Here is a 458,257-nt window from a genome sequence, read left to right on the forward strand (position 1 = left end):
ATTTATTAGGATAGATGAATTAATTAAAAAAAGTATAAGTACTATCAGCCTTGGCCCCCAAGCAAATTATTAGAAAATCATTAAATATAAAATCTATTTAAAAATCACTGTTTTATTAATAATATACGGCTAGTTAACAATTAAAAATTCTTATTCCACACAGTTTTATATTTCAACTTTAAGAATACGGTAAGATTAATAACTTATCAACAATTTGTGTTGCGAACAAGGCTGAATGCACTTTTAAAATTAAAACAACGATCCCCACAGCCGTAAAACAATGATGTTTATAGGCACCATATATTACTGACCTTCGATACGCGGAGAGCCCCTTCATTTATGTGTTGTCCATGTCCCTCCGGTCGCGTTTCAGCTGTGACATCTTCGCTGACACATTCGTCAAACGACTTTGGTTATCCCACGGTATGACATCGCGGCGTTGCAGCAGCAATTCGTAAACAAATTGTTGTTGATGTCGAACAACGGTCAGTCGCCGTTTTAAATTGAATGATTGGTTTGGGTGCTGTTGCGGCAATGAGGTACAGCCGTGACCATTTGTGGCCATGTGCCGAGATTTAACTGTACTTAAAAACAATTTTGATGGCTTACTTATTTGTTTTTTTTTTTCTTCTTTATTTATTTTGCGAACGTCTCCGATAGTGGGTCAGTATATTTAATTTAAAATGCCCACAATCGGTGCCATAACTGTATTCCGAAAGATGTCAAGATTGAATGTAATGTGGTTGGTGCAGGGAAGTATGAATTAAACATAATGGGTAACTCGCAAAATGGATTACATGCAATTAATTGTTTATTTAGGTAGTTTCTGATGGAAAAGGGGCGTTTGACGTGAGCACTTCTCCATGGAAACAAGTATTGGTAATAATGAATTTTTTAGGTGATTTGAAGTTCATTAAAACAATAAGTAGATTTTAGAAAATATTTTAAGTAGCTGATATTCAAAGTTTCTTGTAAAAATATTTTTCTCTCATCATCAAATCAATGATGATGAGTATAAAGAATGCAATTTTGACTTCTTTTCCATACAATATTTCTCTTCTTGGTAAGATTTAAAAAAATTAAAAAAAAAAACAGTATTTGTGATTAATAATTAAATATTTAAAAAATGTATATACAGAAATGAATTTACAAGAAAATTTTAGAAAAATTTCGATTGCTTTTTAAATTGTAAATTTTGAAAATTGGCAGGAAATCCCATGAAGACACACGCACTATCGCCATCTGTACATCTTGAGTTAAACTATTAATATAATTGTTCCTATTAATACAATTTCTTTAATGGTTCGATGTAAATATCATAGGTGGAGCCACCATGTTATCGAAGAATTTAATTTATTAATCAAACATAATTTTAAAAATCTTATCTGCGCAAAACCTACGAACTATTCCATTTGGATTAATATAGCTTGCAATTCAAAAATATTCAAATGTTGCCAGAAAAAATAAATTTAAATTAAAAATTAAAGTATTAATTTGATGGAATTTTTATAATTTTAAAAAATAATCATAGAAATACTCCTGCCCAAATTAAATCTTAAAGAGATTAATGTACAGTGTAATTCACTGGTGATATTTGGTGTTTTAATTGAGACTTCATGTCATTCCATAAGTTTTCAATTGGATTTAGATCCAAACTGTGAGCTGGGCAATTCAGAATTTCAACATTATTATCTTTTATCCAATTTTGAACATAAGAATAAATTCTTACTATTAAGAGTATTATTAAATAGTGGCACAAAACATAAATATATTTGAATGTGGGGTTTCTTTGGCCAATCAGACTAATATATATACGTTTAAAATCTACGTCGTTTTTAAGATATGTCACAAAAAAAGTAAAAAAAAAAACAATAGAATATTTAAATATACATTTTTATACTGGTCAAAAATAGAATAAAATCCTTTTATTGACCACTACTGTAATTATTTTTATTCAATTAATATACCATTTAAAAAAAGTTACAGACTATTAATATTAAATTCACGCTTAGATATTTATAAATTATGAATCTGCATTCGTAGTATAACCAGCTCAGCAAAGAAAAATGTGGGATTACCTAAAAATAAAAACTCTTACAAACATTACGTGTATAATTCCAATTTGTACAAGTCCCACTTTTATGACTGAAAACATGTTTATTGACATGTTATTGTAATAAAACTTAATTAAATTCATCACTTCTATTATATTTTCATAAGATTCATACACAAATATAAAAACAATAATAACAACAAACTAATCAGCTGATTAAAATTTGACACCGCAGAAGTCGACATTACCGACCGGCTCTCGGAATAGCGCGTTCCGAAAAACTGTCACAATCAATTGTAAAGTTTAGGACAAGTTTTAAAATTTCATCAAGTCACATCCACCAAAATTACAGTTCTACTCACACATAATCAATACGGCACAACATTTTGCTCTGTCATCGGCAAATAAAACTAAAGTAAAAGTTCCACTAATTTCGGAACTCATTCCCAAGGTCTTACTAGTAAACGCCAGTGACGTAACTGTCAAACGGAGCAGGAAAATAAATGGGGACCGTCTGAACGTACGAATGTTATAGCACTGTACTGGTACAGCATCAGTTGTTGTTATGTTTCGGTGCGGTGCGGTGCGGTTGTTATGAATTTAGTGCGGTGAACCGAACGAAAAAATAAGTGACAATGACGACGTTACTGGTGTCTGCAGCCGAACTATCCAATATTTTCTCGGTTTTGGCTGTGTTATTATGTTTTTGTGCCATGATCTTATTCATCACAAGGTTTGTTTAGCATCTTAGTTAAACCTTTTTCTTAGATTTATCACACTTTTATTTAATTAGGCACTAATTTCGTCTCATTCATATTTGTAAACATTAAAGGTAACAATTTTGTTTGAAGTTGATGCAACTTTTATTGTTATCTTGTTATAAGTCGAAAATTACTGTTTATGTGGGAGGAAGATTTTATAAACGTGGCTGTTGATTTTTGCCAACAATTTTATTTATATTGTATATTTTTAAGCCTTAAAATAATACTCAACTTTGTTGTTCATTAAATGGGGGATAACTGTTCTGTTATAAAAAAATTTTACTCACTGAAATCATACCAGAAATTTTAAATTAAATAATTTATGGTAAATGCACTTCATTTGGCGATTAAAACAATATTATATATAAAAAATAAATAACTAAATAAGTTAAATAAATATAGGGGTTTTGGATTTCTATTTTTTTGGATTATTTATTTTATTCATCAATATATTTATTAATCATTATGGTATTCATTAGTTTATTAATCAAATTATGTTTTCTTTTATATTATTGAACAATTTCATAAAATTTATCTTCAAAATATGGTTTTTAATTTCTGAAGATTTTTTAGTTTATTTGTTCGTTGTCACTTCCTGTTAATTTGGTGTCATTATGAATTATCTCTTCTGTTTTTTGAGACCATTAAAATGTTTTAATAATTTTTTATTATAATGAAAAAATGACTCTCCAAATGAGAGTTTGTATGAAAAATTAGGACGGCGATCTTAACATATACTATGAACAAAATTACCGTTGTTCATTAAAATACTTGCAGAGGGGCAAATAAACATTTACATAGTATACTTCAATGTAAAAATCATACATGAGACCAATATTGGCCAAGGCAATCAATGAAATTATTCTTATTAATACACACCTCACTTGAAGTGATATTTCATTTTTTTTTTGTACATTACTTGTTTTCACAATTTTTTCCACTGTGGTAGTTTATTGTAATAATATAATTTGTTACACGATTAAAACTTCCTTATTAATAACACGTTTTGCCATAATTACTATTTCCTACGATTCAAATGTTCTTTAATTATAGTACACACATTGTTTTATCAAAAACGATCTTTTTAAGCTTTCGCCAAATAAAGTGTTTTGTAAAAGCCGTTTAGTATAATTTTGAGGAATTTGCAATTACGTTAAATTATAATACTTATTCAAATTAGAAACTGTGCTTAAAGTAGGGGTTAAATTTTAGATAGTTCTATTTGGATACATTGCCCGGTCATTTTTCTAGCACGCAACATTGTATTTTCTGTTTTTTTCTTACAGGAATATGATGGTATTGAGGGTGCACGGAGACGACTTCGTGTTCCCGTCATCTCTGCACCAAGTTGCGCCCAGAATACCTCAAATGAATATGATGAAAGTGCATATTCCATTCACATTCAAACTGCTAGAAACATCGAAATCTTCGTATGCTGGTGAGTACCGAATTATTATATGCTAAAAGGTTAATTATGTTAATTCATCAAAATCTGATTATTTTATTCCCCGCATGTCTGGAAAGGCACTAGTCTGGCATTTGATAGTGTTTTAATTTCAATATTTTATATATTTATAATGTAAAGTTATTCAAAAATTTTTTTAGAAATATCAGTTCGAGATTAAATTAATATAAACGAGCGAAAATTTGCAAGAAAAATCTGCGTCTACGTCCTTGCGACACGTTTCCTTATTCTCGTATATTTACGCGAAATGTACAATTTAATTGCTTTGACTACGACACCACTTCCTGTAATCTGAATGATTTAGGTGTCAGAAGAATGCCAACCGAATGTAAAAAGTATACAATATATATATTAATCACTAATTACTATTTTTAGTTGGTGTGCAAAAACTGGTAGTCGACAGTCTAGATTTTATAGATGGATTTATGGATAGTGACTATTTTTTGCCCATATACCGACACGTCAAATTTATTCATTAATTTTTTTGTGTGTTTTTTTTCCTTTGTCTGGCTAGAACAGTCACTTTTAGTATGTAGTCCAAATTATTGTTTTGCTTGTTAAAATTTTGAAAGGTTAATAACTGTCTTTTTTTTCATTGAGTCATTTTAATGTACATATTGCTCAATAATATTTTAATTCTTACAAATTTACCTATTTCTAAACAACTAATGGGAATTAATAAGAGATAGATTTTGTAATTCAATGTTTAACCATAAATTTTTATGAAATTTTAGACTGTTGCAACATTCGTCTGAATTTAATTTAAAAGTAAATGAAAAATTAAGGTCATCAAATTATATAATTTCTTCTAAATGGTAGTTAATCAAAGAACTGATTGAATGCAACATAAAATTGTGAATAATTATCATTCTATCAACGATGTAAATTATATACACAATGATTATGCATGTTTTACAGAATACAAAAAATATGGTACTTAAAAATATTTTATATCTTCAGATACATTTTTATAGTTAAAAAGTCTTTATTGTTACAAATAACGTTATATTTTAACTACCTGAAGTTACTAGTAAGTTGAAAACATAAAAAAGGATATATAAATGCAATTAAATTTTATTATCTGATTAAAACAAAATATACAGTGTATCTGGAACTATCGATCAATGAATGGGGGGTTATTGTTGTACTCGATAAAAAATCTTTCACTAATAATGCATAAATAGCAATAATCCTATAGGTCTTCAAATTTTGCTTAACATTCTTTTGAATATTTATTCAAAATTTCCAGTGCCAAACTTTTTGAAATAGATAAACACAACATTGTTTACCAACCAGGTGTAAAGATGTTTTTACATTTTAAATTAAACCAAATGTTACAAAGAAAAACGACCATTTTCACAATATTACCGTAATAAAAGTGTGGTAATTTCGTTTTATTGTGCAGCAACAAATAACAGTTATATAACTAATGTCCTAAGTAAGAAACAGTCTAAGGTATCTGCATGTCAGCATCGCTTTTACAGATCGTGTTGATGAACTTTTGAACTGAATCGAAATTTCATCAAGGTCGTACAGGTATTTGAACCAATAACGGGTCGTTCCATTAAAATTAATTGTTGGTTTTCTTTGTCTCAAGAAGCTAACAAAGAAAAAAAAATAAATACTTCGTCTTGACACTGTGATTTCTCGAAAACAACTCAACACATTGATAACTCGAACGTAAATGGTTCAGCGATAGTGTCAAAAATAAGGATTACGTGTAATATTGACTTGATAAATCGAACCCGAATTCACTTGTTAAACGTTGGATGGATTTTGATGGTTCTCTGTCTGTGGTTAGATGATAATTTAGACTATAGGTACCACAAGAAAAATATGATAAGAATATGGCAAATGTTCTCAAGACAAATAATTAAATATTAATATATTTTTAATTGTTAAATTAGAAAAAATATTGGTTTTTGTGAGTGGAGTTAGTCCAAAAATATTTTCCCTCTCACTTTTATTAATAATATATTACTTCTACACATATTAGTCGCTATAATGGTTAATATAAAAATGTACAAAATATAGAATATTGATTAAAGAAAATTCTTTTTTTTTTTTGGTGCCAAGTTTATCGATTTCTGTTCAGTAAAATTGAAGTTAGACATCAAATGGCCTTCTTAGAAACATAAAAACTGTGTCTTTTTATTAAGAATTGTATTTTTATTAATAATATATTAACTAAATTCTTTCTTTTGGTGCTAAGTTTATCATGGACTGTTCAGCCAAATTGTTTTAGTATTTTCAATATTTAAGATTGCTAACACTTCATTTTAGAGACCCAATAGGCAAAATATAAAAAATATCCTCAAGATCAATAATTAAATGAGTTAAATTAATTTATTTATTTTTTAATTAAAAACAAAACACAATGGTGACAACTATTAATTTTAATTATTTTAATGCTATGGAATGTCTCCATACCTTTTGTCTTCAGCTTTGAGCTATGATGAAAGTGAATGTGAATAAATATTAGATTGGAAAAAATGGTCTTCAAGGTTACTATTACGTTATGAATAATCATGTAATAATTTCTTGCACAGTGTTCTCTGACCCGCACATTTTATCTAGTAAGAAAACCGGCAAACAATGGTTAGTTTTGAAAACAAAATTAAAAAGAACAAATCCACAATAATATTTTCGCCTTTGTGTTTGTGCATAAATTAGATAAGTCAATATTTTGGTCACCTTGATGGTTGGTAATTTTCTTTTTTTGATAGTTGATTTTACAACTTTTGACTCATTATTAATAATATATAAAAAACGATTAAACAAACAAAATCTGTCGAATATTTACCGAACAACTAAAGCAAATTTGACTTGTGTTAAAATTAGAAACGAATCTCTCGTAGAACGCCAATGGTTTTGTAAATGTAGAATTATCTTTGGGTACGTAACTGACCTACATTGAGTAACTAACGAAACAAGCAAAAACAATTATGTTACAGGCATTTGATTATGAATGTCTGATAGAGAACATTTCGTAAAGTTTGAAATGATAGAATTTGGCAAGAAGTGTTTCCTGTTAATTTTCTACGTTTTCGCCTAATTTACTTGGACATAGAGCTAAGGAAATCTGCACGTTATTCACAAATTTCGTTTACGATGATATTTTGAATTGTGTCTGTCAAACTAAGTCCTTGGCTATTGTTTAGGAACATGTTGTGGAACTCTTGAATATTAATGATTGCATGGATTAAACCTAAATATAAAACCGAAAATGGAACAATCAATTTATTTATTACACATTATTAACTTTGGCTTCGGTTTTTAGATCAATATTTCACTATAACGGTGTGGTTGATTAATGATGTATCTCTATAATGTCAATTAAAAATTTCAGTACCGTTTTCTTAACGATGCTCAACTAATCTTGGTATCTTTCCCGTGAATAATGAATACAGAATTACGTTTCTGAGCCACAAAAAACAGTTAATTAATTTTAAAATGACGCAACTTAAATAAATCATGCCCTAATACAATTAAAATTATGTGTGCAGCGGAAAAAGCTCACAACATAATAGGACACATTTTTTAGATTGCCGTTAAAATTTATAACACACATTAAATTCGCAAAAAACCTTGAGTGTGAATTTTTTTGGCGTCAATTAATTTAGGGGAATTACGTTTTTGGTCGTGTATTAAAATTAATAACAAAATTATTACGTTTTTTTATTTTAAATTGCCTCTAAATATTAGTTATTAATAAAATACAAATTCAATAAGACATTTATTGCATTTTTTGGACGACACTCCTTGTGAGTTAATAAAGCATTTTCCATTAGACGTGGAATTTTAAGGGCATTATGAAAATGTGCAATTAGTTTGTTCGGGAATGTGCTATCAATATTTTATGGCCGAAATGCCAGAGGACTTGTTTACACAGTGTATTATTATTTTTACATGCCTTAATTTAATTAACCCAACCCCTTACAGTTTACAAAATTCTGCATAACTTTGAGTAAATTACATATTATAAATGCTTGTTGGTAAAAAGTAAAGTAACTTATAAAATAAAAACAATTAACTAATTTTGCTTTCTTTGGACTGATATCTAGAATTATTATTTTAATGGGTTTTAATTTCATACAACACTGTTAAATTAACATGTTAATATCAATAACTTAGTTTTTATAGTCCAACGTTGAAAAGATAAAAAAAAAATTTAATTTTCCATTATCAATATTCAACAGATTACACTGTATAGATTTGTTTTGAAATTAAATTATATTTGAAAGCAAAATAATAAATTTATTATGTGAGCAATGTAATTAACTGAATGTCAACAATATTTAATTAGTATCAGTGTCACTTATTCGTTCACAGATCTGACCAGAATAAAAAATAAATACATTTAATTGTTAAAAAGTCTCCTTTTGAAGCAAAATAACAAAGTATGATGATTTAATAACTATAAATATGGGCTAACTAAATTCATTTATTTATGGTAGACTTCAATTTTCTTCATACTTGTGGATTAAACTACTTTACAGCGAAAATACAGATTAGATATTCAATGTCTCGGAAATATTTCAATAAGGTTACAGTGACAATTATTACTTTATATCCAATTATTTCGTATATTTGTTTCATTTATTAAGGTATATTTCAATTTTCTTCATACTTGTGTGGGTTACACTAGTTTACAGCAAAAAATATAGATTTTTTACATATTTTCCGGGTAAAACTTAGATATTTAATGTCTGGGAAATATTTCAATCAGGTTACAATGACAATTATTATTTTATACCCAACTATTTCGTATATTTGTTTCATTTATTGATGATGTGTTTCAATTTTCTTCATACTTTTGTGGGTTACACTAGTTTACAGCAAAAAATATAGATTTTTTTACATATTTTCCGGATAAAATTTAGATATTTAATGTCTGAGAAATATTTCAATAAGGTTACAGTGACAATTATTATTTTATATCCAACAATTTCGTATATTTGTTTTATTTATTGATGGTATATTTAAATTTTCTTCATGCTTGTGGTTAGTTAGCTAGTTTTTAGCAAAAATATAGATTTTTTTACATATTTTTCGGGTAATATTTAGATATTTAATGTCTGGGAAATATTTCAATTCTGTTGCAGTGACAATTATTATTTTATACCCAATTATTTCATATATTTGTTTCATTTATTGATGGAGTATTTCTATTTTCTTCATACTTTTGTGGGTTACACTAGTTTACAACAAAAATATAGATTTTTTTACATATTTTCCGGATAATATTTAGATATTTAATGTCTGGGAAATATTTCAATAAGGTTACAGTGACAATTATTATTTTATATTCAACTATTTCCTATATTTGTTTAATTTATTGATGATATATTTAAATTTTCTTCATGTTTGTTGGTTACCCTAGTTTGCAGCACAATATATATATATATATATATATATATATATATATATATATATAGTAATAAGGTTACACTGACATTATTATTTTACACCAACTATTTTGTATATTTTTTCATTTATATTTAAATTTTCTTCATGCTTGTGGGTTACATTAGTATATTTCTACCAGTTTCTCGTGTAAGAAATCACCGATAGTCTGTCATCATTTCCTCGACCCTAAAGCTTTGACATATTCATTCTATTCATGTGTAGGTGAAACCTGTCAACTTATTTATCAGTTTGATCATCCAGATTTGCTGGAAAAAATATCAAAGAACTAAAGAGAAAATTAATCTTATTTGTCTTTTTTGAATCTGGAAATATTTTAGTATGACTATGACTTAGAGTGAGTGAGAATTAATTGAAACATTGTGACTCATGCACATCAATTGCGTTGTAGTTTTGCAGCAATGCGTTGATCTCTTTGACGTAATTGGGATATTTGTATTCTTCCAAAAACGTATAAACGACTCTCTGAAAGTAAATTGCGTTCAAACGTTAAATACATTCTTGTTATAAAATGTAATGATTTGAAAACCATTTTGAAACAATTTCACATTTTGATATTACCTGAAATATGTTTTTCAGGAAGAAAATGCTATATACAGTTGAAATTACAGAGAATTTAAGTTTTATGGGTGTCATAAAAAAATATATATTGAGACTCAACTCTTGATGCTGCTTTTACAACATTGCTAACGAAATATTATTGATCTCAGCCTTGCTTGGTAAAGATTAACTTATTATCAGTGTGATTTACAAAAAAAAATCATAGTTTCGCAATAGTTTTCGTTTGAAATTCCGTCAACCTTCATAGCTACGCCACGAAAATCGTACGGTTCCGAACGAAGCGTGCCACGTAAAATGTAAAAGCCGGCCGGTGTTCTGTGCACAAAACTCGGTCACCACGAGCACAGGACCCCACGATACATCCACACACAGGGGGGACACGAAACGGCGTTACATAATCGAAATGCAACACACGCAAAAGGTACAAACGAATGTGGTACCCGAGATGGATTCACGGCTCTTAGGCGGCCAGTGAAAGTGTCTGCACGGTCTGCAGATCAAAAACCAGCGTCGCACCACTCATTCGTTACTTGCCAACGTTTCAATCGATATTTTCAATTAACGGCGAACGGAAATAGGGTCACGACGGTACGACCAAAAATTTTTTTCTGTGTTAACACGTCGTTTGGCTTATGAATTACAAAATATTCGCACGGATAAAATTAAAATTCAAATGTGTGAACTATGTTAATCTGTGTGACTTCTTGCACAGCAAAAACAACAACAATAAACAAATTAACTGTTAATTAAACCTTTATTAAAATGCATAATGTGGGAAAATTTTTATGGCTAGGTTGTGAGGTAATGAGGAAATTTTAATTTACTGTTATCTGCCACACATTCTTCTATGTTAATTTTAATAAAAAATTATAATATTCTAATGATCATAATTTATTCGAATAACCAGACAAGTTTGTTTATATTTTGCGGCGTTAAACATAATTTTGGCATTTACTTGAAAAAACACGTTCCTAAGTTACATTTGCATACACAGAAGACATTTTTTATAAAATATTTTAATTGTTAATGCCTTAATGTTTACTAAAAATAAAAGCACACACATCAGATATTGGACAATAATTTATTGGAATGTCATAAAATAATATCCTTGATATTATAATAATCCAGAGGTTCTTATCAAGATTTGTACTTTACATTAACGCTCATATTGGATGAGTAATGTTTTTCAATGTCAAGATCATTTGTTACATCGCTTGACCTACATTACTTCTTAAGGTTTCTATACGACTTGAATACATAAACTGTTTAATGGATTCATTTACATAATCAGATTTACTTTTTATATAACCAAAAGGATGTGTCCACAAACAGATAATTTAAATGGTTTTTGTTATTTTGTTTCAGGTAAGTTTCGCTCCGGTCTTGCCGGTGAGTTTTAAATTTTTCCGACGTTGCAGTCGGGTAACTCGTGCGTTAGTAATAAAGGAACTTTCCGAATTTTGACACAATTGGTTCTATCCGCATGTGTTTTAGCCCTGAATTTTGATTACTAATCGAACTCATTTAAATTATTAATGGCTGATTGTTTGGAGGGTGTTTCGTTGGAAATATTTCGACAATTAAATTATAAAAATTTGCCATAGGTTAGCCCCTCATTTTTCCAATTAGTTTTGTACTTACGTTAATTTGTTAACGATTAAATTTGATTAATGGTTATTGTAATAATTTATTTGTTAAGATATTAAAAAATATTTAAATTTAACGATAAAGCAAGATTTAGAACTCTAAATAAAAAACAAAACAAAAATTAAATAGTCTTATTTTGATGCATTTAGTATTTTAAATTTAGTAGAAATTAGTAACTTAAATTAAATAATATTTTTTTTGTTATTTTTGTTATTTTATGTTAATATTTTCTACCATAACCTTACAAATCACAATTGATAATAAAAAACGGTTCTCAGTCATAACATAATATAAAAAACTATTAACATATTTTTAAAATAACGGTTTGACTTATTTTCTAATTATCTAAACCATTTATCTCTTTCTCATTATAAGAAGAAATGATAAACAAAAATAGAACTAGTTTTAGTGTCTTAATCAAAAATCAAGTTAGGAAATAAAAAACTAATTTACAAATCGTTAAAAACCATATAAATTTTGTACAGATATGACATTTAACATATTAAATCAGATAACTACAACAATCAAAAATTGACCAAATAACACTATTTTTTCTCAGAAGAAAATAAAAATTTTTTAATTCTTATTTCAAAATCATCTAAAAATCTTTTAGAGATGAATTAGTTTTTTTTTTTGTAAAATTTATTTTGAAAATAAAGAATAAATATCGTACCATATATTATACGTTGTTTATTTTACTGTATTTTAAAATTAACTTTATTAAAAAAATCATTTTCTGTTGATTTCAATATTGCGATTAGCTTGTACGTAAGGCCTATAAACTAATAGTAAAGATCAAAATGTACATATTAACATTTCACATTTTCTTCCTCGTCACTGTTAACATTAAATAAGGTCATTTACTATTATTACTGGTTTAACTGGTCAATTTTTTCGTTCGAAACATGTTTTATTTTATACTTTATTACCGTTTGAAATCAAATTTAAATAATTGCTTAATAGATATTTAGATTTTGTATAAAAACTACTACTTTTTTATTTATTAACTTGTAATGAAGAGATTAAAACTACTTTTATTTTTATTTAATATTTATTTTTATAATGAGATAAAAATAAATGATAATTAATTAGAAAAATAGTATAACCGTAGATAAATATGTCGCTAGTTTTATTTTAAAAATTTTAATGTATTAATTAGTAATTAGTAAAAGAAGTTGCCAATTTTTATTATATATTATTCAACAATTTTTTATAATACTCTCATTAACAGTTATGAATTTGTTTAAAATTACAAGGTTAAAAGATGAATGTTTATTTTTAAGAGGTACTTGTCTTCAAAATCTTAAAATAATTTTAATATGGATTACAATTTTTAAATGTGTTTTTAGCTGAATAATTTTTAGAGTTACGGTAAAAAATATCAACATAAAATGACAAAATAAAAAATAATTGTGTAATGTTAAGTATTTGCAAAATAATTGCTCTTGCTTAGTAAAATTTTTGAATTTATATTTATTTTTATAACAAGGTATAAATAAATAAATGGCTCAATTAGCTGGAAAAATGTAAAATTGTTCTTTTATCCTTAAATATGCCTTTAATTTTCTTCATTATCTTATTAATTAATATTAAATAATTGTATTTTGTCAATTTTACTATTCAATTTTTAAAATTACAGGATTAAAAGGTAATTTTAAATTAGTTCGACATTAATTGTGATTTTTGACAAAATTAAAAAAAAAATTTGCAAAAGACATGGAAGTGTAAAATACTTTCACGTATATCAAAATAACACTAAATCGAAGATAATGTAAACCTATAAAAAATTCAAATTAACTAATTAATCAATATGTATTTAGAACTCTACATCTGGCTTTGTTGTCAAATATTTAAAATAATTTTAACATTTTAATTTAAATGAATTTTAATCGTTACAAATTTAAATAAAGAAAGAACTAATTGGGAAAAAGTAGACCTCGAAAAATAATAAAATATTATGTAATAATAATAAAATATTATGAATTATATGCATTTACCAAATTTAAATTAATTAATTAAATTTAAACTAATATATCAACTAATAAAAATAAATTAAACTTAAGGTACATATACAGGGTATTTCAAAAGTAAGGTAAAGTATATAAGAAGACAATTTTTGAATTCATTTTAAATCTCTTAAATTTTTAAATACATGATAGTGTTTTTTTTTTTTTGTTTTTATAATATCTGTGACACCACTCCAGGTATTTTAATGAAATTTGGTATACATCTTCTAAGCATCAAAAGGCATTTTTGATGTACAAAAATTTGTGTTATTTTTTCAAGTGGCTTACGTGTGATAGTTCAACTAAATATTTTTAAGGAAAATTTAAATATAAATCTTCTGAGCAAATCTCTTGATTTTTTTCCACTTAACTGTGTTGCGTAAAAAATAAGAAACATTTTTTTATATGGTTTTGTGTAGAAAGGTAAATTAGAAATATAGAAAATATATGTGTAATATAATGTAATATATTTAGTAAATAATAATAAAAAATAATAACATAAAAATTATACATTTATATATTTAATGTAACATATGGAAAACACAAAAATTCTGTATCGGTTGAACCCTATAAAAGAATATGATGGACATAAAAAAACAATTAATGAGACAAATTATAAAACGTACAAATTAAAACTTCAAATTAAATTAATTAAAATATTTCTAATTTAACTTTTTAATAGTGCAATTAATGGAAACAATATTATTTGTAAAATAAGTGTCGTAAATTGTTAGCATTTGCTTTTTTTATGTGTAGTTTGTCCATTAAAGTTTTATGTTATTTATGGGATTACGAATTTTTGTGTGTTTTTATAAGACGAAGGAGAAGATAAGACAACAACTTAGAAACTTATTCTATCAAAATAAACTCATTTTTTTTTTAATATTTTCAAAATTCATATTTCTATATGGATAAATTTATTAAAAAAATATTAAAATCAGTAAGTATTGGGATTCAAATGCGAATATCTTCTGAATGGTCAGAGTAATAGATTAACCACAAGAGACCTTTTTTGTATAACTTTTAATTTACTATAAAGGTGTAATATTAATAATATTTATTTATTTACGAGTTATAAAATTTAGAAGAAAAAGAAATTTTTGTTAAATTCTTTAAACTTTGACCTCTGATATCTCCCAAACGGTAAGAGTTCTGAAAAAATTGTGAAATATATATATGTGTAATATAATTGTTTAGTAAATAATAATAAAAAATAATAACATAAAAATTATACATTTATATATTTAATGTAACGTATGGAAAACACATAAAAATTCTGTATCGATTGAACCCTATAAAAGAATATTATGGATATAAGAAAACAATTAATGAGACAAATTATAAAACGTACAAATTAAAACTTCAAATTTAATTAATTAAAATATTTCTAATTTAACTTTTTAATAGTGCAATTAATGGAAACAATATTATTTGTGTATAAGTGTCGTAAATTGTTAGCATTTGCTTTTTTTATGTGTAGTTTGTTCATTAAAGTTTCATGTTATTTATGGGATTACGAGTTTTTGTGTGTTTTTATAAGACAAAGGAGAAGATAAGACTACAACTTAGAAACTGTTATTCTATCAAAATAAACTCATTTTTTTTTAATATTTTCAAAATTCATATTTCTAAATGGATAAATTTCCAAAAATTATTAAAAAATGATTAAAATCAGTAAGTATTGGGATTCAAATGCGAATATCTTCTGAATGGTCAGAGTAATCGATTAACCACAAGAGACCTTTTTTGTGTAACGTTTAATTAACTATAAAAGTGTAATATTAGTAATATTTATTTATTTACGAGTTATAAAATTTAGAAGAAGAAGAAATTTTTGTCAAATTCTTTAAACTTTGACCTCTGATATCTCCCAAACGATAAGAGTTCTGAAAAAATTGTAAAATATCTTTTTTGTACAGCATTCAATTTCCTAAAAAAAATGTGTAAATTTTCTGTATGATTAAGTAATGACGAGATATAGATTATGAAGTGTAGAAAAAATGGAGAACATATTTTAAAGGTGTTTAGGACATATATTTCATGTTAGAAGTTAAAAAAAATGTCGATTTTTTTTTTGGACCACCCTGTGTTAAAAAATAAAATGTCGTTAAAATAAAGTAGTATTTAATGAGCATTTTAATAAATGAATACCGTGGTTTTTTATTCGAGCTAATGTTTCGCAACGTCGCAAGACAATTATTTTCTTCTTTCAAGTTTTATGGTCGCTTCGTGCGAATCGAAGCCAAGATAGTGCCGATAAAAATAAAATAAAATTGTTTAATTGTGGGTGCGAGATCCTTGCCCCATTTGCGCATAGGTTGTTTTCATTGTGGTTTTTCTCGGCGCACTCGTATCGTCCGTACGTGTCCGGCATCGTGGATTGTGTGCGTTGCGAAAACGTCCGTCCGTCGAATGGAAACGGAACCGGTGACACTGAAATCACGCTCGCCGACTCCGTACGTGACCGCTGCGTATCGATTGTTGTTATTTATTTCGCCGTGTCGAAGATCCATGCACATTCGTAATTGACGGCCGTGGGACCTTTTAAAGGAGCGACACGGGCCGACCCTTCGAATTTTTACGCAAGGTTTTTCCTTGTCCTTCGGCTAATCGGAGGGTTTTCCGTTACCATTGAGTCGCGTTTTAATATGCCGGGCGGCGAAGATGTGGACAAGCGGTTTTTGGCACGATGACTGTGTTGTCTTTCGTAATTAGATGCTGTCGTTATTTGTTTGGCGGCGGCGAAATGTTTTTTTTTTTAAAAATGGTGAATGCATAATGCGATTTAATAAATATGTAATTTATTAAAAATAAACAGGAAGATTAAGATTATTTGTTAATTTTGAAATGTCACGTCCATCCAGACAACATAAATCATCTATTATTTGCATTGATTATTTTTGAAAAAAATTGTTTGTTGTAAATATTTTTAATTATATGCCAATTTTGTCCTTTGAATTTAATTTGAATTCTGAAAAAAATATATTTTTCACATTTGGATTATTAAAAATATCCATGTTAATCAGCAATTAACAGAGTGTTTTTTTTTCTATTAACTGGAATTTTGCTACTTGGGATTACCACAAATGTTTTGATTGTAATTGACTCTTCGTTCTCGTTATTGTTTTGTTAGTAACCGCATTAATTTTATGTAATTTTTGTTTATAATAAGATAATAAATATAGTGAAATACAGAGTTAAAGTTATTAAATAAACTACAAAATATATTATTAAAAAAAAAATGAAAAACATGAAAAATATTTTTAATTTAATTACTTGACTTGTCACAAAAATCAATTTTTATTTCTAATTTTTCAATTAAAGGATTCTTTAGGGCATTTGATTATTTATCTTGAGAATATTTTATATATTTTTTGTTATATTTGTCTTGGATATCTCTTAAAATAAACTGTTGGTAACATTTTAAACACTGAAAAAGATAAAACTTCAGTTTAGCTGAACAGAAGTTGATATACTTAATATCAAAAGAAATGGTTTTATTTGATCTGCCTTCTATACATTAATATGTATGTAATATATGTTTAGAAGAAAAAATTAATAAAAAAACAGGCAGAAGATTTTTAATGTTCTAAGGTAGCCTTTAGACCTTTTTCTAATTTAACATTTAAAAGTAATTTTGAGACATTGAATTGTTTTTCTTCAGACCATTAGACATATTTTTTTAACCTACTTTTCTTGTGGTCGTCTCTAAAAATAAAGTGGTGATAACATGTTAATCACCGAAAATGATAAAACTGTAACTTCAATTTGGCTGAACAGAATTCGACATATTTAATATCAAATTAAGATTTTTTTTTGATCTGTCTTCTTTTTTATGTCATCCATTAAAGACTAATATTATTTTATGATGTTAAATGTTTTGTCTCTTCAAAGATTGTATCAGAACAATGTAAATGATTTTAAACTGTCACTTAGGTGCAAAGTCACCAAAATCTATCAAATGGAATTAAGGATTCCCCTTCCTTAATTGATTTATTATCATTTAATTGAAATTTAATTGAATTTAATTGTAATGAATTTAATTGATTTAAAAACTATTAGAAAAATTGTTAGGTAAACATTTTGGACGCATAAAAAAGTATTTTTGTTTGTCCAAAAATTAGCATTACTCACCAATCAAATGTTTTTGTAAGCATATTAGTCACATTGATCGTGGTTATGAATATTGTTGTAGTGCATTAATCATACAAATTAATTAACACATCTATTTTTAACCGAAATTTTTTTGCTTTGAACATTTTATGCGAACGTCAAGATGGACATGATTAACTTTGGTCGTAGTTTTATAACTTAAAGTGTACCAGTTACCACATCGTGATTTATGTTATGTTAATAACTATTTTACAAATAATTATAGGAAACGAACTATCAATTAACCACTTAATTTTACGCAATATGAGTTTAATTGCGTTTACGTTAACTTTTAAATCATGCATTTTGTCAACAAAAATATTTACTCAATGATATATATTATAATATTTTATAATATATATTTTGTAATGCTTATTATATTTTCCATCAGTTTATAACATTTGTGAGGATAATTTGGGTGACGCAAATTAAAATATTTATGAAATAATAATATGCTTATAATAAATTAAAAAACACAATTATCAGATTAAAATAAATTAAAAAATTAATGTGCCTTTTTGAAATATATAGATTTTTCTATTAATTTACAAAATTTCAGATAATAATAAAGTATTTATTGAATAAAAAATATTCTAAATACAATCGTTTAATTATAAAATTTGATTTGCCTGAAAAATTCAATTAAAAAAAAAACAAATGATTGGTCGAAACATATGGGGCTTTAAAATAAAATTCAGCAATAGCAGGAAAGTCCCTTTTTAGCTCTAATTTGTATTTTTAAAACAATTATCTGATTATTATAAATTAATAAAATCAATTATCAGATTAAAACAAATTAAAAAATAATGTGTGTTTTTGTAATATTTATTTTTAATTGATTTATAAAATTACAAATAATAATTAAGTATTTATTGAATAAAAAATATTCTAAATACAATTATTTAATTATAAAATTTTATTTGTTTGAAAAAAATTCAATTAATTAGAAACAAATGATTGGTTGAAAATAAAGGAATAGGAGAAAAGTTCCTTTTTAACTCCAATTCGTATTTATACCTTTATTAATATGGGTGACAAAATATTTTTAAAACAATTAAAAATTCTGAATATAACAAATTAAAAATACCAATTATCAGTTTAAAATAAATTAAAAAAATTGTGTGTATTTGTGTAATATTTATTTTCCATTAATTTACAAAATTTCCGAGAATAATAAAGTATTTATTGAATAAAAAAATATTATAAACACAATTGTTTGATTATAATGTTTGATTTGTATGAAAAAAATCCAATTAATAAAAGACAAATGATTGGTCAGAACATATTGTGCTTTAAAATAAAATATACAAATAGCAGAAACTTCTCAATTTATCTCAATTCGTATTTATTTATACCACTATTAATATTCATCATCAATCATCTGATTATAATAAATTAAAAAATCAAGTATCTCATTAAAATAAATTAAAAAATAATGTGTGCTTTATTTAAAGTATTTTTAAAACAATCTTCTGATTATAATAAATTAAAAAAACCAATTATCAGATTTCAGAATCAAAATTTAATTAATTAATGTGTATTTTTGTAATATTTATTTTTCCATTAATTTACAAAATTTCAAATAATTATAGTATTTATTGAATAAAAAATATTCTAAATACAATTGTATAATAATAAAATTTTATTTGTCTGAAAAAAGCTTAATAAAAGACAAATGATGGACCGAAACATGTAAGAATTTAAAATAAAATAAAACAACAGCAAGGAAGTATTTTTATCTTTAAAATGGATGATAAAATATAAAATAAATTTTAAATCAATTAACTAATTAAATAAAGTAAAAAAAATGTACAATTATGTAATATTTATTTTTCCATTACTTTACCGCATTTCAGATGATAATAGTGTAGTTACTGAATAATAAACGTTGTAACCATAATTGCTTCATTATAAAATTTTAATTGTTCGACTAAAATACAATTAACAATAGGCAAATCGACTGTTGGCAACAACCGATCAGTGGTGTAGCATTGAGCGTTTCGACACGGCCGAAGATATGGAAGAGAGATTCTGCAATAATAATAAAATTTAGTAAATACCAGGCGGTCGTGTGGCAATACCAAAGCAAACATTTTTAAAGCGAAAGTCTGAAACAGCGTTAGACGCGAGATTTTGCCTAATAGTTACATAATTGGCGGTCGGCTGCTTCTAAATCGAGTGCACTGACCCAATTTTTCTGCCGAGACGTTCGTCAATTAATCAACGAATTTTTTTTTGAAGTATAGAGCACACACACAGCCACACAATGCCCGATGTGGTTGTGCATGATGTCGTCCGAATTTTCACCAGTGTTTTCAGTTCACTGTCGTTTTATGTAATCGTCATACGTATGGCAACATCAAACGTCGAATCAAAACGTTTCGCAATGTTGTATAGTAAATTTTCTTAGCTTATTGACTATTTCAGTGCAATCGATAATCGATTATTTTGCCTTCCACTGGACGTTTATATACTCGTGCATGCAATACAAATCACTGTAATTGTAAACTGAATTTTATAATACCCAACATTTCAGTACCTTTTTTTTATAAAACATACGTTAGAAAGTAGGTTATTTAATTATAATTGTAAACGTTTGTTTGCTGTTAAAATTTTCTTGGGAATTAATTTATTATTGGGAAAACTAAATATTTGAGAACGCGAGACAGGTTAACGAAAGCTAATTAAGATAATTAATAATTTACAGCTCTTATTTTTCTCGTTCCAAGTAATAACACAGTCGTAGGACGACGTCGATTGTAAACCGAGATAAAAGGTCTGTTGAACTCCTATTTTGAGGGAAAACGTGGATCAAACAAAAACATGCACAGACACAAAAGTTGGAAGCGTGACAGACAAATAAAAAACAAAGCTGAGCATCCGATAAATGTTCTATAACGGATGTAAACAACGTAGTCAACAACATTTTTATCATCGATTAAAATTGTTTATTTCATAGCACGTTAATTCGTTTAATCGTATTGGTTACTAGTTACAACTAACTTATACAAATATGGTTTTATATTCTTTTTATTTTTCTGTTTTCCCATTTAAAATTATTCATTACACTGAACTTTTAAAATACACATTGTTTTTTACATTTTTTTTTATTGGGTAATTTTGATGTATTGAACACGAAAATAATATTAATTTATTCATTTTTGACTATTTTCAGTCACTTTTCTTATTTCAGTATTTTTTGAACGACGAATAATTTCAGTATCTCAAGTTTTACATTTTTAATTGATAGATTATGTAATTATAAACATTTCAAGCCCTTGCAAGCTACAATAGGATAAAAAATGGAAATATTATGATAATATATTGATTGAAATAACAATAAAAGAGTTTGCTGCTGCATCTTCATATTTTATCTTTCATGTAAATTATATAAACTGATGAAAAATTGTAATTTGAGTTGTTTGGGTAATATAAAGAGTATTTGGTTCCTGAGAAACAAATTTCAGATGGTATCATAAGGTTCATTTGAAGTAGATAATTTCAATAAGTTCCACAAATCATTACATTATATAACGAGTATTTAATGAATATTTGAACGCAGTTCACTTAACAGGATTTCAAGAAGTTGTTAACAAATTTTTGGAACAATACGTTTAAAAACATTGCTAGAAAAGTCCAACTCAATTGGTATTCACGATTCCCAATGATTTAAACAATTTACATTGATTCTAAGACACATTCATATTAAAATTTTTGGTTTCCAGATTTAAATAAAACAATTAAGTTTAATTTCTTTAATCGGTTGGTTTTCTTCCCAGAAAATGTAGACATTCAAAGTGATGAACAAGGTGAGATCTCACCAACACATGACTAAAATATAAAGAAGATATTAAAGCTTCAGGGTCAAGCAAATGATGGCAGTTTATGGGGGGTTTCTTACATGAAAATATCCACCCACTAGAAAACGTGCAACCCACAAGTATGAGGAAAATTTAAATATGCCATGAATAATTTAAACAAATATATGAAATAGTTAAATATATGATAATAATTGTCAATATAAACTTATTGAAATATTTCCCAAACATCAAATATAGTTTTTATCCTAAAAATATGAAAAAAAAAAAAATATATATATACATATAAAATATATATAGAATATTTCTTTGGCTTGGAAAATTGTTTATTGAGTGTATTAAATACATGATGCACAGTGGAAACCACATATTACCAATACCAAAGAGATAACCATTAATTAAACATAATTTTACATTTGCGGAAAATCCCAAGTGCCAAATATAAACATCGAGCAAAGTATAATTTTGTGTTTTATTGTCGTAAGTAATTATGATTAAACAATTGAGAAAACAACTTATTAAAATTATTCATTATGATAATTATCAAAGATGGCATTTGATAACAACTGATATAATACCTATAAATAATAATTGTTTTGTTGAAACTAATAAAATATTAAATTTATTTGTGTACTTGATTGAAATTAAAATGACCGTTTCAAATTAAAATGTCGTTAAAATGTAAATATTTTCGTATTATTTCTATTTTTAATCAAATCTTAATTCTTCTTCACGAAGGTCATCCTATTGACAAGTGTTATATTTGTATACAAAACTTTTGCTTAAACTGCATGTTTTAATTGAATATCAATTCTTCTCCTGCAAGGTCACCAAATTGGCAAAACTTTTGCTTAAATTTGTGTACATTTTAACCTATTGTGTAATTAAAAATTGGCTACAAAATATTTTAGTGTAGGATTCAGTTAATCGTTTGAAGAAATGTGCATTAAAAAAATATTTCTGGTACTTGTTATGTTATATTTTTGAATCTTAATTTAGAATATTCAGATGTAAACTAATTAATATTAATTTTCCGTCCGTTTTAAAATTTTATGTGCAAGTTATTTATTGTTCCTTGCGGTTTTCATTTATGTGTATTTATTTTTAATAACTGGAAAAGTCGTTAAAACTTTTAAATCGTCATTTAATTCATTATAATTATTACGACCGGCCACACTCGTTTTAAAAATGGGTTTAGTTTCGTTAATCTTATTAGGGTAGTCGCATATTTTTTACACATTTAAACGCACTTCCTTATCCCCGACATTGCTTTTTATCAATTTAAGGTAATTAAGCTGGTTTCACTTGTTTATTGTGATTTACCTACTTTAGATTGGAACTGGTATTTATAAATGATTCAAGAGAATTATTTAACAACCAGTTTGGTCACGTACAGCTTAAAATCTAATCACGGTTAAATGGGTTTTAATTATTGCTTAATTAGTCCAACATAATACAATCCAATAAAAAAATAAAAGCTTCTAATTTAATTGTTTGTATTAATATATTTAATTTTAATTAGGAAATGTACAGTAGTAGACCATAATTGAATTGGATGCTTATACCTATAATATTTATTGTCTTTTCTGTTATTGTTGTGTGTGTATTATGCAACTGGCCTAATTTTATTCTTTACGTAAATTACGTATTTCTCAATGGTCCAAATTTTCAACCTGTATTAACCCGAATGTGGCCCACCGAAATTTGTTAAAAAACTTTTTTATTTGGAATTATAAAAAATATTTATACATATCATAATAATTTAAGAAATATTAAAAATTGTCTCCCATATTATTATATTAATTTATTTATTATATTTATGAAGAAAAAGCACTTTGTTAATGAAATTTCATAAATGTACAGTAGTGACCATAATTATAGCAACTTATATATCAGTGGACAAAAGTGTAGCAATTTTTTACTTTAGGGTCTTTTGTTCCTGAATGAATGTGAATTTACTAAATCATTGGTCGATGTGAAACTGTAAGAAAAAATATAATTCAGCGTCACCATGATCGAGAGAGTTTACGGCAAAATGACTCAATAGTTGTAATATTAATAAATTTTGAGAAATTGGTAAGTAACTACGAAAATATTTGTCTGAGTTTGAAAAAATTAAAAATAACTGAGTCAAAACACAATCCAATCTTATCGTCAACTGAAATTCAAGCCAACCTAGAGGAAATGGGACTTGAAATTAGTTTAAGGACTGTGGGAAGATGGTTGGTGGATGGAGGTTATTTTGACCCCATACCTGCCAGAAAAACACTGGTTTCTACTTTGACTTGCTTGGAATCACATTAACTGGAACACATAACAGTGGAAACGAGTAGTTTGGAGTGACCAGTCTAAATATAATTTATAAAAAAATAATGGTTCTGTTTATGTTAAAAATGCTACAGGGACAAAACAACACATAAAGTTTGTTAAATCCAGAGTGAAACATGGTGGTGGTTCAATTTTGCTATGGGGATGCTTGAATTCTTCTGGCGTAGGCTCTCCTAGACTGATTTATGTACAGGGATATATTAAACAACAATTTGCTTCCCTACATTGGAGAAATAACGCTCTTTATTAATGTATTTCAACATGAAAAACATCCTAAACACAAAGACCAGAGTATCAACCTCCATCGAATATTCAAAGTTTCATATTTGCTAAACTGAAAAGACACTGAAAAAAGTTAAGTACATTTTATTTTCCGACTGGTTAAAATTTGTGTAGGTATTTTAAATGTGATTTTTTGCCATTTCTGCGTGATCAATGTAAATGGAAATTAGTCGGTCGTCGTTGACCTTTTCCCAATAATTTTCAGTCCTCAGTAATTTGGCGGTTCCTTTTAAAAATCAGCAAGTCAATCGACACCTAAATATTTATCGCATTATTTCAATAAATTTAAATTAATTTGCCTAGTTTCTTGCCGTGAACTTGAAAACTGATGTATGCATGGGTTTTCCTTCGAAACGACGAAACATTTCATAACGCGACGCGTCGCATTGAATGACAATCGCACGTCGAACGGACACGCTGATAACAAGTTACTGTTCCGCACAAGGCCGGTGGATGGAATTGCAGTTTGGGATGGTCGGCTGACGGTGCCTTGATCCAAAATTCTTCGCGCGTGTTTTTTTTTCCATTTTTGCTATCGCTTTTGAGATTGCAATCCTGTTTGCTCTCTGCGGCCGTTGTGCAAGTTTAAGCCGGAACGTTAAAATGTCCTGCTGACGTTAAGTGGTCATTTGTGTTTTTGTAAAAAAGGGGCCATTTATTTCTATTTTTGGCGTCTAACTTTGTTGCAATCCCCCATAAATAGAAGTTGTATAACAGGTTAAAAAAGTACTTGCTACACGAAATCCTTGAGTGCGATTTCCTACTTGTGTTTTTCAAAATTAATTTTGCTCACTAATGTCATAAAATTATTGTTTAACATGCCAAACCCACCTTTAATATTAATTAATTAGTTCCTATTGCAAAATGTCTGTGATTATCGACATAAAATATGGACATCAGTCCATTAATATTCAATAAAATGTTTAAAAGTGGGCTTTATTTAACACATCGACATTTCGATGTCGATTCAAAAGGAACCTGCTACACAAAATCCTTGAAAGTTATTTCCTTGTTTGATTCAAATCAATTTTTTTCCGTTTGTTCGTTCTCATGCTTTAATGTTTGTTTTTGTGTTATTAATTTTAAAATTGATTTCAATTTAACCTTGTACTTGAAAACATTTTCTGGTTTGAGACGCGTTGTGCATGTTATTTAATAAAAAATTAGCTTGAAGGAATCGTGCATAATAAATACGGCGTGTTATTAGTGTCCGGATAACGAGTGCCGATCCTTTAAATACCGTTTTGCTGTAAAAACTAGTCGCTTATTAATAATTCGGATGACTCTAATGAAATGTATAATGATACAATAAAATCATAATCATCGTTAATTTTGTATCTATTTATAAAAATAGAATCACTGACTGTTTATCAGGTAGTTAAATGGCTTTTTAACTAACAATAAGGTCAATTTGATGAGTTCTTTTGATGTTGCCTAAAGAAAATTAAACAAAGCAACTGTCTGAAATATGTATTTAGTTAAGATATTCAAAATTTTGCGAAAAAAAAATTATTTAAGTAGACACGTCCTTACATCGTACATCATTACAGTCTGAAATTTTAATACCAAAAGACACAGATGAGAAGTCTTTCAGAGCTTCAAAAACATTTTATCCAATAAGTTAAAAAATATCTCCTTTTACTTTAGACTTACTGTATGTAATTTCGAAGAAATTAAGGAACCACCAGTCCATAAACATTAGAGAGTAATATTACTGACGTAGAAACCTCTTTCAGAGTCAAAAGATGTTGTAAATGTAAAGAAAAGCAAATATACCAATACTGTTTGATCTCATTGATTGTCCAATCGTCTGAAGAGAGTAATCTTCCGAGAAGACTTAAAGAAATAAACGGAATATTAAAAATGTCTTCTGTTCTGTAAATATTGATCTGTAATACCTATTTTTAGAGAGAATATTGATTTTTTTAGAAATAAGCAATTAATAGTTTATTTTAGAAGTTTATCTAATACATGAATTACTCATAATTTTAAAACTAATCACCTGATTTTAGAAAGAAAAACAGCGTTGAATAGAGAATAAAAATATCTTTCAAGAGCTGTCACATGACCACCCCTTTCATTAAGAAAAATAGTGTCCATATGGTTCTGGATAATTTATTACATGTCCACTTTATACCTTTTCCATTTAAAAGTTTTATAGCAAATGACTTGCACTACTTTTTTAATTTATTTTAAAAAATATTTCACTTCCTGTTTTGCCGGAAGTGACATCAATATTGTTAGTTTTAATGGAACATATAAAATTTTGATTTTTAAATTCTACATATAATTGCAAATAAAATGGTTATACCATATCCAATACCTAAAGTCAAAAGTCTTTGATTTATTAATATTCTTTCAACAATTTTGAGAGATAGATGATCTAACTAAGTTTAATTTTGTTTATCTTAAAATATCAGTAATGTATATTTTTGCATAATTAAAATGAATATTAACAGAGATTTCGCCAAAAATGTAATGTAATGTTGTCAAAGGGAGATTTTTATATTTTTGCTAAAATCTCTGATAATATTTATTTTATACATAGGAAATACTTATATCAACAGAAATACAATATTATATATATATATATATATATATATATATATATATATATATATATATATATATATATATATATATATACATATATATATATATATAAATACATGTATATAATATACAAATTATGCTAAAACACACATGATGTTACATTGAAAATAACAATAACAATGTTTTAAGGTGCAATAAATAAATAACACCTTGTATAAAATTTAGAAGTACTAATAATGGGGTCTTACAGGATGATCCATGTATGCCAAAAATGAACTTTCCTTCATCAAAATTGGTGATTTTACAGACATTTTAGGAAGACCATCAATTTGTCAAAATTTTTGGAATAAAATTAATAACTTGAGTAAATGTTGAGTTTAGATATAGGACATGGTATAGCCATTTTTTTTTTCATGTTGAATTTAAAAATCCACAAATATAAAGGGTGTTTCATTGAATTCATTCAAGTCAAGTTATAATCATTAATAAAAATTTCAAATCAAAATCTTTTTCCGTTTTCCATAAACTTTTAACTAAAAAGTTCAGTAAATAGAGGTACTATTTAAATTTATATTTGAGAAATTGATCAATTTATCAGTTTTTTATTTTTAATTTATTTATTACAAACATTTATTTCGACAAATTCTTGGTTAATTTTGAAATAAAAATATAATCAAAGAGAAATTTCATCAAAAAAATTGTTTGTTTTCATTATATTTAAAGAAAAAGTGGTTTCAAACTAGAATTAATTAAAATAATATATTCACATAAATTTTAATATTTTGAGTTTATAGTAGATTTTTTAAATGTCATAGTAAATAAGTCAACAATGCTTGTTAATTTGAATGATTTTTAATCGACTATTTTAAAGAGATATCTATTTTTAAACAAGTAAGGATTTTATTATTGGATGTGTTTAAATAAATTAGCTAATTAGAATAAATAATCGATAAACGAAATCGTTTGTTCAGCCAAATTATTCGTTAAAACAATTCAAATAGAACGTTTAGATTAGATAACTTAGATTACTTTGTTTGAGAGGAAACAACAGTTCCCTCCTCTGCAAACGTGCGAATTATTGGAGCACGTTTTTTATATATCTTCAACAAATACGGGCGAGTGTTGGCGCAGTTCATGATTAATTCACGCGGCCCCCGTGAAAATATGCCGTCCGCCTTTGCGAATCCCTCCGGTGAATCCCGGGTCACGTTTGTCCATATGTATTCCGAAATTTTACGGCAGCCATTGATTAAAAACCGCGGACGCATTGCCACAATCCCAATGACGAAATCCCACACGAATTACCATAATATCCGGATATATATGAAAGCTTCATCGGGTTTCCATCGATTGATTGCACGCTCTCCATAAATTGACGTATGAATAAGTAATTGTGCCTGTGCGGATTATCGCAAGGACATACGTTCCGTGTTCTTCTCGTCGATGGTGTTTTTTTTTTCATCTTATTTTGCCCGACGTGGCGGCATTTCGCGGAAATATCAACGGGTCGTTGATTCATTTCTTAATTAAACTAAGCGACTTTATGGTAACCTTAAATTGCCGGAACAGCTGAAAAGTTCATGTGGGTAATTATAGATGTAAACAAAAGTATTAATAGTGTTTGGCACAAGTCTTGGAACCACTTATTAGTTTATCATTGTGCCAAAGGGGCACTTGCAGTCTTCCACTAAATGATACATTCATTAAAAGGACAAATTTATTGATCAATACACATTTTTGTTTACATGAAATCATTTTAATTAGAGGTCGTTATTCAAGTACTTTAAAACTGAGATTGTAAATATTGTTGTAATTGTTTGTCTGGCGGTGTAAATAAAAGAGTTTCTTTATTAAATTGCCCGTCTATGGATTTGAGGTCATGTTTTCTTCATAAAACATCTTAATGTGTGGCAAAAGGATGATTATATAAATTTCCGACAAAAATAAAATAAATGGAACAGTAAAACAACAAAATTTAAGCTTTAACTAGTTCATAATGACATTATTTAATGACTAAATATCAGTTTTTTCCCTCGTAGAAATTTGACGTCGAAAAGAAACTGTAATGACTGGTTCTGGTTCAAGTATTGCCCCAGGTGCCTTTTGTAATGGTTTAGAATGATTTCGCAGTTCCTTTCTATAAACTGCACATGCACTGGTTTGGGAATAGTGTGGAGAAGGACACAATGTAACTTATTACTATGGTGTTGTGTAATATTAAACATTTCTTTAGTGGTACCCTAAAATTATTAACTATTAAATTCGTTTTTACTTACTACTAAGCATTTTATTGGATTAATGTTACTCATTTCAGCTTCTATGTTATTTTTTGTCCCTGTACAGCAATAATTTATCCAGTTATGTCATAAGGAAAAACTATTTTTCTTGAAATGATCACAAATTCTTGTCCAGTCATCAAAAATATTATTAAAAGTGCAAAATTAGCTGTAATTTGGACATAGTTGTCTAATTCCTTGTAAAAACGATTTTGTAACCAGATGACTTTCATCAATGTTTTATTCACAAGCCATTTATAAAATGAGTTATCCTAAAAAAAATAAGTTAGTATATTTGAAGCATAAAGTATTAAAAGAAAATCAGCAAATTTCTGGCATTTCCACTCTAAAATAATTTCAATTTTATTTATTTCAATAAGTTTCCTGTTAAATTTATAATCCCATACATCATTTATGTATATATATGTATTGATGATCTTCTAACAGTTTGATATACAGTGAAAATCTCTTCGTTTTCATCGATAAACCTGTAAATGAATGCTGTAACTACGTCAAAATATTTGAAACAGATGAAAAATAAAACAACAAAATACAACTTTAATCTTTATTAACAATTTTTATTATTATTATTGACTAAAGTAATAAAATCTTTTCAGATGTCCAGTGCAGCATGTCGAGCCAAGTGAATTATTGCGTGTACGCCTTCTGGGGCGTCAACATCCGAGAACTTCACATTTTCTTATGGAGACCCTGGTCCGATCTTAGGGACGCCTGCAACAGCGGCGACTTCCTCAAGGGCTACTACCAATATTCCGGAATCCAATTTCAGTAAGTGTTGCGCGTATAATTGCATGTCAACTTGTCCATTTCTATTTTACCGCAAAACTATTAATTTGTGACACGTGTTATCACCTGTTTAATTACCTTGTATTTGAGTGTGTCTAATTGCAGGTGTTTATTATCATAATTATGTTCAGGAAGTCTATAAAAATTAAGTATAATGACAAATCAAAAGTTTTAATTATGCTTTTTTACTTTAATTTTTATTACCTAACGACATTATTAAACGACATCGATACAACAGCAGTAATAAAAATAAAATTGCGCAATTATTAAGCGATTTGATTTACAGGAAATCTCCCCATTCGGATCAAACGGTGACGCTGAAACTCCCCGCCGCATCGTTGGATCTTGGTACACCACCAAGACTGTGTTACCCCCTGGTTATAATCTTGGTGAGGAACAACACCGGTGACAACATCCATCCGGACGAAACTGTGAGTAAATCAGTCCTCCTCCATGTACATTGAAAAACTATATGTGCTTCTTAATTAATTTTTTGTGCAGGTCGCCCTCATCAACGTGGTACACATCAAGGATTCGGTGTGTACTTTGCCCACCAGCATCCTGGCGCAGTACCTCAAGCAGGCCAACGGGCAATTGTCTTGCTTAAAAGTAATGGCTGAGTAACATTTGTTTGTGGTATACTAACACTGTTAACGTTGTTTGCAGCAATTGTATTTGGCCACCGGTAACCCGGGTGGTTACGAAGAAGGTCAGATACCGCTTGCGGTGGCCGAGCCGGTGGAAGGCGGTCCGGAGCCGGTGACTCGCACCTTGGTCTGTCCGACCAACGAGGACTCCACGCTTTGGAACAGTTCCGGCGAGCAACTGTGCGTGGTCTGTCAGTTTTTCCCGTTGTCCAGGGCTCTGCTGCCCTGCAGGTAATTAATTATAAGGCCAAACAGTTAATTCAGTTAAACATTTCTTATGTCTTAGACACACATGCATATGCGCGAGCTGCTTCGACAAGCTGGACAGATGTCCGATGTGCCGGGGACCCATCAAGAGTTACTTTTGCATCCGCGGTGAGGAGTACATGCCGATACAGTCGCAGGGCCCCAAAACGGCCTCGTCCCACCACGGTCCCATCTACAACTGGTTGGACAGCTGGAACGATAGGCTGACCGATTTCCTCGGCTTCCAGAGATAACCGCCCGTCACGTGCGGGAACGCGTATCTGTTCGTGATAATATATTCGTTATAGAATTATATGTTCGTAGAGCGTTGATTTGACTGCCAGATGGGAATTGCCGTTTTGTTGTTTCTTTAATTTTAATCTGCTTACACAATCACATGTCGTTCATAACAATTTATAGTGGATGAGTATACATAAACAACAATTTTTTGATTAATTTAATGCATTTATTTATTACCGTATACATTTATTCGCTGCATTCGTATTGTATACACGAGTCGTATTAAATTGACACACGTTTTACCGAAAATGCACTTTATTTATTACTGAAATTATTTTCAGTTCCTACGTAAATGTTATTAAATTATTGATTATACACTGGATTAGTCAGTTTTGACCGAAAATTGGCCACTAAGGGTGTAATCTTATTGTTAGGTATGTATATTTGGAAGGCACTAATTGGAAATTGCAAGAATTGTTTTTATAACCATTAAACATTAGTTGGATTGTGTCTAAAAGTTACTTACTATTTTGTATGGTGATTATGTATAAAAATAGTTATTAAAATAGTGCAGTCTAAAGCTATGAAAAATTTTATGGTCCTCTTCTCCTCATTTAGAAGAAGGCAGTTATTCAGTAGCTAAAAATTAAGTTTATGTTATGCTAATTATGATAATTTTTTGCACTTTTTAAGAAGTATTATGCTGCCTTAAAAATCACAGTTTTTTGTGTTCCCATCTTGAAAGTCAGTAGGAGTCTTCGTATTTATTTTTCTTAATTTTATGATTCTCAATAAAAGTGCATCACAAGTTAGTTTCTATTTTAGATTAGTAAGATTGCAAAACTTAATAAGATACTCAAGTATATAGTTATATCCACTGTGTACAAATTTTTGCATATTTTTTAATCTGTATATTTATAGCTGTATCCACAGGATGACGTTTGTATGTCATAAATTATAAAGTGATGTTTAACTACAGTTTAGGTTGTGAGGTTAATATTTGTAATATAGTAACAGTAGTTATTTTTTGTCCATAGCTTTTAAGAAATCTTCTGTATATTTTCTCTAATAATGCAATAATGTTTATACTGTGTAACTAGCGAATGTCAATATTTAATGTAAAAATATTTTACAGTATATTTTAGTATTTATATGACTTAAACCTGTGATAATATATATGTTTAAATAAATAAAATTATTTAATTAATTTGGTTTTATTTTTGCTTTTAAATCATTTATTGTAATACTTTAATTGTTTCTTATCCACCAAAATGGGATGGATTTTTGTGGACATGGCAAAAACAATTTTTAAATTAGATATATAATATATTTTATAAATACTGTATATACAAATAGAAAACGTATTTTCACTCTTATGTAATTTGTAACACTATATACAAATATTAATTTAAAATAAAAGACTAACGTAACGATTAAAATGTTATGAAAACCAGTCAGCAGTCAGGCCACCAAATAAGGCAGCTGCTCCTGATCGTACAGCTGCCGTTGGGTCTTGTGATTTCCTGGGTGATTTTCGGGACGTCTTACTTGCACTAGAAACCTAAAAACATCAGGATACTTTAGATAATCCGTATAATTACTTTGATTTTAAATTTTAGTATTTATACTAGAGCTGTTAACTGTTGATCTAAGGAATACGAAACAGTTTTGCTCTTTGTACTCATACTTAATAGCACAACAATTTAAAATAACGACATATATTAATATACGTTATTGGAAAGCTACTAAAACTGTATTTTAGTGATGAATTAAACAAAACAACACACGTATTTACCCTATATAGTAAAAGAATTCTGAAATAAGACACATTATAATTATTTTCTATTGTCGCAAAAAGATTCAGAGAATAAATGTTTATGAAGTTTACCTTAGTTTCTTTCTGAACTGCATTTGGCGTTGAGACTTTCTGAGAAGGTGCCGTAACAGGCAACAAGGGGAACCAAGCGTTCGTAGAAGGAGTACTCAACGCAATTATTGACGGTTCTTTTTCCAACTCTTTATTTTTCTCCGACAGACCTAAACTGGCCAGCTGACTAGACGAAGGCAATAAGCAACCTAGTATTACTTGCGACTGGCAAACGGCACGTTTCACATTATTTTGCAGATAAGAATAAAATACATCCAAGTCGAAGGGATCAATTTTCGACCTTAGTTTATCACAGATTTCTTGGGAACATCCAATCAACTGGCCATTTTCTCTTGGAATGCAGAACGTAGTTAGAAATTTGACGTCGAATAGAAACTGTAATGACTGGTTTTGGTTCAAGTCTTGCTCCAGGAGTTTTTTGTAATGATTTAGAATGATTTCACAGTTTCTTTCTATAAACTGCACATGCACTGGTTTAGGAATTGTGTGGGGAAGGACGCAATGTAACTCATTACTAAGTTTTACTATGGTGTTGTGTAATATTAAACTTTCTTTTAGAGGCACTCTAATATGTGATTTAAAAACTTTATCTTCAGTTTGCTCTTGTATTTCAATGTTGTCCCATTTCTAAAATGTTACCATTAAGTTTGTAAATGTTAAAAATTTGATGTTTTACTTACTGCCAAGCATTTTATCATGGATTTTGGATTAACGTTACTCATTTCACCTTCTATGTTCTTTTTTGTCCTTTCACAGCAATAATTCACCCAGTTATTCCATAGGGAGAAACTGTTTTTGTTGAAATTATCACAAATTCTTGTCCACTCATCAGAAGTATTGTTAAAAGTGCAACATTTGTTATAATTTGGACACAGTTGACTAATTGCTTGTAAAAACCGGGCGCAAATCAATGACTTTGTGACCAGATGACTTTCATCTTGTGTTTTATTCACCAAGTCATTAATAAAATGGGTTATCCTAAAAAAAAATAAGTTAGTGCATTTATAGTACAAAATATTAAAAGAAAATACTTCTCTGAATTTCTGGCACTTTCCACTCTTAAATAATTTACAATCTCATCTCTGTCAATAAATTTCTTCTTAAATTTATAATCTCGCACCGCATTTATTTGTAAATGACTATCTGTATCATTACATTCAATACCAAATATATACTGTGATGTATCTTCTAACAATTTAAAAAATTTGGCATCCCATTTTTCACACAATGAGACTACATACGGCGAAAATCCCTTCGTTTTCATTGATAAACCTATATGTTTGTTTTCAGTTTTACTAACATCTGCAATATCATCTGTCCATGTGTACCATCTTAAGTCCAACTCAGACTGTGATGACTTTGTGCATTGGCTTAAGGCATGAGACACATCTACTTGTAAATTCTCTATGCCACTAATTATTTGATTTGTAATTAAGGCTTTAACTCTATTAGTTAATAGTTTTTGGAAGAAGAAATACCACACATTAAAATTAGCTGGCAAATTTGATTCTGAACAAATTTTATCCCAGATTTCAGGAGACTCTAAAAAATACATTGTGAATATGTACACGTTTATTGCCTATAGATTACCTATTTTTAAAGCTTCCTCTCTAATTTTATACAATCCTTTGACGTTGGTCACCAGATTTAAGGATTTTTCTACTCCTTTTAATACAGTAGATTGGGTTGACTTTAGCCAATCTTCAATAACATTTTTGGTGTCTTTAAGGGTTGTTTTTTCTATATCAACTGTGTATTTTGGCCTAAACTGTTTTATAATATCTGGAATATATGCTTCCAAGGGTGTGTTTGGTAAAGATAATTTAGATAAAGTGGGTTGTGCATTTTCAGACATTATTTCATCCAATTGCTGCCAAATTAAACCCTTTTTGTTATCCTCAGAATCTTAAAACAGCAAATATATCACTCAAAATAAAACAAGTATTTGTGTACTCACTTATAAAACAATCATGCAATAAATGTACAGTTGTGATAAGGCATCGTACCATTGCACTAATTTGCACACGAACACTTGAATGGGAAGAATTTATGACGGTATTTAAGGCAGTTTTGCGATGTTCTATAAAAATACTAAGTAACTCTTGACTATTTTGGTTCTCTAATAATAGTAATGCATTCAAATTGTAACTGGTCTCTTCAGCTGTTATTTCTACTGATTCTAGTTTCTCTGTGATCCTATGAAATATCCTAGACCTTAATATTATTAAGTTGTTTTTAATCTGTTGAAGAAGTGGAATTCTGTCCAATCTTTCCTTCTTGTACAAGCTTAGTCCTTGAATTTGGAATAATTTTATTGTTAAAATTGTGACTTAGATGTAGATAAATACCTGTATGGATGTGTTGTGCAAGTAGATAAAGCTGGGCAGCTTCAAAGTTGTTTTCCTCATCCAAAGCAACCCAAATCTGTTCATTCATAAAAATTGCCAGCCTTATCTGGATGACCAGTGTTCTTTCTTCTATTTTATCCCTAGGAAAATATTAAAGTAAATAAATTTCCCCAACTATAAACTTATGAATTACTTGTTGACTTCATAACTAACTGTTGTTTGTACAGGTTTGGGTTCATCTACTAAAGTTTCACAGGTGTTCGATATCCTCCCAATATTGTTAACTATTTCTTGTGAGATGGTTTTCATGGACCTAATAGCATCAGAAGCAGCTAATATATCTTTATAGCGGTCCCTAAAAACATATTAATGAATATTGAACAAGATTATGTGGCATATTTGTATGTAAATAAAACTAACCCAACCATAGACCGCAAATCATTTCGTTTCTTTTCTAGTTCTGTATCCAGTAACCTATCAATTTCAAGAATTTCATCTATGCTGTGATCCTCAAACAGCCTATCTACATCTAATTCTAGTAAATTAGAATTTAACTTAGACATTTTCAAAATACTAATCAAAGTTAACCTAAAAACGTCAAAAAATTGTGAAACGTCAACATTTCCAATTTGGCCAAACAGGGAACCTGTAATAACATCTGATGAACTCGAACAGCTCCATCTACTGACAGATTTAATTTATAAAGTTATTTAAATGTGATTTTATAAACTTGTCCTTGCTTATTCATTAATTATTATTCAAGCAATTCCACAGGCTATTAATACTAAACAAGGTAATCAATATATTGGTTTTGGTGATTGTGTATCTTTGATAAAAAAAACTCATTCGATTATTAGATTCCTTTGAGGATATTACAAGTTTTGTTTTTTTTATTTATATGATGAAAATAAATAAAACACATTTTATATATAAATAATACTATAATTTGTATAAAAATATAGTTTGTACAATATTTAAAATACGCAAGTGATAAATTCGTATATACATAACCTTTAATATATAATATGAATTTCAGATATAAAAACTATGTTTATTTCTTAAAAACTATGACTAGCTGATTTTACAGCAATTATTTGTTGCAGAATGAGGTAGTTTATTATTATTAGTAAAACCGGAGTAGAATCAATCTCTTCAACTTATGTTTAATTAACATTTTGTCATGGTCTATCACTCCTTGTTTTATTATATTACATTAAATTATGGCAAAATGTTAATACAACGTTTGTACTTAATGTTAAGTGGTGAAATTTAACAATAAAAATAAATATTACATATTAAAATAGACGTTGTGCACAATGCCATCCCAAATTTCGTAAATAAAAGACAACTTAAAAATATAATCACAATTAATTTAAATACGAAATTTAGACTGACACTGCCCACATAAAGCTTATCTTACATAAATATTTTATATTATAGCACCATTAAATAATTTACTTTGGAAAACATTCATGTGTTTTTGCTTACATACAGGGCGTTTTTTAAAGCCTAATAAATTTTGTAATCATCCCTCATTACCTTAACCTTACGTTTTTAAAAGATATATAAACTATATAAACATATAACAATATTTTATTAAAGTTTGATTTAATTTAGAATATATTTTTTATATTATTCCATTGTTGTAGATACTTTTACAGCCCTGTATATTAGTCCAATGGAATATGTGTGTAGTGGAACGCTAAGTATTTTTTTAACAGATAAAATATAACAGCAATATATTTTATATAGGAATCAACAATCTATACAAAAACGGATTTTAAATAATAATCATACTTCAACATTTAACAGATTAAAGCCAATGCAAATCTAATATAATAAAAATTATTAGTTTTTGTTACAACTATAGTCAAATTTCGCGATGATAATATGTAAAAATTGTTATAACCTGCGAGATTCTGTTATTATGACATATAATTCATGCGAAATATTGATCCATTCCTATGTATCGTACTAGTGTGGTATCTCATCAATTAAAATCTCATGATCGTGGCGTTAAAACTTATCGTAAAAATTTTAGTTTGCTACTCTTGAAGCTGCACTCTCCGAAAACAAGTACACGTTAATCTCTACGTTTTAGTACAGCTTAAGTACACTAAAAACATACTGAATTGACACAATTGAATTACAAAAATTAATAATTTTGCTGAAATTCATCCGTTTTTTTTTTTTTTAATTTCGTGTTATATGCTTGAGCGAGATTCTACAATAAAAATAAATTTTGCGGTAGGTTTAAAATTAATAAGTTTAAATTTTGTGGAACTGCTCAATCTAACCAGTTCCAAATACTAAGAAGTTTTTACGTATTTTGTGATTTTTTTTGTATATTATGAACGTTTATGGCTTTTTATATTTTACTTTACATTTAAAAATTAAAATGCAATATTATTAAAAAGTATTAAAAACTGCATACTCCTGGCAGACTTGTAGTTATCAATAAAAATACATTTTTTCTAGAGTCGTGTAGCATTTAGAACGAACAATTATTTTATTATTCTTTCATTTTGAAACAGGAACTTGTTGATTGTTGATTTTACTGAATTTATGACTAGATTTAAGTATTTGGGAATTTTTGTAAAGTTCCTAGAAAATGCTGCAATTTGAAATCGGTAATATATGTATAATTAAAGGGTTAATTTCAAAATGAAAGGTTAAAATACGTCAGATATTTTGACATGGCTTAGTAAACTACACAAACTTTGACTAAATTCCGTTTTGGAACACGTTTTAAAATATAATACTACATTTTTGATGTGATAAAAAGTGGGCAGAATTACGAACGTGGCGTAAAATACTATTTTTCAAACATAAAACGTAGTTTGAAGATTTGAACAGGGGGGACTTTCGTTTTCACTTATGATGAACATTATCGACATAATTTTCCACAATTAGAGCTGCTTATTAAAAAATATAAAGACAAATTGTTAAAAAGGTTCATTAATTAACGTTATGAAACCGAATCTGCAACACGTTTCACTCATAACAGCAACGTCTTCTTTTACGGTACAAATTTAAGGCTTATTTATAAAAACCCAACAGATAGTGCAGCCCAAATTTCTACCGTGAAAGAAGTGACTTTTATATTGCACATCTCATTTCACAATGAATAAAGAACGAACAAACAACTTACTCTGTCATCATTGTAATAGGACGAAACCTTTCAAAACATAAATGCATATTAGGAACGTAAAAGCGCGGAATAAGAAACAAGAAAATCCCTTCCGGCCACGAACGAAACACCAACCCTATACCACAGCTTAGAGAACACACATCCGCACCCTTTAGGTCGGGGGCGGCTGAAAGGTTTTGCTGAACGACGGCAGCGGCTTCTTCTCCTTCGCCTCGCCGTCTTCGTCCTCCAACGGCTCTTCCTTGAGCAGTCTGTTGAACTCCACATCGTCCAACACGTTCGTTACTTGTCCCACAATGTCGAACGAGTCGTCGAACAGGGCGGACGTCGACGTCGACGGTGGGATGTCAATGGGGCCGGCCGCCTGTATCTCCTCGTCCAGTTCGATGGGGCCGAGGTCGCGCAGTTCGGGCGGCGCCTCGTTAGACGTTGACGGATCGAGGAACAGAGTCTCGTCGATATTGGTCAGATTGTCGAGCAGCTCGAGGTGAAAATCGGTCGCGTTGCTCACGTTACTGCTCTCCGATATGTTGCTTTTGAAGCGGTCCGCGCTGGAAGACGTCTCTGAAATCACGCAGAAGAATACAACACAATTAAATCAACGACTCTTGCTTATATTTGAAAATAATACAGTAATTCCTGTACAAATGGTTTCACCATCACCATATTTATTAGATGTTTATGGAGAATAGATAAAGATATCGATTTAAAATATTTATAGTAATTATAACTTGTTTTGAACTACTTTTATAATTTATTTTAGACAAAATTATATTTTTGGTTTCACCGTACAAGTACCATAAACTTGTTACATTTAACATTGAATATATTTATTCAATTTTTTTTCTGAATATTTCATAATTTTCTATTCCCAATTATCTATTTTAAATTGCACATCAGTAAGGAATAAAATCTGACCACTGAATCCACTCTGTTTTCTGTCACTGTGTGTATGATATGAACATGTTATTAGGTTCAGAAATACTATGTTTAATTTAAGCAATTTTTTGATTTCAAGTTGAACAAACTACGGTGATTGAACTTAATTTAAGATACCACCACATACCATAAGGTAAACAGAATTTGAGTGATGGTTTTACACGTTTGAAAATTGTTAGAAACAAACCAAGAAACAATTTCTAATATTTAATAAATGGCGTTTGATTGTCATAGTTAAATAGCATATCTTTTGCTTAAAAATACTGAGATTTAGTCATACTTAGCTTCCTCAAAGGTTAATAAATTACTCAATATTAAAATATTAACTTCAGTTTATTAAATAGCTTATATTCAAACGTCCTGTATGAATTTTGGAGAAAGACTATTTAATTCACGGAGATAGATTATCATCCGTAATTTGTTGTTGATCAAAGAGAGCACCTCATAAGATACGTAATAAAAATATTGTTTATCCAATTTGTTAGTGGACAAGGGCACCTTGTAAATATCTCCACGGTTTTTATTTCGATGTTATAAACTTTCTACCAAGAAATTAAAGTTGGTGTTATAATATTTTGTTTAGAAAAAAATTTATCACAAGGGTGTCCCTTTTAATCTACAACAAAATATGTTGAAAATCTGATTTATTGTGATTTTTTAAGGTTGAGACTTGGACTTCCAATATTGTCAATCTCTGAGTAAACCAAGTTTTGGTTCGCAAAAAACATGCTCAATTAATTGAGCACACAGGCATTTGTATGAATAATTTTACCTGTCTCCGGTAAACGCTTTTTGTCGACTTTCGCCGTGGTGGCCTGCTGTTGTTCATCCGACTGATACTTGAAGTTGTGCGACTTTTTGATGTGGCGCACCAAATGGTCCTTCCTGCCGAATCGCTGCGGACAGAACTGGCACAGGAAGTCCCTCATGCCCGTGTGCACCACCAAGTGCCTCCGCACGTCCTTCTTGGTGAAGAACTTGCGGTCGCAGTGCTCGCACGTGTACTTCTTCTCCTCCGGGTTCTTGACGGTGCGGCTGCCCGCGTGTATCTTGAGATGATAGATGATTTCCTCTTTCGTTTCGAACTTGAATGAGCATATCTGAAAGGGAACGATAATTTACAATACCCGAAAAGGAACAAAACACGAACCTGACAAGTGAGATTCCCCTCTTCCGCTTCGTGTATGGCCAGATGTTTCTTGAAGCTCAACACCGACGTGTACTCCTTCTTGCAGTTGGGCTTGTCACATGCGAACACCTCCTTGCACGGGCTGTGCACCTTGAAATGGTTCTTCAGATGGTCCTTCCGATGGAACGTCCTCTCGCACACCGAACAAACGAACGGCTTGCTGTCCGAGTGGATGAGCGTGTGCCTGACCAGCTTGAACTTGGACGTGAACACCTTTTTGCAGTGGTCGCATTTGAAGGGTGACGAGTGCGTGTGGGTCTGTTGGTGCTTGGCCAGTTTCTCCGACGACGCGTAGTTCTTCTGGCACACGCTGCACGAATAGGTCTTTTTCGGCGTGGCCGGCGACGAGTCACGTTTCTTGTGCTTCTTCAATCTTTGAGGTGCCGCGATCGGTTTGGTTTTGGGCGTTTGTACGCCCGAAGGACCCGGCTGGTCCATGCTCGGTACTGGGAATGTTTTCTGAGGTTTCTGCAACAACAACACTCATAGTACTCCATCAATAACTTGTACATGTGGATAAGTTACTTGTTTGAGGGCATCCTGTTGCTGTTGTAGGTTAGAAAAGGGGCCGTGCACATTCTCCGACACACTCGGATAGTACTTCGAGTGCGAGTAGTAGAAGTCGATCTGACCGGGGCTTTGTGGCGTCTCGGGCGATTTGCCGAGAGCCGCCGCCGCCACCGCCGCGACGCCCGACGTCGCCAGCGTCTCGAATCGCGGCAGACCCATCGGGACGGCGCCTGGTGGCTGTGGCGGGGCGGCGGCTGCGGAACTTTGAGGCCGATGCTGGGACGGTGCCGCCTCTTCGAACGGCTCCACTACCTGGCTGATTTTCGCTTTATCGCCTGGTGTTCCCATGGCGATACCAATATGGACAGCATCATCTTTGGAAAAACAATTATTTATGTTTAAATTTTGGCATAATTAGAATAAATAATTTAAATAATACTTGTTGCTTTGTATACTTTACTCTGAGTTTGATTCCAAAAGGAGTATACTATTAGGATAATCAACATAATTGTAAAAAGTCATTTAAAGACAAATTCTCTAATAATATTTAAAGGTGAGAAATTCTTCCTTGAAAGAAGATTTAAGTTCCATGTAATTGAAAAACTAAATCATTTGAACATATTTAAAAAGTTGCCTAATAATCGTGTACAAAAAACACATTCCAATTACAAGCTGATTATGAGATAACATAATCTATCTAATCAAAATGACAATTAAAAGTATTTTTACATCTTTACAAAAAAAGAAAAAAAGTGAGATACATACGCATACACACGTGTGAACTATATATATTTCCTCATAATTTTACAAAACAACTTCGAAATTTAAAAATACACAATAAACACATTAATATTAAACATGCACTGAATTGAAATATCGATTATTTTCCACTTTGTTTCAATTTTGTCATCAATTTTCTATTTTGTTTGATTTTAATCATTTCATAGAAATATTAGGATAATTATCTAATCAAATAAAAAAAAGTTTCTATCATTTTCACATTATAAATTATAATTCTGTTTATCTAATCAGATTATATGAATATATTTCAATGTATATTAGTATAAGCTCTTGTAACAGTAAAAATATGTCACACACAGAAAAGTAAAATAGTGGTAAAACATATGGACAAATAAAAATTTGTCAACTGTTATTTTTATGAATTTTTCAAAATATATATAGTTTAAGTACTTATAATAACAAATATCTCATTCAAATTTACGAAACTTATATAATATTTTAATGATAAATACGTCATAAACCATCTTTTCCTTGTGTTAAAAAAATAATGTAACCCATAAAAATTGGTCTGGTACCGAAACAATGTTATTTACTTTGGCAGAGTCCATTTTTAACATTCAGTTTCTAACTATAACATTCATGTTATTGTCAGCAACAAGCATCTTAAAAAAATATTAGTTTTATCTCAGTCAAAAATATTTTTTGTGAGACATTGTTAAGTTTGTTCACGAAAACTATTATAATCAATATTTATGGTTGAGTGGTAAACCACACAATTCTTTTTAGATTTCCATAATACAATAAAATTAAAATGTATGGCAAATTTATTAGTACATTTAAAAATATTGCACTTATAGTTGAAATCATGACTCATCTATTAAAATTAGCAATGTGTGGAGGATCAAATGCAAAGTATGCAAAAAAATTATAAAATCACATCACAAACATCTAGATGTATGTATGTACATTAAAAAAGTGATGAGAATTTAAGAACACAAAAGATATACAAATTAAAACGGTATTGAAATTAGAGAGTATAACAGTGTGTAGAAGGTTAAAATATAAATATTTGGTTTACTATGAGATTTATTGTAACATTGATTAATGTAATTGATATCTTTAGCTTGTTTATTAAAGCATAATCTATATACTGTTTAATTTACCTGGAATTTGTTATCAAGAAATTATTGTATTGTAAATAAATATTAAATAAAATGACAAGAAATAAATAAATATATTTATTATTAGTTTAATTACTAAGATATGTAAATTAATACTAGTTAGGTAGATACATGTCTTATTAATATATTGATTTATTTATGAGTAAAAGAAATTTGTAAACAATATACTTTATTTAATTCAACTGAAACCTTCAAATTTATTATTCAAATTGAATTAGAAACATTCTCACTGTCACCTGTAGAGCACCTTAGCAACAAAGTAGGTATTCAAATCAGCTGGACTTAAGTATGTAGGATAAAAGTAAAATATCAAAGCAAGTTTGAATCTTTTCTGGAGTAAAGTAAAGTAGTTAGAAAGTATCATTCCCAGGTCTGCACATAATCTTGCATATTTTATCATTGAATGTGTAAATAATTACTTATAAAAAACCATCAGCTGGTTTGGCAATATGGCAAATTTTGTGTATTTTTAAATTTGCGCTATACAAATAGGTTAAAATTCCACTCGATAATAGTTTATTATCTCTTTGAATGGTATTTAGGTCGGGAAATCAACTTTCTACTAAAATGTCAGTTACCAATGACTGCTTGAAACACTATTTTATATATTGTTATACTTACATTACTTTTTTATGGTAATCAATTTTTATCCAAACACTGCATAGTACATTGGGTTGGATTAGTAATTAATAAATATCGAACTAATTATCTATTTTCGCTGATTATCATTTTCACAATACTTTATATAGACTTTAGATAATTGTTATCAAATGACAGATAACACTTGCAGCCACTGATACGATGCACTTTTTCTTTTTTTCCCAGATTTTATTGATTTTTCCCTTACACTTAATTATTATTAACATTAAAAATATACAAATATACACAATTATGTAAACACAAACGTCAGTGTCAGGTCGCCATATTGAATTTATTTCAATTTATTTAACCGCGTTCCGAAATCACACCAAACGTCACGTACTGTAAAATGTTTGCCTAACTCTTATTATATACGAGGGACTATCGTTGAAAAATTTAATCAGTTAATGACGTCATCAACATTTTAAATAAACTGGAAATCAACTCACCTTTTAAGGGAAAATTGTATATAAATTGTTCATTAAGCTCTATCTTATATCATGTCAAATAATTGTAATAATATAAACTTGTGGTAAATAAACGATGTCTAAGTTATATGACCAGAAAATGACAAGTGTGGACAATAAAAATATGATTTGTTAAGTATTTAAAAATTATATATTTTTCAAAATTATTATAATTTAGGCTTTAAATGAAAAGTGAGGCAACCAAAAGTTCACACGTGTGGCCCGGGTTGCCGATTAAGCTTTCGTAAGTGCATGTTCCTTAGGTTGTATCGGAGCCAACCTTAAATTACCTTGCAATGCTTTTCAAACACTCGGTATATCCAAGAGCCTTCAGATTAGGCACTGGAAGGCACCAGATGTGGGAATAGAGGAAAATAAAACTCAATAATATGAATAAATTGTAACATTTAGTTATTTGGCTTGGTGTCACATTCAAATCAGTACATCTTATCCATATATAACATTATTAACAATAAATAGGTATCAAGGGTTTTATACGTAACTTGCAACATAACTTATAATTTTCTTAATTTCCATTTTAACGATAAAGCTTATAATAGGCACATATATACATATATAAAAATTGGAATGTACGATAATTATTCTATCTACAGGTACATTTTATTTAAAACCTAATCAAAATACTTTGTTTCTTACAATATTTTAGTGAATGTTTTTTTTATTAAAGTTAAAGAACCTTTGACGTTGATTAATAAGAGGAGTCAGAAATTTATTGAAACAAAGCATTTTGATACTAGAATACGTCCGAAAAAGTTTAATGAATATAATTCATCCATGTAATAGGTTCAACAGTATTATTTCCATAGAGTGGTTTTATGATAAAGGGTACTACTTGAGCATTAAGCCGAATGTTATAAAGCTTATATATTAAAAATAAATAAAAAAAGTCGAGTATAGCATATATATATATCTCCATTAATATAGTTCTTTTGTTAAAGCTAAACATACCATATAACATATATTATCTCTGAAAAATTATCCTAATAGATTTCAAAAGAATCTGCTGGAAAAAGAAACACAAAAGAGCTTTAAAATAATACATAGTGCCTGGAGTAACTAAATTTTCTCGAATACACTTGAATTTTAGCAATATGGAAGACAAAATTTACAGAATTAGATTAAAATTTGTTCCTTTTTCCTAGCAGACAATTTTACAAACATATATGTAGCTATTTTTGTATCGCATCTCCGACTAATGCATAGCACATGTACATTGGATATTATTTTATTTTTACATAAAACATGAATTAACAATTAACATATAAACATCTAAATTATACGTACTCTGATATCGTTTTGTGGTCCAAAATTTAGCGCAGTTTCGCCCAAAAACCCATTTCTAGGCTAGATTTTTTTAATTTACACTTTCTAGATTATATTTTTTTTTTACAAAAATAAATACTACTTATATCACTTTGGTAGTCGTAGGTCTTGAAAAAAACTGCGGCTCTACTCTTTTTTTTAATTAAATGTGTATACAAATTTAAATTTTCTAATTTAACATTCAGTGCCATATAAACATTGTCTAACTAGATGTTTTAATATAAAAATTTCATTTTTAAAATAAACATTGGAGTAGAAATACAATTTTGACACTTTATATTATATACAATTTTTTGAACAATATTGAATACGCACAATTATATATCGTTCATTATAAAGACATGGGTTACATCTTAAAATAAGTCGAGAGTGATATGATTGTATTTTTAAACTCCATCAATTATATCAAATATTTAGAAATGAAAGCAATTTCAAATAAAAGGAAAACTTCTACTAAAAATAATGTTTTTACAGATGGAACTTCTTTCTTTCGAATGAACGATACATTCAACCTCGAGGTTCTTTTTCGAAACACTACTATGAATTTTTAAGTGTACTAAAATGGTATTAATTGGTAAAAATAGGACATATATAAATGGTAATAAAAAATTCGATTATATAGTGAGATTTATTGTCCTCCTACTTTTCAATATATAAATTCATAGTAATTTTCGTTTCGTTACTTCAACTTCAACTTCACTCCCATTCCCTTTATTTCCCCAGCAAATAAAATTGTTTACTCTCAAAATACGCAATTATAAAATTCAATTTAGACCAAATTTCATCTAGGAAAAATGGACGTTTTTAGTTATTTAATTCTTTGGTTATCATTTGATATTACTTGTGTTTGGTTAATGTCGCTAATGGATCACGCCTTAATTCAATTTTTTGAGATGAAATTAGTTAATTAGCGAGGAAATTATATGAAAAAACTACTGGAATCATCCACAGTCCATTCGTCAATAACGGGACCAAAGGAGTCGTTGAAGAACTGATCGATTTCTTTATACATGTGTAGTAAAGCCTTTGCTCTAAATTCGTGCTTCTCATCTGGATATGCCTGTAACGTAAATCAGTAAAAATCAGTCTTTTTTTGTGAACAACAATCGATTAATTAAAGTTAATGACGAACTGTAAATTATCGAGTAATGGAGGTGAAATTCGGAAAACCTTAATGAAAGTAATCCAATCCCATTTCTCCTATAGTGGTGCATGTAAGACCTACAATGTAGGTAACAGCTGATCTTAAAACTCACTCAGGATCATTAATTTTCAAGCGACCCTTTCCGAATGAAGAAATTGCCGACTCACAATAAATTAAACTTAATTCGAAGTGGTAAACGCCTCATGAAATTTAAATAATTGATTGTATTTTTCATCCCCGTGCTAAATTAATGCAGTAGTGAAGTGAAATTTTAATACATTAACATTCTGCTGTAGTTATATTTCTTATTTATGTACGAGTATATTTTATTTTGTTGTAAATGGGATGGTTAAGCAAATCATCTGAGAAACTCGAGATAAATCATGTCTTATAAAAAGTGGAGGAAATTTTCGGAATATTTATTGCTTTGTGTCTTGAACGACGGAATTTATGGTCGTGCAAAAAATAGTCCGTTGCCAGTTTTAACTGTAACGAACACTTCGTGCCACTTACCAATTGTTGGAAGAGAATTTCTTGTTCCACTAACGCTTTGGCCAACACAAATGAATGTTCTGATGTTACCTTTGTGTCGGCTGTACCGTGAATAAGCAAGAAGTGCCTGTCATTCAAATTAGTCGCCTTCATGGTTAAATCGGCGTTGTCGTACTCTTGGAGGTGCTTCGACGGGAATCCTAAGTATTTTTCGGCAAAATACGAATCTATAAAAGACCCCAAATGAACCCCCGTCGTTGCGGGACAACATAATTGTGAACTTACTGTAGAATTTCCAATTAGTTATCGGTGAAATACTGACGGAGCAGTTGATGACCTGGTGGAAGTCTTGCAGAAGCATCATGGCCGAAACGTATCCGCCGTAACCTTTGCCAGCCGTGCAAATCTTGCTCCTGTTAAAATTCAAACGCATAGCATCTTTACGTGTCAATTTATGGTCATTACCTGTCGATGTATTTGAAAGTATCTCTGAGATAAGTGAGAACGGCAAGCTGGTCCTGCACCTCGATTAGGCCGATACGTCTTTGGATCTCGCGACGCATTTTAACGCCCTGAAAGCCGGAGCCCCTCGCATCTATCTTGGCCACCACATAGTTCCTGGTGCTCGCCAAATACCAGGGCCAGGATAGCTCCCATTTAGACGAGACGGTTTGGGAGGCCGGTGATGCGTCTCTGCGGATTAAACGACGTGACATCGTGTCATTTCGGGGCTGTTTACTTAAGTACTTACACTATTAGAATTAGGGGGAAAGTGACGTCTTCGTATTCTCTCAGAACTTGCGGTAAATAGAGCCGTACTTGTGCCTTGTAGCCGAACTCGATCTCAACGGATATGGTCTTGATTTGCGGGGGCGATAGTTTTTTGACTTTTCTGCGCAGCTTGTGGCTGCTGTCCAGCACGGCGAGTCGGGAATTCGTCGACGTTCTTACGAGTGCTACTATCGGAATTTCTGGTCCCAAGCATTCCTGCAATAATTGTTTTGTTGTTGGCGGACATGTACGTGGTGGTTACCGGGATTCGTTTTACCTGGATATAATACTTGAAATTTTTGCTGAATATCACATTGTTGAAGTCGCACGTGTAGTCCAGCATGAGCGATTTCATCGCCAAGGTTTCGTTTAATTCGCTTAGAGTGGAATTCGGATCCAGTTCGGGTTTGCAGGTCATACAGGTCCAGTCGGGCGTTGATGCGACATCCGTTATTTTGATTAAGTGACGCACTCCGGGTGAATTTTCGGTTGTTCCAATCGCGTAGCTAGAAAGTTAAATTGTGTGGAGTTTGATTAATAAAAATGACTGCGACGCAGTCAAGTCAATGGGTGAAGGAAATGGCTAAGGCGCAGCTCCATTGTGGCCTTCCTAAAAATATTCTCTTTCTTGGACCCAATAATAAATATATCTACATTATTTTTAGATTAACGGTTTAATGTATAATCCATCAATCAACGTACACCTATATAGTAACCTAATCGTGTTGACCTTGACATATGTACGCTCATTTATTATCAGAATATGGATCGTGATAATATTGGCACATGTAATAGTTGAGCTAATTTATTGGAAATTTATTTTGCTAACATTCATTAGTAAATTTTGACGTGGACAAATCATCTAAGTAATTGAATATTTGTATTGGCTGCTTTATCAACACATATCTTTTTAAAATTACTTTAGTATTTTAATTTCAATGTTTCTTCATTGTACTGCAAAAGAAAATTATTGAAAATTAATAAATACTGAAAATATTTATTAATTTACAATCTTTAAGCGGGTGAAAATTGGAGAGAACTTTATCAAAAAATCCTAAAAATAAAAATTAATCAACAAATTAAAAATATTTATTAATTTAAAACTTTTATATATTAATTTACAGTTCCAGGTGGTTGAAAACTGTAAAGAAATACAGATTCAAAATTGTAAAGAAATTGACAGAAATTTTTGAAAACTAAGAACAATTAATATATTGAAAGTATTTATAAATTTACAAATTTTTGGTGGTTGAAAATGTAAAGAAAACTAGAAATAATTAAATTATTGGAAATATCTATAATTTACAATTTTTAGAAGACTGGAAATTGTAAAGAAACTGACACAAACATTTTGAAAACTAAGAATAATTAATATATTTAAACTATTTATTAATTTACAACTTTTTGGTGGTTGAAATGTAAAAAAAACTATAAATAATTAAATTATTGGAAATATTTATTAATTTACAATTTTTAGAAGACTGAAAATTGTAAAGAAATTGGCATAAACATTTTGAAAACTAAGAATAATTAATGTATTTATTTATTTGCAATTGTTTGTTGGTTGAAAATGTAAAGAAAACTAGAAATAATTAAATTATTGGAAATATTTATTAATTTATAATCTTTAGATGACTGAAAATTGTAAAGAAACTGACAGAATATATATATATATATATATATATATATATATATATTGAAAGTATTTATTAATTTACAAAGTTTTGGTGATTGTAAACTTTAAAGAAACTAATTAAAATTATTAAGAACAAAAAATAATTAAAATATTGGATATATTTATAAATTAATAACTTTTAGATGAATTGTGAAGAAATTGACAGACACATTTTGAAAACTAAGAACTATTAATATATTGAAAATATTTATTAATTTACAAATATTTGGTGATTGTAAACAGTAAAGAAACTAATTTAAAATACTGAAAACAAGAAATAACTAGATAAATGGAAATATTATTAATTAATAATTTTTAAATGACTGAAAATTGTACAGATACATCTTGAAAACAAAGAACTATTAATATATTGAAGGTATTTATTAATTTACAAAAATTTTGGTGGTTAAAAATGTAAAAAAAATAATGAAGAATACTGAAGACAAAAAATAATGAAATTATTAGAAATATTTATTAATTTACACTGAAAATTTGACTGAAAATTGTAAAGAATTAAAAAGAAATTTTTAATAAAATAAAACGTTACAACTGTAATAAAAATCTCAAAAATTAAAAAAATAACTTTAATGAAAAACTGATCTTCTTCAGAATTAAAAATAAATAATTCATTGAAAATTGCATAAAACGATAAATTTTAGGATGTTAGAATTTGTTCAAAATAATGTAAAATCGCCCGTTCACAATTTAATTTTTTACAAGGCTACATTGTTGACTGAATTTCTTTCAATAGAAATTGCATCGTATCAGCATCTTATGGAGCGCGAAGAAGACGCCATAAAATTTTATTGTGACAGCGAAGGACAAATTCCGTATCGATACGGACAGGAAGCATGCAAAATAAAACATTTCATCCGTACAAAGGAAACGTCATATACAGTTTTAATATTTCGCCCGTGACAATGTTGTGGAACAACACATCGCAACAGTTTTCCCGTTTCCGAATGAAGAGATAAAAACGGAGAGCGGAAGTAGTAAAATCAAAGTAGACAGCGGAATTGGAAAGTTTGCAAATTAAATTCACTGCGAGACAGCCGTATACAATGCGAAACTAGAGAATTCCCCTTTGAAATGCGCCGAATTAAATGGAAGTAATTTGGATAGAGCAAACGATGTAATTATGTTACTTGAAAATAGAAACAAAAGCTATTGGCATCGGTTCCATCAAGAGTTTTGTCTTTAACAAGTTAAAATCATTTAGATAAGCTGACTCTCCAAATGACCAGGCAAAAACCATCAGTTGAGCAAATCAATGACATAACATTTGAATAAAATATAAATTATTTAAATTATAGTTACAAACATTAGAGTCTATCTAAAGTTGTGCCTTTAACAAGACAAAATCTTTGAGTTCAGTTGACTGATCAAATGTCTTTTTAATTATCAGTTAATTGAGTGACCATTGACAAGTAGGTTAAAATTACAAACTTATAATTATGTCACTTAAAAATAGAAACAAAAACGGATCGCATTGGTTCTATCTAGAGTTGTGTCTTTGACAGGGCAAAATCTTTGAAGTCAGTTGACTGATCAAATGTCTTTTTAAATATACGTTAATTGAGCAGACTATTGACAAGAAGGTTAAAGTTACAAACTTGTAATTATGTTACTTGAAAATAGAAACAAAAATGGATTGCGTCGGTTCTATCTAGAGTTGAGCCTTTGACAGGGCAAAATCTTTGAAGTCAGTTGACCGATCAAATGTCTTTTTAATTACCCGTTAATTGAGCAGACCATTGACAAGAAGGTTAAAGTTACATACTTATAATTATGTTACTTGAAAATAGAAACAAAAACGGATTGCATCGGTTCTATCTAGAGTTGACCCTTTGACAGGTCAAAATCTTTGAGGTCAGTTGATCTATCAAATGTCTTTTTAATTACCCGTTAATTGAGCAGACCATTGAGAAGAAGGTTAAAATTACAAACTTATAATTATGTCACTTGAAAATAGAAACAAAAACGGATTGCATCGGTTCTATCTAGAGTTGTCCCTTTAACAAAAGAAAATCTTTGAGGTCAGTTGACTGATCAAATGTCTTTTTAAACATCCGTTAATTGAGCTGATAATTGATAAGATAGTTAAAGTTACAAACTTATAATTATGTCACTTAAAGATAGAAACAAAAACAAATTGTACCGGTTCTATCTATAATTGTATCTTTGACAGGTCAAAATCATTGAGGCCAGTGTACTGACCAAATACCTTCTTAAATATGCGTCAATTGAGCAAACCAAAGACAAAGAGATTAAAGTTATAAACTTATAATAATGTGACTTGAAAATAGAAATAATCGGTTCTTTCTAGAGTTGTGTCTTTGACAGGTCAATCAGTTGACTATTCAAACTGCTGTTTGTTCCTTTTTAATGAAGTAGATCTGAGTGTAATTAAGACCTGACAAATAATAAAGATTGTTTTATGAAGAAGAAGAAGTCTCTTTAACTCGTTTCTTTTCTGTAAAAAATGATTTTCTTATATATTAACCATGGCATAACCTCAGTTCCATCAAAGGTTCATAAAATTGTAAATTGGTTGCACAACGAAAACAGATTTTGCAGTTAAAAAAAGGTATTTCCCTTCCATTGCAGCTTTAGTTGCCCTTTTTTAGCTCAAAATACAAATACCACTGCCAATAGAGATGATAAAATTCAAAACAAAAACCGATTTATATCGTCAAACTTTAACCGTTCCATTAGACCGGAGCGGAACGCTTACCTCACGGCAAAATTAAAAATTCAATTATTCCATGATTTTTAATTCACCGAGCGTACATACTTTTCGAATAAACTTTCTCTACGGTGGTACGAAAGGCGCTTTCGGATCTCGTTCGATTGTCCGCGCGCCGTCGAATAAAACATCTCGATGTGCGAAACAAAAGAGACGCAAAAACGCGCCGCGCCGGGCCAGAATATGAAGCGATGTCGTGGCGTGGTGATGGGGCTCGTAAATTTTGCGTCACGTATCAAAAATTCATCGGATCGATACGCGTCGTTCGTTCGAATCGGGCGAATGCGAAATATGCGTCTTACATGTCTTGGTTTTCCTCGTCCCAAGCCAGGATGCGGACCAGTTCGAAGGCTCCGTGAGTCAACGGTCGGACCTTGTTGTTGTGCAGCTCGCAGGCGTGCATGTAATGTCCGTTGTCGCCGTCCTTAACCGGCAATCGGACTATGGCTTTTGTCCCGTTCTCGTTGAAGACTGGATGGAAGATCGGCTCCGTCCAACCGATATGCTCGGCCTCTATGTGGAACTACAACAACAAGAAAATCCAATTATAGGATTTGAGAAATTCAATGCAGCTAGTCGTATGAAAGAACATGATCTTTTCATAAAAGATTTATTAATTAATTCTTTTAATAGTTTCAGAATACTTATGAACAGGGTTTCTGAGAAATGTTGCTGTTTCCAGGAACTTTCTTTGTCCTTATCTATTACTTTGAACCTGTTTCTTAGTATTTTCTGGTATTCTTCTTAGATAAGTAAGGAGGAATACTATAACAGGAGTAACATTTTGAAGGAAACATACATAGAACAAAATCCATCTGAGTTTAGTTAACCAAATACATGATCTTTTTATTAAAGATTTATTAACTAATATTTTAAATAATTTCATAATACTGATGCACAGTGTGTCTGAGAAGTCTTGATGTCTCCAGAAACTTCTTTTTGTCCTTATCTATCACTGTGGTCCTGTTCCTTAGTATTTTCAGGTATTCTTCCTAGATAAGTAAGGAGGAATACTATTATAGGAGAAACATTCTGAAGGAAACATACATAGAACATGAGTTTAGTTAACCAAGCACATGATCTTTTTATAAAAGATTTATTAATCAATTTTTTAAATAGTTACAGAATATTGATACACAAGGTCTCTGAGAATTTTTGATGTCTCTAGGAACTTTCTTTTGTCCTTATCATAACTTTGGCTCTGTTCCTTAGTATCTTGTGGTATTCTTCTAAGATAAGTAAGAAGGAATACTATTACAAGAGAAAAAATCTGAAAGCAACATACACAGACAAAATCCATCTGAGTTTAGTTAACCAAGTACATGATCTTTTTATAAAAGATTTATTAATTAATTTTTTTAAATAATTTCATAATACTGATGCACAGTATGTCTGAGAAGTCTTGATGTCTCCAGAAACTTTATTTTGTCCTTATCTATCACTTTGCCCTGTTTAGTATTTTCTGGTATTCTTCCTAGACAAGTAAGGAGGAATACTATTACAGGAGAAACATTCTGAAGGAAACATACATAGAACAAAATCCATCTGAGTTTAGCTAACAAAGCACATGATCTTTTTCTAACAGATTTATTAATTAATTTTTTAAACAGTTTCAGAATATTGATGCACAAGGTTTCTGAGAACTTTTAATGTCTCCAGGAACTTTGTATTGTCCATCACTTTGGCTCTGTTCCTTAATATTTTGTGGTAATCTTCTAAGATAAGTAAGAACGTATACTATTAAAAGAGAACAATTCTGAAAGCAACATACACAAAACAAAATCCATCTGAGTTTAGTTAACCAAGTACATGATCTTTTTATAAAAGATTTATTAATTATTTTTTTTTAAATAATTTCATAATACTGATGCACAGTATCTCTGAGAAGTCTTGAGGTCTCCGGAAACTTTCCTTTGTCCTTATCTATCACTGTGGCCCTGTTCTTTAGTGTTTTCTGGTATTCTTCCTAGATAAGTAAGGGGGAATACTATAACAGGAGAAAAATTCTGAAAGTAACATATACAGAACAAAATCCATCTGAGTGTAGTTAACCAAGTGTATGATCTTTTTATAAAAGATTTATTAATTAATATTTTAAATAATTTCAGAATATTGATGTACAAGGTTTCTGAGAACTTTTGATATCTCCAGGAACTTTCTGTTGTCCTTATCATCACTTTGGCCCTGTTCCTTACAGGATAAATAATCTGGAAGCAACATACATGAAACAAAATCCATCAGAGTTTAGAGAACTAAGTATATGATCTTTTTATAAAAGATTTACTCATTATTTTTTTAAATAATTTCATAATACTGATGTACAGTATCTCTGAGAAGTCTTGATGTCTCCAGAAACTTTCTTTTGTCCTTATCTATCACTTTGACCCTGTTCCTTAGTATTTTCTGGTATTCTTCTTAGATAAGTAAGGAGGAATACTATTACATAGAGAAACATTCTGAAGGAAACATACATAAAACAAAATCCACTTGGTTAACTGATCTCAGATGGATTTTGTATTTTTATAAAAAGTTCATGTACTTACATGAAAATATGTCATGTTTTACAATAGAAAAAAATGTTTGTTAAAATCAAAAATACATATTTTATGGAGGTGTTCCCTTTTCAAATGAAATGGAAATGATTTGATATATAACACAGTAGAAATGTTCTAATCAAAGACACTTTTCAATTACAAAACTTGTTTATAAATTTAAAACAAACTAATTATTACTCAGATTGCATTGTATTAGATTATTTTGATCTTATTAGACGTTTTTAAAATAATTAAAAATTGTCAGGAGGGTCAGCGACCCCGTATATTAAATACATATATAAAATAATATATTGGTACAAAGTATTCATAAGGAAATATATTTTATAAAGTATTTATAAAGAGAAAAATAGTTAATAAATAATAAAATTGTAAAATTATTTCAATATTATAAATAAAACTAACTTACCATAAATAGGTTAAACGTGTGTCGTTTACGGGAACCACAAGAATGAGCGTTCTGCAGACGCGTCCGCGGTTTTTATTTGATTTTTCGCCCAATTTTCGCATATTATTTAATTGTTTGGACCACGTAAATATGTCTTGAGGTGTTTATGTTTCCTCTAAGTGTGTAGTTAACACTCAGGAGTATGTAAAATCATTCGAAACAACAGGTATGATCCGTTGGTATTTTTTATTAGGTTAGGATACGTATTTTGAGTCACAGTGATACTATTATTATTATTATTTTACTAAACAACAATTACCTTTTGTCCCTTACTTCTTGTTTCAAATATAAATAAATAATATAAAAATAATAAATTAAAGTTCACCACGAATTTGTTATAATGACAATTGTCAGTCCACATATATTTGATAATAAACTGTAACTTTGAATTAATTTGAACAAAACATTGTACCAAAATGTTATATTATATTTTGGAATATAATTTTAGATGTATATAAATAAATTAAATAGTTCAACCGTCTGCTGTGTGGTGTCGGCACCAGGAATCACAACAAATCGCATTCTGCATTTCTATTGGTCGACAGTGACCAATCGCAGTTTTAAAGGATGCTAGTAAGACGCGTCCGTTGTTTTTAGTTTGTTTCTCGTTAATTTACACGGATTTTTTAATTGCGTTGATTGTATAAATGTGCCGTGCGGTGTTTCATACTCCCTCTGATTGATTTGTGTGATATTAACGGAGGATTTTGATGAAAACTCTAAAAAATAGGTACACAAATATATTTTTTATTATTAAGTTGGCTGTGAATGGCTAATGGATAGATATGTTGACTGCTTTCCGAATGAGACAAATTTTCACATATTATTTTTAATTGTGTTGATTGCTTAAGTATGCCGCGTGATGTTTCGCGTTATTTCCAATGATTCCAATGCAGGATTTAAACCTATTTTATTGAATTTATTACGAATTTTATTTTGACACACATTAACATTATTAGTAAAACTCCTTCTAAGTATCAAAACTTCAACATATATAAAATAAAAATTAAACACTTACGTTAGCCATAATTTTTTAATGACGGATAATGAAAAATGCTCAAATTACATTTAATAATAATATATATATAAACAGAAGTTTTAAATGAACACGAAATAATGGATGTACTAAAATATTATATTACATTTTAAAACATAGTCTTTATGAGTACAAAATATAAAATAAATACGAATAAATTAAATAGGTCAACCGCCGTTCGTTTCCAGGAATCACAAGAGTTCGCGTCCCGCATTTCTATTGGTCGACGCTAAACAAATGCAATTTTAACAGATTTCGATGCTAGTAAGACGCGTCTGAGGTTTTTACATAGTTTTTCGTCAATTTTCACGGGATTTTTAAATTCTCTCGATTAAAAAAGTGGGTCGTGTAGTGTTTCGTACTTCCTCTTATTGATTTGTGTGATTTTAACGCGGGATTTTGATGGAAACCTATCGAAAATGTGGGTACGTAAATACATTTTTTTTAGTTGGCTATGAATTGTTAATGGCGGATTGGCCGCTTTTCGAAAAGGATAAGTTTTCTTAAAATGTTTTTGTTTTTTTGTAATTGTAATATTGTATTATTGTAAGTATGTTGCGTGATGTTTTGCGTTATCTCCACAGATTTGTGTGATCTTAAGGCAGGATTGAAACCTATTTGAAATTTAGGTAACAAAATTTGAACGGATTTTAATGGAACTAAGACGCGTGCATTGTTTTTACACAGAATTTTATAAATATTCACGGATTTTTTAATTTTATTGATCCAACAATTGTGTCGTATGTCGTTTTATACTTCCTCTGATTGATATATATGTTTTTTACGCAGGATTTTGATGACAACCAACCCAAATTACAGGTAGGTCTGCACACATGTTTAAAGTTGGCTATGAATTTCTAATGGCGGATGGATTTCGTTGACTGCTTTTAGAATACAAGAGGATAAGTTTTTTTTAAACTATTCAGGTCTTTTTTTTGTAAATTTTCATAGATTATTTTAATTGTATTTATTGCTTAAATATTTCGTCTGATTTTTCTGAATTTAGCGCATTTTGATGGAAACCTGTACAAAATTAAAGGTACCTAAGCACACGTTTTTAAAGTTGGCTATGAATTTTTAATGTGCGGATACATTTCGTTGACAGTTACTCAAACAAGACAAATTTTATCAGAATAGTTTTTTACATTATATATTATGAATTTTATTTTGACACACATCAATATTATTAGATTATATTAAACAAAACAAAATATTTAAATCCATTTTGAAAGTATTAAAACTTATATTCAATGAGTAAATTAAAAAAATAAAATTGTTAATAAATTTGTAATGGCAGATAATGAAAAATTCTCAAATTATAATGAATAAAATTAAACATTTTTTTATTGTTTAACTATGTAATGGTTAAATTTGTAAAGGGTAAATTAACTAATTTTCAATATACATACATTTTTGAACATTATAACCAATATAAAAATTATTTAAATTTTAAAAAAGTTGCTCTACTTTGTGCCAATACTGTATGTTTTTTAATCCTATTTATTAAAATAGTATTTCAACGTACTTTAAATTTACTTCTTTCTAACGCGGACCACTTCTTTTATAAGATTAAATTTTTCATCAATAAATAAAATTTTTACCAAAAACCAATCAAACTTAAAATATCAAAACTGTTTTTCCATTTGTACCATCTTACTTGAAGTATTTTTTTAAATAGAGGTTTCCCCAAAATTCGACTTATCGAAAGTTGAACCAAATATTTAGTTATTATGATATTCGAGTAATCGAAGTTCGAGTTATCAAGTAAAAAATACACATAATTCAGCCTAGATACCATTGCCGACCAATTTACTTCGAGTTCTTAAAAATAAATACAAATAAAATATATAGGTCCATCGACTATTGTTTCAAGGAATAATAAGAACCCTTAGAGTCTGCAGTTTTATTGGTGCATAAATGCAATTTTAAACTGATTTTAATGAGAATAAGTCGGCTCCTCGATTTTTACTGCGTTTTTCGCCAATTTCCGTGGATTTTTCATTGTATTTATTGTATAAATGTAGCTTGTGGCGTCGTATACTTCCTCTGGTGATTTCTATCACAGTATTTTGGGATAAGACAAGTTTTTTTTTTAAATATTGACGTTTTCCCATGAATTTTTACAAATTCTATTAATTGCATTAATTGTTAAAATATGTCGTGTGGTCTCTCACTTTGTTTGATTTTCAGCAATACCAACTAATAATTATTTTTTGTAAGCCCATTGTTTAAACATCAAACCTCCAATAAATAAAATAAAAATAAAAATGCCGTGTAACACGGCAAACTTTCAAATTATATTCACAATATAAAATGTTTGAACAGAAACTAAATTAACATGAACTAATGGATGCATCAAAATGTTAGATTATATTTGAAAATGTAATTTTCCTAGGCATAATTAAAAGTAATTCAAAATAAATTAAATAGGTCAATCGTGTGTCGCTTCCAGGAATCACAACAATCAGTTTTCTGCATTTCCATTGGTCGGCGATGACCAAATGCAATTTTAGCGGGTTTTAATGAAAACAAGACGCCATAGTGGCTTTTACCCGGTTGTTTGTCAATTTTCACCAATGTTTTTTTGTGTTTGTTTGTATCTGTCGGGTGTTATCTCTGACTTTTTTTTGTTTGATGTTGAATAATTACATATGATACAAAAGAGTCATAATTCAACATTATATTTTAAGTTTAAATAAAAATTTCAACGGTAAAAATAAAACATCAATATTTTTAATTAATTAACAATAGACATAAATCAAAATATTTATAGAATATTGTATTTTGTAGCTTTAATGTCAATTATAACAATGTTGTTTTTCAAAGACTCAAATAAACACCTTCTTAATCAAGAAAAAATGTATATTTTATCATAATAGAAAACGTGTACAAATACAAATGTGTCACAGAAATTTAATTACACATTAATTACGTTAAAAATATGTATGGAATCCCACAAATGGCAAAATTTCCCTATATATTTTGTGTAATGTTTTACACAATTATTTACGTATATTGCTAATTAAAACTTTTCCCCTCATTTAAAATATTTTCATAAATTTGTTCTAAAGATTTTCATCATTTTTTCTTAGCTGTCACATTAATACCCAAAAGTCGCAAGGGAATATTAATTAAATGGAAAACTCAAATAAATCATTTTCAAGAAAATGTCCGAAAATTGTAAGGGGAGCTATGTTAATAACCAAATTCTGAAACGTAAATTTAATTGGAATATTAATAAAGTTAATAATTTCATTTCATAATTTTATGGATATGTTAATATTAATGTACAATATATGTTGTAAAATGTCCGAAAATTGTAAGAGGAGCTAATAACTAAATTATGAAGCGTAAATTTAATTGGAATATTAATAAAGTTGATAATTTCATTTCATAATTTTATGGATATGTTTATATTAATGTACAATATATGTTACGATTAGAACTATTACTTGGTTAATTTATAGACTAATTGTGTAGCATATAAACTATCCAACTAAACATTTGATATATATATTGATAGAAAATTATCGTCAACTTAAATAACTATGAAAATTGGCTGGTTTATATGCTATTCAGTTAGTTTTCAAATTGAACAAAATTTATTGTACAAACCACAAAGAAGTATACAAGGTGTTTTTGGCTCGTAAACTATTCAGAGTAGTCGGATAAATTGTCAACTTAATATTCCTAGTAATACTTAATAACCAACTCCTTGGTTATTATACCGGGTGTCAACGAATCCATTAGACAAGGCATAACTTTTAGGACACTCGGTATATCAAAATGAAATCTGGTATAAGTAAATGGTATGGAGAGAGGAGAATTTTCGCCTAATTTTTACTTTTCAGTCACTTCCGGTTTCTCTAGAAATGGTTCCATTTTCGAATTTTTAAATGGATATTTTTACCTTTATGGATTTCTCAGACAATTCTCGATCATAAAAAAATACACCTACTTAATATTTTTAGAGGTTTTGGGCAAATATAATAATAATAATAAATTAAATTATTATTAAGCGAAATACTAGTTAATAAATGGCTCTAAAAAATTATATTGGTGTAATTTCTTTTCAGTGTCGAAAAATATGCAAAAATTCTACCTATACCAGATCTCATTTTGATATACCGAGTGTTCTAGCAGTTATGCCTTGTCTATTGAATTTGTTGACATTTGGTGTAAATTAATCCTCTGGTTAATTTTTTACTGTTGTGTCTTGTGAAATTTGTTATTAAAAATTACTTTTGGATGTTTACGAGCAATTTTTATATATGTTATTTTGTCAAACAAAAAGTATTTGTATGTAACTTGTTTTTTTTTGAGTATTTATTTTTAAGAAGTAACATTGTACATAAAAATAAAGTTTTTTTCCAAGAATTATTTTACTTTCCTGAACTAAATTAACCTAAGAGGATAGGTTAGTTTACATACTAACTAAGGAGTTCGTTATTATGTATTACAAGGGATCTTCAGTTCAGACTTTATACAACTATTCTGGGTAGTCAATAAACTAGCCAAAAACCCCAGTTAATTTGTGTACTTTTTGTGGTTTATACTTTAGCGATAAATCTTCAATAGTTTCCAAACTGGATACAAACAGACCAATTTTCGTAGTTATTTTAATGATATGATGATAATTTTCCATCGAAATAATCCAATATGTGGATAGTTTATGTACTATGCAACCAGTTTATAAAGTAGCTAAGTAAACACTTTAATCGTAACATATACATATTTATATTTTATATAATAACACTAACACTATAAATATTTCTGGTAATATGTTACAGTATAGTAATAAGGATTGAGATTGGGAGACGAAAGAGTCTAATAATTATTGTCGTTATTTTTTTGGGTCCTTGGAGAACGTGGACATAGGCCGAACCGCAGGACTATTGGTTTTTATTAAGCCGCCCCATATTTGTTTGGACAGCCACGACATAACAATTTGTGTTACTTGGTAATATCTTGTTAGCAGCACTAATGATTGCGATCGCGTTTCAATAAATCGAACCTTCGCATTAACGTCACTTGCCTCCTGACCGGCACGGCGAGCCAGGACAAAGTCCACGGTCCGTGGGACTCATCTGAAATTAATTGGGGGGTTGATATTCGAACGGATCTACTCGTAAATCAATTGGTAACCGACAAAAGTTTTATGGGTCAAATAATTGGACGGTGGCAATGGAACACGGGACAACGGGACACGAACTATAATTTATCGGACACTCGTTACCGATGTTTGTTCGGCCATAATTCTTTCGGGGTCCGTGTGTTTTCGGTTTTGTTAATTCAATTCGGTGTGTGGACCGTGATGCCAAATAAAATTTTATCACAGTCAACATATACATGTGTCAAGCTTAATCCGGTGACGATTTTATTATGTAGCCAAATTGTGTTCGATATTCGCGAAACTGAAAGATTTTTACGTAATAAATTTGCTTTGAAACATTTTAGTACATTTTATTATTGTTGACGGTCGAGTATGGTTTATTTATGGGGGCTACATCATTTTCAGCAATAAAACGTATGTAAAGATTTACGAGATGCATACCGAGTTTTTAGTGGTAAAATTTAAATGGTCATAAATAACTGAAATGCAGGAAAAATGTTGCATCGAATAGCATTAAAATGTTCCGAATCGGAACTACATTAATGCATTAATTTAGGCGGATTGCCTGGCGGGAAATTGAATACACCGATAATCTGCATTTGGTTTGATAACTGTGATGTATCACGAAATCCAATCGGACTTAACTTGCATTTCGATGTTTTCAATTTATGCATATAATTCGATTATTTATTAATACGATGTGGCATATTTTCGACGAGTTTCGTCCGCCGGAAACCGGAAAAAGAATGCGACGCGATGGTAACGGTTATGTATGGAATTATTTACTCACATCGGTGCAATTGTAGGCGTTTTGGGAACGACATGTGACAATCACGTAGGTATTTTGAAGCCTGTTCAGCCATATAACCGCAACGTTGTTTTCCCCGTTGAAACTGGCGCTGGTCACATAACTCCCTGGTTCAACACTGTTTGTCGGCTTCAGTTCGAACGGAAACAAGTACTTTGGCATCGTCAGATTCACTATCCAAACTGACACGTCGGGGTTCGGCGACTCCACCTGGGAACAATGCATTTTGCACGTCACTCCACAAATTTTGTGTCCCATAAAATAGAAATAATGTAAATCAAATTGGATGAAAATTTTATTTTAATATCATTTTGTATGTCAAGAAAGTGTTGATAAACCTTTCACAAATTTATTTTTTTAAAGAAGTTTGAATTATTTTCTCTACATCTTTTGCTTGGCACTTGAAACGATATTTTTAATCTATTTTTTATCAGTAACAATTTTTAAATTTGGTGTAATCAAATATTTTTTTAATTTCAATTGTTTAATATTCTTTTAGTTGTTAAAAAATGACATCTCCCTAAAATTTATATATTATATTATATTAAAAATTAATTGTTAGGTCACTTAATAATCATTTTTCTAGTATGGTAATTTTACGTATAAATAAATCGATCTACGGTTAAATTTATTCTTACAATCAATTTTTGATTAAGAATTTATTTTATGACTTCTATAATTAATTTTAATTCTTATTTTAAAAATAACCTTAAATTAAAAAGATATTTAACAACAGAAGTTGGTTTCAATTATGATTTACAAATCAAAATTACAAAACTTTTTTAAAATATGGTGAATGCTCCATGAATAGTCTCAATATATATAAAAAAGGGAGTAAAAATACTTTTATTATAATTTTTTTTATTATTTCTGAAAAATACAGAAAAAACGCAAGTTTTTAAAGTTCTAGAGAGTTCTTTGATTAGTCTTTTAAAAAAGTTTTAACTCCAAAATTCAAAATTTTATTTAAAAATTTTGGGTGAGTGGTCAGCATCTTGAAAGTAAAAGAAAAATAAAAGATATAAGAGATATAAGATAAAAGATATTACTAAACTAAAATTGAAAGTAAGAATACTTAATTCTTTTTTAATTATATATTTCTGAAAAGTTTCAAAAAATTTGGTATTATCAGATCCTTAAAGGTACTTAACTTAAATATATTTTATATAAAATTTTGTGAATATCCTATGATTTTTAAAAGTATACAGGGTACAACTTATTCGAAAATTTTAACCACGTGCTCACTTTTACATAAGAAGTCCATTAAAAAAAAAACGAGATAAAAAATAATTCAATCTATCTGTAAAAGCTGTTCGAAATTGTTCCCATTGATTTTAATTCAAGGTTTGGCCCGCCGAATCCAATTTTAGCACCTCGTTCTTTTTAACCTTCTATACAGGATGTTTCGCAACTTTTTCAACAAATTTTCACCACATATTCACTGCTGCATAATGAGTCGATTTATCATATTTTTTTTTTAATGGATTTTTTATGTAACAGTGAGTATGTGGTTAAAATCCTTCGGATAAGTTGTGAAACTTGTATATTATAATGTTCTAAAAGAAAAATTGAAATTTTAACTGCAAAATTGAATGTAAAAATACTAATTTATTATTTTTTTTAAACTTATTTCTGAAAAAAACGATTTATTTCAATAATTTCAAAAAATCTGGTGGATATAAAATGAAAAATAAAAGTTTTAATTACAAAATTAAGAGTACAAACGCCGGAAAAAACGAAATTTAACTGTATATGAAAACCATTTTATGTCAAAATTTTCAAAAAGTTTGGTGAATATCTTATTATCAAATTTTTAAAAGTATAAACTATGAAAAAATGAATTTTAACTGCTAAATTGAGAGTAAAAATATTAATTTAATATTTTTTAAAACTTGTATCTAAAAAAAAGGAAAAAATAGTAAATAGTTAAATATCAAAAGTGATTATTAAATATAATTAAATTATATTATTATTATTATTATTAAATATATTAAATTATATTAATCAAGTTAGGTGTAAAAAGAATTCTATATCTTTTTGTAAACTAATGTAAAGTACATATTATTAGAAAAATTAAAATTTTAGCTGCAAAATTCCTAGTAATAATATTAATTTATTATTTTTTTAAAACTTCTGAATAAAAAAAGGGAAAAACAACATTTTGATATATAGAAAAAAAATTATCACTTTTAAAGATACATACGAAAAAAAAAAATCAAAATTTTAATTCCAAAATTGAGAGTAAAAATACTTTATTATTTTTTTTATAATTTTTTTCTGAAAACAAAGGAAAATGATGTACATAAAAACAGTTTGTTTAAAAATTTTCAAAAAATTGGTTTGTATCTTTTGTTCAGACTCTTTAAAATGTATCTTAAAAGAAAAGTTGAAAATTTAACTTGCAACATTGATAGTAAAAATACCAATTTATTTATTTCTGGAAAACAAAGGAAAGCATGAATTTTTTTATTTATAGAATATTTTTTTTTTTCAAAATTTTCAAAAATTTGTTGATTAGATTCTTTCATTAAATTTTTACAAATTTATTTCTGAAAAATAAAGAAAGTCAAAATTTGGATTTATAGAAAAGTATTTTGTTTCAAGAGTTTCATGTCCTGTGATTCAGTCTTCAAAATATGTGCTAGAGTTTAAACTCAAAATAGAATTGATTGATGAACGGTTTATCAAATTTGTTTGAAAACTTGACTTGACAAAGACATGTTTTGAGATTTTTCAAATTTCTTTGAACAAACAAATAAATAAGTAAAAAATAATTTTGCTTACCTTCGGATATCGGAAAGACTTGATCTTCGGATAGGTGACCTTGGTGTTGTCGCTCTCGAACCAAGGATAACGGTACTCTCCCACCAGGGTGTCGTTGAACGTCACATACAAGAGATACATCCCATCGGGCGAGAACCAAACCGTGTGGGAGACCTTCAGAATCTCCGTCTCGTACAACCAATCGGGCACGCCGTTGAACACCACACCAGCCTGTCCCGTGTTGGTGATCCTGCACACCAGATCCTTCTCCACCTTCGGCTTGTAGTAAATGTCGTTCTCGTGAACGAAAGCGATGCCCGTACCGTCCGGCGACCAGGTGGCGTATTGGAGATAAGGCGCGTTTTCGTCCAGCTCCTTCGGCGATAGCGGCTTTCTTATCCTGCAACAATGAAATGTTGTTTTAACGGCAAGATTGTTGTTCGTGTTTTGTCGGTGATTATGGCTTCCTTGCTCTTAAACAAACGTTCATAAATCAGTTTGAGTGGTTTTTAAATGTCCCATAAATCGGTCGCAATTACGTGAAACTGGCGTTTATGTGCTTTGGGACGGAGGTAATTGCCTATGTGAAATTTGGCGGTTCGGTTTTCACGATTACGTTCTGCCATAAGTGTGAGTTCCACTCGTAATTTAACAAAATTGTCCTTTGTTGGTGTTCGACGATAAAGAGATCGTTTCAATTAAATGGAATTTACACTCCTCCACTCGAGAATTTAGTGTTGATTTAAAAATAACTTCTTTATGTCTCAACGACAGTAAATTAATATTTCTATAAGATTGTTTTAATTAATGAGAATTAATAATTTCACTCAAAAACTCGTGTAATTATTAATCTTTTAAAGATAATTAATGCATGCCTTCAGAATTTGGTTATTTTATTTAATATTTTTAAGTTTAAAATAAGGAAATAGTATCTTCTTTGTTTTGATGTAGTGGTAATATAAAAACTAACAAAACATTTAATTAAAAATACATATTGAAAAATAATATTTAAATGAAAAATTTCTGATTTTGAAAGAACTTACTTACGTTAAATAACTTTAGTAAATAGAATGTTTAATAAATTGACAAGTTTTAATTTCAGCAATTTGCATAATCAAATTTTATTTTACTGTTTATTTTGTATTTAACAGAATTTATTAAATACCTGATAAGATTATAATCCTTTGATCTTCTTTAAAATATGGCAATTAATTAAAATTTTTAAGATTAAGCTATTTAACTTTTAAAAGCCTATAATTTTATATAATTTCATTTTACTTTCTCAAATAGAAGTTTTTATCTATCAATTTTTTTTAATTTATAGTAATATTCTTTTAAAAAATATTAAAATTGAATAAAATTTTAATAGTATATAAAATTATATATTTATGATAATGTCTAGTTAGTAATTTTTGTTAATTATTTTATAAAATATTAAGTCCACGTATAAGATAAATATGAATTCTTAGTTTAATAAAATTTTCACAATCAAACTTCAAATCCACTGGTTAGAAATATTTATTTATCTTTTTTTCTAATTTTACATTTTTTTTTATTTTCCAGAAGAGTACTATATAAATATGGAATAAAATTATTGTAGTATATAAAATTATATATTTATATTAGTTTAATCACTAATGTTTATTAATTATTTTATAGAATAATGTGGCCACATATAGGATAAATATTATTTTAATAAAATTTATGTTATACAATTTTTTGTCCACTGGCTAGAATTTTTTTTTTAATTTTATGTTTTATTCTAATTTCTAAAACTGAACAGTTGAATTTTAAAATGAAATGAAGATAAATATTAAATAAAATTATAATAGTATATAAAATTGTATATTATTAATAAACTTCAACTAATATTATTAAATATTTTATAAAATAATATATTCACGTCAAATATAAATATATATATATTATTAATTTCATAAAATTTACATCATAAAATTTCATATTCGCTGGTTATAAACATTTGTTTATCAAGTTTTTGCTTTAATTAAATTTCATGATTACATTTTCAAATAATAATAGCAAGCGTCACACAAAAATTATTGAAATAATAACTTTTAATTTTATTACCGCACGTACGTACGTATAAAAATTAATAATACCCGTTGAATAGATTCAGTAAATAGGACATTTAATGAAATTTACAAGTTTTAATATCAAAACCTCAGCAATTTGCATAATCATATTTTATATCCTCCGGTTATTTTATATCCAACATAATATGCTAAATACTATCTAATATTTTAATCCTTCGACCTTCCTTAACTCCAAATTAAGTCCCGTATTATTGCGCATTCAGTTATTATCTCGTGTTTATGTTAACGAAATTAAAAACAAATCAAATTTTTAATGGGTTCCGTAATAAAAAGTTATATTCGTTTTAACATGATTTGCTTTTTGGTGTATAATCCCGAAAAGTTTGCTGTATCCGTACAAAACAAGTTTTAAAAACAGTTTAAAATTCTGGCAAATCTTTCGACCGACTTGCCCATAAAGTTTTATGGCTCATTTCTTCAAAATATAAAGTTTGAGGTTTGTCGTAAATTATATCGTAAGTTTGTATGTAGCGAAACTTTTAAAACAGAAATGTGTAGTACTATTTGGTTTTTGCAAGTGAAAATTAATTGATTGATAAGACCTATTTGACCACTAAGTAGGGACTAATGTAATTTTAAAAGAGGCAGTAACATTTTGGTTACATTGTCTCAGATATAAAATCGGAGACACGAACGTTCTTTTTTGACAATATCTTTTTATCACGAACAATCGATATTTTACTATTTTTAACTTAACTTATGGATAATTTATTGAATTTTACCTGGTAGATATTTCATAGATGTAGTAGCGGGCTAAAGTTGTATACGTGTACACGTTCTTAACATCACTGATGAGCAAGACGTAACGCAGATCGTTGGAAATCTTGAAGTCCACTACTTCATATTGTCTCTGAAACAACAACAACAACCATTGAACAATTAAATAATCCAAAACTCCGATTAGACTTACAAATGTGGAGTTAGTCATGATGATGGTTGTCGTCAGGTTATCTGCATTGTATAATGTGATGCCTCCTTGGTCATCTTTGTAAATAAATTCATAGTCTGTAACAAAATACAATAACTTAGTGAATAAATCATAAGGGGTCAAATTGAACAGCATGCTGATATTTCACCGACCAACTATATTAACACATTTATTCAGGGAAGATAAAGCGACGAGTTAAATAAATTTGCACAGGTCTGCTGCATAAATACACCTCAGCATTACCGAAGCCATTTGTTTGTGTAAACCCTTTGTGAGCTTAGGTAGAACCGTAGCCTCTTACTAATATGTATCGGTCGCGTTCCTCTCAGATACGTGCAACAATATCAATAAAAGGAAAGTCAATATAGTTCGAAGATTAGCGAAATCCATTTTATTGACGAATCTTAACCTTAACCACCACCACATAATCCATTAAATTTATTTTATTGGACGAAATAATCCCGTTTGGGAAGTTTTATCTCGTAATGGCGAATTTCTGAATCCAGCAACTCCGTCAATTAACCTCGGAACGGGCTCTTGAGTTTCGGCCAGGCCATACGTAAGACGGGATTGGGGGATTGTTAAGTAAACTCCCGCAAAAGAGAACAAGACAACGGAGGAATTGTTAATAATTGTGTGTGATTGATTTTCGCCATTTTCCCGTCTCCACCCGATCTGATTGAGTGTTTCGAACAGCTTCCTTAAGAGCCCTGGTACATTGGCAACGTTTATAAGTAATTTCGTCGGCACGATTTTATCAGCCGTTGTGTTAGATCAATGATAAACAAAGTTCAAGTTATTCGGGGTGTGTAGATTTATATTTTAATTAAATGTCAGACTAAACAAATTTTAAGAATTTAGGATATTACCTATTTTAGATCAATAATAAATAAAGTTCAAATGATTTGGGTTGTGCAGAATTGTTTTAAATATGTGGATTTATGTTTGTAATTATTTAAAACAATATAAGTAGTTAATACATTTAATAAATGTTAAAGAACAAACTGTAAAATATGGTATCATTTACTTACTGGGATAATATTTTTATAAATAATATTCGATATTTCTGAAACTCAAAGATTACTTAGATCAATGATAAATAAAGTTCAAGTCAGTTGAGTTGTGTAGATTCATATTTTAATTAAATATCTCACATTTTAAACAAATTTGGGATGTGAAGACTTAAATTTTAAATATCATATTTTATGTAGATTTATATTTATAATTATTTAAAACAATATACGTAGTAAATATATTTTTTAAATGTTAATGAATAAACTGTATAATTTATTATTTTATTGGTATCATTTAACTTAACAGAATAATATTTTTATAAATAATAATCGATATTTCTGAAGCTCAAAGGTTACTTAGGTCAATGATAAATAAAGTTCAAGTCAGTTGGCTTGTGTACATTTATATTTTAATTAAATATTAGATTTTTTAAACAAATTTTAAGAATTTCAGATAAAACAATATAAATAGTTAATATATTTATTGACTGTTAAAGATCATATTAAATAATTTATTTTATTTTTATTAATTACTTTTAGTTTGCGTTGTGTTTTTATATTTTAATTAAATATCAGACTTTTCAAACAAATTTTCTGAAAAAAGTTAACTATGTGAATTTATTTTTTAAAACAATAGAAATAGTTTAAATATATTTATTAAATATTATAGAACATACTATACAAATAATTTAATATTTTACATATCTGAATAATTTTATTAATAATAATCGATATTTCTGAAACTGAAATAAAGTTCAAGTTAGTTGGGTTGTGCAGATTCATATTTTAATTAAATATCAGACTTTTAAACAAATTTTAAGAATTTAAAGAAGATTACTTATTTTAGAACAATGATAAATAATGTTTAAATAATTATTAAAATAAGGTTAATAATAATGAATATTATTATACTTTATTATGGTAAGAAACACTACAGGAAAAATAAAAAATATTTTAAATATTTGTACTACATCGTATATCATCAAGACAATAATTTTATTTACTTTTAATAATGGATATTTCTAACATTCGGAACATTGCTTTATTGTGGTAACAGAAACTCATATATTCAAATACAGCAAAAATAAAGATTTACATTTTCAATTTTCAAATGGATTTTAATAAGAATTTATGATCTCCATTTACAACCTAATTCGGTTTATCTGCAATTTCGCTGAAAATACGACTGTCAATTTTAGATATAAAACAGGCTCATATTTCACGAAACAATTACAGAAATACCTACGTATATTTTATAATTTATAAGAGTTTATTTAACAATAAAACAGATATAAAATCAGCGTAATGGTACTTATTATTATTAAATTATGAAATCGTCATATTTTACTAAATTATTATTTACCGTCGCATCATAATTATGTCTCACCGTTTAATTGCCGTCTGTTAATTAAAATTTTTACCTCTCTCCAGCCGCGACGCGCCAGGCGGGATATTAATCAAAATCCTTGTTGTATAAATGACAGAAACAACTCGCTAATACCCATTTACAAGCATCCTCGGGAGGTGAGAACATGGAAGATGTTTTATCGGTTTCCTTAGAATCCATGTAAGACATTGCACGTGAACATGGAAATAATTGGGGCGCCATGGCGTTAAATTAATAACGGATCCAGTCTAAATACATTAAGGAGTTGATTTATGAGGCGTTGATCACATTACACCAACTTAATTCACTCAACCTTTATATTAAAGGTCTTTGGTATCAACATGCGAACGCTTATGTGCCCGTTGGAAAAAAACAAATATTAATTAATTAGGGAATATCGTTTATATAGAAAGGAAAGTGTTAAAATCATCGGGTGCACGATAAAACTGATCGAATTACCCCTTTACAATTTCGACGAGTATCTTGATATACATTTACGGGTTTATATTGTAGTTTTACACGTCTAACCGCAATAAATGTCAATGGGATCAATTTTACAATGCCATAAAATTGTTCAGTGATATAGAAAATTTAAGCCTAGCATATTTTTCGTACGTATTTTCTCTCAGCGGCTGCTTTAAACTTGTCGGATTTTAATTTTTCAATTTGTAGTTGGATTTATAAGGAAACAAGACAATTTTTGAGAGGATATTTAATTTTAGGTGCTAAATTGGCATTAGGCGGTTGTTCAAGGAAAGGAAATCGAACGGAAAATTGTTCGGGACTCAGAAAGTTCTTACCATTGTCAAGCGTAATTTAATCAAAGTGAAACACAGGAATTCAGGAATTCAGTACTGCTTAAGTAACAAAAAATGAGGCCACAATTGTTTAAGAATCTTACTGGTATTTCTACTAAAAATTAAATAACTTAATTAAATTTTATACAGTTCATTTGTCCAATTGAAAATTTTTTTCTATTTTTTGTTAACAATATTATTGATAAATTATTATAAGTAAAGGGAACAAACATAATTTTATAAATTTAATATAGAAGATGAAAATTAATTAAATTCATTTAATTTTTTGTTAGATTTTAGGTTTAGTTGTTTTTTAATATTTGGAGCATTCGCCAAAATTTAAAAATCATGAAATAAAGTTAATTATGGTGAATGCGTTAGTTTCAAATATTTTCGACAACAATAAATATTTATTTTCTTATTTTATCAGATTTATTAAAATATTAAATCAAACTAATTGCTTAAGAAATATTAAGTATTATTGCATTTCAATACAAAAATAAAATTTATGTGATTTTCAGATGAAATTGGAACTTTTTATTAACGGCATCAGTAAACAATATAATATTAAAAATTACATCAAATTTAATTAACTTTTGAGAGAATCATTAGGGAAATCTTCAACTACGTTTGTGAACTAGACAAAGCTATTTCATTAAGAACAACATTAAATTTTGCGAACAACAGACAAATTAGTAATTGAAAACAAATGACAATTACGTAAGTAAAATGGAATCGCAGTGAAATTGCATTTAACAGGTCACAAAAATGGTTAACGAGAATTTTATTGTCCCAAAGAAACTAAAAACCGTCTGAACTTTGATCATCCTATTCCTTCGATTATCGATTTTATTGTGCAAGAAAATGAAATTGAGTAGAAAATTGTTCGGGATTCGAAAATCGTTTTATTGTGGTCACGTAAAGTTTAATCAAAGTCACACAATAATTTTAGTCTGGCGCACTAATCGCACAGTGCAAATTAAAACCGGAACCGTACAAACAAAAATATACGCGACAACTCAATTATTATCTTTATATAAAAGGTACGTTCGAAAATGCAATAAAATTGTTAAATCCGAACACGGCTTATCCTTTTGTACTTCCTTTATTTTTGTACGGAAAGTCGCTTCGGATATACATATCAGATATCTATTTTTGCACTCGTAATGCGTTTCTTTTTCCACGAGACCAATTTCATATCCTGCAGTTGGATACGGTATTGAATTTATCTGAAAACAAACACGTATTATATCCTTGCATGTTTATTTTAATGCAATGTACGATGTTATCAGGATAAATCCATTTTATACGTCCGTATAAACCGACTCGCTTCCTATTTAGGTTTTTAACTTTATTTCAGATACATTTATGATAAGAGCTTCATCGCGTTCACAAATGTTTTTGTGTGTATTTATTAAATGGACATTTATGAGTTATGTGTAATTAAAAGTTTTAATTTTTATTATTTTCGTTTGTTGGTCCATTTTAAGTAAAATTTAATTAACTAACTAATTTTAAAATAATATATTATAGTAATATAATATATTATTTTAATATATTTTATATATATAAAAAAATAAATATTAAGTTACTAACATTAATTATCAAGGATCAAGAAAATTATTGAACGGGAAGTAAAAATTTTATATTTTTTATAAAAACTACAAAAGTTGATTATTTAAAATACTACAAAATCAGCACAATTATGGGATCAAAAGTTTCAGGAGGAGTTGTATCTTTCAGTCTTACAGTTGTAACCAAGAATTTTTTAAACAATTCTGAACAATCACATTCTTATTTTATCTATTGATTTGTGTCGTTAGGTATGATGGTGATTCACACATTGAATATTTTATTTATATTATTGATAGTCTTAAAATAATTGAATGTTAAAGTCTAAATTTTTATATTTTCTCAAATCTAAACTCTAAACTGAGGATAATCGAAAAATTATAGACAATTTCTGGTCCATTTGAAATATTTTTCTTATGTTGTCTTACTCTGACTGAAAAGATGTGGCACCAGAAGTTTTTTTAAATATCTTATAAATATGTAATTCACATTCAAAGTTTAAAAAAAAATAATAAATTTTCTGTAAAAAAAATAAATATTAAGTTACTAATATTAATTATCTTAATTAAACAAAAATTTTTTATAAAAACTACAGAAGTTACTTATTTAATATACTACAAAATCAGCACAATTATAGAATCAAAAGTGTCATTTCATCCACATTGTTTAGTTCCCATTGGAACAGATTTGGTTTTAACAAAAGTTGTATCTTTCAGTCTTACAGCTGTAAACAAGAATCTTTAAAACAATTCAGGACAATCATATTCTTCTCTTATCTACTAATTTGTGTTGTTAGGAATGATGGTGGTTCACATATTGAACATTTTATTTATATTATTTATAGTCTTAAGCTTATTGAATGTTGAATATTAAGATACTCACGTTAATTATCTGACTTAAACAAGAAAATTATTGAACAGAAAATAAAAATTTTATTTTTTTTTATAAAAATTACAAAAGTTAATTGTTTAATAGATACAAAACCAGCACATTTATAATTGTGCCATTTCATCCACATTATTGAGTTCTAATTGGAATAGATTTGGTTTCAGGAGGAATTGTATCTTCCAGTCTTACAGTTGTAATCAAGATCAATCATATTCTTATTTTATCTATTTATTTGTGTCGTTAGAAATGATGGTGATTCAGACATTGAATATTTATATACAATATTTATATATATATATATATATATATATATATATATATATATATATATATATATATATATATATATATTTATATAATTTATAGTCTTAAACGGTCAATTTCTGTTCCATTTGAAGTATTTTTCTAGTCTTGTCTTAGTCTCACAGATAAGATGTGGTTCAAGTTGAATTACCTTTGATTTTATTGAGTACTGAAGTCATGAGAAGTTAGTATATTCTTTTTAAATCATTGGAAAACAAGATATTGTTTGATATGTCTCTTAATGTGTTTTCATATTACGTCAGCTTCGAAGGCATTGTTTTATTTTTTTTATAAGAAATTCTATTATAAACGTAAAACAAACCACATAATTAGAGTATTAAACCAGTAAATAATCAGCACAGTTATAGAACTTTTAGAAAATGAGAGACTTGTAAAGGGTGCCCCCAAATGGTCTGTACAGAATTCTATAAAAAAATTCTCCAGGTGATTTGATTAATCTTACCTTAATCCAAAAGTTTACAATTACAGAGTTATCATGTTATTTTCAATTTTCTATATTTCTTCTTATCAATGTCAACGTTATAAAACTTAACATACAGGTTTTTTTAGGGTGACAAAATTTAAATAACCACATATAGCGTATTGAGCATTTGAAAACTGTCATATCTTTTTTGCCATCCATGATTATGGAAAGTCAATATTTATTCGTCTACGTGTTACGTTTCAAAAAGTATACCTCGTTAATGTCGCTAGGAGCAACCTTTTGACAGAAAAATCCAATTAAAGTATATGCAATAAAATAAAAATGACGAAACATGATTTTTATTAAGTGTGCAAAAACACTTGTTTTCTCGTGTATATAAATATTAGATTGGCGAACAAAATTAAACTCTACTCTTTGCATCATTTTCGCACCACGCTTTAAAATTTTAATTGAATCTTGGATACGTTTCCATGATTTTTGTCTTCGGTGTTTATGTATTTGGAGCAAACCATTGATTTTAGAGTAGTTCATAAAATTAATGAAAATTATTAACTTCTGTACATCGATTTATTTCCACCTCGAAAATTTGTGGCAGAATTCTTTACAGATGTTTCAGGGAAAATCTGCATACCATAAAAAATAATTTTATATTTTAAATGTAAATTATATTTAAAATGAATGTAAATATTACTTCAAATATTATTAATAATTTAAAAATCCATTACTTTAATTTATTTTCGTATTTATTTTTCTCTGAGTACTCGAAATTAAGTTACCGCTTCAATTTTTGATGAAACATGTAAACAACTTCGTTTAAGCCACGTCTGCTGCTACTTTACATGAAATTTACTTTTGTCCCATTCGAATTAAAACGAACCCAACCTTAGAACGGTACGTGCCTCTAATGCGAATGCAGGGGGAATAATTTAAACCGGAAACGTCTCAACCAATAAAATCGTACACTTACATGCGAATAAATTATGCCGCGGTACATGCGCGGGCCCCCGTCCGAAATTTATAAATCATCAATAGGCACATAAAACCAACGCACCAATTAGGCAGACACGGTTTCTGGTGTGCTGCGCGTAATACACATAGAGATGCTTATTCGGCACAAAAGCAGTGGGTTAATTAAATTGAAATACCTGAAGGTTGACGCCAATCTGTAGAGGCAGCCCTTTCGCGTACACCTAATTAGATTTATGCTAAAAGCTTTTAAAATCATTATACACCAGCCAGTCCCCGGCGGAATGGCGCGTCGCGACGCCACGACCGTCATTTCACCGTTCCGACTCAAAAACAACTTGGCTCTTCCGACGGCGTATTACTTTTTTCGAGCGACTACCTTTCGGTGGTCGTCTTTACGGTCCGTATTGATGCGACAATAAACTCCGGGTCCGGGGAGAACGGCTCACTTCGAATTCAATTTCGTTCGGGCTGCGAAATATGTTCTCGATATTATTTATTAGCTCTTACATTCGGGACACTTAAAATACCGCATAAATCTTAACTGTAGTATACCTGAGATGTATTTTTGAAACGTTGTTGGAATAAATACGTACGGGGTGTTTCTTAGATGGCGGATAAGCTCTCTGTATCGACGTAGTATACACATTTTGAGAGGAAAGTTTTAATTTCAAAATGTCCAGAGTATAAAAATGAGCTTTTGAAAGTAATTTAGTAAAATGGATGTTTATGAAAAAATAATTCAAATTTATAATGAGGGTCTAATTTTTAAAATTGATTTTAATTTAATCTTACTGTCATCGATTCTTAAATAGATAAGAATTTTAAAAAAAGTGATGTCAGATGATTTGGTATTCTTTACTCTAAAAATTATTTAATTGGTAATTAACCTATGTCTACTAATTTAAATATTACTTTGAAATATAAAATAAAATAATAAATTTGCATATAAATTGTTTACAGAATTTTCTTATTAAGATATATTTTAAATTTATCAAGTGAAATGTAACAAAATATGTAAAATACACATTCTGGAAACAAAAATGCAGTTAAATTTGATACATATTTCCAACTATGCAACAATTCAGTGGTTTAAAATGTATTAGTTTTTATTTTAATAATTATTAAATGTATATATTTAATTTAAAATGAAATATTGTAAAGAACTTTTGTTAAATCAACAACAGGAATATGGATTTTTGCATATCAATGTTATTTTAATCATTAGCAAAAAATACTGATAATAATGATTTATTTAAATCAAAAAACCTTTATAAAAATATTATTTCGTTAACGAATGAAAAATAATTGTAATTGAAAATATGATATGAAAAATTCTTCTTGTGTGTACAAATCCTTTAATGTTCCCATATTTTAGGAACAATACTAATTAGAGCAGGCGATGAAACGATTGAATGAATTAATTTTAATAATTTCAACGTAATTAAACTGCACGAATTGCAACCGCAATTTCTCTCGTGGAAATTGCCAATTTATAATTGATTCGTGATTACTATTGCTGAAAACACGCTGAAACCTCGTGTTTAATTACACCCAATTGTTGAATTTTGGGTCCTAATAGTTGTTATAACAACTACATAAAATAAATGGTGTCAGATGTAAATTGCATAAACTGTAACTAAATACAAGACATTAACGATATACAAATTTTTTGATGCATATATGTTCAATTTGGTATATTTTACATTAAAATCGAACAATGTATAAAATATGCGATATTTTCTTGTGAAATTTGAATTCCCATTATTGTTTAGAAATAAGAAATGGCACAAACTTTTTCCCGTTTTTGCCGAGACATCTCAGATATAAAAATGTTTCTCTGTCTATATTTTGTCATAAAAAGTATAATATACTGTCTTACTGAATAATTTATACTTAAAATAGTAAACTTTATGAAATATTTGATATTTTCTTGTGAAATTTTATTTTTCATTATTGCCAAAGTGTCCAGAAATTAGAGAATTTTAAATTTTCTGTTTAAGTCAAGACACTTAAGATATAAAAATATTTTTTTATCTATTTTCTGACATAAAAAATAATTATACATTGTACGACATACTATCTAAGTGCACAATTTTCTACTTTTTGTACTTAAATTAGTAAAATTTATAAAATATTTGATATTTTTATGTCAAATTTTATTTTTCCCTAAGAATCCAGAAATCAGAGAACTTTAAGTTTTCTGTCTTTGTCAAGACAAATATACATTGTACATTTTCTCTAAATGTAGAATTTGGTACATTTAATACTAAAAATAATAAAATTTATAAAATAATTAATATTTTCTTGTGAAATTTTATTTTTCATTATTCCCTAAGAATTCAGAAATAAGAAAATTTCAAATTTTCTGTTTTTGTAAAGATATTTAAGATATAAAAATGTTTCTCTATCTATTTTTTGGCATAAAAATATACATTGTACATCATTTTATCTAACTGCAGAATTTAGTATATTTTATACTAGAAATGGTAAAACTTAAACGTAAAATTTTTCATTTTTCCTTAAGAAATTTTCTGCATTAAAGCTACAAAAATGTATCACTCAATCAATGTTTATTTTTTGACATAAAGAAACTATTATACATTGTACAACATACTATTTAGCTGCATAATTACACTTAAGTAAAATTTACGAAATAATTGATATTTTCTGGTAAAATTTTTTTTTCATTATCTCGTAAGAATATGGAAATTGGAGAATTTTAAATTTTCTATTTTTGTCAAGTCATTAAAAATATAAAAATGTTTCACTGTCTATTTTTTATCATAAAAAACATTTTATACTTAAAATAATATAAAATTTATGAGATATTTGATATTTTTTTGTGTAATTTTATTTTTTATTATTCCGTAATAATCCAGAAATTGGAGTAAAATAGTAAAATTTATGACATTTGATATTTTCTAGTGAAATTTTAATTTCAATATTGCATAAGAATTCAAAATTTAGAGAATTGTATAGTTTCAGTTTTTGCTAAGAGATTAAAGATATAAATATATTCTTCAGCTTATATTTTGACATAACAAACAAATATATATATTGTACAACCTACTGTTGAAATTGTAGTAAAATAACAATAATAATAATAAATTTATGAAATTTGATATTTTCTAGTGAAATTTTAATTTCAGTATTGCCTAATAAATCAGAATTTAGAGAATTTTATAGTTTCAGTTTTTGCTAAGAAATTAAAGATATAAATATATTCTTCTGCTTATATATTGACATAACAAACAACATATTGTTTAATTGTACAATTTGGTACATTTTATATTTAAAATGAAATATGTAAAATTAATGAAATATTTTCCATTTTCTGGGGAAATTTTATTTTTCATTATTGTTTTTAATCATTTTATAGAATAAACAATAATAATAAGTTTATAATTTTTCCATCAATTTATTTTCATATTATCATTAAATATTTGAGGGCTCATTTAATTTCAAGCATCCGTCATTTATTTTGATGCATTCACCATTTAATGGTGCATTCGCCATATTTCCAATATTTTCTATTGGAATATATAATTCAATCTACGGAATCATTTTATGAGATTAAAGAAAGTATTATGAAAATTGTCTAATTAAATTTTAAAACAATAAAGTATTTACTGCTGTTTGATTTTATTAAACTTTAGTTAAAATTTAATTAACGAAGTTTATTTCTACGATTATAAAAGTTTTAAATCGTCCTTTTAATTTCTCTAAAAAACATAAATATAAAATAAATAGTCTTAATTAGCATTCAGTTATAATTAACCTACTTTGTATTTATATTAACAGAAACTGTATTAAAAGTTCAGGGGATTGCTTGTTTACAATTAACGTTTCATTTTATGTACGTTTTGCGAGTATCAAAGACTCGGGAGATATTTAAAAAAAAAAACAATTTCAAAGTAAATCCTCCGATGTGATAATTAAGCCATCGGAGGACAAAGTCGTGATATATTCACAAAATTATAATCAGGGCATCTTTAAAAGGCAAAGCGTTAGAATAATTCTCAGCTGGCGTTTAATTCTCCGCTGGTGTATAACAAACAGGAAAGCTTTTAGGGCGCGAATGTGCCAAATTTCAAAGTGTTAATTAGAAATTTCCTCACTAAACTGTGCCTATTGTTAATGCTCATGGCGACAGTTACCCGCTTCTCATTTATTCATCTTTAACGCAGCCAAGAGCTCAAGTGCCCTTTAGTTGCAATTCGCGTACACCAAATTATACTTTACAATTCGACTCATTTTCTTTATTACTTTAGGGCACGGCTGAAAGAACCGACGATTGAACTCCGGTCGGTGTAGACATGTAATTTGCATACCCGATGCCTCGCCCCGAGGGCCAACGCTTAATAGAATATTTACTGGTGCGAGTTCGAAATCGCACCCGAATAGTAATAACTAATAATTCCCGTCAATGATGTTGGTCCGTACCCTCGAGCCCGATGCGGTAATTAATCTTGCGAAATATGACAGTGACACGGGACCGACGCGTTCCTCGCCACCTCGTACGAAACACGGGTAAAATAAAAAGTTACGAAGTGTGAAATTCGTCCTCCCCGTTCTCTCTTCTTTTTTTTTACGGCCTCGCTCATTAACTTCCGAATTACTTATTCATTTAAAAGTGGAGGCGGGACAAAAGCCGAATTTATGTCACCGTTCAATGGGCGGGCGTTTTTATTAGCCGCGTAAAAACCTGAACGATGGCCTCAGAAATTTAATTAATGCGGATAATGCGGTGATTACAATGTCCTTTGTTTCCGGGATTTGTTCGTACGGGAGTAAATTTTAGATAAATAAGTGAATTTTCCATTTGCAAGTATAAAAGAGTCGGTCTGGCTTATCCTTTATGTTTCCTTTATCTGTAATGTACGGGGATAAGTGGTCCTTGTGTGTTTCGGTTTTAGTATTTTCTCGTAGGTGTTGAGCCGTTCTTGACGCAGTGTATTCAGGACCATATAAGATTTTATTGCGTATTTTAGATCTATGGTTAACCTGAAACGTTATAAAGAGGTTTTAAATTTACTTCGGAGAATTTACTATTATGCAATATCCTTTGGGTTTATACCGTTTTACCTACTTACTTCCTTAAATGTTACTGATAATAATAATATAATAGTAACATTTCTATAATTTTTTTACTCTTTGATACCATTATATTATTTCTTTTCAAGTATTTGCCCTTTTCCAACGTTAAAAAATTGATGTAAGCATTTTTTCAGTATCTTACGTCAGGAAAAGGCAAATATTTCAAGAGAAATAATATAAAAAATTGATGTAAGTATCTTTTGGGTATTTTACGTCTATGGTTAAGTTACAAAGGGATTCTAAAATTACCCAGAAGAATTTTATATTATTCTTTTTCTTTATATTTTTTTTCTATTTATAAAGATTCTAACACATATAATTATTTAAAATTTAGGTCCATTTGTGTTAACTAATTTACAACATTTTTCTACCAACAAAAATAATTTAATTTTCTTTGTATTTATTTGTGCAACTATAATTATTTATAAACAGTTGTTTCTGTTTCAGATTCTTAAAAAAATGCTAAAATTTTATTTTTAAATAAATTGCTTTTATATAGAAAATATTTTCGTTGTATTTAAATTTATTTTTGTATAATATTAATTTAAAAAAAATATGTAATATATTCATATTTTTTTGTTTCAGCTACTTCTTTTTATCCTTCGATATCATTATATTATTTCTTATGGAATATTTGCTTTTTTCTAACGCATAAAAATTGATATAAGTATTTTCTGAATATTACATTTACGGTTAAGCAGAAATATTATAAAGGGGTTCGAAATTTACCATGGAAAATTTTCTATTATTCTTTTTCTTTCTATATATATTTTCTATTTATAATCTTTATAATATATATTATAATATAGTATTATTAAAAATTCAGGTCCATTTCTGTTAATTCATTTTTTCAATTAACAAAAATAATGTTTGTGTAACTCTAATTATTTATAAATAGTTGTTCTTATTTCAGAGAGATTACAAATATTATTTTTATCGTATAATTTTTTTTTTTTATTTTTATGTTTTTAAATTTATTTTCGTATAATATTTTTGTTTTAGTTACTAATTTTTTTTATTCTTAGATATTATATTATTTTTATGGTATTTTTGCTTTTTTATAAGGATAAAAAAGTTTTTTCAGAACATTTTACGTCCATGGTTAAGCTGAAACGTTATAAAGAGGTTCTAAGTTTTCCCAGGAGAATTTTCTATTATTCAATATCCTTCAGTTTTCTCTTATAAAATATTTTTTGGTTTTACCATTTACAAAGTTATTTACTTTTGTTAGAGACAATATTATTGTAAAAAAAAATGTAATAAATATAATTTAAATTACAAAATTCCGTTTCATTCTTGTTAATTATATATTTTACAATTTTTTATACTGGCAAAAATGATTTTATTTTATTTGTTTTCATTTTTTATGCTAGAAATATATAATAATACAAATAGTCGTATTTAATCAAATTTCTAAACTAAAATCTTTAATTTTAATCTGTTTTCAATATTTCAAATATCAAATTTGGGAACATATTTATTTTAAATTTAAAAAAATAGCAATTCGATTTTTAAACAATTATATTTTTATACATGTTTTATGTTCTAAATAAATTCTTTTTTTTGTATTAAAAAAAAACATTTTAAATTTAAGTTATGGAAGTTTAACTATACAATTTTTTTAATCTGTTTTTTACACAAAATGTATTATTGCTTGAACAATACATTTTTTAGAGTCTATATTCATTAAATATTATTTAAACATGACTAGCAAATAATATAGATAGATAGATAAATAATTTTTAGGGGCATTTCAATTTATTTTTTATAGAGACATTTTTTTATGAAACATCTATTTGTCTATATTAATTCTTATATAATATAAATTCATTATAATTTATTTTTTGTATATTATCACTATATTTAGAATAATCTCATCAATTGTTCAATTATTTGTAATTCTTCTAATCAGTTTTTTTTCTTATTACACCTTAAAGTAACAATTTAAGAAGAAATCTTAAAATTCTTATAATAGTTTAATTACGTCTCATTAACACTCATATAAATTTCACCAATTAATTTAATATGCCAAATTTGAGTATGAATTAAATAATGTTTCTATATACGAATGTAATTAATAATATTCATAAATTTATTTCAATTTAATCGCATTTAGTGATTTTCCCCGTAGGTACGCAAATTAGTAATTGTGTTTAATTAATACTCGTTTAGCATTTAGGTTGGTTTTTACATAACAAAAGAATACAAGCGGAAAAATTTGCATGTTAATTCAACATTACAAAAGCGACTACAATTTAAATCATGTTTTATGCATTAATTCCTAACACAAAATTGGAATTCATCGTGATTTTAGCGACGGAAAAATATCAATAGTCAAAACGATAGAAAAATATAAGTACTTAACGAAATAATTAACGAATAAAAAACATCTTACCATATTGTTCAGTTTTGTTGGGATTTTAAGCTTTAATAAAGATGCTCATGTTATGCCCGACATGGACGAGATTTATCCATGTAATTTATAAGCGGAATTTAATGAAAAATTTGCTGCCTCCTTTACTGTCCAAATTGATCTCGTTAATTTACATCCACTTACTGGGATATGAGAAAAATGCCTCATTATTAAAATATTTCCTCATTAATTTCGCATTTTGGGTGTTTAACATTTAGAGGCGTAGCCTAATTTAAAATAGCCAACGATGCAATCTCAAATTTAAATCAGTTAATTAATTTGATGGACACTGGCAATATACAATTTATATTATTTAGTATCAAACGAAATCAGTATTAATTAGTTTCAACCATAAACAGCCACTCATTATTGCCGGCGATAAATTACAATTTGTAATTTAATATATGCACACATCCATTTTGATTTAAAATTACGTTAGTTTTAGAAAAACATATTTGTATTTTCACTTATACATTGACAAACACGCACATTAACGGGGTGACAAAATTATTAGTTGCAGATGTGGCTTGGTTGGTTATCGTGAACTATGAAATATGTATAACAGTTCTGTTGTTGAAAGGGTTATAAATCGTGAGTAAATGATTTGTTTCTATGTTCGTTTATTGGAATGAACATTGCAATCAGATAAATTATGTTTTAGCAGGATTTTGACGTAAATTACGTCTGAGATTAAAAATTATGTAGATTATCGTCTGATCACGGAAAACTTTCTGGTGCACATTGTGCATTCGGGTCGGGGCCCACGAGACTGTTTTATATTACCATATTTGAATAAGTTTAAAACGCGATTAAACAAAATATTTACCAAAACAAATTTAAATATTCAGCTGCAAACTATAAATAAAACACGTCGCACACGGTTAAAGTTATAAATTTGCTTATAACCACATTTCCTTTTTGCCCCAATAAAACCATTTTTCGACACGGTACATTTCACAGACAAATAACGACATATTCGTCTTATACGCAGATGTAGGAACGGTTATATTATGGGGACGTCAGTAAAATTACAGTTACATTTTATGACTCTCCCATTGACCTTTGTATCTTTTTGCTCACACTTACAGAATGGCGAACTCCGAATGGAAATGACTCTTTTTCAGCCTCCAATAAAGTCGTTATCCCCCGGTTTTTTGTCAATGTTTCGACATGAGCGACATCTGTAATTTTATTCGGCCAACAACGCAAAAAAAAAAACTGTTTCAATACGGCACAAATCTGTTAATAATGGACACATGTATGTAATTCACATGTACGTGCTTAAAATTAACTTCCAACATCGGACAAAGTTTCGTTTTATGTTTAATTATTATGCACTGTATCAAAATACTAAAATTCAGGGGCTAATAATTATAAACTGTTATAATTATTGTTTAGTTATGTATTTTTTCTAGATTTATATACGAATCTTTCAGGATTTATAATATTTTAAATATTATATTTGATCATTTCAAATTATTATTAACGTTGATGATGTTTTAATGGGAAAAATTAACAGATAAATTCATTTTTTTTTAAATTTTATTTGTAGATCATATATACAAAAATTTTAGAGCTTTGGAATAAAATGGGACAATTATTTTAGAGAGCATCAATCAACTCTGAAATTAAATGTCAAACAATAATTAGTTTGTCGCTCACAGTTATAGTAATTAAATCCCATTTACTTTAGTTTTTAGTCTATTTTTGGAAAGATACTCAATATAAAATTAATTGAGGAAAAGTTATACGTGCCCAAATTAAGAAAGCAACGTCCTATTCAAACAAAATATAATAAAACAGAACTGCTGGAGGGGAGTAAACAAAAAGCGATTCTAGCAGTAGTCTTGGAGCCACAACAAATGAAATTTGATAAGAAAATCCAAAGTCTCCATTCCCATTCTCATATCTCATCCTGATGGTGTACACACAGTTTCCGTTTCCATAGTTACCATATTATCGATTGGTTAACAGTTGGTCCCAAGCTGTTTACTTGTCTTCTTCTTTCGCGAATATCGACGTGTCTTTCGCAAAAATTTACTACGCAACGGGGCACAGGCCAATTAACCCTCTCCAAGTTTCCAGACGAACTCCAATACGTTTGCGTAACTTTTCCACCGACGGGATTGGGAATTTTAAAAAACACCGTGTTGTATTTTCATTGGTTAATTAATATTTTGAAGTACTAATTAACAATCTGGAGTGTAATTTATTATCAGCAGTAAAAATATTATTTATTGCTTAGCTAACCTAATCACTAAGAAAGAATGTTAACAATAATTATGTCAAAGAAAAGTGGGCGCAAAAAGTGGAATTTGCTTACATCAAAATTACAAAACATTTTTTTTTAATATTGTAATAACAGTTTCGTATTAAAATCGCTTAGCTCTTGGAATTTAGTTGCCCAGATACTTTTCCTTTGATCTTCGAGTCTCAGTTTCAGGTTTTTGTCTGACATGCCAGCTATTTTCAGATGAAAGGGGAGGCGGTTCATTTATAATTTTATGCCTTGAATTACTGTCAAATTAATATTTTCGTTTTGGATGATTCGAAGCATTTTAATAATTAGGTTTTCTCAAAGCTGAAATTCTAATTAACTGGACCGTACATCGGAATTTTTGCAGTTACAAAGTAAGCAGAAGTGCTCCTTGTTTCAACGGTCCGCGTAAGAGGTTAACTTTTGGCCGGAGTAGGTTTTCATTATGACTTTTATGTAACCTGTTGCTCTCAAGTAGTTGTAAAAAATTTAAAAGGGACCCCGGCTTAATTTTCGCATAATGCCTGTCAGACGCCAGACCGGTGGAGTTGTACGATCGAAGATTCCGTCACCATCTGGTCCTTTTATTTTTACGATGTCGTTCGACTTTGTATTACATCGCAGCGTTACATCGTCTGGAAAAATTGAGCGATGGCTCTTTAACTGAATTGATAACGTCATGCGTCCAATGTTTCAGGACACCATATGGTCAGACCGTAAAATTTTCTCCATCAAGATAATAAAATTGTCCGCGGGAGTCGGGGATACTTCGTTTAAGATTTGTGCATCCAATCCGTTCCAGACCGCGACGACAAAATTTTAAAGTACCAAACTTAATTTATTTATCCTCGGGGACAGCGCAATGTGGGTCAATCGACAGATGCAGATGCAGACCGTCATCGGTTCGAACTGAAAGTTCTCGTGCATTAAGCGTTGCATCGGTCCCGGACTGAAAGTTTAATTGTGTTCGGATTTTGCAAATGCACTAATTGCCATACTCCAACAACACACAATTTCATTTGCGACAATTCCATTAAGAGCCCACTCCACGTGGATAATTTTGTTTGCGGCTTCTCCCAGATGCATGCCATGCGATATGAATAGCAATTTACTCGCTTATTCAATTATGCCACTAAAACTGTCTCTGAAACCGAGACACTGCGGTACTTATTTACATTAGATTTTATCCGGATTAATGACTTTCTTGTGCCGTTCGTATTGGAATTAAAAGTCGGTAAAAAAGTATATATGACTATTTGATGCCATTAGGGGGGTTGAAAGTTAACTGCGCACCATCTAATACCAGGTTTTTTTTCGTTTCTGCCCTCAATAACATTAATTGGGAAAGTTCAAATGCCATTTTATTCTTTAGATGGTTCTGATACTTTGATTCCTTTGTATTAAATGTGAACTAGCACGTGTTCATTTCGACTTGATGTCGGGTAAAATTTCCAGTCACGTACTCCCTGAGATTGTTTTTCGTAATGATTTTGTAAAAAGTTGGAGAACATGGAAATTACATTGAAAATATAATTCTGTTTAATGAGTTCATTAAAAAGGAATTGTGCTACTTTTTTAAAACTGATTGTATTAGTGATGTGTCGGCGTTTTGTAAAAATAAGTCTTATTAATTTATTCATCAACATGTTCCATTAGTCCTGTATTTGATAAAAAATTATTTATGGATTTTAAATGGATATTAAATGGAAGAAGTTCTATCAGGAAATTATACAGAATTGTAAAGAAGAAAGTAAATGAGTGAGAATTGAATTTTTATTTAAATTTAAACGTTAAAAAATATTAACTGTAAAGAAAGTAAATAATTAATGAAATTCGTTTCATTGTTGACTTAATATTAATTTCAAATAGTTTTAATTTTTTTATAATGTTCTTAATTGTTATGTATGTCCTGTGTTTAATTTTGTGATAAAAATGATTTATGAAATTTAAATGAATTTTAAATGGAAACAAGTATTTATATAAAAATAAAATTGAGTTAAGTTTTTATTTAAATTTAAAAATATTTGGAATTTTATAATATTAAAAAATATTAGTTGTAAAAGGTATCAATAATATAATTTTAACTAATAAGTTAATCAAAAATTAATATTAATTGAACAATAATACGAATTTAATTTTTTTTATAAATAAATTTTACAGCTAATATTTTTTAATAATCAGAAAATTTCTTTATGAATATATTTTATTGTTGACTTAATATTAATTTCAAATAGTTTTAATTTTTTTATAATGTTCGTAATGTTCTGTGTGTTCTGTATTTATTTTTTTGATAAAAAATGATTTATGAAATTTAAATGAATTTTAAATAGAAACAAGTTTTTATATAAAAATAAAATTCAGTTAAGTTTTTATTTAAATTTAAAAATATTTGAAATATTAAAAAATATGAGTTGAAGAAAATGTAAATAATATTAGAAATTTTTTTGATGATATTATTTTAAAATAACAATTACAATACAATTAACACACCTAAAATTATTAAAAAAAATCTCAACAGATTTGTTTTTAATTTTAAAAAATTTTAAAACTAAATTAAAACATATATTAATTGTAAAAAGTTTAATTAACATCAGAAATTTTCTGCCTGAACGAAAAAACTGAATAAAATTTGTTTTGCTATATATTAATTACATAAAGTTATAATAGTTGCAACTTTCTCTAATTACTATAATTAAAAGTATAACATTCTAAAATTTTCTATTGATCCATTTATTGATATTAATGTAATATTCAATGAAAAAAAGTTACATCAGGAAATTGTCGAATGAGGATTTTTTATGTATCAAGATATTTTTGATTTTCCAGAACGTTCGTATATTCCATCTTTGATGTGATCAAGTAAAAACGGCCGAGGTCGGACTTGCTTTCTTTTTCAAATACCATTTGAATTAAAAAGTATAAAACGTCTTCCCATTTTTCACAACTCAGTTGAAATGTCCAAAGGCAACGTAATTCCTCCTTGAAAGGCGTCCAACTTATATTCGTAAATCTTTTTAAAGTTGTACTCCGACCTTTTTATACGTATCTGAATAATGAAAACTACTTCATTTAATTGTCCCGAAATTATAACAACGACATTTTGAATATTTTTTGTGCGCACATAAGGGGAGTTAAAAAAATAAATAGTTTTTATATGTTTGCCTAAGATGCAGGCTCATATACATGCCCTTTGATCTACTCAAGTGAAAAAACGCTTTAAGATATCCTCTAATGCTTTCCGTTTGAAAGATCATCTGAATCAAAAAGCATAGGACGCCTCATTTTGGTTCGCGTTTAGTTTTTTGCGACTCAGATAGCTTAAATGTCTGGAGGCAACGTAATTCTCTTTTTAAAAAGCGTCCGGACTAACGTTTTCCCATGGACTCTCCTACACACATAACCACTTTAAAAAGTTTTATCTCGGTTTGCATACATTTCTATCATGCTGTTATTTTTTATTTTTGGTCGGTTAATTAAAAATTCCCCCGGTTTTATTCATGTATAAAACGCAAACTTGAAACGAAACTATGTGGAATTTTATACAGAAGTGCGGGATTACATCTCGAGTTTTCTCACAGTTAAATGGCTCAAATATCTGGAGGCGACATAATTCTGGTTCAAAAAACGCCAGAACTAACATTTTCCCATAAATCTTGAAATATAACTTCTCGGGGAACTTTTATCAGGATTTCCATAAATTTGTGGCAATCTTCCTGCTTTAATTGCCAAGGTGTCACTTCTAATTCTTATTTAGTGGACTTCGATTTCGTTTAGTTGGAAAGATAAATTCCACTGGATTTGATAAATAAAATGTACACGTCCTTTGATTTTAATTTATTCGAAAACTGTTGCAATTTATTACAGGTGTGTGCATGCAATTAATATAAAACCACACAAATTTGCGCTAAGTTTAATCCGACCAGCATAAATAATTTAAATATATGAATTAACCGACTCTCTCTAATTTTACACGGTAACAATTAAGTGTGTGGCGCTTGGTATTGTTCAGTTTGGAAACGTAACATCTAGTAAACTTTGTTCGAAACCACTATAGTAATGAGAATTGCCAGACTTTGATATATATCCACCCCAGTTTCAAATTTAAATAGATTTGTTGCGGCCATCACTCATAATTACATTGAAATGTAACAAATTTAGTTCGCATAGAGGAGGGAGACGTTTTATTTGCATAGGTGAGTGTTTAAACCTAAATGTTCATTGGAAATTTTACACTATTTACTCACAATCAGTTCATCAAATTAAATATTTGTGTATAAATTTAAAGGATTCAATTCAATGAACTGTAAAACTGGATTATAAATTTCCATTATTATTTAAACGATTTAAAAATTAATGAAGTATTGACTATTCCAAATAACAAAAATAGTTTTGTGTTCATTAATTTTTTACTTTCGATTTTAAAATAGCCATTAATTTGGCTGGTTTAATGTTTTTTTCTGTTTTAATCAGTATTTGGGGAAAATAAATGTAGTAGATAATAAATAACTAAGTCAGTGATTCTAAAACAAGTAAATTGTGTGTGTTAAATAACATATTATTATTTAAATTACTATGTGTTTTACAAAATTACTAGCAATCATAATAATTTGACAAAACACTTTCGGTTATTCAAAACAGTGCACGTTTCCCGTACCCAGTTAATTAAATTCAACAGCAGGAAAGTATTCAAACCTCTCGTCTAAACTCTCCCCAAATTTACGATTCGTACTCCTGGCAATTTAATTTCCAGAAATAAATCCAGTATCCCCGTTTTTTCCCGCCGGGATCAGGTATCAGACAATTATGCCAGAAATTACCTAACTGACACCGAGTTTTTCTCGTTATCCGAACCTAAAAATGCTTTCAATTAAAATTTAGCCACCGTTCTGCGGCGAGATTTTTGATTTGTCGACGAACGCATCTCCGGAACGTGTAAAAAGTGTGGCGCAAAATCATTAAGCCGAATCAATGGAGTATGTAGCGGAGATAAGTCGGCGTATTCTTTCTGGCATGTCCGCGTCCGTTTCGGTTCGATTCGAGTCAGCGCCGCGCTGACAAGCCGGAAATTGATTGTTAATTGGAAAAAAGTTATTATTGAATTACGGCCGAAAGTGGATTTATGTTCTCGGACGATATCGGAAAGCGATTAATCCGTCTGGAAGTGACGGTAATAAAATTTTTATGTACAAAACAGGATGGATTAAGTAACTCGGAACGGAAGTTGGCACTGTGCTCATGGAAGCGGGTCAAGGTGGTGTCGTTTAGTTCGCATTTAAAGTGGCGGAGATAATAAACAGTCACTTGTGCATTATTTCGCGGTTTTAAAGTAGACGAAGCTGTAAAAGGCCGCGTTTCAATGAGCTTTTCGCAGTTCTTTTGTCATTGGTTTTTAAGAGATTAAAGTCGTTATCACGTGCCGGAAGCTTTGACTGAATACCCGTATTTTATGAGGTTGATAAAGTAATAAGTTAAGGTAACAAAACACTTGATTTGTGTAAGGTATTAGAGGTGTTAAAGTGTTCTACCAAATTATGTTTTGGAAGTTTTAATAGAATGATTATGTTGGAAATAAGTTAGCACGAGTTTTGGGTAGTAAAACAAAAGATATCCGAAGTTAAAATTCGTTCACATTGTACTATTACAACGCAAATAGAAAACTTTACACGAAAGCTTTTGGTATATACATGTTTCTTCAAGTTCAAGTTTATTTTAGTGACCGAATTAAACATATTTTAATTTATGTTCTTCTTGGACTACAAAATAATATTGTTGAAAATATTTTGAGAAAAATTGTTTAATTTTAATACATTCATATGCATATATAAAAAATATTTAACCTTATTTATGTGTATTCTATGTTAAAATTTAACAAATTACATGAAAAAATGTATTGTTTTATTATTATATGTTATAAACATCCATATTAGTGAAATGCTGTTGTACTATTTTGTACACAAATAGACAACTTCAAATGAAGTTTTTAATATTTTTATATTTCACAAGTTTATTTCAACGAAGGAAACAAATACATTTAAACCTAATAGTAACAATAAATCATAATTTAAATAATAATGACATTTTTTATTAAAATAAAAATTATTTATTTAAAATATTAAAATTTATTATTTTATACATCCTATAATTAATTTAAAATGTATAGACAAACGAATAAAATTCGTTTCCAACATGATTATGTTGGAAACAAGTTAGCACGAATATTCGACAGTAAAATAAAGATATTTAATTCACTTTGCATTATTAATAACGCAAATAGAAAACTTTACACCTAAACTTTTGATATATTCACGTTTCAACAGTTTATTACGTCAAACACTTTAGTATTTAGTACATTTTTTGTTCAGTTATTGAAAACAAGCCAAACTGAACATATAAATCAATATCTTTGTATTAATCTTGTTTTAAAATATTATATTCTTTAGTTAATACATTAAATATATTTAAAATAATTTTTGTATCTATAATATTCGAAAGTCGTTTGAATAACCCGATAAATAAAAAAATATTTAGAATATCTTTAATCATTGAAAAAAAAAATCAAATTGAAGAAATAACCAAATTTCTTAGTTATAATTTGGTTATAAAATGATTTTTTATTTATTTATCAAAATAAATATAATTAAAATAAAAATAATTATCATTTTTATAAGTAAATATTCGAATATAATTTAAATAAGCCCATAAAAAGAAATAAAATTGAAAAAATAACAAATAAATTTCTTAGTAATAATTTAGTTCTAAAAATTGATTTTTTTATTTAGTTGTCAAATTAAATACATTTAAAATTTTAATAATAATAATAATTTTTGTGTATATAATACTCAAAAATCGTTTAAATAAGCCCATAAATAAAGTGCTTAGTACATATTTTGTTCATTCGTTGAAAAAAAAGTAAAATTGAACAAATAACAAATAAATTTCTTAGGTATAATTTGGTTATATAATATAATTAATCTAAAATTGATTTTCGATTTAGTTATAAATATAAAATTAGTTAAAATGACAATAACAGTCATATTTATATCAATAAAATACAAATATAGTTTAATAACTTTATAAATAAAGTATTTATTAAGTATACCATTATTTTATTTAATAATTAAAAAGGAAATTAATTGATCAAATAATAAATGAATCTAAAATTGATTTTTTATCAAAAATACATACATTATACAGAGAACAACATAAATAAAATAGTCTTTAGAACATTTTTTGTTTAGTCATTGAAAAAAAATCATATTAAACACCAAATAAATTTTAGTAATAATTTGACTATATAATATTATTAACCTTTTTATTTAGTTATCGGAAAATAAATAATATTTATAATTTTGCCCCTAAATACCTTAAATTTAAAATATACCATTGTGGTAACAAGTTGATAACAGTAACAAAATTTGTTCTAATATTAAATCGTATATATTTTTTTAGCAAAACGAATGAAATTGTGGTTCTTCAACGTTTCGATCACGAAATATCCCGAGGATAATCGCAAAACAAACAAATATTATTCTCCCGTGTTTATATTTATTGATGTGCTAAATAAATATATGTACACAGTTCGTCGAAGTGGGAAAGTTTTGCGAAAACATGTTTTTCTGTTCTCCCTTTGACATCTAAGTAAAAAAAAAAAACAGTAACAGGGTTACGAGTTCCCCCGACGCTGCCAACAACACAAGTTAGATTTTCTATTTTACGCCCTAAGTGAATATATCACACCTGGTTCCCCTTCATTTGAATTTTTTATACGGAAAGTTCGCACCTCTAAACTTACACATCATCCCCGGCGTAAAGCATCCGAGATGGTGACGGGGAACAAATCCGAAATGAAATTTTGACAGTTAATTTCGTATTTTTTTTTTTTTTTTGAAAACGTCGACAGCACAAGGTGCTTGACCGTCGATAAATTCGGTAAATTGATCGCGCCCCATTAATATTCAGCGGCCACACACACCCTCGCATTGATATTCGTCGCAGAGATCGACTTCGGAGCCCGGGTGAACGGGCCTCGCAGAACTTGACCTGGCCTAAACGATGGGATCCGATGGCGAACCGTCGCCGATAAATTATTTGGCGCGTACCCCCCGTCCGGCCCGCATCCGTCTCCGGTCGACGAATTAAATCACTCCGCCACAAGATACATTCTCGCTGTGTCGGACCGGGTAATAGGTTGAGCGGTGCCCTCCATCTGCAAGACGAGTGGCAAATATTCATTACTGTCGTGGGGCTATTCTGAATTTGTTAGATTAGTGTGGTATGTGGCAAAGCGTTCGCTTATTGGGGGATAATTGAGATATGATTTAATGGGAGCCGCTATTAATTCTGGAACGTCGCCTTCTCATCAAACCAGTGCTTGTTATTCATTTTTAATAATGTCTGTTTTGTGAAGCTATTTAATTAAGGGTTCGATATCAGCCCAATCTATAATTAAAGGGTAAATACAGTGAATTAAAGATCATCTATACTTGTTTCATCAATCAATATTCTGATATTTAGTTCGTTATAATTATAAATTTTTGCTAGATTTAAAATAAGTATGTAAGCAGCACAAAAATATTTCAGAAATTGACTTAAAAAGAAAATTTAGTTGAAATTTTATAAAGAAAAATAATTTAGAACTTTAGTAATTCTATTACCACAGTTAAATATTTATATTTTAAAGTATTACGAGAAATATAAAAAATTGTTTACTAAACTGCGGCTTAAAAACTTAGTTTCACGAATTGATATAAAAAGTAAATTTAGTTGAAATTTTGGTGAATGTGCATATAGACTTGCATATGTCACCCAAGTTATAATATAAAAGATTTTATAAAATTCACCTAATTTTTTAAAAAATATGTAAATAATTAGAAATTTAATTTATTACCGCAAACAAATATTTAAATTTTACTGTATTGGGAGAATTATAAAAAGAATCCTTTATTAAACTGTGGTTTAAAAAGTTAATTAATGTATCTGTAGAAATATACTTTAAAATACTTTATTACCTAACTTAGTTTCATGAATTGAATTAAAAAGATTTACTTATAATGTTGTGGATGCGCTATAGGGACTTACATGTCACCAAAGTTATAAAAGAATTTTTAAAATTCACCTCCTAATTTTTTAATTTTAAATATACTATTTATTCTCAATTTATAAAAAAATATGATAATAATTTAGAAGTCTAATAATTCTATTATAACAAATGAATATTTAAATTTTACTGTATTTGAAGAATTATAAAAAAATTCTTTACTAAATTGTGGTTTAAAAAGTTAATTAAAGTATCTGTAGAAATGTATTTAAAATATTTTATTACCTAACTTAGTTTCATGAAATGATATAAAAAGAAAATTTAGTTAAAATTTTGGCGAATGCGCCAAAGTCCCACACATGTCACCAAAGTTACTAAAAATTTTTTAAAATTCATCTAATTTTTTAATTTTAATTATACTATTTATTTTTAATTTATAAAAAAATATGTTAATAATTTAGAAGTCTAATAATTCTATTACCACAAATAAAAATTTATATTTACTGTATTTGGAGAATTATAAAAAAAATTCTTTACTAAATTGTGGTTTAAAAAGTTAATTAATGTATCTGTAGAAATATATTTAAAATATTTTACAGATACACCTAATTTAGTTTCATGAATTGATATAAAAAGAAAATTTAATTAAAATTTTGGTGAATGTCAAATACAGAATTGCATATGTCACCAATGTTAAAATGTAAAAGATTTAAAAAATTCATCTCCAATTTTTTTAATTTATACAATACTATTTACTCACAATTTATAAAAAAAATATATGAAAATAATTTAGAAGTCTAATAATTCTATAACCCCAAATAAATATTTAAATTTTACTGTATTTGGAGAATTATAAAAATAATCATTTACTAAACTGTGGTTTAAGAAGTTAATTAATGTATCTGAAATATGAAATATATTTAATGGTAATTTAAAATATTTCACCAAAGTTATAATATAAAAAATTATATAGAATTAACCTCCAAAAGTTTTAAATTTTAAATATACTATTTTTATCAATTTATAAAAAAATATGTAAATAATGTAGAAGCTTAATAATTCTATTACCACAAATAAATATTTAAATTTTACTGTATTAGGAGAATTATAAAAATAATCACTTACTGAACTGTGGTTTAATAAGTTAATCAATATATCTGTAGAAATATATTTAATGGTGATTAAAATATTTTTTATCTAACTTAGTTTCATGAATTAATTAATATAAAAAAATATTTAGTTTAAATTTTGGTGAATGCGCAATATACACTTACATATATCACTAAAGTTTTAATAAAGTTATTTTTATATGTTAATATGTTTAAATATATTTCTAATTTATAAAAAAAATGTACATGAAGTTTAATAATCCTATTACCACAAATAAATATACATAATTTACAGTAATTGGAGATATATAAAAAAAATTATTTACAAAAAAAAAATAAATCAATATGTCTACAAAAATATTTGAACGTGATAAATGTCACGTCCACTAACTTTGACAAAAGTAATTACCAGTTTAAGATATTTTAGCAAAAGATACAAAGAAAATGCTTCACCATCTGACAAATCTGCCAAATATAATTTTTAGATGTAGCCAGATCACTGTATGTACAAAAGACGAGAGATTTCATTACGAAACCTACAAAAACACAAAAAGAAGTATTGTTAAATGTACAACTTTTAATTACGTTCAACTTTAATCATCACAAAATATTTGCCGGATTATCTACTTTAATTAAACACAATTTTTACAATTCAACTTAAGATTAAAAAATATTCAAAGCAGAAAATTTCCATTTGTCCAGAACAGCATTTTATAATTGTGCATCGACACAAAAAGTAACTGAATTTCATCTGGGAGCCCGGTTTTATTTTCGGCATTCAATGCACTTTTAACAAAGGCAAACTTTTCAAGCACTTATTAGCCTGTCACAAAAGCGGTGAATTATTTAAGGGGCAAAAATTTTCAAATTCATTAAATCCACGATTCAACAATGGCATCGTGTCACAATCATGCGTCGGTCTCGTTTCAAATTTGTTTGGGGAATACTGAAATTAATTTAAGTTAGCCAACTCGAAATCAATATTTTTTATTTTGTTTATTATGCAAAGTTAATTAACTCTTTACTAGCAATAGTTTAGGAATATCTGCATCGGATATTAAAAGAACGGCTTTAATCAACATCGAGTGCCTCCAAGCTGCCGTATTTAACGTTTTAACAACAAGGAAACTGATCAATATTCACAGCGGTACAAAATAACCAATTTATAACAGAACATTTTATAGTTGCGACAAAGGCACACAAAAAAGTAATTAAAATTTAATCGCAGAACTGAAACTTTTATTTCCCCATTGAATGCACATTTTACAAAGGCTTCAAATTTTTTAAACCGCAGCTAATTAATTAATTTTCAAAGTGGCGTTACGAAAAAATTCACCAAAGTGAATAACTGCAATTGTCTCAATTATTTGTTGTCAAAAGAATAAATAATAGTCGAGTATGAAATTGAATACTCATTTTGAAAGGTTCTCCATTAAATCGGAGTGTCGTTGAGTAATGTTCTTTGATGTGTCCCCACTCAAAGAGTCGGAACTGCTGTGCGGTCCGGGTAATCACAATTCACAGTCAGAATGTGTACATAACTTTTGCATTAGACCGACTGAAACGAAACATCCAGCTGAGACAAAGGCGATCTTTCAAAAGAAAGAGCTTCTGTTATCAGAAAGAGCAGTTCTTGAACTGTGCCTGTATATTAAATTATTAAATATCCACGAGAATCGAAGATTTATTTTCAAGTCTTCAGTTGGTAAGGTAAAAAACGTCGTATTACGTATTTGATTGCTCTTTTTTACATCGATGTGACCTCGGAAAAGCTTTAATCTCATTTGACAGCTTTATATATCTATTTCAGCCAAAGTATGATGAATGAAAGCGTTCAAGGAGAACGACCAGATATCGTGTAAGCGCTTTCCATATTTAGGCTTTTTATGTAACCCCATGAAAAACTATTCTATATTGAAAAACTTTACGCGTTAACGTTGATTTAAATTCATAAATCCATACCTGATATCCATGTGCCATTGAACCTGGCTGGCGGTGGTAATTTAAGAAAAATATCTTCTAGGGTTGGCTTGTTCCCTTTAGTTCTTGGTCCTTCCTCAGGAGGGGACACTAATACTATGCTGAAGACGATTAAGCCTAGTACTGCTACAATGACCAGCAGGGCTATGAAGATGCCACGCCAGTTCCTCTCATTAGGCGAACTAACAACCAATTCCTGAAACAAACGTTTAACATGATTAATGGTTGTAAAACACCGTTGTCGTTCGACACAATTTTGACTTAATGCACGCTCGTACATAACAACCCGAAATGAAAATAAAACTCCCGTCTATTTATAAATATTTCAGGAGACGTTATTGCCCCAATTCCACTTCCTGCCTCGGCTGAGCCCATTAAATTGAGTCCACGAACGGGCTCTCGCACATTAATTGTCGTCTTCGCTACGGCCGGAGTTCGGCGATTTTTTACATCCTCCGTTGTTTGGGGGATTGCGTGGACCCCGTGAATTATCGTTATGGATACGGAAAGGGAAAACGCAACGTTCGAGGGTCCTTCCGTCTTGTTTGGACCCGGCGCCTACCCCCCTCGCGGCCGACCCGTGTAAGAAGTATTTATTGCGTTTTCCGCGGCTGCGATGCCTCTAAGCTTCCACTTGATACGCTTACCGACCAAACGTGGCGATTTATGCGGAGGTTTTTTAATATACGTCTGACGCAGCTGCGATATATTTTCATTTACATTCAATTTTTTGTCCCGCGGGCTTCGAAATCCTTTAAGCGAACGCCAGATTTTATATGTAACAAATTCCGGACTGCTCTTATTTTGTTACCAGGAAAATGCACCGCTATAAAATACTGTAATGCAGGCTTTTATGTTTTTTTTGATAAAAGCTTTATTGTTTTGCTTTTTTGCACACCAAACTGTTCGTTAATAAAAAAAATTGAATAAAATGAAAGAGTACTTTTATTTTTAGTTGATTATAAAATTTTACATTCATTCCTTTATACCAAGGGTTAAAATTTAATTTCAGTTTTATCAACAAAAAGCCATTAAATTTGACAGATATAATTCATAGTTCAATATGAAGATTTTTAAAAGTAAAATTTGAATTTATGAAAGAAAAATGAGAAATTGAATAAAAGAAGAAAAAATGAGAAATTGTTATTGACGACAATTTAATTATTTTAATTTTATACAAAATTGAATTAAAATTTTGATTTAATAAATTTTATCTAAAATTAATGTAATATTTTAATGAGTAAACAAAACTTTAACTTAAAAATTATAATATTATTTACAGTATTTATTAAATTAATATTAATATAACTTGTAGTTTTCATACATAACATTTTTTAATTTTCGATTTTTTAATTTAAATATTTAGTTTTGTTATGTGGTTTGTTTATTTCATTTTAAGGAAAGAAAATGACAAATTGAATAAAAGAAGAAAAAATGAGAAATTATTTATACTTTTAGAAAATATATCTGAAGATTTACAAATTTTAAAATATTTTCTAAAATATATATAATATAACACTTAAAATATTTGTTAATCTCGTACATTTTAATTTTATACAACATTGAATTAAAATTTTGATTTAGTCAAATTTTATCTAAAATTAACATATTATTTTAATGAACAAAACTTTAACCAAAAAATTATAATATTATTTACAGTATTTATTAAATTAATATAATTTGTAGTTTTCATAAATAAATTTATGATTTTCGATTTTTTAATTTAAATATTTAGTTGTTTGTTTATATGGTTTGTTTATTTCTATTTAAGAAAGGAAAATGACAAATTGAATAAAGGAGAAAAAAATGAGAAATTATTGTTACTTTTATAAAATACATTTAAAAATTTTAAAACGTTTTCTAAAATATTGATAACAATTAAAATACTTGTTCATTTTATACAATATTGAATAGAAATTTTGATTTTGTCAAATTTTATCTTATTTAAATTTGTTGGTTTAAATATATATATTTTTTTTAGTTTTAGATGTTAAAATTTCTCTAATTCAACGTTTAAGCTGAATAATTTTAATAATTAAAACAAATTTATAATATAATTTTTGCATTTTAAATTTTATTTATTTAATATTTAAGTTTCTAAAAGTTAGAACAAGAAAAAAAAAAAATAAAAACAGGAAATGATTAGTTTTTTTTAATAAATCCCGGATTATTCAAAACATTAATTTAAGTATTATTCTGGTGATTTGTTAGTTTAAATTTTTACTTTATGAAATTATGAAATATATTCACTTTAATTTTCTTCAAACATTAAAACTGAAATATCTTAAGAATAGCTGTTAATCAAAGTTTATTACATTGAATTGTAAGCACATATTTTAAGATAATACATATCAAATTTAAACAAGATTTGAGCAAAGGTTACGGAAATATGAATTTTTGAAATTTAAATTTGAGGTATTGTATTTTCTTCCGTCCGTGCCCCAGGTCCTGGGGACCTTCTGAAGAAGGTTCCCCTATGGAGATGGTGTCCATACCCCAGGTCCTGGGGGACTCTTTGGAGAAGGCTTCCACTATGGAGATGGTGTCCATGCCCCAGGTCCTAGGGGACTCCTTGGAGAAGGTTTCCGCTATGGAGATGGTGTCCATGCCCCAGGTCCTGGGGGACTCTTTGAAGAAGGTTCCCCTATGGAGATGGTGTCCATACCCCAGGTCCTAGGGGACTCCTTGGAGAAGGCTCCACTATGGAGATGGTGTCCATGCCCCAGGTCCTAGGGGACTCCTTGGAGAAGGTTTCCGCTATGGAGATGGTGTCCATGCCCCAGGTCTTGGGGGACTCTTTGAAGAAGGTTCCCATATGGAGATGGTGCCCATACCCCAGGTCCTAGGGGACTCCTTGGAGAAGGCTTCCACTATGGAGATGGTGTCCATGCCCCAGGTCCTGGGGGACTCTTTGAAGAAGGTTCCCCTATGGAGATGGTGTCCATACCCCAGGTCCTAGGGGACTCCTTGGAGAAGGCTCCACTATGGAGATGGTGTCCATGCCCCAGGTCCTAGGGGACTCCTTGGAGAAGGTTTCCGCTATGGAGATGATATCCATGCCCCAGATCCTGGGGGACTCTCTGAAGAAGGTTTCCACTATAGTGATGGTGTCCATGCCCCAGGTCCTGGGGGACTTTTTGAAGAAGGTTCTCCTATGGAGATGGTGGACAAACTTTGGAAAAAAACTATTAAGATCTTCTTCATATTAGTCCTAAATTTTGACCACCAGTCTTAGAAACAACTATAGATTATTTTTATTAACAAATTTACATATTTTGTCCTACAGTTACTCCTGGAAAAATACAGTCCCTCAAATTTAAATTTAAATAATTGATTGATTTAAATTAAGTATAAGTTACAATTTCTGAAAGATATAAACAATTAATAATTTTACAATTTAATTTCAGATTTCGTTGAAAACTATAACATTATTTATTATCGTTCATAAATTATGTGCAATTCAGTTAAACTAATAAATTTAATAAAAGCCACAAAATTAGTTTTATAAAATTGATTATTTTGTCTAAATTGTAGATTTTAATTATAATTTTGTCAAGGAAAATTGTCTGTTAAACTGCAAAATGTTTAGGACCTTATCAGTATAAAATCAGTTATTTATTGAACTCGATTGATTTTATGGTTTAAAATAAAAATAAATAATTTTTTTTGGGTATACTTTTTGTGTATAAATTTAAACAAAGAAAACAATTATTTCGATTTAAGAGATTGTGACCGTTAATTAGTTGTTTACAAAGATTTTATATTTTTTTAGGAAATCGATCTCCAAACAATCAAATGTTTCATTCACTCAAACAACACATTTGAAAATTAATTGTAATGAAATTTAATTATTTTAATTACAGTCGTCAAACCTTGTTCACAAAAATATACTTTTTAATAAATATTATTGTTGTTGACAGATTAGCAGTATTATTCGAAAGCACGATCAACAAATTACGAAAATAAACAAAAAGAAATCGCACGCAAATTGAATTCGACAAATTGCACAATTAATTTCCCACCGGCGAATAAATTCGTGTCACGTTCGTTAAAAGATTTAAAGTAATGAGAACTGTGCGAATGCGAATGCGAAACGAAAATACGACGAAATATTCCTCCCACAACTCACACAACCTTTTTTTATATCTTTCCCCATTTTTCGAACCGACGCATTTGCAATAGTTCCGTTCCGCCATCGATCCCGTCAACAATTCCTACAAGTCGACGTTTACGTACGTATATAAATTTCATGTGGCGGCGGTGGAAAGGCGGTGAAACGGTGCAACGCGCTGCGGTTTCACGTGCACACGCCGGAAACTTTTTTTGCGAATGTCTAATCGTCGCTTTGTAATGCACGGCAACATGTGCATGTTAATGTTACGGTTGCGGTTTGATGTCGTGCCGGAATTGTCGGAAGCTGGGACTAGTTTTCGACTTTCGTTACAATTTGTGTCGGTCGTTCGTTTTTATCTCGCAAATCCGGGGTGATCTTCGCATAACCAGAGACGTTATTTATGTAGGCATGGTCAGAAGTATGAGGCATCCAGCGATATTTCCTCTAATTCCATGGAAATTCCTTTACAAACTTTTATTGTTTCTTTTACTGTCAAACAGGGTAATCCCGATTTATTCTACATAATTAATAGGTCCATACACGGATATCTGGGAAGCCATTAAAGTCGTAAAGAAGGTGTAAATTTCTATTATTTCGTCTATTAAAGTTGGTGGATCGGTGAGAGCCACAACAGTTACGAGAAAAGTTCGTTTAGAAGGTTTTCTAAAACCAATATGAGGCCATTAGAATGGGTTTTAAGCTACAGACATTCAACAAAAGAGTATTGGGTGAATTTTTTATGGTATAATGAGTCCAATTATGAGAAGAAATTTCTTAACGTTTTAACCAACAATATTCATAAATTTGAACTATTATACAGGGTGTCCTAGGAGGTAAAAATAGATTTATTTTCCTTCTTCTGTCTTCTTTAATGAAACAATTTGGTTACACAGACCTGGAGGAAGTAGATCAGCTAAAAATAATAAAATAATGAAAATAAAAAAAAATATTTTGTTTGTTAAAATTTGTATAATTGATTTCATTAATGAAAAATTGAATGAAGGGACAAAAAATATATTAAGAAATTAATAAATAATCTAGTTTATGTTTGTCAAAATTATAAAATTATTTATTAAAGTAATTAAATATTTTTTTTTTAATTTTCGATTTCTTAATTGAAATCTTTAGTTGTTTGTTTATTTTTATTTAAGAAAAGAAAAAAATGAGAAATTATTATTACTTTTATAAAAAATATCTGGACATTTAAAAATTTTAAAATATTTTCTAAAATAATGATAATTTATTATTTATTTATTTGTTAATCTTACATTATTATAAAATATTGAATTAAAATTTTGATTCTCTAAAATTAACATATTATTTTAATGAGTAACAAAACTTAAAAATTATAATATATACAATATTTATTAAATTAATATTAATATAATTTGTAGTTTTCATAAATAAAATTTTTTAATTTTCGATTTTTTTATTCAAATATTTCATTGTTATTTCATTTTAAGAAAGAAAAATCAAAACAATTTTATAATATAATGTTTGTATTTTAAATCTTATTTATTTAATATTTAATTATTTTAATAAATTCCGAATCATTATAAACATTTACAATTACATAATTTATTAATTATTATTCTGGTGATTTGTTAACTTAAATTTTTACTTTATGAAACTATGAAATTATGTATTAAGTTACAATTTCTAAAAGATATAAACAATTAATTTTCAGACTTTGTTGAAATTTATTAAATCTATCATTACTTATTATGTGCAATTCAGTTAAATTAATAAATTTATTAATAGCCATAAAATTAATTTTATAAAATTAATTATTTGATCTAAATTGTAGTTTATAATTTTATCAAGAAAAATTGTCTGTTAAACTGCAAAAATTTTTAGGACCTTATCAGTATAAAATCAGTTGTTTATTGAACTAATTTTGACATCATTTTTTTTGTATACACTTTCTTTTTCCCTTCTTTTTAATAAAAAAATATGGTTACACAGACCTGGAGGAATTAGAATCCCAGAAAATCAACTATTAACAACCTGTGGTTCAAGGATAATCAAATTTTAGGGATAGAATAGCCTGTCAAATTACCAGATCTCAATCCAGTTGATCATTTCTGGAGTCAACCAAAAAAAAAAGACATCAGGGCACAGCATAAAATCGAAGTTAAGTTAGAGGCTTTCTAGAAGAAGCGTTATATGTTAGTAATAAAAAAGCACCATAAATAAAAAATAATAATTAGAAAAATTAAATTTAAAATCATTTTTAGTCTTTATATCAACTAAAACATATAAATAATCGCTGAAAACAGATATTTATGGGCTGCCTTATACTTGGTCAGACTGTCTAAATATATATATAAATAAATTGCCAGGCAATTTATAAAACACTGGGCGAATTTACTCCACAGGTACCCCTCGTCTCTGACGGATCGCGTCCATTATTTATGCTGACAGACAGTGAATTAAGACATACACGCAGACAAACGTTTGCATTAGCATTCAGAAAGGACTCCCCGAAGGGTATCCACTCTCGGGGACGTCCATTTTTCTGCGACCTGCAGGACAATCGCCTTCGAACCGGATCGATACACAACAGTGGCTGTTACAATGAATTATTCAAACTTGAAAAAAAAAAAAAAAAAAATTCAATCCAAAATTAATCCGTTACAATTCAAACGATGAAAAAAGAAAAACGCTCCTGCAATCAGATACGAAGCCGGAGTTTCCGGAACAAGGTTGCACGTTTAAAAAAATCGAGAGAGGGAACGAATTTGGAAACGGAGCTCCTAAAAATAAAGCCCGGTGTTAATTTTAAGCCCCGGAGAATAAGTAATGAAGTCGAGGGAGCGGCGACGGATGAAATCGGTAACATGTGTTGCCCCCGATCCCTTTGATTAGGATAACCGGAATGTCCGCAGCTTTGCGTTCACGGCGACCCAAAAATTCTTGTCGGCTCAATTGTAGATCGCAATCGGCGGTGTCGGGAGTTTGGGTCCGTGATTAGGGAAGTTGCGACTTGTTTTTGTTAGGGCTAGGATTACGGCAGGACTAGTTTTATGTGTGTGATTAACAATCATTTACACGGTTTCAATTTTATAAAAAATATACCCTTGAATAAATGTATATATAATTATCAATATGCAAATTAATTTTAAAGTATATTACTAATAATTTAATATGATAGATTTGTCATTTGTAAAAGCCGCAGAAAAATTTGTGGTGCATATTCAATAATAACTTGTTTTATCTGGTAAACAATTTAGTAGGAAAATTAAAATGACATTATTAATTACTTTGATGATTAACCTGTATCAAAATTGATTTACTTAAAGTTACATAAAAAATAAAGTTTTTTCATTTAAAATAAAAAAGTAAAATTTTTAATTGATTGTTTTTAATAGAAATTGACAAAAAAAAAAAATTAATAACAATTTGAATTATAAAATAGATATAACAGCTGCAAAAACATTGGTGGAGCATATTGATTATTTTTTGTATTTGGTAAATAATTTAGTGGCAAAAAATTAAAATAATATTATTATTACTTTGATGAATAATCTGTATAAAAATTGATTTACTTCGTTACAGTTACATAAAGAATAAAATTATTTACATTAAAATGGAAGTAAAATTCTTAGTTGATTGTTTTTTATAGAAATTGAGGAAAAAAAATTATTAATAATTTGAAGTGGAAAAAATTATATAAAAGCTGCACAAACATTGATGGATCATATTAATTATTTGTTTTGGTGGAACATAGTAATAATTTGTTTTATCTGGTAAATAAATTAGTGGGGATACAAAATAATATTATTAATTACTTTGATGAATAATCTGTATAAAAATTGATTTACTTCGTTAAAGTTACATAAAAAATGAAATTTTTTTTAGTAAAATAAAAAAAGTAAAATTTTTAATGATTGTTTTTAATATAAATTGAATTGAAAAAATATTATTAATAATTTGAAATTAAAAATAGATGTAATAGCTTCAAAAACATTGGTGGAACATATTACTAATTTGTTGTATCTGGTAAATAAATTAGTGGGAATACAAAATAATGTTATTAATTACATTGATAAATAATCTGTATAAAAATTGATTGACTTCGTTAAAGTTACATAAAAAATAAAGTTTTTTTCATTAAAATAAAAAAGTAAAATTTTTAATTGTTTGTTTTTAATGACGAAAAAAATTAGTGGGAGTACAGAATAATAATGTTACTTAATTACTACTATAAAAATTAACAAAAAAATATTATTAATAATTTGAAATAAGAAATCAATATAAAATATGTAAAAAAATTGGTGGAGCATATTAATAAATTACTTAATCTGGTAAACATCTATAAAAATATTGATTTATTTCAACAAAAGTGATATTATTGTTTTTTTACTTACTCTTTTTCATAAAATTTGAACAAATTGCGAGATTATTTTTATTACTGGATATCGAAAACAAATTTAATATTTGTAATAATGTTTTTGATATATCCTTTAGAAGGTAACTATAAAGTTATCTTGTCTCTGTCCTATTGGGCAAATCAAATCTAAAATAAAAATGAAACATTCCAGATTACTTTCCAATTGTATTATAAGAAACGTTTCAGGATATGGTCAGACACATTTCGCTATATTCCATCGATATAAAACTGTTTACTTTCATTAAGAAAATTGTCCTGCTTAGAACATAAACTGTCCGAACTATCGTTTGACATTTACGTCCCATAAAACCGAATGAGAAAAACACAACGGCTGATCAATACAAATAGAAATTCATCATCGTTTTACAGCAAAGTAGCAATTCATCTGTCGTTCGCACGACTTATTATTTCGGACAATAAAAACGGACGTTGACTTTCCTAGCGAACCGACATGAAAAACAGGCGAGGGTTCTTTTATCAAATAAACGTTTCATATTCATATTTTTTTTGTAGAGGATATTGTTTTGTGCTTTTGTGAACGATCACTTTTGAGTATTAATTTAATTTAACTTTATTTGGCCAATGTGGATTACGTTGGTTTTAGGGCATGTTTATTTTATCAACGTTCATATTTTATTACAGAGTACGTGCGATTATTGAATAAATATTAACATTCGTTAACGTTCCGTTTAAATAAAAATGTTAACAGTGCTGTTTTAAAATGTGTGTTTTACGTATTCAAATTTTGGTGCATGATCCTTTTTCCGGTCCACTTATTAGAACACTCGAAACAAAAATCTTAAACCCTTTATTATCCGACGTCGATCTGAAGTCACTTCACATAGACTTTTTCAACGTTCCCCCTTTGTTTCAGCCTATTTATGTAACGATGATCGTTAAGAAAGTGCCGCTCGTGCAAAAATCCCCGAACAGACTTGAATTTAAAATGGAACACCGTAACGCAGTTAAATCTATTCCTTTTATTATCCCGTTTCGTTTTATTTCTTGTTTTTCAGCGCTTCTCCAATTTTGAATCGTGTCAGTGTTATCATTTCAATTTGTACCCGAAATCCCCTACTATTGGTTCAATTAATAGTTGAGCCCTTGTAACATTTTGGTTTAATGTTGCTACAGCAATTGTTCGTCGAATTTATTCATTGTTTTATGGGATTTTCATGCAGTTACCCGGCCGGAATCCGTGTTTCGCAACGTTACTGTTCCAAAACATGTTAATGGTATAATTAAAGACAATTGCTTTTATTTAAAAAACCCTTTTGTGATAACTGAAATGTTTCAATTGATCCGGAAAAAACGGGCGATAATTATAATTTATTCATTGAAAACCTTATCGACGGAAGCAGTCAGAAGTCGGACGCGTTCATTATTCTTACCAGGACATTTTGTTATTGGATTAGTAAGGGGTATCTCCCTGCATCCGGTCATTCGGATATCTTCCTTTCGGTCCGCGTCGAAATTTAAGAAAGAAACGGCCTAAACTGATTTCTTATGCATGCACGTCGCATCGGGCCCTGGCCCCACTTCACTTTCGCAGACAGTAACCACCTCATTTGAATATCGGGCCGAATAAAAACCAAAGTGGAAAATCTGGAGGACGCCAACTGTTTCCACATGACGGTGTTTTCCCCAATAAAACAATGAAAATCAGGTACGAAAAGGTGTTTGAATAATCAATCCGTTTTTGGATGGCACGTGTGGCTCAGGTTTACCGTTCGTACCTGTGTTCGACAATCAAATCAAGTGGTCGTGCATCTTTTATTAAAATAACTTCATTCGATTTGGTTCAATTAATTAATGAAGTTTGCAGAAACATGGTAAACGTTTATTGGATACTTTTCAAATTGGAATTCGTTTAAAACCGTAACACTAATTTAATGTACCTGCTGCTTATATTATCCCGACTGAGGGGATTGAAAACCTTTTTGTTTTAAATTTAGCCGACGGTTATAAATAGAATTTTTAATCAAGTCCGCTTTTCGCAAAATTGATTGATTGGCCCAGCAATGCCAATTTATGTAATCGACTTTTTAACTAATCAAATGTTATTTTTCAATTTGCCTTATTTGAATAACATTCACGAAGACTAGTTGCAGCTTCTAAGATCTAAGATAAGTTGTACCGATGACGTGGAAACACTATTAATCAAAAAGTTTAAAATAACATGCTTGTAGAATAAGACACTCGACCGACGAAGAGTTCGGATGTAGTAGCTTTCAGGCAATTAGCGTGAGAAAATTACACGAACTTTCCGTTCGGATGCTTAAATGCATATAATTTTGATTAATGCGTCTGGGAAGACTTAAATAAGTATCCTTAAACGAAGTTTAAATTATTTAATCTTCTTTCAAGAAATAAACGAATTCGACTCTAATTCTATTATTTAGAACTTTACACAATAGTCTAGGGTTAATTATATCATCAATTATAAAAGAAAAATAGTGTTCGGGGCAAAATTTAAATGCTACTATCATAATAATGAAATTCAATTGAAGTTTTTACAAGTATACAAAATGTCCCCGAAAGTTCTGTACAGAATTCTACTACCAATTCTCAAGGAGCTATCTCTTATTTTACATTAGTACAAAAGTTGACAATTACAGAGATGCAGGTCTGTAAAGTTAATAATTTATTTTAAATTTAAAAAAAAAATTATTTTATAGAAAAGTGTCGACGTTATAAAACTTGATACACAGTTTTTTAGCCTGGAACGTTGAAGTATATTAACAAATGTGATGTATGATGTGGAGGGCACCGCATACAGCGTATATAACTTTTGTAAACCGACCCAACTTTTTTGCCCTTCACTGTACGTGTTTCTGGAATAGCAATATTTATTCGTCTATGTCTTGCGTTTAAAATAAATATACCTCGTTGATGTCGCTACAAGCAACCGTTTGACAGAAAAATCCATTTAAAGGACACGCAATAAAATACAACTTAAAAAATATGATTTTTATTAATCATCTTAAAATTCTTTAAGCTAGTGTTTTTCATGTATAAAGACATTAATGAGATGAAGAAAAGTAAATTGTATTATTTGCATTATTTCCATATCTTATTTTAAAATACTCGCCTTAAAAAATCCATAAAAAATAATTAAACTTAATTTACTAAGGTGGTAGAATTCAGTTACATCCTGTATATTTATTATGTATATACTTAAATTTGTATTATTTGAGAAGCTAACCTAATATTCACAACTATAATCATTATTGATTCTGAGTTTTAACACTAATTTATAAAATAATTATTCAAAATCAACAATTACATGGAGATAATATGTATTTGATAAATTTATTATTAGTTTTAGCATTATTTCATTTATTTAATTATTTTACTAAGCGGATTTTAATAATCGTTTTAATACGATTTATACGATATCGACATTAATTATAATTATTGTATGCATGGATATTAATGTAAAGGTAATTAAATATTCTAAATGGATTACTAGTTTTATGTTTTGTGTATTTTATTTTTATACATATATATTAGTACTGGAAAAGTAATTTATATTTTTAACATTTACTTTAATTCAACAAAATAATCATTATTATAATCAACGACCTCTGAAAATGTTCTGCAAGTAAATTCAGAGTGCGAGAAAATTATGTTGGCATATAACTGAGCATACCACCAGTTTGCATGTCTTCAAAATTAACCTGATTAATGGTAGTTTAAATTTGGTCGTTTGGCCTTTAAATAAGTTCCATTTTTATTGATGAAAGGAAGAAGCACATGTTTGAGTAACTTTGTCATGAACTCTTTCTTCAGTTAAGACTTTTTTACGTATTGTTCCACGAGCTTTACCAGCTTCAATTCAGTAATACGATCAATAAATAACTCTTTTGCGTTCCTCCAAAGTGAGAATTGACAGCTGTCAAACGCGTAATTTGGTTATCCTCACTTATTTTATGCATGAAGCCTCATAATGGTTGATTCATCGCAGTTAATTGAGTGACCTATTTCCTAATATGTTTTTTTGCAGGAGATATTACTTAATTCTTCTGTGGCACAAGTTGATCTAGACATTGTTCATCTTGATTTGCCACTTTTAAACACTAAACTTCTCCAAACTTAATGTAGATGTGATGAGATGGTTCTGTTGCTTTAAGCTGATTTTTGAAGTCATAAAGAAAATTTGTACGGATTTGAAAGCATCATTTTTACAATACAATGAAGAATTAAATGGTTGGAAAGAAGATAAAAATTATTTAAACTTTAATATAAAATGTCAATATATAAAATAAAATTTATTTAACATGAATAAATCATGAAACAAAAAAGTAAATTACTTTTTCTGGTACTTAATATATTTAATTTTTATTTATTAATTTAAATAAGCATTATAATTTACTACATAAGCACTAAAAGAAATTTTATAAAAACTGTTTTATATGCCTACAGACTAACCCTACAAAGCTTTTGATAAAATAATTTGCTCACGAATGCTAAGGTTAATTTTAAAACCAGGTATTAATTAACTGCTATACACTTGTAAATCAGTTGGTTTAATTATAATTTATTTGTTTACTTGCCAAATCAATATTTCGTCCTTCAATTTGATTCACCCCTTCATTATGACAATTAAAAATAAAATCGTCCAAGATTATCGACGTATCGATCTCCTTTGTATTAAGTTATTTCATGGAAGCATAATTAGAACGGGGAGTGCTTTGTACTAATTACAAAAAGAAAACAAACAGACCGCATGCAAATCTAAATTAATGTCCAGCGGAAAAAAAATATTAATAATAATAGTAAAACCATTACTGTCCCCAGAGGTGGCGTAAATATTACTCGCCGTGTCGCTTTAATGAAAAAACATATGGATTAAATGCAGAATAACGCACGTAAACTGAATATATTTCCGTTTTATCTGCGTTGTGTAGGTATTTGGTTTCCTAATGACCGCTAGGTAATTAAGCTGCGAATTATCGCAAAAACACAACATGTCTCTCGTGTTCTGCTTTATGGGGCATTCTCTGTCGATGCGCATGGTAATTTACCGAAATGGATGTTGTTTCCTGAAAGAAATTTATCACGTTTCGCAAATATATCACCGGGGCCCCCCAAATCGACTGGCCAAATAATAAATAGGTTTTTTCTATATATGTTTCGTTCGTTTTATTTTGATATCGGTAAGAAGGTTGGGTAAAATTCGGCACAACTAATTCAACAACAAAAAGGTAATTTTTAGTAACCAAGCTAATTTACTAACGCATTGTTTTCGCAACAAAATTTAATTAACCCAGTTCGTTTTGTCTCGCTGGATTTAATATTTCCAGGCTGAAATTAATATTAAATTTTGTTGTAGCGCAGTCACAATATGGTGCCATATGCACGCTGGATGTTAAACTAGGTGAAATAAAAACGGCAACTTTCATCCACATAAATTACATGATAATATAATTTACTCTGGAAACTGTGACACATTATTTATAGTGTTATGGTTTTTAAATTGTTTCACAGCAAATTCATTTAAAATTGATAAAAAATATTAAACTTAGATGCGTGTTTTTTCTTTATATAGTTATTTATTTTGTTTAAAGATGGAAATCCCTTAAAAACTGACGAACCTTGATCATTTTGTTATTCTTTTTATCCTTGAAAAAGTTTTTAAATAATATATTTTTATATAAAAAATGAATTTACTTATAAATTTTTACAATATAATATGTGTTAACTTAGATTAATGAAAAGTTAATCAGAATTTATTATTTAAAGTACATTTAACATTAATAAATTATTAAAATTTTAATTGAATTGACATTATAAATAAATTGCTTAAAAATGACTGAAGAATTTAACTAAGCGTATTTTTTATCTGTAAATTTAATGATGATTGATAATTTTCTATTTAAGAAAGGTTGGTCAGTTATCATTAGTATTAGAGGCAAAATGAAGCTTAACGTATATGATGTATTGAAAAAATTGTGCTTTGAACTTTTAAGCCATTTTTTCTTCGTCTGGAAATATAACAACAAAAGTCAACCAACCGGAATTTATAATATTTTATAAAGCACATTTATCAGTAATAAATAATGTATTTTACGAATTTCAATAAATAATAAACCATTGAAGAATTTAACTAATTCGTATTTTCTATCTGACAAAGGGAGTCTTCTATTTAAGAAATGTTATGTCTTCTCAGAAATCAGAAAAATTGTCAGTTATCATTGCTATCAGAGACAAAATGAAGTTTACGGCAATAGATGCCTTGGAAAAATTGGTCTTTGAACTTTTAAGCCATTTTTTCTTCGTCTGGAAATATAACAACAAAAGATATTTGGAGTTTTAAAAAACTTTAAATTTATTTATTTGTTTGGAAAACGAATTTACTTCCAAATTTTACAACATAATTGACGTTAAAATAGATTAATGAAGAGTTTACTGGAATTTATAATATTATTTAAAGTACATTTAATGTTAATAAGTTATTATGGAGTTTGAAGAATTTGACTAATCCTTATTTTTTATCTGAAAGAGAGAGTCTTTTCAGAAATCTGAAAAAATGTCAGTTGTCATTGGTATCAGAGTCAAAATGAAGCTTACGGTAATCGATGTATTGGAAAAATTGAGCTTTGAACTTTTAAGCCATTTTTTTTCGCTTGGAAATATAAAAACAAACGCCAATTTTGGACTTAAAAACTAAGTTTATTTATTTGGTTGGTAAATAAATTTACTTTCAGATTTTTACAATACAATTGACGTTAAAATAGATTAATGAAGAGTTAACCAGAATTTGTAATATTATTTAACGTTTATAAATTATTAAGGATTTTACGAATTTTAAAAGAATTAAAAAACTTTTTTACTTGCAAGATTAGATTTTATATAAAAATAGACGAAGAAGAATTTAACTAATCTGTATTTTTTATCTGGAAGAAAATATCTTCATGTTGTGTCTTTTTAGAAATCTGAAAAAATGTCAGTTATTATTAGTATCAGAGATCTAAACATGAAGTTTGACGCCATTGACGTTTTGAAAAAATTGAGCTTTTGTCTTTTAAACCCTCCGTTTCTTTGTCAACCATACTAAATAAATTTTGGACTTAAAAAAAATAAATTTATTTACTTTGTTGGTTTGTGAATTTACATAAGTATTTTAACTATAATAATAAAAAATTAATCAGAATTTATCATTTAAATAAAATACATTTAACCCGAATAAATTGTCAAGGATTTTTAAAATTCAATTGAATAAAGCTCGAGGCAAACGGCATTTTAAACAAATTAAACAAAAATGGACGACTGAAAAAGTTAACTAAGCGCCATTTTTTTATTTAAATAAATTGAATTTAACACTGATAAACTGTCAAAGAATTCAAATTAAATTCCAATCGAATAAAACATTTTCGCTTCGCGTAATAAAATGATTTTGTCGATTCATGAATTTTCATGCGTTTGGGAGTTGTGCGAGTGACTGAAATCCAATTATAATAATTAAGAAAGGTGTGCTGATTCCCCCCGTCCCGTTCAATTTTGATTGAATTACACATTTTAATGATACAACTTTGCCCGGAGTGCGGAGCAGCGATTCGAAATTGAAACAGTTGCGGGAAGATGCGAGCTAATGATGCGATACATGTAACAGACGATCTAAATTTCTAAACATCGAACACCATAAAACTTTACCTCGACGTAGGCATAGGGGGCATTAATTTTGACCCTGGCCGTTGAACTTTTAGGACTTTTCGGACTTTTGGCGGGCTTTTCCTCGACCTTTTTCACGGGGTTATCCGGCGTCTTTTGCGGCTCGGATGTCGACATCTTTGTCCAAAATGTTCGTTCAGTTGTTCATGTTGCGTTTATTGTCGTGAAAAAAACTGTTTATCTCTTTTTTTTTTTGTTTTACAAAAATATTTATTTGCCAATAATTCGTGTACGGATCACTGGAATGTTACTTTTTATGTAAATGGTGTAACAAAAATACATCGAAGCACATCGAAATCTAACATTTATTACATTTAAGACACATATTTACGTTCGACTAGTCCTTAAAAATATAGGAACAACATTAACAAGAGTGAACTAAGGGGGCCTACTGGCCTAAAGGGTTGGTAGACAGCGTTGGGCTCGGATGCGAGTTGGTCACTTGGGGAGGCGCGACGGTACGTCGTGTCGTCGTCTGCGTGGTCTGCGTGCTCTGCCGTCGAGGCGACCGTTCTAGACGCATCCGACACCGGCGTTTGGAGCGAACTGATCGGCGCCGGCATCGGTGGCGGTGCGTTGGATCGAGGGCTTTCCCCGTGGAAAGCCAATAGAAACCCGAGTTACACAGCCGGAATCGGCTGACGGCGCTCGAAAACAAACAGCCCGCCGAAGTGTTTTGAATTTTCGTGGATGGGGCGACGCGCCCCACCGGACGCCCCACCACCGCTTTTTTATCCCTACCATCGGATCTTTCGTCCACGCACCGTACAACAGTTTTATAAATTTTTATTTACCTATTTATTTATATATAAAATATATTCCTTTACGTCTTTTTCGAAATATTCTGTTTGTTTGTTAAAATCTGTTAATCAATGAATTTTTTATATTTATTTATATATATTGAAATTTAATTTTAAGTTTCTATATTTTCATAAATCAGAAGTTGAATATTATTTAATTTTAATCTGCAAATAAAAGATAAAAGAATATATTATAAATTTTCAGTAACTTATCAAAATCATAAACTTAAATTGAAAAAATATATATTTTTATAATATATTTTATTTGAAATAAGCAGTAAAATGTATGAATATGTATAAATATATAATTATCAGAAATTAATCAATGAATTTTTTTATTTATATTAAGAGTATTTTTATTTATTTTGAAATTTCTATATTTTGATAAATTATGAAATTTTTAACGTTAAAAATATATATAATATTAATTTTTAAGTAGATTTAATAATTTTATTTACTTGAATAGTAATCTGAAAGCAAACGTTAAAAAAACTGTGTAAATATTTAGTAATTTATCATAATCATGAACCAAAGTTGAAAAAATATATATTTTTATAATTTATCTTATTTGAAGGAAGTTGAAAAATGTGTAAATATGTATATATGTATATTTTTTTTTTGTTAATTAAAATCTGTAATTAATCAATGAATTTTTTATATCTATTCTGAAATTTCTATATTTTGATAAATTAGAAGTTATTTAACGTTAAAAATATATAAAATATTAATTTTTAAGTTGATTTAATAATTTTAATTACTTAAATGGTAATCTGCAAGTAAAAGTTAAAAAAAAACTGTGTAAATCTTTAATAATTTATTATAATACATGAACCAAAGTTGAAAAAATATATATTTTTATAATTTATCTTATTTGAAATAAGCTGAAGAATGTGTGAATATGTATAAATACTTTTTTTGACTCATTAAAATCTGTAATTAATCAATAAATTTTTTATATTTATTCTGAAATTTCTATATTTTGATAAATTAGAAGTTTTTTAACGTTAAAAATATATAAAATATTAATTTTTAAATTGATTTTAATAATTTTATTTACTTGAAAGGTTACCTGTAAGTAAAAGATAAAAAAATATGTAAATCTTTAGTAATTTATTATAATCATGAATCAAAGTTGAAAAAATATATATTTTATAATTTATCTTATTTGGAATAAGCTGAAAAATGTGTGAATATGTATAAATATTTTTTTTTTAATTAAAATCTTTAATTATTCAATAAATTTTTTATATTTATTTTGAAATTTCAATATTTTGATAAATTAGAAGTTTTTTGACGTTAAAAATATATAAAATATTAATTTCATTATAATTATGAACCAAAGATGAAAAAATATATATTTTTATAATTTATCTTATTTGAAATAAGCTGAAAAATGTGTTAATATGTATAAATATTTATTTATTTTGTTAATTAAAATCTGTAATTAATCAATTAATTTTTTATATTTGTTCTGAAATTTCTATATTTTGATAAATTAGAATTTTATTAATGATAAAAATATATAAAATATTAATTTTTAAGATGATTTAATAATTTTATTTACTTGAGTGGTTATCTGCACGTAAAAAATAAAAAAAAAATGTGTAAATCTTTAGTAATTTATCATCAAAGTTGAATATATATATATATTTTTCTGTTAATTAAAAGTTAAACGTAATTAAAAAATTTTTACATTTACATTTCTTCACAAATCATTCATTTTTTAGTTTAAACTTTCAAGTTTGTTAAGTTATTTTAAGTTAGAATTTTTTATTCAATTCTACATTTTCAATTGAAACAATGTAAAAGAATTCAAGAAGAAATATTCATTTATTATTGAGCACTGTGCGTCGTTGTTGTTTTGAATTTCCCATTTCCTTCATTTCCTCCCTCTAACTTAACAAACTTGTTTATATATTTTCCTTTGGCAGTTTCCAAGTTATATTATTCATCTTTAATTATAATATTGTGTGGCTTTATTTAAATTGGCGCAGTCAAAAATACAATGTCAAATTATAAAAATATTGATTATAAAAATAAAATTTACCAATACACTTTAACTTCCTTTAAATTGGCTGTTTTAAATAGAGCTCAAATATTTTCTGCATAAAATATTTAATGTAATAAACTGTTTAAATTATTAACGTATTATTAGTTATTATGCGTTTTGTAAATTTTAAGCACGTTAATGGAACATTTATAAATATTTTATACATATTTTCCGTTAAATAACAGATTTAATTAATAATAAGTAACAAATGAATGAATATTTAATATAAATTCAATTTAAACAATTAAATGATTTAATAAATAAACACATGCATGTTTATTATAATACATGAAAAGCATGTAAAATGTAAAAACTCCTTTGTCACAGAATATCGAACAGATAACGCTTTCCCAACCAAATCGATAAAGAAGCATTGTAATTTCAGCATTCCTCCGGTTTTACTTCCCTTTTATAAAAATAATCGCGTAATAAACAGACTGCAAATATAGTCACGTTATAAATTTCTTTGATCTGAATATCCCCCAGTCATATAAAATAAAGCGTAATTCTTCAAAGGCTTCCACTGCAGACAGAGTTGCAGCTTTTGCTACTTTAGGAAATTCTATAAATAATGAATTATTGTCTTTGTGCAAGAGAAAAACGGAACGGAAGCAAACGAATGTTGATTTATGGCCTTGTTCAACACAAAAAGATGTGCAAATAGATGCAGCGAATTAATAATAATGAATTCATTGAATCATGGTCTTTTATGTAGGCTTCCAAATTTAGCCGCAAAATGATGCTCGTTCAACCTTTTATTTACTGCACACGGCGTGGGTCTATTCAACGGGTTCAACACACAGAACGTAATATCGGTCCACGTTATCATGATAATGAAGGAAGACAATTGACTTTATTGTCGCACTACTATTGTTTCCAGATGCTCGAAATTGTTTGATCCTCGCCAGTTTCAAACAGATTTTGTAGTTGGGAGGAAGTTGGGTTATTAAAAGTTCTAACGGTCAACTTTATGCATAATGGAATATACTGAATATGGGTGAGCTAATATTACGCAAGTGTTATATACAGGGTGTCACATTACTGTTTATTGTTAATTACGAAATGTACACCCTTAATTAAAAACAATCACAATATTTTATATTTTATTTAAAATATATTATCCTGTCGTCTCATAAATTTTCAATTGGATTTAGATCAGGCATTTACCCTGGCCAACGGAGAATATTAACGTGATAACCATTTAACCAATTTTGAACAATTTTGTACGCAGATCAATATCACTCCCTTCGTGTTTCAAAGTTTTTGTTATCTAGTGTATCTAGTGCCCAAACTTTTATTTGGAGGACGATGAACACATTGTTCTGAGTCTATTCTATTGAACATGGATTTATCACTCAAAGTACTCTTCGCCAAAATTCTGGAGGATATTTAATATCCACGACAAGTTTTGTTCATTTAATTGTTGTTTGATTATACTATTAGATACACTGATATCGTAGTACTTAATTCATTTTATATTTGCCTAAAAGACAAGAAATGATTTCGTTCACTGATTTTTCCAATTGATCTATCTATAAAAAGAATTGTTTTTTTTTGTTGGGGCGTCTCCTTATTGTATTTTTAATTGAGGGTGTTATTTCATATTTGTTAATAACATTGTAAACCGTAGAAGCAATATTTAGACCTTGATGTTTCCTGTTAATTATTATTTTCCTCTTCTTTGAAGTGTAATGTTTCTTTTTTCTCTCTGAATAGATTCTTACTATTAAGGGTACTGTTAAATAGTAGCACAAAATGTAAATACATTTGAATGTATTATTTCTTTGACCAATTAAATCAGCTTAATATGTGCACCCAAAGTAATATCCCCATCGTGTTCTAAGATGTGTGACAAAATTCAGAAAAACATATAGAATATTGAAATATATTTTTATACTGACTAATCAAAAATTGATTTAATTGTTTTTATGAAATATCTTATTAATATATTCTTCATTAGACCTACTCTGAAATTATCAATATCAAAGATGCAGCGATATTCCAGTCAAATTTTGAAATAAATATAAATCTGTATTTTTGAAATATGAGAGCTTAACAATATTTTTAATAAATAACGATTTTATTTATCAGAAATAATTGCTTTTGTGAAATATTCATTTTCGTAATCAGATTACTGAATATGGATCAATAAATTCGAAGCTTTACTAATTTGTTTTTATCACTTTGTAGTACATTAAATTGTCGTTAGCAAAGACATAAAGGCACAATACACTTGAATTTGCCCAACCAGAACCCGACAAATAGAGAAAAAGTTGAAAAATATAATATAATTGTAAATTTATGTCCGTATATGTCAATGTTGTTTCCAGAGAAAAAACTAACTATTTTTTTACAATTTTTTGTGGTTTGTTTAAATTTTGTGTCCTTTATATTATACAGTAGAAAATATTAAATATCACTAAATGTGTGAAAAATGATATTTTAATAACACTGGTCTGCAACAAAATCCTCCTTTAAAGAAAAATGTGATAAATATAAGGATTAAGGAGGAATTAAGGAATATCTGTATTATTAACCGGACTACAAGTAGGCTACAACAAATTTTGTTGTTTTTAATGCCAGTGTAACAGTTGTGCAGGGGAAGAGCACTACGTTAGAGCATCTTTGATGTCTGGAGTCAAGAATATAAGAGAATTTTTAGTTCAAGGTGAAAAAAAAAATTCTACCACCACTCTATATAAAGCTAGGTCTTAAGAAAATTTATGTAAAAGCCATGAAAAAAGATTTTCAATATCTACCAAATTTCCTCGAATCAGCGACGCTAAAGTGAAAGAAGAAATCTTTGTAGGTCCTCAAATACGAGAGCTTATGAAGGCTCCAAATTTTATAAGTATGTTGAATGAAGCTGAAAAAAGGACATGGCCAGTAAAAAAAAAAAAATTAAAACTACCAGGAAATCATCCAAGAACTTCTTTCTTGAAAGCTTTGAAGTGCAATACATCCCTTAAAATTATTTTTTTACACTCAGACTTAGATTTCTTCCCTTGAAATCATGGAACAGTATCAGATGAACACGATGAAAGGTTCCATCAAGATATAGTACACATAGAGAGGTGCTACAATGAGAAGTGGTCAGAAGCAATGCTTCTCGATGTTTGTTGGTCAATTCGTCGTGAAATATGAAAAGGAAGAAAACTACAAAGTGAAATACTATTAATAACTAGTAAATAAAATAAATAAACAGATTTTATGTACCTAATATTGTATTAGTTATAATTTAGATTTAAAAAAATATAATACATAATTTTATATATTATATTTCTATTCAAAATTATCTAATTTATGATAAATTATGCATAAAATCAGAAGAAGAGATACAATAGGTACGTTTTAACACAACCATTTTCAATCAATAGAGTTTATAGAAACAGATAAATTATTTATATAATTGGGCGAATTTCCCTTTACTACAAAAATTCAAAGGCAAGAAAACCTATGTAATTAGTTTTGATAAACGTGTCCACGCCTTTTGCGAGAAAGCTAATAACATCACATTTTTATTTATAAAATGTAATTTGTTAACCTTGGTTACCCCAATGGATGATTAGTTCCCGCATTAAATTAATTAATCGGTAACGCCCGCCCTAATGTGGGCCGTCGATGTTCAATCACGATTTTCATTTAATTTTTTTCTGCCGCCGTGGCAAGTATTGCAAATAATTTATGGAAACGTCAGGTGGATTTATGAACTCATCCATCATTCACGGTTAATGCAAATTTAAAAATCCGCAGCTGACAATAACCGCACCATAGCAATTTACCTTTGATAGACCGTATTTATTGCGTCGAAAATTCAACACAAAAATAAGTGCACGGCCCGCGATTTTACGGATTCCGACGGCGTGGCGCTAAGGTGTTGCCGGGGGCGTAGCGGGTCGGTTTAAATTAACGCCCGAACTGGGACAGGAAGTCGATTTAATTGGGGGCAATATCCTCCTTGTGTTACTCAGACAATGATGCCGCTCAAGTAACCGCAGTCCGGACAAGTGCTTCGACTTTATATCGCCACCGAGTTCCGATTTGAGATGCGGCTGCACTCTAAGCTGTCCCCCGGGGGTCCGAGGGTTCACTGACAGGTCGTCCTCGTTCGCGTTGCAACCGACGAACGTATTATAATCACCGCCGCGGGGCGGGCGACGAATAAAACTGCCGTTTCGGCCCCGCGACGAATAAATGCGTTGTTGACGAGTTAATATTGCCGTGTCTCCGGGGCGCACTTTGTCGTCTCTCTCCACCCACACATGGTCTCATATTGGATTTTTTTCGCTCGTTGTTTGTCGCTCATGAAACATCGAAAAGTGCGCGGCGAGATTCCATCAAATTACGCGGAGCGAGTGGGAACGGCAACGAGTTGCAGTGACCTGCGGCTTTCAATTTTCGAAACTGTTCGCCGTTGGGAATGAACACGCAAAAAAAAATGTTAGGGGCAATTTTCTAATCCACGATGTTCGCTGTATTAAATGCGAATCGATTGGGACGTCTGGTAATACTTCTTTTCGAATTATTAAATCATTTTATGTTTGCGAAATCATTGGCAAAACTTTTATTTGATGTAATATCTTAGCGATTTATTTCTCAATAAAATGGATGAATCAAAGATAAAATTTAATCTGTATATTACATATTATATATCAATTTTATCAAAGTTGTCATTGCTTACAGAAAAAGTATATTAGAACAAATATTAAAATAAGTTTTAATAAATTCTGTAATATCCTGAATATATTAATAAAATTGCATTAAAAACAGAACTTTTAAACCAGTAATAAAATTAATATTACAAAAATAATAATAATAGAATATTAACTGCTGCATTTTTCCAATCGGTACTTCGTTGGTACTTGCTCCTCCAACAGCTTCCACCCTCATTGACATACTCAAAATTATTGAATAAATTTTTAATCCATAGCTCGCCATTCTTGCAACCTCCTCTAAATTTTGAGTGTAACTTTATCTTTTAAGACAGTCCCATATGAGTTCAATTGATTTGAAGAAGTCTTCTGTGACGTATTTTATGGTAAACAACGAATAAATTATGAATGAACTAAATAAATTTTATTTAAATACATAAAAATGCGTTTTTTGGAAATAAAAATTTTAGAAGAAACGGAATGTTATTAAAATGGTATTACTAATCAAAATAAAACACAATAAAAATATTTTTATATGTATTTAATGTAGGAAATTCAAATTATTCATTTCAAAAACCATTAAAATATAATATAATATTATATTTGATAAATCTAAGAGGTATGAGTTAAAATTATTATAAAAATAAAATTTAAATGAAACTAATCCTAATTTCTTAACCATAATATATCAATTTAAAAATATATATGTTCTGGCACTTCTGTTAATAATATAATAACAGAACATATATTGAACAAAAACATTGTTCCCGATTATGTTAGAGAGTCAGTTCCCTCTGACGTACTCTCGCTACCCTCAGTTATTATTAGTTGCATAAGCCCTTTTCAGTTTCCTGTTTCATTTCAGATAAAAAAATACCTAATAAAAATTTTAATTAAATCCCTTAAAACACCCACTTTCCTTCCATCCATCTTGCTAAGCTTCTGTCGATGTTGAGAACCTTCTAAGCCTTTTCAAGTTAAAATTAAAATCGAAACGCAAATAAATCGATGATGCTGTCTCGTACTGAAGTTCGGGAGTATTAATTTTGTATATTCGAAATACGCCCCTCCTTAGCCACTAAACAATCACGATCACTTTATTAATTATATCCTAATAAAGCTTAAGTACTAATAAAGTAACTTAATGGGTTCATTGATTTTCAAATTTTTGACAAAATAAATGAATTTATGTGCAAATTTATGGTTTGTAACCGATCAATTTATCAATAATATAAAAGTATTATTTTGGGATATTAATTTTTATATTTTCATACATAACAATAGCAAATGTCGCCATCTAGAAACTGAGGGCGAAATCAATCGGTGGAGCTTTGGAGTGAAATTTGTTCGCTACGAACTAAATCGATAAAGCTTCTGAATGGAAAACGTAAAGACGTTCTGCAGTTTGAAAATGGCGGGTTAGGGGATGCATCAATAGAGGGCGACAGAGTGCAGAGTGGTGGAATTGACCACTTTTATATGGAGATTTTTATAACATCGTCATTTTATATCCGGGAGATTGGATTTTATTTTTATTAGATTGAGAGTGGTGTGGTCTATTTATTGGCCATAAAATTTTCAAGATATATATTTTAATTGTAGTTTTATGTTGCCGTAACAAAAGTAAATACATTTTATTGTGATATTTATTATTTTTTTTTCTGTGTAATTTATGATATAGACTCACGTGAAAATAAATATCTAATATATCTAATATATATATAATATATATATATATATATATATATATATATATATATATATATATTTATACATTATGTTGTGCTTTATAAAATATATCATGAAGGTGATAAGTAAAAAAAATCACCAATATAAAACAATCAAATCAAATTTAATGAAAAATAAAGTAACGAAATAAACTCAAAAAAAAAAAAAAAAAAAATGGAAATGACTTTCCTTCTTTTTATTTTTTTAAAGTGGCAGAAAATAGAATATCAATGAAAAATAATCGAAATTGAGTCATTTGTGGTATTTTGCAATATTTTAGAAAATTAACGGAAATTCGCATTCACCGTAATTTTAATTCCCACAAGTAATTTATTTTTTAAGAGTTTCTTGGTGATAAAATCATCATCAAAATTTAACTTTTGTATTTTATTTCTAAAAGCAAAGTCAAATAAGTATAGTTGAAATTCGTACTGGATAATTTAAATAAATTATTGAATTGGTGCATTCACCATAATTTTAAATCACATGATTTATTTTATTTAAATTCTTTCTAAAAGCAAAATTAATATTTTTAAAAGTATTTATGAAATTAGATAATTTTAATTAATATTTTGTTAATTTTTTTAATATCAAGATTAAATAATTTTGAATTTTTTAAAATTAAGGTCGCATTCATCATAATTTTAATTCTTGGTTTTTAGTTTTATTACTTCCTTAGAGCAAAATATGTATTAATAACATGTTTAAATGTGAGATTTCTATTGGATAATTTAAATTAACATAAAATGAATATGGAAAAGTAAAAACTAGCTGTGGAACTAACAATAGTACGGAATTTTAATGAAGAAATATGCATGCATATTTTGCATGGTTTTTATTGACGTTTTTAACACTGATTATTTAAATGAAACTAAAATTTGTACGTTTTAAATAGTGTTTAACGCTTCCAAAAACTAAAACTGACATAAATAATAAACGTGCAACTTTCCTGTCATTTCTACAAATTTGGGTAATTGAAATCAAATATTTTTAACATAACAAACATACGAGTAGTGGACAGTTAATTAAAACAAAACAGTTCGTGCTATATGAAACCGCATCAATTACCATTCTATAAATTAAATAACAGTTCCGGACAAAAGCGCAGTCAATAATAAACAGAATTATTAAAACGAAGTAACACAAACGTAACAATGGCAGTAAACTCAATTAAAACCGCGCTTAATATGTTACATACTGTGCCGTATGTTTGCTTTCTGGTTTGTAATGTGTAATGGTGATACCAAATGAATTGTCGCTTGCCGTTTTTTTTTTGTTATAAATTATACGAACGATTCGTTGATTAATAAAACTGTTTGTGCGTTGATTAAATCAGTTTCATTAGGAAGGGCCGTGAGCCAACGTACCAGACAATATTTGCGCAACATAAAAAATCTAATTAATCAGAAATTAGAACGAGTTAACTCACCCCTGCAGAGTCGCAGGCGGACGAACGTTTTATTTCATTAACATGAAGAAAGCGCCCCCTAATCCGCTGTCAATTAATGCCACGAAACGAAAACGGAATAAAATCCCGGCGATTGGGAAATTTGCCAATTTTTATTTGAGTTGCGCCCCGTGTTTCCGTTCGACTTATTGCCATAATTAACTCGATGTTTCGGCTAGTAATCTGATTATTTCCCGACTGGCTGCGATGCCATCTAAATTATTGGGCTGTTCGTTTTGAAATTTGTCTTGGTGAAGATCCGACGGGGTCGAACATGCGATTTACAGATTACATATAATACAGAATATTTTAATTATATATTATTTTAATTAATTTTATAATTATTAAGTGTCTAAACATTTAGTACCTCTCTTTATGTACAGATATATTAGTTAGTTTGGGGATGTTTTTCTGGATTTGGTGGAAAATCCGTGCAAAAAGACCGTCAAATTAGAATTAACTTTATGAAAAAATTCAAAATCAGTGGAAAAAAATATTGAACAATTATATTGAAAATCAATGAAAAAAAGGAGGCTCAATGGACGTAAGGTTGTTTTATTTTATAATGGGTTTACTTTTAATCCTTGAATTTTTTTCAAATATTAATAAATATCTAACTAAACTTACAGTATTGACAGAAAGTAGACCAACTTTATTAAAATTCAAATTATTTTTGTCCTAGTTATAATGTTCAAAAAAATATATATTAAAAATTAACTTCCCTTTATAAATTTTACAATTACATAGTTAAACAATAAAAAAAAATAAAGAGATTTTGCTGATGATTATTTGTTTTGGGTTGGCAAAAAGTTGAGCAACGTATGCTCTTTAAACTTTTATTACTACAAATAATTTGTAATTAGTATTTTAATTAATTCTACATTAATATATTGTAAAATTCCATTATTATGAATAACTTCCACCTTTTTTAAATGGAAAATGTCCCATAAGTTTTCAATGAAGTTTAGATCGGGAAATTGAGATGGCCAGTTCATAACATTAAATTTTTCCCTTAAAAGCCATTTCTTCAAATATTTTGAAGTGTGCTTCGGGTTATTATCTTGTTGAAAATAAAGTTTTAGTGGCATATTTTTATCTGAATACGGTACCATGTTCTTCCTCAATATTTCTTTATACATGAAACGATTCATTATACCCTTTATTCAAAGTAGAGGACCCATTCCAAATCCCGAAAAGCCGTCCCATGTCATTACCGACCTGTCGTCGTGTGTAACAGTGAGTATGGTAAACTTTGGGTTAAACCTTTCATGAATAGGTCGTCTTACATATAAAATCCCAACACTATTAAACAGATTAAACTGATTTCATCACTCCAGATCGCTCGTTTCCAAGTTTTAAAGTCCAGTGTAAAAAGGACCTGGCTCGTATCTTCTTCTCTGATAGTAGTGCTTTTGAGTCTGGCCTTCACGCATGAAGACACCCTTGTAGTAATCAGTCTCTTACAGTTCTTGAATAAACATTAATTCTAAGTTGTGTCTCAAGTAGATCTTTTATTTTGCTGAAACGCAGGAAAGGATCTATTTTGGAGCAGGATAAAATTTGTTTATCCCGAAACATATTTGTTTTTCTTGGTCTTCCTTCTATGTTACCAAATCTTGAAGATTGTTGTAAAACACGCTTTTCAATCAAGCGATATTGATTTTTCTCTCATCGGATTGAAACATCTTTCCACAAGGCATTATATTTTGTGGAGATTAGTGATATTTAGTAAAAAGTAAAAAAGTTATTAGATTTGTAGCTAACAGAATTATTTTTAATGCAAGAAACATTCATCGAAATGTTTGTATACAGTGTGTTCATAATTAGTATAAATTATATTAGATTTGCTTATATAAGGCGGAAGCAATTTATATATTTTTAAAGTTGCTCTACTTTCTGCCAATACTGTACTTAAACGTACTAATTTTCTTTAATTTATGTAGAAGTATATACTGTTTGTTAAAATTTATTTTCATAACATATTTTTTGCAATACATTGCCATTATTACACTGATTTTTTAAATAATTCAAATTATCCAGTTCAATAAACACAGTTTACTAAAAAATAAAATAAATAAAATGTAGCATAAAAATATATTCAATTAAATCATGAACTGTAAATTACTCTTTCCGTCACCTCTTAGAAATATGAGGGAACATATGTTTGGAGTCCACCGTAATTACTGTAAATGTTGCAATTTTTTTTTGGATGGATCGAAGGATTGATTTCTCCGTGATGCTTTTGACATGTTAAAAAAACGGCTTTCGCTTTGATTTTTATTTGTTTCCATTTTTGTTCTGTCGCTGCATCCGATTCCTGGTAACAAGGTTGAAATTGGATTTACTTGCTTTTTTTACAACTATACAAACGTTACATTGAGGAAATTATAAATCGGAAAATTGTGCGGAGAAAATAACCATCGGAATCGGCATAATAAATTTTGTACGCCAATTATGGTATCAATCATTTGATATAAGCTCACGATTGTGCAATTTAAACACGATTTGTTCAGGATAGATTTATAACCGACATAAATATCTTGATATAGATATACGTGCTTTGCATCGACTTTACAATTTTATGTACTCGTCCGACATAAATTGTAGACACATTATAACTTAACAGGAAACCCACGCGAACTCGAAAAGTAAAACATTAAATGGAAATATTAATTTCACGGTTTTTGCAACATTATCTTTATGTCACGAGCGAGTATCGTTGTAATTGAGGTCAAAGCAATTTCTCAAACATCTCCGTTTTTTGGAATAATAAGCCGCCCAACAGCAAAAAAAAAAAAAAACGCTTGTCTTTATTAAATTGAATAAAACATTAGATTGTAAGCAGAGCCATAAAGCGACACTGCTCGGATATCGTTTTCTGAGGATTTAATTTAAATTTACAGACCGTTAACGACTTTGCTGCCACACGCAAGTGTCATGTTTTGAATATATTACATTTTTATTCAAATATTCCGCCGATATTTTCACGTTAATATAAATTTTACATTAACTCGCTGCTGGAATTTTTAAACCCTTCGTATCGTTCGTGTACATCGCACACATCACGTGTAAATCAGATTTTATATCTGAACTTGCAGGACGTACAGTTAATTGCATTTTTCCTTATAGTTATTCTCACCTTGTTTAATTAAGTCCCGCACACCGCAACGTATGGGAATATATTTCGCCGTCCTCCAACCAGAATTCCAACAGCCACCGGCGGCATGTGTTGTCCCGCTTTCGCATTTATGCGGGAACATCCAGCGAACTTTGTAATAGTTATGGTTTTCCGTTATGAACACCCCTCACTTGACAAACAAAGGTCGGCCTTAACGCTGTAAATAGACGTGCTAAGTAAATGTTAAGACCGACTACAGAAGAGTTGGCAGATGTAACGTCCGAGAAATTATGTCCATTGTTCGTGTGGCTTTCGCGCCGGAGGTCGCAAGACTTACTTACCCCACAGCTTGACACGGATTATTAATTAGTTTGGACGTGGCGTGAATTTAAGAGGTGCTTTGAAAAATAATGGTTCGTGTATCTGATAAATTGTCCTACAGCTTTCAGTGCTATAAATAAATTGAACTGTTAGATAAAATTGATTTTATGTAATAGATTAACACACCAGTAAAGATGTGAATATTTTTACATGCTGTTATTGTATCAGTTAATTTATAGAATACTACTATATCGATCAATGCTTTTTTACAGAGTACTGTAATAAAATCATCATTGAACATGTCGCCATCTATTGGTAAGTAGTTTTTTATTGTTATTTAATGTTAATTAGGAATTGCACATTTCTAGTTAAATGCGATTAAAATATTTTATATTTTATTTAATATTACATTATACTATTTTTATAATTATTTATTTTGTATCTAAAACAAAATAATTCATTCTTAAATTAGATCTTAACAAAATAAAGGCGCAATATGGTTGCTAACAGAAATAGCACACATTTAAAATGTGTATATTTATTAAACAATTTATACATAACTTTAATAAAATGTTAATATTATGTTGGATACTCTTTGTTAATTATAACAGCCTGTAAGCGGTGAGGCATATATTCACTGGGATATAGGCAATGATTATTTGAAATTAAATTCCACGTCTCTTCGATTACTAACCACAATTGATCTGAATTTCATGATATTTAGTGTTTTAATCGACACTTCATGTCATTACATAAGTTTCCAATTGAATTTAGATCCATACTTTGCCTTGACCAATCGAGAACCTCAACATGATTATCTTTAATCAAGTCTGATAACGCAGGACTGCTGCTTCGGACCATTGTCGTAGCTGAAAATCCATTTTATCAGTAAAAATGGTACACCATGACAAGAAAAGTAAGCCCAAACAACGACGTTTCCTCCACCGTGCGTGGAGTTCTCTTGGCCAAAATTCTATTATATTATAAATATATTTTTGTACAAACTTTAGTCTTGTCTGAATGTGTAAATAAAGTGGAAAATGTGAACAAAACAGATTCTATAATTTTTCAGTTTGATAAAATTTGTTTTATTATCTTAAAAATATATTAAATGTCTAAGTAAATTGGAAAATATCTATGCATGTTATTTATTTATTTTTCTTTATTGAAATACATAATTTCAACATAATTTTGACATTTTGAAATTATTATAAGCAAACCTTTTTTATGTCTAAAATGTTTTTTTTTTCCAAATTGATTAAATTATTTTAATTATCTTAAATGTATATATTATTAAATATCTAAATAAAGTGGAAAATGTACACAAAAGGCAGATTCTATAATTTTTGTCTACGGCTGTCAGTACGATAAATAAATATAACTGTTAAATAAAATTGATTTTAAGTAATAGATTTAAACACCAGTAAAGATGTGAATATTTTTACATATTGTTATTTTATCAGTTAATTTATAGAATTCTGCTATATCGTTTTACAGGGTACTGTAATAAAATCGTCGTTGAACATGTCGCCATCTATTGGTAAGTAGATTTTTATTGTTTGTATTTTAGACATACCTCTGCTTGGAAATTACTGTCTAATGTTAATTAGGAATTGCTCATTTCTAGTTAAATGCAATTAAAATATATTATAATTTATTTAAAATAAATTTCATGGTATGTTATTTTTAATGTCATTCCATAAGTTTCCAATTGGATTTAGATCCATAATTTGCCTTGACCAATCGAGAACCTCAATATGATTATCTTTGAATCAATTTTGATAAAGCATGCTTCGGAACATTATCCCGCCTAAAAATCCATTTTACCAACAATTTTATTCAAATGGTACAACACCATGCCAAGAAAGGAAACCCCAAACAACGACGTTTCCTTCAACGTGCATGGAGTACCCTTTGCCAAAATTCTAGAGGATTATAAATATATTTGTACAAACTTTAGTCTTGTCTGAAGTGGTTTCTTTACTGAAATACATAGTTGTAAGTTTTCTTTCCATCGTTTTTAAGATATGTAACAAAAAAAAAAAATAGTATAAATGAAATATATATTTTGTTTATTGACTGGATAAAATTTGCATAAAATCCTTTTGAAAAATATTAGAAATGTCTTACAAAATGGTTCATTTTATTTGCCAATTAATATTTTAATGTAATCTTGATCTAATTAACAGAACGGGATAAGCAAATCACTTATATTTATTCATATCGTGCACTCGCCAAAACAAGCTCTAACAAAGCCATTACTGCGGCAAAATATGGATGATAAAACTTTTGTTTGGGATGAATACATTAGTTAACCCTTTATCCCGGGATGTATAATAAATATCTTGCTAAAAACTTGTTGATGTTTACAGATGCATAATGGTTCTGAATGGAATTAGAGTAACGCTTTTAAAACATTGCCTCGTTGAACTCCATTAACCGGGGGGACGGGAATATTACAACAATAATTTAAGAAAATTAATTAAATCGTAAAATAAATTAAGTACACGTTCCCTGTGTGATGCTGTGATGTTGTCGGCTAATGAACTGGCAAATTCGCCCCATGGTTGGCTCGTGTTCCATATTAGTTTCAGTGACTGTTGCCCAAATACACACATTCAGGTCAACTCGGTCGTTTGCCACTACATATGTGTGTACAAAATGGTAGATTTGCACTTACTGTTTTAACATTTTATTTTTGAATTTTTATAAGAGGTTTAAAACACCAGACGTGTTTTAGATATGCATTATGCACGACGTGGATAAATGCTTATATAAAATTTAGCATTTTCCTAAAGTGTTAAAACTTGCTCGGCGATTAATCTTTTGAATGTTTTGTTTCTCCGTTCAGCCCAAAACGTACATTTCTCTTTATAAATTATTAGAGTATCCGAAAATTTATGTCATTTTAAATGGTACGGCTAAATTTTACCACCAGTAAATTACTCCACCCCATTTTTTTGCGTTATAATTTATATTGGGGAAAACGGTATCATGTAATTGGGATTTAAGGCTCAGTAATATCATTTCTTTTGAATGTGAATCGTATGGAAATTCTTTCGGTCCATTTTACTGAATGGTTTCTGCCCAGTTCTTTGTCAAATTGAATTATAAAGCAGGTTTAATATTTACAAAACAGAAAAACTGGTCCATTTTATTTTATTGATGTTTAAACTGCTATTGGGATTCATTCAAAATACTGCAGTGAAAATTCCTAGAATTTACTGTAGTCTTTGAAACCTGACATATATTTAGTTTACAGTCAGTTCGTGTTTCCAGTCGGCGCATGTACAATACATACAAAGCATCGTTTACATGTTTTCAACGAGTTTATTGTTGTATTTCCTTGTCAAAAGTTTTTCAGCAACTAAAGTGAAGCTCATCAACATAAACTAATTAGTTACTTAGTTATTTAGTTTCACGTATGAAGACTGGAATGAATGCAGCCTTAATTATTTTATTATTTTATATTTCCACTAAACGAACGAAATATTATCCCCGGCTGATTGTATACATCGTTGATTCCATTCTAACCGATCTAATAACGTCATCACATATGGATTAGCCCCTCTGTGATTCCCCGTGGATTTGGCACTGCATTTTCTCATTTAATTCGCGGCGCGTTTAACCCTCTCAAAATCATTACGACGCGTTCACATATGCATGGGCTTATTAAGTTGGCGGAACTTAACTTGTATTTATTGGGTCTGGATCGCGATATGCCGGATCCTGTCGGAAAATGAGATTAGTATGCGAATTAATAAAAGTAGCAGGTTAATTCAGTTGTTGAAGTTTGAAAATTTGTAGCTTTTTAATTTGTGCTTAATTTGTAGAATGTTTTTCTGTTTTCCTGTTTACTTCTTTGTTTATTTATTCTTTGTAAAGTAACGTAATTAATATTTACTTATAATTTAAATAACTGTTTTTCCAATTAAAATTATTTAATTAAAATAAATAATTGGATGAATTATGAAATTTATAATTCGTGCGAAATACAACATCATTTTAATTTAAGTAAAATAAATAATTTCATAATTTAATCGACATGTTTATTTAATTTAATAAAATTATTTCTCACACCTAATTTTATTTTAAGTAAGATTTTGTTATCTTACGTATGATTTTTTAGTTGATCAAATTAGTACTAAAAAGAATCTATATACAAGCATATAAATTTTAAATTGTTTAATTTAAATTAAATAATTTTTTTTACATATATCAGATGAAGTTATTACAACCCAGATTCTATAATGGTATCTTTCAATTGATTAAATTTATTTTATTTTTTTAAGTCTAAGTAAAATGGAAAATTATTTATTATTATTAAACCAAGAAATAAATCATTGTTATTTCTTTACTGAATTACATAATTTAGTCAATATTAATTATATTATCTTAAAAATATTGTTTATAAAATATATAATTGTTTTTTTATTGAAACTCTTTTATGTCTAAAATGTTTTTTTCTAGTTGATCAAATTATTTTAATTATCTTAAAGGCATATATTATTAAATGTCTAAATAAAGTGGAAAAGGTACACAAAAGAAATTCTATAATTTTTCAGTTGAATAAATTTGTTTTATTATCTTAAAAATATATTAAATGTTTAAATAAACTGGAAAATATATACATGTATTTATTATTATTAAATCAGTATCAAACCAATAAATAAATAATCTTTTTTTTATTGTAATATGTAAGTTTGACCATATTGAAATTATTATAAGCCAAGCTCTTTTATGCCTAAAATGTTTTTTTAGTTGATCAAATTTATGCTAAATATCTTAAATGAATATACTATTAAATGTCTTAATAAAATGGAAACTGTACCTAAAATCAGATTCTATAATTTTTTATTATTATTAAACCAAAAAATAAATAATTGTTTTTTTTATTGAAATACATAATTTTAACAATTTGAAATTATTATAAGCATTTTAAAGTATTTTAATTATCTTAAATGCATATATTATTAAATGTCTAAATAAAGTGTAAAATGTATATAAAAGATAGATTGTATAATTTTTCAGTTCATTAAATTTATTTTATTTTTTTAAAGTATATATTACTAAATGATACATGTTATATATTATTATTAAATCAAAAAATAAATAATTGTTATTTCTTTACTGAACTACATAATTTTGTCAATATTGAAATTATTCAAGCAAAACTCTTATGTATATAATCTTTTTTTTTCCAGTTGATCAAATTTATTTTAATTATCTTAAATGCATATATTATTAAATGTTTAAATAAAGTGGAAAATGTACAGAAAAAACAGATTCTATAATTTTTTTATTATTATTAAACCAAAAAATAAATAATTGTTTTTTATTGAAATACATAATTTTGACAATTTGAAATATAGTTCAATAGAACTAAAAAATAAGTAATTGTTTTTTTCTTTACTGAAATGCAAAATTTTAACCATATTGAAATTATTATAAGAAATACTCTTTTATGTCTAAAATGTTTTTTTTCCAGTTGATAAAATTTATTTTACTTATCTTAATTGCATATATTATTTAATAAAAAAATATTTTTTCAAGCTAAAATTGTTTAATTAATATTATATTTTATTAAAAAAATATATAAATAACAAAATATTGCTGTTAAAATTGTATTAAAAAAGTTTTGGTTATTTTAAATAAAACTATTTTTGTCTGTAACACAACATCGAATATTTTAATTTTAACTGTTTAAGCTTTTACGACCATTTTTATTATTACGGTCGTTTCTCCAATTCGAGTGATTGACATTTTTTGTGCTTTTAATTATAGGGAGTACCTTTTCTTTTAGCTGTCTTAGGTAGTGCGTCATACTCTGATATTATCTCTGTGTCTATTCAAGTAACAAAGAAGAAACTGTCAAACTTGACAGCTCCACTCAAAATATGTATTTTAATTTTGTTAAATAATATTAGATAAAATAGAAAATTAAACTTGATTATCGATGCGGAATAAATTATTCGCCACCATTTAATATTAAGTTAAAAATAATGCGCTTTTAAGTTAATTTCCTGCAAAACTTTGAACGCAATTTATAATCCGAAGGCGTCCCATTAAAATACGTAAAGCGTTCGCAGTTGGAAACGACGCCGATATGCATATATATTTTTGCTTCGTGTCCTTGCAATCGGCCGAAGCGCGATAATTACCCGCAACAGTGAGTGTATTAAAGATGACGTTATTGCAGCAAATGTCGGACGATAAATCGTCACGTTATCGCGCCATGCACGATTACATTACATTACCGCGTCGGCGGCCAACTCCTCAATCTTAACACGGAAACAAAACGTTGCGGGCGGACGATCCGAAAAATCGGATAATGCATTTTCCTTTCGTCCGGGAATTTCTGCACGTACTTTTACGAGTGCATGTTTTATTTATGATGTCTGCCGGTCCGTGTGACAAATACAAATACGCCATCAGACATTCACAGACGCCGTAACGCCGGATACGGCGGCCCGTTGGGCTAAAACCCCTGCTAAATTCAAATTTTACACAAACAAACTTTCGCAGTCGCGGCGCTAAAAATATTTTGTTTTTTGCCCGCCCAAATCCGGTGCGGATTTTTTTTAAATGTTATCACTCTTGTTTCGAAATTATGAATAATAACGTAAATTACAACTAATGCGACCGGATCGTCGGAGACGTAGAAAAAACGGAGAACTAATATATGTAAGCGTATAAAATACATTTTAGTCCAATTTCGTAAAAAGCATTTCCACGCCTTTTTTGGCTCTTGACGTTCCGGCGTCGCAGATTGAGAGCGCAACGAATCATTTGCATCGAGAGGAAATTAGAAAACTTTTATGTCTTTTGGCCGCCTTTCAATACTTAATTCGCAAAAGGACCGTACTAAATTTGTACCATTTTATAACTAGTTTTTTTCGCGTGCATAAATGACAGCTTAAAGACGTGTTCACAACACAAACATCGTCTCAATATGGAATAAATTACTGTAAAAATTCAATGTTGTGTCATAACATAAAACTTTGTCGAGAGCAAATTAGTTGCAGCCCAGCTCGAGAGAACAGACACAATAACTTTTTATTACGGAAACTTTTATTCTTTTATATAAACTTTTCTCCAGTGCGGTTTTTGTCGTCTCGGTCAAATTTAATTTGAACAATCCTAATAAATATCTCTTTAATATCAACCACTTTATGATACTTTACAAATGGCAAAATGTATGCGTGCATGTATATTCATAAAAACGTAAAAGCTTTCCATAAAATGGAACTTCTTCATAAAAGCGTTTAATGCTTTCACATGTTTATTGTATTGTGCATTCTGAAGTCACGTCTACGATAAATTTGTAAAGGAATTATAGAGGGTGGCCCATGTAAAACGTAAAAACTTTTTGACTAAATCCAAAATTATTAGGCTGATGCAAAAATAATCTCGGTTTTTAACCATTAACATTTTTTATAATAAACGAAATAAAAACCATTCGAATCAACAGACTTTTGCCAACCAGAAACAAGCTTATTTATGAATGTCGCATAGAAATCCGGAGGTCTGGAGGCAATGGAGTCATTGAAGGTGTTTTTGACATATGCTTGAAAAAGTGGTGGTCAGTGGGCGAGAGGTCCGACGAGTATGGCGGATGAGTAAAAATTTCATAGCCCAGTTCGTTCAACTTCTGCAGAGTCGGTGCAGGCTATGGTGGCTGCGGCCCTCTTCATCTTCAAGTCTCTCGTCACCACTGCGGAATTTTCTGAACCACCATTATGCCATACGTTTATTAGTTATTTATTGGGCCAAACGCATTGTTCATGTCTCGAGCTCCCGTGCGAATTTGCTTTTTGTCTATGCCCTTTTGAATGTCCTAAATAAACTAGTCAGCATACTTAAAAATAAAACGAGTGACACAGTCAGATATATTAAAAAACTCGCTTTAAGACCATATATAAGATGACTATATTTAAAGGTTAAGGCTTTCGTGACCATTGTTTCCATATCTGTAGTGGCTCGGGTTTATTGGGCGACGTTTTTTGGAATTGTTACCCTGATGTTTCGTTAGCACGAGTGGCTTATATGGTCTGTCCAAAATACATAAGGATAATGTACAACTCCAAACCATCGATATTACTCCTGGTCACCAACATATAACTTAGCTAAGTATCTTACCACATTGCTACAACCTCATGTTGGAAACACTCCAACATTTATCAAAGATTCCACTAATTTTGTTGAGATATTGAAAGGATTATATCTTGATGTAGAAGATAAACTGGTCAGTTTCGTCGTAGTGTCACATTTCACTAGAGTTGCTGTCAATGAATCCTTAAACATGTCAGAAATATTGCCAACAGATATAGTGGATCTTTTCCGTACGTGCCTTACTGAAAGCTATTTCGTTTGGAACAACAAATTCTACGAACAAACTGAACGATTAAAAATGAGCAGTCCTCTTAGTTCAGGGATCGCCAATTCCTTTATGGAAGTTTGAACAAAAAGCGATTGAGACACAAACCTTCTGTTTGGTATCGTTACGTGGATAATACTTTCGTGATATGGAAACATGGACAAGATAAATTAGATCAGTTTCTAAAACACCTAAACTCTAAACGAAACAATATCAAATTCACAATGTAATTGGAAGAGAACCAAATACTTTTTTTGGATGCCCTAATAAAGAAAGTGGGTGAACATTTAGGCTGTATACCGAAAACCTACACACCGATCGGTATCTACATAAACTATCTAACCATCATCCTAGTCAAAAACAAAGGGTCATTAAAACACTAACCGAAGGAGCCAAAAGAATATGTGCCACAATACCACCTCGCTGAAGAACAAGAACTTAGAAAAAACACTACAGATCAACGGATACAAACGCTAAGAAATAAGACATACAATGAGACCTCATAATAATAAAGATCCACCTAGTGGGCCCTTGATTGGTAATTGGCTCCCATATATATATAATATATAAAGTCATCGATAGAATTGGAAAAATCTTATTGAAAAATAAGATCCATACTCTTTTTATACCAAGGAAGATTCAGATCTGCCCAAGATAGGAGAGACCATCAAAGAGCTTCAAACGTTCAATAGGTACTAGGATTAAAGAACACAAACGAAACTGTAAACTATATAATCATATGTAAAAGTAAATAGTATAAAAACCGAGATTAATAAAATTGATCTCAACCTATAGTGCCCTACAGAGCGTTTTCGGTGAACCACCGCGTATTACGACCACAGCAGCCAAAACATCCAAACGCCAAAACAGTTTTAATTAAACATTTGTTTAATAAAACATAATTAATTGATAAGCGTTGGGCGTAAATCACAAATTATATTTATTTTTTAGCAACAACCAGGATAAACATACGTACACGTTATGTTTTTATGGCAGATAAATATTTTTATGGCTGTTGATCCAACAAATGTGTGCAGGTTTTAATTATCATGAAAGCACTTAATTTGCATATCTCTGCAGTCCAGGACACGTAAAAATGTCCGCCTGACCTTGAGTAATGTTCAATTTTACCGAGTGTGAAATTATAACGGGGTGTTTATATTTATGTTTCAGTTCGTTCACCTTTTAATTTAAATAATTCAGTTTGCACCGTCTAAATTCACATACCGTGCGAATTTTTTCTCATTAAATAATAAAAGAATAGAAACAAATGACCTTCCGGTGGGAAAATTTTCAGCGGGCTATTTATTTTAGAAATATTTCAATTACACATCCACACCTGACCCTATAAATTCCATTTAATTTACTCCCCGATCCGCACCACACATTACATATTTCCGAGGAATAAATTTTGCCCTTCTCTAACCTGAATTCCGCGAAGCATACCCCAAGGCATGTGGCTCTTCGTACCGCCTCAACATTTATGCGAAATATCCGAACGTCGGTTAAGTCAAGTTTGTCATAGTTATGGTTTTATGTTTTGAAAACACCCCAATAGAGTCGGGAACTTTATCGGTGCAAATTGATGGGGCGTGTGTTAAGTCTGGATACACGCTGTATTATCAGTGTGGCACGTTCTTTGTTAAGATGAAGTTGAAAAAGTGTTAAAAACGTCTGAAATTAGGTCGAGAACATGACTGCAAATGCATTTTCAACTAAAGTATGTGTTAAAACTGTATGTTAATAATGATCAATTCTAATGGAAGGTAATCGCAGTAAGAATAATCAAGCTAGATTTACTAACTATAATTAAAAATTTAACAGTTATCATCTCATTATAGAGTTCATCTCAGATAAATTTGGTTATTGATTTTAATTTGTCGATTAGTACAACGAATTGAATAATAGAAGAAGCATTCTTTGTGGTAGAAAGTTGTTAAAGAAGTCTTTGAAGACTTAATTTCATTGGTGAAAAAAAAAAACAACAATTAATGAAATATTTAAGCTCAAATACACTCTAAAACTTACTGGGATATTGTGGCTTGAGGTTATTTTTCAAGGCATCGATTTGGTTATAGAAAGTCATATGTTTCTATTTATTGAAGACATTGGATAATCAGAAGCACCCATTAAAATTAAAAAATTAAGTGCTAATGAAATTAGTGTAATACCTTGAACAGCACAATGCCCAGAGTTTAATCCAATAGAAAACCATTGGATTTAATTTGAATTGAATCTTGCTCAGTTTTACTTAGAAATCTACAATCAGTGATTCAAAATGTCAAAAACATCCTAAAACTCATTGGGAGCCATTGTGGCTTAAAAATATTTTTCTAGGCATAGATTTGGTGATTGAAAGTCATATGTTACTATTTACTGAAGACATGAGATGGGCTTTCTATGGCTAGAAGTACCCATCAAAATTAAAAGATTAAGTATTGATGAAATTAGTGTGATACCCTGAACACCACAAACCCCAGACTTCAATCCAATAGAAAACCATTGGATTTAAATTGAATTGAAATTATTTGATTTTCCTCAGTTTTATTGAGAAATCCACAATCGGTGGTTCCAAAGAGAAAAGAGTTCATTACAAATGTTTTAAATTCAGTGAAGAAACAAATATTTCAAAGACATTGTTCATACTGCCTGGTACAAAATAATTAAAGGTTCTAACATCTTCAAGTTGGACCAAGAAAAACTACACGACTTACAGACATATTAATTTTACGCATCGATCAAGACACTAAAAAACAGTATTTCAAATAAAGAATGAATTAAAAACGAACGAGAATTGTTCTGTGTCAGATATGACCATTAGACACCGAGTAATATAAAGTTTATTTGGAGACTAGCAAAAAACTTACTTACAAAAGTCCACAGAAATACACGAGGAAATAAAATTTGGATGTTTCAACAATGGGCCATGTGGTATTTATCGACGAAATCTCATTTAATGTATTTTTATGAGATGATACTGGATATATAAAAGGCCCAAAAGATTATAGTCATCATAGTATTTAAGTCTAGTCAGTTAATCTTACAGAAAGGAACGTATTAATCTATTTACATATGTTTTGTATTACTATCCTATCGAAATGTGCAACTTACGGTCAGTTCTATTCATTAGAGTAATTAGATTTCAGAACATTTACATAAATGTTACTGTCCATTTTTCCATCAATTACTGCAAATGGACCAATGTCATATACAATTAATCGTTATTGAAAGACTAAGTTCAATGTTCAATAATATTTTATTGCATGTGTTGTTTTCAGAATTGTACACAATTAAAATTTGGTAAAATATACAGAGGTAATATAAATCATAGTACAGATACATAAAACATGATGATTTTGAATGTAATTGTTTAGTCAGGAGGTAAAAGTATTCATTGATTATAAATCATTTCAAATTTACGGTAATAGTAGCCAAATATTCGTACATAAGAAGCTTGTAGGTATATGTGAATAGACTCAGTTCAACAAATATAATATGTATAAAGTATGTATATGGCAAATGATAATCCATAATTGGATTATACGTGTGATGTATAAAGTGTATAAAATGTATATGAAAATGTATAAGTGCCTTGTAGGTTTCTAGACGAAGCATCTGGTATCTGCATTGCATATTGCCAGACAGACGCCGCAATTAAACTTCGATGACATGAGGCTCAGCACGATGAACCAGTTGAACAGCACGAACATGCCTGACAGGCATTTGGCCAAGTTGATTTCCACGTTTCCGAACCAGGTGTCGATGCAATAGGGGCCCGATCCGATCAGCTTCATGCCCAGGTACAACATTAAAAACGGCACGAAAAAGACCGGATTAGTCTGAAAGATAAACGTCATGAAGTTTGAGGTTAGGTATGGGGGGCCCCCCACCTCCGTCTAGGGCCACTTACCACCAGGACTCCCAACAGTACGACAGCATAGTTGACGGCGGAATAAAGGAAGGACAGAATGCTGTGCTCCTTGGTGGCAGCCTTGCGTTTGCTGAACAGGACGTCGCAAATCATTTTGATGAAGTTGAAGTCAAAGTCTAGAGTTTTGTCATCCGATGTCAGATTATTATAATTGATGATTATTTGTGTGTGGGTCTTACCAAGCTATGTTAGTAATGGTCAAGAAATCGACGTACCACGGCGGCACTCTGCAGCAGACTTTTGGATGCAATCGTTCGGTGGGCGGTTATTGTGGAGCGGAGAGAATAACGTGTGTACTGCACGTTGATCACACAAAAACTGATCTGATCGTTTCTATGGTGAAGGATTTTGTTATTTAGTTTATGTTGCTCACTTGATAATTTTTGTTGAATCGAACTTTCCAGAATGAATACAGGGGATTAATAAATATGTATAAAAAATAAATTGATATATGTTGCTGTTAGAATCATAATATCAACTTAAAATTAATGGAAAACAATTTAAAATGGTTTAAATGATGTAAATGTATTTGGTTTTTGCAGAAGGGATATTTTTATTGAGTTGAACTATAGAGAAATAAAAAACATAGAAAAGCATGAATCGGAGAAAGTAATCTACGTTTTTAACATCCTTCAACTTTCATTTTTGCCAACATAAGTAAAATCATGCTTCAAGTAAAAAGTTCTGGACTCGTGGAAGTGAAGATAACGTTAACCTCAGATATAGTGGGTTATGTGAACGTCTTATTTAACATTTTGTGTCTCTAATATGATATATGGTCCTGCAAGGTCACGAAGAAGTAGAACGCCTTGTCTGTTGATTTGGTACTTTATGCACAATCCACCATATAAATTCTTCTTTGGATTAAGACTTTAATTATCAAGTTTTATCAGCTTCAACCCATTGTCTAGATCTGTTTTGAGTACAAGAACGAAATTGTCCTCATTCAGTTACTCATTTGTCCAACTTTTTGATGAATTTTATTGCATGCAGTTTCTAATGGTTGATTTATTGTAGCTTAACGAGATACTGCTTTCGTTGATATCACAATTGGATGATCACTGAACTTATTAAGCAGATTTGTGCTTGAACACACCATTTTTAGACCAAAAAATATTTTATATATAATAAAAGAAAAATGTTATAAAGTGCATAAAAGACTATATACATTTGCAGTTTGATACAAAAATGTTAAAATATATTTTAATAATTTATTCAGTTAAATCATAAGCCAAAAACTTTCCCCGGTACCTGAACATAAGTGATGCTAGAATAATTTGAAATTATCAAAGGTAAAACTGAAAACGTTTTATTAATGTGGCCTCAAAAAATAAACCACAAATTTTAAATGAGGCAGACAGTTCTAGTTATTTTTAAATAAATATTACTTAATATTAATATTTGAATTTTAGCCCGTTTAATTTCGGAAGTTAGTAGAGCAAGTTAAAATGATTGCACGGAATTATATTATTTTTTAAATTGATGCAGAAATGTGCACGGAGGTTTTAATTTGGATATCTCTGCATTGCAGGATAGTTTAAGTTTTATGGGTACTTAAAAGCACTTATGTAAAAGTACGAGTTGGATTTTTATTTAAATTATTACTTACTTTTTATATAATAAAATTTAAAAAAGTTTTAATATTTAAAACGTCGGAATGTTTAAGATTTCTTTAAAAAATTGTAATTTTTTTTGTTTTCTTACTTATTGGTGACTTTAAAAATTTGTGATGTTAATTTAAAATAATATATAAAATATTAAAATATATTTTTAAACTCACTGGACAAAATTTGAATTAAGGTAGATCCTTTTATGAAATATCTTACAAAATATTTAATTTTGTCAGATTATCACTGTATATAAAATTATTATATGCATCTAATAAATTTTATTTAGTTTCAAAATATTAATTAAAATTTTCTGAATATTTTAGAAAATGGCGAATGCGTTAATATGAAATATCTTAACATAAATTTAATTTTCTATTTTGTGGTATTTCTGGGGCCACCTCTGTGTATTTATGGTATTAAAAATTTAAAAACAATATTAAATAATTGAAATAAATAAAACGTTTGTTAAGAAACCAAAATTAAAAAGTCAATTTTTTTATTGGCTGGACAAAATTTGAATTATGGTAAATCCTTTTATGAAATATCTTACAAAATATATAATTTTGTCAGATTATCACTGTATATAAAATTATTATATGCGTCTAATAAATTTTAATTATTATTAAAATATTAATTAAAATTTTCTGAACACTTTAGAAAATGGCGAATGCGCCAATATGAAAATAAATATAATATAAATTTAATTTTATATTTTTGTGGTATTTCTCTGGCCACCTCTGTATATTTATAGTATATATATATAGTAGTTAAAAAGTCAAATTTTTATACTGGCTGAACAGAATATGAATTATGGTATATCCCTTTATGAAATACATTACAAAATGTTTAATTTTCACTTTATATAAAATTATTATATGTATCTAATAAATTTTATTTAGTTTTAAAATATGAATTAAAATTTTCTGAAGACTTCAAAAAATAGCGAATTCGTACATAAATTTAATTTATATTTTGTGGTATGTCTCTGACCACCTCTGTATATTTATGTTTTTAAAAAAAATTTAAAAATAAAATTAAATAATTGAAATAAAAAAAAAAAACGTTGGAAAGAAACCAAAATTAAAAAGCCAAAATTGATTGATTAAATGTTTAAAATAATTAAGGGGAAGAACCTAGTTTTAATTTTTAGTTATTTTTGTTTAGTTACCAAGTAACTGTAAACATCATTTATTAAAGTTTGTTTAGACCGAAATATTCTCGCCACATAATTGATTTGGGTAGTCATAAATTCTGTTAATTTACCCGTGCCACGTTTGATGAACGTACCACATTATTTACACTGATAGGTTTTTTTTAATTATCATTGTTAACAAGATCCAGATCAATTAAACAGATAGGTTTTGTGTAGTTCGTCGTTCGAGAGGACCAGGATTATGCGCGGTTGGAATCGTTTCAATTTCAAAGTATTTCACTTTTAATTAAATTCGTGTGTTCTATGAGCCCTTGCTGACACTGCAAAATCCTCGGAGTTTTACAGATTTTACACCTACCGTCCGGATGCCGCAAAATTTACGGAATTAATCCGGACATTGGAAGTTTCAATCAATCCTCGAACACGAACCGCGTTCGTTTAAATGAATCCCTCACATCGAATTATGGATTTTAGGACGTTGCGAAAGGTTTCCTTCCCACGCATTACACACACACGCCCGACATATAAATTTCGGTTGTTTTTATTTGTGTTTTACAACGGCGGCATAAAAATTAAGACACATGGTTGAACTTTTGTCGGCGGCCCGTTTATCCAAATCACGTAGTTTGCTTGAACTTTCCCCCAGTGACATATGGCATTCCCCAGTTGATTAAACTGGCAAATTTAGCGTGGAAAAACGCCCCGGAAAGCGACTCATAAAACACTCACATGGAAAACGGCGCAAGTTTTTCACTAATTAAGGCCGCTGTGAAACTGGATGCCGTTGTCGGAATAAGTGGGCCGAGAAGTTTGAACTTTTCGCATACCGGATTACGGCGGGGCGACAGTCTGTTATTTAGGCGCCACTAAAAATGTTTAATTGTCAACATTTTCTCATTTCTATTATGTTTATGGACGCGGAAGTGCTTAAGTTATGCACCGGGTTCCGCTCACCAAAATAATAATAAGCAAACGGATAAGACTGTAACCGTTTTAATAAATTAAATAAATAAATTATTTATGCAAAAATTCATTACACATTTATTTGTTTTACTCCTTATTAAAACTTAAACAGAAAACATAATCAATGACCAAAATTTTCTTAGTTCTTTATAAATTATAAAGTAAAACAACTTTACGTATATATAGCTTTCCTTTATTTAATAATAAAGGAATATATCCTTCATTATTAATAACTTTTAAACACCTTTTTTCCATTGATTTCAATAGCTTTTGAATATAATTGTTTGGTATTCTTTTCTTTTAATTTAGAACTTTTTAATGTTTATTCAAATTTGACAGTCTTTTTGCATAGATTTTCCAGTCAATTTCATCTCAAAAATGTTCCATTCGATTGAGGTGTGGGCTTTGTTCTGGCCAAAATATTATACATCCTCCTTGAGATTCATATTGAGATTCTCGATTGGCCACCATACAGTTCGGACCTAAATTCAAATGAAAACTTATGGAGTCACATTAAACCAACAAAATTGTGGTTATTAATTGAAGAGTCATGGAATTTAATTTCAAACGACTTTTGCTGACATCTCGTTGAATCTATGCCTCGCCGTGGTTATAACGAACATCAAAATATTAACAATTTTTTTTAAAGGTTACTTAAATTATTTGTTTTTAAATGTGTTCTATTTTTGTGAGCACACACATTGCGTATTTATAACACTTAAGATTTTAATTAAATTGAAATTATTTTGATTTAGATAAAAAATGAGTAATTAGTAATAGAAATTATTTCAAATAAAATATAAAATATTTTGATTGTATTTAATTAAAAAAGTGCATTTCTTAATTAACCATAAATAGTAATACGTACTACTTCTATGGCCAGCACTGTATATTATATTTTTAAAATTAAATCTTCATATTATGATAAAAATGGGTATTTAATAAATAATTTTAGTTAATGTACGTTCTATAAATAAATAAACCCTTCTATAGATAGCTCGTTAAAGTAATATCGACGGACCTAATGTTAAAATTTAATATAATCTCGATATTGCGGGATATTTATAAATAAAGGCGCGTCTGAATGGGTTAAAAGGCAAATTAACCGAAGGCCTTCAGGAAAGTTCTATTGAGTGGCAGGAAATTATCATTTTAACGGTGAAAGCAATTTATATCGATATTTTATTCACGTATTTGAAGATTAGTTTTTTGCCCGAAACACATACAAACGGTAATAAAAAAAAATAGTGTGTTGAGTTAAGATACATTAAATCTCCAGTTGGAAACGGGCCCGGCAAAATTCAACCGCAATCCGCAATGGAGAGTTAAGAGTCGTTTGTAATAATTAAAGAGAGATAATCGGCGAACGTCTGCTCCAGTTAAAGTCTCGTTCCACTAAACGGAAGTCCCAATCTCACGAGAAATTGAGAGGTTTCGATGGCAAACTCTTATCGGAAATCACGAACGTGGACGATGGCACGTCTGATAATTTCCAAATTTAACAAACGAACGGTCCAATTACCAGACTGAGAGGATTTAGTTTTTCGGGTGCAAATTGCCGACAAACTGACGATGGATCGCTTGATAACTCTGCCGTGATCACGTTCAAAATTCAATTTTATTTTTACCCGTCTCTCAGTTTGTTCTATTTTATGTAATTTGGCGTCAGTCGTTGATATTACAATGGTGAATTTTAACCGGGTGTTGTGTGTATTTCTGTATAGCTTGGGTGGGGGTGGATTTCATATGCACGATAGAGCGACATTATTGCCGTACCTTTAGAATATTCCATGGGAATAAATTTTAAAACCGGTTGAATAATACATGTTCATAGTGCCACGTAAAATACAATGGCTTTCTTTTTTTTAAATTCTTTGTGATTACACTCAAGTTCATATATTTTTACGGTGGGACCATGAATAATGTATCAGCTAATTCTTCCACTCATCAGTTTTGTCTTGAGCGAAAATCATATTTCACATCTCTGGTGTATGGGATGATTTATTATTTAAAGCCGAGAATGTTGTACGGGACTTCGAAAACGATAAAGTATGAAATAATTTTTATAAATATATAAAATATTTTTCCAAACACATTGTGAAGACGTCTCTTACCTTTTACAAAATGACTTTTCAGTCGACAGTAACTGAATTATGGAGGACAAATATCTTTGCCAATATACTTTTCCAAGGTCCTTTTGTATCTTACCATAAGAATTCATTATTTCTACTTTGTGGTGTCTGGAGGGAATGTAAGAATGACACTTTCAATTTACTTTATTATTGTTTCAAAATAAACCCAATTTTTATCGTTCTTGCACGTGCGGCGTTCGCGACGTAAAAGTCTTACCTTATAACAATTCGATGTGGAAGAATTCCAGTTTTATTGGTACATGTGGAATTGTACTGGATGGTCGATACATAAAATAAATCCTTATTAAATTTAAAACCCCAACAGATTTACGTCTCGGGAAGCGTGACTGGCAGATTTTAAACAGGAACTTTATTAATAAATCAGGATTTGGTTCGTTGAACATGAGCTAATACGGCCACAATATTTTTCTTAGCAGTAATGGCCTTTTGCCAAGATGGAATAAGAGATCGTCATATTTTAAGTCCTGTCCCACTTTGTGCAATGTTAACATAAGTATACATTTTAAAGGAATACAAAATATGTTTTATTGCTCCTGTTTCCGAAACTTTAATTAAAGCAATACTGCATTGTTTCGGCAGCACAAAAAAAAAATTAATTACGACGATAAATCCAATTAAACTCGTCTTGGTCTCAATGCGACCCGTTTTTTAATTAATCTCTAAATAATTAGCTTCGATCATCGCTCCATGGAGTTCAGCACGGTCCGTCTGAACTTGTGAAATATGCAAATGGTCGAGTGTACTGCAGACAATTTATATGCAGATATAGTTTCTTTGGTCTGATATCTACCATGTTTATGTGGCAATTAAATTATAACTCCGTATGCATAGTTGAAGCTGCCTGTTTTATTATTAAAAAGTCGCTCTAGATTTCATAAATATACATACACAATATGGCTTCAACTCCCATAACAATAAGAAATATATTTCTTGACGGATGCGTCATAAAACCTCTAAGGCACGTATTGAGCAAGAAACTCACATAAAAAAATAATAATGCAGATATTAGTTAATAAAAATTGTTAAGCCTTAAACGAATTTTAAAATAAAATACAAAATTCATTTTATTGTATTTTCTTCACCAATATAAAGTAACAAGAAATTAGATGCATTTTTTGAGGTATATCAACTTTTGAAGTGGATTATTTGAATTTACTAGATTAAATAAACTTTTCAAAAAACGCATTTTGTGAATTTGAACACATTTTATTCGGTTCATTTTTAATTTATCAGTTGGGCTGAAAAGTTCGTAGGCTAGCATAGAATTTTTTTATAAAATTTGGTTATATTATTCGATATAGTTGGCTTCGAGGGTGATACAATGAATTGGATATGGATTTAATACTAGTGGTACCATTTATGAGTCAACCTACGAACTTTTCAGCCCACCTGTTATCTGTTGTTTAACTCGGTAAAAGTATTGTACACACAATCACCAGCCTCAAAATTTGGAGGAGCTTGCTCTTAGAAAATAATGGCGAATTATGGAGGGAGAATTTATTGTTTCACTAATTTTGAGTATGCCAAGCAGAGAAGGGCTTGTTCGTAGAGCTACAAGGGACTGACTAAGTGCTGATAGGAAAAATGTGGCGGTTAATATTCTATGTCTTTTAATTAATTTTGTTTTATAAATTTCCTAAGAAACTTGATAATATTAGTTTTATTACTGGTTTAAAAATTCTGTTGTTTAGGCAATTTTATTTAATTTTTGTAGGCGATTATGTTGTTTATTAAAAGGCGCAGAGACATTATTTGCTAAAAATTATTTGAATCTGAAATTGTATCCATGTTAGTTTAAACAATTTATGAATACCGAAATTAATTAAAATTTTTCTGCCATATCTATCACGTTTTACTGTTAATTTAACCATTCCATTTTTATGAATTTTACGACTTATTTTTTAAAATTATGATAGCTAGCTAATACCACATTTCAAATTAATGAAGACATATTTTTGAGATACTTTGTGTCCGTTCTACTTATTCCACGGCCGTAAACAAAATTATCTGCCTCCCCCGTTTCCCAAATCTGATCTTAAAATTAATTCAATCATAAAATACCTATAAAACGCACATTATTCTATATTACAGCTTTGTTAGAATATACACGGCACAGCAACAGTTTGAAGCACTTCAAAAGAGGCTGCAGCTGCAAGGGATGCTCTTTATTTCCCAAGATGCCGGTTTTACGATGATCTTATTTTTGCTCACACAGCAAAACTGCATTATCTGTTACTTAAATGAAATTTACTTTTTTATTACCGTTCTTATTCACTACACAAATCTAAAAGGTAGTTTTGTTTGTGACGTAAATCATAAATGATAATCGTAAGTAATCCTTTGTTTCGTACCGGCCGATTCAGTTCGTATAGTTTCTGGAGTTTTAGTGAAGTACGTCTAAAATCGTAAAATAAACAAACAGTAAACTAAAGCACAATAGACAATTTATATGCAGACAGTTTCTTTCCTCGGGTTATGAAACGTGTTTATTTGCTATTTAGATTATAAATTTCCAGATGATTTTATTCGTTGAAATTATTATAGACTTGATCAAAGCAGTATCCAAAACAACAGACGTGCTTTATACAGCTACACGTAAATGGTTCCAGTTCAATATTTGCCACATCAATAAAACAAATTCGCGCCTTTTATGTTTCGGAAAGACTCGAATAGTTTGCACGACAGCAAAATAATCCGGCGCACTAATAAAAGCTTTGATATAATTTAAAGCAGAGTGGCTGGCAACAGTTTAATGTCTCCTGAAACTGGGTTGCAAACTGCAGTTTACTCCTTAATTTTAATATTTGTCCAATTAATTAATTTGTAATATGTTTCGGGCCCATTTTAACAGATACCATTTCCGAAACGAGTGCTTCTAAAGTGTATTGATTCCCAATAAACCTCTAAGACGTTCTTAAAACCTCTATTATGGCAACATATTTAACCCTTTAAAAGTATTTTAACACAAAGTAACAGCAATAGTTTAAAGCAGACCTGCAGGGGAGAAGTGCAGCCGCAAGTGTTGTTTTTATTGAATAAGATATCGGTTTTATGATGATGGTCGTATAACTTTAACGTAGTGTATTATTTTCGCATGCAAAAAGGTTTTCGGTTCGAAGTGACTTTTAAATAAAACCTACAGTAAAATCCTTTACTGTTCGTGATGTTACGGTTTGGACTGCTTGGGAATTGGTTTTATTCCTCTACATTTAATTAGAGGGTTGATGTTTTGCTGCAGTTACACTGAAACTCGATACACCTAATGCAAGCAAATCTCGTCCGATAGTTTCTTGCTCAATTGACCATTTGCTTTTATTATATTTTCTATTATAGTCCCAATAAATTGTTTACAGTTTGCAACAGAGCCTTATTAAATATAACATTCTATGTATTAAAATATGACAGCTCATAAATTGTTATCAAAAAAGTTTATGATGGCACCTAAATGAAGTTGCGCTGCAGTTAACGCCTCAAGTTCTGCAGCGAACTTATCTATACACTCTATAATGTGGGAAACTTTCCTTTATTCTTCTAAACGACTGCACATTATTATCATCCTAGAATAAATTTGTCGTACAAGATATTCAAGTAAACCAACACTTAAACTCGAGCCGTTTGAAAAATTCCGGTTTATCCTAAATGTTTTTAAAAAAAGTCTAAATTAAGAACTCTTGTTTTATTTTCTTGGATTTCTCGTGTTTTCCATGTTGCACGATAATTAAACTGATGTAGCGGTCTTCAGTAATTTTTTTTTTTCGGATAAAATATAACGAGGTTTATATTTCAAAGGGAATGTAAAAAGGAATTGTGAATTGAAAGCCAGAAAAATAATATGTGCTCGTGGTGTATTTCTAAACACAGTCCAGGAAAAAGCAAATAATAATAGCAAATGAAGCTTTTTATTCATGGAGTAAAAGGGCCCAACAAAAATCTATTTAACTTTTTTCTTGCAGACTGATTTATATTTAATCGAAACTCTTTTATTGTTGTAAATTGAGTGGAATTCCTTCAGAGTATGAAAGTACATATATTTCATAAAGGAAAATTATTAGAAAAATAAAACGGAGTATCTTTTAACAAAAAATTAATCAAATTTCATGAAAAGATTCAGCGAATATTCTTTAATATTAATCATAGATTTTGAACTTGAACTAATTTGTTTGTTTTTAGTGATTAAAAATTGTGAAAAACAAGAATTTTTATACAAAATTAGCAGAACTTAAGTCAAATTTAAATGATTTTATCTCAAAAATGGCTGATTTTTTATGAAAACATAAATTTGAACAAGAAACTAACTGATATGTCTTAAGATTCAACAAATTTATAATGTTTTATTGGAAAATTTGAAAATTAGTAATTTTAGATAAAATTATCTAGATTTATAGTAGTATAGATTATTAGTTGTTTTTTTAGTAAAATTAGCTTAATTTCAATCCAGAGCCACATATACCCAACTAATTTGTCTGGTTTTAGTGATTAAAAATTGTGAAAAATAAGAATTTTAGACAAAATTAGCTGAACTTGTGTCAAATTTAAATGATTTTGTGTCACAATTGATTAAATTTTTATGAAAATACAAATTTGAACAAGAAATTAACTGATATATTTTAAGATTTAACAAATTTATACTTTTTTATTGGAATAATTGGATAATAATTTTATTGGAGTAATTTTTTTTTTAACTCAACTTCATTCCAGAGCCACATATATTTTGGGAATACGAAAAATATCTTGAACTCATTAATTAAAAATTTATTCTGCATATTTTTAAGCCAATATTTATTGGAGTGAATAAAGAAAATTAGGAGAAATCATTTTGTTGACAATGAGGAAACGAGAAGTGAGAAAATCACAAGCATTACAAATTCGCTTAATTCGAAATCGCTGCTTTAAATGCAAAATAGTTAATTAAAATATACATTGTTTAAATTTATCGACTAAACCAGGATAAACAAGTTTATTGCCTAATAAAAATAAAATCGGTTTCAGATCTGTAACGGCAGAATTTCATTAGAGCATAATAGAAAATTGTATCCACTTCTGATTATATTATCCCTCGTAATATTCGAGTGGTTATTAAACTTGAGTGCCGGCGCTAATGTTATTAAAATGTCGATTGTCGATCTGTACACTTTTTTTTAATTTTCTCCATTCTCCCGGACTGCAATTCAATTTTCATCTGCAATTAGCGACTGTCCGGCGGAAAACTGAACATCGACCGTCTTAAATTGAATTTGAACCCGTTTAAAAAGTGCACCGGCGAAAAAATGATGAAATATAAATTAATGTGTTAATTGTTCGATTCAATCTCGGGTTTGATTTCGTGTTTACGTTACAACATTGAAAAACCACTTCTTATTTGTTGTACAATTACTTTCTTTGTTGTTCGGCCCGGGACTGTGTACAAAGAACAATGGCTTTGTGAGAGCTTAGATTGGGGCGGAATTTACTGATATTGGATGATGTATAAAGGGCTTCGGTTTGAGCTTTAGCTCAGAGATATTCCTGACTTGAGGCACCTTAATAATGTTAATTTTCCGAGGTAATTGATCCTTTTAACCAGGTGAGAGACGGCGGCTTCCAACAGTCTGAATATATTTTAATCGCCGAGGCTTTATTGACTAAATAAGCCCGGCAACTCCCGCAGGAATTGTTCCCATCCCCTCAGACACGAGTATATTTTATATTTGTGTAGAAGAATTTTCTAGTGGCGCAATTGTTTGTCCTGTAACACAATGGAGTCTTTGTGGTGGATTAGAAATTGAGTGATAAGGGTTGCGGTTGGCTTAAGCATATTCCGTAAATTAAGGGGCACCTTAATAATATTAATTTCCCAAGATAATTGATCCACTTAACCAGGTGAGAGGTCTGGAAATATTTTGACTGCCGGGGCTGACTTTATTAACTAAATAACCCTTGAAATTATGTTTTGATTTAAAACAAACCGTCTGATAAATTTTATTGTTTGAATGTCACGATGAAAAATCACTTTTGGAACCTGATTTAAATCAGTAATGTGTCTTGTTTGTTTCAGGAAAGTTTATGCATGGACAGTGTCCATTATTCGAGGGAATTGCAATTATAGTTCTGACTGCTTTTGAATATTCATGTTGTTTGATGCAGGTACGTGCAGAATAATCTTATGTAAACGGGGGCACATTTGCAAAAGGACTCAATCAAAATTTCTTACCTCATTGCGTTGATCTTTCTTTGTTGAATGCCCACCAGTTCCAGTACTTTGCACAGTGTTCATTATTAAAAACCATAAAAATCACTAGGACACTTTATTCACTACCATTTTGATAAACGTTCTGAAACAATCCTTCGTTGGTGTAACAAGAGAATTAGCACGTTAAAACGATATATTGCCGAATTCGAAAATAGTTGGGCGGTAACTCAGTTTTATCATTTAAAAAAATCTGCGAACAGTGAGTCAGGTTGAATCGTAAATCAAAGCTGCGCGAGAGCTTTTGCCGGGATTACCGAACTGTCTCCGCGTTACTACAGATAATACACGCGGATGCTGAATAAGATTGCGGCATTCGTTTCTGAAACTTGTCACACACCTAATATTTATGTATATAATTTATATGGCGTATGAACGACACGGATGCAATTCACATTCGGTCCCATCCGAATATAACTTCGATAATAAACTTAACTGCAGAAGTCGTAATTTTCTTTTCATGACCACATCTTGTTCACCAATTCTCCGGACTTCCCCTTAATGCCCCGGAATTCCATCCGTTTTATGGAATTCGAGGAACCGGATGAAAATATTTCTGGGGCCTTTCATGTTGCTAAAAACGTAAAAATAAAATATGCATCTGAAACAGAACGCGATCGTCCCACATCAAAGGGAAGAAAAGATTAAGGTGAAATCATCTGGACTGGAATATATTAATATTTTTTTGAGGAACAAAGATTTGGTACAGTTTTATCCTTGGCCCTGATTGGGAACACGTGGAAGTTTTACGGTATTTGTGTACTACAATACTAAAAATAAACGATACAATTAATATTACGGTAATTAAGATATTTTATCGCTGAATCTGATTGTGGAATTCATTTAGTACAAACACAAATATAGTTACTTATTTCCTTATATCAAAGCAAGGCGATCTTAATTATATTAAAAATGTTGTAATTATGCAAAAGAGATCCTAATTGCTTTTTTACATGCAACATTCGACTAATATATTCAGGGATACATAATAATCAGATTGTTGTTAGAATTTCCTGCTACTATACTTCGTTTCACGTTTTCAATTTTTCCATAATTTTGTTAAAATTTCAATTTCATAACAATTATGTAGAAGCACAAACTAATGGGGGAAACGTATATACCTCATTTTATACATTGAAATTCAATATTTATGTAGTTTAATTTAATGAAACAAATCGTGCATTCGATTATATTTAATCTATTCAAATTTAAATTTATCAGGCCTCCAGTAATTATGAATTTTAATTATTCAATTTGCAAAAATAAAATTTAAACAATAACTGTAAATATTCAATTTAATATTCACATTTAAGTTGAGCTTACAGTTAACTGAATATTGATATTTGATTGGTTTATTTACTTTTGCAAACTTATATCAATAATTCAGAGAACTTTTGAACCTGAGAATTTATATTTTGTATATTCTGTTTCAGTTTTACAGGAGAAAGTTAGTTTTATTTACTTTTATGATATAGACGGTGTTTACAAATCTGAACAAATTCAATTATAAAAATATAGTTTTCAGAAATGCACTGATCCAAGAAAATAATGTCCTATTATTTTTATAATAAAAAAATCCTATCATGTTTCTTTTTCTATTAATTTTGAGACATTTTCGTATACATCGTTTTTACAATTTTCAGAAATTGGTAAATCAGTTTAAATTATTGTCGTTTTGTTAGAACTAAATTATCAGTCTCGTTTTCGTTTTAATTTTCATATATTAACAACATACAATATCTATCTAGAAATTTAACTCGTGTTGAATGTGTTAAAGTCAGGATAGTCGAAAAAATTAGTGCATCTCATACTTTAATTTCTTGAATATTCCAACGGTATTTGGAGACTGATGACCACACCAGAAAATAAGGACAGGACTCGTCGTGCTGCTTAAGATCATTTTATAGGCTTTTAACTTTAAGGCAATGGTTTGTAACTACAAGAATGTTACAGTCGTATTTCAGAAAACGCAGAAAGAGTTGGAAAGAGTATTGAATCAATTCGATGAGGTCTTAGAAAAGGTAATTTACGACCCACTGTTTCTCCCGATACATAACATCATCGTAGAGCTCAAAATGTGGCAATATTTTGTTCAAAACAGAACAGTGTGAAGCTGTAATTATAAACAGAGATGGAAATAATCCAATATTACCCATTATATTATATAAAAATGAGAGTTTATTAATTTTCCATTTTTTACAATTAAATTATTTTTGTTTTTTAAACACTTTTTAATGTAAAAATTCAAATGGTTTATAGCTCCATATTTACAATTTTCAGAATAAAATAATAATTGTGCATTAATTCTTGAAGCAGTGTATATTTAAATAATTTTTATAAAAGATGAATAATGAATGATAATGAATTTTATGAAAAAGTCTAATTATTTTTTAAAATTAAATATGTTAGTGTAATTAAATAAATAAATAATAAAACAAATTGCATGACAAAAACAAACAATAATATTGGATTGAATTTTTAATGCATTTAAATTTCAACATCCAAATGGTTTTTAATTACTTTATTTTAGATTGCAGTACTTTTAAAATATTTCTGTAATTTCATTAAAGGCAAATAAATTTCAATTTCATAACAATTGTGCTGAAAGTGCAATTTAATGTCACCAATTTATTTTTATTCGTAAAGTAAATACCTTAATTTGAAGCACATCGAAATCGCCGCAGAAACATTTATGCACTTTATTTATTTTATTGCAACAAATCGTACATTCAATTACAATTAATCTATTCAAATTTAAATTTATCGGACCTCCAGTAATTATGAATAACGCACAAATCTATGTTTACGGATTTTAATTATTCAATTTGCAACACAAAAATTAAACAATAACTATAAAACATCGCTACGGTAAATATTTAATTTAAAATTCACATTTTAGTTGGAGCAATTAATTTCGGCAATATTTGCGATCGGAAAACAAATTTGATTTAATAAATTAAATTGTTGGTTCATTTTCTCCGATATCGACGATACTTCATGGAAATGTGATTTTGACTGCGTCAATATTTTAAAATAATTGAAGGCTGTGGTTGAGGAACGATTATAAATTCTATTTAAATTTTATAAATTAATTAATTAATTAATAGTTCGGGGCAATCTAATTGGGTTTCTATGCTTGAATAAATGATACAAAAGTTCTAACGTTAAATAAATAATAAAATATAAATGTGCGACAACAATAAAGAAACCATAAAATCGAATTGAATTGTTAATGCAGTGAACTTTTAGCAGGCAATTTTATTTATAGTTTATTTTCCGATGGTGCAATTTACTGTTTAAGCGAATTCATTTTTGTCGGTCGAAACACGACCCGAATATAACTCTCTCGACAACGGCCCGTTATCTTCACAATACCTTCCTAACATGCAACGTGATAACAAACTATTTATGTTGTGGAGAATTGAGGAAAGACGAAACCTTCTATAACCGGACTCCTCGAACTTAAAACGCGAACACATTACGAATAATTCGAGTGAAACCGCAATTTTATTTGACAATTTATTTATTCGTAAACAACACACCGTATTGACAGTCGGTGAATTGATGACTTAAGTTGTCGTTTGTGTAACGGCGGGGGGGATTACAAAATCGGTTAGTTTATTCAGAGGCCGTAATTCAGTGATTACTCGATTTGAATCATGTCAAATTTGCATTTTATCGGTCGCTTTCAAAAGTAATTACGGTCTTTGTTATTATTAGTTCCGCTATCACTGGAATTTTCACAATTTAATGCTCTTAGGCATTCATTGATTTTAATCCCCCGAAACTAATTTACACATAAACTCTGACCCAAATAACTTCAAAGCGGTACCCGATAAAAACGAATAATTGAAGTATTTACATATTAATTGATAGAGAAAAAAAGGGTGGATCGATACGTTTAGCTTATTTTTATTATCTCCGTGTTCTAATTAAATACATCGTAGTCGGGAAATGTACCTTTTCAGCTTGGTTTGTATGTAACCCGAGCTTCCATATTCAAACGACATCGAATAAAAACAATACTCAAAAAATACGCTTGTGCTTTTAGTGAAAATTGAAATTCAAAACACATTTAATTAACTGAAACGTTCCAGTTTATATTCGAGTTTCCTAATACTCAATGCGAATATTATCACTGTTTTAATACGTAAAATAGTGTCAATTTGTAAACTCAATAAACCACAAGATTAAATCTATTTAATATTTTAATGGAATTAGTATATTTAGCAAATTAAATTACTATTATATTGTTTAATGGGGTTTCACGTCGTTCTGGCATTATGCCATTATAGTATGCTAATCTGCCATGGAAATTTATACAATTTGTTTTCATATGTCATACCCGTATTTAAACGACAAGTCAATTACGCTTTTATCAGTTGAAATGCTCAGCAGCGTCTTGAAAACTTTATTACTTTCAATTATATGCAAACATCCGACTTATGCATGTGACACTTCGTAATTTAATGCCCAAACTTTTGATTCCCATCAAAGTTCTACACGTTCCCTTTGGAAACTTTGCGTATCATTTTTTAAAAAATTCTATTTCTTTGTTGAAATGCACGAAATGTATTAGATAAGGTTCTTTATTCAGGCTCCGTTTGAATATTTATACGGAATTTGAATTGCAGAAGCAAAAATTAATTCCGCAGTAGACAAGTTAAACACTTTTATCCTGCAGTGTTAAGTGTAGTCGGCGTGCTATGACCAGATAAATTTATTTATTACTATCATGCAGGTGAAACGTAAGTTTTATATGCCAGTTCGGAACACGTATTTGCAATCAAGGCTGCGATAGATAAAATTGAAAACTCAACAAACCTAATGCAAACAAATTGTGAGTCCCGGGTAAAACAAATAGTGCCAATAAATAAAGATTTATAATAAAATTGTTCGATGTTTACTTAGCCTTAAGACCAATCTTGGTGGATTTACGCCGAAAATAAAATATGTACATAATTTAGTTTGACGTTAATCTGTACCTTGAAATATTCAAGAAGTTTAGGCCATAACGCCTCAACGTGATATATAATTAAAGTGAATTAATTGACGGAATAAAAAATTAATAATATTTAATATATCAATATTTAATAGGCTCTCAATAATTTCATGGCTCAATTAGGTTAATCACAAACTTTAGCCAATTAATTAACCAGATGTAGGCACAGTCTGTTCAATTATTAATGTGTAAATTCCAATTATTAATTCAATTAAAATGGACATCAATCAAAATTGGATAACTGAAGACTCACTGTCTAGACGATTTAAACTAATTAAAATAATTAGCTTTGTTTATACATTTTTTTAAACCTATCGAATTATTATTGTCAAGGACTGGGTTATTTATTTATCCATTAATTTTATGGCGTTACACAAATCATTTTAATGATATGCTTTACCTCATTTGTTGTGACAATTTATTAACGACGTTTAAGTATACAGTAAGTTATCCGCTAATAGAAACACGTTGAATTAAATAAGAAAATGGAAAGCTAGAAATGGGAAAGGTAAACATAAAAAGAACCATCGATGTAATTTAATTTTAAACATCCCCTGTGACTCCATAGTTATAAACACGCTCGATCAACTCGACAAGATACAGAACTGAAAACTAACGTAGACACACAGGCTTTGAGCAGAACGAATGGTGTCAATAAATAAAGATTTAGGACATGTAAAATTGTAGTCTGTTTACTTAGAAGTGCAAAACTAATCTCGGCGGATTTGCTTCGAAAATAAAATATGCACATAATTTACTTTGACGTTAATCTCAAACCCTGAAATATTCAAGAAGTTGATGGCAATAACTCCCTAAACGTAAAATATATTACAGTCTGAATAATTGATGATTCCTGCGATAATTTATTCGATAAATAAATTAAAATTGATGTCTTTAACTTTTGTTTTTTCTTGGGCGTGTTAACTGGGAACGTTCTAAATAAACACGTATGTCATTTGTTATATTTAAGTTGCTGAATATCGGTTAAGAAATAATTTTAATTTGTTAGGGGTGAGCTCGGACAATCTGATTACGCACGTATCATTCGATCTATTGGATTAGTGATGTGTTAATTCACATCATTAATTCCATTAAAACGGACATCAATCAAAATCGTATGGTAAAATAAGTATCCCTACGAATGTGCCCTTTTTCAAATGGTATGATTGATACATTGCGTGACACGAAAAAAAGTGGATTTAATTTGAGATTTACGACCGGAAATAATTATCCAGATGATAAATCTTGTTTTGATAAATGTGAACAAATTGGAAATGTGTTTTTCCTATTGTGAAGCGTTGTGAAATCAACAAAAAAATTAATTTAAAAGTCCAAAATATTCCATTCATTTAATAATTCAAAAATGTTTCGTAATGAATTTTGACAAAGGAAGTTTCATTTTAATTAATTCTTTTAATATTTAATATAGAAGATAAATGTGTAGTAAAATGTTTAAAATTTGCCTTTATTTGAAAAGAAAAGAAACAAGTATACGCTTAAAATTGCTTAACACGCTAATTAAATATTTTCGATTTAATATAGTTGATTTTTATTATAGGAATATGTAAATTTAAGACAAATATTTGTAATTATTAATAATTAAAGAAATAATAAATTGAAAAGTCAAAATATTCAAATTATATTTTATTTGTAGCCTAAAATGTATATATATATATATATATATATATATATATATATATATATATATATGATTCTCTTAATTAATTCATTCAAATTTAAACAAGATATCAATTTGATCAAGTTTTGGATCAGCTACTATATACACCATCACCCATATGTACAGCAACAAATTAAAAAACAAAATCATTTTATTAAAAGATAGATTCTTTTTAGTTTAAATTAATTTTATAATTTTTGAATGTCTAAACATTTTCTACACCCTTTATGTACGCATATTTTTATTTACATAGTTTTTATATAACTTTCTATTTTGCAGCAGGATTCATAAGTAAAACACCAAACCGTATATTCAATACAATTGATTTTATGGTTTATTTCTGTATCTGATGTCATTCCTTAATGCTAAAAATGCTTAGAGGTGTCCATTTATCGATACAAATAATATTGCAATCGATTTAAATTTAAACAAATCGATCGTTTCGAGAACGATTTCCAAGTAGCTTTATCAAATGTCAAGAAAATTATTAGAAAAATAAATATTTTATTACAGCTTAATAATAAAATTTTTAGTTAATAAAAAGAATAATTCATTGACTATTAAATAAAAATGTAATGACTAAATATACACTTTCAAATTAAATTTTAAATAAATATATTATTTATTAATTTTAATATTTTTGTTTATGAACTCAATAATAAACAATATTTAATTTTTAATACTAATAAAAAATATATAGTTTATATATATTTTTATGAACAAAATTTTAAATAAATATTATATATTTTTGTATGAAATCATTAAACAGATATATGTAATTATTAATACTGATTAAAAAATTAATTTTAACAAAAATTTTATTAAAATCGATATAAATTTAAACAAATCAATTATTTCGAGGACGATTTCGAATTTTAACGGAAGGAATACACTAGAAGGAATTCCCAAAAGTGGTAGAAATGACAAGACTAACAGAACCATGAACTGGAAAACAAAAATGCTTGCTGTTAGCCACCCTTTTATCAACGCATCCCGTATAAATAAAATAATAAAAGTGTCGGTGAATAAAACAAAGACTAAAAGGAGGTGGTCTCTATGAGAGAAATTCGTCAAAGAAGTCCTTCATTTCTAGAAAAAATAGAGCAATGAGGCTTTTTTTTTCTAATATTAACGAAACCTTATAATGCTATTATATTGCCGTATTGTTTTTATCAAATATACTGCATATCTGATTGTAATATGGATATTTAAACGTACACTTTAGACAAATGAATATATATATAACAACTTTATATATATATATATATATATATATATATATATATAAAGTTGCTCTACATCTGAGCGATAGTTTATGTACACTATAAAATATACTTTAAAATATGAAATAACGTTTACTCAGATATATTCCCATTTTTTTTTGTAATGCCCTTATTTAAAAAGTATAAAATGAAGTATCTTCTTTAACATTCATAAGTCACTTTGTTGTTTAATAGTACGCAAACGCCATTAATCACCCCATCCAGTCGAAAAACCGCAGACCGCTGAAAGAAGCAAAAAAAAGAACCCCATACATTATCGAATGCGGTTGTCCGCATTTCCGATCGGGTCCCATTGTCCGATATGCAATAACGGTCGGGGCGGTTTTGGTGTCGGTGACGTCGACGACACCGCCCGAAATTTCTTCATTTCCATACAACATCCGATCGCATTCGGGACACGTACCGAACGCTCAAATCTGCGAATAATGTCGTTAGAAGTTCGCCGGTTGCCGCAGAACCGGCAATTATCTTGGCCACTGCCTTTTGACACGTCTTGTACACGCAACCGGCGCGCCGGGGGGATTTCTTTTATGTTGCGGGCGCTGCGGGCACGGTGCGGTCGCGGTGTATCGATGTCGACTGAACGATGGTTTTACCAGTGGGTTGACTTTATGAATTATAGAATTAGTTGCGGATGCGGATGTGCGAGTAATCTGCCTGATCTGCATTATTAATATTACGTGCATGATCCGAGTAAACATCCACTAAACGCGCATTATGCAGACGTCGGTTGTCGCATCGGTTCCCGATGATAAATAATTGAAGTTGTTAAAGTGCCTTAGGAATTTGCGATTGTCACGGACTCGAAAAATCCCGAGAATATGTTGTAAATAAGACGATGTGATGTGGTTGGCTTTTATCTGATGGCCACTCGTATGTAATACGATGTACTTTTCCCATTTCCGTTTCGTTACATGAAAGTTTACTTGAGTTCTTGCCAAAAGATTTCTCGACGTACCCTTTTTTATATTTCCTTTTTGAGTGTGTGTAAGACTCAAAATCTGGACGAATTGATTGTTAACGTGCTTGATTTTTATTAATATTGTGTTTTATTTTGAAATTTAGGTTTATTAAATAAATGACTGTTAAATTTTAAATTAAATTCAGATGTGATTTATTTATATACGAAATTAGTTCACAGTAACATTGTTCACATAAATGCCAACACGTTATGTAGTTAATTTAACAAAAATTATTGCTTCATTAAATTAATTACATTTATTTCATTTTTTCAATATATAATTTCTTTGATTGAAGTCAATAAAGTAACAAATTAGTATATACTTAAAATTACGTAGAATATTATATGTTTTTCTATGTAAATTAATGCAAATTTGCTTAGTTTGCCTGCAACCACAATTTTAATAAAACAATTATTAATGAATTTAATTAAATTCTCTAGAATATTTAAATTTGTACTTTAATACTATGCTAAATATATTTTGTTAATACAATTTTGATAAAGTGGTATAAGGTGTATAAGTTAACGAGGCTGTTCTGAATGTAAATTATGCTTAATTTACATTTAGAAAATAATTAAAATTCATATTGAAGTTTACAAAAACATATTATTCATACATATATTCATTTGGATAAGTTTTTTAATTAAGATCATGTGGCAACAGAGGTTGAGTGGATAAAAAATATTTATATAAATTATAAAATATTTTTCAATTTAATAAATATTGGACGAATGATTTAAAGTATTTTGTAATAACCAATAAAAAACAATATGAAAATAATTAATCAATATTTGAAAACATACAAGTAGCCTTATCAAATGTTAAAAAAATTATTAGAAAAATAAATATTTTATTTTAGCATAATAATAAAATATTTAGTTAATAATTAGAATTGACTATTAAATGAAAATGTTATGACTAAATATGCACTTCCAAACTAAATTTTAAATTAATATATTATTTAGTATTTTTAATATTTTTATTTATTTATGAACTCAATAATAAGCAATATTTAATTTTTAATACTAATAAAAATATATAGTTTAAATATACTTTTATGAAGAAAATTTTAAATAAATTTTATATATTTTTTATGAAATCAGTAACAGATATATGTAATTATTAATACTAATAAAAAATTATTTTTTAACAAAAATATTACCAATTTTTTACAGGATTTTACACGAGAACAAAAATTTTATTAAAATCTGAACTAATTAAATAAGAAATACAATTTTTAATATTTCTTATTAATTTTAAAATAATGAATTAATTAAGAACTTTTTTTTCTCTAATTTAGATTTATTCATTGATTATTAAATATAAGCATAGATTAAATAAATTTTTTCAAACAAAATTTTCAATATATTATATATTATATTAAATATTATTTATTTATATATATATATATATATATATATATATATATATATTAAATATTATTTATATATATATATATATATATATATATATATATATATATATTATAAATATTTCATTAATTGATTGATTAATTATTATCTATTTTTTACAGAATTTTACAGGATTTATCTAAAATCTGAACTATTAAATAAGAAATACAATTTTTAATGTTTCCTATTAATTTTAAATAATGAATTAATTAAGTATAAGTATAGACTAAAAAAACTTTTTCAAATAAAATTTTCAATATATTTTATATATTTACATAATATTTAACTATTTAATACTATTAACAAAAATTTTATTAAAATCTGACCTAATTACATATGAAAATGTAATTTTTAATGCTTTTCTTTATTTTTAAATATTTAATTAACTAAAATTATAAATTTATTAACAAAGGATTAAAATTTTAGTTTTTTATAATTTGTTTATTCTTAGAAATTATACTTACTTGAGTAGGAATAAATATATCTTCTGTCAGTAATAAATTTGACGTTTCAACTTCTTACAAAAATTTAAAACAAAGCCTACAAATTTTATTATAACGATATTGGGTTTTTTAATGTATATGTATATAATTATCATTTATAAATTTAAGTCAATAATTCAAAATTAATATTAAAAATATGATTTAAATCGGCTAGACTAAATAAACTTTTTTCAAATTTTCAATATATGTATTATATAATATGTAATTATTTAATACTAATCAAAGAAGAAGAATTAACAAAAATTTTAGTAGAATCTAATATAATTACATATGAAAATGCAATTTTTTATATTTTTCCTTAGTTTTAAATATATATTTAATTAAAATTATTAATTTATTAACCAATATTAGAGGTTCAACCAAATTTTACAATGAATTGAAATTTTGTTTTTTTATAATTTATTTATTGTAATAATACTTACTTGAGTAGGAACAAACATATCATCTGTCAGTAATGAATTTGATATTTCATTAAATCATTTTTAATGTTTATGTTATTTATGTTAAAATATAGCCTATAAATTTTATTATAACGAAGGGTTTTTTAATATATATGTATATAATTATCAATAGTAAATTTAAGGCAATAATTCAAAAATATTAAAAATATGTTTTAAATCATGTGTGAAGTTTTATTAATATAAAAAAATTATCAACGTGAAAATTTTTGAATTAAATAATAAATTCCAAGCTCAAAACTTCAATAGAAAATATTTATAGTAAATATGAAATGGTACTTTCGAAAATTTTTTAATCGAACTCTCTTGTCATACCAACGAAGAAAGCCGCCACCGGCGGACGTGAAGACCACAGTCGACCGGAACAGGTGTCGGAGAAGACACTAGCGCAATTCCCGGGCTGTGGGGGCACCGTCGTGCGTCGCGGCGCGTGTTCCGACCGCCTCTGGAAGCACTGGTTTGCGGTACGCGTTGCGACGTCGACGGACGGCGTGCGAGCACTGCGGCGGCGGCTCTTGCGAACTCTTGGGCCGGTGCAGCGACGGTAGGCGTGGTGGTGGTCGACGGACCCAAGGCCCCCACGGTTGCGGTGGTCCGCGCTCCAAGCCGCCCCGCTCGCTCGATGGGTGTTGAGCGACGAGTTTCCTGCGAATTAATGGCATCGAACGTTTTTGTTTTTGTTGTATTTTTTTTATTTATTCTTTGCACCGGATGCACGGTCCGTGCGGGTGCATTGTTTTCGTTGCGGTCCTGTTTGCCGGTCGGGAACTTTAAATGGGAGTAATTGCGTTACTTGTTTATAGGGGCATCGGTTCTTCATCTTCCCGGTCGATTTTGTTTAGTTATCTAATACCGTTAACCCCGTCCGGCTTTTCAGACGTTTCAGATTTGTTCTACGGCTTTTTCCTCTGCGGGTTTAATTGTCTACTCGGCGAAATCGCTTTGTTCTTTATTTTGAAGTAAAGAGGGATTTTGTTAAAATAAGAATTCTTCAACAATGGTGCAGCATAAATAAATAATTTTATAAAATGAGAATGTACATTTGAAACTAAAAAATCGGAACATTTCATTTTAAAAAATTATTTTAGAGGGTAGTTTTGTCTACATTTTCTACAACAATTAACCTTTTAATTTGTCATAATCATAAATATTATATATTATTTTGATCAAACTTCAAATAAATTATTTTTGTATAAAAATAAACAAATTTAATAAGATATTAGAATTTAACTAATAATGGTGAATTAAATTAATGAATATTTTAGAGAATAATTTTTAGATATTATATTTAATTTTTTAAGTATTTTTTTTATATTATATTCTTCAAATTTTAACATTGTTTTAAAAATTGTCGATTGGGAAAGCCTATTTTAAAATGTAGATAAATTTATAAACCAATTTTACAAGCATCTAATATTTGTATTAAAATATAAGAATTTATTTGTATGAACAATCATATCGGTTAAAAAATGGTGAATGCGCAATATTTTTGGTATGAAACCATTATATTTAATTTTTTAAATGATAAAAAATAATAGTAGTTGTGTCTTAACTTTTAAGATATTTCTTATTATATTATTCAAATTTTCACATTGTTTACTTAATTAAAATTAATTCCATACTAAAATAAAACATTATAATCAAATATTAGAATTTAATTAATTTCACAGTTTCAAAAATGGCGAATGCGCAAATAAATATTTTAAAGATAAGGTATAAAACGATTATATTTAATTTTTTAATGATAAATATAATCATAATCAATTAATATTTAATTAATTTTTTAGATATTTTTTTATTTATTATAAATTATAATATAATATAAAGTCTCTTTTTGAAAATATAAATAAATTCATAAAAAATTTTTACAAGTTACTAAAATAAAAATATAGTTTAAAAAATGGTGAATGCGCAAATAAATATTTTACAGAATTACTCAAGGTATGAAACGATTATATTTAATTTTTTAGTGATAATTAATAATAATACATACAATATTTTTGTTAAAGTTTTAGACAAAATTTTTTTTTTACTATATTATTCAAATTTCAACATTCTTTTAAAAATTGTCGACTATTCAAGCCTGTTATAAAATATAGATAAATTTATAAAAAAATTTCACAAGTATGTAGTGAAGTTAATACTAATCTAATTCTATTAATACTAAAATAAAAAATAGTAATGAAATATTAGAATTTAATTAATTTTCGAAACAATACTTTAGTTTATAAAGTGGTGAATGTGCAAATAAATGTTTTAAGCAATAATTCAAGGTATGAAACGATTATGTTTAATTTTTTTAAATGATAATAGTACATATTATATTTATGTTAAATTTTGTTTTAATTTTTTAGATAATTTTTATTTATTATATTATTCAAATATTAATATTCTTTTAAAAATAGTCGACTATTCAAGTCTGTTTTAAAATATAGATGAATTTATAAAAAAATTACGTATGTAGTGAAATTAATTCGATACTAAATTAAAAAATTGTAATAAAATTAATTAATTCTCTAAACAAACATATCGTTTTAAAAATGGTGGATGCGATAAATATTTTAGAGAATTACACAAGGTATGAAATGTTTATATTTAATTTTTTAAATGATAAATAATAAAAGTACATATAATATTTATGTTAAGTTTTATCTTAATTTTTTACACAAAATTATTTCTCAATATATAAATCTCAAAAATTGTAGACTGCTCAAGTCTAAAAAATGGTGAATACACCAATAAATATTTTAGAGAATATTTCAAGGCATAAAACGATTATATTTAATTGTTTAAATAATTAAAAATAATAGTACATATCATATATATGCTAAGTTTTATCTTAATTTAAAAAAAAAAAAAATACTTAAAACAACATTCATTTAAATTATCACTCTTATTTTAAAAATAAAATTATTATATTTTTTATATTGGGACTGCACAACAATTTAAAAAAAAAAAATATATTCTATATTTTTATATTTGCATGCATATTAAAATAAAAACCATAAATCTTGGTTAAAATTTATCATATTTTAGCGAAGCGAGAATAAACAAATTTATTTTGAATTTTGTAATTTTAACAGCATACACTAATTTATAATAATGTTTATTTTCAGATGTGTCTGCAACACAATTTAGTGGTAAGTCACTGTGAATAATTAAACTATCAGTGGTTACGATACGTACATAACTAACGCGATTGTATAACTAACAATAGGGAATAATAAAAATAAACATCTAGAATAGATAGTAATTTGACAGAGCATTCCGATTAATTACTCGCAACCGGAAATTTATAATAGTCATTTGTAAATTATAACCAAACGTATATGTATACGATTTGCGAATACGCAAACATATTAATCTCAGTGAGTAATTAATTAAATTTATTGAAATTAATACGCTCATAAATAAAGTGCGCCAGACGTAATGGAAAACACAACCCTTGAGGTGCAATCTGTTAAAACACGGCTGTTTGTTGTAAAGTAAATATTTTTGTACGGCGTGTAATGGAAAACGCGAAAGGGACGGACGGCACTAAATTCCTCTCACTCTAGCCTAATAACTCGTAAAACAGGAATATTATAAAGGTCATGTTTTAAAATAATTCCATATCCGAGAGAAATACATTACATCAACGCGTACGTGTCAGAATTCACAAGTACGTCGGATTAGAACGCGCACATATTTTACTAGAAAAAGTCTATTAAACTTTTTAACTCCCTCAAAATTGCTGGGGATTTGCACGAACGTCGCCTACAAATAACGCACAGATATCGAAAAAAAAGTATCTCCGAGTGGAAAACTTATCTAACGCTTTGTTTGGATCCTGTGCTAATTCGCAATTTGACAAAACTCGCCGCACACTCACAGGACAATACACATTGCATTTAATCGCCATCATTTAATTAGGCTCGAGTGTAATTTAAATAAATTACGGTACACATAAACGCCGGCCATTTCACGGAAACATTCGTTAAGCGCTGCGTGATAATTATTAAAAAATATTCCGCCACTCCCGTGCATGTACGGACTAATGAGGAAGTAACGGGTGAAAATTCCTCGACAGTTTTTTTTTACATTTTAAGTGACTGTCGGGGGCAAATTTAACGAACTGGAAAGTCAACATTCCGTCCCCGTATCGTCATGTTTGTTAATTAATTGGGAATATTTTTAATTAACTTTGGGTCAATATTTTGAAGTCATCTACGAAACTTTGTTACAAAGGATATAATTAAATCTCCAAAGTTTTATCAATCGTAAAGTATGAAGGCACATAAAATATCAAAATTTACATAAAATTGCTTTCAGACTATGTTTCCATGCAAAAGAGCGAAACTGTGTAACAGCTAAAAGAAATGAACCGCAACAAATAAAGCAGTGTTGTTGAACGTTCCCGGTTTTAATTCGGATTGTTTTTGTTTTAAATTACGGTTGACGATTTAAATTTAAAACCGGAATATGTATACGTTGATCCGTATTATTTTTTATTTTTGAAAGTCAGTTAAAATATTAAACAATAGGGAGAGATTAAAGCACAGATGGTAATTAAGAAGGCACAGTTACATCACTAAATACACACGTAAAATTAAGTCATGCGTATTCAACGGTTGGGATAATGAATCCTTTGCGTTTACACAGACAAACGTTTTGTCATTGAATTACCAGGGAACCTCTGTCGTGGTAACTTAATTACGCAGAACTAGCCTTAAGGATATTAATGATAATTTATCGAACCTGTTTCGACATTAATTCACTTATTCATTAAGCGACGTTTAAAATTTAGGTGTAAAATATCCATGATTAAATCATAACGATGCGTCGTGAGTTTCGGAACAATGTTTAAACAGATTTAATGAATATTAAGTTTGTTTTCAGCTTCTTTAAACTGCTTTCAACTATTTAAATTAAATCCTCTTAGATATCTAAACAGATAACTTCTCGAATACTTTGGAAGTAAATATTCCTCGTGTAATCCCTCAAGATGTCGATTTTCTTTAATTAATACTCGCCTCAGTTAAAAATAACAAATGTGCTTTCACCAACTAATTTTGTCGCCCGTTTAACCGTGAATGAAGTATGAATTGGGTTAGTTAATTTCGTACCAATTTATAGACTTATTTTTAAAAAATGGTGGAGGTATTAAATTACAATGAAATATTAGAATTTAACTAATTCACTGAACAAATAATTGTTTAAATAATGGTGAATGCGCAAACATATATATGTTATTTAAGGTATATAATTATAATTTTTATTTTAAATTTTTTAAATAATAAAAAACAATAGTTCATAACGTACTTACATCAAGTCAATTTAAATTTTAGAAATGATTTTAAATTATCGAAATTTTATGAACAAAATAAGTTTTAAAAATGGCGAATGCGCAATATGTATAAATCGTTCACGAAGAACGATTCTTTTTAATTTAAATTAATTTTATAATTACTGTGTCTAAACACTTTGTACCTTCGTTTATATACGAATATCTTTATTTATATAGTTTTTTGTACACCTCAATTTTTTTAAAATGGTGGAGGCGTCAACTTATTTGAAATATACAAATAAATTATAATGAAATATTAGAATTTAACTAATTTGCTGAACAAATAATTGTTTAAAAATAGCGAATGCGCAAACATATATATTTTAGAATGTTATCTAAGGTATATAATTATAATTTTTATTTTAAATTTTTTAAATAATAAAAAACAATAGTTCATAACGTACTTACATCAAGTCAATTTAAATTTAAAAAGAGATTTTAAATTATCGAGCTCTCAAATTTACTTTAAAAATTAAATATATATATATATATATATATATATATATATATATATATATATATATATATTAAACTATTATATTTATCTAATAAATTTAAAGGGACATAGAATTTCACTAATTTTATGAACAAAATAAATTTAAAAAATGGCGAATGCACAAATATGTATAAATCGTTCACGAAGAACGATTCTTTTTAATGTAAATTAATTTTGTAATTATTGTGTATAAACACTTTATACCTTTGTTTATATACGAATATATTTATTTACACAGTTTTTTGTACAAATCAATTTTTTTTTAAATAGTGGAGGCGTCAACTTATTTGAAATATACAAATAAATTATAATGAAATATTAGAATTTAACTAATTTACTGAACAAATAATTGTTTAAAAATAGTGAATGCGTAAATATATATATTTTAGAATATTATTTAAGAGATATAATTATAATTTTTATTTTAAATTTTTTAAATAATAAAAAACAGTTCATAACGTACTTACATCAAGTCAATTTAAATTTTAGAAGTGATTTTAAATGATCTAGCTCTCAAATTTACTTTAAAATTTAAAAAATATATATTGAACTATTATATTTATCTAATAAATTTAAAGAGACATAGAATTTCACTAATTTTATTTACAAAATAAGTTTAAATAATAGCAAATGCGTAAATATATTATTAAAAGAACGATTGTTTTTAATTTAAATTAATTTGATAATTATTGTGTTTAAACACTTTGTACCTTCGTTTATATACAAATATCTTAATTTACATAGTTTTTTGTACACTTCTAATTAAATACAATTAAAATATTAATTAATTAATTAATAATTACACTTTATTCTTTATACAATTATTCATTTTCTACCTAAATCAAAATTATTTCTATTTAAATTAAATCTTAAATATCCGAAATGCGCAATGTGAATATTGAAACAAAATTTTGCAAAATTTTCTGAGTATCACTGTATATAAAATTATTATATCTAACTTGTTGATATTAAAATAAAAAATTGATATTGAAATATTAGATTTAAACTATTTTTCATATACTGTAAACATAATGGCGAATGCGCAAAAGTTCTTAAGTCAATGTTCCTCGTATAATCTTTGGAGATGTCTTTAACTAATACTCGCCTCAATTAAAAATAACAAATGTGTTTCGCCAACTAGTTTCGTCGCCCGTTTAGCCGTAAATAATGTATAAATTGGATTAGTTAATTTTATACCGATTTATAGAATCTCGCACGTTCAATTAGGTAAAGTGGTAATTAGCGTGAGTCGTAATCAAAAGCCGCATAATACGAAAGCTTTTCAATGGTCAGACCCGTTGGCTAATTAATGTGTTTTTAGTTAACCAAAAGTACTGGTTAAATTAAAATTCTTCTCCTTTACCACAATATATTTTCAAATAACATCGACTTTAATTTTGTCAGTATCTTTTCCCCGTTTAATTTCATTTATTACGCAATTAATTAATGTGCACACTAGAACTTATTAGTAGCTTATTGGATAAGTTTAGCAAAACCAAATTAGCAAGGAAAGTTTAACGTTGCGGGAAATGAACTTGAAGTGTAGGATCTATCAAATTATGACCTAATAAATAACCAAATTTCAAATGTAAATAAAATGTTGTAGGTTGCAATCTCGTTCGCACCCAATAAAAAAAATAAAACACGATTTATTTCCTCGTGTGTGAGTTGCAGGGATAATAAAGTCGGATATTTTTTATTTAACAAACACAGTGCAATTTTTAGCGGGGCATTGAGATTTATTGCAACGGAGAATACGAAATGAAATTAAATCCCAAAAGTTTTCAGCGCTTAATAATGTACCACCAATTTATAACTGCATATCCAAGATGTTCCCGTTTTAATTTGCGAAACGGTCCGGTTTATTAGCCCATGTTACTTCGTCCCGCCAGATTATTTATTTTTCAACGCCACGCAAACGTCCGCCATTTCCGCTCGCAGAATGTAACATGTTTTTTAACTGACAATACTGAAAGTTTATTTTTGAAAGAATCCTATTTACGCGCAGTGTATCCAAATTGGACGTATATTATTGTGCCCGTTGAACGGATTGCGAAAGCCATTCCGTTACAAATGACACCCTTAGTAGGACGCTGGAGCATTTCCAAGGAATTTTTCAAGTTTTCAGATCAAAATCCCCAGGTAATTTGTTATTCCCTTTGCAGTTCAAGATTTGGTCGAAAACGGAATTATTCTTGTATTAGATTGTGTATTTCGCTTTCCCGTCCGCTGCGACTTTATAACGCCCCTTTTTTTCATGCGAATGCCTCTATGTAACTGGATTTTCTTAAAGTATCATTATTTGAATCAATTGTTCTGGTACACTAAGAAAAATTGATATTGAACTGTGTATATAAGTTTTCAGTGTTAATAATTTTATAAAATTGCTCCGAATTATACAAAATATAATTTTATCAATTAATTTATTATTTATTTAGAACAAATTACTATTTGTTAACATTAGTAACTGTTAACGCTGTTAACCTAACCTCGCCTAATTCGAATTTCTTAGATTAAATATATATTTAAAAATACTTTGATTTAGATTTTGAAATCAGTGTAAGTCTGTCCACCATCAGAAGAAGGTTGCATGTAAGTTGATCTTAGAGCCAGAAGATGTTTAACACCTTCTGTTAAAGAGGGAACAATTTTGGAACATGACAATCTGAATCGACAGCATAAAGCCTAAATGTATAATATCTCACAAAATCATTATTGGCAATCTCGTAATGCCAATGTACATGATAGTAGTCGATAAGGAGCTACAACCAGAAGATAGGACCGTTTTCTGATTATTTCTGCTAAACAAAATCGCACATCATCAACATCCAGACTTCGTTTAGATCTTGGAATCAATTCTAAGTATGTCTACGATTCAAAAGAAGGTTGCATGTATGTTGATTTTAGATCCAGAAGATGTTTGACACCTTCTGTTAAAGAGAGAGCAATTATGAAACATGGCAATCTAAATCAACATCAAGTAGCCCAAATATATAATGTCTCACAAAATCATTATTGGCAATCTGGTAATGCTCATATACATGATGGTAGTCAATAAGGAGCTACGACCAGAAGAAAAGACAATTTTCTGATTATTTCTGCTAAACAAAATGGCACATTCTCTACATCCAGGCTTCGTTCAGATGTTGAAATCAGTGTAACTCTATCTACCAACAGAAGAAGGTTACATATAAGTTGAACTTAGAACCAGAAGACGTTTGACATCTTCTGTTAAAAAGGGAACAATTTTGGAACATGGCAATCTGAATCGACAGCAAAAAGCCTAAATGTATAATATCTCACAAAATCATTATTGGCTAGCTGGTAATGCCAATGTACATGATGGTAGTCGATAAGGAGCTACAACCAGAAGATAGGACCGTTTTCTGATTATTTCTGCTAAACAAAATCGCACATTATCAACATCCAGACTTCGTTTAGATCTTGGAATCGATGTAAGTCTGTCTATCATCAAAAGAAGGTTGCATGTAAGTTGATTTTAGATCCAGAAGATGTTTGACACCTTCTGTTAAAGAGGGAGCAATTATGAAACATGGTAATCTAAATCAACATCAAGTAGCCCAAATGTATAATGTCTCACAAAATCATTATTGGCAATCTGGTAATGCCCATATACATGATGGTAGTCAATAAGGAGATACGACCAGAAGAAAAAACCGTTTTCTGATTATTTCTGCTAAACAAAATGACACATTCTCAACATCCAGACTTCGTTTAGATCTTGGAATCAGTGTAAGTCTGTCTACCATCAGAAGAATGTTGCATGTAAGTTAATCTTAGAGCCAAAAGACATTTGACAACTTCAGGAGGACAAGACAATCTGAGCCAACAAGTAGCCCAAATATATAATGTCTCACAAAATCATTATTGGCAATATGGTATAACCAATATACGTGGTGGTAGTCGATAAGGAGCAACGACCAGAAGATAAGACCGTTTTCCGATTATTTCTATTAGACAAAATGGCATATTCTCTATATCCAGGCTTCGTTTAAATCTTGAAATCAATGTAAGTCTATCCACCATCAGAAGAAGGTTGCATGTAAGTTGATCTTGGAGCCAGAAGACATTTGACACCTTTTGTTAAAAAGAGGGTAGTACATAACAATCTGAATCAATAGCAAGTAGCTCAAATGTATAACATCTTACAAAATCATTATTGGCAATCTGGTAAGACCAATGTACATCGTGATAGTCTATAAGGAGCTACGACCAGAACACAGGACCGTTTCCTGGTTATTTCTGCTAGACGAAATGGCGCATTCTCAATATGGAATCAGTGTAAGACTGTCTACCATCTGAAGAAGGTTACATGTAAGTTGGTCTTAGAGTCCGAAGATATTCAACACTTTCTGTTAAGGGAGCATGGCTTGGTGAGACATATCATGTGCTCCAACTTCTGCATCAACTGTTGCTTTTGGAGATGTTTCTGTACCGGTATGGGGTTGAATTTGAGAATGTGAGAATTTATGAGTGCTCCACGTCATCACGATGGATTATTCAACCTATAATTATTAACGTTTGCTCAAAAATTTGGACCAGATTTCGCTGGTACCTTACCTTACAGTCCAGACTTGGCAAAGTCATGATACCAGATTGTAATCCAGTTGAACACATATGAGACCATCTTCAAAGACAAATATGCACCCGAAACCCTCCGCTACAAAGTTTGGGGACGTTTGCTGATGTTCTTAGAGAAGAATGATGAGCTATAGTCCAAGAATTTATCCATTTACTTTTTCCAAGGAGAGTAGAACAATGTGACGGCCTGTCCTGTGGTTAATGTACTTTTGCTTAATGTATGCAGGAAATTACATTCTGATAATATATTTATTGTATTAGTTTATTCGTATTGAGATTTTTTAAATAATTCAAATTATCAAAAGGCAGAATTAATAATGTAATTTAAATATTTAATATAAAAATATACAAAAAATCATCAATAATTAATTTAGCAGTGTATATAAGTATTTAATTATTTTTATCTCTGTTTTTTTCACTCTTATGTGACTTAAAGGGCGGTAATATTTCGTCCGTTTTAGAACAATTTTCGACATCATCATGGTTGCCATTACCATCACCGACGTTCCCTCCACATTCAGACTCCTTAGCAATTTCCGTTGGTGCAAGGCCAGCTTTAACAAGTGTTTTATTCCCCTGATCAGCCTTACCCCCATCTTCATCTAAAGGACTAACAGAACAGTTCGTGAATGATTTCGACAACACATTGACCACGATCGAGGTCCACATCTCGTATTTTTTTTCGGAGCAGCCCGATGCGATTTGTATTTTACGTCTTTTGGCCGGCACTGCCGTGAACTGTTCGTCGTCGCTCTCGGATTCGTCCTGTTGTGAATCCGGCTCACTCTGCCTCTCCCACATATTCGGCGACTGAAAGTGATTAATTGGGATTTAGAGTTAGACGCTATTCCAGTGTCTTACGTATTGGTTGTTAAGTGGGTCCATCGTAATTATTACTATTTAGTCTGAAGGTAATGGTTCGGTTGTAAACTTCAAATGAACGTCAATGTCAAATGTCAACAATGCTTTCGTACATCAGGCTTCATCTATTATAAAATGGGGATATAAAATATTTTATTTATTTCGCATTAAACATTTACTGCTATTAACCATACCGGAATAGTTTTCCAGGCGCCTGATTAAATTACAGTTTAATTACTCGCTGATATTTTAGTACTATAGATACATGATTTTCAGCATTTTAGCGATTTTTATGGCCGCAGTATCGGCCAATAACACAGTTTATTACACGTGCTGCCGTGATATATCCAGAATAATATCGGAATAAATTTACTCGAACACGACCATATTTTAAACGAAATAGTCGGCTATATATAATATGTAATTCAACCATACAAGCAATTATATCGTATTTAGCATATTCCTTGTCTATATTTGGGCGAATTTCAATTTAATTAACGGCCACATAGATCGTTTTGCGTAGCGTAAACTGGCGGGTAAACATTTGCGTATGAATATAGTCCGTACATACCTCTCGAGAATGCACATGAATTTTGGCTGTTTGTTTGCCCTTGACTCATGAATTTTGTTAACGAACGAGAAGACGAATTGAGGTGTCGACTTACCTGAAACAAGAACGATGTTGTTTTAGTAAATTAGCATAAGCGTTTTCGACTAATTTTGATGCCGTTTCTTATGTTTACTCTCTACCATCCTATAAAATTATCTAATTGGATTTCAAGTAAAATAAGATCAAATCGCAGTATTAAATTGTGTCTCCACTAGAGAAGCATAAACTCGTTTTGACTAACAATGAGTTGCAATGTAGCAAAATTACAACGAAATCGGTTCTAATAATGTCTGTCTTTCAAGCATTAAAACAGACAACTAAGCGTTTATCAAACGTTTATCGTGACGAGGCTTAAATGTAACCGACTTATAATGTACAGCTGTATGCCATTGTTCTATAGATTATGTTGAAATTAACAGCTTCTGTCATATTGAGAATTTCATTTCACCTAGATATTTCTCAGACCTATTTAACATGTCAAATATTACGAATCACGAGCTCTGTTTTATTTCGTGACAATTTGGCTCTTAGATCAATTTTATTTGTTATAAATTTTATCTAATTGGTTTGATTGTAGACAATTTTTTTTTTCTACGCCATTTGCACCTTGTTTATTCAGTTATTATGTTTCTTACTTATTATATTTAATAACTCATTAAATATTGTTGATGCTTTTTCTTTTGTAATTGATTCAGTTCTGGTATTAGAGTCAAAACTTCTTGTTAACAAATTTATTTTATTAAAAATTCTTATTAGGAAATAGTAGTTTTATTGGGTAACATTAATTTATTCTTAATTGTTGCTTGCTAAATATTTTTGTACCTAATAAGAATTTTTAATAAAATAAATTGGTCAACAAGAAGTTTTGACTGACAAAAATATTTGGCAAGCAACAATTAAGAATAAATTAAAGTTACTCAATAAAATTACTATTTAGTATTGACAAATTCTTTATAAAATTGAATTATAATAATTTATATTTAATAATTATGTAAAATGGAAGAACTAAAAATGTGTCTTATTTGTATAATTTTGAAAAAATTGAATTTAAAATTGAAATTAAAATTTCTATTAATTTAATATAAAAAAAAATTTAATAATATCATTTTTTTTAATTTAAAACAAAAATATTTTTTTAAAATTTTGAACAGGATAAAATTATAAAAATTATATATAAATATATAAATTATGTAATTATCAACACAATCAAAATAGATACAAGTAGATTTTTATGGAAAAAACCTACTTGTTCTAAACTAACTTTTTAATATCTATAAAAATTGATATAAATAATTTTCTTATCATTTAATATAAAAATACTTAAAAAATACATGAAATATTCATTTAAAAAAATGAAAAACTAATTTTAATTAGCATTTAATATAATAATTAAAAAATATTTTGATCACTAAATAATTACTAAAATCTGCTCAAATAATTATAAATTATATGATTTTAAGCACAAAAAGAACACTAAAATATATTTTTAAGCAAAAAACGACAAAGATATTTTTTAGAGGTTGAAATTTATTTAGAAGAATATTGAAAAATATGAAGATTACTTGGGTCAGGAAGTGATTACATTCTCCTTTTCTAATCCGAATAAATTGGAGCCAGTCATAGAATTTCAAAAAATTAGATACTTCGTGTAATCTCTCTATTTCAAAAAATATATTTATATAATAAAAAAGTAAAATAATTAGGTGGAATATTTTATAAGTTTAAGTTAGCGTACTTTTAGACTTTTCGGGAGATTTAATATCAATAAAAACTTTTCAGAACTCGATATAAAAACGTGGCACGAAAATAATGATTATTTGAAAGACTTAAAAAATGTTAAAAGTATGAAAGTGGTTAGTGATGTAGAAGAAAGAACTGTACAAGTGACTCATGAATATATTTATGTGCCAGCTTAACATAAAAAAATAATACCTTTTCCACGTAATAAGTGAATATAAAAATGAATTTCCCAGTGCAGCAAAAGAATGCGTTACAAAAAGATGAAAGTATACTATTATAATTTTTATAATATAATAATGGTAAATAACAATATGAAATAATGAATTAATACATATTTATTTTTTTTTACTTTGATGAAAAAGTACATAAAATTAAAGAATTATTCAAGAAAATACTAAAAACAAATTTGAATATTCTCCAAAAACAATATATTTAAATTTTAACTGATACATATCAACTAGATTTGATAAATTATTGAATATAATAAATAATCATCACTTCAATAATGTTTGTATAATACTTAGTATCTTCACAAAATATAATATTGAAGTTTTTGAAGATATGAATGATGAAGCAACCTATTTAACATTGAATTTTTATATCTTCTAAAGTTTGCCTTTATTATTATTATTATTAATAGCTTTATGACTTGCTTTATTTTGTTTGTCAACACTCCCTTAAAAGGAATTTGTTACTCGGATTTCATTCAGCGCCATTACCACCTAAAAGAGCTAGAAAGCTACATCTTTAAATTTGTTCAGGCTCATCACGGGGGACCTCGTCCAAATATTTAATCCATCATCCGCCGCCGGAGGTGTTGTCTGTCCATCAGCAAAGCCCTTCGGCCCGGCACGGGGTAGGCAACACATGCGGATTGGACCTCTGACAGCCTCACGGTGGCTTTCGGCACACACTTAGAGCCATTTATGGTCCCCGTGCTGGGATTCTGACCGAGGACCGCTCCAAATTAAGCCGGAGACTTCGCTGTCCCAATTTTATTTGCTCTAATCAAGACATGCAAACAATGCAGAAGGGCCGCGGCATTCGACAACCCCCCATCCCATCCATTGACCCGACTTTAGCTCTTGTTTGGCCCGTCTGGGGTTGCGGACTTTAATTAACAGAAAGTCACAACAACGTTTTTGCCCATGGGTTCTCCATCTGTATCAACAAGACTTAAATTAATTATTACGCCATCGGGGATCGAAAAAACAAACAATAAAAGTGTATTTACAATGGGGAATACTGTGGAAGAACATAAATCGGCACGAAAAAGTTGTAAAATCGAAACGTCCCGGCATAAGCTATCCATAAAAATTCAGCACCGATCCATTAAGTAAATCCCCGACAGTTCTAAAACGTCCGCAGTTGGGCCCTTAAAAATGTAATGAAATCCGAGGGGCGGCGAAGTGACAAGGGGGATGGATTCGCGGTGAACTTATTATGACGTTTCTCCTTCGCCACCGTTAGGCAAATTTGCATATGAAAACGATATTGGAAGCCTGTTGATATCTGCCGGTCGTCTTGCGCGTTTGCGAGAGGAGGCTGCGGCACGCGTTGCCCTGGCGACGGCTTCAGGGGCGTAACGAGCCGGCTCGATTTGGTGAACGGCACGGCCGTTGCCATCTGTGAGAGGGACGTCGAACTAAACTGTGTAAAATGTAGGAATCTACTTTCTGGAGGGGTTTTATAGAATTCTGTTTTGGCTTATTGATTTTTATGGTTAGTTTACAGGAATCTGCACTAAATTAATCCTTTGTTTTGTGATTTTTTACGTTTTGTAATTTAAAAATATTACATTATTAATTGTAATTTCCTTTCATGCAGTTTCCATGCATGTTAAATTCATTGCATGCACTTAATTTTTAATTATCTGATTAAATAAAATATTCTTTTTAACACTACTCTGATGAATATATTATATTATGCAGGAAATTAAGTGAAAGCAAAATAATTTTAGTCGAATATTTTAAAAATATATATTTTTAATTTGTCCTAGCACTAAAGGAAACATCAATTTGACTAATTGTTTATATTATGACATAAAATCTACGTAGATTATGTTTATTAATTTGTATACTACGTATAATATTAAAGAAAGCTCCTTTGTCGTTTCAATTTCCGGTTTATGCTTTCATTATTTTGATAATGAAGTCAAGCAATAGTTAATATAAAACGACGCGAGTAGAACCAGCACAATTTTCTATTGTTAGGTGTTTTATTAAGGTTCAATTTTTTACTTTTATAATTTGACACATTTATTATTACTTTTTTAATATATTTGTGATGTAATAAAAATGTGCGAAAATTTAATTTGATTAAATACAACATTTTTCATATTCAGTCTTTATTTTTTATTACATTATTAAAATAGAATTCAATAAATTATTATTATTATCTTAAAACTAGCTTATTGACGATGTGATGTTTGTTTTATTCAAATTTATGAAGTTTAGTAGTAGAAACACTTCTAAATAACTTAAATTAGTGTTTTATATTTTATACCCGATAAAATATTAATTGGATCCAAAATCTACATAGAAAAACTTTTAAAAACAAATATTTTTTAATTACTCTTGTCTAAATATTTTAATGAATATATTAGTAAGATAAAAATTAATAATTAAATCATATTTAAAAAGTTTCATCCTGTTAGTCAAGTTATAACGATTATAACAAAAGTCGTTTTGGGTAACCTAAATTCCTAATTAAAAGAGAATATATTACAATGAAACGTGGTCCCAGGTATCAAATTTGCCTCGTCAGTTCTAGTTAGAAATAATAGCGTAATGTGTCTTTCACGTTTATATTCTGTCTTGCAATTAATTTAATATAATTTAGATGATTACTTTATACAATTCAGATAAAATGTTATTGATTTTAAGAAGTAGCCCCAGTTAGAACTCATTTACCAAAGTTAAAGAAAGTTTAAAAGTGATTATCTAACTCCTTATAGAAAACAGTAAAGTTCCTCGACCCAAAAACTTCGCATCCACCATAATTTAAAAACTGATAATAACGGAAATTTAATTTTACATCGATACAATTCTACAAAATCTCTCGGTTAATTGGACTTTTTTTCATAACAATCTGGAGTTTATTCGGGGAAGTTTCGAGAACTTCCCTAAATTGATCCCACCACTTCGCTCCCTTAATTGGAAACTCTACAGATATACTCGAAAACTTCTTAAGACAAACAAAATTCTTTAGTTATACGAACACAGACAAATTTTAAATTAATCAGTCCTGAAAGTTTTCTTATTTTTTTATTTAATTTGCGTTTGTAGTCTATTAAATTTTAATACTAAGTTATTATTAAGTATTCCGTGTATGTAAATAAAGTCGGGCCCAAGGAAAACTGTCTAAATAGAGACATCTCATTATGAATTTACATTCGCGTAAATGTGTATAAAAGAGAAAGTGATAATCTAGTTACGACCCGTGGATTACTTGCTGGCAGTGCAAAAATGAAAACAATAAAATTCATCCAGAGGTTAAGAACAAAGCAAATATTCACTTCAATTACGACGTCTAATTAATTAGTGTGTTTTACGGGTATCAATTTCAGTAAAAACAACAGGTGTATTTATACTGGCAAGGTCAGACATTTTAACTCCTTTCAGTTCATTTTCTTTAATGACATAACTACAATTGGAGGGTTCAAATCTGATTTTTCAGTAGGCAAGAACGGAATAAATCTCGCATAATGAAATTTATTTGCACGATCTGTTTAACATACGACTGTAATATTAATGAGCCTTGAAAAAAGCCGGTTGACAAAAAGGGTCAAATAATGTGAACAAATAAAAGTATGTTGCGGAGCACGGCAGTTTCAGCATCGCTGAATTGAATTATCCACTTTGTGATTTATAACTTTCGTATCCCATTTATTTCAATTATCTGTCTAATGTATGAAATCGCACTGTGTCACAAAATTGAAAAGTTTCATTTCATTTTGCGTTTTATGAGTTTCAACTCGAAAACTAATACGAATTTTAGTGGTTTAATTAGATTTTTTTTTCTGGAGTCCGTTCATTGTGGCATATTTAAGGAAGATAATATGCATGGTGGCTTTAATATTTCCATTCATTTTAAAGAAACCCTAACTTACATTTCCCATTTAAATTGGAAAAGACTTAATTGCTGTTGGAAGATGCGGCAAATTGTTCTTTTATCCTTCTTTCCACTTTCCTAGTCAGTCCTTGAAACCCAATTATAGATTCAAATTGTAAAATTTCGAACCAACGCAAAGAACAAAACCCTTTCAATATTGAATCCCGACAAGCTCACCGAACTATTGTCGTGTTTGCTCGGATAATTAATTTCCTTACTTATTCAACAAAGCCAATTAATCCCCCGGATCTAGACGTGGATTGGAAATAAACTAAAAATCAGCGCGTCAACGGAATTTCAACCGCAAAACGAGAAACATGTTGCCAGAACTCGTACGCCGAATTAGCAATTAAAATTTTTACAAAGCCGTTGTGCTGAGAGAAAAGCGGAAATTAATAGAGCAGAAAACGGGCTCTTAACCACTACTCACGCGAATGACACTTAATCGTGAGAGTGTTTGCGTTGGTCCTGAACTGACGTCGTTCACCCGACAGAAAATTTCATAATTCCAAGTGAATATCAAAGGTACTGAAACCACAAAGACACTGGTTTTGGCACATAATTTACGTTTGTGTTGACTTAATTCACCTCGGCTGACGTACGCGTATATACATTTATTTTATGTTTTTTTTTTTTTTTGCTGCCACTTTAGTTGTGACAAGTTTTGCAATCCGCCTAAACTGTAATTAGTTTTCCTGCAATTTGGGTAATTTAAATTTCGAGTAAAACTGCTAACACACAACAGCACGTCGCCAATTTAAATAAAAAGCTATTAATGATGGGGCACTTGTATAAATATAACGGTGGCTCGGAACAAAGGGAGGTTAATACCGGAGACAATCGACTGTAAGTTTAATCTCTTAATTACAATTATGTTCGCAGTCAATCATCTTTTTTTTGTTTGGTCTCTCGGAATGACGTTAAAAAACTTTTATCGGAAGAAAAGCGGTTAATTGCTTTCTTTTACTTTGTGTTTGCTTAGTCCACAATTTTATATCAAAGCGGGAGACAGAAGGCATGGGACCACAAAAGGTCTCTTCCACGACGATGGACTTAAAAGACACCGGTTTGCTCGTCTTTTTGTGTTTTATACATTGTCTGATCGTGTGAAATTGAGTTCATTCGCCGCCGTGCCAAATGAATCATCGAAAGTCTTCTCAATTGTTAAGTGAAAGGGTCATAATTATCAGATATTTTAGCTTATTATTTATATAAAAATTAAACCTTTTAACAATAATAGAGTTTATTAGTTGTTGTTTATCTGTCTTTGCTTAACAATTAAACATGCGTATACTAAAATTTGTTGTTGTTGTGTTTTGATCGAATTCTAAGAAAAAGAAACTACTGTAACGTATTCAACAATATTAGAAGGAATGATGATACTCGTAAATAATCGGCTCATAAGACACAAATACTAAATCAGTTTTAACGAGAAATTTCATTTTATAACTGTTGGGAATGTCTAAAAGATTTAGAGTAAGAACAGTTGAAAAACGTCTGTTTTGATGCAGTCATAGCTCTGAGATAACTTAAGTTATCTTGACAATTGTTATTGCACCGGCTGGATGAAATATCTTATTTTATAGACTATTTTTATTTAACCTTGAATAATAGATTATAGATAATAGATTTTAAAAACTTTTTTTATAAAGTTTAAAATTAAAATAATGAAGGTTAAAAATGTTAAAAAAGTTGGTTAAAATATTTCCCTGAAATCAGAATTTCATTGTTTCAAATAGTTAAAAAAGTATTAGAAAATGAATGAATTAATTAAATAAACCTGAAATGGACACAAACTAAATTAAAATTTAAAAATATTGACTTTGGAGTATTGAAAAATTAATTTTTATCATTATAAATTTATAATACATGTTAAAAATATTTTAAATAAATGTTTCATAAGGTTTTAAATTTTTTAAAGTTAAATAAGGCAAAATTTTATTGGGTGCCATAAAAATATATAACAAAAAGAAAGAATTAAATAAATTGGAAACTTGAAATCGTTGTAAAATAAATTAAAATTTAATAATATTGAATTTGAAATATTGAAGAATGTTTAAATTATTAAAAACAAATATTATAAATATTGTAAATTATCAAAAATAGTAAAAAACTTATGAATTATAAAATTTTGTTTGGATAACATTTAAAATCATACAAAATGACAATATTTATGCAAAAAGTTAAAAAAAAAGTGTCACCAAAATCATTGAAAATAGAATTTTATTGTTTTAAATTGTCAAAATATATATAAAAATTAAAGAATTAAATAAATTGGAGATTTGAAACATGTGTAAAAGAAAATAAAATGACAAATCATTACGATGAATCAAAACAAATGGTACAGCCGATGTAAATAGAAAAAAATGGAAAAAGAACTATAGATAGAATATAGAATTTTGTTTGAATTTTTTTGAATCTAATATCTTAAAGGACTAATTAATTTACTTTGAACAAATTACCGAAAACAAACACATATCAACAATGAACTTTGTTTGAAAAATATTTATAATAATTATATGAAAGAAAATATTTAGAATTTTATTATGGTAGAAATTTTGACACAATAGAAATAATTTTCTTTCTCCAAAATTCAATTTGTTAATTTTATTAAAATATTTTTATATCCTTAAAATTGTTAATACATGTTAAAAAGTATTTTACTTTTTTAAATTAAAATAATGAAAGTTAAAAATGTTAAAAAAATTAACTAAAATATTTGCCTGGAAAACAGAATTTCATTGTTTCAAATAGTTAAAAAAATATTTGAAAATGAATGAATGAATAGGAAACCTAAAATTTACACAAAGTAAATTAATTTGAATTGAAAATGAATTTTGTTTGAATAATATGTAAAACCTTATATATCCTTATAAATTAAATAAATACATGTTAAATATATTTTAAACCAATGTTTAATAAGGTTTTTAATTTAAAATAATGAGTGAGAAAATTAAAAAAGTTAAATAAGTCAAAATCTTACCATGAAGGACAAAATTTGATTGGTTACCAAAAAGGTATATAACAAAAAGAATGAAATAAATAAATTGCAAACTTGAAATCTATTTTAATATCTATATAAAATAAATGAAAATTGAATGGTACAGCTGTTGTAAATAGTTAAAAATGATAAAAAACTTAGATAGAATACAGAATTTTGTTTGTAAGCCCTTCTGAGTTTTTTGAGTCCAATATCTTATGGGATTAATTAATTTACCTGGAACAAATTACCGAAAACAAACATATATCAAAGTTGACCGACGCAAACAAGATAACTTACACAAAATATCAAACTAAGATATCCATCACTCACTAGACCACAATAAATCTCAAGTTTTTACCTTCCATTCTCTTATCGCAGCGTACTTAAGGCGTCTATTGATGTTTTTTTCGTCCACGAGCAATTTGAATCTCAAAGGGATCTTCTTTCGGCGGGATTTCGATACATTCGTCTTTCGCCGCCGCCGAATCCACATCGACATGCTAGAATTGCACGAATTGCGGGTACCGAACGTGATAAGGCATGAAATTTATGTATGAATAATGTAATGAATCCTGCCATTATCAATTTTGGTCCAGTGCTAACTGGAACTGAATTCGCGGTTTTTTAGTGGTTTGTATTGTCACCGTGTTGTATTTTACGTTTATCGATTCACCACCGACAGATGAAAGGGTGATTGATCATCAGACATTAGCAAATTAAAGACTTTAATTATTTATACAAATTCTGGTTAAACATTAAAAGCATTAGCATAAAGCATCCAGTAAACGTGAATAAATAATAAAAATAACAAGGTATTTCTTCAAGCATATAATTTTTCCCTTAATATAAATAACTCGTTAAAACCTTGTTTATTTTTAGAGTGAATATTGAATATTAAGTTTCGTTTATATTTACATTTTAATTAAAAGCATGTAGCTAAGTAAGTAATTAAATTTTGAGGCCGTTGTAACTAAAGCAAGTTATATGAGAAATTAATTTCGATAATAATCCAGACAGAAATTCAATTATTATGTATACTGATTAATACTTAAGGCTTTTTGAAATCAAATTAATGAATGGCGTATTAAAATAATAAACTGCGATAATGGACTTTTATCATGGCTCAAAAAACATTCCCACAAAATCTGTGAATTGCTCAAATACTCAAATTTCTCGAACGAATAAATACATAAATCGAGAAACGCTGAATTAAATGGTTTTCCAAACACCCAGAAATGACGGAAACAAAATCCGTTTGACCTTTGTTTTAAGACTGTTCACACAAAATCTGTAAAATGTTTTGAAGTTAAAATCGGACCAATAAACACCCAAATCAATAACTGATCAAGGAATGCGAATTAAATGGTTTTCTTAATACCAAGAACGAGCGAAACAAAATCCATTCGACCTTTGCTTTTTAAGACGTTTTGAAATAATAACAGGAAGCTAAATTTAGATATGAACGAGAAAAGTTTACCAGGATACAAGTGTCGTCGGGATTCAGATTACAAATTTCATACCTGTCTCAGTTTGTAACATTTGGAAACGCGTGCAAGAGAAAATTGAATGAATAAAGTTAAATGTTGGACTGTGTATTAAATTAAGCATCGGAAACAGTGTTTACGTAATGAAAACAATTTTTGTAGTTTTATTTTTTTAAAGGATTTATGTTGAAAAAATAATCATGCAAAAAAAAATATTAAAAGGGATAAAAAAGTTGTGTATTACAGAATTTTGTTTGAATAATATTTAAAACCGTATGAGTTGTCAATATTTATGTAATAATTATGTTTAAAAACATCAAATATTCAGAATTTTATTAATTTAATTTTTATTTATTTATTTATTTATTTATTTATCCTCTTTTCAGAATTTAGTTGGATAATTTTGTTGGAATATTTTTACATCCTTATAAATTGATATATGTTAAAAACTATTTTAAACATTAGTTTAATCATGTTTAAGAATGAGTTTTTGGATATCATCAAATTCTCAGCTTAAAAAACTAGTTTACTTTGTTTTTTATTGGCAAAAAATATATATGAAAAATAAATGAGTTAAATGAATTGGAATTTACGTAAACTAAATTAATATTGAAGAATATAAAAATATGTAAATTTTTAAAATTAATAAATTAAATTAAATTGAAAACTTGAAAATGATATAAACTAAATTAAAGCTAAAGAATTCTGAACTATTTAATCCAATACTTTTGTCTAAAGCAAGAAATATTCCGAAATTTAAAATTAAAAAAAATCTTAATAAATAATAAAAGGCAAATTAATTAACTGAAGAGCGTAATTTTGACAGATGATATTCGGAGAAAAACAAAAAGTATTTTTTATTTAAAAATAAAATAGATATATAAAAATACCTATGCCGGACGAATTTTTGTGTTCCTCGCTTAATAAAGGATTTATGTTGTAAAAGGGATAAAAAATTGTGGATTACAGAATTTTGTTTGAATAATATTTAAAACCCTATGAGTCAATATTTATGTAATAATTATATTTGAAAACATCAAATATTCAGAATTTTATTAATTTAATTTTTATTTATTAAACATAATCTCCTCTTTACAGAATTTAGATGGATAAATTTGTTGGAATATTTTTAAATCCTCATAAATTGATGATATATGTTAAAAAATATTTTAAACATCAGTTTAATCATGTTAAGAACGTAGGAAAAATTAAATTAAAAAATGGGCATCAAATTCTCTCCTTAAAAAATAGTTTATTTTGCTAAATTGGTTACTTAAACTAAATTAATATTGAAGAATATAAAAACTGAAGTATTAAAAAATTTTAAATTAAAATAAATAATATAAATATTGATAATTGTTAAAAAAAACAACAGGATTATATACCATAATTTTGTTTTTAACATAATAAATATTCAAAAATTTAAAATTTAAATTCCTTAAAAATTTGAAAGATTCTTGGATTGTCAAGTTTTAAATTGTTCATTATTAATAAATCAAATTAAATTGAAAACTGAACAGTATAATGCAATATTTTTGTCATAAAACAAGAAATATTCAGAAATTTAAAACTTAAATTTGTCAATAAATAATAAAAGGCAAATTAATTAATTGAAAAAAGTAAAATTTACAGCTTCTGGAACAGATTCTTACCATTGTAACGTATTGACGTGGCACATCACTGAAGAAAATTTCATTTATTTCAAAACCAAATAAATAAATAAAAATACCTATGCCCGACGATTTTTTTTTGTTGTTCGCTTAATAAATAAAACGGTTGATCGGCCACTAAAAGAGATCGTTTGCATCACCACACTCATATTAATTTGTATCTATGCAGAAAAATAAACTTAAATATCGACATGAAAAGTTTACCAGGATATGAATGCTATGGGCGATTCGTATTTGTCCACTTGTTACATTTCAATGTGAAAATATTTACATGAATAAGAGGGAATCGATAAAATATGGGAATATTTGCAGGATACGCTCGCATTCTATGAATTGAGATCGCTTGACCGGAAATGAAAATTAAAAATTGATGCGGATGACTACGAGCAATTACCTGGGAACTGCGATGCCACTGCTTCGGCGAAATTTCATTAACAAATGTTTCGATCAAATAAATGTATGAATTAGTAAATTTTCAGCCGGTTCAGCCGTTTTATTTTGATGTTCCGGTTCAATTAATAGAGATATCCAGATGTTTATATTGGGAATGTAACTCGAACCAACAGAAACAACAGTAATACGATACGGTTGATTTTTATTCTAAACCACTTAGAGCAAATTGTGTGTTATTTGCCAAAACTAAATTTAGCTATTGACATAAAATAGTCAAACGGCGTACGAACGCCATTAAGATAAAAATTGTAAATTTCATATTTGTCCCAGTTGGTACATTTCAATGTGAAAACATTTGCATGAACAATAGGAATCGATGAAATATGGTAAAATTGCTCGTTCGCTGTAAATTGAGAAAAAACGCCGGACCCTAATTGAATTTAAATATCGAGAACTCTATTTCGCGTGTGTTACATATCCGAAATGTGATTTACATGTACTCTTTATTTAGTTAATTTAACATATTAAAAAAGAAATATCGGAACTTGTCGCATGATGATGAATGGATTCGAACGTTTGATATTGCTGTAAATAAATAAATTAATGTTTATTGATGCAAACATTCAACCGTAACAGTATTAATTTTAAAATTATGTAAATAATGAGGAGTTACGTCACAAATGTAAAAACAGCACCAAAATAAATAAGCTCATTTGAGTGACTTTTTACGAAGAACCCTTTCCACATTTATTCGCCCCCATTTAAATATATACTTTTTCGTGTGTTTTTTTGGTCATTTGTCAGTTTTAATGTTTCGCCTTGAGAACAATTTTTTCGATCGACTTTTATTTGCTTTCGCCATTTCTCGCGCTTATTCCACGTCAAAAGGAAACGTTCCGAAGTGGTCGGGGAGCAAACAAAAACTCGAACACAAGTACATTTAATCCGCGAGTGGTGTTCCAAGTCGTTGGGGAAACGACGCGAGAAAATCTGGGGAAATCATCATAAAAAATGTGGTGTGTATATGTACAAATTCGAATTTGTGTGTCACTGTAAAAAATAAACATGTAATTACTTCGGCGACTAGATTATGTCACTGTGAAGCTTTCTGCGGATGCACCATGCATGGCTCAAAGTGAATAGCATTTAATCCTCTTGGAAAACAGCTGTATAAATATTTAAAGTTTAATAATGTTGTGTGTAGCTAAAACCCAATTAATTTTCGTCGGCAGCTGTGCCGTTTATTGCACTGACGATTGTAGACATCGGAAACTCTTTGAATCCAATTACAAAGTCAAACTTGACGTGCAGCTTTCCGGCCATAAAAAATATATTACATAAGTTCGAAGTTATAATCAAGTAAAGTTCAATCTGCTTCTGTTTCGTTAATGTAAATGTGAATGTTCCCTTACAAATTGCGTCAGCTCAAGGTGGAAACCACCTGCAACACACCACTTTTCGCTTTGATGTTCGATTTCCACTTCGAAGACTTTGGTAAATATTTAATTTTCGTGATTCTTTTACGAATTATTAATCTATATATTAAAGGTCTGGAACTAAAATTACACAACGAAATGAACGTTTCGTTCGTCAGTTATATTATGGGCCATTAAATTAAATCATGGTTGGTTAAATTAGACTGTTTATTTAAGGAATTGTGTAAATAATAATCTACATAAGAAAATTAAAAATTAAAAAAAAAATGTTATTTTATTTTGTGAATTTGGTCACATTTTATTCTCGGTTCATTCTTAATTTATCTGTTGTTTAGTACCGTAGATTGTCTCAAAGAAGACCTTCTTCTGATAATTTGGCTATTATAACAATTATGGAGTAATGGTAATCTGAGTCAACAACAACTAAGCCAAATGAATGTCAGAAAGTAAAGCAAATTTTTAAAATTTAAATAATTTTTGTCCTGTTTATTATGTCCAAAAAAATGTATATTAAAAATTAACTTTCCTTTATAAATTTACCATTACATAGTTAAACAGTAAAAAAAAATAATGAGTTTAATTCTACTGATGATTATTTGTTTTGGGTTGACAAAAAGTAGAGCAACTTATGCTATAATTTGTAATTAGTATTTTAATATATTGTAAAATTTTCACCTTTATGATTAATTTCCAAACACCTTTTTTCATATGGTCAATAATATTTAGATCCATATTTTGCCAGTCCTCTTGCAAAACCACGACTAAATATTGCTGATAACTATAATCTCTGTATCTTATTTTGTTGTTCACTATGTCCCATAAGTTTTCAATGGAGTTTTAATCGGGAAATTTCCTTAAAAACCACTGGTTCAAATATTTTGAAGAGTGCTTCGGATCATTATCTTGTTAAAAATAAAGTTTTAGCGGCATATTTTATCTGAAAACGGTACCATGTTGTTCCTCAATATTTCTTTACACATAAAACGATCCATGATACCCTCTATTCAAAGGAGAGGATCCATTCCAAATCCCAAAAAACAGCTCCATACTATTACTGACCTGTCGCCATGTTTAACAGTGAGTATGGTAAACTTTCGGTTAAATTTTTCATGAATAGATCGCCTTACATATAAAATCTCATGACTGCAAACCAGATTAAATTTATAATTAATTAATTATAAAATAAATTAATATATACATCTACGCTTTGTGCAGACATTAGTCATTGTAAGCCTGTCTACCATCTGAAGAAGGTTGCATAAACCTGGTCTTAGAGACACAAGACGTGGACCAGTGCAAGGCTCTCAAATTTGGAGACAAAATCATGATATTACTCAGATGCGGTGGTCCCCGCGTTTACCATATTGCAATCCAATTGAAAACGTAGGGGATCATCTGCAAAGACAAATTTACTCTCGAAACCATCTACCTCAAAATTTGGAGTAACTTGCTAAAGTTCTTAGAGAAAAATGGTGAATTGTGGATCACGAATTTATTCATTTATCAATTTTGAGTATGCCAAGGAGGATGGGGCCTGTTTGTAGAGCAAAATGTACCAGTTAAAATTTTTTCATTTTAATTTTAATTAATTTTGTTATTATTGGTTTAAAAACTCTGTGTTGATGTAATTTTGTTCAATTTATGCAGGAGATTCCATTATTTATTAAAACTTATTTTGTATTCTATTTTTTGAAATAATTCTACGCAGCGTAATTACTGAAATGTGATGAAATTTTTAAAAGGGAAAAAGTAACACTATTAACATTTTTAAACATGAAAATACTGAAATACAACAATAAAGCGAAAAATATGAATAGAGTTTTAAATATTATGCTTAATAATTCTTTTAAAAAAATAAATGAGAATTATTTAATCGATAAGTTTACACAAATAAAATTACACGCCGAACTGGGCACTTCATCCATCAATCATAAATGCAAGAAAATCATGCGGTGGTGGGGAAATGAAGTAAATTGGAAGGGGTGTATCATGCATATCACGCTTAATGGCATCTCTTGAGAGATTTGCCGGTTACGGTGGCCGTCTGGTAACCGTACCGCGAACCTGAAACGCCAATATCAATTACTAGCAGATGACTCTTGACTGCCGGCCCAACGTCATATACTGTACCCGTTATATATCGATTTTGTGGAGGATTATCCAATTTTCTGACGTGACGTATATTATTTTGTAATGTAGAAAACGCCCGCAGCGATGGGGGTATAATGCCGTTTTCTATTCCGATGTTGGAATGTGGATTTCGTGTATTATTTCATAACCAGATTGACATCAAAGTGCGATGCTTTTCATGCTGCTCCTTTTTATTGACGTCTCACATTTTTATCAGTTCTTTGGTTAATTCAATTTTAAATTACAGCTGCCTTCTAGCATTTAAATATTTAGATGTCGATGTAGGTTACACTAAAGTAGGAAAACAGATAAAATTTAAATGGCACGTTTTATTAGTATGTGTACGAATATTTACAAAATAAAGTTCTACGTCAACTTTATATGAGATCTAAATTCACTAAAATAAAATACTCTACAGAAGTATAAAATATAAATAACAAGTTAAGCTTTAATTATGCACTTCTAGCAGGCTAAAGACAATGGATACTTCGTATAAAGCTGTCTCATATTAGTTATTTTTCTAAATACAAAGGAGTTTTCGGTATTTACTCCCAAAAGACATAATAAGGATAAAATGTATAGACAAAAAAGGAACAAAAGGTGTTTACGAAATAAACGAAAAAAGTATATATTTCCCAGATAGATTTAGTAAGGGTTCAATAAATATAACCTTTGAGGAATAAACTGTAGAGTTTCCTGGTTTTAGCAATATAAATTTTTCAATAAGAGAATAAAATGCTTTGTGCAGAATGAGAAAATATCACAATAACATTTAAAGAACGTGTAAAAAATTTATTTCCTAACGTTAAATTTCAATCCAATAAAAATTGTTTTTAGTTACAATTTTCTTTTCGTACATTTACAATGTAGATACTGAATAAAATGAAATACCCTCGCAGACAAAACTTTCCCGCAGAATTTACGGCAATCCTTTTGTCGAGGAACGGAACAAATTTTTATAGGTATTTACAAAATAAAGGGAAAAGTATGCCCTCCGCACAAACTTTGTCTGTGTTCGATAAATACAAACTGCCGGAAGTATATATGAGAGAAATTTCCCGTCAAATTGTTTGCGGCAATATAAATCATAAGGATAAGGTAATAAACCACGAAATAATATTGGCCGAATTGTCGGCGCGGTGAAATAGTAAAAGTTTCGGACACCGGAAAAAGAAAATTACATGTAAATTATCATATCGAATTTAAATATGTAGGCCGCTTTGGGTTTCTGGTGTCCCGATTCGATTTCAGAACACGTCTCCCCATGAATTTTATATCAGTTTTCAATTTTCACGGTAATGGCATTAATTTTTATGGTTCGGTCCTTGTAAAAGCGGTCGTGCAAAAATAGAAGACAACTCATTCCCAAGTCTAATCCTAATGTAAGTCGTAGAGTGCATTCTAGTACGTGGCTTTTACAACATACTCGATAAAATGTCGAAAGCTAAGCAGTAAATTGAGAATAAATTTTGTTCAAGTTTACGGAAAATGCGCCGTGGCAAATATATTTTTCGACAAGAGGGCCGTAAACCCGTTTGAAGTCAAATTCAAAGAAGTATATTAAAAGGGGGAAGTCGCTGTTTTTTTAGCAATTTGCCTGTTGCATGCTTTTATAAAATGATTTTCATGTTATTAAATTATTTTATAAAGAATTACTTGAAAATAGTAATTATTCTAAGAAAACTCCACAAAAATATACTGTGGAAAATTTGAATTTCCTGAATTTGAATTGATTTAAAAATATTTTTAATATGTTTATTTTATTTTATTTTTTTTATATATTTAATATGATATGAATTGATTCCATTTCCTGTAAAATTCGGTTCAGTCTTAATTTTTAGCTGTTGTTTAGCACCGTAAAAGGAGGTCTCCTTTTGAATTCTGAGTATGCCAAGGAGGGTGGGAGCTGTTCGTAGATCAAGAGGGGAGCAACCAAGTATTGATTGGAAAAATGTACCGTTAAGATTTTATTTTTAGTTTTAATTAATTTTGTTTTATTAACTTCCCAAATTATTCGGTGATATTACATTTTTTACTGTCTTAAAATTTAAATAATTCAAATTATCCACTTCAAAAGACCATCGTAAATATTTATAACAGAAATACATGCTTGTATCATCTCTTATATCCTTTTGCAAGAATTTTGTCCAAAACTTCCATGATTTCCTTAGGGAGGACTGAATTGATTTAAAACTTGTCGAACTCAAACATATACAATATTTCTTATTACACAAATCGAATGTGGTATTTATAGTATCCATTTCAATCATGGAAAACAAAAATTAAATTATAATAAACATATTGTAAAAGGAAATGCTAAATTTGCCAGTTAGATACAAACAATAAATTTCATTTTCTAATGGTGGACAAAGCAGCACATAGTTTAAATAAACCAATCAGCAGATTAAAATCTACAAAGTGTAAAGGCAGATTACCAATGGCTTTCCGTAAGCGACTTTGCTTGTATGGAACGGCATCCTAAATACACATTATAGTTTACAACCACTAATCATTGGGGAAGTTTATAGGTTCGTATTTTTCCCCATTTTAATTTTAATCTCGCAAGGTTATGTTAATTGTGGTTACAATTTTGTGCAAACCAATTAATTTCGTAATATCAATTTTGTAAACATCACATAATTTATATTTTATATTTACCATTAAATAAATTAAACGTCGTAAAATTTTATGATTCAATTTCATGCAGTTAAAATAGATTTGCCAGGGACAGATAATCGATTAATTTTTATTGGATTAATTTGTCTGGGAACTTCTCAAGAAATTATAACTTAATCTCGGTGTATTAATTGAATTTTATCTATTTAAGGCCACAAGTTTAGTTTATTTATTCAATTTTCTGTGATGTGCAAAAAGTGTTTTAGTTTCATTAATTTTCCACTTTTAAAGCTCTTTTAATACTGTGGACGTGAGAAAATTTATTAAATTATAAATTTAGGGAGGATTAAGATTAACCCCCCCTCAAAATAATTAAATTATTTTAATTTTAGTAATTGAAAACTGATTTAATTTTTTAATATAATATCTAATTTTGTATGTATACTTCAATCATAAAATGTGGTAGATTACGCTGTCAGTTTTTAATGTTATTATTTTTAATAATCATAAAAATATTAATTTTTTTGTTTATACTTGCTGCAAGTAGATTTATGTTTATTACGTGTCCCGTAATTTATTATAAAAATTATATTCACGTGTATTTAATTTGTTTATTAATTATAATTACTTAATTTTTGTAATTAAATGAAATATATTAGTGACAAAAACTATTTTAAAAAGTATTTAAATTAATTTGAACTTGAATATGAATTATTATTACAAAAATTCATAAAATATATTTTTAAAAATTCTTTTATTTTACAATATTTTATAAGGTGTTTAAATTTAAAAATAATTTTATGTATTTTATATATGATTTTAATAATTATCATAAATTTTCTTTAATATAAAGATTACTTTACGTATTATAAAAATTAATAAATCGTATTAAAATTGTGTAATATTTTGTAGGGTTAAAAAATTTGACAATAATTGTATGTACGTTATTTTTTGTTTATATACTTTCCAATAATCCCTATGGGGACTTAAATGTTTTTTTTACTTAAAGAGCAACATTATATGTACTTCTAAATCTTTTATACTCTGTAGATCCGAAGTCAGATAGAGTTCAGGATACATTATTCATTTCGAGAATGAGTAACATTTTCAACGAGAAGAATTTGTAGGGCTAACAAATTTCCTCTCCTACGAATTCAGCGATCACGTGCCTCGAAAGAAACTAAAGCAATAAATTTGTTCTGAGACATATTTAATCCTATTAGTAAGTGTCGCGTGGAAATCTATTTAAACTGCTGTAAAATATATTGAAGCAATGAGAAATTATTGCTGAAACAAACCGGGCTCCTGCGTCGGAATAGTAATCAGCTCAGGGAAGATAATTAACACTCTCTTATTTGAAAAACTGCGTCACGCGAAAATTAAATCTGGCAAACGCTTAAAATGTTATTATCAATGGCCAGGACCGAAATTGCGTGCGGGATTTAATGCCGGTCAAAAGCCAATATTGATCATCTCAATCGTCCGTTGTGTGAACAGAATTCGTTACGAGATGAAGTATTTCCGGCATTTCGAAATGAAACGGCGGCAAAAATTCGTCTCTCTGTGCAACGTTATAATATGAGCAAATAACTGTGTCATTTTGAGCGTTTAACGGGGGCTCAAAGCGTGCACGCTTTCGTTCCCCATACGGTGTTTATTGTAATCGAAGTTTGTGCATTTTTGGCGAGAATAATTAGAAGGTCGATCGTTTATAAATGAGGTGGCAAATGCAATTTCCACATCGGCTCTTTTAATTACGTTCGGTGGACTGTTTCATCGAGCCTGACATGTGTGCCACCTTTGAATAAAAATCATAATGACTTTTATTAAATTGGATTTGTTAAATGGCAATTAAAATTGTGTGACCGGTTTCGGGTAAATATAATTAACTCATCTATAAGCAATCAATATTGATTGACTGATTGATTGATATGGTAAATCTAGATTAAATTACATTTAGATCAAAAGATTTTCGTTACATTAAACCTCAACGCTCGTGTGCAAGTTATAATACAGGACAGATTCGTCCCGAAATCCCGGAATCGATAATTAATTGTTGATTCTGGCGAATAATCCACATGAAATCAGATGAATATTTATCAATAACCACAAACAGATCTGTCAGGGGTCCGCTCACTAATGAAAATCGATGCCAAGCTTTAATACAGAACAACCGGTTCAATTAAACAAAGTCATTGGCCTACCCCAGTGATCGTGACATACCCTTAATGTCTTCAATCCAGTCTAGACCTACATAAATCATCAAGTTCCCTGTAAAAGGTACACAAAAAATCACCCCTGTCAATAAACTTAAACGCAATAACTTCCAGACTATTAGCCATACACGCATTGAATGTATAATTCAAGTTTCGGCTTTGAAAGTTTCGCACACACCTCCTGGTACCCCACAACTTTATCGGAGAAAAAATTAGAATGCGAACGCTGATGAAAATTTTTTATTGTTGCTTTTATGAATACGACACGTTTCACATAAAATCAATAATCTGGTGACCAAAATTTTGCCACTTTATTGCCGGCGCAAAAAATTATAAACCCACATACTCATAAAACTTTCGATATAAAACACACGCAATAAGCCAAAATGTTCTCCAGGCGGTTAATTCACATTAGAACAACGTACGCATTTCGAATGCTCATATGGATGCTGTCAGTGGCAAACTGAAAGACTGAAACGTGATTTATATACCTATTGATTCGATCGAAGTCTCTCGGTGGACAAAGTCTCAAGATTTCCATAATTCGGTCTCGAGGTTCGTGGTATGAAATTGAGTTTTACATTGTATATGTAAACAAAGGGACACTCCTGCATGTGGATATGATTCCCATGTATATAAAATTATCGTCGATTCATGCATTTAATATAACCAACCCCCACTGAAATTAAAAATAGCTGACAAGAGTAAAATACTAATTGCGAGTATTGAAGCCGACAGTGTTGTCGTGTGCATTAGTGAGAGAAAATTGTGTTATAGCTTCCTGTACATTTGTGAAAATGTGTGAAATGGCGTAGAGATTGAAAGAACATGCTGATTGAGCACATTCACAAAAAAAATGGAAAACTACAGTTTCCTGTGTTCAAGAGTCTTCCATTGGAAATTGAAAATGTACATGCAATTAAACAAAATTATAATGAAAAAAAATTCGATCGATTTTCGTAGTTAGACTCGGCCTATTTGTCTAAGTTTACTTTTGCATAGCACTAGAGTGGTCTCAAACAATATTTCTACGATTTATAGGTCTCTCAGTTACTCACCTCGCCTAAGACAGCCTAAAAGAAACAGATGGTTTTTGAAATTGCAGCAAATACGTGTTAAAATTATTACAATCAATAAATGTTTTATATTGGTCCGTCACAAATCAGGGTTTATTATTTTTTAACTGCACCAAATAACACGTCGTCCAATTCCGAGCAGTAAATTCAAAAGTCTGCTGACAAAAAGAAAGTCAATTTAACTTAAATGTTTGTTATAGTAGTTTTGTCCTGTGAACTCCAAACAAAAGTTTTATTACAGTTATTGGTTTAGCGTACTATATTTATCTTTTATAAACAAACTTCTCCGGCTGAATGTTGTTTTCAATACAGAACTATTAAGCTAATCAGTTGCTACATTCGCCGTTTATTGGTGTTCATCAAATTAACACGTTCCCAATATAATTTTTCTGATTAAGAAAAGTTTGGATTGTGTACTTTTGCTATCTGAAAAAGATACGGTGGACTTCCTGTGGAAGACAAAGAACAATATGGGAAGGTGGTGACTATGCCTGGTTGTCACATATGTTGTAATTCTTGCTATAAATTTGACAACCAACATTTTGATCCAAAATTATATATTTACATAAAACTATTATTTAAACAGCTTAAATCTCCAATAACTAATAATTATTATTTATTATAACGTATTTTATTTTTATCGTTTCGTGATTGATTTTAGAAGGCTAAATATATAAATTTCATTCACTGCCCCAACAAAACATAAAAAAACATTTCCTGGTATTGAAGTTGGCACCAAAATACTTCCAATATAAAGCTGACTGGCCAGATCACATGGGCGAGTCACGTGCCAATTGCACGGTTGTTATATTGCCTCACATTCTGCCATCTGGATTGTTTTTTCATGTTTTTTCTACACTTAATACAAATAGAACTGATTACAGACTATTCATGGGCATCTCTGCCAAAGATTCGGAGGTCGAAAGGCGACGAGTTTATCTGAAATTTGATTGTTAATAGTTATTTAATTCGTCTGCGATTCTTTATTCCATTTAGTCACTTTAAATTGGTCATTTTCTTTGAGTGGACTTTTAATAAAGTATGGTAGATACGCTGATGTAGGAAAATAGGTTTTACTGCAAAAGGTGCCAGAATTCAGTAGTTCATGATCTAGCAATGCCTATATTTTATGAGCAACGAATGAATGAGCTCATAGAACTGGCACGAGACGTTAGGAAAACCCTAATTCAAGCAAGTTATGGGAACAGAATAATTTCCCACAGATCGTTAATTTTGAATAAATTGTTGAAAGATTTGATTTAAATAAAATTTGCTAGGCAGTGTTTTACTTTTTACGTAACAAAAATATTTTATTAAATTGTTTCTTATTTTTAATAAATAACTAAACAAATCAAATTGTCAAAAACAACAAAATATACCGAACATATTTTTTATTGCTTTATTTAAATTTTCGGTTGAAAAATTACGAAATTTGATATAAAGTTGTGTCGAATTATTTTAGTAGAAATAAATTTGAACTTATATTAATGAGTTTTATGTATGAGACAACAAAGAACTGTCAAAAGTGTCAAGCACAGTCTGTAGGGAAATTAAAATTAATGTCTGTTATAACGTAGCTTGTCAATTATGTTTATTTTTCAGATTTAATAGATATATTATTTATAGTATCAGGTTCTTAAAAAAGGAAATATAAATTTTCCCATCCATTTGTTTGGTAATTTAAAACCTTATCGTAATAGTTTAATCTCTGTTGAATAAAACTCAATTATTTAACCTGTGTATAAAAACGTTTACATTGGCAAACCGTAAATGGATCAGGTTAATACGAAACAATAATATGGAATTCAATTTAAAAAATCGATTATACAGTGGGTAATCCTTGTTGCAATTGCTCTTGTTTAAATCGCTTTGCAAATTAACCCTGTCCAAAACAATCCTCTCTTTTTTATAGACGTTTTTAGTACTTTATTTATTTGATCCAAATTCTCCAGTGATTATTACAACAATAATAACCATTTGATGTTTGATAACCGGCCATAAATGTCCTCTTAATTATTTGGTAAACGATTTAAAAGCTTTGTATTAAAATCTGACAAAACGAATTGCTTCCCCCGTTTTTATACAGCGATACTTTCATTTTATGGAAAATTATGTGCGACAACTTGAGACTTGCGAACGACGTTATAAATGCCATCTTCCACCCACGCGTCTCAATTTAAAAGAATTATATGCTATATTTATTAAATTTTTACGGCTTCGATTAAATTAAATTTTTCAATGCGGTATCATTTCCTTGTTTTAGATGAAAGAACCCGAGTTTACAAGAAATTAATTTAAAATCGTAGCAAAAATAAGAGAGAAACGAAGACAAAAGGCCAATCATAAAAATAACTTTGTGCCAAAGACATCGAACAAAGGGAGTCGAACGTTTATAAATAGCGTATCGATATAAAATATTTTATAGTCGCATAGTTTTGTTTATGCATATAAATTTCAGTCCTAAAACGCATTCAAACTAATCTAACAAAATTATTCCCTGCATTGTTGGTGTTAGAAACTACTTGTACTAAAAGGTAAATTGATTTAATTAAATAAATTTGCTTGGAACGCAAATAAATTTTGTTGTTTACACAATGAAATGTTATTATTGGATTTGCATTCATACATTTCAATAGAGTCGCCCGCTGTAATATATCAGGAGACTAATTCTAATCACTGTTTATGTTTACACTGTACAGGTAAAGACAAATAATTTCAGTTACGGTTGCTGTTAACAATGGCTTGTAATTATTGAGTATGTTTAATTTAAAAGTTCCCTTGTGCACAACAAACACAGTTAAATTTCCCGATTTGGAATTACATGAAATTTTCATAATTCTGTGTGGAATTTGATACATGAAATAATTACTTCAAGACCATAAATAATACATCGTTTCAGAAACTCAGGGAAAATCGATATGGCAAGACCTTTGTGTTTAATATATTTGATTAAAATTGAATTATGTTGTGGATATTTGATGTCTGTTTCCGTATTGGAACGTTCAACTCTTGTTGGTTGTGTTACAACTTAAATTTACTCAATTTAAAATAATAATGGAGGATGTGACTATGGAATGAAATAATAATTTTATAGCGTCTTATTTATTTGATTTACAACCACCTTCCACATCAATAAATCGGAACAGATAAATGGGGGATAATCCAAGCTTTTCATAAATCCTCCTTTTCAGGTTTTTACCGCTCAGGAAATTCAGGAGAGCATTTCAGAATATTGTGATTGGAAAATAATCATCCTGTATGAAATTTCCATGCCCAAAAAATACTAGATTAACATTCGCATTTTAACGATATTTTACTAGTTAGCGTTTGTAGATTAAATTTTGAAATACGTTAATTAAATTTGGTACAGTTAAAAATAATTACCCACTGATGTAACAGGAAAAGTTTTAGATAGTTTTCATTGCACGTACTGTCGGATAAAGACTGTAAAACGTTTTAATATCTGCCTTTTGTACATGTACATTCAACCAATGAATTATGTCAACGTTAATGGAATTTAAAATTATCATAAAATTACCGTTGTTAATGTTGAATTGATTCATTGGCAATTACGGAAAATAAAATGGAACACGTAAAAATTTTAATGGATAATCTAAACATCAACACATCAAGTTTCAAACTCACCCTGGTCCTTCCAAGTAAAAGTGCATCCATTTCACCCTCGGGCTGCGGATTAATCGTGCTAACGGTCGCGATCACCGGCTTAATTTGTGGTACCGAGTTCGCCATGGTCACAAAATTTTATAAACAGCGCGTTTAAAAAAATGTATTTTAATTTAGGTGGTGAACAAACAGTCCAGTCCGTGTAAATGGAGCTGATGAATGAATGAATGGGGGAGCAAAAGTTGAATGAGTGGAAAAGTTGCGGGGATTTAACTTTGTTTTTTTGAATAGGGCACTCGGGGATAAAGTTATTTCTTAAAAATATAGGACTCTATATAAAATCAGTGGGTATTCTAATACATGGTTTTCTACCTGATCAGTTTGGCACTGGGATAAATTGTGTGGTGGCCCCTAAATTGTTAGTAAACATTGAATAAAATATACAGATATGTTAACATTTATTCATCTAATTGAGCACATCTATACAAATATCAACAACATTCTAACACTTATTTCTATGTACTAAAACTAGTTGTAAAATGGTCCCAAAAACTGTTATCAAAAATACTACAAAATACTCTCCTCTTCTCAGAACGAATTCAACTCATCATCGAATATGTGATATGTAAACAATATAATTTAAAAAATATTTTAAAAAACAGTTAAAACGGTTACATCGCTGCCCGCCTTTTTTAAATTTAATTCGAAAATTGTATCATGGTCCGGTTTAATTCGTTAGTTTAAGTTTCATGTTTTAGCGTCGGTACTTTTAAAAACGGTTTTCACACTCGATGTTTTAGTTGGTCGAACGACATGTGTTCGGGTTTCGTGGCAAAGAACGAATGTTCGCACGGAGCGCGTTTTTCGCGAAAGTGTTGTCGAATTTCCCCGTCAGCGCCCCCAACGAACCGGCCGCGAAGCCGATCCGCTATCGATTTCCCACCTCCCCCACACGTTTTGCCGGCTTTCTCGAAATTCGTGCACAAATTCCCGTCCGAATGAATTAACGGGTCATTTTGGTGGATCCCGGACGCCGCAAGAATCGTTCGAATCGGCCGAATCGTCGTAAGATTTGTTAATTTTCAAGTCATTTTCCCGCAATTTTTTCGAACGAAGCGCCCTGTAAACAAGATTGAGGGAAACTGCTTCGTGCGACCGAAACCAGGGTGAAGATTACTCCTGCGCCGTGAGGGTTGAATTACAGGGTTCTGCTCTAATTCGTTTTGTTGATGCGTGGTGCCGGGGGAGGATGTCGGGACCGTTAATGTAGACTTAATAATTTCAAATTGAATTAATTAATCAGCAGCTAACTATAAATTACGAGGGTTAAATTGGTAATCGTATGTAATTCGCTTAATGACGTTATTCTGTTTGAAATTTAATTACAAACATTAAACGTATCAATTGATTTTTGTGCCAATTATTTGGGGGATGAATTGACAAATTAGACTTACCACTTTGGAAATACGTGTTTTTAATAAGGTTTTTAAGGACAACACTTACCTAAAAAAGATACAAGCATGTTAGAAAGTTATTTTTAAATAAATGAAATGAATAACAAGATATAAACACGTTTCTTTAATTACTTCTCTGATTCATTGTATTTTTTTTTTTTTTCAGATCACGTGTCTTTGCCACATCGTTTGAGGACACGTGAGTTATTATGATTAGAATTTCCTGCATCAATTTAATTATGTTATATAAAAATATAACATAATTAAAAAAACTAATGAGGTAGAAAAAAACATAAAATGCAATTGGGTATCTCCCCTAAGAAGGCCAAATGGAAAGGTAAACTTGTTAAGAGTAATGCATTATTTGTTAATTAATTGCAATCTAAGCAATTTTAAATCTTGGAAACATTTGATGCAAACCATTAAGTTTTTTGTTAACATTTTAATTAATTTTTCAGGGAAATACTATAATATTGCATTATCAATCTTGAACAAGTTTTTAATTTAAATTAACGTATGATTAAATAATAAATTTTGTCGCTTACAAACAAGGTCAAATATGTCTTTTATAATTGTCTGTAATTGGTTTATTTTTAAAATTTACAATAATCTTTTTACAATTTACAATAGATCTTAAAACGAATTATTAATTTTAATTTAAATAATGGAATGTTTTATTATTTCAATCAAAAATACCTTTTAAAAATCTCAAATGTTTTTTAATTTGATTAGATAAGATATAAAGGAAACATATAATAATATAAGTCTTGAACAAAAATTTAAATAATATATAACATATAACAGTGTTTGTAAATATTTGTACTACTTGAAACTACTTGAAAGATCAAATGTATCCTATATAATCCTATTATCTATAGATTATCTATTAAAGTACTTTGTACATTTTTGAAATTTATAATAATATCTTAAAACAAATTATTAATTTTAATTTAAATAATGGAGTGTTTTATTATTTCAATCAAAAATACCTTATAAAATTCTCAAATGTTTTTTAAATTGATAAGATAACTTAATATTATAAAGGAAAAATACAATATATAAGTATTAAACAAAAATTTAAATTAATATATAATAGAGTTTGTTAATATTTGTACTATTTGAAACTACTTGAAAGATAAAATGTATCCTGCATAATCACATTATCTATAGATTATCTATTACAGTAATTGAAAATATTTTTAAAATTTACAATAATATGATCTTAAAACAAATTATTAATTTTAATTTAAATAATGAGTGTCTTATTATTTCAGTCAAAATATATCTTTTAAAATTCTTAAATGTTTTTTAAATTGATAAAATAAGATAACTTAATATTATAAAAGAAACATAATAATAATATAAGTCTTAAACAAAAATGTAAATTAACATACTGTAGAGTTTGTTAATATTTTTACTATTTGAAACTACTTGAAAGATAAAATGTATCCTGTATAATCCTATCATATATAGATTATCTATTAAAGATTATTAAAATATATTTTATTTATAATTTAATTAATTAATAGGAAAAATACAATAAATATAACATAATCAAAGCCATGAACAAAAATTTAAGTTCACAAGTGGTTAAAAAATAGGGTTTATTATTGTTTTACTGTTTCAAAACAAGATAACAAATCCACTACAGATATAATATTAAAGATTATTAAAAAAATATTTTATTAGTATTTTATTCAATATTTTAATTAATTTATATTTTAAGTTGGTGTATGCAGCTAAATAATAAAATGTATTATTATTTCTACCACTTGAAAAGAAGGTGAAATATATTCTGTATAAATATGTTAACTATTTGATTGTGTCCAAAGTCTTAAACAAAAATTAATTAATTGGTTAATTAATTCTATTATAGATATGCTATTAAAAATTATTAAAAATATGATTACTAATATTTTAAAGGAAAAATGCCCTGAAGAAAAATTTAAATGAACTTGTGATTAAATAATAGAGTTTGTTATTGCCTTTGCCACATTCAAACAAGATAAAATGTGTGGTTTGTAATTCTGCCATAAATATGCTTTTAAACTTTATTGAAAAAAATTTAAATAACACACCAAATAACATATTGTTGATGTCGTCATTTTTCAAGTAAATGAGGGCACTACGATTATTGCACGGATAATTGAAGTTGAGTTATGTGATGTCAAAAGGATTATATGATCATGAATATGGAATTTATCCAAAGGACTTTTTTAACTCAGCCAGTAGCCAGATATGATGGCACATAAATGACATGAATGGAGTCTGGGAATGCTTTGAAGTAGAATATAATGCTGAGAGTTTTTACCGTGTTTAAAATGTAAAGTTACAATGCGATTATAAAAGTTTTTGACAAAATAATCCGACCTCTATAATCGAAGATTAAAGGCTATTTGTCACTATGGTATTTTTAGATAAACTTTTATAAAAAGATAATAATTGGGACAAACATTTTTCACATTTTTTCTTGTAACATCCAAAGTGATAATTGAAAAAGCCACATAAGACCGTTTTTAAATTAAGATCGATAGACGGAAACTCGGGCCTATAAAATATTTCAATTTGATGATAATAGAGTAAGAATTAGAGGAGTGACTGAAAATTTGCATAGCGATAAATTTGCTGCGCTCGATTAAGCCCGTGCACATTTCAAATTATCTCTAACGCCCTTTTATAGTCAGCCTCAGCTCCAGATCGGGATTAGAAATTTACAACGTTGTACCTTGTTTAGTTGTTATTTTCGATTGATTAAATTTAATTATTGTTCCGTAATTAAATATGCATATAAGCCAAGCGCAGATAATCCCAGTGCGTGATACATTGTGTTCTCTCGGGCTTTTCGTTTTCAGTTATTATAATTAACCGACTAACTATACTCATTTTCGCAGACAAACAAATCCATTCATGGCGCAGAAAAAACAAAGTAAATTATTGTGTACATTGTGCGATGAATACGAAATAACAAGCGCATTCATTTCCTGCGTTTTCCTCAAAAATGGTGGGAAGGAGCTAAATAGTACTCGGGAAACGAGTAGAATCATGCAACTGCAAAATGTAAATTTTAAACGTCCCGTTTTGGTCACGGTTGTTATTATTATTTGCATAGCTATAAATTTTGTAAATTCAGGTAATTTTAACGTGAATAAGGCTTATCTAGACAAGTTACACAATTATGGAATTGTACATGATAATTGTGATTTAATGGAGGGCGAAATGTTTTGGGTCATCGTGATAAAATTCGTATTTTGTTCAGACATTTTTCTATCACTTTTTAATTGTTGTTTACATGATGGTTACTATGTAAAAACTCAATCGAAACAAGCGATGAACTAGCAAAACAAAATATTATTTGGAACCAACTAGATTAACAAAAATTTACGGTTGTCATGTAAAACAAAATTGAACGAAAACAAAAGTTTATATGGTAGCTAAGACAATGGCCAAACAAACAGTCTACAAATGAATTAGATATCGTCCACAACTCTCTCCCCGAAATTTTTCGTATTTCTGATCTGACCCAGAGAAATACCTAAATTTCACCAAAATGGTCAGTGTACAAAAAACGAATTTGACCATACGTCAGATCCACCAGTACTTGGCCAGCGCATATCCGTACACCAACAAGGAGCTGCGCCAGATCTACAGGGTGGTGAGAAACATGGTTTATGTGGAGGCGAAGGGCAAAGTTATCAAGAAACGCAAGGCTATGCGACGCACCAAGAAGCCCATGAAGCGCACCGTCACGAAAAGGACGAAATAAATGTATGAATGAGGGACGACAGAGATGGTCGAGGTGGTGGTTTGCCGACGTTTGGTGGTAAAATTCAGCTCAGGCTGAATGTTATTATTTTATTTTTCTTTATTATTTTTCTTTTATGTATGTTTCGTCTTAATAAACAAATCTCTGGCTACAATTTGTTGTGTTATTGTTTTATTTTAATAAAAACATTTAAAATATTCGGTAGTTTGCTTTTAGACAACTGACAAGTGTCAACTTTATGTCATTTTTAGGGGCCCCTTTCTGCCAGGTCAAAATATATTGTCAATTTTCTTTTTTTATTTTACGTAATAAAGGAATCTCTGGCTTTAATTTGTTCCATTATTGTTTTATTTTAACAGAAATATTTTAAATATGGGAAAGTTTGCTTTTAGGTAGCCTTTGGAGAAGTGTCATGATTACTACAATTTAGGGACGCCTATCTTATGCGTTTTAATAAACAAATCCTAACTTAAATGTGTTTTATTATTGTTTTTATAAAAATATTAAAAATATTAAACAATTTGGTTTCAGACAGTTTTTAGAGAAGTGTCATCGTTACGTCAATTTTAACACCTCTTCTTTCAGGATTGATTGTTGTGTCGTTCATCAAAAAATTACAATATAAAATATTGGGGACCCTTCGGCATTTAAATAAAACAAACGCATTTTGAATCGAAATATTTATTCACTGATTAAACCAAAACAGAGAAAAATAACTACTTTCAAATCATTGACAACTTTACATATATTCTCGTCCATCTTTTGTATGTATCCATGCGGGGTAACTGCTTTGCACGTTTTTCTACCCCATCGCTCCTACACCGTCTTCCTCCGCTTTGTGGCCTTTTTCCTGTTATTGCTTCTTTTCCTGACAGTACGGACTTTGGCATCGACGTACAGCCTTCTTTTCACCATGTTGTAGATCTTTTGCATTTCATGAGGGTTGTTGGGAAAGGCACTTTCTAGATAGCAGCGCAGTTCTTTTAAGGTCAGATGGGCCCTGTCTGCTTTAATCATGTCGAATCACTGTTAATTTTGAATTGCAATCGAAAATGGATGGATTTATCACGGTTGATTTTTAAACGTCATGACGACGGAGGGCCGATTTGTTTATGATGTTTTATTAAAATCCTAGTTACCGATATACATTCATAGGATGGAATAAAAAGAGATTAGACGGTTAAAAATTAATTTATGGCCGAGCGGCATTTTTACACGTGGCAGTGGTAAAGGTGAACTTTTTGCACCGCTGCCCGTCACATTATAAAGATTTTTCCAATTTTTAGCTCACATTCTCTTGTAATTTAAACATCAAAGGAAAGAAGGCCGAAGGGTCGGTCGTTTTTGCCGGCACAGGAATAAGTAAAGGCTACTCGAAAGGGTGACATTCTCGTTAGCGTTTCAGCATGTTTTGTATTGCGTGAGTTTTTGTTGGATTAAAAAAACTTCTTGTTGGAAACATCAAACGGAGGTCCGGTGGCCCACGGTGGATGGGAGATATGTTTAATGAGAAAGATACATGAGTGACACTTGAACGCTTGTTTGAATTTTAAATTGGTGAAATTTGTTTTAAGCGATGTTAAACATCCAAGTTTTCTGTTTAAACTTGGTAACATTACGACCACTTATTATTAAGAACGAGCGTGTTTGATATCTGGGTGTAAAGTAAAGGTCTTTCCCCAAACGGGTCGTGCTCACTAATTTACATAATATTATGAAAATACTAACACGATATTTTAAAAGTACCTGCAAAAGCTTTCTTTTTAATGCTTGTTTAATGCCACGTTAAAATTTTGTTGTATTACGTTACGTGCATTTGCATTTTTCCTATAGGTAACATTTGTTTATATTATTTATATAAATATAATTAGAAAGCTGAGTATTTCTTGTTGGACAAAAGCAGAAATATCAGTATACTAAAGTGTCCTTCACTGGTTTAGATTATAGCACGTACAAGTTTGATCCAATTCTATCTCGGTGAGCAACATATAAATTCCCAAAGGATTAAAAATTAAAACTTTGGACCTGAAGTAACTACGTACGTGCTAAATTACCAGTAGTAACACATACCCTTATGTAGGAAAATTTATAGTTCCTATTGATTATTACTGTCTAACTTAATTTAATTTCTGATTAAAGTGATGTCGATAATTAAACTGACTAACAAGAATCTGGGAGGTAATTGAAATTCCAGCCTCTTAGAAAAGTTATAAAATACACTGCTTCAAGAAATTAACGTACCGCAACAATAATAATTGATCATTACTAATTTTTTCTGGTAATGGGAAATGTAAAGGCTAAATTATTTGTATTTTTAAATAAAAATGTGTTCTCTTTCAAATTATCTTAAAGAGGATATAAAAATAATGTAATTCTAAAAAATGGACAATTAACTAAACTTGACTTTTATATGAATTAATGAATTTTATTTAATTTTGGGTATTTCCACCATCACCTGAAATTAATTTAATTATATACCAGAACTGGTGTATTCGATATAAAATATTTATATAATTAATTATTTATAAACCACTTGTGAAAACGATTCATCCACAAAAGTGTTTCATTTAATAGAAACAGCTTACAATTTACTTTTGACAGGATTTTCTATTTTAAAAATAAAAGGTGGTTCATTAATTTCTTGGATCAGTGTATAGAAATATTTAGACAACCGATTTTTACTGTTACAGAAGAAAATCATAACATTATCTTAATATACCAGCTAAACTTTATGGTAAAATTATGAATTTATACAAGAAAAACAAATCATTAATGGCAAATATGTTCATATCATCATAATAAACATATTGTAAGTGGGTTAATTTAAGAAAAACACTATTACGTGCATGTTGACAAAGGAATTTTTATGTTTGTGATCAAATTTAGCTGACTCGACGTATTTTCATAGCGTTCCCCAAAAACAACATCCCAAAGGGGCACATAATGACTGATATGTTATCCTTACAGTTTCAAGTAAAATGAAACAATTCGAGTTCTCTTCAGTTCCAGAAAACAAGGATCCATCTGGATTTTAAATACACTGTCCTAGTTTTCATTCAATATTGATTAACATTTCAGATCCGATATCTCATAGGATTTTATCGTGTCTACATCTATTTGCCATCAGTGAACGAATATCGCCAATATACTTATCGCTTCGGATCAAATATTTATTTTTACATTTTCCGTGTTTACCTATGATTCATATGGCTGTAGGCCGACTAAATCGTTCGTAAATCTTTCGAACGAAAATAGAGGAGAATGCGCCGGGCCCATTCTTTATGGCCATTGATTGTTAGATGAGACCAGACAGCTATCCTAATCGCAAATAAGTTTCAAGTATTTATTGCCACGAAGATATTCACAATTTCGATTTGGCGGCATCGGAATTGCGCTGCATTAAACCAGAATTGCGCTCTTATTTAATTGAAATATTTAGTAATTTAAATTGTTGAGTCCCAAGAGTTGTCCGTCTCTCTCCGCCAACCGACAACCTCCGCTGGGGCTAAGCTTGATGAAATTCCCGCATTACCCACCGTGAATCACTTTATCAGGTTTAAGTGAACATAGGGTCACCGACTTGGTAATCCTGTCGTGTCGATAAACTAAAATTAAACAGATTACGGTTATAACCACTTAAACTTCCAGATACGAAGACCAAATGAGTGCTTATTGTTGGGCACAACGGGATAACTGCAAATTTATTGGCCACCAGGGACAATGAAAATTCGCAACGAATTGTTAAGTCTATTAAATATGCTTCTATTATTGGTATTTGGTCAGTAAATAGCGAGACGTGTTCACTCGTTTATTTATTTTCGAATTTAAAATTAAGTTTTCTTGTTTGTTATGGAAGAGAAAATTAAAATGCATATATTTTTCCAATAATGCATTGTTTCATTGTCAATTAGTATGTAAAATAAAACCAAATCCAACGTTGTGGGAAATGGATACGTCACTGTAAAATGCTTGCCAACCAACAAATTGACTTTTATGCAGTGGAAAAATGTTTTCTTAAAAGTGCCTCTCGATTCAAATGGATACCATAGTAAGGAGTTATAGAACTCTCGATGCTGACTTGCTCTGAACACGACAGACATTTTTGAATTACTGCCAATCCAGCCAGACTGGATTTTTCTCTTACACTTAAATAGTAAAAGTATCCAAAATTTAATCTTCTTTTATTTAAAAAATATGGCCTACAAAAAACTGTTTCTCAATAGAAATGTTATAAAAATATACTGCTATTGTTAATCAATAAATAAAATAATACTCTCCAACGAGGTGCGAAATGAATCCGTCATTGTGAATCGCTCTCCGACCCACAAATTGACTTTTATGCAGTGGAAAAATGTTTTCTGAAAAGTGCTTCACGCTTCAACTGAGGAACAAAATACGGGGTTATAAAACTCCCGATGCAGACTCGCTCTGAGGACGACAGAGATTTATTTTTGAATTACGGCTAATACTAACCAGAGCAGATGCACTTTTCTCATACACTTTAATGCTCATTTGGAAAAATTTACGGTATAATTGTATTTTAAATATTCAAAATTAAAGTGGTTAGTTTATGGTTTTTCATGAAAGAGAAAAAGGGAAAAATAATTTTAAGGCTATTATCACCAATAGTTTCTCAGTATAATATTAAATATACTCCAGTTTTTAATCAATTAATTATTATAATTGTTTTTTTTTTTTATTTTAAATATTCAAAATTAAAGTGGTTAGTTTATGTTTTTTTGTGTAAGACAAAATGAGAAAAATAATCTATTATCACCAATAGTTTCCCAGTAAAATATTAAATATACTCCAGTTTTTAATAAATTAATTATTATAATTATTTATTTTTAATTTTAAATATTCAAAATTAAAGTGGTTAGTTTATGTTTTTTTATGGAAGAGAAAATGATAAAAATAATTTTAAGGCTATTATCACCAATAGTTTCTCAGTATAATATTAAATATCCTCCAGTTTTTAATCAATTAATTATTATAATTGTTTTTTTTTTATTTTAAATATTCAGAATTAAAGTGGTTAGTTTATGTTTTTTGTGTAAGACAAAATGAGAAAAATAATCTATTATCAACAATAGTTTCTCAGTATAATTTAAAAATTGGAGGATTTTAATCAATTATTAAAATAATATTTTCCGACAGAATGGAAAATGAATCAATCCATCACTGTGAAATGTTCACCAACTTACAAATTGATTTTTACCCAGCGGAAAAATGTTTTCTGAAAAGTGAGGGAAACGTAAGAAGAAAGACTTGTTTCGTTATATTTTAAATGTTACATATTTAAAACTAAACTAGTTGGTTTTATGTTTAATATAGAAATGCAAATGGAAAACGAAATAATTTTAGATATTGGTTGGAAAATTATAGATCGTAGTTAATTAGGTGCATCATCGAACTATGTGAACAAAACGTGTAAAGGGAGTCGTGGGACTTGAACTATAGTTTGTTTTCCCCGAAGCGTTCCAGTGTTAATTAACAAACAGAAATTATGCCATATTGGAAAAGTATTCTGTATTTAGAGTAGCAACACGTACATACTTAGCTACATCTATGAACAATAAAATTTGTCGGTCAATATGCATATAAATACTTCATTTAATTTTAACAGTTGTGCACATTCATCCAGTTAAAACTAAATTCCCTCAATAGAAAAAATTGTAAATGTGAACGGATGTAATAAAATGAATTTCCATTTAGAGTTTAAATAAAACTTTCAGTTCCACTGAACATACACCGATGACAAATTAATAGTCGGAATTTAGGTTGACTGAAAACTGTAGGAAATGATTAAAATTGTGCAGCAGCATTATAATGATCCATGCCAGGATAAAACTTTAGTGTTTAGCGTGTCCTGCTGGTGCGGACAATAAAATTTAAGTGACCATTAATTAAGTTACCGTAATATACATAGGTGGTAGGGAGTGAAACGGTTAATAAAATTAATGACGTTAAGTTCAAGGAAAGGCATTCTGCTTCCAAGTTCTGCCCAATGAATGTTAATAATGTGGAAGTGGCTTTTGGGTACCTCCAGAAAATTTACATAGACATTTTCCAGTTCTCCCACTTCGAGAAACTCATTGCCGGTCTTAATTGCGGAATTTACGAATCTCAATACATCCCATTATTAAAATAAAATTAAAACAATGCTTTCTACAGTTGGCACGATAAATTCAATAGCACAACGGATGAAAGTACGGTGAAAGCTTTCCGTAATCGGTCGGCTTTATTTTTTAAAAGTTTAATTAACGTAAAATTAAGTCCTAGTTATCACGAAATAAAAAGTAACAACCCCAACTGTAATCCCGATTCGCGTTACTTGAAGCAGCTAAAAACCACCGTTATTATCTTATCTTCGAGAATTATAAACCTGTTCCCATCGGATTAAGTTGAATTGAATTTTTCCGAGTCTCCGTGCGAAATGCAAAACTCCAACAAAATTCATTAGCCCCTTTGACAAGGTGGCATTGAATGACGACCCCGGATGTGGAGGCTGAGTGGGTGGGTTAGAGCTAGACGAGAAATTGGCAAACAAAATTAGCAGTCCTCCTAGCACATTGCGTTCAACTTTTCTCTCCAGTTACCCGTACAGATGACAAATAAATACAAAAGCGTCAGGAATCTGTTTCCTGGACCCACTTTTACACGTCCTTTTTGTATGCTGAGCCGAGCACGACTGACACATTTTCGTGTTTTTGCGGATTTACTCTTGTGTTTCCAAATCCAAATTCCGTATTGTTAGGCATTACGACGAAACTGGCGACGATAATACGGTGAGAATAAAGGCCGAAAGTTTAATATCCTCTTTTTTTTTGAGGAAAAACTGTTCAGCTCCAGGCGGAGTTTATTTTGTGCACATTTACCACAGAATCCTGCATTGTCTAATGACCGGAACATCTCAATCCATGCGAAAGGAACTAGTAGGTGAAGAAGTAACACGTGAAAATCTCTGTTCGGTTTAATTTCAACTTACCATTGATGTAGTGTATTAATAATTAAATTTAATTGAATGTACTGCAACTTTCTGATTGTGTTCCAAAACCATCGACAATAATTAAAACAATGGCCCTGCAAACTTAATTAAATGCCGGTTATGTGATACAGAAATGGTGATATTGTTGAAAATTGCAGCGCCGTTAAACATTCATTGTTTAATTTTAGGATTTAATCAATTTGCCTCTTTGATGAAGTGCAGTTATAAGACTTTGTCTATTAGATCTAACCTGCAATTTAATTTTGAGTGATTTTCAGTCACGAGTTAATCAATATCTTGGTTTTTACTGTATAGAATTATTTTCTTGATCTATTTAAATTTAAAATGGTTCACCATACTGGATTATTGAAAATATTTTGACCAGTAATATTAGTAGAATATTTGCAGGTCAATATTTTAAATTTATTTTATTTTTTTATATATATTTAATAGACATAAAAATGAATAACATTATATTTCTTGTAAAATGTTTGGCATACTCCAAAGAGGGTGGAAGCTGCAGCAGAACAAGTACTGATTGAAAAACTGTAGAGGAACACAATAACGTTTTTTTTTTAATGCAGGAGATTACATTGTTTATCAAAATTTATTTTGAACTATTTTGATTTTTGTCATGTGTAATTTCCAAAGTGATGTTGGATGTTCACCTAAGAATGACATTTATAAAGGATCTAAAGAATCTGGAGCCATAAAAAAGATGTATCAGTATCTAAGTAACTGAAATTTACTTCTATCCTTGAAGAAAATGGCGGTAATAAACCTTGATATTTTTAAATACAACAAACACAGGGGGAAAATAATTCTTGAAATAAGGAATAATATTTGTACTGGAATAAAAAACTTTGTGTGATAATAATAATTTATTAACATTGATTTACGAAAATATGCAGCTATAAAATATTTTGTGTATACTATATTTTCTGTACATCTATTATGTGGAGAAATATCTCTGTATAATTATATTTGACAATAAAATGTCGTTAATCATATATTAAAACGACGACTTTGAGATATGACAAAAATAAATTCGTATAATGCATATATGAAAAATACATATTATTCTGAAATAAAAAATGAATAATTTTTTGCTGTCTTCAAACATATTACACTTAAAAATGTCTTCATTACAAAAAATTATTTTATCACAGCTGCTCCTATACAAATTTATGCAAGTTCTTCCTGTTACGTTTTGATTACAAATTTGTGCAGGATGAAATCATCCACAATTTCTCAAAATTTTGTTGTTATTCATATCTATTAGATCTAACCAACAATTTAATTTTCAGTGGTTTTCAGTCACAAGTTAATCAATATTTTGGTTTTTACTGTATAGAATTATTTTCTTAATCTAAATGTTTCACCATACTGGATTTCCTTGATTAAATATATTATATTATATAAACTATTTTGATCAGTAATATTATTAGAATATTTCCATATCAATATTTTAAATTTATTTTATTTTTTTTTTTGTATATACTTAATAGACATAAAAATAAACAACATTGCATTTCTTGTAAAATATTTAGCATACTCCAAAGAGGGTGGAAGTTGTCAGTGGAACAAGTACTGATTCGAAAAAAAAGAACTGCAGAGAAAGAAAATATTTTCTTCAATTTTAAATAATTAATTAAAAAATTTGGTGGTATTAATTTTATTATCGGTTTAATTTTTTTTTAAATTTATACGGGAGATTATATTGTTTATTAAAACTTATTTTGAAATATAATGCCGTTGGTATTCTGATTTTTATGGTGTGTAATGTCCAAAGTGATGTTTAATAAATGTTCACCTAAGAATGACATTTATAAAGGATCTAAACAATCTGAAGCCATAAAAAAGATATACCAGTATCTAAGTAACTGAAATTTACTTCTACCCTTGAAGAGAATAGCGGTAATAAACCTTAATATTTTTAAATACACAAACACACGAGAAAAATAATTCTTGATATAAGGAATATTTGTACTGGAATAAAAAACTTTGTATGATTACAATAATTTATTATCCTTTATTACGAAAATATGCAGCTATAAAATGTTTTGCATTATGTTTTCTGTGCATCTATTATGTGGAAAATATTTCTGTAAAATTATATTTAACAATAAAATGTCGTAAATCACATTAAAACGACGACTTTGAGATATGACAAAAATAAATTCGTATAAAAATATGGTTACATGCATATATGAAAAATACATATTATTCTGAAATAAAAAATAGCGTAATTTTTTGCTGTCTTCAAACATATTACACTTACAAATGTCTTCATTACAAAAAATTATTTTATCACAGCTGCTCCTATACAAATTTATGCAAGTTCCTGTTACGTTTTGATTACAGAATTGTGCAGGAATGAATCATCCACAATTTCTCAAGATGTTATTGTTATTCATATCTCTGCCTCAAATTAATTATCAGCATCGTTTCTGAGGAGGTGATTTGCGTAAAAACACCCTGAGATAAGCAAACTGAAACTTGAATACTTGACCCCTATTAATTAGGAATTAGTGTGATGCAACTGGAATTAGTTAAGGTGGAGTGATCTTCATATAAATCACACTCAATTATTGGTGAAATCAGATAACCGAATACTGATTTATGGAGTCACTTTACATATCAACAAATTTATGACATTAATGGGTGATGTATTCTGTTTACGCACATCTATCTGAAATCTCACGAGATCTCGCATGATTTACATTACAGTATGTGCCGGTCGGAATTATTGTACATCAAATAATTACCATACGCACACCGAAATAATTGAACGTGACCCCGTTTTGTTTATTTATTCGTCCGTACACCTTTGAACGTTCTCTCCCCTCATGACCCGCAGTCGAAGACACAGGAAAAGCCCATGAGAAATTAGGCGGCTTTTCGAACCGGACCCAGACGGTGATTTCTATTTCTTTCTCCGCGGAGACTTGTCCAGCTTCCTGCTCTTTATTATGGACCGGCATTGTCCTCAGTTCTGGATGCTGCGTCTGGGCTGAATCTTTTATGAAAGGATGTTCTCAGACTTCCATTAGTCATCGCTGGATATAAAGACATGCTGTCAGGGCACATACACGTGGGTGTTTTAAGAACCGTAGACTAGAAGAATGAGGACGCGCGACGACAACTCAATTATCCATTTCGTTTGAAATTTACAAATATTGAATCTGTTTTTAATGGGACATCTAATCGATATTCAGGCTCTCCGTTGTTCTAGATTTTAGTGTCTCGGTATTTTACCTGTGATAGTCTAGTTTTACATACTATTACGTGAGATCTATGTATCCTAAAAGGTTATTCTTACTATTAAGCTCCTTTTGCTTTCAAATTACTCACCGTATACACCCACCAGGCTTTGGAGTACATGAATTGAATTGTAAGAGGTAATTTCGGGGTAATTTCGTGATAAGAATTAAACAGACCTCACGAAAGACCACCAAATTATCTGCGGTGGTTTCGTTCCAAAGGAGTTTTGCTTTATTTCCAACCGGAATTACATCAAGATGCTCATAAAAATTAACCAAAAGGAATCTTTTATCGGCCACAAATTACATTCAGTTCAAACAGAATTTTAAATTATTGCATTTCCTCAATGGTCGTCCTTAAGGAAAATATTTATTTGCAAGCACTTAACGTTGGGAAAATTTTCAATTTCACCAGCAATTTATTTACGAGTGTGCAGCATCCGGAAACAATCTAATTACAGTAAAAGAAGTCGATTTGCTATCAGTTTTACTCAATCTGTCAAGATATCGGGTAATGAATGACTGGCAATAAATCGGACTGCTTCAGAAACAGATCCATCGCGATTCTGACTGTAATGGATAAATCCCCCTTATTGCCGGATTATTTCAGGCACGTTCGGAATTTTCTATTCGAAAAAATGTTCCGCCAGACTTTTCACGGCGGGCCGGCATAAATCACGTATGGAATATGGAAAGAAGATAATTGATAGGAGCCGATCCTCGCGAGAAATTCAATATACCTGGGCGACATGTCTGCCTTTTTATCTGCAAATATTCGTTATCCTGTTTAAAATTACACACAAATGAATCTCCATTAAGACCTGTTTAATAACGGAATATTTATAAACACGCTTTTGTCTTCGCAGGGATCGTGTTTAAAGATCGATTCTTTCATTAAGTTTATGAGCGACTTGAAGAAGTAATGGTGCTGAGGCTTGTTTTATATTCACATCACGTTGTTTACGGCGTCAAAGACTCAACTATTATTAAGCAAATTTATGTATGTGTGATAAGTTATCCGCCACTAAAAAATTTTAAAAAATTACCACGCAACTGCTGATTTTACCGTGACTGTTGCTAAATAAACGTTATGAAGTTATAAACCATAAACGTTACATTTTTGTGCAATATTAATAGAGCAAATAAGCTTATGGCAGTTTTCCGAATAGTTTCTTTGTACCATCAACCTGTCTCCACAATTCCATTAAGTTTAAATTATTTGTGAAGTACTTGTGTCACTGCATTGTTGTTTAATACAAAGGCGGCGTTTCGAATTTGCGCTGAAATTGTGTTGATTTTGTAAACCGTTGCCTGAAAAACTTCATTTCACCAATCTAAATGCAACAAGGCGATTTTCTTAAGTATGTTCAGACATAATTTAGAATAATGGTTTGTGAATACAAATCGGATCATTTATTTCTTCTGTCGTTATTTCTTTTAGCCTTCTTGTCGAGGACAAAGTAACGAGTGTAGGCTGAAAGCTGAATTTTAAAAATCACGATTTTAATTTTATTCTATTGTGCGTTTACCGTAAATGTTTCGTTTTCATGTTCGCCTTTTTTCATCCTCCGGTTTTATGAAAAATGTACTTTATTCCCTTGTAATCTCTTTAATCCTACATTTTATGTAAATTGTGTCGTATTTAATTTACATGTTTTAGCTTATTGTTTATTCGATGGTTCTAATTTATTGGGGTTTCTGTCGACCCCGCAAATCAAGATCAAGTGATGGAAATGAATTTTCCAAAACAACCTCAAACAATCAATTCATTAGCTCGATTAGAAGTAAAACATTGCTTCCGTTTTATTGAAGTAAGGTATCCGACCATCTGTTTCCAGCTTTCCCTTTTCCTAAACTGTTCTTTTATCAGTTTGTAATTGATTCGTATTTGAGTGCGCCATTAAGGGCTTTTTGAGTGTCAATTATCGTTGAATTGAAATCTTAATCCAAACAATATCCAGCTAGGGTCATAAATAAAAATGGATCAATTTGTCATGAACTGAATGGATTGACGTTATTAATCATTGGCTATAATCACAGTGGTATTAATTAAAATATTACAAATGTTTTTACAGTTTTAATTAACTTCCATAAATACAAAAACAGAGGACTCGTTTAAAATTTTGGGCAAGTGCAGTTACACGAGGGGCAAAAAAATAAAATCGTCACGAAACAGTAAGTTGCAGGTAACTTTTCTTAAACAGCAATTAAAACTTTTAAACAACGCGCCTAGAAGGAAAAATTAAATTAAACCGGTACTTTGGAAGCAAATATATTTTTCTGAAGAGATTGGGCCATCCTGAGACGTAATAAAATATACTTTTTTAAGTAAGCTCGAGAATACACAAAAGTTGCTTAAATACGACGTAGTGTTTACGGTTGGCATTCAATTAAAATTTTATTTATGCTTGCTACTTTTCGGATTAAAGGATTCGAACCGGGTAGATTTTTATGCGAGTTAATCTACGAGCATAATCGTTGTGTGCCTTCTACTAAGTTTAGTTAATTGGAAATTTCACATTATTACCAACTTAAAAGTTAAAACAAACAAGTACAGAAAAAATAAGACTTTATCTAAATTTGATCACTTATTCAATTTATAAAAAATATGGACACATATTAAATGAAGGTATGACCCTCTCAGAATCGGGCACAGCAGTAAACAACTTCGGCTCCACGTCGGTCGCAGTCTTGAAATTGAAAATGCTGGCGATGTTACCGCAACGATAGCAATAATTGGGCGCGGACCAAACGGTGACCAGTTTACCATCGAACGAGTACTTGTAGCCTTCGTGGACCAGTTGATGGGCTCGGCATATTAGAGACAGCTTGTTGATGTGCAAGAAGTCGTGCGTCACCTTGGACCCGAATAGATGGCCGGCTCCCCTGGGACTGCTATCCCAAAGATCCACTTCCTCCGGGTCCGACCAAACGAGATCGCATAACGGCCCTTTGTGCGGTATTTCCTGGTTCCTCTCGAGCACGCGGATCTGGTCCAGCGTGTTGATGTTGGGACTCAGACCGCCGTGGACGCATAATATGTTCTCGTCTATTATCGCCGCAAGTGGTAACAGGTCGAACACTTCGCAGCAGTACTTCCAGGCGTTTACGTTGCAGTACTTACTCAGGCACTCGTCGTAGAAACCGTAGACCTGGGTGATGCGTTTACATTCGTGGTTGCCTCTGAGCAGCACGATCTTGTCCGGGTATTTGGCCTTCAATGTCAGGAGTCTGGTCAGCGTTTCCAGACTGTAGTAACCTCTGTCGACGTAGTCGCCAAGGAACACATAGCTTGTGTCTGGAACTTGGCCGCCGAGACGGAAGAGCTCCTCCAGGTCGTAATATTGGCCGTGTATGTCGCCCACCACCGTCACCGGCGTAAAAATTGGCTGAAGGTTGGACTCCTCCAACAGTATGTTGCTGACGATATTACATAATTGCTTCAAGTCGCTTTCAGGGAGGTACTTGCAGGTTTTTGCAAGCTCTAACCATCGGTCTAAATTTGGAGACATGTATTGACTTCTAATTAAATAAAGATTCAGTCACTGCACTCATGTAAAACGTATAAAATACTCACCAACGATTTATTAGAAAAAATACTGATAAATAACCCTAAGCATCCTAAATTGGAACAGGGCGTTAATAACACAGTAAAAGTAATGACATATATATATGTATATATATATATTGTCTAATCAAAAATGACATTTAACTAAGAACGTTTAAAGAAAGGATAGAGTATTAAATCATTTCTATCTATATTTAAACTTGGGTGAAGTTCTTCAATCATAATAATTAAATAAAAGGCCATTTCAAAATTTTCTTTGTTGTTTAAATATTTTTGCATAAACTGGCGCATTTGCTCCCATTTATAGTTTGAATAACACCGACTGTCACATAATAGAGCTGCGCCTCAGTGATATAAAAAACTTAGAAAGCAACGAAACCGGCAACATAAAAAACTGGGGCGGAGTTGAATGCATGAATGAGTCTTCCTTTTACCACAATACGTAGTGCAAAATGGGTCCAATCATCAGCGAGTCACTAAATGCAAACTTTCAGAATGATACCTGGAAGGCTGGAACTAGACACAATGGCACTGTTGCGAAATATCAAAGTTCAGGAGTTTTTAATTGGAACGTTATAAGAAAGTTTACATTCAGATGTTGCTTGAAAGTAAAGTCGAGATAATGGAGTAAGATTTCTAAAAGGTGTGAGCATTTTTAACTTGTGAAAATCGTTATGTTATAATTAATTTAATTCCATATAGATTAATATTGAAGCTATTATTTACCAATATGCATAAATTTAATCACGGAGGAACCCAGTAAAATTAATTGTTCATTAAAGGTTCATCGATTGGTTGGAAATTGTCAACTAATTTTGGTTTATGCAACCGCAGCTGTTGGCGTTAGTCTTAAACATTTGATAGAATGGCAAATAAACCTTACATATAAGTAACTCAAATTGATTTAAGTGTTTAGACATCTTGACCAGCATTGTTTAAATTTGCATACAAGTTCAGTTTACATAAACTGCATAGTCTCATCTTGTCCCATCTTGTTTTATAAATAGTTGAACAGTTTCCTCGTTAAATATTCCTGCGAGTCAATTTTCCAACCTTTGTCGTTCCGATTTGTCCATAAAACCCTGTCGAATTAAACACCGCATAAAGTCGGTGCCCTAAGGTTACTTATACAACGATCACTCACTCAAAAACTCAATCTCGCAATTGTTTAATTTTCTGGATTAATAAAATATTCACGTCGTTAAATTAAATCGAGGGAGCACAATTTTGTTTGCCCTAATCTGAGATCGAGTAATTTTCGGGGTGCTACGAAAAAAACAACGTAGACTTCAATTTTGGACCATCAGTAAATTGACCAATTTCCCAAGCCATTATTATCCATAATTAAACGGTTTTTACATTGTTTAATGTAGGACGCCCTTTATCAGACCAATTTGACTATGAACCCTATAAATTAAACACAGGTCCTGGTCACCGGCGAAAGGGCCGAGACTGCTCAAAAACATAATAATCTCATTATAATTTTGCAAATCGCGAAGGCAGTCGACGTCGACCGTTTAAACATTTAATGTATTACGGTCGTCGTATAACAGGGGTTAAGATCGCGGGGAATCCGGAGCTTTTCCTCCAGCTAAAATTCAACTTACACACACCTCAAAACTATATTAGGTCCTATCTGATCTCCCGAACAGGGCTTTTGGACGATATTAAGCCGTTCCAACGGGGCCCCCCGGTTGAGTTATTCTTTTTATGGGACTCGCCCACTTTCCTTATCACTCTGAATAATAACAACTGTTGGAGGAATCTTAGGGAAGCCGTAAAAACTTTAATAGCTCCAATTTGCTCACGGCCACGAATCCATCTAGATCCGGTATGTCGTAATTTGCGGACGGGTTTAAACCAGTAAATAATTCAACTTCTTCATTCAACTGTTCAAACGAATGTTGATGGCCTAAAAACAGCCAAGTTTTTGTATCCAATTTTCACATTTCTTTTTTATGTTGATTCAGATTGTGACACAATTTTTCTCATTTAAATTTTTTACTAATAATTTGATCTATTTATTTTACAGAATTATTTTCCTAATTGATTCTTTAGAAGGTCTTTCCAATTGTTTTTGAGATATTTAATTTTTCATGGACTAACTAGCATGTCCGTAAAACAATTGAAATGTTGCCCAGTTTATTCTTGATATAGATAAATATTATCATACCAGATGTCATTATTAGTATATTGGCGCTTGGTGTTTCTATTTTTTTTCTCATAATTTACATGCAAAAAAGCTAATATTTCATTTTATTCAATGAAGAATAGTAGAAGAATTTTATGATCCATTAATATGTAGTAAAAACTCCATCTATATTTGATAAGTCTCTTATTAAACTTCCATATTGAATCAATAAGAAAGATATATTGATTTTTCCAAATTTGATAATACTTAGCGTTAGTAAAACATAGAGTACATAATCTGTTAAATCTGTTGAATCTTTGTTCGTCTAACTAGTGGAACCCTATCCATCATGGAGTGATTAACTAAAATGTCTGTGAAACCAACAATTGTAATATCAAAAAATAATGTTAAGAAAAAGGATTATGATGAATGACGTCATCAGTATTCCAAAATAATATACATGGTGTTTGGTATTTCCATTTATATTATTACCCCTTTTAAGTCGAATGGAACTACCACCAAATTTTAGCCTTATTCAACGCAATGTTATTGGTCTAGAATTTGTGTAAAATTTATAGATTCAATAATATTTATAGGAATCTGGAAAATAAACAATAGTATCCCAGAATGATGTTCTTAACTGATTAATTAGAAGTTTATAGTTTAGTTTATAGAATATATAAATATATACAGAGGATTTGGTATTTCCACTAATTTTTTTTCTAATTTAAATGTTAATAATTTTTTTCAAATAGATCCACCATAAAATTTTCATCAGTATTGACATCAAATAATATACAGGGTGTTTGGCAGTTTCATTTGTATTTTTACCACTTTATAAGTCAAATGGAACTACTATCGAATTTTATCTATACTCAAGGCAGTATTATAGTTATTTGGGTAAAATTTATAAATGCAATAATATTTATAGAAATCTAAAAAATAAACAATAATAGCCCAGAATGATGATTTAAACTGATTAATAAGAAGTTAATAACTTTATTTTCAAATGGATTCATCATAAAGTTTTCAGTATACATTAAACAATACACAGGGTGTTTGGTAGTTTCATTTATATTTTTATCTATTTATAAATCAAATGGAACTCCTACTAAACTTTCTAAATCTAAAAAATGAATAATAGTAGGCGAGAATGATGTTCCTAACTGATTTATTAGAAGTTTAAAGTATTTTATAGAATAAATAAACATATACAAAGGATTTGGTATTTCTGCTAACTTTTTTCATTGACATAAATGTTAATCTTTCTTTTTTCAATTGGAACCACCATAAAATATTCATATTACGATATTTCAGATTGATATTTCTTTTAGTTCTTTATAAACCTCTAATGAAAAATTATCATTATCAAAGATATTTATTTCGGTTTGGTATATATTTAAAATTTTATCGGTATTAAATATTTTTTTCAATAATAGTTGGCATTTTTTCCTTCACTTTATATGTACATTACAATTTATTAATTTGTACTATAAATTAAAGTGTATTTTTATTTTATTTTCTTGTTCACAGACTACTTTAATTTATACTGCATCGTTAAATTAAACACAAAGGCACTCTAAGTTGATTAAACAAGTTATAAGTAATTTTATATATAAAGAGGTTTAACTATTTGTGGTTTAACATTTCTAATTATTCTTAGGAGTCACAGTTGTGGTATTTGAGGTTTGTTTCATGGATTACAGGTAATGGAAACAATTCGATACTACACACACATATTCCTTTATGAACTATACGATCCTATTGTTCCATAGTTATACCATTGCTACTGCTACTAATTTTACAATCACGAAGGAAAACAAAGAGCATACTCAACTAGAGGCAAAATAATTTGCTAAATGTTAAATAATGTAAATGTGATACAGTGATAATAGTTCCCTTGAAAAATGAATAAAATACCAAACCAACAAATTCCAACTAGAATATACAGGTTGATTATTAATTTCGATACATGACTGTTATACAATTATAAATATATTGTTCCTTGACACGTTAATGTACATTTCAGCTTACGTTTTTGTTTGTTTTATTTAAAAAACGAAAATAGGCCAGGAGTCGTCGAGAGCGAACGCGTTAAAAACTAACGACCCCCATCTTTAAGGAGTTAGCGTAAACCGCGGAGATCCGGGGTCCGATATCGGGCCGCGTTTTTTTTCCCTTGGCCTTATATTTATAAAACGATATGAATCGTAGAATTGGGGTTTTCCATTTGCTTGGCATGACACGCCATAACGACGCTAGGAAAACATCTCGGAAAACGCCTCTATAAATTTTCGCGTTGGCTGACTAAACTGCGGTGGCTATTGGAAACGCATTACGCTAATGTACAAGTATGATTTAACAGTTTAATTCGACGCTGGATCCGCTAATAGGATCGAATACGGCGTGTAACAGTGCAAAGTGTACATGTCCACGTAATAATTCAAATGCCGAACAATATTTGTACATAACAATAATGGTCGCTGTCAAACCCCGGAATGTTCATGTGTGATAATCAAAGTTCCTTAATAAAATATTTAATGGTGAAACGTAAATGTAAGTCGGTTATTTAAATTAATCGATTATACATGTAAATGTTGGACAGCAACACCTACGTATATATGCATTTGTAGTCGTAGAAATCGTACGAATTGAAACAGTCGTGGTTGATACGCAGTAAGGAATAATTTGGATCGATTAAAAATAATGAGGAAATGCGAAAGCTCGATGTAAAATTAAACGGCACCGAGCGACAGCTCGACATTGTAAGATTGTGATTTAGTTTCGGTCCGAAGCTGGAAGTTTGTCAGAAAAAAAGAGACAAAACTGATTCATATAAAATTCTGAATGAACTTCTGTCCGATGCTCGCAGCGTTTAATTTTGTGAACAACTTTTATATGTTTTTGTTTTAGCTTATTATCGTATTACTTAATATTCAAGGACTTTGAGTGCGTGAAAAAACGACATTATTGTAAGCCAATTATAGTACATATTTTTTATCACAGGCATTTAAATGTTTGATGAATATATTATTGATTTTTATCGAATAAATTTTACGTTGAGCTTACATTTCTAGCTGCCAATGCCAAGTTTTATTTATAAATTGTTGGACCATCAATAGTACCCCAGGATGATTCATCTAACTCCTTCATTAGTTAAAGGAGGTTTCAATTTTGGTTACAGCTGTAACGTAAAGTAATAAAATACATAACTTATCCGAAATTGTTTAACCAGATAATCTAAATAATCGATTTCTTAAAAAAACCTTGTTCTTGTACTTTTTATACAGCGTTTACTTCTTAATATTTTCAATTATTGTAACCCAAACAATTTTTATCTGGTTTTTTGTTGTTTCAACCGAAGTATACCGTACGGAAGTACAAAATATCGGTGAATTGCGTGAGGATCACAACGGCTGCCCATAATCTGCGTCCCCGGGAACAGCAGCAAAGAGGAACGTTGGAACTATTGCGACGAAATTGGATAAGACGGGCCCGACTTTACTTGCAGGTCAAGGGAGAAAACTTAACTGAACAGGGTTTGTTACAAACTTTTTTACCTCATTTTCTGTTGGACTAATTAGAATTTTTTTCAAGAAATCGACTTATTATTTAGAAGTGCGTATCTGGTTAAAAAATTTCGGGTAAGTTATGAAACACCCTGTATATAAATACAATGTTGGTCGAGAAATAGCATACATAACTATTTATTGTTAATTACAAAATGCTCACCTCTAATCAAAGGCAATTATTTTTTTATATTTTATTTAAAATAATTACACTATATTATTTTTAGAATTATTTGTACTTTTTTAATTCAATTAATAAGCACAATTCATCCAAAATTGATGATTTTTGGAGTTTCAATCGAAACTTGTCGTTCCATAAGTTTTCAATTGGATTTAGATCTGGACTTTTTTGTAGTGTATCTAAGGTAAAAACTTTTATTTGGAAGATGACGAACGTATTATTTATTACCCTATCCTATTGTCTAAAATTGGATTCACACTCCAAAATTCTGGAGGATAATTAATATATTTTTATACAAACTTCTTTTTTGATAGCAATGATTTCTTTACTGAAATACATCCTAGCTGGTATTTTCATTCAGTCGAGTTTTGATTGTTCTACTAGACACACTGGTATTGTATGACTCAATTAAATTATTTTTTATTTGCCTAGAAGATAAGTAAGAATTTCGTTTACTGGTTTTTCCAATTTCACTGGCTATAAAATAAGTAGGTTTTGTTATGACGTTTTCTTATTATATTTTCAAATGAATGTGTTGTTTCATAATTCTTAATAACATTGTAAACCATTTTCCGAAAGCATCTTAAGCTTTTAGCGACGTCAGTAACATTTAGACCTTGAATTTTCATGTTAATTATTATTTCCCTTTTGTATGGAATGCAATGTTTCTTTCTTCCCACTGGAAGTGAGTCATTCAATGTTATAAAATAGTGCCACAAAACGTAATTATATCTGAATGGGCTATTTCTTTGGCCAACCAAATCAGGCTAGAAGCAAAAATAACGTATAAAATATAGAAATAAATAGAGAATAGTCTATATTTGAAATGAGATGTATAGGGTGGTATTTTCTTTTAATTTTTTGCCACTTCAAAGGCAAATGATTTACATTTTTCAAATGGAAACACTATAAAATTTTCACTTCAATTGAATGTTGAAATACAGCGTATCCTACACTTAAAATGAACATTTACAGAAATATTACTAAATATGTGACAAATCACGAATTGTTACAAGCGTACTTTGAATGGTTTCAAATTTCATATTGGACAAATGATTCGAATATGTATAAATGAATATTTCGGAATATTTTAGATAGAAAATTTACATCACAAAAATTACACAAACCACTATAATTTTAATTACTTTAACTTTAACTATAAGATCTGCCACAGCATTTCAAATAGGGTAAATTCTGCCTCGAATAATATGAAAATTTTATGACCATTCCAAAAAAAATATCCTGTATAATATTTTAGAATACTATTGATAACTCTTAGACTGAATATTCTTTTGTTAACGTACGTTCCAAGAATGAACTTTCCAACATTAAAGTTGTTACTAATACAGACATTTTAGTGTGCAAAGTTAAAAAGAATTAACTAAGTAAATATAGGTCCAGAATTTTAGGCAAAATTTAATAATACTTATATGATTCAGTGTGATAACAAATCTTATATAACGATTAACAGAACTTTGAAAATTAATCAAAATTTCTCTGACGAATCACTCCATATTTAATGTCAAGTTATTTTATATGCTGCAATTTGTATAATCAACAGAACTTATTTTATTTTCAAAACCATTTGTTCGTTCAATTTTTGTTATTATTGGACATCAAAAGCAACGTAACTTTTAGCACCGGAATAAATAAAACGTCTAACGATAAATACCATGAAAAACATGGAGTTTAAACAGTTATTGTTCGTTGGATATAAAACAACTATAACCAGCAGACACAATTTCTACCCTGGAGCTATTAATCACGGAATTAATCCATTGTAGTATATGTATATAGTTCAGCAGTTCCTGTAATAAATTTGTCTGGGAATATCAGACAGAACAAAAACTGGCCGCGTGATGTCAGCTTTTATATCATAATCATGTTTAATTAGAAAGAGGAAAATCAACAGAGCCCAAATATTGACTCTGACATGTTTATGCCCGAACTTGGTTCAGTTTTTAGGTGTGTGAAGAAGAATGACGGTTTATTTATCCCAGTTGGATGTCAATTATGTACTCCTTATGATGCTAACGACCAAGAAATTATTAGAAAACTTTACAAATTATCCTGGAAACACATTAAAAGCTAATAAAATTGTTGGTGTAAATAAAAATAAAGGGCGGACAACTTGCCGTCTGATAAAAATACTTTATAACGCCACTCCGGAGACCAATAATTTATATTTTATGAAGTGGCCATTGTTCCTCTGTTTACTACTTTCTGGAATCATTCGGTACTTTTGATGAATTTTAAACAAAACGACTTCTTTATTATTTGGATTAATTTTAGAGAAAAAGTAATGAAAAGCCACTGAAAGGTCGCAAAACTTGTGGGTTGAAAAATGTTAAAATGTAGATTAAATTGTTGGTAAAATCATAAAAATTTAGTATTTTAAAACTTTTATAACTTTGCCCTAGGGAAGTTTCGTTATTCAGAATGTATATTTCACAGTATATCGTTAAATAGTTTATCGATGGTTCCGAGCCAAGAGTTTATATTAGATCGCGGTAAAACATAAAGTAAATGATACGGAAAATTGGAAATATTTTATCGATAATTTGTTGGCGTAGATTTTATAATCATATCTGCATATTCATTTAAAATTCAATTGGGGCGAAATCTCCACGGAAGATGAAGATTCCCTTCATATTGAAAAAAATTACATTTTTACCTTATTTGTATTTGACTAATCCCCTTATTCCTTTTAAATTATAATAAATATTTGAATCGTACGGATTTATCGGCGAAGTTTCCTCAACGCAAACTTCCCGTGTTCTATATGTTAAACAGACCAACAAAGTTTAAATCCCAATTTCCGAATATGTTACAGCTTCGAACACACTTTTACAACATTGGCGGGGAATTGTTGCATGTAAATGTATATTGACAGCGCGGAAAATCTACAGGATAAACGAAATGCTAGACAAAGTTTGCGGAATATTTGTACTGACATATCAATACAAACACCCATAAAATTTAAATTGCCCGTGAATTGTGCACGTTTGGAAATTGTTATTATTACTTATTTGACACATTTAACCGGCTTAACAAAAACAGAAAATTCGTTCGAGTCATACAATTTAATTTGGAAGGGTATCCGTAATTTGCTAGCTGCGTAGCATCTGGCATGTAAGCTAACCAAAAGGGTGGCTTCTCCTTAAATCTTGTTCCATTAAATTTCACAGTCAGTTTAATAATTTTATTTGAAACTTGCTAATTTAATACGAAACAAATCAAAGTCCTCAAGTTATACGATTAAATTCAGGATATTAATTGTGCCTGGACAATCAATAACCTCTATTACCTTATACAATAATTGTTGTTAATTGTTTAATGAACGCGTAGACGGCATAATTGAATCAAGTCACTAAATTAATTACACCGGTTATTCAAGTGAGTGAGTCATTAAAATGTATTAAGTATTTTTAGCTAATTTAATGTGGACACTTTGCACGGAACAAAGCAAAATATTTTCGCTCAGTTTAGTACGGAACAAAATTTGTTCAAGTTGCTTTTATATCATTTAATTTGGGGGCGAATTTAATTTGCTAACCGCCTAACATCTGGCCTGTAAGTTGGCCGAAACGCCGGTTTTTCCCTTAAATTGTTTTACATTAAATTTCACACTTACTTTAATAGTTTAATTTGGACACAAAAAAAAAAACATCTTAGTTTAATAAAATCGTGGCGGTTTAGTTCGTTGAATTTTTTCGGCGAGCCGAACTGCAGCAGACCAAAAAGTTATGCAAACTTCGTTAAAAATTATGTCAACATAGGTCCAATTAAGTGTAAAACTTGAGGATTCCACTTTGAAGTCTCCTCTTAATTGTCTATTTAAAATTCTTTTAGACTTACAGTTGTTTTTTTTTATTTCCCATGTTTAATGGTCCATAAATTTAAGTCAATTAAATCGACTATTTTGTGCGTCAAACGTGTAATATCACTTTCATCAGTTTTGCATTAATATAATTTCACATAACCAATTAATGTGCGCTGTAAATTAAATGAATTATTTATTTTAATTGTGCATAGACCAGTTTAATTTATACTGCATCGTTAAATTAAGCATAAAAGTGCTCTAAATTTATTAAAAAGGTCCTTTTAACAGTCGTAAATATACAAATTTACATAGAAATTATGTTATAAGTCAATAAATTTAAATTTTGCGTAAAAATGTAAATAAATTTACAAGAAGCACTTAATTTAACATTAATTGTAATTTTATGTTTCTTACATTGATTACAAGTAATGGAAGGCTAAATTACATTAATTAAATAATGTAATAAAAAGTGTTTAGAATATTTTATTTATAATCCTCTTTTATATAATTGAATATACAACACACATAAGTAATGATATACATTGATGGTTACCAAGTAATTTACGATTTCGCATTGAAATGCGGAGGAACGTACGATTTCTCAATGACGTTGATCAAATTTTATGGAACTGACGGGCCCTGAATTGAATTCAAGTCAAAATGCAACACATTGTTCAAATACTCTGACTGGAATTCAAGGATTCTCCATCACATTAAAAAACGTTAACAATAAAACCAATTTACCAAAATAATAATGTAATAATGAAATTAATTAATGATGATCGAAGAAAGGATTTACAAATAAAATAAATTAAACATTTTTATTCAAAATATTTTCTTCAGCTTGTTTCAAGTTTATAATTATTATTTTTATAAATTTATGTGTTTAGTGTATATAAATATATACAAAATAGATATTTGTGTCACTTGCTTCAAAATAAGCATTTAAGAAACCATAAACTTTCGAAATATCAGGAATATCATTCATTCATAGTGTTGAAAACTAAAAATAGTTAAGTGTTGAAATTTTTAAGCAAATATTTTGTCATGATTTTTATAGTTTTGAGGTCAAAGTGGCCAATTTTAAATGAATTGTGGAATGGTATGTATTTTGCATATTAAAAAGTACACTGTCATTTATAAATTTTATTAAATTTCAGTTGTTACTGTACTATTTTTTGGTTTATCTATAGTATAATTAATTAACTTCAGTATCAAACAAATAAACTTTTACTTCCAGTTGATTTATTACCTTATATACGTAATTTTGTTTACAGTTTTATTCAAAATGTTCGTTTGAAACATTATCTTAATATTTGTCTTAAGTAAATTTACAATAACCTTTTTCCAATTTTTTGTTTTTAACTCCCAGAAGAATTTATTTTATATGTACGCCGAAAGTATTGAATTTTTCAGTATTTATTTTGTTACAAATATTCATTAAATTTATAAACATGTTTCATATTTTAGGGGAATTATTGAAAAATAACTTTAAAGGAATTTTAAAATGAACATTGCAATTTCCAATTAATATCAAAAACTGCGTAGTTATGTGCAGTTAATTTCATTAATTCATATGACTGTTTATTTGACCAAATAATTTATTAAATAAATATGATTTATTTATTTTGTAAATTTTATATTAAATAAATTATTAATCAAGGTCAATTTTAATTTTGATTTACAAGTATGAATATAATAATTTCAATAATTATTTATAAAATATTTAAACATTGTGTTATTTTTAAATTTGATTTAATATACTTACTACATAAGAAAACGCTAATTATTCAGGATAAGAGCAATAAAAATCCTTGATTTTAATCTAATTACATTGTGATTTATTAGATTCCATTTGGTCAAGGCTTTTAAAACAATTCAATCAAACCAACTTAATGTAAAAGTTTTATTCAGCGTTAATCAACTCATTTACATTCATAGTAAATTTATCAAGTTTCTTCTGCCTATCAATAGTTTTTTAAATATAAATTTGACCTACTAAAATTATTGTAGTATGGTACTTTTTCGTCTCAGCTACCAAACGTAAAAAAATTATATAAAAAAAAGTAAAAAAACTTAGCACAAAGTAAGTTAAACTTACTTCTAGGGCCCGTTTGTTCTGTCCCTTGATCCTGTGCTCGGGCGAGGGCCTCAGGTTCTTGGTGTCGATGTGCACGTTGGTCTGCATCCCGGACCGGATCGCACGTCGCACCCGCCAACAACAAAACAAGAACAACGCGGGCCGTAGACGGAAACAACAACAGGTGAGATGCGGAACGCACGCAGTCACTCGCAGCGTCGCGACGTCATCGCGCCGAAAAGGCCGTGACTACTGAGGAACGGCGAGAGAGAGGCGGCCATCGGGACGGTTTCCTGAAAAACACGCGACGAGCGACGACCGGCGCCGCACCACCGCCACGCCACCAGCCACACGTTCTCTGCATATCAACACCCCGTGTTTTTGTTAAGCGGTTTTGCGGCCTGCTTACGGCGGCACCCCTTTTAACTCCTCGGGACGGTGCGGTCGAAAACTTTACCGCTCTTCTGGAAACGGTTGATCGCGGTGTTAAGGTCTTGTAATATGTTTATTTTGCGACGGTTCGGGAGTTCGGCTAACTCTTCGGCCACGCCATTTGGCACGGCCCGTTGTTGAGTTTTGAGTGGAGAGGATGCTTCCCAAAATTTGCTTTCGTTTGTTTTACCATGATTTTATGTAATGGGGCGAACTGAAATGTGATATTACATGAACAGTTTCATTGGATGTGTATTTTTTTCTACAGGAAATATTTTCTGATGGCCTGGAGGCTTTTTTGTTTTCAGAGTGTAATTCGAGTTTTTACATTTTTCGAACACAGTATTTCCATTTCACAAACAATCTTTAGTGCCAGTTGGAAATGGTTTATATTTTTTATTTCAATAACAGATCAAATTTTTCTGTCGAGAATTTACAATTCGAAAAAATATTTGGCACTATTCAAAAAATATAATAGTTCCACTGTTAATAGTTTAATGACTGTCTGTGTTCAGACATTTTGGTGATAATATTAAAATTTGAAAAATTTTGATTGTGAAAAACAACAAAAAAAAACATCATAAAATTTATTAATTTTATAATCATCATCAGTCTCCCACTGACTTGTTATAAAAGATACATTAAAGAAAATTCTCTTTTGATGCTAATATATCGACTTCTGTTCTGCCAAACTGAATGTTTTTTTCAGTGTACCACCACCACTTAATTTTAAGAGTTTCTGGAAAGTGGTTGTAATAAAAAATATGGCAAATATTCTCAATATAGAAATAATATTATATTATCAATATTATTAACTATATCTTAAATGTTAAATTGGAAAAAAGAATTGATTTTGATTGATTGAGTTAGTTGTCAGAAAAAAATTCTGTGGTAATTTGGTAACAATTTTAATTTTAGAATATAATTTTCATTTTTCAAATACGTTATTTTGTTTCACAATATTTAATGCCTCGTTAACATTTTAATTTAATAATACATCAAATCAAAAAAGTCCAAAATTTTTTATAATTAAATTTTTCCTTACATTAGACAGTCGGGATAAAACTGTGGCCAAGTGACAAGTAATTTCGCTCCTAGTTATGATTCCTTAAAGTAAAATGTGCCTTTTCCTATTGAATTACTGTCTCTTGCTATGTACACTTGATATTAAAAGTGAAATAAATCCAAACTATTTATAGAATGTACTTAAAATGGCAAAGTCAATTCACAAGAAACTATCCTACTACTATAAAGGGTGTTCCACGTTTGTTGTTCATTAAAAGGTATGTCAAAAAAAAATTATAAACAATTTTCGATTAATTTTTGATAAAGAAAAATCCTATTCCACATATTTCAAGAAATATCAGGTTATTTCATTAATTTTTAATTAAATTATGTTTTTGTTGCTCAAAAAAATGTATAGTGTATACAGGATGGTTCACATAAAGTATTCATTAGAAGTATATGGAGAATGGAAAAGATATTGGTTTTATAGCAATCATAAATTGCTATAAAAAAAATTTCATTTCAGGTTTGGTCAAAAGTAACATCAACTTTGTTATTTTAAATGGAACACCCTGTATATTTTTAAATTTTTAAATTCTACTTGTAATTGTGTATTTTCTGTCCTATACTTATACTTTGAGTTATTATTTTTTTTTTTCCAAAAATTTTTGATAGTTTTCTGATCTAACTAAAATGTCTGTCAAGTCACCAATTTTGATGGTGTATAGTCCTTTTTTGGTATACACGTTAACCAATAATAATCATATAAGGAACCATTATTGGTACTCCCTAATATTATACAATTTTGAGGAAAAAAAAACTACTGAGTTTAAGTATAGGACAGGATATACCTACTTTATATTCATTTTCATATAGAATTTAAAAATCTAAAAATATACATGTTGTTCTACTAAAATATCACAGTTGATATCACTTCACTTTATTCAAAAAAATTAGGATCAAATTATAATTGCTATAAAAAATTTTAATCAATACTTTTTCTGTTCTCCATAAACTTCTAATGAATATGTTAAGTAAGTCACCCTATATAGATGTATGTTATAAAAACTAACATGCTAAGAAGTTGTCAGGATTTTTTGCTTATATATTTCTTACAAAAATCTTTAAAAGGAATTTGAAAGACATAAAAACTAAATTAACCTCACAAAATTCAATTTTATAGAATTGTTATATTTGTCTCTCTAAGAGTAAATGTAAAAAACGTATAAAATATAGATGGATCAAAGAAAATTATTTCTTTTGATGCTAGTGTATCGATTTCTATTCAGCCAAATTGAAGTCATATAATAGTTTTATCTTTTCAGTATTTGATGCTGCCAGAAGATTATAATAAAGCATATGGAAAATGATCTCAGTGTGTATACTCAAATGTCTTAAATGTATCTTTAGAAAATATGTTCAACGTATTTTCAGGACCCCTTTTGTTGATAATTTTTTTCTACACTTATGCAAATAATAATTTCTGGATTTCAGACGAAGACATCCACTGTTTAGTCACCCGAGAAATTCATATTAATTTTTTAGGTTATTTGATAAGTAGAAGCTTTTATAATTCAAAATTCACATTTCTTTCTAATCAGAATCAACCGATTTAAAATATAACAAGCATTCTATAACAAACAACAGTTGTTAATATTTTTTTACACATTTTTTGTAACAAATCTAAATTATTAAACGAACAAATAAGTGAAATATATAAAATAAATTAAGTAAATTATATAGAACAAAGTTACTTAAACACATGCTTACACGATACAATAAAAGAAGCTTATTACTTTTAGAATTTATTAACGATGAATATAAAATATGACTTTTGAATTCGTCACAAAAATGAAATTTATATAGGTACTAACACATCGAAAATCTGATATATGCAGATAAAAGAACAAACAAGAGCTTTGCCAATATATCAAACAAATCTGGCAAAAAGCCCCTTGAATGATACGAATGAAGTATTTTTCCAATACCATACATTTTCCATTGTTGCGAATAACAAATTGATGTTAAAGCACTTGACATAAAATAAACACAGAAATAAATCGCTGCAGGAGTTCCAACATCAACCATTTCCTCCTGACAATCACCAAGGAATTTCAGACATTAACATGTGAAATCAATACTTCAATTCCACCTTCAACATTCGTTATCTCCGAATGTACGAATAATTGCTACAGTTAAATTTAAACGGGCAATTGGATTTTATTTAAAACGTCCCAGATACCGGAATAAAATTATCCCTTTTTTCACCCACCCTTCATGCCAAAGCATATCTCTCCAACCTTTCAATTAAATCCCACCTTTTTCGTGCCATTCTCCGCAACAAACCGTCATCATTCGAATCGTTCCTGATACGTTTGAGTCCTGAACGTTTCCCGCCAATATCTGGCCGGAGGAATTTTACTGCCGACACATAAAACAGATTCTGTACATACGAATCGGATCCGGCAATTTCAACAAACCGGAAAGCATATAAAGAAAAAAAGATGGTTGTGTAAAATTGTTTTTTCGTTCACGAAGACGCACGGGAACCGATGTCGCGAATGTACGCACTGCGGCACGTTTCAATTATTTATTTTTCTATTAGACGAAATTTTAGGAACTGCACGTTTAATATTAAATCTGAAAGCGCAGCGGTAACTCACGTTAAATGGTTAATGAGGTTTTCAAATTGAGCACATTTATCTGTATTTATACTTGCGCCAGACAAACTTGTTAAATGCAGGTCAAATCTTCCAGGCCACATAAATTTAACAGTGAATTTATAGGGCGTCTGCTATTTGCAGAACGCCAACTTTCCCAGACGAAAATATTTTCCCGCTGCGAACTTTTTCTTTACGGCTCTTGATATTGAAAAGATCGTTGCGTGGAAAAGTTCGAAATAAATTCAATTGTGTTTGGCGGCATAAAAAAAATAAATCACTTTGAAACATCCTAATTTAGTGAGCCATCGAGACTTTCGGTTTCTTCTTATGAAGAATAATGAATGATAATTTGTGTTGGAACATGATGAATTACTTAAAAGGAAATATTTAAAGTGGAGTCGTTGCCAAATTAATTGAGCTTAAATTTAAAGCGCCCTTAAAAAACGCTTGACGAAGGAAAGACACAAAAGAAAGAAAGATATTCATTCATTCATTATATATTTTATCATTTCTTATTTAATATTAATTAGGATGTTAAATAAACACATTTTTAGATATACCGGGTGTCAATGAATCCATTAAATAAGGTATAACTTCTAGAACACTCGGTATATCAAAATGAGATTTGGTATAGGTAAATGATATGGAGTGAGGAGAATTTTCGAATATTTTTCACTTTTCGGTCACATCCGGTTTCACCGGAAATGGTTCCGTTTTCGAATTTTTTAATGGAATACCCTGAATATTTTTACATTTTTGGATTTCTGAGACAATTCTGGATCAGGCAGTGTGATGTTAAAAAAATGTTTTTAAAAATTTTAGTAGAAACAGGTTTTTCTTTTTTCCTTTTCCCTTTTTTCCTTTTCCCTTTTCCTTTTATCCTTTTTCATTTCTTCCTTTTTATTTTTTCCTCTTTCCTTTTTCCTTTTTTCGTTTTTCCTTTTCTTTTTCTTTTCTTTCATTTTCCTTTTTTCCCTTTTCCTTGTTTCCTTTTTCCAATTTTTTAATTGATAATTTTACCAATTCTCTACCTTTCCAAATTTCCAATTCTCCTCTTTCTCAAATTTCCAATTTTACAAATTTACATTTTTCCAATTTTACATTTTCTATCTTTCCATTTTTGCAATTCTCCACTTCTCTAAATTTTCTATTCTAAATAATAAGTCGATTTCTCAAAGAAAATAAATAATAATAATAATAAATACAATAACATTTCAAATGTCAGATACGTTCACTTTCTACTATCAAGACTGAATTATAATTTGTGTTAAAACATGATGAATTACACGAAGGAAAATATTTAAAATAGAGTGGTTGCCAAATTAATTGAGCTTAAATTTAATACCCCCCTTAAAAAAGCACTTGTCGAGTTACGGGGGAAAACCGCAAAAGAAAGAAAGATAATATCCTAGGATAATTAACTAAAAAATTAATTTTTCACGTTACATTTAACTGGGAGTCGCCTTTTTTCGTTGATAAATGTTACGGACGCTCTTATCCGATCGAAATAAGTTCTCGCCGAAAAGCAATAAATTACCGAAGAAGAAAGGACCCGTGCTCAAATAAGGACGCAGATAGTAAAAAGTTATTTTGCTTATTAGAGTAGTTTTCGGCGATCAGTTCTCTCAAAAACTGAGTCGTACGCGGGATCTGGTTTACATTTTGTCTTTAATTAACTTAAGATATAAATAATTTCCGCAAACAGATTTAATTAAAGTAAGTATAGCTAAAATGGGATGCGACTTGAGAATGTTAATTTCAATGTTGCACATTTGTATTACTGCCAAGACATTTACATTATTTTCCCCCCAAGAAATTTAGGTCAGGTCGTCATGAAGATTAATATTCATATTTTGTCATTTTTTTTTCCCCGGCATAAATGTTAATTAGAACTGAGCTTTTAAAAGTGCATTTTACTGTGGAATTATATGCTGCATTTTCATTTGGGTTAAACGTCAAATTATATGTTATATAATGAAAAAATCCATAAAGCCATTTGTGAACTGTGAAATACCTTAAATAGAAACATTTCAAATATATCATATACATTATAATTTCGATAGATAGTCTGACTATTGAGATATCCGGATCATTGGAGTTAGTTTAGATTTTTGAAATACCTAAGAATGTGTTTGTCTGAGATCGTCATAAAGATTAATATATTCATATTTTCTTACTTTTTCCTGCAAAAATGTTAATTAGAACTGAACTTTTAAACTTGCACTTACTGCGGACTTTTATACTGCATTTTGAACTGTATTAAACATCAAATTATATATTATATAATGGAAAAATCCATAAATCAAGTTGTGGACTGTGGACTAAATTAAATAGAAACATTTCAAATAAATCATATATAGTATAACTTCAATAGTCCAGGCAGAATCATTCCGGTGTATATCCGGACTAATAGGGTATCCGGATTACTGGAGTTATTTTAATTTTTTTTATTTTAAAAATAACTAAGAATATATTTGGGTCAGATAGTCATGAAGATTAATATTTATATTTTTTAAAAGGGCAATTTCTATGAACTTTTTTACTGCATTTTCATTTGAGTTAAACATCAAATAATATGTTATATAATGGGAAAATGCATTGCAAGCCAGCTGTGAACTTTGAACTAAATTAAATAGAAACATTTCAAATATAACTTCAATAGTCCTTGTCAAATAATTTCGGAGTACATCAGGAGTAGTGGGGTATCCGGATTACTTGAGTTATTTTAGATTTGAAAATACCTATGAATGTGTTTTGGTCAGGTGATTAAGAATACATTTTGTCATCTTCTTTTCGATACAAATGTTAATTAGACCCGAGCCTTTATGAAATAATTGAAATCGCAGAAAATGTGAGGATAACTGCTAATTAATAAATTGATTATGGCTAATGTATCAGTTGTCTTCTCGAGATTGGAAAAGTTAAGATAAAAATGAGAGCCAACTACTCGACGTGGCAATATTTGCTGACGGCTATGTTTTCAGTGGCTCCTTCTGTATAATTTAACGCCATTGTTGGAGATCCTTTTGTTAAAGGATTTTCCCTTCTAACTAACCTGTGTTTGTGTTACGTGCTTTTCTGGTAAGTGAAAGTCAGATATTAATTTACCGGGGCAAAATAAAGAAATAAAAGACGGGAGTTGAGAAAATTGGACGCCGAATTTACATATTATGAAATTGTCTCGGCCCTAACGCCGCACCGCGCGTTTAAATTCGACTACTCTGTTGAGACTTCTTTATTTGACAATTTTTTAAATTCATCGTAACTTTGACGCAAATAAAACAAAATTTTACGCCGCGGTAAACGTTAAACAATCGTCCATTGTGCCACCATCCAACGAAGTGTAAGTAATTAATTTGGTGACACACTACAAATATTTGAACAATATAGTCTGCATGTGGAATGAACGTTGACCGGTCAATCGGTTTTCGAATTTTATTTGTCTGCGACCAGACGCATCGAACGAAGAGGCTGCTTCTGTCGGTTTAACAACAGCATCATCAATTTTCAATTCTGGCTCCATGTCTACCCACACGTTCCGACTAAGTGAACCGCAAATACGGCCCAACAACTCGAATTTGATATTTAAACGGCTGGCAACTAGACGGGACACGCGAATTATTTTAGGATGTTTTTTTACAAATCACGCACGTCGAATTGGTGATGAATGGGACTGCAATAAACAAATCCATATGCTGGTAATTAATTTCGTCCAACAATACAAAACGTACCTACAAACTAGCCGACGGGAAATAAATAGTAAATCCTTTGTTTAGAATTTTGTGTTTGGTCCAGTTTTGCTTTGCTAAACTTATTGAATGGATTTACTGGTCCTGGCAGTTTTACAACGGTATCATCAATTCCTTTGCCATGCTTATTTAATGGAATAGGATACAAGTTTTCCTATGAAAGGTACAATGAAATTGATATTTCTGTGTATGTTTTCATTCTATAAAATAAGTTTTAATAAACAATGTAATCTCCTACTTAAATTAAACATAAATTCATCAACAATAGAACTTTCAAACCAGTAATAACAGTAATATCATATTGGGTTAATGAAGGAAAGTTAATTAAAATAAAAAAGTGTTCTATCAACTCTATCCTCCTTGGCATACACAAAATTAGAACACAAATAAATTTTGAGAATGGTGGTTCGGTGTGTAAATTTGTCTTTGAAGACGGTCCCATATATTTTCAACTCGATTGGAATTAACCCAATAAGATATGTACAAATCCACAAAAATTTTACAAGAAATGGATTGTTATTTATTTTTGTCTACTAAATATATAAAAATTTAAAATAATGACCATCTAGAGCTGCAAATTTTTACCTCAAAAGACACACAGTGTGTACAGTATAATTTAAATTATTTTGTTTTGAAAATAACATAAATTTATTTTAAATTAAAATAAAGAAACTCATGAAAGCTAAATATTAAACAATACACTCTACATAATACACTAACTAAACATTATATGTATGGTATATTGTAATCAGCCTACTTTAGTTTGGACCATTTTGTGTGCAGCTTTCTTTGAGCCCTCTCAGTAGTAATATGTCTCCTATGGGGAAAATATTCTCCTCAGCCCATTGGCAGCATCTGCATGTTTGACTTTCTCTACATTTACTTCATCCTCTGATTCTGAAAAACTCGTCTACATTGTTAATATTACTCTCCAATGTCTCTTATATTATTTGTTTCTCAGTTAAATCGATGACATTAATTTTCTCTCAAAGCCCAAAGAGTAATGTTCTCGTTATTCAAGTTATTTTCTGAATCAGTAAATTTTAAGGATTCGCTGATTGCTTCACTTATTGGACTATTTTGTTAAACTGCGAAACTAATAAATATAAACCATTTAATTTAATTTAAATTAAGGTGTGTGAAATAAAAAACTCTTTATTAAATCTATACAATATATTTCGTTTATATATTACTAACATAATATACATTGTATAAATTGAAAAAAATTATATGCCCACTTATGATTACATTTTAACATTAAATTTTATTAGTCACAAACCTTAATCGGTTACCGGCATAATTCTGCACATTTTACAGTTTCTTGGTTTGTTAATGCCTGGCTTAAAGTTTACGATTATGTTAGGTTGTAAAATTTATTGATTTCAAATATAATATCGAACGATTTTATTATTTATGAATGTTTTTGCAGGCAACGTAGCAATAAGCCACATCAAACAAATTTGTTAAATTTTATTTATAATCTACACAGCTTTTATTTATTATCAATAAACGAAATTGTTGAAAACTACCCAAAACCGATGATTAATTGGAGTACGACAATATAAACACGGCACAATAGAATAGTGTATATTGAATATTAACGTGCAATCGAATTTGCACTATTGTTTTGTGATTAGTATTCACAGATATTGGAGCGCCACCAAATAAACTGTAAATACAAAAATTTTAACAGAAAAAAATGTAAATGTTTTACATACATATTAATAAGTAGGTGCAATAAAAATTCGGCATAACGTTATCGAGGGGTACAACTGAGAATATATGATACCACGGACAAAAGAAACGTTGAATAACTGAATATTATGGACATATTTGGGTGCGTGAATTGGCACTAGCGATAAATTACGTCCACCTTGTAATAAATGCCAACAAATTACCCAGTTTTTAGTTAGTCACGCCATAGGGAATGATGTATTTTTAAGGGTGTCCAACCAGATCGAAAACAGTGTTACCCGAGCCTTATTTTAAATGTATAGTGTTACGTTCGTGTGCTTGAATACGGAAAAAACAAAAGAAGTAATAGGGAAACACTAGACGACATAAACTGAACAATAGATAAACATTATTACGAACGCAACAGTGCAATTACTTGGATCTAATCAGGGTCTCGGAACTAAAAGTAATGGCCCATTATCATGTAACAAAATACGTATTACTTTTATGTGCCTGTTCTGTATCTATATCGGCACTTTTCTTGCGCAATAATTTCCGTTGAAACGTGGACGTCTTAATAAATCTAGTGTGTTTTTCATGGAGCATCTTAGCTCGGAATATGGACCACGGACTGAATTCCCTTAAAGATAGAGCGTGTCATTCGCACCACTCAAACGATTGTATACCAGTCGCGTTGCCATGACGACAGCATGTTTGCACTGGAATTCCGTGTGCAATGCCTCGCGACTAGGTGAGATCCTGGAGCCGCGAAACCACTTGTTTGCCCACTAGTGCCTCAATGTCGCATTGCGAGCATCCCCCTCGCCATGGTCCGTTCTATTTGCCGGTTTTTATTAACGGATGCCGCACATGTTTCGGTCGAGAATTTTCTGAGATGCCGACCGAACACCTACTCCTGGCCCGGCATTGTTGATGGATGAAGTTTGGCGCTGGAACAAGATTAAGCCTTCAACCAGATAATGGTGTTGTGTGTGTTTTAGAGAGATTCATCGAGCATCATTGTCTTGTCATGTTTGCTATGATGAGATACTAAAACGTGACGAAAATAAACTGTTGCATCTTCGAACCACAATATTATCCTTTCCTCTAATAATCAAATTTATAAGTAAATCACTCTGTCTGTTTTGATACACTTCAAGGTTTTCCTTGAATATGTTCCTATAATATAAAAAATGACATTATAATTAGATGAATTATAATATTATTACTTAAACTGGATTATTTTATTATCATTTTTATTTGTATTTACTATAAGATTTAAGAATAATCAATTAAAAAAATTTAAATTAGTAAAATAAATATATAAAATTAACAAAGTAAATATGCTTAAAAAATTAAAATTACGAATTACATTAAAAAAAATGAGAATGAAAATTTAAATTTATAAAATTAAGATTGCAAAATTAAAATTATTAATATAAATTTATAAAATAAAAATAAAATAAAACAAACAATAATATAAATAAAGCAAACAATTAATATTTATCAATTAAATTTAAAAAATAATAAAAAACTATCAATTTAAATCAATAATTAATGAATTAAGCTTAAAAAATTAAATATAACGAAATAAATTAAAAAATAGCAGTTTAAATTTATGAAATTTATAGAATTAAGATTAAAAATTAAAATTAAATTTCAATTATTAATTCCAATTTTTTGAGTCTTAAAAAATCATAATTTACCAATTGAATAAAATAAAAATGAAATTAACTAATTAAATTTATTAGATTAAAAAAATTAAGATTAAAAAACTAAAATTATTAATTTAAGTTTATAAAATTAAAATAATTAAAACAAAAAATTAAAATTAATTATTTAAATTTACTAAAATTAATGAATTAAGCTAAAAATATTAAAAATAAGTTAAGTCTGTAATTTACCAATTGTATAAAATAAAAATGAAATTAACTAATTAAATTTATAAAATTCAAAAAATTAAAATAAATAAAACAAAATTTATGAAATTAAAAAAAAAATAGTAAAAAAATTATCAATTTAAATTTACAAAAATTAATTTAAAAAAAATAAAAATTAAATAAAATAATATAAAAATAACAGCTAAATTTATGAAATTAATAAAATTATTATCAAAAAATTAAAATTTAGCAATTAAATTTAAAAAAAAGAATAAAATTAGCAGTTTAAATTTATGAAATTTAAAAAAATTAAATTTAATTTAATTATCAATTTAATTTTTTTTTTTTTAATTTAGAAAATTAAGCTGGAAAAATTTAATTTTATCAATTGTATAAAAAAATAAAATTAGCAAATTAAATTTATATAATTTAAAAAATTAAGATTAACAAAAAAGAAATAAAATTAAAAAAAAATATTAATTAAACTCTATAAAATCTAAAAAATTTAACTTGAAAATTAATAATTATCACCTTAACAGTGGGCCATGTAAGAGAAGAAAATAATTTCAAGTGGATAAAATCATAATCATTTGGTTCCTCCCAAAAATACGTCTACAGTTTAGATTAAAAATAAATTAAAAATTATATTTAAGTATATAACGCTCAAAGTATGAAACCTAGTGGTTTTATTATAGTTAATTTCTCCATTTAAAGTATAAAATTTCTTTGTTAGTATATTGGAACTCTCCCTTATGAAGTCAATTCTATTCCAACCCGAATTAAAGACATCGAGGACAATCTTATAAATTAAAAATGGCACCTTTGTTCCAATAATTGTGCTAATTTTTTATTATAATTATTACTTGAATCATTTATATTAGTGATTTAATATTTACTATTTTTTCTGGGTGGTTACTATTTTATTGGTTTTTGTTTCTAAAAAATAACCGTAAGTAAGAGTCATAAACTATTACAAAAAAGTTATAGACCATTTTTCAAATGGTGGAGACAATTTAAGCCTTTTTATTTGAAAAAAAAATGGTTCATCAGGATTTCAAAAGTTAATTTTTGAAGTCCCAACTTAAAACACATGTATATTTTAAATATGTTTTTATAAAAATACTTTGTTCAACTTTATTATTTTTTGATTCCATATTTTTATTTATAGACATTAAATATAGCTAGCTGAACAATAAATATTTACATTGAAAAAACAATAATAAATGTAACATCGATCGTAAATTGAAAATAAATAATTTACATGCTTTAATACAATTAAAACAATCCCCAAATAAATATAAATCAGTGTCGTCAAATCCGTAAACAAAACTGCTCGAAATCGCACCCATCATTGTAACGATTCCATGAATTTTTAAAAGTTCGAAACGATTAAACAATTTTCGAAAACCAATTCCGGCCTGTAATTTCCTGCACACGAGAATTTGTTATTTAGCGGACCGGCCCTAACTTTAAAACATTTAAATCATAAAACACTGCGGACAATTCTGACATCGTTTTAATGTTTCAGCTACATATGCAATTAGTGTCCGGCTTGTTGGACGCTGTAAATCATACACATTTTGTAATTTCGGATGTGACCAATGCAAGCAAGTCCGCCGCTAAAACGTTCCCGTTGTGTTTAACGCATTTTATCAACACGGACAATGGTTGGATACATATTTGAGCGTGTTTAGGGAAATGTCTCCGGGTTTATCGTACAGGAAAAGGATTTTTTTCGATACGGAACGTGACTGAAACGTATCTTTATGCGGACGACAGTGTACTGAATATAAATGTCTGCTTGGGAGTCTTTATATTAGCGAAGGCCTCGTCATGAAAAGAGTGAACCGTTGTCAACTAAGAAATGACGGAATTGAAAATAAAAATCCGCATGGAAAACTTCCCGAATTAATTTATTAATGAGCGTCCAAATTGAACGGACAAGTCTGAATAAAACATGCTGGTAAATTAGGATTAGGAACAAGAATACAATCGTGATGGTGCGTAAAGAACGACAACAATAAATTACAGTTTGTCCCAAAACCAGGCGAGATAAAACAAATTCCAAACAGCCACTTTACTAACCAATATAGTCCGCAAGCTATCTACATCCGGAACACTGAAAATTAAGGGTGGGCAAAAACGTTCACTAAATCCTGTTGTTTTGTTTGTTTTAATTAAATGGCAAGACGTATTGGTTGATTGAATTTTTATTGAAAATTCTGCCACTGATTTACAGTAAATGCATTTTTATTGGGACGAACGAATATGAAACTGGAACATTAATTTGAAACGTTGCCGAAGAAAATTCGATTTATACATCTTAAACATCATCTCATAAAGCATTACAGCTAATAGAAACGGGAAAATTGGAAATGCCTGGCAATAAAACAACATATTTCTCGCTTGAAATAATGCTAGACACATTTCATCAGTTGTATTCACTAATAATTTAATAATGTAATGTCTCCAATGTGGTTTATGAACGAGTATAATAATTTTTATTTGTTGAATTGGCCAGCACTAAAAAATTCTATCAAACAGTTTTTAGAAAAGGTTTTTGCTGCTCCATATATTGTCCAAATTTTTTATTAATGTAGGACCACACACCTAACCAGTGCCAGTCCAATCGAAGGTATCTAGGACATACTTGGGAGACATCCAGACAGTCTCAAGAAGTGGAGCTCATTTTTATCAAAATTTTGAATAATCTAGATCAAAACGAAATTCGAATTGAATTTTAAATAAAAATACCAATTTTAAATAAAATTCATCAATTTATATATTACAATGATTAAGTTTTATTAATTTTCCATTTTTTTAGAATTATTTTTATGTTTTTTTAGAATTCGTTGAAAGGAGACACATTTTTATGTAACAATACAAATAGTTTATTTTTCCCATTTTCAGAATTAATTAATAATAGTCAATTATTATTCTTCTGGTTCGTTAATTTCTTGGAGCAGTGTATTTTCTGAGATAGGATAAAGATTTATTTCTCTAACACCGTAGCATTTGTATGTTACAAGGAACACAACCTAATTGCTTTCTTTTATTAGCTTCTCCCCAGGGATTCGTGGAGAAAAGATGTTTTTAAATTACAAAAAAAATATATCAACTCAAGACATAAATTGTCTGCCTTATTTGCCAACAGCCTTTACATACCTAATTTAATATTATACATTGTCTGGTTAAAAAATGACTACAACAACAGCTTATTGTTTACAATAAGATTGTTTTCCCTCCACCATTTTATTCTTTATTATTTCAGTAAAAATGCTCCCCACTGTTTAATTAAATATTATGCGATGCAAATAAAACAAAAAATAAAATCAATGTTGTTGTAAGCCCAGAAATAAAAAGTAAGCCCCCGGTGTGTTCTGAAAAAGCCGAAGTGACTTAACAAAGATTTTGTTGGGTCGTTTCAGCGGCACAGTTATCTGTATGTCACACAAGACCTTGTGGCTAATTCCGGGTTTTATTAGCCGGTCCGTTGGGAGGCGTGAAGTGAAGTAACTTTTAAATTGCACAGCAAAAAATATATCAGCTGAAGAAATAAATCACCCACTGAGAGCATTTACCAACAGACGTTAGAAACTCAATTAGCTGTCCCGGCAGACGTGGAGTTTTTCGTTTAAATCAAATTACTAGTTCGAAATAGTCGTAGGTTCGTGTGTTTTAATAATTTAGTTGTGATATTTGTAAATTTTAAATACGCAGATAATTTCAGCTCCGACTACATTTGTTTCAGCTTTCCAGACGCGTCTGAATAAAACATCATTGTAAATTAAGATTAAGTACGGAGATACGATCCGGATGGCAAGTAGAGATTGCCATCAATAAATTACACTTTGTCCCCAAAAAGGGATGCGATAAAACAAATTCGAGACGGTCGTTTTAGAAACCAATATTCTGTGAAGCTAATAAACATCTAAAAAATATTGATTGTTCAAGTAAATTGGATAATGGGACTGGGGTGTGAAATAATAGATCAGCCAATATAAAACGTTAATTTATTGGGCTGTTAAATAATTAATTTGCTTTTATACTGTATTAATTATTGAGAATTTTAAAATTTTTGTCGCCTCTCGATGAAAGTTTAAAATAGTCGAGGAGTCCGCTTTTTCATGCTGCCACCCTCTAACGGTGAGTAGACAGATTAACACGAACACTTCGTAAGGATCCTTTCGTTCCTTTTTAAAATAACGACCGCACAATTATTACAGCCACATAAAACTGAAATAATAAATCAAAATCGATTTTTTAATCAATAATAGACCAACCGCGTACCAATTTTGCTCCGCATTCGCAGTTCAATGAAAGTTTAAGTGGAATATGAATGTTTAAAAATTATATCGGGCTGCGATTTTTGTGCAAAATAATTAATACACAGTTTTCAAATTAGCAATAGTTGTTTTTATTGTGTACTAATTATTTACGAGTGAAATATTGTTGAACAAAGGTTCAAAATTGCTAATCACTTTTTTGCATACATTTACCATTTAAAAAATTATTTAACATCGTAAATTTAATTGTTTCTACCGACTAATGTATTACGTACCGGCTAATTTGTCCATCAAAAAGTCATAATGCGTGTGAACCCTAGTTGAGCCATTGTGTTTCAAAATGCGGACTTATCATCTAATTATTCGTGTATTTAAGTATATGTATCATGGGACATAATTAATAACGTTTGTGTTTAATAGGAGTAGTACTTACATCACTATATAAATAAAAAGCAGATAGACGATAAACAAACATCTCGGTTGCGGACGCACACGTGTGCAGTCAAATCTCTACAATATCGTTTCAGTGAGTTTTCGCATCCAAGTTGCAATTTCCATGGTACGTACTGTTAATCATATAAATGTTGTAAAGGAAACGAAGTTTCCTTGGACGCAAAAGTGCGTCCCCCGTAGAAATAGCCCGGCAACCAAATTACAATCATTTTGTTTCAGAAATGACCGACCGTAATCGATACGGTGCCATAAAAATTTAAACAGTACAGTTGCACGAAAATACGTATCTATAAATGATAAGATCAATTAAAGTGCATCTACGGGGTCAAGTTGTGTTTTCAATTTACTCGTTTCATTTAGAAGCGAAACACCGTGAGATCAGTGCTTGAGCAGCAGGACCGGGAGCTTCACCAACTGGGAAAAATGACAACGACCAAACCTAAAATAAGCGTCGAGTTGACCGAAACGTAAGTAAATTTATTTTTATCGTTTTTCGTTGGCTGCTAATCGGCAATTCTTGATATTTCTGCTGCTATGATAAAGTGATTTGCAATGGGCGTTCTTGACATTGGGACACTTATATTTACAATAACAACATTAAGATTTATTTATGTTTGATCTGAGTAAATTTGAATTAATTTGAAATTAAAATTCAGTTCATCAATGGAGTATAATATAATTACAATTTTCTTGGAAAAAATTTTTAATTAACCCATTACTATTACTTGCTTGTTAGAATATCAATTGGATGTGTAAATAAACTGATAATTGCATATGTCCATATTATTAATTAAAGCCAATTCAATATTTGTGGTTTGTGAAAAAGGCATTTAAAAACTTTTGTACTAAACATTTTCTGAATAGTATGTAAATTGAAATAAAATGAATTTAAAAATGTTACTTGCAACAATAAATATTATATCAACAAATGATGTGACAATACTAATTGTACATTATTTCTCATAGGCACTAATTAGTATATATTATTCTAATACTACATTATTTATTGCAATGACATCTTCAGTCTAGAATAATTTACCTAATAGAATATTTTTATAGATGTGATGTAAAAATAAATGTATATAAAATAAACAACACCAAACTTTTTTAACAAAATACCCTCAAATAAGGATGTGGCTTAATAGTATTTAATATTGTTTCATAATTATTGTCATCCCAACCCATATGTGTATGAGATATCAGAATCAATATTGAATTTTTAAGATAAGGCTAAAAATAATATTAAAAATAATGACTCCAATATTTGATTTGTTCTTAGCTTGTAAACAATGATTTGTTTATTCGGACATGACGAACAAATTATCTGCGAAAGTATTTTTCAATTTTTTACACAACTATCCCGTGGAAATTGGATTTCCTTACTAAGTTGTTTAATTTGCTAACATTCAATGACGATTTAAAGATGAAACCTCCTTTTAGGAAAGCGGATCCAGTCAATCCAATAGCCATTGCCCAAGAAATCGTCCTTGCCTTAGGTTTGATAGTAGCCTTTTTTGTAAAACTGATTTATTATTCCGGCGAGGCCATCTATGAACTTTTTACGCCGAAACCTGCACAGTCGGTCAAAGGAGAGATTGTTTTAGTAAGTAACACAAGTTTAATAATAATGTGTGTTGTCATTGTTCTTATTCTGTTGTAGATCACAGGAACTGGCCATGGGATAGGGAAGGAGCTGGCCCTTTTGTACGCATCAAAAGGGGCCACCGTAGTTGGGTGGGACATAAACGAAGAAAATAACAAAAAAACAATGCAAGAAATTGCCAACAGAAACTACCCAAAAGCTTATTCATATGTGTAAGTAACGATGACTCAGATTTCTATTAAATTCGCGTGGTTGTAGTTTATTAATTTTATTTACTCTCATGTAGATTTCATTAGTAACATAAATATGACATTTCCCAGTCAATTGTTAGAAACGCAATTGTTGTTGTGGACTTTTTATAATTATATTTGTTTAGGAAATTCCTTGTTTCCGCATGTATTTAAATTAATATTTTATCTTATCATGGCGAACATTTCGCCATTCTTTTTAAATTTACCTCAAGTAGCAAAACAATATTTTTATTAGTTTACACACTTGTACTCATTACACCTTATTAATTTTGACCTTTGACTTCATTATTTAGGGTCAAAGATAAATAAAATTCAGCACACATATATACACAAATACAATTATATTATTAAAGTCAATAATGAAATGCAATTATATCAATTAGGTGTTAAAATAATGTAGATACAAAATCTCATCGTTCTATAATGATGTACAATTCTAGATGTGACATATCAAAAAGGGAGAGCGTTCTGCAAACGGCGGAGCAAGTGCGCAAAGACGTCGGAGATGTAACAATTTTAATTAACAACGCTGGAATTATGCCAACGCATCCTTTGCTCGAACACACATCCACCGAAATACAAAAGATCATAGACATAAACGTGATGGCGCACTTCTGGGTTAGCTGATAAAAACACTCAATTAACACAATTTACAATCATTCATCTTGCAGACCATCGAAGCTTTCCTTCCTGCCATGAAGAAGAACAATCACGGTTACATCGTAGCTTTGTCCTCCATGGCCGGGCAGTTGGGACTGGTGAACCTGGTTCCGTACTGTGCTTCGAAGTTTGCCGTCAGGGGCATGATGGAGGCTCTTCAAGAGGAGCTCAGGAGGAATCCGAAGAATAATATTCATCTGACCTCGATTTATCCCTTCATGGTGGACACGGGGTTGTGCAAGAATCCAGTTATTAGATTCCCCAATTTAATGCCGCTTCAGAAACCCAAAGAGGTCGCCGAGACTATTTTGTACTGTCAGACGAATCATATAACGGAGAAGTCGATTCCCGGTTACATGCATGCTTTTGCCAATCTCCCAAGGTGATTAATTTGAAATTATTTGTGCTATTGCACTAACTATTTTTGAATTTTTAGGTGGATATTCCCAACTAAGTCTTTCATTGATTTAAAAGACAGTTTTGAAGCGTTCGTGGATACAGATAAAAAGTAAAATATGACACACATTTGAAAATAAGTTCATAATAAATTAGTGTAATATAAATAAAAATATATATTTAGTTGTACACTTATTTTCATTTAACTAATTAATTCAAAATACATACTTACAATTAGTTTAAATTTAATTATATATTTGCTAATTTCATTTATATATGTATAATTTTTATTTGCACATTTATAACTATTAGTATACATCTTTTATTGATTAATATTATTATGTGTACATTTAAATAAAAGTAATATAAGTACTTCAAGTAATTATTTAATTTTTACTTGTATGATAAACTCAAAGAGAGACCTGTGAATGTTAGTTTTAATGTTTGGAAACTTGGTTGCCTAATGTTGGGACAAAAATTTATTATCTTTGTATTAATATCACAAATTTACGTTTGTTAAATCAGTGTAACGTAGTGTAAAAGTACGTATTTGACAACCATTGACATCACTAATTTAATGAAATACTAATTACTTCTCCTCACTTTTATGTTATGTCATATTTACTTGTTTTATAAAGCAGCAAAATGTTTTTCAATTATTTTTTTAAATTGAAAACGTTTAATTAATTATTAAGCACCACTATATGTAATTATTACATATTAACAGTTAATTATAACATATATATGATTAATGTTTACTCACATATTTTTATAAACTTAAATATGATAAAATCGAATTATAATTTTTATACTTTAATTTAAAAAATATTGAATTTGGTATATTGTTGTTAAAGTTTATAATAATTTTAAGTCTCCTTAGTTTTCATATTTTTATAAACTTAAATATGATAGAATGGAATTATTTTAATATTTTAATTTAAGAAATATAGAATTTGGTATATTGTTGTTAAAGTTTATATTATATTAGTTATTTGTAGTAAAAAAATTAACTCAGAAATTTAAATTAAACGATACTTTATTAGTAAAATAATATACATTTACACAGCTTAATGTAATTAAAAAAATACTTAAAACTAAACTAAAATTTAAAAACGTACATATAATACCAGCATACTTCAAGAATAGAAGTAAATAATGTCATAGCTACACATAAAAACATTTAAACATTTATGGAATATTGATTTACATTTCATTGATACGTTTCTTAAGATTCTTAAGTTCAGCACTGATGGCTTCTGGGAGATCCATACCGACTTGCTCTTGGAAGTATTTATCGATAGCATAGGTTTCCTCCAGCCAAAAGTCTTTTGGCAGGGCGAACAACTCTTTCATATTGATCTCCTCTTTCAGACCAGTCAGATTGATGGCATCCTCCTTGGGAATCAGTCCAATGGGTGTGTTCAAAGCGCAGTCTTCATTGTCTAATCTCCTCAGGATCCAATCCAGCACCCTGGAGTTCTCACCGAATCCGGGCCACAAGAATTTGCCGTCGCTGTCCTTTCTGAACCAGTTAACGTGGAAGATCTTGGGCAGAGTTGAGGAACGGTTTTCCATGCTCAGCCAGTGCTCCAAGTAGTGGCCGAAGTTGTAACCAAAGAAGGGTCTCATTGCGAACGGATCGTGCATGATAACTTTTCCCTTGTGTTCGGCGGCGGCCGTTGCTTCGGATCTCATGGCGGCGCCGATGAACACGCCGTGTCTCCAGTTTCTCGCCTCGTAAACGAGGGGAACTCCAGCCGGTCTGCGGCCTCCAAATAGGATTGCCGAAATCGGAACTCCCTCGGGTGCCTCCCATTCTGGATCTATAATTGGGCATTGTTCAGCCGGCGTACAAAATCTGTAAACAACAATAATTATTAATTGTTGCATTTATCTTTAATCGAGGCTTACGTTATCAGTGTATTTTTAATTATTGTATTTTAGTATTTGTTGTCGGGAATATTGGAATTGAAATTTACCTTGAGTTGGGATGGGCAGCTGGTGTTTTGCTTTCTCCTTTGACCCAGTGGTTGCCTCTCCAGTCTGTGATTTTGACGTTGTCGTCGATTTCATTTTCCATTCCTTCCCAGAAAACTCCACCGTCGCTGGTTGATGCGACGTTAGTGAACAGGGTATTCTTGAACACTGTTTTCATAGCAATCGGGTTGCTGCTGTTTGAAGTACCGGGGGCTACTCCAAAGAATCCGTTTTCAGGGTTGATGGCTCTCAGTTGGCCGTTGCTGTCAAAGCGCATCCAGGCGATGTCATCTCCAACGCATTCGATTTTGTATCCGGGTAGAGAAGGTGTCATCATGGCCAAGTTGGTCTTGCCGCAAGCTGATGGGAAAGCAGCGGCGATGTAACGCTTTCTGCCTTGAGGGTTGGTGATACCCAAAATCTAAACCCATGTTGTTGTTAAACGTTTGCCTTAGATCAACTTCAATAAAACTTACCAGCATATGCTCTGCCAACCATCCTTCCCTCTTGGCAATGGTGGAGCCGATTCTCAAAGCGAAACATTTCTTGCCCAGGAGTGAGTTACCACCATATCCACTGCCGTAAGAGACGATTTCATTGGATGCCGGTTTGTGCAAGATAATTGTGCGTTCCGGATCGCAAGGCCAGCTGGGCATTTCCACAAATCCGTTCGCCGGAGTGCCGACCGAGTGAAGGCATTTCACAAATTCATCAGTTTCAATGAGCTTGCTCAAAACAGCCTTGCCCATTCTTGTCATGATTCTCATCGAGGCGACCACGTAGGGTGAATCGGTAAGTTCAATGCCGATTTTTGAGAGCGGAGATGTCAGGGGTCCCATGGAATAGGGGACGATGTACATGGTGCGACCTCTCATGCATCCAGCGAAACGTTCCTTGACGGCGGAGTCCATGTCTCTCGGGGAGATCCAGTTGCCCAAGGTTCCCTTGATGCCCTGCTTGGTGGTTGGGATGGTCTCGGCCCGTTTCTCGGTGCAGATGAAGGTTTTCGATTCAACGCGAGCGGTGTCGGCGGGGTTGGTCTTGGCCAACCAACAGTTCTGGTACTTGGGCAACGGGATGATCGTGCCCTTCTTTTGCATCAAGTCCAGGAGATGGGAGTTTTCGTGCTCGGTACCGTCGCAGATGTGGACCTGTTCGGGCTGGCACAGGTCGATGTTTTCCTCCACGTAAGCCCTGACTTTCGGGGACAGATCTTTGATGTCGCCATTGACGACGCTGATTCCCCTAAGCTGGTTGAACAGTCCGACATTCGGATGGTTCTTGGAGAAGCGACCGATCTCGTTGGCATAGCTGTAATAAATAATGATCAGCTGTTAGGTGTTGAGGGGGAGAAGTTTGATAATTTGTGGGACCGCCGTTTTGAGCTCGGTCAAGGTCTTTCGGGTTGAGGGTGAAGTTTAGGAAATCAATACGCGAGTGTGTGGCAAGATCTCGCGGATATCCCACGTTTAATGTTGGGGTTTAGAGTTTGAAAGTAATTGCAACTCAGTAATCGATATATAGGCTGCAGAAAATTTGCTGTTGTCGCTTAAATATCGATTTATTTCAATTTTAGAAAGGACTTGATTAGTCTGTAATAACCGTGCATTGCTTTATAATTGGTCTGGGGAAATCTGAGATCAACAATAAATTTTTAACACCACAATTTAATTTGCATGTGTACAAATTACATATTATTCCGTACTGATAAAATTTAATATTCGCTGTGGCACGCAGCTAAATTAAAAACATAAGATAACACGTTGAGAGGAGTGTCATGTAGGAAGTCTGTTTTTTGATCGGACTTTGACCAATTTGATGATAACATTTAAAACGTTACGTCAGAAAACTAGTTAGAATTGGAATCCCCTTTCTCGATGTTGTTTATGTTTTTTTAAGTCTCGCATCTGGTACATTCTAAAACCTACAGGCTCCTTACATTGTACCTGAACATTGTAGAATTTTCCACCGGCTATGATATTATTTATATCGGATTCATGACTCACGAAAAATACAATCATTGCTTTGGCTTTAAACAATGACTATCAATTACATATGAGTGTAATTTGAGACACCTTTATTTAAAGAATTTAAAAAATATACATTGATAACGTTTGTGGTAATAACATGGTGAATGTTATTAAGGGAACAATATATAGAATATCAATATTTAAATAAGCAAATTGTCTATAAAAAAATCTATTTATTAAAATTGTAACAATATATTATAACAGAAATTTTTCGTCAAAGAAATATTTCGAATATAATCTGTTTTAACAAAAGTACGTCACAACAATATAAACGCATGTTTAAATTATTGTTGCGGTATTTCTTGGACAAAACTATAAACTATATAGCGTCACACAGAATTAAACTTACGTGTTATTGTTTTTGTTGATTACGTCTGGCATCTTGTCTGGTCTTCTTTAACTTACTAACTCGAACTAACCGCAAAATTTAAGGTGAATTTCCCGCGAATATTAATTAAACGAAACTGCCTAAGTGTAACTCTTATGGTACATAGAATAAAACCCGAAAATGAATTTTAGGTATATTTTATCGGACTTCGAGATGAAACAATTTGGCCTGTGATATTTGGCGATCAGTTTTTTGAATGTGTTAGCCAGAATTGTAAGAGACTTACAAAATGGTAGACAAAGAAACTTTTTGGTTGTATACACACGCGAACTCTAGAAGAGCGAACACTTGTATGATGGAGTTCCAGCGCCGGTCTGCGTATATATGGAAACTCCCGGATGGTGGGGGATTGATAACACCTCTCCGTCAACAAAAAAAAATGATCTTTGGCTTTGATTATTTCCCTTACAATTTAGCAATTAGTTTACTGTATGGTCTTGTTTTTTCTAGATTAAGTGGCTTATGGAATTGGACACAATTACTAAAATCGCAGATTGATTGTTTGTGTGAAACCATAAAATTTTATCTGGGGGAAGTGAAAATTTAACTCGAGGTAATTAACTTATCGTAATCGCAGGTATGGTAAACATACCTATAAAAAGTACAATAAGATCAATTTAAATCAGTGAGATCACAAATATATCCAGCCTCAGTAATTTACTTTCAAAAATAATGTTTTGTAGAATTACGTGGTAAATTTATTAATAGTAAATTAAGTGAATTTACTTTTATTTCTAACCAGATTTGCCACAAAAATTTTGTACAAATGTTTTAACACTGATTAATTGATTTTATTACTTTCGATAATTAAAACTTAAATTTGTGTTATGTTCAAAGATTTATAGTTTTATTAATAATGTGTTATGTTCAAAGATTTATAGTTTTATTAATAATGAAACAATGATGCAAATAAATTAAATTTGGGTGCTTACGAAAGAAAATACATCAAAATGATTGAAAAACAATAACCCATATTTTTTTTAATTTTATTCACTGATTGGTATTGTTTTATGATATAATCGTGCATTTAACACGTAATAAAAACTGAAATTAACTATTTTATTAATGTATTGTTTTATGAAATGAAAAATATCACTTGTATATAACAATTTTAATTAAATAAAATCAAATAATCATGTTCTTATCAATAATAAAATCCCTAATAATCATCGTTTTTTAGTATTAATTAAATAATAAGACGTTGCAACAATTTAAATTAAATAAAAGGAAATAATCATGTTCACACAATAATAAAATTCTCAATAATTACTGTTTTATTTTACATTTAATTCAAATATTTAAACATTTATTGCAAGTGATTCGTATCCATTGTCTTTCATTAAGTATAAATTGGTATATTTCGCATGAATTTATTGATAAAGGTATAAATATTATAATGAAGTACAAACTTTTCGGTTCGATATTGATTGCAAAGTAAATAAAAATTTTCAATGATTTTAGTACATAAATTTAGTAAAATTAATAATAATTATTATTCTTAATTCTAGACTTGTGTATAAAAACATTTTTACTATTAATAAAAAAATAATTTTTTTTTCCAAATTATCATGTTTACAGTAAAATGTAGTACATAAATAAATCTGGAAAAATTAATAATTATTATTACCAGACGTGTATATAAAAATAATTTTAATTAAATAATATAAATAATCATCTTCATATCAATAATAATATCCTCAATAATTAGTTATTTAACAATAATTAAATAAAATGAAAAAACATATTCAGATAAATAATAAAATCTCCAATAATTACAATTTTTTTAGTATGTTAATTCAGAAAGATATTAAATAGGAATTTACACGTTTATTGAAAGTGATTGTCTTTTATTAAGTATAAATTGACATATTTCATGCGAATTTATTGATAAAAATATAAATATTATAATAAAGTACAACTTTTTTAGTTAGTATTATTCAATTTTTTTTTTCAAATTTATCCAAATGTTTTAATTAAATTATCATAATAAAATCCGCAGTAATTATAGTTTTTTTACATATTAATTGAAAAAGAGAAGAGAATAGGAATTTATTTCAAATATATAGACATTTATTGCAAATGATTTGTGTTTATCGTACTTCATTAAGTATAAATTGGCATATTTCGCATGAATTGCTAAATGGAAAAATATTATATGGTAATAAAATACAAGTTTTTCATTTTGATATTGATTGAATAGTAATTAAGAAAAAATGTTATCATCAAATCATATTTTACATTTTATTTAAAATGTAACGACAAATAAATTTAGCAAAATTAATTATTATTACTAGACTTGTACATAAAACAGTTTTAATTTAATAAAACTATAATCATGTTTATATTAGTTATAGAATCCTAAATAATTACAATCTTTTTAAATATTAATTGAGAAAGATATTAAATAGAGATTTATTTCAAATATTTTAACATTTACTGCAAGTGATTCGTGGCCATTGCCTTTCATTAAATATAAATTGACAAATTTCTCATGGATTTGTTGATAAAAGCATAAATATTATAATAAAGTACAAAATTTTCGGTTTGAAATTGATTACAGAGTAATTAAAAAATGTTCAATCATTTTTACTAACTTTATCATGTTTACGCTAAAACGTAGGAACGTAAATAAATTTACTAAAATTAATAACAACCAAAAAAAAAACATTTCCAGAAATATGTTTACAATATTATCATCGTTTCTGGACTTTTAATAAAGTAATAATTTCAATTTGATCGTATTGTTCTGTGTGTTTAGACAATGGCAAATCATGTCAGTGATATAAATCCACTCACATTATCATTAATTACTTCTACAAAAACTAGAGCGTGGAGTAAATAACTTGTTCTATCAGTTTAAAGTATTCTAATCAGAGTCATCAACATCTGCTCGTAATAAACCTATTAAAAAACGTATAATTTCCGCAATATTAAAATATAATTGTTTTCGAATTTTTTTAATCTAATTGTAAGCACTCTTGATATAACGAAAAACATATTTATTGGACGTCATATCGGGGTGTCATAGATGTGTAAATAAGTTTTTGGAAATCGTTTTTCAAGGATACATTTTGAAACGGATTGCGAAATAACGCGGGGGTCTCTGAAAATTTAAAAATAATGCAACTTGTGATCTATTACCAGAATTTCATGAAGGGTAACTGTAGGACAATTAGTTAAATTTAATTTAAAGGAAATCGAAAATCGTTTTGTTTATACAGAAAATATTTGTTTGGCATAAACATCTGGCGTTCGTCTAAAAATATGAACCAGCGATTTATCTATGGAATTATTTCTTCTAAATTAAGAAAGAAAACATATTTGGTAAATTAAAATTAATTAGAAACAACAACAATTAATTAACAGTAAAAGATTAAGTTTAGAACGCATGTTTGTGTACTATTTGCAAAACATTTGCAGAAAAATAAAGGTCGGACATGTTGAATCAACATTTGATTAAAATGTATGTATGTAGGCCAAATTATCAATTTTTCCGTGGAAACTAAAAACGTTCCATTGGACACCGTCCAGAGTATAAAGTCCCGTCCCGTGATTCCCACAAAGCACATGAACTTTAGACGAGATATTTTTATGTTACATATTTATATAAAAAAAATATAGTTACATTAATATAAAAATAGTGATACGTTTAAAATTTTGTCGTGTAAATATTTACGATTAAATAAATTGAAAATCATGTAAAAAACTAAAAAATAAACAAGATCTGTCAAAGGATTCTAAGAAATTCCAGACTGAACTTTATACAGAAATTCGTAAACATTATACAGTAAACTTGATAAAAAATATTGTTTATGCTTACATAAATAATTTTAATCGTACCCAATTTTGAAACAAGTCATTTTGATAAAGAGGACCATTACTTGCTATTTTTGGCGAATGCTGCCAAATCTGGTTATTAAATAGGGCAGCCCTTTGAGAGGACGCAAAAGTTTGAATCTCGATTAATATTCTGGAATTTCCATTCATCAATCAATTGATAAAGAGTCATGCGGTTCGAGTATCGACCCTGTCTGGAACATTGTTCAAGACTATCAATGGCACGATTAAAATTATGGTAAAGATGTCAGTCATATGATGTGCTTAAAGATCAGTGAAAATTATAATTTATACGAAAATATATCTATTAAATTTAATTCATTCTCGAAATCTCTATGCATTTCCACTACTTTCGCTTTCTTGCCAGAATATCTAGATTTATCCGCATCATTTGTGAACCTTATTATGTAAAACTTATATTGTTTAAATTTATTAGTTGAACTAGTTGTGGCACATTTACCCATTTTCAATTTTGCTTACTATTGTTTTTTTAATTAAAATGTGAAATAAATAATGTGCTCATTAATTCTGATGTACAAGGTGTTTTTAAATGGGTGATAAAAATTTGGGAGCAGTTAGAACATTTACAATAATGAAGAAAATCTAAATAATTTTTCTTTGTGAAGTTTCTCCTGAAAAAAATACAGTCCACTCAAATTTAAATTTAAAAAACTATTTTTACTGATATTTTGGTAACCTTTGGTCCAGTCATGTTTAAATTTCAATGTAATATCCTGAAATACAGATCTAAATTTGAATGCACTTAATATTTTTCATAATGAAACAGAAGCATAGATTTCTCTTCTTTTTTTATTAATTATTAAGCTTTTTATATTATTGGCACAATTCAGAAAAAAGGTTTTCTTTCTTAATTTTGATTAACACAGTTTTTTTTTTAGATATTTGACTATGAATGTTCATTTTAATTTCATAAATAAAGATCTTGGAAAAATGTTTCCAATGGACACTGAACATTAATTAAGTTCTTCATGAGTTAAATAAAAAAGTCTAGTATGGAGGAAACATATTTTAAAATAGAAATCTTATTTTCTTGTCAATTATTTTATTTTATTCCTGACTTTTTTTACTACTATTTTAGTTGTTATTAATTATGTCAGCTGGAGTTATTAGATTTAAGGCTAGACTACAGTGATTGGTGAACAGATTCAGCCCCAATTGAGGAAGACAAATCCAACGTCAATGTGTAATAACGGACATGTTTTCGAATCTCCATAATTGGTAGTCTATAAATAACTTAGCAAACTCATCAAGTCTTCTGCTATCGAAACAGAGCAAGCCCCTCTTGCAAAAGAGACGTGTTACCAAATGATTAGCTGATTAGTTGTTTTTTGATTCGCCTCGATTATTGTTTACTTGAGGTTAAAAAGCGCCAAGCATGACGTCAACGTCCAAACGCGATAAGGAACGTCGGAATCCCGTTGATTTACAACATAAATTGTGTACCGCCTGGCAACTGGCAAACGCTCAGTTTGTTGCATCAGCCACACACCTATCGTCTTGGCCAATGAGAAGCCGGCACAAAGTCGAGCCCGCTTATCTGATATTTGTAACTCGGCCTTCAAATCAACTGTTCCACGGGGGAAAATGTCAAAGTATGCCAATATTAATAAAAAGGATTTTTTATCGTTAACGACGAATTTCAGGATTAACTTCGTGGTAAAACACCTGATTGTTTACATGCAATCTCTCCGACTTCCCGATAACCTTCGGCTTAACAGCTCATTTGAGCAAAAGAAACAGGAGCAGTTTTTTGATCTTGATGCAATACTTCTAAGAACTGAAATCATTTTTGTACCACCTCGAGTTATTGTCCTCAATAAGTAAGGGGGAATTTTCCTTTTTGCAATAATGCTGTAAATGAAAGTAGTTTCAAGTTCATACTTGGCCCCCAAAAAAATAACTAATTTCAATTGTAATCTTTTAATAATCATTTTCTATTAATACATTTATTAGTTAGGACTAAACTCGAACAATGGCAATCAATTTTTTATCTGGATTTATTCTCAATTTAGACTTTTTTAAGAACAGATATAATTTTAGAGTGTTTTATAACATTCCAGTTTAATAAATAACATTTAACAAATCAAAGTCGAGGATCTCTAGATATTTACAAACTGGCCTTCGAATCCACTCAATTTAGTATGTTAATTTTCTCCACGCGAGGCACAAATTAGCCAACATGATTTTGTATTCTCAGAATTCAACTTGAATTTGCAAGAACCGAGTTTGAATTACCCAACAATTAGTTCCCAGAATACGGTTTAAATTTGCGAGAATTACAGCTTATAAAAAAAAAAAAACGATTCTCTTCGATCTTCATCACTTCCTGATGACCCGGTGTACCCGGTTAAGCTAGAGGAATTACGTAAATGTCCACCAGGAAGAAATTCTGTAAATACGTCACTTGCATATCTAAATACAACAATATAGTTTTTACCATCTCGCCAACATCCAGAAATATCTTATTGTTAACCCGATAATTCAATATTTAAATTGAACTTTGAAGCCTCTAGAATTTCTATTATCTCTTCAAGTTTCCCAATTGTTGACCGTTCTTTGCATCATCAAGTATTTGCAATATCATTTCACAATTGTTTTACTGACTTTTTAATAAAAATTATTAATTATCTATGTGTTTTCAAGGAGTGCTTGGGAAAAATTTGCTTTCAAATCCAGCCTACTTTATTAAGAAGACAACTTCTAAGAACTTAAAAAGAAAGTTAGAGAGGCCAAATTATTTTTTTATGCTTTGGGAAGTACAGAACTGTACATTGTGGACGCTAAAGTGAAAGCAGGAAACGCTATAATTGTAAAAGTATTTTAAGACGTTTTACCAAGACTTTGTCCTCCAATTTATCGCGAACACAAATGGCTATATTTAGCGGGAAATTTACATCTCCAATATAAAATCCGTTGTTAAGTACGTTAACCCAAAACAAAGCAATTTGATTTACAGCAACCTTGTTCAATGCACTCTTTAAAATTTTAAATTGTCGGGGTTTTTTGTTATCGAAATTGGTATTTCATATAAATTGGTCAACTTTCATATTTGTTCCGTCGTAACATAATTAAACAATTAACTAAAAATTATCTAAACATGTTTTTAATTTTCCAGAAATGTCTGAAGGTTGCGATTGTTGATTAAATTATTAAAACATTTCTATAATGCCCATAAAGCAACTCATATTACGAGTTATATAAATATCTCGAACTTTGCATCTTTTTATCAAAAATTCGACTTAGTCTATTAAAACCAGGATCAAAAGTCTGTCCTCTAGACAGTTCGAGATAAACTCTCGGCTTTCTGGTTGAAGGCTTTCCAATCGCTTGGTTTCTTGTTTATTTACTTTTTCTATCGGTGTGCTATAATTAATACAAACAGTAACTGTGTCGGTTATTGGTAACCGATTAAATCCGGTTCTAAATTAAGACAAAATTTTAAAACAATTAATTTGTTGTGTTGCAGTATATATCAATTTTACACTCAGAATATATTGATGTTAATGGACATGATTGAATTGATGCTGAGAACACGAATATAAAAAATAACACAATCGTCTACTGGTCGTCATTGGGTTTAATTTGTGCAAATATGTCGACACTAGTGATTCAAGACCAACCTGTATACTAGTTTGATGTCAACAAAATTATTGGCTTACAAATTTATTGGAGACCTTTTACTAGTTAAGCATGTTTAGCACAGGAAATTTGATTAGTAGATATATACATAAAAAATAACTTACCGTCTTAAAAAAGATATGATCGTCATGATTTCTGTAACAAAGTATGTATATATTAGTAAAAAATTATTTGTTTAAGTGAGGCACGAGTATGGTGTTCATGTAAGTAGTTATCAAACATTGTCAACACTTTCTGAATTATATCACAACTAAATGTGATAGTTTAATAATCATACATACTAATTATGTTAATCATCATGTGCATACTTTTATATTAACAATTTGTAGTGACTCAATTACTAATATTAAATTAAAATGTATTAGGAGGTAATTACAATTAAATTTCTTGATATAGACCTATAAAATTAAAAATTAAATAACATATATACAAAAATTGATAGGATTTACTATAAATTTAAAGAAGAATTATTTTAATATGTAGTGATCAAGCAATTCGCATTCCCGTCTAACAAGTCCAACTAACTGCCAGCGAATTAGAAGAAATACGACGTCATTCCACGTGTTCTTTATTACTATTTGACTGGAATTGATAACATCAATACGCGTGGCTTAATTTTACACATGAATATGTTTAATTCTGCATTGTCCAATTTTCATATTGATTTATCAGTTGTTATTTCGTTTTTAGGTAATTTTCTGTGGAAAATAATAAACGAATAACAAAATATTTTCCAATTTTTAAGAAATCTATATAATCGTTCAAAAACTTTTTATTACGATTATACATCTATTCACAATACAAATATAACAATTTTTATCTAAATATTTCTAGAAAAAATAAAGGTGTAAGGAACTATCAAAATGTTCAGATAATATATGAATGAATGAATTTAAACTATTAATTCCTAAAACCAAAATTCAATTTATTTTTGATGATAAACATAACAGTGCATCAACTACCACAAACCATGTAGGCGGTACTGCAATCGCTTACAAATACAATATACTACAAACATAGTATGGCTATGTCTACAAGTGTTCATTCATAAGTATAAGTGGATTAATTATCATTTTGACTATAGGCAACCCAGTGTACTGTTGCCAATAACTGGCTGGACATTCCGGAAACCTTTCCAATTTTGTGCTGTAATTAGTCGGACATATTAATATCTTAAAACTAAAATTAAAAAATAATCATATCACATTAAGTAATGATTAAACTAATAATAATTGATAAAAATAAAATATATCAGATATTTTTAATTATAAGAAGAAGTAATAATCATTTATTTGGAATAATGTAATTGGTTGTGTTATATTATTATCTTAATTTAAAAGGTTTCATGAAGTATAGGTATAATTGATTTTAAATATGAGGTTTCTTGAGCCATTTTATAAATAAACAGTTGGCTTTTTATTATTGGACACTTATGGAATGCCAGTTGATAAAATTATTAAAAAAAAAAAAATAATAACAAAATAGATAAGAACATAAATCGTAATCTACTTAGTACACGAAAATATAAAAATAAATAAAGATTCGCATTAATAAATTTCCATATTAATTCAAAATAAAAACTCGCAACAATTAAAATAAACTTCAGAAAAGCACTAACGATTAAATCAGCTCTACAAAACAAAAACAAAAAAATATATGCAACTCAACAAGATAAGCGCAAGTTTCTGGAGACAATAGAGAGTATCATGTCAAAGTTCTTTACCCTATCTTGATCTTGAACGGACTGACTGGCCAGTACCGTTTCTTATCAAATTAACCCCGAAGGTCAATAACAAAATTGAGTGTTTTTGTGTATAATTTTTGAAAGTACTTACAGAGTTTTGTGGTGGGACGTCTGAGGTAATAAAAACTGCTCGCTACCACTGTTATATCAGTCGACTAACTGGGAGAAAAATAATTATCTGAATTCACTTAGCAGTAAACAAAGATATTGATTCGTTTGTCGCAACAATGATACGTACAACTATTCTTAAATTTTATCTTAAATTACTCTTACATGTTTAACCTGCACTGACCCAAGTGCTTGAGTCAACATTTTTTTTGTTTATTTTTGTTTGTCCGATTATTTTGGCCTTAGTGCCTTTGGTGAGTTTTTTATTGTAACTTCTAAATGACTTTGTAACTGCAATGTGAAAATAGCCAAAATGTAACTATAATTTATAATAGGTAACATTTGTTGATAAAGTACTGATACGCTTGCTTAACAAGTTAGATAAATGTTTGGGTAAACAAAACAATTTAACGTCAGATGTACTCTCTTTACAAATCATTTCGATAATTACAAACAAATACAGAACCACAAAAAATATTTCATAATTTCTAAATAGCCATTATTGTTAAAATTGAGCAACAAATTTCAAATTGTAGCAATAAAACAACTTATGTAAGTAATTGGCAATATTTAAGATAAAATTTGCTAAAATTAGACTGCAAATTTAAACATAAATAAAGTGACATTCAATTATTTTTTATACATAACATGACCAAACAAATCTTTAAATTTTTACACTTACAATTTTATTACAAACTGGGCTAGATCCTTGAAACACACATAGCAAACGGGATTATTAACTAAACTATAAAATTGATACGTTACATAAAACACATTTAATAGAAAGGTATGCGTTATACAAGAAATAAGAAACCTCAAAAAGAAGGAAGTCAGTTATTAATTTCGTATTTGGTGTTCATAATCTATTTCCAATTTGGTAATGACAAGTAAACGACTGATAATAAACACTTTGTAATACGTACACTGAAGAATTCATTGTTTCTTACTTATTAGTCAACAAAATTGGACAGCATTATCTTGTAATGTGTTTTCATTTTCGATAAGTAAAAATGTGAAAAAATATAACACATTAAACAAAACTTTAATTTATTTTTCATTAAAAATTAACAGTAATTAAACAGGAAACAATGGTTCAGCTCTTACTTCATACTTTCTACTTTCCAAATATTTTCTCCTGTAACTTTCAGTGGGGTCGTACTTTTCCTCCAGCGAAGACCAGTAATGGGGTTTGTTGTCTATCAGATATCTAATGATATATTCCGAGCCTTCTTTTTGCTTTTTGCTACACTTTATGCAGTCTGTCTCTATGGCGTCCTGCATATGTTCTGGAACAACAGGTGGTTGTATTAATACGTTAAAAACGAGACAATTAACCACTTACTTTTTAATATCATTCCATCTCTCGTGCATTTTCCTCTGTCCAGAAGGCAGTCGATGTATTTCTTCAAAATGCGCTCATTTTGTATGATCTCGTCCAAATCTATATCGTCATATTTCGTCGTGTACTTGCGTTCTTGGGGCAGGGCGCATAAAACTAACGGGATGATGGCTACAAGGATTATGCTACGGAAACTCATTTATCTAAAATAAACATACCTACATTATTCATCTAGAAAAAATATGTGATGCTACGTTTTGAAAAAATGTTTTTATATAACGTTCGAAAAAAAAATCGCCTTGGCCTATTTGCATAACTCTATAACTAAATAAAATAATTCAATTACAGTTTCCACATTTTACTGCAATCATAAAACAGATTTAAATCCAACAATAAAAGACGCGCTCAAATCTCGTCATCTTGGTTGCATACTCTTTATTGTCCCTATGGTTTAAATTGACTAATTAAATAAACGTTCTTAGGTAATGTCTTGATTTGCAATGTTAATTAAAACAACGCAGTTCACTGGAAGAATAACGAGGGACGTGTTTATACCATAATCGACAATTCGTTTATAATTTTGGGCATTCGAATCCATTATTAACATTTAATTGACGGTATTTAACTTATTTACAAAAACGATTCTCCACATACACGAATTAAATACATATACAGTAAAAGTGACGTATCCACGACCTTCTACCGTACAAGGTTCATGGCATGATTTTACATAAGTATTTGCTCTTTTTACGAGTTAAAACACAAATTGCATTTGAGATTATCATAATTTATCATTAAATTTTTTAGCACATTTTACGTACTCCAATTGTCCAAGCTAGGTAGAGTTTATTATTGTTTCTATGCCCAGGTATAAAGTCTAATTCAGTAGAAATGACTTTCTGTCGTATTTAATTAATTAAATGACTCACACAGAAACTAAGTTACGTTCTAGGTTGATAATTGTTTATAAATAATATAGACGATACTTATTATAGAAGTGGAAAGTGTTTTTTAATAATTTAAATAAATCACGTTAACATAATTTTGATTAAACGTTTCACACACATTGAATTTGATTGAGAATTCAATTTGATAAAAATGCCAATTCCCATAAAGACTAAATGTACGGCATCTAATAATAAACATGTAAATTCACCAATTACGGATTCAGTTGTATAAGATGTCTTACCTCACAGATTTTCGACTCATTTATATTAGGAACTACACGCAACTTTGTCCAGCCTGGTCAATTTTGCCTATATATTTTTAAGACAAGGACATCTCCAGCAATTATAACGAGAAGAATGATTCCTTATTTCATTTTCATTTGTCGTAGCGAGTATCTAGTACATGGAAATAACATTGAAAACGTAGACTTGAATGTTAAGGTATGATTAGAATTTTATTCGAGAACTAGGGACATAAACATTTACACGGAAACAATAATTCATATTAGATGTTCACATAATTCTAAACGAAGGTTAAAAAATTACATGAAGAGTTAAAAACGTTATAGTTTGTTTTATTACAGCTCACGTTCCTTAATTGTAAACAAAATGTGCACTTAATTCTGGTCTTTAAATTAATTGGCAATCTTTATTCTATGTTGATATTAAAAGGTGAACATGTTAAGGTCAATGTTAAAATAAATATTTAGCTTAATAACTATCAACCACCTGCTTATCACAATTCCTAAAACCGTGTGATCCTGCACAAAAGTTTAGACCTGAATAAATAAGATCGAGTATGCAAATTTCTAATAATATTTGAAAGGTTGAACAGGTGAACTAATTCAACTTTTATAAAAATTGTGGTTTTTCAAATCATTCATTGTAATCTTTAAGCAGTCTTTAATTTAAAACAACTACTGGACTTGTTGAAGGTCTTGCCAACCTTGAAATTTGTTTTTGCTGATTCTGATTTCAAACTAGGTTATTCGCATTGAATAAATCATCTTTTACAAAATAATAAATCGATTTTGCTCAAAAATTTTCAGTGGATTTAACAAATATTTGTTCGTTTTAGTTGGTTACAGGTACACGTTTAAAAACGATTGTTAAAACTTATGAATAAATTATAAATATATGATGTGTTTTGCGAAATTATGCTATTAATTTAATTATTTTTTAAATAAATATGGAGGTGCCATGACGCGCAGAGACAATATTTAATTATTATTTAAAGTAGTAAAATCTTTTATGTGTATTTAGAAATATTGTATAACACTTCTATGAAATGTTTACATAATTGTTATTAAACAAATTTAATATTTGCCTTGTATTTGCAAAGGTAATTAGTTCATACAGAAGAAGAATCAATACACGAACGAAAATTAGTAAAATTGTCAATAATTTGCTTACCTTGTGGTATTATTATTACATTTAAACATTTGCACTGACTGCTGAATTCCCGTTTTTAATAAATTCACAACTGTTTTCGAGCTATCAAGAAGGTTAAATGTTTCCGTCTGTCTGTCTTTATTGAGACCCATAGTCAAATAAACTACAAAACAATGGAAAAATTTCAAAAGATGAATCCATCTTTTTATATATCAATTGTTTTGCTACTAATTGCATGCATAATGTTATTAAGGCGAATGGAATATTTAAATGAAATTAAAAAATAAAAGCAGTTTTATACCCTGTTTATTTAACCTCACAATTTAAATTAAATATTATTTGTAATGATCACCCCCCTTACAATAAATATACTATTGCTCAAAAGTGGCCTGGTACTTGCTCTTATAGACACCTTCAGGATCATATTTATCTAAAATTTCTTTCAGCACATCAGGCTTATTTTTCGAAAGGAACTTGAGCACGGTTTTTGCATGATCGGTCTGCTGATCTGTGCATTTGGCGCAGCCGGTGGTCAACGCTTCGGGCAAAGAAGCTGAAAAACATTCGTGATAAAATTGCAATAATTAACCAACCAGAAAACTTACTTTTAAGGGCAGTAGCATCGGGGGTGCACTTTCCTTTATCCAAAATGCAGTTCAAGTAGTTCTGCAGCAGTCGTTCACTGTGCAAGATCTGATCCAAATTGACGTGATCATACTCAGATGAATATTTGTCTTCGGGTCTTGCCACTACTGCAGCTGTCAAGCACAAGGAGACTACCAGAAGAGTGTTCATTTTTGTTGTGATTTTTGAACTGATTTGGATACAGCTTTTCTTATATTTATACTAAATTTGGTTGACAATAGGGGACGAAACATGTGTCAAATTTGACCTAATCATTCTTGTACATATTGACCAACCACCTTGAAAAATGAAACTTTGCAGTAACGTAACAGAAATCTTACTTCCGATAAATGTTTGCGTAGCGCAAATGTTTAAAAAGAAATTTGTAATAAATGTTACAGTTTATTGATCCTTTAATGACAGAATAAGGCTATGATTTATCACATGTATATAAAAAGTGGTTGATAGCCTGCAGTTTGGACCAATTGCATTGGTTTCATATTTTTGCACTTTATTCCATAGTAACAATTTAAATTTGCGGAATTATACAATTCTATATGTGTTTTAGTATAATAAAAATGTTGTTAACAAGGCAATATTCTTAGGTAATCCACCACGGAATTATATATAAACTTACCAGAGGTATTTTTGACATAGTCGTCTTTAAATTAATTACAAAATGAGGTTCATTTTAGCTATTTGTGTCATTTTGGTTGCAGTTTGTGCCAATGCAGATGACCAGGTTCCCCAGCTGAATCTGGATCTTATATTACAGAATGATCGTCTTCTGACTAGCTATGCCAACTGTCTTTTGGATAAAGGAAAATGCTCAGCTTCTGGATTATCTTTGAAAAGTGAGTAAATGTATCACAATTTTGTTTTAAACTAAAACTGTGTGTTATCTTAGAGAGACTTCCTGAAGCAATCAAAACCGGGTGTGGTGATTGTTCAAAGGAGGAAAAGGAGTATGCTAAACAAATTGTCAAGTTTTTGGTCAAAAACAAAAAGCCCATGCTTGAGGAAATCTTGAAGAAGTACGACCCTAATGGCACTTACAAGGCAAAATATCAACATATTTTAGAAAACTAGATTTTTATGTAATTCGTTAACTTCAATAAACTGTTTGTGTGCATAACTTAACTTGTTCCTTTACTGAACCTAGTTGTTCACAAAAAACATTTGTATGAACCAAATGATTCAATTGCATTATTTATTTCGAGCCAATGAATAGTTTAATTACATCTTTAAACGCACTAATTAATTGATGATGACCGTAATAAACGAACTTTCGTTGTATAATATTGCTAAATAGTACATTTTGGTAAAATTATAGTACAACTTTAAAATAATTAATGCGGAACGATCTATTATTAAATTTAAAATTCCCCATTGAGTGCAGTGTCGACTCGAAAACAAGAACCAACAAAAAAACTTAAATTCGGCTTACGTAAATCTTATGAAACCATGGGGCCGGGTTAGCATATTAAAAATTGGAATTTTACCAAATAAACAGATTTGTTTTCGAAGAAATCCACAGATGACGGGCGTATGTCGTAAAAAACCTGCTTGACGAATTACCCTCAATTATCCCATGACCTCAGCATGGTTGTTCAATTTTCCTTTACGTCGTTTTCCTAATATTTTCCCCTACTAGTTAATCAACGTAAATATCTGGCATGTATATATACGCACTGGTTGGCAAATGGTGATATAGTAGTTCTCTCACAGAAATTAAAACAGGTGAATCGGTAAAAACTAAAGAGTGCAAGATGAAAGTTTTCGTGTTCCTATTGGTGGCCATTTCGGCAGTTCTCGTCTACGGCAGACCGGACGACCAATACACCACCAAATATGACAACATCGATTTGGACCAAATTTTGCAAAGCGACAGATTGTTGAATAACTACATCAACTGCATTATGGATAGAGGAAAGTGCACTCCTGATGGACAAGAATTGAAAAGTAAGTTGAAGTTATACATTTTTTTTTCATTATATCTTCATTAATTTCCTACCATACCATACCATACCATACCATGGACATTAAGTTACTATTTTTTAGTGACAACTCAATGAAGTTTTAGATAGTGTATATGGCCTAAAACTACAAAATCATTTTAAAGGATTACAATACTTGCTCCAATATATTCAAAACTGATTTTTGTTTTAAAATTTAAGATGTACTTTAATTGTCAAATATGACTTAAATTTTGTTTGTTTCCATTTGCAGAGGTTTTGCCTGAAGCCCTGCAAACCGACTGTGCCAAATGCAACGAGAAACAGAAGGAAGGCGCCAAAAAAGTACTCCGCTTTTTGGTAAAGAACAAGAGACCAGTCTTCGATGAAGTCGCTGCCAAATTCGACCCAGAGAAGATCTACATCAACAAGTACAGGGCTGAATTCGAGAAGGAAGGAATCACTGTTTAAAATCAACTAATAAATTTGTTATAATAAAAGAAACACGCAACCTATATTGGTTAATAGAATAATACGTAAAAATGTAAATATTTGCTTGAAAAAATAATATAATATATTTCTCAGTTTGCACTTAAGACTTTTATTTAGAGCGTTTTATACGAATCTTAATTAAAATTATTCTGTTGTTAATTATATGCCAGTTACGATAATTATAAATTTAAATTTGATCGATTTACAAGAATTAAGAGTTAATCCAAAATATTCTTCGAGGTTGTTTATACTAACGCAGTTTTTGTTATGGCTTAAACTGGTTGCCCTTACATTTTTTATATGCATATTTTTAAGATTTCCGCCAAAAATTCCCACCATTATTTTTTCATTTTTGTTATAAATACAAAGAGAAGAAAACAATTAATTAATTGATTATATCCAAAGCTATAATCTAATACTAAACATGAAGGTTGTGCTAGTTTTTGTCTTCGTCTGTTTTTTGGGACTTAGTCATTCGTTCCCACAGGAAAAGTACACCAACAAATACGACAACATTAATTTAAGCAGCATCCTCAGCAACGACAGACTAGTTAATCAGTATATCAATTGTGTTTTGGGAAAAGGAAAATGCACAGCCGAAGGAACAGAACTTAAAAGTAAGTAAGAGTGTAATTTTTACTAATTATGATAATTAATTGTTGTAATTACAGAATACCTTCCCGACGCAATTAGGACAAACTGTGAAAAGTGCTCAACATTGCAACAGTCAGCAGCTAAAAGGGTCCTCCTACACCTTGCCCACAACAAAAGACCGCAATTCGACGAGCTCATCAAAAAATACGATCCCGAGGGAGTCTACAGATCAAAATACAGGGCACAATACGAAAGTGAAGGCATTGTTTTTTAAATTAATTCAATTAGCATAACTGCACAACAGTACAAATATCCTTTAACAAAAGTATGAAATGTGTGGACGTAATAAAAATGTTAACATAAAAATTATAACCTGTTTAATTTACGTGACCCCCGCGGTTTACAATAAAAATTGAACCTGATTAGGATTCTAATGTTCTGGTGCATTAGCAATGTCAGTGTACATGGTCAATGGTGGGATTTTCTTGTTTCTTTAATGCCACTTCTGGATTTCTTTGAATCATAATCTTTAAGGAGAAAAAGCATGTCAATATTTTTATGATAAAATGAGCATGTCATACTGATTTATTTTACTGTGTAAATATTATGTTATGGTAAGGTTGCTAATTAAGAAATTACGAAGAATTTTATATATTAATACTGATTGTTATAATAATATAATTGTTACATACTTTGTTAATTTGAATATGCTGAAGATATAAGACCTTATTGACTTTTAAAGGTGTAATGGGTAAGAAATGTAATTTTAATTTTCAAAGTAAATTTTTCAACATTACAAAAAGTCTTTTTGGAAGACTCGTTATAAAAATTAAGTGAGCAACTAAAACCACATATAATTTAACTGTAGTTTTGCTAACTTTTTTTTCACATAATTAAAACTTGCATAAAATCTGAAGCAAAAAATGTATAACAAAGTAATTTTTAAATATTTTGTTCGTTTGATTTTTACATTTGCTTTGTTACTCTATGAAGATATAAGAAATAGAAGTGTAGGTGCCACGTGGCTATTAAAGAGAGTTTATCACATTTTTTCTACGATCAAAACTATGCATTAGATCTGAAGAAAATACCATATAATAATATAATTAGTAGAGACTTTGGTTTTTCGACTTTTATATTCGATTAGATACTCCTTAAAGACATAAGAAGTAATACTGTAAGCGTAACTCAATGGCCTTTAAAGAGAGTTTATTACCTTTTCTCACACGATCAAAACTATGCGTTAGATCTGGTGAAAACACCGCATACTAACAACAAACACATAAATTTATTATTGTTATTAAAATTCAAGATGCACCTAACATATTGTGTATTCTGGTCGGATGTGAGGCAAAGCGAATATAATTTTCCCACTGTCTCTTTAACTGAAATCTGGATTGCCCAAAGAAGTATTTCGCAACTGCATTTACAAAAGCCGCAAGCCCAGGGCATCAGTCGCAACATTAACCACTTGTCGATTTTACCCACGTGCGCAATTTTTAGGAATCCAATATGTAATAACATTTTTCCATTTCGGCTTAACCAATAAAAATCCCCCCTTGTGTTACAAAACAATATAAAACGGCCAACCAAAAATGTCAACAATTAGTGTATTGAAACGTCGTGGTGAATGAAAATGAATGTGCTAATTTTAGCGGTTGGTTTAGCGTTGTTAGTTGGCTTGGTGTGTGGCAGACCCGAAGAAAAGTACACCACAAAATACGACAATGTCGATTTGGATCAAATTTTGAAGAGCGACAGGCTCATGAAGAACTACATCAACTGCATTATGGACAGGGGAAGGTGCACGTCCGACGGAGCGGAGCTCAAACGTATGTACATTTTTTTGAGTCAAGTATTTCAAGACCCACAAATAAGCCATCCTTTTAATTAACCATTTAAATATATTTAAAAAATATCATTTTAAAGGTGTTCTTCCGGACTCGCTCAGGACTGACTGTTCAAAATGCAGCGAGAAGCAAAAGGAAGGAAGCAAAAAGGTGCTGCGACACCTAATAAAGAACAAACGGAAATGGTTTGACGAACTCTCAGCCAAATATGATCCGGAAGGCATCTACATCACAAAATACCGGGAAGAATTCGCCAAAGAAGGAATTATTTTGTAAATCTGATTAGTTATTATTTGATATCGTTGTCTGTGGTCTTGTTTACGTCTGAAAGTAAATTATATATAATTTTAATTAACAATTAACCGTTTTATTAAAGTAATTTAGCATTCCTTGCATCATTACAATTCCTTATTAGCTGTACACTCATAATTTTATTACGGTCACATGACTGACACAATATTTAATAATACTGCAATTATTATTTCTAAATGGTAACATCATTAAATAATGATAACAATATAAAGTAATATAAAATTTAAACATACCTATTCGTACAAGAAGGATGAATCAAAATAGTTGCACTAATTAAAAGACTTTCGTTTGGAATATATAAACCATATTGCTTTGATTTCGATGAAATCGAAATTGAATTTTGAAACCTGCGTAATGAAGTTACACAGTTAATTGGTTATATTTCATGATAATTATTATAATATGCTAATAATCACGGTATATAGGCCCATTCTTTACTTGCATTACGAATGCGTCTATTGCGTCACGGCGATACGAAGAACTGGATGGGTATCGTTACGGTAATCAGATTAAACGACTTTTAGATGACTTTTTGGATAATAATCGTTTAATGACCGAAATCTCCACACAGGGTCGAACTTTAAATTTGATATTTTAAATGAATGTTCAATAATATTCTATAATTTATCAATATTTGTGAAGGTAATTGAGAATTATTTACTTTTCAAATTTAAAAATGCATTTTAATATTTACATTTTGATTTTACGTTTACTTTTAGTCTGGACAATATTTAAATAAAAATGTGTTATTTTTTAATATATTAAAAAATATAAAATCAAAAAACTAAGATAAGCAAAATAACGTGTTTATAATGACAACAAGGTTTGAATATTGGTGAAACAAATCTAAAACCCGAAACATCTAAGACTTCTTTAGTTCGACCCTGTCTCTAACTGCGATTATTTCCCCACCTGCGTATTTTAGAAAATTTTAGAGCCACTATATATACTTAAAGGGTCATGTTATAACGCATCAATGTACTATTTTGAAACCATGAAGACCTTTACAGTGATTTTTACCATTCTGGTGGTTGCTTATGTGGTCGTTGGAAGACCTCAAGATCAATACACCACCAAGTACGACAATATCGACATAGATCGCATTTTAAAGAACGAAAGACTGTTGAAGAACTACGTTAACTGTGTCCTGAGCAAAGGAAAGTGTTCGCCGGAAGGAAGTGAACTGAAACGTAAGTAAAGTTGTTGTTTTTTTGTTGTCAGTTAATACAATAATTAAATTTTCAGGTCTTCTTCCCGAAGCCATAAAAACCGACTGTTTGAAATGTAACGACAGACAGAAACAAAACACCAGAAAAGTGTTGGTATATTTAGGCAAAAACAGGCGTCAATATTTTGACGAGGTGTTGGCCAAATTTGATGGTGATAGGACCTACCGCAACAAGTACAAATCTGAGTTCGCCAAGGAAGGAATAAGTGTTTAAGAGTTTGCTGATGCTTTAGTGTATTTATTGTTTTCTAATAAAAAATTATAAGTCAAAATTCAGTTATTTATGACATAATTGTAATTCATAAATCGGTTACCTAATTTAAACGACCTCTATAACACAAACACAAAGTTATTAAAAATTAAAAAACCATAAATTAAAATAAGTTGTGTAACATTTTTGTAATGACAATAATGTTCGAGTATTATTGAAAAAACAAACCTAAGACTGAAACAGAAAATCCAATAAACCCATGAAGTTCTTTTACTTAAGATTTTTTAATATCAACTTTGGCTCTAACTGTGATTCTCCACCTACATATTTCAGAAAATCTCATAGACAATAAATAAACCTAAAGGGCCATGTCATAATAAATTAATACATAATTTTGAAATCATGAGGACGTTTATAGTGATTTTCATCGTTCTGGTGATAGTTTATGTGGTCCTTGGAAGACCTCAAGAGCAATACACCATTAAACACGCCGGCACAGATATCGACCGCATTTTAAAGAACGAGAGACTGTTGAAGAATTATGTTAATTGTATGACGTGAAAGGGAAAGTGTTCTCCAGAAGGGGCTGAAAAGTAAAGTTGTTTTTCCTTTGTTGTCAACAAACAAAATAATTACGTTTTCACATTTTCCTCCTGAAGCCACAAAACCGTCTGTTCTAAATGTAACGACAGAAAGAAACAAAGCACCAGAAATGTGTTGTTATATTTAGGCAAAAACAGGGGTCCATATTTCGACAATATATTGGCCAAAGTTGATAATGTCAGAACCTACCACAAGAAGTACAAAGGAAGGAATAAATGTTTAAAAGTGTTTTCAAATAAATAATCATACATCAAAATTCAGTTTTATTATTTATGACATAATTGCAATTCATAATTCGTGTGTCACCTAATTTAAACGTCCGCTAAAACGTGAAATTCCCTCTAAAATTGAAAAGCACACGGCAATTATCTGCCATACATGTACTTACTTTGTCTTCATAAAAGATATTAATTAGCATTATTTATTAAAATTGGTAGGTATTTAAATAATAGACTGCTACGACGGATGTGCCATGTTAGAATCTTTATATAAACATTAATCGCTACCTCATTGTTATTCAGTTCCGTGGATATAACAAATATGTTGGGTAAATTGGTCATTTGTTTAGTGATTGCGGGAGTAGTTTTGGCTGAGAAGTACACCACGAAGTACGACAACATCGATTACAATGAAATCATTAGTAGTGAACGTTTGCTGAAGAACTATGTCAACTGTCTTATGGAAAGAGGACCGTGCAGTCCCGATGGAGCTGAACTCAAACGTAAGTTTACATTTTTACTATTTCCTAGAACTACCTCTGTTAGCTAATTTGGAATTTTGGTAGTTTATCCTGAAAAACTCAACATTTAATGACTCCACCTTTATTACCAGTGTTAACTTTTAGGTGTCCTCCCTGACGCGTTGGAAACGGAGTGCTCCAAGTGCTCAGATGTTCAGAGAAACGGAGTCAAAAAAGTTGTAGCTCATCTGATTAAAAATAAGCAGGACATGTGGGAAGACTTGCAAAAGAAATATGATCCTGAAGGCAAATACATGGTCAAATATCAAGAGCAGTTGAAGGCGGATGGACTTCTTTAAAATCTCGCAATGATGAAAATCTGTGTGCGCTTTGAAATACCTCAAACTAATATTTTATTACTTAACACTAAATAAAACAACAATTATGTGCATATGGTTTATTTTGTATTACCCAAGTACTATATTATTAGTATTACTATTCTTATATGAGTCCAGTTGTATTGAGAAACAATCACATTTAAAATAATACATTAATAAAAGTACCGTTATCAATTATGATGATATCACTGAAATAATATGCTAATTAGAAACTGGATTTAGTATACATGTGTCAGTCTAACAAGATTATCACAGAATTAGACCAATCTCATTGGTTTTTCTTCCTCGCTTGATAGGCCTTGAAGTAAATGCCTTCGGGATCGTACTTTTCGGCGATTTCGTCGAACCAGGCTTTACGATTTTCGATCAAGAAGTCCAAGATCCTTCTCATGGCGTACGACTGTTCGGTACCGCACTTCGAGCAGTCCGATTTGAGTGCGTCAGGGATATTTTCTGAAATCAATAAAGATTAATTAAAATCGATGGCAAGTGGATTAGGATTAATAAATAATGGCGTTATCGTAAACCCGTTTAAAACGTCCCCAAGGTGAGCTTCTTGGGAAGTTTCGCAGAAGAACGAATGTGTTATGTAAATGGCAATGTTCATGCTGACACGGGCATATGGACAAGTTCATTTGCGAATAATTTTTTCATTTTTACAAGAAAACTGATCGTAATCGTGCATATTTTTAAACGAACATAAATTTTATTTATGGGGGAAGAAAAAGTTGCAGAATTTTTTATTAGATACGTCACATCTAACAAAAAACGACAAAAATAAAGTCTTACGTTTAATCTTTTTTCCATCTTCCGTACAAGGTCCCACATCTAATATACAATCACCATATTTTTCCATTAAAGGTTCATCCTTCAAGATATCGTCCAGTTTTATTCCGTCATACTGGATTTCGAATAACTGAGCACTAATTACTGCTTGCAACGTAAACACGAGAACAATTAAGGTTAAATGATTCATTTTTAACATTTCTGAATCGAAAACAAGAACTATATGTGGAAATTTACCCGTAAATGCTGCATTTATACGAGACTTGATGTTCATTATTATTCATACATTGATTGTACTGATAATATTGTATTTATTTTTTTTTTTTTTTTTTTCTTGTCTGTGATGTGGTATATGAATCTTAACATGTATAATTGTACACTTGATGCATATTTAATCACTCTAAAAAGTGACTAACAATAAATCTAGTATTTGTTATGAATATTGTATTTTCCTTTTAATACTTTCTCTTTTATGCTAAATTTGCTTTATATAGTTAGATATATTTCGATAATAAATGAGTCAAATGAGCAAAACTAGAGGCTGATTATCCCTTCCTATATATGGATTTTTTAACAAAACTTATTTATAAAATTACATAAATTTAATAATTAATTATTTCATAAATTAAATCATAAAAATTTAACATTTGCAGCGGTGACTTTGTGTGAACAATGGATCCACGGGATGTCCCCATTGAAATTCCTCTCGCAATTCGAATCATGCATCCGCCATCCCATCTTGAATACAAATACCTCGAATTATTTTATTTTAATAAGCCACGCACCAATAAATAAACCAGTAAATACAAATAACCGATTGAACAGCCATGAGATTTATGGTGGTCTTATTATTTATTTGTTTTTGTGGCGGGTCACCGCAAAAATACATATCCAAATACGATCACATAAACGTCGAATTGTTGCTAAAGAACGATCGACTGCTGAAGAATTACATCGACTGCTTTTTGGACAAGCAAAAGTGCACGCCGCTCGGGATGGAAATCAAAAGTAAATAGAACAGTGTGCATAGTGATCGAGTCTCAGTTGTATGTTCCAGAAAATATACCGGAGGCACTCAAAAACGGGTGCGCCAGATGCAGCGACGACCAGAAAACGGCGTTCAAGAGAATAATCAGACACCTGGCTAAGAACAGGAGGGATTGGCTGAACGAACTGACCGATAGATATGATCCCAACGAAGAATTTCAAAAAAGATACCACTATCTATTCGCCATTACCAATTAACCGATTTAATTATGTTAACTAATGTTTGTTGACTATATAATTAAGAAGGATTGTTTGTTTGAAGGTCGATAATTGTATAATGAATATAATATGGCATATCTTGTAAAAAATCACTATGATTGGCTACATCACAATATGCATCAAGGTGAGAAATAAATAACGTACGTACATTGCTATTGTCTTAGATTTATTCTTCGTTTAACGGTAATTTGTATTATATTAGTTCAAATCAAGTAATCAAAGATGCATATTATAGTTTTAAATGTTTGCCACTCACGTATTTAAATTTAACATAAATATGTGTTAATGTTTCCATTGTTTAATCAAAATGATAAAGGAATTTTACACACTACTACTACTAATTGTTACCAAATAGATTAAAATCTTGTTTCGTGGTGCAACATCTCACGACATTAAAATTCTGTCATTTCCATATAACATTATAAATATGCTAATAATTAAATAATTAGCCAATTTTTTATTATGCTTACGAAAAAACTCCCCACATAAGACACGAGGAGATATTATATATATATATATTCGAAATAAAAAGATTCCACATTTACTAAACACTTCAAAGTAGTAAAGTAATCATGAAATTCGTTGTGATATTATTGGGACTAGTGTGTGCGGTGTATGCAGAAGAGAAGTACACCACCAAATATGATAACATCAATTTGGACGAAATTTTGAAAAGTGATAGATTGTCGAAAAGGTATCTGGACTGTGTGTTGGACAAAGTTAAGTGCACACCAGACGGAGAAGACTTGAAAAGTAAGTATTAATTGCCTCCTCCTCTAGGTTTACTATAACACTATATTAATTGATTTCAGAACATATTCCTGATGCTCTGCAGACCAACTGTTCCAAATGTTCTGAAAAACAATTCGCAGCTGTGAAAAAAGTACTGGCCCATTTGATCGAAAACAAAAGGGAATGGTACGACGAACTGGCCGCCAAGTACGATCCTGAGGGAAACTACAAAAAGATGTATTACGAACAATACAAAAAGGAAGGTCTTAATCTCTAAAGAATGCATTGTTATTTATTTTATTACAATTATTTATGTATATTTTTGTGTAATATATTCGAAATAAGACTAGCTTGAATTTTATTACTTTCATACACATCAGTGTATGACCTATACAACTTATTTAAATTCGAAAAGTAATTTAAGGAGACAAATTTGAATATCCGTTATGTAATTTACACTCAATGGATAGCTGAAATGATTTTATCTTGGGCATCTATTCATAATATTATAGACACTTAGTTTAAAAGGGGTATAAACTGTACTGCCATATGGAAAATCTAGCTGTAGGAAATTGAAAAATTAAAATGAATTTGGTGCAACTGGTGACTCAATTAGGATTATACTCTGTAAATTACTTCAGTAAAAAGCTTTTTTTAACTTACACTTTAATTCAGTCCTTGTTTTTTGACACTGTTGGGCTTCTTTTGCCCTAGATCCTGTGACAAACTAGCAACTTGGACTTCCAATTTCATTGTAGCAACTAGGTGATCAATATCATACAAATTAAACTATCATGTTTCTACTCAATTGTTTCTTAAGAATTCTTCTGTGGTGCTTGTATATTTTAAAAAGAAACTGCAAGACGACCACCACGGTGATTATGTACATAAGCAATTCCACATCCGACGTCAGTTTCACTTCTTGATCTTGTACAATGAAACGAGAGTTCATATCACTTTTAGTAACATCTTGATAAGTAGATCTAAAGCTTCCCATTTTTATTTGACTCTTTCTCACATCAGACTCACAGTTAATCACTTTTGCATATGTTACTCGCTTAACTCTGTATTGAATATTAATAATAATGTAATTACAATTAGGATTGGAACTAAACCTAAGTAGGTCACGACATACTTGAATGATTAAATATAACACATGTGCGAAGCAATTTTAAATGTAAATATTATTTGTTTTATTAAAGAATTTAGACTTTCGCTTTTGTTCTTTTAAACTTTTGGGTTTCGTCGTGTTTTTACATGATTAATTATAGGATGATGTTTAGATCTTCTTATTAAGATTCTGTCTCCCAGCAGGTGATCACAGTAAATTGACATGAGTTTGAAGTTTAATCACTGACAGTTAATTTATAAAAGCAAAAAAAAACTTAAGCCTTAAGTACTGTCCCCTACAGGAATATTGGTGATGATAAACTTTTAAATTAAGAGATGTTTAAAAAGATATGTGGATTATCTCTTGGAAAAAGATAAGGACATACCAGAAGGAGTAAACTTGAAAAGTAAGTACCATTTATTTGATTCAATCTGTACATTTTATATATAATTTATTCTTATAAGTACTGATTAAAAGGGCTGAATCCCAAAAATAGTTTTAAGAGGATATGTCATCTAATGGGAAATAAGTAAATCATTGATTTTGATAATGATTTTTATTTATTTTTCAAATATTCTTAATATTTTACATATTAAAATGCAAACTGTTTAAAGTTTTTACAGCTTAATAATTATCCAATGGTAACACTTTGTTGAATTTTAGGATAAGAATTGCAGTCAGCTCTTACAACTGAGTATTTCCAAAGGGTAAAAAATATTGATTAAACATTTAAAATCATACATCTGTTAGTTTATTTTCAACTGGATAACAAAGTGGTAAAATTTTGATGTGCTACCTAATAATATGTTTAACATTTGATGAACTCATCCAATTCTCCTCTCCTTTTGCCTTCTGGGTCGTATTTTTTGACAAGAGGATCAAAACATTCAGCCAGGTGGTTTTGTTTCACGTGGCACAACACCTCCTGAATAGCTTTGGTCAGCTTGTCGTTACATTTGGAACATTTGGTTTCGATTGCGTCGGGAAGATACTCTGCAAAACACATCATTAAAAAACCGATTGTATTTTAGAAATGAGAACTTACTCTTTAATTCGGTGCACTCCTTGGTTTTAGGGGCGTTAGGTTTGTCCAAGATGCAATCGCAGTTGGCAAGCAACAACCTCTTGTTGCCCAACAATTGAGTGTACGCCTCAGGGTTCACATTTTCGGGATAATGCAATTCGTCACAGGTGACAGCCACAAAGGCGCAAACCGCAATAAGTGCTACGAAGGATTTCATATTTGCTATTTTTGTTTACCAATTGAAGGTACACTGAATTCACACACAAATGCATACAAATTTATATGTTCCAAAATTATTTGGTGGGGGTTGTGATTCCCAAATGATATATTCAAAAAATTAAATAAATCAAGAAACCAGTTAGATAATGCATATCGTTTTTTTTTTTTTTGGACTGATCTGCATGACGATAATGCATCTCAATTAGTTGCAGGAATTTAGTCGTTTTGGTTGGATCGTGTCTCGGTCTGTTATTTTCAATTTCATTTATTAGATGTGTATCAGAATGTTTTGTTTCCCATGGACCTGCACTACTAGAGGCAGTACTTTTTGTAAAAGGTAAAAATTTATTGTTACAATTTCAGTTCAATTTTTTCAACTGTAATAAATTTAACCAACGACACTAAAAATAGAATATTAAATACGAATTTCTAAGTTCTAAGTTCATGAAATATTTCTGTTTTACTAAAATGAGGGACGTCAAAAGCTTTACTCAAAACTTGCACAATAAAATTCTATTATTTTTATTTCATTAATAGCTTCAAAATAATTCTATTTACAGATTTAAATTAAGAGTATTATATATTGTCTGTAGTGTTCTACATATTTTTTCTTTTTATTTTTATTTCATGTAGTTACCATAAATTAGGAAATTTTATTAAAATTTGAATTGTAACTTTCTCAAAATTATAAATTTTGGTGAATTATTTTCAATACAAAAATTTATTTTGTTATTATCTAACGTGGATTATATTTTGATTTCAAATCATTTCTTTTTTGCTAAAAAAAAAATAAATTCTATTTAATGTTGCCTTTCAGAGAATTCAATAACAAGTTATTTTAAATAATAATTAATAGCAACAACATCATTTATATGTTTTTATTTAACTAAGGAAGATACAATCACAACAAATCAACAATATGCAAATAATTATTAATTGTGATTTTAAAACTCAATAAACAAAACGTCTTCTATCATCTTAACTTACGTGTATACAGGTAAATTGATTTATTTATGGCAACACAAGGTCAAAAAATATGTATTATTAAATCTGGAGTAAACAATTTCACGTGTTGACTCCAAGAAGAAACTGTACAAACATTAAGATTTCCACACCGAATTCTTTACACTAATTGGGTCCAATCTACGCATCAATTAACCAATCAATGTTAAACGTTATCGTACCGGAAGAAATTGATACCCGAGTACCAAGAATTTCGTCACAACTAAATTACTTCAAGCCGTATTTGCAAACTAGTTATCTAAAATAGAAGAGGTTGTTGGCCTCTAATTTTTCTTATATATACCATAGACATTGAAATTCTTTACAAAAACGAAAATAGTTCATCATGAAGGCAGTGCTCATCTTACTGGTTACCGTCGGTGTTGCTCTAGGCCAACAATACACAGACAAGTACGATAACATCGACTTGGACCAGATATTGAGAAGTGAACGGTTACTCGCGAATTATGTGAACTGCTTGTTGGATAAAGGAAAATGTACTCCAGATGGTGCCGAATTGAAAAGTAAGTACCATCAGCAAAATTAGCAGTTCTCAGAAAAACTGCAATAATTGATTAAACTGAATGTAATTATAATTACCAATTATATATTATATTAACAGTCTGACACAAACATTAGTAATGTAAATATCAATTTAGCTGAAATAAAAAATGGATTAAAATAAAAAAAATATATGATAAATACACATTGACTAATGGTACATATTTTATAATTGCAAGTAATTTTATTTTGATTGATAATTATATCGTAATTACTTTTCATTTAGTCTCCATGTATTTATACTGGAACATGTTTAAATATTTTATTTTCAAAATTCATAAATTATTCATTATAATTATTAAATTGAAACAAATTATTATGAACAATTTCTTTAATACACAGACTGTGTCGATATTAAACTACGTCAAATAATTAGTACTATATTTAAACTAACTATCCTTTCCCTATAATTATATATTTGAGTTGGTTAACCACCATAAATTAATGTAATAAGTAGTACACACATTGATGTCATCACTTCATTAATTGTTTCCCACCTTTTTTGTCCACTCCAAGGTGTATGATAAAATACGGTACTTGAATTCAAAATTGCACAAAATATGAAAATTCAATTGCAAAATATGTGCAATTAATAATGAAATTAATGTAATAAGAAAGGACGTACGCAAAAATTAAATATAACCATTACACCACCACCGGACATAACAATATCTACCCTATTTACATTGACCCTAATCTACATCCTGATCTTGTTTTAATTGCAGAACATCTAAGTGAAGCTCTCGCAAACAACTGCAGCAAATGTACCGACAGACAAAGGGCCGGCTCTCGAAAAGTTCTGCACCACATTCTTGCCACCCACCGCGACTGGTGGAGCCAACTAGAAGCGAAATACGACCCCCAAGGCAACTACAGGAAGAGATACGAGGCTGAATTGAAAGCTGAAGGCATCCAGATATAATTTAATTAATATGTACATATTTGTTATTAAAAATTAAAAAGCTATTAATTTATTTGTGTGTATTAATTAATGCATTTAAATAATTGAACAAAGTTTTCTCATTACAATACTTATTGGATAAATGTAAACAAGTTGTTTTTTCATCTATTCTGGCCTGCTTCAATTTCGGTAAATATTAATTGGTAATTCGATAAATCTGAATATTACATCACATTGGAATTTCTTCAAATTAATAAATATTCAATAATTATATGGATGTAATGAATATTCATTAAAAACTTAAATTAACATATAAATTTTTAAATGAATTTTTTCGGGTTTTTCGGTCATTAAAAATGGGATGAAAATGCATAATGTTAGTTCAAATTCCGAACCTTAATCTTAATATTATACATAACAAAATAACCGGTAATAATATAACGCGTAATTAAAAATGACACAGTTTTATTATTAAACATATTGAAAAACGAAAAGTTATTGTTTATTATGTAACCTACAGTGGCGCCTATATAATTAAAGACGCGACCTCAAATACTAAATACCTAATATTTTATTATAGTTAAGAAAGAATACATTGTTGTAAATATGTTTATGGGATTCTAAAAGGTGCATCGTCCAATAGCAATTATAAGCCTCTAAAATTATATTGTTTTTGTCTAATGTTTAAAATGTTTAACTTTAAAATAAACAAATTTACATAGCATAAAATTTTTGTGAATACTAAACTACGACTCTTTTGTAGCAGATAATATGAATTATTTTATAAATGAGAATACCAATTGCAATAAATATATTAGCAAAATAAATTTTAATAAAAAATGTTGCATAAATTAAACAAAAATGCATCAACAACGAAACTTGTAAGCCAGTAATCAAACTAATATTACCAAATTCCTTGAGAAATTAATAAAACAAAATAAATTGTTCTATAAGAACATTACAAGCTCTCCAAATTTTGAAGCTGGTACCTTTGAGTGTAAATTTGTTTAGCACAGTGAAATTAGTCATGATTGTGTGCAAGGACGAAATCTGGTTAAAATTCTTGATCAAATAGATCAAAACAGTTTTACTGTGACAACCAAATACTGCCTTGTAAATTCTACTGTTCAGTTTTTTATTCAATCAGCACATAATCCTTGCGAAATATATTAACAAAAATTTAATTTTTTATGTCAAGGGTCATCAAATGAGGATTTTATTATGATAACTATGTTTTAACCCATCAAAATATATAAATACTTCACTATCTTCAACAAATAAGATCCATTTTAATAACAAATTCGATATGTTGGTATACAATATAGAAAGTAAAAAATTGCAGTTTTTTATGCAAGATAAAACAATTTGGCCATTATTGCAATGAATCATCTTATTAACAAAAAACAAACATTACACTAATAGATGGCAAACTAGCATAAAATACAAATTATCCTTAATGTACGCATGTATTTTTTATCAGAAACACGAATTTAATTATTCCTAGGCATCATATAAATGCCGATAATTTGTGCATATGGTCAGAAAGACGGTGACAATGAGAATAGCTATTGTGTTTTTGATTGTAGTGCTTGCTGTTATCAGCAGGGCTGAAGAAAAGTACACTTCGAAGTACGATAATGTGGATCTGGACTCCATCTTCAAGAGCGAGAGACTACTGTCGAATTACGTTAACTGCTTGATGGACAGAGGACGGTGCACTCCCGATGGCATGGAACTAAAAAGTGAGTTCATTTCAAGTTCTAAAAATGATGTTGTCGTACAATGTCTGAAGAACGAAACATCCAGCCATTAAAACGGTTTTTATCGATGAAAGTGGTCATTTAACGGTGTTGTAACTATTTATAGTAATCAATGATGGAAAGTATCGAGATGAATCTGGGGCCGCTGCCTCAATTTCATTGCAGCAGTGTTTTATATGTGCGATGGTGGTGTAATGGTCAGCATAGTTGCCTTCCAAGCAGTTGATCCGGGTTCGATTCCCGGCCATCGCATAAACTTTTGTTATTAACTAATTTATTGTTATTAATTTTTGCATTATTGATCTTTGGTGTTGCCATGTACGGTGTATTTCCTACACGCCATGTTTTTTCTATACAGAATCCAAAGTGCAAGTATACCCAGAATAATTAATCATGATTGTCTATCAAACATCTATTTCTGCATTACAAAAGTAAATTAATAATTACCCTATTTACACTCAAAACATGTAATAACAATACCCATATGCAAATTGTGGCAATTAACTATAATTTTTTTTATGTTTATAATGAGTTTTACAAGTTTGCAACCTTGAATCCGAACCGGGTGACAATACTTTCGCCTCATTTAATTAATATATAAACTGCTCAGATAAACAAGGATTTCTCGTTAAAAGCGTAAAATTAATAATGAATATGAATGAAGCAAACAATGACTCGATTTCTTATTAAAAAATTGAAATTTATGTAGAGAATATTTTCTTTTGCAATAAATTATCTCTTGTCCAGATCAAATTAGAATTGCTATAACGTTCTTTTAATAGATCCTAATGACTGATGAGACAATTAATTATATAAAGACCACTTTTATTGGGTCCTCGGGTAAATTTCATCAAGTGCGATGGTGGTGTAATGGTCAGCATAGTTGCCTTCCAAGCAGTTGATCCGGGTTCGATTCCCGGCCATCGCATAAGGTTTTTGTTTAAATTCCATTTTTAATTCAAATTAATGTTTTAGCTTACCTCCCTGACGCCCTCCAAAACGATTGTTCAAAGTGCAGCCAAGATCAAATAGAGAAAGGCAGGAAAGTTGTCGACTTCATGATGAAGAACAAGCCGGACATGTGGAAGGAGCTGGAAGCCAAGTATGATCCGGAAGGGGTTTACAGGAAGAAATACCAAGACAGATTAAAAGAAAGTTCTTAAACACTATTTATCCCCGTAGTCAATTATTAAATTTATTTAATAGTCACAATGCCATAAATAACAATGTAAAAGACGTGCAATAAAAAAATGAATTTAGGTTCAATTAGGTTTTTCTTCAGACTTAATACTTACCTTACCAAGTCCATAACAATTTTGCAATTTCTGTCATGAACCAGATAAACAGAGCAGAAACAATGTTAACATGCATTGAAACTAATCTTGGAAAAACTCAGAGACACCCAACCTATATGCTTTCTAACGTTATTAATGGTATCCAATATACAAAACAAACCGCAAGGATTTTCTTATTTTCTCAAGGGCACCATGAATATTATTTTCCTGTTCAGTTTTCCAAGAAGTCTGTTAACGTTGTTAGATGGCTCCTGTTACACAATTAGCATAACACGATTAGTTTATTACACCGATTATCGAAAGTAATGAGTGCAGTTTTTAATTAAACACGCATGATATAATCCTTTATTCCTTTAACATATGCAAATTGTGTAATTATTTTACTCGTACTTAATTACTTCCCCACCCCAACAGAATACCTTAGTATGTGCTCATATAAGGTATAAAAGTACCCTTCTATTATAGTTGTGCAACAGATAATTGTGAAAAAGTTAGCTGGTTATCATGAGATCTTTTCTGGTTGTTTTGCTAGTCGTAGTCGCGGGTGTAGTTTGTGAAAAGTACACCACGAAGTACGACAATGTCGATCTGGACGAGATCATCAAAAGTGACCGATTGCTGAAGAACTACGTGAACTGTCTTTTGGAGAAAGGAAACTGCACTCCTGATGGAACCGAACTCAAAAGTGAGTACACGAATAATCAAAATCTTTGGTATATCTTTATTTCTATTGTATATTTGCCTAACCAACATTTTTTTCTTTCTTAAAAACTTTGGAACAATATAATTATTGGTCTATTAATTTGAATCCATATTTTAGATGCTCTAATATTAAAATCATTGAAAGAATTCTTCTTTGGCTTGAACATTTTGTAACTTAGTTTATTGTTGAAACTTCTACATTTTACATTTGGTAATGTCAAAATTTTAATTCAATAACTGTTAATATAACAATTTTGTTAACGTTTACTATTGTCTCTTTGGAGACCTCTCAAACCTTTCAATTGCTTTAATTTGAATCAAATGCGAACAGTGATTAATTGATATTTTTTCATTTTGTAGACGTTTTGCCTGATGCTTTGCATACTGACTGCTCCAAATGTAGCGATGTCCAAAAGAGGGGAAGCAAGAAGATCGTACGACACTTGATTGACCACAAACCAGAATGGTGGAAGGATCTCGAAGCCAAATACGACAAAGAGGGCACATACAAGAAGAAGTACGAAGAAGAAATCAAAGCTAACAAAAAGGAATAAAATGTATTAGATTTAGAGATATATCTGTTGTAAATAAACACACATAGTAATGACTATTACTTTTTATTTGTTGTTATAAATTGTTGTAAGGTTGTATAACTCAAAAAGAAAATAAATCTTAGTTGAAACAAGGACCTTCTGGACAAAAAAATGAGCAGATAATTCAAACGAAACATGCGATGTTGACCTTAAAAATCTGCGGTAAAGATTAATAACTTTATTCGTGACCCACTTCACAGATCATTGATCTCTGTCGCATGATTTTTATCTAAATTTATTGATTGATTTATAATAATAAACATGATGCATGTAGAAAAATAAATTATGGCAAAATTAAGAAAGAAATTAGCCAAAAAATAATCAATAAGATTATTAAAGATGTAGAAGAAGCACATGATATTGAATCTACCAGCAATAGAAAAATTGAGCGAATATGCATAGACTAAAATGTTTAATATATAAACTGTAAATAAACAAAATTACATTGTCACCGACACGGGCGATAAACTGATGAAGAAACTGCCACTGCAAATCAAGGTGCACTTTCCAGAATTCAATGGCATTTGTCCCAATAATGCGACTGCCGCTTACCCCACTCATGATTCGTTCAAGTAAAACACATTTTCCATATAAATACGTAAACAAAACTCACCACCGTCAGTCAATTATTCCTCCACAATCATCTTTAGTGAGAAGAAAATGAAATTGGTCGTGGTTTGTCTTATTGTCGTTTCTGTAGCGTATGGAAGTCCAGATGAAAAGCCAAAGCAGCCACCAAAATATACAACAAAGTACGATAATGTTAACGTAGATGAGATATTGAAAAGTGATAGGTTGTTAAAGAATTACGTCAACTGTTTGGTGGATAAAGGAAAATGCACACCAGATGCAGAAGAATTAAAAAGTAAGTGTTCTTTTACCATACGTACATATGATATAATTCTAACTTTTTATTTAGGAGTTCTACCAGACGCCCTTCATAACGACTGCTCCAAATGTAGCGAAAAACAAAAAGTCAACAGTGATAAGATTGTCTCCTTTTTGATTGAGAAGAAAAAGGACCTGTGGACTGAATTGGAAGCCAAATATGACAAAAAGGGAGAGTACAAAAAGAAATATGACGCAAAATTAAAGCAGCTTTCTCCCAAAGCTTAACTAATTCATCAATATAAGCCACATTGTGATTCTTACTTAGTTTAAAGTCAATATACTGTAATAAGAATATGGTAGAATAAAGTACATAATTTAAAGTTGTTTTTATTTGATTGTTGGTAAATCCAGTAATTGGACAAATTAATTGAATATTATCAGTGAATCGACTTCCTTTTAAACTACCACTTAAAATAACTGATTACATGTTTGACAAAGGTAAATAAATTTGGAGAAAACAAACATCACGAGTTCTAGTTGCAATTTTCCCTAATAAAGATGTGCTTGAAAAATTTATTGTTTTTTTGTTTGATATTAAGTGCATCTAAATGCGATGAGGAAGATTTAAAACAAGTAAACGAAATATTGAAAGATCGTACGGTTGTAGCAAATTTGGTTAATTGTTTGATGGAACAAGGGCCATGTAGTGCTTTAGATGATAAATTTAAAAGTAAGTACAAATAAGGAATGTATGACATATCTATATTGTGTTTGGCTTAGATTTGCTACCAGTGATATTGGAGACTGGTTGTGAAGACTGTTCACATGTGGAAAAAATGGGACTCAAACAAGTGCTTAGTGCTTTCGCACAACATCATCCAGATATATTAAAGCAACTGGAAGAAAAGTATGATCCTAACGGCGAATATCGGGAGAGATATGAGTCATTTATTAAAAGTTAATGAACAAAAATAAACATGTTATAACGTAAATGGTGCTTTTATTTGAACCACTTTTGCCTAAGGCACTTGAAAACGATTATTTAATATTTTAAATTTTGCTAAAAATAAGAGTAACAGTTCAAAATAATATTTATCCTCCTTTAAATTCTAATCCAATCAATAAATTTGTAACATATAACCCATTTTAGTATAAGAAACCTAATAATATTTAGTAACATTGTTTTATATTATCAATGACTAAATATAAAATATTCCTCACTAATACACACACTAATAATAATCTTCTAATGACTGGAACAGTGACATATTTCAGATAAAATGTGGTATATAAGAACTTCATTTTTCAAAACGACATTATAATCCACAACCATGAAGATTTGTATTGTCTTGTTCGGTCTCCTTGCTCTGGCTTTAGCCGAAGAAAAATATACTTCCAAATGGGACAACATCGACCTAGACCAGATTTTGAAGAACGACAGATTATTGAATAACTATATCGACTGCGTTTTGGAAAAAGGATCTTGTACCCCCGATGGAAGTGAACTTAAAAGTAATGAGATATTTATTTATTTTATTATTTTACTTGATTGTTTTTTTATTTGTTTTAGGGGTTTTGCCGGACGCTCTTGAAAACGATTGTGCCAAATGCAGCGAGAAACAAAGAGAGGGGAGTAAGAAGGTCATTCGCTATTTAATTCAGCACAAACGTCAAGCATGGATAGAACTGGAAGCAAAATTCGATAAAAATGGTCTTTACAGGAAGAGACACGAAGCTGAACTTAAAGAAGCAGGACTATAAAATTATATTATGATATAATCTTGAATAATACATATAATCTTGAAACTTTAATATTTTTGTTTTATTAATATTTTCATAAAGACACATAATACCGACAATAAATATAAAATAGGATATATTATATTTAAATAAAGTAACGAACAATATTTGACTTAAGGTTAAATACGCTATTAAATTTTCTTAATTAAAATAATATATATTTTTAGTACACAGATTTTATATTTGTGCTTAATGTTTAATATATTTGTCAACTGTACTGTCAGCTTTGATTTGTAAAGTCCATTCTAGAAGAAATTAAGTATTCTTTTGCACATTATTGTTGAATAATTAATTTTGAGAGAATTGATGAGTCAACATCATTCAAATCACTTAGAATTCCAACATTATTAAAATTCAGCAACGATAAAACTGTAAGGTTAAATAAAAGGAATCATAAATTCTATTGCGAATTCAAAATAATCTTTGTTATTTACGCCATATATATATTTTTAAATCATTAATTGTTTCGTTTTTAAGGGCGATAACGAATAATCTTTATATCTATCTTTAGATGATAAATTTAAAAGTAAGTACAAATAAGGAATGTATGACGTGTCTACATTGCGATTGAGTTAGATTCGCTACCAGTGATGTTGGAGACTGGTTGTGAAGACTGTTCACATGTGGAAAAAATGGGACTCAAACAAGTGCTTAGTGCTTTCGCACAACATCATCCACATATACTAAAGCAACTGGAAGAAAAATATGACCCTAACGGCGAATATCGGGAGAGATATGAGTCATTTGTTAAACGTTAATGTCACAAAAATAAACAATGTTATAACGTAAATGGTGTTTTTATTTGGACCAGTTTTGCCTAAGGCACTTGTAAACGATTATTTAATATGTTAAATTTTGCTAAAAAGAAGAGAAACAGTTCAAAATAATATTTATCCCCCTTTAAATTCTAATCCCATCAATAAATTTGTATAACTCATTTAGTATAAGAAATCTAATAATATTTAGTAACATTGTTTTATTTTATCAATGACTAAATATAAAATATTCCTCACTAATACACACTAATAATAATCTTCTAATGACTGGAACAGTGACATATTTCAGATAAAAAGTAGTATATAAGAACTTCATTTTTCAAACGACATTATAATCCACAACCATGAAGATTTGTATTGTCTTGTTCGGTCTCCTTGCTCTGGCTTTAGCCGAAGAAAAATATACTTCCAAATGGGACAACATCGACCTAGACCAGATTTTGAAGAACGACAGATTACTGAATAATTACATCGATTGCGTTTTGGAAAAAGGATCTTGTACCCCCGATGGAAGTGAACTTAAAAGTAATGAGAAATTTTTTTATTTTATTATTTTACTTGATTGTTTTTTTATTTGTTTTAGGGGTTTTGCCGGACGCTCTTGAAAACGATTGTGCCAAATGCAGCGAGAAACAAAGAGAGGGAAGTAAGAAGGTCATTCGCCATTTAATTCAGCACAAACGTCAAGCGTGGATAGAACTGGAAGCAAAATTCGATAAAAATGGTCTTTACAGGAAGAGACACGAAGCTGAACTTAAAGAAGCAGGACTATAAAATATAAAATTATTATGATATAATCTTGAATAATACATATAATCTTGAAACATTAATATTTTTGTTTTATTAATATTTTCATAAAGACACATAGTACCAACAATAAATATAAAATAGGATATATTACAGTGAAATAAAGTAACAAACAATATTTGACTTAAGGCCAAATACGCTATTAAATTTCCTTAATTAAAATAATATATATTTTTAGTACTCAGATTTTGTATTTGTGCTTAATGTTTAATATTTTTGTCAATTGTACTGCCAGCTTTGATTTGTAATGTCAATTCTAGAAGAAATTAAGTATTCTTTTGCACATTATTGTTGAATAATTAATTTTGAGAGAATTGATGAATCAACATTATTCAAATTATTTACAATTTCAACATTTTTAAAATTCAGCAACGATAAAACTGTAAGGTTAAATAAAAGGAATCATTAATTTTATTGCGATTTCAAAATAATCTTTGTTATTTACGCCAATCATTGATTGTTTTGTTTTTTATGGTCTAGTCTATAACAATGGATATGTAAAAGTCAATATACTACGTAAATGTTTTAAATTCAAATTTTAGGAAAAGAATGCTAGTCACATTTGGTGGAAGATTTTGCTGTTCTTCAATCATCTGGATACGGAAGAAGGACATAAAATTCCACAATGACAATCGTAAACGACAAGGCTTTTGCTGAACTAGAACCGATGGAGAAGTACCCAGAGTGGACAAAAACCAGGAACTATTGTTGAATTTGAAATAGTAGATGAAAAGAACCCTTCTGGACAAAGCGAAAAGAATTGATTTTATATAATTTATATTTATAAACGTAGTATTTTCATATACCTGTTAGGAATTTTTAGGAGAGAAATGTCACACAATAAGACATTCTCAATAGTTTATTATTGTGTATATTAACATTATATCTGACACTGACTTGGATTGTACTACATGCTGAATGATTTAATCGTCGGGGTCATGTTTAATAAACAGTCATGTATTATTTTAATAAATAAAATATTGAAAAGCATAACATTAATAAGATTATTAAGAGGCAGACAGTAAAAAATGAGTACCACCTACGGGACATGTAGGGGTTAGTGTCATCCCCATCCTTAAGGATGGGCATTGTAAATATTTTAGAGTCCGTGTTTATTTGAGTTACTTCCCCAATCCCAATAATGATTCCTTGTAATTTGCAAATTCCATTATGTTATAACAATTTTGTATGCATCCATTTAATTTTATTGGAAAACATTAACGAACTGTGAAAAAATTAAGTATGACAAAATTTAACACAAAATACATAATATTTATATTCTTTTGATTACTTTCCTAATAATCAAATTCCAAAAAACCCTATCTTCTAATGACTGGAAATATTTATTAATTTGTAACCTGTTAAGTATCTTAATAAGGTACCTAAATACAGATAAAAAGCTATATATAAGATGCGTGTTTCTCAAACAAAAATCATAATCCACAAACATGAAGTTTTGCATTGTGTTGTTCGCTCTAGTTGCTTTGGCTTTAGCCGAAGAAAAATACACAACGAAATGGGATAACATTGACTTGGACCAGATATTGAAAAACGACAGATTGTTAAACAAATACATTGACTGTGTTTTAGACAGAGGTTCTTGCACTCCCGACGGCTCCGAACTCAAAAGTATTTATTTATTTATTTATTTTATAGTTTCATTTACATGTTTTCTTTGCTCTTAGGAGTTTTACCTGAAGCTCTTGACAACGACTGCGCCAAATGTAACGAAAAACAAAAGGAAGGTACCAAAAAGGTCATCCACTATTTAATTCAACATAAACGACAGGCATGGAATGAATTGGAAGCTAAATTTGACAAAAATGGCGTCTACAGGAAGAGGCACGAAGCTGATCTTAAAGCAGCAGGACTGTAGAGTATTGTAACATTGTACCGATTACGGTTTTGTCACACTGAATAATAAAGAATTTGAGCATTATAACATTTTATTTATTATTATTAAAAGGTGTTAAAAACTCACACATATTTAAAAACAATATTTAGTTTAGAAAAAATCACTTTGACAAGTATTTACTTTAGGATATTATAGGTTGATGCCCTCCTCGTGTGCAATTTCTTTATATTTTCTTCTGTACTCTCCATGTTTGTCATATTTTTGCTCCAATTCTTTCCATATATTTGGCTTGTTATCAATTAAAAAATGAATAACTTTTGTGCTTCTTCTTTTTTGTAGATCGTCACATTTGGAACAATTATTTTCTAATGCATCAGGTAATATTCCTAAAAAATAATTATTCAACTGGTACAATATTAATACTATATTTCACTTACTTTTAAGTTCTGCTCCATCTTTAGTGCAAGAATATCGATCCAAAAGACAATTGACGTATGCATTTAGTAACCTTTCGTTTCTTAAAATCTCATCTATATCTATGGCATCATATTTCGTTTCATATCTACTATCTGCAAAAATAGAGACGTAAAATAAACAAAATAATAAAATTATCTTCATTTTTATATATTAACTGTACATTTCAGTGTAAAATCTTCTTATATAACTACTTCTTACAATTATCATAGAAGTGTAAAATATCATAAATGGTTTTTAGGAATCTAATGATCTAATTAAAATAAATTAATTTATTTATTTATCTAAAAATATAGAATGGTTAATTTCTTAAAGCAATGTGCTTTTGAATTTATTACATATCTTATCTTGTTAATTAACATTGATCTTTAAGAAATCCTAATTTAATTAATCTACTTTGAATAATTTTTGAATAAATATATCAACTGCCATACATGATTAATTTTTCAATTACGAATTAATCTGCAAAAATCATCATCCATTAATTACAATGTATTTCACAGACAACAGTTATTTAGATTAAGACCACAAATTTCATATTTTTCGGTTATTTGTCCTCCTATTCGACTAAATGTGTCATTGAGAATACATAACAACAAACGGTACATCGGATTTGCCAGAATATTTGAATGGCTAATTAATATCACGTGTGTTTTTTTTGTAAATTGAGAACTGGCTGTTCTTATAAAAAATTACACAATTCATTTAAAAATTGGATCATTGAACTTGACCCCCTCCAACACTTCTTCTGATTGTTTAGATAAGAGTAGGTATATAAATAATATAATTTTTGAACAATCAGTACAGTTCTCAAGAGCTATACAAAGAACAATCATGAAGACCATCATCGTACTAGTGGTAGCCATTGCGGCCATTGCCTATGCTCAAGATAAGTACACCACCAAGTATGATAACATTGATTTGGACCAGATCCTGAAGAGTGACAGGCTCCTCAACAACTACGTCAACTGTCTCTTGGATAAGGGCAACTGCAGTCCAGATGGTGCCGAACTTAAAAGTAAGTTAAGAATCAATATTATAATTTGGAAGTTTGTTGGACTTACATCATACCAATTTGTTTAATTATTTTCAGAGGTTTTGCCAGACGCTTTGAACACCGAATGTGCCAAATGTAGCGACAAACAAAAGGCTGGAAGCAGGAAGATCATTCACTACTTGATCGACAACAAACGTGACTTGTGGAACCAACTCGAAGCTAAATATGACAAAGATGGCCACTACAGGAAGAAGTACGAAAGCGAAGCTCAAAGAGAAGGAATCAGATTATAAATAGATTTAAGATAATATTTATGTTAGTATAATTTCATGCATCAAATAAAGCAATAACATAACATTTTCGTATGATTAAATATCTATATCCTAATTTATGGAAATTTACAGAATTAAGTGTACCTGTTATATATTATCATGATAATATATATTGGGTATATAAGAGCTTACAAATTAAAATATGAATTTAATGCACAGCAATTCTTTGACAGTTAAACCTATTTGGTAGAAGAGTATTTATATAATCGACATCGATGACGATATTTTGTTCTTTGGCCTTTGAGCTCTCTCAGAAGAAAACTGGCAAATTAAAATGGACAGGCTTTTGAAGAACAACAAGGTAGCACCTTGGCAGTACTGGAAGTGTACTTTGTACACATGATGGAAATATACTAAATATAGTTGTAAGTTATATTATAATTAGTCAAAAATAATGGGTGTTTACAACAGGTATTTAAAACAAATAAACTATTTTTTTTTTTGCAAAAATTATAGATGCATCATTATACATAAAATAATATTTATGCATATTTCATATGGTTCAACTATTCTTTGTATATATGTTCCGTGAACATAGAATAGTTTTGTTATATCTGTTTATTACATTCCCTCTGTATAATGAAGTATTGAAGCAGTTATTTAATTTGTGTTGTGCACTAAATTTAAACAAAAAACAAATTTACATTTTTAGTGTTTATTATGTATAACTAATTAGTTAAAAAAGCAAAATAAATCTTTAAAAATATGTTTCTTTTTTCATTCTTTAAACAAAGTTACCAACAATTAAAATTTCCCAGCATCAATAAACATGTAACGAGTCACATAAATTTAACATACATGTTCACTACCGCATATAAATTAACATCAAAGAATTGCGTTTTAATATTAAATAATTGTACAGTATGATAATAAACGAAAGTATAATTAAAAACACACATATATTTTAAAATATCACATACATAAAATATTAATAATATAAATAAATGTTTTCAAGAAGTTCCATTTAAGAACCTGTAAAAATCCTTGCTGTATCGATCATCTGGATCAAAGTGCTCCTTGATTAGGGCCCAAAGTTCTGGTCTCTCATTCATAATATAGACAGATGCTCTTCGTACAATTTTTTTGGTTGGATTGCTACACTGGTCACAACCCTTCAGTGCTTCCAAAATAGCCCCTAAAATAAATTAATGTGACTTGTATATGAATAAATTAAAATTATTATTGCAGAAATTAATGAATTCATTAATTATATTCATCGATATAAAATGATTTATTTTTTATTAAATTGTTTAATAAACAAATAAAGTATACATAAAACACTGATTATTTATTAGTGTTTGAGTCTAATTTATTATTATTTAAATTCCGGTTTGATGGGTGGTATTTAAAAAATATTGGTCTAGACCCATCAGGGGATCTAGTAAGCTAATTTATGCATAAGTATTATGTAATGGAATTTGTATTGTGTATAAGTATATTCCCTATAATATATTTTATTATGGATATTATCTTAATTATATTCAAATTCAAATAACAATTTACATTTGGAATCTTCCAATTACGTCTACAATAATTTTAAATCTATGTTTTTTACACAATGTCTAGTTTTTATAAACATTTTGTTACATTTTAATGGAATTAATAAAGGAAGGAAATTAACCAATAAACCCATTATTACGTAAGGATTTAATTGTCAAAAAAACTAGCATATATAAAGCCTATCATAATTATGAGGTGGATATTCTGATAATTAATAACAATGCAAAATAATTACATATTTGCTATAATTATTTCTACAAATCTAATAATATATTATAACTAATCCAAGCTATTATTTAATATAAAGAAGTTTTTGATGGACTTACAAGGACATTTATTTAAACACGCATTATATGTGCCTTTTTTATTGTTTTTTTTTAATATAATATTAATCTAATTAATCCCAATTAAAAGTGCCACTAATTAATACGGTTTTTTGTGTAATGATTAATTCTATAAAATGGAGGCAAAAACTAGCTAAAACGTCAATATTTTTATCCAATTAAATATTTTAAAATATTTTTTTCAATGTCAACAAAATTTTTGCCGCCCATTTATAAAAATTTTCAAAAAGATTTAACAAACTTACGTCGCAGTTCCTTTCCTTCAACAGTGCAGGGTCCGGTGCTCATGATGCATTTTAAGTAATTATCCAAAAGCCGTTTGGAAGTCAAAATAACATCAATGTTTAACTGGTCTAATCTACTGGCATATTTATTCTGGCAAACGACCGTTGCCAGAACACAAAACAATATTACAACAAACTTGTTCATATCTATTATCCGAGCTACTGACTGACTTAAGACTATATCCTAGTCAAGGTTTTATACCACTGTAAATAAATCCAAAAAATTAAGAGCCAAATCGATTTAAGGTTACTTGTACAATGTAATTTCCGAATATTTCATATGCAGTTTTATCTAAGATCATATTTAATTTAATTGAGATTGATTTAATTTGCGGCCATAGGAATATTCAAAGAACCTTCTAGTTGCCAATTAAAATTCATGTTTCCGTGATGTTAATTGGTCGACATTGAGTATCACATTAATCAAGATGTAGCTAGTAAGTATCAAAATTTAATTTTTCACAATGATCGTGACTAAATATAAATCCAGGTGATAATTAATAGAACGTATAAACGGAATTATGGAAGGCCATGATGTTAATATAAATTTGTAATGTTCATGAAGATTGTAAACAAAACACAACTGTATGTTAATTCATTTTATTTTGTAACAATAATCGTTTTTCGTAATAAAATTGTTTCAAATTAATACACACCTTAACTACATATACAAAAATAATTAGACATTATTAACTGTGACAATAACTAGCAAAACAAAAACTATTTATAAACATACATAAAAATAAAACACAGAATCACTTGTACAGCATTTAATTTACAATCCTTTTATAGATAAGATGTTACATGTAGTAGTTTATCTAAATAACATTGGAATGCCAAGTATGGTGTAGGATTCTGGAAGAAATGGTTCGATTATTTCTGAAGTAAATCACCAGAGCGTGATACAAATTTCTAATAAAATATACATCAATCTAAAAATTTACTTTTAAATATATACACGTATTTCTAATTTAATGCACCTGGTTATGTCCGCCAATTACACTAAACAAGATTTTTTTTATAATTATACACGTATAATTTATATACAACTTTATGTCAGCTTATACAGTATGTGTATACCTCCTAATCACTTATGGTCCGGACCGACCATTGAAAGGTAACGATAATAATGTAAACAGGTCTAATTTAATATATATACATACATATTTTGTTCGAGTCTTACTCCGTCGATATAACCGCTTACTTAGTATAAAACATTGTAAATAAAAATGTAATGCATAAAAATTAATATTTAGTTTAATCGTGGAGTCACAATTTAATATTTAAAAAATTCTCAATTCAAATAAACATGAATCTCAACTAAAAAAGGTCAAGGCACTTAGATCTAAATCATAACTTATAATCGTCTTTATGCCTTCTCCTTCAAGTAATATAAAAATTGTTAAAATGTATTCTGAGACTAGAAGAAGTCGCTAAAATCAAAAACTTTATCAAATACCCGAAAGGCGTAATGCTAGTCCTCCTTACGTTTTTTATTCTTAACATTGTCTTCAGTGGTATTGCGCTTCCTCTTTGTACCGGATTCACTAGTTCTTGTCTCCCTTCTTAAAGGACCGTCGGCCTGGATGGATGCCTGAAGCAAAATTTCGATTGCTTGCATTGACTCCTGTTGCATTTGTTTCGCCATATTGTAGACGGTGTCGTTCGTTTTGTTGTACATTATGGCATTGTTGAACATCAACATAATATCTCGCTTGAACTCCAACGACGTTCGAATATGTCCATTTTCTATGTTCTTCTTGATTGTTTGGAGGTCCATGGGTCTATAAACGAGATTACTGTATCCTGGTGCTTGATCATCAGTAATTGGCTTCAAGAATAATGAGGCGTATTTGTTGGTGGCTAGACGATTGAAAACCAACATAACAGATTTTTTCCAATTTCTGTAATCTTTATCGTCCTCAAATGTGATACTAGAAGCAGGAGAGTTTGGAACAGAGTCAACAGGTGTCGCTGGCGTAGAATATCTCCTTTTAGTCTTAACACTACTGGTGTCTTCTTCTTCCGTCCAAGGGCTGCTTGATCTTTCATTCTCAATCTTCGGTTTTAGTTTGATGTCTTTCTTTTCCTCTAACAGTTCCTTGTCAGAATTTTCTTCAGCCAAATCGGATTCATCCAAGTGCGCTTTTTCAATAGCCAATAGCATATCAAAACCTTTTTCTTCCTTCTTCTTGGTTCTGGAGTAATCTCTTTTGGCCTTGCCAGTTTTATCCACCTTAACTTCCATATTTATATCATCATATAGTTCTTGCGTCAAGTCTGTAGTGACAATAGAATTGTCCAAGCTATCCTGAATTTCCAAATTAATTTCCTTTTTAATGTCTAAAGATTTTGTATCAGCGTCAGAAGTCTCTGAAGACTCTTCACCAGTAGTTGTGTCTTTGCTCTCTGGTGTGCTTTCTATTGGTTCAGGTTTAGTCTCTACCACTTTTGCTACTTCCTTAGTGTCTACTTCTACTTCTTTACTTTCATCTTTTTCTACTGGCTTAGGAGGTGATTCCAGGTCTGTTGTTGCAGATGTGTGTACAATGTCTTGTATTTGAGACTTGTTTAATTGTTTATTAACTTCCTCATCTTCCCCAACAACTTCTACAATTTCCACAGATCCTCCACTCTTTTCCACTTTCTTTGGTACTTCTTCAGTCACACCATCTGTTTTAACTTCCCTAGACTCTGCAGTCTCTGGTTTAGTTTTTATTTCTTCCACTGGTTTCGGAGACTCGACAATCGGTTGCGGAGCAGGTTGTTGTTGATATTGTTTAGGTTCAGTTTGCTTAAGTGGCTTGGTAGGTTCAAAAATAACCGGATCTTCCTGGAATTCAAATGGATCAACACTAGGAGGTTCTTGTTTTTCAACGACAACTGGTGCCTGTGGTGGTAGAGCTGGTGTTGTGACAGCCACTGTTGGAACTTCTGTTGCTGGTTCAACAATCGGTAATGCTGTTGGTGCAGCAATTGGCATCACTACTGGAGCTGGTGCTGGGGTGGGGGTTGGAATTCTTTCCTCCTTAACTTCCTTAATAACTTCCGGTGCGGGTTCAGGTATTTGGGGCTCTTCCTGTGGATCATCATCAAAGTCATCAAGTTCTAAATTAATATTAATGTCTCCATTTCTATCAATTTGAAGATGTTGTTCGGGATCCGTAACAATGTCGTGGGCGTTTTCAATAATCTCGGATATAATGTCGTCAACTTCTTCTTTCTTGATTTCTGGCAACGGCCCATCTTGTACCAATATGCTGTTAGCCAAAACATCAATTTTGATGTCAGGCAAATTAGGATCGGCCAAAATATCGTTGGCAATAGCCTGCGTTTGCTCATCGAGTACCACTTGTTCTTGTCCAATCGCACTGCTAACTAGTTGCTGCAATTGTGGGGAAACATTTGTTATTCCACTGGACGAATTCAATAAACTGGCAATTGTCTGATTGGTTGTTGTCGCCGGCTTCGGACTCGTATTTACACTGGTTATGGCAGAATGTAAAATAGATGACGTCTGGACATTCTGAACCTGTGACGGGGATTTCAAGAGACTGGTCAATAATGGCGACAGTCCTGGTTTACCTTCCGTCTGTTGAACAGTTTGCTGTACCTGAGTCGTCGTCTCCTCTGGTTGTTCCACTTCTGGTGCCTCCAAAGAATCTGAGTTCTTCCGTTTCTGGCCAGTAACGGTGGCGGGTGCTTTGGTGGGCCTCCAAGCCCTTTCGATTTCCAATTTCCTTTGCTCCCTTTGTTTAAGCATCAGCGCGTGGGCAATGGCTTCTTGTTCTTTCTTTTTCTCTTCTTCGTCAATTTCCTGTGACCATATCTCCAATTGTTCTTCAGTAACTTTACCTAAAATATAATTTAATTTATTTTTACATATTTATTGAGCTATTATATTAGAAAATTGTCATTCTTATTTTTGATGTTTATGGAATATTCATTTTTGTTTATGTTTACATCTCTTTTATAACCTACCATTTTTAACTTCTTGTGACTTATATAATTTGACAATTAAATCTAATAAAAGTTTCAATTCTTCATAAAAAAAAAAATTCTGGGATAGTCAACATCATAATTTTGTTTTAATACTTTTAATAGGATGGATAAAGATACAAAATTTAAAAATTAATAATAAAATTTAATAGGTTTTTCAGGAGCTTAAATTAGGATGCATTTTTTAGATGAATAATAAAAAATATTTTATTTCTATATCAATTGGATTTGTTAAGAAAATAGTTATCGAACATTCTAAAAGTTGTGACTAAGATTTGGGGCTATTGTACTATATGATGTAAAAATGATAAATAATATTCTTTACCAGATTGCAAAAGTGCCATATCCTCTTGTAATTTTTGATATTCGGCCTTCTCCTCAGCCATCAGTTTCTTCAACTCGGCTAACCTCTCAGCTTTGAGCCGCCTCAGAATGCACTCCGCAGGGGTCTCAAGCCCCATATCGGTGCCGGAAGAGCTCCGTTTCTTACGCTTTGGGGTCTCCACAGTGGAAAGCAGCACCCCATATTGGGCCGCACAGTACTTCTGGTGGCACCAATCCGGCGGCCGGTTGGGCTCTCCGAACGGCTTTAGGGCTCTGCTTACCGACATCCAATTTTGGTCGCCGCTGCGGGCAACGGCCGAGGCCAACGCTAACTGTTCGCGTATAGTCCATTGGTCTAAAGGCTCACGTTTCAGCTGCAAACGCTCCTGGATCGAGGACATTTTTTAGTCTGGATCTGCAACCAGTATAACTATTATATTGTCAGTGACTTCTTAAACGGACTATTTGTGTAATCGTATGACTACTTAATGACTTGATATCGCTTTTTTTTTAATTATTGTTTATAAACAAAAGCACCATAGTGACATTTTGCGGCACTTCGCAGGGCTGACAACATAACAGGTATACCAATAGCCAAAATAGTTTAAATTTTAAGTTTTCTTTGGATGTAAGTGCTCTTTAACAAAATAAATTTTAATTACAAGTTGCCAATTTATGTAATTTTTTTAAAGAATAAGTAATATTTTTATTACCGTTGCTTAACACAACAAACAAATAACTGGGGTATTCCATGTCAAATCGGGCAACTATATTTTCTATATTTGAAATTCAAACTTTAATCTAATTTGACATCCAGTTGTTACAACAACAATAACAAAACAATTTTTAATTATAATGACTATTAAACAACTAAGTACTATTTAAATAACAAAATTACCACACCAACGGTCAGTACTGTTTAAATTTAGCAATTGTTTATTTTTCAGATAAATTAAAATTAGAATTTGACACTTTACACTAAGTTTCATACATTATGCAATATGTTTATTATAATTTCTTAATCCAATAAAAAATCAACTAGAATCAGGTCAAATTAGACAACTTTATCTTCCAATTCTCAAATTTGAAAAAGATATTTACTAATTATGGACGTAATTTTCTGAAAAACTAAGGAAGGTTAATTAAAAAGTTTGTAAAGGGCTTTTGTCGCAAGTTACAAAATTAAATAAATTAACATATAAAATGTTTCAAACCGATTTGAGCTGGAATGACCCAAACAAAAACAGGATCGGATTTTATGAACAACTTTTGTTTTAACTCCAAATATAAATACTTCTTTGAAATCCTTATATTATTTTTAAAACTTTTGCTATTACATCATTACATTATATTAATAAATTTATTACTTGTACTAATTTATTTATTGTTTATTTAATAAAATACAATACGAATCTGTCTTAAGTTAAAATTGGACTTGTACTACATTTATAAAAACCAAAATACTAATTATACGTAATGTTTTTATCAGATAGTCTCAAAATAAGCTATCTGGTTAGTGACGTTAGTTTGTCTTTTTGTGTTGAGCAAAGAAACGGAGGACGTGATTCTGGTTATCCTTATTTTGGGTGAGTAACCAAACATAACCTTAAAATAATTGATATCTGTTTGAATTTTGTTGACTATAGCAACGTTATATTGACATGACATTCGTCAAATATTAAATCATTAAATCGTCCGGAAAGGTAAATATAATCAAATCACAAACAGCTCCCGCATAATTCGTTACATAATTCCAGAGTTTATTTAAAATGAGCCATAACGGAAGGCTGAGCTTCTACGTGGACAGATGCGGCATCTTCCATAAATTAATTCAAACTGAGTACAGAAACAGACCCAGATTCGAGACTGTAATTCAGCCGGAAATAAAACCCACTGCCACATGGCTCCGTTTAATTGTCATGTTTTGGAACACGAGAGTTATGAAGGCTGCTTTCAGATTTGGGGTCGCAGCCTTGATCATGAGACAACATGAACGGCTGGGCTTTGCAGCGTTCCTCCTGTGCTTTGTTTTTTGATATGTTTACTGTGATTATTTTATTTCATGTGATATTGTTTAAAATATCACTCCATCGATTAATAATGTGATACTGCTTTCAATGTGATTAGGTACCTGAAAATTTGTAATAAACATAAATTCATAACTTTTGTATCTCTATCATCCATGGAGTGATATGCTCAGACTGAGAATATTTGTTACTTGTTGTTAAATAATGTTCAAATAGTTGAACTTTTGTAATATTTATATGCTTATTAATAAATTTTGTAAAAAATATGGCAATTTTTTGTGTTCAAAGGGCCTAGAAATAAAAACACTAGTCAACTGTAAAAATGCAGCTTTATTTTTCAATTAAAAACCAAAGATTTTAACAACAGTAAAACATTTAAACAAAACAAGATTATTCTAATAGTTGACCAAGAGAGTAGCAATGCGCAATTGAAAAGAGGCACTTTTCTACGTTATTTACATTTTTTTTATTATAGTAGGGGTACCTAATGTGGTATAATTTCCATATGACCATAATAAAAGTGTAAATGTTAGAAAAGGGCTCAACTCCAACTATGAATGAAGACCTTGTATTATGACCCCTTTTCTACAAAACATCGTGAATAAACATTGCTTCAAAATGATCATTGTAAATAAAAACACTGCATCACTATAAATTCAGTTTTTTTTTTTTTGAAATGTAGGTAATCAATTGACATACAGGCATTTATGTATTTATTACGAACACAGTCAAATCAATTGGATGATTTGATTATGTTCTATAAATTCTTGAAGTTTCGATCATAAAATATAACTATGTTGTGTATAATTTAAAAGTAATGCATTTTTGGAATGTACTTTGGGCCCACATTCGAGCGCGCATACAGTTAACCCTTTTTTATTTTTAAAAAGCTTCTCTCACATTGAGTCAGCTTGTAACTCTAAATTTACTTAACAGGCATGAGCACTTTTGGTAAAATAATAGACTTTATAGAACTGCAAGTTTTAAATTCTAGAGTGTATATAACTATATTTCTTTACAACTAAAACATTTCATATATTACTCTACATGTCATATTGTAACAAAGCATATTTATAATTTTTTTTTCAGTCTAGGCTAGGATTTCATCATGGCAAGAATTTGTGAAACCTATTTAAAACATAAATTATGATATAATTGATATTATTTTGTTTAATCATCTACTTACACTACAAGTTGCATCATCAATTTAATGAGTAATAAAAATCATACGTTTCTGCACATTAAATACTCGACTTCAAACTGTACTTGAATGAACGACGAAAATTAATGGATTGTATTTTAATATAGATGAATTGGAGTTTGACTAATTATAATGAAATTTTTGTGATTTTGTGCATTTTAGGAAAATTCTTAAATTATTGTTTGCTTTACATATGATTTTTTTTTATTCTTACAATTATCAATAAATAACATAGGTAAGTAAATAAGAAAAGTATCTATTTTTCTGATGCAACTAAACTAAAACAACATATACTCTTATTGATATTTCAGTCAACTACTGTTTAAAAAATCACTGTACAATAGTAAAAACAAATATATCACTAGGTTTCATAATCATACGTTTAGAAAAAATTATTGCAATATAACAATACAATTTCAATAAAACATTAAAAACCAAATGCATAAAATTCCAAAAAGTAGCAAAGACATTAATATAATCAATTTATAAAATAGTAATTGTTTCCAATATTAGGTTGCGCTATACGTCAATTATTATAAATTTTAACGATTAAACGGATTGTTTGTCCACCTTTGCCTTTATTGGAAATTACTGCACTTGCTTTTCATAAATACACCTTTTTGATTTACAATAAATATAATTCCTTACCATCAATAATATTGCAAGCATATAATAGCTGTTCAAAAAATTACCTAAAGAATATGTCAAACCAAATGGGTCAGAAATATAACAACTTAACAAGAAGTAGACCTTTTTAATGATAACACATCCATATTGTAGATCACAGCTAACAGTGTAGAGTCTCCTTCTGTTTTATCGTTAAATATATTACAAATTTAATATCCACATGAATCCTATACAGACTCCATTGTAGTGATATATTTGTTTAATATGTCACTTGTGTTATATAAAATCCATCGAGTCTGTACATTCAAATTTAGATTAAGATATTATGAACCAGTTTCCAAACAACGTTCAGTATTCGATATTTATACATCACACTCAATTTTTTTTATCACAAGAGAGCTAATTGGACTTCTTTCAATTCATTCGAGACAATCTTTATATTTATGTTTGTTTTGTATTGTTTTACTATTCATGTGGACATTCATAGCAGTTACTAATGGTCCTGCAAACTCATATTTTAGTCGAGAGTTTTTGTTTTTTTATTATTTTATTTCTTTAGGCCTATCAATCTGCTTTTCTCTATCACTTTCTACGATTTATTCTAATATACTGGCCTGCAGGATTCTATGCATATTTAGCAAACAGGTGTTCTTCTGAGTGCTTTTATAACCACGGTTCTTGGTTTTATATTACCTGAGGTGATTTTAAAAGAGACTTCAAGCAAACATCTTTTACGCGATTATTTTTCAAATCTGCTGTAATAATTACAATCATGCAATTGTTATTGTATTGCTGTGAGCTTTCAAAATCACTTCTTCAGGTTATCTAAAATGGATACATATATTACATATTTATAATTACAATAAAAATAATCTTTGTTCACTTAAATCTTTAAATTTGATTTGTATTTATATTGACTATGAAGTTTTTCTATTCTATTTTTTTATTTACAACTCAATTTAATATATGCAGAATGCTTATTAAAAACTATAATAAATTATATTAGACTATTTGATATATACAAAGATAAATAATAAAAAAAATAGCGTAAATTGTTTTAAGAAATGACTTGTAAAGATTAATGATATGGTTATATTAAAAAGTGCATTTATACAAGTATTAAAAATTTCCAAACGTAAACTAAAGTATGATTAATAAAACTTTCCTTTAAAACACATGTTCATAAATAAAATTATTGCTTTTTCTTTGATAAAAAAATGCTTCAAGCTATACGATCGGTAAAAACGTATTAAAGAATTATAGCGAATTCAAAAAAAGTCACAGTACAAAAGTCTTATCTGTGTCAAAAACTGAATTAATTAACTAGTTTCCTCAATATAAGAACTTCATACTTTTTGTGTTACATTGTAGGTTGATCCATATAAATGTAATAGTATTTACAGAAAATACGGTTACTTTGCAAATCCATTTACTACTCGAACCTATACGTTTACGTCTTTTATGAATTAATGAGCATTAGAAAAGAACTTCAAATAAAACATAAAATCCAGGGACTTGTTGAAATCACATTGAAGAAAATCATTCCAACGATATTATTACGTGAAAGTCACGTCGTTAATTTATTAGTCGAACAGTGGGACGTAATCAAAAGCTTTATCGAATGCTCATTAATCCGCTGGGCCGAGTACGTCTGTCTGTAGAAAGGAAACAATGTCCCATGAACCGGGTTGATTTTAGAGTGTCGTCTCTAGGATTCTCTGAATGCTTTCAATTGAATTCATTGAGCACCTAATATAATTAAAGCTAAACTTAACGACAGTCCTAATATTGCACAAACTAGCATGTTCAGTGTCCGTAGCACGTATTGCTTGAAAACAAGACACACACAGCGCAGTAGTAGTAGTAGTGTAAGCTTGGGGGCACGCACCAGCACTCTTCGGCAGTCCTATGGGCTCGGATCGGGGTTGTGCGGTGGCGGCAGTTCGACGACGGCAGCAGCGGCCGCGGTCAGCGTCCGCACGCCGCCGCACAATCGCAGCCCGGTGAGCTGTGCGGAGCACTAGTGCGTGGAGTGGCGTCATTGGAACGCGCTCTCCTTGTGAAAGGTGTCGGACTTGTGGAACGACGGCCTGCCGTTCTCGCTGCCCCGCGTCAGCGGCATGTCCTGCGACGCGAAATTGTTCTCCGATTTCGGTCGGGGCAGCGTCAATTTCTGCAGCGTTCGTCCTGAAATGTGATCAACGCGTGTCAGTTTGGATGTTTTGCACCAGGAGTTGGTGAAAAATGTCGAAATAAAATTTATACCTGAACGAAAAATGAAGCGGACGGAGCTTGAGTCTCTGTTGCAAGTGGTATACAATGATTTAATGTTCTTACTCAAATATATGTCCATACACATAAACAAAAAGCGGCAGACCTAGGATACAGGATAGTTTTGAGTAATATTTGTTTGGTTGTACTATCAATTCTCTGATATTTTGGCACATTGTAATCTTGGTTGCCTATATTCCAGGTACTACAGAAGACTACAAAAGCATTTTTGCAAAAAGCAACTAATAGGTATGGAACATCATTGTATACACAAGTGGAACAGACGACCCAGCCCCGTCAACCATACCTATCGAAACGATTTCGCTACCTAGTTCCTGCAGGCTGCGGTCGCTTGAATGGAGTCTCGCGACCGATTCGTCGCTCATATTAACATGGTCCGCTTCTGCCGCAAGGGCGTTCACCACCGCGTTTATCGTTTTACTCTCGCTGCCCAGGTCCTCTTCACGATGGGCCAGCAGGTTCGGGTTCTTGCCGATCTTGTTCAACCTGCGGACAGAGGATGCGGGGAGTGCAGATGTGTTATGGTGCGACCACGGCGATGGGGTAACAAACTTAATACCGCTTCCGTATTTATTTATTTATTTGGTGTATAGATAGGAGTTGCCAACTCGTCTTAGTTTGAAACAGGTGTAGTGCAATCCCATACAAAAACCACAACCACTGGTGCATTAGTTGGCAACTCTAAACTGTCCTGCTGACTAAAACTATTAAACGACTTTAATCCACTGATTAAAGTAACTCTTAGCATTTAATATTCAACATATCTACTTACTTTTTATATACCTTAAGTAATATAAATTTAATTAATACATGTGTGTGTGTTTATATGAAAATATACTGAAATTTCTTATTCAGAACAAGCAAATTACTTTTTTCTCGTTAATACAATTAATGCAATGAAGTGTCAGTTATTAGTCAGCAGTAAACTGAATTATTGAATAAAATTATTGCAATTTGGAAGAGGATTTTTTTTGTTACCACATACCGTGGTAGTGCCTTTAAAACCAAACCTCATTGCTTACAGCAAAATAAGTTAGAAAAAAGCTGAGACCGACAAATCAAACTGTTGATGAGCAGTTATTTACTGTGATTTGTGTAAAGTGTGTCAATTCAATTATGCTGCTTAAAATCGCTCTTGACTATGTTCTTATCTCTTTTCTCATCTCGATTCTCAGGCGAGATTCTTAGAAGAGGAAACACAGGAGAGTTATAGATATAAAAAAATTTCAATTAAATAAATTCTTGAGCAATTTTTATAAAATACAGTAATTTGGATTCATCTAAGTGCATATAATTTGTTTGGTATACAGTTGTGTCTGTGTAGTGTTTGTTAAAATTTGCTGTGCCCTATGTCAGTGATGTTTGAAATAAAATAAATATATTGAATAAAAAAACTACAAAAACATATCACATTGAGTAGTTTAAAAGCTTATGTTTCGAAAGAAACATAGCTTCTAAATGACTGTGAAAGACAATTTGTTTAAATAAACAATTTCATTACTATACTTACTTCAGAAGAATAAAAGTAAAAGAATAGTCTGAAAAAATAATTAAAACTGACATATTGCATAACAAATTAGTGCAAGTAAAACTACCTACAATAGTTATAAAAATAAATCAGTACCAATCACCACAAAAAATTAAAAACTAAACACCATTCAAGTAACTCAATGATATATGACATTTAATGATTGGAATATTCAATTTTCTGTTATACGAAATAAATCAAACTAATGATAAAATTAATAGGAAGTAAATTAAGTAATATATTCAGTAAAATAAAGGAAATTAATTGTTGTGGATTTCCCACCAACAAGGTCTTGAAACAAGATTCGTATCCAATAAGAAAAATGCTTATCTTCAGTGTCAGATAACAGAAAATATCATACTCTTAGGAACTCAGATGTCTTTCGAAGGGGGATCGAAGGTTCAACGAGAATAGAGTAAGATGATAGCCCACAGCAAAAAGCGATTAAACAAACATAATTGAATGGAAACCGTCTCGGGTTCTCGTTATACCAACCAACGCACTGACCTCTCCGCTGCGACCGACTCCATGGTTCGGCGCATGAGCGGGTACTGGTCTAGGACGGCGTTGAAGTGATCGACGGACAATGAGAACAGGTTGCAGTAGGTTTCGGCGCGCACCGACGCCACGCGTCGTGCATTCGTAAGGAGACAAATCTCGCCGAAGTAAGAGCCGTCGCTGAGGCTGGTCGCCACCTCTCCATTAGCCATCACAATGTCCACAATACCCTCCTGGATGAAGTACATTTTCGATCCTATCGTGCCCTCCTTTATGATTATATCACCTGGTGGAAGACAAGGAACGTGTAAAAACGTGAAAGCGAACGTACGCCGGGTGTTTCGGGCAAGTCTCACCTGGTTGGAAGACTTCATATTTCAGCTTGGTGACGACGTCCGAGACGAAGTTGGAGTCCGCATTGGCAAAGAACGGCACCGAAGCCACCAGTGACCTGCAATTGTAGTTGATCACGTCCTCGCGCAACTTCTCCGACAGCTCGCCCAGAATGACCTCCTCGTCGAAGAACTTGCCCTGGTACCGATGCTCGAAGTATTCGGTGATGCGTTGCCGCATCTCGCGCGGCAACTTCCTGTACGCCATGTACTCCTCCACTTGCTTCACCTGTTCGGTGCAGATACGTAACGTGCATAAAAATCGATTCGGGCTCGGGCTGCAGTTCCAACATCTTTCGATTGTTTCTGGTACTGTACGCTGTGCGTACCCTAAGGGTGATCTAACATCGAACGGATTACGGGAATAGGAATTTTGCGGAAAACAGTCGAGATTTGCTGAGTACTCTGTACGAGTTTGTTTACTATTACCGGGTGCTGTGAGATGTGATTTCGTGAGTGCAAAATGTCGGTGTCCATTGACCCCATAATGATCTACTGAAATTGTTGTCCCCAACGTTTCAACTAAATTATTCAACTGTTATAAATTGAGCGAATCATATATTGTATATTCTGAGCATTTACAATTATCATAAATAAGTGATATATTACTCAAAACAATCTATTACGTAAATAAGAAACAATTTAAAACGGAATATATTAAACAATAAAAATAACATTCTAAACCATTGTTAAATATTATATAAGATGATATCAACAAACACTTACCGATTAACTGAAGTACTATCTATTATCTTGTCTGCTTTATGAGTCATTTTTAAATTTAAATCTCAATGTTTATGTATATTAGTTATCGTGAAATTTTTAATGAAATGGATATTGTCCTAAATAGTATAGTACTATTCAAGGTTACAAACATTAAAAACTTATTGATATTCCAGTCAGAGACAACAATTTCTTCATCTTAAATTTTGATCAGCATGATCTTTAAATGATCTGATTAAAAAACTTTAATAAAAAAGATGTTATATTACCCTTTTATTACTTTTTACGTGATTAACTTTAAATTTACTGTTTAATATTCAAAGGTTATTCAATTCGAAAATTAATAGTTTATTTTAATTATTCCATCTGATTATCGCTAATATTACATTAAACCTAATTAAATTTATTGATCATTCAACCAAATGCAATTCATTCCAAGTATCATCCAATTTTACTCAAATGCAATTATCCATATAATTCATACACTTTATACACCTATTAGTCGTGTTATTGTTGTTAATGATCGTTTAATTTTAACGGTTTATTTACATCATTATAGTGTTAAATGAAATGAAATGTGGGCATTAAACAGACAGACAGAAAAGAATGATTTTTGACCAAACTGTAAATGGTTTTGTACTAAATCGATTGTCTGACAGCGGGAAGAAAATAAATGAAAGAAAGAAGAGCTGTGGTTATGGTCTATTCATATACGTGTACGTGATAAAGAGGCTCAATTCAATCGCTTGAATTGAACTTGAAAATGTCAGACGTTCGATGCAGTAAACAAACGATTATTCTACTATAAGTGCAGCTACTAATAAAAACAAAAAACAAAAAACACAACATAAAACACAGAAGTTCTATCCCACAAACAGTTTGGTATTCTTTAAATTCCTATTCCGATAAATCAGACATTTAAAAGCAAAATGCATAAGGCGTTAACTTCATTAACGATTGGGCCATGTGCATGCGGGCATCAAATCATATAGGCGACGGTCTGGGGGTTGCTAAGCCGATTCTCGTTTATTTAAGGATGATGGAGAGTTTCAAATTAAAATCGTACAAATATTGTGATAAACCAGTTCGAATGGGTTTAGTTAGTTATCTTATTTGGATGTGCTGAAATTATTAAAGAACATTGTATGTAATAAATCATGCAGATATTTACATATTTAGTGATTATTGTTTAATTTTAACATGTACTAGTACTTCGCAATGACAGAAGCTTATCATCAAACAACATCCTTGTCGGCTTTAGTCTATTACAAGTTATAACTTTTAACAAATTAACTGAGCATTGTCTCGGAGATGATTAAGTGCATCGAGTTCAAGTATCTAGTTATAAAATAGTAGACCAAAACTTATAAACTCTCAGACGCTTTGAACCCCCAAATGAACCGCCGCCAATCGTAGCGTCGCCCCGTCGTCTCATGCCAGACGGGGTTGCATGGTTCGAGTCCACACACAGGCACACACAAAACCGCAGCCAGCTAGAGCCACAGTTACCTTTTCGCGGTACTGGCGCCGCGACGAGTCCAAACTCTGGATTAGATTGGTTGCGTGGCCCAGGAAGAGGGCGTAGCATGTGGCGCCCGAAATCATCGACAGCATGGTCAGCCACATGTCTGTCAGCGATTGGGGCGGGAAACGGCCGTAGCCGATGCACAGCATGTGCGACATGGCCTTGAACAGCGCCCACGAGTACTGTTCCAGCCAGAATGCCTCCTAAACAAATCACAAATGAAAGGGTTAATCCGATAATTCACACAATGGTGGTAATTCTGTTGCTCATATTTACCTGTAATTCATTGATGGCGACCCAAGAGTTCGATGGGAATCCCTGCAGCATGGGGACCAGGAACTGCAAACATCCTGACCAATGACCAATCAGCAACATCATACAGATTAAGTTGAAAATCCTCATGAATACGCTAGCCATATTCAGAAACTGAAACACCACATCAAAAATTCATCTCAATGCTTATCGTTAACAGCACCAGCGTACCGGATAATTCGAAACAAGTATTTAGTTGGTTCTTAGACTTGCTCAACATTATGGCTACACAAAAAAACTTGAGCAAATCCAAGAAGTGATTGGGAAATTTAAACAATAATTAAACACTTGTTTGAATTGCTTTAAAATTAGACTCTACGAAAATATTTAAACCATACAAAATTCAATATTGTACTGCATTAGCTGGAAATCAAAATAAACCTCTGTAAATCAATTGTAAAAGGTGTAACGTTACAAAAATACAAAAATATAACAGAAAAGCAACCTCTCCTTTTTGTCATTTTTTGGGGAGCCGAAAAAACCGAAAATGCTGTAAGCAACTCCAAGCAGTGTTCGAATTCAAAAAATTAAAAAGCTTAAGCTAAACATACACCGGGTCAGTCAAAAATATAACAATAATAAGGGCCAGACAAAATGAACTAGGATATTTTTAACTGTCCGGCATATTTAAGCGTTGTGTTGTAAAACCTGGTAGGGCAGTGTGATTTACCATTGAAATAAATCTATGTACCCAGCACCTTAAAATAACGAAACAAAAAACAATTCGAAAAAGCCTCTAAAACTATAATATCAAAAGCGATGTTTGTATTGTATTTTAATATTGATTTTAGAGTTAATGGTTTATCATTATGCATCTACAAAAAATATCGGTCTACAAAAAACTTACTATATGTTCCTCTAAGTGGATCATAACTTACCTTTCCGAATTTAATATTGTATCTTGTACATGCAGAATGTACTGTTATTACCGTTTTTCAGGTTTGTCTGCATTTGGGCATGCAACGACTTGATTTACAAAAATATTAAACATCTTAAATACACAAAACAACAAATACACATAAAATTTTTAAATTTACTAGGATCATTCTGGGCTAATTTAGGAAAAATATTATTTTTGCCATAACTTCAAAGAATTCTGGGAAAAGTATTTTCGGAAATCTAAAGATAACGTCTGGTGTTGACGTCAACCACTTAAATGTATTTTATAAAATAACCATCAATTATTTTTAAAAAGCATAAATATTATTGTTAGATTAAGTGCATAAATGCCTAATGATAATATTTTTTTAAAAATAGTACTGTTGCGGTGCACTCATTATTCCCACCAATTAAAATATCTCCACATTGTTTTCATGTTAGGATGTTTACCACAGATTTGGCAATGCACATCACAGATTTGACCTAAGCAACGTCAAGTTGTTTTTATTTATTTCCACCAGCATTTTAACGAAACCGAATTTATGTGATACCCAGGTACGCCAATTAAATCCGAACAATAAATAAGTTTTTATTCGTGCGGTAATTTAAAAGTTTACGATTTCGACGGTTTAACGTCACCACATACGGATCCGACAGGAAAATGCACCGCCCGGAAAAATAGACACCATGCATTTTTAAGGTTTTCTGGCGGCGTATTTTTTGATGGAAACGAAATAAAACACGAAATCCTTCATCAAACCAATTTGGCTTTCTATTGCCCGACATATCCGCATCATAAATTTTTCTAACTCTCCGGCCTAGGATGGTGAAATATATCTGTAGGAAATTCGTCGCGCTAATACTTCGTTTGTTGCACGTTATTTCGTGTTTTATGACCGGAATTGTTCCGGATACGGTAGGTATTTTTCAATGTGGAATTGAATCACCGCAGTTAGTTTTTCAAATTGAAAACAAATCTTCTTGTACGTTGGGTGGGATTAAGTTTAAGTTGTTCTGATAATCATACAAATACAGATTTATCAATCATTTTCGATGATGTAACCATTAATATGTAAATATTTGTTATTTGCATATCAAAAGTATTTGTTATAATCTATATTAATGTATAATCAACATGAATTATGTTGACCTATAGGTTTATAATTAGTCTCCTATTATCTCATAAAGTATTCAAATTTCGTGTTTATATTGCACCAAACATTTTGGAGCCACATTTCCAGTTATTTTTGTACGGAGCAACTTACTCGATTTGATTAATATTCAATTAAGTTTTATGGCCAAATTTATGTGGCCAACGGCAATAAAAATAAATGACAATTCCATCCACAAAGTGATTTCAGTCAAATTAATTACAACCTAATTAAATTACACTGTAATCTCATCGTGACCCAAAACATAAAAAATAAACACTGAAAAATTTTGGCCATTTATGTACAGAACTTACCTGCAAAGGGGGAGGAATTAAACCCGAAACTATGTACAAAAGATTTGCGACGAACGCATTTTTACATGTCGTATTTTTGTAAATCATGCCTGAACCTCTCTAATAAAATCTATAAAAGAAGCACAGTGAACATGTGTGTTCCTGCAATGCGCCAAACAACAGTGTGGAAGTGTTACATGCCTCAGAAAGCACATCGACGGAAAATTTGTTCCTGGAGTACTTTAGATTTCATAATTCATTGCCGTTGATATAATTAGGAAAAATGCTTATTCATTATCGGCTAATGTTACACTAATTATCAGACACAGTTGTTCTACATAATTAGATGACGAGCAGTTTCTCATTTATCAGATCGCTAATTAACGGCCAATAAATAATAATTTATCCGTTCGCCTATTTTGTGTTTTCGAAACGGCAGCCTCGACTTATTTCAGGGCGCCAACGTAATTGGCACATTCCTGCTGTTTCGGATTCACCGGAACCCAAAGTCCACCTGGTGCACGTGCGTTCCGCGAATCAGCCTTGGCGGCCCAAAGCAACCTCAAGTTATTAATAAACCAACCTGTGGGAACGTGACGGAAGTTAATTTATGAGATTTAAAGTACTCGCTTCGTCTGGAACAAGAAAAATATCGATCGACAGGTATAAGTGTGTGGGTGTCGTGTGTATGTTGTTATATACATATAGGTATATATATTGGGCTGTCCAATAAACGGTGGTACTCGTTGCGGAAGCGAGGCGCCGCGGTTCGAACATGCGCATAAATATAAACAAATGCCAAGCGGTTTCCGGTAGAAGCGGGTTACCTTAAAGATGAGATTGCTTTTGGTTGTACTAAACTTGCTGAGGTCCGAGCTTAGGCGCCCCCTTCTTTCCGTTCGCTTTTTTTGGAGATTCTGCAAGATCTAGAAAAAGCGAAGAACACAAGGTAGTAGAAAAAAGCGTGGCTCGCTAAGTTCCAGAAGAACGACTTAAATAAGAGAGGAGTTAGTAAAAAAAACAGTTTTCTTTTGTTGTTGTTGATAGTTTCTTTCTGTTTTCTTTATCATTTTTTTTTTTTTTGCTTTTTTTTTTTAATTCAAGAAAGAGAACAGTGTGGTGCAGTGCTTAAGCGGACACGGACAGAGCGCATGCTCAACAGATCTCGGATGAGTGGAAAACAAAAGTTATGGGTGCAACTAACAAATATCTAGTGGTTTTTACATACAGTGTCAATGCACAACATTTTTTTAGTCTATTTTCGTGTGGGGGTGCTGAAGCATTGCAACGGTTTAATTATCACAAATAATACTTTGACGTGGAGTCAAAAGAAAAGACAGAAACTCCCAACAAATCTAGAGACATCTTGTGGACGAAGTGCAAATGATTGTAAATAAAGTATCATGGTTGAGGAGAAAATCCTCCGGAGGATCCGGCAAATATTTAATAATCAGTTTCCGTCAACTTTACAGCTGACTGGAGACGAAAATAGTGATCCTCCAGACATAAAATTCCAGAACAGAAAAATCCAAAATAACTATTGACATTTATGAACTAGCCTAGAGTCTATTACATAATCATCAATTTATTGGTTATTTGGTGGAAAAGTACGTCTTCAACAAGGAGTAGAGCTTCGTAACTTTTAGTGCATGGACACTGTACAATAAATCAACTAAATTACTACATTATACCCAATTACCGGGCTATCATTAAGTTTTAGTCTATTTAATTATTTAAGTACACATTTATTTTAAACAAGGTGCAAGGAAGAAATAAATAAGGTGAAGAAAATTATAAAAAAACAAACGAAGACGTCATGAATATCTGAAAATGAGAGTGGAAGAGAGAAAAGTTAGGTCTGTTTATATTTACAAATGTATCCCTGAAATTGTGTACAATTAATATACATACCAAATGAAAACTCAATAATATATGTGGAACTGGAATGTCTATTATAACTAACAATGAACAACAATAACTTACTTAAGCAGAGATGGTATCACAATGAAATGTATTTTTGTCTAAAATACGAATGTATGATCCTAGTCTATGTAATTTACGTGCTAAATAAAATTATGGGGCTGTGAATTTGCTGTGTATTTTAATGCAGATATTATGGTTGTCACTTATCTGGTTCCTTGCGTTTAAATATTATTTATTGGAGTCTAAAAGTAGAAATTTCAATTTCTATAAAATGAACTCATACTCATAAAAAATTCCGGCTAACCCCCTACGTCGAACACACGCATTAAAGGGAACCCGAAAAAGATGAACACAAAAGAAAGAAAGCCCAAAAATCGAAAACAAACAATAAACAGCAGTTAAAGAACCAAATAAGTGAAGCAAAGTCGTTCAGGTGAGAGGAGGAAACATTAAAATACACTTCAGAGCCTAACGTAACACTCAATTATGTACAAAAAAAAACACAGGGGACACGGTAGCCACCGAAAATAATTTCTTTGCAATTTTTAGCCATTGAAAGTTTAAGTTAATCAATCAAGCAACGTTCCGAACGGAAGAAACAAGGACTGCTTTTCTTCTACCTCGAGTCGTTTTGGCACAGTCTAAAAGTTAGTTCGTACTCGATTTGGACGATTCATGATGAGTGGAATGGTTCAATAAAATGCACTTGATTAACGAACTCGGGAGCTAAAAACTACTCACAACGAACTAACGCGCTAACACCAATCATAGCACCAAATCGAACCATCCGATTGAAGTCACAGCCTTATACTTTTATTAGTTTTACCAAATCCAAAGAGTTAATTACTAATTCAGTGTTCGGCTTAATTGCCAACGCACAGCGTGAATTGTATTGAAGCTAATTAATTATTGAAGGGCCAAACGTGGTTTAAATTTTGATTGGCCGTTGATATAACATAATAAATTGTTAATTAACCGCATTGTTGTGTGATGTAAAGATAACTGTCGGCAGTGAAATGATAAATAGATTAAAACAGTATTTTGTGAGATGAGGAAATCCGATTGTTCAAATAAAAATTACAAGTGGAAATGCGATAACCGCACTCATAAAATTGAACGATGATACAACATCGATAAACGCAATCACCGGCATACGCAGTTTTATTATCCCAGGACAGTTCACACAAAGTGGCCGTGGCTTCCAACCGGACAGTTCACCAATGCGCCAAAAAACCAACTCAATAATAATAATCAAAAATAACAAAATAAACAACACAATTGAACACAAGAACATAAAAATCAATAAATTAATTTAAGGACAGGCAGACAGACCAGACAGACAGTACAGAGAATAGAATAGTGAAGCACCTCGGTAGTCCTGTCTCTGGGGGGTAGGATTGGGGTACCGTCGGCGGCGTACTCCGCCTGGCGACCGGGAGGGTGCTGGTACATAGGTATCTGCGCAGCCCAAATACTCTCATGTTTTTTTCGCAGCCCACATTACTGGCCAATCGAGGGTCAAATTTATTTCCAACCCAAATGATATTGCCACAAAACATGTCCTGGTGTCGTAAACTGTTTGTTATTTAGGACATTTCGGTTAATTACTTTGAGGATTTGTCTCTGACATCGGTGCACTGATAAAACCTGTCTGAACAAGTGCCCAAAATTGACAACAATAAATGTTTTGCCATATGTTCCAACGGCACAGTCTAATTAATTAGCTGAATACTTGTTGATGATGATGTTTATAGTGATAATAATCTATTAACATAGGATATGCACATTGCACTGTGTTTACATAAACATTACTAAAACCTACGTTTGGAGGTGTGACGCAAAAATCACTGAACAATAGAAACGTTTGTAATATAACTTAATTACATGGGCCATATGTTGTTGTGCAAAAAATTGCTGGTAAATAAATACCATCCATATGTTTTACTGTTGACTGAGCCTATTGCTGAAATACATACACAAAATAGCCAAAATGTCCTGAAAAAATTGAGCAGTGACCATACAATTCAGTAAATCGAACGTTCACTAACATGTTTTATGGCAATATATCATGTTTAGTAACTAAATTCAGACGGTAATAACAATCAACAATGACCTTAGCCATTATTGGGCCTGTTCGTTGGCGTTCGTAAAAAAGGAAAAAGGAAAATCTTCAACAAGGCTAATTTCATAGAAAGCGAAATTTCTACTAGGCGAGTAAACCTCGTTTTAGTTCATCATTTTAATAATAAGTTCATTAATAAATCTTGTTTTAGAGAAGCTTCATGCACAACGGAAGTGTAGGTCAGTTAAATTGTGCAGAATTCAATCTAAAAGAGTCTAAAAGTATTATCCTATTAATTCAGTTTCTAGTGGCCAAAAATGAAGTCATTTCGGCAACAGCACAAATGACGTCATCCTCGTAGAAAATAAAAACTAGTTAAGTAAAGTCTGAAAATATGCATGTTGTGCATGTCTTTTGTTCCTGCCTGAAAGTTGGAAACTTGTCTGCTCTCGTTGCATCTCCGATTGCAACGTGATTAATTTAGAGGCAATATTGTAAGCTGGAAAGTGCGAAACGGTAACAATGACAAGGTGCTGAAAAATTGCATAAAAACTTAGCCTCATTCCAAGCACGATTGGAGCTTATAGCCTTATAGCGAAAGCATAAAGCTCGCAATATATCCTGCTTCCTTATATTTCATTTTCAGGTTTTTGCCATTTTAATCGATTTATTAGTCAAGTTAAACCAAATTTCGACACAGTTCTTAGGAACAATCGGAAAACGGACCAAACATCATCGGTGTAGACACTTGTTTGAATGTCAACTCATTCTGTTTAGTCCATTTTGCTTTGTATATCACCTAAATTATGTATTTAGATTTACATGCACGACTATTTTCATTGGAAAATGATAAAAAGTGATTCTTCTTTTGCTTAATTCAAGAAAAATTCAAACACAAAAGTAACTTATACTTATCATAATTGTATGAATTCTAAATTATTTTTGGTTTTATGTATCTATAATTTATATTTGATGAATTACTGAGCATTTCTTATTATCAAGGGTCGTTGTAGGTTATAAGTTTATGGTTAATATATTATATCACTTTTTCCGGGTTATCTCAAATTGTAAATTACTCATTTTATGTTTATCATCAAATTAGTTATGTATATAGCCTAGAATATTCTAGTTCGTAGTAAACTAAAACATATTTTCAAAAAAAATAACATATCGATGATATCCGAACGTAATTTTGACTGTGAACAGTTTAACTATCGCTTGTTATCATATTTTTGGATATATTGACATGATACGTTAAACCCCCCATACTGTGTACTCAAAAACGTAAGATTTAATCTCATGTTAACTAGTTAGAATGACTATTCAAATTTTGTGTCGGCCGATTCTTGATAAGCGATGAGTTTTATAAACATTTTAATGTTGTATAACGCCCGATTAGATAATTTTTAAAAGCGGTTTCACCGAAATTAATACAAGTTTTCTGGGAATTGAATTGATAAAAGTTTGTTTATAAATTTACACTTCGTTTAATCGTAGGATGACTTAAACCAAATTGGTTATTGATTGTTATGATGCTACAAATCTGTAAGACATGTGAATCTCTGATAAACTATGTGAAAATGTTCAAACGTGATAAATATTTAATTAGGTGTCATTAATTGTAATTAATTAATAAATAAACACCGTACACACAATTAATAATAACATTAGATATAATGTGTGTATCAAATTCGTAACATCATTCATTATATAAATGAATAAACCAATGACGAACCAATTTTGATCATTTTCAACAGTAGTACTTTTATATCTACCGTGTTTTGAAGCGGTGTATTTTTTGTAGTTTGGTATGAAATGGATGGTGAAACAATTTAGTTTTAATAAACCTATACTTTTTTTAAACAGCAATGTAGCTGGACCCATAGACGATAAAAATAGTTTAGAATTCAATAAAATAAACAAACGTGTCGGGATTTGAGAAACTGTGATTTCTTCAAGAAATGTAGTGTGTTAAAGGTTAATAAAAAAGTATCATATCTACGATTAGTTAAAATAATAAAGTTATGGTAAAGTTTTCAAATGGAAACAATTTATTAGTCTTGGTATACTAAATTGTGTGTAATCAAAAACCAATTAGCTTAAACTTAAACAAGTGTTAAATGTACTTTTCAATAGAACAATTATCTTCCATTTGAAAATAATAAGACTTACTTTCAAATAGTCTAGCAGGAAGAAAATAAAAACTGTCATCTTCCAAGCCCTCTAATCAAATCCCAACACCACCACCAAAAAAATATTCATATATAAAACCAAACCAAAAAACCAACCAAACAGACCAATAAAAAAGTAAAATGGACTGTCCACAATGCGTGAAAGCGATGAGCGCCTGTATACATGGGTGTCTGTATCACAAAAATAACCCTTTCCATCAAAGCTTCAGCCCGAATACTTACATAGACCTCCTCCCATTGGCTGACGTAGCGCACCAGACGCGACAAACGCAGCAGTCTGACCAGGGAAAGCAGCTTGGCGAGCCGCAGGATCCTGAGGGCGCGGCCCGCATGGAGGATCTGGAAGCTGTCGCCATAATCCTGGAACAGTTTGATTGAGAGTCGCAGGTAATTGCGGGGAACTACACAGACATACGGATCTACAAGAGAGACATATAGGCATTCCGCAGAGCAGTATCGGACGTTCGGGTACGACATTCATGGAGGGGTGTAACGGGAATTATGTACAAGATGTGAGGGGAAAGCTCCAAATCAACTCCGTTTGTTTTATGCATTCCTCGAACAACTGTTACAGCTGATTTGAATCTTTTTAGGAAACTCTAGTGAGGTCTAGGATTATTATTTAAGTTTACTCATCATCTTTTAGTATGTAATAGGATTACATATCTGGACGAAGCCGTCCTAAAGTTGTTAGTTATGGGGTGAATTACAGTTAGATATTTATATTCTACAAAGTAACAACAATGTTTGACGAACAGTTCCTTCTATGTATTATCTACTTGGTGAACATGCCCATTTAGAAAGTTCCTAAGAAGTGATTAACACCAATATCCAAAATGCACCATCTAAAGGTGATCCTCGATCAGAAAGTGTTTTGTACAAGCAATTCCTTTCTGATTTTGCTTAAAAGGTCACTGAAAGAAAGGTCGCAAAGTCTTCTTAAATGCTGTAAGTATCGGCCTTGCTTCCAATTCAATCGCTAAACACCAACTATCCCACCAATGATGCACTGCTATAAACACCGATTATTTTACCCAGAGTTATGTCAAATCATTGTCAGTTTGACATAAGTCTGCGTGAATGCTCTAATAAAATTAAACTCCACTTACTTGGTTAAATATTAGAAAAATGTAATCTAGAGGAATGGACGAAATAAGATCGAGGAAGAACCACGTCCTCAGGTAGTGCTTAGCTATTAATTTTGGGTCCAATATCACTTGTTCTGCATTATCTTGCTGCATAATACCTGTAAATAATGTAACAAACCTGTAAATAACTATCTACAAAATCGCAGGATATGTAAAATAAACCGGACGTTGTAGTTAGTTACTTACCAGTTCTAAAATTTACTACAATATCGATTAAGAATATCGTATCGGACAGACAATTAAAGGCAATCCAGCGGGTACTCAAATCGTCGTTGAAGAAACTTATTGCCACTGGTAGAATAATCAAGTTGGCCACCAAGAGAAGCAGCATGCAAAGATCCCAGTAAAACCTGCAACAAAAAAAGCACATTTCAGGATCACCGTAGTTTCAATATTTCAATACACCAACGGCACAAAAAAAGTAAGTGGGTGTATTTAAATGCAGCAATCTCCATGATAATAACTAGGAATTTTAGCTTGTCCTTCACAGGACGTGGATCGAGACGGGGACGTGGCGTCGACATAAAGTCTTAACTAGATTAGGCCGTAGCGTCCCCAAAACGGCAATGACTTTACATAAGAATAGAATACTTCCAGACTGGCCTACACTGTGCTAATAACATTCGTGGAAGGAAAACTGCATATTTTATGGCTGCTTTGCTTCCAGTTTCGGCCACATAACGTTGCATTAGGGCCGACTTGTTAATAATGCACATCGGTGAGGTAAACATGTGGGTTTTGCAAGAATGATGTGTGGGTGAAGCTATCGCTGAACGGCTGATGCTCGGATAGTTCTTGAAACCACAACGTGTGTTAGGGTGTCGATTATTTGGCAAGACGATCTTTTCACTTCCCATCTAAATTTGGGAGTCTTTTCAGTTCATTCAAGCCAATTTGCAATTAACGTTTTTGCCCTAATAGTAATTGTTTTTGTTCTTTTGCTTATTATATTCCAACAACTTAAATAAAACAATTTTGAGTCTACAATTATGACCTGTTGGATGGACACATTTTGCCATATAACATCAAAATTTGTTATCATTTTTTTTTTTTTCAATTTTAAGCCCTTGTGAATAGACTTAGACCACATCCAAGTGAAAAAGCCCTTTTTAAATATCATTCAAATTTCTAGAATTAATTTAAAGCAGACATTATTAATATATAAATAATTGTTATACCTAAAAGTCATTAAAATGTAGTAAAATATAATTGAGCCATATTTAAATATTGATTCTTCTGCTTAATAAGTTTTCAATTTTAATTTAATTTATATTCAATTCTCATTCAAATAATGATAAATTTAAATGACATTCAATGTTGGACAAGAAATTTGTTAAGGATTTAAATGAATAATTTATTCTGTTGTGATAAATAGTTGCTTTTTAGCAGTTTCTAGATGACTTGCTAAATCAATAATATATTAAAAATGTTATTGATATTTAAAGAATCAGTATTTTAATTTACCACATTTAAGAGAAAACTGAATCAATTAACAATTTTAAAATTATGCTTTTAAAAGTTTATATTGTGATTAAGGTTTTTGAAATTTTTACTTATCTGTAAAATTATAAGATATTTTGAGATCTTTGTTAATTTTAAATTACTAATATAATCTATAAATAAATTTATTGAAATTTTAGTATTGAATATAAGTAAACAAAAATTGGCGACATTCAAAATTTCCGCTTTTAATTTACTGTTAATTAAGACAACAGGAAAATATTTAATAAACAACCGAAAAAATTTAACCTCCAAATAAAATAAACATCACGCACTCAAAATTATCTATACCAAATCTATTTTGACCTGTAGTTACCACCCCCAGAAGATAATCCCTCCCAGAAGCCGGTTCTTTATAAATACCAAAGCAGTGGAGTGATAACAGCACAGACCAGCTACAGAGTCGTCCGGCGTCTCATACCTACAGGAGACATAAAAATAAACTACTAGTGAAGTGCGTACAAGTTTTTGACAGAAGATCAAGGTAAATATTTATGTTTGTATAAATAGTAATTATAGTGCGCATTTATTTAACTTTTTCGTTTTATTAATTTTAATATTAAAACGTTAGAAGTAGTGAAGTTTTGCTGAACTAAAAGTTAACAACAGTGGAAAGTGTGTAAGCTTAATTTTCGATTTGTTATTGTCTATATGAAGTGTATATTATTAATTATAACAACTATTTCAGCAGTTGATGTACTACTTAGCACATTTCATGTATACTAATAACAAAAAATTTATTAACATTTATATTCTTTCTAGTTAGGAAGTTTCAATATTTGATTTAGATAAAATGTTTACATCTGTAACAGGTTTATTGCCCCCTTAAATGTGTTGTAAACTCATACACGTGCTTTGCCAAAAAAAATATATATATATATTCAGTAAACGTAAGAATTATCATTTTTATTTCTAATTTATGACCTGCAATTTTTCGATTACGAAACTGTTTACTACAAATCTAATAATAACACATGTTTCGCTTTGTTTTGACAAATTATAATTTATCACCAAATGAGCATGTATAAATACGGTTCACTGTCAATGTTTATAACAGTTTAAAATATTCAGCAGAAATGGCCGAATTCGACATCAAAGGTAAAATCGCTTTGATCACTGGTGGAGCCACCGGAATTGGTTTGGAATATTCCAGGTACCTGTTCAAACATGGACTTAAGGTAAGAATTTATTATTTACCATTGTGAACATTTAATAAAATACATTTTATTAGGCCGTAACCATTTTGGACCTCGACGAGAAAAGAGGTAACGAAGCAGTTGCTGAACTTGGAGCCGACAAAGCTCTGTTCATTAAGGCTGATGTCACCAAAAACGACCAACTTGAATGTAAGACCAACAGAAAACATTCAGTACAAACGTCTAATTTAATCGTTTTCAGCCGCATTCCAAACCACCGTCGACAAGTGGAAGGGCTTGGACATCGTCATCAACAATGCCGGCATCATGAACGACCAGAGATGGGAACTGGAGATCGCCATCAACTGCGTAAGTAACCAAAGCCTAACCCAGTTAATGAAAGACCTCACGCGTATTATATTTTTAGAACGCCGTGGCCCAGGGAACTCTGCTGGGTATCAAACACATGGGCAAGAACAACGGCGGCAAGGGCGGCGTCATCGTCAATATCGCTTCCATCCTTGGGCTGCAAGAACTCAGCGGTTGTCCCATCTACGTCGGCACCAAGCACTTTGTAGTCGGTCTGGACAGGTCTTTCGGCACCCCCTACTTCTGGAACTTGACCGGCATCAAGTTCCTCACCATGTGCCCCGGCGTCACCGCCACCCCGCTGATTTCCGAAGCCGGCCACTTCGCTTTGGACGGCTACCCGAAACTTGGTGAGACCCTGGCCAACGAATTGGGATCTTTGCCGGCACAAAAGTATGTGTTATTTATGAGTTAACGTTGTGTTTGTTATATTCATGTGTCGTTTTTGTTTGCAGGCCTCACAATGTTGCCGAAGGAATGATTACTTTGATTACCAAGGGTGCCAATGGCAGCGTTTGGGTGTCTGAAGGTGGCGAGCCAATATACGAAGTTTCAATTCCCAACAGATTGACCATCCGCAAAAAGTGATTTCGTGCATTATAAATATACACGTTTATTGTATTCGTTAAACATATCTTTTTGGTTACTGTGTAGCTCGCTGTTTTAAATAAAATTAATTTTATATATTTATATAATTTGTTTCCATTCAACCTTATTGTTATTAATATACTAGTAATTACATTTTAATATAACCGTTTTATAAGATAATTTTCAATAACAAATAATTTTATATACATAATTTGTTTTCATTTAACCTTATTGTTATTAATATTCTAGTTACTACATTTTAATATAACCATTTTATAAAAGAATTTTCAATAATAAATAATTATATACGACGAAGAAAACGTCCCTTATTTAAATTTATTTGAAATCTATAAGATGTATCTTAGATTTGGAAAAATTACTTCAAATAAAAACATAAAAAAATGAATAACTTATCAACACATTTTCAAAATAAATAAAAAATAAATAATGAATTATTAATATATAGTTCTAAGAATTCAATTATATATTGTAAACGATAAGATCAAATGTTGTAAATTTATGCACAAAAATTATTATTTACTGATGTTAATAACAAAAGAAAAAAAGAGCATATCTTTAGTTATATTGATTTATATGCTGATAGTAAAAAAATATGTTATAAACCTGATTGTATCACCCTTATTTATTAAAATAATTATTACAATAAAAAAACCGAGGATTAGTATTTATAGAATTATAACATTCAATTATTTAGTTAACATGGAAATGAAATAATAAATAATGTAAATGTTTGCATTTTAACATAAAAATCCTTTAATTTTTTGTCTCCTATTTATAAATGTACATATAGAGTAGGAAACAAATCATTTCACCGTTATCATCTGGTATTTTGCATCTTTAATAATTCTTATACATATAATTATAAATATAGTTTATTATTTATTTATACGAGGTGTCCAAAACTTTTATTATTTTTATTTTATGTAATGTACTGGAAAAAATTGAGTATGTGCTAGACAAAATTATTACTCATATAAACATTTTATTTTGCTGTAAAATTTTATTAATAAATGCTAAGTAATGTTGCATAAAAAAACCTGATAATAATATAATAAAAAAAGATTATTTTAGGATAATCAAAATGTTATATGTATAAAAACAATTTACCAAATAAAATATGCAAGATAAGTGATGATGTAAAATATATAAATTAATATATTCCCTTGTATCTTTGTTTATAAATTTTATCAATATTTTTTATCCTAATTTCATTGACTGATCCAAAAAATTGGAGCAATTATTTCAATGCAAATCAATCAATTAAAAAAAATACTCCTAATTAAAATACCAATTGAAAAACATGATTCTGTTACCACCCCGACTCCACATGATGATTACACTTATCATACAAATTATGTCTTACAATGATGTTCGGATTATTATCAAGGAAAAGTATACACAACAAGGCAATTATCGTAATTTGGATTCCTATAAATATGTAGCCAACACTGACCACTGCATCAGTCTCCGATCGTCTTCCAGTGAGCAATTACTTCCCCATTAAAATACAATATGGTTTTCGACATTAAAGGAAAAATTGCCCTCATTACCGGAGGAGCCACTGGTATTGGTCTGCAATACTCTGTGGAACTCCTGAAAAACGGCTTACAGGTATTTTTCAAATTATATTTGATTAAAATTTACTCCTATCGATGGATAATCGATAATATTACGGTAGTCATCGATATGGTTTTAAAGTAATGTGTTTTTCAGGGCGTTACCATTGCTGACATTGACGCTACCAAAGGCCAAGAAGCAGTTGCCTACTTGAACAAGACTTTCGGAGGGACCAAGGCCAATTTCGTCAAAACAGACGTAACCAAAGCTGACCAACTCGAAGGTAATAAATTTAAATTTCAAATATATTACTCCATAATTTAACCACTAGTCGGAACTACACGTTTCCCTTATCAGACAATATGATTAATTGATTGTTTACAAGTTATAATTCAATGTTATGTAAACAAGAGGCCAATCTTCTGACGTAGAATCCATTCGCTAAGATTAACTCAGTAAAATTCTCACAATTAAGATTAATCTGCATAAAAACTAATTATTTACATCTTACAGCTGCTTTTAAAACCGCCGTTACCACATGGAAGGGTCTCGACATTGTTATCAACAACGCTGGTATCATGAATGACCAAAAATGGGAACTGGAAATTGCCATCAACTGCGTAAGTATCATTTTAGAATTGAAAACAACAACCATTCTAATAATTAAAATTTTTCAGAACGCCGTATCCCAAGGTACCCTCCTCGGTATCAAATACATGGGTAAAAACAACGGTGGCAAGGGAGGAGTGATCGTCAACATTGCATCCATTTTGGGTCTACAAGAATTGTCCGGATGCCCCATCTATGTGGGAACCAAGCACTTCGTCGTCGGTCTTAACAGATCCTTCGGCACCAAATACTTCTGGGACTTGACCGGTATCAAGTTCGTCACCATGTGCCCGGGAGTCACCGACACTCCTTTGATCTCAGAGGCCGGACACTTTGCCCTGGACATATTCCCACAACTTGGAACCCAATTGGCCAACGAACTGGGTTCTTTACCAGCACAAAGGCCTGAAAATGTAGCCAAAGGATTGATCACATTGATCACGAAGGGCGACAATGGAAGCGTATGGGTATCTGAAGGTGGACAACCTATCTATGAAGTGGCAATCCCCGACAGAAGAACCATCCGCAAGAACTGAAGACTTATTAATCAATTAATTTTGTTGTATGGCTTTAATTTTTTGTTGAATAAATTGTTTTTTTCATTACAAATTAGTTGGTTTATGTTAGTTTTAAGTAGATATATAATTTTAGTACACAATCAAGATCAGTCCATGTTTACATTGTGATCTCAATGTTAAATATATTAATTAAAATTTAATTTTTGTTGTATTTATTACAAGGGCAACCCATGGGACTATAAATTCAGCTATTCCAATCAACAAGAACTTACACACAATAAATATATTGGTGTTAAACAATGAATTAATAAAACACAAAAAAATAAAGGTCTATTTTTCAAACTTACTCTTGCAATTTGACATCTGCTAAAAAATATATAAACCTACCTTAATTAATATTTAATAGAAATCAAGGTTGTGTGGAACCAGCCGACTTTACTTTTTAAGATGATTTACGTTTATTTAGTCGTCAATCCGTAATGTCGAAACAGAATTGAATGATAGATGCAATGAGTTAAAATTTTCAATGGCTTTATCAAAATTAGCAAGTTTTTCTCTTTCCAAATCATCTGTAATCCAGTCCGGTAATGTATTCTCAATCGCAAGGTAAGAAATGCTCGATTTCCATGAAAAATACTAAAAATTAACCTAATGACGTATATAAGTCATGTCTAGAAATTTTTATAAGCATTTTTATGATATAATCGATGAATTTTTCTTATCACAACCCATTTCAGTTACAGGCAGAGGTCTTCTGATCAACGCGACGGAAGGCTAAGAGGATTTGCGTCGTTAGAGCTGGTCACAAAGCAGGAGGGCCCCGTCAAGACAGATGTCAAGGTAAAACCTACTAACTGTAATTCAGCATGCGAAAAGCCGACAGCATTCGAGAACCAAGTAGCCCTGATAACCGGAGGCCTGTCCGGCATCGGTTTTCATACCGCCAGAGAAATCCTTCATCGAGGTGCCAGGGTATAAATGACAGACATTTTATATAGAACTTGCCATAACCAATTTTATTCTATAGGCTGTAGTATTGGTAGATAACCAGGATCATAAAGAAGCTGTCGCCTGCCTTCAAGATGAATTTTGCAAGGATAGAATTGTTGTCCACAAATCTGATATCTCTCGAAAAAAGTCACTAAGACTCATTTTCGAAGATACTCATAAAAGATTTTGCAGGATCGACATTTTAGTCAACAGCGCAGCTATATTAGCTGACCAGAAATGGGAACAAACCATTTGCACAAATATGGTAATAAGTTATATAGGTTATGTTATAAACTTTTGTAATTTCCTAACAATTTTTAGTACGGGGTAGTCTTGTCAACATTCATGGGAATCGATTTTATGGGAACACACAATAGTAAAGGCAAGGGAGGTACAATAATCAACTTATCAGCAATATATGGGGGATTTCTACCACTGTATAGCAGTCCAGTTTATGCCGGAAGCAAACACTTTGTATTAGGTTTCACCAGGGCATTAGGCAATAAAATCTACGGTAAAACATGCGTAAAAATTATGGCTTTACTGCCTGGAATTACGGACACACCCCTATCAGACCCAAAAAATGTGGCAGCTCTGGCTGGTTACAAGGATTTTGGAGATATGGGACCTGTATACTCGAATGCCATCAAGCAGTTACCTAAACAAAAGTAAGACGGCTGTTTAATCTACTGATTGCTGACTAATACTTTTCCACTTTTAGACCTGCTTTGGTGGCTTGCTGTATAATCAATATGATAGAAAAAGGAGAACATGGTGATATGTATGCAGTAGAAGATGGCAAATGTACCAAAGTCTGCATCCCTGACTTTAGAACCATCATACTACCTGCTGCCTCAGCATGTCCAGCACCTAGTAAACCGAAAGATACATGCCAAAAGAAGCCATGTCCCCCTCCTTTGCCAACTAAGAAACCACCGTGTCCACCTCCACCATGTCCCAAACAGGACACGAAACCTCCTTGTCCCCCAAAGAAGCCACCTTGTCCACCACCACCTTGTCCACCTAAAAAACCACCTTGTCCACCCAAAAAGCCACCTTGCCCTCCAAAGAAACCACCATGTCCTCCTAAGGAGCCAGAATACGATCCCCCCTGTTGTCCACCTCCTCCACCACCACCACCACCTCCATGCCCACCAAAGAAACCTCCTTGTCCTCCGAAGAAACCACCATGTCCTCCTAAGGAGCCAGAATACGATCCCCCGTGTTGTCCTCCTCCACCTCCACCACCACCTCCATGCCCACCAAAGAAACCTCCTTGTCCTCCAAAGAAACCACCTTGCCCCCCTAAGAAACCACCGTGTCCCCCACCGAAACCGAAGTGTCCCCCACCGAAGCCGAAATGTCCTCCTCCTCCACCGCCACCACCACCTTGCCCTCCAAAGAAGCCGCCGTGTCCACCCAAAAAACCACCATGTCCTCCTAAGAAAGAGGAGCCGAAATACGATCCCCCCTGTTGTCCGCCTCCACCACCACCTCCATGCCCCCCGAAGAAACCCCCGTGCCCTCCAAAGAAACCACCATGTCCTCCCAAGAAAGAGGAACCGAAATATGATCCGCCATGTTGCCCAGACAAGGAGAAGAAAACAATGTACCTGCCTTGCCCAAAGGAGAAACCTCCATGTCCCCCTGCAAAACCAGAGGAACCAAAACATGATCCACCGTGTTGTCCGAAGAAAAAAGAAGACCCCTGCCCAAAGTCCGACAAGGATCCCAAAAATAAAAAATAAACTCATTGCCTCATCATTCATAACTGTAGTCTAGAAAACCAGTCCAAATTATTTGGGTGTCAACAAATTATCGTCTAAAATTTTGGTGATCTTGTAACGTTAACATTGTACTAACATAAATGTTAATTGGAATGTATGCGAAATAAATAAATATTTTGAAGATAACATTGTTTTTTCATGTATAAATATTTAATAGGTTAATAATATAACAGTACATCTCGTAGTTTTTGATGATACTATAAGAATATTATAAAAATATAATGTGTTAATTATGTCAGATATAGCTTCAAATTGCTTGTACAGGGTACTAGGTACCTAGACAATGCAAAAGAAAGGGAAAAACGTTAAATTAAGCAAAAAGGCGAGGTAGTTTCAGTCCCGCATATTTTCAAAAATGACATATTCCAAAATGACATTTATAAGAGTTCATAAAAATTAATCTAAGACAAACGTTTTTATGAAAGATCAATATTTTGGACAAGGACAACAATGAATTAGTACGTCGTAACTAATTTCATACTGAAAACAAAACTGATGTTATGGGCAACATCACCATAAAATTCATTTCATCGGCACATGTCAAAATCACAACATGTCGTTATCACAGTCCTGCTTTAGAACTCTCTCAAAATTCCCATTAAAAGGATCACCTTCGTCACTCATTGCGCTAAGGTATAATCTCTTAATGTACTTTATAAATTTCAGCTGGAGAGCCCGAAACACCGATATTTTCCACATCGAAAAAAATATGACATAAAAATTTCATTTCAGCTTTCGATCCATTCAAAATTACTTAGATCAGGGGGGAAAACGGAACTACGCGAACGATACCTGCCAGCCCCCGGTAGCGAAATGCAAAGTAGCTATTGTTACTGGAGGTGCCGGCGGTATTGGTTTGGCAATCGTCAAACATCTTGTCAAAAATGGGGCCCAGGTACTTGTCAATAAATTCGTTCTATTTCCATTTTTCCTAAGCCCTGTATTATTTAGGCGGTCGTCATGGCGGACGTTAATGAAGAAATGGCCACGTGCAATATGGAGGCCATCAACAAAGAAGCTGGTTGCGAAAAGGTTCTCTTTCAGAAATGCGACGCATCCAAGAGAAGCGACTTAGAACGTAAGATAATACGACTCCCTCTTTTGATTTCATTAATTCCAATCATCTTTCTTTATCCCAACAGAGGTATTCGAATGCACTAAGGACAAATTCCATAAAATTGACATAGTTGTCAATAATGCCGGAATTCTGGCAGACTCCATTTGGGACAAGACGATTTGTATTAACGCCGTAAGCTCGACTTGCTCCCCAACCCAGAAATAAATATATCATTTTGTACTTGCTTTTCAGTATGGTCTTGTAATGGGAACTCTCTTAGGCTTCGAGTACATGGGCATGCACAACTGCAGCGGCAATGGGGGCACAGTTATCAACGTCGCTTCCATCCTAGGTTTCTCCCCATGCCACGGCAGTCCTGTTTACACGGCGACCAAACATTTCGTAGTAGGTTTCACTAGGTCAATTGGGGACAAATGGTTCTACAATAAAACGGGTGTCAAGATCATGGCCTTGTGTCCAGGAGTCACTGGTAAACCATTCAACCATTTACCATGCAACTTTATAAATTCTTAATTCAAATCTAGAATCCGACATGACCGAAGAAAAGAACATGATCGAAAGAGGTGGTTATACGGACATCGGAGAAGCCGGAAAAGAACTGGCGAACGCGCTGAACGCCCTGCCGAAGCAACCGTAAGCAACCCCATCCCCCAAATACCTAAACCACTCTAATTTATCGAAATTCCAGAGCCGACGAGTGTGGCAAACACGTGATCCATATGCTACAACACGGATGTTCAGCTGATCTTTGGATATCCGAGAACTTCGAATGCTACAGGGTTATCTATCCGGAGTTCCGCAATTGGAAAGACTCCAAAAACGCCTTGAGCACCAAGTCAGACGGCTGCGCGAAACCTCCAGCAGCAAAATGTGGACCACCCAAGAAGGCGGCTGACAAGTGTGGAGATGCGGCCAAGAAACCTGACTGCGGCCCCAAGAAGGAGGCCAAGTGCAAAAAACCAAAGAAGTCCAAGAAGAAGAAGTGTTAATTATATATTAACTATATGATTTAGGCCAATAAATATACATGTGTCGACATTATGTTTATTATTTTTATCTAAACTACATAACGAATATTTTGTCATTTTTGCTGATACTTATTTTCAATGCCACATGATTGTGGCTTTAAGAGAAAATAGTTTTTATAAAATAAAGTAGCATACGCAACCTAACCTAACCATGAAAGTTACGTGAGGAAGATATTTTATGTAAAGAGGTTAAGTTTAAAAACTGAGGTTAAGTTACATGATTATCGGTCATACGTCAGTGAATTGTCAAAATTAAACATGTTGTACCTAGTTCATCAAAAATCATGAAATTTCACGTGGGCGGCAATTCAATTCCAAGGATTTTTAATGGGGTGATAAATTTAAAACATAGAACTACGAATCCAAGGTATTAATATGTTTTAAACGAGGCAATTCTATATAATATTGTTTATTTTTTTAATTTCAGGGTTCAGTACAATGATCCATCCATTCTGTTTAATAGTATGAAGGACAAAGTAGCTCTCGTTAACGAAGGCACGTATGGTTTAGGTCTTAAATGTGCTAGGGAACTACTTCAGTGTGGTGTTAAGGTAATTGGTCATTGAAATTATTGGCGTCAAATGCTAACCACAATCAATAGGGACTAATGATTTCAGGTGCCGACGAGAAGCAAGGGAGATTTGTCATCAATGAGCTCTGCAGGGAACACGGCAAAGAAAAGTTAGCATTCATAAGGATGGACTCATCAAAGGATGTCATAGTTAAACGTAAATTATTTCAACATGTCATACAATTGACTTTAAATACCTTATTTTTCAGATGTTTACTCCGAAACAATAAAGTACTTTCGTGGCCTCGACATTGTTTTCAATTATTTACATCACATGAAGCACACCAGTTGGGAGGAGCAAGTGGAGCATAACGTTGTAAGTTGATGGTCTTAATATTTTTTGTCTTCATCAAATCAAATAAACAATTGGACTAACTTAAGTTCTACTTTACAGATGGGCCTTATTAGAATCACCAAGTGTGGGCTACAACAAATGAATCTTAATAAATGTGGAGGAGTTATCATCAATGCCATTGTCACGAAAGAAAACGATGAACAATGTCCTTTATATTTGGGCATCAAGCATTTTGTAATCACATTCAGTAAGGCCCTCAGTGCTGTCTCATATGATGATACATCCGTTAAAATTATGACGGTCTGTTTTGATGAAGAAGAAGTGTGTGATGAATCAAATCATGAGTGAGTTTAAGTAGCCAGAACCAGTTTCGGCTGTGCCCAATTTGAAGTAATCATCTGAATGTTGTTGTTCTTTTTAGGTCCACTCAAAGTCAGGGTCATAACATAAATTCAATAGTTAACAAAGGTAAAAATGGGTCAATTTGGTGTTGTTCCGTTTGATGTATTTAATACTAATTTAATAAAATATATACAAGACTGATTGAATTTATCTCTGACGAAAATATTGTGAACGTTTCAAGTTCTTGATACCTGAATATCATATATAATCCACACGAACAGAATGTAAAAAATAGATGCTGATAGCGGACATCCATCTTTATAATATAATGTAATGGGGCATTTTTATTCAATCTGCAGGTCCAGAATCAGAGGTTATTTATCTCTTTGATAGGTTCAGATGGAATTATTGAGGCTTTTTTACGACCACCATAAAAAATATTAAGGCATTCAAGAGATTAATAGCTGACAATCGTTTCAATCGATTCATTACAATATCAAATAAATTTTAATTGAATGAACCGGAATACAATGAAGAAGATTATTTCATAAAGTCTGTATTTGTTGTACACATTTATTAGGATTTATATAAAATGGAGCAATCCGAAATGCTCAATGTTAATCCTTATTATATCAAACATTTATAATAATTAATGTTGCGAAATGGACTGATCCTTTATTATGGGTATAATCCTTAAGGATTTTAGATTGCGGTCAGACAATATAACCTTGCAATCGATAACAGAAACTAGTAAGAAGTATCAGAGGTGAGCTCTTCCATTTTTAATTACGAAAGGTCAACTAGACAATTATGTTTTTGATATTTAATAGTTTAAAAAATGGCGAATGCACAACGGACGTGTTTAAAATAAAGGCGAATGCGCAATTGACGACTCACTTTATTAGAGGGTTTACCTCGTTGTAAAAATGATGATGAACGATTACGATAAAAAGAACAGGTCATAAATCGGCGGTTTTCCGGTTGGCCACTCTAATATAATAGTAAAAATCCAGAAGTTCTATGCCAAGGAACATGCCGCCAAGCGGTTTACACTGCTTAATGCATCGTTTCCGCAGATTTATTGGCGAGATTTACCAGGAAAAAGCGGGTTGATTGTTTTAGGTTAATTCCAGTACACAGCTTCACCGGAATATATTACCTACCCACTCGACATTCATTGGTGCAATTTTTCTGTCGACACCAATTAATCTACGAGTCGTCCCAGGCAATAAAATAATAATTTTATGGACTAATTACGAATCAATCCGGAGGCCAAACCGACCGACAAAATGTCCAATTTCTTCGGATCTCTTTCAGCGGGGGGATCGATAAGACGAATGTGACATGCATTAACAGCGAGTCGACCCACTTTTCCACCGCCTACGCACGTGGTCGAAACTTCTTGGCCAACAATTTACCACTTCATTATTGCGGTGTTTCGCATGCGTTCGGTCCGTTTTGACGTCAATCAGGGGATAAATATTTGGGTGGTCCATTTAAATTCGTTATTTGCGGCGGTCGGCGCGAAAACGAGCATCTGCTCACGCTGATAAATCGTTCGGATCGAAACAAAGGCGGGCGCGATTTAATAATGTGGGTGGGATGGACGGTATAAATCACAAATGATAATTCAGCAACTTTCCACCATCACTCCAATATTATTTATTTCCTCGTGTTTTTGCGGACGTTTAACAGACATTCGTGGCGAGTTATTGTAATGGATAGGAGAGATTTAGTTCGTGGGGTGAACATTAGTCTTCACGTCAATTATCATTACTAGGAATGGAAATCTGTATTGCTGTTCTGGGGCTACAGGCAGAATTAACAATATTAAATTTACCTACATGATAATTATTGAACAATTATACTGGATGGAATGAAATTAATTTATGCCCAACACAACTTTATTTCAAATAACTTTTATTTGATAAAATAATGACCATTGTAATCAGCAATTTTTTGCCAACGATCTACAAATAAATTTACACCACGTGAAAAAATGCTGAGTTCTTGGAACTGAAATGGATAATTTGAATTTCTTTGATTAAATTGATTTAAATATATTTTCAATATATCTTATTTTGACCAATAATATTATATGAGTATATACAGCTCAAGATGGTCAGTATTTTCAACTTATTTAAGAATTATATATATTCAATAGACGTACGACAACATTCCATTTCTGGTAAAATTTTTATTTGTAAAAAATGTTTTTTGTGGATCTGAACACATTTTACTTAATTCATTCTTAATTTATCTGTTGTTTAGCAGCATATAATGTCCTAAAGAAGACTTTCTTCTGAAGATTTTGCTGCTATAATTGCAATTTTGAAGGGATCTGAATCAACAACAAGTGTCTAAATACATGTCTCAGGAAGAGTAATAAGATGTTCTTGGAGTCGATATAGGCATTGGTGATGCCAATATATGACATAGTAATGATCGACAACAAGTTAAGACCAGAAGACAGTATTTTCTAATTATTTCTGCTAGATGAAATTGCCTACATCTAAGCTTTATCTAGGCGTTGAAATCACTTTAAATCAGAAGAAGGTTTCATGAAGCTTTTAGAGTTTTAAAGCCAACAGATATTTTCGACATATTCTGTTTTTTTAATTAATTTTCTAAAGAATGTGATGATATTAATTGATGATTGGTTTAAAAGTTCTGTTATTGATGTAATCTTGTTAAATTTATGCAGGAGATTATATTGTTTATTAAAACTAATTTTGATAATATAATTGTTGAAATATTCAAAGTTAAACTAAACTATTAATTACACATGATATTAAAATGAAAAAATATGCAAAGTAGCCTAAATTATAAAAGAAATAATAAAGTATTATTATAATTATTCTTCTATTAAGATCTGCCAAAATATTTGTGATTTACAGGAATGAATCATTTTTAGAATACCATCTTTTCTTTACTTATTTTTAATTTTACCTAATTTTAACACTTAGAATTAGCAAATACATTTTTTGTAAACACTAACTTTCAAATAACTATTTAATATTACATATTCCCCTTTATACTCAGTATTGTATTTTATATCAGAAAATCGTACATTGTCTACATCCAAGCTTCGTTCAGGCAAAGCGAGTCTGTCTACCATCAGAAGAAGGTTGCATGAACCTCTTAAGAGTTTTATAGCTAGAAGTTATTATTGACATCTGTTTTTTTAATTAATTTTCCAGAGAATGTTGTGATATTAAATTTATTATTGGTTTAAAAGTTCTGTTATTGATTTAATCTGTGATTTACAGGAACGAAATGAGAAACTTTTTTAAAATATCATCTTTTTTACTTATTATATTTTTTAATTAGCAAATACATTAGCAATTCTAACTTTCAAACTAATTAATACTATATATTCTCCTTTGTACTTAGCTTTGTATTTGATATCAGTAAATCTCTTACTAACTTCTCTTTGTACTAGAGTAAGTAGGTAAATGCACTTCGTCAGTAATAATTAGCCATAGGATTATTTTGTCACAACTTGGTGGTAGAGAACCACAGGTCAAAATATGATCATAACAAGTCATAAAGAGTAAAAAGCAATACATAAGCTTAGACTCTAGACAAAAGTAAAAAACTAATACCCTAACTAATATATTTGACAAGGTTAAAGAATATTTTATGAATTTTATAATTTATAGGTAAAAAATCATTGGAACAGTCTGTCAGCAATAAATGAGGTTGCGCGTAGACTCCACTCTCAGATTGTTTAGATAAACAAGCAACAAAAAATAATGGTGCCCGGTGAATTTTGGGTTGGATTGAAAATATTGCAAAAAATTGACATTTGGAATCGTCGCACAAGAGGTCCGAAGCAATTTCGACGTAATAACTCGCTTTACAAAAAAGATGGAAATGTACCCTTTTCCAAGTGACCTATTCAATTGCCCGAGGCGAACATATTCAATATGAAGTGGCACGTTTGTTTTTCCCCTCCAACCCCCAACAAACCCATTTTATAATTCCATTTTAGATGCGTCCAGAATTTTACTTATATCGGTCGGTAAATTAGATAAACGCGGACCACACCAAGATAATCTGTAGACAGCTTAACCGTGTACGTATGATGGACGCAAATGTCGCCGCATTATGTCACGGCGGCGTGGCGTGGCCCCGTCTCCAGCTCCGCATTCGAACATTACGCCGAATTAGGCCCGAGCATATCCTCTTATTGTCCGAATACGACCCGGGCAGCCGCCGCGTAATCTCTTTCGTTACCAGGAAGCAAGGAGCCCGGTCCCCACGCCGCCCCCATCATTATGCAGACGAGCAATATAAAAAGTCACCCCTTTGCCGGTCGCGACGTGGCCGTGTAATTCCGTTCCCGATGCGGTTAACAAGCCAAACTAATTGCGCCCCCGTAATACCTTTCCCTCGCCGGGACCACGGCCGCTCTCCGGTTCCATGATGCGCATGTTAAAATTGACTCTAAATTTTAATGAACCTAATCATTTCGACAAATGCCTCCGGAGCATTGTGAGCCGAAAAGTTTTTTTTTATTTTATTTTTTTTTTTTTTTCGTTTTTGATGCGGCCGCACGGGGTGACACGTGGCGTTTTTGCTTTTCGGCCGGCGTCCGCACTCGACCACCGGGGGATTGACACGGTCGCAATCATTTTCGGGCCGGACGCGGAACCGGACATAATTTAATTCCGGTTTATGGCCGGCGCACACATACACTGAATATAGAATAATATGGATCGAATTTATTACTAAAACATTTTTATTTTATTTTGTTGGGCCATAACCGTAAAAATTCTCCGACATACTTTTACTAAATTACATATATTTTTTTTTTTGGTCGACGTTCAATAAACTATGCACGAATTGTGAGCTTAAACTTGGTTGCATCTATCTTTGCTTGCATTTAAATTATTAACAAAACCCTGGTGTTGTTGAATGCCTGCATTTCTATTTTCGGATTCGGATTGTCCATTTTAGCCAGGTAGTGCATTAGATTAAGGCTTTATTACTTTTGCACGGAAACGGGAGGATAACAAAACACCATTAGATAACGTTTATTCTTTATTTAACTTCATATTCCGTTTCCTGTTCCACACAAACTTAATTGCATTTTCAATAAGTTATGTTTTAGTATATATGGTATTTTTGGACAACTATAATCTTTACGAGGGCTAAAATACGTTTAATTATGTATCGATTGAGAAATCAAACAACACACGCGGCACAATGAACGTCAATACATTTCACAAAAGGTAATTAAATCATAATTCCCTCGTACGTATTCCTAATTGGATTTACATTGATTGGCATAATGTTATTTTATTGATAAACATTAATTAATGATAAATTTGTAGTCTGACACAAATGGCTATTATAAAAAAGTATTAATTATAATAACTGAGCTATTACTAACATAATTTTAAATTATTATGTAGGTGAGGTCATAAAAATAGAATAATCAATCTAAATTATTCCATAAAGTTGATACAGACCAAATTGCTCAGTAACATACAGGCATTATCAGTGATTTTTTTAATGCAAATGTGGTCTTGTGATACCTCATTTGAAAGGTACTTTTATTTGCTATTCAATGCTACTTTGTTAACTAAAATCAGGTGAGTAGTTCAAATCATTATAAACGACACTCGATATTCTTTAAAAAATATGTATTACAGGTCATTATTTGTACAAGAAAAGATCTAATATTTCGTTTACTTCTGAATTGTTGACTGTGCTTATACTTTAAATAAAACTTGGGAATGGTTCGTCCATTGGAAGATAAAGTTGTAAGTGATTGTTTGATAAGCGTTATACTGAAATTCCTATATGTATATGCATTTAGAATTAATTTCAAAGTACTGGAAGTGTAACAAGGAAAAAAAGACGGAGAATATCAACAATTTTAGGAAAAAAAACAGGTAAATATGAGTCGGAACAGTCTAAAGCAGTCTACTGGCAAAAGTCACCTTGAATTGTGAAGTTTCAGCAAGCACAGTGAAGAAATATTTGGGAAAGCATCACCACGAACTGAAATTTTTGCATAATCTTTGATAAAAGAACGGAATTCTTGAATGTACTTTCTGAGACTGAAATTACTCAAAACCTTAATGAGATTCAAGAATTAGTGAATGTCACCCCGAGTTTAACATGAAAATTGCATTTCTATTCGAGATTGGCAAAATAAAACTTATTTTAATTGAAGTATTGATGGACATGGTCCTATGCGAGTGATCTTCACCAGATTTAGCGTTGATTAACCTCCTTTTTGGAGTTACTTGAAGACATTTCTGTGCTAATAAGACTCCAATAATGTTTAGAAATAGGAGACCTAAATTTCAAGATAGGCTATTTTATTGTCAAAAGATGCAGGAACAACATTTGGAGCAATTAGTCAACTAATTTAAATAGATAACAATTCAGAATATATCTGAAAATAGCTTTGAATACAGAATAAAAATAGCTTTTAAATGAGAACACAAAATAAACTTTTCCACTGAAAGTAAATAAATAAATAAAAAGATAGTTGAAAGTCATTAGAGGGTAGAATTTTATGCCCTCATTATATACAAAAATCACCTTGTTAAGCTACTACCTAAATATTTTTATATAAACTCAATTACCATTCTAATAATACTAATTATTTATGTATACTATGCTTTTAGACAGAAAACAGAAACACAGAAACTTGGAAGTTCTGCAGATTAATAAATACAACGTACATCCTACTTCAAAGTTTAATATCTGTCTATACACATAATTTCAGTAGTTTAAGTTTGTGTGGAAGATCCATCATGCAAATGTTAATAACACATCAGAGACTAGAATATTCATAATGAAAATATTTTTTGCAGAGAATGTAATTATCTCAAGTGCTCATTCATAGTTCACACTTAATGCACGACGAAAACAATCGACACGGTGCACATCTGGTATTTGCAGCTTCCAGAAGTTTACTTAAAACTTTAGGATGTCGCTTATTTATATTGTTTGTTCGGAGCAAACTCACGCAAATAATTAACATCAGTTCAAAGTTGTTCTGTGTTTTCTCAAGTAATATAACGGTTAATATTTAAGTGTGATGTCTTTGAATCTGCGCCAGCCATTTTGACTTTAAAAAATGTGCGCATTAATTAATGTAAAAACTTTCCGATACTCCCATACATCAAACGGATTTCATTGTCGTAGTGATATTAGGAAGTTATGGAACTGTCTTCATAGTTTCCAATACCAAAACATCCAGTAAATTGAATGAAATATCAATTCCTGCAAGATGGATAATGTTCAGACAGTCTCGTTTATATTACAAACATCAATACAAATTTCCAAAGGCTAATTTAATCATAGCCCATTCCCAGTCGTATTCCTAATTGAATTTACATTGATTGCCATGTTCAGATGATTCAATCTAGTTTCGCATTAGTTACGTACGTGAATTTAACACGCGTATTTTCATAAAACCATGAAGGAAAAGTAGTAAAATTGTAATTGACTGTAAAAAACACCGACAGAATTCACGATGATAACAAGCCTTAACAAGTTTAGTGTGTTAAAGTCCTTAGTGTGTCAAACTTGTTAATCCAATAACTGAAAATTTAGGCCTAACACAAACATTATCTTGTTTGAGAATGCGTGTTAATATTTTATGACTCTGTGCCACACAATATTAGTCCGTGTAATTTCTACTTTTAGGGAGTTGGCTCTCGGTTCCGAAGTTCCAAGATAATTTCAGTTTTAAGACTTTATTAATTAAGACTTTCCTTTATGCGCCGAGATTAAATTAGGACACAATCTAATAGAGGTTTTAGATTAACTCAGATTTGTTTGAAGCAATGTTAATACGGGATTATCCTGTTGGTGATGCAAAAAGATACCGGCATCTTCAAAGGGACGACAGTTTATTAATAAGCTTAAACTAAAATAAAACTCTTGTGGTAACAGATCGTAGATTATCTCGCGTCTGAGCCCGGCACCGCAACATTTTTCTCGCTTTCAGTTACCAAACACTCGATAAGTCAAACAGCGTCTCAACCGAACCGATTTAGTTCAATTCCATTCGCATTCTCCAAATTTATACCCGAACACATAAAGTCAAATGTAGATATATTGTGTGATTCAAATGTCGTTAAAATGTAAGCTTTTGAACTGGCGGATTATCGCCGAACGACTTGTTTAATTTATCTCTTTGTGTGAAACACGAGACGCTTTGTTACTTCATATTTTTCTTTCCTATTTTATTTCCGACTCGCGAAAGAATCTTTTCCCCTGAATAAAGTATGGCGTTTTGCATAACTCGGAGTCCTGCACTCCTGTTGATCTTGACTTTGCGTCTAGAATTCCGCACTTCAAAAGACTACCGTACATATATTAAAACGCATCTTCCTAAAATATGTTTGTAGGTTGTGAAACTTTGATTAGGGTACGTCGTTGAATTTCATATCTAAAATTGATAAACATCTATTACATCTTAATATATCTATGGTTCAATTAAAAATTGAATTCTTTTCATTAAATGATTTTAATGATTGTGGAGATATTTATATCTTGATAATCATATCACTTATCATGACTTAATATTTCTACAAAAGTGAGTCTCATCAACAGTGAAGATGACCTCATTCTATTTTACATCCTAAAGCAGCCGTTCTCTATATTCATTCGATTGTTCACTACAATATCCCCAGGATGAGTCCACCTTGTCGTGGTTGTGGGACTGAGTACCACTGGGGTGGGAAGCTAACGGATCCTACTATAATTTCATTTTTTCCTCGGAATCTCATATCAAATTTCTATCTCAAAAAACTGATTATTCCATCAATCAGTTTTTTGAGATAGATTACAACATCCAACTAATAAACGAAGAGGCAGAAACAATAAAAATCTCTTACGTCACTGGATAAAGAAAAAAATAGCGAAGAAATACAATATTGGAACGGTATCGCCAAATGTAGTAAATTCAATATAGAAGAGACCAAACCATTGGATGGATGGATTGGATACCTTTGGTCTACAAGAAAATTATCTATAAATATCTGAAGAAAAATTTAGATCTGGTCCTTTGTTATCTTCATTAACTTGATATCGATTCATTAACAGAAACCTCCTAATAACAGAAACTCATAAAGACAAAAAAGTCCAAAATAAACCTTATCCCCAAACACTTTATATGGTAAGAAGTGTTCTTACTTCTGTAAAATCTTATTTCCTGAATCTTTAATGACTTCCTTCAGTCCTTGCTCTCCAACAATTCTAGATGATACTTCAACTCCCACATCTTTTAAGCCAACAATAATTCACCCCCTGTTTAACTCCTCATTACTGAAATCTCAAATTCTTTTATCAAATTTATACATTTTTAATTAATTTATGACTAAATAAAATGTGTCACATCCTCATAGAGTTGTTTACCCCTTGAGCCATTCTTCATTAAAATGTGTGTTAAAAAAGTTATAATGGTTTCCAGATCAATTGAGCCACACTGTGTATATTTATGCGCCTTCGGATATTATTTATTAATACAGGTGCGCCCTTTCAAAGTACATGTGTCAATTTATTCATGGAAGAAACCGCACGAAAACCAATTAAGGCCCTCAAAAAGTATTGCCGGCGGAATTATAACAGAAAATGGAACACGTTCCTTGGCATGCATAACCTATTTAGGATCAAAGCGCGAATTTCGCCGGCGTCGGAGGCCTGAGGTCGAAGTTTAGTGGTCCCGCAACGCACCGAGTTCAAGGATCATCGGGCGCCGCTGCTGGGATAACCGATCCCCCCGCACCGTCCCGACGTCCCTCCTCCATCCGACGAGAACGTCGAGAGAGAACAGTAGATTTGCGTTCGTTTGTTTATGGGCTACGAATGGGCACCTTTTGTAACGACGGCCCGACGTTCGGGTTCGTTTTCCTTTCATTTGTCGGGGAATTGCCGTCGTAAAAATGTGGGACACATACGTATGGTTGTTTTCCCCCGGACGATATTAACGGAAGATTATTCGGGACACGGCCGCGTGGCCGGGCCGTCACTATTTATGTGCGGGACCGTGAATGTCGTGTAACACTTCCGAACCGGGTACCAAAAATGACGGGGAACCCGCCCGGCCGGGGGAGACACCCAATCGATATTCGATTAGCCGGTTCGGCCGAAAGATTATACTATTAATAATGTTAGAGGCTAGAGCCGCACAGACGGGAGCATCTCGTGACACACGCAAATTCGTTTGGCGGCTCACGTGACCTGCGGCGACCTTCGCCTCGTCGCCTTCGGAACCGCCGCCGCGGCCGCGACGTTCTCAAGACCAGATGGGCTTTTATGAATGGAATTTTAATAAAGGACCATGCAAGTTTCAGGCAAACTGTAACGACGGCCGGGATCGAATGCGGAAGGGCTGATTTATGTTAATGAAGTTTGTTCGATGTTGAATTATGCTTTCAGGTGTTTTAAACAAAGTTACTTATGGTACAAGGTTAATTGCCGGCACGGAATTGGGGTATTTCATTCATTCGTTTGTTTTATGTTCCGCTGGATCGATACTTTCTGAGTTTTGGAACACTTCAAAATTGGGTATCTGAAACCGCATTATACTTACAACTAGTTAGTTTTAATTGGGTTTTAATGAACAAGAAGGAACATGTCTTGTCACAACCAAGTTAATTACAATGCTTATTTTTCTTAACTAGTATTTTAAATTCTTGTAGGTAGAAGCAGAAAACGTAACATAAGAAAAATTTTGTTAGTTCTTCCATCTAATGAAAATAAAAAAGCTTCTGGAGTTTTTCAATTATAGTTAGTTTTTTTATAAACAAGATTTTGTCTGTTGTTATATCTAAGCTATCAATAATATTAAATGTATGATTAGAATTTATAAGTACAATGTTAACACAAGTGTAGTAATTTTAATCAAAATAAAACTGTAAAGCTTTTGGAGCTTTTTGGTATTGGTTAGTTTCAGTTAATTTTTTAAAGAACAAACACGAACAACTCTTCTACCTTGTCTGTTATTCTTCCATCTAATGAGAATAAAAAAGCTTCTGGAGCTTTTCAATTTTAGTTAGTTTTTTAATAAATAAGAAAGAAAATATTTTGTATTTTGTCTGTTGTTATATCTAAGCTATTAATAATATTAAATATACGATCAAAATTTAATGAACAAGTACAATGTTAACATAAATGTAGTAACTTTAAACAAAATAAAACTGTAAAGCTTTTGGAGTTTTTCAGTATCGATTAGTTTCAGTTAATTTTTTAATGAACAAACACGAACAACTCTTCTACCTTGTCTGTTATTCTTCCATCTAATGAGAATAAAAAAGCTTCTGGATTTTTTCAATTTTAGTTAGTTTTTTAATAAACAAGAAAGAAAATATTTTGTATTTTGTCTGTTGTTATATCTAAACTATTAATAACATTAAATATATGATTAAAATTTAATGAACAAGTACAATGTTAACACAAATGTAGTAACTTTAAACAAAATAAAACTGTAAAGCTTTTGGAGTTTTTCAGAATCGGTTAGTTTCAGTCAATTTTTTAATGAACAAACACGAACAATTCTTCTACCTTATCTGTTGTTCAAAATTGGTTAGTTTAGATCAGTTTTTTACCTGTTATAATTATATAACATTTTATTAATTTATTTTCTTTTAGTTGTTCTATATAATGGAAGTAATAATTACTGTGTTAACAAAACGTACATTAATTTCAGCCAAAATAAAACAGTAAAGCTTTTCGAACTCTGCAAAACTGGTTAGATCTAGTTGGATTTTAATGAACAAAAAAAAAACATATTTTCTATGTCTATTATTATAACTAAGTTAATTAAAAGGTAAAATGTATATTTTATCATATTAATTCATTTTGCTTTTTTATAAGAATATCAAAATTTTTGTATTAAAAAAATGGTTACATTAAATATGAAGTATTTAATGAAAAATAAGAAAATATAAATAATAAATACAATAACATTTTGTTTATCATTTTTATAGTGTCAAACAGACAACGTAATTTTAAACAAAATAAAGCACTAAAGCTTTGTGAAACCCACTGAATGTTCCAAGTAACAATAACATTTCCAATTAAAATTAATACAAGGAAAAAGCAAATTATAATAACTAATATAAAAATTCCTTTGATGTATTCGTTTGGTTTTTGAAAAAGCTTTGTAATTAACAATATCATTATTGTATAATACCAATTGAGTTCTCGTGTGCGGCTTCCATCCCCTTGGTCATTACTACACTGGACGGATTGTATTTTATTTCAGATATTGTGCGCAGAACGAGGTTTACTCATACAAAACGATTTATTGTTATGGTCAGTCATTAAGAACATAGACCTTATGCCAATTGATTTGTGTATAAACAGCGGGAAAAACAAATAAATCTCGGAATCGTTAACGCTTGTTGTCGGAATACCAATGGCTCTTAATTAAATAACGTAATTAAGCGTGAATTAAGTGTGCGTGACAGGGTGTGTTCCCACTCATTCGAGGAGAATCACGAGTGATCATTTAACCACTGGAGTTGACACTGTTTAACTGTGTCTGACGGACAGAGACGTAATAAAATGATAACATTTTTATTATTAATATGTCTTTAATGGCAGTTTAACCGAATATTGTACCGTACGTTGCCTTTTGGCAAATTGATTTATTCGAATTTTATAGGTTTAACTATTCCTTTCCTCGAAACCATTGAAAACTGATTAAATTAAACAACCAATTGTTATGTTTGTAGTGGGCAACACTTAAAGTGCAAATGACGTGTCAGAAATTTACATGAACGTGGAGGCTCATGGTGTTAGGAAATTTACAAACTTCTGGCATTTTTTTCCACCCAAAAGATCCGGTCCTGTACCAAGAGGTCAGCTCATAATTACCGCCATGTTACCATGCATCTCGATCTAAATTGGCCAACATAAACAATAATACTACATATGACGTATCTCTGAAGTAAATTAAGAAAATTAACGATCTGAATAATGCCACAAATGAATTAGGACCAGTCTCGCATTGCACACACACACACACACTTCAATTAATATACTGTTGAAATATTGCGATGATGCACATACTCCAAAGGAAAGTTTCCTTCTAGTCAGGCCGAACTCGAGAACTTGGCGTTTTTTACAAAGGCAATATTTAACGTTTCCTAAGACATCGTTCCGCATTTCACACATAAACATACATTATCCGTTGAAGTAGTTGGAAAATCCTTATGCATGTCCCATTTTAGCATAAATCAATATCGAAATCCGGCGCCCGAACAAAAATAGAAGAGATTTGCATTTTCGTAACGTAATACAAGGAGCATTCAGGTAACAATTTATTGAAAACCTCCGTACGATAGTTAATAAATGCAGGAACGGCGGGATCTTGATTGTTTAACATAAAGTGGTTGGATAATAGACTCTGTGACATAGAAATCGAAGACACAGGTCCAGTGGGGACCAGGATTTGCTGAAATTGCCAATTGGTTGAGCATAAGTTAAAGAAATGTCTTGATCGTTTGAAAGATCACTTTGGGACCACCAACCAATGGTTTACCGAAGAAAGAATGCTTTGGAAGTCGAATGAGGTTGTCTACAGTAATGAGCACCGGCTTTGTTTTGGTCATGATGTCGAGTATGTGTCAGAAGGCATCGCAGAGAAAAATGAAAACCACAATTTCTTGTGGAGAGATCTCTACATAGACCTGACAGTCTCTTATCCTACACAAAATCAAGTTTTCCAACAGGATGATGCCGGAACTGATATTGTAAGAGCTGGTTTGGAATGTTTCCATTCCAATGTAAATTTGTTTTGTCGCATTCATAAACGATGGAATACTTGTAGGATATGATTGGCAGAAGATATAGAAATTCAAGCCTTCCTCCACAGACTTTGGCGGACCTTCAGTGTCAAGTACAAGTGATACCTCAAGAGGAAATTGACCAACTCGTTAGATCAATGTTAAGGTGAACAACACATTCAATATTTCCGAATTTCTAATCATTTACCATTGTCTCTTTTATCCCAAGTTGCACACCAAAAATCAATGAAATCTAACCGCTGGACTACGTCCTGATGTCCCAGGCGTTTTCTCAGCATTCCGGCTCAAAACTTAAATGAGTTTCAATACCTCTGTGGAAGAAATTCCTTGCGACTTATTCGTCAGTTTTATTTTTTTACTACACATATGAATATTTTAAATTAAATGGAACGAGCGTCAGACAAATATCGTGTTTAACGAATCGAATAAATACTATGTAGTACAAAGTTAAAGTTACAATCAGTGTACTGTTTAATGACGCTCGTTAAGTCGACCGTCAAATTTTAGAATCTCAATAATAATCTGCATATAAAGAGGCGCCGAAACTAACGAAACTAAAATAATCTGATCCAATTACATCCGGAGCTAACAACCACTTGCCCGAAACAACGGAAAACACATTTTTTCCGTTAATATTTATAAGGATCGTGGTGTGGAACAGTTTAAGCGATAATGTGCATATGTGCAATTCTCCGTTGAATGGTAATTGAGCCGATCTGCTTTAACGGGGCAATAGGTTTATGAAGTACTTAACGCCTCGTTTATTTTTAGATATCGCATATGCATGCGAGATTACCGAGAACAAGAAATTCGAGATTGGCTCGGGTAGTTCTCGAAATAATAAACCTGTACGGTTGAAATTGAAGTGACGTATGTAAATATTGGATACGCGGAAACAATTCGGTAATAGGATTTGGCAGAAGATGTATGGCTGATGGTTTCGAATTGGATAAATACAGGTTCGGATGAGAAATGGAGGAGGAATAACAGGGGATGTCTTTTGATGCACGTGCGGCTTGGGTTTAGTAAGTAAACACATGGGAAATGTCGGAACTAAAACCGCGAATACGTTCTCCTTTATCCTCTTCGTTAGTTCTTAAGAGGGCTCTTAAAAATTTATGGTGAACATCGGTTAATTACCAAAACTTATTCATTATGCGAATAATTATTCAAAACTAACTATTATCTAGACGATTATCAATTTTTGACATATTAAAATTATCACTTTGTTTATTTTAACAAAATCCTTGCATAGTGAACTTCAATATTCCGTAGTAAAATTAGTTAGTAGTAAATAATCCAGTATAATATATAATATAATATCAGTTTTTGATAAACATTTAAATATGTAATTCTTAAATATTCTAAGTCTAAGAAAATTATCAGTGATAATGATCAATGAATCTTGAAATCCAAACACGTCTTATTCGATTTGAGTTTTTTGAACAAACACCAACTTATGGACGAGTCGAATTTTGGAAAAAAACAAACGTTTCTGATAAATCCATTGGTAATTACCACTTGTTTGTTAACAATCAAGACATAAATATTGCGATAGATTTCAGTAATAATTATCAACGAATCCTGAAATCCATATATGTTTTAATAGATTTGGACTTTTTTTAAACAAACAGCTATTCATGGAAGAAAAGAATTTTGAGAGAAATAATCATTCTTGATAGATCAGTTGAGAATTATCATTTAATAACTATCAAAGCATAAACATTGTGATGGCTATCAGCGATAATAATCGACGAATCCTGAAATTAAAGTCTTATGGATTTAGGATTTTTAAATGGACAGTTATTTGTTTGAATAATCTTGGGAGAAACAAACATTCCTGATAGACAAACGTTTCTGATAAATCCATTGATAATTATCACTTGTTAACAATTAAGATATAAATATTGTGATAAATATCAGTGATAATTATCAACGAATCCGGAACTTTAAATCTTATTGTTTTAGGATTTTTTGAACAAATAACTATTTATGAAAGAGATAAATTTTAGGAGAAACAAACATTCCTGGCAGATCAATTTATAATTATAACTTGATAACTATTAAGACATAAATAGTGTGATAGCATCAGTGTTAATAATCAGTGAATCCTTGAAACGCATTTTACTGGATGACAGCCACGTCTTACACGATTTGAACTTTTTGAACTTATTTAGGTGTTGAATTTCAGCAGAAAACATACATTCCTCATAAATTCATTGATAGTTATCACTTGTTAACAATTAAGTCATAAATATTGTAATAGATATCACTGATAATAATCAACGAATACAATCGAAACATATCTTATTGAATTTGGGCTTTTTGAACAAATAGCTACTTACGGAGGTGCTGAATTTCGGAAGAAAACAAACATTCCTAATAAATCTATTGATAATTACCATTTATTAACTATCAAATCATAAATATTGTAAAATCTAAATCAGTAAAAATTATCAACGAATCCTGAAATCCAAGTATGTCTTAGTGGATTTGGGCTTTTTTTGAAGAAAACAGCTATTTATAGAAGAGATGAGGTTTTGGAGAAACAAACATTCTTGATAGATTAATTGATAGTTATCACTGGATAACTATCAAGGCGTAAATATTGTGATAGCTATCAGTGATAATAATCAACGAATCCTGAATTCCAAACATGTACTATGAATTTTTACCTTTTTTTTTAAAAAAAAACATTGAATTTTGGATGGAAACAAACTCCTGATAAATCAATTAATAATTATCATTTGTTAGCAATCAAGTCATAAATATTCTGACAGTTATCAATGAAAATTATCAACGAATCTCGAAATTCAAATATGTCTTAGTGGATTTGGGAACAAACAGGAGAGGAAGTTTAGGAGAAATGAACATTTCTGATAGAGTAATTGTTAGTTATCACTTTATAACTACCAAGGTGTAAATATTGTCATAACTATCAGCTTATTTAAACAAACTTACTGAGGAGATGAATTTTGGGGGAAAATAAACATTCTTGATGAATCAATTACATATATACACTTGATAACTATCAAAGCATAAATATTGTGAAATCTAAACACGTCTTGGTGGATGTGGTCCTTTTTGAATAAACAGCTATTTACAGAGAGAAATTTTGGGTGGAAACAAACATTCCTGATAAATCAATTTGTAATGATCATTTGACAACTATAAAGGACTTTGTATTCTGTTAGTTATTAGTGAATCTTGATTTTTAATGTCTCACGACTGTCCGATTAATGGATGTTTTGAAAATTGAAAATAAAACCTGAAACCAGTTACAACGTATAAAATCCAAAAAATGCTTATAAAGCAATATACGAAATTGTAACGTTTAATATCGGCGCAACTTTATTACAATTCACCCATAAAAACGGGTTTACAGCCTAAGCTCAACCATCTGCACTTTGGCTCCATTTAAAATGATTGATTTACAATGAAATGCACACTCTGACCCGTCCAATTCGCAAAAGAGCAGTTTGCATATCGGATTGCCAATACTGTACACTTCCCCATTTGTCGTACTAAAGACCTCATAAACAAACAAATTGTATTTGCCTTCAAAGTATCCGTGCAATAAATCGGCACCGACATTGTTATTACCAATTATACGAGTACCTTTGAGGGGTGAATCGAAGCACGTCAATTAATAATGTTTGAGCTTCAAAATCGTTTCAAATGTGATTATTATACCTATCCGTTCGCCTCGCAGTTTACATATTAGATAAGTATTGATATTCCCTTGTTCGACATAATTAAAGGTTCCTGCAACTGGTAAGTTTGCAAGCGCCGCAAACTGGAATCCCTATGGGAAACATAAGTCCGTCCCAAGGAAGCGAATTTAACCGCCCCAACGTCAATCTTACGGACCCAAGTTTCCCCGTACAGTTGCTAAATTGGTTACTAAGTAACGTTGTTAAGGGCACAATGCACAGACGCTTTGTGTTTTGGGGGATTTACATTTTTCCCACTAACTTATCGAAGATAAAAGCACACTTTCAGCGTCCCGTTAATTTTAATTAATCGAGTTCACACGCGTGTAAAAATCCAAAGAAACAATGGATCTGTTTGCACGGAGCGAAAATTCAATCTACAAAAGTGGCATTAAACTGTTATGCTCGAACGGGCAGGACATTCTTTGCCTAAACTGCGTTCTGAGTGAAATAGATATCCAATTAAAGAACTCGTATAGGATAATTGCTCCGACGGCCTAAGTGAAATAAATCGTTATTACCGGAGCTGATTGCGAATAAAGCGGACGCGAATTATTCGCACGTAATGAGATTAACGCTAATTGTATTTTTCAGTACCGATCATTTTTAATGTGACGCTCACTGGATTGATGTCGCGACGGTGCCCAACGACATTTTCGGGGCGGTGGGAATTACCTCGTCTGATCGTTATTGGAACAATTCAATTTTTTGATTTATAATTTATTTAGCGAACAACAATGCACTGTGCATAATCGGTTTTCTAATTAAGTTGTTTGTTGCTAAGTAATTTATTTCAGAGACCGATACTTTTGTAATTCAATACTAGTTATTTACTAAATTGGTTAACTGAGTTTTATGGAGGGCATTTCTTGGACTTGTGTTATTAAATCAGGTTACAGTGCCATGGACAATTTAATCATTAAGAGAAAAAATCTATTCTGAAAACTACCCAATACGATAATTATAAACTGTTTTACATAAAACACGTGTACAACATTATAATTTATCGACTTCCTCCGACAAGATCTAATCTGATCAATTTTATTACGTTACTAATGGACAGCATATTGATCAAAGGAAGTGTGATACTCTTGAAACAGTGACATTTGTAACCAAACTGAAGGTAACCTTATCAATTAAGTTATTATTTTGCTTATTATACAATTAATGACACCCCCTCATATCAAATGTGCCTAACTACGGTCATTTTCGAAAATGATTCCGGTTCAAATTTAAGTTAATTAAATATTAGGTAACAATAGTCGAAAATATTACGTTCCGGTCTAAGGTCACATCCGAAGGCCACGTATCAAATGATGCAATGACCAAAAATGATAAAAATAGTTTAATTTTAAGTGCATTGATTTTATACGAAAATAGACTAGACAAATGAAATGTAATCGAAACGAAGACAAGGTTATCGACATTTACCTCGCCAATCATGAGAATCTTCACATCGACCTTTAGTCGGTCTTAACGCTTTTAAGTACATAATAATAATGTTGGCGACTGCAGTTTCGCTTGTAGATCTATAATTTAAATTGTTTTTTTCAAACATCCCACTGCAAAAGTCGACTTTGGGAAACGACCGAAGGTCGAAACAAGAAACGAAGTGACTGACAAAGGACACGAATTGCTGGCGAAAATTTTGCCGTTTGTTTATTAGTAACACTTAACTAAACTATTTACTGCCATTAATTGTTTTATTGGGTCTAAAAATAGACACAAAACGACACGAAATTAAATTATATAAAAAAACAGTGAAAGTAACAAATTTATAGGATAAATCGCGCAAGTAACAAAACGCATTGTGTTTTGGAGAAAGGAAAATTGCACACAAAAAGAGAAAGTTTATATAATTTCGTGGTACCCTCCATTAACAAATCAATTTAGATTTTTGCACGTTGAATAACAGAGAAAGAAATCGAATGTTGAAGTGCTTAAATTGGCACTTCCCAAGAGAAAACTTCCAAGAAATAATGAACTAAAACTCGCCAGTTATATTTGTACATTATTGCACATCGTTCTATTAAACTTTGAAAGAAATTGTATTGGAACTAACGATTTTTATTTAGTTTTTCGTTTTACTTTTAGTTTATTTCAATGTTGGTTTAACATTGCGGTTCAATTGGTTTCATACTGTCAAAGTGATCATCCATTAATGTTCGTAGTAAGAAGACGTCAAGGGTTTCGTCAATTAAATCCATTTGATGGGGGATGAATTATCTGGTTTATAAGATCTTTCCATCAGAGAAATTACTAGAGAAGTTAATCGATCTGTGTCTACTGTAGTGGAGTGTTGGCTTGCATGTCGGAGACCTTGGTCGACCAAGAGGTGCTACTGAAAGGTTAGATCAATACTTGCGAATATTGGCTTTTAAGACAAACCGTAAGACAGCTGATTGAAAAATGCAAAAGATCGACCAATTGCTCCATCATCAATATACCAATCGTGTCAGGTCTTCTGGTCTTCGCAATTAGAGGCCACATTGGTTTCAAAGATTGGAATGAAACAATGACCAAATGAACTGAAATGGTGAATGAGATGAAGTTGTCTTTTCTAACGAAGTTTTCTTTGGAGACAACGAATGACAGTCAGATCAGAGGTAGAAGAATTCGAACACAAAAACCTTATTGAGGATATTAGTACAATCACAGAAGATAAAAACTAGGAGGGCTGTTTATTGTAGAAGTAGGTCCGCATCCACGTGTTATATTGAAGGCATCCCATCCTTGATTCAATATATGTGGGACGTGATGAGGTAGAAGACTGACCAATCTTCCCAGGCGACCAAAGCCCTTCAAGTAATTGAGGCACTAAATTCAAGTAATATGGGACTCTTTGTCTCAGAAATAAATTAACAACCTGAGCATGTTGAGACTAGTAGTTGAGTGTGTAACATATAATTTCTATAAAGCCCAATTTTTAATAAAATATTAAATAGTTACTCTTAACTTATCCGTCAAATTCCATTAATAAATATTACTTTTTTCCAAGTGTCGAGATTAAGTCCATAATAGAACCCGATTTTCGCAGACCGGATTTTAATTTCGACCGATTCGCTCTGTCGTGATATCTGATAATAACGCACCGGTAACGAACAGGTATTTTTCAAAAGTAATTCTAAACACGAGTGAGAGGGACGGGCCCGCACCGAAACTCCCCAGGTATTATCTGAATGAACGATGGAATAAGTTTCCTGTTTGTTGTCGAAAACATTCCCATTGATTCTTGTGAAACTTTCAGACGGCAGACACTTTACCTTAAAACTACTTCAACTTCTCGAACGTCGCAGCGAATCGTTCCATCGGTTTAATGCAGTTTTAAAACGGGCACTGTGGCACAATTTCACCGGATTTCCAAACAACCCCGTATATGAGCGCCTCAACACCGTCGACCTCAAATCCGTTCGACCGAGCCGCGGGGCATTAACATATTAAAATCATTGCGTAATTCATCACTCGGCGGGCACTCTTCAAAATTAACATATAAAATTTATTAAAGCGTTTTCGTATGCGCCGACAAATTACCGAATCGATTTTGCAATTTACGTGCAAGGTGAAAAGAAAAAAATGTTTTTCATTTTTTCCTGTTTTTATTTTTTGATAAATGCTGACGCTCGTTAGATTGACACGCTACAAAGTAGGACGCTGTATGTAATAGAGACAATAATGCAAATGGCATCGTAAAATGACACATAAAAAATTTTATGCCGTCGCACAGCGGAAAATTCTAAATGTTAAGAACGGCCGTCCCCCCACGTTTCTACGGCTTTTACGGGGTGCACCGTCACGTTTTAAGTGAATTAAAATGGTAAGACGGAGTTGCAAAATAAATTACTTAACATCACCGCGAAGCACAGTTTTGGTTTTGCTTTCCAATGGAACGCTTGTGGAATTCCGGCAAAACAGTTTCGGGGTTTTACGTTTTTTTTTTATCCTTTCGTTATCCATGCTAATGCGTCAGCATTATTCAAATGATGTTTACGCCAAATCCGAATATATGAATTTAATATAATTATTTATGACGAAAAGGAAATTCGCCAATATTTGCGGATTCGTTTAATATTCTTTTATTTCTCTACGTTCGGTAGAGGTATTTATGTATTTATTTTTTTACAATTACCCAAAATATTTTTGAATTAGATTATTTTATATATTTTACATTTGAGTTAATTTAATATTTTTATAGTCGTTTTACTCGTTAATAAATAGTCTTTTTAATTATGAGAAATAAAATTTAAAAATAAAATTTATTCGTATTTTTTTATACAATATTATCTATATATTTATATGTATTTTGTGGATTAAAAAAGTCGATTAATTTTTTTAGATTCTTTCTTCTTTTCTGCTTCTCACTTTGAAGTATACTTCAAATTTTAAAAGTTATTTTATTTTATTATTTTTATCTCGGTTTGTATTGAACTTTTATTACATTGCATATATGGTTAAAGTTTGTCGGATAACCTATGAAACACCCTGTATTTATTCTATTTTAATATTACTACATATATAATAATATTAATGATCAAATAATTAAAAATTTCTTAGAACAAATGTTTACTTACTTATTTTGTTTTTATGTAAATTTTACAGATTATTTTTGTTACAATGTTTCATGAAAAATTTTAATTATAAATAAATGAAAACTAACTATTGTATAGAAAATTATATGAAAAACTGACTATAAAATGTAAAAAAATACTACACACATTTTTCTCAGTAAAATTAAACTTGTTTTAATATAAAATTATATTGTGGTTCTTATTGCATAAATTAGTAGCAAATCATACATGTAAATCACCAAAAAGATTGAAGAGAATGTTTAAGGAGAAAAGGTAAAATTATATTTTAGTTCCCAGTTGAAAGCTATTATATTTTAGTTCTTATTGAAAGGCTATAAAGGTTTTTAATTTTTTTCTGGAGTACTAATTATAAGTACTAAAATTCTTTGTTACATAAATTCCTAAGAAAGTACAAAAAATGATTTTCATATTCTATCATCATCAAAAATAAATATTAAAAAAAAATATATTTAAAGAGGAAAAGTTAAATTATATTTTAATTCTTATTGGAAGGCTATAAAGGTTTTTAATTTTTTTCTGGATTACTAATTATAAGTATTAAAATTCTTTGATGTTACACATTTCATAAATTCTTAGAAAAGTATATATTTTCTGTTTATATACAAAAAATGATTTCCATATTCTGTCGTGTACTTACCAAAAATAAAGATAAAAAAGGAGAAAGGAGAAAAGGTAAAATTATATTTTAGTTCTTATTGGAAAGGTATAAAGATTTTTAATTTTTTCCTGGATTACTAATTATAAGTATTAAAATTCTTTGAAATTTCATGTTACATAAATTCCTAGAAAAGTTTATACTTTTTTACATACAAAAAATTATTTTCATAACCTAACGTGTACTCATCAAAAATTAAATTATTATTAAAAAAAAAATTAAAGAGAAAATTTAAAATTATAATTTACTTCATATTGGAAGACTATAAAGGTTTTTAATTTTATTTGAATTACTATTTATATGACTAAAATTCTTTAAAATCATGTGTTACATAACTTCCTAGGAAAGTATATATTTTTTGTTTATATAATCGTAAGATCACCGAATATTAAAATTAAAAGAAAGACATTTAAGGAGGAAAGGTAAAATTATAGTTTAGTTCTTATTTGAAGATTTATAAAGGTTTTAATTTTATGCTAGATTATTAATAAAATTGAAGGAAAGTCTCATAAATATATTTTTATTACAGACACAATTCATGTACTGAAAATTGCATAATACATTTTCATGGATATTTCAAGAACGGGAGCTAATTTGGTAAAATCTCATAAACAGGCAAATTGATGAATTTGTTTATACAGAAACGTTCGTTGCTAAAAATTAAACCAGAAAATGGTTAAACGTCCAAATAAATAAATTAAACTTAACAACTAATTAATCAGATTCCAATCAATTAACTATTTATCCTATTTGGATTTAACTAGATAATTTCCGCTATAAAATTTAATAACCCAATAAAAATCCAATATAAAATGCAAAATGTTTGATTCATAGTGTGCGTTTTACGAGCCAATAATTTGCAATTATCTGACAGAGTGTTACATTTTAACAACAATTAAAATGAATCACTGTCCATACTCCGGTTAATCAAATTCCTGAATGTGAACATAAACCAAAACTGAAATGCCTCAGTGACGAGTTTTATTACATCTTTGTCCAGTAAGTAAAAATAGCGTCGCTTCCGTAGTCGTTTTAATCAGAAAGCAAAAACAAGACGTTTCTGTCGAGCCCCGGTGATTACGCGAAAACTTCCGAAGACTTAATTTTGCGCAAAACTCGTTTCCCTAAGTTGTCCAACTAAGGAAATAAACACGTGTCCGACAAAAGTAAATCCCGGTCGGAAGTTGGGCGTCCTCGGCCGGTTCAGTTTTAAAAAAGGGTACTTTGTTTCGGCGAGGCAAGGATACGGAGGGCGACCTCATTGAAATCCAATTTCCATGATCAACAACCTGCCACCGTCACCGCAATTTGTGGGCACGGTATTCATTTCATTTTAGGCCTCAACGGTGCATCGCCAATCGATATCGGGTCAACGTCGGACCGAACGTTGTTTCAAAATAGATTTTCGAATGACTGGCTAATTAATCTTCCGTTTTGTGTGCGATTTATCGTGGTTTTTTTTTCATCCACGAACATTTGTTCCGTCTCGCATTGGCCGGAACGGGGAGCCTGTACGTCGTGATAAATGTCGTAATACCCATGCCGAAAATTAGTTCAAGAGGTTGATAGAATCGTAAAAAAAGCGAACTTTCTTTAATTAAATGACCGACCTCGGGTCGGCTAGATTTACTGCCCCGGCCTCTGAAGGTGCCTCTTATCCGAGATTCAGACATCCCAATAATCTATGACGCACACACACAACAACCTATTTTTTTAATTCCAGTGCATTTTTTTTATGGTGACTTATGGATTAACGGAGTCGATGAATTAATAAATTAAGAGGCTGCTTATCTAGTTCGATCGTCGGAAAAGTGGGATATTGTTTCGCTGTTGCAAAGGGAAAACTTCACATGTGGGGCACGTGACGGATTTACGAAATTTCGAGTCCCCTGCCCGCCCAAGCATTTCTAAGTCGTCGTCGATTTTGAGACGCACCGTTTCTGTATTGATCTGCAAGAATGTCTATGGCATATTACACTGGGGACTTACTGAAACGTCATGGACACATTGGGATAAACCGACGAGTGCTTCTTAATGTGCATACAAAATTAAAGTACTTGCCTGTTACAAGATATTAGTAATTTATATTAACTTTTTACAGGCACGTATATATATCTCGTGTTTAATTATACAATGAGCGTATCATTCAGCATTAACGTGCTTAAATTATCAGTTGTCTTTTAAAATTAATAAACAAAATAACTCACTTATTAACCAACAATGTATGTAAATTCTAAACAACTTCCTTTATTTGTGTTCATTAATATTATAATAAAATAAAATAAATATAAAATTATTAAAATAATTGATTCATTTTGACATGTATAAATATGTGAAGGGTTTCATTTAATATTATACAGTTGAAGCATAAATTTTCACTTAAAATTAATATTTTTCATTAATAAAATAACTGATTTATTAATTAATGAAGTATATATTTTTTAGTCATTTATATATTAATATTAAAATAGGATTAACATAAATAATATTAAATATAGAAAATATGTAAAAGGTTTTAATTAAAATTTAAAAGTTTCTTTAAAATTAATATTAATTAATATTTAAGACACAAAGACAGAAAATAAAAATAATAAAGTAATTGATTAGAAAAATAGATTTTTATAAATTAAATACGTGTGTATTGTTAGTCGCCAAAATTCAAAAAAAAAAAATGTACCTTAAAACTTAAGTTAATAAAATAATTTACTTTTACAATTAATTAAATTTTGTTCGATATAGGTCGTTCAGTTATGTACATAAAAGTTTACTAGTAAATAATCAGACTGCTAAAATTAATAATTTTCATATAAATAATAAATAAAAAAACAACAACAAATGATATATAGTATATAATCAACAAAATTTACATAAAAAAGTTATTGTTATTTTTAGTATTAATATTAAAATAGTATAAATATAAAATTAAGATTCTAATATATAACATTCACATAATCACCTCCTCTTCACTTTCCAAAGATCTTAATACTTTATTTCTAAGGTAATTAGTTTTAGTCCAAGTACTCATGTAGCATAAGCAGTAAAATAGTTTTAAGGCCATATTGACACTTCAGCATAGTAGTTTTATAAGTAGTAAATTCTTGTCAATTTTAACATAATTATTGACTCCCTTATTTCAGTAAAATCCATGAAAACCTGCCTTAAATAATGTTCCTGTAATTTCTGCACAAATTTGTCATTTTTCTGCAGCAGCTTATAGATTTGAGAGTCTTTAAACAAACGTACTTTACAGTTTCGGAAAGTCGGTGATGAGATATTGAAATGCAGGTCTACTAACATCAAGCCTTCAGTTTTTTATTAAGCCGAGATTTATGTGGAGAGGATTTAACATAACTCTACTTGCGTCGATGAGAGCTGGATTAGCAGCAACATTAAACTTTTCCAACTGGCGAAATTGAACGTATATAATATTCTGATCTTGCTCTATGAGATATTAATCTCAATGACAAAAAAAGGAGGAGAATTTGGTAAACCTACTCTGAAAACTAGTAATTATTACACGAGAATGTACGAAATTTACATATAAAAAGTTTATATTTAATTTAGTTTGTTACAATAGAAAATAAGGAAAATCTACCAAAGGCAGAAAGGGTAAGAAACCGTTTCAGTAAAATGACCTTATTTATCCTATGTGAGGAACAAGATCCCTGTCTATGGTCTCAAAATGTTCGTAAAGGAGTGCTCCATACAATCAAGTAAAGAAAGCACTAGTCTTGATCTGTTTTCTTTGATCTTTAATAATTGAAAGATAGAAAAAATCGAAAACAAGATACAAATTAATCCTTCTTCTGTATTAGGCTACCGATAATGTTTTAACTACCTTAGTTATGGAATCATATAAAATTTTAAAATATTTATCCACCTGTTCTCTACAATTTTTAAAAAACTCGGACTGAAATACCCTTTTTACAGGCCACTGCACATTCCGTCGATTTTGTAACAGCAGTTTGCAATTGTAGTATATTCTAAAAACTGTATCAATCCATATCAATTAAAGCATACACATATCCCGTGATTTATGCGAATGATCAATTTCACAACCGCCAATTATTGTGGAATTTAAATTAACTGAAATAATTAATAGTTGGAATTTAACTTAATAAGGAACAATTAGTATTTAAACCATTTTCCACAGACAAATATGACGTTGCAGATGCATATCCTTGACATTGATAGAGCCCGGATAATAAAATATGTAACACACATTACAGGGTCCACTCTTTGTAGTCTCAAATTGCAATTTCCGCCGGTTCACATTATTATTAGTGTATAACACGACAAACACACGAAAAAACCGTGTAATCACTGTTATTCTGCAATGGCACGTTTTGTAAACAAGAACAGGATTGCACGAGAGATATGTATCAAATGATAGTTAATTATATTTAAACGGGGATGATTTGCTTTTTGCGGAGATTCCGGTGGAATTTTTTTGTTTTGCGTTCGAATCCGATTGAAAATAAAATATGCACGTGTAAAAGATCCCAAATTGCTTCGGACCCAATTTAATTTGTATTTAAAACGCTAATTGCATTTTACGTTTTGGTTTTTTGGGGGGTGGAACCCAATTAAAAATCGGAATAAATTCGATCGTTACACAATGGAACAGGTGAAATTACCGATAATTAGTTGTTGATACACATTCACGCCGTATGGCAATCATTTTCAATTTAATCCTTGTAAATGTTAAACGTCCCTGAACGTTTGGCACATTTTATTCAGATAAATTTGTTAGCGGCAAATGGAAAATCATAACCGGCGAAGATTAAAACAAATTTACGTTTAATTTACGGTGGTAATTTGTTACTCCAAAATTAGAACTGGATAAAAGGCTTCGGTTATTTAAATGAAGATCTTTGTGTCAACAACGTTCCTATCTATATTTTTTATAGAAATCATTCACACCTACATACAGTGGCAATATTTATATTCATACTTTATTTATGTTTCATTATGAAAAACATTTTTATATTAATCATAATTAATTAATTTATATAAAACCTTTTAAATATTTTCCTAAATTTTATTTTGTATATGTATTTACAATATTTTAATATTAATGAAATACGGTGGAGGCCATAAAATTTAAAATTAAACAGACATTTCATAAAATAATTTAATTCAAAATTTGTCTATTAGGTATATAAAACAAATTTCAATATTTTATGTTTTTTTTTCGTTGCACATCTTAAATACAATGAAGATATTATTTGCATGAAACATCAAGGTCTAAATATTGCTGACATTGCTAAAAAATTGATGCAAATATGAAACTAACATACCCACATGAAAATATAATAAGAAAATATCCTAACAGAAAAACAATTCTTTTTATAAACAGACAAATGGGTAGAAACAGTAAACAAAATCCTTTCAACTCTAAAAGGAAAATAAAAATGAATTAATTAAGTCATACAATCTCAGTGTGTCTGATAGAGCCTCAGAAGTCGACTGAATGAACAAAACTAACAAGCATGTATTTTAGTAAAGAAAACATTGATATCAAAAAGGAATATTTGAACATGACTAAATTTTGCACAGAAATGTATTAATTATCCTCCAGAACTTTGAGTGATGAACTGAATAATAAAGGATCAGATGGTTCGTCGTCCTCCAAATAAAAGTTTGGACGCTAGATACACTACAAAAACTTTGAAACAATGTGGAAGATACGTTATGGTATAGGCTCATTATAAAAAATTATTGAGAGATGCAATGGAACCACTTATCAACGAGAATTTACCAGTTACATGGATTTTTATTCATGATAATGACCCAAAGCATACGTCCAAAATTCTCTGTTGAAGTTCTCGAGTAGCCAGCATGAAAGACCAGATCAAAATCCAATTGACAACTTGTGGAACGACATGAAGTCTCGATTAAAACACCAAAAACCGTCAAATTTAGATGAATTGTGGTTATTAATTGAAGTGGAACTTAATTTCAAACGCTTTTAAAGGCCAATTCGACATTTCATATCAGTTCAGTTTGATAACGTCTATAAAAAGTGTTCATCGTTATCATAATAAGAAAAAATAAATATTTAATACCAGAAAGCATCAAATCTAAAGCTAATCTTATTCGTGCGGCATCTTAGAAGTGGCGGTAATACTTAAGTGCACCGAATCTTGGAGGTACGGGATTCTAATCACATCGGAAGATACAGACATCTCATTAAATCCCCGCCGCGAAGATGCCAACGAGATGATAAAAACAAAGATTTTTGTACAAAACATTAACTTCCCCAACGATCACACTCAGAAATCGACGTCGTTTTTAATTAAATCTCGTTCATTTTTCTTATTTCATTTATTACAAAATATTATAAAAGTGCTGACAGTTACATAATATTTGATATCTCGTTTTTAATTAAGTGGCCGGCCTGTTTTACACGCGCAATTTTCTAATATCGGACATTAAAATGTGAAATGTACAAAAAATTTTCTATTAACTAATCCGTTTATTAGTTTAATTGCACTAATCAAGACTTTCACTGGCTAATTGTGAGCTTGTCTAAAAATATGAAATCCCGCTACCCAAAAAAAAAGAAAAAAGAATTCGCGGATCACCGGATACATGGGTAATTTGGCCGTACACGCAGCCATTAACGAAAATTGTTGCAAACCTAACTTGTTTTAATTAATTACATATTAGTAAATATTACGCTCAAGGACGTTCATGATTAGAAAAACGTGTTGTACAGCAATCAAATTAGAGAGAACGACTTTTAATTTCATGTTGTGTGTACGAGATTGAAACTGGCTCTAAAACTGCAAGTTAAATAACTCCTGTGGCAGATAATTTATGAGTATAAATAAAGGTAGTGTGTATTTCTGAGCAGCAATTTATGCACGAGCTGCCAGCTCCAGAACTATTTTACATTTTGATGTTTGTTATTTTAAGTATTAATTGGAAACACAAATTGAACAACTTCACATCGCATATCATGAACTGTACCAGAACAATGAGAACATTTGTTTATTCATTTTCTTTCGACTGACCTGGGTTAATCCGTTTTCCAAATTAAGACATTGATTAAGGCGACTGCACAAAATTCCGTAAGGCCGAAATGTTTAAATTGCTTATTAAAATTAAGTTGGAACAAAGCCAACGACACGATAGCGGAATTATTCATCTTCTTGAACTCGTTACAGCATTGTCAAAAACTAATTAGTTGTTTACCGTTTCTTGTACATGTCAGTTTAGTTTTTATAATTTGTCGGTCTTGATTTAATTTAGATGCAAATGGCGAATGTTTAATTGGAAACCATTGCAATGATTAATGCAGCATTGTTAAGTGAATCAGTTCAATAAATTAATGATAAGGCGAATAGTTTTTTTTTGGCTGCGACTCCCTAAGTAAACATTTATCTGGCCCAATACAGCTTTAAAACTTTCAGGCTACTTATTTCTGCGCTTTTAAAAGCGCTAACTTCCAAACTTTTGATTTATTTTTCTTCGAGATGCTGCCACAAGTGCTCCAGTTTGATCTGAAAATTACTTATCGAGAGTACGTAGCCTTTTAATGCATGAAAGTAGGACGCCCGATAACATGTTTCATTTATCTCGTCAATAATCTAAACTCAAGATACTTAAAGAATCTTACTAATAGAATATTCAGTGCCATCTCCTAAAATTCAATACTGAAAATGAATCCGAAGCTTTGGATAAGAATGTCTTGGAGATTTTGCTGCTGCTGACAGCAAACTAAAATGTATGTACACCCACCCAATTTCGTGTGATCAAAATCAGCAAAGCGACTTACCGAAAACTGGAGCATGGATGTATGACCCAGTGACCAGCAGCCTTTTGTCGTATCCGTTCTTTCATCAGTGCTTTCTTGGATCCGAACAGTTTCATGGCCAGCTTGTTGTCGGTGGGCTGAAACAGCGCCTGAAGCTGGTTCTTGATGAAGCTCTGCTTGCCCGCCTCGGCGGAGCCCAGAGGCGTCGGCCCGGGCTCCTCCTTCGGCGTGCCGTACAGCGACACATCGTCCACCCCGAAGTGGACCTGCAACCGAAACGCAGACGATGGTTGAACCGTGTCCCGTCGCCGGCACCGATGCGGGCTTACCTTGCCGCTGCCCTTGTAGTTCATGTCGTTGGAGAGGCAGTCCGCGATCAGGAGGGTCTCGTCGTCGAGCGCGGTTACCAGCGAGTCGGTGCACGTGTTGGTGTTCTCGATGCTGATCTTGATCGAGTCATCCTTGGCGAGACGGCGCGGCGCCGCCGGCGATCTAATCTCCTCCTCCGATTGGGCGGCCGCCACGCGACCGTTCGCTAGGCGGAGGCTGGGCGCCCGTCTGCCGCCCCCAACCCCACCTCCGCCGCCTCCGCCTCCGACACCACGACCGCCGCCGCCGATACCCCGTGGGTCCACGCAAGCGTCGCCGCCTCCGTCCCTGGAAAAAATAAATAATTATTGGTAAATTTGGCTACAATTTGGTTTCTTCTTTCTTCTCTTCCTTTACTGAAGATTTGCTACCACTTAGATGTAACACCAATGTGAACCAATAACTTTCAGACTTGGCCCAGCGCAAAATATTGTTGTAGGTTTCAATATTTACTATTTCAATTTAAACCCTGCCTTAAGATCATCATCAAATGTAAAGAACCTATTCCAACTTTAATATCAGCACCTTAATATTAAAACAGGATCAATTTATATGCTAATAACTCAAAAAAAAATTAATAATTCAAGCTATGAAATTCCATATATGAAAAATGATTTAATGTTCTTGTATGCAAATTTTAAGCACCAACGGAATAAAATTTGTTTGTTTAATTAGTAATTTTATTACGAAATAACATAAATTATTTCTTTGCAGTATAAAGACTTTCATTTCATTAAAAAACGCTTCAAAATATATAATTTTGAAGTGAACAGTCCTGTTGCTTTCTTTCTTATTTAAAGTAATGCATTTATATGGCCTTATTAAAATAAAATATAGAGAAAGTTTTAATTAGTGAATAAGGGATTAAGAGGTTCATTATCCTTTTTTTTTTTCTAAAGACCACCAAGACTATTAAGTATTATAAAAAATATATAAAACAAAAGTAAATTAAAATCTTTGAAAGAAATGTAAATCAATATTTATATTAATTTTTTTTTATTTATTATAAATGAATGTATATTTTTAATAGTAACAATAAATATTAATTACAGTTTTCGAAAGAAAAGAAAATAATTTCATTAATGTTTTAATAGTTGTATTAATTTTATTTATTTATTAAAACTACATTTTGGTAGTATCAATTAAATATTAATGAAGTATTATACATTAAAAAATATAAAAAACCGAATTATTTGAAAGAAATACTTACATAAAAATGAATGAACAAAATTCAGAAAGATTTTTTTTATTTAACAATTAAAGATCAACTAACTTTGAAAAAAAAATGACTGAATATGTATTATAGACTTTTGAATAAATTAATAAAGTAATAAACTTTTACATTTATTACAGAATAAATAAAATATAACAATATCGACAAAAATAATTGTTAAAATAAAATGAGTGAATAAAATTAATATTTTGATTGGTATAATTTTCGAAGATAATTAATAACTTTTTTATTGAAAATAATTATAATACATTAATCGAAACATTTACAAAATGTTAAAAATTCAAGTAGATCAAATTTTCGAAAAAGATGTAATAATTTAACAATTAATTTAAACTAAATTTTTAATATAAATTATAACAAAATATGTATGTACAATTTTGATAGTTGATGAGAAACCAAAGTAGATTAAAATTTTCTAAAAAGATATAATAAATGTATTTTAATTTAAAATTTTCAATATTTATGTTAATTTTTTTATTTATTAAAGATTTTTTTAATAAAATTTAACAATATCAACATAAATATCTGTTAAAATAAAATTAATAAATAAAAATGAAGATATTTTTATTTAACAATTAATTTAATTTAAATTTTTTATTCTAAATTATATAAAAATATATATATGAAAATAAATTATAAAAAATGAATAAAAGCATTTACAAAATGTCATTGAAATACTTTAAAAATATATAAAATCAAAGTAGATTAAAATGTTTGAAAAATATATAATAAATATAAATTAATTAAATTTTCAGTATTTATATTAATTTTTTATTTATTGAAGAATTTTTTATTAAATTTTAACAATATCAACAAATATAATTGTTAAGATAAAATAAATGGATAAAATTGAGAAATGAATGAATAAAATTGATTAAGATATTTTTATTTAACAAGCAGGAGATGTGTTCTTGTTTTAATCAAAATTATAACTAAATATATATATTTATAATTTTGATAGTTAAATAATAAATTGTTTAATGAAAATAAATTTTTGAAAAAGATATAATAAATATAATTTAATTAAATTATCAATGTATATATTATTTTTTTATTTATTAAAGAATTTTTTAATAAAATTTAACAATACAAAAATAACTGTTGAAATGAATGATTAAAATTGATGATTTTTTTATTTAAAAATTAGTTCTAATTTTAATCAAAATTATAACAAAATATATTTGTATAATTGAATAATTGAATATAATTTTAAAAAAATGTGCATTGTCACTATATAATTTAAATGTGGTGGTACGAAGAAAGTTCAAGTTGGATGATCTCAACAGAGAATAGAAGAAGTAGAAGTGTGGATAGGAATAGTGGTGATGTGCTCTCTACATCTAATTTACTAAAATCACCTCAAGAACCGTAGCAAAAAAAACCACTAGAAACGTCCGACCGTGCCGCCGAGATCAAACAGCAGCAGCAGCAGCAGCAGCAGAGCCTGACAGTCCGGAGCACCCGAACCTCGCAATCACCCGACTGAGTCAACTGGAGTTTTGGTGGTCCTCGCGATAGGATCGGACCATCAGAAGTGAGGCAGGAGCGGCGCGAGAGAACGTGTTGCGGCGGGCGAGACCCGCTCTCGTCGCCCGGCCCTTTCGACATGCGCCGCCCGCGTGTCCAAGAACCGACGTGCATAACCTCCGCCAATCAGCTGATCTTGACCTAGTGCATCGCGTTCTTTGCCATGGTCACGCGCGAAACGACGCATCCGACTGGCGGGATGAGGGCGGACTCTTTTTCCGGACTAATTGCCTTTTATCTTTACAAATATACACGTTTCCACACGTTCCGCGGCTCGAGCCTTTGCGATTTATGTTACTGGTAAATTGCTAATCAATGGCACATGAAAGAGCAACTTTCGCGGAGGGTGCTTGCCCCACGAACGCAAGAAGTGGGGTGTTATCAAATATTCATCCCACAATCAAATCGTTCGCTCCATTCGTTACTACGAATGGTGGTGTCTACATTTTAAGATTATCTTTGGAATTTCTTATCAACAAAAACCTGTTATATCTCTTTAAGAATATATTTTCTTCTGTACTTAAGTGAATTATTTAGATTGTAACAAATATATTATCAAAATAAAACAATGTCATGATTTTATAATGTCAGTCTCGGTCAAAAATGGAAATGGTTCCACAGTGTTACAGAATCACCTCTAAAAGCAACAGTTGGAGCCATGTTTTGCTCATACTATCTCTCATCACATTCACGCCATGTCCAAATACGGCTATCTGAGTATTATAATGTGTACATGGACTCATCTGCCCTACGGGCAGCCCGATGCTACCAGAGTGATGTCAAAAATCTTGTCTTTTGACTCCAACGCCAGCTTCATATAACCTTCTTCTGATGGTACACAGACTTACAGTGGTTCCAGCGTTTGCATGAAGCCTGGATGTAGAGAATGCTCTGTTTTATCTGGCAAAAATAATCAGAAAATGGTCCTGTCTTCTGGTGATAACTTGTTGTCGACCACCTCCATGTTGTATATTGGTATTGCTAGTTTATCGATAACGATTCCCAGGACGACTTAACTACAATTTGTGAGATATTATATATTTGGGTTACCTATTCTTGACTCAGATTGCCATGTCTCAGAACTACAATTTTAGCAGTAAAATCTTCAGAAGAAAATAAAATAAATATAAAATACTGACAGTCTACAGCTGCACATATTCAAACAATATTACTCAAAATAAAACATATTTTTAAATTTGTTAAATCCAGGAAATTCAAATTATCCACTGTGTATTTTTTTAATTTGCTATTTTATTTACAGGTATTGGAGCACTGTTGTATAAGAATATTCACCTATACTTACCTTGAGTGTCTAACATTTTATTAAACAAAAAAAAAAAAAAATATGTTATAGAAAAGAAACTCATCCATAAGAATATTAACGTATATTCATGAAACATTAAACGAACAATAAATAAATGAATAAATTATGGCACAATTAGAACGAATCGGCTAATTCCAGTAAACTCATTTGCTCCTGTCCAACCCATTTATGGTCCTCGTACTTCAGCTCGGCGTAAGTGCTGAGCATAAACAGTACGCCATCGGTAAGAAAATGACTCTGCCATTTGTTCCACGCCAAATGATTCAATACGCGCACCTTCAGTACTGGATCGACGGTCAGTTGCAGCAAAATACCATCGACATATTGCAAGGTGCCCCAAGCTTGAATCTTCAGTTCCTCATTACGCGGCCCGTTCACGGCTTTCAAATACTTCGAATGCAACAATAAAATATGAAGGAGTGGCGTCATGTTGTTTTTGAATATGTTGATGATTCTTGCGGAGTTGAGGCGTCTCGATATTCTGAGCATGTTGTAAAGTATTGATGTGGTGTAATACTCGAATTCTTCCAAAGTAAAATCGGTTCCCTCCATTAAGTCTTCGTTGAACGGTTCGCTCATGAACTTGATGACTGAATTTAAATTGGGAACTAGCACTTTGTACACCTCCATTCCCTCTTTGCCACGTAAGGCTGTGTTGAATGCTTTCAATGAATAGTAACCTGCGTATGCCCCCGACTCCATGATTATGGCGAATTTTTCGATGATGTTCGATTTGGCGAAGATTATTCGGCTTTCGTCGTGTTGGAGTACAATTTCTAGGACGGCATACAATAAAGCCACATATTCCCTTTCTTGTATGTCGTTTGGCTCCATTAGTACGTAGTGTGTGATCCGTTTGGAAAATATAAGCAACCCCCCCATTTTCGCGAACCCAACCCGGTTCCTCAAATTCGGATGGATCAAATAAAATATCAGCAGACCCAATTGGATTTGTCGGAACAGGCATACTTCAGATAATTTCTTTAACAGCCAGTCCATCAGAGCATGTTCTTTGTCGCATTCGGCAAATTTTTCAACACTCACATTTTGCAAGTTCCTCATCAAGTTAATCACCATAACCTCAATAGCCAGATCGTACATGTTGCCACGCAACGTATCAACGCACCAGGTGAAAAGACCGTTGTCCATGGAAATATCGACGAATTTCTTCATCTTGGGATCGAACGCGTCCCCGTTCAGGGCGGTCAGCTGTATGTAGAACTGGGATACTCTCAATATAAATGACCGCTTACCAAAACGAAGCATGTCGTTGTAGTAGATGGGAATTTCCGTTTTCAGCAATATGTCAAGGAACCGTCGGCTGGACAGACGTAACATTTCAGTCATGCTATAGACGATCTCCGTTTCGTGCAATTTGAGCTCCCGCTGGTCGTCTTTGAGGTGGTCATGTTTGCGGCAGTAAGTCAGGAACTTGTTGCGAAATCTGTTGATGATTCTGATCTGCTCGGACTCTCCGATGGGTCCGGACATACGATCAAATCTGTTCATCGTTAAGCTACAATTCAATCGAGATTAGTCGCTCGAAGTAAGAAATAATTTCATATCGCAGGACGGACGACGTGAAACTTACCTACAGCTTTGGCATTTCGAAACTGTCAGTCTGCCGACTTGATTCCAAACATGATGAGTTTGGATAAATAAAATTTGTGTATTACTGTTGTTGGGGGCAACTGGTGAAATTGTCCTCGAGATTTTTTGTTTTTTTTTTTTTGTTTTAATTTTGGTCACACTTTTTCTTCACATCATCACTATTGTTTTGAATTCAAATGTAATCGAGCGATGGTGGCGCCATCTGTTAAACACTATGCGCACTGGCGACAATGTGGAAACCTTCTTTGCGCAGAAACGAGCCGAACATGTGACAGTTTGGCCTTGACATTTTCTTCCGTCCATTCGGACTTTTCGCCGCCCAAAATGGTTACTCTCGAGTCCATCGTGTTTGAGTGTAATACAATAATATAATTAATATAAAATTACCAGGAATTTATGCAATAAATATTAAATAATCAGTTGGTTGTTATTTAAATTGTACCGGCTTATGAAAAGCATTCTAAGAACCATTAAAAAGTTCATTAAGGTAGCACGTGCAACACTTAAATTAATATATTCTTATTGGTGACTACAATAAATTACTTTTATCGCAAATATTTACGTTAAATAACTCCTGAAGCATTTACAACAAACAATTAGATTGTGTCTGTCAGAGACCGTTGAAAGACCTCATGTACAACTTCCATTGCTGATTAGAATATTAAATAACCAAGCAATGTACAGTTAATAATAACAAATTAATAACCATTAAGGCAACACAATAAGTATTGTTTTACGCATGTATTTCCATTAGAGATTTTATTATAGAATTTACCGGCAAATCTTTAATTTAAAATAACAAAAAAAAACGTTTTATGGGAAGTTTCTGCAATTAATGTAACATTTTTCAGTTAAATGTGCATATCTTGAGTCAGAACGTAGGAATAACTGCCAATAATTCACGTTAATGAATAATTGATCGTGCCGCATTGGTTTGTATTCATGAACGTGTGAAGACACTACCGAACCAACTATGACACGTCAATCAATTAAACGTTAAGGAAAAGTACAAATCCGCCATTCACCACATCACTCGGACATTTTAAAAATGTTGCGGGCATCGAAGGCATTAATTATGAATGCGGAATTTACATTCCAAAACAAAATCTTTATGTAAATCCACATAATCCGATACGTTTCGTCGTTTTAAAAATGAATCGTGCATTTTTTCCCTTAAATATTCCATTTTGAATGACGTCTCGATGGAAATGCGAAGGAAGCCTAAATATAAATATTCATTTCCTTCTTGTAATTGCTATCCCACAGTTCTCTATGTACGTTTTCGCGTCGCCTCCGTTTTGACGGGACGTCACATAATTTCCAGCGATCAGTTCTGCTTATGCAATCAAGACAATTTGCTTGGAAACAAGTGGAGTTTACTAATCGTTTTTTAATTCGGTCGACCGGCATTAATTAAACAACTATTTTTATGAATAACAAAACACGATAATTAAGTGCCTATCTGGAAAAAAAATCGTACAACACCATTTGAATAAATGTCTGGCAGGTTTTAAAATAAATTATGTTTGATTTATTGAACAGAACGCGCTTATTAATTCATCCGAATGTAAACAACAGAAGATTAAATAATAGAAATTGAAAATGTACTTAACCAATTTAGTGCTATAAATATTCATGGTGCGGGTATTCTATTTGTATGTGCATAATTTAATTAAATGCATCGTTGAACGGCACAAAGAAACGTTTCCTAGTAAGAAAATGAAAAGATTTCATCATTATTGAGTTATCAAAGGAAAAATGTATATGCACATCGTGCACGATTTGCACTCGTTGGGAATTTCAGTTGTGAACACACCGTATCTACAAATTGGTCGATTGCAGACACGTACCAACAATAAACGGATAAAATTTAGCCAATACATATAAAAATGAAAAGTATATGCTCATATAGTTTTGAGTATAAACTGCGTTGTATGCACATAAATTATCAGCTTGTCGATACTAAAATAATACTCACAACTCTCTTTGTTGGTGAAGTAACTGTAGATAATTATTTCTTATCTAACTGCTTGTTAATGCACAGTTTAATGTTACCACTAGTCAAGCTTCAGGAATTCATTCCTGCTTCTTGATATTAGTTTATATACATCACTAACATAAACTTTTGCCGTTTGATTACTAGTCTAGTTAAACACAACAAAAATATATTACAATGCTAATGAGAAGTAAAATTTTAATTATCGTTGGAATTGTTATTAGGAAGTGTTTATTTTTGACTGATAACTTCCATATTATGCACAAGTAATGATAATACGTACATGCATGTGACCTTATGAATAAAATTTTAATAAAGCCTTTACATATTTATAATACAGTCATGCCCCTTTAATATTTCTCGCGTTCTAAAATCATTAAACATAAGTTATTCTTTTCGGTGACATTTTAATGTTTACTCCATTAAATGGAACGTTTAAAACCACAAACAACGATTTAATCACTAGCTAACACTTGAAATTACCCATTTTGATTTTATTTTTTATGTATAAACATATTGATTCATAATATTTGTTTCATTGAAATTTTTGTGCATGTATAAGTTATAAACAAATTTCACTTTATCAAAATTTAAATTCGCAAGTTCAATATTCTTTAAATGCAAATGCTTTTTTTTGCGGTGACATTTTACTTTTTATGAAAATTTAATTAAGAGAATCGTTCAAATCACAAACAACCAAATATTTAATAGCTGTTTTTTTTATTTTAAATTATTAGGTTGATGAATCCTTAATTAAAAATTATTTTGGAAATTTAATTAGAGGAAGCAATGAAATCATAAATAAATTGTTTAAAATAGTCAATTAGTTAATAGTCTTCACAAGAAATTATTTATTATATATAATAATTAAAAATTTTTGACAATAGCTTTATAAATAAATTAAAAATTTAAAAATTAAAAATCAAATCCCAGGTTCAAACATCACTAAATAAATATAAATATCATTCGATATAAATAATTATTACAATACTCATTATCAAGAAAGTGAACTTGCAATTCTTTAGAACTTGATAGTCATTAAACACACATAAACCATTTTTTTTATGAAAATTTAATTAAAGGAAGCGTTAAAACCACAAACAAGTTGTTTGAAACGACTAATTAATTAATAACTGGCACATGAAATTACCTCAAATTTTGTATGTATAAATTTCAAAATAATATATTAAGATTCAAGTCAAGTTGATAAAAAATGTGGTAATATATATTGTACAGAAAAAATTGTATTTTAGGTTCAAAAATCATTAAATATAAATAATTATTATAAAACATTTCATTAAAAAAATATATTTGGAATTCTTTACAACCTGACAGTCATATAACACATATACACCATTTTTTGTAGTAACATTTTAGTTTTGACGTATGAAAATTTAATTAAACAAAGCGTCGAAACCACAAACAAGTTGTTTGAAACAACCAATTAATTAATAGCTAGTACGTGAAATTACCTACCTCGGTTTATTATTATTTTTTGTATACTGTAAACGTAATTTTGTTCTAAAATAATTAGTATTTCAGTTAACATTTATAGAAAGTTTTGACAGAAGGAAAATCTTGAATTTTATATAAAAAAATATATTAAATTTCAGATACAGAAATGATTGAATATAAAAAATATTTCGTAAGACTTAATAACATTTTAGTTACAAACCTTGATGTTGTTGTGATACAAATAAATTAAAAATTTTACGTAAATAAGAACAAAGTTGAAATTCTTTACAACCACAAAATCATTAAATATAAATATATCACATTTTGTGGTAACGTTTTAGGTTTTACGTATGAAAATTTAATTAAAGAAAGTGTTAAAACCACAAACACGTTATTTGAAACTACCAATTAATAGGTGGCACATTTCTATTTTTGTTTCAAAATAATTGTATTATAATAATAATAATAAATTAAGCTAGGCAGATTTAAATAAAACATCTAATATTTACATAAATTGTTAACAAAAGGAAAATCTTTAATTCTACTTATTGATAGAAAATGTAACAGCAAAAGTATTACATTAAAAAAATCTAACTATGGTTCAGATATATGTAATTAAAAATGTTTAATTTTAAATTAATTTCATTATTTGAGAGAAAATAAATCAATTAAATTAACAAATTTATATAAACAAAATTGGAATTCTATAGAATTTGAGAATCATTAAATATAAATAAACCATTTTTTATGGTAACATTTTATGTTTAACGTCTGAAAATTTAATTAAAGAAAGTATTAAAACCATAAACAAGTTGTTAGAAACGGCCAATTAATTAATAGCTGGCACACGAAATTCCCTATCTTATAATAATAATAATATATTAAGTTGGGCAGATTTATATAAAACAAATTATTGACAAGAGGGAAACCCGAAATTTTATTTATTCATAGAAAATATTTAATAACACTTAACAAATTTTAATTACACATCATGAATGTCATTATTTGATAGAAAAATGTTGTTGTGTGAGAAATAAATTAAAAAAATTACATAAAAAGAACATTGGAATTCTTTAGAAATAACCCATTTTTGTGGTAACCTTTTGATTTTATGTATGAAAATTTAATTAAAGTGTTAAAACCACAAACAAGTTATTGGAAATAATTAATAGGTGGCACAAAAATTACATATCCCGACTTTTTACGTATATTATAAACAATTTTTGTTCCAAAACAATTGTATCATAATAATAATATATTGAATAGATAGATTTATACTAATTTTTGGCTAAAGGAGAATCTTGAACACTCTTTATTGATAGAAAATGTAGTAGCAAACAAATTACATAAAAAATCTCATTTCAGTTTCAGAAATATTTAAATTAAAATATTTTGTAACTTTTTAAACAAACAATTTGAATTTTATTATTTGGCAGAAATGTATTAAAAACAAAATTAGAATTCTTCAGAACTTGAGAATTATTTAACTTAGTTTAATATTTTTTGTTTTAAAATAATTGTATCACAATAATAATTTAAATAAAGCAAATTTTTGACAAGACAAAAATCTGCAATTTTATTTATTCACAGAAAATGTAGCAGCAAAAATTTTATCAAAAAAAAAAATAAAATAAAATTACAACTTCAGAAATCATTAAATATGAATAATATTTAATACCACTTAACAATAATTACACATTATTAAGGTCATTATTTGTTAGAAAAATGTTGTTGTGTTACAAATAAATTAAGAAATTTAAATAAAAAAAGAAGACAATTGGAATTCTTTAGAAGCTGGGAATCATTAAACACAAATAACCCATTTTTGTGGTAACCTTTTGATTTTATGTATGAAAATGTAATTAAATAAAGTGTTAAAACCACAACAAGTTATTGGAAATAACCAATTAATTAATAGGTGGCACACAAAATTACATATCCCCACTTTTTATGTATATTATAAACATATTTTTGTTTCAAAATAATTGTATCATAATAATAATATATTAAATTGGGCAGTTTTATAGATAGATAGAAAATGTAGTAGCAAAAAAATTATATAAAAAATCAAATTTCAGATTCAAAAATCATTGAATAAAATTAATATTTTTATTAATAACATATTTTTAATTTTATTATTTGACATAAAAATATTAAAATTCTTCAGAACTTGAGAATTATTAAACATAAATCATTCTTTTTTGTTAACATTTTAGTTTTTACGTATGGAAATTTAATAAAAGGAAACGTTAAAACCACAAACAACCAATTAATTAATAGCTGGCACATTAAATTATCTATCATGATTTTATTTTTTATACATATATTATAAACACCTATTTGATTTGAATATATTAAGCTAGGCGGACTTAAGCAAAAACAATAAATTATTTATTGGCTGACCCAAAAAAATACATACTTTAATTTCATTTTATTTATTCAGCAACATTTATTTTTTGTTTTGTTTTGCAAGTTCATATTCTAATTCTTAACAGATTAAGTCAAGTAGATCATTAAAAAAAAACATACATAAAAAATTAAAATAATATAAAGAACGTATTCTGAATATTTTAAATTTTATTGACTTTTCACCTGTAATTTTAAATGGTGTAATAAAATTAATAGAAAGTAAAAGTAAGACTATTCAAACAATCAGTGTACACATTCATAAATAGGAACCTATATATTATTTCTTATCGCCAGAAATTGATTAAAATAATATTACTGACGAAAGTATAACATAAACCTGTAATTTAACAATATGGTATGTGTCAATTTTGGTCCACGAAAATTAATATCAAACGTCCGAACAGTATTCGGTAACCATGGCAACAGCCAACTGGATTCAATAAACAAATTATCTAGAAATTCGTTCGCCAAATTATAAATAAAACAACCGTTACAAACACAATTTCCGGCAACTTTTCGGCCAACACCACACGACACAATCGTTCCTTAATCGGGCGACCATCTAATGTCCAGTCAATCGACGGACATCGGACGCCGCGTAAACACACTGATAAATAAAAGGATTGAGGTTATGATTATGAGCGTACCGGGTTCCTGCGATCTAGACGTTTCCCAAACTCCAGGTGCACACCAGTGCAAAAGCCGGCGGACCCCAGACGTCGAACAAGACACAGAACCACACACCGGGAGAAGGCGCTTACGGTGGCAGGTCACACGCAGAACGATACCATAAAAAAAATACAAAAACAAAATAAAACTTTCGCCCGCAGACGGTAGGAACGGTCGTGAACGCGGCAAATGTGCACGGTCGAACCGTCGTCCGTCGCGCGTTTGCTGTCGAAAGCCGACTGAGTTTAAAAGCATATAAACGTCAAGCCATAAGGAAATTGTGTTCCGACGACGATCTTGATATTGTGGCGAATGCTAATTTCGACCTTAGAAATGGACGGCGGGGCCCCCCTCGGTCGATTGGCTCTTTTGGGAAACGGCCGAAAACCTCGAAAGGTGTTTTTTTTTTCGTCTTCTTGTTTGTTGTTGTGTGTGTGTGTGTGTGTGTGTATGTGTGTCGGAATGCGGCCGCGTTCATAAATCGATTGGCTGATTTTCTTCTTGTGTGTGTTTTTCGGGTGCTGTGCTGCTGACTGTTGTGTGTTTCGATCGTCTGGTGTGATTAGATAGCGGCTAATCTGTTTTCGATTTGTACACAATCACGGTTCCGTGTGTGTTTGATTTGTTAATAAGTGTCTGCACTGTTGACAATCGTGTTGGAACCATAAATATCGAACAAGATCCGCCTGAAGCCTGCCCGACAACATTTGTACCATAATTTTATTTCTAAGACTATAAAATATGTATGAAATTGTAATTTATTTGAATAAATCTATTGTAATACAAATATACGTTGTGATATTATTTTATTGCTTATAACAACAATAAAACGAAATAATCAATAACAATCGAAGTAGTTGAATAATATATATAATTGGAAAAACTTATTTTATTAAAAATAATAGTAAAATATACAAATAAAAACTAAAGTTAAAATAAAATATTAAATGTGGTTTTAAGAACTTGAAGTAATATTATTATAAATTTTTGAAAATTTTGTATAATAAATACACCACAGTTTTATAAGTATATTATGATTAATTTGATAACTATAATAAATTTTAATTGCTAAAAAACTAATAAACTAAAATATAAAAGCCTCCTGTCATTTATTATTTTATTTTTTACAAATACTATAAAAATTAGTAATAATAGAACTATAATTTGAAAAAAAAGTACTATCAACATTAATAATCAAAGTTACAATTAAAAAACTAGAGTATAAATTTAGCAGTACTAAATATGCTATCAAAAATATAATATATATATAAAATTGAGTTTTAAATATTTTTTACTCTATGATTATTATTATTAGTTCTTAAAATTTTATTGTATTAAATTGTACTAATTGCCGAAAGTAAACTTAAAATTAATAATTAATCAATGAATTTTGACTAAATTTGAAATGTAATTTTTAAAACTATTAAATACTCTGCAATAAAATGGACTAAAGAATCTATTCTAAAATAATTTGAAATAATTTTGTTATTTTATTTTTTAAAATTTTTACTGAAATAAGCTCGAAATATTTATTATTTTACTACATACAAATGAGTAAAACAGAGAATTTAAAAACTGGAAATTAAAAATATATTGGGAAATAAAGTGGACTAAAAAATCTATTTTAAAACAAATTCGAAATAATATTTATAAATTTACCTCTTAAAAATAAGATGAAACTAAAAACTCTACAACAATCTATTGAAAATTTTATATTACTAACAATAATAGTCAAATGGACTGAAAACTCTATTTCAAAACAAATTCGAATTGTTATTTATTAATTTACGTCTTAAAAATAAGATAAAACTAAAAAATGAATAACAATCCATTGAAAAAAACTTAACATTGCAAATATATTGTGCAAAAAAAAATGGACTAAAATATCTATTCTAAAACAAATTCGAAATGTTATTAATTAATTTACTTCTTATAAATAATTTTGAATTATTATCGATAATTGTCAAAAGATACAAATAAAAACTCAAAATAATAATAAAAATATACTGTGCAATAATATGGACTAAAAGATCTATTTTAAAACAAATTCGAAAATGCTATTAATTAATTTACTTCTTATAAATAAAGTAAATCCAAGAATTGAATAACAATCTATTGCCAATTGTCAATTATTAACAATAATAGTCAAAATATATAAATAAAAACTTAACATTGTGCAAAAAATGGACTAAAAAATCTTGTAAAAAAAATTCGAAATACTATTAATTAATTTACTTCTTATAATTAAGATAAATGCAAGAATTCAATAAAATTCTATTGAAAATTTAGTATTATTAACAATAATTGTCAAAAGATACAAATAAAAACTAAAAATAAAAAATATAATGTGCAATAATGTGGATTAAAAAATCTATTCTAAAACGAATTCGAAATGTTATTTATTATTTTACTTCTTACAAATAAGATAAAACCAAGAATTAACTCACAATTGATCGAACTTTTGTATCATTTACAATAATTGTCAAAATATACAAATAAAAGCTGAAAATAAAAATATGCTATGCAGTAAAATGGACTTTAAACATGTTTTTTCCATATACAGAGAGTTGTTTCATGTTGAAAATAAAATTGAAATATAAATATTAAAGGATGTCGGAGTAAATTTTGATTAAACTAAACATTTTATTGTTAAAGTTATTTTTTATTTTTAATAAATATGTGCTTAAACAAAAAGTCGTACTGTTAGTAATTAATTTATTATATGGTAACAATAAAATGAAATTTTAAATATTTTTATACAATAAACCTCCAATTATTAATCAAAGTTAGATTGAATTTTTAAAACTATCAAATATATATAAAATGTATAAAATATGTATATGTGATGAAATACATACAATGTGTATTGTTAATTATTATTTTATATTATAAAACCATATATTCAATAAAAATCGAACTATTAAATGATTAATGTTATTAATATTAGTCTAAGGTAAAAAGTTACCAAAATTCTAACTCACAATTTAAAACAACAGATTTATGAATAAATGGTTATGTGTCCTACTGACAAAATTGGAAAGAATTAACTTTGACAAAATTTGAAAATTTAGTTATAAAATTCAATATTCAACATGTATAGAAATTCAGTAACAATTTAAATTGTTAATATTAGTCAAATGAACAAAATAAAATAAAATAACACCAATTTTGTAAGTAAATGTTAATGAATGTTATATTTTACTAAGTGTAATATCTACCATTTTTAATATGCCATAAAAAATCTGCTACTGAAACTTAAAATATTCCAATGTTTATCAACAGTCCTCACTCATATCATTTCAGTTGTTTAATTGGACAATAAAATGTCATAAAGACAGTAAAGTAAGTACAAAGTATACACTTTTATATTTATGTAATAAAAAAAATACCCATTTTTATCATCATTACTCATAATTTTCAATTTGTAGTAAGACCAGAATACCCAGTATTCTAATCCATTAATCATTCACTCACAAGAATCAAACAATAATGTTACTATTCCGTTTCGCTAGTGATATAATCAACATTTTTATAGTAGTAATTAAAAACTTTATTTGCTGTAGATTATTTGAGTTAACAAGTTCCATACATGTATCTGTTAATTAATTATTGCATTCGATGATTAAGCCGAACAATTAGCCACGTTTTCGACGATAGGCGAAAAGTTGTTTTGCGAATCGTTCCGTGATGCAAAACTCACATGATTCATAACGTATTTTACACGATCGACAAACAAATCGCTTTCATTCCGCGAATATTAATTAACGATAAGCTTTCAATAAACTGAAAATTTTACAGGTCGATTTTAGGTGTAGAACGTTAAAAGTTATGTGGGTCAATAAAATTCGTATTAATTGACGAAAACGCTAATTAATTACTACATTACTAGTTGTTCAATAGTTTATATCAAGAGCAGTCGTGGCCGAGCGGTTAAGGCGTCTGACTAGAAATCAGATTCCCTCTGGGAGCGTAGGTTCGAATCCTACCGACTGCGCAATAACTTTTTGCATTTTTTCACCTCCACTTCTGATTTTAATTAAAACTATGACCGCACATAGTTCGATTGTAATTTTAAAGTTTTGCGTTTTAAAATTGCAAATCACATAAAATACCGACCATACCAAATACAAATTGCCTTTCTAGCAATAAAATCTATTTCATTTCAATGCTAGACACGAAAGCGAAGTTAATGACACCTCTGTAAAATGTGGAGTCACTGTTCTCTGATAATCGTGCATAACGCACGATTGGAACATAAAAATTCCAGTTATGGAAATACTGCATAATTGAATTAATGTCTTTTTATACTTTTACTTTTTGACGTCGGTCATTGTTGAGTTACGCCGTGATCAGCGACATTCTATATGCCAGATGCTCGTGGTAATTCGCAATCTGTGTCGTATTGCTTATGCGACTGTTATAAGGATGACCCATATATTTATATTTACAATTAAACATTTTGCCAGTGTTAAGTCCTTAAATAGAAAGTAAAGTTGGCAATTTGGCCGCACCTTAAAATCGTCTGGGGATTTTGCTAGCAATTTTCATACATGATGGATGTGAAAGAATGCAATTAAATTGCAAAATAATTATAAATTTCGTCACACAATTTTAACGGCGAGAGGTGATGGCGGATCTTTTATTAATTCGTCGAACGCCACAATACTAACCGCAAAAGAATTCCAATTAGCATAAATAAAACAATATTTGTTTACTAACCTATTGTACAAGATATAGTCGCCCTTGACGTACGAAGAACGTCGATAAGTGACGGAGGAGCTAGACGCCATGTGCAATCACTCGGTACGAAATGAACAATATAAAAACTAAACAACTATTACTACCTCATATTTTATGATTCATTAATCGACATATTCTAACACACTATTGTATTTCGCGCCGTCTATCCGATACGTATTTTTAGAGGAATAATGTACCAAAGTATCTGCCCCCACCACGTCCCTTAATAGGTACCCGAACTGGTTCCGACCCTATGGTCCGACTCGAGTTTTGCGAATGAGATGCCCGTTACCATGATCGATTGGCTGCTGATTGGCGGTCCAAGAAGACCCTTTCGTGTTCTGCCGTAATTACGGCCAGGTAAAAAATTACATAATTGCGGGCTGCCGACAAATAAAATGTTTATATGAATTTCCGATACTATTATTATGTCAGGTCTTGTCCAAGGTGTTTATTCGTCTGGCCAAGGTTGAACAAAAAATCGTTCCCCAAAACAATGTCTTAAGTTGTTCGTTTTCCGGATTGTGTGTTAATGTCGTGTCGGTCACGATAAATCGGCGGTGGGATTAAATTTGATCCCGCAAACACGTCCGGGATATGGGAGTGAGATTTGTGTCAATTTGCCAGCCTAAATTTTTTATGCTCACCAAAATCCAAGACTCATAATTGCAGTTAAATTAAGTTTTAAACAAAATAAATGAGAAATATGGGGTATAACTTAACATAAAATTGTTAATATTTTGTTGGGTACCTTTTGTTCGTTATAAACATTTGTAGGTGATTCAACGATCTTATTTAATTCAAGTTTAATGGTTTCAGGTATTTTATTCGAGAATTGATGTCGTTCCACAAGTTTTCAATAGGATTCAGATCCAGACTTTGCGATGGTCAATCGAGAACTTCAACATTATAAACTTTTAACCACTTTTGAACAAGTTTGGACGCATGCTCATCATACATAAAAGTCTCTATACACATGAAACTGTTCATTTTATCAATAATTTTCAGTATTGGTCCTACACCACACCACGAAAAGAAACCATAACGTTTCGTCCACCATTTTCCAAATTTTTTTTGTATTTTATCTAAGGACCAAACTTTTACTTGGGGAACGAATTTGTATTCCTCACACCAAAATTATTAAAATTTCTGATTCTTCCTATTAGTCTATTTATAAAAGGAGTTTTTGTTTTTTGTTGCATTTTCAATTCAGTGTGTTGATTCATATTTGTTAATAACATTATAAACGATACTTCTGGAGCTTTTATGTTTTTAGTGATGTCAGCAATATTTAGACCTGAATGTTTCATGTTAATTATTATTTCTCTCTTCTTGTGCAATGTTTATTTCTTTCTACTGAAAATGAGTTAATAAATAAAATAATACAAATCCTACTAAGAATATTTTTTTTTTCCATTTAAAGTATTGTTTGTAGTAACACAAAAAGTAAATATATTTTACATATCACATCAACTACATGCAATGTGTATTTTTGTTTATTTTAATTATTATTTTACCCAATCATTCAAGAACAACTGAACTATTAATTGATCAATTATTTAAATGAAAATAAAAAATATACTATGTTATAAAAAAATTTCAATTCAACAGAAATTCAATAACAACAGAAGTAATTTAATAATGACTTTTTTGTATTGTGAATATTTGTCAAATGTACCAAAAAATACAACTGAAAATTTTTATTTTAATAGACATATTTTACAAGAACAGAAATATTATTATATTTAAATAAATTGTTTGTTTTCCGGATTGTGCGTTAATGTCGTGTCGGCCACCGTAAACCGGTGATGAGATTAAATTTGATCCCGCAAAGGCTGCGGCGTCGATCTCATTGAACACGTCCGGGATATGGGAGTGAGATTTGTGTCAATTTGCCAGCCACAATTTTTTATGCTTGTGTGCCCAAGATCCGACACGTATCTAATAATTGGAAGTGCATTTTTCAATTTTAACGATAAACACTTAATACCATGTGAAAATTACAGGCCACTTAGATGCTGAATAATTTAAACAACAATTAAAGGTACAATTAAAAAAAATATATCGAAACTGAAATTAAATATAACTAACTAACTGAACTAATAAATAACTTTTCATTACCTCCCTTCATATATGGATAATATTTAGTTAATTATTTATTTTTTTATATTTTATAACTTTTTATTTCAAGCTCTAATTATAAAACCAAACTGTATATTCAATAAAGTTGATTTTGTAATTTATTTTATCGTTTTCATGTATTTATCAATCATTTCGAAGATGATTTCCAATTTTAACAAAAGGAATACACTGGAAGGAGTCCAAAAAGTGGGAGAAAATGTAAAACTAACAGAGTCTTTCATCTTCACAGAGTCTTCAAAAGTTACTGAAATCAATGAAAAAAAGGTGTTTAGACAAAATTTGAAGTAAATACTGAAGACAAAAATGTACAATTTGGTATAAATTAGAAGATTTAAGAATTTTTATAAACATTTAGCCTTTTTATTAATTTCTCAAAATTTTAATATATATTATATATCTTATAAAAGAATGAATTTGAATGATTGAACTTGAAGTTTTGACAAAATTTGAAATTTCATTTATAAAATTATTAAATATTTGTGGGTGAAAATTTAATATTAATCGATGTAATTAAATTATAATTTAAAAATTTATATTATTAATATGAAAATGTACAAAAAAATAACGTAAATTTTTTTTAGTTAATAATTATTATTCTAAATTTTTTTACAAGAACACAATTGTTGTAAGAAAATGCTACAGAAACATGATTGCATTTAAATAAAATGCTCATTTTCGGGATTGTGCGTTGATGTCCTGTCGGTGACCATAAACCGGCGACGAGATTAAATTTGATCCCACAATCGATCTCATCGAACACGTCCTGTTTAATGGGAGCGAGATTCGTCTCAATTTGCCGGCCACAATTTTTAATGCATTTGCGCCCAAAATCCGACACGTATCTAATAATTGGAAGTGCATTTTTCAATTTTAAAGATAAACACTTAGTACCATGTGAAAATTGCCGTCCACTTACACGCTGAATAATTTAAATTTAGATTGATGGTCGCTTTTATTACTCGACATTACGTATTCAAATCGAACACAAACACCATCACGGATTTAAAACGAATCTGAATATTTAATTTTCCATCCGTATTTCCACACTATATGTACACAAAATTTCCAACCCCGTCCCCCCGCCACAGCCGCCACCCATGAACCTGAACGTTTTTCAATCCATTATGCACGGTCCAATTGACGGGCATATTTTGAATAACGTATCGAACTAACGCACATCAAAACACAATTTATACGTCTATTGGAATATTATTCCCGTTTTCGTGGGTCGGCGGTCCGGGCAGGTGGGGAAATTTATCATTTATGCGGCGTCCCACGGGAACTAACCTATGTGCCTGTGACGTCACCGTGCCTCGATTGGATCAATTCGCAAACCATTCTAACGCCGAAATTGCATTTCTTATGCGGCCTTCCAGCGGCAGCACCGCAGTTTGAATCGTCCGCCGGGGTATTTTATTAAATAATCACAACCGGTTTTCCCTTCTATTGCCCCCGAATCCGTCCGTTTTTGCGGATAACGCACGGAATTTTCGGCAAGACGAATTATTTCGATGATTTATTCAACTTACAAAGTGGTTGACTGGTACAAATTGATGTCACACGAATTATTGATAATCCCGCACCATCGCGATGATGGTCCTCGGTATCGTCGGAACAGTGTAAACGACAGATTAGCCAGTTAATCCAAGAATAATGACTTGTTCCGTGGAAATTGCGGGAGTAAAACATATAGGCTGATAAGGCTTTCCATTCTGAGAAGCGACGAAAGTTTCTTGAAATCTCTCTCCAGTGAAATATGGGGAAAGAGAACAGTTGAAACGTGACGGTTTAGATGAACTATGTGTTTGGGACCAGATGTAACCAGCAATTGTGTAAATGAATTTATCATTTGTTGCCTTCAGGCAATATCTTCTCACTGTATTAAACATTCGCTAAGAGGTTTTTTATTGCTGGCAACTCGCATGTCTAAAATCAATTTACGAAATAGTGTAAATAAGCCAATTATAAGCTGAATGAAAAAGAAATAGTTGCTAATTTGAAGGACATATGAAAAAGTACACACAATAAAACAATAATTTGGGGAAGAAATTTTACTTTTTATAACCTTGACACATAAATCTTCTTTGAGTAAAGAATCTGTATTTCACAATAGGAATAAACAGCGAATTCTGGTTTCTCTTTCAAACATCAATTCTTGTAATCGGAAGATTTTTCACTTTTTAATATCCCACTTCAAATGTTGAGTATGGCTGCTTCGCTTTCCTGTCATCTTTGTGTATTTGGGATGAAATTTTTGTGAAGGAGAAAGCCAATTCTGGTTATTCATCAAAAGAGGCTTTACTAAATATAAATTCGTGTGACCAGAAGATAATTTTTCACCTTTTGATATCCTAATCTAAAAGTTGAGCTTGGCATTTATATTTTCCAGTCTTCTTTGCGTACTTGGGATGAAATTCTTGTGAAGGAGAAAGCCAATTTTGGTTTTTCATCAAAAGATGCTCTACTAAACATTGATTCGTATGACCAGAAGATAATTTTTCACCTTTTGATATCCTAATCTAAAAGTTGAGCTTGGCATCTATATTTTCCTGTCATCTTTGTGTATTTGGGATGAAATTTTTGTGAAGAAGAGGCTCTGCTAGGTGTTGATTCATATGATCAGAAGATAATTTTTCTTCTTTTGATATTCTAACCAGAAAGTTGTCTATATTTTCTTAACATCTTTATGTATTTTGAAATAAAATTCTTATGAAGAAGAAAGTCAATTTTGGTTTTCCATTAAAAGAGGCTCTACTAAAAATTGATTCTTATGACCAAAAGATAATTTCTTCACCTTTTGATATCCATATCTGTGTATTTCGGATGAAATTCTTGTGAAGAAGGCCAATTCTGGTTTTTGATGAATAGAAGCTGTACTAAACATTGATTCGTATGCCCAGAAAACAATTTTTCACCTTTTGGAATAAAATTCTTGTGAAGGAGAACGCCAATTCTGGTTTTTCATCAAAAGAGGCTCTACTAAACATTGATTCGTATGACCAGAAGATAATTTTTCACCTTTTGATATCCTAATCTAAAAGTTAAGCTTGGCATCTATGTTCTCCTATCATTTTTATGTATTTGGGATGAAATTCTGGCGGAGAAGAATGCCATTGGAGTTTTTCAAGTTTTTTATTCCTTTAATTATTTCAATTTAAAACAATTTCTATGGAAGATTTTCTTCCACGAATCAGATTTTTTTTCAGTTTAATAAAAAGTTCAATATAGTTAAATATTAAAATAAACCTCTTCAAATTATAGTAAACTTTGAAATGTCGATGTGGCTTTAAAAATGTCAGGTGTAAAATGCTTAAAATTTATTTGTATTGTTAGAAAAGCAAAATTCAAATGGAAATTAATTTAATTTACTTAGAATGTCGTCGGTGTTTTTAATTATGCGGTCTCCTCAGTATTCATATATTAATGAAAAAAGGTTTCGTTGACTCATAAGTATAAATAATTTTTTTCCCCATAAAATAAATTGGAATTACTCACGAAATACTGTACCCTACTTTCCTATACCCGATTTATTTTAGGTACGCAAACGTAATCGTTAATTTTTGATTAAAGAAAGAAACTCTTTGAAGTTCACGAGTTAGCCGAATTGGCCAATTTAATATTCGTGGTATTTAATAAGACAGAAATGTCACGGATTAAATTATATCGTGACAGTTCGTAATTCGCGAAACGACAGCCAAAGGGAAACTAGAAAGTTGGAAAATCCGCAACAAAAAACTATCACTTAAGTTCCCCGAAACGAAATGTCAAGTGTTCGCCAAACGAGTGGTTGTCCGGATGCGATAGGAAACAATGTGCATAATTGATTAGGAACACAAAGCGCGGATACAACGAATTCTGCTTAAGAAATTCAATCCGGGGAAATCTAAAGTTCATGTTTCATCAAAGAACCATGCATATTTTACTTGTGAGCGCCGCTCGTTCTTTTTTTTTCCTTCTCTCTGTGGCGTCTCAAGGACCGTGCAAAATTGAAATATCGGACCGTGCAATGCGATATTACATGCTTCCGGTGGATCGATTATCTGCGCAACTTTCAAAAGAGCCATGATAAAGTAATCGAGAACATAAACCAACAGAAACTTTATTTCGGACGGACAAAATTTATCTCGGACAGGCGGGACGGCCAATTTATTGGGTCGGTACTATTGACACACTCCGATACCATTGTTCATATCGGGCATACCACAATGAAGCTATTACACCGTAATTGTCTTCCATGCACGTCGCGTCGTCCATACGACATTGTCACCGATATTAACCGTAAAATCCGATAATTTCAGAACAACAGTTCGATTTAAAGCCGACGATTGCGTCGCAGAACTATATATATATATATATATATATATATATATATATATAGATATTTTAAACCGGTGCCACTGAAAGGGGTTTAATTTCCCCCCACGATTCCGGTAATTGAAGGCCCGATAATAAAGAACAACCGCTGTCTCCTTAAAACCGAGCATAATGCCGAAATTATAAAGAAAATTACTCTAGACGATGTTTGTATTCCGTCCCTTAAAAGTGTAATCTTCGCGGGGGCCGATTTCGCAAGTTTTAATTCCGGATAAAACTCTTTTAATGCCTCGACCACTTTTTATGGACGCAACAAAAAAAAAAGGATATAAAAGGGTGGACCGAATGCGAAGATATTTTATTTTGGTATTTTCATTCAGACGAAGCGGAAATGCAAGTTTATTAATCCCCGCCTTGGAATTTATAGTTGGGATTTTAAGATTAACCGTGACTATATAGATCCATATTCTCATTTTTGTTAGACAAGTAAATTTTACTGTATAATTATCAAGTACTTTACGTTAGTAATAAATGAAATAAATATAATATGGACACCGTAATTGATATTATGTACAATATTTATAGAAGCTACTTTCATCCTTCAATATGAAATCCCAATACCAATTATTCTCTTCAATACTTTCAATTATTTTTTCCTGCAATTTTTATAGCTCTCCAAATATTTTCAATACGGTTGAAATCAGGACTGATGGAAGGTCAGTGCCATCAACCATACTGTATTTGGAATCTTGTTGAAACTTAAAATGAATAACCTTCCTTCAGCATGTGTATCCCATAATCTTATTTTTCATATTCATGGATGATTTAATAACCTGCCTAGATCTTTCAACAGAAAATCCCTTCTTTTCAATATTTTCTTCTTGTAACTTTGCTTTTATAGTTCTCCAAATATTCTCAATAAGGTTGAGATCTGGACTGAAGGAAGGTCAGTGCTCTGAACCAGACTGTACTTGAAGTCTTGCTGAAACTTGTATACCTCTTTAGAGATTTTCAGTACGGTTGAGATCAAAGAGATACGAAAGTTTTATCAGCCAAATTATTTCTAAGTCTCTAATTTCAAATTGTTTTTGCTCTGAACTTTGAATCTTTTTGAAACTTTCATAGACTATTCAATAAACTGCCTACATCTTTCAATAGGAAACCCCAACAAACATTTCTGTTCAATTCTTTAAAATATTTGTTCCTGCAATTTTACTTTTATATCTCTCCAAAGATTCTCAATAAGGTTGAAATTCGGATTGTACGGAGGTCAATGCTATCAACCAAATTATCCCTAAGCCGACTTCTAATTGTTTTCATCCTGTGGGATCTTACTAAAACTTACATAAAATGAATAAAGTTTTTTCAGCATCTGTGTTCCATAATCCTGTCTCCCATTAAACTTCAATTCGTCTGACCACAAGAGCTTTTAGTTACTTGTTCACTCAAATATACTTCGTTTTTAATCAATATATTGAAATATTTATGTATTTTATTAATATTTATGCATTTTATCAATATTTATGTATTACAATATTATATATTTTAAATTTATTGCTTTGTTTAAAGGAAAAAAATGTAAATTAATTGATAAAATTTAAAATAAGATTTTTGACAGTAGTTAATTATGTCTGCCAAGACAAGGAATGCTTATTAAACCCAAGAAAAACATAAAAATACCGTAAATTAATTGGTGGACTTAGATCTTAGCAGCTTGAATGCAAAATTGTACGACCACTTCCCCAAACTCATTTGAATAATATGAGATAATAAGTTACAGTGAAACCGAATATATTAGTTGTAATAACACCGTCGGCGACCATAAAGTGAAATAATGAATGAGTGTTACGAATATTATTTAAATGAGCTTGAGGTCGTATCGAAAAAGGCAGAACAAGGACGAATACAGGGAGCAAGAGCTGCACATTCCGACAATTCGCGTAATAAGCCAAGCGCATCCGTAGTTTTACAGTAATTAAATAAAAAATGACTTAATGGTATACATAAATAATGAAATTAGTTATATTCCACAGGACATTCTTATTAGTCAACAGGTTTTCTTTATAATTGCAACCAAATTAACGTTTATCTGTACATAATTAAACATATTATTGTCGTTCGTAATAATAGGTGTATCATGATGTCACATTTTTGTTAACAAACAACGTTGTTATTGATAATAAACGTGTGCACATGCCAGACAACGATGCTTTAGTCAGTTCCTGTGATTGTGGAACAGAAAACCAGATTGGCAGGGTATGTCGGTCAGGGATATCGGTGAATCTGTGGTGCTGGTGTTGCCTCTGCATATTTTATATTGGCTTGCAATAAAAAATGTTTTCCTTGCCGGATATCCTAAAAGATTTATTTATCGAGCCCGGACGTCTGGTCCACCGTTGACTGCGAACCTATCTGAATAATATACGAGTTGAACCCTGTTGTTTGTACAGGGGAATGATGTTATTATTTATCCTGTGGATTTTGGATGTTGACGTTGCTGGTTGGATCACAAACACTTCTATATCAAATCGAAAAATTAAAATACACAGATCCTGAACTAGGAGTTTAGACCTAAATACGTGTCAGGCGTTGGAGCGAAGAGGAAAATGAATTATATTTATCTGACCCATTTCAAATATCCCCAATTGAAAATAATGTCCATGAATGAAGCTCCATAAATAATGTGAATGAAGCATTTTTATAGTCCGACATAAAATTGAAAAGCTTACTAAAAATCGGCTATATTTCTATTGAGTTATAATTAAAGAAAACATTAAATTTTAATTGCTCGATTTTAATTATAAGACAAAAATCCCATTGATGACGAACCCATTCTAAAAGATCAAGGTCACAAATTTATGGCATACGTTATACCAATGGTACTGATAAATTTTATTGTCTTTTCCCGGGCAATTACTGTTTCTTAATATATTATTAATTCCTGACGTTCACCTAATTATTACATCACAGTGTCTCCGGCAACATTTGCATACATATATAATTCATAAGGTGAAATAAATCCATCAGCAGCATTAACTGGCCGAATATCAGGTGTGATAGCCCAACCGGATAGTAAATGTAGATAAAGCACACTGGAGAAACATAAATTGGACAATTCCCAACGATTTTGACCAGCACCTGGATTAAAATCGAATCTGGGGGATAATGGACTAAGCAAAATGAATCTGCCATTGGCTTTAAGAACTATGCATCAGTGAATAAGTTACGTCGCAGTAGTTGTGTAAATGTAACCAATCTATATAATAATCAAAGTTTTTGTACTGAAATATTATCTGTAATGTACTTTTTGCGTGACTCTCAAAATAACTTTATAAATTTATATTTAGTTTTATAATAAAAAATCCATTTGTTATAATTAAAAATGCGTCGTATATAATTTTAAAGTTCTTCCTGCAAAATTTAATTGTTAATTACCCTAATGTACCCCCAATCCATCTCATCCTGCAACCACGAACTTGGGCGCCGACTCCTGTAATGAAATCTTCGTCGCTCGCTCCGGGTGTAACAAGTGGACGCCAGATGGTGCCACTGCGGGCCGTAGATCAATAGACGCGGCGCAGTCGGAGCGTTCCGACGACAGATGGTGCCACGTTCACGTGTCCGGAGTCGGATTCGAATATCGGGAAGGAGTTCAAGGATACCCGGAACGACGGAAGGTTTTCTGATCGTCGTCCTTTATTTCTCGGTTATTTATCAATTTCCGACGTGATTCATGAGATGCTCCCTTTTATATTCGCATTTATGAGCTGGAAACGAGGCACCGACTCCTCTAATAGCCGGTCCTGACGAATTAATTATTGATATTGATGGTTTTTTCTTTCTTGTTCCGGGGGAAATTAAATCGCGATTTGACGGTCATTTCACTTGCAAAAACATCAAACAAACAAAAAGTACATTAATTAATAACCCCCCACCTGAAAAAGTACAACGCAGGGCGGGAAAGTGGAGATAAGTGCTTATTGTCTCGCACATCCATAAATTGATTCGATAAGTGCGCTCATTGTTGTCCGTTACCGCGTGAAACCCGGAAAAGCGGGCCGTATCGAAACCGATCCGACGGTTTCGGTCGTCCGCTTTTTGGTCCGCTTATTGCATTCACACGAACGGTCGCCAGTGATTTTCGCTGTGACGTGCACCCACAACGGATCCGGTTGGCCGTGATGACTGTCGCGGCGAACAAAAACGCTTGGAACGTTTCATATATGAACGGCTCGTCGCTATTAAAATTGGACTGGATTGTGTTTCTATTGTGTCCGTTTTACGTGGAATGGGCTTTTGTGCGGCGCGGCATCCCCGTGCCCGCGGCACCGGCGAAGCGAAATTGCCGCCGAACAGACAATGGCGGGCCCTCTCTTTTCATTCTATTAGTGGCAGTTTTCGGAAATGCAAAGGGAACGTCTTTTATCGGGGACGGGCCGCGGGGGACTTTCATTTTGTACAGCGGTATAAGATGTCCCCGACATTGTCTCTGATCGCCAATTTTACGGTGGAGTTTTTAATGAATCAGTGTCACAAACTCCGTGTTCCATTGTACAATTACGCCGGTTTCCTATAGTAAAGTTTGCCCCCGTTTTTGAACTGGCGCCAAGAAGTCTAAGACTAAGAGATCTTTGTAGATTGGAGTACGTGGTGGCACGTGTTTGTTTGTAAAAACGATATTTTTTATAGGATTTTAGTATGATGTTTTTTTTTTAATTATAGAGAAAATATTGACATTATTGACTCCATAAGTATCATAGTAATTATGAGTAGTCGAATATAGAAGAAAAGCAATTTATTCATCTTCTATTCTATATTTTTTGACTTCCAAGGATTAAGAACCACTGAAAACAAATCAAAAGCAATACTTTCTATACTTGATTCTATAGAGGGCACTTTTATGAACAATTGGGCTCCATAGACACACACATAGAAACTCAATGGACAAAGTTATAGCAACTTTTTACATTATGTATCTTTCATTGTTCACTGAGAATTTAAATCGTTTGTTTACTTGTGGTCTTTGACTTTTTATAATTATTTAATGATTGGTCGAAGTGAAACTGTAAGAAGAATTATAATTTAGCGTTACCAAGAGCGAAAGAATCAAGAAAAGATAGCTAATAGTTTACAGCTAAATAAATCAATTATTTGCCATATTATTAAGAGGTTTAGGGATACTAGCCAAGAGGTAAACTACGAGAAAATTGAAAAAAAAAAAGTAATAAATGGATAATTCGAATGTATCATCAATTGAAATTAAAGCCAAGCTAGAGGAAATGCCGAACTTGCTGAAATTAGTTCAAGAGTTGTGAGAAGATGGTCAGTGGAGAAGGGTTCTACAAGAAAAACCCTGATTTCTACTAAAATTGTCCAATTTTGACTTGATTAGAAACACATTCGCTGGACGACAGAACAGAGACAAATGGTTTTTAGTGTCGAGTCTAAATTTAATTTATAAAAAAGTTATGGTTCTGCTTATGTTAAACCTCCCATAGGGACAAAACTACACAAAGAGTTGTTTATATCCATTGTGACACGTAGTGGCTGTTCAATTATGCTAAGGGGATGCTTCAATTCTTTTGGTGTAGACCTCCTTAGATTAATTTATTTACAGGGATCCATTAAACCACAATTTGCTTCCATATATTGAAGAAATAATGCTCTTAACAAATGTGACTATGTTTCAATATGAAAACGATTTGAAATACAAACCCAAAATTGAGGTGGATTGGTCAAGAGACCAAAATATCAATGTTTTGCCTTGCCCGCCCTAACCTCCAAACATCAACCCTATAGAAAACATGAGAGATCAGATTTATAACTAAATCCGACATAAAAATTTTGCAAATTTAAACTCATCACAGCGACATAAGCAGAATTGAACAGAGATTTGTTGCATATTTAGAAAATGGTCAAGTCTATGCCCCAGAAATGGGTCAAAATTATAAAACAAATAACAGAGTTTAATCATTAAAAATCGTTTTCAAAATAAAAGTTACCATATTTATGTTCAGCCAAATTCAGAAAAATGTACCAATCGAAAACCGTTTGATCCGACTGAATTTTGAGAGAGACATCATGCACGACAGAGACAATAAAAGTCTTCAAATTTGCTTCTTAGTGGGAATCTTTTACTGACTCTGTCATGCATGATATCTTTCTCAAAATCCAGTAGGATCAAAGGCTTTCCAATTGGTATGTAACATTTTATAGAATATAATACTGTATAAAAAAATAATAGTAGAATAATATTATTTTAAAAATTAATATTAAATAAAATGATTATGATTAAAACATTTAACATTTTCCTATACTGACCATATACTCAAAATTTTCGTCAATAAACCTTCTTATCATCAAGTTGTCTAAGATTTTTTCTAATTTTTGTCATTCTTAATGATAAAAGCTACAAAAGATGGACAAAAGGCGAAAAAAATGTATTTTTACATTTAATTTTTCATAGATCCCGAATTACTACAGTTAAAAAGTCTTATAATAGTCTAAAATGTTCAGTCTATGTTTCCTCAATAATGAATAAAAAATAGGGCACACTCCCTTAATAGATAACAATTGTAGAGGCCAATATGTGACTGACGTAGTGTAATTGCCTCTAAATCTGTAAACTAGTGTTATTAGAACATCAAACATCGTTGAATAGATAAAAACTTTAATGGGCAAACAGTGTTTTGTAAATTGAAACTTCGAAGGCTGTTATGAATGCGCCGCAGCAATTCGAATTATTCATTTCCACGGGGGAAATGCTTTGTTAATGGCCGGCGCACCAGCATGCATATTTCGAATTTTAATTTTAATTTATACATAGAAAAAAAAATAATAATAATAAAGAGAAAACCTAAATGAGTACTATAAATATGTAAAAGTAATAAACGGTTGTTTTGCATAGCTGCCTTGTGGTAAACGGCTTGAGGCCGAAATGCTGGGTAATTAAATTTTTCCAGTTTTATTTACAAAGGGCGCCCGAAATAATGTTTTCGGATTAATTTTAGTTCCGCAACATATAAATGGTAAATTATTACAAGGTCCGTCCGTGAATTGCGCACATGGAAGTTTTGATAAAAGCAAATGGGTATATAAATATTCGGAATTTTTAAATAAAATTTCCGACCATATAAATTATTAAAAATGTGTAATTTGCATACGGATGGTTTCCCAATAGTTGTACAACTTTTTGGATCATAAAAAATAATTAAATTACGCCACAATCAGTCGTTTAAATCTTCAATTTGTTAAAAAATTGTATACGCAATGCGGTAATGAATGCAAAATTAGTAAATATTCCATTTGCGTGGCTCTTTTAATTCTCGAAACTATTTTTAGCCCTTTCTAAATATTACATTAATATTATTTTAAAAAGAGACAAAGAATAACGATTTACAGTCGATAGTTGTGCTTGTGTACCTCTAAATGCTATTGGTAATTACAAGGCTGACATAATAATTTTCTCTTTGAGTCACATTACTCGGAACACGAATCGGGTCGAAATAATATTACATTTTTTATGCCCGCCAAACTTTATACATTAGTGGAAAAAAGCAATTTGCCTCTTTGTCGTGAAAGTGGAAGATTTACGTGGAACGTTCGATGGCAACTTGACCTTTCAGTTTGGCACACGTGAGTTTAAAAACGTAACCTTAAAACGGATTGCACGGTTTACTGGGACGGACAGTCAGTGACATTGTAAAAAATTACCCGGCAAATTTATTGTCCCGCAACATAAAATTGTTATTGTTCTGCGGAGGATCAATTCTTTAAATTAACAACCGCAGAAACACCCGTGACATGACGTGCGAAAAAAAATTCCCTTATGTACAAACTAGGTACACACTGACCCATATTTGTGCAGCAGGTTTTAATTGCTTGTCAGCTCACCTTGGTTTTATTTTTATGTTTGGTAAAATTTTATTGTTTCGTTATTCATATCTATGGGTATCGAGTTATAATAATAAATATGTTCATAAATTTCGTGTTTCAATTTTAACAGGTATTCCCGATGACCATTATTTGTATCATATTTTACAATGATGGACGACATATAAATTTTATAATTATTAATTAAAATATTAATTAATTTTTACCAATAATATTTACACTGAAATTACATATATAAATTCAATATGTTTTTGGTCATTGTATATTTTAACGTAAATAATATAATAAATAATATTTTGTTTGTTATTTTGTTTCAAATTCATTGTTGTTACAGTAGAGCTTTGTCCCGAGTGCCGAGTTATCCAGGTTACTGAATTTTTTTAAATAATAATAACAATTTGCCCAACAGAACATGCAATCGACTAATTGGACAAAATACAAACAATACAATAAAGTAGCAGTACATTCATCAGATCTAAACTGAGTATTATTTGGTATGTTTTGAAATATGGATTCCAAACTGAAGAATTATAATACTGTTTTGATTGCCCAATACTGTAATAAATTATTTTCAAGGTATCTGGTAGCTAAAACCATAAAATCATGAATATTTCTCAAGAATTATATAAGACTTATCATACAGAATATATTTTGTGAATGGGTAAAAGGTTTGTTTGTATCTTCTCATACGCTATACTTCTTTCATAAGGGTGATTATTCTCTTCAGCCCATTGGAATATCAATGAAAACACTTTGACAGCATCGACATGTTTAATACCCGTACATTTATATCATCATCTGACTCCGAAGAATGTTTCCAGATTTTAACTATCACTCTCAAGTGCTTCTTGGATAAGTTGTTCCTCAGTGATAAAGACTTTTTCTCCCTTCAGCCCATTGGAATGTCAATGAGAATACATTGACAGCATCTTCATGTTTAACATTCTGTTCATTTATATCATCGTCTGTCTCTAAAGAACGTTTCTTCTCTTTAAATATTACTCTCAAATGCTTTTTGGAAGTTGTTCCTCAATGCTATTTTTTTTTCTCCTGTAGTGATATTTCACTGTTCAAATTATGTTCTGGATAACTCTTAAGGTTTCAGTGTTTCTTTTCAAATATTTTTCAGTGATTGGACTAATATTTTTTTGAAGCTCTGAGAGTGGCCATCATCTTTTTGAAAATTCAGATCACAATGATGTCAAAGTTTTCCTGGTATTTTTTCAAATATCTTTAGACAACATAATTCTTTTTTATAAATTTTTTACAAAATTTTTAGTACATCATTAACATTAATAAACAGCCAAAATAAATGAACACAAAACAAAATTTCACACTCACAATTCCCGAGTAAACAAAAGTGATAAATAGCTATAAAAATATTTTAGTTGCGAAGTAAATAAATATTAACATTTCAGCACCTCGCGAAGAACGTAAAAAATGCGTAGAAATTGCTTAAGTTTATTACCACCTTTCACCGTTACATATTCGACGAATTCGCCGGCACAGAGAACGGCACAATTTGCAAATAAAATTATTTTAACCGTGAAAATTCGCGAATATTAACACGCACCGACACAGGGCAATTTCCTCATTAGATAAAACGGCAGTGATACACAGCAGGCGTCGTCCCCGTTTATAATTTAAATGTGTTTGACTTTTTTATATTTTCATTAAAGTAAGTGCCATAATGGGTGAGTACATAAAGAACGGTGCTCGAAACACAAACCTTTTTCATTTTATATTTTCGCTCCCTCTTCGGTCGCGCTTTTTTTCTTTTAATTATTGTTATTATTTTAATTTTTGAAGTGCAAATGATCCGCCGTCGCGGCGACGTGGTATTGAATTAATGATTGAAGTTCGTGCGATTTTCGATTTCTAACGTTTTAATATTTTTAAAACCTTTCTCGTATTTCAGTTGAAAACATTTTTCCTCAGTTCTCTCTTTAATTATTTTTTTTTTTTTAATTATTCCGCATTTGGAATAAGAAATTATATTACACTGGTTTACAAATTTCAACTTTTTAGATGTATTAAGAAATGAACACTTGCAATTTTTATGGTAATTTGAAACTTCAAACTCTCCACCTTTTTATGATTTCAGCTACTTTTAAAATTTTTGTATTTATTTTTTACAATAAATAATTTTATTCAGTTCAACCAAAATGAGATAAAACATGAAAATGTGTGAAAGTAAAAACTAGTGTATAAGTTTGCTGGAAAATATCAATATTTTTTATTTATGTAAAATGTAAATCGATGAAAAATGATTATCTGTAATTCACTGTAATTTCAGTTCTATAAAAAGCATTTTAAATACAGTTTAAATAAGTGGATAATTTGAATTTACTAGACTAAATATATATAAAAATATTTTCAATATATCACTATTATTATTTAAATATTTATAACTCTAGTATTTTAAATTTATTTTACTTTTTATACATTTAATTGACATAAAAATAAACAATATTCCATTTCTTAAAAATTTTTATTTCCAAAAAATACATTTTATGGATTGGAACACTTTTATTCAGTTTACTTTTAATCTATATGTTGTTTAGCACCATAAAATGTCTCAAAGAAGACTTTCTTTTGAAGGTTTTGTTGTAATTGTAATTTTGGAACATGGCAATTTGAGTCAACAATAAGTAGCCTAAATATGTAATGTCTTACAAAGTGTAGTAAACTGTGCTTGGAATCATTGTCAGTAAACTGGTCATGCCAATATAAGACATGGTCCAGAAGGCAGGACTGGACCATTCTACGAAATCGTACATTCTCTACATCCAGGCTTTATGCAGATGTTGTAATTACTGTCTACCATCAGACGAAATTTGTATGAAGCTGGTCTTGGGGTCAAAAGACGTTTTCTACACCTTCTGTTAAACTTGGAACATCGGATTGTCCGCACAGGATGGGCCAAAGATCACTGCTTATGGGCTGTAGCCGAATGGTTTAATTGTATATCAATCAGATATCCGTATTTGGATAAGAAAACTTTGTAGAGTGGAATTTCTTTAGAAACACTCACGGAGAAATTATGAATATCAATCAATCAATTATTATCCCATTTGCTCAAGAATTTACATCAAATTTTGTTTCTGTAGACGATTCTATTGTTTATTAAAACTTGTATTTGTTTTGATAATATAATACCATTGGTATTCTGTAATTTTTTAATTATCCACTTCAAAAGTGGTCTGTGTTCTAAAATCACCAAAAAGTTTAGTTGAAAGGGACTCGAATCATTATAATGTATAACGAGTATGTAGTCAATGAATGTTGGAAACCATTCCAGGTAGTCATTAACAAGTTTTTGTTACAATACAAATTTCCCAACACATTGCTACAAAAGTACAACTCAATTAATAAGCACGGGACCCAATGTTTCCCGTCCTAATTAATTCTCATTAATTCTAAAACATATTCATACCAAAATATTTCAATTTAAATAAGTTTAAATAAAACAATTAAAATGAGTAATTTGGTTTCCATCCATAACATCTAGTTAGACAAAAGGATGAACAAAATGGAAAGTTTTATCAACATATTACTGAAATAGAAAGAAGATATCAAAACTTCAGAGACCACCAATTGATGGCAGACTATCGATGGTTTCTTATACGAAAAGATCCGACCGATAGAAAATGTAAGAGTTCAAGATGAAGCACTTTTTGTAGTTCAAATGGCTCAAACAATTTAGCAGTAAATTTAAGTTTCAATTATGTATCTCATATTGGTTTACTACTATCTGAAATTTTGGAAGTAAACTTAAAAATGTAAAATCTACGTCCGTAAATTAGTATTATCAATTAAAAACTACTTTAATATTTTCAAAACAACACTCGTACATCATTTCACGACGGACTGTAAGCAACTTAAAATAGACCTTGTTGAATTAAATGCGATTCTATAGAGACTAGATGTGCACATTAAAAGTTTTGTCACCTCATGCATATTCATTTAATACAAATTACATTGCAGGAAATTCAATTAATGTCGGCATTTTAAATTAGGTCTACGTATAACGTATGTCAAAGGCGTTTTTTCCACCACACTGTTCAGCCCACTCCGTTCATAATTAAGTCGTACACTTCCAGATTACAATTGCAAAGCTTACTTAACTGTTTTTCTTTATTTTTTTCCATGACATCACGCAGTTTGAGATTTAACTAAAGAGGTAATTTATTAAATTAAGGCCGACGAGGAAAAAGGGAAGTTGTACATTAATAATGTAGAACGGAATTATGTCGACTAAAAGAGTTTCGTTGTTCCGAGAGTTGTCGCGAAAACAAGAAGTTTTAATCCGATAATGATTATTAAGTTGATGAGATTTAAATTCATAACAACATAATCACGGAATTTTTATCTAAGCACATTAACATTTTTATGAGACTCGCGAAAATAAAATTTGTCTTTGCACTACTTAATATAAAACTTTTTTTACTGTCGTGTCGCAAATATAAAAGTAAATAAATTCCGCCGTTAATTATTAAAGCTCGTAACGCAGGCGTAAAATACTATAAAATTAAGCAAAATAAAGAGACGAATGCACCCGCTGCAGTTTCAATAAAACATTAGATGTCTAACCATTGTAACTTTTTATACTTGTTTCGGAATGATGTACAAAATAAACTGTACTCGTATCCTCTTGTTTTAGATGCAAATTGCGTGGTAAATAATAGAGTAAAAACACCGTTGTGAACACATTGTTCTGTATTGCAGCGACTGGCAATATATTATTTTAATTATCCTCATGGCATACACATCAGTGACACATGTCGTCTAGGTAATAGAAATCAAATTATGCGCGTGGCTGTGTGTATTATGCGCTGTTTATCCTAATAATGTAGACGGCACAAAATCATAATATATTCACTTGCCACAAAACATTTAATATCAATTTTCTTTTGGACGTTTTTATTTATTTAAATATAGCCGAGACTTCGGTTCCGTTTAAATTTTATTTATTCAGTTTTCTGTTGAATTCAAGACACCGTTTCAGTGTGAATTTTTATGGCTCGTAAATATAAATAGATAAGGACGAAAACGTGATACTTTCCTTCCGGGGGCCGGGCAAAAAGGAATTTTAAAGTTTCATCCGATTCAATTATTTAATATTTATGGGCCTGTGCACCGTACCTAATCAAAAATGTAAATTAGAAACAAAATGACACGAAAACTAAAGAGAAAACTAATTTATTTAGGTGCAATCTTCCAATTAAGCCGTGATTTTATTATGTAAACATTAATTTACTTAAATGCGATGACAGATGTGTTTTTAATTAAAGTAATCGTCAATAATTATATAATTATTACCAGTTGGATTTTTTACATAAGACTATTTATTGTGTGTAACAGAAAAAACCATATTGATAAATCCGTTAATTTATTAAAGCCGATTATAGATAAACATTACGTTTAAATAACATTTTTTGACCTTCGCCAAACACGTTTTTGTCCAGTCAAAAAAAGAATAATACGAATAACTGGTCATAAATAAAGTATTGGGAAAAAATCACACACGCACAAATCAATAAACGCCCCCGCATTTAACTACACAAAACCCTTTTTTCGGCATCCACTTCATTTATAAAGAGTTATGTATTTTTATCCGCGCATAAAATCCGAAAGAGAAGCGGAAAATTGTATTACTGCAAGAAGGAGAAACTTTAAAAGTACATTTCGGCATCTAACAAACCGTTTCCTTGGAGCGTATCTGCAGAACGAGCCGTTTGGGATTTGCGACCTATTAACTATTAAGATTTATATCTCGGAGATGTTTTCCGTACGATAAATATCCCCCCTATGTGGATAAATACGATTAATTATTGAATGAAAACGTTTTCGTACGTAATTGTTCCACATGTTTTGCTGTTAAGTAACGTGCGATTAAGTAACATTATAACCAATTAGCGGCGGTAAATTGAGCCGGTTTTCAAAATCCGGAATCGGTTTCGTTCATTGCTGTCTATTCGATACGTTGATCGATGTTTAGTGAGTGGCTCGTCGGCCCTCGAAATAGAAAGAGAGGTATAATCTGATAATTGACCAGATTTTAACTACTGTATGAATGTGGGGTGCATTTATTTTTTTTTTTTTTTTTCTATGTGTGCACTTCCACGACTTTATTATACGTACGTTGTTAGTTACTAGTTCGTACAATTTGCTTTGCTAATATTTGCACAATAAACCCCGTTTGCTTGTTTACTGAAATGATGTTTATTATATAAGAGGATTCAGGGCTTCGCAAAACTTTAACAGCATTAATATAGTAGTTGAAAGCTGCTGTTCTCAATATTTTCATGTAAACATTTTCCATAATGGCATTGTTGTTTCGGGACGTGGAAATTACGAGAGGCGCATCAAAGCATCATTCAATCCGATTTTGCATTCGGAGAAATGTTTCATTACTGATAATTGCTTTGTTATACATTAATTCTCTATCAAAATTCCCCGTTAATTAAACAAGCCAACAAAGTGACTCTTGTTTTTTGGGGTCGAAAAACAAAGAGCTGATTTAACATGTTTTAAGGTGCTGATTCCAAAAATGCAATCCGATTTTATCTGCTAGCTGAAGTTTTTGAGATACACGATAATTTAGCTTAGTTCTAGTAGAAGGCATAAACAAAGAAATAAAAATTACACTAGTTTACAAATTGCCTTTTATATCTATTATAACTATAATTTTCATATAAACTTTGGTACACTAAATGTGAAAATCACACTTAATTTTTTAAGGAAGCATTTTCGAACTCTTTTAATTATAATTTGAGATTTAATTGTCCGATTTGACTAAACGAGCATTCAAATTAAAGATCAATGAACATTTTAAAACTTTCATTTATATAGTTGTGAAATTGGTCCAGTAGTTGCAGTTAAATCTTAAAGCCATCGTAGGAACAGTGGGATGCAGCCATAATAGGAGATTACATTTGGTTTCTCATACGAGAAACAGATTACGGGATCAATAACAGACAAAAAAGAAACCAGAATTTTCTATAATACAATTTTATTATACGAAAGGTAGATTTAATTTCAACTGTTTCAATAAAAGGGAGGAAAAACATAAAAATCAAAGAACTGAATATTGGTCTACCACTGTAAAATACATAACTGCTTAATTTATAGTTCGATTTTCATTTTCAGTAGTTTATTTTTTTCCTAAAAATGTCATCTTTAAGTAAAAAAATTCAAAATGGATTTAACTTCGTGATTTCTGTTCCTCCTAGCATGTTATATGAATTTCAGGTATCTATTTTTGCCAGAAACACCGACTCTTTCATGTTATTAAAATCGATGGTCTCTGAAGTACTGGACCAATATCAAAACTATATAAACAAAAGTTGTAGAATGCCCATTTATCTTCAATTTGAATGCTGGTTTATCCAAATCAATCAACTAGATATCGAATTATACTCAAAAATGTCAAAATAAGTTCATTCATTTTTCAAAAAAAAATTTGATTTTAGGAAGTTTGTGATAGGATATGAAAGGCAAAATGGTTGTAAAACATGTTATCCTTTGAGTCTATATAATATATTTTACCCTACCTTACCTGGCACTGAGCTTGTTGAGAGTAAAATTATGTTTTTACTAAAATGTATTAAAACACTGAACTAAATCCATGGCATCAACAAGAAGTTGTGGCTGTGTAAATCATCCAAACGTATTTTGTTATGAATGGGGCGAATACACTTTGAAATAAAATAGAGAACCCATTTCTAACTTGTGTGAATAGAACGTATCTAACATACTCTGGCTTTCATTTACACCAGGATAAATTTTGTTCTCCACATAGTGTTTGGTGTACCAATGATTTGGAAGGAATGACGAAATGACTCCTATTTTTATGTGGTAAATATCAAAGGTATTAATAGAAACAATAGACACAAATGGGCACATACTAATCAATATTCAACAACAAGACCTGTGCCGGATTCTGAAGAATACAATCCCTCAATAGGCTCATTGCACTGTCGCAATGAAACGTCAACGTTGGAGGAAGAAAACAACAATGACTTTGAAACAAATTTAACAATGCACCAACGTTTTAATCAACAAGAACTGAATACTCTCATAAATAACCTAAACGTATTAAAGGAGACAAAAAATAAATGTTAACTCCCTACTTTTATTGAGCCAGTGGAGTAAAAAGTATATAAATTAAAAAATAAAACGATAAATATAGCTTATCTAAATCTGATACATAAAATCTAATGGCTTCTTTGGATTCTACACCTAAAAACTACCCAGCTATATTTGAAATATCGTTGGCACCAAAACGGGTGTTGGCCTGAGTTACTGCAGGCTGACTTTGTTGTAATTTTAATATTTGACCTCTTTATTTTCTTTTAGTAAGCCGAGAAAACTGTATTTCATCTTAGTTTTCGTCAAAATGAACCCCCTGCCGGTGAAACGTGCGCATTCGCCATAATTCTGGATGAAAAAAGGAGTTGATTATGGTGTATATTACGTAGAATTTCATCGGAGACCTTTTTCAGGTTCCCGAGAGAAAATAAAAGTGCCGGCGCGAAAGACCCTTAACTATTTTAGTACTTTTCCGATATTTCAAGTCGATGCTTCAACTTACTTGAACGCGTGATGTCAACTTCATTTTGATGTCATAATACTTTTTAAATTTGCTTTTTAATAACCTCGGAAAATCGTTAAAACTTTTTCGATTTACGATTTGCTAATGCGAAAATTGAACGGAGAAACGATCGGCGGTGGGAATCTTTTGTGTGTTTAACACCCGTTAACACGCAGATTCGTTCCGTTCGACGGCAAAGTCAAATAACACGTTGCGCGTCGTCGAAATGCACAAAAACTTAATAACGGAATCCGGACGGCATGCGAAAATGATTCTCGTTCCTCGGCCGTCTTGCACAGTCCGCCATTGAGAGTGTTGAACGTGTATCGATTGCGGAAAGGTCACCTTACCGACGTCACTTCATTCACCAGTTGGCCAGCTCCGACGATCGCGAATCTCCAAGCGCCCGCACGCCGGCACCCCGTGGCCGTCGGACGGATTTTTATTCAAATCAACATCCCCGGAGCCGGTTTCATGGAGTCGGATGTGTGCGGGCGCCTGAAATATGCCCCGATATAATTGCTTTTTTGGCGGTTTATGACCATTAATGTGTTCCCATTGATTTACGGCCGCGTTCGGCCGCGAAACACGGTCGCCGAATTAACCGGACAAATTTATCGCGCGTCCACCCCCTCTATGATATAATTGAATTCACATATATTGCAATAAAAATACTGAAACAAATTGAATTGTTAATGTGATACAAAATTGGGAAATTTTCATATGGTGCTGACATCTGTTAAACAGTAGAAATATTAATTTAATATTTTAATTCGTAAATAGAGGTCTGCCTCTCACTCTTCTTAAGGTGTTGAGCTAGGAAAAGAATACATTTTTTATTATTCATTTAATCGGCAAGATATTTCCCCCCCGTTGGTTTTTGTGTGTGTGGTTGATGCCAGAAGAAGGGATTTTAATAAAAGCCCGACAGTATCCTTCGTGTATTGTTGAGATTTTCTTCTCCTTCATTTCAAATAAAATAAAATCATCATTTTAATAAAAATAAAAAAAATCATAAAGCTGAAGCTATTTCCTTCTTTGTTATTAGAATGTTCAGTAAGAGATGTCTCCTAGGTTGACTTCTAGTTATTCTGGCTCTGGATGTTTTGTGAAAGGTGTGAAGTCATATCCATAAGTTGTATCTTATTGAAGATTTACCTCATCTCTCCAAATAAAAAAAGCTCAAACTTTTGCCATTCACATATCTAGTGAGACATTTCTCCTAGATTAGCTTGAAGCCCTTCTGGTTGATGTCTTTGGTGAACATCGGATATTCCCATCAAGTCTTCACAAATTTTATCTGATTTACCCCATCTTCATTTCAAGTAAAATAGCTGAGTCTCAAGTAAAATAAAATAAAAATATCGTGGAACTGAAACTTTTGCCTTTTTGTCATTCATATATTGAGAAAGAGATTTCCCTTAGACTGGCTTATAGTTATTCTGGTTGATGCCATGTCTTTAGTAAAAATCGGACACCACTATCATAAATTTTATCTTATTGGAGATTTACCTCATCCTCATTTTGAATAAACTAGTAGACATCTTAAATAATACAAAATAAACATTTCTTGTTCCAATTTGCCCTTTTGTCTTTCATATATTGAGTAAGAGATTTCCCCTTGATTGGCTTGTAGTCCTTCTGATTGATTATATATATTTATAAATATTGGACACTACAATCAATTCTCCATAAATTTTATTTTATTGAAGATTTACCCCATCCTCATTTCGAATAAAATAGACAACATCTTAAACAATATAAAATAAACATTTCGGGGAACTGAAACTTTTGCCCTTTTGTCTTTCATATATTCAGAAATAGGTTTCCCCTAGATTGGCTCGTAGTCCTTCTAATTGATAGATTCTTTGATTAAAATCGGATACTACCATCAATTCTCAATAAATTTTATCTTATTGGAGATTTATCTCATTTTCATTTTGAATAAATTAACTGACATCTCAAATAAAATAAAATGAACATTTAGTGGAACTGAAACTTTTGTCTTTTTTCATTCATATATTCAGTAAGAGATTTCATCTAGATTGGTTTCTAGTTCTTTGGTAAAAACTACCATCAATTCTTCATAAATTTTATGTTACTGAAGATTTAACTCATTTTCATTTCAAAATAGCTGACACCTCAAATAAAATAAAATAAAAATTTTAAATTTTATTCTCCTAGATTGGCTTGAATTCTTTCTGGTTGATGGCCATCTCTTTGGTAAAAGTTGGACACAACCATCAATGCTCCATAAATTTTATATTATTGGAGATTTCAAATAAAATAGCTGACATCTCAAATAAAATAAAATAAAAATTCCATGAAACTAGAACTTCTGCCTTTTTCGTCATTCACATGTTTAATAAAAGACTTCTCCTAGATTGATTCTAGGCCTTCTGGTTGGAGGGCTTTGGTAAAAATCGGACATAACCATCAACTCTCCGTAAGATTTACCTTAGTGGAGATTTATCTCATCTTCCAAAAAACAAAAACATCATACAAAAATATTATAATATAAAATAATTTAGGACTAATTTTTAATTTATTTTTTGTATTTGGTTGTATAATAACATAATGAACAGGAGCGCAGTAATAAAGACACTCTCCAGTGAAAGTCCCATCTAAAAATAGTCGTAAGCAATTAGCCAGCCAAAAATTTCCCCGGAATCGATATCCGAAATGAAACTTGTAATAATATTCTTTCACGCAACACTTTGCCGGTGGCTGATTCGACACCCGGAGCTCGCAATTCATTGTAAATAAACCGAACGGACCATTAAATAAATCAATTCGTGGAACAAGCGTTTGTTTAAAAAAGTAAAACGTCGGGCGTCCGTGCCAGTATCGACGTGGACTTGGCGGCGGCAACCGGCTATCGCATTCTTCCACTTTTACCCCTTTATAGTTCCGTCGAAGCCGGCGTATGCATTTCCCCCGGGGGACAGACTCCGGACTGCCGTCGCAAAATAATCGAGTATTTAGAAAAGAAAAACTAACACTTCCCACAAAGCAGCATTGTGTTCGAGGGCTGTTTCATCCGCACCAAGTGCGAACGAATAAAAACTAAATGTAATATGCCCATTGAAAAACCCTTTAAGCAAGATTGAAAGGCTCGAGCCCTGAATGAGTGACTGGAAGAGCCGGAGGCGCACGGCACAGAGTGAAGAAAAAAAAAAAAGAAAGAAAGAAATCCGTTAAGGACGGCAGTGCAAACACCCCGGTAAGCACAACTGTTGTCGAGAAGCAAACTAATTACGGGTGCCTGGCAGAGAGTTTATTTCTAAAAAGGCCGACTGACTTCATAGGAACGGCTAATTGCCGCTGACGCGGTGGATATGCAACGGGAGCGCGGCCGCGGCCGGGGGCACTTCCCGCAAGTGCAAACACTTAACACCTACGCGAGATCCGACGCCACCGAGAGAGTTTCAATGGCGCGCTCGCTGTGAATGGTCTTCATTATCGCGACACCTATTTCATTTGCAAAACCGTCATAGCGCGCTATAATAGACACCATTCGAATTACGGACACAATACTAATGCGCTCGTGTAACTGGTAAAACGTAATTCTGCACGTTAATCAGTTACGTTCGTTCGTTTTAAATCTTTGTGTGCGTTTATTCACACTAACTAGCTCTATTTTGTTCCATTAATCTAGTTTTTTTTTTCATTATCTAAATTCAATTTAGTTCTCTTGTTCGGGATGATATATGGTTTTGGCGTTAAACATTTTAACAGTATCTGAGTATATTATCTTTCCAAAGAGGAAATGGGCAATTTGGTCACAATTTTCATATTATAAGAGATATTCTCTTTGTTTTCCGTTAATTTTTTTTTTATTTTGGCCATAAACTCAATTGAATTTTATTGTTAGAAATTTTTAGTCATTTTAAAATAAAAACTATTTTACAAATTTTAGTACAATAAAACTATTATATTTATATTTTAATACACATTATAAAAATATATATTCTTGTAATATATTATCTCTGTTTTGTTCCATTGTTTTATCATAAATTCAATTTGATTTTGTTGTTAAAGATGCTTATAATGAGAGCAAAACTTTTTATCAAATTTCAATATATGTTTAAACATTAAATTTAAATGTTATCAAGATTTTTACTTTTCAATATTTCAAAAAAAGAGTTTGAGTCATTTTTCTAAATTTTAATAATTTTGGCAACAAAACATTTTATAAAATTTCAATATATTTATAAATATCAAATTTATTTATTTAAATTCATTTAACAAAATTTTGAAATTTTAATTTTTCAATATTTAAAATGATGAGTTACAGAATTTTGACACATATAAAAAATATTTTCTTTATACTTTTTATTATCTCTGTTTCGTTCCATTTATGTAACTTTTATCATAAATTTAATTTAATTTTGTAGCTAAAGATGCTTAATATTTTTGACAACAAAACATTTTATAAATCTTCAATATATTTATAAACATTAAATTTAAAAGTTATCAAGATTTTAAACTTTTCAATATTTCAAAGGAGGAGTTACAGAATTTTGACAATATTTTGACACATTATAAAACATATTTTCTTTATACTTTTTATTTTATCTGTTTCCTTCCATTTATCTAATTTTTATCATAAATTTAATATAAATTTTTTTGTAAAAAGATACTTAATATTTTTGACAACAAAACTTCATCAAATTTCAATATATTTATAAACATTAAAACAACTTATCAAATCAAATCAAAAATTTTAACTTGTCAAAATTTCAAAGCAGATGTTACAGAATTTTAACAAGATTTTGACACATATAAAAAACATTTTATAAATTTCAATATATTTATAAATATTAAATTTAATAATTATCAAGATTTTGAAATTTTCATTTTTGAATGTCAAGGCTAGATGCTTCTGACAAGATTTTAACACATAAAATATATTTTCTTTATATTGTTTATTACCTCTGTTTCGATCCATTTATATAGTTTTTATCACAAATTCAATTTAATCTTATTATAAAGATGCTTATTATTTTTGTCATTAAAACTTTTTATCAAATTTCTATATATTAATAAATATTAAGAATAAAAGTTATCAATATTTTGAAATGTTATGTTTTCAATATTTTAAAGGACGCTTTAGGGAATTTTGATAAGATTTTGACTATTATAAAAAGCATTTTCTATTATCTCCTTTCGTTACATTTATGTAGTTTTTATCATAAATTCAATTTAATTTTGTTGTTAAAGATGTTTAATATTTTTGTCAACAAAACTTTTTATCAAATTTCAGTATATTTATAAATATTAAATTTATATGTTATCAAGATTTTTAAATTTTAACTTTTCAATATTTCAAAGGAGAATTTTGATTAATATTAAAAAAAAAAAATATTTTCTCTATATTTTCTATCATTTCTGTTTCGTTCTATTTATCTATATATTATTAAAAATTGAATTCAACCCTGTTGTTAACTTTTAATCAAATTCCAATATATATTTAGAAATATTGAGTTTAAAAGATATTAAAACTTTAAAATTTTAAAGATGGAAATCAGACTAATTCTGAAATGACAATTGTGTTATTTCATTAGAAGTTATCATAAATTAAATTAAATTTTGTAGTTGAGGATACTCAGTATTTTTGACATCAAATCTTTCAATAGAAATTTCAGCATATAATTAAAAAATACCAAAAATTATAAAAATTTTAACCTTTCAATGTTTTAAAGACGAAGACAATTTTGGAACAGTCTGAGTATTATAAAAAGTTCTTTTCTGTTATTAACATTTCATAATATAAATATGTATATAGGAATTTATGTTTCTGTATCACATTGTTATTTTGATCAACACTAAATAATGTTGTTAATACTTAGTCAAAGTTTAATGATCTCAAGCCCCCAAAGTTTCCTCCATTCGGAAACTTCACAGTCCCAAAGTTGCGAATATCAAAATTCAATGACTTTTTAGAACGAGCAACAATAACCTTAACACAATCGTAAAAGTTAAAACTCGCAACGTACGCTACTTTTCACGTTTAAAAGCCTTTTAAACCTTTTCGAAACAAGTGGGATAGTCCGTTATGAAAACCAAATCTCTGCCCCTTTTAATTTGTGTCAAATCATTAAGTTTTGTGACACATCTCCGGAATCCAATCTTATCTGTCGCATTAATTGGGTCAATGCGGTTTTGCCGGGTCAACAGAATTTACTTTCATCTTTTATCTAAAATTGGGGCGCGGCGTTAAGATTTACTTCTTTTATTCGAAAGAAGTGGCAGATAAAAAATGTGTTAAACTAATTGAATACAAACCGTTTGGCATTATCATCATTATTAATGTTTCAGAACGTTAATGTGACGGGGTGTTTTTATGGAACTTACCTGAAACAAAAGAAATAATGTATATTATTAAAACAAATTAATGCAGAGCAAATATAATTAAATTAATTATAGATTTAATTGTAGTCCTGTGAACATTTTCATGCCAAATGTCGATATTTCAGTTTTTTGTGTTATTTATATAAATAATTAAAATAATTATTTTGTTTGATTTATTAATAATTGAATTTCGATAATCAACGTAATTTGAAATTAATATAAACTCGATATTATGAAATAATAAACATTCTACATTACGTCAGTGTTAATGAAAAAACTAATTATTATTGTAAACATTAATTAGCAATTAAGTATTAACAATAGAGACAATTTCAAGAAGATTATAGGATTATTATCGCTGGAGTATCTCGCAGATATAACTGGGGAATTTAATCAAATATTTGTGCAATATTGTGCAATGAAATTGCAAGATATTTGCATAATGCCGCCAAGAAGCAATACCTTAAATCGATTACTTCCTCAGCGTGGCAATTCAGACACTGTCACGGCAGATAACAATGTGCAATTGAACACATGGCAAATCACAGTAGAGAATGCCCCCGCGTAATTAATACAGCCGCCCCGTCACAACCAACAATGCCCTATCGATATATAATAACTGATAATACCGGCACATAACTCACAACTGACAAATGAACCTTCATCTCGGCCAGCCTGAGGTGAGCAATTTTCTTCAATTGTGCTAAGTGTAGTGCATTACGCCTATCCTGAATTAGGTAATTATTAGTGGCACATCCTTTTTGATCGTGGGGCCAATGTTAAGGACGTTTCGGGCTGATGCGCTGCTCAAAGGAATTAAGGAAATGTGTTGTTAATTTTTAATGGCTAAATAAAGTTGGTGAATGGCCTCTGATGCTACGATGACTGTGGAAAAAATCTTTATTATTGTAATTAGATCAATTTGTCTTCAAACATTCTAATTTGTTAATGGTGTTATTAGCATTTCTGAAGTTTGCATTACCAATTTAAAATTTTCAATTACGTGTAATTTGTGAATTTTTTGCTAGCTAAATTTTTAGAAATGATCTTCAAGATTGACATTTTCTAATGGCCCTTTTTATTGTTGAGGAAACTATAATAACACATAATAATATTGATTTCCCCCAAAATTAGCATTAAATCTTTAAATCTATTTATTTATTTATTTATTTTAAATTTATTTAATTTCCAAAAATTAAATTAAATAATATCCAAAATTTATTGTCACATCTTTTTTTTATTTATTTTGAAAAGTAATAAATTTGTTCATTAATAAACATAATAATAATTTATAATTATCATTAAATAATTAATATTTTTTTGTTTTACATATAAAAATTAAAATATTGTTATGAAAAATTAAATTTAATTTATTTTTTTGTTGTTTCATATTTATAGTGAGAAGAAAAATGTTTATAGAAATTAAATTGAACAATTATTAATATTTTTCATTGCAGCGTTCGTCACTTTTGTGTTTTTTATTTTATATAGAAAAATTAAAATATTTAAAATAATAATTATATTAATTATTTTGCTAAGAAAAATTAAAATATTGTTCTCAAAAATTAACTGTAAATTTAATTATACTTTTAATTTGGTATTATCATCTATGAAAATGAGATTTAATGATTATTCTTATATATTTTTTGATTTTTTTTAATTAATCCCTTTGAAAAGTTAATATGTAAAAAATTTACAATCTAACAATTATCGCATCTTTTTACTTAATTTGGAGAGAATTAAATTTGCTGGAACAGCCCAACATTTGCTCATTAATTAACATCACTGGCCTTGAAAATCATTAAATTATTAAATTTTTATTTTTTGAAACGTTCGTTACTTTTGAGTTTCTTATTTTACCAAGAAAAATTAAAATATTATTGTAAAATATTAACAATAAATTTAGTTGGTATTATCATCCATGAAAGTGACATTTAATGATTGTTTTCACATAATTTCTGATCTTTTTAAATTAATCCCTTTGAAAATAACAAAAAGTGACCTTTAAAATTGGTTTTATTGTTCCATTTTTGTAGTGAGAAGGAAAAATATTTATAGAAATTGAATTAAATAATATCTAAGAAAATAAAAATTTATAATTCAACAATTATCGCATCTTTTTATTTAATTTGGAGAAAAGTAAATTTGTAGAAATAACTCAACACTGACTTTGAAAATGATCACTAAATTATTAAAATTTTTCATTGAAACGTTCGTCACTTTTAAATTTCTTAATTTACTTTTATGTTGGTATTATCAACTATGAAAATAACATTTTGTGATTACAAAAACTAATATTTTTATGACATAAAGTCGCTTTTGACTTTTTTGGGAAAGAAAAAGAAATTTGGACACAACTTCGACAATATTTATTCAGGTTGCACTTCAAAAAAATATTTACTCCATGATAAATTTGAAACATTTAATCGAAAATCGTTCAAATTAAAAATAATATGACAATTTATTATAATTTATGAATATAGTGGTGCTAATCTGATAAAAAAGTTCAAAAAACATTTACAACAAAACGCGACATTAATTCACACATTACAATTTCAAAATTTTAAATTGGCAAGGCTAAATTTACAGACATTACAGCACACATCAAACCCTTAAAGACTACAATTTTCATGGAGCGTTTACTGTGACGCAATTTTTTATTTTTAGCTGTCCATCGCGTGCACAACTAAAATTTTTAAACTTATTAATTTCAGCCCCGACTCCGATTTGTCGACACCACAACAAAATTCATTAAAACCATCCGGACTCGATCCCGACAACTTTTTGTCCCATCGCCGAGACGATAATGACGGCCATAAAACATGGACGTTCGACGATAATAAACCAATACGGAATGTAAATACAATTTTCTGGCGTTCAGTACAAAACCCGGGCAAGTAAACGTTATTGGATACAAAAGCCATTAGTTCTACGCGGCGCTACCGAACTCCCATAAAACTCTCCCGTTGCGTGCCGACGGAGTTGCAGCCGTGGTCCGCGTTGAAAATTTGCCAGGCTGAAGTCCACATGAAATATGGGGCAAGGTTAATTGCGAACATTATGAATCAACGTGTGCAAAACATGATTTCGATGCTGATTTATGGCGATGCCCCCGCGCACATAGTCGAACCAAGCCGGCCGAGATAATTTCAACGCTTTGTCCCAATTAACTAATTGGCGTTTGATTCACAGCGCTGAAAGATGTTTACCACGCGGACCTACATACACACATTGATTTTATTACTGGGTAACAGTTTACTCTATTATACAAAGTTACACGTTCATTTTATTTATTTTCTGATTAGCAATTAGTCTCTGCTTCTTAATGGGGCATTAAATCCTTTTATGAGTTATTTAATAAGTCTTTGTAGAGCGCTTTAAAATATTTTATTATTAAATCTGTTAAAAAAATATAATTTTTTCAAAACCGGACGTTTATTTCATCATTTCATTGCAACTCTGACAAAAACTGACAACTGATGACATTTTGAATGAATTTACCTAATAAATAATTAGGTATAGTTAGGTTATAAACTAACCTTTTGAATTTTACTATAAATTTTATTAAAGAAAACCTTTAAAAAAATTTGACTTTTTCAAAACCACAACTATTATTTTCTCAAATATTTAAAACTTTGACAAAAATTGACAACATTTTTTCTTATTATTCATTTTTAAATGAATTTACTTAATAATTATTACTTTCTTTAAAATATATGCTGTATAAGATTTATAAGTCCCTGAAAAAAATTATAAATAAAAAATAAATATTAATTGAACCCTTTGGATTTTATAAAAAATTCAAATTTTTTAGAAAACCTTAAAAAATGTGACTTTTTAAAAACAACAATGATTATTTCTTCAAATATTTACAACTCAGACAAAAATTTCATTTTTGAATGAATTTACTTAATAATTACTAATTTTTTTTTTAATTTATGATGTATAACATTTTTGAGTTAAAATTATAAATAAAAAATATATTTTTAGATAATCTTATGTTTATTTTCTCAAATAAAATTGACCAAATTTTTTGAAGTTGAATTTTATAGAAAAATTATTTTTTTTTTTCTAATTTATGGTGTATATATTTTTGAGCTCCCTAAAAAAATTATAAATAAAAAATAAATATTAGGTGACTCCTTTTTATTTTACTAAAAATATATAATATTTTACAAAACCTTTAAAAAAATATGATTTTTTTGAAACCACGTGTTTTCTACAAATAATTTTTTGAGTTATGCTTTATAAAAGATTCAAATTTTTCTAAAAAAATTATTAATTTTTAAAAATCAACTATTCTTCTTTTGTGACATAAAGTCTCATTATGGGCCAAATTTAAAAAAATGTTTCTACCCATTTTTTGTCCACTAAATTTTGTTTTTATAATATTAGTTTAAATTGAAGATACGTAAACTTTCTTTTAGACAATTTATGATAATTTGGGTATATACAATACAAAAGAACTGGTGCCCTTAGTGAACAGCAAATTCGATTGATGTGATTATATTTTGTTAGAAAGGCAATTCAATTACGCATTCTATGGTACCAAAATCGTTTCGATCGAATGAAAAACAACTGAGTTACAGAAGATGAAATATCATGTTCCATTCAGTTGTCACATTTCAAACTGGAATACACCATAAACAACATTTAAAAAAAATGTAAAAAAATTAATTTTTCATTATGTATCTATTTAGTAAAAATATATTTTGGGTATTTTAATTATTAGAATATATTTATTTATTTAAAATGGGCATTTTTGTTTATCCAGATTAACTTTAATTCCTAATTAATAAATTTTTATGACTGGTAACTTTCAAATGGCTTAAGGGTCATATAATCATTTGAAAGTGTTATATAAAATGTTTTATGAATACATACCACTTGAAAAAAAAAGTGCGTGTAAAAATCTTTACGAATAACGTATATGTACATTCTTTCGAAGTAAATTGAAATTTATTTAATAAAAAAAGTGTTTTAAGGAATTCTTAAAGAAATAATAATGAAAGTATACTTCCAACTATCGTCAATTTAGTCTTGTTTATTGTTTAACTTGAAATCACTTTTATTATTAATTCAGAGCTAAAAATATCTTATGAACTACAATAATTCTAACTATTTAATTGGGACCATTATGTGCCTATTAACCGTTTAAAGTTAGATAAAGAGACGTTCCCCATAACTTTCAGGCGCAATTAGCAAAGCAAATTTATACTCCTCCGAAATACCTTTGCGTTTAATAGTTCGGACAAATATTTGCAATTTCGGTGCTCTATTAATTTCCTTTCGGGGTCCCACGGTCTGACGTAGGTAAACTTGACTGCCGGTCTACGTTGTTTTAAATCGTCCGGGCATCTTCACGATTCGACATTTCGGTCAGGATCAAATTTACCTTGACCCTAGACGCCTCTGGTCCGGTGGTATAAATAGAGAAATTGCGGACCAGGTGTCAAGAACGGGTCTTATTGCCCTCATTATATCACCTCTCACACACTGATTTACGGTGCGGCTGACAAAGCCGTCAACGTTTAAGTGTTCTCGTAATGTATTCTCGGAGGAAAAAAGCAACTAATTAAATGCGATGGAAAGTTGCTGCAACATGCAAACCACATTTCCAAGTTCAACTGTACGTACGTACATATTTTATTAGTTTGTCTTTAATTATGCACACACTATTTTTTTCGAGCATTTAACTTAATTGTAGCTTTGCCTCAACTAAATTTTGCAAGGTGAAATATGTAGGTTAGTGCACTAAACACATTTCATAATATATAAAGCTGTTTATGCATTTATAAATCTATAAGATCATGCGACGTGAATAATTAAACATTTCTTAGTAAAATAATGGATATTGATTTTAAATTTAGAGTTTCCACGACTGAATGATTTAAATTTGATTGCGACAATTTGTTCATCAATAATTTTAGAATATTCAGAAATTTATGTGAAGGATGAAGCTATAAAATTGCTTTTAGAAATGTTAAATTTATACCGTTCAATAATTATTATATTTCACATTTTTCAATTTACTTCCTTCCATTCATGTTTTTTTTTGATGAATAAAACTGGGACAATAAGCACAAAACACGTAAGATGTACATTTTATGGCATATATTTATACATTTATAAAATTCATATAAATTGACTGTAAAAAAATTGTTTTCAGAATTTCAGTTTTACTATTTTATTACAATTATATTTTATAGTTGGATAAGTTTACAAAGTTTTAAAATTACTAATGGCAGTCCATAAAATAAGAATAGAAGATTCATTAATGTGAAAAATATTATTTAATGTTGTCATTCAATTTATTTATTAGTCATTAAAGCATTTTTTATGTATCCAACTTCTTAATATTTTTAATAATTAACCTGTTTAAATTTGAGCATTTTACTTTTATTTTAGATATTTCTAGGATTCTTTGATAAAACATTGTAAAAAGGCAAAAATACTCTTAATATAATAATATTACTAATAATAAATATGTTAAGCAAAATTAAAAAACATATTTGTTCCATTATTCCCATTATACAATTTTATTTGTATTAATTAATTTTGTCAAAACTACACAATTCTGAATAGATATTTTATTCATTGAATATGTTTTTTTAATTATTAATGAATGAATATATGAATTTCTATTCATAATTTTTAATGAATATAAGCACAGTAACATATAATATTCATATGGATTTTCATGTTAATTAAATATTTTATAATTCATACAAATTAACCATAAAAAAGGAGCTTTCAAATAAATATTTTAATTACTTGCTACATGGTTGGATAAATTCACAAAGTTTTAGAATTAATATTGATCTATAAAACATTCATTAATGTGAAAATGTTCTTTATATTCCTCTTTTAGTTTATTTAGTATTTATTCATTAATGTCTTTTTTATATATCTCATTTCTTATTTTTTTTACTATTTAACCTGTTTAAATTTTATAGTATTTTCGATTTATGGTGAAGTCTTTTACTGAATTTTTAACACAAAATTGTAAATAAAAAAAGTCTTTTAAATATAATAATTTTATAGTATAATAGATTATTTAGAGAAAAATAAATATTTGTACTATTAAAGTTTTGTTAAAGTTTTGCACAATTTTACGTAGTCATTTAATTTTATCTCGACATTATTATTTTCAATAAATAATTTATGTATTAAATAGATTTAATAATTTATTTGATATGTAAATTTCTATTCATAAGTTTTAATTGATAAAATTTGCATAATAAGCAAAATAATACACAAAATTCGAACAGATTTGTCATTTTAATTAAACCATAAAACTACTTTCAAATAAATATTTTAATTACATGTTACATATTTATATAAATTTCATATAGTTTTAAAATAACTAATAGGAATTTATAAAACATTCGTTAATGTAAAAGATATTATACATTATAGTCTTTTTTTAGTTTACTTATTATTATCCATTAATGTCCTTAATTTTTTTAGTCATTTAACCTATTTAAATTTAAGAGAAATTTAAATATTGGTGAATCATTTCAAACTAAATTAGTAATATAACACACAACATTCGTATAGATTTAATTAATTAATTAAACCATAACAAAACTGCTTTCAAATAAATATTTGAATTACTTTGTTTCGGTGTAGTTCCCGAAGTTTTAAAATTACTAATAACATTCTAGAAAACAAGAACAAAACATCCATTAACGTGAAAATTGTTATTAATTGTCCTCATTCAGCAATTATTTATTGATTCTTTGTTAAAATTTAATAGAATTTTCAATTTATTTTTTTTATTGAATTCATGGCAAAAAAATTATAAACAATTACTAATAACATTCTGGAAAACGAGAACAAAACATCCATTGACGTGAAAATTGTTATTAATTGTCCTCATTCAGCTATTATTTATTGATTCTTTGTTAATATTTAATAGAATTTTCAATTTATTTTTTTTATTGAATTCATAGCAAAAAAATTATAAACAATTGTAGAAAAATAAAAAATGCTAAGCGAAATTGCTTTGTATTTTGCACATTTATCGATTGCAATATTTGTCAAACGTAAAAGTTTCTTTGTTCCATAAGGATGCGATGAAATTTCGTAAAATTTTGCCTTTAGTTAGGTTGCGTAAGCGTTGCTTGCATAAGCAGTCAACTAACCTGTTCATATTAAAACCGCCTCTTAATCCTAGTATGCAAGTGATAAGAAGTTTCATGAGCAACGTGCAATTGATCGTTTGCAATGGACAAGTCGACAGGACGTTCCGACCTGTTAACCATCTTCTAACAGTGCATGCCAAAGACTGGAGGGCTGAAGAGTATTTTTTGTTTTGGTTTTTGGAAACCGCCGCACTTTCGGCACTTCACACCAATAGGCAGAGACAAGGGGGACAGTTCGTTTGGAAGAGAAGTGAAGAGTCAAACGGACCGGTGGATGGTGAAAAGCATTCCGAAAAGCTGTAACTAGTAATTGGTGTCCTTTGAAGCAGGTGGGTGCAGTTTTTTTGAATTTTATTTTGGGGGTACGTACGAGTCGGTGTCAGTGGGATTATTTTCGACGGGTTGAGAGCCGGTACGTCTCAGCCGCCAGATGGCGTGGCGCGCCGCCACCAGGCGAGCTAAACCGTATCGCGCCACTGTGATGTGTCTGCCGCCTTCTGCGTGTGCTCGCACTGCACTGATCCGCCGTCGCCTACACGTTGTTCCGGTGCCGAAGGCGCAGACGTTGTGCAATCGCTCACCTTTCGCCTCCGTCTTACATCTTCCATTTTCCTGCTATTGGGATTTCGTTTTTAAATGACGCACGGCCATACGTTCAATTTCATTCTTATTGCGACTTGACGTCTTCTTCGCTCCGTCATTGATGTCCACCGGGTTCGGTTTTTACAAGATTGGTGGATGCGCCGGTTCCGACAAAACTTAATATATAATATATTGAAGATTTTACTTTTCCTTGAGTTTTTTAATTTTCTAACAAACATTTGTTAAACATTGAGGAAAATAGTTAGTGTTAACATAATTACCTAAAAAGACAAAACTTAATATATAATAAATTGAAGATTTTACACAATGATTTTACACATTTGTTTGTTAATTTTAATAATTTTGTTAATAAGAAAAATTAAGCTTTCTAAATAATAGATTTAGGAACGAAAAGTTAATAATACCTAGTTTCCTCAAGTTTTTCCTTGAGTTAATAATAAAATTTATTAGAAAACAAAAAAACAAAGGTTTTCAAATATTGCATTTGGAATTTTCAAAAAATTCTAGTTCATTAAATTTTGTTAAAATAATTTGTAAAATATTTATTAAAACAAATTTTCTTTACACTTACACTTACTCAAATAAACTGTGGTTTAGAACATTTTGTATTTTTAATTTGTAATTGTAATAATAATTTAAATAAATATTTAATTTATTGTTAACAGATTACGATTTTAAAATTAATATGATGAATTTTGTTATAATAATTTGTAAAATATTTAGGAACATAAGATTTCTTAATACGAATTACTAATAGTTTCCAAATAATATAATTAAAATGCTCAAAAAGTTTAAAATATCCAGAAAATAACTTCGATTAAACTATAATTTTGAAAAAAATAGTATTTTCAATTTTATAATGATAATTTAAACAAATATTTAAAAAAAATCAGTACGTTAACATAATTGTTTAAGATCTTTCCAATTAGTATATTAAAACTTACAAAAAAAATTGAAATTTTCCAGAGAATAAATTATAAGAAAATTGTAATTTTATAAGTAATAAATAATATGTTGAATTTTGTTATAATTATTAGTAATATATTTAAGAAAACAAGACTTCTTAATACAAAATTGTCAATAACACAAATAACACAATTAAACGCACAACATATTCGGAAAATTCTTCAAACTATAATTTTGAAAAAAAAAAAATAGTATTTTCAATTTTATAATAACAATTTAAACAAATATTTAAGAAAACTGTGTATACTAACACTAAACTAACTTTGAAAAGGTTGAAATTTCTCAAAAAATAAATTATAACAAAATTTTTTGATACGAACTGTTAAGACTTTCCAAATAATATAATTAAAATGTTCAAAATGTTTAAAATATCCAGAAAATAACTTCGAACAAACTATAATTTTGAAAAAAAAAATAATATTTTCAATTTTATAATAAAAATAATTTAAACAAATATTTAAGAAAATTCAGTATGTTAACTTAATTAGTTAAGATTTTCCAATTAGTTTATTAAAACTTTCAAAATGTATATATTTTTCTGAGAACAAATTGTAATTTTAAAAGTAATGGTATGTGGCATTTTGTTATAATAATTAGTAAAATATTTAAGAAAACAAGATTTCTTAATACGAATTGTTAATACTTTCCAAATAAGATAATTAAAATACACAAAAAGTTGAAAATATCCAGAAAATAACTTTAAACAAACTATAATTTTGAAAAAATAAATAGTATTTTTAATTTTATAAAAATAGTTTAAACAAGTATTTAAGAAAATGTTAACATAATTTATTAAAATCTTTCCATTTAGAGTATTAAAACTTTTAATTAAAATATTGAAATTTTCCAGAGAATAAATTGTGACAAATTGTAATTTTAAACGTAAAAATACGTTGAATTTTGTTATAATAATTAGTAAAATATTTAAGAAAGATTTCTCAAACGATCTATAATTTAAAAAAAAAATAGTATTTTCAATTATGTTATAATAATTTAAACAATTTAATTGGTTAACTATTTTGAAATTCCAACTAATATTACAAAAATGCTTAAAAAGTAAAAATATTCAGAAAATAACTTCAAATAATCTATAATTTTGTCAAAATAATATTTTCAATTAAATAATTATAATTTAAATAAATATTCAAGAAAATTCTTTGTGTTAATATAATTCTTTAATATCTCTTCAATTAGCGTATTTAAACTATATTTTTGAAAAATTTAATATTTTATTTTTTTAAAACAACAATAATTTAATAAAATATTTAAAAAAATTCTTTGTACTTGAAACAATATTTGAAATTAATGAATAGTATATTCTACACATTTAATTTCTATAATATATATAGAATAGATTACATTAATTACTAAAGGTCTAAACAATTTAGTAGAATTTTAAATATCAGTCATGCAAAATTCAATCATTTATTTGCAATTTTAAAACATATGTGTTCATTCACCATATTTTAATATTTATTGGACAAAAATTCAAATAATTCAATAAACTAATATAACAAAAGAACTTGAAACCTTTGTTTAATTAAAATCTGAACGATTTTATTTAATTTTTTAGGAGTATTAAATATAAATTTTAATTAAAATGTTTGATGTGCATTCGCCATAATTAAAACCACTCCATACACAATGCATACTTTGCGCTGCACCCTCAATTGAAAAAAGAATTTCCAACAAATTGACTTTTCACCCCTCGATGTCGCACTCTTAGTGCGACATTAAAATTCGACAAAAAAAGCGAAAGCGTGGAGATACAGACGCTCACCTTTCGCTTTTACCTCGCAGCTTTCGGTATCGGGATTTTATTTCGTCTTATCCGTCTTCCGTGCAAATACGCCGTAATTGTGTAACCGGAGGGGAAGTTTGTTTGGCGATGAGTAGCTGATTGCGACTGTTATATACACTTGTCAGCAGAACTAATATTTGTAATCGTAGCTCGAGAAAAATTAGTTTTCTGATTTTATACGTCGTAGAAAATAGCGGAGTCTATGTACTTATCGAATGTGTATACACAAATAATTTTTTAGTGAAAGTGGCTCGAAAAAAAAGAGGAAAATATTTGTTAAAGTAAGTTAAATTCAATTTTATTTTTATTTGTTGTATTTTTAAATATATATATATATTTTCTTTAAGAGCATATTTAAAATCATTCCAAATAATATATTTAAAATATTTTTTTATTTATATTAAGTTTTTTCCAAATAATATATTGTAAATATTCAAAAAGTTGAAAATATCTGGAAAATAAATTGAGATAAACTGTAATTTTGAAAACAAAGGTATTTTTAATATGTAACAAGTATGTATTAAATGTTTAGGAAAATGATCTGGGTTAAAAAACTCAATTAACATCTTCTAAATAAAGTAATTTGTAATATTTTTTATAGTATTTTAAAGGTTACTTTACTTGGATGTAGTTGTAATTATTCAATTTGTTTGCGCATTCACAATGCTTAAACATTTATTAAACATCAAAATCATATTTTTTATAGTATTTTAAAGGTTATTTTACTGATTAATTAAAAAATTTTAAATAGTACCTGTTAAAAATGGATTTAACAAAGGATAAAATAAATTACTTTTAATATAATCAACTTATTCTTAGAATTTGTTTAATGGTAACTGATTATAGGATTGGTTGCGCTTTCTCCATTTTTATCAACAGTTGTAAAAATGGTGGATGCGTCACAAAAAACTTAATTAAAATATTCAAATGAATTAGGATAAGATATTTGAAAACATAAAATTAATTGCCTTTTGGATGTAGTTGTAACTATACAATTTGTTTGCGCATTCACGATGTTTAAACATTTATTAAACATCAAAATCATGTTTTTTATAGTATTTTAAAGGTTACTTTACTGATTAATTAAAAAAAATTAAGTATTACCTTTTAAAAGTGGATTTAACAACGGATAAAATAAAATACTTTTAATATAATCAACTTATTCTTATAATTTGTTTAATAGTAACTAATTATTGGATTGGTTGCGCATCCGCCATTTTTATCAACAGTTGTAAAAATGGTGGATGCGAAACAAAAAACTTAATTAAAATATTCAAATGAATTAGGATAAGATATTTGAAAACATAAAATTAATTGCCTTTTGGATGTAGTTGTAACTATACAATTTGTTTGCGCATTCACGATGTTTAAACATTTATTAAACATCAAAATCATGTTTTTTATAGTATTTTAAAGGTTACTTTACTGATTAATTAAAAAAAATTAAATAGTACCTTTTAAAAGTGGATTTAACAACGGATAAAATAAAATAATTTTAATATAATCAACTTATTCTTAGAATTTGTTTAATAGTAACTAATTATTGGATTTGTTGCGCATCCGCCATTTTTATCAACAGTTGTAAAAATGGTGGATGCGTCACAAAAAACTTAATTAAAATATTCAAATGAATTAGGATAAGATATTTGAAAACATAAAATTAATTGCCTTTTGGATGTAGTTGTAACTATACAATTTGTTTGCGCATTCACGATGTTTAAACATTTATTAAACATCAAAATCATGTTTTTTATAGTATTTTAAAGGTTACTTTACTGATTAATTAAAAAAATTAAATAGTACCTTTTAAAAGTGGATTTAACAACGGACAAAATAAAATACTTTTAATATAATCAACTTATTCTTAGAATTTGTTTAATAGTAACTAATTATTGGATTGGTTGCGCATCCGCCATTTTTATCAACAGTTGTAAAAATGGTGGATGCGAAACAAAAAACTTAATTAAAATATTCAAATGAATTAGGATAAGATATTTGAAAACATAAAATTAATTGCCTTTTGGATGTAGTTGTAACTATACAATTTGTTTGCGCATTCACGATGTTTAAACATTTATTAAACATCAAAATCATGTTTTTTATAGTATTTTAAAGGTTACTTTACTGATTAATTAAAAAAAATTAAATAGTACCTTTTAAAAGTGGATTTAACAACGGATAAAATAAAATAATTTTAATATAATCAACTTATTCTTAGAATTTGTTTAATAGTAACTAATTATTGGATTGGTGGCGCATTCGCCATTTTTAACAACAGTTTTAAAAATGGTGGATGCGAAACAAAAAACTTAATTAAAATATTCAAATGAATTAGGATAAGATATTTGAAAACATAAAATTAATTGCCTTTTGGATGTAGTTGTAACTATACAATTTGTTTGCGCATTCACGATGTTTAAACATTTATTAAACATCAAAATCATGTTTTTTATAGTATTTTAAAGGTTACTTTACTGATTAATTAAAAAAAATTAAATAGTACCTTTTAAAAGTGGATTTAACAACGGATAAAATAAAATACTTTTAATATAATCAACTTATTCTTAGAATTTGTTTAATAGTAACTAATTATTGGATTGATGGCGCATTCGCCATTTTTATCAACAGTTGTAAAAATGGTGGATGCGAAACAAAAAACTTAATTAAAATATTCAAATGAATTAGGATAAGATATTTGAAAACATAAAATTAATTGCCTTTTGGATGTAGTTGTAACTATACAATTTGTTTGCGCATTCACGATGTTTAAACATTTATTAAACATCAAAATCATGTTTTTTATAGTATTTTAAAGGTTACTTTACTGATTATTAAAAAAAATTAAATAGTACCTTTTAAAAGTTATTAAACATCAAAATCATGTTTTTTATAGTATTTTAAAGGTTACTTTACTGATTAATTAAAAAAAATTAAATAGTACCTTTTAAAAGTGGATTTAACAACGGATAAAATAAAATACTTTTAATATAATCAACTTATTCTTAGAATTTGTTTAATAGTAACTAATTATTGGATTGATGGCGCATTCGCCATTTTTAACAACAGTTTTAAAATGGTGGATGCGAAACAAAAAACTTAATTAAAATATTCAAATGAATTAGGATAAGATATTTGAAAACATAAAATTGCCTTTTGGATGTAGTTGTAATTATACAATTTGTTTGCGCATTTACGACGTTTAAATATTTATTAAACATCAAAATCATATTTTTTATAGTATTTTAAAGGTTACTTTACTGATTAATTAAAAAAATTAAATAGTACTTTTTAAAAGTGGATTTAACAACGGATAAAATAAAATACTTTTAATATAATCAACTTCAATTTGTTTAATAGTAACTAATTATTGGGTTGGTGGCGCATTCGCCTTTTTTAACAACAGTTGTAAAAATGGTGGATGCGTCACAAAAAACTTAATTAAAATATTCAAATGAATTAGGATAAGATATTTGAAAACATAAAATTGCCTTTTGGATGTAGTTGTAAATATACAATTTGTTTGCGCATGCACGACGTTTAAACATATTTATTAAACATCAAAATCATATTTTTTATAGTATTTTGTAGGTTACTTTACTGATTAAAAAAATTTAAATAGTACCTGTTAAAAGTAGATTTAACAGTGGATAAAATAAATTACTTTTAATATAATCAACTTATTCTTAGAATTTGTTTAATAATAATTATTGGATTGGTTGCGCATTCGCCATTTTTGACAACAGTTGTAAAAATGGTGGATGCGAAATAAAAAAATTAAAACTCAAAATAGTTGAAACTTTCCAGAGAATAAATTTAAATAATAATAATAATTTATATAATATAATAATTTTTATAAAATATTCAGAAAATAAACTTGAATATTCAGTAATTCTGAAAACAGTATATCAATTTAAATTATTCATAAAGTTGAAAATGTCCAAAAAATAAAGTCAGATGAACTATAATTTTGAGAACAATACTATTTTTTAATTTTGTAACAACATTATTAATTAAAGTCCCTCCAAACTGTAGTTTTGAAAACAATGTTGAGTTTTACAAAAACTGTATTTTTCCATATCCATTCTATTAGCAGTTCCACGGATACACACACACGAAGTGTACCAGGTAAAATACATTTCACATAATTTTAAAATCATATTTTATCCGGTTTTCATGCGACAAACAAAACGCTGAAACGAATTGTTTACCCGCACCAGTGAAAAACCAAAATCGATACCCAAAAAAAAAACGTATTATAAATGCCCGATCCCGGGGGACAACCGAACAAATATTTATTCATACGTACACACGGTTTTAAACGCATAAGATATCACAAACGTCGACTCGTAAAACTCCGGGCGGGATAAGTCCGGACCGGGGTGCATAGCACTGAACCAATTTAATTTTTAATGTTAAGCTCGCAATAAAGGTAAACAATGTCGTGCAGTCGTATTAACCGAACGCAAAATTACCGCCGTAAACTACCACATACTCGTAGTCGATGTTTACGGAACGGATGGAAAATTCGACTCGTAATGGCGTTTTTATTTTCGAAACGCCGATGCAATTTATTAATCGGACAATGTTAAATATGATTCCGTAACATGAAGTAGGTTTTTCTGCCGTTCGAATCTGGTCTAGCTATAAATAATAAATGTGAAAGTTCAAAGCCCAACTCCCAAATGAATTAAACAACCAATAAAACCGGCTCTATATAAGCGTGTTTTCCATGATTTACGGTGGTGCAATAAAAGTTCTATTGCATCGGTTACGACACCGACCCATAAACGCATAAGGATGTACGGAATTGAATGTACTTATCACGTTATTGATTTGATTATTATTAAACTGATACGATCAAATAGGCATTAAGTGGTGGCGGTAAGGGGTAAATATTTACACTACTGTCCGTTGACATCGATACGTACAAATATGTACGTAACCGATCTGTTCCTGTGTTCGATATATCGAATAGTTTTTTTAGACCACCGTCCGACTTGTTGGGTTAGGGTAAGAACGACCTCTTAATCCACTTTAATTTCGAATCGATTGACGGCCGCAAATCAATCGTCCTTCTACTTGAACAATGAAAATTACAGACATCATCGGATCGATTAAATTATTATCTTCCGCGTTCGGCACAAATTCACGAAATTAACGTGGGGGGCCGCACGCCGGTGATAAATCCGATGAGTTCGGGAGTCGACGCAACAGAGAGAAAAAAATTAACATAATTTTATTTTGTACGGCCCCCGCCTGACAAATTACCATCAAGGAAAAGCCAAGTCGTGCCGAATTTATATACACCGCACTAATTTTAAACTCGTAATTGAAAATCGATGTACCCCCATCCCAGAAGTTCTATGATAAACAGCGAACGTGAGGTTACAGTCAATATCGTGGAGGGCAGATTAAACCAATTATCATGTTAGGCGGGCAAATATTTTATCGGCATCGCCCATCAAATTATGACGGCACGTATAAAAATGCTTTTCTTTTTTAAATTTCGATTGTGCGTCAAAAGTAAATTACGGTGCACGTGCTCAAAATTGTGTTTTGTGATATATTTCGAAGCAATAAGGAGTTTCGTAACTTTCTGTAGTGACTTAATTTAAAACTATTTTAAATGCTTTCAGACAGTTTTATTTAGAACAACAACTCAATTCGCCGTTTAAATAACTTTAAATTAAATTTTTCGTGACATTGAAACATCCATCCAACATTTTGTTGACACAAATTAATGTTGTACTAACAATAGAATCAAAAGGGAAATATTTATTTAGATATTCCTTATTGCTCTGAACTCAAACAAGATTATTATACGTTTCGAACGGCCCTGCAAACTCTTTTATTGCAGTGTTTATTTATTTATTGAGCAATTGAGACTGTGTTAAGTTATAAAATAATAAAGTTATAAATATTTATTGACGATAATTACATTTATAAAGCGTGCTACTTTAATGGTAGTTTTATTTGTTTTTTATAAATATTGAACAGCCCCTGCTATGAAATGTTACAAGTCAGAAACAATGTTGACAGCTTGTAAACAGCGAAACTTTTCTTTACAGAATGTGAAACAAGATTGGCTCGTCCATTTATTTCGATAAATACATATGAGGCCTTTGGATTTTATTGAAATTTTTATATTGTGTGTTTTAACCTTTAAAACTATATGACTTTTTCAAAAACACATTTTTAAATGCATTTTTAAACTATTGCTATCTTAATTTTTGATTGGTTTAATAAAACTCCTATTCAATCTTCATTTAGTGGAACTTATGCCATTAAGGACCGACTCATCCTTTTAATTTATTTCTAGTTTAAGTGTATTTAATTAAATATTTCAAATAATATAAAAATGTATAATTTTATATGTGTTGGGTTTTAAAATAATCCTTTGTTAAATTTTTTAGAATATATTATTTCTTAACAAGGATAGTTAAAATAATATATTTAAAAAGTACAGAAATTTCTAAATATTCTGAAAATAAATTTTGTAAGAATCGTTTATTAAATATTTAGGAAAATTGATTGTGTTAACATACGTAATTAGAAAATATTTTTTCTTTATAAAAATAGTTAAAGTTTTTCAAAATAATATATTTTAAATATTCAGAAAGTTGAAAAATATAATTCTAATTCTGAAATTAACAATTTTTTGAAATCCTGTAAGACTCATTTGTTCAATGTTTAGGAAAATCCAAATTATGTACGTAAAATATTCAAAAAAATTGAAAATTTCCACAGATTAAATTTAAATAAATTGTAATGTTAAAAATTTGTTGAATTTTGAAACAGACGTTTGTTGAATTTTAGAAAAATATTTCTTCTTTATGAGAATGTTATAATCTTTCCATATAATATATTTAAAATGTTCAGAAAGTTGAAAACATCCAGAAAATAAACACAGATAGACTCTAATTCTGAAATACGTACAATATTAAAAGAAAATTGAACATTTCCGGAGATTAAATTTAAATAAATTGTAAAATTAAAAATTTATTGAATTTTGAAACAGCCACTTGTTACATTCTTATGAAAATATTTCTTCTTTATATAATATATTTAAAATGTTGAGAAAGATGAAAATATCCAAGAAAAAAAAAACTTAGATAAACTCTAATTAATCAGAATTATTAACTTCTGTCCATAATTTTTTTAAATCCTATAAGAATCATTTGTTGAAACTTTTTTATGTTATTGTTTTATGTTGAAAATATCCAGAAAATAAACTCAAATAAACAGTAAAAAAATGTTGTTGGTTTTCAAGAACCGTTAATAAAATAATACCAATCAAAACGATGGCTTTCATTAAAATTCCGAAGACCTGCACATTTCCCGAACGGCATCGTCATTATTTTATTTCTTGCAATTTGCATAAAAAAGCCCCCCGACCCCCGCCGACGTAATGGTTTTAAAAGGTGAATACAATTCATACGATTTTCTTTTTATTGTGGTGTAATTTAAAAGCACTCCGGAACAAGTAATGCATTCAAATTGTTGCGAGGCATGTGAACAATCTATATTTCCTCCGTCGGCAAACTATTTCCAATCCATTGGAAAATGGAAACGTTGTCTGGTGTATGTTTAATATAAACGGAACTGGAGGACTGGAAATCAATCAATAGAAATGTTATTTAGGGTTACTAACCTGGGACTGTATTAAATAATTTTATATTGAGTTTCCTTTTTATACGATTTTATTGTTGGAATATCTGATGGAATTGATATTCGTGTAAATAGTAATGTTACAAATGTGAAAAACGACGATTTCAGGCCATATTACATTGTGCGTCCTTTGAAGTGGATAATTTCAATTTCCTAGAATAAATAGATTTAAAAATAGATTCGATATGTTTCATTTTGATCAGTAATAGTATTTTAATGTTCGCTGGTCTATTTTAAATTTATTTTATTTTTTATATTGGTCTTCTATTTTTTGAAATAATTCAAATTACACAAAAGATCTGCAAAATATATATTTTGAGAAATATATATATATATATATATATATATATATATATATATATATATATTTGGTTGATTATAATTAACGTTGTAAGAGACATTGACAAATCAATTAATCTGCGTATAAATTTGTCGATTATTGGTGTGAAAATTTAATTTTACGCACGTGTAATTGCAATTTATCATCTTCGTGCCCCGCTTATGCTAATTCAGTCGCACCCCAAATTGAGCGAACTGATCCAGGATATAATTCAAAGTAAGCGTCCGTCAGAAAACATCATCTCCTTACGTATTGTACGTTAGGCACGGGGAGGATTGTCTCTCCTGCCACTCGGAACGGCCACCATTCATCTTACGGCTCCGCCATCGTGTAACAGATGTCTTTGTTTTGTCGCCGGTCCGGCAAAAAGGTAATCGTCTGAGAAGACAGTGGCTGCCGCAACAAAAACAACAAGACCCCCGGATCGAACATCGAACTCTGCGGACGCCTGCGAGAGCAAATTGCCAATATACCAAACGAGCGGCATGTTTGCTTACTTAGGCTTACAGAAACAAATATGCCCCCTTTGTTTTGATGCGACGGCCCAGTGCGAATTTATCGGCGTCTGCTCGTCGACTTTATCTGGATTAATTTCTGAAATATGTCACAACTTTCCAAACTCCCTACCTAAACCACCCCAACCCCAGAGCCAATTACAAAATTCGTCGTATTATAATAAACAGCATTAAATCATTTATTACGACCGATCTCATAAAATATTACGGGGCTTGTGTCGGACGAGAAAATGCGTGACCGTTTTTTACTGTTTACCGATGTTTCCGTCTGATTTGGTCCCGTTTTGTACAACGTCCCCCGTTGTCGTTGTATTTTTGGCTCACGCATACTATTAAAAATTTACGGGCCGTCTGAGAAGTTTCATTTTGAAAAGAAAGTTCAATTCAAGTTGCAAGTGCCGGAGGCGATTGAATAAAATAAATAAGAACGATTGTCGGGCGCATTCGCCATAATTTAAACTGTTGTAATTTTATTTAATAGTTATACATTATATAAAATTGGTCTCTGAATTAACCAATGCACGGAATACAAAATTATTTATTAGATTGGCCAGGTTAGTAACCCTGAATAGCATTTTTATTGATTGAACTGTTTTACAATTCACTATCTATATATTAAACAGTACTAGACAACGTTCCCATTTTCCGATAGATTGGAAATAGTTTTCCGACGGTGAAATTTCGGATTACTCACATGTCGCTCTATGAATGCATTGCATTCCGAAATGTTTTTAAATCAATCTACAACGAAAATAAAATAACCACTGATCCAATATCGATTGATCCAAATAAACATAATTTAAATTCTCTTTCTTAATAAATAGACAGTTTGGGAACGTTGAAATATATATATATATATATATATATATATATATATATATATATATAGACGATTAAAAATATATAGGGCATTCCACACCACTGGTCACATTGGATTTGTCTGAAATTTTTATCCCTTAAATCCGTCTCTGTGACTATACTGTTAAAATGTATGAATTTTTCAAATATCAATTTCTAGATGCAAATATGACAATGAATAGAACTTTGGAATTTTATAGAATGTAATTCAGCTACTCTTCATCCGTTCGAAACGAATTTAATATCGTTGAACGCGTAATTGAATTAACTTTCTAACGAAATATAACTCATATCAGTTGACATTGACATTGGCATTGAAACTCTAGGATATAATATAAAGTTCAATCACAATTTGAAGAAATGCAATATACAGTTGGCAAGGTGAAGGGCATAAATGAAAGAAAAATTTATTATTTCATACCCAGCGCACAAAATTTATTTATTATATTATTATTTATTGTATAAAATTAATATATTTTCATCGTAGTGATGTAAAAACAAAATTAAAATAAAAGGAAACTCATAATTGGTAATTTTTCACTAAATGAATGATAAATAAAAATTTTATTTTAAACAAAAATTAAAACTGAATAAATTTTAATTAAAAAAAATCGATTATTTTTCCGACACTAAAAAATTGGTTCCTAGGCACCTAAAAAATGCTTTCCAAAAATGAGCTCATAATTTTAATAGGTCCTCCTCATCTCAGTTTTCCATGTTTTCTTCAGTTGCATATGGTAAAATTCATATCTCGTCATTACATGATTGTATCGAAAATTTCTACTTACATTTCTTATAGGAAATTGGACGCTCTACAAAAAAGATATCTTACATTTTTTTCAGGATTCTTACTGTTTAAAAGATATCGGAGATCAAAGTTTGAAGAATTTAACAAAAATTTCTAATTTTTTTATTTCTAAATTTTATAACTCGTAGATAAATAAATATTATAAAATGCATAATATATATCTTTTTAGAAACTCATACGCTCTACAAAAAATATGTCTTGTGGTTAATCGATTACCCTAACAATTTAGAAGCATACTGCGTACTGATTCTATTAGTTTTTTAGTAACTATTTTAAATTTATCTATTTAAGTTATGAATTTTGAGATAATTCATTATCTGTTACAGAAAAAATAAAGTTTTTTACTTAATACATGTCATTTAATATATCAATAGAAAAGAAAAAAAGTAAATATATTAAAACTTAGCTGTTAACTGTTTGGTTACAGTTATATACAAAAAGACTCAGGACTTTATGAATAACACCTACATTTGAAACTAAATTTTCAACTCAGACAAAAAATATTCAATTATAAATTTTCTGAAAAAAAAAATTAAGTTACATTTTAAATAAACACGTTGAAAAATATTACTAATCACGATACTAATTTGTGAAAAGATCAAAATTATGAAAAGAAAATATTGTTGATTAGAAAGAAATATATTCCATAAGAAACAGAACAAAAGACATAACTTAGAAACTGTTATTCCCTCAAAATAAACTCAAATTTTTACGAATATTTCCAAAATGCATGACTTAAAAGGATAAATTTAAAATATTTATTAAAATCTATTAAAATTAGTACGTATTGGGATTCGAATGCGAATATCTTCTAAACGGTTAAAGTAATCGATTAACCACAGAAGACCTTTTTTGTAGAGCGTTTAATTTCCTATCAAAATGTATGTCGGGTATTTTATAATATTTAGTTATCTACCAGTTATAAAATTTAGAATTAAAAAAGAAATTTTTATTAAATTCTTCAAATTTTGACCTCCGATATTTTCTAAATAGTAAGAGTTATAAAAAAATTTGAGAAACCTTTTTTGTAGAGCGTTCAATTTCCTACAAAAACATAAATGGAAATTTTGTGTAGAATCAAGAAATCACGAGATATGAATTTTGTCATATGGGACTGAAGAAAAAATGTAAAACTGAGAGAGGACCTTCCTATTAAAATTAAGAGCCCATTTTCGAACTCCAAAGTCCAACCAAAGTTTCTTATGGACACAACAAGAGAAAAGTTTCTTTCCTTTTTTAGAATTTTGTTACTCGGAGACTTTTGAGCTCAAATAACTTTTTAACCAATCAAATTATAAGAGACTTTTTTATAGAGCATTTTCTTATAAAAATATGTATGCCTCATTATTTTAAATATATTTCTCTCCGAGTAACAGAATTCTAAAAATAGAAAGAAATTTTTTCCGTTTTATTTACACAAGAAATTTCAGCCTAATATTAATATTAAGAGTTAAAAGTAAGAACTCAAATTTTCAAGGATTTTTTTATAAATTTGGAACTACTTATGTCCCTGGGAGCAAATAAATTCGAAAATATTCCTGCTAAGGACCACCTCAATATATCATATTATATTAAATCGAATAATATAGATTTAATCAGTAAAAATCCCTTCCAATATGTTTGTTTATGTCCAGCTTAATTTAGAAAAATATGTAAGAGTTTATAGAATAAATATATAGTAGTTTTTAAAGTACTGTGTAAAACAACAATAATAAATTAATATTATGTTAATAGTTCATTAAATAAGTGAGTTATTGCTAAAATATTTAATATTTTGATAAGTTGTTTTAATAAATAGCCACAACTGTATATATAACATATGTACAGAATTTTACCTTGAGATGTAAGAAAATCAATATATTTTGTTTATCATAGACAAAGACAGTTTAAAGAATTTAATTGGAGGGAAAAATATTTCAACAAAAGAATCCGTGTATTGTTTCCAGAATTCATAATTTCACAGTATCCACCCTTAAGAATAACTGTGATTTCCCCCTTCAATATAATTCTGAAAGTGAAGTTTTTTTTTAATTAACCAGAAGTTTTCATAAAGCCGAGCGGCAAAAATCGAACGGAACGAACCGCAAATATCGTATCGTCGTCGCGTTGTTGCTAAGCATTCGAAGTCGACCTTCCTGACGGGCGTCAGAACAAAACGCAGGAACGAAAATGAAACGTTGAATAGAAGGTAGCGGGCGCTATCTAGCGTGGAACGCTTGACTTCATACAAATGCGAGACGAAAGAGTTTTCCTCAAACAGAGACCTGTTCGTGTGAACACGTTGTTCGTCTCTCGGAACCATAGAAAAGGAAAATCAATCGCTTCATTGTTCGCCGGCGTAGCACGTGATGTCTATTAAAGGACGAAAAGAAGTTTAAATGATAGCGTGGTCGTTTCCTCCTAGGTCACAGTCAATTTTTGTGCGGCGCGTCTAACTTTGTGTCAAATCGGCGTGGGCGGTTGGATTACGGAATCGAGGGATGTTCGCCGATTCACCATAATGAAACTGCAAATTAATGTTTGTTGTTTCGGAATTGGAAGCTTTAACGGAATAACGCCGCGGCTGAAACCGAGACCGGAGCTGTACACTCAAATATTTAAATTGAAATTTTGATTGATCAGTGCCCAATTAATATCCATTTAATTGGCGCACAATATTAACGCTGCTAATGAGTTTTGGTTTTCAATTATCGGGAAACTTTATACCCAAGTTTGGAGAAACATAATTATTAATATCGTGGCGTCTTCCACGTAATTATAATCCGCATTTTTTTTTTTATTCGGCGATGGAATTTTTTTCGAACTTCACTGGGCAAAATTCCAAGTACTCCAAATGAAGTCGACACGTTACCTTCATTTTTCCCACCCCGCATTATTATTTTTTAGATGTTGCCGTGCACGGATTGAAAAAGACAATGCCGTACATCAAAAACTTTATATTGGGGCGGCGTAAGCCCGGTGAAAAACGGCGGCGTGGGCGCCAAGTGACTTGATGAATTTAGTCCCGGATCGAACGCGTTCAGAAATCCCGCTATAAAATAACAATAAAACATTGACTCTCGCCTTTACGTGGATGTAACACATTGCTCAATGAGACCAATAAAACCCGCCTGTGTACTTTCTGGAAGAATATGTGCCATAAAGTAATGCGAAACACGTTATAAAACCGTGTGCTATGCATAAAACAAACATATTACCAATACGTATACCCCGTTATGTTCCTTTCTTCGCCAATTTTCCCATTTAATGGGAAACAGTTATGGTGTCATTTCTTTACGGGCCGAACTCAACGGAAGTTCTAAAAATTTCACAGTTTTAATAAAGGCACCGGCCTCAACTATGTTGTGAATGAAAACAACTTTATCGCCGACGAGGAGGCCGAAGTTAAATGTGTACTGTCAATAATCTTTGTTTGGCTTTATCTTGATGAAAGTTTGTGATATGTCCACACCTAGCTTTAAGTAGTTTTCCTTCTTAATTTAATATAAACTTTCTGGGTGCCTTATTACGGGGTGCAAATAACCAAGACAAATAAATCGCAAGGCCTTAAGGCCATTATGTAGTAATCTCTGGAGGTCCCCGCTTCCTACTCTACTTCCACATTTTCGATGACACGGAAAAGTCAATGCTTGCACACGCCCTTAATTAATTTCACCATAAAATGCCTCAAATTTTAACAGACATTGTAGTTTTAATTATCCCCGTTAGTTAGTGTTTACCGGAGGCAACGTGCAATTACAAGAGATCCAACGCCAAACTATTTACTGACGGGGAAACACCGCAGGTTTAAGCTGCCCGCAAGCAACTATGGCCCGAATCAAAACGTTTGCCAAAATAAAACAGTCGCATGGTTACCTAACTCAAAAAAAAAAATGAATAAAACAACTTATCGACATATCTGTTTGTTTTAGAGTGTTGTGCAAAATGATGTCGACAGGTAAATGGACCCCGCAAGGACCGATACGCCCACAGAACTGCATAGATTCATCTTTTGCGGCGCTGAAGCACAACTTCGGTTTCAGGCCTCAATATGAATATGAGAAAAAGGTCCACATTGGTTATTTGCTCTCTTTTGAGTATCAAAGGATGTGGCTGAAAGAGAGGGAAATATACGAGAAAGAATTCTACGCCAAACCGGCTCCGAAAGGTAATGACGCAATATTTGTATTTATTTTATCGAAAATAAATGTGCCCTCACAAACGGGAAATGTTGACATTAAATGTCAATAATTTTTTTTAACAAAATTTGTAAGAACTCGATTTGATTTCAGGTGACAAATTTGACAGAAAGGCTATGGAGAATGTTATGATTACGGGGACTAATATCAGTAACTAAAAAATTATTGAAAATATTAATTAACTAATTAATAATAATTTCCAGCGTCAGGCTTTTCAGCAAGAAGACTCTTAAAAAGAGGATACATACAAAAACTGATGACGTATAAAAAACCGACCAAGTCAGCCAAACAAGATTTGATGCTCAAAAAGCATGTATCTGGAGGAGATTTGGTACACACCGACATGAAATATAAGCCGCGCTGCTTTAAGAACAAACCGAAGAAATAGACTTACATTTAAGTAACATTTACCTGTGTATTTATATATACATATTAGATATTAGTGATAGCTTAAATATATAATTTATCACAACAAATTATTTATAAATTTTAATTGACTTACCCACTTATAATATATATAATAAATAAATCAATACTCACCTAGAAAAATTATAATTAATATTAAAATTGCCTTAAAATCTCTGCTCAAAAAACAAAAATATTAAATTTGTAATTAAACTAATTGATTTCAGATAATAAGAGAAATATTATTTTAATAAACGACGGCAAACTAAGCATTAATATACATTTGGTTGAATATTATATTTAATAAAAGTCAATGGATTATACATTTCAAACAATGAGTGTAATTGATAATGACCAAATAAATGTATGTAACTAATTTTATACGTTGTACTTGCATCACCTATATTTAGTATCAACAATTATATCTTTGATGTTTCCTTCTAATGTTTCGTAAATTTTGTAAGAACAATAGTACATTTTTCATTCCATATTTTTTTAAATAAATATCAATGAATTATATATTTAAAACAGTAAATGTAATTGATAATGATCAAATAAATTTATGTAATTAATTTCATACATTGACCATATATTACTATTAATTACAAAACAAATCATTCTTTGATGTTTCCTTCAAATAACTTAGACTAAAATTGAAAACCAATATTTAGATATATTTTTTTAAGAACAAGCAAAAAACATTTAAATTTAAACACCAACGTTTAGCTTTAAAATTAATAGAAATAATAGTATATTTCTCATTCCATACTTTTTTCCATTTAGTTGAATATTATTTTTAATAAACATCAACTAATTATACATTTAAAACAATGAATTTAATTGATACTTATATTTAATATAAACAATTCATTTCTTAACGTTTCCTTCAAATGATTTAGACTAAAATTGAAAACGAATATTTAGATATTATTTTTTTTTAAGAACAAACAACAAACCTTCCATTTTTTTCTATTTTCTTAATAGTATTAGACTAAATTTGGACACCAAGTACAATAGTACATTTGTCATTTCATATATTTTTTTTTTCCATTAAGTTGAATATTATTTTTAACAAACAGCAACGAATTATACACTTAAAACAATGAAAGTAATTGATAATGATTTATATGACTAATTTCATACATTGATCATGTATTATTTATATTTATTATAAACAATTCATCCTTTGAAGTTTCCTTCAAATGTCTTTTTAAGAACAAACAACAAACATTCCTATGTTCTTATTAGTATTAGACTAAATTTGGACACCAATGTTTAGATTTAAAATTTGTAAAAACAATAATACATTTCTCTTTCCATATATTTTTTTTTTCTAATTTGGTCGAATATTATTTTTAATAAACGTCAACGAATTATACATTTGAAACAATGAATTTCATACGTTGAGAATGTATTATTTATATTTATTATAAACAATTCATTACTTGACGTTTCCTTCAAATGACTTAGACTAAAATAGAAAATCAATATTTACATATATTTTTTTTAGAAAAAACAACAAACATTCCATTTTTTCTGTTTGATTAAATATTATTTTTAATAAATGTCAACGAATCATAAAATTTATGACTGAGTGTAGTGACCAAATAAATTTATGTGACTAATTTTATAGGTCAAGCTTTTGATAATATACATAATAATTTTCAGTGCTGAGCTTTTCAGAAGTATATATAATTTATCACAACAAATTATTTTATTATTTATTATTTTTAAAATATATCGACTTACCAACCTATGATTAAGTAAATACTCACCTGCAAAAAATTGTAATTAACATTTATAATTCCTGCTCAAAAAAATAAAGAGTATAAACATTGTGATTGGTCTAAGCTACTTCAAAAATGAAGGGCAACATTAAACACAACGTTTTGAAACTTCATGCCAATTAATATACATTCTTCAAGTCGAAGTTTTATAACGATATATTAAGCATACATATAAATGCACTTCATGACTCAATTACCCCATTAAGGGGAATGTTGCAAGTACTTGTTTCAACAGATGCAATTAAGAGACCATACATATTCTCGATTCCACTTACTTGGAACATTAGAGGCGACATCAGAATATTACGACCAATAAATTTCACGTTTTTATTATCACTTCTTCTACGAATGTGCTGACTTTTTTTTTTTTTTTTTTGTTAAATAGGACGATTTTCTAGAACGGACGTGATTTTGGCAACTCCATACGTAATAATTAAACGATCCGGTCTACAAAAGCTGTTAAATCGCGAAGGTAAATTTTTAAAAAGCCACATCATTTACGGGTTATGTGTGTAGTAAAAATGCCGTCAAAAATTGTGTTTCACCCTTAAAACCGACTATCTTATGAATTTAAAATCAAACCGCGTAGCAATAAGTTTGCCAGGATATTATTTTATACCACTCGAGTCCCTGAGATGGGATCCTGGAGAGAAATTGTGATATCAAACGGGGTCTTGGGGGATTTTCTGTTCCGGTTCGTAACGCCGAATCATCTTTATTAATAGCTCGGAAACTAGTTGAGTCTGAACGGGCCCCCATCGTTTTGTACGGTCAAATTTGGACTGCTCGAATATTCGTTCTTGCATTTCGTTTTCGAATTATCGGCCGAAAAAATTAATTGTGATTGTGAACGAACAAATTGAGTGATTTCGGTTTGATTTTATTTTTATCGTGCATAAAAGCGACGAGCCAATCAGAAGACAGAAACGAATGACAATCGAAATTATTGCGCTCAGTGATTCAAATAAACCGCACCGCTTTAACGTATTGAAGTCTACAAACCACCAGTGCCAATTACCTTATTATGCTTTCTACTTGAACACAAAACGATCATAATGGCATTTTCGAAATTACTAGGCTGTATAATTACATCAAACTACGATCCTAGTTGGCCAACAAACAATTAAAGCTTATTGTTAAGGCCTTTACAAGGAGGTAGATCTGTGCAAATTTCTCAGTTTCAATTACGACTGTCGAGTAAGCTACTAATAAATTTCACCGTTTGCCATTTACTTGAGTTTTACTTCGTCTGGTTCCCATTTTGACATACCCTTTATAAATGCTACTCCTTAATACAATAATATCACTCTTCGATAATTCCTTCTTTGACGTTTGTTTCAAGCGAATTAAATTATGTTCAGATTTAAATTTAACATTTCTAATCTCTTCCTCTTTTGTTTTTCATTAAACTGTATTATATATTTCCTGAAGGTATTTATTATTGAAGGTCACTGGCAATGAACAAATCAATTTATTGACGACAAATTAAAGCATCCTTTTTATCTTTTCTGCATTTAAGAAAATATAAATTCGACACCAATGATTTAAATTGCTCATAAAATGTTATTTTCCTTCAGTTTTCTTTCTAATTTGTTGTATGTTTTGTAAACGACTTCATCATACATTTAATATAGTGAGTTATAAATATAGATAAATTTGTGTGACTAATTTGAAATATTGAACTTTTATCACTTATATTTAGTGCAAATAATTATTTCTTTGACATTTTCTTTAAGTAAATTGGACTAAAATTAACACCATTGTTTAAATTTAAATTTCGTAAGAACAATATTACATATCTTCTTCCATATTTGTTTCCATTTGGTAGAATATTATTTTTAATAAACGGCAGTAAATTCTAATATTTAAGACAATGAGTGTAATTGATAATGATTTATGTGACTAATTTTATACATTGAACTTGTATCACTTATGTATATAGAACAGCCATTATTTCTTTAATGTTTCCTTCAAGTGAATTAGACTAAAATTGAACTCCATTGTCTACATCTAATTTTTTAAGAACAATAGTACATTTCTTCCATATTTTTTTTCCATTTGATGGAATATTATTTTTAGTAACAGGCAGTAAATTCATACATTTAGGACAGTGAGTATAATTGATAAGAACCAATTTATATGACTAAATTTATACATTGAATTTATATCACTTATATTTAGAAAAAACAAGTCATTCTTTGATATTTCCTTCAAGTGACTCAGACTAAAATTGAACACCATTGTTTACATTAAGATTGTTTAAGAACAATTGTACATTTCTTCTTCCATATATTTTTTTTCTTTGGCCATTTGGTGGAATATTATTTTTAATAAACGGTAGTAAATTCATAAATTTAAGACAGTGAGTGTAATTGAATTAGACTAAAATTGAACACCATTGTTTACATTTAAATTTTGTAAGAACAAGAACTTCTATATTTTTTTCCATTTGGTGGAATATTATTTTTAATAAACGACAGTAAATTCATACATTTAAGATAGTGAGCTTAATTCACAAGACCAATTTTTGTGACTAATTTTATACGTTGAACTTGTATTACTTATATTTAGGCTAAACAGTTATTTCTTTGATGTTTATTTCAAATGAGTTAGATTATTAATTATTTTTAATAAATGGCATTGAATTCATACATATAAGACAGTGTGTGTAATTCTTAATGACCAATTTATGTATGTATTTACTTATATTTAGAATAAACAATTCTTTCTTTGATGTTTCCTTCAAGTGAATTAGACTAAAATTGATCACCATTTACATTTAAATTAAAAAAAAAAAGAATAGTATATTTTTACTTCCATATTTTATTCCATTTAGTGGGATATTATTTTTAATAAGCTGCAGTAAATTCATTTTCAAGATAGTGAGTGTAATTGATAATGACCAATTTATGTGACTAATTTTATACATTGAACTACATCACTTATATTTAGTATAAACAATTCTTTCTTTGATGTTTCCTTCAAGTGAATTAGACTAAAATTGAACACTAATGTTTAGATTTAATTTTGTAAGAACAATAGTACATTTCTCCTTTCATATTTCTTTCCATTTGGTGGAATATTATTTTTTATAAACGACCATATTCATATATTTGACTGCGATTGTGACTAATTTTATACGTTGAACTTTTATCACTTATACTTAGCAAAAACAATTATTTCTTTGATGTTCCCTTCAAGTAAATTAGACTAACATTTAGATTTAAATTTTATAAAAGAGTAGGACAATTCTCCCATAATATTTTTTTCCCATTTCATTGAACAATATTTTTAATAAATGTAAATAAATTCATACATTTAAGTAAGTCAGTGTAATTTATAATGACCAAACAATTTTATGTGACTCAGAAACAATATTCATTATACATTTACACATAACATTTCTCATCCATTAATTGTCCATTTTGTCGAATATTGTTTTTAATAAACGGCGACGAATTAAAAGAGTATTATTTATCTTTTCTAAAGCCATCATACATTTAATACACTGAGTGTCATTGATAATGCCGAGATAAATTTATGTGACTAATTTTATACGCTGAACTTGTATCATTTATATTTTAGGTAATTAAAATTAGCTGCATTTATCGTTCGCTGCGCCCAATAATTCAGTATTTGCCGTGTGTTCCGCGGAAATTTATTAACACGGCTTATGCCCGGGTAATCTACTTAATTCGCTTATGCGAAGCGCAATTTATGGCGCCGAATGGAAAACCCGCAATAGAATTAATACACGGAACTCCGAAATTGAAAAAATATTATGGCAAATCAGTCGTACATTGTGTGGCGGCGTTAAATTAAAACGTCAAACGTATGTCTTCTGTCTGCTGATTGGGTTTTTTTTTTATTTGCGGCCGGATATTCCGGAATTTTAAAATGTATTTTCGTCGTGCCACTTGATCGGAAGACAAAAGTTGACCTCGAACTTCGTCGACCGGAATGATGTATTAATAAAATAAAGTTACGGGACACAAGATCAATTCCAACGACACATGGCAAATAAAAAAGTTTCGGAACTTAAAAATGCTGAAAATAAGATTTACGCTGTTTACCTCGAAGTTCTTGTTCTAAAGTTCGTATAAAACTCCTTAACTGGTACCAATTGGAATAAACGTGGCCGATTATTATGAAGTTTGATGAAAGGCGGTTTCACGGAGATTTACGCGACCATTTAAATTCGCCGGCGACATTATCATTAAGCTTGTCCCAGAAATTATTGCCAAGTCGCGAACTCCGTTTCCTTTTTACCGAACACATCCTGCGAGGGATTTACCTACTCAAAATCCTCCATTCATTTCTCATCTTTTTTAAAAGGTCTCGAATCTCAATTTTGAAACAATAGTTTTATTAGAACTTCAGACGGCGGATGAGCAACGAAAACACGAATTTAATTAAGCCAAAAATTACAAATAGTTGGCCTTAAAAAAAAGGATAAGAATTCTTTTCGAAGTAGCTCGAAACTTTCCAAGAGAGTAAATATTCTCTCGCGTCGACAGTAATCGATCATCTACACAAACCTTGAACTAGTAGGGAAATTTTATTGGGCAACCTCATTCCGTCCATTTATCAATACCAACGTAAACCTTCATTCAGATTCAAATGATATATCGCTAATAAACTGGCGGCATAAGTCATTTTTCATGTACGTCAGCAATACATATTTATTGCATTTGGCAATTCGTTTTTAAATGAACTTGGGGCGTTTTTTAATCGATTCAATTATTCTCTTTGCAAGGGCGGACCTCCGCAATAAATCTCATTTGAGTTTGACACGCAGGCCCAAAAAGTTTTTACAGTTGCAACATAATGGCGATTTAAAAATGGAAAGAGCTGCAACTGCCATAAATATTAATTTTCTTAATTGAGCCCCTAAAATGAAGCCATTTGCTGCGGATTAGCTTTGAATTGCATCGGCCACACAAAAAACGAATGATCCGCAAGAAAGTTTCGCCCGACCCGACAACGAAAAACAACATAATGGAGATTCCCTCCACTGGATTATCGTCGCCAGCAGTGAAAGATTAACCGAAAAAAAATTGTTCAATCAAAACCAGGAAACTGTGTTTAATAAAATATGTGAAAGTCGAGTTTTCCCCGGTCGGTAAAAGGCGCAGTAAAAGTTGCAGAACAATCACCGGAGCAATTCCGGGTGACATTTATGCAAGTCGCGGGCGAAAATTGAAAACCTTCCAACATCACGACACATGTCAAAGGGCAAAAGAGTCGTAGGAAACTTTCAAGCTCGAAACTAAATGGAAAAAAAAAGGAAAATAATCGATTCACAATGCAATGTGGGTCGAAGCCGCCTGCCCCCCCAGAAAGGGTACAGCGGTGCAGGTGTACGAACTGGTAAAATTAAGTCCCCCTAATTAAAATACCTTGTGGAAAGATAAATGTGTGTACGAATACAAATTGAAGATGGTATCTAATATGTAAATTGAGCCACATGCAAATGCACCAACTGACTCACAAGATCATCCGGTTTTACTGCAGTTACGAGCAACTTCCAAAATTCAGTGTGTTATACACTGCTAGAAACTTTGGTAATAGCTTTAAAGAGTTAAAACAACTCATAAATTATTTATAAACATTGACACTAACACGTGGAAAATCGGAGTCACTTACTGGTAACTATTTCCAGACCTTATACGGGGTGGCCCACTTAAGTTGAAAACACAGTGTTATTTTTTATTTATAATTCAACGTTTGTAACCAAAATATGGAGCATGAAAAACTGTATGAATGTGTCCAATTTTTTCAAATCATCCAAGGTCAACTTTAAAATTTTTTATAGAAAAAATTAAAAAATAATAATAAATAAAAAAATAATTTTTAATTTTAGCAGTTATTTTTTTGTAGGAAGAATTTCACTTTTTTAATATTGGATTCCACCAAATATGTTGTATAATTTATACACACATTCTTCAAATTGATTTATTTCTTCTGACAAACTAAACTATGATATTAAATGTAAAGAATATATGAGGATATCAAATTGGGGCTTAACACATTGTTCCTCTCAATCAGTATTTTGTCAAAATAAATAAAATTCATAAGAAGTAATTTACAATTTTAGTAGTTATTTTTTAGTAGGAAGAATTTAAGAATTTTGCCATATATCCATTTTGTAGGATATAAAATTCAATATAAAACTTAATTTCTTAATTTTTTATAGAGAAAAATTGAAAAAATAAATTTAATATCAAATTCCTCGAATTTCACTTTTTTAATATTGAATTCTACAAAATATGTTGTATAATTTATAGACACATTCTTCAAATTGATTTATTTCTTCTGATAAACTAAACTATGATATTAAATGTAAAGAATATATGAGGATATCAAATTGTGGCTTAACACATTGTTCCTCTCAATCAGTATTTTGTCAAAATAAATAAAATTCATAAGAAATAATTTACAATTTTAGTAGTTATTTTTTAGTAGGAAGAATTTAAGAATTTTGTCATATATCCATTTTGTAGGATATAAAATTCAATATAAAACTTAATTTCTTAATTTTTTATAGAGGAAAATTGAAAAAATAAATTTAATATCAAATTCCTCGAATTTCACATTTTTAATATTGGATTCTAACAAATATGTTGTATACTTTATACACACATTCTTTAAATTGATTTATTTCTTCTGATCAATTAACCTATGATATTAAATGTGAAGAATGTATGAGAATATCAAATTGTGGCTTAACACATTGTTTTTCTCCGTCAGTATTTGGTCAGCATAAATAAAATTCTTAAGAAATAATTTTTAATTTTAGTACTTATTTTTTAATAGAAAGAATTTAAGAATTTTGTCATATACCCATTTTGTAGGATATAAAACCTAATTTTTTAATTTTTTATAGAGAAAAATTGAAAAAATAAATTTAACGTCAAATTTCTTGAATTCCACTTTTTTAATATTGAATTCTAACAAATATATTGTATAATTTTTAGTCACATTCTTCAAATTGACTTATTTATTCTGATCAACTAAACTATGATATTAGATGTAAAGAATATATGGGAATATCAATTTGTAGCTTAACACAATGGACTTCTCAATTAGTATTTGGCCAGAATAAATAAAATTCTTAAGAAGTAATTTTTAATTTCAGAATTTTACCATATTCCCATTTTGTAGGACAAAATTCAATGTAAAACTTAATTTTCTCATAAAAAAACTTTTCACAATTTTTTATTATAGATTAATAGTAGAACGAATGTTTTTTGTTTAAATCACATTCTTCTAATTTATTTCTTTTTCTGATCAACTATATGAGAATATCAGAGAGTGACTCAAGACATTGATCTTCTCAATCAGTGTTTGATGAGGATAGATAAAATTTACCAATGATTCTTCGGTTAGAAGTATTTAGAGATTTGCCATAATCCCACTTTGTAGGATGTAAAATTCAATGTAAAACTTAATTTATTCATAAAAAATACCCTTATTATTTTTGCATAGAAATATAGTAGACAATGGTTAATATATGGATGATATAAAAAATAACTGTTTAAAAATCACATGTTTCTAATGAATTTATTTATTTCTTCTAATCAACTAAACTATTTATTAAATGTCAAGAATATATGAGAATATCAAACAGAGGCTTAATAGTTTGATCTTCACAATCAATATTTGATCTGAATAAATAAAATTCATAAGAAATAATATTTTACCATGATTCTTTAGTAAGGAGAATTTAAGAAATTTGTTATATTTCCACTTTGTATTATATAAAATTCAATGTAAAACTTAATTTATTCATCAATATCATTTTGTTATCACAAATTTTTATTAAGGAGAATAGTAACAGTAGATCCCGGTTGGATGATGATACAAAACAATTTTATGTCACGTTTTTTGATTGACATTAAAATCGAATTATCAGTAAAAAAGTCACTGGGTCTCCTTCAATATTGGAGAAGGCATACAACAACAGAATCACCGAACAATTGCCAGAAACAAATGAAATAATGTACCACCACGTGCCAAAACATTTGTACTATGAGGTACTCAACCGCAAGTATGGTCGTTAAAGATAAATCATGCCGTGGATATTCAGTTCAAGTTTTTTTTATATTAAAATGCGTCGCCGTGAATCCAGCCGATCCATCGAATGAAGAGACAGTGAAGAAACTCAGCGAGAGAGCGGCCTCCTGGGGTATTGATCGGGTTGCCTCTTTGCGCGACACACTTCTTTTGTTGGCAACACCTACAGCGACCCCCAGATGTTATCCTTGCCGATCGGCGGGATCGAGGGAATCGACGCAGGGACCGCTCTCCTTCTCGCAAGGGTCGCGATCGCGGCGGCCTCCCGATGACCCTGAACCGGAGGCGATGCCGTACATACATCATGGTTGTCATCGAATTAGTATCTCGCCGCAACACCGCGTCAATTAATCAGCCAACGTTCTCCCTTTTTTTTCCCCATTCTACGGAATTGCCCTGCACGCGGACGAGATGATGCCATAAAATATTGTGTAAGTGTCGGCGCGGCCCACCGATAAAGCATTATTATCAACATTTAATATCACAATCCGTTTTATTGATGCCATTCGAGATTTATGGACCGTCGACCTAAAATAACTGCACCGATTCATCGACAGGAAATACACCGTCCGTTAATTGATCTGCGAAGAAGCACAGAACACGGGCCGGACCAGCCACTCGATAAAAACAACATCTCGTGGCGCCTAATGAAATCACACAGACAACTGAGCCCGTATCATCTTTGCGGTTCGTCTTCCGGCCCAATATTTGAATCCGTAACGGCCTTATTTCGGCTGTAACGGAGCGAGGGCGGAGGGGTGGGTTTAATGAAAAGTCGTTCGTCGGGATTTCCCATCCGCCAAACAAGTTTCTATGGCGTTTAGTGTCTTTTCTCGCGAAACCGGAAGAACGGCACACTCGACACGAAAACGTCTGGCACGGTCCGTTTGTCCGCCCTAACAACGGTAAAAGGACGATGGGATTTAGGTCCTCGTTTTATACGGTAATGTACGTTTTTTTTATTATTGTTTATTTTATTGAGGTTTCATGGATTATTCATACAACGTTCCTAATTGGATTGGGCCAGGATTTGTGACGATAACTGACTGAACTAGCTCTAGGTCATCTAATATTGACCTAGAAAATGACTTTAGAAGAAGTGAAATTAAATGTACAGTTTTCAGATTTCAGTAAAGTAAAATAGAAGTTATAAAGGTAAAAAACTTGATGAACAATTCTATTCATTCATTTAAGTTCTAATGTCACTTTTATCACTATCATCTTTAGTTAAAAAACCAGAAGAGTCTAATCAATTCTGACATGCATCTAAGATAGTACTCACTGAGTCAGATAACTCTAGCTAAAGTCTAAACTGAAGTAGAGTTTTCAAGAAGTACGACAAGAGTAAAACTAGTATGTAGTGAAGGTGTGTTTAAAAATTTTAAAAACCAAATAAGTCAAATGTAAATTCAGGCATTTGAAGAAAATCTAATAGTAAGTATAGTAGTCAAGCCCACTATTACACTTACTTAATGATATGTATTGGTGACGATTCTGAAACAGAGAATTTGTTAACATGTTAAAACTAAAGAAAATGCTAGTATTGTTTTTCTATGTAATTTGGCGAAATAAACAATCTAACAGTGTCTTTTTCTCTTTGGAACCGATGGATTTTCGTCAACTCGGGGCCATTTGGAGAGAAATGTACAAATACAATGTTATTAAGCAATTTTCTTTTATTACACCCAATTTATTATAAATGATAATTATAGAAGGTGTTTCTAAAATGAGTGTCAGACACGTCCAGTAATGAAAAAAATCTAAATTTTTTCTAAAGTTTTTCCTGAAAAAAATACAGTCCATGCAAAACTGATTTTTGACATATTTCTGTAAGTTTCGGTTCAATCGTGTTTAAATTTGGTATATGTTATGCTAAAATTCATTCTTATAATTCAATGTAAGTAAGTTTTTTCCATATTGTTACAGTGGCGTAGATTCTGGGGCCTCTCTCTTCTTTTCGCCATATTTTCCTTGCCACTGAATATTTTTTAAAATTATTAAGCTTTTCGTATGCTTTACGCGCTTTGAAAGTACTCTTGATTAATTTTGATTATGACGGTCGTTTTTGAGGTATTTCATATTTAATGCTCATTTTAATTTTCTTCAAACATTAAAACTGAAATATCTTAAAAACCTTTAGTCCAATCATATTTAAATTTGGTATATATTATTCTAAAATACGTGCCTACAATTCAATGTAATAAACTTTTTCCATATTCTTACAGTGGCGTAGATTATGGGGGTTCTCCTCGTCTTCTTGCACTATTTTCTAGGTCACTGAATATTTTTTAAACCTTTCATACTTTTTTTATTATTATCTGCACAATTTTGAAGAAAAGAAGCACTTTTGATTAATTTTAATTATCACAGCCATTTTTGAGATATTTCAGATTTAATGTTCACTTTAATTTTCCCTTAAACATTGAAACTGAATTATCTTAAAAACGGCTGTGATAATCAATATTAATCAAAAGTACTTTTTTCTACTAAATTAAACAAAAACTTTTAAAAGTTTAATAGCTTTAAAAATATTCAGTGGGGAGGAGAACAGGGCGAAAAAAAGAGGAGCATCCCCCAGAGTCTACCCTACTGTGTCATTATAGAAAAAAAATATATTAAATTAAATTGTAGATATATATTTTACAATAATACACAACAAATTTAAACACGATTGGACCAAAGGTTACAGAAATATGATTAAAAAACAATTTTTGAAATTTAAATATCAGCAGCTGTATTTTATTCAGGAGAAACTGTAGAAAAAAAATATTTATATTTCCTTCATTATTGAATATATTCTAATTGATTTTGATTGCCTCTTTTATAAACACCTTGTAGATTAATTGCATTATTAGTCACGCCAACTTATCATTAACTGATATAAGAATTAAAATTTCAGTTTTGAATATAATTACACAGTGTGTGTTGTGTGCGATAATTAAACGGTAGGAAGTAATAAAACATTCATGAATTAGTAGATCAAATCTTCGTTATACGTGCAATAAAAAGTAGTAATTACTTCTTGCTAAATAGCTGACATCAGTTCGTGAAAGCTCAAATTAAAAACGGTTATAAATCGACCGACTTAAAAACAATTTATTCACAAATAAATAATATAACATATTTTTCAGCCGCCAGGCAATAAAACCGTTTTAACACAGGGATAATATTTAAAATAAAAAAAAGGGGACGTGCTTTTGAATTATTCCGTCGGTCGTGTGAAAATTTATTTTTCATATGGACATTTCGGTTTTAATTTAAACAACCGTGACAATTAAAATTCACATGTGCGGACATAAATTAAATTTATCCGTGCGGTTGTTTCGACCCTACAATAATTTACACCGTCCTAGTCGTCCGTCAATCGATTAACAATTTGTTGCGATAAAAATAGCTCGTGTCACTCACTTCCTTGACCTTCTTCCAGTCGCCCACTAAAATAGCAAAAATTTATGGCCCCACCGTTAATAATCGAATGTGGATTTTTGCGTCCAATTAATTTTAACGATGCGACAATTCACAAAGGGGTACAAACACAAACAGAGACGAATGACAAGTTATAAAATATAATAAAGTGTGTTACACATAAAAGTTCCGGGGTCTCGAGGCCCCGCAGCTCCGCCCGCCTTAAGATCCGACTGAGAGGCTGAGAGAAAGAAATGTTTTGTGCACTGCACGAAATTCCTCGAGCCGCGCTTATTGGATTTACAGGCTGCTTTGAATATAAATACATTCTCATTTATAAAGTGTCCGAGATAACACGATAACTCCGAGGCAACTCTTTATTCCCGATCACGCCCAATAATTCCGGTATTGTTTCAAGAAAAAGGAAAAAACAGGGCTCAGACGTTCGCCGGGCCGGCTACGGCGCAAAAATCCTCGCGGTGGTCGGATTTAAAGCGACTACCGAGTACAAATGTATCCTCATTTGTAAAGCGACCGGGCTTTTGCAACGACCGCGGTTTGCGACCGAGATAACACGAGTTAACGCCACCCGTGAATGGGTGCAGAGCTCTTTGTACCCTATTTATTTCGAGCACTGTCCACTTGTAATAATCTTCGTTGTTATCTGGCTGATGCGTTTTTAACATCGTAATGGATCGCGTTCGGCGAGGAGGAATTAATGTCGCGGTCCGACCGAAAGATAAATGACAAGTTCAGCCGGCGCACGGAAGCTGCCGCCGTCCCGTCCGAAATGGAATTCACCACTTTGTTTGTCGAATAAAACGCGGCACACGGACGGCCCGGCACAAAAATGACTGGCCAACGTGCGAAACAAAGCCGGGCCTCGAAATTTGATTGATAACAACGAAAAAGGAAAAAATTCCGACGTGCAATTAACACAATGGCTTTTCAAAGTTTTTAATATGCAGAGAGATTTCGTCCGAAAACCGCGGCGCGTCCGACAAAAATAATGTGGAGTGGGTCCGGGGCGTTCGCAAGAACGAGTGGGCCGGAGATTAATTTTCAGATATTTCAACACGCATTCGCCGCGTTCAATGTACAATTTAAATATGAACCCAATTAATTTTGTGCGGGGAAAATTTACGATTTCGCATTTAATTTTTTTTAATTCCGGCACTCGGTTTTTTCGATATCATTTTACCCATTGTCTAGTATATTTATTGAAATAATAATAATTATAAAACGCCGACGCACAATTTTATGGCCGTTTGTTGTTAATTTAAATTATATTAATTATAAGTTTATTCGACGGTTGGAAAATAGAATTAAAATTATATTATAAAATGGATTTTCAGCAATTTATTATTATTGGTTCTATTTATAGATCCACAATAATTGAATATTTGTGTGATTTCAATAATATATCTGGAATATCAAATTTATACGAATTTTCAATGTGCTCTAATAGGATAATACAGCTTGTTATCGTGTTAAATTTTATTGGCAATATAAATAATTTATTAGCGGCTCTGAATAACCTAACCTGTATTAAATCATTTTAATGTGCTCCAAATTTAAAGCGTTATAAGCTAACCTATATGATAAATATGCAGATTTTGATGGTCAACTAAATTAGCTAGTTTAAAATCATCACATTTATATTAGATAATAAATATACTATGAAAACTTCCCCCCATATTTTTATTTATAATATTATTGGCTATAATAATAATGAATAATTATAGCCAATGGTTTCAACATTTTTGGCTTTTCAACTTATTTCTAAACTTTTCTTTTTGTGAACACCAAAAATCTATGGATAAGTTATTTTTTGTTGAAAAAATAATTTAGAAAGAAGGTTATACTGTCATATAAGAGCTTATTAATGGAAACTACTTAGGAAAAGAATAATTTGCCATAAAAATAATCAAAAGACAAATATTCGAAAATAAATGCTGAAAAAAGTTTTAAAAATAATTAATTAAATATAATTTTTATACTATTATTGATGACTGTAATAAATAAATATTTTAATACTGAAATATCACATAATACAAGCTCATAGCTTTAATTTAAAAAAATATATATCAAAAATTCCGTACTGTAAAAAATGTTTGATTTTCTGACACATATCAATCATTTTATTGATTCAATTTTTTACTGTTTGAATAATAATTTATAGATTCAATATGGACTATCTTAACCTTCTGTTTTGTTGCATTTAAAGAAGTTTACTGCGAATTATAAATTTGGTTTCAAATATTTTTGGCGTTTAAAATTATTACTAATTTTAGTTTTTTGTGAAAATTAATATTAATTTATTGTTATTGTTGTTTAAAAAGTTCCTAAGAAATTATTTTCTGAAAACCCCACATTTTTGTTTATAACTTTTAGTGAGTAATTATAAGAGCTTATTAATAGAAACTACTTACATAATCTAATTAACGCTAAGCATTAGTTAAGGAAAAGAATAATTCGCTATAAAAATAATCAAAAGACATATATTCAAAAAAAACACGTAACTTCTGATTGTAGAATAATTTTCAGGTTTTTTTAAATTAACTCTGTTTATTTTTTTTTTTTAATTTTTTGGTTATACTATTATTGATGACTGTAGAAAATAAATATTTTAATACTGAAATGTCACATATAAATTCATATCTTTAAATTAAAAAAAATCGGATTGATGTAAAAAATATTTGATTATCTGACAGGTCTCTCATTTTATTGATTCAATTAACAGTAAAAACTATTTGAATAATAATTTATAGATTCAATTTGACATTGAAAACTACAAATAATTTTATTTCGATTCAGTTCAAGTTAAAGAAAAAGATTTACTGCGATTTATTACTAATTTTAGTTTTTTCATGGAAATTAATATTAATTTATTGTTATTGTTGTTTAAAATGTTCCTAAGCAATTATTTTTTAACAATATTCAGTATTAAAAAAATAGTCATAAAAATAAGAAAATTTATTTCAAATTATACGGTTGTTTATAAAATTTATAGTTGGAGTTTTTCATCAAACAATTGTTTTTACTAAAAAGTTGTGGGTTTTTTTGTCTTGGTGAATATCGAAAAATTATTACAGATACTTTATAGTTATACAAAATTCCATTGAAAATAACAAATTGATGTCAGATCCGGTGACTTTAAATATATTTTCTTTTACTAAATAAATTGGAAAAATAGTACAAGATAATTTATAATTCGTAATATAAATTTCAAATCAAAACCTTTTTCCGTTATCCATAAAATACTAATAAATAAGTTGGAAGAATTATTCTGTATTACAGTCACATTCTTATTATGAGTTTATTTATAAACTTTTCCCAATTAATTACTGTAAAAAATTTCCTATCCTCTGACCCATTATTCATTAAAACGAAGTTATAAATAAAAAAATTAAAGCATATTACATAAAAATGTGCCGTCCATGTGGCAGCATCGTCACAAGAGTATCAGTTCAAGTTTACATAACACTGTCATTTGATTAATCCACTTTATCGTCGTAAAAGTCTCATTGAAAAATCAAATTAACTAAATGAACAGTCCACCCTGTTGTTTATTCGAAACAGGTGGCAACAAAGGCTGCAAACTTTGGTGGGAAAGCGCTGCTCTTAATGAATATGCGTACGTCTGAATCCGGGGGCCCGGGCCCAACAATTTTCCAATCCAATTTATATTTAAATCAATTTTAGAGACTCCACGCCATGGGAGAAGGTAGGGTGTTTGATTTTTCACCATAAACGAAATTAGTATGTAAGTAGGACTCGTGCGATCCCTATCTATGTAGGCTAAGACAAGGACTATCTGTATTTCAAATTAAGCGGACATATCAAGGACTGTCTTATCTTTTGACTCTTACTTTTCCATTAATTACGGCGCCTCAGACTTGGTTGTAAGCAAACTTGTGAAGGGATTTACCCGTTTATTAATCCGTTCGTTCGGGTGAGAATAAATTTAATACCATCTAGAAACTTTATGTGTCAGTATTTATTTGTTTATATAATACTATTTGGGTGATTTAATTCTAAATATAATACAAGAATGTTGTTTTTCTGTTTAAAAAGATATGGTCAAAAGAAGATTCCACAGTTACGGTTCCCATAAAAATACTTTGTTTCTCTCAAATTATTCTTATTAATGGTTTTGGAAATTTTGTCAGAATATACAATATTTAAATACAAGAATTAATTCAATTTAATTGTTACCTTAAATATTTAATTATTTATTGAAATGGATTTTTTCAATTAAACTACTTTTTAACATTAAAATTTTAAATAAATTTAATTGAAAATAACTCGAAATTTAGCCTTTGTAATGTAAATGAAAATTTTCACCAATTCATACACGTGTCTGTTCTTAATCTGCTGACTTATATACCACGTAATTTCAAACACTTTTTTCATTTTTATAAACTTGATAATGTACACGTTTGACCTAGTTGGTTTATTTGTATTTATTTTAATTAAATAAGTTTATATAAAGTGATTCTATTGATTTAATAGAGATTTTAGAATGACTAAAATATTTGTGTTATCGACAATTATAATGTTGAATGTTCTTGGTATTTACGTTAACAAATATGTGTCCTATCATATGTCATTAATAATATTCTAAAATATTGTACAGGGTACTTGGTATATTAATCTACTTAAATGAGAACAACATTCTTGTTTTAAATAGAAATACCAAAAATCCTGTGTAATATTTTGGGATATTATTAATAGCAACAATCGTTTGTTAACGTATATACCTAGAATGAACTTTTTAACATCCCAATTGTTGACAATACAGACATTACAGAATATAGAATATTTAAATATAACAATTAATTCAAATTTACTGAACATTTCCCTTAAATATTTAATTATTTATTAATAAATGAACTTTTGTTTTTTTAATTAAATTATTTTTTAATTGGCAATTTAATTGAATTTAGTCTTTGTAATGTAAATGAAAAGTTCCAGCAA

The 458,257-nt window shown here is 30.2% G+C and overlaps 37 protein-coding genes, 3 long non-coding RNA genes and 3 other non-coding genes across 50 annotated transcripts; 28 read left to right on the plus strand and 15 right to left on the minus strand.

Annotated features, from left to right (window-relative positions):
- The first annotated feature begins 2,417 nt into the window (after positions 1 to 2,417).
- On the plus strand, positions 2,418 to 32,476 carry LOC109609635 (cell growth regulator with RING finger domain protein 1-like). Its single transcript, XM_020026336.2, has 7 exons — positions 2,418 to 2,786; positions 4,101 to 4,252; positions 29,947 to 30,118; positions 30,423 to 30,567; positions 30,638 to 30,745; positions 30,803 to 31,014; positions 31,070 to 32,476. The coding sequence occupies exons 1-7, from the start codon at positions 2,689 to 2,691 to the stop codon at positions 31,281 to 31,283; spliced, it is 1,101 nt and encodes a 366-aa protein (XP_019881895.2). The 5' UTR covers positions 2,418 to 2,688; the 3' UTR covers positions 31,284 to 32,476.
- A 61-nt stretch (positions 32,477 to 32,537) lies between these two features.
- On the minus strand, positions 32,538 to 36,131 carry LOC109609640 (conserved oligomeric Golgi complex subunit 1). 2 transcript variants are annotated; one of them, XM_020026341.2, is made up of 9 exons: positions 35,926 to 36,129; positions 35,699 to 35,860; positions 35,506 to 35,645; positions 35,115 to 35,450; positions 34,748 to 35,062; positions 34,189 to 34,699; positions 33,838 to 34,135; positions 33,158 to 33,784; positions 32,538 to 32,830 (listed from the first exon to the last, which is right to left on the minus strand). In XM_020026341.2, the coding sequence occupies exons 1-9, from the start codon at positions 36,066 to 36,068 to the stop codon at positions 32,711 to 32,713; spliced, it is 2,652 nt and encodes an 883-aa protein (XP_019881900.2). In that variant the 5' UTR covers positions 36,069 to 36,129; the 3' UTR covers positions 32,538 to 32,710. The 2 variants fall into 2 exon arrangements, with proteins under 2 accessions (XP_019881900.2, XP_049823467.1); XM_049967510.1 differs by lacking the exon at positions 32,538 to 32,830 and adding an exon at positions 32,837 to 33,083 and having other exon boundaries at positions 35,926 to 36,131.
- Positions 36,132 to 37,093: 962 nt separating this feature from the next.
- Positions 37,094 to 44,109, minus strand: LOC109609664 (zinc finger protein 271). The gene is made up of 5 exons (XM_020026380.2): positions 43,838 to 44,109; positions 41,310 to 41,668; positions 40,746 to 41,252; positions 40,368 to 40,695; positions 37,094 to 39,220 (listed from the first exon to the last, which is right to left on the minus strand). Exons 2-5 carry the CDS (start codon positions 41,640 to 41,642, stop codon positions 38,808 to 38,810), a joined length of 1,581 nt encoding a protein of 526 aa, XP_019881939.1. The 5' UTR covers positions 41,643 to 41,668; positions 43,838 to 44,109; the 3' UTR covers positions 37,094 to 38,807.
- Positions 44,110 to 44,710: 601 nt separating this feature from the next.
- On the minus strand, positions 44,711 to 231,915 carry LOC109609633 (inactive dipeptidyl peptidase 10). Its single transcript, XM_049961319.1, has 14 exons — positions 231,749 to 231,915; positions 197,266 to 197,280; positions 97,506 to 97,719; positions 68,239 to 68,333; positions 68,051 to 68,178; positions 65,236 to 65,614; positions 62,434 to 62,661; positions 52,797 to 53,017; positions 48,351 to 48,579; positions 48,054 to 48,289; positions 47,768 to 47,995; positions 47,588 to 47,715; positions 47,324 to 47,529; positions 44,711 to 46,726 (listed from the first exon to the last, which is right to left on the minus strand). The coding sequence occupies exons 1-14, from the start codon at positions 231,833 to 231,835 to the stop codon at positions 46,586 to 46,588; spliced, it is 2,535 nt and encodes an 844-aa protein (XP_049817276.1). The 5' UTR covers positions 231,836 to 231,915; the 3' UTR covers positions 44,711 to 46,585.
- Positions 139,435 to 140,460, minus strand: LOC109609646 (uncharacterized). Its single transcript, XM_020026354.2, has 3 exons — positions 140,308 to 140,460; positions 140,108 to 140,244; positions 139,435 to 140,036 (listed from the first exon to the last, which is right to left on the minus strand). Exons 2-3 carry the CDS (start codon positions 140,219 to 140,221, stop codon positions 139,800 to 139,802), a joined length of 351 nt encoding a protein of 116 aa, XP_019881913.1. The 5' UTR covers positions 140,222 to 140,244; positions 140,308 to 140,460; the 3' UTR covers positions 139,435 to 139,799.
- LOC109595886 (ejaculatory bulb-specific protein 3) lies at positions 152,100 to 269,965 on the plus strand. The gene is made up of 4 exons (XM_049961325.1): positions 152,100 to 152,130; positions 166,648 to 166,671; positions 269,545 to 269,679; positions 269,733 to 269,965. Exons 1-4 carry the CDS (start codon positions 152,115 to 152,117, stop codon positions 269,912 to 269,914), a joined length of 357 nt encoding a protein of 118 aa, XP_049817282.1. The 5' UTR covers positions 152,100 to 152,114; the 3' UTR covers positions 269,915 to 269,965.
- On the minus strand, positions 174,267 to 174,897 carry LOC109609634 (uncharacterized). Its single transcript, XM_020026335.2, has 2 exons — positions 174,817 to 174,897; positions 174,267 to 174,765 (listed from the first exon to the last, which is right to left on the minus strand). The coding sequence occupies exons 1-2, from the start codon at positions 174,838 to 174,840 to the stop codon at positions 174,346 to 174,348; spliced, it is 444 nt and encodes a 147-aa protein (XP_019881894.1). The 5' UTR covers positions 174,841 to 174,897; the 3' UTR covers positions 174,267 to 174,345.
- LOC109605547 (serine/threonine-protein phosphatase 6 catalytic subunit-like) lies at positions 218,928 to 220,039 on the minus strand. The gene is made up of 2 exons (XM_049961321.1): positions 219,953 to 220,039; positions 218,928 to 219,897 (listed from the first exon to the last, which is right to left on the minus strand). The coding sequence occupies exon 2, from the start codon at positions 219,885 to 219,887 to the stop codon at positions 218,973 to 218,975; it is 915 nt and encodes a 304-aa protein (XP_049817278.1). The 5' UTR covers positions 219,888 to 219,897; positions 219,953 to 220,039; the 3' UTR covers positions 218,928 to 218,972.
- LOC126264270 (uncharacterized) lies at positions 247,155 to 248,119 on the minus strand. The gene is made up of 3 exons (XR_007547026.1): positions 247,984 to 248,119; positions 247,850 to 247,926; positions 247,155 to 247,366 (listed from the first exon to the last, which is right to left on the minus strand). It is a non-coding gene; the product is annotated as an uncharacterized LOC126264270 (long non-coding RNA).
- LOC109595916 (short-chain dehydrogenase/reductase family 16C member 6) lies at positions 248,196 to 250,968 on the plus strand. Its single transcript, XM_020011351.2, has 6 exons — positions 248,196 to 248,336; positions 249,310 to 249,472; positions 249,530 to 249,684; positions 250,164 to 250,341; positions 250,395 to 250,765; positions 250,820 to 250,968. Exons 1-6 carry the CDS (start codon positions 248,293 to 248,295, stop codon positions 250,893 to 250,895), a joined length of 987 nt encoding a protein of 328 aa, XP_019866910.1. The 5' UTR covers positions 248,196 to 248,292; the 3' UTR covers positions 250,896 to 250,968.
- LOC109595928 (phosphoenolpyruvate carboxykinase [GTP]-like) lies at positions 251,798 to 264,559 on the minus strand. 2 transcript variants are annotated; one of them, XM_049961320.1, is made up of 5 exons: positions 264,507 to 264,559; positions 262,776 to 262,806; positions 253,233 to 254,067; positions 252,759 to 253,177; positions 251,798 to 252,637 (listed from the first exon to the last, which is right to left on the minus strand). In XM_049961320.1, exons 2-5 carry the CDS (start codon positions 262,799 to 262,801, stop codon positions 251,983 to 251,985), a joined length of 1,935 nt encoding a protein of 644 aa, XP_049817277.1. In that variant the 5' UTR covers positions 262,802 to 262,806; positions 264,507 to 264,559; the 3' UTR covers positions 251,798 to 251,982. The 2 variants fall into 2 exon arrangements, with proteins under 2 accessions (XP_049817277.1, XP_019866924.2); XM_020011365.2 differs by lacking the exons at positions 262,776 to 262,806; positions 264,507 to 264,559 and adding an exon at positions 255,136 to 255,450.
- On the minus strand, positions 263,713 to 268,375 carry LOC109595894 (ejaculatory bulb-specific protein 3). Of its 3 annotated transcripts, none has more exons than XM_049961322.1 (4): positions 268,223 to 268,375; positions 265,866 to 266,047; positions 265,628 to 265,809; positions 263,713 to 263,817 (listed from the first exon to the last, which is right to left on the minus strand). In XM_049961322.1, the coding sequence occupies exons 1-4, from the start codon at positions 268,351 to 268,353 to the stop codon at positions 263,734 to 263,736; spliced, it is 579 nt and encodes a 192-aa protein (XP_049817279.1). In that variant the 5' UTR covers positions 268,354 to 268,375; the 3' UTR covers positions 263,713 to 263,733. The 3 variants fall into 3 exon arrangements, with proteins under 3 accessions (XP_049817279.1, XP_019866887.2, XP_049817280.1); XM_020011328.2 differs by having other exon boundaries at positions 265,866 to 266,065; positions 268,223 to 268,360; XM_049961323.1 differs by lacking the exon at positions 263,713 to 263,817 and adding an exon at positions 264,548 to 264,574.
- Positions 268,492 to 269,081, minus strand: LOC109595908 (allergen Tha p 1). The gene is made up of 2 exons (XM_020011344.2): positions 268,807 to 269,081; positions 268,492 to 268,754 (listed from the first exon to the last, which is right to left on the minus strand). Exons 1-2 carry the CDS (start codon positions 268,994 to 268,996, stop codon positions 268,573 to 268,575), a joined length of 372 nt encoding a protein of 123 aa, XP_019866903.2. The 5' UTR covers positions 268,997 to 269,081; the 3' UTR covers positions 268,492 to 268,572.
- A 576-nt stretch (positions 269,966 to 270,541) lies between the features above and the next one.
- Positions 270,542 to 271,371, plus strand: LOC109595897 (ejaculatory bulb-specific protein 3). Its single transcript, XM_020011332.2, has 2 exons — positions 270,542 to 270,787; positions 271,055 to 271,371. Exons 1-2 carry the CDS (start codon positions 270,595 to 270,597, stop codon positions 271,249 to 271,251), a joined length of 390 nt encoding a protein of 129 aa, XP_019866891.1. The 5' UTR covers positions 270,542 to 270,594; the 3' UTR covers positions 271,252 to 271,371.
- Positions 271,372 to 271,425: 54 nt separating this feature from the next.
- LOC109595887 (ejaculatory bulb-specific protein 3-like) lies at positions 271,426 to 272,157 on the plus strand. Its single transcript, XM_049961324.1, has 2 exons — positions 271,426 to 271,889; positions 271,944 to 272,157. The coding sequence occupies exons 1-2, from the start codon at positions 271,697 to 271,699 to the stop codon at positions 272,138 to 272,140; spliced, it is 390 nt and encodes a 129-aa protein (XP_049817281.1). The 5' UTR covers positions 271,426 to 271,696; the 3' UTR covers positions 272,141 to 272,157.
- A 1,305-nt stretch (positions 272,158 to 273,462) lies between these two features.
- LOC109595898 (uncharacterized) lies at positions 273,463 to 275,535 on the plus strand. Its single transcript, XM_049967865.1, has 4 exons — positions 273,463 to 273,698; positions 273,796 to 273,989; positions 274,954 to 275,218; positions 275,274 to 275,535. Exons 1-4 carry the CDS (start codon positions 273,497 to 273,499, stop codon positions 275,468 to 275,470), a joined length of 858 nt encoding a protein of 285 aa, XP_049823822.1. The 5' UTR covers positions 273,463 to 273,496; the 3' UTR covers positions 275,471 to 275,535.
- A 1,055-nt stretch (positions 275,536 to 276,590) lies between these two features.
- LOC126265256 (ejaculatory bulb-specific protein 3-like) lies at positions 276,591 to 277,200 on the plus strand. The gene is made up of 2 exons (XM_049965958.1): positions 276,591 to 276,791; positions 276,915 to 277,200. The coding sequence occupies exons 1-2, from the start codon at positions 276,611 to 276,613 to the stop codon at positions 277,106 to 277,108; spliced, it is 375 nt and encodes a 124-aa protein (XP_049821915.1). The 5' UTR covers positions 276,591 to 276,610; the 3' UTR covers positions 277,109 to 277,200.
- LOC109595901 (ejaculatory bulb-specific protein 3) lies at positions 277,192 to 278,197 on the minus strand. The gene is made up of 2 exons (XM_020011336.2): positions 277,937 to 278,197; positions 277,192 to 277,600 (listed from the first exon to the last, which is right to left on the minus strand). Exons 1-2 carry the CDS (start codon positions 278,130 to 278,132, stop codon positions 277,416 to 277,418), a joined length of 381 nt encoding a protein of 126 aa, XP_019866895.1. The 5' UTR covers positions 278,133 to 278,197; the 3' UTR covers positions 277,192 to 277,415.
- Positions 278,198 to 278,745: 548 nt separating this feature from the next.
- On the plus strand, positions 278,746 to 279,198 carry LOC109595889 (ejaculatory bulb-specific protein 3). The gene is made up of 2 exons (XM_020011325.2): positions 278,746 to 278,941; positions 278,991 to 279,198. The coding sequence occupies exons 1-2, from the start codon at positions 278,761 to 278,763 to the stop codon at positions 279,176 to 279,178; spliced, it is 369 nt and encodes a 122-aa protein (XP_019866884.2). The 5' UTR covers positions 278,746 to 278,760; the 3' UTR covers positions 279,179 to 279,198.
- Positions 279,199 to 279,767: 569 nt separating this feature from the next.
- On the plus strand, positions 279,768 to 280,280 carry LOC109595902 (ejaculatory bulb-specific protein 3). Its single transcript, XM_020011338.2, has 2 exons — positions 279,768 to 279,952; positions 280,012 to 280,280. The coding sequence occupies exons 1-2, from the start codon at positions 279,772 to 279,774 to the stop codon at positions 280,206 to 280,208; spliced, it is 378 nt and encodes a 125-aa protein (XP_019866897.1). The 5' UTR covers positions 279,768 to 279,771; the 3' UTR covers positions 280,209 to 280,280.
- A 1,490-nt stretch (positions 280,281 to 281,770) lies between these two features.
- LOC109595899 (ejaculatory bulb-specific protein 3-like) lies at positions 281,771 to 282,315 on the minus strand. The gene is made up of 2 exons (XM_020011334.2): positions 282,088 to 282,315; positions 281,771 to 282,035 (listed from the first exon to the last, which is right to left on the minus strand). The coding sequence occupies exons 1-2, from the start codon at positions 282,281 to 282,283 to the stop codon at positions 281,851 to 281,853; spliced, it is 381 nt and encodes a 126-aa protein (XP_019866893.1). The 5' UTR covers positions 282,284 to 282,315; the 3' UTR covers positions 281,771 to 281,850.
- Positions 282,316 to 282,450: 135 nt separating this feature from the next.
- On the plus strand, positions 282,451 to 284,822 carry LOC109595904 (ejaculatory bulb-specific protein 3). 2 transcript variants are annotated; one of them, XR_007547048.1, is made up of 2 exons: positions 282,451 to 282,622; positions 284,574 to 284,787. XR_007547048.1 is itself a non-coding variant. In XM_020011340.2 (2 exons), exons 1-2 carry the CDS (start codon positions 283,634 to 283,636, stop codon positions 284,768 to 284,770), a joined length of 375 nt encoding a protein of 124 aa, XP_019866899.1. In that variant the 5' UTR covers positions 283,133 to 283,633; the 3' UTR covers positions 284,771 to 284,822. The 2 variants fall into 2 exon arrangements, 1 of the variants encoding a protein (XP_019866899.1); XM_020011340.2 differs by lacking the exon at positions 282,451 to 282,622 and adding an exon at positions 283,133 to 283,811 and having other exon boundaries at positions 284,574 to 284,822.
- Positions 284,823 to 286,268: 1,446 nt separating this feature from the next.
- Positions 286,269 to 287,775, plus strand: LOC109595896 (ejaculatory bulb-specific protein 3). Its single transcript, XM_020011331.1, has 2 exons — positions 286,269 to 286,491; positions 287,485 to 287,775. Exons 1-2 carry the CDS (start codon positions 286,284 to 286,286, stop codon positions 287,670 to 287,672), a joined length of 396 nt encoding a protein of 131 aa, XP_019866890.1. The 5' UTR covers positions 286,269 to 286,283; the 3' UTR covers positions 287,673 to 287,775.
- Positions 286,690 to 286,761, plus strand: Trnag-ucc (transfer RNA glycine (anticodon UCC)). The gene has a single exon. It is a non-coding gene; the product is annotated as a tRNA-Gly (tRNA).
- Trnag-ucc (transfer RNA glycine (anticodon UCC)) lies at positions 287,366 to 287,437 on the plus strand. Its single transcript has one exon. It is a non-coding gene; the product is annotated as a tRNA-Gly (tRNA).
- Positions 287,776 to 288,263: 488 nt separating the features above from the next.
- Positions 288,264 to 289,114, plus strand: LOC109595903 (ejaculatory bulb-specific protein 3). Its single transcript, XM_020011339.2, has 2 exons — positions 288,264 to 288,489; positions 288,867 to 289,114. Exons 1-2 carry the CDS (start codon positions 288,309 to 288,311, stop codon positions 289,058 to 289,060), a joined length of 375 nt encoding a protein of 124 aa, XP_019866898.1. The 5' UTR covers positions 288,264 to 288,308; the 3' UTR covers positions 289,061 to 289,114.
- Positions 289,115 to 289,670: 556 nt separating this feature from the next.
- On the plus strand, positions 289,671 to 290,291 carry LOC109595895 (ejaculatory bulb-specific protein 3). The gene is made up of 2 exons (XM_020011329.2): positions 289,671 to 289,964; positions 290,019 to 290,291. The coding sequence occupies exons 1-2, from the start codon at positions 289,760 to 289,762 to the stop codon at positions 290,213 to 290,215; spliced, it is 402 nt and encodes a 133-aa protein (XP_019866888.1). The 5' UTR covers positions 289,671 to 289,759; the 3' UTR covers positions 290,216 to 290,291.
- A 187-nt stretch (positions 290,292 to 290,478) lies between these two features.
- On the plus strand, positions 290,479 to 290,922 carry LOC126264288 (uncharacterized). The gene is made up of 2 exons (XR_007547049.1): positions 290,479 to 290,660; positions 290,711 to 290,922. It is a non-coding gene; the product is annotated as an uncharacterized LOC126264288 (long non-coding RNA).
- Positions 290,923 to 291,246: 324 nt separating this feature from the next.
- Positions 291,247 to 291,742, plus strand: LOC109595907 (ejaculatory bulb-specific protein 3-like). The gene is made up of 2 exons (XM_020011343.1): positions 291,247 to 291,442; positions 291,501 to 291,742. Exons 1-2 carry the CDS (start codon positions 291,262 to 291,264, stop codon positions 291,689 to 291,691), a joined length of 372 nt encoding a protein of 123 aa, XP_019866902.1. The 5' UTR covers positions 291,247 to 291,261; the 3' UTR covers positions 291,692 to 291,742.
- Positions 291,743 to 292,835: 1,093 nt separating this feature from the next.
- LOC109595905 (ejaculatory bulb-specific protein 3-like) lies at positions 292,836 to 293,326 on the plus strand. The gene is made up of 2 exons (XM_020011341.2): positions 292,836 to 293,031; positions 293,090 to 293,326. Exons 1-2 carry the CDS (start codon positions 292,851 to 292,853, stop codon positions 293,278 to 293,280), a joined length of 372 nt encoding a protein of 123 aa, XP_019866900.1. The 5' UTR covers positions 292,836 to 292,850; the 3' UTR covers positions 293,281 to 293,326.
- A 1,434-nt stretch (positions 293,327 to 294,760) lies between these two features.
- Positions 294,761 to 295,255, plus strand: LOC109595906 (ejaculatory bulb-specific protein 3-like). Its single transcript, XM_020011342.2, has 2 exons — positions 294,761 to 294,942; positions 294,999 to 295,255. The coding sequence occupies exons 1-2, from the start codon at positions 294,762 to 294,764 to the stop codon at positions 295,187 to 295,189; spliced, it is 372 nt and encodes a 123-aa protein (XP_019866901.1). The 5' UTR covers position 294,761; the 3' UTR covers positions 295,190 to 295,255.
- Positions 295,256 to 296,461: 1,206 nt separating this feature from the next.
- LOC109595900 (ejaculatory bulb-specific protein 3) lies at positions 296,462 to 296,996 on the plus strand. Its single transcript, XM_020011335.2, has 2 exons — positions 296,462 to 296,660; positions 296,736 to 296,996. Exons 1-2 carry the CDS (start codon positions 296,477 to 296,479, stop codon positions 296,930 to 296,932), a joined length of 381 nt encoding a protein of 126 aa, XP_019866894.1. The 5' UTR covers positions 296,462 to 296,476; the 3' UTR covers positions 296,933 to 296,996.
- A 2,858-nt stretch (positions 296,997 to 299,854) lies between these two features.
- LOC109595893 (bromodomain-containing protein 8) lies at positions 299,855 to 303,969 on the minus strand. Its single transcript, XM_020011327.2, has 2 exons — positions 303,424 to 303,969; positions 299,855 to 302,954 (listed from the first exon to the last, which is right to left on the minus strand). Exons 1-2 carry the CDS (start codon positions 303,821 to 303,823, stop codon positions 300,574 to 300,576), a joined length of 2,781 nt encoding a protein of 926 aa, XP_019866886.1. The 5' UTR covers positions 303,824 to 303,969; the 3' UTR covers positions 299,855 to 300,573.
- Positions 303,970 to 304,779: 810 nt separating this feature from the next.
- On the plus strand, positions 304,780 to 305,715 carry LOC109595913 (uncharacterized). Its single transcript, XR_002191337.2, has 3 exons — positions 304,780 to 305,008; positions 305,069 to 305,125; positions 305,180 to 305,715. It is a non-coding gene; the product is annotated as an uncharacterized LOC109595913 (long non-coding RNA).
- A 44-nt stretch (positions 305,716 to 305,759) lies between these two features.
- LOC109595919 (potassium/sodium hyperpolarization-activated cyclic nucleotide-gated channel 2) lies at positions 305,760 to 422,333 on the minus strand. Its single transcript, XM_049961954.1, has 13 exons — positions 422,238 to 422,333; positions 367,417 to 367,744; positions 367,109 to 367,353; positions 324,382 to 324,545; positions 324,157 to 324,293; positions 323,270 to 323,407; positions 317,698 to 317,796; positions 314,512 to 314,661; positions 314,220 to 314,438; positions 311,952 to 312,216; positions 311,605 to 311,881; positions 309,856 to 310,055; positions 305,760 to 309,464 (listed from the first exon to the last, which is right to left on the minus strand). Exons 2-13 carry the CDS (start codon positions 367,438 to 367,440, stop codon positions 309,316 to 309,318), a joined length of 2,067 nt encoding a protein of 688 aa, XP_049817911.1. The 5' UTR covers positions 367,441 to 367,744; positions 422,238 to 422,333; the 3' UTR covers positions 305,760 to 309,315.
- LOC109595924 (15-hydroxyprostaglandin dehydrogenase [NAD(+)]) lies at positions 326,029 to 327,895 on the plus strand. 2 transcript variants are annotated; one of them, XM_020011361.2, is made up of 6 exons: positions 326,029 to 326,179; positions 326,767 to 326,873; positions 326,927 to 327,041; positions 327,094 to 327,200; positions 327,259 to 327,593; positions 327,656 to 327,895. In XM_020011361.2, the coding sequence occupies exons 2-6, from the start codon at positions 326,772 to 326,774 to the stop codon at positions 327,786 to 327,788; spliced, it is 792 nt and encodes a 263-aa protein (XP_019866920.1). In that variant the 5' UTR covers positions 326,029 to 326,179; positions 326,767 to 326,771; the 3' UTR covers positions 327,789 to 327,895. The 2 variants fall into 2 exon arrangements, with proteins under 2 accessions (XP_019866920.1, XP_019866921.1); XM_020011362.2 differs by having other exon boundaries at positions 326,052 to 326,179; positions 326,770 to 326,873.
- LOC109595923 (15-hydroxyprostaglandin dehydrogenase [NAD(+)]-like) lies at positions 329,266 to 330,693 on the plus strand. The gene is made up of 4 exons (XM_020011360.2): positions 329,266 to 329,420; positions 329,523 to 329,649; positions 329,880 to 329,986; positions 330,044 to 330,693. The coding sequence occupies exons 1-4, from the start codon at positions 329,322 to 329,324 to the stop codon at positions 330,509 to 330,511; spliced, it is 801 nt and encodes a 266-aa protein (XP_019866919.1). The 5' UTR covers positions 329,266 to 329,321; the 3' UTR covers positions 330,512 to 330,693.
- LOC109595921 (uncharacterized) lies at positions 330,945 to 333,396 on the plus strand. The gene is made up of 5 exons (XM_020011358.2): positions 330,945 to 331,099; positions 331,231 to 331,465; positions 331,521 to 331,748; positions 331,805 to 332,151; positions 332,205 to 333,396. Exons 1-5 carry the CDS (start codon positions 331,020 to 331,022, stop codon positions 333,229 to 333,231), a joined length of 1,917 nt encoding a protein of 638 aa, XP_019866917.2. The 5' UTR covers positions 330,945 to 331,019; the 3' UTR covers positions 333,232 to 333,396.
- LOC109595922 (15-hydroxyprostaglandin dehydrogenase [NAD(+)]) lies at positions 333,769 to 335,386 on the plus strand. The gene is made up of 7 exons (XM_020011359.2): positions 333,769 to 333,903; positions 334,003 to 334,165; positions 334,222 to 334,348; positions 334,413 to 334,519; positions 334,580 to 334,817; positions 334,873 to 334,981; positions 335,037 to 335,386. The coding sequence occupies exons 1-7, from the start codon at positions 333,824 to 333,826 to the stop codon at positions 335,335 to 335,337; spliced, it is 1,125 nt and encodes a 374-aa protein (XP_019866918.2). The 5' UTR covers positions 333,769 to 333,823; the 3' UTR covers positions 335,338 to 335,386.
- Positions 335,596 to 336,785, plus strand: LOC109595925 (uncharacterized). Its single transcript, XM_020011363.2, has 6 exons — positions 335,596 to 335,743; positions 335,804 to 335,927; positions 335,978 to 336,104; positions 336,157 to 336,263; positions 336,342 to 336,586; positions 336,664 to 336,785. Exons 1-6 carry the CDS (start codon positions 335,661 to 335,663, stop codon positions 336,743 to 336,745), a joined length of 768 nt encoding a protein of 255 aa, XP_019866922.1. The 5' UTR covers positions 335,596 to 335,660; the 3' UTR covers positions 336,746 to 336,785.
- LOC126264351 (uncharacterized) lies at positions 371,588 to 374,450 on the minus strand. Its single transcript, XM_049961955.1, has 2 exons — positions 373,133 to 374,450; positions 371,588 to 373,057 (listed from the first exon to the last, which is right to left on the minus strand). Exon 2 carries the CDS (start codon positions 373,048 to 373,050, stop codon positions 371,656 to 371,658), a length of 1,395 nt encoding a protein of 464 aa, XP_049817912.1. The 5' UTR covers positions 373,051 to 373,057; positions 373,133 to 374,450; the 3' UTR covers positions 371,588 to 371,655.
- On the plus strand, positions 383,594 to 383,675 carry Trnas-aga (transfer RNA serine (anticodon AGA)). Its single transcript has one exon. It is a non-coding gene; the product is annotated as a tRNA-Ser (tRNA).
- Positions 422,334 to 439,336: 17,003 nt separating the features above from the next.
- Positions 439,337 to 440,089, plus strand: LOC109595927 (uncharacterized). Of its 2 annotated transcripts, XM_020011364.2 has the most exons (3): positions 439,337 to 439,573; positions 439,698 to 439,754; positions 439,808 to 440,089. In XM_020011364.2, exons 1-3 carry the CDS (start codon positions 439,351 to 439,353, stop codon positions 439,990 to 439,992), a joined length of 465 nt encoding a protein of 154 aa, XP_019866923.1. In that variant the 5' UTR covers positions 439,337 to 439,350; the 3' UTR covers positions 439,993 to 440,089. The 2 variants fall into 2 exon arrangements, with proteins under 2 accessions (XP_019866923.1, XP_049817914.1); XM_049961957.1 differs by lacking the exon at positions 439,698 to 439,754.
- The last annotated feature ends 18,168 nt before the right edge of the window (positions 440,090 to 458,257 follow it).

Source organism: Aethina tumida, chromosome 1 (genome assembly GCF_024364675.1).
Source record: "Aethina tumida isolate Nest 87 chromosome 1, icAetTumi1.1, whole genome shotgun sequence".
Lineage (NCBI taxonomy): Eukaryota > Metazoa > Arthropoda > Insecta > Coleoptera > Nitidulidae > Aethina > Aethina tumida.

Excerpts from the sequence above, each read along its gene's own strand:
- LOC109595923 (XM_020011360.2), top strand. The coding sequence starts at position 329,322 with ATGGTTTTCGACATTAAAGGAAAAATTGCCCTCATTACCGGAGGAGCC. Across the intron at positions 329,421-329,522 it reads TCCTGAAAAACGGCTTACAG|GGCGTTACCATTGCTGACAT; the intron begins GTATTTTTCAAA and ends TGTGTTTTTCAG. Across the intron at positions 329,987-330,043 it reads TGGAAATTGCCATCAACTGC|AACGCCGTATCCCAAGGTAC; the intron begins GTAAGTATCATT and ends AAAATTTTTCAG.
- LOC109595908 (XM_020011344.2), bottom strand. The coding sequence starts at position 268,996 with ATGAACACTCTTCTGGTAGTCTCCTTGTGCTTGACAGCTGCAGTAGTG. Across the intron at positions 268,755-268,806 it reads CGATGCTACTGCCCTTAAAA|CTTCTTTGCCCGAAGCGTTG; the intron begins GTAAGTTTTCTG and ends AATGTTTTTCAG.
- LOC109609646 (XM_020026354.2), bottom strand. The coding sequence starts at position 140,221 with ATGATTTGCGACGTCCTGTTCAGCAAACGCAAGGCTGCCACCAAGGAG. Across the intron at positions 140,037-140,107 it reads TACTGTTGGGAGTCCTGGTG|ACTAATCCGGTCTTTTTCGT; the intron begins GTAAGTGGCCCT and ends TTTATCTTTCAG.
- LOC109609664 (XM_020026380.2), bottom strand. The coding sequence starts at position 41,642 with ATGGGAACACCAGGCGATAAAGCGAAAATCAGCCAGGTAGTGGAGCCG. Across the intron at positions 41,253-41,309 it reads AACAGGATGCCCTCAAACAA|AAACCTCAGAAAACATTCCC; the intron begins GTAACTTATCCA and ends TTGTTGTTGCAG. Across the intron at positions 40,696-40,745 it reads AGGGGAATCTCACTTGTCAG|ATATGCTCATTCAAGTTCGA; the intron begins GTTCGTGTTTTG and ends GTTCCCTTTCAG.
- LOC109595905 (XM_020011341.2), top strand. The coding sequence starts at position 292,851 with ATGAAGATTTGTATTGTCTTGTTCGGTCTCCTTGCTCTGGCTTTAGCC. Across the intron at positions 293,032-293,089 it reads CGATGGAAGTGAACTTAAAA|GGGTTTTGCCGGACGCTCTT; the intron begins GTAATGAGAAAT and ends TATTTGTTTTAG.
- LOC109595887 (XM_049961324.1), top strand. The coding sequence starts at position 271,697 with ATGAAGGTTGTGCTAGTTTTTGTCTTCGTCTGTTTTTTGGGACTTAGT. Across the intron at positions 271,890-271,943 it reads CGAAGGAACAGAACTTAAAA|AATACCTTCCCGACGCAATT; the intron begins GTAAGTAAGAGT and ends TTGTAATTACAG.
- LOC109595921 (XM_020011358.2), top strand. The coding sequence starts at position 331,020 with ATGGCTTTATCAAAATTAGCAAGTTTTTCTCTTTCCAAATCATCTGTA. Across the intron at positions 331,466-331,520 it reads TCCTTCATCGAGGTGCCAGG|GCTGTAGTATTGGTAGATAA; the intron begins GTATAAATGACA and ends TTTATTCTATAG. Across the intron at positions 331,749-331,804 it reads AAACCATTTGCACAAATATG|TACGGGGTAGTCTTGTCAAC; the intron begins GTAATAAGTTAT and ends AACAATTTTTAG.
- LOC109609635 (XM_020026336.2), top strand. The coding sequence starts at position 2,689 with ATGACGACGTTACTGGTGTCTGCAGCCGAACTATCCAATATTTTCTCG. Across the intron at positions 30,568-30,637 it reads ACATCCATCCGGACGAAACT|GTCGCCCTCATCAACGTGGT; the intron begins GTGAGTAAATCA and ends TTTTTTGTGCAG. Across the intron at positions 30,746-30,802 it reads GGCAATTGTCTTGCTTAAAA|CAATTGTATTTGGCCACCGG; the intron begins GTAATGGCTGAG and ends CGTTGTTTGCAG.
- LOC109595904 (XM_020011340.2), top strand. The coding sequence starts at position 283,634 with ATGAAGGCAGTGCTCATCTTACTGGTTACCGTCGGTGTTGCTCTAGGC. Across the intron at positions 283,812-284,573 it reads AGATGGTGCCGAATTGAAAA|AACATCTAAGTGAAGCTCTC; the intron begins GTAAGTACCATC and ends TTTTAATTGCAG.
- LOC109595902 (XM_020011338.2), top strand. The coding sequence starts at position 279,772 with ATGAAATTCGTTGTGATATTATTGGGACTAGTGTGTGCGGTGTATGCA. Across the intron at positions 279,953-280,011 it reads AGACGGAGAAGACTTGAAAA|AACATATTCCTGATGCTCTG; the intron begins GTAAGTATTAAT and ends AATTGATTTCAG.
- LOC109595886 (XM_049961325.1), top strand. Across the intron at positions 166,672-269,544 it reads GTCTGCAACACAATTTAGTG|TTTGTGCCAATGCAGATGAC; the intron begins GTAAGTCACTGT and ends TTTTGGTTGCAG. Across the intron at positions 269,680-269,732 it reads TTCTGGATTATCTTTGAAAA|AGAGACTTCCTGAAGCAATC; the intron begins GTGAGTAAATGT and ends GTGTTATCTTAG.
- LOC109595906 (XM_020011342.2), top strand. The coding sequence starts at position 294,762 with ATGAAGTTTTGCATTGTGTTGTTCGCTCTAGTTGCTTTGGCTTTAGCC. Across the intron at positions 294,943-294,998 it reads CGACGGCTCCGAACTCAAAA|GAGTTTTACCTGAAGCTCTT; the intron begins GTATTTATTTAT and ends CTTTGCTCTTAG.
- LOC109595927 (XM_020011364.2), top strand. The coding sequence starts at position 439,351 with ATGATGTCGACAGGTAAATGGACCCCGCAAGGACCGATACGCCCACAG. Across the intron at positions 439,574-439,697 it reads CGCCAAACCGGCTCCGAAAG|GTGACAAATTTGACAGAAAG; the intron begins GTAATGACGCAA and ends ATTTGATTTCAG. Across the intron at positions 439,755-439,807 it reads GATTACGGGGACTAATATCA|CGTCAGGCTTTTCAGCAAGA; the intron begins GTAACTAAAAAA and ends AATAATTTCCAG.
- LOC109595928 (XM_020011365.2), bottom strand. The coding sequence starts at position 255,167 with ATGCCAGACGTAATCAACAAAAACAATAACAC. Across the intron at positions 253,178-253,232 it reads GGTTGGCAGAGCATATGCTG|ATTTTGGGTATCACCAACCC; the intron begins GTAAGTTTTATT and ends ACATGGGTTTAG. Across the intron at positions 252,638-252,758 it reads GCTGCCCATCCCAACTCAAG|ATTTTGTACGCCGGCTGAAC; the intron begins GTAAATTTCAAT and ends TGTTGTTTACAG.
- LOC109595896 (XM_020011331.1), top strand. The coding sequence starts at position 286,284 with ATGGTCAGAAAGACGGTGACAATGAGAATAGCTATTGTGTTTTTGATT. Across the intron at positions 286,492-287,484 it reads CGATGGCATGGAACTAAAAA|CTTACCTCCCTGACGCCCTC; the intron begins GTGAGTTCATTT and ends TTAATGTTTTAG.
- LOC109595899 (XM_020011334.2), bottom strand. The coding sequence starts at position 282,283 with ATGAAATCCTTCGTAGCACTTATTGCGGTTTGCGCCTTTGTGGCTGTC. Across the intron at positions 282,036-282,087 it reads GGAGTGCACCGAATTAAAGA|AGTATCTTCCCGACGCAATC; the intron begins GTAAGTTCTCAT and ends TGTGTTTTGCAG.
- LOC109595903 (XM_020011339.2), top strand. The coding sequence starts at position 288,309 with ATGAGATCTTTTCTGGTTGTTTTGCTAGTCGTAGTCGCGGGTGTAGTT. Across the intron at positions 288,490-288,866 it reads TGATGGAACCGAACTCAAAA|ACGTTTTGCCTGATGCTTTG; the intron begins GTGAGTACACGA and ends TTCATTTTGTAG.
- LOC109595901 (XM_020011336.2), bottom strand. The coding sequence starts at position 278,132 with ATGTTAAAAATGAATCATTTAACCTTAATTGTTCTCGTGTTTACGTTG. Across the intron at positions 277,601-277,936 it reads AGATGGAAAAAAGATTAAAC|AAAATATCCCTGACGCACTC; the intron begins GTAAGACTTTAT and ends TATTGATTTCAG.
- LOC126264351 (XM_049961955.1), bottom strand. The coding sequence starts at position 373,050 with ATGAACAGATTTGATCGTATGTCCGGACCCATCGGAGAGTCCGAGCAG.
- LOC109609640 (XM_020026341.2), bottom strand. The coding sequence starts at position 36,068 with ATGTCTAAGTTAAATTCTAATTTACTAGAATTAGATGTAGATAGGCTG. Across the intron at positions 33,785-33,837 it reads CCATGATAAAATGCTTGGCA|AAATGGGACAACATTGAAAT; the intron begins GTAAGTAAAACA and ends GTAACATTTTAG. Across the intron at positions 32,831-33,157 it reads CAGTTCAGAAAGAAACTAAG|GTTTCTAGTGCAAGTAAGAC; the intron begins GTAAACTTCATA and ends TGATGTTTTTAG.
- LOC109595895 (XM_020011329.2), top strand. The coding sequence starts at position 289,760 with ATGAAATTGGTCGTGGTTTGTCTTATTGTCGTTTCTGTAGCGTATGGA. Across the intron at positions 289,965-290,018 it reads AGATGCAGAAGAATTAAAAA|GAGTTCTACCAGACGCCCTT; the intron begins GTAAGTGTTCTT and ends CTTTTTATTTAG.
- LOC126265256 (XM_049965958.1), top strand. The coding sequence starts at position 276,611 with ATGTTGGGTAAATTGGTCATTTGTTTAGTGATTGCGGGAGTAGTTTTG. Across the intron at positions 276,792-276,914 it reads CGATGGAGCTGAACTCAAAC|GTGTCCTCCCTGACGCGTTG; the intron begins GTAAGTTTACAT and ends GTTAACTTTTAG.
- LOC109609634 (XM_020026335.2), bottom strand. The coding sequence starts at position 174,840 with ATGGACCCACTTAACAACCAATAC. Across the intron at positions 174,766-174,816 it reads ACCCACTTAACAACCAATAC|TCGCCGAATATGTGGGAGAG; the intron begins GTAAGACACTGG and ends AATCACTTTCAG.
- LOC109595898 (XM_049967865.1), top strand. The coding sequence starts at position 273,497 with ATGAAAATGAATGTGCTAATTTTAGCGGTTGGTTTAGCGTTGTTAGTT. Across the intron at positions 273,990-274,953 it reads CCAAAGAAGGAATTATTTTG|AAAATTTTAGAGCCACTATA; the intron begins TAAATCTGATTA and ends TGCGTATTTTAG. Across the intron at positions 275,219-275,273 it reads GGAAGGAAGTGAACTGAAAC|GTCTTCTTCCCGAAGCCATA; the intron begins GTAAGTAAAGTT and ends TTAAATTTTCAG.
- LOC109595897 (XM_020011332.2), top strand. The coding sequence starts at position 270,595 with ATGAAAGTTTTCGTGTTCCTATTGGTGGCCATTTCGGCAGTTCTCGTC. Across the intron at positions 270,788-271,054 it reads TGATGGACAAGAATTGAAAA|AGGTTTTGCCTGAAGCCCTG; the intron begins GTAAGTTGAAGT and ends TTCCATTTGCAG.
- LOC109595893 (XM_020011327.2), bottom strand. The coding sequence starts at position 303,823 with ATGTCCTCGATCCAGGAGCGTTTGCAGCTGAAACGTGAGCCTTTAGAC. Across the intron at positions 302,955-303,423 it reads TATGGCACTTTTGCAATCTG|GTAAAGTTACTGAAGAACAA; the intron begins GTAAAGAATATT and ends ATTATATTTTAG.
- LOC109595900 (XM_020011335.2), top strand. The coding sequence starts at position 296,477 with ATGAAGACCATCATCGTACTAGTGGTAGCCATTGCGGCCATTGCCTAT. Across the intron at positions 296,661-296,735 it reads AGATGGTGCCGAACTTAAAA|AGGTTTTGCCAGACGCTTTG; the intron begins GTAAGTTAAGAA and ends AATTATTTTCAG.
- LOC109595925 (XM_020011363.2), top strand. The coding sequence starts at position 335,661 with ATGAAATTTCACGTGGGCGGCAATTCAATTCCAAGGATTTTTAATGGG. Across the intron at positions 335,744-335,803 it reads CATAGAACTACGAATCCAAG|GGTTCAGTACAATGATCCAT; the intron begins GTATTAATATGT and ends TTTTAATTTCAG. Across the intron at positions 335,928-335,977 it reads TACTTCAGTGTGGTGTTAAG|GGACTAATGATTTCAGGTGC; the intron begins GTAATTGGTCAT and ends CACAATCAATAG.
- LOC109605547 (XM_049961321.1), bottom strand. The coding sequence starts at position 219,887 with ATGTCTCCAAATTTAGACCGATGGTTAGAGCTTGCAAAAACCTGCAAG.
- LOC109595907 (XM_020011343.1), top strand. The coding sequence starts at position 291,262 with ATGAAGATTTGTATTGTCTTGTTCGGTCTCCTTGCTCTGGCTTTAGCC. Across the intron at positions 291,443-291,500 it reads CGATGGAAGTGAACTTAAAA|GGGTTTTGCCGGACGCTCTT; the intron begins GTAATGAGATAT and ends TATTTGTTTTAG.
- LOC109595924 (XM_020011361.2), top strand. The coding sequence starts at position 326,772 with ATGGCCGAATTCGACATCAAAGGTAAAATCGCTTTGATCACTGGTGGA. Across the intron at positions 327,201-327,258 it reads TGGAGATCGCCATCAACTGC|AACGCCGTGGCCCAGGGAAC; the intron begins GTAAGTAACCAA and ends TTATATTTTTAG. Across the intron at positions 327,594-327,655 it reads GGATCTTTGCCGGCACAAAA|GCCTCACAATGTTGCCGAAG; the intron begins GTATGTGTTATT and ends TTTTGTTTGCAG.
- LOC109609633 (XM_049961319.1), bottom strand. The coding sequence starts at position 231,835 with ATGCAGACCAACGTGCACATCGACACCAAGAACCTGAGGCCCTCGCCC. Across the intron at positions 48,290-48,350 it reads ATTTCAAGTATTATATCCAG|GAATGCTTGGGACCAGAAAT; the intron begins GTAAAACGAATC and ends CAATTATTGCAG. Across the intron at positions 47,716-47,767 it reads ACTTTCAAATACATCGACAG|GAGCAAGATTTGCACGGCTG; the intron begins GTAATGACCATA and ends GAATTTTAACAG.
- LOC109595922 (XM_020011359.2), top strand. The coding sequence starts at position 333,824 with ATGTCGTTATCACAGTCCTGCTTTAGAACTCTCTCAAAATTCCCATTA. Across the intron at positions 333,904-334,002 it reads TCGTCACTCATTGCGCTAAG|CTTTCGATCCATTCAAAATT; the intron begins GTATAATCTCTT and ends ATTTCATTTCAG. Across the intron at positions 334,818-334,872 it reads CTTGTGTCCAGGAGTCACTG|AATCCGACATGACCGAAGAA; the intron begins GTAAACCATTCA and ends ATTCAAATCTAG.
- LOC109595919 (XM_049961954.1), bottom strand. The coding sequence starts at position 367,440 with ATGAACTACAAGGGCAGCGGCAAG. Across the intron at positions 367,354-367,416 it reads ACTACAAGGGCAGCGGCAAG|GTCCACTTCGGGGTGGACGA; the intron begins GTAAGCCCGCAT and ends TTTCGGTTGCAG. Across the intron at positions 314,439-314,511 it reads TCGCCATCAATGAATTACAG|GAGGCATTCTGGCTGGAACA; the intron begins GTAAATATGAGC and ends TGATTTGTTTAG.
- LOC109595894 (XM_049961322.1), bottom strand. The coding sequence starts at position 268,353 with ATGGGTCTCAATAAAGACAGACAGACGGAAACATTTAACCTTCTTGAT. Across the intron at positions 265,810-265,865 it reads AGATGGAATGATATTAAAAA|AACATATGCAGGACGCCATA; the intron begins GTAAGTGGTTAA and ends CTGTTGTTCCAG. Across the intron at positions 263,818-265,627 it reads TGGAAAGTAGAAAGTATGAA|CACAAAATTGGAAAGGTTTC; the intron begins GTAAGAGCTGAA and ends GACTAATTACAG.
- LOC109595916 (XM_020011351.2), top strand. The coding sequence starts at position 248,293 with ATGACAACGACCAAACCTAAAATAAGCGTCGAGTTGACCGAAAC. Across the intron at positions 248,337-249,309 it reads AGCGTCGAGTTGACCGAAAC|GAAAGCGGATCCAGTCAATC; the intron begins GTAAGTAAATTT and ends ACCTCCTTTTAG. Across the intron at positions 250,342-250,394 it reads ACGTGATGGCGCACTTCTGG|ACCATCGAAGCTTTCCTTCC; the intron begins GTTAGCTGATAA and ends TTCATCTTGCAG.
- LOC109595889 (XM_020011325.2), top strand. The coding sequence starts at position 278,761 with ATGAGATTTATGGTGGTCTTATTATTTATTTGTTTTTGTGGCGGGTCA. Across the intron at positions 278,942-278,990 it reads GCTCGGGATGGAAATCAAAA|AAAATATACCGGAGGCACTC; the intron begins GTAAATAGAACA and ends TGTATGTTCCAG.